Raw genomic sequence first — 556,579 nt, forward strand, 5'->3', positions numbered from 1 at the left:
ACCCTGCGAAGGAAACTTCTGGGATGTCATGGAAGGTGTTCCCTTCAAAAAGTCCCTCAAAAATCTTCTTTTTTTTTTTAAAGGGAATGAAGGGCTGTAAGAAACAATGTGACAGTAGTAAGTATCAGAAATGCATCAAATAATACTAACATGATTGTGTATGTCAGGTACCACTGATCTTATTAGTTAATATTTTGCTCCAGTAAAGCTGGAACACATGTAATTCCACTTGATGGTCAGTTGGTCTCAGTCTTTTAAATTATTTGGGTGTGATCCTGCTTAGATGGATTAAATAGGACTGGTGACACCTGCTGTACAGATAAGGAAATATCCTGAAACACGTTTCTTTACTAATAAATACATTAAACATGGAAAGTTATTGGAGGTTGCATCAATGTGCTCAAATATTGTGAAGTGAGTCAAAATGTCAGTGATAAAGAGTCACCTGCTGACTCTTATTTACCTGCTGGGATTCAAGTCATTTCTAGCTGCTGAGAACCAACCCTCCATTTCATTTAACTAATATTATCAATGTAATGGTTGCTGAAATTTCAAAATAGTGTCAAATGTGTGTAAATAAATATGACTGGGTAATCCCATGTCTTTAGGAGTTCTTTAGATTCATTGGTTATTATGGGTCACGCATGTACTGAAGACTCTCATCCAGGCTCCTTCAGTACTGATCTATATATGGAAAGAGACACAAACTGTCATCCTTAACGAAAGGAAATTGGTTCATCTTAGACCTCGAGTGACATCTTACTATCCAGATGACCAAAACACACACTTTCACTTTGTTGAGAGAACATCATCATAATCTTGAGGGCACCATTTCAGGCCTTTTCAGACAAAAAAAAAAAAAAACACAATGGCACAGGCCTGTGTCACTGTTTCAGTTTCAACACCCTCCCCTCATCCAAATCTTCCAAGTAAAACCTCCCACCACAGCTATAAAATTAGCACATAACTTATTACAGTGTCATAATCTACAGGACTTAATAACAATAAATGACTGAGCTTCTTCTTTATGGCATTATTATGCTAATTTTATGTAGCATTGATGTATGTAGCTTAATGTGATATTTTTATGATTATGTTTATACATTGTATTATTTTGTTACCCATTGCTTAAAATGTATCTCTTAATTAGTTAATTAGTTGCTGTTTTAATTAATTTTATAAGAATTATTGTGACAAATTTGTCAACAATAAATTAAATCAGAGTGAACATAATTTTTTTAACTCCATGAATCTTGGAAAAATAAATGTGCTCTTCAGCTGTTGTTTGTATTTGCTGGATTCAGTCTCTTTTTAAAGGAACTCATGAAATGTGTTACAGAAAACCTCCCTGAAAGCTATTGTTAAACCCTCTCTGACAATCTAATCACAAGAGGACAATGTATGTCCTTCTGTCAGTTCGATTTTTACTGAAAATGTTAAACAATTATATTTAATTACATCTTTATCCAAATTGTTTATTAAAGATTTGAAGAGATTCCAGTATTGTATGGTTAAATAATGAGAAGTAACTCTAAGAAATCCTTTTCATTTTTATTCTGCAGAGAGATGTTCACATATAAACACAGAAAACAGAAGAGAGTAAACAGGGTTTTAAACACACTGTGGCATTTTCATTGAAATATTCCATTCAGTTTTATTAATAATCATTTATCATTTTATAGGTTCTCTAGTTCAGGTCTGTGGCTAGCTAGCTGCTATCTGTTGCAGCATGGCATGTGGTTCAGCCACCAACATCTCAGAAGTCTGTGAAAGAAGAATTGTGTTCCAAAAAAATCTGTTTAGTCTCTCTCAGTTTGTATGAGACTGAAAAAGCCATCACATACTACTGTACAGCAGCAGGTGGAGCAAGAGAGCCAAGAGTGATTCTTCTCCTTGACAGAAAGAGTGATCTGTGTAGACAGAAATATAGTGGCATAGTTTAAAACTTTAAACCATGGTCTTTTTGTCTGTACCACAAACATGGTAATTATTTAATTACATCATATTGTTTACTTTTTTTTTTTTTTTTTTTTTTTTTTAGAAATTTAGTGCTAAGAACCTTTCGTGAAACCCACCCCTGATCCTTAATGCAGGGACCTTAGCTTCAGGAAATGACCAAATTTAGATCTACATGGTTGTTTAAACAAAATCCTAGAAGATGATGTTGATTAAATATTTTTTTTCCAGCCCCCTCTCCACCTCCTGCACCCGATCAAATATGTCCTCAGTGTCCTCCTCTCCCCTTTCAAAGACCTTTAGTGGATTAGTGATGTTACAGACAAGCTGTCACATTACAGAGCTTTAGAAATCCAGATTAACTGCAGTAACATCTGCATTAGTCCAGGTTAGCGCTGGATTCATATTCCGGTGGTATATAATGCACTACAGATATTATACATAGAATATAAAACAATACAATTATTTTATTTAACTTTATCAGAGTGAAGATGTGAGTAAATGTGCTGCAAGGTATGAACAAATTGGTATTTTAGGAACGCAGCAGAGGACACTGACCTGCTTGTTCACGTTCAGTTCATTTATGGAACAGCAATGTTATTTTATTTTATATTCTGCTTACTGTTGATGCATGACTTGAGTCTGTGCACTGCTCCATGTCTTTGTGTGTGTGTGTAATGAGCGGGGGTGTATGTGCACTGATCGGGTGTCGTGCATTCATTGCTATCTGTGTTGCCAAGATAGCAATAAATATCGGTTGACTGTTTTCTATGTCTATGTATTTTAATCACTGGCACACCAGTGTTTTCCATTGCAAATATAACAATACATCGTAAATTTACCTGAACACAGTTCACTTCCAGACCACCACACCCATCAGTGTAGATATATTCGTTGGCATGGTGTACGATTTTAATGAGCATCACGATGTGCCCTGCACAGTGTTATCAAAATAAAAAAAAAAAAGATAAAAAAAAAATGAAACTTAAACAATCTAAACTATAGTGAAACACTTTTCATAGTAAAGTATTTGATTAAATGAAATTGCTGTGGAATGCTATTGGTATGTGTTTGTGAGTTTTCGTGTGTGCGCAGAAATTTGGGTCAAATGTGCTGCATGCTGACTGTAAGGGATTGCACCCTTGACCTTGAACGTGGCGGGATGGATTTACAACTTTTTTATTAAAATGAGTGAATGGGGTATCAGAGAGAGAGAGAGAGAGAGAGAGAGAGAGAGGGAGAACCACCTGAGAAAGGAACACACAAACATGACATTTAATTTAAATTATCATGGCCATTAGCATGGTGTCTGCTGACTTTCTTCTCTTAAGCTGTTAAACTCGCTCTCTCCAATGCGCCTCATTCAATCCTGCTTAATTTAATGTAGCTTTAAATCTAACCCTATCTAACCCCATTTATCCAGTACAGCTCCATCCAATACAGCTTCATTTTGAACATGCTATATACCAATCCTGCTCAGTCCTGACACCTTTAACACTTAAAAAAAAGTGCCATGTTTCTTAAATGGCAAAAACGGAAAAAAATAAAAATAAAATTATATATGTATATATATATATATATATATATATATATATATACATATTGTATACAGTTCCATCAAGTAAGCTACATTACACCTTCATTGAGTACAGCTTCATCAGATAAGCTACAGTACAGCTTCATCAGATAAGCTACATTACAGCTCCATGAAGCACAGCTTCATCAGGTAAGAGCTACAGTACAGCTTCATCCAGTACAGCTTTATCAGATAAGCTACATTACAGCTCCATGAAGCACAGCTTCATCAGGTAAGAGCTACAGTACAGCTTCATCCAGTACAGCTTTATCAGATAAGCTACATTACAGCTTCATTCAGTACAGCTCCATCAGATAAGCTAAATTACAGCTTCATCGGGTAAGTTACAGTACAGCTCCATCCATTTCAGCTCCATCCTGTACAGCTCCATCAGATAAGCTACTTTACAGCTTCATATATTACAGCTCCATTAAGTTCAGCTCCATCAGATAAGCTTCATTACAGCTCCATCCAGTTCAGCATCATTCAATACAGCTACCTCTAGTACAACTACATCCAGCACAGCTCAGCTCAGCAATTAAAACATTACTTTATTTTAAGAGAGAAAGAGCTTCTCAGAATTATGAATGTGATTGGTATAGCTTTAGGAAAATATGTGGCCATATACGTTATGGTCAGGAGAAACTGATTGCCTGATTTTGATTTTGGTAAAGGACCGACACAAACATCCAAAACACGTTTGAATGGTTCTCCCATAAAAGGCACAGGACAACGCGGGGCTGGGGAATCTTCTGATTATTTTTACCTACACATTGACATGTATGACAAGTGTGACAGTACTCCACAACATTCTTCTTAAGAGAAGGCCAGAAAAATAAGTGGAAAAATTTAAATGGAAGATATGTAGGACATGGTCTCTATTGGCTTTAACAGGTTTCTCTATGGGATTAGAAAGACAATCACATAATACTACTGTACAGCAGCAGGTGGAGCAAGAGAGCCAAGAATGATCAAGAATCTTCTTGAGAGGAACAAAAATGTATGGAGAAAGAAAAATGGTGACATTAATCATGTTATATAATTTCACAAAGTTATATACGGAGACTATATGCTTTTACTTTGATTTGTGATTGTAATGTGTACGTGTGTGTGTGTGTGTTGAGGAGGTAAATAAAACCTAATATCTCAGGCAATTTGGCAACTGCTGATGTTTATAGCATTGGTTTTGTATGTTTGTAAATGACACATACAAAAAATGTATTTCTGCTGTACAGGGATGACCTTGGGATAGACCTTGCTTTCAAAATTGTCACCCCAGAACTCCCAAAACAACAACAGCAGATCAACTCATCAAGGCGAGAAATAGAAGTATACATAATAGTAAAAATAAATATATTGTGATTGCCTTCTGTTCACTCTGGTAGTTTCAATTCTTTAAAATAAATAACTCGCTTGTAAAATACTATTCTATTTTGCTGTAATGCTGTGGAGTATATCACATCCTGACAGAGAGCTCATTAGCATCTTACCATTAGCATTTACAGTGGTGAAGGGGGCGATTATTAGGGCTTTTAAATGGGTCGTGGGAGGAGAAAGGAAAGGTTGCATAGCATTCCCTGGCTTAGTACAGTACATGCCAATTATGTTGACAACTACTCTCCCATGTATGTGATGGTTACTAAAATGATAGTTTTACTTTAGCAAGGATGAAGATTAAATCTAGTAAGTATAGAAGTGTGTCAGTCATAACAAAAAATGCTTGTGCAAGAATGATCGTATGCATTTTGGACACCAAACCTGCTGAGCCCTCTGAAGGTGTCGAGGGCTTAATTAAAGGAAAACTGACGAATGGAGGTGCTTACCTGATTACCTCTAAAAAGCATGAGAGCATGTGGTGTGGTGTGTGATTGGAATATAAGCAATTCCAATAATTAAAGCAGGATTATGTCACTATATGCTATAAAATCTAAATCTACTCTATTTTATAAAGTTCAGAGCAGATCAGCACCTCAAGCACTTACTTGGGCAGTTGTGAGATAGCAATTAAGCCTACTCATGGATGTAGGCCCAATCCCATTTTTTATTTGTACCCCTACCCCTTGTTTTTGAGTGTAACAAGAGCAACAAGAGCAATGGGGTTAAAACCTCACCCTAAGAATTGGGACAACCCTCAAAAAGGGAGGCGACCCTCTCTGGGCTGATGTGAGTGGAGCACTAATGCTCAGCAACCTAGCTGCTGGTAAACTAGTTAGGTTAAAGGGGGCAGGTGATGCAACATTTAATTATTATTGTCCATTTCTTAATTCCTCTGTGATGAGGAGCTGAAGTTAGCTTTTATTTATTAGCTTCTAGTTTTTTTTTGTTACACCTTAAATGCTGCAGCCTCTACCGGTCAAATAGGAATACGAGTAGACTAGTAGACAAACAACTATTAATTTTTTTATCCTTGTTATAAAAAAAAATAGCCATAAACATTAAAACTTCACATTAAACTATGCTAATATAGTGGTTCTCATATTTTTTGGCAGGGAGAATACTTGAGTTTTTTTTTTTGGTCGCTTTGGCCGCCATCTTGCCAGTGATTCTCAGGTTTTGAGTGTGCCTCTGAAAAATCTCAGTTTGAAGGCTCGTGTAGTCCCAACACTTCTCCCTTACAAGAATCAGCCTAACAAGAATCAAGACACCCCTCCCCATGATGTGCAAATGCAAAACAGACGAGTAGGGCTAAAAAGTGAAATGGGATGGGGCCTAAATTTTTCTTTAAATGTAAAATCTCCATTTAAACAGCTGTGTAGTTTAATACTAGGCTTATCATTTTCCAAAAAACTGCCCCAGTATTATATAGTGAGTAACTTTTATACTCATAGTGAAACAACATAGTTCATCCAGTATCTCTCAGCACAGGAAATCAAATGCACTACAGTTATTTTCTATGTGCATTCTTTTAAATAATAAAATAAAATTTAAATTTAATAAGAACCTAATTCTACGCACATATATAGAAATCTCAGAAAAAAAGCTCTGACCTGTTGCATGACTTGTAACAATGATTACATCGTCTCACTAATACTGACCTCACTGATGCTCTTGTTTGGCCGTAATGCAACCAAATCACAGCATTAAAAAAATATGTAGTATACATTATTGTCTGATGACTAGAAACTTTTGTTGCAGAAAAGAAAAATAGACTTCACTATTTAAACTATTGACAGACCTTTTAGACATTTTTTCTGATGTTTAAATGTATTGATCAGTACAACTAAAAGATTAATGAATATTACTAAACATTATATGTTCTGTTAATTGTTAAAACACTCAGTGTAAATAATAATGAATTGAGCCATTAGATAAAAATGTTTAGATTATGTTTTAATTACTGTAAATTGATAATTAGTTGTGTCTGGTAATGTACCCTTATTGTAAAGTGTTACAGAACTAGTTAATTTATTATGTTTCTGACTTGATATACCAGATAGTTTGTTAGTTCATCAAGTTTCCTTCGTAGACTGTTCAAAACATAAAAAGTATAAAAGATTAGACTCTGATTCCCCTAATGTATGTTTAGAAGTAAGGGTTAATATGAAGTTATGGTAGCTACAGGGCTCACAGCATAATCTGCTATGCTCAAAAGGCTGTGTCATTCTTGTCCATGCAGAAGAGAGACAAATATTAGCACAAATCAAGTCTCTGCACGCCTGTGGCTATAGCCACAAACATTTTTAACAACTCCCAAACCTATGGGCAATGGTAGTAGGGCTTATATGGGGCTTAAGCACATAATGTTTGTTGCAACGCCCCCAACCTTCTGTCACCTTCAGTTTATCAGCATACTATAACACATGCAGTTCCTTCAGTGCTGCTAATATATTACAGTAAAAAAAAAACATGTTATGCAGGATTACTAAAAAAAATCTGTAAACAAATCCTATAATTTACTGGGCTGAGCCCCAGAGCTTTACACCCCTGCACAACACCCCTGCACAACACCGTTCCTTTTCCTTCTTCTGTATTTTAACCCTTTCAAACTTAGTGTACACAGCAATGTAAATTATGTGATTACGTCTCTCTTGTTCATTCTTGCACTTAACACATAACCTTAAGCTTACTTTACACCATTCTTTTTTTTTTTTTGATCTGCTGTGATTATTTCAAACCATAGGTTTTCACACGGCAAACAAACCAGACTGTGGTTCAGTTGATCTGGACAAAGACCTTCTCTTTCGTTCGCACTAATTTTTGGTTCTTTAGTTTAGCTCGTGATTTGCTGCTCCTTTTATCTGCTATTTTGCTATTTCAGACTAAAAGCATCTAAAGCATCTACAAATAATCTTAAATTAAACCTCTCTCTATCTCTTTATCTCTTTGAAAGCCTCCACTCTCCTCCCCTTTATTCCTCTGAGTGCATTTAAAGAACTTAAAGATTGTGGACTTGGATCGATTTCTGGACCTTGGGTTAAAGGACACAGAGCAAATTCAAGAACAGAGCAATTAGGCTTACGAGCTCTGCTCAAGAACCATGTTTATCACAAAAATATATGTTAAAGACACATATAAAGGGTCTGTTAACAGGATACCAATTTTCTTACACTTTCTTTTCACCTACACATTGAGGGAAAATGAGACTGTGAGGTGATAATCAGAGCGCCAATACTTCCAGATGTTTTAATACCTTGCTAATGAACGTGAACAATAATGCAATAAAGGAACTGAAACACTGGATCTGTGATTATTTTACAGCTGGTGAGGTGTGAGTAAGAGAAGTGAGGAAAGAGAATAAGACACACTGTTACTATTAATACACTGACATGCCACATGTCATGGGACGGAAACTAGCATTGCATTGTGTAACTGAACAGCGCTGCACTGATCTGTGGGATATGCATGTTGGGTCTCCTGCATTGAATGTGCAGGATTTAACTGCTGCCAAATTCACTTGTCTGTTCACATGGACAATTGTAGCCAGACAACACTGGTTACAATCATTACCACCCACTGCACTGTGCACTGTGGGTCATAATGCCCACACAACTTCTGAAATCTGAGTTCTGAATATATCCTACCCACTATCCTATCACCCATTATCTAACTCTGATTATTCATGTCACCTAGTCTTGAGCATCTGGCCAATGTCCAGCATCACTCACAAGACCAAGCCATCCCTAAGGTAGTTTATACTGCTTTATATCCCATGACTTTTGGCATGTCAGTATATTATAGCTTTTTCTGCGATATCTACAGTTATTCATGGAACCTATATGGAATGTGTGTTGGTAGAAAAGCAAGGCAATGCTTTTCTATTATGAAGTTTATTAATTTCTTTCCTTTAGTTTTTTTTTTTTTTTTTTTTTTTTTTTTTTACATATTTTTAATGTAATTAAGTCTTCCTGTGCTCATATTTAAACAAAAAATCCTACTGATACCACACAATTACAACAATAACTGCCTCTGATACAGGTTATTACACTACCCAGAGACCCTTCAACCATCCTTTTGTGCTCCTTTCATGTTGTTGTTTTTCTCTTTTAGCTGCTTTTTCTGGCACAGGAGCGCATCATTTTAATTATGTTCAAATCTTGGGAACTGTGTTATCACTTGGTGGACCATGCTGACACAAAAAGCTAATTAAAGAACACAAACAAGAAAAAAAAAAAAAACAAGTGGGGTAAATGTAAGATGTCCAAAAATACTAGCAGTGTTGTATGTGAGTGTGTGTGGGAAGCAGTAGTATAAAGCCATGTTGAATCTAAACTGTTTGTGTAAAGGGAGTACTGTATCAGAATCTAACTTAATTTAAAGAACATAAATTGTACTATACTAAAAAAATGGGGGCTGTATTATAATTTAACTTAGTTAAAAAGAGAATAAACTGTATTATAATGAAAGAATGAGGACTATATCACAATTTAACTTAAATAAAAGAGTAGAAGCTGTACTATGGTATGGATACTGTTTTACAATGTAACTTAATTAACAGAGCAGATAAACTGTGCTATATTAAATGAATAAGTACTGTACCACAATATATCTAATTTAAAAAGGAGATAAACAGTTCTACATTAAAGGAAATGTACAGCCAAAAAATAGCATAGCCATCTATGTTTGCAAATATTAGAAGTCTATTTGTTTATTAATTTTTCTATTTGAGCTGAGTAATGACTTACAAATCAATTTATTTTTTTGTATTTCTTTAGAAATATAATTAAATAAAATATGTATTTCAAAACAGCTTGAGAAAGTGAAAATCTTCTTTATAACAGTAACAAGCTGTATAACTGATAACCCTCATTAATAACCCTTGTGCTCAATACATGGATAAAACCTTTCATTTGTTATCGTTTGCCAACAAGACACAATGAGTTTAGATTAAATTAGATTAATAATAATAAAAAAAACTACTGTAATGGCAGCAATTTCAGGTTACATAACATACAACATAAAATCCTACAGACACCAACTTTAGGACTGCAAGAGGATTTATCTCTTAACACAAAGCCCTGATTCTGAGGCTTTCTGCAATAAGTGAATTTATTCAGTGCTAGATTTCTCTAATACTGAGAGCTACAGTGTGAGAGTTAGAGCTGTGAGCACCTCTTGCAGTGCTGCAATTTCCAGGCACATTTGTGATACCACAGAGCAATTTGGTCTGCACAGTTTCTTTTTACCTTTTCTAAGCCAGTGAGATGTGAACCCGCAGTGAAAGAGCATGTTAAAACCTGATTTGGCTCAGAAAGGTGGACTGGACGGGTGTGTGCATGCTGGACAGTCCAACAGTGGACCATCTGTCACCCTGCGGAATCCAAAAATCTGTAGTCTGATCCTCCAGAGCTGCAGACTGAAGTCATTCCACTGTCAGATGTAATTATGGATTTACCAAGTTAAAACCCATACAGTATTAGATCTTGTATCATGTATTAGTAATACATTCTTTCTTTTAATCATTCAGGAGTTTTATCTTTCAGTATAGATATTGAAGTCTAAGCACTGAAAAAATATCTATTCAAACCCAGCCAACATGTTTGTTTAGGGTGGGCATGAAAATGGCACGGCTTGGTTTGCTCTGTTGGTTGTTGCCAGATGTGACATTTTCCAGTCAAATAAATAATCAAAAAATGCATGGAGGCGCTAAATCTTGCGCATGTTTAACCATTTTTAAAGTGTATGTGGCCATTCTATACAAAAACTTGTCCAGTGCAATATTTGTGTAAGTTAAAAACTTAAAATAAAATAAACAAATAGGATGAAAAATCGTAACTTATCTGGCAACCTTAGTCCTAACTAAAGTAGCAACGCTACTTGAGTTTGGCAGGAGACAAGTTCACCGCGCGAAGTTGCTACTAAATGGTAATTCAACTATGAAGCGACGGTTTGAGTCTGGAGCTGAGAAGAAGAAAAAGAAGCAGAAAGATGAGGCCCATGCATCCCTTTCTGGTGAGTAACTTCGATGATAAAGGTTTAAATAGTTCAGTGGTGTTGCCTGAGCTAGTTACGTTGGCTTTGCTGATTTGGTAGCTTTAAACGCTTAACTAGAAACTAATCTGGGTATTGCAAGGCACGTGGCACGTTTGCAAATAGTAGTAGTGTAGTTTGAAGATTTTTAGTGACTTTAATAAAAAATTAATAAACAGAGTAGCCTACCTATTGACTAATGCCGTCAGTGCACTATCCAAATGGTCTGTATGACAGCAGGATCTCCCTGACCAGTTATGCTTAGGGCCTCCAAAACCTTAGCAGCGGCCCTGTGTACCACAATGTTTCTCCATTAAAAATCAGATAAATTGTACTATATTTTAAGGTATAGGATTTATCATAATGACCTACGTTAAAGGAAGTGTATAGCCAAAAAAATATACTTGTACTAGTGACAAAAAACGAAGATACATCTGTTTGCAAAGATTAGAAGTCTATTTATTTATTTATTTTTATTTATTTTACTGTGCAGTGTACAACCCAGATGGGGCTCATGTTTAACCCCTCCTGGTTCCATCGCTGACCCAGTTGGGGTCCATCACTGACAGTACATCCATATGTGGGGCCGCCATGGAACCCATGAAAAAAACAGTCTGATATTCAGTTCAATTCATAAAGACCCATGCAACACAATTTGGACAGTGGAGCAAATCATTAGTGCCACCTGGACCTGCCTCCAGTACTTGTATTCTGGAGGGACCAGGAAGTGGGCAGAGAACATCACTGAAGACCCCACACATTCTGCACACACTCTCTTTAACCTTCTCCCTTCTAGCTAGGTGCTATAGATCCTTGTGCTAAAAAACAACCAGACATAATAATAGTTTTTTTTTACATATTTTTCCCCATTTGCTATCAAGCTTTTGAGCTGTGGTTAAGTTTGGTTATGTACACTTTGGCCATTTATCCTTTTTTCTACATATTACATATCATACTATTCCAGTATGCATCTTGCACGCGTACCTTTGCACTAACAATTTAGCACTTTATATCTCACTCCATGTGTACTTTGTCTTGAATATTTGTATATGTTATAAAGCTAATATAGTTATATTGCTGTCTTTATTGTACATTATACACTGACTGAAATAAACCCAGGCAGATTGAGATGTCAAATGTCAGATGTTAATTGCTATCTAGGCAGTGAATTGTCAACAGGCACATCCCCAACACCAGTACACCCCAACTTGTTACACACACATGAACACACAGCAGTGCACAAACCCACAGTGCATGCCTGTTGGCAGTTATGCAAACTTTTCCAGGTAGCTGCGCCCCTGAAATAGCAATGCGCCAATGTACCAAAGCAGACCTGGCTTCTAAAGGAGATGGCAAGTGACATGCTGATTGGTTTATTGCATGTTACGCCCGAATCACACCCATGATTAATTAGAAGAATTAGTACATGCCTTTTGGAGTTATTACGATAGCAAAGACACGCTGACCTAACCTAAATCAAGCTGCACTGTAGGTACACACACATGATACAATTTTTGTTAATTTTGAATTTAAAGATTTTTTCTTCTAAAGGAAAATGCATATAGACGGACTTTATTATCAATATAATAATCTAAAACTCTCATTTATTAAAGATATTTCAGGGCTTATTTACTCCGTATTTATTAGCTGCCCTGCTTGAAAACATAAGAACAGGGTTTTTAAGGATCTGTTGCTTATGTCTTGGTGCCAGATATCACAGGACAGTTTCATAGCTCCACAGTCCATGTCGTTATATTATGATAATATATTACATAGCATATTAGGCAGGTGGATTTATTGGTGAGGCTGATTAGTGGTTTAATTGCTAGTGGCGTGTTTCTGCATCATTTCATGTAAAATGGAAAAAATGCAAATGAAGCTTGATGACTGTGTGCCAAACAAAGCTGCAGACTGTGAAAAAAATGCAATAAATCAGTGATTAGAAGGCAATTAATGGGACTAAAATTTCCCAGTTGCTTTATTATATATGCAAAATCCTTGTTAATTTACTGGCAGCCCACTGAGTAGCCTTTATTGCACAGTAAATGAGGGAATTAGCTTCAAATTAATGTGAATGTGAACCAACCATGTTTTAGTGACTAGTTACTTAACAGCACTTAGCACTTCCTAAATCAGTTTGTAGGTAATCTTAGAGTGAATGATCATTCACCATTATAAATACAGCTCTGAAAAAATAAGAGACCACTTAAAAATGATGAGTTTCTTTAATTTTACCAAATTGAAAATCTACAATATAATCAGGAGGAAGATGGATGATCACAAGCCATCAAACCAAGCTGAACTGTTTGATTTTTTGCACCAGGAGTGGCATAAAGTTATCCAAAAGCAGTGTGTAAGACTGGTGGAGGAGAACATGCCAATATGGATGAAAACTGTGATTAAAAACCAGGGTTATTCCACCAAATATTGATTACTGAACTCTTAAAACTTATGAATATAAACTTGTTTTTTTTGCATTATTTGAGGTCTGAGCTCTGCATCTTTTTTTGTTATTTCAGACATTTTTCATTTTCTGTAAATAAATGCTCTAAATGACAGTATTTCTATTTGGAATTTGGGAGAAATGTTGTCTGAGGTTTATAGAATGAAATGACAAATTTCATTTTAATCATATATATACCTATAACTAGCAAATTCAGAGAAACTGATTCAGAAACTAAAGTGGTCTCTTAAGTTTTTTTCAGAGCTGTATATATATTTGCTATTGTTATGCTGCGCACATATACATACGCATACTTTTTTCAATTTCAAATAATTAATCTTTGCACACTTTTTTGCTCTAACGTTTTATCTCTAACCTGATCATGAATTCCTGTTAATTTACAGCCTGCCTTTCTTCCCTGTAATGTTTAAATGAATTAAATTAATACATTTTAGTATATCATTTATTTTAGAATGTATAATATTGCAGAAATTCTCCAGGTATATTGACATGCTCTTCTATCTAAAGATCCTCTTTTATTTCTGGTACACATGGTGAGTATTTGTGGTGACTCTAACACAGCAGCAGGGGAATAAGAACAGTGTGAAGATCCATCCCGTTAGTTCATGCCCTGTTGCATGGAAGGAAACATCATTTAAAAGGCATCACTGGAGGATACGCGGGGCTGCAGGTGAGATGGGGAATGCTAATTTTAGAGCAGAATGCACTCTTGGCTATCTTGTTACCTTCCACTTTGTGGTCCCTCGTGGCATCTGCCGTCTCTAGGTCATGTCTGTGATTGATGGGGCGTGGTGGCTTTTCTATGAAAACCTGTGGAGCACTCAGTGTTTATAATTCAGAAATACTGACCTCCTGCTTTTTAGGTCACTGTTTTGCAAAACACTGCAGACAGGATCTCTCAGAGGGGACACTTCTCAATGGTGCCACGGGGAAGCACTGCCAGTCAGAATAGTGAAATCCAGACATTAGGAACCTCTACAGCTCTATACTGACTGTTATGTTGTGTTACACACTATTTCTGTATTTATAGCTCAGTTAAAATTGTCTGTGTTTATTTTTTTTTTTTTTTATAAATTATAGTTCCTGGTATCGTTTTTCTTCTTTCTGTATTACATTATGATCCTGTGTTCCTTCTGGGTGCAACAATGTTTTGATGATAAGTGTATTTTTCTGAATGTTAACAGAAAATAGCAATAGAATAATGATAATAGCTCCACTATTCCAGCAGACTGGGATAACTGAGTCCCTACCATAGGCTAATATTATCACATACAGTATCTTCTCTAAAGTTTGCATGTTACTGGATATGTTGAAAAAAACTGTAATGTGAACAGTATAGCACATGATTTTACAGCCTACAACATAAAGGCCAGGTAGTTCATTATAATTTATGATCTACAAGTTTATCTAAGGTAAACCTGGGGGGAATGACTACACTCTGTAAATGGAGTCAATTACAGTTTGAGGTTGTGGCGAAACCTGGTAAACTTTGCTTTAAAAAAACACATGAAAGTTTTTTATTTTTCCATGCATAAACATACAAAATGCAGATACAGTGTATGTTCCTGAAGTGTGAAGTAATTATAAGGTGTTTTTCCGTTTTCTGGGTAACAGCCTTCTTTACTCTTCTCTACACACTAAATGCTAAAAAGTTGCTGTAATGATTTTTTCACTACATTCGGCCATGAGCACAAGAGCATCAATGAGGTCGAAGGTATGGATGGAGCTCCTTCCCTTCAGAGAACACAGTTCTGCTGCTCCACAGCCCAAAAGCTGTCTAAACTGCCTTTGCTGCTGCTTCCGTGCATCCCATTCAATCACTGCTGTTCCAGTGTTGTGCGTGAACGAGTTCAAAAGAGAGAGAGGAGCAATGACGCGGAGAGCGCAGAGCGGGAGAGAAAGAGAGGAGAAATGACGCGGGGAGCGCGAGGGCGAGAGAGAGAGGAGCAACGATGCGGAGAGCGCGGAGCGGGAGAGAAAGAGAGGAGAAATGACGCGGGGAGCGCGAGGGCGAGAGAGAGAGGAGCAACGATGCGGAGAGCGCGGAGCGGGAGAGAAAGAGAGGAGAAATGACGCGGGGAGCGCGAGGGCGAGAGAGAGAGGAGCAACGATGCGGAGAGCGCGGAGCGGGAGAGAAAGAGAGGAGAAATGACGCGGGGAGCGCGAGGGCGAGAGAGAGAGGAGCAACGATGCGGAGAGCGCGGAGAGCGAGGGTGAGAGAGAGAGGAGCAACGATGCAGAGAGCGCAGAGCACAAGGGCGAGAGAGAGATACAGAGAGAGAGAGAGAGAGAGAGAGAGAGAGAGAGAGACCAATGACGGAAGTGAGAGAAAGCGCTGCAATTTACAAAAAAAATGGCTAATGGAAGTGATGCACGGAGACAGACACGGATTCTCCTTATGAACATTTTCACCACCTGGTAAGAAACCCACAATTGCAGTGTCATGAGCAAATGTCTACAATGAGCAGTTTCAAAGAACGTATAGTGATTTCCAGCTTGTAGTGTGAAAAAAAGTCTTTATTTGAATGTCTCACGAAAAAAGTGAAATGAACTGAACTTTGAACTAGTTCAGAATTAAAATTGTGAACTTTGATCTGTTATTTTGAGCATGTAAGAACTGAACTTGAACTAGTTCAGAAAAGCTGTGAACTGGCACAACACTGTGCTGTTCTATGGAGAGTTCACACACACTGTGAATGCATAACTACAGGCCTGTGTCAGCAAATGAAGCACCTTAAAGTATGAGCTCTCATTAGCTGAGACTCATTAGAGGCGGTGTCTAAAAGTGGATCTGATTGATTTAAAAACAGAAAAGCTTGTGGTTTAATGTACCTTAGGGGGTATGTCCATTTTTCAGGAGCCTTTGTTCGTCTCATAAAAGGAAGCAATATGCTGCCCGGTTAAACAGGTGCAGCTGGGCTTCATCCAGCTCAAACCTCCTGGCTGGGGACGGACAGACAAGCCAACAGCCGAGACCATGAACAAAGGAGAAAATGAGCTGAGGATGATTTGAATAGATGTGTCTAGACATCTGTACACAGGAGAAGCGGCTTCGCTCTGCCAGGCTGCCTGTACTGGAATGACAATGGAAGCAGACCTTTGGCCTTTTGTATCATAACATTCATATTTTTCATAGAGAGCAGATTATATTTCTTTTCGAATGGGCACATCTTTTATGTTTTTTCCTCTATCAATAATGTGAGACAAATCGATAAAAAGACAAAAAGATTTATGTCATACTCTAACCAGCTTTGCCATGATGGTAATAACAGTGAAACAAGTTGGTCATGCTGTTTGACCACCATGGTCAAGCTTGGTCATATCAGAGATGTTTTAACGAAGACATCAAAATTATGGATATAATATGATTGGGAGTTCTAGATAAAGTCCAGCCTCCAAAGAGAAATAACCAATCAGCTGGCTGCTCATGCTGCTTATGAGTGAAGGAGGGTCTGCATGCTATTGGGGAAGCAGACCTTTTATTAGGAGATCTGTGCAAGCACAGTAGCCATAGCAAGCATCATGATTTTGGAGCCAAAAACTACAAATTGTTTATATGTTTTTTTGGCAGATTTTATCAGTGATTTAAAATATGTTGCTCAAATGTTAAACTGGCAGTATGTATTATTTAGTTTCTAAACTAAAACCAGAAACATTTCTCAGTGGAGAAGGGATAAAGTATTGTGTTTAATGGTACCATTGTGCTGGAACGACCATCTCTGCTAAGCCTAGTATATATTCATTCTAAAAACTTGGGAGTCGGGTCGCTTTTCACAGGAGTTCTTCTGGCCTTGTCACGCGTCTTTACATACTTACATTACACGTACAGCCTGTAAAAGAGGATCCGGCTCTGTTATGCTGAACGCGAGTGGCTGGTGGAGCAATGGAGACTTCAGAAGGGGTAACTCAGACCTCAGTAGCTCATTCGTTTACACTGACAAAACTGACAACTGTATATAATAACTCTCTTACATTTTCTGAAGACATTTCCCTCAGCTCAGTGTCTAAGTGAGCACATGCTCTCTCTGACTGAACATAACCTGGAATCAGATTCATCCGCTCTGAAAGGAAACCGCATCACACCCACCCAGTTTAAAATGATTCTTCTGCATGCACGGTGCAATTACCCATTCTCACCTGAGAGGACCCTAAATTCCAAAACTCACGGACATCAGTTTAAATCAGACTCTGGTAATTGTCTGGAAATGGCAATCTTTTATTTTATTTTATTTCGTATTCTGTTTATTGTTGTTGTAAATGTTGTGTTTGCACACTGCTGCATGTCTGTGTGCATGTCTGTCTGTGTGTGTAATGAACGGGGGTGTACGCACATTGAGTGCACGGCACACCTGTAAAACAAAGATAGCAATGAACATTTACACTTTCAGTCAGTGGAGCACCTGTGTTTTCCGTTGCCAAGATAGCAATACGCCTGAAATGTACCTGAACACACCTCACTTCCAGAACATCACACCCATCAGTGTAGATATATTCATAAGCTCCATTGCTATTTAAACAACATAAGCAAAAGACATGAAAATAGACTGTTGATGGACAACAGGACCCATAGGCAACAGTTCCAGAATTACCTGCAGGGAAAGTCTTCAATGTGGCCATATTTATTCTGGGTTGCCACATAATACACAGGTATGCAGAAAGTATGCATGGCTGTACATTTTTTTACACCAATTCTGGACATATGGAGTGTCTGGGTTTGCAGTTTGTTTTTTCTATGTCTATGTCTTATACATTACTTTGCAGGTGCTTAACATCCATGACCAACTACTGAAAGACTGTAATATTTAGTTTTTTTATACATTTAATTTATGTTTACTCATAATTTTTGACTAATTTCTAGCTAATTAACTTAAGTACAGCAAGTTTTGCTCCTTCTGATGTGTTTCCATTGACTCATTCAGTATGTTTTCATAAAATAAACATGAGTATATATTTTTTATATATAAAACACACAAAATAGTAGCTAGCATTAAACTTTACAATTGCAGATTACGGAGAGTTTCTGCTAATGATTGGACAGAAAGAAAAAAAAAGAAATTGTGTTTGGCAACTTGCAGAAGAGAAGAGAGAAAGAGAGGGAGATAAAGTCACCCAGAAAGAAGAAGGGCAAGCCTGAACTGGTGGAAAAGCTCTTGTGAACAGACTGGGTAAAAAGTAGGTCACTATCTGTCTATTGCACTAAAAAAATGACTTCTCTGCTGTGACAGTTATTATCACACAATAGTGCTGATTTTAATGTAATATCACTGTCCTTTTAGCAAACTGTTTATCCACTTACTGTAGCTTTTACGTGAAGAGTTAAAGGCTAATGTTTTTTAACAATACAATTTGAAAACAGGTAAATTTGCATATAAGACTTTTACTGGATATACTGAAATGAACATACTGTACACCTACTAATTCAGTTTTTTACACTGAGTCTAAAGCAGAAAGACTGTTAGGCTGCATCATGTTGATTTACTAATATTCAGTCCTCTGCCGTCCTGAAATAGCCCTGGGAGGAAGCATGTTCAAATTGTGTCCTTATTGTTTTTTAGTGTTTTTTTTTTAGATAAGAAATAGCAAGGCCTTTATCAAGCAGTCTGAAATTATGAATAACATGCGAAACAATGGAGCTGATTTGACTGACAGGACACATATAAAGTAAACAGCTGAGGGAGGAGCAGCTGATGGCAGTTTTAAGGAAGTTTAGATTGTTTGTGCATAGCCTGTCTTTGACAGTATATTATATATTCAACTCAGGATTGTCATTAATTGAAAATTCAATTAAAAACACAAATTCTAAACTTTAAGGAATTATTCCACCAAATATCTAATTAATACAACAACTTCAGTCAAAACATGTTTGGCTGAAATTGAATAAAAGTGAAAAATCTTTAAAATGGTTAGAATACATATTTTTTTTTCAAAACAGATATTTTGTCTTAAAGCTTTGGAGTAATATTATTATTATTATTATTATTATTATTATTATTATTATTATTATTATTATTTATTATTATTATTGTATTATTATTATTTTTTTTTACATTAATAATTTTGACATTGAAAAACTTTTTCACTCTTTCTTTTTGGGATAGCTCACTCTTTAGAAAAGTAACCCTCTATATCAGTGACATTCTCCATTCAACTTTCATACTGTTTTATTTTTTAAGGACTAAAGACACTTGCTGCATGTTCAGCAATTAATAATATTAATTTCACTTAATATTTATCATTTACATTTAAAGTATTTAGCAGACACCCTTATCCAGTACATCTACAGTGCTTTGTTATTTAAGACTAGTTTTAGAACTTTTTTTAAGATGCGTCTTCAGACCGTGAGTGACTCTGTTCTGACACCCAGTGGAGGTTCGTTCCACCACCTTGGTCCTCCAGCACAGAAAAGATTCGGGATGTTTGTTTTCTTGAAGGATGGTGGTTCGAGCTGAGCAGTCATCATATTGTCTCCATACTGTCTCCATACTTCATATTGGTGTCTGATAATCGTCCAGGTGTTAACACCAGACTGGGATAGATTTACAACAGACTGTCATATCAAAACATTACTTATTTATTTATTTGCTATTTACTTTTAATCATGTTTGGTAGCACCATGTGCTCTTTATATTGTGAAACAGACTGTTGAGGTCATGAGGTCATTTTACAAAGCATTTAATGAGTTTGTTTAGATGACAGGAACATTTTTCAGCATTGTTTTTTAATCATTCTTTTCAGTGTTTTATATTTTATATAGATTTCATCTGATTGAGTACTTACAGCCCAGCACCCATCCTCTCTGTGAGAGAAGAAGACTACTAATGGGAATAGTTTAAAAGTTTGACTCCCCCAGCCTGACACTCATCTCATGTTAAGTCGTGTCAAAACTACTCAAAACTTGGTAATATTCAGTGAAAAACATAAGAAGAATTGAAAGTGCTGCCTACTGGCACTGTCAGGGCAGTCAGGAGAAAAAGTCATCGGCACGTCACACGAAAAACGAAAATAAAGAGAGTCATCCACAGTGAATGTGAAGCCAAGCCGGAGGCTCCAATTAAGGAATGAAACTGACAGGAAGTTGGAGAAGGCAGGGCTGGACAGCATGCCAGTTTTCCGCTGGTTAGTTTGTTTGCTGTCTTGCTCCGGTCTCTGTTTTTATTATGTTGAATGTCTTGGCGTGTGCTAAAGTATTTAATCATTGCTGATTTGTTGTGATCCTGATTATGTCTTTTAAAAAAAACAAGTCTTTATTACTATAACTCCAAACCAAATCACCAAATCACTAAAGAATTCTGCATTGCGTTTCAATGTGTCTTACATCATACACTTTAGCACCAGAATATACATTTAAAAACCTGTTTTTCTCTTGAAAAGTATACATTTAACCAGTATTTACAGTGGATCCCATCCAATGTTATTTCATTTTTATTTAATTAGTCCTTCATTAAAGTATATAACATAAGCTGTCTAAACAACTAAACAAATCTATACAGTCACTGCTGATTACATTTTAGCCAACATCTCAATACATTTACTTATATCTTTAGACCACTGACTTTATGTTCATTTAACTTTATTCTAATGTTATATAGAGTTTATTACAGGTAAACACTCTCACTGATCACTGACTTTATGTTTATTTGGGTTTATTCTAATGTTATATAGAGTTTATTACAGGTAAACGCTCTCACTGATCACTGACTTTATGTTTATTTGGGTTTATTCTAATGTTATATAGAGTTTATTACAGGTAAACGCTCTCACTGATCACTGACTTTATGTTTATTTGGGTTTATTCTAATGTTATATAGAGATTTGTATAGATAAACACATTTACCATGTTTGTTTATCTGAAAAGTATCTGAAAACTAAATGTAACTCAGAAAGTTTAGAAGAGTGTAAACTTTTTGATGTGTGGAGAATAAAGAGGTGTGTGGTAAAGCACAATGCTTTGTATTCCTCAGTGGGGTGTTATTAGGTGTGAACTGCTTGTCTGAATTGAGAAATGACACTTAAAGACAATACCTAGTTACAGAAATGACACACTGCAGATGGCTAGGTCTGTTTACAGCCACACAGCTCTGTAATAAATAATAAAACAAATACAAACAACTTCAGACAAGTCATTGATTTTTTCTTTCTGAGAGAGAGAGGGATCCTGTAGCCACAGCACTCACACATTTCCCTCCTGAACACTACAACTGTCACTTTGTGGTATTAGAAATGTCTGATAATTGTAAAATGAAGGAAATTATTTTAGCCTTACATCCATCACTGTTTATTTGTTGTTGGCGAACAACAACTGCATGCAGCCAATCAAGCGCTCCCATGATAATGGCATGACTGTTAGCCTCTATTTTTTTTTACTAAATGCATTTTGATTAATTGATTGATTGAATGACTGATGCTGGATATCCAGCCACGAACAGCTTGGATAACAACTACACTAGATAAAGGACTCTTCTCCCAATAGAAATTTAAAGATCTCTCCACAGGTGTTCAGTGGTATTTAGATCTGTACTTGCTGGCATCTTCAAAACTCTCCAGTATTTTGTTTCCATCCATCTCTAGGTGCTTTCTGAAGTCTGTGTGGGGTCATTGTCCTGCTGGAAGACCCATGACCTAGAACTCTAACCCAGCTTTCTGACACAGGACCAAATTCTGTGGTAATCTTCAAATTTTAATGATGCCTTGCACACAGTCAAGGCATCCATTGCTAGCTAAAAATATCTTTAAACCTCCACCATACAGTATCTGATTGCAGGTATTGCGTTTTTTCCTTTGTAGGCCTCAATCCATTTTTGGTAAACAGTATTATGGTGTGCATTATCTTGGTCTCATTTGTCCACAAGGCATTTTTCCAGAAGGATTTTAGCTTACCGCAGTCTAGTTTGTATGTCTCTGTGTCAGCAGTGGGGTCTTCCAGAGTCTCCTGCCGTAGTGTTTTATTTAATTTAAATATTGATGGATATTTTGTGATGAGATTGATGCACCCTTCACTTTCAGGGGTGTCAACACTTTCAGTCTTGGTTGTATATTGTACAGTATATTATATGCAGTGGTACACAGGGGATCTATTGCATTACTCCATAATATTGTTTGTTGATATGAGATGGTTTAATATGCTCTGTAGACACGGGAAGATTTAATGGAAATGTATATGTTAAGATTTAATGTGTGGCTTTAAAAATATAATTCCAAAGTGTAATCAAATTATACCACTTAGTAAAGCTTTGGATAATGTTACAGGTAAATGTTTTAACAGGTAGTCAGTTTCCTGTAACAGAATACATTTTAAGCAACCCTCCCTACTTCAGAGAGATGAAGCACAGTTTCTAACTGCACCCCAGCATTTGGAGCTACAAGAGATGGGTTTCTAATAAATTGGCTCAGTAAGTGCATTGTAATATACTTTTAAAGATCGATCATTCTATCCTATGGGAGATGTCAACTCTAGCCTCTCTGTCTTCTTTCTGCTATAGTATTGGCCTCGTGTGGCCTGGCCTGGTTTCACTGCCTCTGCCTCCTTCATCTAGACAGACCCTTAAGTGGACTTTTGTCTCAACTCGATTAAAATTCTAAGAAAACATCTCTCCTCTTGCATTCAGTTCTCGTCTTTGATTACATATCCATTCAGCGAGAGCTTCTGTCCTGCTGCAGTTTGATGTACCCTGTTGCTCTTTTATTACGGTGGCTAATGCTTACAGAGTATTGTGACTCTTTCATTACTAAACAGTGTGGAGGTTTGAACTGACATGAAGTGCTTCAGTTAGATCTGACTAATGCAAGGATGGATATTTCTATTCAGCATCAAAGTTTGTGTGGATTTTTTTAGATTTACTGAGAAAGATGTGCAGAAATTCTTTATTAAGAATGTTTCTTGCTATTAACTGAAGGTCAGAAATGCTGGAATGAAATCAATGCCCATTTAAAAACAAGTTCAGGTGAGTACATGAGATGAGACAGGTTTAAAGATTTAGATTTAGATATTCTTGGGGCTCTGGTACCTCTCTTCCACCAAAAAAGTGTCAGAACCGGTTCCTGCGAACCTTTTAAGAACCGTCCCGTGTTTCCACTGCTTTAAGGAGTCACTCAGTACGTATGTGAATGTGGGCGTCAACAGAAGCCAGGGGGCGATTTGAAAACAACATAGCGGAACCCAAGCTCCTTTTAAAACGCGTGGTGCTCTTCTTGGTGGAGCACTGTTGATTCATTTTTATTTATTTAGCTGCTTCTGCTGCTCTTAGCTGTGAATGGAGGTGAGGTTTGTAACTTTGCCCTGGAGACACTTTAAGGCTCCGCCCTTTTGCCACTTGTGTCACGGAACCGGCTTTTCTTGCCGGTTTCTTGTGGAAACGCAAAGAACCGTTTGGGAACCTGGCACCATGCCGGTAAAAAAGCTCCTTGAGTAGTCCAGTGGGCTAAGCGCTGCCTCTATGTTTAGGAGATCGCCGGTTCGAATCCAGTCCATGAAGTTCAGCATCGTCTACCAGAACCCTGGGAGAAAACAATAGACCTTGCTCTCTCTGGGTGGGTAGATGGCGCTTTCTCTCCCCACATCACTCCTAGGGTGATGTCGATCAGCACAAGACGTCTGTGAGCTGATGTATTATAACCGAATCGCTACGCTTTCCTCCGAGTGTGCTGTGATGCTACTCGGCAATGCTGCATCATCAGCTGTTTGAAAAGAGGCGGAGTCTTACTAGTCTTCACTCTCCTGGTGTGTTGGGGAATCACTAGTGATAGGGAAAGTCATAATGAGTGGGTTGGGTAATTGGCTGATTAAACTAGGGAGAAAATGGGGGAAAAAATTGAAATAAATTTTTATAAAAAATGATTTAGAATGTTCTGGGGGTGCTGACTATGGTGGAGGCTTTGTAGGCTTAGGAATTCTATTGTTAATTTAGTTGTGGATTCCACAGGTGGGGTGTTATTCACACTCCTAGATAAGAGATCTGCCAATGGAGTTGTCATTTTATGAGAGAATTACTGCTGGTTGATGTCAATTTCATGCTTTCTCTCTTTGTTCTAAGTAAAGTTCCTGAACACATGATGCAACAATATCATTCTGGATATAAAGATTATAAAAAACTTGATTAAAAAAAATATTCTTATTAGATTCTAATATTGAATAAAACTTATTTTCTAATATAAACAATCTTTTAGTTTGGAGACGCCATATAGATTCTATATTATTGAGACTGTGTCAGGGCCTAAACCCAGTTCTCAATTCATTTCTCCTGATAAGACACATTTAAAAAAATGTATTCCAGTTTATAAGTTATTAAATCTGAGCACATTTATGTGGTAATAGTCTTACGATTGGTCTCACGCTTTGCTTGCTATTTCCATCACTGATTGATCACATATGGACATATACAGCTGTTTTGTGACAATATATATTCTTATAAATGTCATATTACTAGACTTGACTAAGACACAATAATGAACATCTGAAATGTTTTGGAAAGGCTGCACTGTATAATCTATTGTATTTAATGTGCATTGTTTTAAAATAGCTCTGTCAATTGATAAAAAAGCGAATTCATTGCAAATAATCAAATTTTTCTTATTAACACTGAAACCTTTAATAATGAATTTTAAATAAAACAATTCATTTAGGAGAATCATAGTAGTTTTTTGTTTTAACATACTTATTTATATTGTTTAATTGTTTCCTTTTAACTTTAAACACAACTTGTCCTTTCTGAACTATGTTTAACAATCAGTCACATTTCAAAAATGTGAAATACATCAATGAAAAATATGAAAAGATTATTTCTAGGTTCAGATTATTGAATCAGGTAGACTTTTTTAATGGAGGAAATGAACGTTACCACAGGGTTTCAAGTTTTTTTTTTTAAATATAATTTTATTTCTAATTTATCCCCATTTTCTCCCCAATTAACACAGCCAATTACCCAACCCACTCATTAGGACTCCCCCTATCACTAGTGATGCCCCAACACACCAGGAGGGTGAAGTCTAGCACATGCTTCCTCCGATACATGTGAAGTCAGCTACCGTTTTTTTTTCGAGCTGTTGCTGATGCAGCATTTCCGAGCAGCATCACAGTGCGCTCGGAGAAAAGTGCAGCGCCTCGGTTTTGATACATCAGCTCACAGACGTCCTGTGCTGCAGACATCACCCTAGGAGTGATGTGGGGAGAGAGCGCCATCTACCCACCCGGAGGGAGCAGGGCCAATTGTGCTCTCTCTGAGCGCCTGCGACCTCCTGCTCATAGTGGCAGCGCTTTAGACCGCTGGACCACACGGCGCCCCGGGTTTTAAAAGTTCAAAATTTCAAGATAAATAAAAAATATTTTACCTTCTGAACTCAGTAGGTAGCAATATCATCTGTATATCACCAAAAATACCGAAAACAATACAAAACAAAGCTACAACATGCTCTGTAAAAAAGAGTGAAAAACAGCAGGACATTGAGTCTAAAACATTTAACATCAAAACAGCTTAATGTGGTTCAATGTGCTAAAACAACAAGCTAGGAACATCAAACTTCTCTGATTTACCTGAAGGTAAAAGCAGTAGGTTATATTTAGTTTTTTTTTTTAATGAAAATTAGTATATTAATATATCACACAGGCATGCGTGTACACGCACAAGCAAACAGCAGTCTTTATGCTTATTTAGTAAGCTAATACTGAAAGCCACAGCCTCTATCCAACGCTAAAACCTGCGTAAGAGGCGCTAGCTATGGTGCTATTGGCCAGTGTGTGTATTTATATTGTGGCATGCGAGAGGAAAGCTTAGGAAAAGGCAACATATTTTCTTATAGGAAATGCATTTATCACACACTTACAGCGCTTACAAGCACTTGATGGATGAAACCATCTACAGCTACACAGTGGAATCCCCAGAGAGGTGACTGAAATACTACCAACTCAATTCAGGGTAGATTAGCACCATAGGTTCACAAAACTACACTGAACTTGACATAAATGCAACAACATGACATAACAGTTAGTAACTAAATACTCTTATTAATTCTGAACTGTAATTACAGCTGTAAGTTGTGGTTTTAGCTCAGAAAGTGGGCCAGTGGTGCACAATGGGAAAGAGAGACACTGTGCCCCATTGCCAATGCCTCTCCTCTCTTTTACTTTAGGCTTTTTTCCTCCTATTGAAACCTATTAGAATGAAAATCATGTATTACTTTCCTTTTGGAACACAGCAGTACTGAGTTTTGTTTTTTTTACAAAGAGTAATGAATGAGTGAAGTTTTTTTTTTTTTTAGCTGTTTTCATATTAAGTTGTTTTCACATTAAGTATTTTAAAACTAATAATGCCATAAAAAAATAATGAGTCAAAGTTCACAAATGAATCGAGTTCATTTCACAAATTCATGTTTTGTTTGAAGAAAGAAGTTATTTTGTAACATCCTTGATCCTTGATCCAATAATTCATCACATCTTACTGAAAGCTCAGAAAATCAAATGGAAACCCTCTTATATTGGACAGAAAAACATAACAATTATGCTTGAAATAGTTGAAGGTAAAAGAGGCAGAGGATGTTCGGAAAAGAAGATGGAAGTACATAAACAGAGAAATCATAAATTAGCTATTAATAAACATGGAGATAAAAACAAAAAAACAGGACAATCTGTGAGCAGGCCCGAAAAATTAAGCTGCACACAAGAAAGCCATGCCAGTAATTTCTACTTGTTCAAATCAAATCCACAAGAGGAAGTAACTGATGATAAAACATCTCAGTTGAAATGACCAACACTGTTGCTTATTTGTCATTCATTCATACAGATATCTAACATTAACTCTCAGCACTTTTAAAATAATATATTCCTGATCTTGTTTCCCTGTTCTCCTTCCAGCATCTCTTATTCTCTCTCTCTCTCTCTCTCTCTCTCTCTCTCTCTCTCTCTCTCTCTCTCTCTCTCTCTCTCTCTCTCTCCACACTCCTCCCCATACCTCTATTTAATGCCATTTGTGTTTTGAGGTTCTTTGGCAGTGAAGGTCAACCACGTTTGCTCTCCTAACACTCAGGCAGTCACACACACTCAGCTGCAAGCAAAACCCAGCACATCTGCAGCTCACGCGAAGGAGACAGAAGCCACTGAAGCTCCATAAAGAACCTGCCACCACCACGTTATATCTATTATACATGCACTTCCTTTCACACACTTCCAACTGTGTTAGAGATTAGAGAACAAATGCAGAAGGATTTCAGCATTACGGTGCTTCGGGGACCATGACCTCTACTGTAAATAATGCAGTGATGTGGTTTTGGGCTTCTGACTTTGTTGATTCCAGTGCAGTACACATAACACAGTCAGATGTTTTCTTCTATATACAAATAAAAATAAAAATTTAAGAGACCACATCAGTTTCTCTGATTTTGTTATTATTAGGTATATGTTTGAGTAAAATTAACATGGTTGTTTTATTCTATAAACTACTGACTACATTTCTCCCAAACTCCAAATAAAAATATTCTCATTTAGAGCATTTACTTGCAGAAAATGAGAAATGGCTGAAATACCAAAAAAGATGCAGAGCTTTTAGACCTCAAATAACGCAAAGAAAACAAGTTCATATTCATAAAGTTTTAAGTGTTCAAAAATCAATGTTTGGTGGAATAATCCTGGTTTTTAATCACAGTTTTTGGCATGTTCTCCTCCACCAGTCTTACACACTGCTTTAGGATTACTTTATGGTGCAAACATTCAAGCAGTTCAGCTTGGTTTGATGGTTTGTGAGACTCCATCTTCCTCTTGATTATATTCTAGAGGTTTTCAAGTTGGTAAAATCAAAGAAACTCATCATTTTTAAGTGGCCTCTTATTTTTTCCCCAGAACTGTAGATATATAGTCACTATACTGTTTGTACCAAAAAGTACTATAGATAATGACGGAAATGAATGTAGTTCATATTGATGTAGGTTATATTACGTATGATTACATATGATGATGATATTACTCTGAGAATACATTTGCACACAGACTTTCTTGATATTTAGGTATTTTGGAAACCTTTCTGTATTACAAATAACATAAAATTGCACTACATTTATTGTTGTTTATCAATTTCAGCTATCCCCTTAGATTATATTTTTACTATTAGCACCTTAGTTTGCTAAACCACTAAGAGCCCCCTATGCACCTTTAAATTGTTCATGTTCAGGCATAATATTGTGTATATGTTGCTTGCACAAAAACAGTTAATTTGCAAGAATATTAAAAAAATATATTTATCACAAAATGAAAATGTGCTACATAGTCCCCTGTCCTCCCATACTTCAAGTTTTCCTATTAAAGTGTGCAGTAATCTAATTAAAGCAGGGGGCTAATTCATTACAGATGAAGCCTACAAGGAAAACAGAGTGCCTCCTTTGTGTAACATGACTGTTATTATGTAAGGCAACAATGTGAGAGACAGGGTAATTGGGGGTGTTTATTTTTGGAATTGGCACAGAGGAGCTGGTGCTGGGCTGTCAGTTTACACACTGCTTTATTAAGAAACCAGGGGAAAAGTGAGAAACTGAGGGAGGGAGGATAAGAGAGGGAGAGACTCAGAAATCTAATCGTAAAATAAAGGTAGGCACTTCAGCTATATACTGTTTAGAAATGTATTAAATATAGCTTCTGTAGCTAATCAAAAATAACATCATCTAACTCATTAATGAGGTTGGTTCAAATGTTTGGACAATCTAAGAGTAATAAAGGCTTCTTTTACCTCAGGTCTCAGGCCTTGATGAGCAAATCATGTTACCAGTGAACTACTAGCTGCATCTAACTACCTAATTTAATAAATTCTCTGTTTTTTCATGCTTTGATCTGACATTCATCGTACATGGGCTGCTTTAAAGTGAATATGGTGTGAAATGGTCTTATGGTGTAGTGAAACATAACAATGAGTACAAACTTTTAAAGAATAAACCACCTCTGTTCACCCCCAGCATTTCGCAATACAGCACTTTTAACCGATGCCCCCAACAGCCATACAGTGCATACAATAGAGGCATAGCACTGTCCATTTTTTCCTTATTAACAAGCTAAGCAAAGAATCTCCGCGGTTAATTCATTCTGAGGGCTCTGATATTTAAAGAGAAACTGAGCACTTTATTCAAGAACATTGTTTATACACACAGTGCTTTTAGGTAGTTCTCCAGATGCTGCCATCTTGAAATTAAGTCACAATAATTTGATAATTGAGGAGCACAAACAAATCAGTAAGATAGGGGAACACACTGCAACATTAATGCTGTGTAAATGCATAAATATTATTAATTTATTCTTATTTTGCATGGGCAACACTATGCCCCTATCGCTAGCATTGTAAGCCTGTTGGATGCATCGAATGAAAGTGCTGTATTTTTAAAGCTCTCAATGCTGGGAGTGAACAGGGGTGGGCCATTCAACAAAAGTTTGTATTGGATGTTGTCACGTCTGGTGCTGAAAGCGCTCCTGCTCCTCCCACACTCAGCTCTAACGGAGGTTCTCAGCCTAACAACTACACTACCCAGAACGCACCACCCGCTGACATTACACACACACCCAATCACGTGACACATCACCTGCTTCCTCCAGGAAGTCCTGAATACTGATTACATGCACTATAAAAGAGCACCCCACGCACACTCCTGTGCCGAGTATTGTTGGTTCTACCTCTTTACTCTTTCCTGTTTGCTGTGATTACCCTACTATGTCCCTACTATGACAGATGTCATTTTTCACTACAGTCCAAGTCCATTTCAAACCAGATTCTCCTTCAAGAAGTAACTGTCTAAAGATCTAAAATAATAAACATAATCGATGCCCACAAAGCTGCAGAACATTATAAGAAAATACAAAGATATCAGTGTCAGCTTGTGGTTTCTCCATAGCAGACTTGTGTTAAGAACCGGCAGCCCAGGAGAACTGTGGAAGTCAAGGTAAGACTTGAAAGACCAATGCAACTCTGAGACAATAGCAAATATGGTGATAAAGCGGGTTTTCTTGGTCTGTGATGTGAAATTTGGTCTCCAGCCTCTCTGCACTGAAACAATACAGCAATCAAAAATCAACAGGTTGAATAAAAGGATGAATACAAACAATTGTTATATAAATTTATTTAGTCAAAATGTTATCAATATTAATTGTAATCGTTTGAAAATTCAACCCACTAGAACCCGCTTTTCTTTTGAGTCTTGCACATGTTTTGATGATATATGTGTAACTTTAAAAGACAAAAATTAAGTCTGTAAATCTTAAGAAGACTGATCTCTTCTGAAGCTTAAATGTTTCTTAGATTCAGATCAGAGTGTGCAGGGTATACACTGATGTGTGTCAGTCATACTAAATAGCTTCAAGAGGAGAAACACAATACATTTTAAAAATGTTAGTCATTTTCATCGTTTGCGATATTTAAAAAGACTTGCAGCTTCAATTGAGCAAAATGAATGAGTAATGCTTATAATGAGATGCTAGGTGCCCAGTTCAGTAGGAAGCGCAGGGCCCTATTGTAACCCACCTACAGCTTACCAGCTCCGAGTGCTGGTGATGTGTTCAGTTTACAATAGGAGTTGTGATTTACAGAGATGTGCTTTCCCTATTGTTGCAAAAGACAAAGCAGACATGAGAATAAAGACAAAAGATTATAGCCTTCAGCGCGCTGGTGAACTGGTTACGTTTTCAGATGTGCTGTATACTATACACGTTACAATTAGAGGGACACAGAAGAGGAACAGAGGAATGGAATGGCCTAAGGCCCCTGCAGCTTCAAAAAATTATAAACAAAAACTGTCAGAAGTGTGCGGAAGTGAGTCATCCGCAGTGTGTATGCGAGTAAACTCTATTGAAAAGAATAAGGTCTATACACAAAGTTAAATAGAAAATGAGGCCATAAAATATGCTTCTTCTGAGAGAATCTGGCAATGGAAAATAGCAGGAATACTCACAACATATACAGTAGGTATATACATCTATTTCAGAGTTGGGTTTTGTGGTACATGTTACCTGCTGCATATATTCAAAAGAATAGTTTAGGCAAAAATATAAATTTATGGGAACAGCAATGTTATTGTAGTGAGTATTCTGTTTATTGTGGATGTAAAGGTGGGGTTTGTGTACTTCTGCACATTCGTGTGTGTGTAGTGGGCGAGGGTGCATGTGCCTGCATTGCTAAGATAGCAAGGAACGTCTGACAGTGGACTGTAGTCAGAATTTTACTCAGTTTCCACAAGCTTGATTTTGGTGCCACCACCCCACTTGCCCTACGTGCAGTGCGTGATCTGCAGTCTCTTAGAATCACTACAAGCCTTTTTGAGTGCTTTGTGTTTTCAAGTTTGAGGCTAAGCTTTAAGGAAATGTTTAAAAACATTGCTAAATGTTCTTATGGTGTTTTCTGTTAGCTGGGCAGTTCTTAGTAGAAAGTCAACTACAACTAATATGAAAAATTCAGGAGGAAAACAGACCATGGAAAAAGCTTGAGAGTAGAAGGAACAAAGGTATAATAGTTTTTTTTGTATTTTAATTAGTTTTTGAGCAGGTTTGATAGTTTTTATTAGTTTATTTTTTGTTTAATGCTTAGTTTTACTATAGTTTTAGTATTTCTAGTAGTTTCAATATTAGTTTTAGTTTTTTCATAGTTTGGGTTATTTATGAAGTACAGGATTCAAAAGTTATTAAGTAATAAAAACAATTTAAAAAACATTTAGTTACTGTTAAAAAACCAATTGTCCACAAAAAGTGTACCAGTCCACACTATAGCAGGCCAAAGTGCACAGTGCATTTAATACTGCTGCTTCAAATAGCTGATAGACCAGAACATGCATGAACATGAGAATTTAAATTTGAGACACATCTCTTCAGAGAGCTCAATCTGAAAAACACATAAACCAACTCAGAAACCCAATAAACTCTACAGTTCTGACTCAATTTGACCAAAATTTCCGAAATTAAATTATTATAAATGAGGAAATGGACGCCCAGCACTGGATACAGGTACAGCTTTTTTAATCACCATATCAACTAGATAGCAGAACTAACTATACTGTACCTCACATGCTGTATATAACACCAGAAAGAGAACACAGTAAACTAAGCTGTCAGAAATACTGCTCATTTAGAGTGTGTGTAAGAGAGAGAGAGAGAGAGAGAGAGAGTGTTACCTTCTTGCTCCCGTTTTGTGGGAGCTACTTAGAGAGACAGGCTTGTAACGGTTCTTCCAGTTAGCTCTTTTGTGCTGTATCTTTTATTTCACAATATTGGAATTAGAGATATTGTATTGGTTGTTTCCACAACAGAACACATGCTTTTATCTTTCTCATGGTCATATTCAAGCCGCATTTTGAATTCCACATCTTTTCTGTTGTTATTTCACCAACTCGCATGATGACTGTAAACAAGAAGTGACGTGATGGACGATGAGGGGATTAACCCTATAAAGCTAACACCGGGTGATTTTCACCCACACAATTTTTTTCATGTGATTTTCATGGTGTTGCTGCTGTCTGAGTTGCATGGGACTTTGGGGAGCTTCAGGCACTCATTGATGTCATTAATGTTATGGTTGATTCCCTCCTCCCAGGTATGTTTTGTTTCTAGAGGCATGCTTTTGTTCGAGTAATTTTAATACGACGTTAGTGATAGAGAGTAACATGTAATTTTCCTGGTATTAGTGTTTGTGTGTTTAAATCAGGTGTTCACATGTCCCAAGAATGGGTGGACCAAAGACCAAGTTCCCAGCAGCATTAATTTTTTTTGTTAGGAAATTATCTCTTAAGGATTATCTGATTTGCCAATCTTTTTTCTGCTTTTTTATATGGTCATCCATGGTACCTTTTTATTTTATGTGATGTTGTATGTTGTAAAATTAAAGAAGGTTTCTAAAACCTGTCATACAGTGTATACCCAGCTTTAGTGTTAACGTTAGTGTTCTAGGGTTAATTAAATTAACAAACACGAAAAATGAGGAAATTCTATCCATAATTTCAGTATGTTTTAGCTAGTTTTAGATACACTCAAAAGTTTCAGTCAGTTATTGTTTTTATTACCGTTTTTATTTATTTATTTTTTATTAGTTTCTGTTAACAAAAGATTCACTTAAATGCTATTCCCTGAAACTCTACTCATTTGGGAGTTTATTTGCCAGGCGCACTTTTCCCATTTACACACCCTAAATAAAGCTGTGTGGCTCTCCTAAAGATTGCTAAATAGGACCTAAAGTCTTTAAAAGCCACCGTTGTGTGATAGCACATGTTTGGGTTTGGTTTACCACAGACTGACGGATGAATCCTGGGAAAGACAGCCTCAACACATAATCAATCGCCTGATGTTAAAAACCTGCCACACTTAAGATCTACTGACATGTAGACTCTGACCACAGTGACCAGAACAGAAAACAAATCTACTCCAGTGACAGAAACTAGAGCACACCACAGCATGCAGGCCAGGAACAGGGAGAACAAATGAGGTGAGCTAAGCTTCTGTCTGACATGCAGGTCCTGTAGGTCTGCATTACCATTTACCATATTACACACCTGTAACATCTGCCAGCCTAATCGCATCACCACGCTTCAGTAATCAATTCTGAATTCAGACCCCCAGGGCAAGAGTGTGAGGTCTAGCCGATCATTATAATGTAAGACGTATGGTTTCACATGTGGGTGGAGACACCATTAAGTTAAAAAAAATATCTGTGATGGCTGTTTTCACTGTAGAATCATATTATTATAAATTATGTTTTATAATTGTGGTGACTGCTGTTACATATTTACTAGACAGACTGCTGAATACATACCAGCGTTTGGAACAGTGTGTTGCTCCACAGCAAAAGCAGGATTGAAGAGCTCACCACAGAGCCGCCATGCTTAAAGCCCCCTGTAGTCGCATCTAGGATTGCTACTCCTCCCATAAAATACGAAGTTATCCTGTATTTGGCAATTAAATGTTGTTTCTCTTATCAATACTGTAATCAATTTATTCAGTCACACACACATTAACACTAAATCTATCAGTAATGATCAGAATAAATAGATAGATGTCCTCAGGGTTCAAAAACACTATTTTTTATATTTATACACTTAAAAGGTAAAATTAAGTTCTTAATGTATTATTTATATATATATATATATAGTTTATATTTTAAAAGTTCATTGTTGCTCACGGATGGTTGGTCTAGATGGTGAGCACTTTGTCAAAGCGTGTATAATGCTGCTCCAAAATTGCACCACCCCACCCCAGTCTGTCCACTGGAAAACATGATGAATCTTCTGATCTTCTTTTTCTATAGAGCAGTACTTTTACACCCTCTCGTAATCATTTTCATAGCTGATCTTTTCTAATTCCCTATTGTCTATTTTTTTTATTTAATGCAGAACTTAGCATTCTTGTTGCTCTAAGTGCTCAAGATTGATTTTCTATAATTAACTAACAAATCCAATTTCAATTGAAATATTAAAAACAAATTTGTCATAATATTCATAATAGGAAAATTATGGTTCAACATAACAATTGAAATGGCTTTAGCTCACTGCATCATATATGATTGGTGCACTTTAATATCATATGCTGTTTTTAATCATTCTGCACGTTATACTGTTTCAATCCTTTTAATCACATGGATTCAAATGGCTTAATGAAGAGGCTTACCTGAGCTTAAGTCTAGGTTCTCCTGAGTACCTCAGCGCATCCGACAGCTCTTCTTTTTAATTTACCTTCCACCTACAATATTGTGTGTCATATCCATGTCAATCTTTTAATTTATTCCATTTATTAAACAGACCCTCTCTGATGTTGATTGGCAGCTGGACTGGGATCATTTGACTGGTCAATTTAAAGTCATGTACTTGTCAGAATGAGTGAGAGATTATAATTTTTTTTTTAATCTTTATGAGCCAATTCACCAGCCACCAGTTTCTGGTTAGTAGAACGTTTTCTGAACATTACAATTAACTTTCTTAAAACGTTCAATCTTTTAAGTTTGTGGATGATCTTAGAATATTTTTATTTAAGGTTTCAAACATTCTGGTAACAACACTGTTTTCATTTGTTTTTGGACTTGGAAATGTTACTTTTAACATTTTCATGATGTTCATATTCATCTTTCTGGGAACATTATGCAAGAAATGTTCTAATATCATTGTGATGAAAAACATTATTAAGTTACATTCTTTCAGAACGTCCCTGGAACATTAGTTATGTAATGAGAATGAAAACAGAGAATGGAAAAAGCTAAAGAGAAGAAAAAAGAGACAGATTTCTGAAAAGATTCACTTTAGTGCTAAACCCTGAAACTCTATTCATCTGAGAATTTATTTACTAGAAACACCAGCAGATAAGGAGGAACTGTTGTATCCCCTGTGACCCTGAGAGGAGCAGAAAGAGGAGCAGTGTGGGAAGAGTTTGTGAGTTTGTGTATAAAGGGGTTAATGTGTTTTATCAGTGGTTGACCGGTGTGACATGCACTGAAAGACAATACCTAATGAAACTGTTCCGTTCTCTCTGTCACCAGAGAAAAGACTCACCATATTAACTACATTAAATACCATATTAAATACATTAAATACCAAATTTCCCCCCGGGGATCAATAAAGTATCTATCTATCTATCTATCTATCTATCTATCTATCTATCTATCTATCTATCTATCTATCTATCTATCTATCTATCTATCAATCAATCAATCAATCAATCAATCAATCAATCAATCAATCAATCAATCAATCAATCAATCAATCAATCAATCAATCTATCTATCTATCTATCTATCTATCTATCTATCTATCTATCTATCTATCTATCAATCAATCAATCAATCAATCAATCAATCAATCAATCAATCAATCAATCAATCAATCAATCAATCAATCAATCATATGGCCCAGTGCTGCCCACAGTACTCATCACAGTATGAAACACTGAGAAACAGATGGCAATGTTCAGAAAAGAGAAAAAAGAAACATAAATCATGTGTTTAATTCTGAAAACAATGGACTGCATATAACCGACCTATATAATCTACAAACACAGTCTATCTAATCTACAATCTATCATAAATAAAGCAGTTAGGCAGGCATTAGTCAAATGGTTTAGAATACCCACCTTTTTTTCTATTATTTTAGCTATTCAAGATTTTCTGGTCCAGTAAATAACCTGAAATGGTGGAAAATCAAATTTCAATTTATACATTTAAATATCTAATTTTCTTTTATAAAAAAAGGAAAAAAGTGAGTATTGTTAAAAAAATGTATATTGTAAAAAAAGAGGAAACAGGTCAGTAATACTTCACAATAAGGGTGCATTAATTAACAATACTTATAACATAAGTATTTTTTTTAAATAATGTCTCAATTTAACAATAATCAAATTAATTAAATCAATTAATCAATGTTATTTCCAAAAAAATGTAAAATAAAAATCTAGACAATTAATAATTAGTTGAGACAATACTTAACCAATTTAATAATGTTTATTATTGTCATAATTGCTGTTAATTGATGTACCCTTATTGTAAAGTGTTACCAAGTCATTGGACAACAATGATTTAAAAACTGAACTTTGGAAATTGATTTAAATATGACTATCTACAAAGTTTTTTCTGTAGTAAAGCAGTGCTGGAACATACTGTGGTGCTGCAGCATTCAAACAACACACAGCACATTTTTTTTATGTTTATCATAATAACTACAAAAATATACAGAAACACGGAGACCTGTATTAAAATAATTATTAAACTATGTAACTATTAAAATGATAAGTCTTTTCTTCAGAGAAACAACAGATGAAGCCAGAGAGTGGTGAATACTGTTTCCTACACCTTTAAAAGACTCTGGAAACTGGAAAAAAAACTGCTACCTGAAGACGTCTGGCTGACCCACATGGCAACTCCTTTAGTCAGCTTAGAGCTATTTCTAAAGTATTATTCTATATAGAATTATAACAACTCAAATCTGAGCACACACCCACACACAAATAAATATAAGTATATGAATTATACATATATTATGTTGTATTGTATGCATTTCACTGTGACGATGTGACAACAAATCTGAATCTTAAATCTGTGTTGTTTTATATCTTTAATATCTCTGATAATCCTCAGATATCTGTGTGTAAGCCAAGGTCATTGTGAGATATTTGAAGGTAAAGTACATTACGCAGTAGTGCTGCATTGGTATGAAACTGTTTAAAGTGAATGTTTATTTAAGTGAATGTAATTGTTAAAAGTAATAGTTAAGTGCTTGTGGAATGTCCATAATTACTGTGTATGACAACAAGTAAAAGCATTTTTCCTGTAGTGTAGTATCTTAGTTACTTTATGTTACTGTGTGCCAGAACTACTTCAGAGCTTTCTTGTGTCTGTGTTTATTCTACCAGTATTCAATATTGTCTCGTTGGGAATGAGTTATTTAAATATTATTCATTAAAAAGCTCAGATATTTCAAGAGAAAAAATGGTTAGAATGCTGATTGTCAGTGATAAAACATTGCTGCTGGCACTGATGTTGAATAATGAGAATATAAATGTGTGTGTGTGTGTGTTGCGTGCTTTGCTGTCTCATTTCTGTCCCTGTGCACTAAAATCACAGCTTTATCCCAGGAAATACGTGAGGAACCAGGGCAAAAAGTAAGAAATATATTTTTCAGCTTAGATTCTCTCTTAGAGTCTCTCACACTCTAGGCAACAGTCAAGTATGTGGGCTACTATAAAAACATAAAAAAGTGTTTTTCTATTTCCATTTTAAACCTTTATATAGATTGCTCTCAGATACATAACTGTATGTACTGAATGTGTGTTTGTGAAGTGAAATGTGTTTGTACTGACCAACTTATTATTTGCATAACTATCCAGTTATTTGTTGTGTTTTTTATGCACACAGATCATGCATAACCTTATGACCACGTCCTTTTTTTTTTGCTCCACTAAGTATATAGGAGCCCTTTGTCATTCTATAATTACAGACTGTAGTCCTGTATCTGTATACCTGTAAACTTTATTGTTCTCCTTTTATCCAGCTATTATTTGGGTGGTGGGTCATTCTCAGCACTGCAGAGACTCAGACATGGTGGTGGTGTGTTAGTGTGTGTTGAGCTGATGCAAGTGGATTAGTCACAGCAGTGCTGCTGGAGTTTTTAAACACATCATGTCACTGTTGGACCGAGTAAAATTAACCAGTTTCCGTGGCCATAATTTAATATGTATTAATAAATGGCATGGATTGAATGAATCCCTTTAACAGTCAAGGTTGTTCTTTTGTTATGTTGAAATGTATTATATGTAGTTTACTGAATACTGAATACTTTTGTATAAAGCATTTTACACATTTATATACTGTTACTTAAAGGTCAGTATGGGGGGAGCCGAATATTCCAGCGAGCTAAGCACTGCAATGATCAGGAAATCATTGGGTCAAATCCTGGTCATGCAGCTTGCCATTAGCTACCAGAGTCCTGAGAGAGCATAGTTGACCTTGCTCTCCTTGGGTGTGTAGATGGCGCTCTTTGGGTGATGTTGATTAGCACATCAGCAGCAGTTTGAAAAGAGGCGGTGGCTGACTTCACATGTGTCGGAGGAGGCATGTGGTAGACTTCACCCTCCTTGTGTTGTGGCTTCACTAGTGACAGCTGACTCAGCTCAATGGGTGGGACAAATGGCCAAGCTAAATTTGGGAGAAAAATGGGAGGAAATTAGAAATATATATATGAAAAATTTAAATAAAAAGGTCAAAAGGTTTCTTGGCCCAGTAATTATTCTAATCCCACTTTCAGACTGCCCTAAGCCCCTAAAGATGGCACCCTTCAGTCACATCCTGCTGCTCCTGCATATATATATATATACATAGAGAGAGAGAGAGAGAGAGAGAGAGAGAGAGAGAGAGAGAGAGAGAGAAAGGAAAATACAGGTTATTTATAAAATAAAGCCCAACCATTCAGCTTAAATCTGCTGCATCCATATTGATATGATGTTGGTCTCTGAAGAACGGCTAAGATGAAGCTCAGTCTCTTCAAGACATTGTGTACGCAAAATTGGAAATTCTGCTTGCAATTAGAGGAAAGCTCTCTCCACTTAACTGAAGTGCTCTGAGTGAATCTGCACATCGCTTTGAGACTGACATCTACTCCCTCTCTCAGCTCTGAGTAATAAAACCCTTTAGGCCACAGGAGACCCGGCTCAGACTCGTGAGGACCGTTATGAGCAAGGTTACGCTGCTCTTCTTCTCCCTTTTTATCTGCTTTCTCTTTAATCCTGGCTTTTACATGCTGCTGTGCAGATAACATTTCTGAAACTGTTAAGCACATTATCCTAAAGCCCAGTGGAGGAAGGATCTAAATTCCAGATACTTATTGTTCCCAATAATAATAATAATAATAATAATAATAATAATAATAATACTATTTAAATTCTGATTTTTCTTCTTTCTTCTCTTTCTCCCGTGTCCACTTCAGATGGTTCAGATGGAATGCAGCAGTGTGTCTGGTCTTCAACCAGCCAATTTGTTCTCATGTCACCCCACTATTCATTGAGCTCCACTGGCTACTGGTTGCTGCTCGTATTAAATTTAAAGCTCTTATGATTGCTTACAAGGTGATGACAGAGCAGGTTCCCTCCTACTTGCATTCGCTCTGAAAGGCTTATGTATAAAAAATGTTTTTGTCTTAAAGACCCATCATTATTCATAAGTTGCTTTGGATAAAATGTCCTCTAAATGTAATGTAATGTAATGTGTCAGATCTTACTATTTGTTGTGTTATCCAGCATCGACCAAAGTAGGGTGGGTTCCCCTTTTGAGATTTTTTTTAAGATTCCTTAAAAGTTTCTCTCTCTCAGTCTGAGGAAGAATTTTCCTTGCAACCATTCCTTGTGGCTTCCTCAGAAGAAGCTTGGACTGAGATCTCCATAAAAAAAAGTAAAAACTTTAATTGTACAAAGTGCTATAAAAACATATTATTAATTGCAATACATTGCAACACAATATATGTTTTTGTCCAAAAATATCCTGACACCTAAATCTTACATGGATGGTAACAGAATTGCAGGGATCCCCTTCCATTCATCCTCAAGATCCCCTGTGAGTTTAAAATACAAATGCTGTGTGATAAAACAAGATCACCAGTAAAACTACACTGGGATTCAGTAAGAACAGTCACTATACCGACTAAATAAATCTTTAGGATACTAAAGCTAGAATGACATGATTGGACTGGAATGGACTGGAATTTCTTAAACACGTATTTGGTATGCATTAGTTTTTTGCATCCTTCTTTTTAATTGTTCTTTAGAAGTTTAAAATAGGCCACAAATTAGAGCAGGATCCATGCTGCTGTTTACAGCAGTTTACGAAAGCTTTTTTCTTTCTTTTTTGTAAAGCAAATATTAACCTTTATTAACCTTTACCCACTTATATAATTATATGATCTATTCCTCAGTAAATAACATATTTCTCATTTCCTTCAGTACTATTCATTTTAATAATGATACTGTGCTTCACTAAAGTAGTAGAGCAGTAGCAATGCTTTTACTCAGGCAGGATTTTTGGGTCTTTTCTCTGCTGCTACTGCAAAAAGCCTGAGGCTAACTGCAGCATTTCTCTTGAGAAAATATGAAAAAAAAGAGGTCTGATCACCAATTATGGCAGATCTTCCTCCGGAGTGTAGAAATGTGTGCTTTTCCGTGCGGGTCCTGATTGATCTGAGTCATGCTGTTGACTCATGGCCTTACGCAGAGCTTGCTTGTGAGGCCAGCCACTTCCGAGCCCATCCAATTAGCTTTTTAATTTAACTAATGTAGACATCAGAAGCTGAGTCAGGTTCAAACTCATGCAAAGACTGGTGAGGGGAGGGGTTAGCCTACAGTGGCAGACACACACCCACAACATTAAAACTGATAAGCCAAATGTTCATCTTAACTATTAAACTACACTTACAACTGATATCAGTGATTTCTTTTTAAATCTGATACCCAGCAATACTGAGAAGTCATGGCTACAGGAACAATCAGTAATACATGCGAGCAAGGGTGTGAATTGGCTCCAGGAGTCCAATTTCCAAACACTGGATAGAGTTCTCTGCCCCATCCGCTCCTCCACAGCGAAGCTCACGTGGGTTGCCAGATTAACACACATTAGCAGGCTATAATGAGTATTACTTTGTAGCTGATAAGTAAATATAAACCTTTAAAGGTCCAAGTTGTCAATCTCTAATATGCTACAGGTGGTGGAAAATAGCAAACCTTACCTTAGCAGTAATCTTACTGAAGCTCAGTGATGACCTGTTCATGGCTATTTCTATGGCTGCAGCACACTGTCGGCATGCTGGTATATACCTGGCAACCCTGACTGTGGAAATAAGACTGGAAAATGGCAGTGGGCAGATTTAGAGGCTAAAACCCACACTGATTTCCATGACGCACTACAAATCAAATCAAATCAAATTTATTTGTATAGCGCTTTTTACAACTGGTGTTGGCACAAAGCAGCTTTACAGAAACATGATTACAGGACAAAGAATCAGGCAAAACATTAAACATAGAATATACATAATACAGAACCCCCAGTGAGCGCGGAGGCAAGGAAAAACTCCCTCAGAGCTGCAGGAGGAGGAAGAAACCTTGGGAGGACCAAGACTCACATTAAAGGGGGGACCATCCAACCACTGGTCAAACGGCTTTTAAATTAATGTTAAAAAGTCTTTCATACATCCACATAGGTTTTATATATTCAGGCGTATAGCAGCTCCACTAATGGCTTATAGAGTAAGATGGATGATGAGCAGCTGATCTGTGGTGGTGGATGGAGAAGAGCTGACTTCAGAAACTTCCAGTCTGGCCAGACAGAGGACATGAGAGCCTGAGGGTCCAACATCCCTCGGTATCGGGTCAGACAGGTGGGCAGTCAGTAACTCGGAGGAAGGCAGAGAGATGGATGAACTACACAGTTCAAATAAGAAAATACTGTCTAAAGCTCTGCTGACAAGAGCTGCCAGTGCTTAAACTCAGCTAGTTGCCATAATATATCTAATGATACCTCCTTATCATGTTATGATTTACTAAACACTTCCAAAAATCTGTATAACACAATCTGTACAATGCAAACAAGAAGCCATATGTTGATCCAGATGAATTAGAAATGCTGCCATCATCTCTGGGCCAAAAGTCATTTGAAATACATTAAGGCACAATTAAAAACTGTTCTGTTGCCAGATTCAACAAAATTCGTATGTTTTTACATCCAGTTAACCTCCAGTGTTTTTTTGATATTATGTTACATTTTAAGACTATTTTCTATACTCTATTTTAGGAGCACCAAGAAATGTCACATCAGCTAACGTAACATCTCAAGACATGTCCATTAGTCATCTGCAGCTCATTCTGAACCTTCATGTCACTTTATGCTCCTTCATGTTCTTTCCCTTCTAAAGTCTTTCTAAAGTCACCTCTTCCTCTTTTTATTTTTTTGATATAAGGGTATACGGGTTTTATTTTTTTCTTCAGTTCACCGCTGCTGTCTTCTTGTCATGTTTGATAACTACAAGTAAATACGGAAATGCAAAATCACTCATATATCTATTATTTACATTTACAGAGCTTAAGAAATATTTTTTCACACAATAATTAAATCACATTTTCACTTTTAAAATACACACACATCAAGCATGATTTGAAACATGCAGAGTTTAATCATTCTATTGAATATTTGCCGATTCCAACATTTTTACTGCATGCCAATATATGTAAATGGGAAGGGAAATAGGGTCACTCAAAGGATGCATTTATGCAGGATGTATGTACAGTACATGTATGAATACAAAAAGAATATCACAGCACTAAGAGAACTTGTAACAGTAAAAGTCAATGAGTGTGAAAAGACTAAATCACATTGAAACACAACTGCTATTTATACCAAACACAATACTATAAAAACCAGGCAGAGACAAACTGCACACACCACATATTACAGTAGTACATCATCCAAATGAATAGAATAGTGAGGAGCCAGGATCATATACAGTATAAGTCATGATTAAATAATGTATATAAATACAAACTGGCTTTACTGATGAGACTGTTTAAAATACAATGTTGCCCAAGCATACTAACATAAAGCTAAAGATACATAGTGAAATAACAGCAGTTGTTAGATATATGACAGAAAAAATGAAGTTAAATAATAATATAATATATAATATAAAAAAAGAAGTTAGTAATAATATAATGTTATCAATCTTAGTAATATGGTAATGTATCTCTCATTCTTTACTCCCATGAGAGTCTGCTGTTTAATCTGCTCTTCTCATTAATAACATTATACCTCACCAATGTTTCTGGTTGAGTTATAATAGAGATTTAAATTTTGTTAGTGGCAGAAACTACTATTCTGAACAAAAAACAAATAAAATGAATAAGAATTATACAGTGGACTGAGAACATATTCAAACCTTTGTACTAGTTTGTTACACTGTGTTTTGTGTGGGTTTTTTTTTTAATGAACATAATTGCTATTTTTTTAATTGATCTACACTTAAATCATCTTTAATATTAATGTGAAAACAGGTTTGTCGAGAAAATAAACAGCACTTTATTAAAAGCATACTTTACCAATAAGATGGTCATATAAAAGGATAATGATCTATAACAAACAATTTTTTGCATAGCTGCCAACAGTCTTATACTATGGGTTTGTGCACTGCTGCATATCCATGAGTGCAAAACAATAAGAGGTGTACACGCATTGGACAATGGGCACACCTGTGTTTTATGTGGTCAAGATAGCAATATGCCAGAAATTTACCTGAACACACCTTACTTCTAAACCACCATGCCCATTGGCATAGATATATTCACATAAACTGTTGCTATTTTAACAATGCAGGTGGTGCAAAGCATGGAAATAGACTGTTGGAGGGGTGTAAGATATCAATGAGCATCAGGACACACCTTGCGCAAGGCATAAGATGGGGCCTATAGCGTTTCTGATACTACTTTGGTACTGCTTTGCTTTCCTGCATAGACGTGCCTGGTATACAGTGTGTGGCTGTGATTCATTCTTGATTTTTTTTTTTTTTTTTTTTTTGTAGACTGTAGCTGAAGGCCAGACCAGAAGGTTGGAGCCAGCACCCATGAGGCGCCACACACGTGGAGGTGACTTTCAGTGTGGTATATATAACGTTCAGAAGTGTTTGTGGTGTGTGCAGCGTATCGATTCAGTGCAGCAGATGTTCTAGTGCAAACTCTCCGCTGAATAACGGAACGTCTGGATAATGAAGTCGTCTTTAGACCTTCCGCACTTTCTGAGGACGTTAGTGCAGATAAGAAAGGTGAGGTGATGAGTGAGGCTACAATTACAGCACTGCACGTATGCCAGAATATTCTGGTACACTTTAGGTCAAGCTCAAGTGCAGTGATTCATGCCGTACCTGAACACGGACTCTGTGAGCTGATTTCTTATTAATAGATTCAGTTTCATGTTCTCCCCAGGCCGCCCTGATGGGAATGTGTTTGCAGTTTATTGCAGCAATTGCTCAGGGGAGTCCAATGAAAGGCCCAGGCCTTGATTAAATATCATAGCAGGTGTTATCAATTATTGTGAAGTTGTGCAATATTGTTGTAATCAGCGACTGGCTGTTCCAAAATGCATCATTGATTGTGTGTATATGTAAGCAGCAAAGGGACACAACAGAGACAGAGGCATTGAAATGTTGCCACAGGATAAGACAGACAGGATCAAATATATAGACATGCACTGCACAACACAGCAAAAACACAAGGCAACTTGTGCAATGCAATTATATGGAAGATGTCTCTTTTAACATGTTTAATTATATGGATATTTGTTCTTCAATTGTAAAAATATTGAGATGTAGATGCAATATAACAAAACAAAACAAAACCAAACCAAAAAAAAAAATATATATATATATATATATATATATATATATATATATATATATATATATATATATATATATATATTAGTATATAGTATATAGTATATATATAATATAGTTTTAAATGTTCTCCACTTTTAGAAGAATGACTAATTCCTGATGGTTTTGAGATCTTTTTTTTTTATCTCCTCCCAGACGCAGCTAAAATATATATATATATATATATATATATATATATATATATATATATATATATATATATATATAACCCAACATATATACATATATGTATGAATGTAAGAATGTATTTTAGTACATATATGTAAATATATTAAAGAAGACTACATATGTCTGCTATGTTCTTGCTTGAGTGTGGGCGTGATGTCTGCAGGTGTGATGGATCGAGTATAAACCAATAGGGAGTCAGAATGGTATATGTTTATACTTCTCCTCCAACCATCTATCTGGATAAAGAGATTAATCTGCATAGGGTTTTTTCAATGATAAGGAACTGGAATGAAAACGAGCTGAAATGAAATAAAATGTAAGGAGTAGACAGTTCAGATAATTGTGTGAAAATGTAAAGAGTAGAAGTGAAAAGTCCTCTGAAACTAATGACTCTAGTAAAGTATAGATAACCAACATTTTAACTGAAGTGAAATAATGAAGTCTTTGTATTTCGTATTTTGAAACCTCTGGATATCATTGATGTAAAATGTGGGTGAAACTGAGCATGTTCAGTGTAAAATGACACACTGTGCAGCTACTCGCACAAACCTACAAATGCCAGTGTTTTGAACAGATGAATCAAATATAAAGCAGAGAAAAACACATTTATAAAGCTTCATATCCCTCTAGCCTACACTTAACATTGAGCACAGTTCCCTTAAGCACTGTTCTAGAGCATTCCAATCTATAGGTCAGTGTTTTTCTATTGACAATATGTTTAAAAAGACGGTTTTTGCACAGAGGCTTGAGATTTGTTGAGTCCTTTTCAGAGCATCTTATTCATGATTTCCTTTTTATTCATTTGATTGAAACTACGTGACTCAGCTGCAATCCAATCTCGCCATGCTTTTGACTGACATACTGAAATGATTCTTGTTAACAGCAAAGCAATGGGCTAAAAAAATCTTTTTGACGTGACACAAACCAAAATGCCTGACAAAACAGAGACAAAACACAACACAAAGCTTTCCATTACAGCTCTGCTGAAAACACATTTCTTATTAAGAGCCTTGACCCTCGACATTGTTTAATTTATTCATAACATCACTGTGCTAGTGCTCAGAATAAAGCTATGTGTAAAACATTGCATTTACATTTTTATATATGCCTTCAGTAATGAACAAACTATCCACAGATAAACTCTATTCACAATAAATATGAGATGTTAAATATATGCATTAATATAAATATAGTGCATGCAGACTGGCTGACAGTGCATGTATGTAAACCCAATGACATGTGGATGTGGATTTAACTGATATATAGACAGTTATATCAGATCAATATGACCAATATTTATTTATACACGCTATCACTATTCATTGTCCAGACACAGCAGTGCTGCTGGAGTTTTTAAACTCTCCTACCCAGCTGTTCCACCCTGTAGATTTAAAGTCAGAGACAGAAACTCATCCGGTGCTGCACAGTTTGTGTTAGTCATCCTCTAGGCTCACAAAGTATTCAGAAAGAAAACATGTAGTTTATTTTGCACAATGCTGCAGTTTATGAATTGTTAACAGTACATTGTTTTGAAAAAGGGCTAGTAAAGCTAAATGCTCCTAATTTACAAATAAATGTTTCTGTGAAGTGTTGTTTTTTTTCATAAAACCCACTAAAGGTGGGTTTTATGAATCTGGACATATGTGGTCAATCACAATAGTGTTTAATAGATTGTCAACCTTCAAGCTAATCCCAAAAATGTTCAACAGAAACTAAAAATTCCAACTAGTTCCAAAAGTGTTCAACAGAACTTCAACATTCCACATAATCCCAAAAGTGTTAAACAGAACTTTAACATTCAAGCTAATCCCAAAAGTGTTTAATAGAACATCAAAATTCCAACTATTTACAAAAGTGGTCAATAAAACTTCAACATTCAAGATAATCCCAAAGGTGGTTGATAGAACATTAATGTTTTAACTAGTCAAAAAGTGTTCAACAGTCACAAAACTTCAACAACAAAGTGTTTAATAGAGAACTTCAACATTTTACCTAATCCCCAAAAAATAAATAGAACTTCAACATTCAATCTAATCCTAAAAGTCTTCAATAGAACTCCAACACTCCACATAATCCCAAAAATGTTAATTTGCATTTAAACATTCCATCTAATCCTAAAAGAAAATAAACATTCTTACTAATCATAAAGGAGCTGGATTTGCCTTGTTAATTAATAATAGATAATTTTATATATGAAGTCAAAATCTATTAGCTCAAGTCATTACCAAATCAGTGTGAGAAAATGTAAGACAGGTGTTTTTTTGATTAATGTTGTAATTAGATAACAGTGTGCTCACAGCTGAGTGCAAAATTTACAAGCTCTGTCACTGCTAATGTTTTATATCTATGAATATCAGTATCAACATTTTAACCTAAATCTTAAAATGTAATCTTAATATGCTGATTTATTATATAATTATTCATTTGAAGAGTTATTCTTCGGTATCTACATTGGATGATTCAGAACTATGAATTATTCAGTATCTACTATGAATCATTCATACACACTTTTTATCATTTATTCTGTGTCTTTTACAAATGAATGAGAAAATAGTGGAGAAAAGCACTTTCCAAACCCCTAGGTACTTAAATGAAAATGTCCCTTTTGTATTGATGTGTCCTTGCTGGACTGTTCCCATGTGCATTACCATGCCCTGAAAAGCATGAGGCATGAGCCAATATGTGTGATCATTTTTAAATATTCCAGCCTTTAATAATAATTAAAACATTTTAACTTAACCTTGTGTTCATTTTGAGAGTCCTTTTATTTGTGATTTGTGATATATATATATATATATATATATATATATATATATATATATATATATATATATATATATATATATATATATATATATTGATTTATCCACTGATGCCAAAGACCACTTAATCAAACCTGCTCATTCAAAGGTATAAAGTCAACAACAGGTGTAATCTCAACCAGATCTGTAGTACAATAAGAAGCATACTATACATCACAATGAGTAACAAATTGATTATAATGGACATGAACCAAGCTAAAACATTTACCAAGAAAGAAGAGCAGGTTCAAAGGTATAGTAAGTAACTCTAAACCAAAGAACAAATCAAAAAAGGGGCTAAGCTAATGCAAAGAAATTGTAAATAGGCAATAACAAACAACAGGCAATAACAGAAAACAGACAGGCAAAACACAGGAAACTACACTGTTTTACTGTGTAACAGAAAGGTTGGCAATACTTTCTAAAGTCAGGGAGCAAATAGACATGTATTTATATAAGGAACGCTAATGACAAACAAGTGAGCGTAACCTAGTAGTCATGTGACTGGGAACGTGTGAACTGTCTCTGATTGGCTGAAGGAAAACACATGCCAGAAAGTTCAGAGGAAGGTAAATTGTGAAGAGTGGATTCTGTTGAGTTCATGGAAACATATAAACTGAGAGTGTAGCAAATATACAGCATGAATACAACTATTCTTAAAAAACAGGGGCTCTTAACTGGTCATGTCCCACTCTTATAAAATACAACCCAAAATAATTTATTTTTGAAAAATAGCCTTTAAAAAATAATTTAAACATACAAATTCACATGAATCCAAAGCGAATTTAAAAGCATTTTTAAAAAACTGAGGAGGAACATGACAACTACATGCATAAAAGTTACAACAATAAAATTGTAAACTGCCCAAAATAAATAAGGCCACAAAATTAGATAGTTCACATCTTTGCATTTCTCTATATTCAGAGTATATTAGTAAGAAACTCCCTCTGTCTCTTTCTTTCCCATATAAAAGACGAGTAAAAAATCAGATGAACATTAATTATTTTTATTTATTTTTTAAAAATATATTTATTTTTTACAAGCTGTCTAGGACCCACCAATAACTTAGGAATACACTATACACTATAAGGAAAACACTATAAGGAATTCCGTATATTTAATTTGACTAATCATTATTGAACATCTATAATGAATCATACAATGCCCACTTTGTTTTTTTTTTAGTATTTTCTATTAATTCTGTAACACTATAAAGTGTCTACATATGCATTTGTGGAAGAATTTAAGTGGAAAGTGAACAAACATCTTCACCAAACCTTACATCAATAGACTATACATTATAGGTCCAGGCAATTACAGCTACCTCTATCATCATTGGTTGAAAAGTTCAAGGTGGCAGAGTGCAGAGCTGTGATAATGTACAGAGACAGCAGCGATGAAAAGATCAGAGGAGTCTGTGTCACTACAGGGTCAGACTGCAAGAGGGCAGCTGAGGCATCAGTGGAACAGGCAGAAAGTGTTCTGAAGCTGAGGAACATCATAGGGAACCCATGCAGAAAGAGACAAGGATTTGGAACCTCCAGGAAAGACATGGTCCAAGCCGAGGCCAGACTCTCAAGGAGGAACGGAGAATTCCAAGGATTGTGGAACTTTGATCAAAGGGAGTCTGGACAAAATGGGACCGGCCAAAGCAGAAGATCATATGGCCTGCCCTGGGGAGAGGAAGACAGACCATAATTATTCCTGTTCAAATCCTATAGTCATAAGTACATTACTCATCAGTTGTTCAAATATATCTAGCATATAAAGCATCTGCTCTATACAGTATTATTAGAAAAAAAAAAAAATAACAAATTATTATGTATCTTCTATTTATCTTTCAGTTTTCACTGTGAATTATCCAATATTTATTAGTGGGAGACTCAGGCTATTTGAAGGGCTGGAATACTAAAAATACTAAAGGCTCCTACTTCATGATGTGGGGTGTGCACACAGTGGAGAGTGTGGCTGGTAACTGAAACATTAATGAATAGTATAAGAATGGAAATTATTGTTTAAAACTTGCCATCAGTTTACTATGCAAAAACACATATAGAGCACCATATCACTTTATTACTTGCTTTCTTTTCCCTTTCGTTTCTAAAATAAAAGTGTGTCCTGCACATTTTGACTCTTTTGCACATTACTCTTTTATTATAACTACTTGAAATAAATAAATACTCTGAAATAATAGGCATCTACTATAAACAATTCAGTAACTACTTAATGCATAATATAATCTTTTATAAATAGTATACATGGAGTTCAGTAAAATAAAATGACAGGATATTGTTGGACATAGTCCCAGTAAGAACATCTGGTCCACAGAAAAACAGCCCAGCAGTATCTGTCCAGCAGATGGTGTTGTAACTCTGAGTGTCCTGGGCATTCATTTGCTTCCTTAAAAGGCTAAAGGTTATTTTAGATCCACACACATCTGCTCACAGTAAATACATACATCCATACATACATACATACACACACACACACACACACACACACACACACACACACACACACACACACACACACACACACACACACACACACACACACACAGCAAAAGAGCCTGAAAAACATTCACTGACAACAGGGTGAATTTAGGTTGATTGGAACAAACTCAAATAGTACAACTTAGAAATACAAGGTTTATTGAAAAAAAAAAGAAGAATCTTTAGTGTTACAGAAACTGATCGTTAGTTTGGTTATTTTGTTTCATTAATGGTAAGAAACCACAAAACTGTCCCAATCACCATTAATTTACGCTGATGAAGATGAAAGCAGCTTTCGCTAATCATATTTCTGTCCATCATGCCTTTGAGCATGCAAGATACTTTCAGAATACATTAATCAACATTCTGAATTCAGAAAATATTCAGAATATATTTAGAATATGTTCTTAAGAGCAACTTCAACTACATTTAGGATTTATTCAATATTTATTCTTTTTCCACTCTAAATACTGAATTCATTCATATTGAGAAGGAACACATGAGGAACCATGTAGTAACTTAAAAGTGTTAAACAAACCAAAATACTCTGTAAAGCATTTAGGAGCTATTGTCTGAGGTGCTGTTAACGTGTGGTTTCAGAGGCTAGTAACTCTGATAAACTTATCCTGTACAACAGAGGTAACTCTTGTTGTTCCTTTTTAAGGGCAGTCCTGATGAGGGCCAGTTTCATCATAATGTTTTTGATGGTCTTTGCAACTAAACTTGAGGATACTTTCAAAGTTCTTGAAATGTTTTGGATTGACTAATTTTTATTTCTTAAAGTAATTTTTCTTTAATGAGTAATTCCTGCTATAATATAGATTATATCATTATTCAGATAGGTCTGTTTATTGTATATGTAGCCAGGTGGTGAATTGAGAATACACCTTTAAAATGTGTGTCTGTAACTTTAAGAAACACAATCAGAAGTGTTGTCACCCTGAGAGAGGAAAGGGAGGAGCTAAGAGCATGGTAGAGAAGGAGGCTCAAGCTGCAGTGAATGATGGTGCTCCATTTTAGGATCCATCCAGAGCCATCCTAATGAAATAAGAGGTAAAAAATCAGGAAATACTGAACAATATAAGGTTTAGTTGGCCTATAACAGTAGTAGATGCCTATTTTGCCTTTCTAAACATGTATTTTTGATGAATCACAACCAGATGCGGGCAGATGGCATTGTTTTTGTGGGGTAGTGTGCTCCTCGTCTTCAAGCCTTGTATTTTTCTGGGTTACAGAAGCTGTTTATCCAAGTTCTCTTGATGAAGTCTTGTTGAGTAAATCGAGGTGAGCTTAAAAACAAATATAAAAAGAGCTCTGTTAATGGTATTAAGGTGGTATTAATGTTATTTATCTATTTTCTGTAATTAGTGCCACTACCAAATACTGTACTGTGTTCTAAGCTAGGGTTTTACAGTGTATTCATTTTTATTTTTGTTATTTTGAGTACAATTTAATCAGAATAAAATACCCGGAAAAAGTTCTTTTGTCATTTGGTGTGCGTCCTTTCCCCGGTGACATATACCAACTCTATCTCTTCACAACTTTACAACTGATGCTCCCACACACATTAAGAGGGCAAGACAAGTTCAGCACAGCTGTGAACTGAAAGCCATTCAATGAGACTCTACTGTACCTCATAAAGCTGACTGATAAAATGCTGAGATTTAATCAAGACGTGCTACTTTGAAGAATCTAAAATATAAAACATATTCTGATATGTTTAACACTTTTTTATTTAACTTAAATGAAACAAAATAATTTAAATAATTGTATATGCTTTCTTTATAGTTTGGATGACTTTAGTATTAATATACAATGCAGAAAATAATATACAATAAAATAGTATTTTATTTATTTAAAATCTTGATAAGGTATAAGGTACATTTGCAGAGAGAAACCTCAGTTGACTCCTAAACAGCCTCTGGATCATTGATTCCATTACAGTAAAGTAGGACAAACATTTGATATAATGATGATACACTACTACACAAGATTAATCTGTCAGCAATTCAATTCCTTCATATTGAACTAAATCCGACCTGAGTGCCTGTAGTGGATGTTAACAGCATTGTCACCGTGTCATGCACTTTGTTCAATGTGTAAATGTACTCTTCTCTCTCTCTGTCTCTGTCTCTCTCTCTCTCTCTATCTCTCTCTGGTGCTGAGCTGATCCGGTGAAGTCACTGATGCCTCTCCATTCCTGGGTCACAACATAATCATAATCCTGTGGATTAGTCTCTTTAAACTGTGTTGTCCAAGCCGTGATCAGCATCATAAGCTGGGGAAATACATGTTTGCTGATGAGCAGAGAAAATGTCACGTCACAGTTAAATATGAGTGTGTGCAGTAGGATGGGAGGGGCTGCCATGCATGGAAGAGTATAGAATAGCAACATATAGGGGCCCAAGCAATAATGTGCTATTATCAATGTATTTCTTTCCATGTCACGGTAGAAGGGGTTGCATAAATTGCATGAAAACTAATATATGTATATATATATATGTCGTCGCTGTCCAATGAAAAACACTTGTCTCCAAACCAGCAACTTTACAGGAAGTCAATGTAAAAAGAGTTTATGACAGGTCCTTTTAAAGAGTTTCTATTGGTCCGTTCATCAAGAAATTTTTGCACTGTGTAAGAAACAGTTTTTCTGTTCAAATTATGTAGTAAACTAAAAATCAACAAGAATGGAGATAAATGTTTTTCATAGGACAGCGACGCTGTGGGAGGCTAGTTAAGAGCACTACCGGAATTTAGTAATGAACAGATGAACAGCAAAACAGGCAGAATGAACAGCGGTGAACAGCATGAGGTGGGTCAATAAAGCTTTACTGAGACTTTATTAAAAAGCACTTTATTAATGTGGAAATTCTACACAAGATGAAATCAATTCCACTACAGGCAGAGCTCGACTATATTGCAAGAGCTGTCACATGAGCCAGCCTGCAATTTATTTATCAGGATTAATTACAGTAATGATTTTCTAACTGGTTTAAAAAAAAGGCGAGCAGTTCATCCAGTTCATTCACTGACACAGCGGACCAAAACATATACTGGCACTACTCATGTATAAATCACTTAATGGTTCACAGTAAATGTGCCAGTGTTAAATAAACACTATTACTGTTAAATAAAAAAAGTGTACATCAGTGACATGCTGCAGTGATAAAAACTCAGTTCTTTAGGAAGTAGTCAGTTAGGCCCAGCAAAAAAGATTAAGCTCAGGGGTGATTCTAGGTTTAGAGGTTTAGTGGTGCGAACCTAGCTCCACCAAACCCTTTTTAAAAACAACTGTGAATAACCCAGGAGGGCTGAGTGTCTCATAAGAGAAATAGAATAATTTCACAAACTATTACAGTATTATTGCTATTTTCAGTAGATAACAAGACGTTTTTTACATATTTGTAGCAAAAATACCTCCCACAGCTGAATTCTTCATCATCTAGTTTAATATAAATAGCTAAAAGCTGAAAGCTACTCAAATCTCAGTATAGTTAACATTAAGTTGAGTTATATAACTTAATTTTGGGAGTTTCATCCACGCCCTTACTTCTCCCACTCTCTGACCTATATAAACCGTCACTTCCTCTCTACCTGCGTGTCGTACAACCTCGCACCCACCTCCTCCCCATCTTCCTCCATCATTTATTTTCTCCTTCTCTTCCTGTTTCTCTTGTGTGCGGAGGCTTCAGCTTCATGCTTTTCCAGCGAAGCTGCCCCGAACTCCTGCTCAATCATCTGAGTTCGCCCCATTCTCTTTCCTTCTCTTTCAGTCAAGGGCGTGGGGAAATACTAGCAAATTACCTGATACACTTACAGACAGTACTAGTCTAGCACCTCGTCTTTAGAGGATAACCCTGGTGTAAAATTGACTTTGGTTGTAGTAAAACATGATAAAAAGTTCTTACCTTTGTTGAATAGATCTGCTCTCTCACAGCTTTCTGAGATCCACTAATTTTGTGCTTTTTGCCCAGCACTCTGTACAACTGCCATATCGTGAATATTTTGCCCCGATAAATCGCTTTTTTCACCATTATCCAGGCTCAAAGTAGCTCCACACCTCCTTGGTAGAATCCGGAGAGCTCTGACATTTAAATCGAGGCATTAACTTTAAAAGGGCACAAGAAGTTTATTAAAAAACAATGTTTACATCCCAAATCACTAGCTTTTAGCTTTGGGAGCTGCTATCACTGTACTGATAATGATAGACATATCATATATATATATATATATATATATATATATATATATATATATATACAGTTGCAAGAAAAAGTATGTGAACCCTTTGGGATTACTTGGATATCTGCATAAATTGGTCAATAAATGTGTTCTAATCTTCATCTTTGTCACAACAATGGACAAACACAGTCTGCTTAAAGTAATACCACACAAAAAAATACAAGAACATGCTTTTATTGAACACAACATGTTAACATTCATAGTGGGGGTGCTCCTTTGGCAGCAAAAACCTCAACCAAACATTTCCTGTAGTTACAGATCAGACCTGCACAAAAGTCAGGAGGAATTTTGGAGCATTCTTCTTCACAAAACTGTTTCAGTTCAGGAATATTCTTGGGATATCTGGTGTGAATCTCTCTTTTGAGGTCATGCCACAGCATCCCAATTGGGTTGAGGTCAGGACTCGCCTGGGTTTAATAGGTCTGTTAGAGCAGAGAAAATCAGCAGAACTGAGCAGAAGACTCTGCTGGACTCCACCCCCATTGCTCACCCCTGCTGTAAGCAAATTAAACTCCATATAAACCCCCTACAACTTTCCCTGCCACCATGGCTGGAGAATCCCTGACTAGCTTCCCATTAGCAGCATTACCCAGCTTCCTAATGACAGGGAGAAATAATCTAATTTTGGGGCATAACGCTGCTCGTCCTCTCTGGTTGTCACATGGCGTTTAAATATATAACAAGGATTTACTCTTTCTGAATATTACAGGCCCAGGACGTCATCTGTATGAAAACACTGTCTTATTAGTGAGATTTACTTAGTAACCTTTATGAAGCATATGGCCATAGTTTACTCACACAAAAACTCCAAACATCATCATATTTATTTTAGGAGTAATTACACTACAGCTGTTTTTAAATTACACAATGTAATTATGATTAATTGCTTATAAAAAAAGGCCTGGGGCACTGGGCACTCTGTTAGAGATCACATCTGCTGCTATCAGAATTTTTAAACACATAGATGTTGAAATCAAGACTCGAGCCATATGTTTTCAGTAATATGTAACAGAGTTTTTTTTAAGCTTTACTGACATTTTAAGGTAATTTAAAGCGAAACTGCTGGTATCAGGTTTTTTTTGTGCAAACTTATAACATTATTAGGAAACATAAAGCAAAGAAGAAAGGTCTGGTTATGAAAAACAATTGCTAAACAATTATGTCGCTGGTAAGACATAAATAAAATACATTTTTACACTTTTAAAAAACAGAGACGACTCTGAACCAAGGTTTTTTGTGTTTATTAGATTGTATGCAGTCATCTGGTCTGGTTAGTTTTGGTTTCACATTGAAGTTTAGTGAGTGGAATTGAGTGGAAAGAACTTTGATACATTCTGTCGTCAGCATCTTCCTATAATTAACACTGATAAGTTTGTAGAATATTGTCAGTTCAGCAAGTTGTCTTCCCAGGTGTTGCGCTGAATTTGGCCTCCCTGCCAAAATTCAACTCCCCTTCACAAGCTGGTGTGTCATGCAAGAGAATGAGCATAATTGTGGCACAAGACAGTGTTTTCCTTATTTTTTTCTGTATAGTTTAGTTGTTGATGATAGTCTGTCTTAATGATAGCCTGTTTGAACTTTCTGTAACTGGTCTGAAATTTGAATGATCTTGAAAAGTGTTTTTTACACCGCAGACAAATCGGACCATAGTTCAGTTGATCTGGACCGAGACCACCTCTGCTGTTCTTCTTCAGTGTTGCAATGTTAATTAATATCATTCTGAACAGATTTTCCTTATTCATACAGCTCGTAAATGTTTTTTGAAGCTCAGTTTTAATGTTCTACTTACTCAAAAAAATGTCAGGTAAAAATCAGACTAGGGTTTAAAATGCTTGAATGACTTTTTATGCACTGAGTCTTAATCATTGTAGTTATTTTTAGAAACTGTTAAATTTAGTAAATAAACAGTAATAAAGTAATAAATTGCACAGAGGTGTGTCTCTGTAAAGGATGTGACAGAAATGTTTCTAGCTACAGTTATATGAAAAAGTTTGGGCACCCCTATTAATCTTAATCATTTTTAGTTCTAAATATTTGGGTATTTGCAACAGCCATTTCAGTTTGATATATCTAATAACTGATGGACACAGTAATATTTCAGGATTGAAATCAGGTTTATTGTACTAACAGAAAATGTGCAATATGCATTATGCAAAAGCATACCTCAGGCGTCTCTGTTTGTGGCGTGCTTGCAGAAATGGCTGTTTCGCATTCACTCTCCCATACAGCTTCTCCTTGTGCAAAGTGCGCTGTATTGTTGACCGATGCACAGTGACACCATCTGCAGCAAGATGATGCTGCAGCTCTTTGGAGGTGGTCTGTGGATTGTCTTGGCCTGCCACTTCTGGGCTTAACAAGAACTGTCCCTGTGGTCTTCCATTTCCTTACTGCGTTCCTCACAGTGGAAACTGACAGGTTAAATCTCTGAGACAACTTTTTGTATCCTTCCCCTGAACAACTATGTTGAACAATCTTTGTTTTTAGATGATTTGAGAGTTGTTTTGATGAGCCCATGATGCCACTCTTCAGATGAGATTCAAATAGGAGAACAACTTGCAATTGGCCACCTTAAATACCTTTTCTCATGATTGGATACACCTGGCTATGAAGTTCAAAGCTCAATGAGGTTACCAAATCAATGTTGTGCTTCAGTAAGTCAGTAAAAAGTAGTTAGGACTATTCAAATCAATAAAATGATAAGGGTGCCCATACTTTTGGTTTAATGCATATTGCACATTTTCTGTTAGTACAATAAACCTCATTTCAATCCTGAAATATTACTGTGTCCATCAGTTATTAGATATATCAAACTGAAATGGCTGTTGCAAACACCCAAATATTTAGAACTAAAAATGATTAAGATTAATAGGGGTGCCCAAACTTTTTTTATATGACTATATAGGGAGTGTTTCATTCAGAACTAGTTTTTGATAGAAAGAAAAAACAGCCAATGAGAACACAGTTCATTTACATACAGTATGTCATTCGTTTTGGCACAGGAACAGCTAAAGCCCTGTTAGTACCAAGAGATAAAGAGCTAGAGGTTGGAAAAAGGCTGCGTAAAACTTGTGATTTGTGACTGTTTTAGATAAATAGATCTAAAGCAAAGCATAACTCACTGGCACCAAAGACACGCTAGCCAATGTGAAAGTATATTCATTCATACTCACAATCATTATTCACCCAGCATGACCATAACCGAGCCATGCCAAAAATAATTCTTTAAACTAAAACTAAAATATGCTTATTTAGACTTTGTGAGTATTGGTTGATATTTGGTTAGTTTTTGGAAGGCCTGAATTCACTTACACTTTTTGATTAATAAGCAGATAATAACCCAGAGCACGTTGTAAAAAAAAAAAGAATAGATAAAGTGTATGATACAGGACTTTTTAATAAGAGAAAGAGTTCAAATATGTAGTTAGACACTTTTTAAATCAGCCACACATACATACCCAAACACACACTAACACACACACACCCAGGGAGCAGGCACTCATCACCCCGAGAAATGGATTCACATTTAATTAGCAGGGCCAGTTCCTTCAACTCGTGGTTATGAAAGCTAATGGTGGCTTTTGCTCTTTTTGCTCCTGTAAAATTCACTTTTTCCACCTAATTCCTGTCTCCCTCTTCAGCTACTGTGTTTATCTGTGAACATTTCTAATTGCTCAGTGATCTGTAATAAAGAATGCAGCGGCATGCATCATTTAGGCCCAGAGGGCAATAAGTGGGCATGGAGTGAGAGAACATGCAGACAGAGAGAACTGATCAGTATACCAATGCCGGATTCATCTTTCAGCAGAGGAATGCAGTACCTAGTTCAGTTTAGTGAGGTCCCTGTGATCTGCTTTGTCTTTACCTCCATTTTGATCAACATTTAGCTCCTAATCCCTTTTCTGAGAACTGGGAACTGGTCATACCTCTCACTTCACAACACCTTTATTAAATTTAGCTGAATTACAATCTGTAATCTGTAGAGCTGTGCTTCTGGGCTTTGGTAAAGAAAGCATTACCTGTATAGTTAGAGAGCCAGTAAGGTCATGAACAAGGCTATGACTTCTAAAGATACACTGAAAGCAGCTGATAAACTTGACATTATGCATCAATACAAAGATTGCTGTTAGTTTTTATTTCTATAATACAACCTCATATTTAAAATATGATATTTAAGCTAGTCTGCCATTTAAAAAAAAATGCTGTTATAAAAGATGAGCTCTCTTCACTCGTATTCAGTTATCTTCTAATTCACTGTTTTCCTGTTTAGAAAAGCAGGGTTTGACCAGAGCTTGAATTCAGCCATTTTGGAGGCTATTAAAGTATACGCTACCTGTGTAATTTTGTGCTACACCTTGCTAATAAATTATCAGTATGTTTACTTTTTTTTATTCTCATCTATTCATAGGTAAATATTGCTGCTGTCCAATAAAAACGATTGAATTTCATTCATTGAATCCTTCAGATTCCCTATACATTCCTTAATCATTTTGTATAGATAAAGGGATTTAAATGTTAAATAATTGTAATAAAATATTATTTTACAACAACTTCCATTCCAAATGAAAAAAGAAACATTTTGACTTCTTCTGTAAAATCATTTCTTTATCTTTTATTGAAAAGTAAAAATGTGCAATTGATTTTTGGTTTGATAATTTACTACATAATCCAACTGTACCCAAGGAAATTCCACCAGACCTTAATCAGCAGACCAGACTCTGAAGCATCAAACCATCCCCACAATCTTGTACTACCACCACCATGTTTAACTGTTGTATGAAGTTCTTTGTTTAAAATGCCAAATATAATGGGACACCTGACACTCAAAAAATTCCAAAGCATCTCACACACCAAATAAGCAAAAAGTGTTTCACTCTTGTTACAAGACTAGTCATAGACTGAATGTATTAGTATTTGTATTATTTAAGTGCTCACAAAGCTCTTAATGCTCACTTAAATTGAGCAAACCTCTAAAGACAAACATATACAGCTTATTTTCCCTTCTAGTCATTCTGAATTACTATTATTTGGGGTCAATTATGAAAACTTGACACTGCTTACAGTTCAAACAACTTGGCCTTTACACATGAATATGCATGTTATTCATTTCCTCACACTGGGAGCCAGATAATGTTCCCTTTGCTCAAAGCTCCAGGGCCCAGGGGACAAGCGCAGAGTGCAGTGGCTGGATGCCCACTGTTGTTGGTTTAACTACACACAGCTGCAATGCTGAGTGACACGTCACGCTACACTGAGATGTGCTGGAGCATGCCGCTTTGTATATGTTGCAGTGTGTAGTGCAATAAATGTCTTTTAATCTAAACACAGTGGCATGCTATTTTTTTGTGCATGTATGATAAAAAATCAACAATCAGCTCTGTTCTTATAAACCAAGAAATACAGAAGATTTTCTCATTTTAACCCATAAAGAGCACAGACTCATTTCTGAATATTAATACTTATTTAAAAATTGAATCAGATAAATTAAGTAGAAATCTCATTATTCAAGTAGTTTCTTGATGTGGCCACATGACTGTAACCTTTTGTTCCAAAAATCAAGTCAGAACCAGTTTTAGGGAATGTAAACAATTAATTAAAGCATAAAAAATATTTAAATGATTTGAACAGAAAATACTATTTTAACCCTTGTGTGGTGTTTTTCATCAAATGATACAAAAAAAATGATTTTTTCTAACTCAAACTCATTGGCATTGGCTCATTTTTGTGAAAAACATATATCAAAACACATTTTCGATAAACACACACTGTGAGGATAAGGTGCAGAGATATGCAACATACTGTAACATATAGAACATATATGATTACAGCAGTTACTGAGGGAGAGAGTTTATCGTTTTTATAGAATGAAGCAGCAAATATTGCTGATAGGGATCGAGACATTTCAGTAACAAGGTGAGATGTTCACACATTTATACACTGTCCTGTGATGCACTACCAATGGTCCGTGTACAGTATTTCACCTAGGAACTTCATTAATTAAGGTTCTTGCACACTACACATGGTATGCCGCACTGCTTTCTCCTCTGCACGCCGCTTCGCTGGGCGCTGACCAGTTGTGGTTTTATAAAGCACATCACCTCTGCGAACCGGTATTTTATAATTTTGAGTCTCTAGAGCCTCTGTAGATCTGTATCTGTCTCTCTCCCTCAGAATAAAGCTCTGATTCTGATCTTCCTCCTGTTGTTTCTATATGAATGCATGGAGATGCATGTCCAGCTGAGTGTGTTCACTAATCATTAATATCAGTCGCTTTTTTTGAGAGTTTACATCATGCTTTTTCTGCCGCGGTACCACTTGACATTGAACCATGTTGAACTTTGAACCCATTAAAATGAGCATAGAATAGCCCTAAAGGTGGTGAAAAGGGATGTAGTATAATCATGGAAAAAAACAGACAGATATTGTAAATCAGACAGATTTTCGGTTGGCAATACTTTGCAAAGCGGCAAGCGAAAAGGAATAATTACACAAAAGGATTTTGTGTCATAGATGATCGAATTTATACTAATTAACACATGAAGAAAGAATGTGCTTATTGTCACCTTCTCAGTATGGGAACAATGCTAGTGATAGGTAGAGTCTGTGTTAGAGTTTGTGTTAATTGGCTCACGCAGAATGCTGAGAACATTGAAAAATTGAGAAAAACAAAACACGTGAAAAAAAGATAGGTGTGGTATTACACTGAAGATGCGAGCAGTTGAACCACTGAGATGGATGTTGCCCTCTCCTCAATAAGTCAGTGGGTGTTTATCAGATAGATGCTTATTAATGTTGATTTATGCTATAACAGCTACACAGATCTGCATTACTGTGGTATCTGTACTTCATACTGTTTTTTTCATTACTTCAAAATAAATGAAGAGTGAAAATCAATAATTACATACAATCGCTGCTTTTTAAGAGGCAATAAAACTACAATATACAAAGCAATTACAAATGAAGAAGTCAGACATTTGTGACACTGCCAGTGTGTCTGTAATTGTGTTCAGTCGGGTGGAGAATTGTTTATTTTTTGGAATATTTAGGAGTCGCTCGTCTCCTGGAGAGTGAGGGTAAAAACAGAAAGCTGCTGTCTGTCAGCGCTCTGTGTTTGAGCAGTGAGGGGAATTAAGGTTTCAGGTCACATGCAAAGGCAGCTGTCAAAACCATAGACAAAACCTGTACTGTCAAACCCTCGCTGCAGCTTTACAACAAAGACCAGCAGCCCACAGACTGAGAAATCCATTTTCAACTTTGAAGCACGTCTCCATTATGAAGGAGGCAGAGGGGAATGGGAGGAATGCAGCTCAATATGAATAATGTAATTTACATTTGTCCAAGTGCTCAATGCTCCACAGCGGCTGCTACTACCACAGGATATTCAATTAGTAGTTCAAGAAAAAATCATACAAAATTTCCCCCTTATCTTTAATGTAAAGGATTAAAAAAACTACTCAGACTGGTAGCTACTATTTTCTGACCATGTGCTTTTGCTTCTATTGGTGTCAGGGATTTTAGCAGGGAGGATGCGAGGTGGACGTAAACGCTGGTCATTTACTTACAAGTACACTAACAATAAACTAAAACTAAACTCAAAACAGAAAACAAAGAAATAGCAACCTGACTGAAGTCGACCACATACATTACCAGACAAATAAACCACCGAAAACACAGGGGCTTAAATACACAAATGGAAAATAGAAAACAGGAAACACCTGGGGACAGGTAATGAGGGGGCGGAGCTACAAATAAACACAGATGGGAGCAGTGAAGACATGGGCGGAGACAAGGAGAGCAACAAACAAAGGCTAGGACAACAAACAAAGGAGGGGAAAAACATGGAGGCTGACAAGAGACAGGACAAGGATGTGTCAGTAGTTGATTTTACTGACTATGATTAAGGAACCTTTAGAGCGGGGGTGATCAATTCTGCTTCTGGAGGTGCAGAATTCCCCCAAAATAAAACATAAAACACAAGACTGTTAATTTCATGCTTGTTATACATTATATATGTGGATTTGTCCAGTCAACATGGAATTTATCTTCATATCCAAGAATTTACAGGGGATCAAAGTATTCTAAACTGACTGAACAATGTAATGCTTTAAAACCTGAACTGAAATGGACTTATGTGGATAAAATTCATTTTAAACAACCAGCAGCACACCTGATTGTTTGCACAGTCTGATCTCCTCAGACTTCAAACAACTGAAGACATGTGCTTCTGCTTGGCTGGATTAAAAACCTGCAGCCACACAACCCTCTGCATATAAATTTGGACCAATGGTGTCTCACTGGCTCCAGTCCTTCTTGACATTCTAATTGGTCACAAGTTGTGAGTGGGTGTGGTAGTGTGAACAAGTATCAGTCATTTGTTGAGAGTGAAAACAGTGGTGGCAGAGTACCAGTGCTACATATAAGCTCAAAAATAACCGGCACTGTAAAAATGAAGTTATGAAGAAAACCACCAATTGTGCCAAACAAAAATAATTACATTCCATATGTAAATAAAATTATGATTTCATTTATTAAGGAAAAAAAATCTATTCAAAACAACCTAGCCCTGTGTGAAAACCTAGCCCCCCCCCCCCCCCCCCCATGACTGAACTATAATAAAACAATTTTTTTGGAAAGCTGAGTTCAATCTCACTAGCCACAACCAGGCCAGATTACTGCCAGACCTGTAAAAAAATCACTAAAATAGAACCTGTCTGACAACATGAAGCAGCCGAAAAATCTGAAGAAATTCAAAAACAGATGAGAAAATAAAGTCATTCCCATTTATTAGTCTGGAAAAAGGTTACAAATGTATTTCGAAGGCTTTGAGACTCCAATGAACATAAGTGACAGTTATTATTCACAAATGAAGAAAACATGAAACACTGGTGAACCTTCCCAGGAGTTGGCGGACAATAAAAAATATTCCAAAAGGGCATGGACAACTCATCCGGGAGGTCACAAAAGAACCCAGAACAACATTTAAAGAACTGCAGGTCTCAGGCGCCTTAGTAAAGCTTAGTGTTAATGATTCAATAATAATATGTGCTGTAATTGATAGAAGAATGTCAGTTCATCTCTTTGTAACCTCAAGCTCAGGCGTGCTTGGGTTCTGCAGCAGGACAATGATTCATCATCATTAATCAGAAATAACAGACTTGGACCCATACCTTTGTAAAGTTCTACAAAAAAAATACATTTTAGAGATTATTAAACACGGATTACTAAAGATATGGTCAATATAACTGAAAGTTATATACTGTATAAAGAGATCTATAGTATCACCCCCCAATGGTCATGGCCCCCAGTTTGAGAACCACCAATTAGGAGACATAGTTATTGACATAATCTGTTTTCTGAACATAAGCTTCCATTACTCGTTTACTCCTTTAACTTCTAATCTGAAAGTTCTTCCTTAAAACTAAGGCAGTGTGATCTAACCAAGTTCACTGCCCAGTGAGCGACCAGCATCCATCCAGAGACGTGCCAACTGACCGAGTGAGCATCAGCAGAGGTGTGACAGCCTCAGCCTCTGAGGTAGAAAGAGTAAAATCTACAGGGAACACATGTGAGTCGGAGCGTGTGGACGCTGCCGCGGGGCTGATGCCGAGAGCAGGAGAACTCTCAGGGGCAGGGGAAGTTTCTGAGGAGTTGTCAGGGTGGGTGATGTAAGCGGCTCTGATTGGCAGGAAAAAGGCAACTTGTCCACTTACATTAACATCAATCACACATCAGCCCTAATCTACCATCAAACAAAAGGGACGTGCCACACACACACACACACACACACACAGTATTGCTTTTATGTATTTTCTGGAACTATATGCCATGCACTGCAAAAGATCCAAAGATATAAATATATGTAAATTGAGATGTATATGCTAACAAAAAAAGTCTGCCAGTGGGGTAAAGAAAGTTTTCTCAAAGCCTAAAAATGAGTTAAGTAAGACTTACATCAAGCAACAATCTGACACAAGAAGACTGGTGGCTTATTTTGAGATCAAATAACTTAAACTAATTCTATATGAGACTGATTAAGTTCATTATTCTAAAATTACATAAATAATCTTACAATCATGCAACATTTAAGTTGAAAAAAATTCTTATTATATAAAAAAATGTTTATTGCATTACAAAATTAGATCATTTTACTTGCCTATAAGGTGACACACCAACTACTAACACAGCAACAGAAAACAACAGAATACTCTTGATGTCGCCTAGAAAATTATCTATAAGAACTGCAAAACAAAAATTAACATCAATCACTGTAAAAATGTATTAACAGGCTGTCTCTCTACAGAAACACTTTTAGAACCAATTAGAAACACAGATTCAGACTCAAATTGGACACCTTTCATTTAGTAACACTACAGTAAATCACACAGTAATTAAACACAAAATAAACAATAATAAAAATGCAAATAAATAATAAAATATTATTAGTTAATTTGTTTATTTGTCTTCTTGTTTTTTCTATTTGCTCCTTTTCTTTTTTTAATTTTCTCCCCTAGCACGTTCTGATGCATCTCTCTCAACAGTCTCTCCAACTCTGTACCCCCAACTATAGCTCTATACACTATAAAGATAACTGTAAAGAAATACATAATAAAGTTTTATTAGTCCTCCAAAGTAAAGATAATTTTACTTGCTAAGATTTGTTTTTTTTTTCAGTGTGTTTTAGGCACACAGTTACAATATATTAGGAAAGAATTAGAGTTTTGTGCAAATATAAGATTTTTATTTTTTGGAAAATCAGTAAACACAGCCTCTATTTTTAGTAAATCCCAGTACATTGTTTTCAGTAAATCCTAATTAACTGTTACTGTCATAAATGTGTCCTGCTAAAACAGTTTAGAGTCAGGACTTTCCCATTTGACAACATTTCAATTGTTTTAGCAGTGGCTAAAGGTCTATCAGATTCTGTACTCTGTAAACCCAGAAGTTGTTTGAACTCAAATAAATTAAGTCTGTTTTACATAAAATTGGATATTTCTAAACAATACTGAACTATTTTGAGTTAGTTGAACATTCGTGGGCACATTTACACTTAAACTGAGATCTTTGAGATGAATCAACTTATAATAACTGAGTTTAGTTTGTTGCCATTAACAGCTTCTTTTCCACTGGCTTCTGTTACAATCTATTTGCATACTGGGTGTGTCCCCCAGTTTCTGACACTCACCATCAGTGTGTAGTGATTCACCCGGGGCTACCTTAGGTAAACTTGTAAATCACATATTATGATTAAATACGTGGACTCTGTGTTGTTGCCTGTAGAACAAGCATCATTTAGCTGAGCTGCAGTAACTCTGTGTTCTCGCTGTGCTCTCAGTACTTTTTAATTTTAAATACAAGTTCAGGAAAATATTAATTTTAAATATTTGTTAAGTTCATTGTACTTAAAAATTATATTACATGAACTTTATAATTTATAATTTTATTAAGGTAATCAGTTACAACAAAAGTTTTGAGTTTAGTCAACTTATCGGGTTTTACAGTGTAGTTGTACAAACCCTTTATCTTTGAGGCCTAATATTTGTTCGAAAACATCTGAGCTAATGCAATGTTTAGGGTGTCCAAACATTTGCCCAACTCAGGCATTTTGCTTTTCTACGATATAAAAGTGATTTTTTTTTATGATTTACTGAAATGTCTAATGCATGACTAGTTTTAGAAGCTGTTTATTACCTCTCAATCAATTAAAATGTGTATTTTGTCCATGGCAACCAAACTTTCACATTAAACTGTATTTATATTAAACATAAAAGTATGGAAGCTAAGCTGAATTAAGCAGTATTCCCCAAAGCTTACAGTAAACACAGCTCCAAGCAGCAAATCTGCTCAAACACACAAGCTGCCAGCTTTCCTGTGTGTGAATCCTCCTGTACCAGAGAGAATCCAGCGCTATTTTTTACTGTTTCTAGCATTAATCGCTTATTTTAATTTCTGAAAATAAGCATATAGAGAGTCATATAGAGTGATTATGAGTGTATTTAGTCTATTTAGCTTTTTGCCCTCACACACACGCTTATCCACACCCATTAAGCTCTGCTCAGCTTTACAGCAAACGCTGACATAAAACTGTGGTGAAAATTATTTTTCTAAATGCCTAGGATGTAAAAATGCCCAGCTAGTCTGTTCTTCTTTGCAGAACTACCTAAATTCACCCTCCCTGAAAATCTTTATAGTGTAAACTTTCCATTTGAAGTCAGAACTTTGACTACAGAACCTTCATCTTGCTTTTGTTCGTCATTCAGAGGTACACTTGCTCTTGCTGCTGTGCTGCATAATTCAACTGGGATTGCAGCTCAGCTCATAGATCACTCTTTAAGTGCTCTTATCTGGGGTTCTGTGGTTTCTGAGGCTGGTTACTCTGATGAACTTATCCTGTACAACAGAGGTAATTCTTGGTCTTCCTTTTACTGGGGCAGTCCTGATGTGAGCCAGTTTCATCATATCGTTTTTGACAGTCTTTTTAAATACAATTGAGGATGCATTCAAAGTTCCTGACTGACCTTCATTTCTTTAAGTATTTTTTCTTTAGTAGTTGATGGTTTAGAACATTATTAAAATAGGGCAATTCACTGTATACTAACTCTACCTCTTCACAACTTTACAAATGATGCTCTCAAACACATTAAGAGAGCAAGACTCTTGACAAGTTCAGCACAGCTTTTTACTTAAAGCCAATTTAGGTGACTCTACCTCATAAACCTGGCTGAGAAAATCCAGCCAAGATGTGCAAAACTGTCCTTTAAGCAAAATACTTTAGTATTAATCTGCAATGCAGAACATTTAAAATAATGGAAAAAAAAACCCACTGGATTTAAGACGTGTTCAAACCTTTGACAGGTTCTGTACATAAATAATGCCACAATGAAAATATTGCTCACATACAAACATCAATAAAACTTAAAACAAAGCATACAACTGTACAAATATATAAATAATTCACAGACAAGGAAAGGATTTACAGACATAAGTTCAATGTGTTGTATTTATTGTATTCAGTCCTTTGTATTTATCACTCAAACCTCTGTAGCTGAACTCTTAACTGCTGCAGATTGAAAAGCTCAGCCCTGCACACCAATTCACACCTCATTCAAACCACAGCTCAAACATCAGCACCTCTCCCTCCCTCCAGCTCTGACTGCCTCTCAGTCAGACATCCAGCCTGCCATAAAGATCCGTGAACAGAAGGAGTGTTGACTCTTCGACAGACAAAGTGAGAAAGGCAAAGGCCCAGATGGTGTTTCATCTTGCTGTCTGAAGATCTGCGCTGAACAACTTCAATCTGGCTGCACAAAACAAAACACCTTCAAAATCATAAAAATCTTTTAGGTGTTTTTCTTCTGTTTTTATCAGATTCTTTTAAATTTTTATACATGGTGTGGTTTGATTGAACCGGTATGAAAAAAATCAAGACTTACAACAGGAGGTGATCTTAATCAGTATCAGGTTTATTTGTGGTGAGAATGCAGGACCTTCTTACTGTATTTACTTTGTTGCTCCCGCCAAAAATAGCACTGACTAACAAGAGAAGAGAAAATTCTCACATTGTATGTTCCGACACTTTTTGGTGCACTCACGTTTTTCCCTGTGTGAAAACAAACCAAACCACGGTGAAAACATTACTCCATATACTCTCTAACTGATTCGGACCAGAGCAGTGAATTCTACATGCACACTAAAAAACAGAGGTATGATATGAGAACTTTCTTGTACTCAAAGGTACACTTTTCATAATTGTACTCTCAAATGTATAATATTGGTCTTTACAGGGTCAAATATGTTCCCTCTGAAGTATAAAGCCTTTTCTAACAGCAGGAAATACAGATTTAAACCATATAAACACCCAAAGGTACATTCAGTATTCTGTATCACTGTACTAATACACAATATATATTTGAATTATACATTTAATATAAATATGTTTTTATTTAAAAGCCAGATCATTTTGAATAATCTAGTTCTTAACACATATCCGGTTGATAATAAAGTTTTATAATCTTTATAATCTTTACTGGTACAAAAATAAAAATAAATAAATAAAATAATAGGCTTTCACTGAAAGGTACTTTATTGTACCTCAATATAAAGTACAGCACCAGTCACAAGCTTTATACCCTTTTAAGTACAAATCTGTACTTATTTTTCTTAGTGTGTGTGAAAAATGCCCTAAGAGACTGAAACTAACACACTTTAAGGGAAAAGAAAATCACAAACTCTCAGTTTGCATTTTAGGCTAACAGGTTCACTTTATCCTACCTTTGCTCAGTGGTCCTGCCTTCACCTGCCGGTGGACCTCTGGCTCCCTCTCAGGCAGGGAGCAGGGTGGCAGTCTTGTAAAAGTTCTACCAGGAGATTCTAATGCTACATAATTTCATTTTTAACCATTTACTAGCTTCGACCCACTGCCTTTTAAATAACGTGACTACCAGCTACCTTTGCTGCCTCCAGCCGCTGGCATTTTTGTTTTTTCCTCCTCAACACCTTTAGAGTGGTCCTGTTTGGTTGGCCATGGGGTTGGATCCTCTCAGCGATCCGTTTACTGTTGGATTTGTGAGAGTCAAGACATGACGAGACCTGGGCTGCTATTGGGGCCTCCACCATAGAATTTAACTCATAATTCTGTTATTAATCAAACTGTTAACTTATCAAGTGTAAATATTTAATCATTCATTTTTGTCTCTGGAGTTGTGCTGTTTGAACTCTGTATACTATACTCTACCAATGTTATATGCTATATATATAATTTTGAATTAGTTTAGTGTGTCTTGTTTGTTATTTTCCTTAAATATTATACCTATTTTTCTCACTAATTGCATACATGCATGCATAGTTATCTTTCACTACTGTCCTCAAATGTTCTCTAAAGTAATGTTAGAACAATTGAAAAACAACAAGTTAGCTGTGTAATGGGAGTTGTGCTGAGTCATGTTGTGATTTTTTTTATTCTAAAAAAAAAATTAAATAAGGATGTATGATGATCAAAAATGAGTAAACTGAGGAATACCTTGAATTCTGAATGATTCAATTCTGAAAGAAAAAAAGACTTGAATTTGTTTGCTAGACTACACTGTATTGCTACACCAATAAAATTCCTTGTGTAAAACTCTTAACTCATGCTGACCTGCCTCTGAAATACTAGTAAACTTCTATATGTCTTTCTGGATGAAGAAACCAACTTACTGCTATAAAGATGAATGTAATAACTTTGCTACTAATAGTTAGTTACTACCCAACACTGTTACTTACGTATGTACAAACATTTGAAGAAGCTGTGAAAAGAGATGCCATGCAGCTGCAGTGAAAAAACACTGATTTCCATTTCCCACTGTGGAATTCCTGCACTGAGAGCTTGGTTGTAAAACACAGTTTGTTTACCTTTGTTGTTGTAACTGGCTGTTTTCCTCCAGCTGAGTTTGTTTTTCTTCCAAAAGCTGGAGTTTCAGTGATCCAATAAGTAAAATATGTTCAGTGTAGATGAATAAAAACCAAAGTGATAAAATTATCATGTGATGAATTGTTTTTTAATAATGAGCCCAAATGGAAGAACTGTCCAATAATGATGTCTCCCTACTCTATTCCTCTCGTTTGACCCAAGACAGTCTAGACTCTGAGTTTAAGTTACATCCAGTTAAAGATAGCGGCTCCCAGAGATTTACCTGAAGGTACTGTGTGTAAAAAAATGTTGGTTAAAAAACTACCTATGCACTATCAAAATTCTCAGTGCCCTCAGAATTCTACCAATAAAATGTGGAGCTTCCTTGAGCTGGTTAATGGTGTATAAATATCCATATCTTTGCACTGACGATGCTATGCCCCAACACTAGCATTGTAAGCCTGTTGGGAGCTTCAGCTAAAAACGCTGTATTTGGGAATGCTTGTACTCCTTAACATGTTTTACTATACCCAGAAGATTTCTACTTTAAGTTGGGAAAATGTAATATGATTTCTGTGCACTGACCACTGCACAAGATCCCTCAGTTTTGCTGATGGAGTGAGTGGATGCCAGTGTTCTACATGAATCCAGTCAAAATTAATTCCACTTTTGTGTCTAAGTGATAGACTGCCCACCTGTCTGGTCTGATACTTATGGATGTTCGACGCTCAGCTTCTCCTGTTACCTGTCAGGCCAAATTGATGGAAGTATCTGAAAACCAGGCTTTCCTGTCACCCATCACAGATCAGCTGCCCACTGTCTAGTAGGTAATGCCGAAGGCATTGGATTAGTTGCTCCTAATTACATTGAAGTTTTTTATAAATAACTGCTTCAACTACTGCTTTTGGCTTTTCACCTAAATAGGTAAAAACTTATTTGTTTAACATTTTCATTTATAAGTTTCTGACCAGAGGAGGATGGGTCCCCCTTATATATAAGGTACATGTGAACCTTGTTTCCTTCCATGCTTTCTTCCACCTGCAGCTCTGAGGGAGTTTTTCTTGTCTCTGTTGTTCACTGGAGGTTCTGTGTTGTATGTTTAGTGTTTTGTCTGATTCTCTGTAATACGTATGGAGGGCCAAAACTGCAAAAAATAAAAATAAATAAAGAAATGAATAAAAACAAATGTATATCACTAAATAAAGTAATATGGTGATTAAAATAGAAAATAATAATTATAATTAATTTAAACATAAATACATATACATAAAAATAAGTATATTACTATATTGTTATGTATGGGTTTCTTTATTAACATTGTTTTTTAACATTAACATTATTAACATTGTTAATTTTATTTGTTTGTTAATTAGCATAACAATTTATTTCTGCATTAATTTATTTCCTGATTTTATTTATTTATATATTTATTTATTTTTCCAATTTATTTATTTCTGTTTTGCCTTGTCCTTATAGGATAATGAAGGGGTAGTCCAGCAATGATGTCACGGTGTCTTAGCATTCATATTGGTTGATCAATGTCAGATATCTTAGATCGATTGTAACCTTGTTAACGTGAAAGATTATTTAATAAAGATCACTTTGATCGTAATACAGACTCTGATCCATTTCTTTGAGGCGGAAATAAATAAATGCAGATATAAATACATTTGAAAATAAATGAATAAAGAAACAAATAGTTATGTAAAGAAATAAATTAATTAAAAGAAAAAATAAACAATGTTAATAAAGAAACCCTTAAATAACAAATTATTTAGATATTTATTTTTATGTTAATTATAATTATTCTTTAGCGTTTTATTTACCATATTACTTTTGTAAAATTATTTACTTACGTTTTTATTTATTTATTTATTTTTAATTTTGGCAGTTTTGGTCCACCATAAATATGACCACATTTCTGTAAAGCTGCTTTGCAACGACAAGTTGTAAAAAGTGCTATAGATAAATACATTTGATTTGATATAGTCTAAAGTCTATTTATTATCATTATTATTATTAATAATAATAATAATAATAATAATAATAGGTATTATTATTTTTTAAGTATTTTTATTATTACCTATCTAACCAATCTAAGCGCAGCACACGGGATATTACTAGCCAATCCCATCTCAAGAGACATATGTGACCAATCACAGGACGGGGTAAAAGCCACTAGCCAATCCCTGTGGAGGAGAGGAGGGTTATGTCTGAAAACGGGTGTGGAAAGAGGAGCATCCCACGCCGGTGCTGTGCTCGGGCTGTGCTGTGTGATGTCCCGCCTGTAGCGGGAGCGCGGTGTCTGTCTGTGCGCGCGCTGTGTCTCAAAGAAGAGAAGAGAGTGGGAGAAGTAATCCGATTTACTTGTGTTCGGGAGGATCGCACGCGCGCCGGTGATTCCTCTGTAGCGGGACAGTAGCGCTGAAGATGACGCACTGTTATCTAGTTGAGAATCGGGGAGAATGTGCGCGTGTTTGACTGGCAGACTGACTGTCCAGAGAGATTAGTGTACTGATGATAGAGAGAGGAGAGAGACAGGAGGAGCGCGCGGGTCCTCCGCACTCAGCCTGAAGATTATTAGCGCGCGCTGAGAGACAGCCAGCGAGCGACGCTCCGAAGTGATCGATGCATCGCCTGCAGGTCGCTGCGATTAATCGCGCAGGTCTGGAGAACTGGAGGAAGGGGATCCGGGCTTGTCTGCGCTGGTCTCGTCGCACGGACGCACCTTTTTCCTCACCAATCATGGAGTTTTTACGCATTGGAATATGAGAACGCAGCGCGGGATAAGGCTGGAATAAACGGAGCACGCAGACGAATCGTCGCATCATCGAATCGTCATGATCGTACAAACTAAACGGTAAAGGTAAGAAGATGTGGTCTCATCTATTAATTCACAGCTGGACGGAGCTTGAAGTTGCGTGTTTAATCGATCGTTTTATTTGCCGTTCCACCTTAAAAATGGTGCAGCAGTTACGATACATTCAGCTGCCGATGCTTTTAAGGTGGAATTGACAGTTCGAATACGAAGCCAACTTTACTACGCTTGTAAAACCTCAGAAGAAAAACATCACAGGTAGAGTGCAGGGCATGCTTCTGGAGGAGCTGCACTTGAGCCTATGAGGTCAACATGTCCAATGCTGATTTTATAGCACTTTTTACAACTGATGTCGCATAGCATCTTTACAGAAATCTGATCTCATTACAGAGAACCAGACAAAACATTGAACATACAACACAGTACCTCCAGTGAACAACAGAGGCAAGAAAAAAAATCCTCAGAGCTGGAGAAGAAGAATGAAACCATGGTATGAACCAAGACTCACATGTACCTTATATTATTAAATCTACTATTAAAGGAGAACTCCGGTATAAAATGGACTTTTGGTGTAGTAAAACATGACACAAAGTACTTACCTATGATGAAAGGCACACATCTGTTCTCCCACAGCGTTATGAGGTCCAGACATTTTTAACAGTTTGTCCAAACACCCTTCAGACTGGGTGACACGGGGCATAATTTTCCCAGATAAATATATAATGTGGGAGGGGAGCCAATCTTCCTCTGGTCAGACAACTTAACAATAAATGATAATGTTAAATAAATTATGCCTAATAGGTCTAATGGGCTAGAGGGGTGTAGAGGGGCTAGAGGAGTGTATTCCCTCATTGCTCTCCCTCATCAAACTTCAGTAATCAAATTTACACATTACACAGCTACTGTCCAGCTACCAAGCCTCAGGCCAAATCCTGGGCCATTTCTGATGCTGCAAATCAGTTTAATCTGTCAGTTAATGCATGCCACTTGGTTGGATTGACTTTTGCTGTGTTCACTGAATAGCCAAGGTCTGATTCATTCATTTCGTCAAGATGATTCACCAGAGATTCATCCCCTCAAAATATTTTGGGATCAGCTGATTCATGTTTTTTTTTGTTTAGTGTTAGGTAATACAAATTTGTATATTTAAATTATATAGTGGCATGCAAAACTGTAGGCACCCTGGTCATGATATTATATAAATAAATAAATAGCAAATAAACAAAATAAACAAAAAGCAGTGCTTTAATATCACATCTCCTAATCTCACCTCATCTGAGTTTAATACAGTTATTTCTAGTTCTCATCAGATCAATACCTGGTTTGGTAAATCAGGTGAGCTGCTGATGGAACTGAACATGCACATAGTGGCTGAGGGCATCTATGAGAAATCTGAACTTCACTTTGTTCTACAGCTTGGCTCAGAATACAACCTACTTACCTACTTAAAATGAAAAATACTGGTTACTTTTTACTGTATTTATGTTTATTTGCATCTATTTAAATGATATGTGGTGATTTTTCAGGCAAAAAAACTTGTTAAGTGTTACTAAGATAAATGAATTATTTGCTATCATTAGGCCTGTCATGATAAGAATTTTTTTGGACGATATATCATCCCAGAAATGATTGCAATACACAATATTATTGTCATTTTAGGCCAATTAAATGTCACTGACATAATCATAATAAAATATCATATAAAGCAATTATACATTTTAAAAGACAACAACATTTGAATTAATCATTTATTATAACTCGTTTGGGAATTATATACTTATTTCTTCACTTACTCCAGTTCACACTGTGTATGGAGTCACAGTTATTGATGCATTGGTCAGTTATTGAAGCATGGTTGGCTAAACTGGCTGTACTGTTCACTGTTATATATGTGAACAAACATACAAATAAACACAATAGACAATATCACCATTAAGGATGGTTTGATGTTTTATCTGAAATTTTCTGGTGTTTAATCAGGCCAAAACCTGATTGGTCCAACAGCTGGAGAGCAATTCTTTGCTAAATAAAATTCTGCTCCTTTTCTTTAAACATTTCAAACAGGTTTGTTCACTGCAGTCAAAATTATTTTTATATAAAGTCTAACTGTACAAATAAATCTATGGTACAAATATACTGTGCATATAAATATAATATAAATATAAAGACAAAGCCTGATAGCAACATTGATGCTGGTCTAACCAGACATTTACTAGTGGCCTACTTATCTCATGGAATGATGTTCCTGAATAATTTAATTATCCTTCCATCCATATTTTTATCTCCTTCTTGCTGGTTAGGCTCGCAGTGTGTCCAGTTGCTACTTGCAATCAAGGCGAGGCGCAAGGCAGAAACATAGCCTGGGCAGGGTGCCAGTCCATGGCAGAGTTAATTGAATTATAATAATTACAATCATTATCATCACTAATTATAATGATTATAGTGTTTCTGGTGCTTTAAATCTGAATATTAATTTGTTCTGTTGGATACTAGCTCTATTCATTTGTTTGAATTGTTTGTATTGCTTTTAACTAAGACTTTGAAGGCGGCCTCAATTTAATTAGTAACACTGATTTTGAAAAATGCAAATGCTATAAATGATTTGGGGTGTAAATTATACATTCTGTAAAATTTAAATGAGAAATTGATGTAGACTGATGTAACTTTCAAGAGAACATTTACAAGTTTTCTTGCATAATGTTAAAAACAGAATTGACAGTTTATTCAGTATTTCCTCTGACTGTATGTAGGTTAAATGTATTTGGGCATGATATAGTTTACAGGGAAAGAACACAGTTGTTTTGCATTTTTTTTGCTGTACTCTGGCTCTTTAGGACCTAAACTGAAACATTTGGGCCTGTCACAATAACAATATTAGTTTGGATGGTATATTGTACCATATGTAATTTTGATAAACAATATTATATAAAAAAATGTATGCCAATGTATGCCACTAATTTAATGATAGTATATAGGGCTAGGCTTGTTATGATAATTAAATTAAATTATAGATTTATCGTACAGTAAATGGACATACCCTCAATAATATTTAATAATGATGATACTGTCTATTGTCTTTATTTGTATGTTTGTTCACATATATAACAGTAAACAGCATTTTAGCTTATTTTGCTTAAATAACTGACCAGTGCTTCAATAACTGTGACTCCATGCACACAGTGTGGCCCAAACTATGACCTAAACTATTAATTAAAATATTGTTGTCTTTAAAATTGTATGAATGTTTGTTATGCTGTTCTATCATCATTATGTCAGTGACATTTAATGGCTATAAAATGATATTGATATTGTTTATTACCGCAATTTCTTTGACGATATATCGTCCACAAAATATTGTTATCGTGACAGACTGATATAGGGCTGTCACAATCATAAATCTTTACTAACAGAGAATATAAAATAATTGTGATTAACTACTTTTTTCCCCGTTTTTATACGCTTAATGTTTTAGCAGGCCTATTTGCTTAATAACACGGTAATAATTAATAACACTTTATTAAATATATTAAACAATACATTTATTTTATGAAAGTCATATAAACAAATGTTTCTTTACATATAAGGTTAAAACAATAGATGCAAATTCTCACATTAAACCAAATCAAATTAAACTTTAACTTAATAAGCAAACTTTACACACCAAACATATCTGGGGTTAATTTGATTATTTAAATACATTAAGTTAAAATTTTAAATGGGAAAATATTTTTTTTTTCCATTACCAAATCTAACTTTTAATTATAAAGCAAATGACTGTGTTTGTCCTTATTTGTTGCAGTGATATTCTGTGTTTATTATGTAATAATTGTAAAGTAATAATGTAGAAAATCTACATTTAGATCAGTCAGAAAATGGTGTAATGACTGTTACAGACCTAATAGTGTACTAGCATAATGATGCAACTGCATATTATTTAAAAATGATTTTGCTCATGTGCATTTATTGTACTATAAGTTGAATATGGCCTAGGATCTTCATGAGCTGTATAAAGTCTAGGCATTGCTAGTTGGCAGTGTTGTTTAGATGATTGCACTAAAATGAATAAAACAGATGAACTGCATTGACAAATCTAAAGTTAGTATCTAGATGCTAACTCAATTCATAAATCTGCACGTATAAGGCACATAAATGGTCTTTATTGCAAAATGCGTGAGTTTTGAATCAAACCATACATTACTGCTGGTGCACAAACACAGATTTCTATTGCCTAAATGCTGCCCATGCAAACCAGACATCGATGCTGAATGTATTCATGATTGCAGGATGAGAAATGCATTGGTTCAGTCAGTGTGATTAGGGTGGTATGTTTAATTAGTGTGGATGGTGTGAAGGGAAGCTCTGGGAAGAGTGCAGTACTCAGGCTTTAGTGTTACACTCCTACTCAACATAGTGCTTCTGGTTCCTGGTTGGAAGTTACTCATTCAACCAATAAAAGGCTTCATTCATTTGGTGATGAAGTCAGTTATGAGTAAAAGTACAGAGGGGTGTGTGTGGAAATGGTTCGGTTTCTGGAGGGATGACACTCAACACAGAACAGTCTTACGCAAATTATGTCTTAGAAACATCACTATTAAAGGGGAAGCATGACAACTCTTTCACCATCTTATACAGATACCATGAAGCAGTAACTACGGTGGCCGAGAAAGCCCAATGCAGTGCAAATTGAAAAGCGCTGCAAAAGCACAAAACACATCCATCAAAATTACAACACAGGCGCACCAAATAGAAAAACGCGCAGCAAATAGAAAAACGCGCTGCAAATAGAACCACAACACAACGGAAGTGAGTCACAACACAACGGAATTTTCCCGGGGGACCTTAAAAGATGCTGTACCAGCTAAGCTGCGTCTTCAGTAACGTCTCGGACTTCACTATGTGTACAAAGGACAATAAGTGGCAAACAAGGCGTTTTGTGAAGCAGAACTTTTAATAATATGCACACAACCGTGGTAATCACAGGTAATAAACATTACTTACTTTTCAGAAGCTTGTTTGCCACTTACTATCCTTTGTATACAGCTGGTACAGCATCTTTTAAGGTCCCCCGGGAAAATTCCGTTGTGTTGTGACTCACTTCCGTTGTGTTGTGGTTCTGTTTGCAGCGCGTTTTTCTATTTGCAGCGCGTTTTTCTATTTGCTGCGCCTGTGTTGTAATTTTGATGGATGTGTTTTGTGCTTTTGCAGCGCTTTTCAATTTGCACTGCGCTGGGCTTTCTCGGCCACCGTAAGTAACTGATGCATATGCACACCACTAGAAGACGCTTTACTGGATCCAGCAGCATGTTTACAGTGTAGGATTGTAATGCTTTTCTACCTGTGAGTGTTCCTGCATTGTGGAATATTTTGTTTAACTCTATAAACTTTTAATATGCAAATTTATTAGACCATTACATGCTGTTATTGCAAGCTTATTACACCTTATTTGGGATACACAATACTCTCCTTACCTAACATGTAAAACATGTCTAAATATCAGGATTTATAGGCATCTACCAAGAAGTTAATCAAAGTTGATACCAATATTGGTACTGACAGGTTTGACAAATACAAAAAATCAGTTGTGAGAGCATCAGTTGTGTTGTGAAAAAGTAGAGCTTTTAAATACATGCTGCACAGGATAAGCTCATCAAAGTTACCAGCCTCAGAATCCACAAGTTAACAGAACCCCAGATAGGAATATTTTGGTTTGTTTAACACTTTTAAGTTACTACATGATTCATTATGAGTTCCTTCATAGTCTGAATGACTTCAGTATTAGTTTACAATGTAGGAGAAAATTAAATAAGAAAAACATTGAATGAAAAAGTGTGTCCAATCTTTTGACTGGTACTGTATGTCCACAGTGTTTAAACTAAAAGCACACAATATTTATAGCTCTACAGATCAGCAGGGAACGACAAGCGCAAATGTGCAAAGTATGGCATGTCACATTGAGACGGCAGGAGGACTGTGCTGTGTGTGACAGTGGCTCTCCTAAACTGTGGGCAGGGTTTGATGGAGCATGCTGAGTGACCTTAACTGTTTTCACCCTCAGAGAGAATTTACTTCACTGTCGCAGGACTACCTGAGCTCAAGGGCCTGGCCTGTCTCACGAGGCAGAATTTCTTGCTAAAGGTTTATTTGATTCAACTCTGCTTTTGTGTCTAACAACAGAAAAACTTGTGTTATGCTTCATCATCAAGTAAGGGCCAACCAGGCCAGCATTTTGTGGAAATGCTGCTGAAAATGACCTTTTAAATATTTTATACTATGGTTAAAATCAAAACGAGGAAAGGAGAATGGCACAGAAAACTCTGAGCTGTTAACCCTTATGAAGTTTGCATTGAACAGCTGATAATGTACATAAAATCAATGCCGGACTGGACTGAAGTGGACAGGGACTCTCTGAGAGACTGGTGGAAGATTGACTCAGAGATGAAGTATGAGAGTAGAGATGATGCGTGTCTGGTGGGTTTAATTCAACATCTTGTTCCTGTGCTGACAAGTGGGCTGCTTGACTTTTTGTAACAGATTTTCTTTTTTTTTATGAAGGTCACACTTTCTTGTGCGCACACATGGGGATCACCAGCACAGTTTGAGTATCTAAACCTGGGTTCACCGATAAAGTTGAGAATGTGGCCAAGTTCTTTAGCCCAATCACTAAACCCCAGTTACAAACAAACAAACAACAACAACAAAACTAAACAAACTAAACCAAATCTAGACAGTGTAACAAACACATGAACCTAGTTTAGACTTTGATCTGGACGTTCAGGTGTGAAACACCCTCAGAGTTTGCTACTTTTCTGAATGTAGCTAAACTCAACTACAAATACAAAAAGCTGGATATGAATGTTCTTTAGGCAGCAGATGGTGATGGTGATGTACACGCAGTTAGAAAAGCTGAATATTTTAGGCACCAGGAATGTATTTTATGATCTAGAGCATCAACAGAGTCATTAAAACGAGTTTTTCTGACGCCTCAGTCGAGGGAGTGTTTACAGTATGTGTAAAATCTCTCTTGCTGTTCTGTGGGAGTGGGGGAGCAGCTTTATTATTTGAATTATGTTCAACAAATTGTTGGAAGCTAAACAGCGTGTGCGCTCCCACACAAGCAGCAAGCGTCAACACGCCCACAGGAGATAAACTTGAACAGGAGATCACAAGTTGAATGTGAAATATATGGTTACACTCAATAATATTCTGTTTTAGACAGATCTGATTTTAGATTTTTATTTGACAGCTTCATTTTAGAGTTTTTGATTCCACCTTAAGTGCAGGCAGGAGTTTTACAGGTAGTCCCGGGCTGTGGGCATCAGGTGATTCAGGTTTGTGCAGTTATGGTGGTGTTGTGCAGACTCTAAAATCTACTGATAAAGCTGTATGAGTGAAAGTAAGTGAGTGTTTGCTGAATAAATAAATGCATGCTTCAGCCTCTGCATGTCTTTATCCTTTCACCTGTCTGCTCTGATTGTAAATTGTGCCTCTCAAAAAAAGAAAAGTTGAGGTATAAAACAAAGAGTGGATTGGTTGTATTTGACACAGCATATATGCAGCTCTGAAAAACATTGAGACCACTTCAGTTTCTGAATCAGTTTCTCTGATTTTGCTATTTATAGGTATATGTTTGAGTAAAATAAACATTGTTGTTTTATTCTATAAACTACAGACAACATTTCTCCCAAATTGCAAATAAAAATATTGTCATTTAGAGCATTTATTTGCAGAAAATGAAAAATATTCAGAAATCAATATTTGGTGGAATATCCCTAGTTTTTTTTCACAGTTTTTTCATGCATCTTGGCATGTTCTCCTCCACCAGTCTTACACACTGCTTTTGGATAACTTTATGCCACTCCTGGTGCAAAAATTCAGGCAGTTCAGCTTGGTTTGATGGCTTGTGATCATCCATCTTCCTCTTATTATATTCTAGAGGTTTTCAATTTGGTAAAATCAAAGAAATTCATCGTTTTTAAGTGGTCTCAATTTTTTTTAGAGCTGTATTTAAATGAATGAAACAAAAAGTGTATCATGAGGAGATTTTACTTATCACACTCTTCACTTCACCCATCCAAGTCTTTGAATGCTGGTGTTGGCATTCAAAATGGCCACAGCCCCTATGCACCATCATAGGATGTCTCTAGTGCACAAAGCAAGGTCCATAAAGACATGGATGAGAAGAACTTGACTGGCCTGGTCTTCACCCTCCTAGTGTTGGAGGCATTACGGGGGATAGAGGTATCCTAATGAGTGAGTGGGTTGTTGGTCTTACAAATTGGGGAGAATAAAGGATACAATTAAAAATCATTTATTTAAAAATATAGGAGCATCGTAGTTAATATGTGTCTAATATGATGTCGTAGTGTTGAAACAGGTTGACATTATGTTGCTACATTAGGTAGTAACACCAGCCACAGCTTATTTCTGTGTGCATGTTTGTGGGAAAGGTCTGTCTTTTCTTGTTGGGTTAATGCTAGCCTCCTCTCTGTGAATACACAGGCCTGATCTGTTTAGCAGTGTTAAAGATGAGCACATGATTGTTGTATTTTGAACAGTCAGGGGCAGAGCTGCTCCTGTAATTGCCACAATTTTCAGAATGAATAAGTGTTGCTCGCAGGCTGCAAGGAGGATGAGAAACGCTCATGCAAAAAAAGGAGTGCTCATTTTATCAGCGAAAAACCAGACAGAACATGTCTTGCACAGAATTCTCTGTGAAAAACAATGCGGTCATAAATATATATGTATTAGTACATATTGATACTGAAAGTTAGAAAAATTCATTTAGAAAATATTCCTTTTCAACATTAATTATACTATCCATATCATGGAAGTCAGTGAAAAAAAAAATGCTTATGCTGTGGGTCAACACAGACATTTCTGATGTTAATCTGAGCTAACCTGTGCTACCCTCTTTAGCTCAGCCAATTAAACCACTCAATGCGGCTTCACATCTACAGTACGTTGTTTAGTCCGGACTTTCAGACTTTCCTCTTTGGTCCGAATCAAAGTAAGTATAAAAGGGGCAAAAAAACACAATCCAGACCAAAGGACCAAAACAGTTTGGTCCAACCAAAAGAGATGGTCACACTCTGGATCTACTGGATCCTTTATTTACTGTAACAGTAAATTAACCCTTATTTAAACAGAAATAAAAGGAATCTGAGGATAATGTTTTACACTCGTTTTGCTGCGGGAGTTGAATTACAATTCATTACAACACCTGGGAAAGCAACCTGCCAAGCTCAAAAGTAACATTCTACTAACCAATTAATATAAAGTATAGAGAGACCCTCTGATAACATCACTAGGCAGCAGTGTGCACCACGGAACCACAGTAACTCAGCTCAGATACATCAACCAACAGACGCCTGTGCTGACCAACATCAAATTTAGAGTGATGAGAGTAGAAAGCACCGTCAATTGTTGCCGATATGACAGATTTTTATTACATTCAATATTATACAACTGCAAGAAAAAAAATTGTAAGGTTTTATTTAGTGTAACAGTTTTAAAAATTCAGTAGAAACAAACAAATCTGTATTTTTTTTGTGTATTTCAGTAACTTACCAACACTCAGATGGGTCTCGATTGATATAAAATGTCTTTAACAACTACAGTATGTAAATTCTCATTAACAATCCACGTTATTACAAAGTAACTACTGGGGATGTATTCACTGCTGTATTACAAAGCGGGAAAAATATGTCTTAATTAATTGAAATAAGAAGCGCTGCAGTTTTTTACCACATAAGAGAGAGTATGATGTTACTCCTGAGATGCACTTGTGGAATTACAAGAGTCAAATCTGAAGTTGATGCCTGCATGTATTTACATTCTAATCCTTTTAAACAGCAAAATATATATTACCAGTAGTTTTACTGTAATTACCTGGAATTGAATTGAATCATTATACAGTTGTTATAATGTGATTTTGTATAAAGTATAATGTAACACAAAAATGCCTATAGTATTTTGTAAGTGCACTTTAGTATTATACTGTCAACTATGCAAAAATACCCTTAAATGTAACAAATACAAACTAGTCTGCCTTCAAAATGCCACTATTATCATGATCTGGATTTTGGTTTCGTTTCAAACAATATAGCAATACTTCTACAATATGATACGGCACACCCCTACTGGAGTTCCCATTATTTCAAAACTAGTATAAAACACTTTTTAAAATTGGACAGTCAAGTTTCCAATTCCCTCCTTTTCTGTGTACCAAACCCATTCTGAAAACCGCAGAGAAACTATTTGGGCAATTCAGAATAATAGAAGAAAGCAGACGTGCTATCCAGACTGTGCATCACACTTTTATGTTAAGTCACTCCGATCTGCAGAACTCTCTTCTGATTTCTACACCAAACAGCACAGAACAAGAGTAAATGATTACACAAACAGTGTGCTGTGTATCCTGTAGGTTATGAACGCTCTTATCTCGTGTGTTTTCGGCGCTCTGCAAAATGAAATCAAATAAGCTCTTTTTTTTTTTTTTTTGCTGGGCCTCGTCTCGTTCTCCTGCCGAGTTGCTGAGAAACTCTTTCTTTCTTCATTGTGATTCACATTTCTCGCTCCTCGCACCTGCAGCAACTTGCGGTGTATAATTTATGGAGCGCAGCCAGTGTCCTTCTTTTATCACTGCCACCATCATCAACATCACAAGCAGATGGATTAAAACTCCCTCTCTGAACTCTGCATTTAACAATCCCCCTGTGTGAAGAACAGTGATAGTACTTAGTGATAGTTTCTCACAGTGTTGATTTTGTAAGATATAATATGATATAATATAATATCAAGTGCTCATGTTTGGATTAATAGAAGATAAAAGTGAATGTTTTCCAGATTTACAGTCAGTTGTTTTCTCACGAATCATTTACAAATATTAAAGGAGTAGGCAGACTCCCGTTCCTCTCTCTAGGTGCTGTTCTTTCTCATTTCTTGTACTTAAAATGCAGTATTTGTGTAGGCAGCTGTAAAAGTGAGGGATGCGCAATATTGCCTGAATAATTGATAGCATGAAAAAGCAGTTACACACCGTGTTTACAGTCACCTCCAATAACGCAGAGCTAACGCAGCGCTCTGTCATTTTTAGATGACTGGAGTTGTTTTGTTGATTATATAATTATTGATTATATTATTAATTAATTTGCATGAATAATTAAACTAGATTAAAAGCTTGTCACGCCTGGTACTGAAAGCACTCCTGTCTCTCCCACACTCAGCTCTGCCTGAGATCTGCAGCCTCCGGAATACATTGCCCAGGATGCACCACACATTGACATCACACACAACCCCGATCACATGACACAGCACATGACTCTTCCGGGAAGCAGATCACCTGAGTACTAGCCCTATAAAAAAGGGACTAATTTGCTCTAAGTTTTTGTTGAGTATTAAAGGTTCTATTCTGGTACAACACGTTATCCTATTGCTTGTGTTTATCTCTTCTTTTTGACATTGTTTTGTTCACCGACCTCGATTCTTGCCTTCCTTCTGATATTGCTTTCCTGTGTATGACCTCTGAACTGTTTACCTACCCTGGTATGACATCTCTTTGTTACTGTTGTATGCCATCATTGACCCTGATGCATTGCGGCACATTAAATTAAACAGGATTTTTTTTACTTTCTGTAATAAAATAAGTCAGTATGGTCAGTGTTCTTTAAGCACTGATAATACCCACAATATTACTAAGGAAAACACATTTACAAAACAATAACGAAATTCATCACGAAGCGATAAAATACCGATATATTGCCCAGCTCTACAAAAAGTAAACACTGTAGAGTCTGTTTCCCCTGGCAGCTTCTTTCCCATTGGCTTCTGGCACAATATATTAGCATAATGTGCCCTCACCATCAGTGTGTGGTGATTCCCCATGGGCTCCCTTAGATAAACTTGTCATAATCTAGTGTGATTAAGTGCCTGGCCTCTATGTTTTTCGGTTGTAAGAACAATCATAATTTATTTAGGCTTGACCTGTTAATCAGGGGTTGACTGTATGCTAAACTGCTCTCTCTATAATATTTTTGTTCATCTAATTGTAAGTATTTGAGTATTTAAAATGTGTATTTTACTTAAATGAAATCCAAAGAGAAGACTAAATACAAATCTACTTTATTTAGCCAACCCTAACATTCAACAATTTGTATTCAAAGCAATTACAAAAAATATATATTTTTAGTCTAATTAACTTTCAGTTTTCAGTAAACATTACTTAAAAATAATTTAAGTAAATTTAATGTATCCAGGCTTACAGTGTACATTGTTGCTGTCAAGCAAAAACATCAGTTTTTGACGATTTTTCCTTTTTACATAATTTGAACATATATATTTTTTAATATTGTGTCAAAATAAAATGCTACATGAATATACCTATAGAAATTCAACAGCATGACTTGGAATAAAATCTTTTTTCATTCACTTACCTTGACTGTTAAAAGTTAAGACTTTTTTCCGCCACTGTAAAGTTGCTGTATTGTGAGATATAATGTTTTTACATGGTAGCAATGATATGTGATTGTATTGATCAGGCTATTGTTTGTTAATATAAGAGAGAAATTTCAAATTCAAATTCATTTAAAGTTCAAATTGTGCAGTATCATCATAATCATTATCATTAATAATCACTGCTGATTCACAGAAGTGCTAAATTTTAATCACTGATGAGTGACTTTATTTAAATATGTATTAATCAAATTTAATTGACTAATCTTAGAACCTTTATTTCCTGATTAACTTGCCAAAGCTTTGTCCAGCGTCTCTGGCACCAGAAAGACTTCTGTCAGAAAAGAGGAATTCTTATTGCTCCTGTTCATCACTGGCTCTGTCACATGGTCACCTTTATTGGGTAGTTGACCTTGGTGCGTGGTCCGGCTCAATAAGAGATATACGTCTTCTCCAGCACTGACGCTGACAGAGACTGAATGTCAGGCCGGATCTGCAGTGTGTTTGTGAAACGAGTCACATTGTGTCGTTCTCAGAATATAGCACATGTGAAGGTTACTGGAAACAGTGTGACCATCTGTTCATTGCAGACAGACATTCTGGGTATCGAGCCCCCTTGTGTATGTGTGCGGATGATGCTGTAACAAAAATGCATATCTCTGAAATGGTGATATCCCTGGACAAGATAAGAGAGGATGTTCAATCCCTAAGAGTACAATCTATGTGATGAAATTTTAATACATATTGCATTTCATGACATAATGTGTTTCTGAAGCATTTCTGTTAGTCCATGAATCACAAAATGATCAGGAATTGTGTAAAAGCAGAGATAGATTCATAAGATTTACAAGACCAAAATCTTTAAAAGGCAGATGGCGTGTTGTAGACAGGGAGGGAGGGTTTGGTTGTAGATGGGTTGTGAACTGTAAGTCTATGCTTTTTACCCTTTTAGCCTCAGGCAGCCTTTTATGATGTCTTTATATGTCTTGTACTGTGATTCGATTGTCTGTGTTCTTTTACAGAACAAAGAAAACCCTGTTTTTTTTAATATGTAATTTTAGATATGTACATATTTGTCTCATGAATACATGCACAACCCTTTTTTTTCTTGATTATATCTTGTTGGTTTTGCAGGTGTGCATGATATGCACAAAAATGCAATGTATAATAATTCTGTAGGACATCCTAATATTGATGTGTTAAATAAATGCAATCAATTATGATTAAGAGCTTCAATTATTTTTAGCTTCTTAAAGATTTTTTACACACCTGGCTTGGCTAGTTAACACTGTGATGAGTGAAATCTCAGGATCTCAAGGACATTGTGTGTGACTCAAGTTTTATGGTAGCTTTTTTAGCATGACTGTAATACACACATAAACGTTCAAACCATGAAAAATAAAAAAGTATGATTATTTTCTTTACTTAAATTTCAAATTGTGTGATGTGAAAACCACTGTAAAATGTAAATCCATATATGTTTGTATTTGTATGTTTGTTTGACATCAAAAGGTCAAGTTATGAGAAGGTTAAATAGATTTATTAATTACTTGTTTTGCGTAGTGTTTTTTCTGCAGCTGTCTGGACTGATACAGTCGCTGTAGTCCAATAAATGCACTTTAAACTAACAGTGAATGAACAAACTCTGTTAGCGACTACAATTCGTGTCAAGTGTCCGGGCTCTATTTTTGCGCCTGATACTGTCTCTGTAGTCCAAAACCCACCATTTATGCCTTACAGCCTAAGGACAAACTTTGCTTCCTCACTACAGATGCATTCCCAGAATGCATCTGCCAGGCTCATTTGTCTGGACTCATCAAAGACCATTTTCACGTCCATTGCTGAAATTCTGTGATTTCAGGTGTTTCTCATTTACTTCTGTCTATTTAGTTCTCAAATATAAAGGATAGTGTGAGGGATGCAAAATGCGACAGGCGGCAAGTGTCAAAACAACAAGAAACAAGCTGAGTTAAGATTCACCTATTGAGCACAATTATATAATTTGACAGACATTCGCAGTGGCTTTTTTTCCTGTAAAAACTCCTCATCCTCAGTACTTAGAGAACTAATCAACGACATATTTCATTACAACATATCAGAATTAGTCTTAATTAGCTGGATTTATAGCAGGGCGGTGTGTGAAACATACAGACGCATGTCTTTAGACAGACATCCGGCTTGCATAATAGGCTTGTACAGCACAAGGTTTCTTAAAAGTGGAGACACCACAGGTCTAGGGCCCCTGCTGGTTGGTTGCAGTATTGTGTGTAGCTCCACACATCCCCTGAGGTTTTAATGACAAAACAGACAATTTTCTTCTGTATATTAACAGGTTTTTCTGTACTAATGTAGGCACATTTTTTTTTATTTTCTATCAAATATATATATTTAAATGTTATCCTGCTGTATTGTAAGAAGATGGGCTTACAAGACTTTAGGTTGGTAAAACCTGCATTATAGCTGAGTTGATTGAATCTGAGTGATCTGCACTGTTATTGTTGAAGCATTTATCCTGGAGAAAGATCTGCTTTGCTTCTAAGCTGTAAACTCAATGAAGGCAGACTGAGACACAATTGGTCAGGGAAAAGTTGATGGGTCTACAAAATAAAAACAATTCTGGTTGAAAATTTGACAGCATGGTGGACGCCTTGGAAGCTCTGCATTTATGTTTTTTTTCTAATAGTGGTTTTGCATTTCATTTTGGCATGTATTCTGCATGTTAGTGAGGAAAAGTAATGCATTTTGTGGAATGCTTGGAGTGTTAGCTTTTCAATTTTGCACTAATTTCTCTCTATTAATTTCTGTGTGGATATTTGTGTCTGTTAAAAATGACAGAATGAACAGAAAGCCATTGATGCACCATTTTAGAAAGGAATTTACCATTTTTTTTTTACAAAATTTAGTGATATAAATATTGTAATGTGCATTGTCTGTGTATTGTTGATATCATTACTAAAGTATGCATTTAATAATGTATTCAGCGCTGTCTACAAATTGAGTTTAGTATCAAAATGGATCTTCTTAAGTAAAGAAGCATGACCTTCTGCTTGGAAGAATCTCAGGATTCCTTGCATATGGTATATTTAAAGCAAGTTTTCGTCACATTATGTAAATCCGCGAGCATGCATTATTTGCTCACTCATGAGCACATTGTCTTCTGATTCACATAAACATCAGTGACACGCTGCTCTATTTCAGGTTCCGTGAGTCATGAATGTCAATTTATGCTGCTCAGATTAAGGAGGCCATCACGGTTAACATATTTAAGCGCTTGATTATAAAAGCAGGATGTCTGAACTCTGCACGACTGCGTAAGCGCTCATTTCTCTAATGCACTCTGCCGCACGGCCGCAAAACTTGATACGCCTTGTATTGTTTGTTCATCATGTAAATGAACGCTGATTGTCCTGACTTGGCTGACGTCCAAGGAAGTCTTTACGTTTCCAAATAATACCTCTCTAAGCGGCCCTCGGACCTCTCAGTGGATCTGCCGGCTATAAATAATGGCACATATGTCACTTGGCTTCACTGTGACGTACGCTAAGCCCCTGCTGAGCCCACAGGGAGGACGGGCTCACACTGTGCTTTCTGATGGAGTCCGTGCACTTCATGGATTCACAGGCATTTTCCAGACTGTAGCATGGCTCCTGTGCATGCCTTTCATCTTTCTCTACACCTTCTGCCCCTTCTTCTCCAACCTGTCCTTTTTCCCTTAAGGAGCCTCTGCCTTAAAGCCCTCGGCACAACAGCTTTTGATCTTACTGCAGGGACAGGATGGTAGTCAGGAGTTTATTTGTTTCGGTCTGAATCCCTCGGCCATATGTTAGGCTCCGGCCACCGGTCCCAGGCTCAGCTGTGACACAATAGCTGAGGGAAGTGTTTGGTAGAGGAAGCAGTGCTGTGCTTAGGGAATTTCAGGTAGTGGTAGTAAAACAAGTGGATCTAGTGGGTTGAGATTGGGGCTGATCCTGGTATATTAAATAGGATATTGAAGATTTTATGCTTCATCCAGTATCTGATTCTTTAATTCTTTACTTCCACTATGTTTAAGTAGATGTAGAACTGTCTAACTTCTTCTTTAAGCTTCAATACTGGACTTAACTAACAGCTCACTGCATTTAGAAACATTCTCAGATAGTAACAAAGCATTTGTGGTAGGTACGCAGCAATGTGGAAATTTTGGGCCAATGACGATGTATGATAGTATGAATGAATGCCCTGTGAGCTGGTTTCTGTTTTAGGCTGTTTTAGTTGGGTGAAGGAGTGGCTCTTAGTCATGAATATTCATGGTATGCAAAAAAAAAATATATATATATATGCAAAATATTCATGACATGCAAAACTATGACACTTTCTCCATGGCTCTGCAGTGGGCAGTTGCAAGCAAAAGTGGGTGAGGCCATGGATCCTAATTTACAGGTTGACATCAGTCCAGGGGCCTTTCCTGATTCACTCGTTTTTCTGTCTGTTTTCTTTTATTGGTTAGTGCAGGCAAAGGGGGTAGAAGAACAGTTTTCATGTGCAGCATGTAAATACAACTCAGATTGACCTACTGTATTTTAAAAGAGCAAGTACTAATAGCCATAGCAATAAAACAATAGATTCAGCATTGCTTGGTCCTTTTCCAGCATATAAAAAATACCTCCACCATAATGTGGATCAATTAAAAGTAGAAATTAAACACAAATCATGCTTCTCCTGCTTTGACTGCTGCTTTGTTTGAGCTGTTTTTCCTCAAACATGAATCAGTTTTCTGCCCTTTTTCTCCATGCCATTCAAATCCTGTAGAGAAACCTACTCCTGCCATGTTTTTACTCATGAATCATGGATAGTTATAAATGAAACTACTGTAAAAACACTGTTTGGTACTACTGTAAAAAGCACTGTAGCTGGAGTGCTGTTATTTTTTTTTAACAGCACCTAACACAGTGTTCAACACTAAACATGATCGCTACTGCACAGGCAGGACGAGTGAGGCAGAGGCAGAGAGATGTAGGTAGAGGCAGAGAGAAGCAAAGAGATGCAGAGGCAGACATATGAAGGTAGAGGTAGGGAGAGAGAGAGAGAGACAGAGAGGTGCAAACAAAAGCAGAGAGATCCAGGCAGAGGCAGAGAAAAGCAGTGAGATGCAGAGACAGACAAAAAGAGGCAGAAGCAAAGAGAGACTGAGATAGACAGGTACAGGTAGAGGCAAAGAAAAGCAGAGGCAGACAGAGAGATGCAAAGGCAGACACAGAGAAGCAGAGAGATGCAGTGGCAGGTAGAAAGGGGCAGAGGCATATAGAGAGAGGCAGAGGCAGACAGAGAGAAGCAAAGGCAGGTAGAAAGGGGCAGAGGCACATAGAGAGAGGCAGATGCAGACAGAGAGAAGCAAAGAGACGCAGAGGCATATAGAGAGGCAGAGGCAGACAAAGAGAAACAGAGGCAGGTAGAAAGGGGCAGACGCATATAGAGAGAGGCAGAGGCAGACAGAGAGAAGCAGAGAGAAGCAGAGGCAGGTAAAAAGGGGCAGAGGCAGGTAGAGAGACGCAGGGGCAGGAAGAGAGAGGCAGAGGCAGGTAGAAAGGTGCAGAAGCATATACAGAAATGCAGTGGCAGGTAGAGAGAGGCAGAGGCAGGTAGAAAGGTGCAGAAGCATATACAGAAATGCAGTGGCAGGTAGAGAGAGGCAGAGGCAGGTAGAAAGGTGCAGAAGCATATACAGAAATGCAGTGGCAGGTAGAGAGAGGCAGAAGCAAAGTGAGACAGAGACAAACAGAGAGAGGCAGACAGAGGCAGAAAGGCAATGCAGTGAGCTTATAAAGTCCGACACTGAACACAATGAGACTGAGTGTTCAGTAGGACTCATACTGTGGTGTGCATGCCCCTCTTCCCACACCGGAAATCATCTAATAAAAGGTAAATTACAGAAAAAGCTCCGGCCACTAAAATTCGTTTTTAACTGCAATTGTTTCCCACAGGCAAGAACAGAATGTTCCATTACCAGAGCAGGTGAACACCAGTGTTACTTCAGATTCTGACCAATTTATGCTCTCTGAAATAAGCTGTTCTGTAAGTTCTTTAATGTAGGAGTGTGTGTTAGATGCTGGGTATATACATTTCAGGAGTTCCTATCTACTCCACTTAATTTGTGTTGATTAGAGCCTATCTACTTCTCCACTGCCAAAACAGAGCCAATCATCACATCCTCCATCGCCATCTGCTTCAGCTCTGCACGTCAACTGTTGTGAACAGTGCTGAGAAAATTAACGGCTGCCGTCTCTCCGGTCCTCAAAGTTCTGGATGAGAGTGTGGAAGAGAGGGGGGGGGGGATCGTGGCAGATCCTACAGATCCGACAGGAGCTTCGTCAGCAAATTCCTTCTCAGTGGAGACCGTGGGAGTCCTGAAGACTCTGAGCAACCACCACCTGCACAGCTTCCTTCTTTTATTGCTTGGTCTTTGAGCTCTGTTTTACTGTCAAAATAATCAATACATTATTTAATTACTAAGAGATTGAACCTTCTCACTTACCAAAGCAGAAACTACAACTTTAAATACCACCCAGTGTGAAAACTGGTCTGATATCTCTGTTAAATTTAAAGGACCATTATGGATTATATTTTCTGTAGTAACTCATAACATGCACAGGATGTATCATCAGACATTAAGAAAACATACGAATTTAAATCACTGATAGCTGGTGTCAGCAGAGCTTATTTGAACTGTGCAGTTCGTCAAAGAAATCTGTGTGGATTTTATACTCCAAATATTTACACCACCATTCATATTTACACCATTCTCTCAGTCCAATTTCCACAGTCAGGGTTGCCAGGTTTAGACAACAGCACACAAATAGTGTGCTTTAGTCGTGGAAATGAAAAAGCTAGTTATTTTGCAGCTGAACAGGTAATTACTGACCTTCAGTAAGGTTACTACCCATAGCTGGGTAATTTAACACCACCACTAGAGTAGTATAGACAGAAATTTTGAACTCTGAAAGGTATATATTTCATGATCAGCTATAAAGTAAGATTTGTCAATGCTTGGCACAGTGTTTTAATCTGGCAACTCAAATGAGCCTCACGTATGGGAAGGAACAGGTGGGCCGAAAACTCTATCCATAGTTTAGAAATTGGATGTTTAAGATAAACTTTTTTAACAGCAAAAGTACGCTATCATGGGTCTCTATCATGTTCATATTGCTCTTGTTTATATAACATTACTACCTTACTGGAGGAAATAGACAACTAACACCCAGTCAAATCAAAAGTGTGTGTTCCTTTTCCTGTTCCTAGAATGCAGGACCCATTGCTGATGACAATGCAGGACCCGTGACATCACCAGCCCCACCCCCTACCTGCACATTGTTTCAAGTCAGAGATCTGGACCCACTGAGAGCCGAGTCAGTGCTTTAGACTCAGCCGATCACTCAAAACCTGAGGAAAACTTTAAAACAGCAGTAATCAGCCCTTTAATCGGGCATTTAAATGGCTTTTTCAAAGGTGAATAAGAGCATTTTTCCGGGATTAAAAGAGTAAATTCAGCTGTAACTGGAAATATCTGCGCAAAACTGTGCTGGAATGAGGTGCACAGCTTTCGACAGGTGTGTTTACAAGCACGTGCCCAACCATGTGGAGGCCAATGCGTTTACCTTGGTTTACTCCTGCCCCTCCCTCGCGCTCCCCCTCACTCTTCTCAGGCAGCAGCAGCCTGTCACTCACACAGAGACAGAGACAGCGCTGTTCACACCATTAGAACACTGTGTATCTACTTCTTGTGTCTAGAATCAAAACATTAGAACATCCTGTGATGTGACGATGACGATGCTTAAATGATATATCGTGCAGCCCCAATAATTAGATTATGTAGAATCATCTAGTTGCATTATGGTTCAGATGATGTTACCATATGCAGCCCCACCAATCAGGCAGAAGTCAGTAGGATGTAATATAAATGATGGTAGAATTACTCTAGTGTGTTTACTATTGATTGGGTCAAACCTGTTCTCAGAAGAGATTAAATTTGAACAGCACAGCTGCTGTGTCTCAGGTCTATTATGTATTGATTAGGATCTACTGAAGCCACAGTGGGAATATCTGTGAGCTATCAGAGAGCTCACACCTGCATGAAGTCTGTAGTTTAAACTTAATCTATACATTAATAGAGTTGGGCAATATGGCAGAAATCACTGCTAATTCATTGTAAAGTTTAATAAATGATAATGAAGTAATGAAGTTATATTGAGTACCTGTGCTGGTCCAGGTTGAAGGTTTACCTGAAGACAGATCTCAGGCTCCTGACAGGCTCATCGCTTTAAAGGAAAAATCTCCTGTTGGATTCTTTTTTCCAGTCTTGAACAAGAGGTCCTGGACGATGAAGCAGCAAATCACCTCCAGAGTATTGATGTCCTATCGCTGTAGTTAATGGAAGGCAGGCAAGGCTCCATTAATTCCAGAAAAAGGGGGACGATTAAAGCAAATATCCTTACACTGCCTGTACTGTTTATTCACACTTTTCTGAGGAACAGTGAAAGAATAAATAACATTATCTGAACCAGCAGCCCTGATTCCACATCATCCAGAGATGAACAATCTCTTATCAACTGTATACATTTTTGGTTATTATCTGCATTCATTAAAGTCCCACACTGTTTACAGAAATGGGCAATATTTACACCTGCTCCTCACTAAAAGCGGTGGGTGATGTGGACTTAAAAAATATTACAATATTTCAGGGTATTATTGTAATGACAATATTCTTGTGGATATGACAAAACATTGACTTTTAAATTAGTTTAAAAAATTTACTGCATTTAATAATAATAATAAAATATAATAATAATTAAACTCTAAGCATTTCATACATTCACTAGAAACTAAAAATCTATAAATAGTAAACAGTAACTTACCAAGATCCTGATTTTACATGAAATATTAAGTTCAGTAGTATTACAGATGCACATTTTGGAACATGCAACATATATATTTACTGATCAGCTACAGAGTTAGACACGTGTCACTGTGTTTCAATCTGTCAATATTATTACTTTTATTATTAATAAAGTTTTTTTTGTGTAAATGTAGTTTCATACATTCATTAGAAACTAAAAATCTATAAATGTTTGTCCATATGACTGCTTTTTTTTGTAAAATAATAATATTGAAACAAAAAAAATTAACAACAAAACCTACTACAAAACAAAAGTGCTGCATATTGAGTGATAAACTGCAATACCGTAATATATACAATATATATATATATATATTAAACAGGTGTTTCATAAATATCACAAAATTACAATATGGAGGTTTTTTTTTTGTCGTGTCAGCATTTTTGGCACTTTATGGCAGGTCCCTACTGACCATTACACCTTAACTCAATAATTAAGCAAAATTATCAGTAAAATCGTATTAAATTTGAAAACTCAACAAACAAATCTCTTCAGAATAACCTTCACTAGCCTGTACAGAGAAATCAATTGCTTACTTTAGTTCTTATACGTTTTCAATTGGTTCACAAATGCAAAATATTTTAATGTATAAAGTGTAGGGTGGGGGGGGGGGGGGGTGGGGGATCCACTCTTGTTCGCAGTGGGTAGGTATAGCATTGGCTCCAGCACTTTGTTGATAAGATTGGAAGGAGTTGTTTATGGTCTGTAATAGCTACTAGTGGAAACAGCTGATCTGTTGCTGTTGCTGGATTAAGCAGAAAGTGGTCCTACTAATTTATTACTTCAAGAGTGAAAACTAACGATTTTTTCCACCTGAAAGATCCATTCTTTTGTATTTATGCAACATTTTACAGGTTGGTTTTAGACGGGAATCGAGCAGATCCGTGTTATTCTCATATCCGTACAGGTGCTCTCTGCGCTCAGGTCCTCGGATCCTGAACCGGTACAGCGGCTGATTGCTGACAGATCAGGAATTTCACAGCCTTTAATGAACCACATCATCCCAGGGGTTTTAGACCGCATAATCAGTCTAAAGTCTCGCTGTATCAGGTTCCCAGAGAGAGAGCAACATATTTGGGTGTGAAAATTAAAGTTGCTGACGTAAACACACTTTTTAAAGTGTGTTTCAATAAGACATTGATTTCTGCATCAGAAAAGCTGATTTTCTTTTGCCTTTTTTGTAGATATACTGAAGCTTTACACTGTGGTTTCTCAGAGCAGGTCCTGTCTGATTTGGATGTTATTTGTAATTTGAGGGTGTGGAGTAACGCTGTAAGATAAAATGTATTTGTACCTTAATTGCGATTATTTTTTATGATCAAACATTGAAGATTTCACTGATTTTCATATTAAGATATCCAACAGCCTTTATTACACATCACATTCTTTGTCTATATCATACACCCCTAGTGTGGGTAATAGTAACTGTAGGAAAGTACACATGTGAATTGCTAGTATTTATTAACATGTGACTTAATAACATAACATAACACTTTATTTGGATGGTCCTACAGATGCCTCATAGATGCTAAACTGACATTACATTAAAACATGATTTAAAAAAAAGTAATATTTAACTGAATGTCTTTTAATTTAACTTAACTCTTAACTGAATGTAAATGATTATGTATAGAACCTAACCCTGCATCTAACTCCAAGTCTAACTCAACCATACATCATCCTAAGCAGAAATCTAAACCCCAATCCTAAAATCTTAAGCTTAGAGTTTTATATAATAAACATGCAGTTAAATGTTAGTGCATGTATAATAAACCATCAAAATAAAGTAATAATGATTTTTTTTTAAGTTCCAGTTTAATGTCCATAATCCCTTTATTTGTGCATGAAATCTGGAAGCTTATAAATTACATTTACGGCATTTAGGAGATACTTTATCCAAAGTGATTTTCAAGGTTATTTCTATTATAGAGGTGGACCAATGTAGTGTTAGGAATCTTACCCAAGGACTCATACCAGTAAGCACAACACAGCCACCCAGACCGGGAATTGAACCCCAGTCTCCAACATAATGTGGTGGCTCACTAGCAGGTAGTGGTGTTATCCACTGCGCCACACTATCAACACATGGATTGTGGATGGAACGTTGCAGTACCACTGGAAATTGTGAGGACAGTGTAGCCAATAACTGAAGAGAAATATAATTAACATCCATTTACACCACTGCTTCTTGAAGCAAATACATTTTTACAACCTCTTCCACTGTCACCATGGTTGTTGTTGCCAGAAACTGTAGTGGTAAAGGACACATAGAAGCATGTGGGCAGTGACAGTTAAAACATGTTAAATGTACTTGTTTATTGTGTAAAGAGAGAGAGAGAGAGAGAAAAAAAATTGCCTTTAATTTACTTGCAGTTTGCTTGTGTGTTTATGATTTGTTTCATAAGTTTCATAATTGAGGCCTATTTAACAAGTTAGTTGGATTAAGTTATATCTGAATTGAATTGTTCGGATTAAAAATGTACTTACCAAACCTTAAGAAAAGTGTAATGTTTTGTAATTAGATGGTATTTGTGACCATTATACAGAATTCTTTAATACACAGAAAGCTGTAGTAATTCCGTCTTCTCAGATCAGCTGTCCCTGTGAAGTTCCTTGCAGCTAAATACATTTCACAAATTTTACAAATTTTACAAAGCCATCACTCTCAGTTCAGCTGACAACAACTAACCCTAGCAGAACAAGAACAAATTGTATTCGGAGAAACTGTGTTCTCCAAGTAACAAACAGAAGTTCTTGATAAAATGTGAAAATCACGGTTTACCTACTTACTATGTGAAACACTGCAATAGAATCAACAACATATGGCATTTTATATATAGGATAAAGAAGACGGAAAACGACTGAGGAAAAGATAAATGCTTATGGTAACAGTTTAGTGAGTCATTAACACAATTTAACATGAACATCACATAAAATAAAACTGTCGTGTTAGTTAGCACCACACTGAGGGGATTCAAACATGAGAGGGGGAGATTGTGGCTTGTTTTTACTAGAAAAATAAAGCCAACTGAACTCAACTGCCCTTAATGATTAATATATACTGTATGTAATTTATTTGTGGTCTGTATTCAAACCTTTTTTATGCCACATATTTCAAATACTCAGCCTGTGTTGGTCAATATTCAATAGTTACTTTAGATTTAACAGATGTAGAGATAGAAGATGAGAATAAATTCCATGTGTCTTATTATTAATGCTGAGAGAGCTGCAGCTCAGAGTTGAGAGCTATAAATCAGCTCCTTCATGGTGCGTTATGAGCTGTAACTATGCTATTTTACACTGGATGTATTTGAGTGTGTTCACTATTGATCTGGTCAAGCGCTTCCTCCAGAGAAAAAGAGCTTTTACACGAGAGCAGCTGTGCTTCAGATCTGTTAAGCTTATAGATGAAACCTCCAGGCTGAGATGAACTCAGATAAAGGGAATTGTTTTGCCATATTAACTCTTAAAGGAATGAATGTATGGTGGTGCCACTTATCACAGCAGCTGCAGCGTGTACAGTCTGAGTTACATGAGCAGGAGATAATTAAGCTCCACAGTTTACCCAAGAGTATCCAGACAGGCCCCCTAATGAATAAATTCAGCTGCATTAATGTGCACCTACTGCTGACACAGTTGTTCACACACAGCTGACCAATATAACGGGATAGAGCAGCCAAACACCACCTCACACAAAGTGCCAAACAGAGGAGATAGAGTCAAAATTATATAGCTAAAAAATGGCAAAAAAACTAAAAATAAGAATAAAGAATGTTTTTTTTGTTCTGAACAATGTCATTTTTGATGTTGCGATGAAAACACAACTCTCTAGGATGCTCACATGTGGCTAAACTTCCAGTAAATACAGAACAATAGAGGCCGATACTGCAGCAAAAAGGCACAAACTCTCCAATATTACTCCTGATTTCATAAGAAACATTATGTGTGTCTCAACACATCGGACAGTGTGACATACAGTACTGTGCAAAAGTTTTAGACACCAAAGCAAAATACACTAATCCATATATCTCAGCAATATTAGTGTTTTTGCCTGAACATATGATTTAACCAGATGCAAATAAACATACATACAGTAAAACGTAAAAAGGAATTCTCATTTTAACTAAGTGTGTTATATCCTGTGAGCCGAGCTGAAGAACAAAGTGTAGTTCCAGATTTCTCCTGGATGCTCCTCAGCCAGCATGTGTGTATATGTTCAGTTCTGTCAGCAGCTCACCTGATTTACCAAATGTACCAATTTACCAAACCAGGAGTTGATATGATGAGAACTAGCAATAATTCTTTTAAACTCAGACGAGAAGAGATTAGGAGATGTTTTAAGAAAAACAGGGCTATAAAAGCACTGCACTGCACTGTAAAATTGCTATTTATTTCTATTTATTGTAATGCTATAGTGTTTTTCTGAGCTAATAAACACTTACTTCACAGATAAGTATCTTTTTCTTTACTGAAATTCCCACAGGTGCCTAAAACTTTTGCACAGTACTGTATATTATAAATGTAAAATTAGTTCAGGCTGACCAGTTGCTAAAAACACACACACACTCGTGTAGAACAGCTGCAAATGTACTATTCTGTACTCAGCTACATTCTTGTAAAAGAGATTTGAATGTGATAACTATTCTCATGCTCAGCATGTTAAATGTGTGAAACAGTGATGGTTTCTGTCACAACACGAAGCACCACGCATCAACATTACCAACATCACCATAAGCAGCTTTCCAGGGATTTATTTAAATATGTATTTATTGTTTTCTGAAACATGTATAGTAAATACAGTTAGTAAAATATTAACAGTGTTAAAGTGTGAACTAAGGCTCTTGCAGTTGTAATGTAAATAATTTTGCACAGTAGTTTGTATTTTTGTTAGGTTTTGAACCCAGTCATAATCACCATTAATTGCCTCTTATATCATCATGGTTATATCCAGCTTCATAGGATATCACATCTTCGTCACATCCCATGTCGACATTGGGCAGTTTAGCTTTACATAGGAAGGAGGAGGATTATAATCTTACAACAATTTCTGACCGATACTGACATCTCTGAAAAAATCTGAGAAGATGGGAGTAGCTACTCGATTTATGCAATCATCATCAAACACATTGTATAACCCAATTATAATAATACTTAATAAAATATTATTGTTCTTTACAAATTTTAGATGTTCATAACACATACATAGGATATAAACCACTCTACACAACTCAATGTTTACAGGATATGATAAATCATTTATCCACAAATCAGTTTACAGGGGTTAATATAACCTCAGGTTATTTTATGGTTCATTTTACAGGAGATTAAGGGTGCCAGAATATTTAAAGGTGTTGAAGAGCACAGTCAGGCAGTTATGAAAACAGTAAATATTAGTAAAATGGTAAAATTGACTAAAATGACTGTAAAATAACTGATAAACTATCGTAATAATCAGAAATTAGGCTTTGGAAAGTGTTAGGCTATCTACTGCAACACTATCTACAATGCTTTCTTTATATTCCTGCTGTAGATGGTACCATAGAAGATTTTTTTTCTTGCTTTTCCTCCTTTTTTTTCTAATAAATGTGTTCAATTTGTTTCTTTATTCCTTTATTCAGTCTGTAAAGCTCTTCTGCTTTAAGCATCCCCAAATTGTACAGAATAAATTGTGCTTGTATGGATTTCTTTGTAGGCTGGCTGTGGGGTCTGCTTTCAGCTGAACTGTAATATGTTGTACAGAGCTGGAGCCATTGCACACATTTTCGATTACTGCAGCCATGAAGTATAAATATATAAAAATATATAAATATATATAAATATATGAAGAACCTTTAAAAATACTTTTTACATTTTTTTAAATATGAAAAAATCTATATTGAGATTTAATTAATTTATTAACATGAATGAATTAATCACACAAAGAAACCTCATTTACTACATAATTAATCTAAAATATAATAATAAAATGTGCAGATTAATGAAACGTTACTCTTTTTCTTGTGCCAAGCACAAAAATGCCAGAACACTGTTTGTCTGCCAGAACAAGGTTTTTCCTCTAAAATAATGAATGCAGAAAGAGTTTTTAGAGGGCAGGTATAATAAAATGACATTCACCACAGATTCACTACTTTGGAACATCTATCCTGAATGTAGCCACAATTAAAAATATTCATTTTGAAGCTTTATTGGGAGGAAATGAACTGTGAAAATACTCACACATGCCACCATTGCCACATGCAGTACAGAAACACTAATATTCATTATGATTCTACACTGTAAGCTCTGATAAGTTGAATTTACTTAAAAGATTTGAGGAAACCGGTTACCTTAAAAAAGTTAAGTAATGAAAACTTAAGTTAGCATAACTTAGAACATCAAGTTATTACAACTAAAGGAAAAGTTAATTTAACTTTTTTTTATTTTTGTTATATTGTAAGACCGGATAAATTGAGTTTACTTTAAAAAATTGAGGAAACCAGTTGCCTTAAAAAAGTTAAGTAATGGGTAATGAAAACTTGAGTTAGCATAACTTAAAACATCAAGTTATGACAACTAAAGGGGAACTTTTATTTTTGTTATGCTGTAAGACCGGATAAGTTAAGTTTGAGTAACTTTTTTAAAGCAGCCTGTTTGCTCAGCCGGTTGTTCAGACAACGTATGGGTTTACAGTGTATCATTTACATTTTTTTAATATATATTTTTTCTGCTGGCAAATTTATACTCCCACTTAAGTGAATTTATATAATTAAATGAAGCCTGACTTTTGATGGACAGTTGCTGCTTGTTAAATCTGTTAAAGGAATGAGCCGGCACACTGTCCTAAATTTAGCGAGCTAGACACGCTAACTCCTCTTCTATACTTTTTTCCTGCTTTGTTTTATTCATTTTTTTGGATTCCCTTCGTTAAGTGTGCTTCTTGGAGGAGGTGTAGTGGAGTGCTGCAGCACTGAGTGAGTGACCTGTGAGGTTTTGGTTGGAGTGCGGTGTTTGACAGCTCGTAGGCCATTAGCCGGGAAATAGAGACGTACCTTTAGCGAAAGTGTCTGACCCATCTTCACTTGGAGTGAAGAGGGGAAGAAAGCGGCGTTGTCCTCCTCGGGAGTCTGTCTGCTGTGCAGCGCAGGCGGCCTGACGCCTGTTCCTTTATTCATGACTTCCTCGCAATCCTTCCGCCCTGCCAGCCCAATCCCAACGCTAACAGGTCAGCAGCCAGAGAGTTAGCGCAATAAGCTAATCAAATACTAGTCTTCCTCTTGCTCTCAGCCTCTCTCGCTCTCTCTCTATCTATCTTTTATTTCGTTGTCCAGCGCCTTCTCGTAGCAAAACACTGCAGGCTTCTCCTGATCCGAGGTGCTGGGCAGTAAATAAAGATATCATCTTTGCTGTGTTTGGTGGAATTAGCTTCAGTTATTAGCTTCTTGGGCCTCCAGCAGTAAGTGTGCAGTCACAGCACATGCCAGATATCAGTCCAGCCTCTTCTGCCCCGCGAGAGATAATATTCCAGCACGCAGACTTTATTTACACTATGTGCTGTTTGATTTGTGAAGCTTATTATGCTAAAGTATTAGCCGATGATCCATGAAGGAGAATTAAGCAGTGGTTGGCTCACTCAAACACTAGAAACAGATTTCAGACCACATGTAGTTTATTTACATACATTACAGGCTCATGAATGTCAAGAGTGAAATCAAGAGGCTTTTATTGTCATTCCATCAGAAGCATGATGCAACATGAAACAACAATTCAACTAAAAAATGTGCAACAAAGCAGAACACTAAAATAAATACAATAAATACAGCAGGCGTGAGACATTTTGGTACAGTTTAAAAGTTTGTGGTAGGGATAAGGTGAAGACTTATGAAACATGCTATAACATACAGCTTCGGAAAAAAAAATGAGAGCACTTAAAAATAACGAGTTTCTCTGATTTTACCAAATTGAAACCCTCTGGAATATAATCAAGAGTCAGATGGATGATCACAAACCATCAAACCAAGCTGAACTGCTTGAATTTTTGCACCAGGAGTGGCATAAAGTTATCCAAAAGCAGTGTGTAAGACTGGTGGAGGAGAACATGCCAAGATGCATGAAAACTGTGATTAAAAACCAGGGTTATTCCACCAAATATTGTTTTCTGAACTCTTAAAAGAGAAACTGATTCAGAAACTGAAGTGGTCTCTTAATTTTTTTCAGAGCTGTGTGTATGTTACACATGATCACAGCAGTTATAATACATTAGTCGAATACAGAATTAGCAGTAATTGACTATGCTGATAGGGATAGAGACAGTTCAGTCTGTGTATGTGTGTTTGTAGAGTGATAGGGGGTTCAAGTGCAGTTTTTGTGTTGTGTGTGAGGAGTGTTTGTGTGTGTGTTTGTATTGAGGGGGAGTTCAGCTCTGTCGCTGTGTGTTGAGGAGTCTGCTGACTGGTGGAAGAAGCTGTTGCAGAGTCTAGTAGTGGAGGCTCGGATGCTCCTGTATCTTCTACCGGACGGAATCAGAGCGAAGAGTCAGTGTGAGGGATGGGTAGGGTCTTCCACAATACTGGTGGCTTTGTAGATACAGCATGTGGTGTCGATATCTGTGATGTAGAGCAGAGACACCCATGTGACATTTGAAATTGAACTTTCTTAAAAATTGTGTTGAGTTGTGCAATTGAGTGTAAATGTAGACAAACTGACATATTTGGATTGTCTAATAGTGGAGATGTGAGGAACCAGACACTGCAATAAAATGAACACAGACGAATTTCATTTACACACTGTCCAAAGCCACCATTGAAGCTACGCATGTCTTCTGAATTTCACATGTAATTTTGTTTAAAAAAGAAAAATTTAATTTTCCTTAATGCCAATTATTTCCCGATTATTCAAGCAGTCATGTAAACAGTAGAATTAGATTTTCTTAGATTGAGTTATAGCCTAGAAACTGAAATTAGAAATGATGTTTTCTGCGTTTTAGCTGAGTAGTCAGATTTTTGAGCACATAAATACTATTACTGTAAATGATCTTGTTTTTTTTTTCCAGTCTGTGCATGCATGCAAACATAACCGGATAGGACAGACACTTGTTTTTGAAACATATGTCTTTGCAGCAATACAGAGAACGCTTAAAGAAGGGTTGCATGACATTAGAAACCATACAAATATGAAGATCCATGTTTAATGGTAAAGTGGAACCATATGTACAAAAAGCAGTGGCAGAATGTTTATGCCATGAGCTACTGTGTCATTATTAGCTGGGTACAAATCTGATTATTGCTTGACTCATGTAAACCCAGTTTTTCAGTTACTGTACTATCCAAGTAAACTTGTTGTTTGGATTACTGCCAAAATATTATTTTTGTTTATAATCCATTATCACATCAGTCCACATGCTTCCTTCACTTTTTGTGATGGTACTGTATTTCTCAGCTTGTCCAAAAATGCAAAAAATGTGTTTTTTAGGGGTCAAAGTTTGATTTTAAATTTCTAAAAGTAGAGGGAGCCCAGGAGCAAGAAAAAAAATAAGATAATGGTGCTTTGAAAACTCAGTACTGTCTTGTAATTATTTCCACGCTCCTAAAGCCAGGCAGACACTGTGCGATTTTAGCCCGATTTTAAGCCCGATCTGGTCGGATGCGACTGAATTTCATGATCGGGCCAAATTTTAGCTTGATCGTGCGTCGTTTGTCGTGCAGTGTGAGAGGGGAAGCGATGTCCGATTAATTGCCCATACGAGCTGCGAATGGGCAGTCGGACGCGACCAGGGATTTCTGACATGCCAGAAATTTTGGTCGCTTGTCTCACAGTGTGAGCTGTTTTGCGGGCCGATTTCTTAACGACACGACCTGTTTTCCCAAAAATCTGCACAGTAACTATAAATTATTAATAGTCATATTTATTTCTGTCAGTTATAAGGATTTATATTTATGTTCGGTACACAGACTTATAGCTTAATATAGCAGACACAGGCATTCTGCTGTTTAAGAATTTCAACAGATGCTTATTCTCAGTCAATAGCTGGAGTTTTTGAAAAGAAAAATTAAAAGAGAAAATAACTTTGACAAACATAAATTTATTTTATTTCACTTTGCTATTATATCTGAAAAATAAAGCACACTGTCAGCGTCTGGTGCTGCCCGTCAATTATATAAAACTTAAAACATGCAAATATAAAGCTATATTTTATCATTCGTTTCTTTTCGCCAGGGCAAATTTATTAAAATTATAAATATATTAATTTATTAATTAAAATCTGTCCAGTGCTCCAGAATATTAGCCACGCAAAGTCAGCTTAGCGCAGCACATGGCATTGCACGCAGAATAACCTCTGTCTTCTAAAATAAACGTTTTAATAAATAAGGTCGGAGAAGTGTAGTAAAATTAATGCTATTAAACTTACTAAAGCTAATAAATGTACTGATAATTAATCAAGATAAATCAGACAAAATGCGCTGCGCCTCTCTCGCTCTCTTTCGCAGCGCGGAGCTGAATACAGCGCGAGGCTACAGATAATACAGTTGAATAAAAATAAGTAAGGGCCTGTAAGTACAAGCAAAGGACCTGTAAGTAAATATTGTCAATCAAAAGAATAGTTTGAGGTTTTGGTGAGCTGTTTTCATGATTTGAAACTGAAACTAACTGAAACTTTGATTATTCTGCAGAAAGCCTGGGTTATTTTAAACAAATTTTTAATGAGTTTATATTTTATATTTTTTATTTATTCATTTTAATTATTTTTCTTCTTTTATTAATCAAATCATTAAATATATATCTTTATAAAATATTAATTTTTTACCTTTTATGTCAATTTTTATGATCTTTTTAAAAGGTCCTATTTTTCCTTTTTTACGTATATATTTTATTCGTCTATAATAAATGTCAGTTTTTATTTCTATATTTTATATATATTTTTTAATCCCTTTAAACTGTTAATGCTCAGCGGCACTGTAAATGAGGGTCCCTATCCAGTGTGAATAACCTATTGCTTGTTTAATATTCAGTGTTTCAAAACCAGTTTTTACATAAACAATAAACAGAATAAAAAATAAAATTATTTTATTTTATTTAAGCTGCTGGTGTTTCTTTCGCAGCCTGACGCGCAGTCATTTTTTTATGCGCTCTCCTTCTGTAAAACGGACAACCCTTAGAGTCCACGTCGCCTCAGCCACCTGCGAGTCCATGTACGTCTCTTCCGTGGACTTTCAGCGCACAACAGGGCACAAATAAGCAAAGCTAAGCGATTTCTTTTGCAAGGCGACATGTTGTGTTGAAGCGAGAGTTGTACGCAAAGAAAGCTCCGCCTACGGGCTGCGTTTAGACGTGCAGTGTAAGCTCCCCCGTCACAGCAGGTCAGTCGGACCGTACAGTGTGTGCAGATGAATCGCAGGCGTTGTTCATACACGACAAACGATTCAAACGTGCAGTGTGAGCTCTCCAGAACGCATCTGATTAAAAAAATCGCACAGTGTCCGCCTGGCTTAATGTAACACCTGACTGAGCTGAAGATGTTTCAGTATTGTCTGGCTTTAGGAATCAGGAGGATTCGATTAAAGCTGCAGTAAAACTCCACATGAGCATCAGCAAGAGCTCAACTCATTAACAACCACAATATTACTGCACACATTCAGGATCAGCTGCCTGTTCTGGGTTAATAAACCTCGTCTGTTTCCTGTCGCTTTGTCAAAACTTAAAATGACATTGCGTTGATGGAAATGATTAAGAAAATTAAGAAAACTTTTGTAATATAAATTACAAACTAGTCCAGCCTATTGCATGATGCTACGCATAGTGTCTAACTGTGATGTGATCTTCCTTGCTACCTACCTCTCTTGAACCCCAAATACCCACCAGCAACCATTCACAGGCTGTCTAGGTGGCGTGCTTTTGAGTATGTGTGTGTGTGTCAGTGTGTGTGTGTGTGTGTGCGTGTGCACAGGAGAAATCGTGTTAAATCAGCTCAGATCACTTCAGAATAGAGCAGCCCAGGAACAGAGTATGGGAGTATATCACTCCGCTGGTATTCAACCTACACAGGCTTCTTCTGTTCTGCATTGACTTGATTATAACATTTATAGCTCTTAATGGCTGAGCTCCAGCATGCCTTACTGATCTGATGAAGTGTTATAGCCTCCTCTCAGTAGAGGCAGCTTTACTGCAAACTCAGGATCACTTCCAGCCCAGATAGTGGGGGAATCCTAGACACTGTTTACGTCTGGCATCTCCATGCATTCTGAGTGATCCAATCACACGCAACTTCCAAAAAACATTTAGCATTTTTAATTTCCACTGGAGGAGGGGCTGAAGTCTCTTTGGCTGGAGTCTTCAGCACAAATCAAGATGAGGCAGCTAGTTTAGCTTGAGCACCGAGCATGAGTATCACCCTTATCCATTAGCCTGTTATTGTAGCTAGTATGCTCAGCTAACCCCTCCAGACGGTGGAGGGTGTGGTCTCATTTTTATGTACTATATATTTTGCCAGGGCAGTGATATAAGGTAAGTAATGCTTTGCTGTGGGTGGTGCTTTTCCCGCTACAATAATAACATTGTCATGTGTGTCTCTAAGCACCTCCGAATGTATCTTGAGTGATCAAATTACAGTGTCTCCTCAAGAAACACCGTATCCCGTTCACACCTGTACTTTCTGATGTTAACTTATGATCGGATCACACAGGATGCTTGGTAATGGCAGACAGAGGTGGCAAATAACTGTACTTAAATATCTTTTTGAAGTATCTGTACTTTACTTAAATATAACTTAATACTTTTTACCTGTACTCCCTGCATTTTACAAGAATATTAACTTTTTACACACTTAATAATCAAAACTGACTTGGTAATTTTTTTTAATCACATAGTATTTAATAAGGTAGCTAAAAACATGCACTGCTGTGAATCTGATTGAGTTTGTGTAAATCTGAACAAATATTAAAATCCAGAAATTAAAAGCATTTCCTACAGAAATACATGTACTTTTTTACTTTAAGTACATTTTGAAGCATGAGGTACTTTTATACAGTACTTTTACTTGAGTAAAAATATAAACTAGTACTAAAACTGTCACATTCTCGTCCTGTACTGTGTCTTTCCTGTCTGTCTCTTGTGTTTTTCCTGCCCTCCTTTTTTTTATTTACCTTCCCCTGCACGTGGCCTGTGTGTTCCTCCCGTGTCTCCGCCTTAGTTTTTTCAAATGTTTATTTGTGACTCTGCCCCCTCGTTACCTGTCCCCAGGTGTTTCCTGTTTCCTGTCCTCTTCCCTGTGTATATATAGTCCCTTTGTCTTAGTGTCCGGGGTTGGTTCTTGTAAGCTTTTCGTCTGTTAAGATTGCGTGTTCTTTCTTTTCTTCATTAAGTTGCATTAAGTTCTAGCTCCTATGTTCTGTTTTGTTTTATTGTTTTTGTTTAATAAATACCCAGCATTTGTGTCCGCCTCTGCGTCTCCTTGCTGCACACTGACACCAACTTGAGTATTTGTACTTTATTAAAGTATGGCAGTGTACTTTCCAAGTGGATGTGAATGGGGCCTTACTCTACTGGGTCTTATGTCTTTCTGCTATTGTTATTAATTGGGTTTTGATTCCATTTAGACCCTGTTCTCTCTGTAAAAAATAAAGTGGAGAAATAAGAACATAAAATGTTGGGAATGCAGCAACTAAAATAGAATAGTATCTAAAGGATACTGCAGAAAATGCCTCATTAAAGTCTTCTGTAGAAGTTTCTGTAGAGGATTTATTGGAGAAAATTTGTTTTCAGTTGGAGTTTAGTTTCAGAAAACACAGGGCTGCTGATCGGGACTCATAACCTGAAAATGTGTGGTGTTTGTGGCCGCTCCATTTATGGGTTTGTCATCCAGCGTCAGGTTTTAAATTTGATGTGTGCGGCCACAGGAAGCCGGTGAAGAGAAAGCAATAAAACACTGACATGACTGAACTTGGGAAGATTGAAGTTGTGCCGCTGTGTGTGTGTCTGGATCAGTTGCAAAGGCCTGGTGTTACACGTAAGAATACCAGCCTCTGTAATGCCGCAGTCAAACACCTAGTTGACATTAGTTTGCACATGAGTGGCATTAGGGGTGGGCGATATGGCCATAAAATATTATAACAATATTTTAGAAGCAATAAAAAACATAGTCTTATAATTAGAATCAAGCAAGAAAATAAATGTGTTGTAAAAATATAACAGTTTCAAATATTTTGAAAGAAAATATATATATACCTTTAAGGTTTTTCAGTAAATAGCTAAACAAGTGGAAAATAGATTGCTTAATACATTTACACTTTTATATCACGATAAGAAGCTTTAACCCTTTCAGACCCTACTTCCATTGCAATGGACAACATGTTTTCTTCTTTCTTGTGTATTCTTACATTTAACACAGATTCAGGCCTGTTGTCTAACGGAATTGGCACTTATCAGCCAATCAAACAGCAGTTTAGCCCTGTCTACTGCATTGTACAAAATAAAAATCATGTTATGATTTTTTTTTACTGCTGAGTGATGATTTGTGAAGAAAATAAAGTTATATAAAAGTTATATAAAATAAAAAATGTGTAAACTTAAAAAAATGATTACACAGGAATAAACATAGAAAATACAAATAATATAAGTTTTTGTAAAGCATTACAGACAAAAAACACCATTCTTCTATATTTTTAATCACTGGAACATAATTCAGCTCTGAAAGGGTTGAAATGATGAAGATATTATTGTGTGCGATACAATGCCCCTCTACAAGGTGGCATTCTCCAGATGTGTCAAAAGAGGATGAGTAAAAAAAAAAAACATCTCCAGCTTGAGTGAACGGGGAACTCTCAAAAGAAATGACAAGATCAAAGTGAGGACCTGTAGTTCCAGGGATGTACAGCAGCTCAGTCTTGCTGGGGTTGAGCTTCAGGTGATGGAATGTCATCCGTGAGAAGTTGTCAGTCAGCAAGACATCCTCATATATATATATATATATATATATATATATATATATATATATATATATATATATATATATATATATATATATTCTGGGCACTAGAGACCTGGGTGTCGAAAGGTGAGACATAAAGGGTGAGCTGAGTGTCATCAACATAGCTGTGGTAGAGGATACTGCTGCACCAAGTGAGAGTAGACTGAAAACAAAAGAGGTTCCAGAACAGAGCCTTGTGGGACACTGGTGGAAAGTTTGCATTGAGCTGGTTTTAAGAGAAAGAAACAAAGAATATGTTCACATTATTAGGCTGAAGTGACTCAAATCTGATTTTTTGCTTAATGTGGTTCAGATCTGAGTTTTTCAAGTCAGATTTGAGACACTTTTATATGTGGTCCTAAATCGGATATGTATCGGAATTCATGCGTCTTTTTGCTTTTACGCATGCTCTATGTGCTTTTCTCTTGTACCCACACTTTATCTCTTGGTGAAGCTGTGCAGCTATAGCTACAAAAACAGCAAAAGCAAACCGCCTGACCTTTTTTTACTTCCTTGACCTGAGCATAAACTTCAGACCAGCTGTTTACTCTCCGCTTCAGCAAAAGATGCTCCACATATGAGCTGCTAACACATCCTTTTCATCTTTATAAAACTATGAGTCGTCTCTTAAATATGATGTTTTTTGTTGTTGGTGAATAAAGTGATGTTTACAGATGTATCAGTGTGCGCATGTGAGACGTTTCAGGGACAGATTCGTTCACATTACACACAGATACAGCTCACTAATATTTGTGAATGTAGCCAAATCTGATCTGAGCAAAAAATCTTATTTAAACAATGTGGCTTGTAATGTGAAAATAGCTAAAGAAACAAACAAGCAAAACCACAGTTCAGGCACTCATTAGTAGACACTGGATTTTCCTGGTCAAAGAGGGAAGTAAGAGAGAAAGAAAGAAGGAAAGAAAGTGAGAAAAAGAGAAAACTAAGAGCTAGTGAGGACATACTTGAAGTTGTGTAAGACTGTCATTAGCGGAGCTGGTTTAGAGGCACTGTGTCAGTGTGCCACAAATGACCTGGTGCCACACGCTGAGCCATGCTGTGCCATGCTGTGCCATGCTGCTTGAGCCAATTAGAAGCACTTGGCTCAGTTCATTTGCTCGCTACATCACCTCTCCCCCCGTTTCACCGTACTGAGCTGCCGCACTGTGATCTGAATGAAAAGAGGGGTTTCATTTCCATTCTGGCTGACTGGCTCTTGCCCCCCGACATCCCCGGTGCTTTGTCACAACCTGAATTTAAATCTGCCATTTGGCACCGGGGCTGAATAGCTGGCCTAAAGACTTAGTGTCCAATTCCAGCCTCTCCGTCATCATAAGGCAGAGAGCCGGGTCTGCGCAGGCATGCCCTCATTGTTAAAAAGTAATTACCTGATGGCCCAGAACTCAGTCCTTGGGAAATTTAATGGCGACACTCTAAATGTGTGCAGATAATTAGACGAGCCTGAGGAGCATGGATAAAACCTGCTGGATCCTTGAAGCTGGGCCTGGGTGATATATTACAAGAATTGAATTATTCTCATATGAAACCCATAACATCAGTGACCTTGTATAGCATTATATAAGCACTGGAATTTAGTAAAAAAAAAAAAAAACATTAAAATTGATATTTTGTGATTTTTAAAAATAAAATTTAGTCAGTTTATCCATATCTTATGAACAGATAAAGAGATAATAATAATAAGTAAATGTCTGTATTTGTGTGCTAATTTTTCAGGTAGTTTAGACAGAGTCTGTGTTCTTCAATTTGTTGTTTCGGAACTGTACTGTGATTATTGCTGTGTTAAGAATGGTAAGAAAGGGGCTCATAGTGCTGAATCTGAGTGTGAAGCGTGAAGCCGACAGCGTCCTCTGCTCTCAGAGAGAAGACAGTTTAATCAGAATCCAGGCCATCAGCCTCTAACCTTTGTGATAAATGTGTGTTTGAACTGTGGGGGCTTCAATCGCATGCTGCGGTTTAATCTTTAATTCATCACTGCAGGTGCACACAGGCCACTGCTAATTAACCAATTAACAGGTTCTGGGGTCACGCAGTGAAAAATTCTGTCTTATTGAACCCAATTATTTTCAGTTCACACAGCTACACACAGGCCAGGGCTGCATGCTAGTAGTGTCATTAGTTTTTGCCTCATGTTGTGATTGAGATATGATCTATACAGTATAGAGTACACAGTATATGTATGCACCTTATTCTGTTTGATGAAGGAGGTTGGTTTACTTTATGTTGTGCGGTGCATGTTCAGTGCAGTATCAGACCATTTATATAGGTTACACTAGGACTGGGCGATATTGTAAAAAAAAAAATCACAATATTCTACAATTGTATGACCGATTCTCCATTACGATTTATATTTTTACTTTTCTTATTTTATTTGTAATTTTATTTTCTGATTTTTCCCCATTTTCTCCAATTTAGATATCCAATTGTCCCACCCCTTTGTGTGTCCCCATCACCGGTGACGCCCGTGACCTTCGGAGGATGCGGACGAGCACACGCCTCCTCCGACACGTGTGAAGTCAGTCACCACTTTTTTCGAGCTGCTGCGGATGAATCATTGCCTGAGCAGCTAGCACGCTCGGAGGAAAGCTCAGCGGCCAGGTTCCTATTCATCCGCTCATAGACGCCTCGTGCCGCCCAGCACCACCTTAAGTGTGATGGGGAGAGAGCAGAGCCAGTTTTGCTCCCTCTAAGCGCCGGCAGCTGATGGCAAAGCTGCATGAGTGGGGGTTCGAACCTGCGACCTCCTGCTCATAGTGGCAGCGCTTTAGACCGCTGGACCACTTGGCACAGACTGAACATGAAACTACGAACGCTTGTATGTCAGCTCGCATGGTTTCCCACCAATAACGAGCTGAGATCAGTTGTAGTGTATGTGTAACGCCGGGATGACCAGAAGTAAGGGCAGCATGAGCCCAACCAATGAGTTGATCGCGAAATTGTTCGGGTACATAAATCTTGTGAGGAGGACAGCCCTCTGGAGGTGGTGTGTTAACTTGGCTCTGATGAATGAGATCATCGAGCTCCCATCTAATGGCAGCCACTTTTACAGTGGGTGGCAGAATGTATTCAGGTTCTGAAGCGTGGCATGTGTCATCTGGGGAGCTAAAAACACGAGATAAAGCATCAGCCTTAGTATTGCGGTTACCGGGTCAAAACGAGATAGAGAAATTGAAACGTGAGAAGAATAATGACCAACGAGCTTGACGGGGGTTTAGGCGTTTAGCTGTACGGAGATATTCCAAGTTTTTATGATCTGTTAGTACGGTGAATGGATGTGCAGCACCTTCCAGCCAGTGACGCCACTCCTCTAGAGCCAGTTTGACAGCCAGTAACTCTCTATCCCCTATCCCATAGTTACGCTCAGCTGGTGACATTTTTCGTGAGAAGAAGGCTATGGGATGGAGTTTAAGTGGTGAACCGCTGCGTTGTGAGAGAACTGCTCCCACGCCAGTATCTGAAGCGTCGACCTCGACTACAAATGGTAGTTCAGGTTTGGGGTGCATGAGAATGGGGGCAGAAACGAAAGCAGTTTTTAGTTTGCGGAACGCTAAGTCAGCTTCAGGGGACCACTTTACGACCTTGGTGGCGTTCTTAGTGAGCGCAGTGAGTGGGGCAGCTATACTGCTGAAATTACGTATAAAACGACTATAGAAATTTGCAAATCCTAAGAAACGTTGTAGGTCTTTGATGGACTGAGGAACGGGCCAGCTAGTTACGGCATCTACTTTGGAGTCATCCATAAGGACTCCCTGGGAGCTAATAACATAGCCGAGAAATGCAACTCTCTGAAGATGGAAGTCACACTTCTCGGCTTTAGCATAAAGATCGTTCTCCAGAAGTCTTTGGAGAACCGAGCGAACATGTTGCACGTGGGATTCAAGGTCGGGAGAGTAAATTAAGATGTCGTCTATAAAAAGGGTGATGAATTTGCCAATCATGTCACGGAAAACGTCGTTCATAAACGACTGAAACACTGCGGGGGCGTTAGCGAGACCATAACTCATAACTAAATATTCATAGTGGCCATTAGTGGTAGTAAATGCTGTCTTCCACTCATCCCCCTCCCTAATACGGATCAGATTGTACGCACTACGAAGATCGAGCTTGGTAAAATATGTGGCGTTACGCAGTTGTTCAAGAGCGCAAGGAATGAGGGGCAATGGGTACGCAAACTTCTTAGTAATGGCATTTAAGCATCTGTAATCAATACAGGGTCTCAGTCCCCCGTCCTTTTTCTTAACAAAGAAAAAACCCGATCCGACTGGCGACTTGGACGGGCGAATGAAACCCTGAGCTAGAGCTTCAGAAACGTAATCCTCCATAGCCTTCTCCTCATCAAGAGTGAGGGGATAAATTCTAGCTTTGGGTAGAGAGGCACCCTCCACTAGGTCAATAGCACAGTCATAAGAGCGATGAGGTGGTAACTTAGTGGCATTAACCTTACTAAACACTTCCAAAAAATCAGAATACTCAGGGGGAATAACAGGGGAATCAGAAACTTCAGGGCTCTCCACAGAAGTGGACTGAATGATAAGGCTGTCTAAAGCTAAACAGTTCTTGTGACAATGAGAAGACCAAACCGTGATATCCCCATCGCGCCAGGAGACGGTGGGATCGTGGGTCTTGAGCCATGGCATGCCCAGGATCACAGGGTGCTCGGTGCTGGGAAGCACGAAAAGTGGCAGTTCCTCAAAATGAAGAGCGCTGGCTTGTAGGGTGATGGGTAGCGTCTGCAGCGTGACTGGTTTGGAGCGCACAGTCTTCCCGTCCACAGCATGAATGGATAATGGACGCAGAAGTTCTCGGGTGGGTACGCCGTGCTCCTTAACCAGGTCCAGACTGATGAAGTTCCCTTCCGACCCGGAATCTATAAGCGCTGGGACAGAGAGCATACCATCAGGCAACATAACATTTACGGGCAATGAGAAACATTTGGAACGAAAAATTGTGTTTTGCTTACGTACCACATTAGCGCGTGGAGAGCACTCCACGCGCTAATGTGGTACGTAAGCAAAACACAATTTTTCGTTCCAAATGTTTGGCTCTTCTGGAGTTAGCCGGGTTTTCTGGATGTCCATGGGCTCAGGGGCAGACAGCGCAGCTTTCTCTGATGTGGGGGTGCGGGGTAGAGTCACAGGAGTGTGTAGAGTGCGAGAGCTGGTCTTGGGGCGGCGCGAGAGAAGTTGATCCAAACGAATCGAAAGTGAGATGAGTTGATCCAAAGTTAGCGAATCATCTCTGCAGGCTAACTCCCTCTGTATGTCAGGGTTGAGTCCGCATCTGAATACATTAAGCAAAGCTGCGTTATTCCAACCACTACCAGCTGCAAGAGTGCGGAACTCCAAAGCGTAGGAAGGAGAAATCAGTGTAACTAGCCCCTGAAACTTCCTCCCAAATAGCTGTTGCCCACTCAAGTGCCTCACCAGAAAGCCGGGAAATAATAAAACCGATTTTAGCATTATCGGTTGTGGGCGGTGAATTACTGAAAAACACGGAGCATTGCAAAAGAAAACCGCTGCATTTTTCCGGATCCCCATCAAAAATCTCCGGTTTAGAGACAGAAAAACCAGGTACAGATGAAATAGCGTTGGGCAAACGGGGGGCAGCTAACGGGCTAGGGCTACGCTCAGTTAAGCCTCTGAGGTGAGCTAGCAGCTCCGAAAGTTGTTGCTGCTGTGTAGCTTGTTGGCTGGCTAGCTCAGAAACAGCTTGGGTCACACCATCGAGTGTTTGCTGGTGCTGACCGAGTAGCCTCCCCTGGTTGGCTAAACCAGATCTAATAGCCTCAGTATCTGCTATCTGACCTTGTACGGCCGCGTATTCTGTCATGATGAGCACAGAATTGCAGACACGTGCAGATACTGATAAAAATATATGTTTATTATAAAAATAAACAGATGTAAGACGTGGTTGATACAGAAAACAGTTAATCACCAGAAACCAGAGCAATGTAGACAAAACTATACCATAAACGAGAGACAGTCCAGAGTTCATACACGAGAGATCCAATGTCAGAGGTAATCCAAGAGGCAGTAGTGAAAACACAGTCCAGGTAATACACAAGCAATCCAATATCAGAGGCAAAGGCAATAATCGGCGTTGAGAAAACAAAGGCAAGGTCATACACAAGATAAACTGAAGACAAGAGATATAGAACGCTTTGTAAAGAGGAGAACCTACAATACGCGGCGTGGGTGTTTGTGTGGAGTGCTCTTTTATAGTGCCAGTAATCAGTATTCAGGACTTCCTGGAGGAAGCAGGTGAGGTGTCACATGATCAGGTGAGTGCGTGATGTCAGCGGGTGGTGCATTCTGGGTAATGTAGTTGTTGACCTGAGAACCTCCGTTAGAGCTGGGTGTGGAAGGGACAGAGGAGCTAACAGCACCAGACGTGACATAGACAAAGCAAGGTCAATAGCGGTAAACAGAAGCAACAAGGAAAAAACATACCAGGGTTGATAAACAGTCTGAGTGAAGGTCAGTAATACAAAGCAAGGTCAAAATGAGAGAGTAACACAGGCAATGGAAAAACGTGTTGTACAAGGAAAAACCGTCAATACTCAGCACTGACTGAGAACAGATGAGCCCCTTTTATAGAGCTAAACCATGTGGCTAGTACTCAGGTGATCTGCTTCCTGAAAGTGTCATGTGATCGGGATTGGATGGAATGTTGGTGTGTGGTGCATTCTGGGCAGTGTAGTCTGGAGGCAGATCGCAGGCTCTTTAGGTAAATTAAGTTGGCTAGCTAAATTAGCTAACCTAATAAATATTTAGAGCTTCTCATTATGACAGTGTTTTATTATATACCCAAGAACTGCCAGGCCACTGTTGCCCTTTCTATGGATGTGTTATATAAGCTTTTTAAGCGTTTTTTAAAACATGTTTACAACCTAATTAATAACTATTAATAAACTAATTTATAAAATATTTATAAATTATAAATCTATGTGTATGAAAGACCATTGTAAGAGCAATATAAAGAGCATTATTTTAAAGTTGTACCAATTTTTTTAATTCCTTGGTATACCGCTATTCCTCCGAACTCTAGGTACCTTTTTTAATTATTCTGTTTATCTACCATGGCTTTCTTTATGTGAGTACTCAATGTGCTATCTAACCCTGTCAGAAATCTCTGCTAAGAAAGGAAGAGCTGTGTGTTTCTGCGTGTTTTCTGCTGTAACACAGTCAGCTCAGCTGGTTTACACTTCATTATCAGGTCAGGTCAGCTGTGTTGGGGTAGAGAACAGTGCGGGTGAGGTGCTATTGTTGAGCTGCACTGATCCAGCAGGCCTGCGTTCACAGCGCCATTTAAATCAGCTCTGCCTTCAAGGTGGCAGATTTGTAGTTGTGTTTCGTTTAGCGACGTGAAGGTTTTGTAAAGTGGATTTGTCCCTTGAGAGTCTGCGCAGGATTTGTGCTCGTCCCTCAGGATAGCGGGACTTGGCAGGGTTTAAGCTCACGAATAATGTCACGCTGCTCGAGAAAAAAACGCCAGAAACCTCCCACCTCTTTCTCACGCCATTCTCCGCCTGTCACAACTGCTCTCTCGCTTCCTGAGAGAAAACAAGAATCTACCCACCTGCTCATCTCTCTCTCTTTCTCTCTTTCTGTATACCTCTCTACCTCTCTCTATCCCTCTCAACATCTTCCTCTTTTTCTTCCTTTTTTCTTCTCTCTCTCTCTCTCTCTCATTTTCTCATTCTTTCCGTATCTTTCTCTGTCCTCCTTCATCTCTCTGCCTCTCTTTTCTTCTCTGCTCTCTCTCTCTTTCTCTCTGTTTCTTTCTCTATAATCCTCCATCTCTTCCTCTTTTTTTCTTCTCTGCTCTCTCTCTTTCTCATTCTCTCTGTATCTCTCTATCTTCCTCCATCTCTTACTCTTTTTTCTTCTCTGCTCTCTCTCTTTCTCTCTGTTTCTTTCTCTATCCTCTTCCATCTCTTCCTCTTTTTTCTTCTCTTCTATTTTCTTCTCTCTCACTCTCTCACTCACTCTTTCTCTCTTTCTGTATACCTCTCTACATCTCTCTATCCCTCTCAACATCTTCCTCTTTTCTCTTTTCTGCTCTCTCTTTCATTCTCTCTGTATATTTCTCTGTCCTCCTCCATCTCTGCCTCTGCCTCTATCATTCTCTCTTTCTGCATCTCTCTCTATCCCTCTCCATCTTACCCTATTTTTTATTCTTGGCTCCCCTCTCTCATTCTTTTTTTCTCTCTGTGTATCTATCGCTTATTCTCTCTTTTCCTTCTCTCCTCTCTCTCACTGTCTGTTTATCTCTATCCCTCCTTCTCCATCTCTCCCTCTATTTCATTCTCTGCTCTCTCTTTTCCATTTTCTGCTCTCTTTCACTGTCGGTTTATCTCTATCCCTCTTTCTCTATCTCTCTCTCTTTTCCTTCCCACCTCTCTCTCATTGTCTCTTTATCTTGATCCCTCCTTCTCTATCTCTTTCTCTCTTTTCATTCTCTTCTCTCTCTCTCTCTCTATTCTGTCTTGCTCTCTCTCACTGTCTGTTTATCTCTATCACTCCTTCTTCATTTCTTCCTCTCTTTCATTCTCTGCTCTGTCTCTTTTACCTTTTCTGCTCTCTTTTACTGTCTGTTTATCTCCACCCCTCCTTCTCCATATCTCTCTTTTCCTTCTTTCCTCTCTCTCACTGTCTGTTTATCTCTATCCCTACTTCTTCATTCCTCCCTCTCTTTCATTCTCTGCTCTGTCACTTTTACCTTTTCTGCTCTCTTTTACTGTCTGTTTGTCTATATCCCTCCTTCTCTATCTCTCTCTTTTCCTTCTCTCCTCTCTCTCATCTCATTGTCTCTTTATCTTGATCCCTCCTTCTCTATCTCTTTCTCTCTTTTCATTCTCTGCTCTCTCTCTCTCTCTATTCTGTCTTGCTGTCTCTCACTGTCTGTTTATCTCTATCCCTCCTTTTCCATCTCCCCCTCTATTTTCATTCTCTGCTCTCTCTCTTTTCCCTTTTCTGCTCTCTTTCACTGTCTGTTTATCTCTACCCCTCCTTCTCCATCTCTCCCTCTCTTTTCCTTCTTTCCTCTCTCTCACTGTCTCTTTATCTTGATTCCTCCTTCTCTATCTCTCCCTCTCTTTTCCTTCTCTGCTTTCGCTCACTGTCTGTTTATCTCTACCCCTCCTTCTCTATCTCTTTCTCTCTTTTCCTTCTCTCCTCTCTCTCATTGTCTCTTTATCTTGATCCGTCCTTCTCTATCTCGTTCTCTCTTTTAATTCTCTGCTCCCTCTCCCTCTCTTTTCCTTCTCTGCTCTCTCTCACTATCTGTTTATCTCTATCCCTCCTTCTCTGTCTCTCACTCTCATTTCATTCTCTGCTTTCTCTCCGTTATGTCATTCTCCTGCTCCTTTTTCTTTATTCTCTTTTATCTTTCTCCCGTTCCTGTCTGCGTCTCTCTCATGCCCTCTTTACCTTGACTTTACCTCTGTATCTCTCTGTTTTTCTCTCTGATTTTCTCTCTGTTTGTCTCTCTGTGTCTCTCTGTGTGTCTCTGTTGTGTGGTTGGTGAGGAGGAGCGTGTGGTCAGGGTGCTGGTCAGGCCGTGTTAATCTGAAAGCTATTAGAAGTATCAGTGTGAGGCAGGGTCGTGTGACACGCCCGCAGGAATCGACCTGTTTTGGTTGTGCAGTTTAACAGAATGAGTCACGCAGGCGAGCGCTCGTCAGATGCTCTTTCACACCGTGTCATTATTACACCGTCTGTGGGTTTAAGTGTTCCGCAGTCAGATACGTGCAGGATGTCACACACCTGATTCGACTGCTAATGTTTGCTAGTTAGCTTCCCTGATATATTCTGCATTTCAGGACCTTGATAAATAGCTCTGTAATATTAGCTAACAGTATACATTATGCTATTAGCATAGCGAATGCTAATTGTGTTCATTTAAGGCTATTTTGCTTCATATTTAACTCCATATTTAACTTAATGTGACGGTTTCAAGTGGTTGCCTTGAGGTTGTTAAGCAGTTTCTATAAAAACATCTAGCTGGTTGCTGTGCGATGGCATCACAGGGGATTCTCAGGGTTTTGAGAACATAATCGCTAACAAATATGTGGTGAATGTGTATTTTATTACAGACAAAAAGGGGTTAGAAGCACTGGCAGAGAAACTAGATGCATTTTGTCATTGGACAAAAGCCATGCTCCTGGTGAGGGAACATTAAGCTTAGTTTGAATAGAAAATAATGGGAATAGAAGTGTCTTAAAGCAGCTTTAACATAAAATGTCAACACATGTCTGCCTTAAAGATGAGCCAGATATATATAGTACATAAAATAAACATTTCTGTCCCAAGATCAGTGTAGAAAACCATTATCTTGCTTAGTCACCATGTAGGAGATTACTTAATGTTACCTAACATTGAGTTACCTAACATTAAGTTACTTAACACTAGCCACGGAGGGTCACTCAGTCTTAATGTATACTGTAGCTTAAGCTGTACATCATACCATGCAACATATGTCCTCTTAATGTTTTGTACCATTAGCTCGTCAGAAGCTTATCTGTCATCACAACCCTGATTTAATGCTAAGGTTTGCTAGTTAGATTGCCTAATATGTCTTACATTTTATGACCTTGATAAATTGACAATAACATATCCTGCAGTTAGCTATCTAGCATAGCTACTGCTAATCATGCACCTGTATTTTAATAGATGCATTTTTAAGGCACTTTTTTTTTACTAAAAATGTACTGGCTTTTGCTGGTCTGGTGCTGTTTTAGCTGTTTTAGGGAATTCTGGTTGCTCAGGATTTTTAAAGCATTTAAAGACAACACATGCTGGTTGTACTGGTGTAGTGAGGCTGTAACAAACCAGACCCTTGTGGATATAAAATAAAAAAAAGCTTTGACAGTGAAAAGAGCTCTGTTCAGTAGCAATGATGTTGCAATGATTAGTCAACATAATGGCCTTTAAAATTGTCAGCAAAAAATATCATTGTTGATGCGTCATAAAAATATCATACAAGTGGTTCAATCTCCGTGTCTCCAAAAATGTAAACACACCAGATAAGGGACAAGATAACACCCATATTCACTGTACATCAGCTCATTATATATTTAAAGATATTCTCAGCATTTAAATACCACAGGGTGCAACTTTTTTGTCGTAATTAGGGGTTTGTCATGACATATCGAATTATGATACATAATGTAGATAAATACATTTCTTCATAATTTTTAATCCTGAGTTTTGTCATATCGCCAGGAATGTGATTATTGCAAAAATACTCTGAAATATCATGATATTATTTCAGGGCTATATCACCCACCCCTACTGTATAATTATGTCTCTGATTAGCTGCTGATGCTGCTGCTTGCTAACGGTAATGATTGTAGCCAACCATTAGATACAAAAGTTGATGAGAGCCCTCCCCAGTGCGAGGGGATGACCTGAATGAAGAGCACTTTTTTTTTTTTTTTTTTTTGCGACAGACCCCTCCCCTAGCCTTTCTGTGTAATTGATCTTCCTTCTTTCCTCTGCATAATCGTCAGTCTGAGGTGAAAGCCCTGAAAGGAGGACGGGGGAGCCCAAGGGACCAGTATGCCAAAAAAGAGCTTTGAAGTCAAGCGAATGGAGGGGAGGGGATCAGCCTACATACTGGCTCGCACATAATAAAATAATGTGCTTCTGCTATTCATAGCACGAGCACGCCGCTTGTTCGATGGGTTGCTTTAAGTAATAGACGCAGGCTGGGGTGTGTGGAGGACTGCTGACTGAAGGGAACATTTTTCCATAAATGGCCTCGGCACCAGGACTGTTTTTTACTTACGCTCTATATATAACTCTAGAAGGGCTGCTCTTATTGTTTGGGTTTGTTGCTGGTGCTGTGTGTGTCTGGAGGAGTAGGGTACATTTTATTTATTTTATTCTGAAAAGTTAAGGAACTGTTTGTAGAAGCTGTGCGTAAAGCTGTATATATACGGCATATGGTGAGCTTGGGATGAACTTGTCTGCTGTGTTTGTTTGCAGCTGGCGTATTCTCACCGCAGTTTCGTTTGCAGATTAAAGCAGCGGTGTGACATGAAATACATCAGATCTAATTTACACATTTCTCCTCATGACTCCTCCTTACAAATATACAACCCCAAATCAGAAATCCAGCTAGGACAGTATGAATAATGCATACTGTGCATATGAATAATGTTACATTTTTTTTTTTTAGTTTTTGTTTCACAGTTTGAGCCCAAAATACTTCATGTCTTGTTTGGTTTGGTCAACTTTAGGCAACGTTAGGCCTGCAATCACATTCCAATCGTGGTAGGGCAGTGAGGCATTGACCACTTTGTAAGTTTGACATTCCCTCTCACAATTATTAAAGAACAAGGATACCTAGCGATAGAGTATTTCAGATGTTATGTCATTCCTTTCTACCTTAAATGCATTTTAATGTGGGCATCAGCACAGGCTGGAAACATTTTTCATTTTCAGAATTCTCTACAGATTTTCTGGTGGGGACAGGTCAGTACTGCAGACAGTTCAGTCCAGTACTTGTGCTATTTTTCTTTCTTAGCAATGCTTTGTAATGTGTGCAGTGTCACGCCTGCCACACCCTCTCTGTAGTTCCTAACGTACTCTTCTGTTCCCATCTATGGACAAACTCCGCTCTGGACCTACAATACCCAGCATGCACCTGACCACACTTTGTGTTTGAACTCAACCGAACGCGATTCACTCGTGCGTTCTACATCACCAGAGTTTTAGATTGTGTTCAGGTGTTAGCAATTTACTCTGATATATAAACCCGTCTGTTTCTAATGTTTGTTGCGAAGTATTTTCCCTGTTAACCAGCGATATACTGAGCCTTCTTTTTCTGTCTGTATTTTCTGTATATGACCCTTGGTTGCTTTTTTGACTCTGTTTTTTGCCTATCCCTTCTGCTTTGTTTGTGTTTGTGATTTCCTAGTTTGTTGAACACTGCTTCTGGCTCATGGTTTCGGTTTGTGATTTGGCTCTGATGTTCTGGTTTATTGTCTCTCTGGTTTTGACCCACGCTGCCTGCACCCATGTAGCATGTGGTTTTGCATTGTGGTTTTGCATTGTGGTTTTGCATTGTCTTGTGCAACGACATCTCTGGAAAAGATGTTGTAATACACTGCCTGGCTAAAAAAAAAGTAAAAGATGTGGGGTTGATGCTGCAGTTGGTCTGCAGGTCTGGGTTCAGCAACAGTATGTGCTGAAAGAATGAGGTCAGCTGACTACCTGAATATACTGAATATAGACCAGATTATTCCAACAATTAATTTTTTCTTCCCTGATGGCACGGGTATATCCCAAGATGACAATGTCAGGATTCATGGGCTGGAATTGTGAAAGAGTGATTCAGGGAGCATGAGATCATCATTTTCACACATGGATTGTTCACCACAGAGTCCAGACCTTAACCTCATTGAGAATCTTTGGGATGTGCTGGAGAAGACTTTGTGTCAGACTCTACCATCATCAGTGCTGCAAGATTAATTTCTTCAAACAAAGTCCTAAAATACTGATTTGACTGATCCCGATACACTTTTCCACTATTTGATGGTCCATGCCTTTGAGCCCAGAGGAATCGTGTTGCTTCTAGACATGATTAACATGAGACGTCTGTTTTACACAGTGATGTTTGTGAAAGTAACACTGTATTGCAGTTCTTGATGAAGGTTTGTCCACGTAATTCCTTACCCATATGGTTCTATCAGCTATTGTTAAATAACCAACATAGTATCATGTTCTTTTATGCACATTTGTGATAAATTAGCCAAGGGCCACATTCTGTGGTGTGTAACTGTGTTGTTATTGAACTGTAAACAGGCCTCTCTAAAGCAGAAGATTTGATCCTGCAAAAGTCTGGGACCGGATCTCTCTCAGGGATTAGCCTGCCGTTCCCTCACTCTCTGTGTTCCGATTGGCCGCCCCCTACTCAGATTGAACATACTGACTGGTGTGGATATGCAGTAAGAGAGAGAGGATTAAGAGGGAAACCCTTCAAGAGTGACGTCTGTAAAAGGGTGAAAGCTATTTTAGAGCTCTTTAACAGTCAGTCTTATATACAGTTAGAAGCAGGACTAATACTAATAAGAGGTCAGAGTGCTGCACACTGGATTAGTAGCATCACATCACTGACAAACAAGAAACACAACTCAAGCAGTTTTACACAATCCTCACATAGATATGATGAAATAACCCTTTCAGCATCTTTTAGTTGGTTTAGCTTTTAGCATCAGTAAACTAGCATTCCTAACACTCACTGTTCTCCAGCTGAAAGGAAAGAAGTTATATGAGCTACCATGTGAGGAGGTTTGAGAGTAGCTGTGGTGACAGGCATTTATTTTAAAGGCTGGCACCATTCTGAGTTCTCCACATGAATTTCACCTACTATACAATGAAAGGTCACTTATAATGACACTGGGTTTAATATAGTAGATTAATAGTACAATACTGAGTTCACTTTTTCAGGCAGTTAAAGGAGAAATAGCCCAGAATGTTTGTCGAATAGTGCACCTCTGTTCACCTCCATTTTTTTCCAAAATACAGAGCTTTTAGCCGATGCTCCCAACAAACTTACAATGTGACTGATAGGGGCATAGTGTTGCCCAATTTTCCTTTATTAACAAGCTCACAATATCGCCACACTTCATTGGTAGAAATCTCATAGGCCTGGCATTTAAAACAAGGCACTAAGAACTTTCATGGATGGATGGATGGATAGATATTGTGATTTAATCTAAGGCTACTTTCAGCTTGTTAGTGGTACGAAAATCTGTAATTTCTTTGCATGGGTAATGATATACCCCTATTGGGAGCATTAGCTAAAAGTTCTGTATTTTAGAATGCTGGGGGCGAACAGAGGTGGGCTCTTTAACGAAAATGTTGTACTCGTTTTATGTTTTATGTTTTATGTAAACAGCAGATAGCATGCTAGCCCAAAAAACTATATATATATATATATTTATATGTATCACTATTATGCAGTACTGTTCGCTGTTATCATCGCTCTGCAAAACAGCAACTTTACAGGAGAGAGAAAAAAACCTTTCAGTGGACGTCAATATAAAAAGAGTTTATTTCAGGAGATTTTGAAGTATTTCTATTGGTCTGTTCATTAAGACATTTTGACACAAGGGACAGTTTGTGGGTTCAAATTATGTAGTAAACTAAAAATCAAACACATAAACAAAAATAGAGATACTTGTTTTTCATTGGACAGCGACGATATGTGGACAAGCATACAAATAAAAACAATAGACAATATCACCATTATTAAATATTATTAAGGTAGTGTTCATTTTTTGTACAATAAGTCAATATTAAAATTATCATGGTCAGCCTAGGTGGCATGACTTTTGATGTTTTTCTAATAATTACTTTTCTGATTTGATATTTCTGATTTGACTAAAACCCCCATCCGGTTTATGTTGTGCTCATTTTCTCATTATTCCAGCATTATTTGTATTGTTTATACTCACAGCGTGTTCTCTGCACTCTGCCTGCACTCTGTTTGTCTTTGCAGGGCCTCAGAGGTGTTCCTGCATTGAGCTTCTGTTTTCCTGTGCTTCCTGTATTCCTGTCTTATCTCCTCTGTAGAGGTATTCCGGTGTTGATGTGCTTTCTTAGGGCTTGGTGGTGAATATGAATTTGCCTATGAATAAACTGTGCTCTTGCGTTACAACTCTGCCTCGCTGTCTTGACATCTCCGCTCTGAAATACACTAACTCTTCTGTGGGGAAAGGATGAGCGAGCAGTGCTGCGTATCTTGATGATGTGCAGGTGTTCGTGTTTGCATTAAGGAACTAGAGTGATGAGTTTGAAGTAAAAAAATTAAAGTAAAAATGCACATCGGAAAGAGGTGAAGAAGTTCCATGCATCTTCATGTGCTGCACACATCTGCTATTGTTGCAGGAAAAAAAATTACAGAGCGTAATTTTACTGTTGTTCCTGCTGCAGTATTAATGGCTGCTAGCTTGGAACTGGGATGAAATATTAATGTTTACCAGAGCAATACTTGAAACTGTCATTTCACTTTAGCCTCACGTCCCCGGAAAAACACGGGTGCATGTTTCGCCACGCCGCTCTGTTCCTGCCGTGAGAACGGCTGTGTGTGGCGGACTGGGACAACGCGAAGCTTTCAGGGTGGCCGGAGGAGTCTGGAGCTGAGGAGACCATGACAGCTTCAGAAAGACTAATGCAGCCAGATGCATTAAACATGCAGTCAGCCGTTGTCTATTAAACACACCCACAGTTCTGAAGCTCTCCTCCTCTCTGGAACAGAGCTACAGATACTCTTAATGCACCTAATCGTCCCTCAGTCGCCTTCTCTACCGCTGCTGCTTCCCCCGACTTCACACTGCTGACAGAGGAGCTTCTTCACAGTGACATCAGAACAGACATACGGGCAGAGAGACTACATGCATGACTTTGATGTCAGAAAGCAGCGAGTTGTGTACTAGCACGCTCTCACTTTTCCGGGCCTGCTACCAGAATCACTTCTAACTTTGGCAGGAGCCGCGGATGAGGCAGCTGGTCTCAAAATCAAACTGAAATAAAAAGTGGAAGCTGATTGTAAGTGTGAGTCAGATGGTTGAGGGATTGTGTTTGGTGTTAGGTCTGAAATCTGACTCAGTGTCTGCTGAAGAAAAGAATGTGTGATGCTGTATTTCCTCTGATTAATCAGGCCTAGATGTAGGTCTGTGCAATATGAGGATATTTACTGTTATTGCAATAAATTACATCAGTTATTCTTCTTCTTTGACCCAATATAAACTTGGGTTTTGCAACATATGAGAGATGCCACTACCCTATACTAGGTCTGGGCAATTAAAAATGAAAAATGTATTAGATGTCAGGACCTCATCAGCCAATCGGATGAGACTTTTAGAAGAAAAACAGGATGTGTGTCTATATATATATAGGGAGGGGCTGAGCAAGCAAGCAGTTTGAAGCAACTTTTTACTTTTTTTTTTTTTTTTTTTTTACTGCTGTGGACTTCCCGTTGAATGTATGAACTCTTTGATGTGAATGTGGATGTACGTCTACTCCGTCTATATAATTCAGACTTGAGTGATAAGGTTGTCTGTCCATTAGTGCAGCAATGTGCAGTAGGTATCCGATGTTGGTATTGGGGCATAGGTGGCGAGTATGAGTACTAGTACATTAGCATTGTGTTAAGCTCAGTATGATACCAGTATCAGTATTCATGCATCCCTAACCTTTATTATTTTTTTTTAGAACCAAAAAATAGTTCTATTATATTAGGATCATGAATTGCAGAATTACAGTGAACAGTGAACCTATTAAATATCTATTCCCCCACACCTGTCCCACCCCACCTGTCCACCACACGCATATTCTCATATATGCAAACAGACATAGCAGTACTAGTACTAGACCATTTTCATGGTAAAAGAAGGATATTTACAGCTTTAATTCCATTCAGCCATATCCTCATTATATATTGGTTTGCTAGACTAACTCTACTGAGGATAACTCTAAGTAACGAGCCATCTTAATGTTGCTAATAATATATTTTAGGTAATACAGAGCAGAAATGCATGTAATAGATGTCTCAAATCTGAAAAGTCTGTCCTTTTAATTACATAATATTGTGGGATCATACGAGACTTACAGTACGTTAGTCATATATGAGGCTATTAGGGGTGTCACGGTTTCAATATTTCACCGAAATAATGACGCAGCACGTTACGCAGATGGCGCAGCACACTGTATCCGACGCTGTGGACATTTTGACTGCTCATTGTGACTGTTGACATTCTCATCTTCTTAAAGAAAAACTTATATAAAAATATATAAAAATATAAAAATAACAGTTGTTTTATCTAGCCTCAAATATGTTAATAGTTTTGGTACCTTAAGGAGAATCTTTCTCTCAGATAAAGTTAATAATATATCTTTGTTAAAGAAAAAACTTGTCATTCCCAGGGACTGAAAAAGTCTTAAAGTCTTATTTTTCATGTTTAACTGTTATAGTAGGATAGAGTTCAGTTTGTAAAGGCTCTAATTGTTCTTTTATTTTGTACATGACTGTTCCTGTATTTTTTTATTATTTATTTTGTTATGTTGCACATTGCTGTGACACCCCTAGAGGCTATGAATAAGTGCTGAGATTTCCATAATGTTGGACCATATTTAGATATTTATTGTTATTGCGATATTGTGAGTTTTTTTTTTTATGTATTTTGAAATATACAGCTCAGTAGCAGCATTTACAAGTAGCTGGTTTTGGAAGGTTTAAGCTGGCTACTGATGAAACTAGTCATCTAGACAAAAACATTCCCTATACTGATAATCTAGCGGGATAAGCAGCTTCTGACCAGTATAGTGTATGTTGACGTAAATAAGCTTACACTCCTGTACACATGCTGGTGTATATAAGTATTTAGTTAGCAAAAGGTTCATTAATTGTCAGACCCGCCTAATCCATTCCAAGTCATGGGGTAGCCAGAGCCAATCCTGGCAGCATAAAATGACTATTTGGTGGCCACCAATCCATCACAGGGCAGGCTGAGTCACTCACGCACCTAGGGTCAGTTTTGGAACCCCTCCACTTCATCTGAATGGCACATCTTTGGACTGGTATCCCACATTGACATGGGGAGAATGTGCAGACTTCACACAGAAAGACAACGGTCAGCCCAGCTGGGAATTGAACCCAGGCCTTCTTGCTGTCAGGTGAAAGCACTACCCACCGTGCCAACGTGCCAAACCAGGGTTTAAAAATATCACAAGACAGCAGAGACAGGGAGAGAAGGGTGCTGGTGTTGCTTGTTTATTGCTGTATTTAAATGAAATGTGCCACAGATGTTACATTAAGATCTCAGGGAAATGTATTTATATGTGAATGTAGTATAATAATTCTATATCAAGTACATGCAATTAGCAAATAGAAAGAATATTTGGTCCCACTTTACAATAAGTGTCTCTAGTAACTGTGCAGTTACACATTAACAATCCATGCGATATCTGTGTAACTACTAGTGAAGTTACAGATTAATTACAGTTATATGTTACATGTTATATAATTACACTTGTGTTTTTGTGTCAGTTAGACAGAGCAGAATATTTGTAATAATGTTTAGTATTAAAAACAATCGCAGGCCTAATTACATACCAAGCAAGAGCTATTGTAGAATATTTATGTATAAACAATTTATTCCACACGTCCAAACACACACTATGTGGAAAACTCACCCTATTACACAAAGTCGGCATTAACACACGTGTGCTACAACTGTTATAAATCTGTACCATTATTTACTTCACCAGTAGTTATACACATATTACAAAAGGTGTTAATTTGTAACTACACAATGATTAGATACACTTATTAAAAAGTTGAGACGAACATTTATACCAGTACATCTAATTACTAGATATGCACCAAAACTAAAATCGAACAACATGAAACATCTGGCCAAAAAACTAAAGAGTGCCAGCGTGCGTAACTTTACTGGAAGCTCTGCAATATGACTTAAAGTAAATGCGTTTATTGTCTATATAAATCATTAGATATTTTCACATATTCAGCTATTTTTAACTATTTCTGCAAAATACTGTATTTTCAGATGCTAAATATTCTGTGCATCCCTGTGTATCCCATCCTCTACACAGATCATTAGACTGGGATACTTCAATTTATTCCCCTGTGAGTGTTATAACCAACCTGTGTTATTCTATAATAATAACAACTAAAAATACCAACAGAATAATGATGTAAATATTCTTTTTTTTTACATTTTAACCTTATTTTCTTGTATAAACATTAAAACCACAATTTTACATCCCTGTCCTAGTACTTATGCACTGGACAGTACACGTGTTCAGTCACGTCATGTAGTCGAGAGCCGAGGCTGGCATGCTTGGTCCAAACTGGAGATCTCCTTGCGCCTCCAGAAACAGCAGCTAAGCAGTCCCTTGCCTGTTAGCAAGTATAGCCAATGAAATATTTATAAGATTTATTGGCTGCAGAATTAAGGCCAGCTTTCCTGAATTTAATCTGCAGTTCACAAAATGCCAAGGCTACTGGGAACGACAGGGGAATACAAATCACCAGCGCCTCTCTGAAAAGTAGCCAGGATTTTCAATGCCCTGTACTTCCCTCCACACAGCTATTCAGGTCCTGCCTAATACAGATACGACTGTATGGAGCCATTTCTGCAGCATTAATGTAAAGATTTATAAAGTGGTTGACAGTTACGGCTACATATAGGCTGAACTGTACAGCGGGGAATTTATCTGCTGTTTGTTTAATGATGCATTGGTTCCACAGTGAACTTGGACTTTAATTTTAAGTTTAAGTTTAATTTCTGTTTCAGTAAAGACAGAATCTGATTCTGTATTTCTTAATTAATTTATTTTATTTTTATAGCATTCAGTAAAATGCAGACAAAAATCAGTGTCACAATGATATTCTCAAATCAATCTAATTTCGTATTAAACACTGTTTTCTAAAACTGTTTCACAAAAAAGCCAACGTGTAGTGCCTGATTGCAGTCTCTGTTCTAGTTGATCCCAAATCTCTTTAAGAGCATTGATACATTTATAGACTTTGCTTTGTGCATCAGAACACAATCATGCTGTAATAGAAAATGACCTTCCCCAAAAAGTTGGGAGTATAAAGAACAATTGTCCAAAATGTTTTGGCATGTAAAAGCATTAGGATTTCCTTCGCTGTAATTAAGAGGTCTAGGCTACCCCCTAAAAAAACAACCCAGTAGCATTATCCCGCCTCCACCAAACTTTACAGACCGCACAGTGCAGTCAGGCCGGCTACAGTACTGTACAAACGTTTTAGGCACCTAAGCAAATTACACTAATTCATTTATCTTAGCAATACCTGAATATTTTTAGGTAAGTAGGTTGTATCCTGAGCTAAACTGTAGAACAAAATGTGGTTCCAGATTTCTCCTGGATGCCCTGAGCCAGCATGTGTATATATGTTCAGCTCACCTGATTTAACATCAGTGAGATTTGATTTACCAAACCAGTTGTTGATATAATGAGAACTAGAAATAACTCTATTAAACTCAGATGAGGAGAGATTATGTCACGGATACCCAGGCAGGGAGACGAGGAGGCGGACACAGGTGCAGGTAGGAGCGATATAAATAAATAATTTATTAAATAAATAACAAAGAAACACAAAGAAACAAGTAAACACGTAACAAAGATAATCAAATCACAAAGAACACGTAATAATAAAGTAAACCAAAACAAACGAGAGGAACTAGTGAACATAAACTCAACAAACAAGAAGTACTAAATATATATATATATAAACAGGGAGTAAATAAACAAAGAAACAAACAAAGCTAAGAACATAAACAAGGAATAAACAAGAAACTAGAAACTACCAAAAATAACCAAGAAATAACCAAAACTAAACAGGGCAGGGATATATATATAGACAAGGAATATACTAGAAACAAAAACAAAGCAGGGTATATACAGGGAGCTAGGGAACACGGAGCTAAACAAGAAACTAGAAAAAAACAAACAAGAAATAAACAGAGAAAAACACAGAGCAAGGACTAGGGCTAGGAAACGCGGAGAAACACAGAGAGACAAAACAACAGAGGTTAGTGCAAAGACCGACGGAGACAAAGTGGTAGACGAGGGCTATTTAAAGAAACAGGAAACACTATAATTAGAAACACCTGGGGAAGGGGCGGAGCTACAAATGAAACACACATGGAAAAGTACTGAGACAGGAGACACAGGGGAGCACAGGTCACGTGGGGAAGACACACAGAGACACAAGACAGGGCTAAGACCTGACAGATTAGGAGATGTTTTAAGGAGAACAGGGCTGTAAAAGCTCTGCTTTTTGTAAAATTGCTGCTTGTATTTATTGTAATGTTAGCATTTTACTAAGCTAATAAACACTTACTGCCTAGATAAGAAGCTTTTTCTTTACTTAAAATTCCCACAGGTGCCTAAAACATTTGCACAGTAGTGTATATTTAAAGTATTATACAGTTTTTTTGTGTGAGAGGAGGCTTCAAAGACTTCATAAGAATGACATTTTCAGATAGTAATAGGTACATATTTCCATTGCAGGGATTCTTAGCAGTTTTTCTGTGGCCTTCACAGTATTCATATCGATATCAATTATATCATATCGACTGAAATGAAGGAATATATCTTGATATAAATTTTGGCCGTATCGTCCAGCACTAACTGTACAATTGTCCAAAATGTTTGGCATGTAAAAGCATTAAGATTTCCTTCACTGGAACTAAGGCGCCTAGGCTAGCCCCTAAAAACAACCCAGTAGCATTATCCCCCCTCCATCAAACTTTACAGTCCGCACAGTGCAGTCAGGCAGGCATTTACCAAATTCATACTTGTCCACCAGACTACCAGATAGAAAGACATGGTTCGTCACTCAACAGAAAAACACTTAAACACTACTCCAAAGTACATGACTAGGTACTTGATTACAAGTGTGGGAATAGGACTTTGTAATTAAGCGATTTGTTTGAATAGTTTTGTCCATATAATGTATAACTGTAACTTAGGCTATAAATTTGACTTGAGAGTAATGACAGGCATTAATTTAGATTTTTTGTATTTTTTATCGAAACATTAATACAGTGTTTTGGATCATTCACTGAAACAAATGGTAATTATATTTTTTAATGACTTTGTGGGACATTCGAGGATTTTGGTACATTTCAGGGGTGGTCACTTCTAAAAAATGTGATCTTCAATTTGATCATTTTTAGTCATATATTTATTAAATACAGGTAATAGACTATCAAAAAGTTTGATTCGTTAAGCTCAGGTATCAAAGCAGTTTTTTAAATTAGATCATGCAATGTATTTGGTAAATTACAGTAACAGGGCTGCGAGTAACAGGGTTGCAAATCTAGGCTAAGTTGTGGTTTACCCCAGGAACAGATGCTAACTGTAAAATTTAGCTATGTATACAAGATCAAGGACAAACATGGTTATATAAGTATATAAAGTAAATTTTGACTCTACTCATTATTAGTCTTACAATACGAGTAACAGGGTTGCGTTCACTGAGTGACACACACAACTTGGACAAACATATTTGGAAAAAAAACTTGAAAATTGTTAGAGCACTTACTCTTGGTCTTGCCATGTGGGCAGAAAATGTCCTTGTGGTGTCACTTCCTTTGTGCCAGGTACAAGTACATTGTTTACAAAAAATTGTCATGTTGATATTTTGGATATGTACATTTGAAATTCAAGTGGTGGGACAGTAAATGTACCAAAATCCTGGAATGTCCCTTATACTGCATGATGATGATTCATTACAGAGTTGTGCTACATGCTTTCCTGTTTCATCCTTAAGAAACTGAGTGTGAATTTCCTGTGTGTTATACAGTGTTGTATAGGAATAACAAGGCCTCAGAAAGCTGTACCTCAGGATCCTCTCACTTCAGCAGGTACTAAACCCCCACCTGCTCCTCTGTCTGAAAGTGTTTTAGTTCGGGGAGTCGGTTGGACATGGCTTCTGTAGGAGTTAAAGCTTTAGGCTATTTTAGACCAAACACTCTGCTGTGAAATGAGCTTCAGAGTCACACCTGGTGTGAGTGTGAGCCCTGCAGTAAAAAAAGTCCATTCCACACAGATCGGCCTCACACACATTCTCCTGCCTCCACTGTTTCATTTCCTAGCAGTGGGGTATCTTCTGGTTTTGTTGGGCAGTAACGATGGGGATGAAATGCTGGCTTTAAGCTGTAGCTGTGAGTAAACTGAAAGAAATCAAATGTATTCAGGCTGGACAAAAGCCCTTCACGCTATTTGTCCTATCATACACCCTGTGCAAGGTGCAGTGCGATACTCACTACTACCTTACACCCCGCCAACAGTCTCATCATTTTCACGCCTTGTGCCCACGCCATTAAAGTAGCAACAGAGCTTTAGGTGTTGCCTGAACACACCTATGCCGATGGGTGTGTTCAGGCAAATTTGTGGCATATTGCTATCTTGGCAATGGAAAACACAGGTGTGCCACTGACTGATTTGAACCCTGACAACAATCGCCTGTCAGATATCCATTCCTGTCTTAGCTATGCAGGTGCACTGCGCATGCTCTGCACATTTACACTCCCGCTCGTTACACACACACGGAAGCACCACAGTGCAACTTTTACATCAACAATACACTAAATGCTAAATAAAATAACATTGCTCTACCCTCAAATGACCTGCTTACACATTTTAATAGCATGAAAAAACAGGACAGTTTTCTCTGCTGAGAAGTGCAGAAGCGCTGCACTGTTAAAATACCAATCTGCCAAAGTCAGAGCACATCTATCTCTTAAAGAGAATGACTGGTTTACTTTACATTATGCCCAAAACATAAAGCCTTTTGCACGTTTTGAGTCATGCAAGGTGTATTTTTCACCAAATACACACTGACACGACATAAATCAAACTGTGCTGTGCACAGTTGATGGCTGACCTATAGATTGCTGTAGAACAGGGACCTCAGAGTGCTTTCACACTGACCAAATGTTCAGATCAAAGTAGGTGAATTAACTGAACCATGGTGTGCAGTGTAAAAGCACTTTTCTTTCGAGTTCAGACTTTTGGACCAATTAAAAGAAGTTAAAACAGGCTATTGTCACGCATTAAAGAATAGAACAAGAAAAAAAGAATGGTTGTTGTGCTGAAATCTGACTCAACACTATGTACATTACATCACACAGCAGTATAAGGGCAACAGATTACACTCACAACTTTACTGTATCTACTGTAACTGTAGATTAACATGATGCACATCCAGGTAGCGTGAGTCAGATTCGGCACAGCACCTCCTCAAACTCACAGCATTCCACGTACATCCATACAATCAGTGTTTACTATAAAGAGACACAGCCCAAAGCAGGAAATGACGACAGAACGTAACAAAGTGCAGTGTGAAACTAAAAACTAACTGGACCAAATGTCTACAGTGTAGTGAAAATGTCAGCATTGATTCAGAATGTGGTCTGGAGGTGGTTTATTTAGATTAAATACTTTGCTTAATCATTTTCTGCTAGATTCTGTCTAATCTGGTAGTTTGAATGAAAATCCATTAACTAGTCAGCTATGCCTGAACATATATTAACTAGGACTTGAGATAGAGATCATGCAGTTTAATGGAAAGCAGGCAGGAAAGGAAGCTTCAGTGAACTGAAGACGCAGCTGCTGAGGCTCATGAGCTGACTGAACCTGAACCTGGAGGGTACGTCTGGAGTTATTGAATGTTAGTTCAAATTGCGCTAAATGGGTCTTCAGTGTCATTAGTGGGCTGTGTTAATAGAAATGTTCCACGCCATTGAGTTCTTCGAAGATACTTTAACAAATGCACTGGTTTTGTTGGGCCATGAAAAAGCAAATAACCGTTTCAGTACTTGGACTGATTTTTGCCTTGTCTTTTAGGTAATAGAGATGTGCTGCATTTTACTGAGCATTAGTGTATGAATGATGGATGTCTTGCAAATCCTGGGTCCCATTAGTGCGTTGGTTGTGCACAACCTCAGAAATGAACGGGACTCGTACCCAAAGTCAAATTGGGGCAAAGCTGGCAAGCAGCAGCGTCAACATAGAAGAAGGAATTAAAGAACAGCTACTTACTGTAGATCTGCGTGATGTAGCAAGTACTGTATATGACCTGTTACGTTCATGATGCAGCTGGTTGTCGATGCAAATGCACTGCAGATGTTTTTATTGTGATAAATAATACGCATCTCTGAGTATATTGGGGATTTTATCTGACCAACTGCACGTTTAAATACAGTGTAAAGTGTAATAAGTGATGTTTAATTGAATGCAGGACATTTTGAAAGAAAATCACTGTATTTACATAACTGTAGTATTTAGTTGGAGTTTTTTAAGAATCTGTAGAAAGCATTTTGTCTGTATTCATAATTAAAATATGATTCTAAAATTTTTTTTAGATATTACCCAGCCCTAATCTCAAGTTTGCTAGTAACATCAGAAACATGGAACTAGCATATGGCTATTAGGGGAGAGAAAGACAAGAGGGGAGAGAACTCAGAACTCATTTTTGTGTTATTCAATGTAATTTTTTTGCAATTAGTACTCTCTGCATTCCAATGGAACATGATCAAAGGAAAAAAGACTTACATATTACATATTACATATAAAAGTAAGTGAAATAGAGAGCATATCAAAATCTTTGCTATAGTATAACTCAGTGCAGGTTGGGCAGCTTCAGATTTTTTTCATAGGAAGCCAGTCCCTCTTTGTTTTAAGTAGAGTCAGGAAATAGAGATAACAGAGTTAAAGGGGGAGATGGGCGTGGAGGGTTGTCATGTCACTTGTTATAACACATAAGTAAGTCCAGAAGATTTATACAATGTTAGATTGGAAGAGGAGGAACTTTAGGCATGTTCCTCCTTCCAAAACGTAGTTATTTCATAGCAACAGTCATAAAAAACATCTTTTAGGTGTTTTCTTAAAAATCTTTTAGAATAGTTTTAAATAGGATTCCAATGTTGTGAGTCACATACCCCCTTTACTATACTGTATATAGGGTGTGGGTATATTCAGCTAAGTAGATGTGTTTGACCATTATTAAGCATGTGAGGATTTTATTCTATTAAAATAAAGCCAGTGCAATTGCTTTTTACCACTTTTTATTTATTTATTTATTTATTTTTGGATGGCATCTTATTATGTTCTGTGTTTCACTTTAAAGCTGATGTCCGTAAGTTTTGAGATTTGGTGGATTTAGGGCCCCTTTCTGGTGAGAATGGGTAATTGCACCAAGCATGCGGAAGAATCATTTTAAACTGGGCTAATGTGATGCGGTCTCCTTTCAGAGCGGATGAATCCGATTCCAGGTTATGTTCAGTTAGAGACAGAGAGAGCGCTCTCAGCACTACTTTTAAACCCTTTTAGGTAACAGAGCTCTCTCCACCATTCAAACGACAATCTGATATTAATGCTGGTTTTAGCATGGACTCTATTGCTTTCCTTTGTGGCTTCAGAGCTTGCTTCACTTCTTAAATTTCTTTAAATCCTTCTGAAGCCTCCATTGCTCCACCAGCAGCTTGCATTCAGTAAAACTGAGCCGGATCCTCTTTTAGAGGCTGTACATGTGACGTAAGTATGTAAAGACGCGTAACGTGATCAGAAGAATCCCCATGAATAGCAACCCGACACCCCAGTTTTAAGAATAAATATATATTAGGATTAGCAGGGATGGTCGTTCCAGCACACTGGTACCATTATACACAATATTTTATCCCTTCTCCACTCAGAAATGCTTCTGCTTTCAGTTTAGAGACAAAATAATACAGACTGCCACTGTCATGCACATTGTCTTTACTAAAAAAAGCATAGAAAAAAACAGTGTTTAATAGCGTAACTCTTCTCTGCAGGCTCTTCATTTTTAATAGTGTTTACTGTTCTGCAGTACAGTCTCCTCTTCCTCTTCCTCGTTTTTGCACAGTGTCTCTTTCTTCCAGTAATCTGTGAATCTGTGAAGGCGCCGGGTTCTCCGTCTGAAGCGTGTGAGGTCCGGTGCCACATTTCTCTGAGCCTGTGGGCAGGAGTGTCAGCGCACTTGGAGGACAGTTACATGACTGTGTGGACATTCTACAGATCAGTCCATCTGACCATGATGAAAGGAGACTGACCCGCACTACTCCATTCCTCTCTCTGGGAAAGTGACCATTTGTATTCTTCTCGGGCTCCTTATCCTGGACAGCAGTGGTTTCAATGTAGCTCTGAGAGACTCAATGTTACAATCAATTACACTGCACAGATCTGCTCTGAGACAAACAAGGCTCATGAGGACATGCCTCTGCTCAGCTATTGGCTCTTGGAGAACCTGTATCTGAAACGCCCACCCCCCGCCCCCCTATTTTATAAATAAAGAGTTTATTTGCTCTTAGAACAAAACATTTTGGTCTCTATGTTACACCCTGTGCAACAGTCTATTTTTACGCTTTCGCTTTCGACCTGCGTCAAACAGGTGTGCTCAGGTAAATTTCTGGAAAACACATATGCCCCCCTGACTGATTTAAACCCTGACAACAGTCCTCCGCTGTTGACTGTTTTTAACAGAGTTTCAAAAGAGTTTCCTCTCTTAAGAAGCGCAGAAGTGCTGCACTGTTAAAATAGCAATCTACCTAAGTGACACACTGATTGGTTTATTTCATGTTATGCTCAAAACACACTCATGATTAATTAAAAGAATTTGTTTTAGGCTATTTTTGCGTTCCTTCGATATCAAAGACACAGTGATATGCCCTAAATCAAGCTGCACGGTAAGTGATTGACAGCTTGTCTATAGTTTGCTAAAATAGGGCCCTATTTATACAAAACAGGGCTAGAAGGGCAATTGAATTTAATTTGATTAATCTAATTACTGTGTTAATGAGATTTTCAAAATAGAATAATTGATATTGTACATTTTTACATATAGAACCTTTACTCAGATATTATTAATATGAATATATTTTTTATATTACGAAAGATTGTTCCTAAAACTTGATTTAAACAGTGACAGTATATCACCTTCCTTTGTTGTACTTTTTTTTTTGTTTGGCATGTGACCTTAAAAAAAGTTTAGAAGTTTAAATTGATTCCTTGGCAATACATAGCCCTAATAACACTAGACTCTCATTGGTAGAGCTTTGGATATGTTTTAATAAACACAGTGATGTAAAAAGCACTACCTTTTGTAGGATTTTTGTTTGTGTTTATTCTAAATTTTGATTTTTTTCAGATAGACACTTGGTATCCAGATAATCAGGTTTTTGCCTTTTTATATATTTTTTTTAGTTGTGAAATGCTTGTACAAAGTAATTTTATGACCATATCCACATAGTTTAATGTGACATGGAAGCACTGTGTTAGTGTGAAGATGTGTTTCTTTTTTAATTCACACTACAATTAAATAAGGCACAATTCTGAGCAAAGCTGAATTACATTAAACAAATAAACACCATAACTTAATTTAAATACAATTTAAAAAGTACTTATCTCCATTTCTGTTTAGGTTTCGTTAATAAATTGTGAATATTAATGTGATCTGCACTTATTCCAGTATTAGTTCTCCTACCTTTTATAACTATGGGTTCCTCAGGTTCCTCAGATTCTGCACAGCACTCTACATTAAATATTGAGGTGCAGAAGGGAACAGATGGTGCTGGGCTCCAGCAGTTGAAGTCTGAGTAAAACAGCTCACAGCAGTGGAGAATGTCTTTACTGTAGCCGTGTGGGGAGGAAGAGGTGGAGGAGAAGCTCGCTGGCTGGAAGCTAGAGGCTTTGCTTTAGCTGACTGATACTGGCCCGGGTGCCCTGGTTCTGTCGGCCAGATGGCATCAGTGTGAAACATTTTGGCTGAGGTCCCTGAAGACACTTCCTTTGACTGTGGCTTTAGAGCTGTTGAAGCTGTGTGTCTGATTCCAAGTAGGATTACCTAGAAAGTCAAGACTAACTTTTACACTAGAAGTGTTTGTATGTGTTTTTCCACTGGAGCTGTGCTATTTTTTTTATCATGATGAGAAATGTAGCCTCAGTATGCGTTTTTAAATACACCATATGTAGCATTAGTCTACCTGAAGCACAGATAAAACTGCTTAGATCCAGAACTGAACCTGTGAACCTGTAAAACTTTGATTCTGTAAACATGTGTGTTTTTTTATAGTAAGCTCATAAACTGATTAGCAGTAAAGGTACTGCTAAAATTAGGGATACCCTAAATGAGAAATGTTGATAAAAAAAATACAAACAAAATGAAACAGTCATTCAAATATTTAATAATTTTTTTTTGCAGAAATGCATTACTGTTGACACATAAAACAAAAAAAACAATTACAAAACTAAACTACAGTTTTAAAATATTTATTGAACACTAAACATTTTGACATGTGACATAATATAAATTAGTCATTGTTCAGAATAAATTGTTCTGTCTTTTCACATTTTATGAACACAAAAGCTTTTGCTATTTTTAGACCCAATAATTTAGGTTGCCAAAAATCTGGCGCATCCTAGTCAATATGTGTTTTTTGAAAGGGTGTTTTAGTAAAAGGTTCTATATCTTTTTTTTTTCTATTTAAAAAAGGATGTCACAAAAGCACATTTACATGAATCAGTCTTTTCAGCCTATAGCCCTGCCCACTTACATTGAAGTTATAAGGAGTATTGTAGCCTGGAATGCTGGTTGAGTGAGGGACAATGGGCAGTTAAGCTGTTTAAATTAGCTTATTTCGCTGTTTAAAACAGCTAAATAAGTGGAATTATTACTGTTATTACAGACATTATTAAGTGGAAACACTGAGCAGGTGCTCTACATCGAGGCTCTTCTATTTACTGGTTGTGAATATGGCTCCGAAATATTACAATATATGTTTTGTATTAAATTCCAATCCCTAAAATCATTACTAGCATTGCAGGTAGATATATAGACATAACCCATATATGTTGTTTTTAGAATACCTGCTGCTTAAGTACATTATTTGTACAAAACACAGGCCTAATCTATCCAGTGTAAATGATCACTTACTGCTGTCTTGTTTTTTCTTTTCTTCTTCTCGATTCTCTCATTTTTTTTGGCCTCCTGATAGATAACTTCATGATTGCTGAAGATTAATATATTACCAGGAATCATGAACCTTACTATACATCCATCCATCCATCCATCCATCCATCCATCCATCCATCCATCCATCTATCTGTGTTGATTTAACACTGGTAAATTTCCTGTGCTCCTGTAGGGAGTTAACACCTGGTTCAGGTGAGCTGGGAGCTGAATGATGAGCTGCGGATTGTCTGAAATTCCCTGACGTCTGGTTCAGCGATCAGTGGTCGTGTTCAGAAATACCAAACTCTTGTTTTAAGGCTATAATTAGCATCAGAACCCGACGGCCTCAAACTCATCCGTCTGTATTAAATCAGCCTTAATTTAGACTCATCCTTAAAAGGCCACTCCTGAATCAGGACTGACAGCCGTGTTCCTGAACGGGAACGGTTTGGTTTTTACCAAATGTGATTTTCCAACATTAGAGTGCTTTATTGACCTGCTTTGAGTTTAATGGTCAGTGTATCATTGATCAGACAGCGTTACAGGAACTGCCTCCTTGTTTTGGGTTAAAGACTTCTCGTTATTCCTCTGTTGCAGCATGATGGGAGAGCGCGTGCTTTCAGTGTGGTCAGTGGTGTGGCTTTATGTGACTTTCCGGCTAGTGCTTGAAGGTCAGCCTGTAAAGAAGTCTAATAACCCGGTGCATGTAAGTGTTGAGCAGAGCACGCCTGTCCTCCCCTCTTTTCCTCTCTTTCTGTGCTGTCAGCCGCCTGTTTGATCTCAGCCCTAAGAGAGTAGAGAGCACGCACTCTCAGCGTGCGGAATGTGTTCCTCTCTAATCAGGCCTGGCAGAGTGGGTCAAATCTACGGACAGTGGGGGGCTGATTTCATCAACACAGAGACGACTTTCACCAGGCCTTAAGCTGCTTCAGTAACTTTAATCTTGAGTCAAGAGTCATTACTATCATTTGGACACAGTAGATAAATATAATTACATATTTAATTACCCTATAAATTATATTCACATTGCGTTTGCTCTTCATAAACCAGCTCCTTTTAGCTTGTTTGTATATCCTGAAAATGTGGCAAACAAAAATGTAGAGAAAGGTTTTACTTATTTCAATAAAACTGTGAGACAGAAACCTTTATCGTGTCCAATGACTTTTGTCACATCACATGGAAGAACACTGCACCAAATGAATGTTATTTCTATCATAGTTGTGTGTAAAATAGGAATGTAAAGCATCATTGGGTGTCTAGAAAGACCCTTAATAAGTGTCATTTCATTCATTTACTACATTCAAAGTTCCTGTTCTCATGGACAGTTCTAGACAGACACCGCCGGTCACAATTCCACAATTCCAGTCTGCGTTATACACTTCTGTGCTGTATTCCTGGTGCATAAGTGACGCTGTGGATCAAGAAATATTACTGTACATTTCTGGACACTTTCAGTAATGGAATGCCCTATCCATCTGCCACCCACGATCAGGTCAACTAATATCAGACATTTGAGTTTTTACCTCAAACCACAGCCCTCCTTCACCTCCATCGTTCTCTGAACAGCAGCAGCTTCAGCAGCTTGATTTGTCATTTTTCTTGATCTGTTCCACATCCTTTAAACTGACAGTTTGAAAGTTGAGTCATCTTCTCACAGAGGAAGGATGAAAACAAAAACCTGTGAATTTTAAATCAGAAGTGAGAGATAAGCTTTAATAAGAGTTCTTCTCTTCTCCCTCAGAGATGAACTGTTTAAATGGTGGTCTACTAGGAGCTTGTTAAGGCACTTTATAAGTGTTTTTTAACTCAGTTTTGGGAATTTCTGCTTTTTCACTCTGCACTTCAAGTGGACTAGTGAGTAAGGGATTATATAAAAGTCAGAATTGTCTCCTGAAAGATGATAAACATGTACTGGATGCCTCTTAACCTCTTGAGAATTCCTCCCCATATGGGGACATTACATTTGTGCTTCTCCCCACCATAATGCTTTGTGTTTTAAAACGTTGACCCTTTAGCCTCATATGGAGACACTCCCCGTACCTTCAAAAAGACTCTACAAACTAATTCTCATTGAATTTGACGCTTAAAAAGACAGCTAACTAAAGACTGTGACATTTTTTAATCCCGGCAACTCTAGTCACTCTACGGATATAGTTCTTACCCTATTTTGCACTACTAGTTTATTCACTATCCACTGTTTGCATATCTACAAGTTTGCACTGCTAAATTTTGCACTTTCTGTATGGCTGACAGCTCAGTTATCCTCACTTTATACATCAACTGTTATTCATTGTATATTGTGTTCAACTGCACTACCTCCATTCTCCATTACACACACACTAATGACTGCACTTTTATACTTTATATTTTATTTATTTTATTATATATATTGTTATATCTTATGTAGTAACTTTTGTGTACTATGAAAACCTGCTGCTGGATGTCTAGAATTTCCCCTCAGGGATCAATAAAGTATCTGTCTATCTATCTGAAACTAGTTTATTTACTTACTGTAGAAAGCCACAATATTGTTTTTTGGACTAAATGGGCCTTTCTGATTCCAAAGGGCAAGGATCATTTTAAAATGTTAAAATAAACTTCAACTACTGTTCCCATATGAGGACTGTTGTTTGCGCAAAAATGGCTTCCTTTACAAAAATTAGTTTTCCTGTAGGGAGTTGTTGGGGAGGGATGTGTTAGTTCCTACTAATCCCAAAAAGCTAAGAGAAAAAGGAATATACACATAACAAGAATTCTGTAATAATTCAGTAGTTAGTAAGCTAGGGATTTTTTTGTCCATTTAGAAAGTGCACAGCTTTGGAAACAAATATTTGAACTAATAAGATAAAAGAATATAATTGATTTCAGTTAAATTAGTTAAAAAAAGTTTAACTTCATGAAACAGGAGAAAAGCAGGAGTGTGTTTGTATTTAATGTGTGTGTAGGAGTAAAACAAGCCAGATGGCTGGACTAACGTTGGTATCACTAACAGCACTACACTTAAAGGTTGTATAAACGAACATGTGTTAAATTAAAGGGACTGTGTCAGACAGTGAGTGTGGTTTAACAGACAGAGGTCAGAGATGAAGTGTGTGCTCTCCTGCAGCGCTTGTGTGTCTTCGTCTGTTTCCTAAGCTGGAGGCTACGATCCAAATGATAAACGCTTGAATGAAATCTGCTAGAAGCTTTAGGGAACTGGGATGATGCTTAGTAAACATATTCTGTAAACTCCTGCATACAGCCATGTGGTTTATTTAGCCCTTTGGCAAATAATACCCATAATGCTGAGCTGAAAAGTTTAGGACGGTCAGAACTTTAGGGAACCTACATATGTCACTGTTTCTGCTTATTTACAGAAATCTCTGAAATTAAAGGCTTGTACTGCCATATTAGCAGTACAGAATACAGGTGCTATGATTCAATGTATTGTAACATATTGTGATACTGTAAGCAAGGTGATAACTTAGATATTTAGGCAGGGGCTGGCTTTCAATCTCCTTTCTAGTTCATCTTTAAAGATGATTGATAGGGTCGAGGTCTGGGCCAGTCAAGTTCTTTCAAAACCAAACTCACTTATCCATCCCTTGATTCATTTTTTTGTCCACTGTGGCTCAGTCATGCTGGAGCAGAAAAGCAACCCCATAGCATTATCCCTCCTCTACCATACTTTACAGCATTGACAGCATTCTCCTTGCATTCATCAAACCCAGACTCATACTAAGGGTGCTTTCACACCTGCCTCGTTTGGTCCGTACCAAAGTAGCAGGTGTGAAAGGGACCGCGATCCAGATTTTGGTCCGACCAAGAGAGGTGGTCTTGGTCCGGATCTTCTGAACCATGTTCCGGTTCGCCTGCAGTGTGAAAGCGCTTTTCTGGGTGGTTCGAACTTTCGGACAGGAAGCTGAGCAGGCGTTCCTCAGCAACGGCAGCAGAAGAAGAAAAATAACCAACTACTGACTGCAGCCTGCGGGAAGGCGGAGTTAGACGTCCAGCACGTCCAGTCCCACCCACATTATATTTAAAGTCCGCTAACTGCCCTGTACAATGTTTACTTCCGTTCAGAGGCGGAGCTAAGACATGGTGCTGACAAAGTGGGCGGGACTGGGCGGCATGATGCTACCAAAGTGGGCGGAACTGGACGCACTGGACATCAAACCGCAGTCAGTACCCTCTCAAAATAACCGAAAAAGCAGGAAAAATGAGCCGTGGATACAGTTGCTTCAGGACAAGCACTTACGTTTGGCGGATTTGAACTAACCTAGAGTACTGTGCCTGAAGTTGCTGCTAAAGAAGCAGGTTAGCCACAGTGCCGAAAACCAGGCTTGGCAGATTTGAAGTTGTGATGCTAACAGACACAGCAGTGGGCCTCAGCAAGGTGTGAGAGGGTCAGCTGTGATGTAACCTGTATTCTGAGTTGGATTAATCGATGATAGTTGATGATAGGCCACTAGACACTGAAAACTGCATAATGTCTGTATGCTATTCTTATTTTGAGTTGTGAATATCAGAATGCCATCTTTTAGTTACCCTCCACAGCCAATTCAACTCAATAAATTATTGTTTAGTATAGCTGATGTAGACTTTTCACTTGTATGGCCTAAAATTGAAAGTTTTTTTTTTTTACATTTTTAATCAAATAATTTTAGTTTGCTGCAAATTCGATGCATCCTTCCTTTTTTTTATTCCACAAGACCAGGAAGTTGGTAGCTGTAGCTTCATGTATATCGCCGCTGTCCTATAAAAAACACTTTTCTCCGTTTTTGTTGATTTTTAGTTTACTACATAATTTGAACAGACAAACTGTCCCTTACACTGTGTCAAAATTTTTTGATGAAGGGACCAATAAAAACTCTTTAAAATGACCTGGAATAAACTATTTTCATTGACTTCCATTAAAAGTTTTTTTATCTCCTCTGTAAAGTTGTTTTAAATCTGTTTTGGAGGTAAGTGTTTTTTATTGGACAGCGACGATATATGATTTTATTGACGCATTTTTTTTTTAAAGAATTTTATTTCTATTTTTTTTCCATTTCCCCCCCCAATTTACACAGCAAGTTAATTATCCAACCCACTCATTAGGACTCCCCCCTATCACTAGTGATGCTCCAACACACCAGGAGGGTGAAGACCAGTTCATGCCTCCTCCGATACATTTAACACATTGTTAACTTTAATCTATGCTTACTTTGCTATCCTTTTTGTATCACTGCCAGCACAGTTCCACAGTATTTTTTTTTTCTTCTTATTTCTCATTTCTCCTTTTTTTTTCTTCTTATTTCTCATTTCGCACAAACCCACCACAACCCAACACAACAACTGAATGGAACATCGGAATTCAGTGATAAAAGGCAGCACAATGTGACGTAATTGCAGAAAAAAACGTACAACCACTGATGTTACGCAGAAGCTTTGTTCGCTGTGTCATGTACATGGAAGCTGGGCGATCTCCATGGCCAATAACACTACGCTACAATGCCTCTGATTGGTCGAGAGCGTAAATTAAAGTCAAGTGAAGCCACAGAAAGTATGGCGGCTCATAAATTCGCAAAGGTGCGCTCAGCTTTATGCAACGCTTGTGAATTTCAGTATGCAGAGGCCTTAAGTGAGACTCTGGAGAGCTGCCCACTCTGAACACTGGAAAGTGTTGTTGATAGTCATGCTTGTGGCCTGTTTGGGTTTGCTCATTTGTTGTGCGGTCTCCACAGCGGCTTGCTTACTCAGACTTAATTGCTTAATGTGGCTGCTCATTGACATTCAGAAATCATCGTAATTTGTCCATTAGCAGAAACAACAGTGAAGCTGTGTTTTTTCATGCTGGATGAAACAGAAATGTGTGCAGAGTATTAAGAGTTTATTTTAGCCCATCCCAAAATGTACTTCAATTTCGAACACATCCTCGGAACAGTGGTGCAGCAGGTATTGTTAGTGTGGCACATGGGCTCCAGGGGTCTGGAGATGTGGGTTTGATCCTCGCTCTGGTCTCTGAGGTGGTGAGGAGTTTGGAGTTTGGTGTGTGTTGTGTTGTGTCTCTGTCTCATTTCTCAGCAACACATGGTAAATTAATTGGCTGTGCTAAACTGCCTCAGGCTCTGAGTGACTGGGCGTCTGATGTTCCCTGCAGTGGACTGGTGCCATGTCCAGGGGGTGTTCCTGTCCAGCACTCACTGTGACTCTGTGTGGGCTCTGAAGCCACCGTGACCCTGACCACAATAAAAAAATGAAGATGTTTCGTGTGGATAATTTACTGCTTTGCTAGATAGGGGTAGGACAAAATGATTGTATTCATTTAAAGATCATTCTACTACAACAACATATCACATGTTGAAGTTTTATGTCATGTATTTTATAATAGTTTTAATCATTCTACAGAAATAAAAAGTAAATTTCTCTGTTTTCATCTATTTTGTGAACAACTATAGCTTACCAAGACTTACCATGATTATTTGTAAAATAATACCAATGTAACAAAGTAAATAATGTAACAATAAAAATAATGTAATGTAGCAAAATGCTAAAGTGCTTTCCAGACAGATGAGCTCTATAATCACAATATAGATTTTTACAATATGATGATACCGGAACATTGAGTATCATTCAATAGAGATTTGATACTCATTGCTTAGAAACTACTGTGGATTAGATTGCAGTTGTTTGAGTGCTATAACAATCAGTTAGAGTTTTTTTTTGTATGAGAATCATTTGTTATTATTCTTGATTTATTCTTTCATATATCATTTATGAATATTACAAATGAGGCCAGGCATCATAAATAACAAAGGATGACATTCTAACTGTTTACTGCAGCACATTATTTCAATTTTGAATAGTTTTTTTTTTCTGTGCTTTGATAATAAGTCTCTTTTGATGGCATGTTAATATTTATTATCTAGGTTACCTCCTGCAGCATCTGCAGCTTTTATATTCAGACAGACACCAATTAAATGTAGAAAACATTCCCTCACACAGCGACTGATTGTGTCAGGAATCAGGGCAGATTATTGCTTCTGATATAACAATTATTGATATAATATAAATGGTTCATGATGACACCAATTATATATTAAATAACATAAATAGCTATATAAAGAGTACTTATTTTTGTACAGGATATCTGAAGAGTTTAACATTGTTTCTGTTCTGTAGAATGTGCATAGGAAAAATATTCAACAAAGAGACAAAGACTAATAATAATATTTACTATTAGTGTTGGACACTGGATGGAAATATAGTGAACACACACACACACACAAAGCAGGGAGCAGTGAGGGTTAAGGGCCTTTCTCAACACAACAGTGTCAGCTCATCGAACTCAGGTATTGAACCCACAGCCCTTTGCACATATACAACAATAAGAAATAATAATAATAATAATATAAAAAAACCCTGTATGTTCCTTATGATTAAACTGGATTCAAATGTTCAAACTGAGTTGTACTACATCTAGGAACACTAATGATTTCCTTACCTTGTATAGTTAGGTTTTTTTTTTTATAGCCTTATATATTTTCTATTCTTCTGTGTTTTGATTTGTCTGAGTATGTTTCTTATTGTATTGTGTTGTTGCTGCTGGATGCCTAAATTTCCTTCGAGATAAATAAAGTATCTATCTATCTATCTATCTAATGCCTCACTGGAAAGAGGAAAGCAGGAGAAAGCTTTAAATTTACGATAAGTCTTGTCCTTGGGTTGACAATGCTCAAGCTAAGCATCTGTCATTTGTTCGATTGTCCCGGGAATTGCAGGAGCAATGACCCTGTACACTTCAGTCCAGTAGGTCACATGCATTTACAATCTTCTGATGAGACAGGATTGTGAGTCTCGTCCTGCAGTAAAGACCACAGAGTTCTGTTTCATGGGGTTGCTGCCTAATTTTATAGATATAAAGTACAAAAAAAAAAAAAAAAAAAATTTTAAATGAATGAATGAATGAATAAATTTCAACTTATATAGAGATTTTCTAGAAACCCAAGGATGCTTTACAATTCAAAAATATTACACACATCCATTCATACTCAACACTCATCTACACACCAGTGGGAAGCGGCAGCCAATAGCGCACAGCGTACTCTCAACCGGAAACGACCGTCCACCTAGAGGACTGCATCCAGCACTACAGCATTTACCCAGGACAGAGAGCCAATATATATTTGGGCACAGTCATTCACACATTTACACACACACAAACTTACATACATACCACACACTTACACTTACACACTAGATCAATTTTATTAATGTTTTATTTTTTTTATTAATTTTTCTGGGCAATTTAGAATATCCAATTTGTCAGCTCAATTTAGAGTATACAATTGTTTTTTTTTCTGAGCAATTTGAGTATCCAATTTTCCTGATCTCCATGTTTTTGGTTTCTGTGTGGACTTCTGTCCTCCACTGCCTTACCATAGAAGGACGCTGGTCTGTTGCAGGATGTGATCACACAGGATATGATGTTTTTGGAGCCGCTCTTGTTTTAAAACATAAAAGTTTGGTCAATTAAAGAAAGAGACTCCAGGAGTTGTAGACTGTAATATGCAATGTTCACACAGAGGCTCAAATCTGATTTTTACGCTAAATCAGATTTTTAGGCTGGTTTAACTATCTTTTTAATGTGTGAACCGTTTGCATGTCTAAACTGATGCTTATGTACAAAAGAGTAAAAGAGCTTCACGTGAAGTTTCAGTTTCATCTTCTCCAGTATCACAGGAGATATTAAGGAGGAGTTATGGTGATGGACAGCTTGGCTTATCACTAAGAATGTCTTCCTGCTCTTTGTAAAAGGAGCACACTGTTTGTCCAAGGATACTTTTGTAGTTTGTGTCCTTTGTTTCCTTAAAGTTTTTTTTCTGTCATTTTTTAGCTTTTTCATTTTTCCTTTGACACTGTTGCCATGTGTGAGTGGTCACGTCCGTTCATTTCATTAAAAAGACTGAGCAGTTGTGACACAAACCTTCTACTGTAATTTAGTTGAAACAGAGACATTACTCCAAATACTTTTGAAGTCTGTTACCTGTTTTGACACCTCACTCACTGCTGTCATCCATTTTCACTTCTCCTCACAGCTTTTTCCAACTTCTCCTTGATGTCCGGCTGTTCAGAGAGATTCACACTATGTCACAAATTAGATCTGTATCAAACCTGAATACCACTTATTAAAGAAGCCCAAATTGGAATTGCAAAATGTCAGATTTAGTGTGTTTGCTGCCATTCACACTGCAACACATACAACTTGTCTGTATTACATACGATTAGAGATATATGATTTTCAAAGAACCTTTTTAAGAGCGTACAGCAAGTAAAACCTTTTGAATAAGATAATATTAGAAGTTTTTTAACACTGCTAGGGCTTTTAATCTGTTTTCTAGTGTCAGAATGCTATTATAATATTATGCATTGTGAAAATGTCTGTGTTGTGAAAGTATCCCCATATAACAGTTTCTGCATTTCTGCCACCCCTTACTGAACCCTCCGCTTATTATTATATAAACTATAAGTTATTATAGCAGCAGTTTTGCTGTCACTGGTGCCCTTTAACTGCAAACGCTGCAAACATATTGTTGAACAATAGAGCCAGACTTGCCTCAAACTGCATCAAGTTGTTAATTCATTTCAGACACCTTTACGCTTATGTGGTTTCTAACCTACACCTTAACCTGTTAATGTAACAGCTGTAAGAGCAGTTTAAAAAAATGCGAATTTTATTTAAAAATGGAGTGCAATATTTTTGCCAGCTTCTTTTTAGATATAACCTACAAAGCCTTTTTGGTACATTTTGATATAAAGCTTAAACTGACATTACTTAATAATAATCTTGCAAATATAAAAATATATTTTTAAGTAAAATTAGCACATCATTTTTGATATTTTTTTCTAAAAATCTTAAAATGACATGAGTCATTTTCACAACATACCTTTACTTAGAAAAATATGTTTCCCCAGTAAGTAAAATTAAGATCTTCTATTGTAAGATGTTTAAGAGTAAGATTTTTTGTTACAACTGACCACTACTACCATACAATAAGCTCTGTAGCAGGTTTTAGTATACTATATACATTTATAAACATTTATTAACACACAAATAATTCTTCAATCATTACAAATTTCATCATTTTTTTTAAAGTATGAAAATCCATGCCAGTGTCACTGCAATGCTGAGACTCACCACCCAAATAATTCTTAATAATTAGCAACCGTCACGCTAGCCCAATTAGCGTCGCTGAAAACCTGGCTTTGTGGTCTTAAGCTGCACTCCAGCCAGGTCACTCAGTAGGCAGGGCAATTAGCCTCCATTCTCCATTAGCCTGCTCGCTAGCTAGATAAGTATTTGCCTGGTAAATGTTTACTGTGTGTTTATTTGCTAGTTGGCTATACCTACAGCAGAGCTAGTTAGCTAACCAGCCACCAGTTTAGGAAGGTATTATATTAATCAATCAATCAATCCACCTTTATTTCTACTCAGGAATACATTTTCAATGATTCAGTTTAAAAGGGATTGAAAAAATGTAAGTAGAAATTAGAAATAATAATGAACAAAATAGTAAAAATAATAAATAAAAGAAATACTAATTTTAAATCAACATTTAATATAGATGAATACAATTTATATGTAAAAAGATAAAAAAAATATCCAAAAAAAGACCATGAAGACAAATTGACACATAAAAAGTAAAGAATTTATAAAATATAAAATAAACAAAAAAAGAATAATAGTGAAAGTAAAGTAAAATGATAAGAATGATAAATGACAAAATGAGTAATAGTGAACTAAGAAAACAGGAATAAAAAAATAAAAATATTAGAATAAAAAGCAAATAAACTAATTAAAATTTTAAATAATAAGAAAAAGATAAACTCATTTGAAAAACGCTTATTTAAAACAGGCTTTCTGGTGGTGATTAGAAACGAAAGGTTTAAAAATGATCTCCTCTGACGCTCTACTCTTATATTTATGTCTTCACTTGTCTACTTCCAAGAAACATCTCTAAACTGTTTTGTAAACACAATTCTGTATATAAAAAACTCAAACTGCATTGATGCCTCATAAATTTAAAATTAATAATCATTGTGCGTGTACCCGTGTAATCCTTCTGTAAGACTGCTTGCATTACTTGTCTTACAGTTTTTCTCAATTGGTTTGGCTCATTTCTTGAAACTGAGATGACATTCCTATAACTAAAAGGTAAATTGGCCAAACAGACTTACAGTTCTTCACAACACTTCAGATAACCAGCAAAATGTCATATGTCTCCCAAAACGTTCATTCTTGCTTCAAAATGAAGTCTTTCTCCCATATAAATAGTCAGTACCATAAAAATGGCATAGATCCTTCTCAATTGCTTTGGCACATTTTCATTAATTTTGTCCATCTGTCAAAATAAACTGGACGGTGCAGCAAAACTACATGGATCCTCATCACTGCTCATATCGCTCCAAAAACAGTTTACCCACGTGTCAAAACTGATTTCCTTTCTCACACAAATCATCAGTGCCCCCAAAATGCATTGTCCCTTTGGCATTGTGTAAGTACTGCAAGTCAAAATGCTTAGATGTTTTGTCTTTATGGCAGAGGTCTAGCTAAAGGAATACAATGTTCACACCACACACACTGCACTCTTTCTGCTGAGGAAATTGTAACTATTTTTATTTACAAGTACATTTTTACACATTACTGTAGGTAGAAAGAAAAGAAAAGACTAAGGAAAATGTATCAAATATACTATGTATACAAATTACAAAAACCTGCAAAAACAAAACAAAATACATTACAGTAGGTAAAAAAATAGTCAAGCATCACAAATGCAATACAGTAACATTCTGACTACTCTGTGTCACTCCCCTCTCTCCATCACCTTCCTGGCCATCCATCCGCTGCAGTCTGTTTGGCCATAAATTCTCATCAACATTGCATCTGATGTGTTCTTTAGCAATGCACTGTGGGAAGAATGCCTGAGCCATCCTCTACACTGATCGCCACAGGACTATATAATCATTATATCATCACAGGACTATATCATCGTTATATAATCACAGGACTAGCATCAAAGAACTAGCACCAGGCCAAGATGTATACAGTGGATAGAAAAAGTCTACACACCCCTGTTCAAATGGTAGGTTTTTGTGATGTAAAAAAAATTACAATAAGACAAATAATTTCTACCTATAATGTGACCTATAACCTGTACAATGCAATTGAAAAACAAACAGAAATCTTTCAGGGAGGTGAAGTAAAAATAAACAACTGAGATATTGAGGTTGCATAAGTATGCACACCCTTTTATAACTAGGGGTGTTGCTGTGTTCAAATTTAACCAATAACCTTCAAACTCACTTTAAATTGGAGTCAGCACACACCTGTCAACAATTAAAGTGCCTCTGATCAACTCCAAATAAAGTTTAACTGTTCTAGTAGGCTTGTCCTGATATTTTTGTAGCCACATCTTTCAGCACAAGCCATGGTCCACAAAGAGATGCCAGAGCATCAGAGGTATCTCATTATTCATAGATATCAGTCAAGTGAAGGCTACAAACGTCATTAAATATACCATGGAACACTTTGAAGACTGTCATCATCAAGTGGAGAAAACATGGCACAACAAGACATTACCAAGAACAAGACATTTGACAAAAATTGATGATAAGACAAGAAGAAAATTGGTCAAGGAGGCTGCCAAGAGGCCGACAGCAGCACTGAAGGAGCTGCAAGAATTTCTGGCAAGTACTGGCTGTGTAGTACATGTGACAACAATCTGCCGACTTCTTCATATGTCTGTGCAAAACAAACATCCAGAAAACATCTAAGCTCTACTTAATTTTCCAAAAATTCATCTGATATCTACCAAACGCATGTGGGAAAATGTGTTATGGTTTAATGAAACCAAGGTTAAACGTTTTGGACATAATTCCAAAAGGTATATTAGGCGCAAAAGCAACACTGCTCGTCACCAAAAGAACAGCATACCTACAGTGAAGCATGGTGATGGCAGCATCATACTTTGGGGCTGTTTTTCTTCAGCTGGAACTGGGGCTTTATTCAGGGTGGACGGAATTTTGAACAGTTCCAAATACCAGTCAGTATTGGCAAAAACCTTCGGCCTCTGGTAGAAAACTGAAGATGAAAAGGAACTTCATCTTTCAGCACAACAATGACACAAAGGACACATCTAAATCAACAAAAGAATGGCTTCAGCGGTATAAGATTAAGGCTTTGGAATGGCCCAGCCTGAATCCAGACCTGAATCCCATTGAACATCTGTGGGGTAATCTGAAGAGGGCTGGGCACAGGAGATGCCCTCACATTTTGTCAGATTTTGAGCAGTTATGCAAAGAAGAGTGGGCAAATTTTGCCACATCAAGATGTGTCACGCTGATAGGTTCCTACCCAAAAAGACTGAGTGCTGTAATAAATGCAAAAGATGTTGCAACAAAGTATTAGTTATATGTATTTAACCAGGTGATTTTAAGTTTTTTGTTTTATATTTTTTCGCTGTAAAGATTTATGTTTGTTTTTCAATTGCATTGTACAGGTTATAGGTCACATTAAATGTGAAAAAATTTATGAAATTATTTGTCTTGCTTTAATTTTTTTACAACACAAAAACCTGGCATTTGAACAGGGGTGTGTAGACTTTTTATATCCACTGTATATAGAGCAATGCCAGCATTCAAAATAATAGACAACAAACTGATGGATTGGTCACCAGTAATGTGGGACACTCATTTTCGTCAAAACCTGTTCACCTGTTACCTACTCACCTGATTGTAATGAATTTATGAAATGTTCCAAAATATGTGTTCTGCATTGTATTACAATTTCTTAACTCATTTTGAGAATTGAGCAGACTATTCTGCAGATGATGACTTATATGATGAAATTGTGCTGACATGTTTTGAAGAGAACAACCATTACACTGAGAACTAACCAATTAAGATAGATCAACAAGATGCATTCTTTTGGAAAATGTACTAAATGTAGGATGATTGTGTTAAGTGTAGGCTACTTGTACAAAACCATTTGCAAAGATGTACTAAGTGCTTGAGACATGTACAAAGCATTTGAAATGTGATGAAAGCAATGAGAAATGCCATTCTGTTATGAGAAACTGCAAGTTAGTTTGGGAATTTGTCCATGTTATTTTGAGAATGTCATCTCAGTTTCAAGAAATGAGCCAAACCAATGGAGAAAAACTGTAAGAAACATAGGGTCCCAAACAGTCTTAAAATATTTTGTTAGGCGTACTCAATTATTTCATGTTGACTTTATGTAAGTTTATATGCAGTGATTCTGCAAAACACAAAACATTCTAAACACAAAACATAGTACACACACAAAATATTGGGATGTATTAATTAGTTTAATTAAGCTTAAAAGGGATAATTTTGAGTGAAATATTCTCTTTATAATGAGCAAAGATTACTGGGCTCAAGTCTTGTGAATTTTACTCCAATTTATATGCAGTGTTTCTACTAATTTCTAAAAATTGCTTGCTGTTTTTATTAAGCAAAGTTCACAAATTATCATTTTAGGTAAAAGTCTCTCAGTTTACTGGGCTTAAGACTTTTTTTTTACAGTGTAAGGAAAATGTTTTTTTGTTACTACTTTATTTCCTGTCTGACTGATTTCTGGAGCTCATAACTGCTGAATGCCTCTGTGAGAGTGCATGTTACGAGGTGGTGGTTTACAGCGTGCGACTGCTGAATAAAGCTGCAGTTTTAGGGCAGTTTTGTGATCTCTGAGGAGCTGAATGCTAGCGCCACAGTGCTGAAAGGTACAATCAGGCTGTCAGTGGTGGACAGACCGCTCCTCAGCAGTGGTGGTGGGAGGCAGAAAGGGAAGGGGCTGACCAGAGAGTTGCTGTGGTAACCAAGCGGGGACTTGCTGTGCTTGAGGACAGGGATTTGAAGCGGCTAAGCTTGTTGAACTAGGCTAATTAGCGCACATGACTTTACTCTCACATGCCCTGTTTAGACCTTCCTAGAGGAGAGGAAGAAGACTAGTCAAGAGGAGAAGCTGCCAACAAAGTTGTGTAATACGTATATTGTTTGTTAAGCCTTCTAAGTCCAGACTTAGTTGACTGGTGTTGTTGTTTTGAATTAATATATTAATATATATATATATATATATATATATATATATATATATATATATATATATATATATATATATATATATATATACATACACTGGTTTCAGCTAAAAAAGTTGTGACTCTGTGTAAAATGTAAATAAATGTAAGTAAAAAGAAAATGCAATGTTTTTTTAACCTTTCATAAACCCATATTATTATATTTACAACAGAACATTGAACACATATCAGATGTTGAAAGAGACGAGACATTGTACCATTTCATGAACAACTTTAAAGGAACCAATAAGTAATATATTTTCATTGTAATATATGATACAATGATCAGGATGTGTCTTTAAATATTTAGGAAACATGCAAAGTTCAAGCACTGTCACCTCTTGTCAGCAGAGCTTCGGCCAGTATTTTCTAACTAGAACTGTGCAGTACATTTCAGAAATCTGTGTGGGTGTGGCCTCTGACTCCACCTTCTGCTCATTCCACATCATTAACTCCACAACACAACAGCAGTACTGCTCAGAAACAGAAAGTATGACTTTATATTGACTCAATGTATTGTTGAATGCGATTATATGTTGAGCGATTTCTAGTGTCCAAAACAAGTAATGGTAAATGTAACTTATGGCCATTCCTAGCAACTAGCTAGCTGTTTAGCTCTTTACTTATCTGTCTATCATGTTAAAATACAGTCAGTATAATACTAGATACCTGTTTGATATAAGTTATTGAACTCTCGTTTGTATAGGTTCAGTGTCCTCAGCTTGACAACCCGAGTGAGCTTTTTCTGTAGAATAGAAATTGCATTGCTGTAGTTGTTTTACATGCTCACTCTCATTTCCTTATGATTGCACCTTTAACCCATTTAGAACTTCATAGCAGCTTCAAAAAGTTAGCTTGGGGAAAAAAAACAATAAGCTGGATAAGTAAGTAATACTAATGAAAAGCAGCTGCAATAAAAATAATTAGCCAACTAACTTACATGACTGTGTATAAAAAGAGCATTTTAGAGAGGCAGAGTCTCTCCGAAGCCAATCTGTGCAAAAACTGCATCTAAAAATTGTGTAACAATATCAGAAAAATGTTGTTGAATGTAAATGTCTATTCAGTTAAGGACTTAGTATATCCATCAATATAAAATACAGAATATTTTCAAATAATTCAAGGAATCTGGAGAAATCCCTGTTTGTTACGTACAAGCCTGACCTTCTGTATTGGATGCAGGTGATCTTCAGGCCTTCAGATAGTTTTACATTAAAAAACAGACTGTACTGATTCTGTACTGAAAATCACTGTATGGCCTCAGTAATACTTCCATAAATCATTCTCTCTAAAAATAATAATAAAAAAGTAATACTGTCAAAAAATGCTTGTTAAAACTCTATCATACTAAAAAGAAGCCATACATCACACAATCCAGAAACATAACCGTCTTCTCCAGACTGAAAACTGAAGCTCATTTAACATGTTTTAGTTTGTTTCATCTACCCACAGGACAGTTTTCCATTTTACCTCAGTGTTCTTTGTTGAAGATGAAGAGACAGATTGCAGTGTTTCTGAATTGTGTTGACACATGGCTTCTTCTTTGAATGAACCAGCTTTAAACTGCATGCATGCTGAACTGTGCTCACAGAACTGTGTCACATCCTTTTTTTTTACATGGCTGTGTACGTTTTCCGTAAAGCTGAAACTGAAACTTGTACTTATTGGCTGCTTTAACTGGAAAATTATTGGACAAATGGTGCTGTGACTTTTTGAAGAGTCAGCTAACTTTAATCACATTCAAATAAAATATAACAGACACTAATGAGGGGTTGGAAGTGTATAATCAGTACTTTCCACACAGTTTCTCTCCTCATTTTTCAGTGAGCAGAAGAGCAGGAATGTAATGTAATGAGAGACACTAAGAATGCATGCTCAGTGTGTGCAGATGTAGAATAGTTTCTGCTTATTAAACTCTGCTGCTGTGTGAGTTTAGTATGCAGGGGTTTTAACATGCAGTCATCACTCCAACATCACTCCATCCAATCACAGAATGTTCTGCTGGTTCTGCCCGTGTGAAAACTTCAAAAATATTCCCTGTGAATGTTCTTCAGTGCTGATGAGTGAATGCATTCACACTGTGATGAATCTGCATATATTCCTGATATCAGATACAGGCAGATTCTTACTAAAACACTAGATCAGGAGGAAACATATTATTAACCCTAGAACGATAACGCCGGGTGATTTTCATATGCAGTTTTTCCATGGGATTTTTATTGTGTTGCTGCTGTCTGAGCTGCATGGAACTTTGGGTAGCTTCATCTGACGTTAGTGATAGAGAGTAAGATATTTTATGGGTGTTATTTTCCTGGTATTAGTGTTTGTGTGTTTAAATGAGACGCTCCATGTCTCAGGAATGGGTGGACCAAAGACCAAGTTTCCAGCAGCATTATTTTTTTGTTAGGACATGTTAAGGATTACCTGATTTTCCAGTAATATTTCTGCTTTTTTATAGGGTCATCCATGGTACCTTTTTATTTTATGTGATGTTGTATGTTGTAAAATTAAAGAAGGGCTCCAAAACTTTTCATACAGTGTATACGCAGGTTTAAAACATTATTGACATATATTTAACATTATTACGACTTTCATTACATTCAGAGACTAAGACACCCTATAAAATGGTGTGCTATTAATCGAAAAAATCAGCACTAATGTGTGTATTGGTGCATAGCTTGATTGGTAAATGATCTGCTTTAAAATCAGTTCTACAAGGTTTTCTTTTTTTCTTTTGCAGATCATCGCAATTCAGACAGTGTGAAAATGTCATTGATGAATTGATGAATGGACCAATTGAAATGATCAAAGATGACATTAAATAAAACCTTTTTTTACATAGCAGGTGTAAATTTTGTTAATTCCTACAAACGTTTGGAGATTACAAACATTTTAATGATTTTAATTAAACGCAGCCATTTAGAAAAAAGTGTTTTAAGAACACTTCACACATGCATTTGCTCTGATCACATTTCATGTCTTTAATCTTCTGATAAAAGCAAATGAGTTAAAAAAAAAATATGTGATGAAATTTGGCCACATTTTTACCCGTTTTTTGAGAACCTTAAAGGCCCAGTGTACCATTTTCTGCTGGTATCTTGTCTATATGTAAGTTAATTCTATTATTGTTTTTTTGTTTGTTTTTTGCACCTGGCATTGAGTGTGTGTGTGTGTGTGTGTGTGTGTGTGTTTGTGTGTGTGACAGAAATAGCAGGAGAGAATTCTGTTTCCGTCTCATATCTGTTCTCTAACCGCAGAGTTCTAACTAAATAAAGCTGGCGGTGACGTTTTTGAGCCTAAATTGCAGTTGAAGTTTCTCATATGGTTTCTTTCTGATCTGTGTTCTGTGTGTGTGTGTGTGTGTGTGTGTGTGAGATGAAAGCCTGCGGGGTCAGAGACTCTGCACCTGGTGTTGGAGCATAACCCAGTTTATGTGAGAGGAAACTAAAGCACAGCTCAGACATTAACAGCCGTTTCTCCATCTACTGACGGAGCTGACTGTAGCTGTCAGAGGAGCAGGTCTCCACCCTAATGCTCCATTCTTTACCCAACACCTGCAGGTGCTCACCACTGGCATGCTGTGCTGTGTGGATGCGTGTGTGTGTATCAGTGTGTGTGTGTGAGAGAGAGAGAGTTAATGTGGAAGGTCTTAATGAGCAGGCAGGTGTGGCTGGTGTTCCGTGCGCTGCTGCTGTGCTGCGGTGGTGCAGTGGGCGTGCTGAGGCTGGGGATTTAGCCTGGATAATCAGATAAACCCAGCCTGCAAGACAAACCGCTCTCAGGACTTTCTGTACTTAACCTACTTAATTGTGGTATTCACACAGTAACAGGTAAATCTGCCCGAGCCGGACTCCTACACCACCTGCCTAATATAGGACCTTAATAACAGGTCAGTAAGAGCCACGTAATGAGAGGCACAAATCCTACTGAAGGATCATTTCATGTTTATCTAATCGCTGTGTAATTACTGTGTCATTTTATTACCAGGTCTGAAATGTGTGTGACCCTTAGTCATCAAGAGTTATTACTGACGTAATTGCATAATTCCTTAATTAATTCCATAGTTAATCACTGGATACGGTCTTTATTCACAATGCATTTACACCTACAAGAAAGTATTATTATTATTATTATTATTATTATTATTATTATTATTATTATTAAAGTTATTTCCTCAGATTCTTTACAGACACTTTTTTACATATTCTAAAGCAACGTTGCTGTTTATTTTCTGTTTATTTAAATAAGAAAAAAGAAAAAAAAAACATTAATTGAGCCCTTTCAACAATTAACCTCAATTAATATTGACCATTTTCCCCCCTTTGGGAGAATGCATTATTTTTTATTATTTTTTTTTTCTATTAAAATACTAAAATGTGATTTATTAAGAGGGTTTTTTTTCATTCATGAAGGCACTTAATAAAAATCAGTGACTGAATAAATAAAAAATGGGCTGAGACGTGGTATGTGCAAAAGTTATGATTCATTATGTTATTCAAAATTCTGTAAAACATACCAATAATAAAAAAAAAAAGATTAATTAATACATTTAAACATCTGGTTTGTTTTCCAGTAAAAGTTTTTTATTTTATTTTTTTCCACTAAAAAAAGAAACAGAAGTGCCAAAGCTATTGCATATAACTATATATTTAATCTATGTATTGGTGTAGTTGGTTGCATAAAACACATTCTGTACGGACAGAGAGATTTCACATATTTGAATTTTCTCCTGTTTGTTTTTGGTTTCTGCAAATAGTCTACACTGCATAACAAGACTGTGCAAAATAAATCATATTCAAATCATAATGAAATCTCTCCTCTTCCACTTACACACGCAATAACTGCTCAGTTTATACACTCTCCGAGGAGTAGTGACAAATTGTACTCTTCAGGGTCCACTGCTTGTGTTTGGGGCTGGTCCCTCAGGGGTGGGTTTTAGAATCTTTTGGGAACATAACTGTATGTACCATTCTCTTTGCAATTATTATTTTTTATGCTGTGTTGAGATCAAAACACTCAGTCTTGACTTCAGGCCTTTATTTATTTTTTAAGATTTAAAAAAGTGCATATTTTGTTTTTTTCTGTGGAAGGTAAATGTTCTGTAGTAAGAGTTTAGCACTACGTTTTCTGCAGTCAGAGACAACGGCCATTGTTGTATCTTTGAGGGTAAATTTACACTATTTGTAATTAGTAATATATTTATTCAAATATAAATGTATTATTTAAACGTTTTAAACTTGTAAACCAACTTTGTTTCAGCAACAGTAAACATACTGCATTTAGAAAATGCATTTATGCAAAATATTAATATTGTATTTTACCCCTATTTTTTAGGCCTGGAATTAAGTTTCCAGACCGACTGACTCTATTTCTCTGTTTGTTTTAGTACCAGCAATATAAAATCTAAAACTGTCATTCTTGTTATAATACAAGATGTATAGTATCATAATAAAATAATTATTATCATCCAGAATGTCAGTTTGTAATAAAAGGGCAGTTTCCCGCAAGGGGATTAGGCCTAGTGTAATATCTCAGACTTTGAGGCCGGAAGAATAAAGCAAACTGTGGATCAAAACAAGCACAACAGAGAACAAAGGAAAGCATGGGGTTCATATATACACTGACACAGACAAGAAACACCTGGGGATGATAACGAGCAGGCTGGGTTATAAATGAAAGACATGTGGGAACACTAATGACAAGGTGGGGCTAGGACAGGGCTTGGGCGTAGACAAGAGAGATACAAAACAGAGCCATGTGCTACAGAACACATAGCTAGGAACACAAGCAGACTAGATAAGACAAGCAAGAACACAAGACAGGAGGAGAAAGAACCAAGAAAAGAAAAAACACAACAAACATGGGCTGAGGTGTAACGTCTAGACTCAGACTACACAGCATTTTGGAAGATGATTTCCTATTAAAAGTAAAATATAGTCTAAGTTTCTGTCTGAGAATCTTCATTTTGTAGCTTTTATTTAAAACATCGCCTTGTTTTTGATGTAAATGTTGACCACTAGAGAAGTAATTTTCTTTATTTAACAGTTAAATTGAGTTTTTTTTTATTCCAGGCTATTTTCATTTGGTTTGTTTGAACTGTCTTCGTTCTGCAAGGCTCACATCAATTTATGGCTGGTGTAATTTGCGTGTGACTACAAATCATTCATATCACATCCAATTTGAGACGCCTACTGGGCAACGTCCTTCAGACTGCACAGCGCTGATGGGAGGTGATGATGTGAAAACCGGGACAGTTGTTCATCAGTTGTGCTTTGCGTTTGCCTGCGTGACCTGCTGGGACTTGAGAGCTGGAACACGTCGTCTTGCCGGCGACGCAGTAAATGAGGGTTCGGACCTCGGAGGGCGTGTTCTTTGGTATATGCTCTGTGCACGGTAATTTTATGGAGATGTACTGAGTATTAGTCATTTTTTGGAGCTTCAACTCCGAGCCTGACTGTAATGAAGCATCATTCCGCTCTGTCAGCACTGATAAATGTACATCAGCCGCTGGATTAAAACTTAATGTCTTCGCATTTTCCTTTCATTTGAGTGTGGAAAATAAAGCAGCGCTGGATGTGTGAGAGTAATAACCCTAATGTGAGCTTCACTGAGAGCAGGATACAGCCTCAGCAGCTAGAAGACTGCACACTGTAGTAGGACTGCATGATATGAACATAAAATACAGTGTTTAATAGAGCTGTTATGAGGAGGAGGACGATAAGAGAAGCAGTTATTTATTATTAAAATAGTGTATCTATGACTGTGTGTGCACTTCTTTCCTATGCACTGAACCCCTTTTAGGCATATTGCAAAAATATACACTGATTATCTGTGTTTTTCTGGGTTTCAGAAAAAAAAAACTGATAAGCTCTTCTTTTATTGGCTAATTTATGTCATTGTGATGACCCACATTACACAATACAGCTTAGCCTATAGCTTAGCCTAGCTTTGTTTTTAGCACTGTTACAAGAAATGTAGTTATTGTTCTTATTTTTCTCTGCATTTTACCTAGATAGGAGTGAAACTTGGTTGGTAGTTGTTCCAAACTGTCCAAAACGATGACTATAAAATACAGTTTTCTTTACAGGCACTTTAACAGTCCAAGCTTACGTTAATAAGGTCCTGCAACCAGTGGCCTAGCTTGTTCTGAACACAGAATCTGGTGCACTATTTAATCAGGACAATGCTTGTCCTCATACTGCTGCTGACACCAATACTATGCCATGTCTAGCTGGAATGGAGTACCACTGGACACCATTAAGAACCTCTACAACTTCAATCTGAGGAATTTGGCATGTTGTGTTACACACAATTCTTCTGTATGTGTAGCTCAGTAAATATTCAGTCTATATTTGAGTCTGAATTTAATATTGTTTATTGTTTTTGGTAACCTTTATCTTCCTTTCCAATAGCATTGCAATCTGACACTCTGCAAGTCTGTGTGCAAATACTTTTGCATCTATTTCTTTAACAATGCGTGTAAATAAAGAAATCTTATTTTAATTTGTCTTGATTGACAAGATCGTGAATCATCTTAAACCAAATCAATGGTCATGAACTCATGTTCTGCTCCCTGCTAGTGTGAACACGGGATCAGGATTCTAATTAGGACTTGATGATAAGTTATATTATAAATATCACTATATTTGAAGATTTTTTCATGATACGTGATATTTATAATATTTTGTCATGCAGACAAAGACTGCCTGAAGTCTGAAACCAGTGTACATCACAAAACATAGTGTTCCTTACTTTATGATGCTTTTCCAGGGCTATTACTGCAGCTGTCCTCAGTTGTTGCTGATTTGTGGGTCTTTAATTCTTTAGTTTTGTATTCAGCAATTAAAATTCTGCCTAGTTGGGTTCAGCTCTAGTGATTGACTTGGCCACTGCAGAATATTCCACTTCTATGCCTTAAGAAACTCCTGGGCTGCTTATAATGACAGTTTATAGGGCAAGAATGTTCACAGGCTGGGAGGAATTGGGGGAGTCGGACTGGATTTTTGACCCTTATCTAAGTTCTAATCTGTATCACTCCTGCACTGTAAGTGTAGCTGTAATTCTCTTATCACAGCATATAGTCTGCATGGCCATGTTCGTTGTGGAAAGTCACGTTGTGATGATGATAACAGCACAATGGGCTGCGCAGCCTCAGCCAGCAGTGAGCTGCAGGAAAAGCTGCAGAGTGAGCGTGTGCTGGCTATTGTACATCATTATTAAGTTGTAGGACTACGTGTTGTTATTTCTGAAAAGTTCAAAGCATTCCTCCTGAAAGCGAAACGCGCTTTGATGCGGCGCGATGAGGAAATTGGATAGATCATAACATGGACTGGGCGTCTGGAGGAAAAAAATCCTCCAAATCCCCCTCCCCAAACACGTAGATGCTTTTGCTGGTGTTAATTCTCATTCATGACACAGCGCTTCTAGCCTGTTATCTGTGACCATGAGCAGTAAAAGCCTGTGCACGGGATTCCACACAACAACTCGTTGGAGGTAGAAAATGATGGGCATTTTTTAAAGTCTATGTATGTGTGTGTTTGTGTATGTGTGTGTGTGTGTTCTTTTGGAGAAGAGACTCTTTGATGTGATTTCAGAAGTGACATGGTAAGCTGGGATGTCATGGAGACTGCACTGGTGTCAGTCTACCTGTGCGAGTGTGAGGACACCTCTGTCAGAAAGACGTGTTGATGCTTATTCATGTCCCAGAGGACATGAGGCTATATATACTCCTCAGCTGAACGCGCGGGAACAGCAGCAGCACGTCTTTTAAGCCGCACAGCTCGTTGGTGGTGCAGACAAGGATGTCGATACCTTTTGTTTTGTTCCCGTTTTTTTCCCCCAATTATCTCCGCAAAGTTAGCCAGAGCCAATTCCCACCTGCTGGCTGAATCTCTACTGTCGCACAGCGAGCTGAAGACAAGTGCATGCGAACAGAATGCAGAGGCAGAGCCACAGTTTCAGAACCTGCTTACAGCTTGCGGGGGTTGGCAGGAGACTTCACTATATAGCTGACAATCATCTACTAGACTACTATCATACTGTACTGTAGCACAATATACTTTATTAAACATGTTCTGCACTAGAAATGCAAGGGAAATCACTTTTAGTGCATCAGTGCTTGGTCAGAACTTAACCACATGAAGAACTGAAGTCACACCTTAGCCTGTGTCTGTCCAGTGTCTTTCCTTTTTTTGGTTTGTTTACCTGTCATGTTTCCCAGCCATGTGCTACTGTTGTGTTTTGGTCTTGTCTCCGTCTTAGCCCCGCCTTGTCATCTGTAACCCCTCCTGTCTCATTTGTAACTCCGCCCCCCTTATTACCTCCACAGGTGTCCCTAGTGTGTGCCTGTGTATAAATACCCCATGTGCTACTTTGTTCTCTGTCGTGCTTTTTGTTTGATCGTGTCCTGTTACTCTGTCCGGAACTTGTATATATGTTTTGTTTAGCCTCAGACCTGCTGTGTTTTTTGTCTTCAGTTTTCCAGGTTTGCTTTATGTAGTTTGTTTCTTTATTTGTTATTTTGGCCTGTTTGTTTCAGTCTTTTAGTTTATCTTCTGGTTCATAGTGTTTTGTTACCTTTTTGTTATATTATTCCATAGTGTTTTGTTCTTTGTTAGTTTCTAAATGTCTAATAAAACTGACTTGCGTTTGCATCCGGCCTCCTCCTCCATGTTACACTGCAGTCACATTTTACTGTGAGGGAGTGTTTCTGCTTCCTGTTTAAATGTAAAAATGGATTAAGTACACAAGCATAGGTTAAAATCTCTCAAACATGTAAAAACATTAGAATAAAAACTGTTTTTAAAAGCAACCAAACCAGACAAGGGCAAAACATACAGTAGAATCATCAACCGTAAACTGAACAAAAAATCCACGAACAAGAGAATTAAAACAAACTGGGAAAACTAGTCCAAAAGAAGAAAAATCAGAACAAACCCAAATCCAAAGAGAACAAACTAGAAACACACATAGACAGGCAGACAAACCAGGCAGTGACTGCTCAGTAGGGGTGGTAGATTTGGCCCTAAAATAAAATCTCGCTATTTCATGGTATTTTCGCAATAACAATACTCTTGGCAATATACAAAAAAACACTGAATTAAAAATATATATATTTCAAGAATACACTACTGCAACAAAATGAAAATTCAATTTTATTGCTGCATACGATATAATATGGCACACCCCTGACACATCTGTGATATTAGAAAATACAAGAATTTTATCAGATGTGTAACAGAAGTCAATGAATAATACTAATCATGATAGTATTTATGAATTATTTACATAAATGTACCTTTTATTTTAGATTTTGTAAAAACTAAAAGGCCAATGACATGTTTATTTTATACTGCATAAACCAGGCTGATAAAGCACTGCAAATATGTTCTTATTTTTTTCCCCCTCTCTGTCTTAGGAAGCTACAGTCAGTAATATAGCTGATGGTTGTGATCTTTGCTAAACCACAGTCACTTTAACTGCTTATCAGGCTTATCTGGGTTATTTTAGAATTAACATTTAGTAACATGTTATATTATTATTAGCTATTATTTTTATTAAATTGTAACTATTAAATCTCATGAAATTATGAAGAACTGAAGGTGTTAAAAAGCCCCAAGCCCTGCATAGAGCTGCGCATTTGACTGAGACACACATCGATCTTTTCGAAATGCTGATCATGCAGTGTCATAAGTCAACTCAGTATCAGTGCTAGCACTGCTGTTTTGGTTGCAAATGACGTGCACACGTGCACTGAATTCCAGTTTCCTTGGAGGTGTAGGAAAATATAGAAAGCAAAACATGTAGCGCAACTCTAAGCGAGTGTGAGCATGTTTAAAAACGATAGGAGTTATCAGAAATGATCAGTATTGTTTGAAATGTTTAAGAAACAATCAGAAATAAATGCGAGTGAGTGTGTGAAATGGCTACATGGTTAGCAAACCTTACTGAAGCTTAGTGATTACTTGTTTAGCTGTGATGTGGGCCAGAAATGTATTAAAACACAACATCCATTGATCTGTGGATCAATGAAACTGTGTTCTCTGGAATGATGGAGCTTCATCCAGCTGTCCAGTATGTTTGGGATGAGATGGGCAGTTCGGGATGAGCTGGAGTGGTGATTATCCAACGCCTTAACGACATTCATCAAATCCTCACAGAAGTAAAGTCTATAGTTATTAATACCCTTGAATGTGGATGAATCAATGAATCAGCTCATGTTCCTGTACTTTGGTTTGTATACTTTACATGCATACATATAAAACATACTGTACATACTAACAAATACACTTCTGATAGTTCTCATATATCAGTTGTTTTATTTAATATAGCATTATATAGTATATACACGGCCATGGGTTATTTTTTGGTTTGTTTGTTTGAGCTGAAAGATGCGAGACCGCTCTAATTAATATTTTAATGCTCAAAATAATTAGATTTTATGCTTCCATTGAGGCATTATAAAACAATAATATATTTAAACTGGTAAATCAAAGCAGTAGAATGCTTGTACAATATTTAATTAACGTGTATTAACAGCATCCTTTAAGAAAAGATACGAGTGAGATATATTGTTATATATGTTGTATAGATTTATTTTTGGTCTCACCTTGCCGTCTGACCCGGGGAGCATCAGCCAGCTGTGCTCTCTTGTTTTCCGGCTACAGATGGTTGTAGCATCATCAGGATTTAGACACGGGTCTCAGTAATGGGACACAGCCCTATTAGTCCGTTGCACCACTTGAGAGTCCGACTGATGGCTATTTTTAACTTACATGTGCATCATTAAATATTGAGTTATGTAAACATGGAATCCGGCGAGAGTGAGCTGGTCCTTTTTAATGAGGTTCTGGAGTTCGGAGCATCCCTGGTATCAAGCGTGAAAATGTACAACTGCTACAAACTGCTAACATGGCAGGCTTCACTGCTAGGTGGCGAGACCTGTAAAGCTAAGCTAAGAAAAGTCAACAAAACTGTAATTCTTTAAAAGAAAAAACATTTTAAGATGGGTCAGACAAGTCAAACGAGCACTGGATGTTAATCTACACAGATTTCTCTCCTAAAAGTCTTTTTTTGGGTGAGCCATGCGCTTCCGTTTATTTATATTAAGCTTAAATTTCCAGATTATGGTAATGATAATGGTGCTCCAGCAGTGCTAGCCAGGGTTAGCAACAGGCTACATGCCGATAATACTCACCTCTGAATGGTCAAAGAGCTAGCGCTTAGTGAAGTTAGTGGATAATGCTGCTCCAGCAATGCTAGCCAGGGTCATCAGTAGGCTACAGGTCGCTAATACTTACCACTGGATAGCCAAAAAGCTGGAGTGGTTAGCGCCTAATGCTAATACTGCTGGAGAACTAAACTGAAACTTCTGTATAACTCTGTACTTCAGCGTAGTGGCTTTACTGCTCATTACAACCTGACAGGTAAAATTCACAGATAAGGCGCACCAGACTAAAGTGTAGATGACTGAGCAAACTGAGCAAGATTCAACTTTGTTGAAGGCAAAAAAACAAATACAAAACACATTTGCTTGCAGGTTTTTATTATTTTTGCAACTTTCTTCACCATTGATGAAATAAAAAAAAACAACAACTGTATTTTTGGCTTAATTTGTGAACCAATCACGAATCTACAATTTCAAATAAAAGTTTATTGACGTTTATTGAACATTTTTACTATAAAGATATTAAAAGACCAGCAAAGCACAAAATGTTTTCATGTACCTCAGTAGTGCTGTTCATATCATGAACGTACCTAACAGTGGCGGATGCTGGTCTTTCAAGGAGGGGAAGCTCAATTTCGGCCTACATCTTAACATATGTAGTTTTATTTATATAAAAATTCTACTCTCCCTGAGATGTTTTTTTTTTTTGTAAACAAAAGGCATTATTTTCAAGTTTTCACTACACAACAAAAAGGTACCCATTCTTTACATTGAACAATTACGTAAAAAAGACATGGGTCTTTAAAAGTAAAAAAAAAAAAAAACATTTCGCAAAACCTTTGGTTGGTAAAGGAAAAAATGCAGGTAAATTTATTTCCTTTTTGGACAGTTTTAATTTCCTTGAATAATCCCTTTTTTTGTAATTATTTTAATGGTAACACAATACTTACTACTTGCCCCTGTTCATTTATGTCCTGAGATAGTTTCATCAAGAGGAATGGACAACAGTACATTTTATTTGTTACAGCACTTCCAGTCAGCCAGCTCACTTTATCACACCAGAACAGCTGAAAATACCTGTCACTTTTCTCCACCTTTTACACCAAATTAATCAGAAAAGCACCAGAAATAGAAGTTGAATTTGTCGCTTGTTGTTTTTAATAAAGAAAAGGATTAGGAAAGTCTCCGGTTCAACTCAAAACAGAATGAAAATACTCCCATAACAGAGTTTTACACTAAAAGATCGCTGATTCGCTCATTTCGCTGTCAATCAAAAAGGGACTCCGCCTCAGACAGATCATCCAATCATCATGCAGAAGTTTAGCGTCCGGGCCGGCCGAGGCCAGCCCACTGCCCCATAGACCCCCAGAGACGCTGAGCGTCCGATGGGCGGGACAAAGCCCAGCATTTATCCAATGACTCGTCTCGTTTCGCCACGCGCTTTGCTCCTCTATTGAAGTCTGTGGACGCTCAGCGTCCGCACTGTTTAAAGCAGCGCTGTGAAGCTGCGGGAATGAGGGACAGGAAAGCCGTGGCGTTACCAGTGATAAGAAGCTGATTCTGAACTAAATTCAACGCGTTGAAGCACATATTTAATCAGTGACATGTACACACAACAGTATATATTTAATCACTAATTTTTTTACATTTTAGGGGAAGCTGAGCTTCCCTTGCAGTCTTAGAGCAATCGCCACTGGTACCTAAGTAGTGCTATACTAATCATAAATGTACCTTAGTTGTGCTGTTCAGATCATGGATGTACCTCAGTAGTGCTACACTAATCATAAATGTACCTTTAGTGGTAGTATTTGGATCATGTGTGTGAATTGTGTACAGTAAAAGGCAGACAAACAAACAAATGCTTAGGTTAAATTAGCTTAGTTGTATCCCTGTACAACTTCCACCTTATAGCTTAAAAACAGTCAGGTAGTTGTGAATGTAGTAAACTGATATCAAGCATGTTGTATGCAGTTTGTTGGTATTAAACATGCAGATTATTTGTAGAAGGATGGATAAGCTTGAAAACTATAGAATTCTGGTAAAAATACCATTCAACCTTTTTTTGGAAATTGAAGTCAACACTGCAGTTTATATCAGAATGGATGTGAACAGTGACATAGGGGTGACATCTGAAGTGTAATGCAGCTAATCTTTGCAGTTGCATCCAATATGCCTGGTTATACATTATCTAAAACTCTCTAAGGCAGCGATGCAAGTGTCTGCCTGTTCCAGTAGCTCTGTCTCTTTGTATGTTTTTCTATGTATTTTATTGTCTCTGTGCTACTACACACGTCTGGTTTGCAACTTTTCTATATCCTACCATATTCTGCACTAATATGTTATTTATTGTCCACTGTTTACATCGTGGACAATAAATAATGCTAAATTATTATATAACTGCGTACTTGCACATCCTGTATAGCCGTTATCATTCGTCTTCTCAATATGCACAGCAACTGGTGTTCACTTTTGTTTTACTGTGTTAACTACCTTCATTACACACACACTCCATCCATCTATCCATCCATCCATCCATCCATCCATCCATCAATCCGGTTCACCGCATTAATTCATCTATATTTAATTTACTAGCCATCATGTCTGTTTGAGATAAAAGGCTTCATTAGAACATTCCAAACTGAGAACTTCTGACACCTGAAACTTTCACTTCACTCAGCAAACCTTTCTTTTTTGCATTTATTAGATACTGAGTCAGAATCCCAACCCAAATCCCTCGATTTGCATAGCACTGAGACGCCCATTAAAGTTTGTCTCACCTAGGAATTATGGATGAGCCAGGGGTTTGTTGGGGCTCACGGATGGAAGATGTTGGCATAAGCTCCCGCTCTCAGCTCTAAATACCTGAGAGCTCTCGGGGTGGTGGAGTTTAGGGAGGCATAATGGCCGAGTGGAGAAGCGCGTTGAGAAATGCATCAGAGTCTGAGGAAGACGAGCTGGCGATCGGCTCTAATCCGCGCTTTCTGTAAGAGGGGCGGCGCGCTCCGGGCTTTTAGCCGGACCTGCCGGAGGCTCGGGCCTGACGGGTGAAGAGCTGCATGATCTGAGCCACGGCGTGAGGGATTGAGGTCACGTAAGCCGCGCTTCAGCAAACAAAACTTTAAGCATTTCTCTCACTAATGCCTCCAGTGTGACTTCTTCAGCCTCACTCTGGCTGTTAGAGGATTGGGCTTTGGCTGACAGCAGAAGTTTTGCTACATCTTCTCTCTGACACACACACACACACGGACACACACACACACACACGTACGCACAGCTTTTGACATTTGCATCATAAGTTGAGTTGGCACACAGGGATGTGTGCTTAATGTGTCCTGACACTTGTTCTTTAACCCCTTAAAATACCAGAGGCCTACAGGAGCTCTGGCCTTCTGTTTCTCATTCCCACAAGTTAAAAAAACATATCTCAGCACAGTTTCCCATGTAATTACTGTATTATAATCATAAGGATTATAGGAATACATCCAGAAATATAAGGGGTTAAAGGCTTATATAGTGTCACTGCTTATATATACGTATAGTATAGTCTCCAAAACAGTAACTGTACAGGAGAAGGAGAAAACCCTACTTAACTTGTAATGTTAATGTACAACCCCAATTCCAAACACAAAATAACATTTGTATACCTAGTCATTTTAAATTGCATTTATTTACATTTATACAGCATCACAAGTTTTTTTTTTTCTTATAATTTTTCTAGCATTTTTTTCTAAATACTTTTGAGCACTATTACTATTGGTCCATTTATACAATTTTTAAACGATGTAAAGAAAGTCAAATCTTACCCTTCATAGCTTTCACGCCCTACTCTGTTTCCCCAGTTATTTTCCGTCACATGTCTGTAATTTGTAGCTCCACCCCTCGTTACCTGTCTCCCCAGGTGTTCATTGTTTCCTGTTAATATATAAAGTACCCTTTTGTCTATGTTTATTTGTCTGTATTTGCACCTTTCTCTGTCGTTTGTCTTTGCCACGTTTATAATATTTTTTCCCCGCTCCTTAGTTCTTTGTTTATCAGTTACTCTTTGTTTATTCCGTGTTTCTTTCTCTAGTTTGTTTCCTTGCTTATTTCTTGTATATATTTACGTTTATTTCCTTTTTTATTTTTCCTTAGTCCTGTTTAGTTCTTTATCTGTTTAGTTTAGCTCCTTGTTGTTTCCCTAATTTGTTTTATTAGCCTCCCTGTCTGTTTATGTTATATTTATCTCTGGTTTGTTTTGGTTTGTTTCTTATTTATTTGTTTATTTACATATTAAAGTCTGTCTTACCTGTTTTTACGTCCGCCTCCCGTCTGCTCCATCGTTACAATAGCACTAGGAGTTAGGAAGACTGATTTTTAGGCAATATTTAACTTGAATTTCTTAATAAACCACTTTACTGTTTATTCTTTACTACCAATGCTCACAGTTTCGTTCATCAATCATTTTCGTTCATAAATGATTGCTGGAAGCGCTCCGATCTGCAGCCTCTGGAATACATTGCTCGTGATACACTAGACACCGGCATTACACCCAATCCCTTTCTTTCTCATTTTGACCTAAAAAAAAAAGACTACTGCAGGACAAAATACTGAATATCTATTTATGTATCCATCCATCCATCCACCCATCCATCAGTTCCTCAAAGTAAAAATAAAGACAAGGATGCAGAATCGCCCTGCAGGCCCAGCAACACTGTTGTCCTTCCCAGCGTGCTGCCTGTGTGATGTCTGTATCTGATGGGTCACAGAGGCACAGGGCAAGGTTTCAGAATCTGCAGTGTTACTGTGTTAAAGTTGAGTCTATGGTAGGTAGTGGTTCACTGCTGTATACAGTGAAGGAAATACTTATTTGATCCCTTTCTGATTTTGTCCACAAGTTTACCCACTTAATGATTTAGAGATGATCTGCAAAGACGAGTGGACCAAAATTGACTGACTGCTGTTCTTGCCAACAAGGATTTCGCCACCAAGTATTAGGTCTTGTTTGCCCGAGGGATCAAATATTATTTCTCTCTGCAAAATGCAAAATAAATGTATATAATGTGTATAATGTGATTCCCTGCATTTTATTTTTGATATTCTATCTCTTCTATTCTATCTCTTCTATTCTACTAACCTACCCTTAAAATTATAGACGGTTTATGTCTTTGTTGGAGGGAAAACTTATGAAAATCAGCAAGGGATCAATTATAATAATAATTGATAATTATTTCCTTTCACTGTATATATTTTTTGGAAAATGTTATACATGTACATAAAATGCTGGACTAACCTGCAGGTTATTATGGCTGGGTATCACCACTGATTTAAAGAGTCGATTCGGTTCTACTTTAACTCTGATTCCATATTAACTATTTTAGGATTTGTTTAGATACACACAAAACACCATTATTGAAATGATTAACTCAAGAGTTTTTTTTATCATTTTACACACTGTTATTATTATTTCATATGTCCATAACACAACAACAGTGTCCATGTAACAGTTCCACAACAATTTCTGACACAAGAAAGTGTAAAAAAAAAAAAAAAGCTGTGAAAAAGGCTTTGGATTTACAGGTATGGTGTAAAGGAAAAAAAAAGAAAAGATTTTTGCTCAATGTGAGTGAGATACTTTTACTTAAACCAAGACAGCTACTACTCTACTGCTCTAGCAGGCCAAATGAACTTTGCGGCGAACAGTAGCTTCTATAGAACTGAAGCATGTCTTGAAAGTGCTGATCTGAAACGACTGGCTGCAGCTAGATCTTTGGCTCTGCAAATGGTTAATGTTGGCACATGAGGGAAAATAGGCTTATTTTGAAGATTGATAAGATTGCACCTTCTGGTTATGTGTGTGGTACTGCCCTCATTAACTGTGGATGTGATTTCTGTTGTAGTTGCTTGTTCGTTCACATACACAGTTCTAGGCGGATGCAGACCGTCACCATTAGCACCGCTGTGAAGGCTGTTATGAGGGAGCTCAGGCAAAGAAAACACTGTTTCCACTTACAAGAAACTATACATGAGTGTGTCTGGAATTTCAGTCTATTATGAAAGCCAAATCATGTCTTTATAAAGCATTATAAACACAGCAATTTATTTATAGCTATCTTTTTAATAGCCACACCTTGCAATTCCAGCCTGTTTCAGAGGTTCCTTCAGCTTTAAAATGAAAGAAGTTAGTTTGTATTGTTTCTCGTGTAGTTTCTGAATAGTTAGCCCCTGTAGTTAGCCTACTCTGTAGCTAATCAATGAATATATATGTTTCAATGTCCAAAATGTCCATCTCTACTACGCTAGTAGTGGTGATTAATTATCTACCTATGGTTAGCAGCCTTACTGAAGCTCAGTGATTACCTGTTTAGCTATCTTATCTGTTTCCATGAGTGTAGCACACAGTTTGCGTGCTGTTGGCAATCTCTTCAACAGCCACAGCTCGCAATTCCAGCCTGTTTCAGAGTTTCCTTCAGTTCAGCTTTAAAATGAAGGAAGTTAGTTCGTATAGTTTCCTGTGTAGTTACTGAACAGTTAGCCCCAGGCTGTAATAAGCCTGGGAAAATGAAGGGGCTAAAGCAGGCTAACATTACCCAGCAGCAGAGTCAGCATCAGATCACATCAGCTGTGATTGTAATACACACACTCAAGCAGAAGCTTTTCAATTAGTCTCTTCCTCCTCTCCTGCCAGACCCGTGCCTGACTCACTGCGCTCCATTCTTCTCAGAAGACCCAGTGACCAATGTGCAGTCCACTCTACTATAATCACTCCCACCCACTCCTGAGAGACCAGGCTTTTCAACCACACACACACACACACACACACACACACACACACACACACACACACCACGTATACTCAGCACTGCAGCCTGTAGCTCCAACTGTCCAAAATAAAAAAAGCTTCTTGATTAGTGTGTATTTTAGTAGTGACAGATTCAGAGAAGAAGCATTATCTCAATGTAGCTCATCCAAGGATAGGTCCACTGACATTAAGGTGATGCATTGAATGAACTAATATCATATGTAATATGCTTCCTTCGCTTGTGTTTATTCTGCAATCAAGTGTCTTACAAGTGTTTTATCTCTCTTTCATGTAGGGGGACCTAAAAATAACAATATTCATGTTCATGGGATTTTGTTGTTATTGTTATTGGGATTGTTCATGGGATGTATTCTGTAACAGTATCAGAAATACAATAATGTCTCTCTCATTCTTTGGCCTAGTGGTTAAAAGCCTTCCTCTCTTCCCTGGGGTCTTGGGTTCAGTTCCCAACCTGGGTACAGTTTCTATGTTCTCCTCATGTTTTTACATCAGTATTCCATCATCTAGAGGAAATATACAATAATATCCTCTATTGCAATAATTTCTGGGTCAGTATATCAGAGGAAATCAGAGTACCCGTGTTTACGCCATGTTTTTACTTGGGGAAAACATGGGTACTCTGCTTTCCTCTGATATGTTTTTGTGTGGGGAAAAATGGCTACTCTGCTTTTCTCCGATATATTGACCCAGACATAACTGGAATAAACAGTATTACTGTTTCATTACACTAGACGATGGAACACTGATATTAGGATTTTATTGCATTCAGCCCGGCCTATCACAATTAATAATTACAGTATCCACTTTTTGTACAATATTTAGATATGACCTAATATCTATATATTGTCTATATAGATCTAATAATAATTTTTGCTTCAATATTACCCACTGTGTTTACTTAGTTAAGAGATCCTATTCATTTTAAACAATATTTACAAATCAAGATGTGATGCGTGGTTTTATTTAGTTTTAAAAATTTATTATATATATATATATATATATATATATATATATATATATATATATATTATTTTCTTCAAAGATTTGGAACGACCACTTACCAAATCCATATGAACTCCCCTATCAGTAGTAATGCCCACAACACCAGGAGGGGAAGACTAGCATGTGCCTCTTCTGCACAGGATCCCCAGCTCAGATACATCAGCTAACAGAAGCCTCTTGTGACAATAGTGGTGAGTAATGTGAGAAAAGAGTGCCATGCTGAGTACCCATGCTTCAGGAGCAAGACCAATTGTGCTCACTCGGATTCTGGCTCGGACTTCATTATTGTAAGTCGCTTTGGACAAAAGCGTCTGCCAAATGAAATGTAATGTAATGTAACGTAATGTAATGTAATGTAATGTAATGGCTGCTGATGGAATGTAGCACGATGCGGGATCCGAGCCAGCCATCCCCAGATCATAGTGAATTTATATTTTAATGATTTGAATATTTATATATATCATTTTTATATTCCATTGCCACTGTATGCCAGATCGACACACAGTGGCAAGAGACAACAAGTCGACGACTCTGTAGTTAATCAGTGGATGTATAGGTTCCAGTGTCCAAAATTTCAGTATCTACTATGCTAGTGGTGGTGTTTTTTTTGATTAGCAGCCTTACTGAAGCTCAGTGATTACCTGTTTGGCAACAAAATAATAGCCAGCTTACACGTTTCCATGGCTGCACTGTTTGAGTGCTGTTTTCTATACCTGGCAAACGTGACTGTGGAAATGGGACTGAGGGAATGGTGGTGGGCAGATTGGGAGGCTAAATCCCACACAGATTTATGTGATGTATCGCACAGTCCATATAAGAAAAAACTGTCTGTAGCTCTGCTGACAAGTGATGTCAGTGCTTTAACTCAGTATGTTTCCTTAATATCTAAAGATACATTCTGACCATGTTTGGAGTTACTACAAAAAATATAATCCCTACAATAATTTATTGTAATTAATTCTGAGACATTATATCATCCACGAAAAAAGGACAATTTAGCTGTGAATACTTGAGACTAACTTTAGCATTGCATTGAATTGCATCACAGCACAATTCATTATATCATGTATCACATCGCAACATATTGAATTATAGTATATTGCATCATGTTGTAGCATCCATTGTATTGTATTACAGTGTATCATATTAAAATGCAGCATGTTGTATTGCTGTGTATTATAGTGTCAGCGTAGAAACAGAAGCAGGGTGTGTCTCACTAGGAGGAAAAGCTGTTTATGGAGAAGTAGAGGGCAGAACGCCTCATTGAGCTGATGTATGAATCAGAGGTGTAGATCAAGCACACATACATACATGCAAGGGCACTAACCTCTACAGGCTTCTACACGGTGGTGACAGCAGAAGAGCCATATACATGTAATACATATGTATAGGACAAGAGAACAGGTGCAGACACCTGGATTCAGCCAAGAAAACTAACTTTAGCAGCTACCTGGAGACAGGGGGACACTGCAGTGATGTACCATATTTTGTCATATTGTGTCATAACATAACATTTTTACTGGATCATTGAATTTGGATAACTTGGATAAAACAGGGTTTAAATTTGAAATAAAAAAGAAAGTTAGTTAAATAAAAAATAAAATCTGAAGGTATAACAATATAGACTAAGGGCACAGTGTTTTTTCCTATTTTATTTTTCATAAAAAAAAAACACTAAGTGCCCAATTTTAATAATTTATAGTGCACCGGTCAATTGTGCATCGCACAGCTTAATTTTACTTGAACATAATTTAAATTAAACATAACAGCACAAAATAGCGCACACTCACAGAAAGCATAACTTGGTGTTGCCATTAAATTAAACACAATGCCATGACTTTTGTCAGGCAGAGTATCTCCCAGACTTTTTTTTTATTAAAAAAAAATATCTTAACTTTCATTGGTCTAATTGCATTACTACATCACTACACAATGGAAATAAATTGGAATAATACTTTTAAAAAATAATAAATTGGTCTATTTTTTGGAATTATTTCTTAGACAATTTATCATCCAGAAAAGCGGGCCTAATATGAAATTGTCGTTTTATAATTACAGACTATACTTTTTTTTTGTTTTTGGCACTACAGTGACATTGATAACAGGGTGGTGTGCTAGTGTGTGAGTGAGTGAATCAGACACAGCAGTGCTGCCAGAGTTTTTAAACACCTCAGTGTCTCGGTTCAGGACCTGTGACCAGAATCATATGAGCACTAATGAAGGACTGGAGGATGACAAGAACTGTGCAGCAGCAGATTCAGAGCTTCTGTCTCTGCAGCTACAGGTAGGAGTGTCTATACACTGTATGTTTAAAAACTCCAGCAGCACTGCTGTGTCCGATCCACTTACTCACACAATGTCAACAAACAGGGGGAATGGGTCAGGTCCAGGTTCAGATTAGAGGCTCAGACTCTATAACAGCTCTTCTGAATGTTCTGTAGAAAAGAGTGAGACAGGTCAGCATTTCAGTGGAGACACACACATGATCTGAGTCAGACGAGTCAGTTATATTCTCCTCTCTGAAGACTGCGGCTCAGCACACATTCATCAGTAGTGTTACGCAGAGTTTAATAATACAGCACGGACTGGCCTGGGGAGGGAAATGTTCCTGATCTAACATTCCGCTCTGTGTGTGTGTGTGTGTGGGTGGGTGGAGTGTTAGGTTGGCCTAAGCGCACTAACCGTGAGGAGGGATTATATCTCATTTGTCTTGATTAACTGCATCATCTAATTAGTGTGTAGGCAGATTTATCAACAAGGACACTCGCGCTAAATAAAATCACTAATAATTAATATTCCATTTACTATCTCTCTCACACTCATTTCTCTCTCTCTATCTCTCTCTCTCTCTCTCTCTCTTTCTTTCCTCCTTTTCTCACTTTCTTTCCCTCTTCTCTATCTCTCCCCCTTCTCTTTCCCTTTCATTCTCTCTTCTTTTTACTTTTCTTTGTTGCTTTCTCTCCTCCTCTATCTCTCTTCTTTGTACTCTCTCTCTCACTCCTATTTCTCCTTCTCTGCTCTCTCTCTCCTCCTCTATCTCTCTCTCCCATTCTCTTATCCTTTGACTCTGTCTTCTCTCTCTCCTCGCTCTCTCTTCTCTTGACCTTTTTCCTTGTTGCTCTCTCTCCTCCTCTACCTCTCCTCTCTCTGTCTCTCTCTCTCACATTCCCTTTTTTCCCTTTCACTCTCTCCTCTCTTCTTGCTCTCTTTTTTTCTTACCCTTTTCTGTCTTGCTCTCTCTCCACTCACTGTCTTCTCTCTCTGTCTTTCTCTCGCCCCCCTTCTCTTTATTGCTTTCTCTCTCCTTCTCTCCTTCTCTTTCCACTCTTCTTTATCTCTTTCTCACCTTCTATTTCTCTTTCATTCATTATTCTTTACCTTTCTCTCTCTTCCCTTTTTTTTCTATTTAACTCTCCCCTCTCTCTCTTCACCATTTTCTTTGTTGCTGTCTCTCTCTCTCATTCTCTATCGCTCTCCTCTGTCTTCTGTCTCTCACTTTTCTTTTTCACCTTCTCTACATTCTCTCTCCCCCCTTCTCACTCTTCCCTTCTCTTTTTTTGTTGAACTCTCTCCTCACGCTCTTCTCTTTTCCATTTTTTTGTTGATCTATTTCTTTTTCTCTATCTCTTTTCTATCTCACTTCTCTTTTCACTCCTCCCTCTCTCTGTTTCTCTCTCTGTCTCCTTTACACTTCTCCTTTCACTCTCTTCACTCTTTCCCCTTTTTCTCTTTCTTTGTTCCTCTCTCTTTTAATCTGTCTCTCTCCTCTCTGTCTCCTCTTTCTCTCACAATCCTTTTCCTCTCTATTTAATCTGTCTCTTATAACTCTTTCTCCTCCCTCTTTTTCATACATTCTTTTTCCTTCTGTTTTTCTCTTCACCCCACTCGACACTCTCTCTCTCTCTCTCTCTCTCTCAGACGAGCACACATTTCTTGTGATGTCATCACGCCTCTGCAATAGAGTGTTATAGTGGTGGAAATGATGTGAGAGAGAGGGAGAGAGAGATCGTTTTTCAGAGCTGCAGGCTGTAAACTGCGGCTGAATCAGAGCTGAACTGAGACGTTAAACTGGAACCTGCCTCGGCCTCAGCTGTTCTGAAAGGCCAGTCGTGCTCTACGTGAGGTAATTAAAGCACCTGAGAGTTTGAAGGCAGAGCTGAATTGATGCGCTGGTTGTATTTTTATGCAGAGCCCTCAGAACTCGTGATTTCATACTGTAATTCAGACATCACCGACAACATCAGGAAACACATTTTACAAAATGTGTGAGTTTGAGTAGAGGAGAAATGGTAGCCAGAATACAGAGCAAAGTTCAATACTGGCTTTAATGATATATTGGTTGAAGAAGAAACTGCAGTGTGCTGTAAATGAGGAGCCTCAGGCAGAGCTACTGCCGTAGAGAAACATCGGTTGAAGCCCAATTGCATATTTTTGATGAAAATACTTTTGAAGACAATATTACCATCTATACAAAGTGTGATAATAATTAATGGGTGAACTGGTTCTGTTTGTATGCAGAGCCCTCAAAGTGTGCAGTTTAAGGCCTAATCCCATTTCACCTCTTGACCCTACCACTTACCCCTACCCATTGTTTTTGAGTTACAGAGTTACTAGGGCAAGGGGTGAAATCCTCCCCACCTCCCACAAAAATTGGGACAACCCTTCAAGCAAGTTCAGTAACCTAGCTACTAGTTAACTAGTTAACTTTAGGGCTTTATTGTATGTCTTCAGAAAGGGGGGGGAGATTGTGCAGAAGTGAATTATTAGTGTCCATTCCTTAATTGTTCTGTGACTGAGATCTGAAATTATCTTTTATTTTATGCTGTTTTTCCATTCCGCCTTAAATGCTGCAGGTTCTGCCGTCTGTTGCACCATTTAAGGTGGAACTGGAAAGTTAGCTATCTAGCTAGCTTCTAAGACAAACTAGTAACGATCTTTTTTATGCTTGTTATGAAGAATTTGGCCATAAGACATTAAAACTACACATTAAACTATGGGTTTCTTACCAGTAAATCTCCGTTTGAAGGGCTAACAAGCCCCTATGCCTTTCCCCTACCCCTCCAGCCTAACAACAATCAAACACTCGCAAAACAGAGGGGTAGGGGTAAGGGGTGAATTGGGATTGGGCCTTAGACTGTAATTCCAAGATCATAAACATTATACTGTAGCTTGGAGTTTGAATTTTGCATGTGAGCTTGGATCAGATACAGTAATTTTAACAGTTCTCAACAAGGCACCTCAGTCATAAGGCCCTGTAGTATCTCATTAAATCCAGCATTGAACTTTATGCTGCTCTGTATGATGGCTTTAATGATCTATATGTTAAAGAAAGAACAGCAGTGTTCTGTAACTGAGGATTCTTGTGCAGAGCTGCTGTAGTCCGTAACCTGTAAATGTAATCTGATTCCTTTTTAGGATCCTCTCAATAAGAGAATTATTTGGTTGATGACAAATTGAATATTTTTGCAGAATCAATACCTAGTGGATTATTTTTACCTCTATCTCTATACAATATAATAATGAAGAATGGATGTACTGACTGGCCCTGTTTGTATGCAGAGCCCTCAGAGTGTGTAGCTTCACACTGTTATTTACACATTATGAACAACATCCTGCAGCTGTTTGTATTTCTCATTTTTTTCATGAGAAGAAGCAATGTCCTGGGTTCAGGTGGGACCTGCCGTACCTCATTCTTTTCCATCCTGAAAGAGCATGTGAAGGCCTTGCTTTCCAATCTCATTTCGCCTGGATCCTGACCTCACCTGAAACAGCAGCCCACAGTGATTTATGCCCCTTTTCTTAGAATGCTATGTTTGGTCATTAGATTCCTCACTGTGCCAGTATGCTTTGAGGAGCACAGGTTTGAATCCTGGAACATGCTGCCACAAATGTATATCACAATATATTTATTGATTTCTGGCAAAATTATATGATAACAATATCAATATGATATTCTACTGATGCCCACACCGGTTCACCAGGACGGTACAGATCAGCACATGCCTCCTTTAACACATTTTAAGTCAGCTACCCCCTCTTTTTGAACTACCGAGTATTTAGTGCATTTGGAGGAAAGCGCAGCGACTCGGTTCCGATACACCAGCTCACAGATGCCTCTTCTGATCGTCATCACCTTCCGAAGTGATGTACCCACCCGGAGAAAGCATGGTCAGTTGTGCTCTCTTGGACTCATGACTGCTGATGGCAAGCAGCATGACTGGGATTCGAACAGCAATTCTCAGATTATAGTAACAGCACCTTAGTCCGCTGGACAACTCAAAGCCCCCTGCATACTTTTGATGTACCAACTCATGTTTTTCGCCCTGACTAGAGAGATACTGTAAATAATGTCTATTAATATTTTGGAACAAAACATATTAATCACATTAACAGCGTTAATGAAACATTTCAAATCATGGTATTTTTTAATAATATTGAATTATTGTCCAGCCTTACATTAATCCTTGTGTGATTCTGGTCAGCACAGGCATCTGTTAGCTGTTATGTATGTTGTGTGTGTTTGTGGGTTGCAAATGATATGGGATATGGGTCCAAATTTAGTAAAAAAAAAAATGGGGAAAATATGATAAAACAAATTACAATAGAAAGCTGTGTTCGCTGCCAAACCTGTGAGTCTGTGTTTCACTGCCATCAGAGATCAGATTGACCTAATTAATTTTTGTTTATACGTTTCTCATCAGCAAGACGAGGCTAATTGTTAATATCAGATTAGAATTCAATTTGCTGATGGGAAGTGAATCTGAATGAGTTTGAGTTGAACAGTTACTGTTTGCAGGGATCACGCAGCGGTTAGCTCTGTACCAGAGTGCTTTTTATCTGTGTATATCTCTCTTTGTCATTATGATGATTGCGGCTGTGCTGCGGGATAGTGGAGTGTTCTCTCAGACAGTAGAGTGAAGTCATTTAGGGAAACCATGCTTTTATCGCTCTGTTGGGAACCTAAAACACCGCACAGCTTGACTTGTCCTCAGATGAACTGCGTACTGACCTCCGCATGGACTGCAGTTTAAAAGCCTGAGCAGCTTTCATTAGACAGTGCATTTGTCAATCAACCCACAGGGTCACGGAGGTGACTTATCTTTTTTATAATTCATGATATCTCCTTATATTTGAATGATGAGTCTAGTCCCCAGCTCCAGAAACTGCTTTCACCACTATCCCTTTCTGATAGAGAATCCTGGACTGTGTCTGCTTCTAGTGTCTGCTGATACTGATTATTGAAACCCAAAAGATATTAACCCAGAAATTTGTACCATTTCGCTTTCAAATGAAGAGACCACTTCAAAATGATTTGTGGTTTCTCTGATTTAACTATTCATAGGTACAGTATATGTATTCTATAAACTACTGACAACATTTCTTCCAAATTCCAAATAAAAATATTCTCATTTAGAGCAGTGGTTTTCAAGCATTTTAGACCATAAACCATTCAAACGTCATCCACAGGAACATATGCTAGCAAACTATGGGAAAATGACATGGACAAAAATGCGAAGTGTAATAACGCTGTTGAACATCCTTATGTCGCTCTGAAACCCAACAAATGAATGCTATTGAAATTAATATTCCAAATTCCAATAGAAATGCTGGGAAATTACTACCATTTTGAAGTTCATGACATTTGGAGCATATTACGTTTTCATCCGAGAGTGACAATATAGCATTGTCTCTTGGCGTGCTTCACGCACCACCAGTAGTACACATACCACAGTTTAGAAGCCAATGATTTAGAACATTTATTTGCCGAAATCGAGAGATAATAATGCAAAGAAAACATTCATATTCAATTAGACGTTACAAATATACTAATCTGTGTGATGTTCAGGAACAGTTCAGGAATCAGTAATCAGTTTCATATGTCTTGGTATGCACTCCACCAGTCTTTCATGCTGCTTTTGGGAGACCTTATGCAACTCCTGGAGCAAAAATTTAAGCAGGTCAGCTTGGCTTGATGGCTTGTGACCATTAGACTTATTCTTAATTACATTCCAGATGTTTTCAATGAGGTTAAGGTCTGGGGATTGACCGTCAACTTATACAAATGTCAGTAGGAGCCAGCACACAGAACAAAGATCATCTGCAACTTTGCAGAAGACCCATGGCAGTCTTAAACAGAGTTGATAACTTGTAACTTGTTGATAACACAGAGTCGTAACTTTTAACAACTGCTAAATTTGATCAGTTTTTAACACAACAACACTGGAGGAGCTCAGTACTCTTAAAGAGAAGAATGCTAACTGCTTAATTCTGTTGTGTCTACTAAGAAATGACAGCACTGACTGAACATGTAACACTTTAAAGTAATAAAGTGGAAGGTCTATCCCTACCTAAGCCTTACTTATAGTAGAAGCCATTATTGAGTTTCTTTGCCTTGTACTGTAAGTTTACTGTTTTTTGCAGACATAATACTTTGTTCAGCAGTGCATTTATTGTATGTGTGTGGGCGCGCGTCGTGTGCAGCCATGCGGGGCCTGGATTTACAGGTCTGTATCTGTGAGGGACTTCAGGGTGAGGGAGGGAACCTCACTGCGTTGCACAGATTTTGATATCAGTGCAGAGGAAATGAGATGGCAGACATGCACTGTAATAGTGTTGGCTGGAGCCCAGGGGAGGGATTGTGTATCTGGGTAATGAATTGTGCTGAGGCAAAGCCTGCGAGACCTGCTGCCACACGTGCGCCGGGTATTGGATATATATTGCATTTCCTTTATTGGCTCTCGTTGTGGCTAATTGTCAAACGTAGACGCCTGCCGTCTGGAGAGCCGAGCCGAGCCCGAGCGAAGACACGGGTCCCGTCTCCCGGTCGCGGCCGGCTCTCCTGCCTCGTGACCGGCTCCATATTTATGAAGGCTTTATCGTAATGGTGATTGATGCAGTGGTTTACGCTGCAGTTTGCTCCGAGCTGCTGTTGTTTCGCCAGAATGCTGGATGAAGTTACCCTTGAGAGCCCAACTGAGACTTGCGTGGCTTGCATGACTCGCGTGGCAATTTCCTCCGGTAACGTTTAAGCAGAAGGACAGTGGTTTGGGAGGTCAGCTTGTTTCGTTTTAACAAGAACATTTACAGCCTTTCGCCTTCAGCACGTCGGGATGATGGATGAGACGGCCGGCTGGGCTGCGGCAGAAGATAGCCGAGGCAGAGGCAGTGCAGGGGGTGTATCTATTACATGTCTGTTAATTATGCATTTAAGTCTATTATGCGTAATGGATTGACTGAAGTCTATTTGAAATGTTAGTGCTGGTGTCCAGTAAGTCATTTAATTCTGCCCCCGCCCCCCACAGCCTGGGAGATAGGAGGATGTAAATGGATATAACCAATGATTGAGAGGTAACTGGATGATGCTGCTTCAGAGGGAATAATCACTGTAATGGGAAACACAACTAATAGAGACTGGAGCTGATAGAATCAAGATAACCAATTTAATTGTAAAGATCTTGATTGATAAGATAATTAAATGTCTTTTACATGTTTCAGATACGTGCTACATTTTTTTGTATTTTATTAATTATCTAAATCAGTGAGAATAATTGCAAATATCAAAGTCGAAAATCATTGTCATTTACACTATACATACAGCAAGCAGTGCATAGCTAAACAAGATAGCTTTTCTTCAGGCTCCATTTTTGCAAATATACTGTAAGAAAACAAATACTTTTGCTAGACAAGTAAACAAAAAAATGGGAAAAATGTGGAAAAAAATAAGAGAGAACTTCAGTTTTTTAATCATATATATTAATCATTTATAGGTTTATCTTTGAGTAAAATGAACGTTGTTGTTTTATTCTATAAACTACGAAAACATTTTTCCAAATTCCAAATAAAATGTAGTAGTTTGTTATAAAAAAATATATTTTATGAATATCTTACATTCTTTATTAAGAACATATAAAGTACACCCACTCAATATGTTCAAATCTGGTCATAGTTCTAATACTGAAGTTCTCAGCTTATTTAAGCGATAAAGCAGCATAGACCAGGATACAATCTAGAAATTGAGGTGATTGAGAAATAAAAACAGGTGGATTTTCAGTGTTCAGATTTCTGTATACTGTATTAATTGGAGTATTCTCTGATTCCTCAGTGAATACAGGCTCCCTCCTACCTGCACCTGCTCCTGAAGGTTTACGTTACCTCCCGGCTACTGCACTCCTCCAGTGAACATCATCTAGCCTTGCCTACCGGGCTATGGTGTATGCTATGGCATAGGGTCCACTGCTACGCTTAGGCTACTTGTAGGCTATGGAATAGGTTTGCTGCAGAGATATTAATTGGCAATGCGCTGAGGCAATGCATAGGCAATACAAGACCAGTTTATTTGTATAGCACCTTTTATATACAGAGGCAATTCAAAGTACTTTACAGTGAGATTTAAGACACAACGCAGAACAAGTTTAAAAGAAAGTTATAAAAACTTATAAATGAAAGGAAAAAAAAATGTTATAAATATATTTATAACAAAATTTAAATATATAAAATTGAACATAATACAGAACAATGTTAAAAGAGAATTACAATAAATATACAAGTAATGAAAACTGTAAACAAAAAAAATAATACAAGAAATAAAGTGCATACATAACCTGCTTGTATTCCAGTGAAGGAAAGATGTAGCTAAAATATGAATATCTCTGCCACATAAAACAATTCATTACAGGTTTATAAAAGAACCAAATATCTATCTACTGAGACTCCCTCTGGCAGCTTCTATATGTAAAGATGCAAAATCTCAATGACCCTATTTTTAAAATCCAATTTAAACACTAATTTGATTAATTATTTCATTTAGCATCCTAGCCAAGGCATGAAGTTTGCATTTCCAAAGAAAAAGTCAGATTATTGTCTGACTCCAGTAAATAAAAAGAATTACATTATCTGATTATCCAAGGAAACACGATAAAACATGAATAAAGAAGTCACATATTTAGAGACTCTTTCTCGCTTTTTCATATACAAATACACCATATATACCACCATATTGTACCAAAACAGATAAAAACAGTATTTTTGTTTTTGTATTGTTACACTGGTATGTTATAAACTACACTGCTGTATATATTATTTATTGACCTTTTTGTCCTCACATTGGATTGGTGCTAATTTCATTTTATTGATGCAACATTTCTAGGAGACACTTTTACCCAGAAATACAGACCGGCTGCTTTTAGACTTGTTTTAGACTGACATCTGGTCAAAATGGCTAGAATGCTAGAATGCTGTGTTTATTTTTTTCCTGATTGTTTGGTGTTCTTCTCTTTTTCAGACTGAATGCAGTGTTCCTGAGATTCTACAGGCAGGAGAGAGCACGCTCACACCGCCGGCAGCTGAAGAAAAGAGGTCAGTTGTTTGCAGAGCACATATATAAATATATATACTGTATACTGTCCTATCTTCAGGAATGCCACTGTAAATCACTCATCCGGATTTTGTGTTCTGATTCAGCATTTACAGTTTAGACTTATCTTCCGGCTAAGACTCGACAGGAATCACCCGGCCTTATTATATTTCTTTTTTCCTCTCGAGTAAGATGTGGAAATATGATTGCAGTGGAAAGGATTAGGCCCTTGTCATTTAGCGAATCAGATCAGTGCTCCGTCATTCTGTTGGCAGAGATCCAGCGGAGATGAACTGGCAGTGTAGAAGAAAGGCTCTGAATATGCATGAATATGGCGGCGGTGCTTCCCGCTAGCCGGAGGGAACGTTATTCAGTGTCCGAGTTACTGAGCTATTTGGAGTTGTGCGAGGGATTGGGAGTTCCCAGGTGTGCGGTAACTCCAGCGCCGGGTTTCTTGACCGATGATGCAGACCTGCGCAGTCTGATCCTATCCTCAGTCCTGTCAGGCTGCAGATCGGCAGCGTAGCCCAAATGTTTTTCCTTCTCGCTATCGGACTCATTAAGGAAGGACACCTGTCCGGCTGTGGGCAGAATTCCATTAGTGGATCTGGAGGTTGCAGGGGTCGATCAAAGACATGGCCTCATCTTTGTTTTAATCAGTGGACTGAAAGTCTGCCGGAGCTTGATTGCCTTTCCTGGACAGACGTGTCTGTAATACACGATGGCCTTTTTTTACCAAGCACAGGAAAAACAGAAGAGGGCCGAGAGAAAGCTGACAAAAATGGCAAAAAAAAACATAAGATTATTACTATATTTTTTAAGAGCTGTCAACCAATGAGTGTATTGTGATTATTTACAATATTTTGTGTATGTGAGTTAGGAGCAGGAACGAGACGTATTTATTGAAACAAGTGAATAAACAAACAAAGAACCAAAAAACAGAAGCAAATCCCTAGTGGAAAAAAGTAGATTAAAGTATACTAAGCATTATTATTCTATAGTGAACAGACCAACACAAAGTACCACATAATTGTGAAGTGGAATAAAAATTATTCATGTTTTTTAAACAAATAAACATGTATGCAAAAGTATTCAGCCCCCTTTACTCTGAAACCCCAAAATAAAATCCAGTCAACTGCCTTCAGAAGTCACATAATTACTTAATTACTTAAATAGAAAAAGGATTCTACAACTGCAAACCTACCAAGAGCTATTTTGTAAAGAAGAATAAGCCAGAATCTCAATCTCTAGATGTGCAAAACTGAGCCACAACCCAAAAGACTTGCAGCTTCAAATGCAGAAAACGGTGGCTCTACTCAGTATTGATGTAGGTCATAATAATTATTATGTATAATAGAATATATACATAATATAATAGAATATATACATAATATAAATCCTAATGTGATCAATAAATATTGGATGTTTGAGTCTAGTTAGCAACTTAAACAAGTAGTTATTGTACTGTAGTTGTTGCTGTTCTCAGGCTTTTAGTGCTGACTGTCATGCACATTATGAATATATATATATATATATATATATATATATATATATATATATATATATATATATATATATATATATATATATATATATATATATATATATATATAGCACCTTTTCAATACCCAGAGATGATTTGCGGTCAACACTCTACACAATCCTTCACACACAGCACTCAGCTAACACACACTGGCTCTATGCAGCAGCCAATCGCACTCAACCAGAAACTACCGTCCCCCTGGAGGACTGCATCAAGCACTAGGGGGTTTTCCCTAGACAGAGTCTATTTTGGGGCATACAAACATGCACACGTTCACACACATACACAGATGTTCACATTTACATTCAAACACACCATGACAATGTAGAGTAACCAATTCACCTGCTTTTAATGTGTATATATATGTGTGTGAGGACCCTGAAGTCCCTGATGGAAACCCACACAAACCCAGGAAGAGCGTGGAATCTCCACCCAGAAATGGACTTGAACCCGAGACCCCAGCGCTAAAAAACAACCATGCTATTCCCTAAGCCACTGTACCACCTATACCAAGCCTGTTCTGATTGTAACATAATTTATTATCAGTTCTTAGTATCAAGGCCAAAACTGATAACAACATTTATTGCATAGGATATCAAGAAGATAGGGCCAATCCATTGTCCAATCCAGATTACAGTCCACAGCTTGCGCTGGACCCTAAATCCGCTGTGATGTAACAAGACACATCATCGAAATCCAACAATTTACTTGTCATGTGAGTAAATTTAGCATTGTAAAAGGTGGAAGGGCACTGTCTTGTACAGTTTAACCAGTTTAATCCAGCATTTACCAAGGTTTGGCATTAAGGAGCACCAGAAGTTAGCAAGCTCCAGCCTGAAAGCTCAGGAACATGTTGTTTGTTTGGAGATATTTTAGTTTGAAAGAGCAGAAAAGCATCACATAATAAACCCAGCACTGTCATTTAATTAGCCTGTTTAATCAGATCCTTCAGAAACTTTATAACATTATAAAAGAGGGAACCACTTGTTCATGCTTTCCAGAAAAATGCAGAACTTTAGCAGAGATAACACAGAAGAAACTCACTTTATATTATCAGTTAATGATCAGTTACTTTAGTGTCTTTAGTGGAGAATGTTGGATTTTACAGCTTGTTGAAGCATTTAGAGTCAAAGTATAATCTGTTATACATAAATTCCTTTGTATTTGTAGTCAAATTGAATGTGTTTATGTACATTTTTGCTGTCCTAGATGTGCTGCTATGTGGTCTATTTTGACCTCACCTCATGATGTGACCTGAAGCACAAAACAATCACAATAATAGTGGTGACATAAAAAAAGCTATTACGTTAAATAAGGGAAAGAAAAGCAAAAATGAAAATATCAGCTCTTGTATGAGAATGTGTATCAGTATCTGCAGTTCGGAATAGTGTAAAAAAAAATGCGGATCGGCTCATCATCACTTAAATTATGATAGCATATTGCCAGAAAGCCCATCCTCAGAAGACTTTTTCTACCTTCCTTTTTGCGTTCACCCTCTGGCTTCATATATGTGCCATCTCTCCGAGGCACAGTGATTTATCTGAGAGTGAAGCCAAGATGGGTCTAATTGCCATCTGCATTGAATAACAAGTAGCTGATGACAGATGCTGTGTTGTACTGCGTGTGTGTGCATGTGTGTGCATGTGCTTTAGCTCCGGGTAAGTTGTTTCCCACATTTAGCTCCAGAGCGCCCAGCAGCTGGAGCATCCTTGTAGAAAAACCCTAGAGAAAACTGAGACATGGTTCGGTTTACAAGCCCAATGGCATCCTCATACGCTCACATACACCCTACCCTGAAACCAGAGGGATAGTTTAAACTCCTTTAAATAGGAATATGTTCCTTTAGCTGCATGGCCTGAGGGGAAGAGGATGGGGACCCGTGCTTTATCTGCTTTTTACCTTGTCCACATCGCCCCTGAGCCTTTTTGGGAGGGAAATAATGAAAAAAAAAAGACTTGGAAAGAAGTGTGTGGTGCTGAGAGCAGCTCATCTGGGGAAATTAACCCCGCGGATAGCCAGGATTGTTCTCATTAAGCATCTCATCTCTCTCTCTGCAGTCATTATGGCTGCCATCGTTGTGACTAGCTACATCTTTATGCCCTATAAAGTAGCATAACCCGGGACTAGAACAATAGTTAATGTCTCTGGATATTACTGGTCTGCTGATTTAGCAGTAAGCGCCTCGCTCCTGTCCGGGCTGAGAGCGATTTAAGGAATAAGCTTGAGGAAAGAGCTGCCAAGAAACACTGTCGCTTCCGTCGTTTTGCATTATTAATGCCTTGTGCTGGCAAGTGAAACCCAGAGCAATCTGCAGGGCTCAAATGCTAAGGATTGCCTTTTTAGATGAATCTGTGGGCTTTTTTTTGCTCCCCTCCCTTTCCTTTCCTGGATCAGTTCAAATTGATTGTGCTTGAGTGCTTTGGGCTTTTCTCCGGAGAATTTGACCTCTAATTATTAGACAGAAGGATTGAAGTGTATTCTCTATTGCTGCCATTCACAGCAAAGAGAGACGGACAGAGAGAAAGGCTCAGACACCACGTGGTCTCTGTTTTTTCAGCCCAGAGAGTCCAGCGCTTCCCGCCCTTTGCTATTTGCTCGCAGCGCCCCGGTTGGCCCTGCTTACTCGTGACCTATCTACTCCGCGGCAGGATCGGATCAGTACCTGTTCATCAGCCGCCTGTGGAACGCAGAGAGAGAGGCTGGGAAGCGTCCAGAAAGTCGCTGTGCACAAACGTGTGGGCATATCACCGCTGACGAACAGATCCAGCCATCTGCCGTTACATATGGAGCTCTTTTGAAACGTAGAGCTTCAGAATTAGAGCCGGGGCTGCACACTTGTTACACCGCAGTGCCATTCAGAAGTGCCACTCTCTGACAGTTAGTCCCTGTGTTGTGCGAGATGAAACAGATGAGTTAGCTCGAGTCATTCGAGCAGCTTTTTGAAAAGGGGCCCTATTTTAGTGATCTAAAATGCACTGGTCAATTGCAGATCGTGCAGCTGGGTTTAGGGCGCGTCTGGGTGTCTTTGGTATCATAGGGTCACAAAAAAATTAAGCCTTGAACGACTCAAAACGTGTATAAGGCATGTACTAATTCTGGTAAATAATCATGGGTGTGTTTTGGGCATAACATAAAATAAACAATCAGTGTGCCACTTACCATTCCCTTTAAGAGCCAGGTGTGCTCTGACTTTGGCGTGTTCATACCTTAACAGGTGAACGATAGGGCCCAAGTTGTTCATCATGCAAGTGCAGGCTTCCTATAGGGAATTTAACAAGAAAACTAAATTTCATAATCTCTAAAGCAGCGTTCACATTACAAGAATTGTTGTCTTAAGTTTGTAATCACCTGTGACCCGTTTGCTACTCTATAGGGACTGATATTACCAGTAGTTTATGTTACCAAGCTGTAGCATGACAGAATTAGTTAGCACTAACCCGGATCACTTATACCAGTTTCCTTATTCCATATTTAATACTGTGATGCATGATACTGTGAATTCTGCACCTAAATGGTACTTAATCACAAGTGAAACACAATAGTGAATCATAAGATGCTCTTTGATAGACATATGACTCTTTACTACTTTAGTACTGAAGCCCCAGGCCAAATGTTAATAATTATGCAGTAATAGACTCTTTATTTATAACTAGAAATAATCTGGCAGACACTGCACATTCTGAACAATTATAGCTGGTGTTCTAAGTAAAATTGAAAAGAGCTTCAGTTTAGGGTTAATCTTAATTGTTTGCTTTGGAAACTTGATTATATAAGTTATATAAGTTATTTTGTAGTAATTCTGAAACTATTTTAATGCTAAGTAAACCACTTTTTAGAAGGTTCTCTTCAGAACCATTCAGTTTTCTTCTAATAATTTTTTAACCTGGCAAAAAAAAACATTTACAATAAATACCCAAATATTTTTTTAATGGTCCATTGCATTTACTTTTGTCAGTCCCCCTTTCATTTGTTATAACACAGTTATGTTAGGTGACAACCACATGCTATTATTTTTCTTTATATCAGAAGACGTTACACTGCTTAGAAAATGTCATCATTTGAGATGCGAATTATTTCAGAATGTGTAAATCTTCATTGAATTGATCATGCTTGGATCAAAATTTTACCCAGTGCCTATTTTATTTAACTTATTTTTGAATGTACAGACACCAAATCAATTCACACAAGAGTTTTCTTCTCAGTAATGGTTAGATGTGTATACTATTTGCATGTATAATGATTTTGATGATAGTTTATTATACGGCTTATTACTGTGAGAGAATACATGAGCAGCACCAGGCGGATTTATTTTTCTTGATTTTGAGTAATTTGGGCCAATATGGCCAATATTCCTACCTAATGAAAGTGATTTTGTACATTGGATATTTACTATCCACTGCTTATAATGAAAAAATAAAGCATGGGATTATGAAGGTGAGCCTATTCTTTAGGTCTATTTCACAATAGATTTTTTAAAAAACACAGCACAAGGTCAGTGCTATTTTTAGAAACAGTAGGGTTCCCTGCTTGTCACATTGTATAAATTGTATTGGTGCATTGACGCATTTCTGAGTAATTAAGCTGCATAAACAATGTGGGATTTTTGACGCAATTTGCATCAATGGGGTTCTAGGGTTAATAATAAGTCTACAAACTGCGCTACTGGAAAAATATTCTCATGAAACAGCACTGAGCATGTCTGCATTTTTTAAATGTACAATGAAGTGTCTGCATTAAAAAAGTGCATATGTCGGTTTAATACAACTCCAAATAAGAAACTGTTTTCCCAAAACCCAAAACTGAATTATGTGACAGATAGAAATAAAAATATATTCAAAATATACAATTACACTATACAATCTTTCATTGCAAGGCTTGGACAGAGCTGCTCAGCCATGGAATCCATGAAACTTATAATATTCCATGAAGTTCTCTACACTCTACTGTTCTTGAGCTAATCTGAAGTCACATGACGTTTGGAGGTCTGTAGAGATTGACTCTGTATAAAGTGGGTAAAGTCTGCACACTGTAGCATCTGCTGACCCTGCTGTAATTTTATGTTGACAGAGTGAGGTGCTTTAGTTTCAAGTCACTTTCACTTTGCTATAATAGCACAGTTGACTGTGTGATATTTAGTAGTGAGGAAATTTCAGAACTTGTTTACCGTTTGTTACATTAGCAAACCCTTTCTTTACAGATTTTAGAGCTACATTTTGTGCAATCAAGAATGTGTGCTTTTACTAAAGTAAAAAAAGGTCCTGAAAGTTTTATGAAAATGGATTTTATTATAAAAAAAACTTTAGACTTTGAAAAAAGCCCTGCAAGTAGAACGATACATAGGATTCTAATTCTAATGCTAAAGATGGCAGCTAAGAATAAACACATTGCCATACGGGAGATGTTGGAGCTGAAGACCTGCGGGAGCTCTTTGTAGCTCTAAATATCTCCGTTTTGGTGAAGAGTTCTTGTACTCTAAAGGAAGCTCAACTCCTTCATCAGGGCCTTCTGCTAGCGCTGCTGTGTGTTGAGTCATTGAGGGTAAGATATATCTGCTGAAAAGGTCCTGCTTTTTTCAGCACACCGTTCAGAAATGCTACTGTAAATAGTAGCTCATAATTGCCCCCTCCAGGCTTCAGTTAGAGCATAATCGCAGCCTGTGGAGTGGCCCATTCGCCATGCTGAAGGACCGCTACAGTCAGCGGAGCGAGCCGAGAATATATAACCCCTGGAAGTGTAGAGTTATTGCTGCAATTTGGCTGTATGTTCTGAGCCTATAAGGCAATTGTTTATATGCACTTACATATTCACTTGTGTAGAAAAATATCTGATTACATTTACATTATGATGAACAGATGTGATATGGATCTTTTAATAAAAAAGACAAATAAAAACGGCAAAAACCTGACCATACACAACCCCATCACTTTCCACATTGTTTCTCTACTTGTTTAACTTAGCTAAGAATAGGACAAAACTACAAAAATATATAAGAAGAGATGTTTCATGGCTTATACAGCATACACTCAAAATTACAGAATAAAAATCGTAGGTTGGTGGTGAATAATTAGCCCGTGTTCAAACAACAGATCATTTCAGCTGTTAGAGCTATAATATCTCTCACAACACTTAGAAGTTAAGATTATTATCTTTCCTGGCACCAATGGGGGTAAAGTGAGTTCACCCTGAGTGTAAGAGTGTGTGCTAAAAGCCATAAATGTATAACATTAGTGCGTGATTTGCGTTGATCAGGGTTTTTGGGCCCGATTTGAAATGCTGTTTTTCTTTCAGCTTGTTCAGCCAATCACTGATACCGATTGAGGGCGGGGCTGGATGCCATATTACATTTTCCAGGCAAACTTGGTAGCACTGCAGATCAATGAGATACAGAAAAGACCTGCTTACTGTATCCAGTGATAAAATCAATGTTATTTTGAATGTGATTGCTGAATGTGATTGCTGCTTATTGAACTGTTGCTGCTTACATTTGGTGGTGGTTTGGTTAAATGTGACCTGCGCCATTTATGTGGATAGTGGTGTTTGTTAGCTCTGCTGTGTTGCTCTGCTTATAGCTACTCAATGTATAGACTGAAAGATGTACTCTTGAGAGGGATATCCAGTTAGTGGTATAGTCTTGATTTTTCTTCCTCCACAATACACATTAGCCTTACATATTTTACAAATGTATAAGTTGGAGTCAGAAACATAAGATGTGTCCAAGCTCTGAAGTTCTGTCTGGGGTTGAACAAGAAACAGAACCTTCTTGTGGCTAAATAGTCTGTACAATAAGCCTCTCACAGAGTTGCTGTAATCCTTAACTCCCCCAAAAAACTGCAGATTTGATTTTGTTTTGCTTCACACCAAAAACATTATGCTAGTTCCACACATACTACCTCTACAACCAGTTTCAGACTGGTTTTAAACCTGTATTATGACCTCTTTGGTTATTAAAGCACTACATTCTGCGATGCACTCCTGCATTTCACTGAACACAATATTCTAATATTAGTATTTACAACATTTTAACTGATTTTTTACTGATAACTGTACTTTTTAAAATTATCATTAAAAATTAATAAATGAAGAAATGAATGTATACCACAATAATCAATACCTGTCAAAAGTTTGTTGTTGCCATTTTAACATAATTTTGAAATCATATTAACTAATCATCATAATATCTAGGATAAGACACAGAAACACAGATAACTCTGTAACTATTAAAAGTGAAACTTAAAGATAACCCCAAAGATGGGTGAGAACTGTTTCCTACATCCTCACGTCTTTTGAAAAAGGGAGAAAACAGGTACAGGAGAAGGTCTGGCTGACCCACATGGCAACGTCTTTAGCTCAGTTTGAGCAGTGAAGAGAAGAATTGCAGTATTAAAGTAATTTGCTAAGATAATCAAATAAAAAAATGCTTTTCTGGGCCATGCAGCATTGCTACTGGACTACAAAAAAAAAATCCGCTATACAAACTTAGACGGTAGTGCATATAATGATGTTTTGGTGCATACTGAATGCACAAGTAGTGCCAGATTTTAAAAAGCTGCTCTTAAAAATGCTCAGTACAGTGATTTATATTTAGAGTGCACTGTACTACTTACTCCCAGTTAAACAAGACTAATGAAACTCTCTGTAATAAAACATAAAAGCATTTGGTGAATATACTGACAATATCTAGAATACACTCAGAGAGCCTGTTAATACTGTTTATCACAGCAACACTATTTATCACAATAACGGTAAAAACATCACTTTTTCCACCTCTAAATCTAAATTTATTTGGTGGAGCGTATTAGAACCGTATAGAAGCGTATTAGTTCCCCTGCTGAGAGGAATCGACACGAGTTAAACGCGGCTGATGTGCTGTTTATGTTTTGATGTGCAGCACTTAGCTGATAGACGGATTTTGGAGGAAAGAAAGTGCGCATTTGTGGTTGTGATTGACCTGGAATGTATGAACTAAATGAGTTAAAGTGTCTTTTTTAGGGCTGGTAATGTGAAAAAAGACTTAATGATGCAAGAGTAAGAAAAAAGAGAGAGAGAGAGATGATTAAAGGATAAGACCAAGGCCAGGGTCCTGACTGCCAGTTTAATATTCATTTAACATAAAGGATTAGCTGGTGATGGAGTGTCGTTTTCAAGGCTGATTCACTGATTCGTGTGAGAGAATCCATCTGGTTGGTGGGTGGCATCGCCTCAAGGAAACAATCCCAGCGGTCTTATTCATCCACCCGCCTGCGTGCCTCCATTCACCCTGCCTGCCACCAGGCCACCATGCTCTTCTGTTATCTGCTCAGAGTTCAGTCAGGTGAGACGCCTCAGTCCTCTGCATTTCAGGCTTCTGTGATTTATTAATTTTTTAATTTATATTAACTCAGTCATGGAGAGGACCTTGATGTGTTGCTTCTGTACCACAGGGTTCAATATTGTGATTCTAACACCAAAAAAACCCTCTCGTTACAAACCCAACTCAATGTTAATTAAGAGTTTTATTTCATTAGTTTGTATCTTTGCTCATATTGGATAGTTAATGACATTGCATCATTTAAAATAATAAATTAATATTTTTCATAGATTTTGTTTTCTTTTCCAATTAAATTCCAAAATTAAATTTTGGCTGAAATGACTTTTAACCTTTTCAGACAAACATAGACAATTTCCAACTAAGTATTACATTTACTGACATGGACAAATTACAAACCCTCAAGCTAAAACAGATTCAGAAGAGTATACACTCACGTGCCAAAAGCTCTGCTGTGTTGCTGTGCTCATAGCTACTCAATGTATAGGCTAAAAGATGTACTCGTAAAAGGGCAATCCAGTTAGTGGTATAGTCTTTATTTTACTTTCTCCACAAGACACATTAGTTTTACATATTACAGCAGTATGTAAATGAATCGTAAAGTATTACCTCATGGGACAGATAGTGAACACCCACACCTGTAAAAGTTGTGAGGTGTTACCTTGTAAATTAAACACTGTGTTTTCTAATGTGCTCATTAGAGCTTAAATCTTGCCCCAAAAAAATATAATCTGACCACTTCCCGTGCCTGTGCACGCTCTGCCTTATAAAAATCATTATGAGACCAAGCGTGATTTAAATACGACATTTTTTGTGTTAGTGTTAAAACTGACCTTTAAAACTACAATACAGAGTTGTTTGAATGAACAAATATGCTTAGGCCTATTATTCAACTTATTAGTAAAGGACCTCCGAAGTGTAATGCGGGTAAGTGGAGGTGCTGGAGTGTTAACGTCATAACTCAGGCAATTTTTTTTTTACGATCACAGTGTGATTCGTTATTTTTGCTATATTGTGATTATCACGCCATAGCTTTTTCTAAAATATAAATTAGCATTAATAAATGTAGGCCTACATCACAGACCATTTTCTTGAGCCCTGACCCAACAGTGCCCAAGTTAGGTTTGGCATCAGAACGGGCTCGGGCAAAGAATCTAAACGAAAATTGATAATGGCAAGTTAATGTTTGAGTTTGAGGTCTAATGGTGGGCGCTAAATATTAAAAACTTTCTCTTTCTGAAGTTCTGTGGGAATTTAAAATTCCTCGATCCATAGTGTAATGTGTGTACCGGAAATACATCAAAGAAGGCATCATTACCACCTACAGTGGACAGTGCGGTGGGTGGGAATGGCAGGGTCTGGCTAGAATTGTCAAACTGGCAGAAATAGCATTTATATTCAATGCAGGAGACCCAACACAGATTTAACACTGTAGTCAGTACAATGTTCTTTAGCTCATGGCACAGTTTTCAGAGACATGATACCATTTACTGTCCCATGACTTATGACATTTAATAGTAATTTTTTTGTTTGTTAATTAGGAAATCTTTGCATGTTGCAAAGTACAGATTGTGAATTTTGAATTGTTTTATTATGTTGCAGTCCAAGCTCTATTATTGGAGGGTTGTAGATTCAGTCCACATGGGCTAAGAGTCCCTACTAATACAATAGGCCTCAATCACTAACTGGTAGGTAGCGTGGCCTTCCAATAATTTAGCACAACCACATTGCTAGGTAGCACAACCATCTCATAGCTCACTGTTCTCCTCCAAGCGTGTTGAGCTTCTGTAGCGTTGTCTCAGTTCTGTGAGTAGTTATTAAGACTGTATCTAATCCCACAAACCATAGTGAGACCACCTACTGATTGTGAACACATTTGAGATGCAGGTTTTAAAACATGAGACCATCAGCAAGACTGGGACTAAAATAGAAATGTCTGTTCAATAACCAAAAGATCTGCTAATAAATAATAAAGCCTTGTCCAAACTTAAAGAAGCAGGAAAGCTGAATATGAGAGATAATAAAACCATAAAACCAAATCAAATCATAGGAGCTACCATAGGAGATTAATTCTACAGGAAGTAAACAAACGCTCCTTCCAAAAAAAAAATAAAAATAAAAATCCTTCCAGTAAAATTCAAGCCAGACCCAGCAGGCAGAGCTAGCCTTCACAGGAGAACACACTGACCAGTGCAGAATAACATATACAACAATATGTGTTGTCAGAACAGGTAAAAATATCTTATATCCACAGTATTTCCATGGATGATGGCAGTGCTGTCTCTGTCTTTGCTTAAGACCGTGTTTTATCTCTTTATTTGGCTGTTGCTCTCGGCTCCTAGCACAAGACCTGAAAAAAAAGCAGGCTATCATGCTCCTGAAATAGTAAAATAATGCAGAGTCTTCTGAGTCCAGAAAGAGGTGAAAGTCTGATGATGTGAGAACCAAGAGCTGCCCGTTTCTGGCCAACAACAGGCGAGATCTGTCAAAGGGCTGATTCTAGCTGTTTCCAGTACAGCCCTCAAGCAGGAACAAACTGTAACAGATCCCAGATCTGCAGAAGCTCTTCCTGAACAGACGTGACATCCACAGAATCAGCTGAGGTGTCATCACGCTGGCTCAGGAAGTGAAAAATCTGTTCTCTCCTTAAACAATGAAAGTGTAATGATATTCTTATGCTATCGTATGATCTTGTATCAGTATCATCCTCATGCTGAAGATCACAGAAGTACCTCCCTCTGTGTATATACAGTTGCAAGAAAAAGTATGTGAACTCTTTGGGATTACTTGGGTTTCTGTTCTGATCTAAGTCACAACAATAGACAAACACACTCTGCCTAAACTAATACCACACAAACAATTATATATGTTTGCATGGTTTTATTGAACACAACATGTTAATAATTCACAGTGAGGGATGGAAAAGTATGTGAACCTTTGGATTTAATAACTGGTTGACCCTCCTTGGCAGCTAAAATCTCAACCAAACGTTTCCTGTAGTTGCAGATCAGACCTGCAAAACGGCCAGAAAGAATTTTGGACCATTCCTCTTCACAAAACTTAATCATTTTTGTGTGGTATCAGTTTAAACAGACTATGTTTGTCTGATCAGAACACATTTAATGACCAATTTATGCATAAAAACCAAGTTATACCAAAGGGTTCACATACTTTTTCTTGCAACTGTATACATTGTGGGATGTTTGTATTAGCGATCTATAGACGATACATCATTTACACACTGCACAACTTGATTTAGTGGGTGTGCCAGAGTGTCTTTACTATCATAACAACAGGCAAAGTATGCTTTGTGTTTCCATGTGTGTGTAAAAAGTAGGTATGTACGCCCATTGAGGAGGCGTCTGTTGACAATTCACTTCCAAGATAGCAATGGAAATCTGATCGTTGATGTCTGTCTTGGTTCCTTTCAGTCAGGGGTGCATCTGTGTTTTCTGTTGCCGAGATAGCAATACACCAGAAACGTAGTTTGAACACACCTCATTTCCAGACCACCACACCGACTGTATCAGTGTATATACTGTATATGCATTCACAAGAGCCTTTGCTAATGCTTTTCTGGCTGAATGTGGCTAAAATTGAAAGCTCTGCATGTTGGCCAATCATTGCGGGTGCAATTTAGAATTTGTCTTATTACATGTGGGTGCGGACATGTGCTCCAAACAAGACAAATAGAAATAGTTTTTGGGGCTTAAATTTGGAACTACAGGCATCTAAAACTCAAACCTGTAGTCAAAGTTGTACTCTGAGTGGTCCAGCATCTGAGGCGCCGCCTCTATCATCAGGAGATTGCTGGTTCAAATCCTGTTCATGTAGCTTGCCATCAGCTGCTGGAGCCCTAAGAGAGCACAACTGGCCTTGTTCTCTCTGGGTGGGTAGATGGCGCAGTCTTCTCAAATTACTGTTCAGGGTGATGTCGCTCAGCACAAGGCGTCTGTGAGCTGATGTATCAGAACCGAGTCTCTGCGCTTTCCTCCTCCGAGAGCGCTGTGATGCTACTCGGCAATGCTGCATCAGCAGCAGTTTAAGAAGAGGCGCAGTCTGATTTCACATGTATCGGAGGAGACGTGTTCTAGTCTTCACCCTCCTGGTGTTGGAGCATCACTAGTGATGATGGGAGTCCTAATGAGGGGGTTGGGTAATTGGCCATGTAAATTGGGAGAAATTGGGACAAAAAAGTTTTTCAATGCTCTGCTTACTAAAAAATGTTGAGTTTAAATCAGGCTTGGCCGTATAATCACAGTATATGGAGTGGGCCAGGGTGGGCTTGGACAGAACATGCACAGGCTCAGGTAGGTTTGGGCTAGATTTTTTGGGGGCCAATCTAAGCTCTTCATTATAGAACAAACCTACAGAGGAAATGTTAAATCTTGACTACAACCTATGAAAATGGATGCATCAAAGAGTTTCAGAAAGTCCTGAAGTGCGTAACATCATTCTCTACAGAGTACCAAAAAAACCTCAGCCCAAGAAGTGATTGTTGGATGCTTGTTGAAGGCAGCAGTACCCAAGCCTAAGATGACTTTGCACGATGCCGAGTGTTAGTGGTGTAAATAACACTGCGGCTGGACTCTGGAGCAGTGGAAATGTGTTCTCTAAAGTGAAGAGTCACGCCTCACTATCTGACAGACTGATGGATGACTGTGGGTTTGACAGATGCTAGCACAACACTGTATACTTGTCTACAGTGTGCTAACCGCCCTGAGACTGTTTTTAGGATTCCTGCTTAGTCCTTTAGTTCTGTAGTTCCAGTGAATGACGATATTAAAGTTACAGCACACAAAAAAAGTGATTTATACAGTAATCTGCTTCTGGCTTTGTGCCAGTGTGCCATTTCCTGCTCTAGTGTGATTGAGCCCATATGCAGAAAGTCAGCTTCATATAAAGACATAAACGGTTTGATGATCTGATGTGAAAGAACTGCCGTCATCTGCACAGAACACTGACCTTAACCCCACTGAACTGGAACATGGATTTAGACTGAATGAGCACAAATCCCCTTTAGACACACACACAATTGTTCATAGTCATATTAAAGCCAATGGTTTTGGAATAAGATATTCAAGACTGTAGTGGAAGATACCAGTTCATCAGTCTTTTATACATTCTATAAATGTTGTAAACTCTATGAAAAAGAGTTATTAGAGTCATTACAATAGTGGAGCCATTTTAGCTTTATAGATTCTAATAACTCTATGAATTAATGCAAGTTGTGAAAAGGGATTTTAGCAGGGAACAAACTATTTACATAAGCATTTACATGGTTGCTTAAGTTGTCGTGGTTCTATACTAAACCAATACCTTTACCCTTAAAGAACCCTTTAAGAGTTTTTAAAATGTAGCTACAGCCTTAAAGCAGCATTATGACACAATTAGTATTTTTCTAATGGACATGAAATGTACACTTTGGGGAAGGACACTATTTTAACAAACATTTCTGGACAAGCTGAAATATATATATATATTTTTCATATTCATATCAACAAATTAATAAAGTAGGGCCAAATATTGGCAAGAATCTCGCACTACAATACAGGCATTACAATATTGGGATTCAGAAAGAAATGTGATATATTGCGATTGCTTAAATGACCTTTTTCTTAGTATATGCAATCAGAACAATGGGACTTAACAAAACTAGACGTTTTCTAGAGGATTAGGGTGTAAACACAGCACAACATGAACCACTGGCATTTCACAAAAGTCTTTTCATTTAAATTAATAATTGAAAATCGATACTGTGTTTTTAAAAATCAATACATGTTGCAAAACAAAATATCACAATATAGCACGATATTAATATTTTCTTACATCTTACACTGTACCTCTGTAGCACATATGTTCTGGTCATGTTTTCTGGAGCTCTGGAAGAGCATCTTTAGGTCTTACTAAAGATAAAGTTAATGTTATTGCCTCCCAGAGCGAGATACCTAATTAGTTTGAATCAGAAAGGCTTAACCCCACCTACACATAACATATAGGATTATATTCAACTGGAAAAGATAAAGTACATCGTAAAGGGTTCAAAAGTAAAATTTTATGAGACAAACTTGTATGACATATTTTGAGGGTTTGCAAATATTTAATATGAGTGAAACTTGATATATTCCTGTTATAGAAAGTTTGAACAGTAAACTGGCCCCAAAAATAATTTTGGCTAAATATTATTTTGTATTTAATGTAGAATGTAAAATTATTTTTGTGTACATATAGTTTTTTCTTTAAGGAAGAAGCTGTATTGTGTAATTGTGTAATGTTTGACATTGGAACTGGCAAAAGAAATGTTCAGAATATACAAGAGAAATGTTGCATGCAGAGTGGTAGTGACAGAGTGCTACTCTCCTTATATACAGTCAGTGGATGATCAGAGTCATTCTGAAGTTGTTGTTTTAAGATGAAAATGCTGAAATGTCTCTTTATATTTAGCACATATTCAGTGTAGAGTGCAGAGTGCAGGTTTCTACATGCTACAGTACTGCTCTGATCCAGCTCCTGCTGCGCTGACCTCTCCTCCAGCTCACTTCCTGTGACAGAAGGATTAGTGTGATGGGTTTCCACGGCTGTCCAGTTTCATTGTGCGTTGTTTATTCATTTATTTTTGCGACATGTTCGATCGATACTAAAGCCTATAAGCTGCTTTGCTCTGAGCAGATCATGCATCAGCATGCCAGCTTTTTGTTATTTATTTATAATGTATCAGTTTCCTTCATTTATCCTGGTTTGTCGATAGAGCTGCGTGAAAGTGCAGAGATAGTGGATCACCTCGTCCTGTCTGGAGAAGAGTCGGCTGATTAAACTGAAGGCTTGTTTTTTGTTTTGCAGACCTGTTTGTGCTTCCTTTTTAATTCATATCTGATAATTTAACCTTAATGGCTTGTATGGGTAAGTTACTCATACTGTATTTGTCCTTAGTGTGAACTCTCCTGAACCATGAAACACACATTTGGCTCTATCTTACACTTGTGCAAGGTGCGTCACAATGCTCATTACTATCTTACACCCCGTCAACAGTCTATTTTCACGCCTTGTGCATGCGTCATTAAAATATCAACAGCTTTCACGAATATACCTATGCTGATGAGCATGGTTGGGTCTGAAAGTGAGGTGTGTTTAAATACATTTCTGGTATATTGCTATCTTGGCAACAGTAAACACAGGTGCACCACTGACTGATTAGAACCCTGACCCTGATTAGAACAGTCTCCCCTCAGATGTTCATTGCTATTTTGACGACGCAATAGAGCTGTGCACATTTAGCCTTCATACACCCCTACTTGTTACACACACACACGGACACGCTGCAGTGCACAAACCCAACTTTTACATCAAAAATAACCAGAACAGAAAATAAAATAACAATTTAAGTCCTATAAATGATCTGCCCACAAACTTTCACAATGTGAACGAGCAGGTGAGTTTCCCCTGCTGAGAAGCTTAGAGGTGCTGCACCATTAAAATACCAATCTGCCAAAGTCAGACCACACATGGCTCTTAAAGGGAATGGTAAGTAATACTTTGATTGGTTTATTTCTCCTTAGGCCGAAAAGACACAAACAATTAACTAAGAAAATTTATAGAAATAGAAAGACATACTGTTCCAACAGTTTTTCCCTACCTTGTAACACTATCTAGAACATTGTTTAGGGAGCATTGGTATGGAATTTAATGCTCTATCTACAGCAATGTCTATTTCTGGAAGCAGGAATGGTAGGGATGCTAGGTAGAGCACTACCTAAAGCAAGTATGTACTTGTATAGAACAAGAATGGTGGTTTAATTGCTATTCCCTACATTGGACTGCTTTAGGGAACAGGGATGGAGCACTAAGAACCACTGGAGCTACACTGTTATAGGGATTACATATACAGGAGCATTATCTGGAAGACTATTATGGGCAACAGGGATGGTGCCTTAATCACTATTCCGTTCAGTGGAGCACTATCGATCATCATCACGAGGACTCCCAATTGCACCACCACATACAGTGCTGTTATTAGGAACTGAATGTTCACCTAATAAGTATTCTTTATGTTGGATAATCGCTGTAGATTCCAATTTAGGTCTGTATCTCTATTTCTACCAGGAGATTCCAAAGCAACAATACTTTTATTTACCAGGTATTTGTTTTTTGGACCCCCTGTATTCTGTGAATGTAGACACAGGCATTACAATACAACACAGTGAACATAAATCAAATGAAAGAAAATAACCAAATAATTAATATATGTGATAAATGCAGATACAAATGAGGTCCTGTACCTATACCTTTTTAATCTACACATTGTCCCTCTAAATTTCCTTCCTGAAGGGAGAAGCCGAAATTGAAAAGAAACTGATCTGGTTTAGAGATGATTCACTTTGCTAATCTAACAACAAACTCCTCATAAATCACATTAAGGGATGACTAGTGGCTCCAACCCATAATTTTAACACTTGTTAATTTATTCTTCTGCTGTGTTGGAAGATTACAAAACCCAACTGGGATGCCATCTCTTAAAATGCTTTCAAATATAGACTTGTAGAACAGTTCCTAATCTTCTGATCCACTCCAAAGCTTCTCATTCTCCTCAAAAATTACAGTCTCTGCTACAGTCTGGAACATTCAGTAGACACTCCACATGGGTCGACCACCCTAATGTACTCTTAACGTAGGCCCCCAGATACTTAGAAAAAGATACCTGAGATATAGAGCTGTAGAAATAACCAATTCCCTCAAGGCCAAAGACAATTTCCTTCCCTTTGCGACATTTAGATTAAGGTGCTTCCTGTCACATCGTTCCACACATCTATGCATCTCTGCAAAATCATCTGTAAGGCTGCTGTCATGTTGTGCTAAGATCAAAAAGGAGATATCATCAGAGAACTGAAACAGAAAGTTCTCTGGGAATCTACTTCTACAGTGATTAGTGAAAAGTGTGAATGTGAAACACGTTGGAGGCAGGATGCAAGTGCAAGTGGAGTTTATTCTTAGGCATTTTAAAGAACAAACAAACAAAGAACACACACTAAGACTAAAAAAGCAGAGACTATAACACAAAGGACTAACAAGAAGTCTAAAAAACAAGTAACAAAAAATACACACAGAGACAAACAAACCAAAGAAAACAAACCAGATACATACTCAAATACGGCTGAACTGAGGCTCAAACTAATAGAATTAAAAAACTAAAGCATAGTAACACTACAGGGTCAAACAAAGAGACTAGATTTCAAACACTGAGACTGAGCGTCAAACACAAAAAGCACATTAGAGAACAAAGGACCACATGGGGTATTCATACACAGGCACAGACAAGGAACACCTGGGAAAGTAACTAGGGGGTGGGGTTACAAAAAAGACAGACCAGGCTAGAGTGGAGACAGAAAAAGAGCAAAACAAGGCCATGTGCTTAGAGATCACATGACTTGGAACACAAGACAGGAAAACAGAGGACAGCAGCACATGGTGCTTACAGTACACAACCAGTCATAGAGTCAACAGTACTATTACATGCAGACAAAGGAAATAATGAAGTTAGGCAAAAGAAAGGTCATAGGCAAGAGAGAAGAGTCTTAAGATTAGATTTGAATATAGAAAGAGAGATTTGATCACATGTTTGTCCACAGTTGAAGAGCGAGTGTAGTGAAGGACAGATCACCAAAGAGTTTAGAAGTTTAGAAGATGGGACCTTTAGATATCCAGCAGTTTATATAGAAGAAGGAGTTCAGACAGATAGAGAGGTGCCATATTGTTTAGAGCCTTATATTTGTAGTTGAATAGTAGAATCTTGAACTGAATCCGGTATTTAACAGGGTGCCAGTGAAGATCCTGGAGGACAGGTGTAATGTGATCGTGAGTGTGGGTGTAAGTGAGGAGTCAGGCAGCAGAATTTTGGACAATTTCAGTTTATGTGGGCTCATTTTTACCACAGAGTTTATGTGGGCCGTAAATGAGAGAGTGGAATCGTGGAGCATTTATCTCCATGAAAGAAGAAAATCATCAGTATAAGACCTTTATTTGAAGTGAAAGGCACTGTCATTAGACCAGGCCTTCAGATCTTATACAAACGGCCTAACTTTTGCAGGAGTGAATTCAGCCGCAACGCAACTGGATGGGACCAATCTGCTGGCGGTGGGGAGGATGGATGGAAAACGTGAAAGACAGGTGTGAATAGAGTTTTTTTAAAGGCAGGTGGAAGCTGATGATTGGGTGAAGTAAGATGACAGGTAGCATTATAGTCTCCTGGCAGAAATATGCTGAGTTTACATAAATTTATATACTGTATCTTATGGCCTGAGATGGTGGGACCAGTCCTGTCCTAGTAGTCATGGTTCACTGGTGCTTGATTACATTACATTACATTTATGTCATTTTGCTGGCATTCTTACAAGGTTATTCATATTACAGAGGTGAGCCAATGTAGTGTTAGGAGTCTTGCCCAAGGACCCTTACTGGTGTAGCTCAGCATTCAGTCACCCAGACCTGGAATTAAACCCCAGTCTCCCACATGGTAGCTCACTGACAGGCAGTGGTGTTATCCACTGCACCACACCACCACCAATAGTATTATAATGTGGATGGGAAAGAGCAGATGTTTATTTGGATAGAGGTGTTGGAGTTTACTCAGCACTGCAGCATCCCGAAATGGATTGATGTCACTTTAACTGGGTAATGTGAACATAGCCTGAGAGCAGGAACATGCAAACATTTGCATTGTTCAGTAGTGTGTTTTGTGTGTGTGTGTGTGTACTCCCACTCAGTCAGCCTATGAGGTGTCCCAGTTTCTGCCTGGTGAATTCGGCCTCCTTGGGATGAATGAGTTTTCCAAGTGGGTGAAAGAGAGAGAGAGAAAGAAAGAAAGAGAGAAAGTGTGTGTAAAAAAGTGAGAGAGATAGTGAGAGAGAGAGAGGGAGAGAGAGAGAGAGAAAGAGAGAAAGAGATAGAGAGAGATAGAGAGCTGGTGGAAGACAGTTTGTTTTCCCCCTCACTCTGTTTTTGCTGCCTCAGCCGACTGTAAATCTTTTTACCGCCTCATAAAAGTTTTCATTAGGGGAAATATTCAAAACACAGTAATAGTAATGAGCCGGCCCGGGCCCTCCTGCTCTGCTGCTGTTTTTATTGGATTCATATTCTCTGCTTTTGGAGCATATTGTGTGAATCATTAACTCTAAATATGAAGTAACTGCTGCACACCTGGACGCCTCTCACCTCCTAATAAGCCTCTATTTGAGCTGGATTAGATTTAGCAGAAAAGTTATGCTAATGCAATATGTACGTGATCTGAGTGCCTCTTTTACAGGATAAAATATCTGTATAAATGTTTTATGGTTGTGAATTGATCAAATCAGATTCTTCTTCTTCTTATTCAGCTTATCATCACCATACAAAGGCATGCTACCAGTGCTGGGAGTAACGGCGTTGAAACTAACTTTTTTTCAGTAAGGAGTATTCTAATTATTACTCTGACTGTAACTATAACGGCGTTACTGTTTCCGCTCAATGAACTTATTTTTTTAACCTCGCGCATACAGACAAAGGCTCAAGTGTGCGTGTGATTCACAAGGGACATAAGGATGGATTGATGGTGAGATGGTCGCTCTAACCCTATAAAAAGTGGTAGTTGGAGGGTTTAGGAAGTCGTTTGCGCTGGTTAACCCCTTCTCTTTCCGGTGAACTTGAGCTTCTGGCCGCTGTGCCTGTAGGTTTACGTGGTTTGGCGTGGTGAAGTGAGGCACAATTGTGACGATTTGCGTGCTCTAATCAATTCAGTGATTGCTGTGGACAGGCCAAGTTCCCATTTAGGGACGTAAAGCTCTTTTTAGCTGCACTGGTTTCTCTTTTCCTCCTTGGTGAAGCTGTTAAACTGTTATATTAATACCATTTTAACGGTCATTCGATTGTTATTTTTTGGCATTCTTTTGTTTTGTTTATATATACATTTTTCCTTTGAGTGGCTTGGTTTGTTTAATTTCATCCCCAGACGCGTTTTTCCGTTTTTATTTTTCGTTTTTATTTTTTTAGTATTACAAGTCTTAGTAATTTAGTTTGGTTGTGTGGAGAATTATTATTTTTTTTTTAATTCCTTAGATTATATTTTTGTCAACATTTTGGCTTTATTTTCGTATGTTATTCTTCTAATAATAATAGTAAATACATAATTGATTTTCTTTTGTTTTATTTTTTTTACGGGCGAATAAAAAAAGTAACGCAATAGTTACTTTTACTGGTAACTAGTTACTTTTATAGTGGAGTAACTCCGTTAGTAACTCTTTAGTAACTTTTTTGGAAAAGTAACGAGTAACTATAACTAATTACTTTTTCAAAGTAACGCGCCCAACACTGCATGCTACAGTACAGTTTTCATTTCAGACAGGACTACTGATAACAAGAGAGCTCCAGATTCTGTATTGGGTGAATTATAGAAGGCTGTTAATGTGGAATTATTACTGAACAGACTTATATTTATACTGAAAACTATAGTCACAGCATTGCAGATTTACACTGGATTATATTCACAAATCTCATCGATAATTGCTCTACTCTAAACGCAACACCTCCTCAGGTAAAACTAATCCAGTTCTGACAGGGCTCTACATAAACCAGTCGTTTAATCTTTTTTTACTGTTTCATAAAGATTACTGTTCAAATAAATGTAATGCTATGTTCACACAGCAGGTCAATGGCCCACATCAGATTTTCTCCGCAAATCTCCTTAAAAAGTGTTTTAGTGTAAAATCAGAAACACTCTCTTTAACACAGTATTATGGAGCCAAAAGTTTGAGTAATTGAAATGCTCACATAAAAACTAAAAGGAATGATAATCTGATATTTGATATATTTTACCAAATCCAATGTTTTTTCACACTCTGGTCACACTTCGTTTTACTAAGACTGATATATTTTTCCGATATACAGCGGTTGGACAATGAAACTGAAACACCTGTCATTTTAGTGTGGGAGGTTTCATGGCTAAATTGGAACAGCCTGGTGGCCAGTCTTCATTAATTGCACATTGCAGCAGTAAGAGCAGAGTGTGAAGGTTCAATTAGCAGGGCAAGAGCACAGTTCTGCTCAAAATATTGCAATGCACTCAACATTATGGGTGACATACCAGAGTTCAAAAGAGGACAAATTGTTAATGCACGTCTTGCTGGAGCATCTGTGACCAGGACAGCAAGTCTTTGTGATGTATCAAGAGCCACGGTATCAAGGGTAATGTCAGCATACCGCAAAAAAGGATGAACCACATCCAACAGGATTAACTGTGGATGCTGTAAGAGGAAGCTGTCTGAAAGGGACGTTCGGGTGCTAACCCGGATTGTATCCACAAAACATAAAACCACGGCTGCTCAAATCACGACAGAATTCAATGTGCACCTCAACTCTCCTGTTTCCACCAGAACTGTCCGTCAGAACAATAAATTATTGTGGTCTAAAACCAGATGTTTTCGTTTCATTGTCCAACCTCTGTATTTCTGAACAGTTCACACTCATAAACTGTTAAAAAAATAAATGCTTCAAGTGAAGTTTCTGTTCCCTCTTTAACAGCTGGCCTAGCTAATCACTGGGAATGTGTTCAAGTTCACTCCCACTGGTCTTCTTTGCACACTTTCTTTGTTTTATCTAAACTTAATTTTATTTTCCCTTGGCTCTGCAGTCACACCCACCTGTGGCCATGTTTCACCACTTCTTTCTAAATTTCTTCAAACACAGAGTAGTAACATAATGAGCCTTCTAGCTTAGTGTGAACAGAGTCATCACTCCAATATTTGTATGTTTTTTTTTACGTGTTTTTGTCCTTGCTGTCTTCAATTTTCCCTTCTCCTTAGTGAATGTCTCATAAATGTGGCTGTTGAGTTGAGATGAGTTGTATTTCTGTTTAGCGTACATGTATTGAATTCAATACCCCATTGAAATTTTCTTGTAAATATATACATCTCTGGAAAAAAATGAAGAGACCACTTCAGTTTCTGAATCAGTTTATCTGATTTTGCTATTTATAGGTAAATGTTTGAGTAAAATGAACATTGTTTTATTCTATAAACTATAAACTTCTATAAAATGGCTGAAATAACAAAAAAGATGCAGAGCTTTTAGACCTCAAATAATGCAAAGAAAACAAAAAGTTCATGTTCATAAAGTATTAAGAGCTCAGAAATCAGTTTGGTAAAACCATCGAAACTTATCATTCTTAAGAGAGAGAAAGAGATTTAAGTTTAAGTTTTGCTTTCACATCTCTCACTCAGCTACCACATTGTGATGCCCAAATGTATTAAATATATACATATATATATATATATATATATATATATATATATATATATATATATATATATATATGTATATATTATGTTCTTACAGCTGTTTAAGTGGTCTAAGTTCTTTTACACTACAGGAATCTCAGTGGTGCTGTCTTTCAATATGATGCACTGTTCCAATAGATTTTGTTGCTAGAAAAAAAATGACATTATCTTGTATTTTATACTCTTTTTTCGTAATGAAGTGTTTGATACTCTGATTGAAGGTTGGGAAAACATGTTTTATTTAAGCATACTGAAAGCATTAAAGCATTGCGCTTGATAAAGTAAAAATAGACTGAAAAATCTACTGCTTAGACCTAGAAAAGCTTCATTCATGGGAATATTCATTAGAGGCAAAACATTTTGTTGTTGGTAGAGTTTTTGGTGTTGGTTTTTCCTTTGCATTTCCTGAATGAATGTTTAATTGATGTACTGGTGTGTTTATGAAGTTAATGAAAGGAGCGAGGACTCAGCAATTCATGTTTTATGGATCAAAGACACAATGAGGCCTCTGCTACAGCGTGTGCGTGCGTGTGTGTGTGTTGTGTGTGTGTGTGTTTGTGTGCTTGCATGTGTGTGTTCGAGTGTTTGTCCAATTAAAGCAAGACTTTAACAGGCCCATTTCTGCCCGCCCTACACAAACACACACACACACACACACATTCACAGCTGATAGAGACTCCGGGGAGTTCGGCTAATCTGAGATTCATACAGCACTTGGTGTTGCTTCTATAAAAAGAAGCCGTGTTTATTTCTCTCTTTGCTTTGGCAGCGCTGTGTGCCAGACCAACAGACTCCCATCACCTGCAGCTGCAGCAGGATGCTAATTAAACCTAACAGCTAAACAGTCTTTCCTCTGTAGTGCTGGGCGAAATCGCCTGCACAGATACTGGTTCAGGGGTGAATTAAGACTGTTAGAGCTGGTCGTGTAGTTCAGGGCTCAAAAGTAGAAAAAAAGTTTGTACAATGTTTCTAATTTTGCTAGACGTATGTTAGCATTAGGCTATCCACTAAACATTTTTAAGATTTGATTTTGACCTTAATTGTAATTTGATACAGTAGGCCTTTGGTTCTATCAGTGAAGTCCAAAACAGTGGAAAAACTTTTCATTTTTGTGGAAATTATACTTTTTTAAACACTGTTTTTTTGTTTACATGGTTGAACCCAGACAACATTTACAGCTTAATCTATGTCATTTTTTATTTTATTTTTTTAATTTATTTTATTTCAATAAAATTTCAGCTTGGTGCTGGCTTATTTAAAGGACTCATACACCTTGCATCAGTATTTAAATCTTCATGTTAATCTTTAAAGACACAGTGTTCTCTCTCCAGTCCACATATACATATATCACAATGCTCATTGCTATGTTATATCCCACCAACAGTCTATTTTCACACTTTTGCTTGCCTTAAATCGCAAAGGTGCTTGTGCTTTAAAGTTACTTCTGTAGAAGTTGAAGTATCAACTTAAGCTTTTTACTCTTGTAAAAGTGTAAAAGTACTGCTTTCAAATCTACTTAAAGTATAAAATAAAATGCAAGAAAAAAAAACCCACAGTGCACTACCAAAACACATTTTTCTAAAAACCATAATGTTTATAATATTATATTAAAATGTTAATGTTGAAAATTTGGGATGCTCTAAGCTCCCTGTTTCCACTGCATATATACCCAATAAAAATAAATGTATTTTAATAAAATGCAAATATATTAAAGATATATATTATCTCTGCACAGGTCTGCTCTACATAGGACTGCTATGTTCTTGCTGGAGTGTGGGGGGTGTGACGTGTGCAGGTGTGATGGATGGTATATAAACCAATAAAGTGTCGGAATGGTATCTATTTATACTTCTCTCCAACCACAATCAACCACAATTTTTACTGAAGAGTCAGTATGAAAACAAGCTGAAATGAAATATGAGTACTAAGACTTTTTTTTTGAAAATGTAAGGAGTTGAAAGTTCAGATAATTGTGTGAAAATGTAAGTAGTAGAAGTAAAAAGTTGTCTGCACAATAATTACTCCAGTAAAGTATAGATACCCAACATTTCTACTTAAGTAAGATAACAGAGTCTTTGTTGTCCGTTATGCAACAACTTTGCAGATCAGTCTTCATTAGATGGTTCTGAGAATCTATTGAATCTCACCTTTCTGTTTGCATTTTGGTCTGAAGTGTGTGATGGCGCGGGTCAGCAGCTGTCAGAGCAGACTGGTGTGTTATTGGAGGAGAATAGCTGTGAGAGTGGAGCTGTAGCTGCAGGTGATAGAGCTGTAAATGATGTACATGAGAAGAGAAGTTCTTTGTGATTCAGCTCATTTACTCTCATATAGACGAGCACAGCACCGCCAGAGACACTTCCTCCTCCACGCTATCTTCCTCTACAGCTGCAGCTGTCACACACTTTCATTCTCTACCATATTACAGTATTTTCAACATTGCAATATTATATAGATAATGTTGAAGACTTGTCTCTGTGTAGTGACAGAATGAGAAAGCAGAATTCTGTTTTAAATTATTATTTTTTTTATATATATTTTTTTTTTACTTTTCCGATAGTGAAACCTTTTTAGTATTATATAAAACTCTTTTTTGAAGTAAGCTCTATAAATCTACAAATGTACCGCATGCTGAAGAGCCACTTAAACCAGACAAAGAACCATTTATGCGTCCATATTTGTGGTTGGAAGTTCGCATATATCATGCACATCATGTATATCATTGCAGTATTGCTAATGAGTGTTCAAAGAAGCTTAATTATTCCAAAGAAAACAGTTCCATTGCTCCACAGCTAAATGCTAAGGTTGGGGGACTTTATACCCCTCTATATACCCCCTTTATACCCATTAGGCATGGCATCAGTAGCTTCATGTTTATGGTATCGTTTAGATGGTCATATTGTATTGGCAATACTTCGCTACAGAAACAAGTCAAGCTGTCAAGTGTTTGTCCATTTGCACATCAGTGTAAGCAATGGTTGTAGCTTGAATTATCTGGCTGCATTAATTAGATGGGTGGACATGTCCTGTTTAAACATCTAGAGATGTTTAAACATCTGATCAATTGTCAGAATTTCAGGTCCAGTATTGGCCTAGTTAATGTATCGAATATCATACGAACAAGGCCAATACATATACTATTTTTGTTGCACTATAAGGTGCACCAGATTATAAAGCACACTATTAATAAACGTCTATTTTCTGGTCTACTTTCATACATAAGGTGCACCGGATTATAAAAAGCATTATTTTTAAAGTCAATCAAATGCCCAATGTAAATCTACACAAATTTCTCTCCTGAAAACTGTTTATGTGGGTGAGTAAAGCACTTCTGTTTGTCCCCGGTACGTTTAGATCTTCGTTCCAGATTTTCACTAAGGCTGGGTGCAGCAGCATTAGCATTAGCAGCTAACTTAGCGGGTAAATGCCGCCTGACAGTGCTACACTGAGAAACTCTGAGTGTTCCGGTATTCCTGGACGATATTAGCTAGCGGTTCGTCCCACGTAGCTTGTTATAACACTGTAAACGCTCAGGCTACACCCCGATATATTCACCGCTGAATGGTAAAAGAGCTAACTAGCGGTTAGCGTGGTTAGCAGTTAACGCTAATACTGCTAGAGTTGAGAGTCTCTGTGCTGTTGAACTAAAATATAACGCTGCACTTCAGCAGAGTGGCTTTACTACTCTTTACAATGATATTTTGGGAAAATTTTGATTTTTGGGAAAATTCTAAGATTTTAAAGGGATAGTTCGGTATTTTTGACATGAGTCTGTATGGCATCATCATAACCAGTGTCGTGCATCCACACTGACTTACCCCCCACAGCGTCCTGTGAGCCGAGTTCTTGTCCAGTTTAGGTCAAAGCGAAAGTAGTCCGGCATGTTTGCTGGGGTCAGGAAAATAACTCCTTTTTCTTCCCAAAGCAGTACGTGTTCCAAAGAGTGATTTATTTACATCACAAAAAACTAACCCTGCAAAAGTCACGCCTCGTAAATCACTTGGGTCCTACTTTCTCTCGTTCCATATCAATGCGCGCAGCGCTGCAACCTGACAGCTAGCCTACGTGTTTGGGTCGCTTTGTTTACTTCTCGCTTGTTGACGCGTGCGCAGCTCGCTGTCAGAATGACGCGCACTGATACGAAATGAGAGAAAGTAGGACCCAAGTGATTTACGAGGCGTGACTTTTGCAGGGTTAGTTTTTTGTGATGTAAATAAATCACTCTTTTGAACACGTACTGCTTTGGGAAGAAAAAGGAGTTATTTTCCTGACCCCAGCAAACATGCCGGACTACTTTCGCTTTGACCTAAACTGGACAAGAACTCGGCTCACAGGACGCTGTGGGGGGGTAAGTCAGTGTGGATGCACGACACTGGTTATGATGATGCCATACAGACTCATGTCAAAAATACCGAACTATCCCTTTAAGTGCTCCTTATAGTGCGAAAAATACAGTACCGATCCAGATTCCACCCAGCATGATGTGGCAAATGACACATCACTGATCCAGATTCCAGTTCCATATTTTACACCCCCAGCATCCCAGCCTCATATAACTAGCTTATGCTTTGGCTGAAATGTTGTTTGTTTGGAGATATTGTAGTGAAGAAATGACAAAGAGCAAAAAACATTTGTTTGTAATGTGAGTAAAGCCAGCATGTAAAGGGGTGGAGGTAAGGTTCCACAATACAGTTTAACCAGTTTAATCAGTACCTGCCAAAGTTATTTGTCAGAGAGTATCAGCTCAGTTCATGCTAACAAAGCTGCAGCATTCTGTTTGTCAGTCTGTAACTGTGTAAACTAGTAACATTAGAGATTTGTTTTGGGTAAAAACAACACTCAAAAGCACACATGCTGAGGGCGGAGTTACATTAATACAAAAAGAGCTCTTGAATCAGAATTTATATCAGGGTCTGCAGTTGTGAATCAGAATCAGTTTGGAACTGGACAAAAAATGTCTATAAATATCTCAGCAACTCTTTTAGCCTGCTATTTTTAAATAGTCCATTCATCTTTTTATATGCTCTTCCTGGTCAGGCCTGCAGTGAGTCCAGAGCCTGTCTGGACTCATCACAGTGCCCTCTGGACAAGATCCCAGTCTATCACAAGATACTACCTACAACCATTCACTCACACACTCACACCAAGCACTGTTCTAGCATAGCCAGTTCACCTGCTATACTGTATGTATTTTTAGAAGGCGGGAGGAAGCTGGAGGAACAGACGTGGGAAGAACACTAAATACACCAAACTGAGCTGTGCAGCACACACACACACACACACACACACTCACACAACCTGCAGTAGCACCATGCAGAGCTGTCAAGTAATCACAAATACTTAATTACCATGGAAGCACAAATACTTAATTACCTTACTTAAGTGGGAATGCTGGTTATTTTTACTGGAGATTTTTTTTTCTGATGACTTTTCACTTTTACTCTTTAAATTTACACCAAATAATCTTCAATTTATACCACTTTTTACATAAAAAAGTCTTGTTTCTTCTATTTCATTTCAGCTTGTTTTCAATCCAGCTTTTCATCATTCATAAAAACCCTATTCAGATAAATCTTTTCATCCAGATAGAGTGAATTTGAGTGTGATTGGAGGGGAAATGTAAACATTTACCATTCCAACATCCTATTGGTTTATATTTATGATCCATCATACCTGCACACGTCACCTCTACACTCCAGCAAGAACATAGCAGACTTAAGTAGCCTAGTGAAGAACTTGAGAGAAATGCCCCAACTAAGCTTCTTTAATATATTTGTGTTGTACTAAAATACATTTATTTACAATGAGCATATATGCATCTGAAACAGGGAGCCAAGTGTATTCCACTTTATTAAAATTAACATTTTATAACAATATAACATTATAGTCCTTATGGCTTTTAGAAAAATGTGGAGAGGGAGGGGTAGTACTCTATAGGACCCTGTCTTACATTACTTTTACTTTTAAACTTTAAGTAGTTTTAAAACCATTACTTTTACACTTTTTGCTTAGTAAAAAGCTTAGCTTCATACTTCAACTTCTAAAGACATATATTTTTACCCTAGTATCTATACTACTACCTAAAAATAGGAATGCAAATATTGTTGACACCTTTGGCTCCATGCCACTATCTTCAAAAAAATGTAATATTCAGCATATCGTAGTACTAGTTTTACTAGTAACTCTATTAAAAGTATTCACAGTGTTGTATACATTTTTTTATTTGTTTTTACAAACTAGTTTTAGGATTAAATTGATGTCATGCTTTTGTCGGCTGTAATTTCTGTAGAGCTTTAGAACTTTCATTGTGTAAAAAATGCATCACTGAGAGAATGGATGGGCTTTATATCATAGCGGCTCTGACAGAGCCTGATGGGTAATCTGAGATTACTTATAGGGTTTTGAGAGGTCAGGGGTGACATGTAACACATCCATTCCTCCGTTATGTATTTGCTTGAATTGGAACTTGTGGAACAAATATAGAAAAAGAAAAACATTAAAAATAAGATAAAATATAGATTCTTTACTGACAATGACTGTATTTCTTTATTTCTTTATTTCTTTATTTACCTATTTATTAATTTATTTTTTAGTCAATCTGAAACAGAGCACGGGATTGGAGGGATTTCCTGGAAATCACATGAGAGAGGATGTACATACTGGGATTATAATTTTTTTTTTTCCTTTTCCCATCTCTCCTACTTCCCACATGGCTTGTAATCCCCACGGAATTGTGTGTGTGTTTGTATGTGTGTGTGTGTACATGGATGAAGGTCTTAAATCTTCATCTTTATTTAGGACTTTCCAGCGTTACAAAATGAATTTCTCAACAGCGAGTCACACTTCCATGTGCTAAATATTTATTCTCACCTCTTCTTCTTCTTCTTCTTCTTCTTCTTCTTTTTATTCTTCTTCTTCTTCTCCTTCCTCCTCGGTGCAGAAGGACAGAGTTTTTAGCTGAGCCGGAGTTTTCTCAGCCGAGGTCGTTTGTATTCATTTGTTTGGGGCGGCACTGCTGGGTAATGTGACGGATCAATCCTAGCGGGGGGCGAATCGGCTGGCGGGGGGGCGGGGGTCCGGCAGAGTCCTGCCTGTAGGCTGTGTACATACTGTGTGAGCATATGTGTATTAAAATGCACCGCCGAGTTTCGACCCCATTAGGAGTGGTCTTGTTAGGGACATGAGGGTCCCAGCTCAGTTTTACTTTCAACATCCCCCCAACCCCCTACCAAGTAATTAAACTCCAGCATCCAGCCTGAATCAGCTCCTTCTTAATGATGATACACAGACGCCAAGCCCAGTTTAGCACGCAGTAATTAAGAGATAGAATCACAGGCTCTTTAACAGGGCGCTGGCCTGCAGATTTTTTTTCGGTGCCTTTTAACCCTTTAATGGCGAGGATTAAAAAACAGCTATTGATGTCCTTTAATCTCCTTTCCTTCAGTAGCAGCCCCTCCTCTCAGTGCTGCACAGCAAAGTGTTAAATCAGCACTGCTAGTGGTCAGGAAACACTGTGTTAAAACTGTGTTATTGCACTCTGTGTTCATTTAACACTGGTAAACATGCTGGGTGGTGGTTGAGGCTTCAGTTAATAGTGACTAGTGCATCTCGAAAAGTAGAATATCATTGAAAAGTCACTTTATTCCAGTAATTCAGTTCAAAATGTGAAAATTATATCGTCGCTGTGCAATGAAAAACACTTATCTCCTAAACAGCAACTTTACAGAAGGGAGAAATAACCTTGTAAACTTTAAATGGAAGTCAATGTAAAAAGAGTTTATTTTAGGTCATTTTAAGGAGTCTCTATTGGTCCCTTCATCAAGAAGTTTAGGCACAGAGTAAGGGACAGTTTGTCTGTTCAAATTATGTAGTAAACTAAAAATCGACCAAAATGGAGATAAGTGTTTTTCATAGGACAGAGATCATAAACAGTATGTATATATAGATGTATTACACACAGAGTGATCTATTTTAAGTGTTTTTATTTATTTTATTGTTGATGATTATGGCTTAAAGCCAATGAAAACCAGAAGACCAATTGGTACTTTTGGCAGTGTGGGCAGTGTGCCAAGTCCTGCTGGAAAATGAAATCTGCATCTTCATGAAAAGTTGTCAGCAGAGGGAAGCATGAAGTGCTGTAAGATTTTGATAAAACACAGTAGACCAACACCAGCAGATAATATGTCTCTCTGACCCATCACTGATCATCAGTAAATTTTGCATTTAATTTGGAAATCAAGTAACCAGAGTCTGGAGGAAGAGTGGAGGAGAGACACACAGTCCAAACTGCTTGATTGAGGTCTAGTGTGAAGTTTCCACCAATCAGTGATGGTTTGTAGAGACATGTCTGTCATCTGCTGGTGTTGATCCAAAATCAGTGCAGTGTTTTACCCAGAAAATCTTACAGCACTTCATGCTTACCTCTGCTGACAACTCTCCTAGATATGCGGATTTAATTTTCCAGCAGGACTTGGCACACTGCCCACACTGCCAAAAGTACCATCTGTTGTTATATACTGTTCTAATTCTCTAAGAGACTGATTTTTCGGTTTTTATTGACTGTAAGCCATAATCATCAACAATAAAATAAATAAACGCTTAAAATAGATCAACAAATCACTCTGTATGTAATACATCTATATAATATATGAGTTTCACATTTCAAACTGAATGACTGAAATAAAGTAGCTTTTCAATAATATTCTAATATTTTAAGATGCACTAGTATGTCAGTAATATAGTTTGAACAAACATGTAAAGACTTTTGTTTGTTTAAATACACTACTCTTTATGTAAAACAATACCTGCTCTTTCTAATGAATAAAAAAGTTAGAAGTTAGAAAATTAAAAAAAGATTAAACAGACAAATGCTAGAAAATGTGTGCTATGAATAAGTGTGTACAAAAAGTATCAAAGTGTTAAAACTTGCGTTTTGCCTTTAGTTTTAGCTTTTTAGTTTTTTGGCTTTCTCTTATTTTTTTTTTTAACATTTTATTTTAGATCACATTTGAGCTGCATTCTATCTATGAAAGGTGCTATATGAATAAATAATATTATTAATATTATTAATTATGATATATCAATAGGTTTTATTGTATGGTATGTACCCCTCACTATTAAGAGTTCTAGGTCGGTGCCCTGTGACTATTTACTGTTTGTAATAATAAAAAAAAAAAACGCAACTCACTAAATTGCACTGGTCGCATTTCATGTGATTGATGAGATGTTTCTAAAACTCCAGTTTGTTAACCCAGTTACTAATGAAATTGGTCATTAATTAAATATTAAATGTCAGTTTTAGTAATTGTTCATCTTCCTCACAGTATCTGAGTATACTGTAATATATTAAATCCTTACCTCTATATCACTAGGCTTTTGCCAATACACAGCTCTACTATAAATGATACAGACACTGAGAAATCAGGCCATTAAAGGAGAAGAGCAGATTAAACAGCAGAAGCATCAGTTTTTTTATCTGAGTATGAAAGTGTTATTGGCCAGTTGAGCGCAGTAATCACACACAGGGATATTTCTCTGTATCTGTGATTGGGTTTGATGTTGCGCTCTCAGGCTGTATGCGAGGTCATTATCTGGAGATGGGGATGGAGATGCAGCGCTCAGTGAAAAGTGCTGCTGACCGCTGTGTTTTCCTGTGCGCTGTGATTAACCTGGTCATGTGAAGGCCAGGGTGGGAAATGTGCCCACTCAGACTGCCCACCGGGAGCCCAACCAACAATAATGTAAACGCTGCTGCTCGGACTTACTGCTGAGCACAGCAGCAACGTTATATTCTCACACCTTCACTGCATCACTGTCATATCATAACATATATACTGTATATATATATATATATATATATATATATATATATATAAGCTCTGCAAAAACTGAGACCACTTCATTTTCTGAATCATTTTTTTCGGATTTCACTAAATGTTTGAGTAAAATGAACAGTGTTGTTTTATTCTATAAACTACGGACAACATTTCTCCCAAATTCCAAATAAAAATATTGTTATTTAGAGCATTTATTTGCAGAAAATGAGAAATGGCTAAAATAACAAAAAGATGCAGAGCTTTCAGACCTCTAATAATGCAAATAAAACAAGTTCATATTCATAAAGTTTTAAGAGTTCAGAAATTTATATTTGGTGAAATGATCCTGGTTTTTAATCACAGTTTTCGTGCATCTTGGCATGTTCTCCTCCACCAGTCTTACACACTGCTTTTGGATAAGTTTATGCCACTCCTGGTGCAAAAATTCAAGCAGTTCAGTGGTCATCCATCTTCCTCTTGATTATATTCCAGAGGTTTTTAATTTGTTAAAAAAAAAAACAACTAATAACTAAATAATTTTAAGTGGTCTCTTATTTAGTTCCAGAGCTGTATATAGTGCTACAGCTCTAGTGCTCAGACCATACGGCACACACTGTATCAGCTTTGTCTGCATGGCACTGTCCTGGAAGAAAGCTTCTTCTGAAGCTGATATTTTTAAAATGTGCATTGTGGTGTGGTCTCCTGTCAGATGAAACAGATAAAGCTGGTGACCTTTGTTTTCTTTTCGTTTGCCCGTTCTTTTCAGGTCTAATTTGGCTTTTCTTTAGATAAGCTATATGTAAACTAGCAGACAGAGACAGAGTTTGTTATTCTGATATCCCCAGGTTTGCAGTAGGTCTTGTGTCAGCAGCATTAGAAGCACTGTTTAAAAAAAAAGCTCTGTTTATAGAACATATCGTCGCTGTCCAATGAAAAACACTTATCTCCATTTTTGTAGATTTTTAGTTTACTACATAATTGGAACAGATAAACTGTTTCTAACACTGTTCTTGATGAAGGGTCTAATAGAAACTCTTCAAAATGACCTGAAAAAACTCTTTTTACATTGACTTCCATTGAAAGTTTACAAGTTTTTTTCTCTCTCCTGTAAAGTTGCTGTTTTGGAGATAAGTGCTTTTTATTGGACAGTGATGATATACTGTATATGTGGCTTTGAATTTATAAAATAGGCTCTCCCATCTTTTACTTAAGAAAACTACTGCTTTTAGTTTAAAAGAAAAAATGTAAGGACTGATTTAAATAAATATCCTCAAATTCTAGTGGGTTTCCAAGGCAGTAGTGTAGCTGTGTATCAGGTAGCGTGTGAATGTGTAAGGGTGAATGTGTGTGTGTGTGTGTGTGAGAGAGAGAGGTGTTTATTGATGTGATGTTGCTGCTCTGTCTGAAGGCTCTCTGCGCTCTCCTGTGCTCTGAGTGTTGGAGGAAGAGCAGTGTGCTCCTCTCTCATCACTCTCTGCAGTCAGGCTGTAAATGAGCTCCATCACTGTGACTGAGGAGCGCACGCTCGCTGAAAATTGTGAGCGACTGCGCGCCTAATCAAAGTGACACAGCGCAATCCAGCGGAACATTGTGCTAAAACACAGCACGGCGGAAAAATCCATCAATCGCCCCAACACCTGAACCAGCCCCCGTCCACTCAGGTTACACAGCACAGCTAACGCTCAGGCAATTAACTCTCCTCAAAGAACAGAGCGCTGTCTCTCAGGATAAGAGAAGACCATCCGCACATCCACCCCTGTAGAAAAGAACATTTCCACTGTCCTAACAGTTCCACCAGGGATGTCCCCACCACATTCTTTTTGCCCCCGAGTCATTTGATTTTGAGTATCTGCCAATACCATGTCTTGATCTGATACTTTGGCAATGTAGTTAAAAAATAAATAAATACACATCCAAGTTATCTGTTCAGTTTTTTATATTTTTAATTATTATTGAAACAATATCAAACCATACAATTTTATCACAAAAATGTGTTTGTGAAAGTCTTATATTGTTCTAGCCTGTGCTTCTTTATGGATATTTATTGTTTACTAAATATATTTTTGGAAACCATATATTTAGGGATTTTGTTATTTACTTGAACAAGCAAAAACATTAAAATCACCAGTTCAAATATCAAACAGTGCAAGTCTGTGTAAACCATGTGACCTACCAGTTTTTATTAATGAGCATTTAAATGTAACTAAAATAATTATTGTTAAATTGGCTAAATTAAATTATGTTTATATTAATTGTGTCAATCAATTACAAAAAATATTGTATTAATCACCACATTGTTAATATTATGAATCATATATATATATATATATATATATATATATATATATATATATATATATATATATATATATATATATATATTTGTTTTTTGTTTTTTTAAATGCTGGTACTTTCCCATATTTTTGGGAGGGGACAGTAATAATAGTGTAGTGTGGGTTATATTTGTAAGCCTAACCCTTTCATTCTACTGTATTATAATATCTCAGGGTAATTTTAATACTTTATTAGAAACATCTACTACCTTGTGCTTCCACTCACTGGCCATTTTATTAGAAACACCTACTACTACCTTGTGCTTTCACTCACTGTCCACTTTATTAGAAACACCTACTACTACATTGTGCTTTCACTCACTAGTGGCCACTTTATTAGAAACACCTACTACTACCTTGTACTTTCACTCACTAGTGGCCACTATATTAGAAACACCTACTACTACATTGTGCTTTCACTCACTAGTGGCCACTTTATTAGAAACACCTACTACTACCTTGTACTTTCACTCACTAGTGGCCACTATATTAGAAACACCTACTACTACATTGTGCTTTCACTCACTGTCCACTTTATTAGAAACACCTACTACTACATTGTGCTTTCACTCACTGTCCACTTTATTAGAAACACCTACTGCCTTGTGCATCCACTCAGTGGCCACTTTATTAGAAACACCTACAGTACCTTGTGAATACTTTCATTCGCTGTTCACTGGAACACACATCATTGTAACTGCTGGGGTGGGTCCACCACCAAATGCATCAATCACTGTACATTAACAGCCGATCAGTGGTCTCCATCAACAACATGGAGCCACAAGTGAGGGGTTTCTGATAAAGTGGCCATGTGTGGATGCCCGTCTGTTATTTCAAAACTGGTTTAATATATTCTACATGTGGTTTAATATATTGCACCAGTAAATGGCTGAGTGCCCCTGTAACCTCTTGTATTATAATCATGCTGCAGCAGTTTACTCACTGTGAGCTCCTGCACAGTTAAGTGAACTCATTTAACTGTATTAAGCTACACTATGACAGCGTAATACCGACAAGGGTTATTTAGAGGTTAATTTGCCTTTTGTTTATGTCTTTTATTAATGTTACTTATAAACATAAACTCAGCTGCAATTGTAAAACACTTTTGAGATTTCATTAATAATACTTTTCCATGTAGTTGGCATTAGCTCCTTACATTAAGTGCAAAAATACAACTGGCTTAAACTCTTAGAACTGAAATTGCTGTAAGGGGTGGGAGATACATACTATATTAAGTATACTCCTAATCAGATCCAGTAATTCAGCATTAGCTAGTTCCATTCTATTATAGAATGGAAAGTTTGCCTTTTCTTTTCATTTTTTCCTGCTTCCACTGAATCAACACGCTTTACAGAACCAAAACCCTAAATCTGACATCATTAATACACTCCACTCCGGTCAATCACAGACAGATACCTAGATCAGCATTACCTGATTACTAAACTGTTTTCACCTGTTTCTCATTGAAAACATTTGTGTTTCCTTTGCAAAGTATTGCCAACTTTCTCTGTTGCTAGTTATACCATTGGCTACTAATAATAAATGAACCCAAAAGAAAGCATAATTGGGTAAGCATTGGTGGTAAAACCAAACCAGTGTATCTGATTGGTCTCCTACCCTCTGTTCTCCTGATCAGAGGTATTTTGCTGGTCTGCAGGCAGTTGATAACTTTAACCTGAACACTGCAGTGTGGAGAAATCACTCAGGAGAGAGATTTGAGGATGTGAGGTGAATGCCCTGGACATCAAAACTGCAATATTTTTTAAAAACTGCTGACACTGAAGCACTCCCAGAACTCTGCAGTTTCACCAGCTGTCTAGACCAAATGCTCTGTCCTGTTTGTACCATACATTTTCAGAATAGACTGAGGAAAAGCAAAAATAGACCAAGAACATTTTTATTAGCGTGAGATTTTAGCCAGAGATCATGGAATTGACATGTCTATTAAAGCAGATTGATCATAGTTTGTTAAACTACTTTAATTTAGAGTATTTTTTACTTCAGATGATTGGGCTTATTTTGTATAGATTTGTAACAAGTCACACTGTTAAGACTGAGGGCCCTATTTTAGAGGTCTTAAGGCGAGCAGTGGACTCTGCTCCGTGCAGCTTGATTTAGGCTATGTCAGTTTGTCTTTGCTATTGTAATGACGGGAAAAGTACACCTTGCTCAGCTCAAAATGCACAAAAGTCATGTACTAATTCTTTTAATTTACAATGTGTGCGTTTTGGCCGTAAAGTACAATAAACCACTCAGCGTGTCGTTCATTGCCATTCCCTTTAGGACACAGGAATGCTCTGATTTTGGTGCATTGCTATTATAGGGGTGCAGCTACCTGGACATGTACAGCTCTTCTCACCAGAGGAAACTGACCTGCTCTTTCACGCTCGATCATTCTGTTAGTTCTTGATGTAAAAGATTGCAAAGCTGCCAACATGCTTGCGCTATGGGTTTGAGCATTGCTGAGTGTCCATGTGTGTGTGTGTGTGTGTGTAATAAGCGGGGGTGTAGATTTTTGAACACACACCTGTGTTGACAACTCACTGCCAAGATAGCAATGAACGTATGACCTCTTCCTAGGTTATTCTCAGTCAGTGGAGCACCTGTGTTTTCTGCTACCAAGATAGCAATACATCAGAAAGTCCTCAAGACCACCATGACTATTGATGTAGATATATTCAAAAGCACCTTTGCTATTTAAGATATTAAGGCACAAGGTGTGAATGTAGTGTGTGGTGTAAGATAGCAAGGAGCATCATGATGCAACTTTGCACAGGGTGTAAGATAGGGCTCTTTATGTATTTTCTGATTTAAGGTTTTAATCTTCCCAATTGGCTATACCAGTGTCTCAAATATTGTATAGTTTCTCAGATCTTGGACGTTATCGTAGTAATTTCTATTAGAGATTTACTATTGAAAGGAAAACATAGTCTACGGCTAGACTTAATCCCTGTCCGTGAAACTGGTTCTAAATGTAAGTATTGTGATATAAACTGACATGAAGCTACATACTCTCATTAGAGTCTAATTATAATAACTTACATCTCCTCTATATGCTGTTTGAAAAACCCATGAGCTCTGTGGATTTTCTATATGAAGGTAATTCAAAAAGAATATGTATAACCTCCACTGCCTTCTGTTCTACACTATTGCTCATCCTCCAGAGTGTGAGCGAGTGAAGGGGATAAATGAATAGAGAAGTATGAGGTCAGTACGTCCACAGGGTCTGAATTAATGATGCGCACATTTGTACTGGTACAGTTCCACTCTGAGACCCATATATCCTAAACTGAGAGAGTTAAAGAGTGCTTAAAGGTGACACACACTAAAGTGTTAGTCTGAAAGTTACTTACAGGCCTGAACCAAGTCCAGATTTGCTTGTGGTGAGCTCTAAATGGGTCTATAAGAATAAGCAGGGGTGGGCGGTTTTGCCAAAAAGACAATATGACTTATTGAGGCAATAACTGTGCTTCTTACTTATTGTAATTCTTACACTATAAGGTGCACTTAAAATCCTTTAATTTTTTTCCAAAAATCATTAGTGCGTATTATGTATGAATTTTAGCACTCATGTTGTAAAGAGCAGTAAAGCCCTTCTGCTGAAGTACAGCGTTATACAGGAGTTTTAGTTTTTTTTTTTTAGTTTTTCAGCACTGAGACTCAAGATTAGAGCAGTATTAGCTTTAGCCACTAATCGCGCTAAGCTCCAGCTTTTTTTCCGACATTTAGAGATGAGTATTGTCAGCCTGTAGCCTGCTGCTAACCGCAGCTAGCACTGCTGGAGCAGCATTAGCTTTAGCCACTAACTACACTAAGCGTTAGCTCTTTTGACATTCAGAGTTTAGTATATCGTTCTGTAGCCTGCACATTTACCATGTTACAACAAGCTACATGGGATGAACCGCTAGCTAATATCACCCCGGCTTACCAAAAACACTCCTGGCGAGTGGGTTGGGTAATTGGCTGTGTAAATTGGGAAAAGAAAATGGGATAAAAAAGCATCTGTCTTGCATTTACTGATTGCAACTTTTCTTTCTTGTATTTTAAGAATCTTTTTGCAGACTTTTTCATGTAGGGCGGATCATATTGGGTCAATGTCAGATCAAGTTCAGCTTTTCACTACACCAGTCAAGCCAGATTGGGTTGCATCTTAAACCTATGAATACAGGTGTTATTCACACCTTACTTCCATGCTTGTGCAGTCCTCCACAGTGTACACACTCCACATTTAAACTGAATGGGGGCTCACTAACTCAAAACATGTAGTTGAGTTGTGTTTTAAATTTCGCTGATTCCGGTACCACTAGCAGAAAACTTACACAGTCTGCTTAAAGCATTCCTGCAAATGAAGACCACATATTATAAATAATAAAAACACACAGTGCCCTGAGGATATGAGTGAGGTGAGCTTTAGATTGTTCTGCATGTTATTTCAGGTAGCAGATGCACAGTAAGTAGAACTGGATTTTCCAAACTTAGTAAAAACATTCAGCACAATGATAGAATAATGTAGGGGGTAAAAGAACAGTAACAGCCTGATAAAAAAATAAATAAAATCCTTTGTGTGTCACGTCTTACAGAAAGAGAGAGCATGCAGCCTGAACATACAGCTCCAGGAGCCCGGGAGTGCTACTGAAGCATGCATGAATAAAATGTCACTATGATCTAAGACAAAAAGAGAAAGTTGCCTTAGTAAGCATTTTTTCCCTACAATGCAGGGAAAAGCATGTTTACCATGCTTATTTTGATAAAATATTCCCATATATAATTTTTTGGCTCACAGTTTTTACTGCATTTACATTCCCCTTCAAAAGTATTGTAACATTTGTATTTCTGCTGTAGACTGAAAAAAAAAAACATTTGGGTTTAGTATTAAAAGACAAATATATTTTTTAAAGGCAATTAATCAATCAATAAACAGTGCCGGATGTCTATGCTCGTTTTCAGATTTGGGTTTTATCTGTGCAGACTGTGCATTTATAGTTATAGAAGTTACCGAAATAAAAAACAGAGCTGTCTATTAAACAGAGCCATGACACAAATATTAGCCATAGCCAGAACAACTGTTTTTTTTTTTTTTTATCCTGAAGAAGAAAGTCGTCACTAGTGTACTAAGTAACAGATGAACAGGTAAACCAGGGAAACAACAGCAACAACACACTGTAAATAAATACCTTAAAACAGTCATTCTCAAACTGTGGTATGGTTACTCTGGTGGTACTCAAAGCATCCCAAGGTGGTATACTGTATGAACTCAGAATTTCTGCTTTGCATTAAAATATTAAGGCCTGAAATCTTTAAAGTTTCCACCTGTAATTTTAAGGTAAAAGATATAGCGACATGTATATGTGTTGAGGCATGCAACTGTTGAGGTCTTGTGCTTCATCTTTTTTTTACATAAAGCACTTCCCAGACTTTAGAAACTGAACCAGTTCAGAGTGAAACATTAAAAATATGTTGCCTGGAGACTCAGAATGACTATTCAGAATTACACAATTCTCATTCCATTGTTGATAGAGAAGGGATCGTGTACGACTGAGTTTAGAGGATGTGCTGACTTCCAGAATTGGTCTGGGTTTAAATAGGATTTTGGTATTAAAAACAGATAATAATCAGATTTTGCTTTTCTTGGTGGCATTTGTTAGCCATCCAACCATTTAGCCAACCAGCCATTTAGCCAACCAGCCAGCCAACCGACCAGCCATTTAGCTAACCAGCCAGCCAGCCGACCAACCAGCCATTTAGCCAACCCGCCAGCCATTCAGCAAATGAGCCAGCCAACTAGCCAATCAGCCAACCAGCCAGCCAACTAGCCAATCAGCCAGCCAACCGACCAGCCATTTAGCTAACCAGCCAGCCAGCCGACCAACCAGCCATTTAGCCAACCCGCCAGCCATTCAGCAAATGAGCCAGCCAACTAGCCAATCAGTCAACCAGCCAGCCAACTAGCCAATCAGCCAGCCAACTAGCCAATCAGCCATTCAGCCAACCCGCCAGCCATTCTGCCAACCAGCCAGCCAACTAGCCAATCAGCCATTCAGCCAACCAGTTAGCCAGCCAGCCAACCAACCAGCAAGTCTTCCAATCAGTAAGCCAGTCAGCAAGCCAGTGACCAAGATCCTTAGTTTCTCTGACTGAAGCCCAAGTTTTATTTCTCTTTTTTTTCTGAATGCTGATTTTTCAACTGAGAACCAGGGACCTATTTTGCATTTAATGCCTGTGCTTATTATAAGTGTTCTTATCCTCTACTACATTAAACGATTTACAAAAAATAGTCAAGAGCTAATTCAGCATCAGGGATTTTAGCAGCACAGTGAAAAGCGCTCGCTTTAAGACCAATTCAGGATGGCCTACTCATTAAAAATGTTCTAATCACCAAATGTTCACATAATCTTTTTTTTTTCTTCCTGGTACTTCAAACACAAGCTGTTGAGCAATGATCTCTAAAACCAGGCTCAGATACTCCTGAGTCTATAAAGTCTTCTTTTTTACTCATTTAAATAAACCAATGAAGATATTTTATCTGTTTAATTAAGTGAGAATGTTTTTAATATTAATGGGTGCTAATAAAACACTAATTCACTACTTCTGCCATAAAAACAGGCATTAAAACAGAATTAAAAATACATGAGTACATTCAACTTTTTTCTGATTCCTACCAAAAAATTGATACCCAACCTTTTCCTAGATTTTTTCCTCTCAGACTGTTCATCATGTCATACCTCTTTTTTTAAAGATTTTTTTTTTAGTTTCTTCCATTTTTCTCCCTAATTTATGTGGTCAATTATCCCACCCGTTTAGCTGTTAGTCAGCTGTATATCCCTCTGTCACTAGTGATGCCCCAGGAGGGTGAAAACTAGCACATGCCTCCTCCGATACATGTAAAATCAGCCAGCACCTCTTTTCCAGCTGCTGCTGATGCAGCATTGCTGAGTAGCATCACAGCGCACTCGGAGGAAAGCACAGCGACTCGGTTCTGATACATCAGCTCACGAACGCCCTGTGCTGATCAACATCACCCTTTGGAGGCCAATTGTGCTCTCTCAGGGCTCCTGCAGCTGATTGCAAGCTGCATGATCAGTATTCGAACCAGTGCAATTTTTGCAACAGGAGTGGCATAAACTTATCCAAAAGCAGTATGTAAGACTGGTGGTGGAAAGCATGCCAAGACGATTGAAAACTGTGATTTAAAACTGTTTTTTTTCCACCAAATATTGATTTCCGAACTCTTAAAACTTTATGAATATGAACTTGTTTTATTTGGATTATTTGAGGTCTGAAAGCTCTGCATCTTTTTGTATTATTTCAGCCATTCTTCATTTTCTGCAAATAAATGCTTTAATTTACAAGATTTTAATTTGGAATTCGAGGGAAATGTTGTTCATACTTTATAAAATAAAACAACAATGTTCATTTTATTCAAACATATACCTATAAATAGCAAAATCAGAGAAGTTGATTCAGAAAATGAAGTGGTCTCTTAATTTTTTCTAGAGCTGTATACTATTTGGCACGCTATCAACACTTCATCCATACTGCAAAATCTGCAGAAACTGCAAAAATATTCTAGCTGGATTACATGAATAATCTCACACTGCTTTTATAATAAAATAAAAAAAAATATATCTAGTTTTCAGAATTAAGCATAAGATCAAACTATTAAACAACAGACAGTTTCGGGTCATAACCGCTGAGTGTGCCAGCAGTAAAGGGGGTCAGTGTTTTTATCTGTGTGGATTAGCCGTACTAAACAGAGGATCTCTTCTCTCTGCATTAGTTAAAGTAAGCCTGCTTTAGCATGCATGACTCCAGGTTACCATGGTTACCGTTTAAATACAACTGCGCTGGTGGCTGCGGGGAGCGAACAGCAGTGAAGAGTGTTTCTGAGCCAAAGCCCAGATCCCACACTTCACCAAAAACCTGCATCACAGCCTCGACACACATCACTGCTGATCTGAGAATAAATAACAGCATCAGATCAGTGAATACAGTCTGTATATAGTACAGCGCTTATGAAAGAGATTCACCTTCTTGTATGTTTTATTGTTTTATTGTTTTTGTAAATGAGTCATGGTCAATGTCATTTAGCTTTTTGATCAAGAATAAAAAGTATATTTAATGTAAAAGTGAATGCAGATAAAAAAAAGTTCAAAACATTATGACAATATCTAATGTAAAATAAGTGATTACATAAGTACCATATAGTTAGCATTTAATGAGTGCACATTTAGCACTTGATCTTGAGACCAGTTTGTCTGGATTTGAATCCAGCAGCAGGTGTGTTTGGGGCAGTGGAGGCTCAGTGTTTAGAGCACCAGGTTACTGATAACAGGGTTAAGAAAGTTAGGATATTAAAATATCATGCCATTAAATTAATCAATCAATCAACCTTTATTTACACTCATTGTAAACCATTGATTCATATTTTTAATGCAGCAGAGAATTTACAAAATTAAAGGGACTGAAAATTTTTAAGTTTAAAAATGATAAAAACAAGCAAACAATATAAGATTTAATGAATCAGAAATAAAAAAATAGAATAAAAAGATACGCAGACAGGCTAAAATGTAAAGCAATAAAACAAAGAGATAAATACTTATAAGAATAATGTTATGAATACCAGGAGCCGGGGAGACAAACGCTGATTAGAAAACACAGGTTTATTAACAGGGTTAGACAAATAGAGATGGTCAGGAACAGGCAATATCAGAACCAGTAGGGCAGCAATAATAAATAACATACGTAGAGAGTGGTCAGTAAACAAGCGAAGGTCGGTACACAGAGAATCTAACAACAGGAAGTTGGCAAGAGAGTAGACGAGAGAGAAGTAGAAGTCGATAACCAGAAATCAAACAAATCAAGAGAGCTAGACAATAGAGTAAAGAGTAGGCAGAAAAAGGGTCAAGAAACAGGAAATTAGAAATCAGAAATAACGCTTTGTGCAGAGCTACAAATCTAGATAATACGCAGCAACTATAAAGCTGAACTAAGGGAGTTTTTATACTAGGCAGACTAGGTGAAATTGATAAGCAATCAGTCAGTAGCTTGGTGACAGAGTGCTTAAGAGACACGTGACTGTAGTTCTGAGGCTGGGGCTGCTGGGAAACTGAGTCTTTTTACAGAGTGGCTTCAGGAGCAGGCAGATTGACAGCATCAATAATAAAATATAAACACAAATAAATTAAATAAAAAGGTAAAAGGTAAAAAATCAAACCACTAAATACAGTAAACAGCAAACCTGGAACAGATCTGTGTTTTTTTTATTTTATTATTCTTTTAATATAATTTATTACAGTGTAAAGCCATATAATAAAATTTAAAGTGGAACGTGGAAAGTGTGATACGTTTTTTTGTTACATTCAGTCCAGAACCGGTCATTGTCTGAGGGCCCCAGACCAGCTCGGGTCCTGGGACATTAATTCATTTGCTTGCCTTGTTGCAGTGGGCCTGACTGTGGGTAGGGAGTGTGCCATATCATACTGTACGCAACAATATCACCCAAAATCCTTTTGCACAATAAAAAAACTCTATATTGTGATATTGCAATAAGCAGACTATTTTGTATTTTTATTTACTGTATTTACCATATTTACCGTATTCACTTATGCTGCACATTCATTTTATTGGTAGATTGTTGTTGTTACATTGCTTTGTGTTTGTTAAATTTTTTTTGTAATTTGTTACACTGTTATTATTATTTTATGCATGATCAGGGTCTCTACTGAAATGAATTATTCTTGAAATAAAAAAAAAAACAATGTTTGGTCATATTGCCAAGAATATAATTATCACACAAAAACAAATTGTACCATATCGGCCACCCGTAGTTAACCACTGTTGGGCCCTTAAGAAAGAGTGCTAACCCTCACTGCTTCCTGAGTGCTTACACTATTTCACTGCATGTCACTGTGTGTGTGTGTGTGTGCATATTCACTGCATAGATGGGTGAAGGCCACATTCCAAAAAATAAAAAAATAAAAAACAGCAGCTCTTGTTAACTAGAGAATATCCAACTTATTAGAGATACAAAAAAATCACCAACGCGTTTCGGCACTCAGGCCTTAATCATCCTTAAAAGACAAAAGTTAATAACATTCCAGCTTTAAAACACACATGACACACAAAACTACCAATGAGAACACTCCAAGTACTGAAGGTCACATAATCAGCCAATGAGAGGCTGACAGCTCAGTTCCACAGGGGAACCACTTCCACCAAAAACTTCTTAAAAGTCCTTCTGAAATTCACAAACGCAATTAGTCCTCAATTTTATAAAAAAAAAGTATTTTGTTCAAGAAAACACAGAGAGGAAAAACAGCCAAACTGACAATACAGATACTTATTTCTCCAAATTCCATAAAGAAAGTCTTTTATCGTGAATGTGGAGGCCCAGCACAAGTATGGTTAATGCAGCTGTTTTAACTTGCACAGCACTTTTTAAGTCTAGCCACTAATTCTATATAGGATGAAGATTTGGCCCTTGATTTCACCACACCAGAACTTTCACCTTGTTTTCTTTAAATCATTTCTATCCAGCTTTCCCTGAATTCTTTGGGTCGTTGTCTTGCTGAAAAAACGTACTTCTGTTTCAAACTCAATCAAATTGTCTCTCAGGATTTCTTTATATTTTTCTGTATTTGTTTTACCACCGCGCTTCACAGTGGGGATGGTGTGTTGATGTGCAGTGTGATTGGCCTCAGTGTTCAGCAAACATAGTATCTAATCCATTTTGGCCTCATCAGAGAGCCTTCAGCTAATCAGAGACAGTACCTGCGTCTCCAGTCACTTGAACACTAACTGCTTGATTACATTCAGCTGTTTGCCATTTGCTATTCTTTTATAAATACATACGTCCTTGCTCCTTGACTTTGCAGAGTGTTGCCTTGCAGGATTGTGTGCATATTGAATGTTATAGCCTGTGTGTTTTATATGTCTGTTATGCATCTTGGCATGTTCTCCTCCACCAGTCTTACACACTGCTTTTGCATAACTTTATGCCACTCCTGGTGCAAAAATCCAACAGTTTAGCTTGGTTTGATGGCTTGTGATCATCCATCTTCCTCTTGATTATATTCCAGAGGTTTTCAAGTCAAAATTAAGTAAAAACATCATCATTAAGTGGTTTCTTATTTTTTTCCAGGGCTGTATATATATATATATATATATATATATATATATATATATATATATATATATATATGTAACACACAGGCCTGTTGTCACGTGACACTCTATCAACAGTTCATCTGACAGTTCAGTCCTGAAACAGCGTAGAGGAAACCTCCGTGGTGTAATTGCTAATCTATGCTATTGAGTGGCTGATTGGGCTTTCTGTCTTTTTCTCAGGAGTGAGTGGAGCGGTCAGCATGAGGTCCAGAATCACAGCAGACTGAGCCGAGGGGACACCTAATTACTGCTGTCTATTTCACTGTGAGTGACACGGAGTGCTTTTTATCATCTGCTCAACAAACACACACACACAAACACACACACACACACAATCACACACTCTGTTCCAAATAAAACAGTCACAGTACATTACGGGGAAGCTGAAGGCACAGGATGAACAATCATGTTTCTCTTATTACTTTGTTCTCGGGTAATGACCATGTTTTCAAAAACATAAAGCCTTTTATTTCTTTTCAGTGGAATAGATTCAGATGTGCTTACGTAATGACCTAATTAATTACATAATAATGTGACGTGCATTTGCATAACTTGCATTTGAGTCTTGCTTATTATTATTATTATTATTATTATTATTATTATTATTATTATTATTATTATTATTACTATTAGCAGAAAGTAATATGGGTGGGGAGGCTCTTTGTTTGTTAGTTTTATAAGAAATAACATCAAGGACCAGATACTACATAGCATCAAAGACCATAATATACTACTGTATATTATGAGCTGAATAGTCCTTTTCATCTTTAGAGAATGCAGCTCCTGCTGCAGAAACTGTGAGTGTGATTGCAGCTCTGCACTGCTGACCTTTCACATACAGTACCTGTGATATTGGTTGTAAAGGTGTTGCTGGATGATATTGCATATAATATATATTTGACTAACTCAGCTGTGTCCACAAGCTTATGGCTGAAATGTGGGATGCCGGAAGCTGGTTTGTCCAAAAGCTCCTCCATACTCCAGTACTCCAGTACTGGAGAGTGGAGTATACTGGTTCTATGACTGTGTGTTTAATGTGGTTTTGTACCTGCAGAGAAACTTGATTTTTTTTGTTAAAAGTAAATGAACAATATCCAGTGCTGTTCTATGGGAGAGTTTTGGCCACATTAGTTCAGATGCATAGGGACTGTACAATGATGATTATTATAATTTTAGAAATGTGCATTTAAAGTGAAGATATTATTTAAAACTCACTTTTTGCATGCTTTTGTATTTTCACCTTTCAGTCTTGAGTGCTCATATAAACACTTCAAGCACAAATAAAAATCTATACAGCAATTTTCTGTATATCAGCTGAAATAGTTTGCTGTCAGGAATCATATCATCACTGTTCAATGAAAAACAAGTCTCTGTGTTTTTGTGGATTTTTAGTTTATTACATAATTTGAACATAACAAATGAACCTTATACTGTGTCAAAATTTCTTAATGAATGGACAAATAGAAATTCTCCAAAATGACCTGAAATAACTCTTTTTACATTGACTTCCATTGGAAGTTACCTAGGTGTTTTCTCTCTCCTGTAAAGTTGACATTGACGTTGAAGATACTTGGTTTTCATTGAATAGTGACCATATGCTTCTGTAAGACATTTGATTGCCCTTTTATTGTGATGTCACAATAAGGAAACCTGCATAGAACCACCCTGGGGTTACCCGTCAACCCCTTCCAGAGCCCCACCCACTAGATCAGTTAAACCATTTTCGGTCTGCTGGTTGTGAACCGCATGAGCAGGATTAGCCAGCAGACTTTGTTTGAGGGAGGGATCTGTGGCAAATCAGGTGGGTCAGTAGATGCAAGTCAGCAGATGAGGGAAATGTAAGTCCTTTCAAATAGTGAGTTTCGGGCTTCTATTGTAGTAAAGCATGAACTAGTTTTTTTTGTGTTTTTACATTTAGCCCAAGCTAAAGTTCAGCATATATAGGGCATTGCAATTAACAGTTTATTTGACAGAGCCATTATATGGCACATACTGAAAGTGACTGAAACCTACAAAAATACAGCTGTTGAGATCTCTTTAAGTGAGAATGATTTTGTGCAAAGAACTTCATGATGTTTTTTTTTTAGCAGTAGATCAGTCAGAGAATTGAACAGCGTGTGTGTGTGTTCTACACACTTGTGTACAGTGAGTCGGTGTTTGAGTCTAATATCACTGTGGTCTAGAGGGGAAGTGTGAGGACACAGACTGCTGAACACTGAGATAGGTGGTCATGGTGGATGCAGCACTTGTAGGCTTCAGTCAATCTCAGCTTGTTCTGACTGTAACACTGTTTTACAGATTCCTTTAGAACTATTTTAGCTATCATAACTGTGCTTCCTTAAGTGTGCAAATGTAGCTCAGCAAGACTTACTGTCTCTGATATACAGATTATTTAGGGAGGAAATATTTAATTGATCTCTGTCTGACAATATGCTTTTATTTATCAGTATTGCTAATATAAAAAAAAAAACATTATGAGCCCTTTGTATGTGAAAGTGAATACATCTCTGTCCATGGTGCTGATGTGTGGGAGAATGCACTGCTGTCCATGGTGCTACAGCTCTGTGTGGTTATGGTGTTCACATCCCTGTCCCTGTCCATGGTGCTGATGTGTGGGAGAATGCACTGCTGTCCATGGTGCTACAGCTCTGTGTGGTTCTGGTGTTCACATCCCTGTCCCTGTCCATGGTGCTGATGTGTAAGTGCATTGGTCACTGTCTGTGGTGCTGATGTGTTAGTGCATTGGTTTCTGTCCACAGAGATTTAGACCTGCAGCCCACTGGACATTTTATGAGTTTATCTGATTGTATTTTTTAGAACATAAAACAACCTGTATGGCACCCTGTATCACATACTTACTCCTTTTTTTTGTTTTAAAGCTGTGATCATTAGACTTATGGATTCAATCACAGATTGGCCAGGTTGTGTAAAAGATGGGGCACCCTGATTTTCAACGAGAAAGCATTTACAAAAGCACAGTTATTTATTACAAAAAAGTATTATACACCTATATACACTAGTGATTGTATTATTATACCAAAAAAAAAACAACAACAACAAAGCAATCACAATGGGAGTGTGAGTCTGTATTTCTATTATTATTATTTTTATCCCATTTTTTCCCAGTTTGTTGGACTAATTACCCCACCCACTCCGTTAAACTCCCCCTATCACTAGTAATGCCCTCAATATTAGGAGGATGACTAACACATGCCTCTTCTAATACATGTAAAGTCAACCAACACCTATTTTCCAACTTCTGCTGATGTAGCATTAACAAAAAAAAAGGTCACATGCTAATATTTTTTTGGACCGCCTTCAGCTTTGATTGGGGTATGCACTCACTGTAGCATTGTTTCAATAAGCTTCTGCAATGTCACAATATTCAATTCAATCCAGTGTTGCATTAATTTTTCGCCAAGATCTTGCAGCAGCATTGATGATGGTAGAGTCTAATAGCTGCACAAAGTCTTCTCCAGCACATCCCAAAGATTCTCAATGAGGTTCAGATCTGGACTCTGTGGTGAACAATCCATGTGTGAAAATGATGATCTCATGCTCCCTGAATCACTCTTTCACAATTCCAGCCCATGAATCCTGGTATTGTCATCTTGGAATATGCTCGTATCTTCAGGGAAGAAAAAATCAATTGATGGAATAACCTGGTCTATATTCAGTATATTCAGGTAGTCAGCTGACCTCATCCTCAGCACATACTGTTGCTGAACCCAGACCTGCAGACCAACTGCAGCATCAACCCCACATCATTTACTTACTTAAATCCAGGTGGAGACTTTTTTTTTGTCCAGGCAGTTTATATTCCGTTCAATAGACAATGGAACTAAATGATCATTTCTAACCAACTCACATTTTATGTGAAACTAAATTAGATATTTTCAGAAAAAAATATTTTATATGTTATTTGCCATCATACTGTAGATTGTCTTATCTCAGTTCCGTATATATGCTAAGTATATGCTATCAACACTGACCATGTGCTTGCACTCATTAACCACTTTATTAGAAACACGTACAGTACCTTGTACATTCACTCACTGCCCACTTTTAAGCTCTTTGTACTGTATGTTTCCTAAATATACCATATGTATACAGTTACAGACTGTAGTCCATCTATCTGTTGCTGCAGAGTTTCTGACCACAGGTCTGCTGTTTTTACTGTCAGAGTGGTGTATCATTCTCAGATAAACAGTGAAACTGATAAGGCAGTTTTCCTGGTAGTCTGCATGGTGCTGTATTAGTATATTGAGACAAAAATATATAGCCAAGAGCATCTCTGTGGTTATTAATTGACCGTCGATTGACTCCTCACTAGAAAGACGACTGACCATCTGAACAGTCAGTGGTGGAAAAATCACATACGCTGCTCTACAGAGAGGTGTTAAAAAAGTGATGTGGTCAGATGACTCATCCTTCATCATGACCCTACACTGAGGGTGCTGTGGGTGCGGATTTCTGCTGCTTGCCCTCGTAGAGCGAAGGGTCACTGCAAATCAATACACAGTTATTCTGACTGATCCCCTTTATCCTGTAATGAAAGAATTCTATCCTGATGAGTAGCTTCTTCCTGAATGACAGTGCTCCATCCATTCAGGAGACTGAAAGGTTTAGTGATTGTGAACGTCGATCATGTTCAGCAGATCATGTCCACAGTGGTAGTATTACCAGTTTAACCCTTAGAACCCTACGGACGGACTTTACATCCAAAATCGCACATTGTGTTCTCAGCTTAATTACTCAGGAATCCCTTAACACATCAACATAATCCAAATATGTGTAGAAAGGGCTGAACTTACTCTTTCTGAAAATAGTAAATAAAATACCATGTACAAGAAACTCATTGAGAAAAACACTTAAAAAAAGTGAGATCTCCTTCCCCAACCAATATTATTTACCTTTAGTGCTTCAAACATTTTTATATGATGTTTCAAACCAAATAATATCAATAAATGACTCAAAAGTGTTCACAGAAAAAGTGTGAAACTACCTGCGCTCAAACTAAAGCTAGTTATGGTGTGCGCACTACTTTATATAGTTTTTATTTTACTTGCACTTTTTTACTAAGTAGTTATTTTGCACTAAACATTTTTATTTATTTAGACTAAAAAGTTTACATTTTTGTATTTATAGTTTTCTTTGTGTGTCCTGATCAAAATACTGAAAGGCATCGGCTGAGTGTCAGGTTTTTAATAATCTACAGGAATCCTAGAGGTGTGATTATCAAGAAAAACAACTCTGCCTGATGCTCTCCATGTATTTTGTCAAAGTAATAAACCATTTAATGAACTTTCATCAATCTACACTGCAAAAAACTAAATCTTAGCAAGTGATTTTTTTTAATTTAAGGCAATAAATCTTATTTTCTTCTCTGATATGACTTTTTGTCTTACTAAGCCCTGTAAGTGTTAGATTATTTTGCTTATTTTAAGGATAATTATCATTTTTACTTAAAATTTGTACCTTATTTTAAGTAATTTGAACTCAAAATAAGCACAATCAAGCAGCAATCAAGTTATTCTGATTTTTGTGTCCAAAACAGTGACTTTTTTGTTTGATTTAGGTGTTACTTCGCTCATTTTGAGACTTTGCCATTGCTTTTTGTAAGAAATCTTACCAAGAAAAATTTGCTTACCCAATTGGCAGATTTTTTTGCTTGATATACATATATTGTCTTAATTTGCATATATGTTGTCTAGTTTTTGCCAATGGATTTTTTGCAGTGTAGTCTGAACATTTTTGAAAATATATCTTAGGTGTGAATATTTAAGGTCTATACATTAAAAAAAAAAAAAAAAAACAGGAGCTTGGTAAAATTTTGACCAAAACATGGCCAGTTCCAGGAAAATATAACAATTCTGCTTCCTTTTACATTTTAAATGATTAGATTTTTGAGCAGCAGTAAGGCTTCTGGCATGTGTCTGTCTGATATAATTACTGTGTTATAAGACCTGAAAGAGGAACTGACAAAAATGAAGAACAAACACACCAAAACAGCCTAGGGTTCAAAGGGTTTACAAGATACGATTTGTTCCATCTAGTGCTGTATAGTGCCCTCCTGAAGTAGTTAATAGAGTCTGTAGTATATTAATTAAATAGTACATTATAAATGTTTGCAAATACACGTCATAAATACACACAAACATCTGATCTTGGTCCACTCCATCATGATTTAAAAGTTGTTAATTTTCAGATATTTCAAATTCAAAGGCAAGAAAAGTGAGAGATAAAGAATAGAGAGGAAACAGTGACAGCAGTGGGGGACAAACACAACTACAGTTACTACAGCAATCTGCCTGGACCTATACATACACCACAATTCCATGCAAATCTAGTAGTTTACAACTTAAATTGGCATGTCTGCTTGTGCACTTTTACTTATGCACAGTTACTGCATTTACCCTAATAGTACATAGTATGTTCATTTTTGTCACTGTTTGTAGTGAACCGTGACTCCCATACTGCGCTTGTTCACTACAAATGTCACATAGCATTGCATTCTTAACAACACCTTAAATTTTCACATCGTGGCTGTATTTTCTCAGTCAACAGTTAACAGTTCACAGTTTCAGTTAACAGCTGTGCTAAACCTGTCAAGAGTTACTTGAATTTCTTGTTTCTTAATGTGTTTGAGAGCATCAGTTGTAAAGTTGTGAAGAGGTAGAGTTGGTATACAGTGAATAGCCCTATTTGAGTAATGTGTGTATCCATATTATGTCAAGAACTACTTAACTAAGTAAAGAAATGACAGTAAATAAAATGTCAATAAAAAAAAAAATCAAGTTTGAAAGTATCCTCAAGTGCAGTTGCAAAGATCATCAAACAAGTTATGATGAAACTGGCTCTCATCAGGATCACCCCAGGAAAGGAAGACCCAGAGTTACCTTTATTGTGCAGAATAAGTTCATCACAGTTACCAGACTCAGAAACCACAAGTTAACATCATCCCATCACAGAGTTTTATTTCAGTTGCTAAGCACAGTAGGATAAATGTGAATGTTTAACACTTGTTTATTGGGCAGATTTATTGGAGGGTTGTCCTTAAGCGGGTCATTTCGAGTGTGTCCAGGCTGTGTGTCCTTCTGTAAACCTCACACACTCAGCAGGGAGTTTGGCTGCTTCCGTGAGAGGGCCGGATCAGAGTGCTAAAAGTGCTTTAGCTGAGAGGAAGTGGCGGTGTGTGTATGCCAGGAGAATCCTCCGCTGCCTCTCGGCCTCATAGAGCTCCGCTCTTACTGCGCTTTCCAGGAACGAGTAAACCAACTGCTGAGGCACAAATCTCCAGGCACTGCCTTTTATTTAAAAGCAGTGGACAAGATCTGGCATCACATTACAACAGCCACATTTGAGGAAACCTCACAAATTAAAATCTTCAGAATGTTCAGGAACTCAAGCTGAGCAGGAGACAAGTTCAGTGTTGTATTTTCCAGAGAGACACAGGGATTCCATTATAGTTCCAGGGAACAGGATACAAAAATAGAACGGCCATCACATGATTCCTTTAGCTTTCTGACTGTACGTATGGTGGTGGTTAAATGTGGTCTGTTGACTATTTGCTGTACTGGGGTGCGTTTCCCTTACAACGACGGAGCCTAGCATTGAACTAACGTGGTACGATGCATCGTTAAACTAACTAACATCTGAAGTACGACCGTTTCCCGAAACCATCGTACTTTGTTGGTACCACAGAAGTCTGAACTATGTTGGTTTGAACCACCGTGGTCTTAACTAAGGTGTTTCCAGATGTGTTCGGCCAGACTTTCCCAGCAGAAAACGTGCAAAACTCACAATCTTTAAAATATTATGCCAAAAATATGTTTCTAATGTATCATTTAGGCTATTTATATTGTAATTATTACCAGAACATAATGGACAACAATACTATTAATAAAATAACAATGAACTGCAAGTACAATGTACACAATAATTGCTATATATTCATTATTATTTGTAACAGACAGTGTTACTTAAAAAAAAACATACACATATTTGCTATTGCAATATTTTTTTTTATAAAATAATCACCATTCTGAATGAGTCTTATTAAAATGAGACCTGAGAAATGTGTGTTACTCAGTGGTTGAGCAGAGCACCTCCGACGGTGCAGCGTGCGGTGTTCTGTCAAATTGTGCAACCCATCGAGATGTGCTTCTTAACACCAGCGTCCATGCGTGGAAACATTTTTTTTTTTTTAATTGTTTTTTTTATGGTAATTCTGTTTTTTTGGGTGCATTAAACAACCAGAAACCCCTTGCCATTATTTCTGAGTATTACAAATGCGTAAATGACAGCTGATGATAATGAAAGTAATAATAAGTGAGCAATAATAAAAAACAAATAAGGCTTATAATCACCCCTAATAACCCTAAACTGTCTCCTGATATTTTGATTCAGGCTTTCCAAATATTCTACCGAAAGCATGTTTAAATATGGGGCTTTTTCTAGCAATTTTATATTTAAAAATTAAATGTGCACTAGGGTAGTACGGTTTGACAGGGTAGCAAAACTCGACAGAACACCGGATGGAAGCCTAGTTCGAATCTCAGTCGTGGTTTTATTCTCTTGATGTTTTTTTTCATAATGGCAATTAATGTTATTATTGTTTACATATATAGTAATGTAGCCTACATATTTCTACGTATTTCCTGTAATATATTATTTAACAAATACTAATTGATAACATTTGTATAGGCCTTGAAACACACGTTGCATTGGCTAAATGATACATTTTCTTTATTCACACTCTGTCTGGCCCTGTTACCTGCAGAGGATAATTAGGTAATTCAAAACACCTGCTTATTGCATGTCTCTATTTTAAGACACTTTTTACTTAGTTTTTTCTTGTTATGAATATATTATTAAAAGACACCTTCTTGCCTACTGTATGGATAAATTTGTTTCACTGGGTACAAACAATGCAAATATACCCTCAAAGGTCCTTAGGGTACAGGTGTTTACGTTAAAGCCATTTTAGAGTATTACCCCAGTGACAGTTTAATAGCCTTATTCAGAGAGTGCATATAGCACAGTGGGTTTAAAAAAAAATTATTAACTATTTCATAAATGTGCACAGCACAAGTTACCTTTACTCAAGAGATGCCTGCTTGAATAATTGACATACATCTTTCCAAGACTGTAAAATACATTTTAGCTAAAGAGCACTTCAGTGCACTCTTTTCACTACACTGAATTCATGTTTGCCAAATAAAACTAAATGTTAAAGACATACATTAAAAAATGGGCAATTAACTTACATTTTCAAAATACATTTAAGGACTGAATTTTATTATTTTCCCACATGGGTAAAAGTGAAGTGGCTCAATTAATTTAATTAACACAAACATTAAAAAAATAGGTACACCTGACATCTTAAATCCTCGTGCAGCAATATTAATGTGATTTATCAGCTTTCTGAGTCCTACCGTCCATCGTCTGCACTAATAACCAGGAACTAAGCTCCTAACGACAGGTCTAGAGCTACAGTTGGAACGACGCAGCTGAACCACGGTAGTTGCGAATATTCGCTGGAACCACGGTTCTGGGAAACACCTGAGTAGCTTAACTAAGGTTCGCACTATGCAAGTTACTAACGTGGTTACCTCCATAGTTCCAACCACGCTTTTGGGAAACACCTGCGTCGCAGCTGCATCGTCCAGACTATGTAAGTTGCTAACGTAGTTACGCTTTTGGGAAACGTACCCCTGTATGGTTAGTGGTGTTTCTTAGCTGTGCTGTGTTTGATACTCACTATACTGGGCAGAGTATGTTGTAAGTGTTAATTAGCTTAGTAAAACACTAACAAATACAAACAGCAATTTTACAAAAAGCAGAGCTTTTACAGCACTGGTTCCTTAAAACATCTCCGAATCTCTCATAATCTGAATTTAATATGTATACATTAATATATTATATATTTATATAATATTTAATAGTTATTTCTAACTGGTTTGGTAAATTGGTAAATTTGGTAAATCAGGTGAGCTGCTTACGGAACTGTACAATATACACATGCTCACCGTATACAGGAGTCGTAGTAGTGTAGACAGTCCGAGTTCGAAACCAAAAGACAGTCCAACCAACATTAGACAGTCCAGTCCAACATTAAATCCAAAAGAGGCAAAACAAGAGACATAAACTGATATACCAGAAAACCAGGTCGTAACTAGTGGGCAATAGATAAACACAGGAGAATAACGCTCAGTACGCAACGGAAAGTCGACAATACCTCGCGGTGTTTGTTTATAAAATGCTGCCTTTAATACAGGAAGCTAGATAAGCATAACCCGGAACTTCCTCAAAACACAGGTGAAACAGAGCGTCAGAGCGTAACGTGATTGGGTGAAGGAGAGAGACTGACGGTGATGTCATAATTCATGGCATTTTGGGAAATGGGGTCAGGTAATGTGGAAGGAGAGCACGGTGGCGTGACACAGTACTGCACAATACAACGAAAAGATATTTTTTACAATATATATATATATATATATATATATATATATATATATATATATATATATATATATATATATATATATATTTGTGTGTGTGTGTGTGTGTGTGTGTGTGTGTGGTGTGTGTGTGTGGTTAGCTGTTTGCTAGCTCTACTGGGATTCTACTGATACTCACTATACTAGGCAGAGTGATAGACTCTTGAGAGGGGTATACCGTTAGTGGTATTGAAAGTCTTTATTCTTATTCCTTCGTGAAACATCTGTTGTCTTAAACATGTTTGTCTTAAACATTCTACAAATATTTGAGTAATGGTAAAATGGTACAAAAAAAAGACAATTCAAAAGCCAAAGTTGAACATTTTGAATCCTCAGATTGTTGAGGAATTTAAGCTGAGCAGAAAAATAATTCAGTATTGTATTTTCAGAGTTTCACAGAAAATACACAGCAGACAGTTTAATAGAAAAAAATAGAGTGTTGTTGTAAACACCCAACAAAGTTTGGATATAAAACAACACAGCAGAATCTGATAAAATATAAAATAAATAAAAATTCTGATCAGATCTGTTATAGGACTGTCTGGGTCTGGTCTAATGCTAGTACCCCTGATTTATAGCCCAAGATTAGGACCCCCGAGTTCTTACTGAAAGGGGAAAAACATGGTAAACATGATCTGATGCTTGAATTCGTGAAGCGTACTGTGTGTATGTGCACTGTTTGCCCTCAGGAGCAAGATTAACCTCATTAGAAGGGAAACAGGGCTTTGGGATCCCTGGGGCTTTAGGCATGGGCGATATGACAATAATGTAGATTAGATTAGATTAACTTTATTATCCCCCACAGCAGAAATTTGGCACAGTGGCTTCTCCACTGTAAAAATACAAATATACAAAGTGACCCATAAATGCAGTAAAGCGTTTATGCTGCTGTGTGCAGACGAAAACAAAAAACAATTTAAGAAATGAAAGACAAACAGGAAGAAAAACAAACAGTTGTAATACATAAAATAAATAAAATGAGATGCTGAATAAAGGAGAACATTCAGTTTCTAGTGGTTATATAGAGTTTATGTTGAACTGATGGACAGATCAGTGTTTTTATGGACTAGTTACCACAATAATCTTTCCAGCCAAATTACGTAATGTATCATCATGCAGGGCTTATATAATATTCTGCACATTTTATTTTAGTCTTTCAAGATGAAATGTACTTTTTGGAATCAGCCACATTTAAAACACTGTTTGACTTGTGGAACAGAACTGCATTGAGGAGATCAGAGTGTAAACACAGCTGAACAGTTCTGCACATACAAGGACAAATTTTCTTCATATAGATTTGTTTAAAGGTTAAAGTCATAAAAGATTTCTTTTTGAAGTGGTTTAATACGTAAACGTGTTTTTAACCCCTTTAAAAAGATGTCTATTCAAGATTAACCTTCAACCAAATCTATATGTGGAAAATATGTTCTTACATTAGTGACATTTCAACCTCTAAAAAAGATGTTTTACATTTAACTTTCTACCAAAATTAAACTATTAAATATAGTTTCAATAAACAGCTCTGAAAAGTTATCTTAATTTCCATATTGATCAGAAAAATCGATGAGTATATCTGTCTGTCTGTCAGTCTGTCGGTCTATCTCTTATACTGTACATGGCCAGTTTGATTTGGCCAATTGATTTTTAGTTTCTGTAGTAACTGGACATGCATTGTTATTAAAAAGCTCTTTAAATGTGATCTAAATCTGCAGGTCTTCAATGTTCAGTGCTCTTCAAGATCTGATCTGATCATACTCGTCACTTAAAAAAAGAATGAAAGAAAATTCAAATGTCTTTTCATTGAAAATGCATTAAAACCCAATTAGTCTCCAGATTATTCTTCAGTGCAATAAGAAGAGATAAGAGTGAACTTCACAACCACAAGTCTTTCCTGTGCTCTATAATGAGAAATAAAAAAGGATTTAAATTACAGTTTATGTGTAATAACCAAAAAAGTAAAAACCCACAGCAGAAATCACTGTAAAATGATTTTATTCTGATGCATGTCGGACCATTTCTAAAAATGGGACAGATGACTAAATCCCTGTTAGAAAAAAAAAGAATAATCTGTGCCCTAATCCAAAAAAATGACTATATTAAAGTAATGTAATCTGATTAATTTTGCCTACTCTTGGATGGATTAATTGCCTTGTGTAATCATATAATTAAATAAAGAGGAGGGGAAAATAATTACAGCAGGACAACTTTAACCTTAACGTGGTATAAGCAGAAATGCACAGGCTTTGAGAAACTGTAGGTATGGGGGTTTAAAAATTAACCCCAATTTGGCAATGGACCATACTTACAGTTTAAAAACAGTTCCAGTTTTGTTTGTGCAAAACTGTTTAATTAAAATTGTTTTTTTTTTTTTGTTTTTTTGGAAAATAAAGAAATCACAAGCTTACTGTAAAATCTGTAACTTAAAATAGTTGTGTTGTGTTATTTTTGTTACTTTGGAATTGAAGTAGTTGTCAATGTTGTTCTCTGAGTGACATTAAGAAATCTTAGTATTATTATTTTTTTAATATCTGCAGATATCCTACATTTGTTGTGTCTCTCACCACACTACAGCTTTTTGGCATGTTTTGTTTTTTCTTTTTTACAAATCTATTTACATTTTTCCCCACTTCTGCTTCAACTGCTAGAAACCTCCTATCACTAGTGATGGCCAAACACAAGGAGGGTGAAGACTAGCACATGTCTCCTCCGACACATGTAAAAGCAGCCACCACCTCTTTTAGAACTGCTGCTGATGCAGCATTGCCGAGTAGCATCACAGCGCACTCGAAGGAAAACTCAGCGACTCGGTTCTGATACATCAGCTCACATCTAGATGCCTTGTTCTGATCAACATCACCCTTTGGGGGAGAAAGAGGGGAAAGAGGGCCATTTGCCCACCCAATGAGAGAACAAGACCAATTGTGCTCTCTCAGGGCTCCGGTAGCCGATGGCAAGCTGCATGATCGGGATTCAAATCAGCGCTTAGCCAGCTGGACCACTCTGTTCCCCTTTGTGGCAAATTTTAAAAGAGAGTTTAAAAACAACTGTGAGAAGTCTGCAATGCAAGTCAACAACAGCTACAGGTACGGAGTTGTTTTCTTTACTGTGTGGGCGTGGCCTAAATATTCTGTGTCTCTTTGGACAGTTGTGACAGCGGCAGAAATCAAGCCGCTGTCCCCGTCATCCGCATAACCGTGTCCCTTTACCTGTCAGCCCAGTTTCAGTAGAAAGTTTGTTTACAGTGTGTTTTCTGAAGATCTGAGCGCTTCAGGATTTTGATGTGCAATTTCGAGCTTGATGGACACCTGTGAAGACACGACTGAGCTGCACGTCTAAATAAATGAATATGCAAACAAACAAACTAAATAAATAAATAAATAAAACCCGCTGCTGGAGTATTTTTAGCAGGAAGCTGTCAGCTATCATTCATCCGCCGCGGTAATTAGCATCGCAGGTGGCTGGAGCAGGGCTCATTTATTTCTGAGAGATGTTTTTATATATCCTTTGCTCCCGCTACGCTTCCCTCTCCCTCTTCCTAGCCGCTCGAGGTGCTAAAAGAACACAGAGCGGATCCCCAAAGTGTGAAAGTGGAGCGTTCTGGCGTAGGATAAAGTGAAAAAATAAATATGGAAGCAGATGCAATCTGTGCTTGCCAGGAGATGGATTGGATTTCTTATCGGCGTTTTTTTGAAATTGAGCCTTATGCTTTGTTTATCTTCTGCCACTGAGCCCGGACTGATGATCCGTCAGGCTGCGGAACATTACAGAGCTAATGGCAGCGAGACGTCCCCTCCAAACATGCTCCCGTAAAGGATGCCCGTCATTAGCTCGTCATTAGTCTCAAACCAAGTGAAGATAATGTGCTCTGTACTTAACATCATACGAATACCAGTGCCAGCATCTGCAGAAAAACCTCAGCCCTGGAAATAAAAATACAGTCCTGGAAAAAAATAAGAGGCCACTCATGAGTGATGACACAATGATGAGTATTTTTGATTGTACCAAATTAAAGACCTCTGGAATATAATCAAGAGGAAGATGGATGATCACAAGCCATCAAACCAAGCTGAACTGCTTGAATCTGTGCACCAGGAGTGGCATAAAGTTATCCAAAAGCAGTGTGTAAGACTGGTGGAGGAGAACATGCCAAGATGCATGAAAACTGTGATTAAAAGCCAGGGTTATTGCACCAAATACTGATTTCTGAACTCTTAAAACTTTATGAATATGAACTTGTTTTCTTTTAATTATTTGAGGTCAGAAAGCTCTGTATCTTTTTTTCAGCCATTTCTTATTTTCTACAAATAAATGCTCAAAATGACAATATTTAGATTTTGGGAGAAATGTTGTCCGTAGTTGGTATTTTTGGCATCACACTATACTGGAACCAAACAGGTACAGTCACTGATCACTGACTTCATGTTTATTTGAGTTTATTCTAATGTTATATAGAGTTTATTACAGGTAAACATTCTCACTTGTAAGTAATTTTGTGTTTTGTAAGTATTTTAGTTATGTATGTATAGTTTTACAAGTACACAAACACTTCCTGCTGAGATGCAGTTTTCATGACTGTCTAGGTCTTTTATATGTATGTAAATATAAATAAACATTACCTTTTTCGCTAAAGGACTTGAGAATGACTCCTTTTTAAAGTGTGGAGCACTGGAATAATGCATTATGCATCACTTCTGTAGATACTGAGAGCTTCGTTTGATCTTAAAGTCCTCTCGATTCTTTATATGCTAAGATTTAGTTGTTTTTTTTTTCATGTTTTCTGTGCGATGCGATACCAAAAGCCCCCTTATCGAGCAATTACTCAAAAAGTCAAAAGCAGCGTTTTCTCAGTGGCATCTTCCGATCTGGTAAACAACACATGCTATTGATATTTATAATCACCCTCTTATCAACAATCCTTTATTTGCAGAGCCTGGAGAAGAAGCAGCAGAGCGGGCTGTGAATGCGAATAGGCTCGCGCTTTTGCCACCTGGATGCACTTTGTGCCTCTAAATCTTATTTGAGCCCAGTAATCCCCGTAATCAAATTCATCATAAAACAATAAACCCCTTGTTCGGAGCATTAATCAGGCCAAATCCCTTCGATTTATCACGCGCCGTGTGCTGCTGAATTTGTAAAGGTCTTTAAGGTTGCTTTGTAATTTCATTGTTCCTGATACAGTAGTGGCTGCAGCGCGTGTAGAGGCAGTAATTGCCTCAGAATCAATAACATTCCTTTAATTTGAGGTTGAGAGAATAAAGCGCCCCTGAATGTTCTCCAACTCAGTGTTGGAAGAGACGTTTTTTTCTTTTCTGGGGGGGTGGGTTAATTTAATGTAGATTACCTCCTTAGACTGAGGGCATTCAGTGGGATTGCTCCAGGCCCCGTAGAGTGAGGCACTCCACTAGTACTGACAAAGTGTTAAAGTGATAGTTCAAACCCAAATATATATATCTTGGTTTGTATAGTAACAAAAAAAAATTTACATTTTTTATAGGACAATTTTTATCTTAAAGGATTTTTAAACCATACACTATTCATACAGAAGGACAGTTTAAACCTTAGAACCACATTGGTTCTAACGCATATTGCGTCAAAAATCCTGCATTGTTTATGCAGCTTAATTACTCAGGAATGAGTCAACGCAGCAACATGATTCACACATTGCAGGGAATCCTATTATTTCTAAAAACAGCACTGAACTGATGTGTGAAAGTAAGAAATCTAGAGGTGGAGTTATCAAGAACAATAAATCCGCCTGGTGATGCTCATGTATTCTGTCACAGTAATAAGCAGTGTAATAAACTGTCATCAAAATCATTATACATTCAACTAGTATATACTCTAATCTAAGTATTACTCAAAAAAAAAAAAAAAATTAGATTTATTTCAAAATTAAGTTAAAAAAAAATTATAAAAAAAAAAATGACATTTTTGAGCAGCTCAGTGTCTTCTGATATAAATAAAAATAATAGCACGTGGCTGTCTCTCCTAACATATCTGTGTTGTAACAAGTGAAGAGGAAGTAACAAAAATGGGGAAAAAAACAGGGTTAAAAAAAGGGGTTAACCACATAGAGAACCATTAAAGAATTCAAGTCATGATTCTAAACAGAATCATTTGCCTTTACAAGACAATGCAGGACAAGACATTTTTTACCATACTTCTGCTGGACACAAATGAAAAGGACCTTTAAAGTGCGGCTCTCTGTGTCAACAAAAGTTTAATTGGTGTTCTGAGTAAAAGAATCAATTAAAAGTTTATTACTGTAAAAATGTTAGCATTAACCCGAAAAATAGTAAAGACCTAGATTATTTGGGTCATTGGTTGGTGAAAACTCATTGTAGTTAGTCAGCCAGATCATTTTTGGTGTCTGCACTAAAGCTCCTTGGCTAATGTAGCAAAAAATTAAAGCAAACAAATAACCCATCATTTTGCCCGTCCTGTGATTCAAGGACATCCCTGTCTGCTTAGCTATGCTGCACTGACAGCAGTGTGAAATAAAGTGGCTTCACATATATCTGAGGAGTGTAGGATTGTAATTTATTAATTAAAGTGTAATATTGTCTTATATTTTAAACACACATCCTGTTAATGCCTTCCTTGGTAAATTTGTGTTCAAAATTGAAGCATTTAGACCCTGAGTCAGGGGCTAGTCGGGACTGGGTTGAGATCCTGAGTGTGTGTCACCATGCAGTGAGACTTGGGTGTGTGTGCATCTTTGGCAGGGGGACCAGTCTGGCTACCTTTCCTCTGAATAAAGCTGTATCTCTCTGCACTGAATGTTTAATAGATTATTCTTTCTTCTATCATAATCAACAAAGTATCAACTGGTGCATTTGAAGAAGACAAGATAAAGTCCATATGTCTGTGCACTGATAAATATACAACAGTCTGGCTTGTGCTTGTCTATTTCCTCCTAGTGCTGGGGCTTGGGAGATCAAATAAATGAGGATTGGGTATTTCACTTCCAAAAATGGCTAGAAAATGTGGTACAATTGTAATTTGTAACATTACCTATAAACTCTAATCTGATCTGTCTCTTGATTCACCGCGTTGTTTTTTTTCCACATAATGCACAGCCTAGTTGCTGAGTAAGGACTACGTTGCTGCACTCATTCCATTACAGACAGATCTCACTCGTGAAAGAGTTTATCACTAATACACAGCCGATCTGCCTCGACACAGACATGCTTCAGTAAATGTAGACGTCCCTGCACTGTGAAATCCTTCCCCTAAAAAAGCCCTAATCCCAAACACATCAAAGAAGCTGAGAGGTGTAATTTGGCCACCTGTGTGCGTGTCAGCTTGCTGAAGATTTACAGAATCTGAAAGTGTTGAGGAAATGATGAAGATGAAAAGCAGGATTTTTACGTTTTTACAGTGGAAGACAGCTGTTTGTCATTTTTTGTTGTGTTGTTTACCGCTTGTGACAGATTATTGCTGCAAAGTTGAATACATTTGTCCTAATCTCCCCCCATAACCGCCCACCCACGCACCTTTCCCACACCCCGTCTGATTCTGTTTGATGGTTTGGGTTAAGAAGATTCCTGTCAGCTCCATAACCCCAGATTTTAGAGCAATAAATCAGCATAACACTGGCTGACAGTATTCAGGGCGTTGTGGGAAGGATTTTTACAGGAATATTGAGGCGGCGGATGGAAGCGGGTGGAATAATATGACTTTTCTCTGCTTTCATTTATCAAGGTTAATCAGCAGCCCTGGCCTGCGGGAGGGCGGAGCGTGGGATTTGATTGACGGGCCTCCATCTTGTGAGGGAACCTATGGCACAGCAGCAGCACAGTACAGGTAAGCCTTCACACATTTTTTTTTTCTTAGGTTTAGCCAATAGCATCCAGTGCATGATGAGTCATGAGAGCATGTGTACACTTGAAGCTGTTGGGAAACCTTTACCTTGAGCACAAGGATAGTTAATGCTTGGTGTTTTATACTCAGCCGTCGGCATGTTTTACTTTTAGTCTTATGGGAAGAGTCCAGAAGTTGGTTAGAAAAGCTCTGCTGGCAGTGGTGTTTCATCAGAACAGAACAGAGTGTTTTTGAAGGTTTAAAAGCATATAGTGTATTTAATATGTTACATATGCCATTACTTTAGCATACATTTATTGTTTGTTTGTTCCGTCATGCATAAAAGCAGAAATCATGCTTAATAAGTGTTCAATAAGATGTGTGCCTGTGTAGAGGTTGCCAGTTAGAGACTGGACCTAAACTCATGGTAAAAGCACTTACTTTAGAGGTCATATCATAAACGGGTACTGACGGAACATTAAAGTGATAGTTCAAAAATAAAAATTTAATCTTTGAGTTTTGTATAGTAGCTAAAACTGTCTTTTGACTCATAAAAATCACCTTTTTTGGTGCTAAATATGACAGTAAAGAACCATTAAATAATTCAATTTGTTGTCATGGTTTTATATAGAATCATTGTATTTACAAGACAATACAAGACAAGCCATATCGTTGCTGTCCAATGAAAAACTAGCAACTTTACAGGAGAGAAACATAACCTTCTAAACTTTCAATAGAAGTCAATGTGTCACATCCTTGCCCAGTTTCTTCCCTTCTGTGCTCGACCCCACCCCCCCCATCCCCCGTGCCTGTCATTGCCTTTACCTGTGTGATCCTCCTGTGTCTCTGCCTGTGTTTTATTTGTAGCTCCTCCCCCTTGTTACCCATCTTTAGGTGTTTTACATTTCCTGTTTTGGTCCGTGTTTATTTATAGTCTGTGTGTTTTCGTTCTCCTTTGTCGATCCTTGTATGTCTTTATGTCAGTCAGGGTTTGTGTTCCAGTGCTTTTTTTGGGGTTTTTTTTAGTCTCTTGGTTCTTTGTTTATTTATTTTGTGTATTTTAATAAATCCTCGCATTTGTGTCCGCTCTTCGTGTCCTCTTCTTGCTCCTGCTGCTAATCCCTGATACAATTTAAAGAGAGTTCATGCCTGTTCATCATTTAAAATGTAGGTACAGTATAAGGGTCAGTTAGTCTGTTCACATTATATAGTAAACTAAAAATCCACAAAAATGGAGATACTTGTTTTTCATTGGACAGTGAGATATTCATATTTATACTTGTGCTGGACACAGAAGGAAAGGAGCTTTAAAGCATGGTTCTGTGCATCAACAAAAGTTCAGCTGGATCTAAACTCATAGTGAAAGACTAACTTTACTCCAAAGGTTATGAGAAGCCCCTGAGTGAAATTTAAAAGCAGCTTTCTTTGATGTACCGCTGTAAACCCCCCCAAAAAATGGAAGAGAGGAGGACAGAGCTTCAGCAGCATGAAGTTCGAATGGGTTTTAGAGTTCTAGTCTCTTTGAAGTTCCAGTAATTGCATCATTAGTTATATTCCTTAGGTTAGGATGGAGTTTGATTTAATGACTAGGAAAAAAAACTGAAATCACTGAACTCATTGTTAGGATCATCAGTGCAGTCGGTTAGACGTGACTTTAGCTTTGTGCATTATCACGCTGGCAGTCAAAATACATTGTGTAAATTGTGTTCATGCTGGGATGCACATGAGCAGCAGCGATATATATATATATAACACCGAGTGGTCCAAATAATAACACCATTACCTGATGCCACAATTAACACACCAATAGCCTGGGCTGCTGACACAAGGCAGGTTGGGGCCATGAATTCATAGTGTTGGAACCACATTGTAAGCCTAGCATCTACAGGATGTGCATCAGCAGAAGTCAATAATCCACAAGATTGCTATATAATTATAAATGAAAAGATCTGGGGTCCACTGCAGCCTCAGCTTTCTGTTCTTGGCTGACAGAAATGGAAAGGTGTGGGGGCACCGAGTGGTCCAGCAGTCTAATGCGCTGCCACTATGAATGGAAGGTCACAGGTTCGAATTCCGTTCATGTAGCTTGCCATCAGCTGCCGGCGCTCAGAGGAGTGACTGACTTCACATTTATCGGAGGAGGCATGTGCTGGTCCGCACCCTCCTGGGGTCTCAGGTGTCACTGGTGATGGGGACGCGCAAAGGGGTGGGACAATTGGATAGCCAAATTGGAAGGAAAAACGGGAAAAATCAGAAAGAAATGTAATGGAAGAATGTGGTTTCTTGCTGTTGTAGTCCCTTCATTTTAGAGTTTGATGTGCAGTCTTACAGTAGATACATTTTGCTCAATTCCTTAATTAAACGGAGTGGTTATCTGAGGAACAGTCTGCACTACTGATGATGGGCACTTTAAAAAATGTAGTACATAATAACACCCTGATATTCCAGTTTGCAATTGTCTAGATAATGTAGTTATTGGGTGGATTTTACCTCCCTCAACAACATATCCACCGTTTGTGTTTAGTGTATATCTACACATTTTGTATAAGATTTAGGTCAGAGGTCTGTGAGGGCCATTCTGAAAGGTTGTCTCCACATAGTCTGTAGTGGACCATAAGGTATGATTTGGATCATTAGTCTGTTGTAGAAGCCAGTTACTGTATGTCTGAGTGTTTTTTTTTTTTTTTTGGTGTGTCATATCTGACCTTGACTTCCATGGTTCCCCTGAACAGCTATTTCTAGACAACATACCACACAAGCCACAAGCTGAAAATACCCTATATTTGTATGTTTTCTCTATTTCTATATTTCGCCTGTATTCTTGATTTAGCAGACAGCTGACAGTTCCTAATTACAAATTGGTGATGACTAGATGGTCTGCAGTCTTCGTGACATTGTAAAAACTACAGTACTGAGCTTTACAACACCAGAGCACATTGACCAGATGAACACAAACAAACAAACAAAGGGTTTAGTTTTAGTCCAGATTTGCAAACTTTATGTTTGTGATTTTAAAGCTTTTTATTGAAATATCTTTGTTGAAGTTTGTAGGCTCATAAACTTCTGATTCATACTAAAGCTTCTGAGTCTCTTCAAAAAGTACAATCTCTCAAAAAGTCTGCAGTCTGGCACATACAGTATACTGCACATGGATCGACCACCCCAATGTACTCTCAATGTAGACACCCAGATTTTTATAAGAAGGATTTTAAGATATGATTTGAATTATTATTCTGTTGCAGAAGCCAGTTCTGTCTGAACATTTTTTTGGTGTTCCAGATCTCACCTTGACCTCCACACTTCCCCTGGACTGCAATGTTTTTTTTAACAACATTCCACACAAGCCACAAGCTGAAAACACTCTTTACAGTATTTGTATGTTTTCTATATTTCTGTATATTCGTCTATATTTCACCTATACTTAATTTCTTCAGACAGCTAACAGCTCTTTATTACAATTGGTGATGGTTAGACTTAAAGCACACTAATTTACGCAGATGAACGAGAACATACAAACAAGGTGTTTGGTTGAAGTCCAGAATTGCAAAGGTTATGTTTTTGATTTTTAAATATTTTTTTATAGTTTAGTCAACAACTTTTTATATGTATTATATATTGCCCATCCTTGATGTGAGTAACGAAGAGGAAATAGACATCATAATGTCTTAGTGGGCTTAATGGGGATGGTTGTTGATGACTGTCATATAATTACGGATGAAGTAGTTATCTCTGTAATTAATTATGTAATGTAATTTGAGTGTGTAGCAAAATGACAGTAGTATAAATCCAGACAAGCGGTGGTTATACAGACAGTAAATCATCTCTTTATTATTTTATGTGTCTGTGTTTGAGGAGGGTAAAGAGTAGAGCTCTGCAGTTTTTCTGTGCTTTGTGGTCTGACAGTAGGGCTTTAAAACATTCCTCTGCAGTGTGTGTGTGTGTGTGTGTGTGTGTGTGTGTGCGTGACAGCGTGGGGATCATGGCTGGGTTTTTGGAGCATTTTTCCTTTCACACTTCAGCACCTCTAGCAGAGCAGCGCAGCGTGCTGGTGGTTTGTTATTTGTAAAAGAGTGTCTCAGGGCGTGCTGGAGGAGTGTGTGGTGCCGGATCCAGCAGCAGCTTTAAAGAGCAGTACCCCAACTCCACCCTTCCCCTTCAAAGCCTGTGCTCATTCAGACTCCGAGTGCCGCTTTTCCTCAGTTCCTGAAGGATTGTGGGAGATTTTCTCTGACCCTGACCGCAGCAAATCAGATCAATGGCCTCCCGCTGATCCACACACCAAACGAGGGCGAGGAGGCCGAGCGCCTAACAGAAGAAACGGCTCTTGATCACATGCGATTTAGGGGTCAGTTAACAGCTGGATACTGAGCACAGCTGGCCTCAGCTTTAGGGTCTGGGTTAATGGTCTAAAATATTGTATAAAGACATTGTGGGCAGTGGAATCTTTCAGGAAGCAAGTTCACTCTTTAGAGGAATATGACTACCGCTGGGTGATGAACTGGATGAATTGATAAAGTTTCAGCAAGATATCTTGATAATGATAATGATAGCGATGATCATATATTAACAATAACTTATATTTCATAACTTATATAACATATTTCGGTAACACTTTATAATAACTTTCATTAATATATTTTTAACTAATGATCAGTAGATGTGAACAAAGCAGTAGTTCATCAGAATTTGAATATTAACAAATGCTCACACATGACACTTATTTTTCATAGATATTCCTATTAAAAATGTTAGCAAATCTTTAGCTCCTCTGAATTTGAACATTAATAAATCTGAGTAAATACGAATTTTGAACCGGGCAAATGTTTATCAATTGCAGTTCATGTTGCCAATGCATTAAGTATTAACAAATGTGATAGCAACTCTTTAGGCTGTGCAAATGTGACAAATAACAGTTATTAATTATTAATTAATGGTATATTGATGAAAGTTATTATAAAGTGTTACCCATATTTCTCCCCAAATTGAGAAACAGTCCATATATGTTTTTTTGTTGGTACGGCTCAATTAAGAAGCTCTGTTTTATACAGGAATTGTGGTGCTTCATATAAACTCAGTACAAACTGTATTTAATATATGGTGGATTACTGAACAGGCCTGCCAGCCCCAGGATCCCAAGACCTTTGGTTGTCTGCACAAAGAGTCTACTGTTTTATATTAGGCTTATATTGGGTTTGTTTATCTCATTTTGTCAAGTTATTTCCATAAAATTCTGTAATGGGCAGTGCTGCAGCAATTCCCAGAATCCCCGGCGGTGAACCAGCCACACCTGTGCAGCACTCTATATAAACCCCAGTCAAACCACTCATTCTCATAGCACCATTAAAGAGGGGTGACCAGTTACAGAGGGGGTGAGAAAAGAAAAGAAAAGAAAAAGAAAATAAAGCCACAAAATAAAAAAGATCTCAAATAAAGCAAAAGGCTAACAAAAAGAAGCAAATAGATCTGAAAAAAAGCCATTAAGAAAGATTAAAAAAAAAGGAGAGCAGTCTGTTTAGAGTTTGATTGTGTTTAGTTTGGTTTATTTAAAGCTGAGAGCTGTCTTTCGTTTGTACGTGCCATTTTGTGGCATTTCCTTTTTTTCCCGCCTTTTTTTTGTGCACCTCTTCAGGGTTTTGTTTTCCACTCATATTCCAGTCTCCTCTGTGGAGAACCAAACCAAGTTCCACAAGCACAACCTTTCTAATATAAACATTATTAAAACATATTTATAATTAACTCAAATAATCAAATGAACAAAGGATTATACATATACCTGAGCAAACATATATAATTGAAGATAAATATTAAATAAATAAATGAATACAAAGACAAACAAGTATTTTGCTCTGCACTTGGATCCAACACCACCCTCTCCAATAACAAATTCAGCAGAGCATCATTTAATCAGCTTATTTTAAAAATAAAATTCCAGTCCAGGAAGATATATATGAAAGTATATGGAATATATATTAATATTCACTATCAGCCCTGTTGACTTAATGAAGGCTTTAAAAATAAATAAGTAAATAAATAAATATAAACATGGCTGCTTTTTGTACACATTATTCAAAAAGTGACTCCCAATTACAGACACTCAGCTCCTCTACTGTGTTACATTTTCTCTGTGTTCTCTGTGTTTTCTCTCGACTCACATTGACCCTCATTGTTCTCTATTTATATCCATTATTTAAACAGCCTACCAGCAGATTAGAGCTAATTGAAGCCAACTTATCCAGGGTAATAAGGTTTACTCTGATTGGCTATTGGCCACGATTGAGAAGATGTTTGTGTGTGTGTGAGAAACAGAGGATAACACTGAGAAAGTAAGGGATTGAAAAAGAGAGAGAGACAGACAGACACAGAGAGAAAGAAAGAGAGAGAGAGATATATACACTATATGGACAAAAGTTTTGGGACACTTGCATACTGCAGGTTTCTAATTGATCTTTGTGAAATCAAGAGTGTTGTATTAAAGTTTATCCTGCCTTTGTTGAAATAACTGTCTCTACTGTCCAAAAAAGATTTTCTACCACATATTGGAGCATTGATGTGAGGATTTAATTGTTTAATTGTAGTTATAGTAAAACATGTGAGTGTAAAACACAAATGAGGTCAGGATGTTGGATTTTTTTTCCAACAATTTCGTTCCACCTCATGTACCACATATGATGTGAATGACAATAAAGTCTCCTTGAATCCTTGAATCCTTGAATCCTTGAATTCTTGAATGATCATCACCTGTTGGAGGTTGGAGCAACTTCATTCCAGTAAACACAGTTCTGATGCTCCATAGCTCAGTTCTGGGAGGCTTTATATCCCTATAGTCAGTGCATACCATTAGACATGGTGCTTAATGATGCCCACAGGTTCATGCACATTTTCTCCAGAAACTCCTATTCGATTAGGAGTAATTCTCAGTAGAAAAGCACAGATAAAATTTGATTAAAAGTTTAAATTTACTTTTTTTTTTTTGTTGATGAAAATGTGATGGTTCGTATTCAGTGAAGTGAAGTCATGGTGGTGCAGTTTATGCTCAGCAGAGATCCTCATCACCTTCACACAAAACTCTGTAATTAGGCTGAATTTCACCTGTCAGGTGTTTAGCCTGCTAACCAAGCTGGAATTAGCACCTGCTCTGAAGCCCCCGGCAGCAAACGTGTTTCCAAAGAGTCAGCAAAAAGAACCGAGTAACTAAAGATAAACTCCAGAGATCAGCTGTTTGGAGAGAAACCCTTCAAATTCCTCAGAGCACAACAAACCTTTCTGCTCTCCACACTGATCCAAAGGGGTTATTTGAGTAACTGTAGCCTTTCTGTTAGCTCAGAGTGCTCTGTGTGTATGTAGACCTCCCATCAACAAGGTGTATCCATCCACAGGATTGCCAGAGTTTAGATGTTTTTCTTTATTGCACCATTTTAAGGCCCAATCCCATTCCACCCCGTACCCCTACCACTTATCCCTACCTCTCCATTTTCTGTGTCCCAAAGCTTGTTGGGATAAAGGGGTAAGGTGATGTGTTAGAGCTACACTGACTCCTAGCAGAGAGGATTATCAGAATCAAGGCAAGATGGCTGCACAAGGGTCTAAAGTAAAAAGTTTTTTTGTTAGAATTAATGATAACAATTGCATTATCTTATTATCAGTTTATTATACTGTAGCTTCAGTGCATAACAGCCTTTTTCTTCATAACAAGCATAAACCATTGTTAATAGTACATTTCAATAGCTAGCTACCTAAATTTACTATTCCACCTTAAGTTGTACAACACAAGTTACTGAGGCTGATGCATTTAAGGTGGTACAAAAAAATAACTGAACAAGAAGCTAACAAACTTTTGCTTACTTTAACTCTGAGCTCTGTTACAAATAAATTACGGTGCATAGTATTAAAAATTGCTTTATCAACAAAGTTGCTAAACAAAGCAACCCTGTCCTTTGTTATCACAACAGTCTGCACTGTAAGTCTGGATAAGTTCGATTTACTTTAAAAATTTAATCAAACCGATTTCCTTAATAAAGTTAAGTAATGTGTAACGAAAACTTAAAGCTCCACTAGGTAGGATTGAGATTTCCTTGTAGAACTGTTAGAACTAAAGGTCGGAAAGCAGGTCGCAGTTCTCGCGAGCGTTGGTCGCGGCCGCATCGGAAAACTTACAGAGTCTGGTTTGAGTTCAGAGGAGCTCCGGCACAGACACGAGAGCACCGCTATTCCTCCTATTACATCTCAATGCAGCGCTGCAGTGAGTTTCAAGCTGTACTTTTACTTCTTTAAAAAGATCAAAAATCATGGAAATCCTACCTAGTGCTGCTTTAAGTTAGCATAATTTAAAACAATTATTACAATTACAGCGGAAGTAAAACCAGATAAGTTGAGTTTACTTATCTGTTTTTTTTAGTAATGGGGAAAAGAAACTTGAGTTTGCATTAATTAAAACAAAGGGGAAGTTGATCTTCAATTTTTTTATTTTTGTTATACCAATTAATTTGCCCAAAAATTCAACTTAGTATCTTGATAGTATGTTGATTACTTTTTTTTTTTTAAATTCCATTTTACTTAAATATTTATTTTATAAATATTCACAATGTTTTGTATATACCATATTCCTGTCTTTAACCAAGCGGGAATAAACATCTTCTCTAAAGCCTCCCAGCAACAGGCGTGTTTGCAAAGAGTCAGCAAAAAGCCTGGGAAAAAATGAGTAGCTAAATATAAACTCCAGAGATCAGCCGTTTGGAGGAAAACCCTGCAAATTCCTCAGAGCACAAACCATTTCCTCCCAGAACTCCTGATGGAATGGGGGTGATAGGGAAGATTTTAAATGCTGCAGTGAAATCTGTTGGAAGGGGAAGCGTTTCAAGAGCAAGTCTGTAATTTTCAGCTCGTTAATTAAATATTTACAAAGATCTGACAGCTTTAGGATTTAGGATTTCCCACCTGCTGTCTTTCGCTGTGACACAGTCATCCAGATAGTCCCTCCACTTCACTCCACAGGGAAATTAACACACATCCAGGCCTCGCTGTGGAAATCACTGCAGCTGGGCTTGTCGAGTATGCAGAAACAGTAGTAGATTTTTTTGCATAATGATTATGAAAGCATATATAAAAAAGGAATTGATCAGAACTTTAACAATCGTTCTGAGCGCTCTGCTTCAAACTACTTTTGACTCTTCTGTATCTGCTGGTGCTGAAATAACTGCAGCCCAGACATTTCATTTGACATTTGTTACTGAGCTCAGCAGCTATGTCTGCCGGAGAGACCTCTGTGCCGTGCAGCTGAGAAGTGAGATCCTGCTAACTAGCTCTGAGCTAAATGTGCTAGCAGAGATGAAGGACTGGTCAGATCAAGCCAGGAATTAAATTGAATTTGCCTGGATTGAAATCTCACAGTTCTAACGTCATTACCTCCTCAAAATAGACCTGCAGCAAGACTGACGTGTCCAAACGATGTTCTACATACTGCACACTTCTTCACAGTGGTAGAACATATAGACATGACCACTTCTGTCTTGTTCAAGACTACAGTATAATGACTTAAGGACAGGACAAAAGGTGGCAGAGATCAAATGAGAGTGAGAACATTGTTCTAATGTTGCTTTAGAATATATTTGATGCCAGTTAACATTTATTCAGTATTTGCAACATGTTTCTTCTAATTTTGTCTCACACACACACATACACACACACATACAGGTTCTCAGGGTGGTCTCAGGATGGTTAAGCGGGTAGAAGTTGCAGATAGGCAGAGGGAGTTGTGCATCAAAGGGTTAAGAAACAAGTCCCAAGATCAATGGTTTGTTGTAACATTCAGCAAATCCAGAATGTCTGGTTTCATGGTGTGGGCTGCAGTTCTATACATGGCCAGATCACCATTGTTCTACATTACAGGCACTTTGAGAGCCCAGTGTTTTATGTTAATGAGGCTCTGCCACCAGTGACCCTACCTCTTCTGAAGACATTCACTCTTCCAACAGTCTGCTTCTGTATAAAGAGCTGGCCTTGAACAGATACTATGTCATGGCCAATCACATTGCCAGATGTACATATCACTAGTTGAAAATATGTGGGTTACTATTGGAATGTGCTAATATTATCATACCCATCTGCATGTAATAGCAATAGTAACAGTAATAGCAATCTGCGATGGGATGGTTTATCACAGGACACCATTAGGAACCTCTACAGCCTCTACTATACTGAAATGTCTAGCATGTTGCATAACACATGCATTACTCACTACTTCTGTATGTGTAGATCTTTAGATGATTAGATAAAATGATTGAGATATCATTTAACATATATTTGCAGTTTTGAAGCTTGGCTGATATTACCTAATAAAACAGATTCAATAAACTGGTTGGTAACACTTTACTTGGATGGTCCATTTTATGGCCTTGTTGATGCTCAACTGACATTCAACTAACGCTGAAATGAATCTCCATTAACTTTAACTTAACCCTATGTTGAATGTAAATGATTCAAAATAGAACCTAACTCTACACCTAACTCTAACCCTAAATTAACCATAAAATCAAACCCTCCACCTAACCCTTACCCTAACCTTAACCTAAGCTTAAAATCTAACCCTGAACCCAATCCTAAAATATTAAGCTAAGTGTTTGGAATAGAGTTGAATGTAGGGTTACATTTAATAGAGAATAATTATATTCTCCAATAATATTTTCACCTTTTAGTTCATTTGCATTTAATAAACATGCAGTTGAATGTTAGTTGAGCATCAAAGAGGCCATCAAATGAACCATCCAAGTGAAGTGTTACCAACTGGTTGTTCGTTATCCAAGACAAGTCATGTATACAATTATAAACATTATTTGGTTTCTCATTACTGTGTAACCCAGTATTTTCTGTATTTTGACATCTAAAAATGACATCACCTAGCTGAAATCCGTAGCAGAGTTTCAAAGCCTAAACACTTCTCATACTTTCATCACTGGAAATTCAGCTCTGAAGGACCTGTTGGATGATTTTTACCATCAGCTCTCAGATAAATGTCCTTTGCTGCAGCATTTCTGGCTCTTTGCGGAGCTCAGGATTGAGTGCGGGACTGGGAATAGAGGAAGTGGTTAAAAGGAACTAAATCTGATACCTTAGAAAATGTCATCAGCAGGATGTGGAACTGATCCACAGCACATTTCCATTTAAAGCTTGTGTTCCTCACTTTAAAAGAAATTGTTGATCGATTGCACTTTAAAAGAGGAGCATTTAGCGTAATGCAGAACAAATCGCACACGGAGATGGAAATGGATTAGTGTGTACTCTAACCCCCTAAATGCCAGAGGAGCGAATCCACATGCCTGTGATTTTGGCTTAGTGGAGAAGCTTAAATGTTATTGAGAAAATTGAAGAATAAATCATCCATTCATATTTTTTATTAACACTTTATAATAACTTTTATTAATATATTTTTAACTAGTGATCAGTAGATGTGAACAAAGCAGTAGTTTAACAGAATTTAAATATTAACAAATGCTCATACATGACACTTATTCATCAGCATGGATATTCATATTATACATATATTAGCTCTTCAGAATTTGAACATTAATACATTTTAAATCGGGCAAATGTTTATCAATTGCAGTTCATGCTGCCAATGCATTTATTAGTATTTACAAGTGTGATAGCAACTTTTTCGTTTCTTAAAATGTGAAAAATAACAGTTATTAATCATTAGTTAATGGTATATTAATGAAAGGTATCATAAAGTGTTACCTCTTTTCGAGCTGCTGCTGATGCAGCATCACAGCGCACTTGGAGGAAAGCGCAGCGACCTGGTTCTGATACATCAGCTCACAGACGCCCTGTGCTGCAGACATCACCCTAGGAGCGATGTGGGGAGAGAGCGCCATCTACCCACCCAGAGGGAGCAGGGCCAATTTTGATCCCTCTGAGCTCCAGCAGCTTGATGGCAAAGCTGCATGAGCGGGGGTTCGAACCTGCGACCTCCTGCTCATAATGGCTGCTCTTTAGACCGCTGGACCACTCGCCACCCAGTGATACCTATTTTTTTGTATCTGATATTGCTCACTGTGGATTTAGGACCTTTAAAGAATTCGAGTGTAAGGTAGGAATACTCCCTGGATAGGTTGCCAGTCAATCGCAGGGTATTACACACATTTACTCATATCTAGGGGTATTCTAGCATTGCCAAGTCACCTACGAAAAACCACGCAGACACAGGGGGAACCCAACAAACCAGAGGAGGGATCAGGCTCACAACCATGGAGATAAACTACTGAACCACACTAAGTGATGAGGTATAAACCCCTCACCTGCTGATCAGACAGAACATGCTTAGTGTCTGAAGTTTCTAAAGCTTCTTTAGATTTACATTTGTACAGAAATACAAGGCTAATGTAGCTAAAATGTAATCGGAGCTTAAACCACATGACATAGTGTGGTGCTAACTGTGTATCAAATTCATCACACACTCCTTTGAACTGTGTGGAGGAGTTTAGTAACCCTAATAGGATTCATTATGTGGTGCCTTTCACAGTATTGCACAGTATTACTGACTTACTGATCTATACTTATCTATAAACAGGAGCTAAACTCAGGCTTCAACATAGTGGCTGCTGAGGTTTTTAGCTATGTGATAATTTGCAAAAAAGAAAAAAATACACACTTCATCAATTCAGATCAAAATAAAATATGCTAACACTTTATTTGCATGGTCCATTATAGAGGTTCAGCTAATATTCAAATAACATTCAACTGAATGTCTATTTAAATGTAATTTAACTCTTAGTTGAATGTAGGTGGGTTTTTGTGATTATGTCAAATGTTGCTGATCAGATCATAAATGGCTACAGAATCCTGTTAAAGGAGGTTAAAGGAGGTTACAATTGGCATGTAGGTTGTAGGTTGATGGTCACTGATCATCAGTAAATTTTGCATTTAATTTGGAAATCAATGAAGCAGAGTCTGGAGGAAGAGTGGAGAAGCACACAGTTCAAGCTGCTTGAGGTCTAGTGTGAAGTTTCCACCAATCAGTGATGGTTTGGAGAGACATGTCTGTCATCTGCTGGTGTTGATCCACTGTGTTTTATTATCAAGTCTTAAGTCAGTACAGTGTTTTCCCACAAAATCTTACAGCACTTCATGCTTCCCTCTGCTGACAACTTTTATTGGGATGCTGATTTCATTTTTCAGCAGGACTTGGCACACTGCCCACACTGCCAAAAGTAACAATTGGTCTTATAGAATGTTCTAATTTTCTAAGATACAGATTTTTGGGTTTTCGTTGGCCATAAACCATAATTATCAACATTAAAATAAATAAACACTTAAAATAGATCAGTCTGTGTGTAATACATCTATTTAATATATGAGTTTCACATTTTGAAATGAATAACTGAAATAAAGTACCTTTTCAATAATATTCAAATTATGCACTAGTAGAGTTTAGAGGAAGAGAATGGGCACTATGTGTAACCTCAGATGTTAGGTGCAGGATTTATCATCTTCCTCTATTATGTTACGTATTAATCATGTTCTGTACTTGGGCATTATCAGATCAGGGTGCATGGAAGTCCTGCAGAGAGAGTTTGTACTTTTTGCATAATATGTAATGATCATAGCAGCAGTGCTCAGTGTTCAGTGAATCAGCATAGATAGTAGCTTGTGTGATTTTCTATGTAAATGATGTGTGTGATGCAAACTTTGGAGTAAACAAAGCCACATGCTTTGTACATTAACTCACACGTATCAAAGCATTTTTTTCCTAGAAAAGTTTGATAGATTCCAAAGATAAAATGTAGATATATTTGTAATAATCACTAAAGAATGCATTTAAAAAGGAATCTTAATTGAACAGTTCAACCGAGGACCCATGCAACCTCGACTGCAGCCTAGGCTTTGGAATGCACTTGTTATATTTGAAGCACATCTGGCTGAAAGACAGCTAAATATAGCCATTTGATTCGGATAGTTTTTTTTTCGTCTCCACTGCTGGTGACAGTCTTGTAATTTCCTCGGGGTGCAACCACTTTTCAAACTCATTTTTTTTTTCATCCTGTGACTCACAGGAATTCCCAGTTCATTAACTGGGATGCCTGAACTTTGCTGCGGAAAAAAAGTTTGTGTTTGCCGAAGAGCAAAGAACAAAGGACTGGATGCAGTTATGGAGAGCAGAACTGGTTGAAGTAATTGTTTTGGCAAGGTTAATTGGTAGCACTTCAGGACAGAGGAACACACACACACACACATACACACAAAAACACACACCAACACACACACACACAAACTGAGGTCTCTCTCGACAAATAATTTATTAGCGGGGTGTAAGCGATGTGGGTAATTTGAGGCGTGAGTGGGAGATTATTCTGGCCCCTCGTGTGGGCACCGGCCGGATGATAATAGAAGACCTATTCGTGGAGTGTATTCACTGGGCTGCTGTTCATTAAGCCGCTGTTCAGTATGCGGGTGTGCATGCCTCTGATAGCCCGGCTCACTTTTCGCCCAACGCTGCCTTTGTGCTGCCGCTTGACGTGTCAGACAACTCGAGTGGGGGCTATGCCAAAATGGACTGAGTGTGTGTGTGTGTGTGTGTGTGTGTGTTTGTGTGTGTGTAGGGGGGTGGGGTTGCAGTAGAGAACCAAAGAAGACGTGGACCATGGCCTGACCTACTTTTTTAATGTGGGCCCGAGAGCTTTCACTAGCTGAACATTATGCAAAACCCACATCTATCTTACATGTGCACAGCATGACCAGAAGACCCCCTGAATTCAGCTGTTTTAAAAGGAGCAGGCATTGCTGGTAGAGTCTGTGAAGCCATGGACCAAATTTTGATTTTAGAGGTGGGGGTTGGGGTGATATTACAGCTAAACTACAACCTAGAAGCTTTCATTTTCACCCTCATTTACATAACATTACATAACCTGATTTTTGAGTAAAAAGCAGAAATCGAATTATATTTACACAAGAGAATGGGAGAAATTGAATAAAATATCCATAATTCTATGCAACTTTATATGTGACATATGAACAGTGCGACAGTCATAGATTTTGATGGTTATAGTCTGAGGAAAAAACTCAGTTTGCCTATTATGTGCAATTTATTTGCCAACAATATGGATGTATAAAATCACATTTGTAAGGTTTTACTGTATTTTTCCCTACACACTTTTGCTGTTGGTGTTTTTAAACAGTTGCTTCCTTCCAACACACAATGATACATTGAAAATAATAAATAATAATAATAATCATAAAGTTTATTTATTTGGCATTAAACATACACATTCCTTTCTTTGTTTTGTTGAGGTTATACAGTTACAATAATAATAACCGATAAGCCAGTCGATGAGCTTGTGGGTGGTCTAAAGTGAAACTGGCTTCCGCTTTAGCGGTCTTTTTTTTTTTGCTTGGTCCTAGCGCTTGATCCGTCTCTATTTAATATAGCGTGACATTGGTTTTAACCCTAAAAACTGCAGGGGACCAAAACTGACTTTTGAAAAAGTGCAATGGACATATCCACCCTGTACCCCCTATCCCTCCCAAATTACGTCCGTGTGTGAAGCCATGCACTCTACATACAGTAGTTAGATGAACCTCTGACCCTACTGGGTATAAGGAACCATTCACTACATTAAGACTTAAAAAGACATTGCCTCTGCAGAGTCTGAGGAACAGCAGATCTTCATAGAGTCTCATGGGAACTCTATGATTTCACAGGCTCAATAGTAGAGCCACTTACAAATTGTGGGCACTTCTGAGTCTAAGAAATATCCAATCACCCTACAGAGTCAGATTAGCCATTGATTATTTGAACCATTGGCTGTTCTGACTCTAAAAGTAGGGCTACAGACCCTTCTGACCATAGAGCCACAGTCCATTGACACAGTCTGAAGAACTATTAGCCGGAATAACTCAAAAACCATGACCCATTGACTCTACTGTTTCTGTAGAGCCACTAAGCCTATAGAGTCTTAGAAACTGTTGACCATTTTCTGAGTCTAAGGAACCATTCATCCTGAGCAGCCTCAGATAAAGATTCCATTAAACATTGACCCTACAGAGTTCCATGAACCATAACCCATTGTAGGTTCTAGTGAATCTTAAGTACTACTGACCCTTCTGAGTACTAAGAAATCAGCCAATACAATAAATGGTATTGGCTGTACTCATAAGTCTCATGAACCTTTATGAACTTCCACTCTGGCAGTGAGGTTTGATCAGGTCAATTTCTGTGCCACTGACTAATTAAAACCCTGACAACAGTGAACCATTAGGCGTTCATTGCTATCTTGGCAATGCAGGTGCACCACGCACATAGTGCATGGGTGACAGCTACAGAGAGCTACAAAATCTAAAAAGCTACCAACCTTAGTGAGTCTCAAGTCCCACCAACCAGTCTGAGTCTCAGGCATCATTCACCCTAATAAGATATCAGCCATTACATGTTTTGTGTTGGAAGTTTGCTTATTTTGGAGCTTCAAGGCACACAGATGTTGTAAGAAATGTTATTGGCTTTACTCATGAGTCTCATGAACCATTATAAACTACCATTCTGGCAGTGAGGTTTGATCAGGTAAATTTTTGACCGATTAAAACCCTGACAATAGTGAACCTGTACATGTTCACTGTGTTACATCTTAGCCTGTGTCTGTCTTGTGTTTTTTTTTCCCCTCTTTTGGTTCAATGTGCTTCTGCCCTCTGTTTTCTTGTCTTGTGTTCCCAGCCATGTGCTCTTTTAAGCACATGGCCTTGTTTTCTTATGGTCTTGTCTCCACCCTAGCCCTGCCCTAGCCACTAGTGTTGTCAGCTTGTGTCTTCTTTGTAACCCCGCCCCCTAGTTTACCGGTCCCAGGTGTTCCTCACCCTCCTCATGTATTTAAGCCCCTCTATTTCAGTGTTTGGTGTGGAGTCTTTTGTGTGCTTATGAGACTATGTTTGTGTGTCAGGTTTGTTTGGTTTCTTTATCCCTTTATTATCTTCAGATATTATTTTCAGCTATCTTCAGTTATCCTAGCCTTGTTGTTTGTTTATTTTGCTTTTCTCATGTTTGTTTTCTGGTTATGCTTTAGTTCTTATTTTGTTATTTTGTTAAATAAATAATTCTACCTGCATTTACATCCGTCCTTTCTTCCTTCCTGTGTGATACATTGCTATCTTGGCATTATAGGTTCATGGGTGACAGCTCGCCTATAGAACACTAAAATAAGGCCCATATATCATATATCTACTATTTGTCTTATATTACATTAAACACCTGAATGTTGATCACATGTAATGTATGTGTGTGTATATATATATATATATATATATATATATATATATATATATATATATACCTGTCTATATATACACATGTTCTTCATGGCTGTTTTACATTCATGCCCTTAAGTTGCAGCTTTTCTGAATGTGAAAACAAACTCTGCCTGTTTTCTTTTTATATGTATATAGTAGGTGTCTGCGCCTGCTGTCTCTCTGGGACTTTTCCTTAAAGTGTGTCACAGTGGGGAGCACGTTTTTAGTGCTTTTGTTTGTGCTTCAAAAGTGAATCACCACCAAGGTGTACGACTGCAGCGCACTCCCGCTGTACTTATTGAAGACACTCATGCTAACAGGAGCTCTAACTGAGTTTTTTTTTTTTTGTATGGAACTTCTCCGCAAGTTTCATTCCTCTGTGTGCAAAGACCCTAATTTTGCCATCCCTCTTTTCATGTGGAGTGTCTGGTTTTCATTCAGAAGGGATTAGTTATTTGATGCCCTGAGCAATGTGTGTGGCTTTTTTTTCTTCGTTATTTTCCTGCGCTTTCCCGCAGTCCTCTGTTCTCTCTTGCTTTGCTCCAGTGTTCCTCGCGGACTGCTGTAAGACGGCATGTAATAATCCCTGAATTTAGCAGCCAATTCTGATATTTAACTCTGTGAATCACCCAAGAGAGGGAGAGAGAGAGAGAGAGAGAGAGAGAGAGAGACATGCAGGACAGGGACAATACAGGGGCTTTCTTATCACTTCCATTCACTCACACACTAATACTGATAATGAAGTGTGCCTTTTGTTCATGTGCTAATGTCTCCAATTCTAGATTATTAAAGAATTTAACATTACAGATCATTGGAACTCAATAGGTGGGCTCTAATCCAGGTCTAGGCCTACATGAACTGTATTGTGGTGCAAGTAGATATCTGGAAAAGATAAAAATCACCTATAGATCCACCTATACTTCATACTTAATATTCTACATTTGTGTACTGTAGTCAATGTATGACAATGATAACCTCAATGAGACATGAAGTAGCAGCGTGTGCTCATCAACAAACAGTTTGCTATTAGACCATAGGCGTTGCAAATCCTTTGTAGATGGGCTCAAGCACCCCTAAAATGAGTTCCAGCATCCCTAAACATGAGAGTAATTTTTTTGTTTTATGATGCTTTTTAATGAATAAGTTTGTATCTAAAAAATGTTCTAAATATAGAAAGTATATCATTACATGTATCCGTTTAACAATGAAAATACATCAATTCCCCCATCAGACAAATGGTATCCAGGTTAATACAGAAGGCTCTCAATCAGCCACTGTTTCAACTAGAGTGGGAGAAGCTGTGTGTAGTGCTAGGCTACTGTCTGTGTATCAGCTAATTAAAATTACAGAATGATAGAATAAATAACTCCTAACTCAGAAACATCATCAAGAACAGAGCATTTGTCTAGGTATGTATATGAAGCCACATAATGTAGAATGCAGCTTTTAAAAGGTGTTTAAAATGTAAAATGTTTTTTTGTTTTATTCTTTTTTTCTCTTTTTTTTTTCTCCCAATTTATCTGCCCAACTGAGCATTGGGGGAAGGAATACCATCTGCCCACCTAGAGAGAGCAAAGCCCATTGTGCTCTCTCAGGGCTCTGGTAGCTGATGGCAAGCTGCATGAACGGGATTCGAATCAGTGAGCTCCCGAACATAGTTTTATTCTTTAAAACCTCTGAACCTCTGGAATCGCCCCTGTAATAGATATAAGTATGCTACAAAGGCTGGTTTTTACAGTATCTACTGCATAGACACCACCACCCCTATCCACACTACTCAATGTTCAGATTAAATATAACACTGAAAACCATTAGTTTATAGAGAAATGGACTGAGAAATATGTGTTTGTTCTACCTATGAGAAACAGAAAGACAAAAATTGTACCTAATTTTGACTAAAATTATGCCCAAGAGTGGTAACACGATGACCCCCACTATAAGAAAAAATGGCAATTTTCAACAAAACCACCCACAGAACACAAAGACAAAAATTACACAAATAAAACAGCTTCAATTACCATAGTATGCCCTTTTTGCCCTTTGTTTCCAAGTAGCAAAAACAAGATGTCCTTTTTCCTAGTAAAAATACAGTGTTTTTTTGCACTCACACTACACTACATGTCCAAATGTTTGTGGACGCCCAGTGTATCAAATGCATTTATTTGGTGACTTCAATTTGCACACATTACCAACACAGCACAGATGTTCAAATGCATACACACACACAACTCTTATCTAGTCCCTGTAGAGAAGTATCGACAAGGGAAGTAATAGGACTCTCTGGAGCAGTTCAACACACACAAACATATTGGTTCTATGCATAATGGCTGGTCTTCAACTGCGTGGTTCCACTGTGAACCACTACAACTAATTCAGAATCAGCGGTAGCACGACTCGTCTTCAATCTTCCGATGTTCAGTCATGTGACTCCTTTGCTGCGTTCCCTTCACTGGCTTTCTGTTGCCGCCCGCATCCGATTCAAAACCCTGACGCTGGCCCACAAAGCCAAAAACGGACCAGCTCCTTCATGCTTGATGGCAATGGTCAAAGCCACAACTGCACCAAGAGCTCTTAGAGCTTCCAGTACGGCTCGGCTCGAACCTCCATCCCTCAAAACACACAGAAAACAGACATCCAGACTCTTCTCTGTGCTGCACCAAGGTGGTGGAATGAACTTCCACTGGTTGTCAGAACAGAAAAGAGTCACTCGCGGTCTTCAAACGTCGACTGAAGACACATCTTTTCAAAGAGTTTCTATACTAATCATTTAAAAAAAATCCTAGGGTTCTAAACATGATCAAGCTCTCTTGATCCTAATCTACCAACTAGCTATGAATATTTGAAGTAACATCGAAGCACTGTTGTTGTAAGTCGCTCTGGATAAGGGCGTCTGCTAAATACCTTAAATGTAAATGTAATGTAATGCAAGTATGGGCTACATGGGTATAAAGCCCACATAAAGCATTGAGCTGTGTTCTCTGGAATTATGGTATACCATCAGTACTTTTGGGATGAACTGGGGGAGTTAGGAATGAGGCTAGGAGCATCTTCCCTGGACAGTAGAAACAGTCACTCTAACAAAATCAATATAGACCTTTTTTAATACGCTTGATTTCTCTTGAACACTCTTGAAGAAACAGTGAATGAGGTTGTATTCCAATACCTGTCTACCTATCTACACAGTGTAGTGCTGTAGAATGATAATGAGTAGTATAATACCAAACACTGTGCTGCAGTACACTTTAATATAGTGTTTGATAAAGTCTACATTGCATTGATAAATCCATAACACATAAAAATGCATACATGCATACTGGTTACCAATGGTGAACTGTGACTATTTGATAAAAAAAAACAAAAAAACATTTGGATTAGGATTAGGATTTGATTGCATTCAGGCCTCAAATGGCAAAACTCAGATCCAGAAAAGAGGAAAATACCCATCTATACAATAACGCTAATTTCTGTTAGCATCCCTATAGTATCCCTATATACTGTCAACACTAAGTTAACAGCAAAGCACTGGAACACTTCCTCGCTCATTATAGATTGACGATCAACATTCAATATCACAGAAAGACAAACACATAGGCACTCATCTACTCACACACAATTAGTGTTGCATAGACACAGACAGAGAAGTCAGTCAGCATCAGTCCTGTCAGGCAGGGATTACACCAGTCTCTGAGGGAGCTCTTGTCCACTTTAGTTCTCTCTTCCATTGATTAGATGCACATTTCTGCTGGACTTTCAGCATTTTACTGCTGCTCCTGATCGAGATTTGTAAACATAGTGTCTCAATAGGTCTGTTAGACACCTCTCACTAATTCAGCTCTGTGTGGGAGGGTCAGTGAAAAAAGTGGACTAAATTAAGCAGGATTATTTTTATTATCTGACAGAACTGATTCAGGTTTTAAGAATAGGGACACAGAGGGTGGAGCTATACGTTTGGTGGAAAATATTTAAAAAATATATTTTTCAACTTATTCTGCTGTTCGGGTATGTGTTTCATTTTTTCATTGATAATGTGATTGATGCTGGATTTTTAATATTTTATTTTTTTGCTCATAGAGTTTGCCACATATTAGGCATATTTTATTCTGACTAAAATTACAATATTAAGTGCTTACACATTTAAACAGCACTCTGAATGAGCTTTAATTAACATTCACTTGGTGAAAAATACAGCACATCCATCAAGACTATTCAATTCAATTTTATTTATATAGCATTTTTTACAACAAAGGTTGTCACAAAGCAGCTTTACAAAGAAAAAGAGATCCACGCCTCTTATGAGCAGCACCACAGAGATGCCAATTTGATAGTGACACAGTGGCAAGGAAAAACTCCCCTTAAGAGGAAGAAACCTTGGAAGGAACCAAGACAATTAATGTTATTGTAATCAAGTTTTCGGTATCACTTTATTTGGATGGTCCATTATAGATTGCACCTGAAGTTGATAGTATGTGGTTCTTTATTAAATAAAACCCAATACCCAACCATAACTCTAACTCTAATCTTAACATTTACGGGTTCAATTCAGGGTTAGGTTTAAAGTTGACCTAAACTTTAGAGTTAGGGTTATGATTGAGTTCCAATTAATATAGAATCACTTAGTTTCAAAATAGACTTCAGTTGCATTTAGTAGACATGAATAGAGTTGAAAGTTAGTTGAATGTTAATTTAACATCTATGAGGCTTCTATAATTCAATTGCATTTAATAGACATGCTATTGAGTATAAGGTAAATGTTAGTTGAGTATCTATAATAAACCATCTATAATGGACCATCTAAAGTAATTTATACCACATACACGATTACCATAAAATTCAATTATTGTATTTAAGTCATATCATCTTTAGTCAGTAGAATATAGAGCATACAAATCTTTACAGGAAACTCTTTTGGATTTGATAACTTGAGAGCAGCTGCATGGTTTTATTGTGGGCATAATGAGAGAGTAGTTAATTGATTCTAATTGTAAATGATCCTGAAGCTGCAGAGTCGATGCAGCGCTGCCGTCTCCTTCTTCAGATCAATGTGCTTTATGCCTCTCTCAGTATCTTGTGGTTTCTGTGTGGCTTTGAGGAAATTCCCCACATTGCCAACAATACGCACACACACACACACACGCTGCGCATAATTACCCATAATTACTGTGAGAGAAACGTCTCTACTTATTATAGTGACCAGAGAAAGAGAGAGAAGAGAGAGGGGAGAGTAATAGAGATAGAGGAGGAAGACTGAAGTAACGAGAACAGAGAACGACTAAAGGAGATAAGAGAGAGGAAAACTAAGAGCAATAGAGTGAGAGAGAGAAACTACAGGGAGAGTAAAGCGGTTTGACTCTGCTGTTGACTGTGTTCTGCTCTGCTATTGGTTGGCTGGCTGTAAGTAGCTGTGTTAAAGCTGTGGCTGTGAGTGGACCGGACAGCGCAGGGCTGATTAGTGAGCAGTCGTTAAGTGAGCTGAATGTAAAGCTGTAACTTTAATCCGTCGGCTGCTGGATGGGCGTTTACTCAGCTTACTGAGAACGCTCTGCATTTATCCTAAATTAAAACCAGCACAGACACGGACACAGAAACATCAGAGGTGGAGGGAATTAAGTTTCTGAAGTATCGAAAACTCTTCAACCTCTTCAACTCTGTGGGGTCTTTACTTCAGTTCTTCACTTGAGAACTACATTCACATTGAAGTTAAAGTGGCCAAAATCAAAATCTGATATGTTTAGACTGTTCACGCTCACTTCTTAATGTGACCTTCAATACCGTTCAAAAGTTTTAGAACACCCTGATTTTTTGTGTTTATTTTTGCCATTTAAGCTCTTCAATTTAAGATTTGTTTTAGTTTATTTTTCCATTTAAGCTCTTCAATTTAAGATTTGTTTTAGTTTATTTTTCCATTTAAGCTCTTCACGTCAAGTTTATAACCTGAAATGGAACAAAATCATGTGAACTTAAGAGGTACAAAAGGTAGCAGTAAACTATCAGGGCTCTTAGGAGAAAAGGTCAACTAAAATCTGAAATATTGCAAAAAAAAAAAAAATAAAAAGTGGGTGATGTTTAGGAAACAAGTAATTGGCTATATATAGCTGGTCCTTATCAATTGAAAAAATGAGTTTTAAAAATGAATGCAAAATAATAACAGACTCTTTGTCTATAGTAAAGCATTATTAGAACAGACTGTGTTACTGCAGTCTGATAACTTTGTAACTATTCAAAATACCATATTTACCATATACCCTCACTATAAGGGGCACTTAAAATCCTTAAATATTCCCGAGAATCACCGGTCTTATCTATGAAATTAGACCAGAAAAAATATATTCATTGATAGTGCACCTTATAATCCAGTGCGCTTTATAGTGCAAAAAAATATGGTATAAGTGTTTCTTTAGAGAAATTACACACCCCTAAATCCAGAGAGTGGTGATTACTCTTTCCTACACCTTCAGAAGACTCTTGGAAACTGGAAAAAAATGGTACAGGAAGAGGTTAGCTTAGCACAGAGTTTACTGTATAAAGACATGTCGCCCTCCTCTTTCAGTTTTGTCCTTAATTTCTTTAAACTTTGTTTTTAAGCTTTTTCTTATTTGCAAAACAAGCCTTCAAATTTAGCTTTAAGGAAATTGAAGTATGAGTTTGTTATCCCACCACTAAAATCCTTACTCACTGCTGTCATCCATTTTCCCTTTCCCTCCTACTGATCTGGCTGTTCAGACTGAGTCTTATTGCCTTAAAAAAAATCAGATTCAGTGTTTTCAGTCATTCACACTGCTGGGCTCCTTTTATCTGCTGTGTGAATTTAAGCTTAGACAACAGTTACACTACATTAAAAAACTTTTAATTACTGACATACAATAGATTTCTGAGCAAGTGTAGCACATGAGCCCTCATTTTTATATACAGAGAAAGAAAACAACATTCAGTGTAACTTTATAAGCAATCTGTTTTTCTGTGTTTATTTATTAAAATCCCATAAAATAAATCTGTAATGTGAGAAAAAGATGAGTGAAAAACTCTCACTCTGTGCTGTCACATCTAATCTGAAACATTAAAGCACACAGTGTTTCCTAGATAATCGTAACCGATGGAGAAAGTGCGTGTTGTGATTTCTCCTTCACTCTTGTCACATTATTCACAGTTGTCATTGTGAGAACAGTGAGATGTGAAGGCTGGAATGTTGTGTGTTGTCTGTGTGAAGTGGTTTTCCAGCAGTATAGTTCAGGTTTGCCCCTAGAGCCGTGATGCTCCAGTTTTAAACCGCCAGCCTTCAAGTGAATCAGATTGTATTAGAAGCTGCTTTATAGTCTTTGAATTGGGGAAGGATGGAGAAATGCCTCTGCAATAGGAAGTTCCATTTCTTAACTTTTATAGACTGTTCACTCGATAAATCTAAAGCTGTGTTTGCTCTGGTAATATGCAGCAGACCACACAAGAGTATTTGATTAAAAACAATGGAAACATCAACCATAAGGTCAATATAACAACTCAACTTAGCCTTGCAGAGACCCGTCATTTCTCTTTTCTCTTTCTCTACTTTTTTGTCTGTTAAAGTTTTAATAGAATATGATTTGGGATTAAGCGCAAATAGCTACACAAATTATCTACAGTACATCATGTCATTAATCAAGTTTAAATTCTTGACAGCCTACATACTGTAGCTGTAGCATCATTAGCATAAGTGGCTAACCACAGCGCTAGCTCTTTTCTGTTCAGAGGTTATTATTATTGTACTGTAGTCTGAGCGTTTACTGTGTTAAAACAAGCTATGCGGGATGAACCACTAGCTAATATCACCCTGTATTACCGGAACACTCAGGGTTCCTCAGTGTAGCTCTGTCAGATGGCGTTAGCAGCTAACCACTAGCGGTTGCTCAGAAATCTATTAGCTAATGCTAATGCTCCAGCTTGAGTGGAAATCTAAAGCTTACTATAAATAAACTGAAGTGCTTTACTCACCCAAATAAACAGCTTTCAGGAGGGAAATATGTGTACAGATTAACATTCAGCACTCGTTTTTTTTTCTTGCCAGACTCATCTGAATGTTGTTTTTTAAGAATTATAGTTTTGTTTACTTAACTTAGCTTTACAGGTCTCGCCACCAAGAAGAAGGAAAACATGGTGACACCCCTGTTCCTACTACTAGTTGCTAGCTACTAATTAAGAAATAGAACAGGAGAGGGAGTGTGTTATCACGATTAACATCACGGCTGTGATTTGGTTCATACAGACTAACACCAAGAAAGTTAGCTTGAAATCTAAATTGGGAATAAGCGAAGATGGTAACATTAGGAGCGTGAAATAACTCTGTGGAGTCGTCTTCAGGTGAAAGTTGCGCATTTTTTGAGCATTTCTGCCTGTTTTTCTGGGCGGTGTTGGTTTTAGCTAGTTGGCTGGACTGTGGTTAGGTTAGCGTAGCTTGCTTTAGCTCAGCATTAACTTAGCTTAGCCTAGCCTGGCTGGTTAGCGTTCTGGCTGTCAGACGGCAGTAGCTGAGCGATTTTCTTTCCCTTTTTTCCACAAAAGATGAGCCTGCGCTGCGGGCAGGCGAGCGTGCCGTGGCTACGCGCTAGTCTGTGCTAAGCTAACGCTGCTGCGGGTGTCCTGTGTGTAAGGCCGTGATGTTATCACATATATCAGCATGGCTAGAACACTTCTCAACCAATCAGACTGTGAGGTCGGAACTAACTGTTTTATAAAATAAAATAAAATACGGTATCTAGAAGTGATAATATTATCTTTGAGCTGGTGGTTGGATGAACAAAGCTATATTCATATGCTGAGATTAATTCTGGCAGAATGTGCATTTCAGAATGTGCATAATTAGTCTTTCATTTCAGGGAGAGCTGACTGTGTAAACATGCCAGAAACCCTGTACATTAGTTTCATGGAGTGAATACCATTGTGCTGAATCACTCAGAGTGACTCTTGGCAGGCTATTATCAAACACATCATTAAAATCACCATCTATTATCAAAGTATGATTGCAAAATTCATCTCAAACAACACGCAACCCTTAGTTTAAAGCATGCTGTAATTTTGCAACTATAATTGCACGTGTTTGTAAGTAGAAGAGGAGCTATTTATTTAAAAATGAATTTGTTGAACAGTTATTATAGTGTGCAAATTTGTGCACATATAGACCCCAGGGGTTTTGAGACCCTGCGCTTGTGCCTTCTGACTCCGGGCTCGATCGGCGTGTATAATAATTGTGTTTTGAATGACCTCCCAAAACTGTTAAAGATCTCTTTCATCAGAGCAGAATTTGCTGAGTCCAATACCAGGAACTGAGCTTGTGGGGCAGCTAATGGTTTTAGGAGCTTTGTTGCTCTTGGGCGCCCCCTCTTGTTGAGTACAAGTGACTATCAGCCCAGTCAGTTTAGAGGGTTCAGATCAGCAGCCAGTCTATTTTCTCATCTATAATTCTTATTTACTATGTCATTGACACTTTTTGAATTTGGGATGATAAGTCAAGCTTGTGAGAAAACTAGGGCTGTCAACATTGATTAATTACACATGCAGTTTAGAAACTTTAATTATAAACGCATTTATTTTTGTATTTTTTTTGACAAAACTGAGCCTGGTAATGCATTACTTGTGATATAACACAGCAATGCCTAATGTTGAGTTTAAAAGATAGATAACTTTTTATTTATGCTGAATTATTTAGGCTCTCTTCCTCTCTCCTTTTTTCTTTCTCACGCACTCACTTGGTAATCGATACACAAACACACACACACACACACACACAAACACACACAGCTGATGGCACATTTTCTCTTTTCAAGCTGTTGAAGGTGTGGAATATGGAGCTAGACTAGTGTTTATTTTCTCCATCAAAACTCTCAGTTAAACTCAGTAACTCAGCACATTGCAATATTCTGCTTTCAAAAGCGTCAAAAATACCCTGGCAATATTATAATACAGTAAAAAAGGATCTACACTGCCAGGTGTAAAAACACATTACACCATTATTACTGTCCTCTTTCCAACAATACAGTTAAATACTAGCATAAAAAAATAATGATTTTATCCATGATTTAGTCACAGAATGAATATTGTTGTGATTAATACAATTATTTTAAGAGCCTGGTACCATCAGAGATGTTTTGGCTCACTGCTGTCCAAAATCTGTGAAAGATAAATGCTAAACTCATTTTTTTTATTAATGTGTTAAATGGACCGTTTTGGCCCTCACTGCTCAAAGACAACTCATTTTTTAATTGTGGTTAAGTGGGATAGTGGATAACACCCACAAACCCATGAGGGTCTTGCAACAACACTGCTGCTTTGGTGAGAATAAGAGCATCTGCCAAATACTTTAATTGCAATTTAATCTTTTCATTTCATACAAAAATTTGAGAATATTTTTGTATGCCTGTGTTTGGTTATGGACGAACTATTTTAGTGGTGTGTTTTGGCAAGCTTTTGTTAGGCTGTCAGATATTGCACATTATGTCACTATCGCTATGGCATTATCGTTATATTATTACATGAGTAAGAGGTTTACAATATACAATAATTCAAACCGAATTCACTATTTGGATTTTAAGTTAGTCTTAAAAGTACATGATTCACATTTTGCCTGCATTAATTATTTACGCAGTTGTGGGATGTTTATTAAAAAAAACACTCTTTTTTTTATTTGAACCAAAATAAGAGCACATCTAACTGAAATCTGAATATGATTTGAATTCTGTTCCACAATATTACAGTTGAATCACTATCTAAAGTCTACAAGGTAATAAATGCTATAGTGAAATGAATTTGTGTTGTACAAATAGGTGAAACAACACAGTAAATCTACTCATTCATAAGCCTCACCTCACCCATTGTGTTGTGTGAATAATAGGGTCTATTTTTAATGTCCAGAACCCGTTATTCTCCTTTTCCCCTCCAGGCCGTGCTCAGCGTGTATCTCTCTCTGGCCGCTCTGTAGTAATGCTCCTCCGCTGGAGGTGTCATTGATTGTTTGGGAGCTGCCAGGAACCGCAGGCTCTGGCTGATCTCCAGGCTTTGTTTGTAGCCTGTGGGCTGTCAGGTGCTTCACACTGAGCCTTGTCTCCTGCATGTTTGTGGTTTAAGTGACAGTCATGCTGCAGTAAAAGGTCCTTGTGTCCGAACCCAGCACTGAGCGCTAGTGCTCTTTTCCTCCTGCACTGCTGGAGAACCCAGCTTTGAGAAGCTGCTGCCTGTTTTTGAACTTCATCAGAACAGTGCTAGCCCCTCTACAGAAATCATCTGTATCTTTATGTTTATTTGGGTTTATTCTAATGTTATATAGAGTTTATTACAGGTAAACACTCTCACTGATCACTGACTTTATGTTTATTTGTGTTTATTCAGATGTTATATAGAAAAAGAGTTTTGTATAGAGGTAAACACACTATTAAAAGCTGAGACACGGCTGCTGAAAACTTTTACACACTAGTACAGAGATGTATTATAAAAACTGCAGCAGTCATAACTCTTTTTCCTTAGCTGAGATGAAGAGTCACACTTTTCTGACCTTTTCTTTTCTATTTTTTCACCAATTCTCCTTCTGCACAGTGGCTACAGAGCCAGGATTACAACTTCCATATCTTCACATTCACACTAAGATCTAGTTACTCTCTCCTGGGGTACTGGAGCCCAGACAGGGTATGACAGCATTTGTCTTTTCCAGTACCAGTACTGATATTCAGATCTTGAGTATTATATGATACAGAGGCAGGGATATTAAGTGAGCATTTGAAAGCTAAACCAGTAAGATATCACATTATGTTGGGGAAAAACAATTTAGCATGCACTTCTGACCTGTATTTGGTATTTTTGTATTTATATTAAATGCTTTTTTGAATATCACATGACGGATGCTTTGGAAGAGACTCAGCCATTGGCCATGTGATCTGGATTGTAGACTCTGGTCTTCATCATCTCTGCGCTGGTGAGGCATCAGCAGGAATAAGAAAATGGTGAATTAAGAATTATCTTGATTGTGATGTCAGTTTGTGCGGGAAATGTAGTTAGTGAAGAAGCTTGATGGAAGCAGAGAGAGATCCTGGAAATGTTTCACTACTGATTTTGTCAGAAATAGTCAAAAGATTTGAAAAATGGTGATAAAAACAACTCAGATGTGTGTTCTTTTTTCAGTTCACTTTTTCCCACTTTTTGACACCTGAAAAACATGTTAGAAAAAAACATTAAAGTAAATATATGAATACACAAGATGTGGTATATATTTGCCACCAGTAGAACCCGGTATTCATCATCTCTGCACTGGTGAGGCATCAGCAGGAATAGGAAAATAATAAATTGAGAATAATCTTATGTAGAAAATCCTTATATTTATTAAGTAACAACAGAGCAGGCTGGTACAGCACAGTGACTGTCTGTATGTAAGACATGGGTTGGCAATAGTTTGCAAGGAGAGTGGTAGTAAAATCCATGCTCAGTCCATGATGTACGTGAGAACAGTTTAGGATTGGTGATTTGTGGACTGGTGATCATGATCATCCAGGGAGATCCTGGAAGTGTTTCACTACGGATTTTGTCAGAAATAGTCAAAAACAACAATGTTTGTTCTTTCATCAGTTCATTTTTTTTGCACTTTTCCATGTTAAAAGCATGTAAATATATGAATACACTAGGTGTGATTTATTGGCCACTAGCCTCTCTTGTTTCTACTCCACTCCATCAGGTATATCTTGGACCTGCTGGTCGAGCAGATTTGGTAAAAGAAGGATGAGAGCTCTAGTTTTGTGAATTCCTGTCACACACAGGTAGTGTGTTCTAGAAGCTGAAGATCTACATGATACAGTGTGTTTAGGTACAGATTCTTCACTGATAAGCGCTGTGGTCGCTGTAGGCCAGCAGCTGCAGGGGTGACATATAGAATCCTTTATCGTCCCTCTGAGAGATAAGGGTCGTGAGCAGGACAAACACAGGTTTTTAAACAGCGGGATCTGTTTACTCTCACCTGTGATTTATACCCCAGTTTTCTAACTCCTCTCTGCCATGACCTCAGCTCACATTTTTCAGCTCCTGAGTTTCTTTCTGATATACAGCCTTTTTACTGAGGTGAGTCTTCTCTCAGCCTGCCGTTTGACTCGGCACTCTGCAGTAGAGCAGCTTCAGGACCTATTAATATCTCAGTCAAATTCAATTGCTCTCATTAACGGCAGGATTGTTCCACATGCAGACCATAATTATTTTATGGGATAATGAATCCCTTCTTGACCGTTTGCTGAAATCTCCTGACTCCGTTCCCACTCAGATGTTCAGAGAATCTGCAGAACGCAGGAACCTGCCTAATAGACAGTTCAGAATAAAATAACGCAATTTGCCCACCTTTACCCTTAATGTAGTTAATCAGCTACAGCAAGTCTGGAGTCTCAATTTAGCTTCTCTGTTTTTATACTGGAGCTAATCTAAAAGAGGAAAAAATATAATTATAGGTCAAATTCTCTTAAATCCAGTTGAAATATGTAACATTTCTTATTTAGGGACTGTTGTAAAAATATTACAGGATTGTTCAGTATATTTCTGGATTTACTGGAAGACAATTTTTTCAAAAAAAAAAAAACAAAAGAACAAAATGTGTACAAGCTAATTTGTTTGTCACCTAAATTAAACACTATCTCTAAATAAAATAAAAAATAAAAAATAAATATTATTATTATTATTATATATTTATATTATTATATTCTTACAACAGCCCCAAAATGAAGAAAATAAAACATATTTTAACAAATGTTTTTTAGTAGATTTTTTTCGTTGTTGAATTAAGATGATTCACTCACCATTCTAACATTTGCTAGAATGTATAAAAAGTTAATGTAGTTAGAAAGTATTGGAAACTTAAACCCTGTGCCGGCATCTCCACCCACAAGGACTGCATAGGGCACCAAGGGCTTGGGGGCACTAAATATATATATATATATATATATATATTTGAATCATATTTAAAGTAAAAATATGCAAAGCATGTTATTAGACAAATTAAACAATACAAAATTAAACAATACAAAAGTAACATATTTGCTTGTGCAACAGTTGGAGTGAGCATCTAAACTGTGTATTAGGGTAGCCACCTTCACAGCAGAGCCGGGGGAGAACCCGTTTATGCTTTTCTTGCAGAGACTGATAATGAAAAAAAAAAAATAGTTTTACAGCTCAATAAACAAAATTTAACCAGGTATAATCAACAAATATGTACCAAAGGAAGACAACTACCTATCTGTAGAACAGTGCAACATATTGGACAAATGCAGTTGTTTCTCTTACTTAAAAAAAGATCTGCTTTCAGGAAAAATCCACAGTATTTAAAACATTATGTTTTATACTGACCACAATTTGTCTTATTACCAATATATGGTGTTATCAAATGACACCACTGTGTTGAAAAACAGTTTCCATGGTATTACTCATGTTTTATATTAACTTTAAATGATATTTCTGTAGGAATTTAGAGTAATAGGATGGCAAAATTAGAAAAAAACGTATGTAGACCAGAATTTAGACTCCTTTAAAATAAGATAATCAAAGGATTATACAATGAAATTAAATCCTTGAAGAACCCTTTCCCTACTATATGTGTTAAATGGTATCACTCCTTTTAAAAATGAAACATCTCTGTGTTGGGCAAATCAGAAAATAGGATTAATGATATTTTAACAGTTTTATAAGTCTAGTAAAATCCATAGATGCACATTATTTCTTGGGTTAACTGTAATTTCTGTGATTTCTTCACGGCTGATTCACAGCAAACCATAATAGAGTGAACAATTTTTGGTGAACAGTGCAGGAGGGCTCAGCTGTGAAATACATCGATTCTTCTCCAGGCAAATAACTTTCCCTCTCCGAGCAACTTGCAAAAATGTTATCTGCGAGTGACCTTGACAGGATTTAGTGCTTTGGGAGTCAATAGGCGCTATGATATTACACCAACAGCCGGCAAAAACCCGCAATCTCTGCTAGACGAATGAAAAGAGTTTATGTAATGCTTATCAGATGCGTAAAAATAAGTATTGCTTCTGCATTTTGATCATTTCCTGAAAGGCTGCAGCAGGCGGGATAAGATCAGCGCTTTATCTGCCCTCTAAAGCCCAGGCATCCCCCATGTGTGATGCACACAATTTAAAAATCATGCAGTCTGTCACCAGTGGTGGTTCAGAAAGAGGGGAGAGAGATTAAAAGAAGAAAAACTTCATAGATACAGTGTAGTCTATTCTCAGATGTCCTCCGAGACGCAGAGACTGAATCATAGATGACTCTTGTTCAAGGCTTTTGATGATTTCTGTCATTTTCCAGACATTTGTGATGTATTATATTGTAGCTATACAATGAATAGATGAATACGAAAAGAAATGCACTGCCTGTCAGTCTGTACAACTGAATTTATGCCAAATTATAATGCATAGCACCTTATTTGAAAGAATAGTGGAAACCTAGCATGTTTATTAGGGATATATATATACCAATTACAGGCTATTTACTGGTGTATAACAGAGTAAAGTTATATAAAAATGAGGGCTGTATTTTTTAATTCGGACATATACCGTATTATGTGTTCAAATTAAGCTCACTCCTTCTGGTGCATCTAAGAGCCAATCAGAGCAAATAATTGTTGATAAAGAAAACTTGCCTTGAATTGGTGACGCTCAGAGATAAAAGCATATCCAACAAGCTCTTCTCAAGCTCTTCTTTCCCATCTAGTCCCATAAATGCTTGACTGTTGATATATCTGGTAATTAGGAAGGCCAAGGAAGTGTTGCACTCTGGTGGAGACATTCCTGGGAAATCCTTACTGTGTGTAAAAGAATATTATCCTGCTAAAAAAATACCAATTAGGAGCCCTGCCATGGAATGTCCTGCACAGCTGAGCTTTTAGTGTCCCTGATATGACAACTACGGGTAACCAACTGTCATATATGATGTGTGTACAGACAGTTTATTGACTTAAACCATGCTGCTGATCTCGGTCCAAAGGTGCACTCCTTTTTAAAGACTCTCAACAGTGTAAAAATATCTTGAAGTGCATGTCTAGCATTCAGTGATCTCTCACCAAGAGGTACCCTACACAAATTAGACTCTGAAAGCCTTTTTATAGGTCAGCCAGCGAAAGAAGCACTTTTGCTCCCCCTTGTGGCAAACCCTAGTGTGTAATCAGACCAAATCTGTAATCATATACATACAGCTCTGGAAAGAAATAAGAGACCACTTCAGTTACTAAATCAGTTTCTCTGATTTTGCTCTGATTTATAGGTAAATGTTTGAGTAAAATGAACACTGTTGTTTTATTCTATAAACTACAGACAACATTTCTCCCAAATTCCAAATAAAAATATTGTCATTAAGATCATTTGGCTGAAATAAAAAAAAGATGAAGAGCTTTCAGACCTAAAATAATACAAAGAAAACAAGTTCATATTCATAAAGATTGAAGAGTTCAGAAATCAATATTTGGTGGGGAAAAAATTGTTTTTAATCACAGTTTTTATGCATCTTGGAATGTTCTCCTCCACCAGTCTTACACACTGCTTTTGGATAACTTTATGCCACTCCTGGTGCAAAAATTCAAGAAGTTCAGCTTGGTTTGATGGCTTCTGATCATCCATCTTCCTCTTGATTATATTCCAGAGGTTTTTAATTTGGTAAAATCAAAGAAAATCATAATATTTAAGTGGTCTCTTATTTTTTTCCATAGTTGTTTGTTTGTGCCTGAGATTTAACTGCATGCAGAGTCATGCAGCAATGCAGGGTCTATTTTTTCTTTTAGTACTGTAGCTTAGATGTTTTGTAATTTTCTACCCAAATCTCTCTAGGACTGGACGACTGCCTCTTTTTCAAATCACAATCGATAACTTTCTTTTTGAACAATAGTTCTGTCCTTCTTCTGTCCTCCTTTTTGCCTCTCTTTCTTTCTTTCTTTCTTTCTTTCTACTGTAAAGCATAATCCTGAAAAGTGACCTTGGGATTGTGAAAGACATTATATAAATAAGGCTCCAATAGCATGAGAGTGAAGTAAAGCATACAGAGTCCAAACATTTCTGGAACTGAAGCACAGTAAAACTCGGCTTAGTCCTCTCACTGCAGGAGAGAGTTTATGTGGTGTAGTTAATGAGTCTGTTAATGAGCTACAGGTGTGTGTGGGTGGAGCTGGTGATTAGTATGCCAGTGCTGCTGAGAGTGGGTGCTGCTGAAAGTGGGCGTCACAAGATGTGAGCTCTAGGAGTGTAATCATTGCCGAATAATACACAAGAGGAATCGCTGTGGTGTTTAATGCCTGTTGGGTTGGGTGAATATTAGGGGTGTAACGGTATGCAAAAATCACGGTTCGGTACGTACCTCGGTTTTGGGGTCACGGTTCGGTACATTTTCGGTACAGTATAGGAACAAAATGTAGAACCATTTTCTTCCACAGCGTGTTGTTTATTTAACCAAAAAATTGCCAATATACAAACTGAAACAGTAAATAAATATAAAGTGCTGCTTGGTACCATTAAGTTACCAGCCTTAAGCTATATACCATATTTGCACTGCTGATATATACTATTTATACTGTCATTCCATCTCAATCACCATCAATATTGCACTATTGTCTTACGTATGTTTATTGTGTCTTGTTGTTTTGTACATATAGTGTCTCCCACTCTATTATACTATATATATTTTTCTTTTTTTTACTTATATTTATATATCTATTTCTCCCCACACTACTGCACCTTGTTTTTGTCTTATGTATGTCTATTGTGTCCCTGCTGTATTGTACTCATAGTGTCTCCCAATCTCTTTTATTATATCTATTATCTGTACTTGCTGTAAAATTGGGAAGGAGAGTAACGTAATTTCAATTCTCTGTATGTCCTGTACATATGCAGTATTGACAACTACTTGACTTGACTTAAATGAAATATTCTCAAATGATTAACCAATGTTAAAAATTAAACAAAATAAAATTAAAAATAATAAATTGAATTCCCTTTAAACAGTAAACAAAACTTTCCACATGTAAAGTGCAGCACTCAGTTCCAGAATTCTAGTGTTACAGTATTCATTTTTACTCAATCTTCATATGTTTTGCCAAGAAAATCAGTTTGTCCACATTGTCAGCAGTGAGGGCAGATCTGCTGGCAGTTATAACGTCCCCAGCGCTTGACAATACCCTCTATATACCCTCGATGCTATAAAAGCCCCAATGGATGCTGTAATGGCTTTAGCCCGATCTGAATTGTGATTGTAATGATGCCTGAACGCAGATATCAGTGGCGTTTGCACCACAGGCATCTTCTTTTTTGTCGCGGTAATTTTAGCACTTGGGTAGCTCTGTCTCAGATGACTTAGCATGTTTGAAGTGTTGCCCGAAACATAGCCGACCTCAGCAAAACAATAACGACATACCGCTTTCGTTTTATCCACTTGTCTTTTTCCGTCGCAGGTTTTCACTGGGAAACCGCAGTGCTCCCAAACGGGAGATTTTAAAGACAGGGGAGGATTTTCTATCTCCGTTTGGTCGCTAGCTTCTGCCATAATGTCAAAATAGTCTCCACCATTCTCTGATACAGCAGACGCGTGCACCTCGCAAATGTGTTTTGAAGAGTGGTTAGGAAAGGCTCGACTGATTGGTTCGCCTTGCGACGTCGCCCCCACATGGTCACAAGAGCACGAATCACGAAAGAGTTGCTTTAAACATATCAAAGAACCTCCCCTTTACTACTACAATCACGTACTGGCATCTAATGAATATTAGATAGCCACATGTCGCGACAGCCACAGACCTAGGGTAGAACAGGCGCTGTGTAGAACATATAAACTGACTGTATTCGTTCGGTACAGCACTGTACCGTACTGAAGGTCTGTTCGGTACGGTTCGGTACGAATACATTATACCGTTACAGGCCTAGTGAATATTTGATGTGTTCAATTGTGTAAGTTCAACCAGAATTCTAATTATGCGCCATAAATGCTTGACTATGCTTGTTGCTATACAGCTCTGGAAAAACAAATAAGAGACCACTTCAGTTTCTGAATCAGTTTCTCTGATTTAGCTATTTATGGGTATATATTTCTCCCAAAATCCAAATAAAAATATTGTCTTTAGACCATTTATTTGCAGAAAAAGATAAATGGCTGAAATAACAAAAAAGATGCAGAGCTTTCAGACCTCAAATAATGCAAAGAAAACAAGTTCATATTTATAAAGTTTTAAGAGTTCAGAAATCAATATTTGGTGAAATAACCCTGGTTTTTAATCACAGTTTCCATGCATCTTAGCATGTTCTCCTCCACCAGTCTTACACACTGCTTTTGGATAACTTTATGCCACTCCTGGTGCAAAAATTCAAGCAGTTCAGCTTGGTTTGTTGGCTTGTGATCATCCATCTTCCTCTTGATTATATTCCAGAGGTTTTCAATTTGATAAAATCAAAGAAACTCATCATTTTTAAGAGGTCTCTTATTTTTTAATAAATATACCTTTATATCAGATGACCAGACAGGCCAAAGGAAGAGTTGGGGACATTTCTGGGAAACCTTTCATGTTTTTTTTTTCTTTTCTTTTCTTCCTCTTCCTTCCTCTTCTTTCTTTCCTGGCTTCATAATTGCTGAAGTTCCATATTTTGCCGGGTGCAGAAATGACGAACCTGACTGGCTGAATACTGTCAGCAACCTTTGGTAGCCACTCCCTTCTCTCATTAATCATTTATGCCACGATTTGACATCTCATGCAAATGGGTCATCCATTTTACAGATGCCCTGTTGTAAAATGACATTACCCAACCTTCCAGTGTAAAACTATCCCATCTACTTAGGACTTAAATTGCAAAATCAGCCTGTTTTGAATTCACTGTTTTTCTGCCACAAGAACCAACCTATTTATAAATCTCCACTCTTTTAGCCTGTAGCAGGTCTTAAGTGTTATTCAGAATTAGGCACAATAGAGGCCAGCCAATCAGGACAGAGCTAATCACATAGTTGATTTAAGAGCACAATTACATTTTCAGTCTTTAATTATAATGGATAAAGAAATATGTGGAAGAATGAATTATGGTTGTTTTTGTAACATAAAACCTTCCAATCATTAGAAGTGGATCTCATGTTCAGCAGCTGACTTACTTTCACGCAGCATCATTTCAGAGCAGAGCAGTAGACTGCTGGCAGAATGGAAGCACCATTTTTCATATTTCAGTTTCTTAATGATGTCGTAAATCAGAGAAAGCATATATATGTAAATATAAGAAAAATGTACACAGAGTTGAACATATGGAGTCTGAAAGATACAGTATGTTTAAAAAGCACAGAGATTACAATATGGGCATGAAGCCAACTAGAGTTGTGTACATTTGTGAGCAAATACACATTTATGAGTTCATTAAAAAAACAAAAATCGCAAAAGTGATGTGAACTGTCTGGACAGTGTTACTTAACTGTAGGCAGCAAGTGTAATGAGTGCAGACTCTAAATGTATTTCCTAGTGTGTGTGTGTGTGTGTGTGTGTGTGTGTGTTTGTCAGCATGTGTGTGTGTGTGTGTGTGTGTGTGTGTGTGTGTGCCTTTGAGCATTTTATGGACAGAGGCAGATCAACAGTCTGACAGAACCTGATAAGAATTGTGCATCACTCTCTCTCTCTCTCTCTCTCTCTCTCTCTCTCTCTCTCTCTCTCTCTCTCTCTCTCCATCTATCACACACATGCACACACACCCACACACACACACACACACTCATGTAAACACACACTGGCTCTAGCATGCCACTGGCCAGTTTTAGCAAGAGATAAGACCCAACTGCACAGGAGGAAACAAAGAGCACATAGACTGGAGAACACACACACACACACACATGCATGCACACACTTTCGATCCCTTTCTCTCTCTCCTTCCCCCTCTCTCTGTCTCTCTCTTTCTCCTTCCCTCTCTCTCTCACTCTCTCTCCATCCATCCTTTTCTCTTTCTGTCACCTAGCTATTTGAGTGCCTGACCTGCCAGCATGGCGTGAAGGTTGAGTGCAGGGTGAGTGTGGAGGAGTGATGCCCACTGGCTGGCAGTGCCGTAGGGCAAAACACTAGGGGTGTCACGATCTCGATATTTTATCGAAATCGAATCGAAATGAGGTCACGATCTCGAGTATCGAAGTCAAAAAGAGGATCGACGATCCCTCCCGCGCGCGCTACGCAAATAGCGCAGCGCGCTACGAAAATGGCGCGGCACCAACACAGCGCATCCTATTCATTTAAATAGAGATAGCCACTGCATGAGCGCAGTCGGCGGGAGTGTGATCACTGTTTTTATCTGTCCAACGGGGGAGGGGGGGCGGGGGTTGAGCGCGCAGGTTTTGTATCTGTATCTAACGGAGGGGTGGGTGCGCGCAGGTGAGAGCGTGTGAACTCGCTGAAATGCGTGTGTCAGTGTGACTTGAGAACACTGACTATAGATCACAGTGAGGTGGATTAAAAATCTTAAACTTATAATTGACTACACCTGTTGCTTTCCATTGAATTAAAAAAACATCTTTCTCTCAGATAAAGTAAACACAAGCGTGTTTCTGACTAAAATAAAAGCTTTTCAGGAGAGATATAAGTTATGTGTAAATATTTATAAGACAATACCCACATCACTTATCTAACCAGCCTGTACTGATTTCTGCCCCCCAATAATGCTTTCAATAACCTCTTGTAACCCCTGGGAGCCAGGGGTTACACTCTAATAGCCTTTAATAGTCTTCAGTAGCCTTTAAAAGACTTACCTGGCGGCCGTGGTGTGTCCACTAAACTCCGTAGTTATAAACATCCTGAGGTTAGCAGCGCGCTAACTGACCTGTTTATAATGTAATCCGAGCAGTGCCTCCGTGTCGGCTGTTCTAACCTGCTGCTGTTAGCTGCTTGGGCTGAAAGATGAACTGTAGTGAGCTGTATTATCCGGTTAGTGGGGTTAAAACCTTTATTTGTTTACAGAAACAGTAAAAACGGACTGGCTGAGCTCTGTAGCCCGTGGCTGGGCTGTACTGAAGTAGTGACTGAGTGAAGAGAGCGGGGCTTGTGCTGCTGCTGCTAGTGGTTGGATGAAGAACTGCAGCTTCATGTAATGAGCAGTTTCACCAGCCATCCACACACAGCTCTGATAAACTGCTTGTTTTAATAGTGCACACTGTTGCTACCAAAAAAAGTCACTAGATGGCATTACCATATATATCTTAATAAATAATAATAATAATATTTATAATAATAATAATAATAATAATAATAATAATAATAATAATAATAAATATATTATTTAAATTTTATGAGGCATAAAATAATAACAAGAAAAAAAAACAAGAAAATCGAGAATCGAATCGAATCGTGACCCTCAAATCGAAAATGAAATCGAATCGAGGATTTAGAGAATCGTGACACCCCTACAAAACACCATCATCTCCGCCGTGTGAATGAACAGTGTTGCTGTGCTGTTGTTCACTTCTGTAGAAAACACAGTAGAATGTGTTCAGAATCTTGCATAAGTGGAGTTTTATAACGTAAATTTGGGAGTTTTATCAACGCCCTTACTCCTCCCATTCTCCAACCTATATAACCGTCACTTCCTCTCTACCTGCGTGTCGAACAACCTCGCACCCACCTCCTCCCCATCTTCCTCCATCATTTATTTTCTCCCCTTCTCTTCCCGTATCTCTTTGTGTTGGGGGGCTTTAGCTTCACGCTTTTCCAGCGAAGCTGCCCCGAACTCCTGCTCAATCATCTGAGTTCGCCCCCCTTCTCTTTTCCTTCTCTTTCAGTCAAGGGAGTGGGGAAATACTAGCACATTTAGCAGAATAGTGCTAAACAAAGTACTGATCAGTGCACCTCCATACTTCCTATCAATACTCTAACCTCATAATTCATCATCTTGCCCCTTCAACTTTCACCCTAAGTTAAGGTTTGTTGTTCAGGAGTTGCCCCTGGTTTTCTTGGGGTCTTTCAGTAGGCTGGTTTCATGGTGCTCAGAGATGGTTGGACTTAAAATGTAAAGTTAAATGGTCAATGGATCTGATTAAACTGTTTGTTCAGATTTAAAATTGAAGAGATTCATGAACAGGCAAACAGGCCATGTGTACATGAGTACATCACAGGTGGTTTTCAATTGCCACTCCATATATACCATGTAGGCCATTCTTGCCCAGTCTCTTTCTTATGGTGGTCTTATAGTCATGAACGCTGACCTTAACTAAGGCATATGAGGCCTGTGGATGTTGTTGTGAGATCTATCATGGAATTGCGACTGCAAATCAGACAGATATTGTGTCACATCATATTAAACAGAGATGGGACGATCGATCGGCAGTGTATCGGTATCGGCAGATATTCCTCTGATTTTAGCCGATCTGATTCAGAAGTTTAGGGTTAAGCAGTTAAGCAGTGCTGTGTGTGGATGCCCGGTGAAACTGCTCGCTTACAAGAAGCTGCAGTTCCTCATCCAACCACTAGTCGGAGCTGCAGCAGCAGCAGCACAAGCCCGCTCACTTTACTCAGTCAGAGCTACAGCCCAGCCACGGGCTACAGGGCTCAGCCAGTCAGTCTGGTGCGTGTTTTTACAGTTTTCTTAAGTAAAGGTAAAAATAAAGGTTTTAACCCCACTAACCGGATAATACAGCTCTCTACAGTTCATCTTTCAGCCCAAGCAGTGAGACATGGAGCTGGATTCCGTCCTAAACAGGTCAGTTAGCGCGCTGCTAACCTCATGATGTTTATAACTACGGAGTTTAGTGGACACAGCACGGCCGCCAGGTTAGACTGTTGAAGGCTACTGAAGACTATTAAAGGCTATTGGAGGTTATTGAAAGGGTTATTGGGGCAGAAATCAGTACATGCTGGTTATTTAAGTGATTCAAGTCCTTAAAACAGATATCGTTATTTCCAACTATTTGTTAATTGCTGTAATGTTACTTACTAAAAATATGAAGTTTAAATCAGGTCCGTGCCTCTGAATTAGTTTATGAGGGAGGGCAAAGTCAGGCTGGATTTTTTGCCCGCAATATAAGCTCTAGCTGGAGCGTTAGATTAACAATACTGTTGTTCTTATTAAAATATTGTATTATCGTACACTTCAGTGTTCCGTACAGTCGACCATTTAAACAATAAGGTACTTTATTATAAACTATTGTTATGTGTAAAATATAGTCTGGGGTCATTGACAATCATTCCTCTTTCCATCAAAACTGGTCAGTGACCATCCACGGTGTGTTTTCTCTTGAAATTCCGGTAGGTAGGGAGGAACCGCCCGCATCGCCGAAAACGGGTGGGTGGGTGGGTGGGGAAGGGTTAACAACGCTGAGGGGGAACTTTATCGACTAGTTTACGTAAGGATTTACCCACTTTTAACATCACATTTCACCCAAAATGCAACGTTAAACATCCAACTAACAGCATCTGTTGTAATATTTGATTGAGGAATTAATAATCATAGTTTATAACTTACTTTAAAAACGAGCTAACTCCAGCTCCACTGCATCTCTCATGGACAGCTGAGATTTTGTGCTGCAGCTTCACCACAGAATGTTTAATTACATTTTTTCCATTCATAGACAACTTATCATATCCATTTTTATTTTGGTCAATAACACTAGTGTGTTTATTTACTATCAGCGTAAATTACCAGTGTTTGCTTAGGTGTGGATGTAGTTAGGGGAATCAGTACCAGGTTTGTCTGGCACCTGTGTGGCATTAATGTGGCATTTGGCCCCACCCAAGATCGGAATCGGCCCCCAAAACACTGATTGGTCCGTCATTGATATTAAATAGCCTTTTTAAAGGCTGTCCTTCAATGTAAAACTGACTGGTGAGTTTTTGTGTGTACTTAATGTTTTGGCTGACCTGGTGTACTGTAGACGTACAAATGAGTGATCTTTGTTGAACAGCTGTAAGTTACTTGTAGGGAAATTAAGCATAGATTGTTGTGGTCTTTTGTGTACTTTTGTTGTTTCTAGCTGTATTTGTGGGCTGTTAATGTGTACTAAGTTCCTATAACTAAGTTAAGACAGAGAATATGTAGTTATTGTGAGTGATGGGTGTTGCAAAAGGGGTACCCACTATATTAACTGCACGCCACTGCGTTATATATATATATATATATATATATATATATATATATATATATATATATATATATATATATATATATATATATATATATATATATATATATATAATATATATTATATATACACTGCTCAAAAAAATAAAGGGAACACTCAAATAACACATCCTAGATCTGAATGAATGAAATATTCTCATTGAATACTTTGTTCTGTACAAAGTTGAATGTGCTGACAACAAAATCACAAAAATCATCAATGGAAATAAAATTTATTAACCAATGGAGGCCTGGATTTGGAGCCACACACAAAATTAAAGTGAAAAAACACACTACAGGCTGATCCAACTTTAATGTAATGTCCTTAAAACAAGTCAAAATGAGGCTCAGTATTGTGTGTGGCCTCCACGTGCCTGTATGACCTCCCTACAACGCCTGGGCATGCTCCTGATGAGGTGGCGGATGGTCTCCTGAGGGATCTCCTCCCAGACCTGGACTAAAGCATCCACCAACTCCTGGACAGTCTGTGGTGCAACGTGACGTTGGTGGATGGAGCGAGACATGATGTCCCAGATGTGCTCAATCGGATTCAGGTCTGGGGAACGGGCGGGCCAGTCCATAGCTTCAATGCCTTCATCTTGCAGGAACTGCTGACACACTCCAGCCACATGAGGTCTAGCATTGTCCTGCATTAGGAGGAACCCAGGGCCAACCGCACCAGCATACGGTCTCACAAGGGGTCTGAGGATCTCATCTCGGTACCTAATGGCAGTCAGGCTACCTCTGGTGAGCACATGCAGCCCGTGCAGCCCTCCAAAGAAATGCCACCCCACACCATTACTGACCCACTGCCAAACCGGTCATGCTGAAGGATGTTGCAGGCAGCAGACCGCTCTCCACGGCGTCTCCAGACTCTGTCACGTCTGTCATGTGCTCAGTGTGAACCTGCTTTCATCTGTGAAGAGCACAAGGCGCCAGTGGCGAATTTGCCAATCCTGGTGTTCTCTGGCAAATGCCAAGCGTCCTGCACGGTGTTGGGCTGTGAGCACAACCCCCATCTGTGGACGTCGGGCCCTCATACCATCCTCATGGAGTCGGTTTCTAACCGTTTGTGCAGACACATGCACATTTGTGGCCTGCTGGAGGTCATTTTGCAGGGCTCTGGCAGTGCTCCTCCTGTTCCTTCTTGCACAAAGGCGGAGGTAGCGGTCCTGCTGCTGGGTTGTTGCCCTCCTACGGCCTCCTCCACGTCTCCTGGTGTACTGGCCTGTCCCCTGGTAGCGCCTCCAGCCTCTGGACACTACGCTGACAGACACAGCAAACCTTCTTGCCACAGCTCGCATTGATGTGCCATCCTGGATGAGCTGCACTACCTGAGCCACTTGTGTGGGTTGTAGAGTCCGTCTCATGCTACCACGAGTGTGAAAGCACCACCAACATTCAAAACTGACCAAAACATCAGCCAGACAGCATAGGTTCTGAGAAGTGGTCTGTGGTCCCCACCTGCAGAACCACTCCTTTATTGAGTGTGTCTTGCTAATTGCCAATAATTTCCACCTGTTGTCTATTCCATTTGCACAACAGCAGGTGAAATTGATTGTCAATCAGTGTTGCTTCCTAAGAGGACAGTTTAATTTCACAGAAGTTTGATTTACTTGGAGTTATATTGTGTTATTTGAGTGTTCCCTTTATTTTTTTGAGCAGTGTGTATATATATATATATATATATATATATTATATATATTATATATATTATATATATATATATATATATATTATATATATATATATAATATATATTATATATATATATATATATATTATATATATATATATATATATATATATATATATATATATATATATATATATATATATACACAATTATACATTTATTTAATTAATTCCTCCAGAATAATAGCCACATTCTTTTTGTGTAGGTATAGCTTGGGCCTCCCTCACGGAGTGTGATGCTAGCTGATGTGTTAGCGGTTAGCTGATGTAATAGAATTAGCAGTCATTAGCAGTTCTCCTGTAAGTGCGTTGAGCACTGAATCATAACACAAATTAAAAATGACGATGGTCCGGACCTTGGCCTGATGAAATTTTCTCTAACTGGACCATACTGAATTCTAATTAAATACCCCTGCAGTAGACTGTCACTTGTTTTATAGGACTGGGGTGGGGAGTGGGTTTTTTTTTATAGGAGTGCTGGTAGGATAAAAATGACATGATCAATATGTGCATATGAACAAAACAATAAGAAAATCTATGATACAGTTACTTGCCCTTTAATATACATCATTTTCTGTGATATTTTTTTAAAAAACACATGAAATACTTCAAATAATGTCCATTTATATAATTGACAAATCACCCACAGGCTTCTTATCTCGCTCTCTTTTCTCTCATTCTCTCTCTCTCTCATTCTCTCTCTCTCTCTCTCTCTCTCTCTCTCTCTCTCTCTCTCTGCAGTGTGTTTATGAACATACTCCTCACTCAGACATATGGCCAGATAATGTGACAAATTGCTGTGTCATTTTATCCATTTCTGTCTTGCTCCATCCTGCTATTGATCAGGGGATGGTTGCCCATCCCAACACGTGCACACACACACACCGTGCAGTATTAAAGTGCTTGGTGTGGTTGGTGTGGTGTTTCAGTGGTCTGGTGGATTCTGGGGGAGAATCGCAGCACTGATGTGTGGTGAATTGATGTGTTTTGTGTGAAACAGGCATAATTAATTATTAGAAGGTCACTGAATCTGATGTGCTCTTTTGATCTCTATTCAATATGATTTGATTATGATTCTTTGGGAAACGATGGGAAACGATTCATTGCATCATGAAATTCAATTACAGTTTGAATCATAGTCAGGTTTATTTCAGATTGATTTGGTTCTGTTCTATTCTGGATCAGTTCAGGGTTTTGGTTTACAACGCTGAGAACACAAATTGAAGGGTCTATTTATAAATGGAAAAACCTCAGGGCTTATTGATTGCTGTGAAGTAGAAAAATGATCAGAAATTATTATAGTTTGGTTTTATTAAATAGTTCCTCCATGCTTGTTGTATTTAAACACTACACTACAGTTTCCCAGACAGGAATTAAGCCTAGTGTTGGACTACACAGCAATTTAAATTGAGACAACCAATTAAAAATATATATATATATATAGCGCACCGGTCAGCTGTGAATTGTGCAATTGTGCAATTTTGTGCAAAATTGGCACATTTGTATCTTAGGAGCGCTGTGCTTTGCACGTCTCAACAGAGGAAACTGACCTGCTCGTTCAAACTGTGAAGGTATGCCAGCAGATTGTATAAGGTAACAGCAATGATATTTTATTCTTTATTCTGTATATTGTTACAGTGCGTCTGTGTGTTTAACATACGGGGGTGTACAGTTATAGGAATCGAGTCTGATGATTGACTGTTGTCTAGGTTCATTTCAGTCAGTGGCACACCTGTGTTTTCTGCCACCAAAATGGCAACTCGCCAGAAATGTACCTGAACACACCTCACTTCCAGACCACCACGCCCAACAGTGAAGATTTATTCCTAATCTCTGATGCTATTTTAACAGCATGGGTGCAAGGAGTAAAAATAGACTGTTGATGGGGGTGTAAGCTAGCAAAGAACATTGAGACGCACCTTGCGCAGGGTGAATAATAGGGCCCATATTCTACAACTTTAATCCCTGACCAGGAAAAATGTGCATACTGAACCGTATTGGCTTAACACTAACAAACAACTTGATTAGTATAGAGGCGCTAGCAGCAATTAGTAGTATTATAAAGCTGCTACATATTAATATAGAATTACATAATAATTATAGTATATCTTTGTCTTATTATACAATATAAGGAAATTAATTATTGTGAATAAGCTGGTATGATAACTTTGTGTACACGAGTGGTTTTATTTTATTCTGAACAAAATAAAAAAAATCTTATCATTTTTGAATATCCTTAATAATGAAAAGTAATTTGTTAAATTATTTCTGAGACAATATATCATTAAAAAAAAGTGTAATGATATTAAAATCTCATTTTTGCTTTGCATATTTACGGCTCAGACTGAGGATCCATAGTTCTCAGCTCTAAAAAAAAATAAATAAATCTGTAACATTATGCATAGTCATAAGATTGCACTGAGGATAATATAGAACTCAGTGTAGCAATAATAATTTTGGTTTTCATATCTAAAAATCTCTATAGGGGAAAGTTGTGAAAACCCATGTCCATGATGAACACAGCAGTCGTATACAGTGTGTGCTGTGCTGTAGACTTGCAGTAGCCTTGACACAGTGCAGTACTTTAATGTAAACTCTAGCTACAGAACATGCTGCTCCTGCATTTCTTCTTATTTCTTATCTCCTATAAAGAATGCGTTTTGTAACTGTTGCTCTAAAGTAATAGTCCTCAACCGTATATGACTCAGCTTCTGCAATCACAAGGCCATTTAGTTAGAGTTTTCTCTTATCTTCCTCTCTGAACCCCACTTCACACCCTTCGTTCTGCATGAAATGTTCTCATTTGTATTTATATCCCATATCTGCCACAATAAGCCCAGAGCTTCTGCTCAGTGCATCTCCAAATATATCTGGTTTGTATTCAGGGCTCTCTGAACACTTAATGCCTTTTGTTTCAGAAATCTGCACTTCCTGTATATTAGGTTTATGGTGAAATGCCATCTTGGTGAATAAATCACGATGTGCTACTGCTGTTTACTTAGCAGTGGAACAATTTAGGCCTATTTATTTCTGCTGTTATAATATGCACAAAAATGACATCATCTAGGCACCGTTAATGGACTCTAATAATAGACTATTATAGTACACAGTGTGAAACTGAACTGATGAATACCGCACAAACACTGTACTACAGCAACACAGGATATCCACACAAACACCTCATACCACACAAACACCTCATACCACACAAACACCTCATACCACACAAACACCTCATACCACACAAACACCTCATACCACACAAACACTTAAAACCACATAACACTTAAAACCACAAACACTCAATACCACACAAACACTCAATACCATACAAACACTGAATACCACAGAAACAATGGATACCACAGAAACACTCAATACCACAAACACTACATACCACACAAACACTGAATACCACATAAACACTACGTACCACACAAACACTACATACCACACAAACACTGAATACCACATAAACACTACATACCACATAAAAACTTCATACCACATAAACACCCAATACCACATAAACACTCAATACCACAGAAACACTCAATACCACATAAGCACTCAATACAACATAAACACTACATACCACACAAACACTACATACCACACAAACACTACATACCACATAAACACTGAATACCACAGAAACACTACATACCACACAAACTCTGAATACCACAGAAACACTACATACCACACAAACACCGAATACCACACAAACACCGAATACCACACAAACACTACATACCACATAAACACTACATACCACATAAACACTACATACCACATAAACACTTCATACCACATAAACACTCAATACCAAATAAACACTCAATACCACATAAGCACTCAATACCACATAAACACTGAATACCACAGAAACACTCAATACCACATAAGCACTCAATACCACAAACACTACATACCACAGAAAAACTGAATACCACATAAACACTCAATGCCACAGAAACACTGAATACCACAGAAACACTCAATACCACAGAAACACTCAATACCACAAACACTACATACCACAAACACTCAATACCACATAAACACTACATACCACAAACACTCAATACCAAATAAACACTCAATACCACATAAGCACTCAATACCACATAAACACTACATACCACAAACACTCAATACCAAATAAACACTCAATACCACATAAGCACTCAATACCACATAAACACTACATACCACAAACACTCAATACCACATAAGCACTCAATACCACATAAGCACTCAATACCACATAAGCACTCAATACCACATAAACACTACATACCACAAACACTCAATACCACATAAACACTACATACCACAAACACTCAATACCAAATAAACACTCAATACCACATAAGCACTCAATACCACATAAACACTACATACCACAAACACTCAATACCACATAAGCACTCAATACCACATAAGCACTCAATACCACATAAACACTACATACCACAAACACTCAATACCACATAAACACTACATACCACAAACACTCAATACCAAATAAACACTCAATACCACATAAGCACTCAATACCACATAAGCACTCAATACCACATAAGCACTCAATACCACATAAGCACTCAATACCACATAAGCACTCAATACCACATAAACACTCAATGCCACATAAACACTCAATGCCACATAAACACTCAATGCCACAGAAACACTCAATACCACAGAAACACTGAATACCACAGAAACACTCAATACCACAAACACTACAAACCACAAACACTCAATACCACATAAACACTGAATAGCAGATATCATGCTTTTACCCCGGTACTTCTGATCATACACCTGTAGGGCCTAAAAAAAAACATTTAAAAAGCTCAATATTAGCTTTCTGTAAAACACCTCACTCAAAAGAGGTGCTCAGTTTGTGTGTGTGTGTGTGTGTGTGTGTGTGTGTGTGTGTGTTTGTGTGTGTGTTTGCGTGAGTGCGTTGAACTCTAATCCTGTGTGGATAATTGCTCCAACAATTGGAGACAAAATTGGTGGTGTCACCTCTGCATCGGCAATAATGATTAATCTGTAATTAAAAGCTATTAACACTTAAAGGGAGAGAGGTGGGGAAGCAGGGTGTGTGTGTTTGTGTGTGTGCAGGGGGGGGGCTGACGGAGGAAGTGTGTGTTTTCCTTCACTGAATAATCTCATCCTGCGCCCAGCTGGTTGATTCTGAACCCTGCGCTGTCACCACTGATAAATGAGCCCAGCGCTGCCACTGCACTCAGACCAGTCATGCAGGAGGAATTAAAATTGTTTTGCTGCGTCCTAAACCCTTCAACATAATGTACACTTCCTGTCTAAAGTACAGGAACATCTGTCTTGACAATTTAACTGAGTGTGCTGTTTTTAGTCACTTTGCTGTAACTTCCCATATTAAAGTAAACTGATCTCAGGTCAGATCTGAAGGGCTGAACAGAATAAAATACTGATACTTTGGCTTGAGGATCATGAGCTTAAATCTCAGGTCATGCTTCTTCTCCATCAGCAGCTGAAGCTCAGGAGAACAAAACTTGCCATACTCATTCTGGATAGGTTAGACGGTGCCATCCTCCAACATCACTGGCCGACACAAGCATCTTTTAGCTGATGTAATGGATGAGGACCCAGTGCTCCCTTCTGAGCACAGTTTGAAAAGAGGCAGAGGTTGACATGGTGGTTCACATGTATTGGCATGTGCTTGTCCTGACTCAGCAGGACTTAGTGCTGGAAGCTGAGGAGAGTGGACGCACACGTACGTAATATTTATTGAACAAAATAAACAATAAACCAAACAGGAACTCGTAAAATAAACTGAATACAAACAGAACAGAAACGCAACCAAGACAGACGTATAAACGCACAAGAACCGACAACTAACACTAAAGACAAAGGATCTTAAAAACATACACAAGGCGGGAAAGGGAACAGGTAACACCTGGGGACTGATTAATGAGGGGCGGAGCTACAAATTAACACAGGTGAGTGGAAAATTACTGGGGAACAGACGGGGAGATGAGAAACACAGGGAACACAGTACAAGGGCGTGACAGGGAGTCCTAGTGAGAGGGTGAGATAACTAACTAAACTAAATTTAGGAGTAAATTGGATTAAAAACTTTCAGTGTTTGTGAAAAGGCCAAATAATACCTAACAATGACTCATTTTATTTGTCTGTTTATTTTAGGTCGTTTTGCATTTTTTTTTTCTACTATTAGGATTTGTTTTGCAGCAGCGGACTCCTCAAACTCCCCCCCCCCCCCCAGCCCCCAACAACATTTAGACATGTATAAAGTACTAGAAAAACTACAAGTACTCTATCAAAAAAGTGACTTAAGTAGAAGATAAAGTGTTCTTTAAGCGCCATACTTAGCTCAAGTCAAGTCAAGTAGTTTTATTGTCAATACTGCATATGTACAGGACATACAGAGAATTGAAATTACGTTACTCTCCTTCCCAATTTTACAGCAAGTACAGATAATAGATATAATAAAGGAGAATGGGAGACACTATGTGTACAATACAGCAGGGACACAAATAGACATACATGAGACAAAAACAAGGTGCAGTAGTGTGGGGAGAAATAGATATATAAATATAAGTAAAAAGAAAAAAAAAGAAATAGATATATAATATAAAAGAGTGGGAGACACTATATGTACAAAACAACAAGACACAATAAACATGCGTAAGACAATAGTGCAATATTGATGGTGATTGAGATGGAATGACAGTATAAATAGTATATATCAGCAGTGCAAATATGGTATATAGCTAGAAGTACTAAAGTACTCAACATGGTTTGTACCTAAGTATTGCAAGTAGTTTATTCTAATATTTTGGTACTGAATTAATTAATTTAAGTATTAAGTACTGAAAGTAAAATTACAAGTATTGTGAAAAGTAAAAAAAGTTTGAATATTATACTGTTTATATTATTTCAGATGTTTATGCTAAAGGATGCTCACAGTTCCTTTGGCTGTACCACAAGAGCACAAGAACACTTATAAACAGGATAGAGTACATTTACATAAAGTCTTAAATTAACTCACTAAACAAACTTACCCAAAAAAGAGAAGCTAAACAGCAAGCTGTTAGGATATTTTAATAAATTCAGCCTAAAAGGTCACTAGTTGGTCTATCACTATTGTAAAATCAATTAAAGCAGCTTTATTAATCCCGGTGACATTGCAGAGCATCTACTGCTCTGGCTTTTACTGATAATGTATGAAATGTATGGAATGATTCCTAACATTTTTATAATTTTAATGAGCAGGGAGGTTTCTAGGATCAGAGGTTTAGGGGTGTTGAGCACACGTTGAATCAAATCAGACAAACGCATATCATGTACAGGGAACAGGCGTGTTACTTTTCAAACAACTTTTCAGTAAATAAAGAGATAAAACATTTTATAATATTTCTGTCAAAAATACCTCCTGGAGCTTCATTTTCTGGTCTAATTTAAATAGGTAAAAGTGGAAAGCTACTCAAAACTCAGTATTGATTTTTCAGGGCATCTGCTCACACTGAACAATGAAATACAATTTATTTATTTATTTTACCTTTTTGAAAAATATGTAGTGAAGTAAAAGAGGAAGTAGGAGGAAAAAAAAATAGTACTTCAGTGAAGTACAGATACAGTATTTTACTACTTAAGTACAGTAGTGAAGTAGTTCTACTTTATTTTTATACATCTCTGGCAACATTGCATGTATTCAGAGCCATCCGGTAGTAAAAAGAGGGAGGAGGCAAGGAGAGACAACAAACAACAATTTCAAGTTCATTTATTTCACTTAACTTGCACAAATTAAGACAATTAAACCAAATATCAATTCAGTTTTCTACCTTCACAAATGTTACTTTTTTTCAAAAAACCCTTTTGTTTTTTGTCTCAAAGAAAAACAAAGTAGTTGTACAGGGCTTGTTTAGTAACATTAGCTGAGCTAACTTTTTCAGCAACACAAATTTATGATTAGAATAGCACTACTGAGGTAATTACGTGACTAGACAAGCAAGACAAAAGTATGTGTAGTGGTTATAAAAGCTGTTTATAATGCTTCCTCTGTTTTTTTTTTTTTTCCAGTTTAAATATGATTTCTGGGCAATCTTAGCTGCTAAAATCAACACGTATGTTCGAGCAATTCTTCACTCCTGTGAAGGCTTTTTAAATGAGCTTCACATGAGCTGGGACTAATAATGGCTTGTTAACAGCAGTACTGAAATGGGCAGCTGCTCTTCGCACCACACAATGGGCTAACTGGTGAATTACTAGCCAACAAGGTCAGTTTCTGAAGCCGAGCTTGCGTAGCATAACAGTGTGATGGTGGTGGTGGCTGTGTAGCCGGTCCATTGCTTGAAAAGGAGCCAAAAGGTTTTACAACATGAAGCTTCAAAGATAAAGGAGTTATAAGGATTCCTCCTGTTAGCAGCTTCCTCAGGGCCTGTTCTGCTCAAGCTCAGTGACATTTCAGAGGTTTAGCACATCTTAAAATACCCTCCTCGCACAGCTAATGTGCTGAATGAGCCTCTTATTTTTTATATTTCCACAAAAGCAGCGCTCCCAGGCAGAACTGGAGCGCCACGGGAGACACAGAGCCATTCTGGAGGAGCTAAAGCCAGCAGGACACTAATGATCTTACATTTCAGAGCTCAGGCAATAGATTGTAATATGTTTGAACTCGGTGTGTCCCAGAAATTCTCTGTGTCAGTGAAATGTCTGCATTTCTTTATTTTTCAGGTTTAAATACAAAATTACAGACAGAATTGTGTTTGGCTACAGTCAGATTCAGTGAGAATTGTGTTTTCTGCATGCAGACTCAGGACAATGCTTATCCACATGCTGCTGTCATCTAAAGAGCCTACCTTGAAGACGCAAATACTATGTCAGCACTATCATTAGACCTATTCTGGATTAAAAATGTTTGGGATTGTCATGGCCACACCATTAACACTTGACAGCTACTGCAAAATCCGCAGGAACAGGGTGATACTAAAAGTACATGGGTTCGGTTATGATAGGACATTATTAGAAACCTTTAGAGCTAGGGTTAGGGTTATTCAGATCAAAGATAAAGAAACAATGTTCTTTAGCTCATCTCTTTCTCTCTATCTCTCTCTGCCCATCTCTCCATTTCTTTTTTTTTTTGTTCTTCCAGATATAAACTTGTGAAAAAGCCTGAGCCGGAGGTGATGAGGCGCACACAGATCAAGGAGACAAATGTCTCACCTCTAGCTGAATACACTAATGAGGCGGTGAGGAAGTGTGAAGCCTCAAACTTTATACACACACTCATAATGATGATGTCAATTAGCTTCACTGAGAGCAGCCCCAGAGTACACAGCAGTTCCTCGTCTATAGACAGCGCACACAGCAGCCTCTTAAGTACACTGCGGTTTCATATCTGTACAGAACGAGATGGATACTGTTTCCTCTCTCCGCTCTCAGCTGCTCTCTCTCTCTCTCTCTGACTTCATGTGTATTTGAGTCTAAATCCTGTCTGCTTTCCTTAATTTTTTTTTTCAGATCTCTTAGCCATTTGGGTCCACATGCCAGTCAGCTCAGAGAAAAGGCTACATTTCAATGCGTCTCACAGATGAGAGATAAACTGTGGTGCTGAGGCATAGCCTGGAGGGCTAGAGAGGTAGCTCTTGATATTGTTGGCAGGTGCACCTTCACTGAAAACGTCTCAGCCACTGATCTCTGCAGCTCCTTCAAAGTGATTGTTGGGCTCTCTGTGGCTTCCCATAGTAGTAGTCGTCTTCTTCTTGAGTGTTGAGAGATGGTTTGTCTAGGCAGCGGCTGGGTGGTGAAATGTAGCTTCCTTACAATCGTTCTAGCTGATGGAAAGTGAGTTTGGATGGAAAGTTCATTTACTGAAGGAAACAAAGTTTTATAGGTTGACCAAGAGATAAAATACAGGAAAAGTCAGCGTATAAGTCAGTATGGCTGTGGATTAGTGCTTAGTTTGGTGGCTGTTCGACAAAGGGGTGATTGAGATTTGGTATGGGACAGAAATGAATGGGATTTAATGGAAATAAGGGATCAGGGGTGAAAACAAAACAAAAAAAGGAAACAACAGTGAATTTGTTTTCTGCAGCCATGCCTAAAATAGCATTACTGAATTGGTGTGTATTTGTTAAGCAGAGGTAGAGTAAGTAGATAGGTAAGCAGTTTTGTACCCCATTCATTCTTAATGGGGGGAAAAATCTGATTTTCTTAAATGTTTTCCAAATATTTTACAAAGCTTTTTCACAAAACATCTCACTGAATGATGGATTTGAAATGATGCTGAAATCTTTATTCAGGTGTGTATGTACAAGTGCTTGTGTGTATGTAGATATATAGGTGTATGTATGTATGTACGCATGTATATGTACAGTTGTGGTCAAAAGTTTACATACACTTGTAAAAAAACATAATGTTATGGCTGTCTTGAGTTTTCAATAAGTTCTACAACTCTTATTTTTCTGTGATAGAGTGATCGGAACACATACATGTTTGTCACAAAAAACAGTCATAAAATTTGGTTCTTTCATAAATTTATTATGGGTCTGCTGAAAATGTCACCAAATCTGCTGGGTCAAAAATATACATACAGCAACATTAGTATTTGGTTACATGTCCCTTGGCCATTTTCACGGCAACTAGGCGCTTTTGGTAGCCATCCACAAGCTCCTGGCAAGCTTCAGGTCGAATGTTTGACCACTCTTCTTGACAGAATTGGTGCAGTTCAGCTAAATGTGATGGTTTTCTTGCATGAACCCGTTTCTTTAGCACTGTCCACATGTTCTCAATGGGGTTTAAGTCAGGACTTTGGGAAGGCCATTCTAAAACCTTAATTCTAGCCTGGTTTAGCCATTCCTTTACCACTTTTGATGTGTGTTTTGGGTCATTGTCTTGTTGGAACACCCAACTGCGCCCAAGACCCAACCTTCGGGCTGATGGTTTTAAGTTTTCCTGCAGAATTTGGAGGTAATCCTCCTTCTTCATTATCCCATTTACTTTCTGCAAAGAACCAGTTCCACTGGCAGCAAAACATCCCCAGAGCATAATACTACCACCACCATGCTTGACAGTAGGCATGGTGTTCCTGGGATTAAAGGCCTCACCTTTTCTCCTCCAAACATATTGCTGGGTGTTGTGGCCAAACAGCTCAATTTTTGTTTCGTCTGACCAGAGAACTTTCCTCCAGAAGGTTTTATCTTTGTCCATGTGATCAGCAGCAAACTTCAGCCGAGTCTTAAGGTGCCTTTTCTGGAGCAAGGGCTTCTTTCTTGCACGGCAGCCTCTCAGTCCATGGCGATGTAAAACACGCTTGACTGTGGAGACTGACACCTGTGTTCCATCAGCTTCCAAATCCTTGCAGACCTGCTTCTTGGTGATTCTTGGTTGACTCTTGACCATCCTGACCAATCTCCTCTCGGCAGCATGTGATAGCTTGCGTTTTCTTCCTGATCGTGGCAGTGACACAACTGTTCCATGCACTTTATACTTGCGTATAATTGTCTGCACAGTTGCTCTTGGGACCTGTAGCTGCTTTGAAATGGCTCCAAGTGACTTCCCTGACTTGTTCAAGTCAATAATTCGCTTTTTCAGATCCACACTGGGTTCCTTTGACTTTCCCATTGTAGCTTTTGTAGCTGAGTCTAATCACTGGGTCAAATGAGCCCTATTTAAATGGGCTCATGAGAAGTCAACAGCTGTAGTCAATCAGAATCACTTACAAGAAGTGAAGAGGCCATGACATGAAGCTAATTTGATTGACACAACTCGCTACATCACCAAAATTGACAAATTTTGTTGCTGTATGTATATTTTTGACCCAGCAGATTTGGTGACATTTTCAGCAGACCCATAATAAATTTATGAAAGAACCAAATTTTATGACTGTTTTTTGTGACAAACATGTATGTGTTCCGATCACTCTATCACAGAAAAATAAGAGTTGTAGAACTTATTGAAAACTCAAGACAGCCATAACATTATGTTTTTTTACAAGTGTATGTAAACTTTTGACCACAACTGTATATGTATATATGTGTTGGGCTATTTGCAGGATTATAATCTTGTGTTCAATGTTTTACACTTGTTTTGGGGGAAAAAAATTAAAACACACAGATACACAGTGAAAATCCAGCAGAAAAGTCTAGAAAAGTTCATTTCCTAAATAAAATAATTACAGAATGGTTGCACAATTAAAGTATTTAAGGAATTAAAGGAATGGAGGATGAAAAAATTACAAACAGATAAGTGTGGGTGAGTATAGCTGTGGATTAGAGCCTGAGAACCTGTTCTGTAGGAGCACAGTCAGTTTCGTAGCTGGGGAAGGGGTATTCCGTGTAGCTCTGTCATTGCAAGTACACAGCCTCCTCAGTAACAACTCCTGCCAGGCTCCTCATGGACACACAGTAATTGGCTGCAGGCTATCATGGCAGGACACCTAGAGCTGCAAATTGTTAGTGTCCTGATGTAACTGTTAGGCACATCACTGCATATATTTCTGTCTTTCTAGGAAATCTAGGAAATCACAGCTTTTCGAAAACTCCTTTTAAATACTCAGGTTTTTAATACTGACCACACACTGAGCACTTTGTAGTTCTGTAATTAGAGACTGTAGTCCTTCTGATCCTCTGCATTTTAAGTGATTTTTTATTTTTACTTTGCTTAAAATGTGCAAAAGTGTATTTGGAAATAAATATTTTAGAAAAATATTGAATTACATTCAACTAAAAGTATACTTCATAGTGGTCTATTTTTTTGTATATACACAATTTTGTACTTTTTTTTAAGTATGATCAAGTTTCCTTTGAACATTTCTTGAAAGCATAATATTAATGTACTTTTAATATATTTTAAGTGAGTACATAAAAAACGTTAGTATATTTACAGCATACTTAGACATTTCTCAATACGTTTTAAGTTCTAATATATATATATATATATATTTTTTTTTTACGTGGGATTTTGTGGTAGGACCTGAAGTGAGCAGTTATCATCATTGTGTTAGTGTGTGTTCGGTTGGTACGAGTGGATCAGATGCAGCAGTGCTGCTGGAGTTTTTAAACACTGTGATACCTCACTGTTCACTTTATTTTAGACACTCCTACCTATAGCTGCTCCACCTTGTAGATGTAAATATAAATCTGAGACAGAAGCTCATCTGTTGCTGATCTGCTGCTGCACAGTTTGTGTTGGTCATCCTCTAGTCCATCATCAGGGGTCCCAGGACACTTCTCACAGAACCCTGACCACAAGATGCTTCTAACAGGACACTGTTGATGAGGTTAAGATTAAAAACTCCAGCAGCACTGCTGTGTCTGATCCACTCAAACCAGCACAACATACATTAACACCTTATACACCACCTCTTCAGTGTCACTGCAGTGCTGAGAATTACCCACCACCCAAATGATAATATCTGCTCTGTTGTGGTCATCTGGGGTCCTGACCATTGGAGAACAGGGTGACAGCAGGATAATAAAGCATGCAGAGAAGCAGATGGACTGCAGTCTGTAATTATAGAACTACAACGTGTTCCTCTAACTTCAGTGGAGCTGAAAAAAAGGATAATAGGTGTAGTAACAAGGAGGTGGACATAACGTTACACTTGATTGGCGTATATTGCAGCATTTCACCACCCCAACAGCACTAAAGTGATCTCAGAGCTGCTGCAGTGATCTCCATAGCTTAATGCACAGGCCCACAAAGTGGACCTGCCTGGATAATTGCCAACTGCTGTACTGCTGCCCTAAAGAATAGACTGGGAATACATGCATGCATGCATAGACAGATCACAGAGAGTCATCTCATGCCAGTAGAATCCACATTTCTACAGTCGAGTAGCACTGCTGGAAGCTGCGTATGCTGTGATTCACATTAAAACTCAATTCTCACAAGTTGGAAAATTCATTTTGTATAATTAAAGAGCACCATTGGTGGAGCAAGAGCTAGAAAAGAGGTTTTAAAATTTCCCCATTCTTTGACTTTGACGTTTCGCACCTGTGATTGAATTAAAAGGTCAACAGGCCTGATTCACCAGCCGTTCTTAAGAAGACATTTCTTTTTACAACCCACTTATACCATTTTCACAAAGATTTTAACATTTATTCCATCAATCATTGTAAAGAGCAGAGCTGTGCACAATTCTCCGCACAATTCTCACAGAATTACACTGGTGCTTGGTGATTTACTTATTAAAGAAAATAGTCCAATATTTCATATTTGTGAGTGGCTAAAGTATATCGTCGCTGTCCAATGAAAAACACTTATCTCCAAAACAGCGACTTTACAGGAGAGAGAAAAAATCTTGTAAACTTTCAATGGAAGTCAATGTAAAAAGAGTTTATTTCAGGTCATTTTGAGCAGTCTCTATTGGTCTGTTCATCAAGAAATTTTGCTGCAGTGTAAGGGACAGTTTGTCTGTTCAAATGATGTAGTAAATGAAAAATCGACAAAAATGGAGATAAGTGTTTTTCACAGGACATCGACGATATAAAGTATCTGCTGTGAATGTTTATCAGTCCTGAATTTTAGCCCATTCCTCTGTACAGAACAGCTTCAACTCTGGGATGTTGGTGGGTTTCCTCACATTGACTGCTCACTTCAGATTCATCCACAACATTTTAACTGGATTAAGGTCAGGACTTTGACTTGGCCATTCCAAAACATTAACTTCTTAAATTATATTATTTTGAACCATTCTTTTGTAGAATGACGTGTGTATTAAGGGTCATTGTCTTGTTGCATGACCCTCCTTCTCTTGCGATTCAGTTCATGGACAGACTAGTTCCTGAAAATTTCCTTTAGAATTCTCTGATGTAATTCAGAATTCATTGTTCCATCAATGAAGGCTAGCCAGTCTGGCCCAGATGCAGCAAAACAGGCCCAAACCATGATACTACCACCACCATGTTTCACAGAGAGCAGACTTTGATAGATCGATACCTGTTTTTACATAAAACAGAGAGCCCACTCACACCGTATTGTCATCCTATTGATTAAAATAACACCTCACTCTAATTTTACCCTTAAACTAATGGCTAATACTAGAGGGTTCACATTAATATTAAATATTAGACTATTTCACTATAAATAAATACATTTTTTGGTCTTATTTATGATGAAATATAGACAATTCTAAGGAATTCACAAACTTTCAAGCTCCACTGTATAATCACATCATGAATCTGACATAGACATAGTTTGGACATTTCTCAAAAACAAACTCAAGAAAATTCTTAGGAAGATGTTGGCCAATGTTTCCCGGGTTCCTGTAATTACATGAGTTTGCTGCAGAACTGTTGTTTACACCTTTCCTCAACATGCAATTTCTGTCCAGAAAGTATCAGGATGTTCTTTTGGCAGATTACATAAAAAATGTGCCCCCAGTGTTACCAGATGTGTTCTTATTATTATATTATACAAATATACTATTAACATTTCACTTCCAGCAACTCGTTCTATGAATGATTTTTCACTATTACTGACATTAGGTACTATCATATTGCATATTATGTTGCATATCATATAACATATTTTATACTGTCAGATATAATTGGCGAAGGACAAGGACATGTGTTGCAGCTGCTTGAGTTTCTTCCACACATCTACTGTCCAGAGGACATATTAGACAACAGTGAGATGTATTTTATTTCTGTTCATAAATAAGAGTTAATCTACAGTTATAGTACATGTTCATGAATTATAATCATAATCCTTTGAGCTCCCATATTTCTGAGTGATGGGTGTGAACATAAAGTAGAGTTGGATTTTGGCACAACACCTTTTCCTCTTCTTCTTCTGTTGTTTAATGTCATTTAGACTTTTTTTTCAGCTTCCTGTGAATTATTTAAAAGCCCAAATCATCAAAAGTAGTGCTTTCACACTGCGGACGAACCAGACCGTGATTAAGTTGATCCAGACTGAAAACACTTCTTTTGGTTGGACCAAATTTAGGTCCTTTGGTCCAGACAATGGTTCACATCATCGTTCACATCTGCTATTTTGATTCAAATCAAATTAAAAAATCCAGACCAAACAAAATAGGTGTGAAAGCACGCTTAGTGTCTATGCACTGTCAATGCCTTCTAAAAAAACGATCCTTTATTGTAACAGGAGCTTCAGATTCGGTGACTTATATCCGTGCATTACATTATTTGTGCATTGCATTAGGTGTAATGTGGCATGACGATTTCACTGGTGCCCAAAAAAATCCAGTATGCTGGCAATTTGCACAACTGCCTACGTAAACCTTGGTAAACCTTTTCCTCCAATGGCTCCATAGCAGGGCTCTGCATTTTGTACATTGTGGTTTCTCTCTTACTCTCTCTCTCTCTCTCCTTTTTACGCTGTTCTCCCTTATGTCTTTATCTTATGTCAATTTTATTGTCGACTTGTAAATGTTTGCCCACTGTGTTCACGTAACATCCAAGGCAACACCCACTTTTTTTTTTTTTTGGTGGGCGCTGCAATTTTTAAAAGTGGCCCAAAAAACGCACCTCACCACCCCTGAATTTTCACTGCGACTGAATTTTCAAACAAATCCAATTTGGCAGGAAAACCACAAACCTGGCAACTCTGTTCCTGGGTGAGCAGCAGCAGGAAATAAAAAAAAATAGCTAGGCATAGCGCATCTATTGCCACATAGAGGACAGCACTAGTAGAAACACCTTAAATTATCTATGTGAAAATTATTATCGTGGTCACTTTCGTCACTGCGTAACTAGTCCTGCATTTTTTGAGATATCAACACGTTTTATCTGCAGATTGTTCTGATGGTGTGATCCATGCATATATACAGATTTATGTAATTTCTTTTTTTTCCATTTTGTTTTTTTTCCTATTAAGAATGAATAGGAAGCAAAAGTACATGCCCATCTACTGTATTTCTACACATATGCCATAGCGACACCTGAGCTACCACCTAGAAACATCATACCATCACCTGTGATACCTCAGCGACAAGTGTGAGCCATATTAGCTGTGCTGTGTTCAGGAAATGCACTCCCACCAATCGCCCAGAGCTGTGAACAGTTAACAAAATGCAGGCGCAAGACAGAATGCCATGGAAGGTGCAAATTGTACCACATTGGCCTTAGATGCACACAGCTGTGTGCCTAAAATGTGATGATTAGTTTTAGTTGTAATACAGACATTCGGATATTAAATTTCCATACTCAGAAACGTATATTTAAACACCTAAATGTGGAATGTGTCTAAAATGAACCATCTACAAACACTCAGAGAAAACAAATACATAGATGGCCATATTGGAAAATGGTGGCTATATTGTTTTTTTTTTTTTTTTTTTTTTTTAAACATGCTTTTTGGAAACTAATCTGCAGCACTACAACAGACTTTTCCAACAGAAGAATACATACTAAACTTCAAGGATGTACCCTTGCTTTCAATGCTGCCTTTTTATTACCTACATTTTAGTCAGAGTGGCAGAGTTGTGGCAGAACTTTATATAGCTATTTGCTCCTCAATGCAGCTCCAAAAGTCCAGTAAGAAGCAGATAAACTGCATTTATCTAAGAAAAGCTGAGGAAAGAAATGAGTTCTATCGCTCTCTGGATGACAGGCTAAGGTAGATTGAACCTTCACTAAACTCAGAGGATACCATGGATCAGAAATGGGTTTCTGTCAGCCCTGCTCTCTACGAAGCAGCAGTGAAACCATTGTCTACACCCACACAGAACATCAAGACTGATTTAATTACACTTTAGACACCAACAATCTGCTAAACAACCCACACTAAACCCCAGAGATGGAATGTAATGGAATATAAGTACTGGAAATACATATTCAGAATGCTAAATTGAGGCATCTTTAAGCAGTACATAGAGTGTGCAGAATGCAGTTGTACTGTTTGCATATTTAGAATACAGATTAATTACCCACTATATCATTATCTCACATAGATTCCACCATTCATGCACATACCTATCTACTGTATACCCATACTGTGCATGCACATACTATCTAGTATACTCAAACCCACTCAAATAAACACATCCATATCTATACCCATACTTAACTATATCCATACCATTCATAACCATACTCATGTACACAGATCCGTATTTAAAGCTGATGTCCGTAAGTTTTGGGATTTGGGGGATTTAGGGTCCTCTCTCGTTTCTTTTCAGAGTGGATGAATCTGATTCCATGTTATGTTCAGTCAGAGAGAGAGAGCGCTCAGTCAGACACTTCACTTCAACTACACACTTTGATTTTACTCTGCGTGAATGAGCCCTTCTGATGTCTCCATTGCTCCACCAGCCGCTGTGCATTTGTAGCCATGAAAACAAGCCAAAGAATTGATAAGCAGCAAGAGTGTGCTCACAGTAAAACTGAGCCGGATCCTCTTTTAGAGGCTGCACATGTCACGTAAGTACGTAAAGATGCGTGACGTGGCCAGAAGTACTTCCACAAAAAGCATTTTGTATCGCATTTCCTCTCAGAAATGCTTCTGTTTTTAGTTTAGAAACAAAATAACACAGACTGCCACTTTAAGGCAGTACCCATTATCCATAACCATTTATACCTACACCTTTCATACCCATCCCCATCTACAACCATACCATTCATACCCATATCCATCCATACCATGTCCACTGTCAGTCCGCCTGTCAGTCTGCCTGCTCTGGACTTTGTCTTTGTGTGATTCACACAACAAAGACTACAATTCCCAGCATGCACTCACACCAGACCTTCCTGACTCTGCTGATCAGTAACGCTACAGCTCTCCTAGCTTCTGATTGCTCACACCTGGCCTGTTTAGTATAAATACCCCTCTGTTTCCTTAGCTCTTTGTTGAGTATAAAATCTAATTTGCTAGCTCTTCTACAACATGTTTCTTTTGTTGTTTTTCTTTGTTACTGACACATTTTGCATTTTTTGACAACTCTCTTGCTTTGCCCTTTCAATCATTTTGTTTTCCATTGCCGACCTATTTTTGTATTTTTGACTCTTCTTTTGCCTTGCACTTTTTACCTGCTGGATTACCTGTGTATGTCCCCATTTTGCTCTTCTCACTCTGGTATGTTGTTAACTATTGCTGCCTTGCTATGACTACCCCTGTAAGCCTTGTTTTTGTTTTATAATAAATTATATATTTGAGTGTCTGTCCTTGGTTTGGCCTGTGTGACATCCAAATATATACGAATATAAAATATTGCGAATATAAAATATTCCCATATCCATTTATACCATGTCCATATATATATATATATATATATATATATATATATATATATATATATATATATATATATATATATATATATATATCCATGACTATACATATCCATACAATTGCTCATTTATACCTACACTAATATACCCATAACCATCTTTAGTCATACCATCCATACCCATCCAAACCATGTCCATATATACCCATAACCATATATATGTATATATGTATATATCAACTTTCCCATACCCATTTATTACCTACACCACCTACATACCATCTAAACCATGGCCATTTAAACATTTAAACACATACCCATATATACCTGTATCACTCATAAACACACATACCTATCTATTTCTTCACCTTTGACAATCTAAGGATGCTATACTGTTTATCTAAAAAACACTTCTGTTTTATATTAAAACATATTATTTTGAAAACTGTGTGTGTGTGTGTGTGTGTGTGTGTCTGAGTGTCACAGTAAGAATGAAAGGAGATTAATGATGCGTCTCAGTCCAGCAGTAGCGAGATGACCCAGGAGAAGGGCCACTTTATGTTCCGTCTCAGCGGTTTCCCGGCTGTGTGGAAAGAACAGCCACAGATGATGATCACGCTTGTCCTTTTAAATTTCCTCCAGGAGGAGAGTTCACTCACTCCTCCTCCTTATCTCTGTAGACCCAGAGAGTATTCTCTCAAACACTCTATAAAACTTTAAGAAAATGCTGATTTTAAGAAGCTAAAATTTCAAATAGCAAATAATGTCAGTGAATACAAAGTTTTATAGAGACTTTAGATTTACACAGACACAGTAGATTTGTTTAAACAGTTGTTTACTGACTGACCTGAGGGTCAGTTATTAAGTGTTTGGTCAAACAGCAGAAACTCTGAGATTTATATGAATAATTCAAATCAAATACTCTATACTTTCTTTTAAGAAAGGCTCCAGAGGCCTCAGTTTAAAGAAGTCTAGGCAGTCCAGTATAGAAGCATGCGGTTTGATATGAGCCAGGAAAGTAGTTAGAGGTTCCTGCAAGTGCGCATCAGTAAAACTGTTATCTATGCCTTTATTTTCAGGCACGTAATGTGTGTGTGTGTGTTAAAGTGGCTTTTTGAATATTTGAGGCACATAGAGCCTTTTTCGGGCAATTTAATTGATCTAATTTGTTTTTAAATAGGTTAGTGATGCAGTTCAATTGACACCGTGTGAGATAGCAACCTATGAGCTCACCTTAGATGAAGCTCAATACTTACCTGTGCAAGAGATTATAAGCCAGCTTTGCATCTGTCTTGTAGTTCTTCTGGGCTCTACAAGACTCTTTATCCATCACATGCGTTGCAGATATTAACTCATGGTTTACTCTGATCGTGGAACTTTTTAGAAGTATGTTTAGTCTGCAGCACTCTGTTTTTCGTCTGCTATTGTGTTCTATATCTGGCAACACAAAATGTGGAAGCAGGACTGGGCAGTGAACGGAAGAAGAGATTAAAAAACGAATACATTTCTGCCCCGTCATGGACTACAATAAATAAGAACACACTGACTGAAGCACTGCTGCAAGAGATGCCAGTGTTTAGACTATGAGTTTTTTTATATTATCTAATGACACACTCTGATAATTTTCTGAGTTATTTCAGATGATATAACATATTGTGGTCTTTTAACCCTCCTGTTATGTTCATTTGTCAGGATCAGCAATGGTGTTCCAGGGTTAATTTGAGCAGGTGCATGTTTAATTATCCAAAAGATGTTCAAAAAAATCATAAGAAGCAGTGTGAATATTTAAATACTAACTCCATTACTAATTATTCTATCAATATTTACTGCAATTGTGTTTCTTACCTCTAACAGATAATGGTTCAATTAGGATAATTCACTCAATTTCATAATAAAAAATAATACATGTTCAAACTTTTTTAATGTTTCTCTACTTAATTAATTTTAAAAGACCAACATATAAAATCATTTCCATATTATATTTTGATTACACTAATTAAGATAAGCAGAAGAAGTTTCATTATGAAAAAAAAAATACTTTTAACAATGTTCAAACTTTAAAACAGGTCAATTTGACCCATTACATAACAGGAGGGTTAATTTAGCATACTTAACAGCTACTTAGAGGAGCCCATGGAGTAAAAGTTGAAAAACTTAAATTTGAAATTTACATCACATGGTCTTTACTAATAATTGCTGTGAGCAAGCCCAAGCCAAAACAAACAAATGATATTCCTTTTTTTAGTCTGAATGTGTTTGTAGGTGTAGCCTAAGCATAACAGTTCCAGCACTGACATCTAAAACTGAAGATCTGAAGGTAGTTCAGAGATACTAAATGATATTATTTAGCCTCTTTGTTGTGTTTCTGGGTATATCACACCTGCTGTGAGCTTTCATGTTTTAGTTCACACCATGTTCCCAGCACTCTACTCTTTGTAGCTGTCTCACACACACACACACACACACATATACAGTAACAAACATACCAGAGATCAAACATCAGCGTAATCCTCATAGGACTGGTCACAGGTTGTTGAGCTGAATCAAAGTGGAACTGGATCATTGGCTATCAGAAACAGCCAGAGAGAGAGAAAGACACTCAAACACACACTTGCAGAGCAAATTCATGACAAAATTTATAACCCAATATCTGTTATAGAAACGAGCTTTAAAATAAAGCTATTTTTTTCTTACTAATTATTGATCTATATCAGAAATAAGTATGAGGAGCAGCTGTAGAATCATTTATTTCTCTCTCTCTGTTTCTGTCTCTGTTTCTCTCTCTCAAACCCTATACCTCATTGCCTCACAGAATGTAAATCTTCCAGTTTAATATTGTCTCGTTCTTTGTCACGTCTCTCTCTATTGTGTTCATTTATAAATATGCATATTTAATGTACACATTGTCCTGTATTTTTGCAGCAGGGATATGAGAAATGATAATGCAAAACCATGAAAATTAATTTTGTCAGATTATACTTTACTCAGTCTATCAGGGGGATCATTACTACTTACAAGGCATTAAACAGGCTATATGCTAAACATATAGGGCCCTATTTTAGAGATGTATATGTGAGCCGTCAACCGTGCACCACGCAGCTTGATGTAGTATGTCAGTGTGTCTTTGCTATCTTAATGACGAGAAAAGTAAATCTTGCTCGGCTCTAAACACGCTGTACTTATTATTTTAATTATTCACGAGTGTGTTTTGAGCATAATGTGAAAGAAACAGTGACCTTCGTCAGTTTGAAAATACACAGTTGCAGTGCCGAAACAAAGAAATCAAGGCAAAACAAGCTGAAAATGTGTTTTTCTGACCTTAATTCCTGTGTTTTCAGTGTCAACACATGAGAAATAAAAGAGTTTTTTAAATGTGGGCCATTATGATTTGTACTAAACAGATGGGTCTTGAGGTGAAACGGGTCAAGAACCCTTGATTTAATTTACGGTAAAATTAAGTTATTCTGTATTTCTCAACCCTTTTATAATTATACCCATGTCTGTCTCCCACAGGTCCCTTTATGTGAATCTACCATGGACCGTGTGCTCTGCGGGCTGCTGGTCCTGGGTATGGCTGTGACGGTGGCTCACACATGCCCCAAATACTGCATGTGCCAGAACTTATCCGAGTCTCTGGGCACGCTGTGTCCAGCTAAAGGCCTTCTGTTCGTTCCCCCCGACATCGACCGTCGCACGGTGGAGCTGCGGCTGGGCGGGAACTTCATCCTCCGCATCACGCAGCAGGACTTTGCCAACATGTCAGATCTGGTGGACCTGACGCTCTCCCGAAACACCATCAGCTACATCCAGCCTTTTTCTTTCGGGGACCTGGAGACCCTTCGCTCGCTGCACATGGACAACAACCGGCTAGTGGAGCTGGGTGCGGACGACCTGCGAGGCTTAGTGAACTTGCAGCACCTCATTTTAAACAATAACCAGCTCGGCCGAATCAACGAGCGCGCCTTTGAGGATCTGGTGGCGGCGCTGGAGGACCTGGACCTGTCCTACAACAACCTGCAGGCTTTACCCTGGGACTCGGTCAGGCAGATGGTCAACCTGCACCAGCTGAGTCTAGATCACAACCTGCTGGATTACATCCCAGAGGGGACCTTCGTGGACTTGGAACGTCTGGCCCGACTGGACCTGACCTCCAACCGCCTCCAGAAGCTTCCTCCTGACCCCATCTTTGCTCGGGCTCAGGATTCCTCCCTGATGACCACGCCCTTCGCCCCTCAGCTTTCTCTCAGTGTAGGTGGAAACCCGCTGCACTGCAACTGCGAGCTGCTCTGGTTCCGCCGGCTGGAGCGAGACGATGATCTGGAGACCTGCGCATCTCCGCCCGGCCTGAAGGGGCGCTATTTCTGGAATGTTAGAGAAGATGAGTTCATGTGTGAGCAGCCGCTCATCACGCAGCACACACACAGGTAACACTGAGGATTTAAACAGTTTCTGGGTTTTTTTTTTACACATTCTGATTCTGACTATTTTTATGCTTTCATATCTGATAACAGATCACTTTTTACCATACCAGTATCAATCCATGGACCATTAGTTGTTAAGAAACCATGTAAAAGCAGTTCTATTATTGTAATTTTGGAACATTAGTTTACAGTTCCTTTGCTTTACTTTTTTAGTTTAATAAAATAAATAAACACAATAGATTAAATCAACGTTATCAAATATTATTGAGGTCATGTCCATTAATTGTATGATAATTCAGTATTGTATTTATTGTGACAGGCCTACTTAATAGGAATCAGGCAGCAGTCCTTTACATTATGCAGGATTTTCTGTTGATTAGACCAATAGAAATGCTCCAAAATTAATTAGATTTTTTTTTTTACATCCATGTGTATTAAAATGGTATGGTATGGTATGGTATTAAAAAGGTTAATGTATGGCATAGGTTGTTTTGTAATGCTCCAGAAATGTATGATCTATTTCTCTGTAATGCTGATTTAGTCCCACATATTATAAACGTGCATGTATGAGCATATGTATCTGGAATTATTGGTATTGTCATTAACTAATACAAATCTAATATAAGCAAAACTCTGGGAAACACTGAGGGAACTGAACACTGGAAGAAATTCAGTTGTGTTTAACTAATATTAATATCAAAAAATGAAATGCCTTCAAACTGCCTCACATAGTCCAATTAGAAAAAAAAAGCCATGTATCACACTGAAGCAAAAGCAAAGTTTTCACTGAAGTGTCTGTTTGGTTTATGGTAAAACGCAATATCAGCTGACCTGTAAAATGCCTATAATAAATACTACAAAATTGTGTAATCCATGATTTAATTATTTGAATACCTTATAAAGTACATAATTACTAAGCTGTGAAATCCCTGCACATAGATTGCTGGTCCTGGAGGGTCAGACAGCCAGCCTCAGGTGTGAAGCAATCGGAGACCCAGCTCCCACCATCCACTGGGTTGCCCCTGACGACCGGTTGCTTGGTAACTCCTCCAGGACAGTCGTGCACCGAAACGGCACTCTGGAGATCACCATCACCACCTCAAAAGAGAATGGAGTCTTTACCTGCATCGCTGCCAACGTAGCTGGAGAGTCCACAGCTTCGGTTGAGCTGTCAATCATCCAGCTACCCCACATAAGCAACAGCACAGGACAGTCCTCTCAGCCCAAGTCCCGCCTCTCTGACATCACAGGTTTGTTTATTTATACCTGTTCATCTAAAGCACTACATAAAATCATGCAGATATTGTTCAGCAGCTTCAGCTAATCTTCATATCAAACAGACGAAGAAACAAATGTTATCTTAGTGATGTAAAAATTAAAAAGTTTAGAAAACTCCAACTTCTTAGTTCTAAATAAAACCAACAACTGTTGAGCCAACTAAAAAAAAACTTTTGTTTAAATTATTTTTAGTTTTCCAGTAATTTCAAACAAAAGTTGTGCAATATATTACATTGTGTTAAGATTGTTAACACAATTGTTAAGATTGTTAAGAAACTTTTTAGTGGCATAATTTAAGTTTTTTAATGTATTTTAAGTTAAACTGACAACTTAGGGTAAGCTTTTAACAGGAAAAAGTAGAAAAAAAAACGTAAAACGTAGCCAAAGAATATATTGTGTGTCAATTTAAGTTAGTAACTGGGAATCTTCAAAGCAAGCTTAATTGTGCACTTCCTTAACTTAAATTATTATTATTTCTGCTTAAACACCAGCCATATAAGCTTGTGGTAATGCAGGAGTGACCACCTGCACCAAGACAGCATATAAACACACTCAGCAGCACAAAACATGGTAACTTGCTCTTATTGTAAGAGACGGAATTGAACCCCGGTTTTTTGGTTCACAGCACAGCCTCCTAACTGGGTTAGCTACTTAGTAAAAGTAGTTATTTAGACACAAGAGCAAAGTAGACAAGACTGAGAGCAGATTGAGTTGAACTATAATATAAACTGAGGGCTCTACCACTTGTCTAGCAAAGCAGGTGTGGTTAGAAATTGTGGGGACAGGCTTAAAAGAGCCTAATGTGGGGATTTCTGCAGTAAAACAGAACAAAGGATGCCAGGAGGAAGCTGGCTTTCCCAGGAGAAAGGAAAAAATCAAACAAAACAAAATGTCTCCTCTAACAAAAAAGTAAAAAAAAAAAAAAAAAAAGATGAAAACTAAAATACTGAAAACGAGGAAACAGAAAAGAAGAGAAAGGCACAGTCTTTCCTTCACAGTTAAGTCTAACCTGTTTTGTAACTTAAACATTTTTTCCTCTCTCTCTCTTTTTCTTTGTTGAGAGAACAGAAAAAAAAGAGAAATAAAGGAAAGATGTTCCAGAGATTCAAGAGCTCAAAAACAGAAAGAATAGCAGCCACTACTTGGCTTCTCCTTCACACTCAAACACAAACACACAGCAACTGCTAGACTGTGTTCCTCCCTCTTTTAATAGCAAGCTACTGGTTTTGCTGGTCAGGCATAATTATCAGCGGAAGCTACCTGTTGCCCCCTCTGGTGGCCGGAGGCCTAGCCCTGAATAAAGTCTTTACTAATTTAGGTTATTTAGTCAGACCAACTTTAAAACATGACGCTTAATAAAGTGAGTTGAGACAATTAGTTTGTTGTAGTTTTAGTGCAATTCAATATTTTATTTTTTGTACAGCTGACTTAATCATCTCATTAAAACAATTTAAATTTAGTTTTTTACAATGTAGTAGCATAACTGTTTGTGATTGACAGGCTGGTTTGAGTATTTCTAGAACTGATGCTCATTTTGGATTTTCAGAACAATAGTCTCTAGAGTTGATACAAGTGTATCAGTTTAGTATTAAAGAAAAAAAATACAATGAGTGGCAGCTCTGCAAATGCAAACCCCTCATTAAACAAAAAAGCCAATAGAAAATAACCAGACTGAATGGAGCTGACAGAAAGGCTACAGTAACTCAGATAATCTCTCTTTACAACTTTAGTGAGCAGAACAGCATCTCAGAATGCACAATATATTGAACCTTGTGGAGGATGGGCTTCAACAGCAGAAGACCACAACAGATTCCACTTCTGTCAGCCAAGAACAGAAGGCTGAGGCTGCAGTGGACACTAGATTACCAAAACTTAACAGATAAAGACAAGAAAAATTTAGCCCTGTCTGATAATTCTTGATTCTTAAAATTCTGCTGAGAACCACAGATGGTAGGATCAGGATTTGATGCCAAAAGCATGAATCCATTAATCTGTCAGCAGTTTAGGCTAGTAGAGGATGTGTGAAACAGTGTGGAGAATCTATTTTGACACACTCTGGTTTCAGAGTCTGAAAACACAGTCTTGCCAGGAAGTGATTGGTTTATATTTTTAATCATTGCCTCTACAGACAATAATTATTATTACTATTATTACTATGGTGTTTGTTGTTACTACAGGCACTTCAAAGACTAGCAAGACTGCAGCGAAGAACCAGCCAGATAAGGCAGTGACTGCTTCTGAAGTAACTGCAGTCTCTGCCCTCGTCCGGTGGTCTGTCAGCAAAACGGCTCCCAAAGTGAAGATGTTCCAACTCCAGTACAACTGCTCTGATGATGAAGTGCTGATCTACAGGTATGAAGATATTTTATTTGTTTATTCTGCACAGTAGCACAATTTACAAGCCAAAAACTTCTAAACAATTCAAACATTAATGTGGAATTATGTGAGGAACCAAACCCTTCAGCACTGTGAAAACCAGTATCATGGGGAGTGAAATCTTCTTTAATATTAATATGTGATTTTTCTCACTATGAGGTTATTGTCAGAATATAATCATTTCTTAATGGCAGTTTTATGTGTTTTTATTTATTTTAAGAGGCAGATTTTATGAGGTATTTTAAACCACTGCTTGTTATCGAATGTTTATCTTAAAACAAGCAAAACTCTGCCTCAGGTTATCTACATAACATGACTTATAATTAGAAATATTAATAATCTCAAAGGGAAGATATTACATATATTATGATTTTTTTCACTTCTTCCTCTGACTAATGCAAAACAGTGAAAATGCTAAATTTAGCAGGAATCTGATGACACTGAGCAGCATTTGCATATTATTGTAAGTGTAAAAAACACTGTGAGACCTGAGTGAACAGGAAGGAACGTGGTTCTCATGGTTAAGTGGTGGGATTTCACAGCTAGACTCATTTTATCAGTTTAAAAAAAGAAAGGATCAAAATAAAATGAACAAACCCTGATTAATTCTAATGATTTAAAAGCATGCTCTATTGAAAATTAGCACAGTTTGAAAATCTGGGGTTCAGTAAAAGTGAAATTACACTCTTTAACAAACCAGATAATAATTAATGATAATTGAATAATTTTCAGAGATGGTGCAGAGCAGTCGCTTTGAAGTACTACAGGTTTGATGATCAAGAACACATGTAATCAAAAATATGTGTCTAATATTCTGATATGAAGTTTTTCATACAGAATATTTACATTTATCACCTGAAGACACTATTGCATAGTTTCCCAGACAGGGATTAGGACTAGTTACTGACTATATTTTATATATAGTCAGTAACTCTGGGAAATGTTCATTTGTTAGTATGTCTATATAAACTCATACGTCCAAAACAGCAACTTCATATAAGAAGAAATAATTATTTTTAACTTTCAGTTGACGTCAGTGTAAAAAGATTTTGTTTCAAGTAATCTTGGTGCATTTCTATTGGTCCAGTTTAATAAAGCAGTGCAAAGAACAGGCAGAACTGGGCGCAGAGTAGTTCAGTGGTCTAAAGAGCTGCCACTATGATCAGGAGATCGCTGGTGTGAATCGCAGTCATGCAGCTGGCCATCAGCTGCAGGAGCCCTGAGAGAGCACAATTGGCCTAGATCTCTTCGGGTGTGTCAATGGCACTCAACTCTAACATCAACTCTCACATCACACTCAACTCTCACATCACACCTAGGGAGATGTCAATCAACACAAGGCATTTGATGTTTTGGAATTGAGTCGCTGCGCTTTCCTCCGAGTGCGCTGTGATGATACTCAGCAATGTTAGAAAAGACTTCACATGTGTTGAAGGAGGCGTGTGCTAGTCTTCACTCTCCTTGTGTTGTGGCATCACTAGTAATAGGGGATATCAAGCTGAATGATTGGGATAGTTGGCCTAGCTAAATTGGGGGAAAATGGGGAAAAAAAATAATTTATATTTAAGAAAAGGAGGAACTGGCAAATTCAGATAGTATTGAAAAATGGAATGGAAAACTGTAAACAATGAGACATGCTCTGCTTTAGAGTTGGACTTGTTTTTCTCAGATAAATCACAGATAAATAATGTCATTATTAATATTGCAGTATCTCTCTCAAAGTAATCTTTGATTACATTAAACAAACCATTTCTTGCAGTTCAACTGAAGTTTATGCTTAGATAAAAACTGCCTGACACCAGGTTGTACGTTTCCAGCACAACAGAGTTGAAGTGCGAAAGTGCTGCTGGTTTTGATAAGTGCAGATGATTTGATGGTTTAGAAGCTGGCATTTTTTTCCTCAGCTGAAGCTGACGGTCACAGCGAGGATGGAGTGAATAAATTCACCCTCCAATAGCACAGGAAGATAATGTAGAATTTGTCTTAGGACTCATAGGCTGTTTTCTTTGAGAGCAAACACTAAGACTTCTGGGATCCATCCATCATCCTTCACTGTGTCCACTGAATGGATAAGCAGACGAAGAAGACGTTCCCCTCCACTGATTCCCTTCTTCATCTGACGTCTTCACTTGCCTTCACTGAGACGCTGAACTGCCTATCTCACTATTTCTGTATTCCTCTTCCTAATTCTCTCTCTCTCTCTCTCTCTTTCAATCTGTCACTCCTACTCTCTGTCTAATAACCACCCTTCCTTTTTCACAGCTGGTGTTACAATGTGTAGAAGAATGTGTAGAAGAGAATCACACATCATAACTTCCGATGTTAAAGTGATATTTGGGTGAAAATATCATTTCCACAAAGTGGAAAATGCAAAGTATTGATTGGGGTCTGAACTTTCTGCTTGTTTAGTGATGCTTAGATGGCAGAAATGTTGACACTATATCTTTAAGCAACTCCATGGTTTTGATCCTACATAGCTTTATAATCTAATCTGTCCATATCATCCCTTCAGCCCTTTTTGATCTTCTAACTCTAAACTTCTTACTAATTATTCGACTGTGGGAGGAAGATTATTCAGTTTCACTGTCCCCAAACTTTTGAACTGTCTATTGCTTTTTGACTGTGCCTTCTTTTAAATCTCTGCTCAAAACCTTTAGAAGTATTTAGGGCTGTCAATCGATAAAAAAACACAAATTAATCACACACTTTGCTGGGATTCATTTCGATTAATTATGTCATTGTTAAATACATTCTTTAAATGTAAAAATAGGTTTATATTTAAATGTTTGTCTTATTGTATCATTTTAACTTTGAATACAGATTGTTCTTTGTGAAATATAGATCGTTCTTTGCTTTAAGTTGAAGTCAATATCATCAATGCAAAATATAAAAAAGGAACAAAGAAAAATACTCTTGAAGGTTCAGATAGTGGAGTCTGATTTGCTCTGTAGTAAAGATCAAACTATCAAAAGTTTGTGTGGTGGCGTTGTGTGGGTGTGTGTGTCTGTGTTTAAGAAAAAGATAGAGAGAAAGAGAAATGCAGAGAAGAGAGAGGTGTAAGAGAGTGAGAGGTAGTTTTGAGATTGAATCCATATTTTAACATGAATAAAAACTGATCTACCTTCTGACCTTGACAGGAGCTCTGCTGTGATTACATTGCTAAATAAAAACGCTAATATGTCACAAGGCTCTGTAAAAAAAAGTTTGGAAGTTTGCAACCTTGTTTTTGCATAAAAAAAACATGATAAAGCATCAACACTTTAATGTTGACAGAACTGTTAGAATTACTGGAGGCAGAACATACGCATTTCGTCCCATTAGCCATTTCTCGGATCGAATTAATCTGAATCCATGTGTCAAATTTGATCAAACGATTTCGATCTCATTTCCACTAGTCTGATTTAAATATCCAGACATTTTAGCTGTATCATTCAGTACAGTCAAATATTGAATAGTATTTTTACATTTAAATCTGCTAAAAAGACTCCATCTTTTTCATCCTCCTTTTCACAGATTCTGTAAAAACAGTGTTTACTCTAAAGTTTTTAATCATACCATTTTAAATGATTCTTAATTTCTACCTTGATCGTGAATTAGAAAGACTTGTTTTAGTACTGGCTCCTCCACTGTGTTGATGTGAATTAAGGGTGGCAGGAGGAGTGGCAGTAGTCTAAATTCTAAATCAACTCCACAGAACCTGGAGTGTCATCAGAGTTTAGAGTCTCTTCATCACCAAACTACAGACCTCACAATAAAGTCACGGAAGAGCCTTGATGATTTGACGCAGTAGCAAACAATGCTGCAGACAAACTTATAACTACTTACAGTTTTATGTACATAAATGCATGATAATGCAGAACAAAGAAACTTGACTGTATATACACTAGTTAATTAGCATTCGCACCTGTTCATGTCCAGTGATGGGAATAACGGTGTTGAAATAAATGATGTTAGTAACGTCGTTACTCTTTTCAGTAAGGAGTAATCTAACTAATTACTATTACTGTAACTATAACGCTGTTACCATTTCCGACACCCCGTTACTGCATGTTACTTTAGCCGCTCAATGAACTTTTTTTACTTTGTGCATACAGACAAAGGCTCAAGTGTGTGTGTGTGTGTGCATTGTGTGTGTGAGTCACAAGGGAGGCTATTAATCTGGCTTATGGAACACGCTATGAGAAGGTGGGGCCCGGGGGGTGGGGTTTGCGGGGGCGAGTAACACAAAAGTAACGCAATTTTACTGATAATTGGTTATTTTTATGATGGAGTAACTCAGTTAGTAACTAAGTTACTTTTTTGGAGAAGTAACTAGTAACTATAACTAATTAACGTGCCCAACACTGTTCATGCCTAACCCTGTTCTGCAGGTTATTACAAAGGGATTTCTTAATACAGTCTACAGCGAAAAGTTGTGTTGCTTTAAATGTAAATATGTAAACTAATTAATTGATTTATTTACTGAATTCAACAGAATGGAAACACCTATAACATATATAACATGACATTATTTTTTAATCTGCAACATAGTTTTTTTATGTTAGGACTGCTTTAAAAGGTGTAGGAGTGTGTGTCTGGTGAACATTTAAATCTTTTTTGCATTTTATAATGGTGGTATCTGACACTATGGGCCATGAAGTGTGTGTCATAAACTGCAGTGTGTGTCATTTGGGATTTCTGCTTAAAAAAAGTTTAAAATGACTAACAATAACATTAGGTATAAGGTTTCCTCCTGGTAATCAGTCAGTGGCGCACCTGAATTTCCCACCACTAAAATAGAAACACAGCAGATATTTACATAAACACATCTCATTTCCAGACAACCACACCCATCAGTAGAGATATATTCCTAAACTCTGACACTATTGTAATGGCGCATGCGCAAGGCGTGAATTTATACTGTTGGTGGGGTGTAAAATAGCTCACTGTTATCTACAAATATAGGCATGCATATGCAGCAGTACTTATGCATACGTTATTAGCCTCAGTCAGTTTAAAGTATGTGTTTATCACTTATATTATACTCATATATCATAGCATCATAGTTCAGATAAATAATCATGTCAATAGTCATGCTGAGATTCTGTCATCTGCCGTGTCATACTGTTCTAACATGGAGGAACAGCAGCATCACACATTAAAATACTGAATAGATTACATTTACACCCACCTGAACAACTCTCTCTCTCTCTCTCTGTCTCTCTCTCTCTGCTTTGTCTGTGTTCTCCCTGTCTTATAGTCTTACACATAAACATGTATCTGTAATGTTTTACACTGTATTGTACAGATATTTTTATTTCCAATATAGTTTACCTTTCTATTTAGTTTCTGTTCATTATTTAGTATCTCTTTTCTGCCTTTTCTCTCTTTCTGTTCTCTTTCTGTTCTGGCTCGCTCTGTTCATTCTTTGGTCTTTCTCTCTTTCACTGTTCTCTCGGTTTCCTCCACTCTCTGTTCTGTCTTCAGCCACTCTCTCTCTTTTGTTCTCTCTCTGTTCTCTTTCTCTCTGTTCTCTTTCTCTCTCTATTCATTTCTTGTTCTTTCACTTATTCATTGTTCTCTCTGTTTTTTTCTCCTCTCTGTTCTGTCTTCAGTCTCTCCCTCTTTAATCTCTCTGTCTCTCTCCCTCTTTAATCTCTCTCTCTTTCTCTCTCTCTCTCTCCCTCTTTAATCTCTCTCTCTCTCTCTCTCTTTCTCTCTCTTGCTGGTTTTGATGGGATATAAAGTGTTTTACAGGGAGCTGGTGTGGAGTTGTAAATCTATGTATGAGGAGAGAGAGAGAGAGAGAGAGAGACCGAGCAGACAGAAAATCCAATTACTTAATGTCATTTAAATCATTTATCCATTCATATCTGGGGGATCACTTGATGACTGCACTTTTCTGCTCAGTCTGAGTTGGAGCTCACTGTGTCCTCCTCTGTGTGATTTCTCTGTGTCTGAATTTGTCTGCATTCTCCCACTGCTATTCAGAGATGAGTTATATTATATTATATATAATACATAGTACTGATATTCAGATTTACAGATATTATTAGATAAAGCAAGCGGTTTGATTTTAGTATTTTTTATGTTCTGTCTACACCTGACAGTAAACTGCAGTGTGTGTCATTTACTGGGAGTTTCTGCTTGGAATAGTTTAAAATGACTAACAATAACATAATAATTTTGTGTAAATGTAGGGATACATCTGTTATATTCTGATTACTACTCTGTAATGTTCCTTATTTTGGAAGCAGTCTGACATGCAACACATATTACACCTTCAGCATGAATAAGTGGGGCTAAATATCTGTAATATCTGTTATATTGTGTCAAAAATTTTATATGAATAAACCAACATAAATTCTTCAAAATTACCTGAAATGATCTATTTTTACCTGACTTCAATTAAAATTAAGAAGGTTTTATCTCTTTCTTGTAAAGTCGCTGTTCTGGAGATACATGTTTTTTCATTGGACAGCAACGATAAATAGACATACAATCTTCGTCCAAAGATTCAGAAGAATCAGAATAAGAATCTGAATTATCTGACTAGAATGAAACTTGGTTGTAAGTCCATTGCAAGGGAAGTATGAAGAGAGGTTTAAGAGTGGTTGCATTTTAAGGTTTAGGGTTGGGGCTGTTAGTACCAGCACCATTGGCAGACATCTGTACAATGCAGGACTACATCCATATAGAATATTACAATGAATGTCCTTAATGTGTAGCTCATCAAATATTGCCTATATCATTATTGTTTCTGGTAACCTTAATCATCTTTCCAAATAGCATTGTAATCCAACACTTCCTTCTGAGTAAAACTATTGTTTTTATGACAACACGAAAAAATGCTGTTACGACACGGTCTACTACGGTCAGACTGTAACAGAAAACGAAAGGGGCTCTCTCCCCTCAGACCCTCTGCCATATCAAACACCAGACACTAACACTGATAATTAATTAAAAATCAAGATAATTTTATTTATAAAAATAAGGGAATATGACTTTAAAGGTGAGCCAATAAAATAGGCCAAAATAACATATAAAACCAACTAACAACTAAACAAAGACAGCTTACTGAACCAGCCAAAATAAAAAATAAAAAATACACACACTACCCTGACTCCCTGTCACCAAAACAGAAGAGAAAAAGGTGGCAAAACAAAATGGCGCTTACTATCTACTTTACCCAAAGAACAAATATAAACTGTTACAAAAACTAAAACAACAAACAGAATACAACATGGAGATGCCGGGTAGGGCTGGGCAGGAAGTTTTTTCAGGTCAGGAAAGGTAAGGAAGTCCTAAATGTCTCTCTCAGGTCAGGATTTTTTTTTTGTCCTTTTATAGAGAGTGCCCCTGGTGGCCAATCATGGTCCTGCAACTAAAAACGAAACATACAAATAGCATAGAAGAGGGGTCGTAACAATGCGAATTTAAAAGCAGCTGTATTGAGCATAAGAAGTGCTGATTCATTCACTTTAGTTCATTAAATCTCACTTCTTCTTACCCGCAGCAGCGGGACTGTTCTATATTAGCATCAAATCGTCATATTGAACTCTGCCCAGCACTGTGTTCTCCCAGCCAGAAAAAGCAGGACATAATTGAGTCCCATCCTGATGGCAGCTCAGCAAGACACAGACCGGGGAGAGATTGGAGTGTGTGTTCCAAACACAGCCGTCGTACCAAACACTGCAGCCGAGGGAGGACCAGAAGCTTGTTATCTTTCATCATGGATTCCCATCAGCAAACTGCAGCTGCTCTGCTCCCGCAGCTCATATCAGTCCCGGGCCCGCGGCTAAGCCGGCACCACTTTCCACCGCTCTGCGCTGATTTCATTCACAATCAGCTAGAGTACGCCGGCCCAGCAGATCCAGCCTGAGAGATAGAGCCCACTTCTCAGCTAAAAACCCATTTTGAAGTGCGGAATCCCCATGGAAAATGCTCAGATTCAGCCCTGATCACTTTCTGACTTTCCTTACTCCTGTGGAAGGAGAGGGAAATGCTTTATTCTCTTCTTCCACGTCTTAATCCGACAAACAATAAAAAAATTATATAGTATGTTTTGGAAAACAATCTTTTCCCCCACCCTGGAAACTTGAGGCATTCTTGATATGTGTCTTAATGCTGAAGATAGAACACTTTAGAATAGTTTCAAATTCAGCATTTCAGTGTGATGTGCAGCAGCAACAGAGAGACAGTACATCTAATCAAATCAAATAAAATCAGATGATGTGAATAATGTTATTAATCTCCTGTAACAGCAGTGCATGTGAAGGTCTGAGATGTATGTTATACAGCAGGGGTGTCCAAACTTTTTTTGTTGGGGGCCAGAAGGAGAAATATATTTTAAGTCACGGGCCACAAATAATGAAAACAAATAAAACAAATAATGAAATATACCACTTTAAATAATACTTTTTTTCTGATTATTTCATTTACACACCATTTTTTCTTGACTAACTATCTTTATCTTTCTTTGACAGTGTTGTGTAAACTAAGATTTTTCAAATTGATGTTTAATTTCATGATGTCTCTTAATATAAAACTCCTTAATTACGGCAACTTTTAGACTCTTTGCCCCGTTTTTCTGCGCTAGAAATGCGCACTCTTTCCGCTTTTAGATTCTTTGGCCCATTTTTCTGCGCTAGAAATGCGCACTCTCTCCGTTTTTAGACTCTTTGGCCCGTTTTTCTGCGCTAGAAATGCGCACTCTCTCCGCTTTTAGACTCTTTGGCCCGTTTTTCTGCGTTAAAAATACGCACTCTCTCCGCTTTTAGACTCTTTTGCCCCGTTTTTCTGCTCTAGAAATGCGCACCCTCTCCGCTTTTAGACTCTTTTGCCCTGTTTTTCTGCGCTAGAAATGCGCACCCTCTCCGCTTTTAGACTCTTTGGCCCGTTTTTCTGTGCTAGAAATGCGCACTCTCTCCGCTTTTAGACTCTTTGGCCTGTTTTTCTGCGCAAAAAATACGCACTCTCTCCGCTTTTAGACTCTTTTGCCCCGTTTTTCTGCCTAGAAATGCGCACCCTCTCCGCTTTTAGACTCTTTTGCCTGTTTTTCTGCGCAAGAAATGCGCACTCTCTCCGCTTTTAGAGTCTTTTGCCCCGTTTTTCAGCGCTAGAAACGCGCACTCTCTCCGTTTTTAGACTGTTTTGCCCCGTTTTTCGCCGCTAGAAATACACACCCTCTCCGCTTTTAGACTCTTTGGCCCGTTTTTCTGCGCTAGAAATACGCACCCTCTCCGCTTTTAGACTCTTTGGGCCGTTTTTCTGCACTAGAAATGCGCACCCTCTCCGCTTTTAGACTCTTTGGGCCGTTTTTCTGCGCAAGAAATGCGCACCCTTTCCGCTTTTAGACTCTTTGGCCCGTTTTTCTGCACTAGGAATGCGTCCCCTCTCTGCTTTTAGACTATTTGCCCCGTTTTTCCGCGCTAGAAATGCGCACCCTCTCCGCTTTTAGACTCTTTTGCCCCGTTTTTCTGCGCTAGAAATGTGCACCCTCTCCGCTTTTGGACTCTTTTGCCCCGTTTTTCTGCGCTAGGAATGCGTCCCCTCTCTGCTTTTAGACTATTTGCCCCGTTTTTCTGCGCTAGAAATGCGCGCACTCTCCACTTTTAGACGCTTTTGCCCCGTTTTTCTGCGCTAGAAATGCGCACTCTCTCTGCTTTTAGACTCTTTGGCCCGTTTCTGACACCTAGCGTTCAAACTTTGAATCTCACATTATAAAAACCTGCTTAACAGAGGGCCAACTTTTATTCTATTTCTAAAATACCTCGTAGTTTGGACACCCCTGTTATACAGTAACTGGACAGTCTGGACAGTGTAGCAACCTGAGCTATTTCATTTAGTCAGCATTTCATTTTGGTAGCAGATGCTCTAGCCAGGCCTACACTGGTGGATTTTATAACCCCTGTATAGTCCACACTACACACTGGGCATGGTGGCTCTTTGGTGTATCTGTGTGTGTCAAACCTATCAGATGGGTTATCTAAATTCTTTTGGAAGCGATACACGGTCATCGGTCAACAAGTGTATATCTACTCTACTCATCATTCTATCTCATCCGCTCTCCCTCACTCTCTCTCTCTATCTCTGTGTGGTCATGAGGAGGTTAAAGGCATTATCCTCATCCATCACAGTGGCACAGAGGGCATCAGAGCCATGTGTCACTGATGTCGGACAGGAAGTCACATGTCAGATGGAAAGCCTCGCTAATGCTTCAGTCTGGATTGCCACGAGGCATCTGCTCCGCGCTTTGTGCCGTAATGTGGCGAGCATCGCCCGCTGCGTGATTTACTGTGTCTGTCTGTCCCCGGATGTGATGCACAGTCTGGCTGACGCCGCTCTCTCCGGTGAAGTGTGCTCATTGGCTGTTTGTTCATCACACACTCTGAACTCAGTGTGCGTTTCTAAACAACACAGACAGGGGAGGGTTTGATTGACGGCGCAGGGAAACTGTTTGTCATGTTGTTTTATTGAGCAGTGTCATACCGCGTTACAGTATGACTGATGAACACTGCGGACACTGAGCGACGGCACTCAGCGCTACCACAGGAAAAAACACAATTAGCAGCCTCTTATCTCAGTTACTTCTGCGGGGGATGACATAATTTAGCAATCCAGCAGTTCAGTACCTGACCTCACTTGCCCTTTTCTGCCAAAAAAGGCATTGCCAGTGATTTATCTCTAAATCATTTGGACTTCTGTCTACTGGAGAAAAAATAGTTTGGTTAGCAAAATCAATTCTATACTGACCTTGAAATCCTGCCTAGTCTGGAACCAAGGCGTCGTAATTAATAATACACATTTAATACACAATTACTGTTTCCCTACTGTAACTAACACTGAATATACTGGTCAAAATCAAACAACAGCATGTACTGTATAAAGAATTAGGGCACATTTTATGTGTTGTGCTCTGTGACTAGCTTTGCATCTAGTACCTTTAAAAGCAATCTCACAGGCCTACATATTCTCCAAAAAACGTATGTTAGAACGATCACTTCTTTTCCATTTACTGCTGCCTCTCGCCCTCTGTTTGGGAAATTAAAGCTCTTAAGTGTTTATGAAATTAGTCAATTTATTTTTTTATTTAAACACAACCTCCAATCAGACTGTTTCCAAAACTTATTCCTATTCAACTCTGACATCCATCACCACTTTACCAGAGCCTCTGATAACCTACACCCTGCGTTTTATAGAACTATTGTAGATCAATTCACAATTTCACACAGATGTCCTCGTATTTAGAACTGTCTACCACACAATCTAAGAACTAGCAATAATCTTATTTTCTTCAAAAAGCTAACTAAAGATCACTTTTTTCACAAGGTTCCTTTATCCTTTACTTCTCTGCTTTCTTTACTTCATATTTTGTATATGAACTTAAAATGTAATTCATTTAAATATAATGGGAAAGTGCCTAGTACAAGCCCCTTGTACTTTCCCTGCACTGTTATTATTTATTTTTGCTGTTTATGATGTTTTTGATGTATTGTGCATAAATAAAAAAAAAATAATACAGTTAATAAATAGAAAAGAACTTCCCAGGAACATATGCTTACTGAATAGGGGTCCTTAAGCTTTTGCGAACGACATATGTTTTTATATAAATATTTATAAGATAATTGCTTGTGAGACAGCTATTTGTTACATAAATGCAAGTATTATTTTGGAACAAATAAAGCTAAAAGAGCAAAAAAGCAGAATAACCAAAGACATAGGCATAAGGCCCTATTTAAACATGTTTAGGCAAGCTGTCAGCCGTGCGCACTGTGAAGCTTGATTTAGGGCATGTTAGTGTGCCTTTGCCATCATAACGATGGGGAAAGTACATCTTGAGCAGCTCAAAATGCTTAAAAGGCATGAACGAATTGACCATGGGTGTGTTTTGAGTGTAACATGAAATAAATCAATCAGTGTGTCACTTGCCATTCCTTTTAAAAGCCAGGTGTGCTCTGACTTTGGCAGATTGGTATTTAAATAGTGCAGCACCTCTGCTTTTCTTTTAAAGGTGCATGAGCGGGTCATTTACGGAAAAGAAATGTATATTTTATTTAGTATTCTGTTTATTGTTAATGTAAAAGTTGGGTTTGTGCACTGCTGTGTATCCTTGTGTGTGTGTGTGTGAGCGTAGTAAGTGGGGTTGTACAGGCATTGTGCGCATACAGCTCCCTGGTGTTGCCAAGATTGCAATAAATGTCTTAGGATTGACTGTTGTCAGGGTTCTAATCAGTCAGTGATGGACCTGTGTTTTCCATTGCCTAGATAGCAATAAACCAGAATTGCACTTGAACACACATAACTTCCAGACCACCATGTCTATCAGCATAGATGTATTTTTAAGCTCCATGGCTATTTTAATGGTGCAAACGGAAGGCGTGAAGATAGACTGTTGGCAGGCTGTAAGGTAGCAACCAGCATCGCAGCGTGCCTTGCACAGGCTGTAAGATATTCTGGTGTGTTTAAAACTATTTGGTTCAGTCATTTTTGTTGGTTTTCATAGTTTGGACAGCTTTAGTAATAATCTACAAATCAGACCATTTTAAAATAATAAAAGAAAACACTAAATTTAAACTTGGTATGGCTACTGTATATATAGTATATATAGTAAGCCAGTTTAATGTATATCACTGTTTTTTTCTTCTTATTTTTTAGTTTATTTGTCCATAAGAATTATAGTCTGACTTCTCCTATCATCTTATCAACAGCAAGAAAAGTGCAGCTGCTGTATAAAGTAGTAGCGTATGAATAAATGATTACTTTTCTGAAATTGGATGCTGTTTTCATATGTATGTTAGTCTGTACGAGTTAATTTAGTTACTCACACATTAAAATAAACACATTGTAACTCAACAACACACAAACACACACCCACCCACCCACCGAGAGCCTGGAGTCGTCGCGCTCGCCTCTGCCTGTTCCTCCACAGCGCTTTATTTCTTTTTAATGCGTCTATCCATTAGCGTTATTGTGAGGCAGTGTTTGTGCTGCACGAGGACCCACTCAGGGGGGCGCAGACGCGGACAGACGTCAAAAAGCATTCGTCTCTGTGAACGCTGCGTCTGCACGCGCTCCCCGGCAGCCCGAGCACATTAGCTGCTCTTTGCTTACATCAGCATAATCAAATCTCACCGCCACACAGGCGCAATCAATGGAGCAGGAGGCCATTTGCGCGACCTTGTAGGCGCTTGTCCAGAAGGAGCAGGACCGGGCCGATCGATGGCCAGAGTGAGTGATGTCTGAAATCACAGCCCACTGCAGGAGAGAGAGTGGAGAAAAGATGAGCCATGAAATAGTGTGTTGATTACAGGAGGAGAGAAGATGATGAGGAGGAGGAGGGGAGGAAGGGGAGGGAGGGAGAGAGAGGGGAATGGTAGAGGAAGGCAGAGAGGTTTGGTTTGTTTATCCTTTTGTTTATTTTGTATTGTCAGATCTTGTTCACATCTGTTGCTTTAACTCTATTAAATGTTTTTGCTGGTGATGCCATTACATCCCCCAGAGGTCCCATACCAACAACTAAGGAATACCACAGAACCCACCTAGCATACCATTACAATCACCTAGCAACACTATTGCAAACCCATGGAAACCCATAGCAATAACTCAGGATCACCACACAAGCCACCCTGGATACCATACCCATCACCCAGAAAGCCCATTGCAAACCCATGGAATCCCAAAGCAATAATTTAAGAACACCCTAGCAATCACCTGGGATACCATAGCAGTCACCTAGCAACCACATTGCAAACCCATGGAATCCCATAGCAATAATTTAGGAACACCGTAGCAATCCCCTTGCGATACCATAGCAATGATCTAGCTACACCATAGCAACCACCTGTTATTCCACAGCAATAACTCAAGAACACTACACAAGCCACCCCGAATAACATACCCATCACCTAGCAAGCCCGTTTCAAACCCATGGAATCCCATAGCAAAAAATCAGGAACACCATACTACGCTGTTATCTTGGCAACGGAAAACACAGGTGCACCACTGATTAATTAGAACCCTGACAATAGTCAACAGACAGACGTTCATTGCTAGGCTGGCAACGCAGGGGATACCATACCAGTGACCTATTAACCCAATTGCAAACACATGGAATCCCATGGCAGTCATTTAAGAATACTTAGCAATCACCTGGAATACCATAGCAATGATCTAGCAACACCATTGCAACCACCTGCAATCCCATAGCAATAACTCTGGAACAACACACAAACCACTAGGGATACCATAGCAATCACCCAGCAACCCCACTGCAAACCCATGGAAACAAACCAAAAATAACTCAAGACCACCGTAGCAATCACCTGGAATCCCATAACAACAACTTAGGAACACCCTTGTAACCACCTAGCAACACAATACCTTAGCAACCACCCAGGAACCATTCTGTTCATCATCTTTTCAGTGCATAAATGAACTCATGCTAAATCCATACACTGTTTACATATGAAATAGATTGTATGTGTTATTCTCAGGGTTAAAAACAGTCAGTAAGAGCTTAGACTTAGAAAACACTTAGAAAAACAAAAATACATACAGTACTGAATAAGGGTCCTTAAGCTTGTGCATACCACTGTTTTCAATTTAATATGTATAAGATGGTCGCTTGTTTAAGAACAAATTATACTTGTGATAAAATATAGTAAGTCTAGAAGAGCAAAAGAGGAGAATAAACAGAAGACAAGGTGCATTGTGATGCTCATTGCTCTATTACACCCCAACAACAGTCAATAAAATTGTTTATCAATATATTACTACTTTATGTATAAACTTCCATTATGTGTTGGCTACATTAGCTTCACAGCTATGGTAAAAAAAAATGAAGCAAACTTTAGACACCAAACATGTCTTGGCTGATTGATTCTGTGTGAAAGTGGCATATTTTACTGGGTACCTTTGATTTTTCACTGCTCTATTACTTTAAATATGGAAATGAACAGTTGGTGCTATTGGTAGAGAAAGTCCAAGGAGCTGCTGCTGCTGTTTCCCCGGCTTGGGCTGGTAATAGTTTCAGGATTTACTCCCTGATTAATGAAACAGCCTCATGCTATCAGCAAGAGAGGTGAAGCAAACCCTCCTCCAAAATTGCCTTTCAGTGCCTGAAGGCCTGCTCAAACTTTAAGGTGTTTTTTTTTTCTTCTACCTCGTACGATAAGCAGCACCTGCCGTCCTCCACCAAGTTCTCACTTTGTCTGAATTTTCGAATTAAACTGAATTAACCGTTTAAGCTTTGGACGGAATCGATTGGAGACGCCCGTCTAAGAGGGCACGTAAAGGCTATCCTGCGACAAGTGAGAAATTGTGAGTGAGTAATAGATTCCATCGCCGGGAGCATTGAAAATTTCAGAGTATTCTCACATCCTAATAGATCTTTCCATGGCGTGGAAGCAGGGATGTGCTCACTTAATCAGAGCCAGTGAAGAGAGAGAGAGAAAGAGAGAGAGAGAAAGAGAGAGACGGCAAGAGAGAGAGAGAGTGAGTTAGTTATTTATCACGAGGGCTTGGCTGTACAGAGCTAGAGTGTCATCCAACACAGTCCAGTAATGGATCCCATCCCAGGCTGTCTGATAAAATGATTTCTGTGAAGTGGACTTCAGAGAAGGGAGCCATTACCCTGCCTGACAGGACCACCACATCTCTGAGGGGCTTCTGAAGGGACGCTGAGTGAAATGCCCACAAAAGCCCATTCATAAATGTTCCATAAGGCCAGCTGTCCCTCATCTGGAGAAGACTTAACTGACAGGTCGATAACGTTAGCCGGCACAAAGGTGCCCGGTCTTCCCTCCTCTTCTCCCGGTCTCAGCCTATTACTCCCAGACTCCTTTCCCGCTTCATTTATTTATTAACTTGTGCGACGGCTGCGATATCAAACAGGCCGTCTGTTCGCTGTATCGGGACAGATGGCCTAAAGAGATAAAGCCAATTACTGTTGGCTGTCAATTAGAGAGTGGGCCAAAAAGCAGCCTCGGATCCCGAGAAAAATGGCAGATTTCATTCCGTGTTGACTGGGAACGATCACAAGCAGCACTCACTCCAACACAAAAGCTCAGGCATGTCCCCGAGAAATCTTACTGGCACAAATACAGCACTGCAACTTAACGCGCACACTCTGAGCCATCACAGCAACGCTCCGCTATTGTATTTTTTAATTTGGCTGCACATTCAAGTGTTAATGGAGGCAGAACAAAGAGTGTGGAGCTAATGACCGCTAATGCTTATGACCATCATCACAGCGGTGCTGTGTGTCTCTGCATGCTAATAGAGCACATTGTTTTAAGAGAGGACTGAACACTCCCTGTCAAAACTTCATTATTTACATCTGGTTTATCTGATAATCTCATAAATGGTCAGCACAGGAGTAAACAGTACAGTGTGTCTCATAGATGCATCATAATCATTATTATGATCTGTTAAGAGACTATAATATAAAAATAAATAATCAACGCAAGACTACATTGTTCACCATCCTTGGGAGTTAGCTGAACATTCTAGCTACGATAACATGCTAGTGGATAAAGGCGATATATCTCAATTTGGGCTGAGGAAAATTGGAAGACTCTTACCCCAGCCGGTCTTTTCTTAAGTGGAAATGAAAAAAATACTATCAGGATGCATTCCAGTGTCACAGTGACACTTGTTATGACTGTGTAGTTCCAAACTTAGCCTGTTCCCTTCCCATCAATGGACATGCTCCCCGCCCAAAATACAATTCCCAGCATGCATCTGGCAATATCCCTGTTATTATATTTATATTATTATACTATTATTATAACCCTGTTTGTTTTTATTGCCTTAGTTAAACCAACGATATACTGAGCATTCTCTTCCTTTGTATTTCTGTGTATTATCCGTTTTTTTCTCTTGTTTGACTCTTTGCTTTGTTTGTACTGTGTTTTCTGACTGTATGTTTGGCTCAGGATTTCTCTTTTGTCTTGTGTTTTTGCCTCTGATGTATTGGTTTATTTTCTTTCTGGTTTTGATTATCACCTGTATTATTACTGCGCTCTTGTTTTTTGCCTCTAGTAATAAAGTCTACTTTTTACTGCAAGCATCTGACATCTGTCTGCATCTTTACAGACTTTAGGGTTGAAAGGGGTTAATGGCAGGTGTGAACAGGGGACAAAGCTGTAAAGATTAATTTTCCATCTTTGGCAAATGGAATTTGATTAAAAATAACATAAATCTTTTTTTTTTTTTTTTTGACAGTGATCAATATAGACAGGATATCATATTGGACAATGGATATTAAAATATGTTTCTCTGTTTGAATCCATAGGATGATCCCTGCTTCCAGCAAGGCCTTCCTGGTCAACAATCTGGTGTCAGGCACCCGCTATGACCTGTGTGTGCTGGCGGCGTGGGACGACTCGGCCACCACCTTGACGGCTACGAGCGTAGTTGGGTGTGTGCAGTTCTTCACCAGGGATGACTACCCACAGTGCCAGTCCATGCATGGCCAGCTTCTGGGCGGCACAATGATCCTGGTGGTTGGTGGTGTGATTGTGGCAACGTTGCTCGTCTTCATCGTCATCCTGATGGTGCGCTACAAGGCCGGAGAGGGTGGGGCTGTGGAGGGTCCAGAACCTCCTGTTAGCAAGCTTAGCGACGTCAGCGACACTTTCTCTCAGACCAACGGTGGGCGACTGGGACCGAACGGAGTCTTGCTTCCACCTCCAAAACCCAAGCCCAAAGTCACCATGCGGGACGAGATGGTGGAATTCAAGTGCGGCTCCCTCCAAAGCAGTCTAAGCTCCGCCTCCTCCTCATCCTCCTCTTCTTCGTCCGGATCTCTGGATGCTGCTGGTTCCTACAGCCCCAACAGCGCTTTGGCTAGCATCTGGAGGTCGGCCAATCCCAAACCGCGAGGCAATCTGGATCATCTGTTGGGAGCCATCAGTTCTTTGGAGCTGAAAGGCCAGAGCAGGGAGGGGACGCCGACAACAGGAAGCGCCACGCCCACACCTGCTGCAGCTGCTGCGAAAGGAGCACCAGCTGCAGTGCCCCCTACTGACAAGGAGCCGCTGCTAGGCCGGACGCTGGACTCTCGGCTCAGTAAGCTGCTCATGTTGCCTCTGGACTCCAAGCCAAAGCGGAGCCACTCGTTTGACATGGGCGATATTGCGGCGTCCACTGGCGCCCAGCTGAGCAACTACCAGCGCAGGCTCAGCAACATCTGGACCAAACGCAGCCTCTCCATCAATGGCATGCTGCTCAAATGCGATGAGGAGGGGGAGACGGGCAGCAGTAAAGGCACTCTGGAAAGTTCAGAGTGGGTAATGGAGAGCACTGTATAGGGCAGGTGGTGAACACAAACTGCCTTTAGGCCATTGGTTCCCAGCCTTAGTTCCAGAGTGTACCGCCCTGCACATTTTAGTGCTTTTCTGCACCAAACACACCTGATACAACTCTTGGATCAGAAAGATCATCTTATCTTAGTGGAGTAGATGTTCAGCACTGAGAAAATCACATGAAATCTGTAATTCGTCGCTGTCCAATGAAAAACAACAACAAATCTCCAAAACAGCAACTTTACAGGACAGAAAAAAACATTGTAGACTTCAATGTAAAAAGAGTTTATTTCAGGTCATTTTGAAGAGTTTCTATTGTTCTGTTCATCAAGAAATTTTGTCACAGACAGTTTGTCTGTTTAAATTATGTGGTAAACTAAAAATCTACAAAAATTGAGAAGTGTTTTTCATTGGACAGCGACGATTTATTTCTTTATTCATGCCAAAGTCACATGTGGTTTGTAATCTGATTTAAAGAATTTGGATATTTAAACAAAGATCAGAATATAAGCTGTGGAATTTGGTACTGATTGTTCAACTATTCCAGTTTAAAACAGGAAAAATGGAAGGTTTAAGGTCCCATTTAGGAGCAGATTGTATGCAGCACATTTGCAAGTTATTAAAAAATCAGATTGTTGACCTATTTGCTTACAAATCCACATAGGCTTTTTTGAACAGTTGGAACAGTATAACAATACACATTATTTTCAGATCAAATTTGAAACTACAAGGAAACATAGAAACATGGCTTAAATCAAATGTAACATTTTGTCATTTAATTAAACAGCAGCCTCTAAGATATTTTTCTTATAAGTTGAAGGCGGTAGAATTCTTAACGTTGGAGGTGACAAAATATTCTAAATATTGGTATCAGTGTCCTGAAATGACCATGTCTGAAATATAGTCTTAATATTTTCAGGTCTAAACAGCGTGGTCTGGTAGGTTTGTTGGCTGTGATTGCTCTGTACTTGTTGACAGTATTTCATAAATTAACAAAATGAACAAACAGTATATGCAAACCCACATAATTCCCCATCAATTCATTTACATTGACCTTTTTTAAAAGTATTCTGCACATGCTATTACACGTGCAACTACACATTCTCACCAGAGAGGTCTCTAAATCCCCAAATCACCTAAACATACAGATGGTCACTTAAAACTGTAGAAAATCAGCTTGTCTGAACAAGGGTTTAAATGTCAAGGGTTTAACAAGCCTTTCCTTAGTTGAAAAGGGTTTGTTAGAGCAGAAAAATGGTAAGATGTGCAGGGCTCCAGTACTCCCAGACCAGGATAATGAACCACTGCCTTTAGGGGGAGCCTGCTGCTCTGCTGTCAGAGACAAATAAGGGGATAAACCCCCTGTCCCACCATGCATGGAATTATATATTGATTTATGACATTCAAGTGTTGTTCAAGCATATATTCACTCTATGACTCTACGATGTGTCGGGGACAGGTCCCCGGCCGGCAGTTATCAGCTATACGCTCTGTTGAATGAGTGTGTGAGTGTGCGACTGGGTGCGTGTTTGTCTGTCAAGTGTATGTGGTGAGTGATATATCAGCTGTAATAAATGAGAACTGTTCAGGCCATGCGTCACTGACTGGACCAGGGTCTTCATGCTGGTCAAGGCGGACTGTTTAATGACGGTTAAACAGCTTCTACTGAGGAGACTCTACCTAACAGAACGCCTTGGTGGAGTTTTCTCCAGAAAAACACAGCATCACAGACTCAGACTGTACAGCAATCCTCTGGTACAGCTACTGTTTATACATGTAATGAATTGAAAGTTTTATATTTTTTATCTTTGCCGGTCAAAACACTCATAAACGTTCAGCCACTTCTTCTCGGGGGGGAAGAGTAAAAACATTCACAGAGCTTTCATCCCACCTCCTCCCTCCTTTTCTCTTTTCTTCTATTCGCTCTCTCTTATGTCTCTCGAAGGAGTCATCTGCAAAAGCAGAGTTTTAAAAGGATCCACTGAGGTATTTTTTTTTTATTTTTTTTTTTTTTTATCGTAATCCATGCAGAATTTCAAAAGTCGGAGGGGGCAACAAAACTTTGAAATTAAAGACACTGGAAAACCCATTGAAGTTTCTGACACATAAAGTTGCTTGAGCTCGCAGTTGAAGCTTTTCTATCCGTCCATATTTCCAAAGGAATGAATGGAAGAGACTGGATGATTTTAACCAGAGCTAATAACGACTGTGTATATTCTTCAAGTGGTATGAATACAAAAAAAAATCATGAGTTTCCTGGCCGGTCGAAATCCAGCCACGGCGCGGGTCGTACATTTGCATTTTGATGCAGGAACAACATCGCTCCGGGTTCCAGCTCTGTAAACAAGGTCTCCCGATAATAAATCAATCACGTACACACAGCCAAAACAAAAACACCACCAAAGATGCCATGTTCTGTAGAGAGAGGTCTCCATGTGAAGCTCAGAGGAGTGCTATATTCCTTTTGAATTACTGTATGAATATGTATGTCTGTATTATTAACAATTTATACGTATCTCAAAGGCACCTCCAGGAGCCATATAGAGATGTCATAGAGATGATAATCAGCTCAGTGGAATCGGATGAGGCATTAAGCCCAAAGCTCTCGCCTGGTGCAGCATATAGAACGTGTCAGATTGGTGTGAACACCTCGGCTCAGTAAAGCCCCGGTCCTGCTGTAAGTGGCAGATGTGTGTGATAGGAGTCAAACAGCAGTCGATCATGGATCAGGCTGAGGGAAGAAGCTGCAGGCCGGCCTCCTCCTTCCTCCTGAGCGTCATGCACTGATCACTGATCTGTTTCTGTGGGCGAGGATTGTAATTTGCACTGCCTTCAGCTACTGTCAGAAGAGGGCTGGATGGTTGAAGGGTTCCCATATATGGGCTTAAATCCCCCTACAATGGGTGTTCTTTGGTTCTGGCTAGATGTCATTCCAGCATTTTCCTTTCTCTGATTTAAGTGATTATCCTCTAAATTTTAGTGTTATTGGAGCATTAGCTAAAATCAGACTTTTTTCAGGGGAGTTTAAAGGTCTTAGCCTACTAGCTAAGTAGCTAAGCAAGTACTTGCACTCTTCCATCCTGGTTTACACTTATTTTGAAAATCCTTTTGGAAATATAGTCCCTGTTAAATTTCTAAGTATTCCATAAGTAAGCGTGTACAAACGCCAAGGTATTAAATCATTATTTTGATCATCATGCTGGTAAGTTTCAGGATAGTCCATCTATATTACCCTAAAGTGAACAGGTTCTTAGTATTAAGCTGATAAAGGATGTAGCAATTACATTTATAATTTCTAAAAATGTAACTTGTAAAAGTTTCACATTAATTTACAATATTATATCACATATTTAAAGCAACAATCCGTAATACATTTGTGTGAGTGAATAGCGAGAAATGACTACAGGAGTCCAATTTCCAAACAGTGGATAAAGTTTCTTCTCCATCCTCTCCTACCTAGATGCGAAGCTCACGTGGGTTCTCAGTTGACACACAGTGACAAGTGATGACAGGTCGTACTCTTTAGCTGATCAGTGAATATATATATATATATATATATATATATATATATATATATATACGTTTCAGTATCCAAACTTCCTGTATCTAATCCACTAGTGGTTCTGATAAATATGGTTAGCAACCTTACTGAAGATCAGTGATTACATGTTGAGGAGAAAAATAGCCAACTTGCCAATTTCTTTATATACTTTGAAACCCTGATTGTGGAAATGCAACTGTGGAAATGGTGAGGGCCAGATTAAGAGGCTACATCCCACACAGATTTACGTGACGTACCACACAGTTCAAATAAGAAAAAACTGTCTGAAGCTCTTCTGACAAGAGCTGTCGGTGCCTAAACTCAGCATGTTTCCTTAACATTGGATAATACATCCTGATCATGTTATGAGATATTACAAAAAATATAATATGGTCCTTTAAATAATTTAAGCAGAGTAAGAATCATAATTTGTACCTATTCCCATTGCAAACATGACACTGTGGAAGGAGAAATGTTCAGAAATGGAATAACCCAATCAGACCCCACTTAACAATCAGACCTTGCCTAAACTCGCCTTGCCATTAGTACAAGATAAGACCTCACAACTTATACAGGTGTGATACATGTCATGACCAATTTTTCTTACTTTCTTACTGCTATGGAACGTTAGTGTGTTTTGGTAACATTTTATTGAGTTTATTCACTTTTTTTAGATGCTTTGTAATAAAAAACACACCTATACCTAAAAGATCTCAACGGACATGAACCTAGTCTTGGTAAGAACCCTAAACCAATTGAGATTCACCAGGTAATCTACATGGGATTACAGTGTACTAATAAAAAATAAAACTGATACTTTATTATGTCTTTTATCAGCTTAATCTCTAGAAGCTCTTGGGTATTTCTGCTTACTTAAGTCTGTCTAGGAATAACTATCCTGTGATTAGTGGGAAATACGAGCCGTGAAGGAAGGAAACAAGAAGCAAGCCTTGCTCTCCATACTAATAGGATTTAATTGAATAAGTGTTTCTTCACTGCTGTGATATTGACTATAAATTGCTTCAGTGCTGGAGAGGCGATGCTTTACACATTTCAGTGTTTTTCCTGCTCAAACACGCTTGATCCAGCTCAAGAAAGAGTTGATAATTGCTTTGACGAGTGCAGTCGCTATTTGAGCAGGACAAAGACAGAAATGTGAAGAGCATGTGGTCTTCAGGATAGCGACTGAGATCTATTGCTTTGCTCTGAAAGCCAGCACTCTGTAGCCAGAGAAAACAATCCAGTATTTACTTGTTAATGGAACCGTTTACTCTTCTATTCCCAAGTCTCACAGACATTATTTCAAGCGAGTCCAGCTACAGAGTGCCTGGAGAATGTGGAATGAGTTCCCGTAGAGCACGAGTGATGCTAAAAGTCAAATATTATGTGTTTTTTATGCAGCTAAACATTATCAATCAATTAATCAATCAATCAATCAATTAATTAATCTTTATTTGCACTCGCTAATACATTGAGGGTAACCCTCATTTTCAGTGCAGCCCAGCATTTACAAAATGAAAGAGACTGAAAATAAGTTTAAGTTATAAAAACAAGCTAACAATATAAGCTTTAATTAAGAAGAAATAAAATACAGTAATTCAGAATAAAAGGATATGCAGACAGGCTAAAATGTAAAGCGATAAAACAAAGAAATGAATAATTATAATAATAAAACCTAAACACAATAAAAACAAATAGAGGACTTAAATAACACCAAAATGATAAAAAAATGTAAATGATGGAACTAAAATAAATAATAAAAAGTTAAAAATAAATAAATAAATAATTAAATAAATTAAAGGACAAATTAAATAAATTAAATAAAGTAGTAAAAGGCCAAAAGTAAAACCAGTTATAAAACAAATAAAAAAGATGAAATGAATAAAATAATTAAAAAAGATAAAAGGTAAAACATAAAATTTGATAAATAAAAAGACAAAATAAAATAAATAAAAAGGTAAAAGATAAAACTCAACTAAAACAGTTACAGGCTGTCTGAAGGTGGCTAGAGATTAAAATGCATTGTAAAAGTCCTTGACTCTCCCCATTCTAAAAGTCCTCGTTCTAAAAGAATCTAGAATTTGCTAATCACTACAGATACCAGGCAGGATTGGGGCTTAACGGTTTCAGCCCTGTTTTTTTTTTTCTCTTTCTCTTTCTCACAAGCCCATTAGCATCTCTACTCGATCCACATTAGTCCACTCTCCCCAGGAGACTGAAGCTAAACATCGATAGCACTCCTGTTCAGCTTGTATGCAGACTTCTCTAATCTTCTCTCAACTAATAGAAGTTTTCCTCATGCTGTCACAGTCCTCTCTCTCTCACACACAGGTTTGACTGGCTGTGAGACACTATGTTACGGCTTTTTAGACGACTGGTTGAGCGTGTACGGTGGGAAAATTGTACAGTAGCATTTTATTCTCTTGGTACACAAAGACTAAAGGGGGGGGGGGGCTTCACTGTGTTGTGATGATTTATCTGTACAAATTCCTCTGAGTGAGGGGCATAGACGATGTTTCTGTGGTCAATCAAATCTTGTTTTTGCTACAAAAAATATAAATATAAAGATGTCTAACAATATGACTTGTGCCTGGGCTTTTCTTTTCAACTCTGTAGAATTGTTCCATTCATAAATGTCTTATTCTATCAGCTGTTGAGATGTTGGGCAGGTTCATACTGTATCAATGACTGCAGAAGAGCAGAAGTAAAGTCGCCACAGGTGTAGAGCCTCTGCTGGCTGGTTATATGATGAATGATGGGTGGCTCCATATATCGTTAAATGTTTTAGTGAAGACAAGAAAAAGACAATTTTCCATATCCAGTGTCTAAATAAACTATATATTTATTTTATTTTATTTTATTTTATTTTAATCTGAAGGTTAAAGAGGCACTAAACCCCCTGATTTTTTGCTGACTTCACTCTGAGCTCAAACTTAAAAAAAAAAAAAGGGCTAAAAAATGGGAGGAGTAATTTGGAAGGGGCACTGGGTGATATATGGGTTTAGAGGCGGGGCAGGAGGGGGAGCTGATTGGCTGAGCTGCAGTAGCATCAGTGGGCCTCTGATAGTGGTGAGACGCAGATGATTGGACATCAGAAAGGGGGGCGGTGTTATTGATTGACTGATCTGCATATTGTGATGTGTCTGCGTACCAAAGTACATGGACACATCAGCCACGCCTATAGCAATGTTGTACCTGCGAGGAGCTGCAGAGTCAGAAATGACCACAGTAAAAGCATTTTTTTAAAGGTTATGAAATGTTTATAAAAATTTTAAGCAGAACTGGTATGTTTCTTAACTTGAAAGGAACACATTTCAGCTGTTAATGAAAAAAATATGGTTTAGGGTTTTAGTGGCTCTTTTTTGGCAAAGGTCACGCCGTCAGTCCATTGGGAAATGAGTGATGTTGCATTAGGGTCTCCTATTGATTATATATATATATATATATATATATATATATATATATATATATATATATATATATATTTACTTCACTATGTGTTAATAAAAGCTTAAACATTTTTTCCTAAGACAGCTTCCCCAGAGTTTTGTGCTCTGGGGCTGATTTCGTATTTTTCTTTGTGAGTATGTGTGGATTGCACACCTTCCTCTACTCCCAGCGTGAAGTCCCTATTTCGAGCTTGTTGTACCCATGTCTTTTCTGCTTCACCTTCACGACCCCCCGCTGCGCTTTTTCATTTTTTTATTTTTCTACATTAAAGAAAACTTCCACAAAGAGCGGCTGTGGTGGTCAACTGGTGAGAATGCGTTTCCACGGTCAGCGCAGGCCATGTGATTGTTGCTGAGGCGTGACGTGTAGCATTCAGGGGGAGCTAATCTCAGAGCTGCAGGGGAAGTGATGTGCAAGACACAACTGCCACAATGATGCACTGCGCTATGAGCTGAAGCCCCACACAGGCGCCCTGCCCGGCCTTTACGTTCATCTCATCAGACAGACCACACACTCAGAGAGACCAAAAGTTACGCTGTTTAATTTACACGAGTGTTCTCTAATGGTGAGACTGCACCAGGTACACAGTTTTACTGCAGGTGCACCTTTCTGCAAGTTTAAAGAACACTGCTGAATTAGAATGTTTAAGACTAACTGCATTATTTACATGCATACTTTCATCAAAACCCCAGCAGAAACTTTCTTGAACTATGATTGGCCTAGATGATCCCAGCAACTACTGTGATTGGATAAAAGGCTCATTTGAATATTGTAGGTTACTGTAGTGGAAGGTGTTTATCTGAGAAACTACTAAACACTAAGTTGCACTGACTATATCAGTGAAAAAGAGCAAACTGGGAGGTTTCTTACAGTGACCACGGCACCTCAAAGGGTTAACTACATTACACAGTAAAATTCACAGTGTTAAAAATCACAGTGTAAACATGTTTTAACTCTCAGGGAGTTTTTCTAACAACCCTCAGGGATAAACAATCCACAGAGTTAGTGTTGTTATTTAGAGGTAAAAGTCAACTCTAACAGGCGCCGCCTCTTCATTCTGCTTCACTTTCAGCATGTTCTGCAGTCACCATTATTCCTGATTTGGGGTGTGTGTGTGTCTTATTATACGCATTTGTAGGTAAATAGGATCCAACTGTGTGTTTTTTTCCCTGATGGTCCGTTATTCACCCTCTTGGTGTTGGGTTGGATGGTGGATAAGGGTCTCCACACAACAATTATTGTGTTATGGGAAAACTGCTCTTTTCTGGCAGTTTTTGACGGTCTTTCTTGCTCTAAATTAAGCCTAGATATATGTTCTATGGTATAGATTACATTTTATAATGTTTTATAGATACTATGGTGTAGAGTTTTGGGTGAAGTTCAGAAAATATACAAAAAAAAATTCAAACGACTTAAAAAAAACAAATGGGGGGTGAAATGTGTTAACACTGATGAGAATTACTTTAATATATGACTCCATACGGTGTTGAATTTACTCTAAAAGTTTAACTTTAATTATTAAAGAGTTAATTGAACAGTGTCATATTTGCTGCTTAGCACTACAGATGCAGTTTAAAATTTAAGAAGTGAAGGAACATGATGGTAATATGGTTGAACAAGTATATTTGGACAATGGTGGAAATCTGTTTTTTTTTTTTTACACATTATTACACACTTTGCTTGTGTAAGCTGTGATAATGATGTGATACAGGTCACTACTAATATTATCAGTGAAATATAAGTATCAGTAGTTTTGATGTGGATGAAAGGGATGTCTGGAAAATGGGATGCACACGGGTAATGAGTACGTTTTTAAGCTTCAAGCCTTATTGTCAGATTATTGCGTAGATCAGAATTCAGGTTCACAGTTGTGCAATTATGCTGGAAAAAGGAACGCTATGCTTTCTCCTTGGCCTTGCTGAGGGTATAAATAATGCATCAAAACACGCAGAGAGATTTGATGATTTTAGACTGGACACTTGAAACACAGCACTAAGATAAAATCAAGGTCATTAAAAGTACCTTTTCCAAGAAGAGCACTTTCTACTTAAGGTTTTGTGTGTGTGTGTGTGTGTGTTTTTATAGTAAAGGTGTAACACCTGCTGCTGTTCAATGTCAGCTTGTCCTCATAGTCCCTGTAGACGACGATACTGCATACACCTCTACACAGCCAGCAGCATGTTTACACGTCTCCGTCTGTTCTATTCTTATTTCTACTTTCTTAGCATTCTTTTAACCGAGTCCCTGAGCTGTTATTTTAGGGGAGAATTTCTGGGAATGACACTGCGGCTGCCTGGCTCTCACAGCACCCTGACAGTGGCGGAGCGAGGGAGACAGGATGTGAGCGAGAGAGGGGGGGGAAATGTGAGAGGAGGGGAGAACAGAGGTGGTATCACTAAGCAGAGATGGCACCATGGCTCGCTTAGGGCCACAGCCTGTCTGGCAGGAGACACATGAGCCGCCAGCCAAAGGAGGAGAGAGAGGAGCTTCAGCACAGTCAGTGCTGCCCAAGACACGAGAAACCACACCAGAAAAAAACACATTCAGGACCCTCTTCCACACACCAGCACACTGCTCTACTTTCTGACCTCAAACCCACTTCTGCTGCTACAACAGCCTCAACAGAATCAGGGTTATGTGACTTTAATCAAGTAGACAAAGTAGTGATAACATGGTAATGAAATAGTATTGTGCTCTTTACCCCTTACAAGGAACAGTGGGTGCATTGATCTGTAGTTATCTTTGGAATTATGAAATACTAAATCCTAATCCTAATCCTAAAAGATGATACTACCTACATGTCGTTGCTGTCCAATGAAAAACAAGTATCTCCATTTTTGCAGATTTTTAGTTTATTACATAATTTGAACAAAAACAAACTGTCCCTTAAACTGTGCCATGTTCTCGTCCTGTTCTGTGTCTCTGTGTTCTTCCTGCTCTCCTGTTTGTTTGTTTATATATCTTCCTTAGCTCATGGCCCTCTCTGTGCTTTCTTTGTCTCCGCCCATGTCTTCAGTGCTCCCACCTGTGTTCCGCCCCCTCATTACCTGTCCCCAGGTGTTTCCTGTTTCCTTTTCCCTCCATGTGTATTTAAGCCCCCGTGTTTTTAGTGTTAATTTGTTGGTCCTTGTAAGTTATCACATTGTTTTGTGTTTATTTTGGTTTATTTCTATTAATAAAAAATTACTTGCAACTGTTTCTGCTCCACACGTCCTCTCCCTGCTTCAACCTGACAAACTGTGCCAAACTTTCTTAATGGACTAATAGAAGTACAAAATGACCTGAAATAAACTTTTTTTCAGTTTTTTATTGGACAGCAACGATATACTGCATGTTCTAATTTTGAAATTTCTCACTTATATATTTTTTTTATTATGAGATCATAGTAAAATGTACTTTAGCCATTTTTGATGGTATTCTAATACTTAGTAAATAATCATGAATCATAATTATAATACATTTTTTTCAAATCTACAGGATAATGCGAGAGCTAAAATGTGGGTGATGCACATCTGGAATATAATCAAGAGGAAGACGGATGATCACAAGCCATCAAACCAAGCTGAACTGCTTGAACTTTTGCACCAGGAGTGGCATAAAGTTATCCAAAAGTGTGGTGGAGGAGAACATGCCAAGATGCATGAAAACTGTGATTAAAACCAGGGTTATTCCACCAAATATTGATTTCTAAACTCTTAAAACTTTATGAATATAAACTTGTTTTCTTTGCATTATTTGAAGGTCTGAAAGCTTTATTATTTTTTTATTATTTCAGCCATTTCTCATTTTCTGCAAAAAAAAAGTTACAATAAATGACATTATTTTTATTTGGAAGTTGGGAGAAATGTTTTCCATAGTTTATAGATAAAAAAATAAAAACAAATAAAACAATGTTTATTTTACTCAAACATATACCTATAAATAGCAAAATCAGATAAACTGATTCAGAAAATGAAGTGGTCTTTTATTTTTTTTTCTAGAGCTGTAGATTCAGCTTAATTTTAACAAGTAGAAGATATTTTATTTTATTAAAATGTTTGTAGACTTATGAGAATAAGTTATTAATAAGATGTTCTCTGTAATGTTTTCTTCTACAGAACATTAAGTTTGCATTGTATATTGTTGCTATTCTCATTAGTTAACATCAAAACAAACACAACAAACAGAATTCATAAGTCAAGGCAGAAGACCTGTGGAGTTAATTGTAAATGCAAATGTAATTGATATTTTAATTAATTCATTTATACAGTGTATAGCAGAACAACAGTAATAATTCAACAGCTCTAAAGATTATCATATTTACATATTTAGCAGACAGAGTCAGGCAGTCAGGTTATCTGTGTTATAATCAGTGAAGCTGATCTCTGTATTTAAACTGATCAGTGTTCGTTATCACTGAACCCATCCAAACTCGGTTCACTAAGACATGATAACTCCAGCTAATCTTGTAGTTAATTATTATCTTGTTTAACCTTAATGGCCCCTGGTCTACAGTATGGTGATTAGAGTCAGAGTGTAGACATGCAGGCATGCAATTAGCACCTATCCCAGAAAAGACACATGATGCCCCTGCGCCTTTATACTCCGGGGATTCAGTCTGGCATTTAGTCAGCACCTTGGGGGTGCAGCATTAACATTAGATTTTAGAGATTTGGCCAAAATAACACAATAATTGCTTGAATAAAGATAGAGAAACATTTGCTCTGTTGTTTTAGGACCATGTATTCTACTGACTTGTCTATGACTAAACTAAGCAGACATACGTTTTCATTAGTGAATTGCTTTGCATTAACCGTTTCAATTTTTAGTGATCTTTAGTGATAAAAATATTTAAGAATGCTGTTTTGTCTGTAATGCACTAAAAAAAAAACTCTAACATTCTACTATAAAATCTGTATATTTTTTTACAGATATAAAAGCTAATATTTTTCTTGCATTGCATTGGAAGCCAGTGTATAAAATTTTATATTTCATATTGACCTTTTCATTTTATAAAACATCCATAAACAGTAACAAAACATTATTAAAAAGTGTTCTAATCATAATAAATTAGTATAAAATAGCTCTTACGTGGCTTTAGTCATACTGTTTTTGTTCAGTGCAGTGCAGTGCTACTGTTTCATTGGTTTATAAACTTGTTCATTGGCTGTTTTCATGGTCTATTCTGATGTTCCCACAGTGCTGAATGCAATCCAGTCCTCCTCCAACCAGTATTCCATTACCAAACAAGAAGCCATATGTCAACATGGTCTAGAAACGCAAGAGTTAAAAAAAATATGTGAGAAAATTAGTTTATTCTCTAAGTTAGACTACAACTTGAGTTTTGGCATATTCTCTGCTGGTGTAGGGTTTATTTGCGAAGTGCTGATCAGTATGATTTAGTATTCCTGATGTTAATTCATCTTTGAATAATAATATCTACATCTTTACTATTGCCCCCCTGTGGTCTCCACCATCAGAGTGTAGTCTTGCCCACCAGGACTGCCTTCCCTTGGGTATTTACTTATATAATGCCTGACTGCCAGGCCACAGTGTTGTAGATCACAACACCAAGTTACCATTTTCTTTACTTCAAAGTATGACTTTAAGATGATTTAAGCTGCAATCATGTAACTCTGTGCTGAATAAATCTTCCCATTTAATAGAGAAAACAGGCCAGTAGAAAAGCAAGTGGATATTTTTCCTATATAAAAAAAAAAACACCTTTCAAGAACAAGTAATGGTTAGTCATTTTGAGTGACTAATACACAGTATGACGTATATAGAGTTGCCTGCTGGCAATCATGTAACTCACTTTTCTAAGTATTAACTGAAAACCCGGGGTAAGGTTGCCCTGGTTGGCAAGAGTGCACACTGATGGTGAGTTAGTGGTGGACAGAGATGCCAATTATGCAAATAAAAGATGCAAGGACTCAATAGGAAACAAGCAGTTTTTGTGTCATGTACTAAGTAATGTTATAAGTAAGCTTTACCTTCACTGCCGAAACGAATTAACAGATCAAATCACAAAAGAGTGAGTGTTTCTTTAACTCTGCCCTGGAGTCTATTCAATGTTCACTCAAAATGAGCTGATTAAACTCGCAGGAAGTTTATTCCAAAAGGCAGAGCTTGCCGTTCAGATTTCTTTTTTCGATTTTGATGCATTTCTTTTCAAATGAGGTTTGACCCAGAGAAGATCACAGTGTTTCTGGATTGTGTTGACATATTCTTTTTTGCATGAAACAGATTTAACTTTTGCCTTTGTTGATAGAATGGCAAACTATGTTTACAGACAGTGATTTCTGGAGGTGTTGCTGAGCCCATGCAGTGATTTCCAGTACTGTATTTAATGCAGTGCTATCTGAGGGCCCGAAAATCACCAGCATCTGACCATCAGCTTTGTCCATCGCACACAGGGATTTCTCCACATTCTCTGAATCATTTGATGATATTGTATGTTGTAGATTTTAGGATATCCAAAGTGTTTCACAGTTTTTAGTTACAGTTTTTCATAGATTTTCTGAAAGATAGTTGCAAGTTAGTTGCAACTGTTTTTATTAGTACTCCTTTTCCAAACTTTTGTGTATAAGGTGTGGTGCTGCCATCTTGTTATAAATAAGTTAATGAGTTTTTTTATGTGAAATAATAAAATGTCTCACTTTAATTTATGTGTGATGTTTGCAAATCATTGCATTCTCATTATATTCATATTTAGTTCTATTTTACACAGAATCCTATTTTTTGGAATCGGGGTTGTTTAATTTAGCTTGAGCTGCTTAGTGATGCAGTTCCTCTGTGCCGTATTAAACAGAGGAAACTAACACTTATGCATGATATGTGTGGTTACAAATAAACTAACAGTTTGTGAGCACCTCAGGGGGTGTGCATCTTGTTATTAGCATGCGTGTAAGACTACAGAACAATTTCTCTCCAAATAAAAGAATAGCTCCCAGTTGGCATCAGTGAACCTTCATGAGATTCAGCGTGATTTTACTGGGCTAAATTAGCACATTAGCATCTACAGGCTATGCCTGTTCTAGAACAAGCTCAAACTCAGGTTACTTCAGGTCCCTTCCTGTAAGTTTGGGCAAATTCAACACATCGCCGAACTTGGCAACTCTGCTCAAATCTCATTTTACATGGATAAACAACAGCCTGCAGTCTTGAGAAGAGCCCCACTGAGAATCAAGTGGATTCACAACAGGCCTTTCCTTTTTCCTTTCCTTTTGCTTTTTTTTTTTTTTTTTTTTTTTTACCAGAAGAAAACAGTTCCAGCAGTCCAACATAATGCATTTTGTCAACCTAGCACTGAGTCCATTAGGCCAGAGTCTCTGGACTTACTGGCTGCAGTCTGGGCGTGCACCGGGTCTCCAGCTCGAGTAGACTATGCTGTTCTGTAAAACCGAGCACGGCAGCCCCAAGGGGCATCATGATAAATGGACCTCCTGCTGTAGGAAGAGGAATTTAATCACTGTCTCTTAAACAGGCCAGAAACACTCAGCTCGGCTTTAATGACCCTGCCGGAATGATTCTTTATTTACCGGGTCAACCTGTGTTTGTTTATTTCTCACAGGTTATTAGGTAATTGCCCAGGACCAGTGGAGCACAGCATGTTGATGGGATTTAAACATGAATCCAGGGCTGTGTTCATACGCTGTTCATAGCATGGAAAACTTGTGTTCATAGACAATGATTTCTGGAGGTGTTGCTGAATCCATGCATTGATTTCCATTATAGAATCTTGTCTGTTTTAATCAGTGTTGGGAGTAACGGCGTTAAAACTAACGGCGTTAGTTTTACTCCGTTAGTTTTACTCGTTACTTTTTTCAGTAACGAGTAATCTAACTAATTACTATGACTGTAACTATAACGCCGTTACCATTTCCGACACCCCGTTACTGCACGTTACTTTAGCCGCTTTTTTTTGTTTTAACTTCGCTTTGCCCTGGTTAACCCCTCCTTTTTCCGGTGAACTTAATCTTCTGGCCGCTGTGCCTGTGGTTTGGCGTGGTGAAGTGAGGCACAATTGTGACGATTTGCGTGCTCTAATCAATTCAGTGATTGCCGTGGACAGGCCAAGTTCCGATTTAGGGACGTTAAGCTCCGGTTTTTGTGGTGCTGCTGCTTTCTCTTTTAGAGTTTAAATTCTCTGCCAGAACCCGACCTGACCCAAAGACCGTCCCAAAATCGGGCTCCTATTTTTATTTTAAATAAAGCTCTGGTGTGATAATCACAATGTTACTAAGTAACCAATTATTATTGTTCACTAAAACGAACGAAATACCGAAAACTGAGAGTGAAAAAAACATTTGTGTTAACTGAATCTAATAAAAACGGTAATTAAAAGGAAAAAACTACCTCGAACTGTATTTTGTGTTCATAAAACTAACTAAAACGAACTGAAATTACTGATAGAATAGGCCTACCCTCATTTTCGTGTTTAATTTATTTATAAGCGCTGTTGTACAGCGGAGTTGTACAGTGGGCGGTGTTGTGCCGAGCGCGCGGCACTTCGTGGTCCATGGCGTTAGTTATTGTGTAAAGCGCTCGCGCTAGCCGCAAAATACGACAGAAAACACTGAAAGTGCAGAACTATGTATGGGATTACAATATAAGCGCCAGGCAGATGAAAGAGAAACAGGAGATACAGTATGTGAGAACATTTACCTGTGAGTAACTCTTACCAGAAATCTCTCTCTCTCTCTCTCTCTCTCTCTCTCTCTCTCTTTCTCTCTCACGTTTATTAGATTGATCTCTCTGATGAGATGTGTGAATAATAAAAAAATAGCAAGCCCACCCTAAAAACAAATTAAAACTTACTGAACAGAAAAAAGTAAAACAAAATAAAATTAAACTATAATAAAAATGAAAAATGTAATCACGTAGCTCTGGGCGCACGTGAAGGCCTCCGCATTTGACTTGCAGCACTGTGTGTAGCTGTTCTTAAAATCATGTTAATTAAATAATAGTTCTATGCTTCTATGTTACAGTGTTAATAAACATAATTCTGATTATATTTCGCTCATTCAGTCAGCCCGAAAACAGACAGTTTATGGTTCGGGTTGAGTCGCTCAGGCTCGGGCTGGGTCGGGTCGGATTTTTTGGGCCCGATCTAAGCTCTATTCTCTTTTGGTGAAGCTGTTATATTAATACCATTTTAACAGTCATTAGATTGATGTTTTTGTCCATTATTTTGTTTAGTTTATATATACATATTTCCTTTGAGTGTGGCTTGGTTTGTTTAATTTCATCCCCAGATGCGTTTTTCCGTTTTTTCCGTTTTTTTTTCAGTATTACAAGTTTTAGTATTTTCTTTGGTTGTGTGGAGAATTTCGGGTTTTTTTTTTTTTGAAATTCGTTAGATTATATTTTTGTCAACATTTTGGGTTTATTTTTGTTTGTTATTTTTCTAATAATAATAGTAATTACATAATTGATTTCCTTTTTTTAGGGCGAATAGTAAAAGTAACGCAATAGTTACTTTTACTGGTAACTAGTTACTTTTATAGTGGAGTAACTCCGTTAGTAACTCAGTTACTTTTTTGGAGAAGTAACTAGTAACTATAACTAATTACTTTTTTAAAGTAACGTGCCCAACACTGGTTTTAATGCAATCTGCTTTGTCCCTGCTTTGCACACAGTGATTTCTCCAGTTTCTCTGAATCACTGATGATATTATGTACTGTGGATGATGGGATATCCAAAGTCTTTTTATATGCTTCTGAAAGACTCGGCTTATCTAAAATGTTCTTTTACACCCAGTCACATGAGTTAGCTGCAAACTACTCTATTGTTTTTACAGTTTTTATTAGTACTACTTCTCCAGTAGTTTTGATTTTGAGATTTGTTGTTGCCATTATGTTCTAAATCTTTACAAAAAAAAAAGTTTATTTATCGCAGGTTATTAGGTAACTGCCAGTGGAATATATATATTTTTTGTCTTTGTTTAAGTGCCTATTTAACTATGTTCCATGTGTCTCCATTAGAGAAACATGTTTTCTCCAGGTTTTCTCATTAGAAAGAATATGTTATTATATATCACTATATATATATATATATATATATAGAGAGAGAGAGAGAGAGAGAGAGATGTAGATAATTAGACACGAATATAAAACCTCTCACTGATTAAGTAAATAAGGTTGTCTCTTATAAGCAGCATATATAAACATCTGGTATATCTGTTATTCAACAAACAGTTTTTTTATTTCCCACAAGACTCCAGGGGAAGAAAACATCAACAATTTAATAGAAAATTTATAAGTAAAGAATTTTTTTTTCTGTGTTTCTTAAACTGTAACTTTAAATATTGATGAATTTGATTTTATTTTTAGTGCTCATAACCCTCATTCAGTACTATAATTATTAACTTTAGTTCCATACTCCCTACAGTCAAACCTTGTGAGATTGAGTCAAGATATGTTAAACTGTTTACTAGAAATAATTGCATTACTATTAATAACTGCATTAGGATTAATAAATAAATAATAAACCTTACTAAAATGCCATGTAGACACAGGCATAGGTCATATCTATGGTATATGAAAAGTAGTGGCAGGGCCAACCTCCTGAACAACCAGACAGGACCGAACTGGAGCTGTGGAGGAAAGATTAAGATACACATATACTGTAAGTAGGGTCAGATGGAAGCTGGTGATTGGTTGAGGTAACCTCAACCCGAGAGAACACCTTTGAGATTAATTAGACCAGAGACTGTGAGCCAATGCCTTCTCGCCCCATAAACACACTCCTAAACCTTGTGAAAAGTCTTCCATTAAGATCTGTAGCTGATATAGCTATGTAAAAAAAATAGAACGTCACTCGAGTTCATATAGCTGCCGAGGCAGATGAGCGAATACTTTTAGTAGAACTTTTGAAACTTTCAGTTCTCCTATTAGACAGGCTGGATGTGGGATAAATTATCAGTGTGAAGATTTGAAGACTATGAAGAAGTCCAGATGATTGGGATAGAGTTTGTGAGTAGCTTGTTGAGCAGTAGAAAGTACATGCTCACAGCAATTCCGAGGATGGACAGATCACAGAGAAGCATCAGGGTGTTGGCATCCAAGATTCATAGATGAGCAGGAGCGAATAAGGGTAGGGTTACTGTGGTACAAATATTAGGAAAGTATAAAGATGGTTACATAAGAAATGTTTCACTGTACACAGTGATGCCCAGTCAAAATGGCACCATCAAATGTGTCTAAAGTGGATGTACTTGTCCATGTCGGCCTTTCAACTTTATTCACAGTTTAACTAATGTACTAATATACTCTTGTATATAGTCTATTTGAAAGTTTAGTGAAGACAATGGTTCTGCATAGAACCATCAACACTCAAACAACTCATAGGTTTGCTCACAAATGTTTCTTTTCTAGTTTGTTGTTTTCTATTTTTTACACATACATTTTTATATTTGATGTGGCTTATGATCAAAATATAATAACTCTCTATGGCATGTTGTTACCCTCAGGCAATGGACCAAAATGTTCGTTTTTACATCTGTCCATATTATACCATATCATACCTTATTTACTTACTTTACTATATTTATGAATTTATTTATCTTTATATAATGATAAATGGCATATATATATATGGCCAATACAATAAGGCATATAAATGCATCATAAATAAAAATATGTATATGTGCAAGAATATTTTAAAAAGATTTTTCTTACTATATTCTTACAATCTTGTTGTAAATTTACTAAAACTGTATTTTATGTTCCTTGGCAGATAGACCACTTTTGACAAAACGGTGGTTTTCCTCTCTGATCCTGGAGACCTTCTACCCAAAACATTTTGGGTGCTTCCTCGCTCTAAAATGCCTGATTCAAACTGTCAGCTTTAAGTTATAGCTATATCTACAGGTCCAAAGCTTCCAAAAAATTTCCTCTCAAAATACATAACTCATACCATTTAACCTTGAGTTATAAGTTTCATGTTAAAATAATCTTTACAACCACTTAACATAAAACATTTTTTCAACATTTTTTATCATAGAGACTATAGCTGACATTATTTGAAACACATTTCAGCATTGATAATCAGTTATATATGGATGTTGGAGCTATGAAAGAAGTTGGCCTTGTCTGATGATTTTCTTATTCAAGTGAAAGCTTATGTAGTTCATTGTAAATTGTATGTCTGTGGGATGTGCTGAAACAATGAGTTCGGTCCAGATTGACTTACAGGACTTAAAGGCTCTGCTGTAATAATATACTTAATACTTATGGGAGATATCATAATTACATAAAGATTTTTGCATATCTTATGTATCACATATATGATATATAAAACACATATTTATGACCTACATTTTGTGATGGTACAAAAACAAACCTACATAAGTGTGTGTAGGTGTGTGGTGAAATGTGGGCCACAGTGGAAGTCTTTGGTTCTGCACCATTTGGCTTGGCTTTCGTTGGAATGTGCTCCCTAAACGGAGGAGTAAACAGCTAGCAGAGAGTAAACTCTGATAGATATTTATAGCTGCCTCTCTGTGCCAGGTTTATTTTATATGTTTTTCTTTCTGCCTTAAAAGAGAGGAATGATTCAAGTAGGGATTTGAGAAAATATTGATCTATTAAAGTATTGTGATATTTAGTTTTGCAATACTGTATGGATTTTTAAAAATACTGTGTTGAAATTTAATTATTAATTTAGATATAAAGATTGGTGTCAGAAAGTGGTTCATTAAGTGTTGTGATTTAAACCCCGCCCACTAGACATCAGTGTTGTACCATATTTTCCACACTATAAAGGCGGTGCACCTTATACATGAATTTTACCAGTCAGGTAGTAAAGCGTAAGTAAAGTGCAACGTTATAATTAGTTTTAGGGCGTTTTCACACCAGCACTATTTGGTCTGGTTAAAACGAACTCTGGTCCGTTTGTAACTTTAGTGCGGTTCGATTGAGCAGGTGTGAAAACAGTAATCGCACTCGGGTGCGGATCAAAAGAACCGGACCGAGACCAGCTAGAGGAGGTGGTCTCGGTCCAGTACCAAACAAACTCTGGAGCTGTTCGCTTGTGGTGAGAACATGATCCGGTCTCGATCGGATCCAGCTATTAAATATAAGCCATTTATTTGAGCTAATTGGCTGATAAAGCAAGCACAGTTTAAACCAATATATTAGCCAGATAACGCTAATTACCACAGCTGTGAACAAACACTGTGTCCATGCACGGGCCGTCTGCGCTGCATTCACTGCTCACAGCCGCGTGACTCTGTTTATTATGTATAAATCTGCGCTGCACGTAGAAACACTCTGTCTGAAAGTGCAGCATTTGCGCAGGAACACAAAATCTTCTCGCTGTATTTACTTTTTTCGTATATTTATATTTAATGTACTCCCATGTCAGACAGCTCTGACCAATCAGAGGACACAGGCTGCTCGCGTGTTTTATTGATGCGCATTTTGGTGCGTTTACATTTATGTGAAACCAGACCGAACAGAGCGAGAAAACGCTCCAAGCAAACGAACTCATTAACTGATTCAGACCAGAGAAACGAACTACAGGTGTGAAAACGCCCTTATAGATTAGTTCTCCAGCACCAAGACTCAAGACTGGAGCAGTATTAGCATTAGCCACTAACCGCGCTATGTACTAGCTCTTTCACTGTTCAGAGGTGAGTATTATTGGCCTCTAGCCAAAAATACTGCTGGTAACCCTGGTTAGCACTACTGGAGGAGCATTAGCATTAGCCACTAACTTTGCTAAGCACTAGCTCTTTTTTGTTACTCAGAGGTGAGTATATCAGACTGTTGTCTGCGTGTTTATCGTTTTCAACAGTATAAAAATGTAGATTAAAAGTTAAACAATTGTAATATATGTGTACAACTTTTTACCGATCTATTTTATATGTGTCATTTGGCCTGGGGCCAAGAGGTTCATGTTTGTCTGATCCAGAGAGTCTGTTCTATTTATAGCAGGGACTACAAGCAGTGTGTTTGTGTGCATTTGCATATCTGTGTCATTAATGGGTGCAACCAGAGAAGAAGGAGACCAGCCAATGACTGAAGTATGGAGTGTTTGAGTTTTTGTAACACTCAACCCAACAGTGGCTGTTTATGAATAAAATCCAGGTCTTCAACAAAACGAGCCAATCAGCTTTATGGTTCTGTCGAGAGGGGTGGAGGGTCAGTACAGTGTTAGTGGGGAAGCCTGAGCTTGATGTGGAGAACTGTGCAGGTGCAATAGCCATAACAAACTTTTTTGCATTATTGAGGCAAAGCTACAAACTGTCCATGAGGCTTAAGCAATTTTAGCAGTAATTTAAAATATGCTTTTGAAATGTAATCTGACCTTTAGTTGTCAGTATTTTGGTCTCTACCTATTCAAACAGATAAGAGATAGGAAAGTCTTGCCTGACTGGAAATAAGTACCATGTTGGAAAGATGTCCACTTATTAGACTGACTTGCCTATAAGGACTTTGGTGAAGTCACTTGAACCTTAAAGTAGCTGAATGCATTCATTAGAAGGGAGTTACACTGTCCACAACTATTTGGACACAGCATTAATAGCAAATGCATGTGTCCAAATTCTTTTAATGAATGCATTTAATGGCTTTGTTTAAGGGTGGGATGGGATTTTTTTCTGTAATCCACCACTGGTTTCCTAATTAAAGTACATTTATACAGTATACAGTATATTTTTCAAGATGAAATAGTGACCCATGTGCAGCAGTGTTTAGTGAAGTCCAAATAACATGTCAATTACTCCAATTTAAACCCTGTTTTTCCACTTTGGTTGTTAGATAACAATTAGATAGACCATTTAAAACCTGAATGAAGAATGAAGGCTTATTTGGGGTCTCCTCCACTCATGAATTCTGTTTTTCTAAAGAAGAACACTCAGTCATCTGTATTCAAAGGTCAGGTGCTGCAGTCTCTCGAAATTCTTTGTGAATTTCCTTGGCAGCTCTATTCTGTGTGTTGGAGAGGATTCACTCTTCTGAAGTGCTTCTCTGAACTAAGGATGATTACTTCAATTGTCTGTTCATATTGGTCGTCATCTCTCTTCATTTTTTCCTCCCTCTCTCTTCGTCTCTCTCTCTCTCTCTCTCTCTCTCTCTTTCTTGCTCTCTCTCTCTCACACAGACACACACACACACACACACACACACTCTATCTGTCTATCTCTCTCACTCTCTAAGCCCCAGGCAGGTAATCGATACAACTTGGACGTCGTCCCAGTTCTTGTACTCATAGTGCTGTGGGCGGACTTGTGTCACTCTGACTCACATCCTCCACAGGCTAACAATAAAACTGTGTGTGTTAAAACACAGAACACCTGAAGGATTAAAGCCCTTTCAAAAGCAGCAGCACTTTGACCAAAGATAACTCGCCAGCATTACTGACAAAGTGCTGACCAAAGCCTGATGACCACAGCAAAAAGATCACGTCTTCTTGCTTTGTGTATCACCCCATAACTGGCCAACATACCGAACACACTTGAGCTATCATTTTCTACACTGTAGCCAGCCTATGCTATACTAAAATACCCAACATTCTAAAATACATAATCTACAGCAGAGGTCGGCAATTAAGTTTGGCCACAGGCCAGATATTTTCCAAGCCATTGCCGTGGTGGACCACAAATATAAAAATTCTGTTTTGAAAAATTAAGTATAATGGGATGGAGTGCTATAGACTAGTAGGGTTGTTGAACCCAATTGCAGAACAGTTGATCTCAAAGCAGGTAAACGCAAAAAAAAGAAAAATAAATAAGTAAACACACCACTCTCCACGCGGGATCGAACTTGTGTCATCAGGGACACATTCCAATACACTACCACTGCCCCGTCTAGTGAATTGGGACACAACCAGGCAAAAACACCCTTATAGGCAGATAGGGAGCCCAAGAACGGGCAGAGAAATGAGAACGGGCTCTCTAGATAGAGAGAGACAGGGGAGGAATGTAAATAAAAGCTCACCAGAAAAGCATTTTGTTTTTATTATTTTCATTTTCAGTCATTATAGTATAATAACAACCTCACGCCAACCCCTGCTACAGTATCTCACACTGTAAATATTGTAACAACATACAAACCTTAAATCCAAAGATGCAGTGAAGCACCATGGTTTTCACAGCTGAAGGCAAGTCCTAGCCAAGCCTATAGTCTACATATGTGTTATAAACATGTTTCTACTCATTTTCAAACTGAAGGTTTCATTAATACTACACATAGGTGTCAAGTAAGGAGGTAGACATATTTTGTTTATTGCTTATTTTTGGTTATCTAGGATATTTTTTCTCACAATTTTACATAATGAATATACTTTACATGATTTATACTTTAAGTAGAGTTGAAACCAGTAAATTTACACTTTTACTTAAGTAAAAAGCTTGAGTTGATACTTCTATAGAAATAATTTAAACTATATCTACACTTCTTCCTCAGTAATAAATGGGGAATACTTCTGACATCTTTGATACTACAAAAGTGGGTTAAAATATTGTTTATCATCATACATATCTCATCTTAAATCAGCTCACCCTACAATATAACTGGCATACATAGTCTAGTTAGAATTTGCTACAGTATATTTATAAAATTATTAGATATTCAAGCCCCACACAGCAATTAATGCAATTTCTAGGGCATAAGATTTAAGTACTACAACACCAGACATTGTTTTCATATAAGTAGCTCCAGTTCCATGAACATTCACAGCAGGTAGGCCTACATTTCCCCTACTGAAAGTGAGGAAACTCCACCCTACATGCTGTGGTGCTGTTTCAGCAGTTCCAGATAAAGACCTCATGCTATTTTTGTTTGACTCCCCTGGAGAAAACAGCCCTTACTCCACTAAGGACTCCCCATGACTGCTACTGTGACAAGTCATAAATTTACATGAAATGGCCTTAGGAGGCAAGGTATTCAGGTTTTCACAAACAGTGTTTGAAGGTATGTATTTTTTGTTAGTCTATGCATATTTATTAAAGTGTTAATTTGACAACCAAGGTCTTATTTTGTTGAAATTAGCATGCCTGTTAACAATAATTCAGGCTTGCATGAATCCAATGCTGGTCTATGCTGGTTGACCAGCATTTCAAAATACAAAAAGGACTTTTAAGAAGATTTAGGTGGAAGTGGTTCCCCTGTGGAATTGAGTTGCCAGCCTCTCATTGGCTGATTATGTGACCTTCAGTATTTGGAGTGATCTCATTGGTTGTTTTGTAATCACTTTGTAAGCACAAAACATTCAATTAAAATTTAAATAAAATATATATATTAATTATTATATATTATATATATGTTAATAATTATTAACAAAATCTAAATTGGGGTTGGGCACTTTATGTTTATGTTTTCTCATCTGTAGGAGAACCCTATACAAACCCCTTCCCATGTTCTATACCGAAAGGGGCACACTTTGGGACACTGTCTAGTAGGCTTGGCATAGAAGGCATTGAATGGGGAAAAGTTAATTCATAGATGAGCACTAATTCAGATCATTTGATCACTTTTTCCACATAAAAAATGCTGTCAGTAGGACTTTTAGTCTATTTTTTGCTTCGCTAGAGGGCTCTTGGTTTTTGTCCAGGGAGCTTACAGTATATAGCCCATGTCATCCATAGAAGTCTATATATACTGGCAGTAGAAAAACATTGCTCAAAGCAGACAGTAAGAGTGTGTGTGAGTATTGCGTGGCTCCTCCACTGGCCTTGATGTGTGCCTCACACCACTATATCATATGTTTATAATGTTTTTTATACATATTTGTATTGGCCTGTGAATGAACTGCATCCCACACAAACTCTACTACTGTCCACATACATCTTATAGTACAACCCCTGGCAAAAAGTATGGAATCACCAGTCTTGGATGAGCACTCCTTCAGACATTTCATTCTGTAAAACAAACTCTGATCAAAAACATGATACAATAATAAGGTCATTCCAAAATGCAACTTGTTGGCTTTCAGGAACACTCAAAGAAATGAAGAAAAAACATTGTGGAAGTCAGTGAATGTTACTTTTATTGACCAACCACAGGGAAAAAAATATGGAATCACTCAATTCTGAGGAAAAAAGTATGGAATCATGAAAAACAGATAAACAAAAGATGATTCAAAATACATCACTAGTATTTAGTTGCACCACCTTTGGCTTTTATAACGGCTTTCAGTCTCTGAGGCATGGACTTGGTGAGTGACAAACAGTATTCTGCATCAATTTGGTGCCAACTCTCTTTGATAGCAGTTGCCAGATCAGCTTTGCAAGTCGGAGCCTTCTTGTGGACCATTTTTTTCAATTTCCACCACAGGTTTTCAATTGGGTTGAGATCTGGACTATTTGCAGGCCATGACATCGACTGAATGTGTCTTTCTCCAAGGAATGCCTTCACTGTTTTTGCCCTATGGCACGATGCATTGTCATCTTGGAAAATTATTTCATTATCTCCAAACATCTGTTCAATTGAAGGGATGAGAAAACTGTCCAAAATGTCAATGTAAACTTGTGCATTGATAGAAGAATTAACCACAGTCATCTCCCCAGTGCCTTTGCCTGACATGCAGCCCCATATCATCAAGGACTGTGGAAATTTGGTTGTTTTCTTCAGGCAGGCCTCTTCATAAATCTCACTGGAACGCCACCAAACAAAAGTTCCAGCATCATCACCTTGTCCAATGCAGATTCTTGACTCATCACTGAAGATAACTTTCATCCAGTCATCCACAGTCCATGATTGCCTCTCCTTAGCCCACTGCAGTCTTGTTCTTTTATGTTTAGGTGTCAATGATGGTTTTCTTTTAGCTTTCCTGTATTGAAATCCCATTTCCTTTAGGCGATTTCTTACGGTTCGGTCACATACATTGGCTCCAGCTTCTTCCCATTTATGCTTCATCTGTTTAGTTGTACTTTTTCGGTTTTCAAGACAAATGGCCTTAAGTTGCTTGTCTTGACGCTTTGATGTCTTTCTCGGTCTACCAGTACGCTTGGCTTTAACAACCATTCCATGCTGTTTGTATTTGGTCCATATCTTGGATACAGCTGACTGTGAACAGCCCACATCTTTAGCAACCATGCGTGAAGAGTTACCTTCTTCAAGAAGTTTCACAGTCCTCTCTTTTGTTTCAAGAGACATTTCTCTTGTTGGAGCCATGGTTCTTGCCACTCTAATTCGTCCAGCAGCCCTCCAAGGTGTCATGACTGCAGGTGTTTTTAAATTCAGACTAACAAGCAGATCTAATCTGAGGCAGGTTTCCATTTAGGGAAAGGAAATTGACTGGGTGTGTCCTTATTTTCTACCTTCAATTTGAGTGATTCCATACTTTTTTCCTCAGAATTGAGTGATTCCATATTTTTTTCCCTGTGGTTGGTCAATAAAAGTAACATTCACTGACTTCCACAATGTTTTTTCTTCATTTCTTTGAGTGTTCCTGAAAGCCAACAAGTTGCACTTTGGCATGACCTTATTATTGTATCATGTTTTTGATCAGAGTTTGTTTTACAGAATGAAATGTCTGAAGGAGTGCTCATCCAAGACTGGTGATTCCATACTTTTTGCCAGGGGTTGTAGTTGGGTTTTTATTTCATACAGTTCTACACAGTACAGTCAGTACAGTCATTTAGTATGAAGTTAGGAATGCTCAGATGCATTTTTACAATTGCATAATACAACCCTGTTATTTTGCCTGTGAATGAAAAATGCATTTTGTCTTTTAATGGTGAGTGTATAGGTCTGCTTTTGTTTACCAGGTTATGGCATACCGCATAGTATAGCATAGCATAGCATAGCATAGAAGCATAGCATAGCATAGCTTTTAACTCTATAGCAAGAAAGTTTTGTAATTGGACATTGGATGTGTCTGTACTTTTTGAGTTGTCTCAGTGTCTGCATGTTTTGTGGATAGCTAATAGTGCTAAAAAGGTTAGCTTTTAGCTTAGCACCCAGCTAGCCCATGTTCATTTGTGCTTCCAGCTTCCTTGTGAAATGTGTCTCTTCTCAGGCCATTGTGTGGATACACACAGCAGCATTTCTTCTAGACAGACAACCATATTGAACATTGTTAAGTTTTAGACATGAGTGAAATGTTGCCTCTGCCATTAAAACATCAATACAGTAAACACCAGTGTTGGGCACGTTACTTTAAAAAAGTAATTAGTTATAGTTACTAGTTACTTCTCCAAAAAAGTAACTAACGGAGTTACTAACGGAGTTACTCCACTATAAAAGTAACTAGTTACCAGTAAAAGTAACTATTGCGTTACTTTTACTATTCGCCCTAAAAAAAGGAAATCAATTATGTAATTACTATTATTATTAGAAAAATAACAAACAAAAATAAACCCAAAATGTTGACAAAAATATAATCTAACGAATTTCAAAAAAAAAAAAACGAAATTCTCCACACAACCAAAGAAAATACTAAAACTTGTAATACTGAAAAAAACGGAAAAAACGGAAAAACGCATCTGGGGATGAAATTAAACAAACCAAGCCACACTCAAAGGAAATATGTATATATAAAATAAACAAAATAATGGACAAAAACATCAATCTAATGACCGTTAAAATGGTATTAATATAACAGCTTCACCAAAAGAGTATAGAGCTTAGATCGGGCCCAAAAAATCCGACCCGACCCAGCCATTAGATAAACTGTCTGTTTTCGGGCTGATTGAATGAGCGAAATATAATCAGAATTATGTTTATTAACACTGTAACATAGAAGCATAGAACTATTATTTAATTAACATGATTTTAAGAACAGCTACACACAGTGCTGCAAGTCAAATGCGGAGGCGTTCACGTGCGCCCATCAATCTAATAAACGTGAGAGAGAAAGAGAGAGAGAGAGAGAGAGAGAGAGAGAGAGATTTCTGGTAAGAGTTACTCACAGGTAAATGTTCTCACATACTGTATCTCCTGTTTCTCTTTCATCTGCCTGGCGCTTATATTGTAATCCCATACATAGTTCTGCACTTTCAGTGTTTTCTGTCGTATTTTGCGGCTAGCGCGAGCGCTTTACACAATAACTAACGCCATGGACCACGAAGTGCCGCGCGCTCGGCACAACACCGCCCGCTGTACAACTCCGCTGTACAACTCCGCTGTACAACAGCGCTTATAAATAAATTAAACACGAAAATGAGGGTAGGCCTATTCTATCAGTAATTTCAGTTCGTTTTAGTTAGTTTTATAAACACAAAATACAGTTCGAGGTAGTTTTTTCCTTTTAATTAGCGTTTTTAATAGATTCAGTTAACACAAATGTTTTTTTCACTCTCAGTTTTCGGTATTTCGTTCGCTTTAGTGAACAATAATAATTGGTTACTTAGTAACATTGTGATTATCGCACCAGAGCTTTATATAAAATAAAAATAGGAGCCCGATTTCGGGTCGGTCCTCGGGTCAGGTCGGGTTCTGGCAGAGAATCTAAGCTCTAAAATAGAAAGCAGCAGCACCACAAAAACCGGAGCAGCTAAAAAGAGCTTAACGTCCCTAAATCGGAACTTGGCCTGTCCACGGCAATCACTGAATTGATTAGAGCACGCAAATCGTCACAATTGTGCCTCACTTCACCACGCCAAACCACAGGCACAGCGGCCAGAAGCTTAAGTTCACCGGAAAAAGGAGGGGTTAACCAGGGCAAAGCGAAGTTAAAACAAAAAAAAAGCGGCTAAAGTAACGTGCAGTAACGGGGTGTTGGAAATGGTAACGGCGTTATAGTTACAGTCAGAGTAATTAGTTAGATTACTCGTTACTGAAAAAAGTAACGGCGTTACTAACTGGAGTCCTACTCTCTCGTGCAGCGTCAGGTGTGAGTAGCGCGGGGAGCGCTGGTTCGCCGGTGAAAGCTGGCGCGGGGAAAGTCTTTGACCGCGGCTGGCTCGCCGTGCAGGGGGTCTCGGAGCGCGGTTCTGCTGCTACCGCGGGAATCACGGGCTGCGGTTCGGCTGCCACCGCGAAAGACACAGGGAGCGGATCGGCAGCTACCGCGGGAGGAAGTAGCGGCTGGCGGGCTGGTGCAGGAGGGCTGTCCTCAAACTCCTCTTCACTGGACGCAGGTGTGAGGAGATCGGAGTAGTCCCAGGAATAGGACTCCTCACAGCCTGCATCCATGCCACCCCCGTCCTCGTCGGGGCGAGGATCGAGGCTGACCGCACACAGCCCAAGCGCCCCCCCAAGAAAATCCTCCCCGGAAACGGGCTCCTCCTCCGGCTGGCGGGACCCCTTAAAACGTCTACCCCGAGGCCTGCGGCGTCCTTGGGGCCTCGGGGATTCCAACGCCGGGGTCCCGAATGGAGCATGGCGGATCGCCATCCTGGAGCCAGTCCACGGGCTCCCCTTGTGGGTCTCGGTGGGCGCCACTGAAGCTGGGCTGACAGCTCCAACCCGAGGAAAGGCGCTGGGAGCGGGTCATCTCCCCGGATTTGCTCGGCGAGGAGGCGGAGAAACTCCAGGTCCGCCTTCCGAGCAGCATGCCACTGGTTTACGTCCATATGGTCGGTCTTTATGTCAGGATTGACCCAGGCAGAGAGACGAGGAGGCGGACGTATTCACAGGTAGGGCGAATTTATTAAATAAATATAAACAAATAAACAAGTAAACAAGAAACAAAGAAATAAACGAGGAACTGAATAAATACAAAACTAAACAAGGCAGAGATGTATAAATATAGGGAATAAACTACTAAAAGACTAAACACTAGGGGACTAGGGAACACAGAAATAAACTAATAACTAAAGCTAGACAGAGCAAGGGAGTAGACAAGAAACTAAACAGAGCTAAGAACTTAAACAGGGAATAACTACTAAACTAGGAACAAAATAACAAGGGAAGAGAGTTAAAGGCTACGAGGAACAAGGAAACACTGAGAAACTACGAAACGCAGAGAAAGAGACAAACAACAGGAGACAGTGCAAAGACCGACACCGGGCAAGTGACAGAGGAGGGAATTATAACCAAACAGGAAACACACTGGGAGTGGAAACACCTGGGGAAGGGGCGGAGCTACAAATGAGACATGAGGTAATGGAAAAGTACTGACAGAAAACAGGGGTCCAGGTCACGTGGGACAACACAGGCACGAGGACAGACAGGAAACAGGGTCAGGCGTGACATCATGTAGATGCATGAAATAAGTCTTCGCTGATACTGTTCTTTGTATATAAGAAAATTTATTACAGAAAAAAAGAATAATTAGTACAAAGATAACAGCATCATTAACAAGCAAACCGGTTTGCTTGGAGAGAGTTATTTTCCCAAATCTGATCTGTAGCTCTCTCGCTTGAATTCCTGAAGTCCAGCCTTTTATGTTTGAAAACACCTCACCGCTGGAACCACTTAACGTATGCTCCTATAGCGCACATACGTAAGTTAGTCTGACTCCATGTATGGGAGGGGAAAGCAGTACTCCCCCATACTAGCCTATGCTTGAAAAAACCTATGCTTGTGTTTAAGTTAGGGCTTACTCCATCTGTTCCCTGTGGTCCAGTGGCCATTCTGTGTGGAAAATATATATGATAATAGTGAATAACCCATGTGTTTACAACTGTGTATGCTTAAATATACGTCAATATATTCCCCCCTCTGAGGCTTGAAAAGCCTCAAAAAAGAAAAACACCCCAAACAGAGACAGAAGCGAAAAGTGCCTCCAATCTCACTGCAACTAAACTGGTTTACTGGTTTTCGAATATTCCAGCTGAGAAGGTCAGCCTTTATACGCTACCCTTGGAGCAAAAAGGGTTAAGGGTCTTGCCCAAGAGCACTTGATGGTAGCCCAAAAACATATCAATGATCCAGTGCTCTAACCACTGAGCCATCGCTACCCACTTCCGGTATTTAGCCTTGTGTTTTTAGACTGTTGTTAATGGGCTGTGTTCAATTTTGTGCCTGTAAATTAAATGAATCAAGACTATAACAGGTTTGGAGTTTTGGAATTGGTCCAATTTACAGCTCTGTTTTATTTCTGTGGGATTTGCTTTTGAATAAGAGCAGTGAGTTGGATTTTACGGTATGTCACTTCCTGTACTGGACTTTCATTTTCAGTTTTCTATTTTCTATACTCTTTAGTGCTCTCCAGAGCATCTTTACATCTGGAGACTGTGTGACCATGACTTTACCTGAACTTCATGACTCTTTATCCTACTCAGTCAGTGAATGGGTGATTATCTTTCAAAAGAGAGGATATATATCCTTTTCAACACTAAACATTGGTGTATGACATAAGGTGTGTTCATCCAGGCAGTTCTGCCAGCGTAGGCTAATATAGTGTGTACTATTTAGGGCTTTGGTTAATGACTGTACCTCTAAAAAGTGCACTACTGCACCCTAGAGGCCACTGAGTGCAAGTTCATAATTTTCCTAGAATATTATTTTTGGAAAACTTGACTTATTTTTTTTTTACGTACAGAGAAAAACAAGGTGTAAGTAGTTAAAAGCATAAAACAAATCATATAAATATATTTCTCTTTCAATGAGGATAAACCTCCTGGATTTGGGTATTTTTTTAAATCTGTGTTTAATGTCTTTAATGTAAAATTAATCTAGAAACAGATAATTGTTGTATCTTGTTTGAACACCCTGCACTTACATTAGAAAATTAACAGTTTAAAGTAAAATAGCCATGTTATTGTTTTTTTTTTATGCAAGTGTTTAACAAAGTATACTTCTGTCAGACAAAACACACATGCAGTAGACTAAGCCTTCTCTGCTATTAAATACTATTTCTATCAAAGGGGCTTAAAACTCATGGGTAGCTCCGAGTATGATCTAGATCCCTTTCTGTTTGATTTTATGCCCTTTTTCCCTTAAACTATATTTACACAGGGTGGCAGAATCAGTCCAGTTATGTTTGTCTGTCAAATCAAACAATTTAGCTCACATTTTTCTTTTTCATTGTAAAACTGGACCAAATTAAAACATGAGGAACTCCTTCTGGCTATGTTTATACAGAGCATATGCCCACTGATACATCTTTACATTCCCACCATCTTGTGTTGATTTACTCTTTGTCTATACTTTGGAGCAGTGTTTGTTGTTTGTTTGCATGTTGTTCTTATTCAGCAGATGAAATTCATGCCTTACTGGATTTGAATAGGACCGTGACTTGGCCCTGCCACAACTTTCTCCTCTTTCCCCTTGATGAGCTCATTGCCTTGGCAGTACATTTTCCATCATTGTCTGGCTGCATTGTGAAGCACCGCCCAATGAGTCTGCAGGCATTTTCTGGTAAATAGGCAGACATGCTGTACATTTCTGAGGCCTTTGTGCTGCTGCCTCTTTAGTCCCAATTGCCATCATTTCAGTTCAGTTCATTTTAGCTGCATTTGTATAGCCCTCCACAATGGGTTCTGCCACAAAGCTGCTTTCCAGGAATCTGGGCTCAGGGTCCAATAGGAAAGCCAAAAGCGAACAAAGGCGAGTAAAAAGTCCCAGTCTGGAACAATGACCCGCCATCTCTGAACTCACACTCCTGTGACCGGCACCATTACTGACTGAACAAGATTTAATTATGCACAGGAATAATAGTGTGTGGATGTGTGTGTGTGTGTGTGTGTGTGTGTGCGTGTGTACAATAACAGTCAAAAAAAGTACTTTTTACTATTTTTTTACATTGTAAAATGAATACTGAAGACATTATAGCTGTACAGAAAGTGTATATGTCCCTTAATTGAAATCTGAAATCTAGTCCCTTAATTGCTTAGATTTATTAAATATTAATCTACAATGTAGAAGAAAGAAAAACATTGAATGAGGTGTGTTGATAGCAAAATCACAATAATAATAATAATGATGATATATGTAATAAATGATTATACAATACAGATTTACATTACAGTTTAATAGAACAATAAAGTTTATATAGATAATGTTAAATGTTCAATAAAGAAGTCAGATGTCTGCAACCTCTTGATGCTATCTGAATGAACTGTAGCTGTGTTCACAAGTTCATTAACTCAGCAGAACATCACATGAAATAATTAGTTTAAGATAAATGTATTAGTACACTTTCTACAACTTCTAATACTTCTATACAATTCTGAAAAATTCTAGAAACTTATTGATAGTTCTTGTAGTTCCAGAAGCTTCTCGAAGTTCTTGCTCAGCACTGAATATTTCCTAAATATTTGTAAAAATAAAAGCATTTCAGATATCATTATGCTGACTACAATAGCAAAGGTTATGGAGAAAAATATTTTTTTCTATCCATTATAGGCACAATAAATTAGGAAAACACACTGTTTTCACATTGTTGTATAGTGTTATATGTAAGAGCTTTATGAAATCAGGATACAAAAACTCGTCTGTCCTAGCAATTAGATTATAGTTACACATTAAAAAAAGTCTAATTGAGTGAGTGAGCATGAAAAGCTGAAACTCCAACATTTTGTTTATTTTGTTCACATGGATATTCTTTATTTGATTCAGTTTTTCATATTCAAATACAAGGAACTAAATTATGAAGCCTTATTTATTGATGCATATTAATACATTGTAAGTGTTTATAATTTATATTTCAATGCTTTATTTTTGTATGCAGTTGTCATTGACCACATGCACGTGTTTAATACAGTAATTCAGCTCGAACTGGATAATCTGATTTCAACCTGAACACAAAACCCCTGCGCATGTGCAGTCTGTGTGCTATTAAGAGCAAAAGTTATGTAGCAGTTAAACCAGTCTTCTGCTGTAAATGAAAGTGCTAAAAATAAAATCAGCAACCAGCAGAATGTTGTTACAGTCAGGAAAAGCCTGAAAACATCTGGTGCATTCAAGGAAAGTGGGCAGCACTCAAGTAAGCCAGGCTCAGCTGAACAGCTGCTGGTGAGTCAGGTCAAGACCTTCACAGTAAGATAACATAACCCCTGTTGAGGGGCAGAATTAAACAGCCAACACTTACATTAAAGAGCCAAGCACACTGTAAGATGGGTCAGGATCAGTATCACAGACTTCAACTTCAGCTAGGCTAATTTTTCTTTTTCTTTATTGTGGGTCTACAAACAGATGTTAGCATTTATAATGAATAAATCTACAGCTGAAGGTGGCAGATGAACTGAGGTCATGCAGGCATTTAATGTTTCTCGAGCTACAGTGTTACACGTGTACTGGGAATATGTCATAGAAGGCATTACCACCCACAGTGGACAGGGCATTACATGGTAATGATAATTAGTGACAGCATCTGCCTTATCAATGTAAATGTTAACAGACAAGTGTAATATGTCTACATTCAATGCAGGATGAACCATTTGCATATTCCACAGGTCAGAGCAGCACTCTTTATATTGTGTTGGTGTTCTTTTCCCGGGGCGTTCCAGTTTCATCATTCGATGGTCTTTGAAACTGATACTCTCAAACTTTTTGGATAAATTGACATTCATTTCTACAAGTAATTGTTTTCTTTACTTATTTGAGTAGTTCTTGGCATAATATGGATTAAAACACTACTTAAACAGGAACATTCACTGTATATCATGCTTTTAAACACATTAAGAGGACAAGAAATTCAAGTAATTAACTCTTGAAGAGTTCAGCACAGCTGTTATCTGAAAGCCATTCCAAGTGACTCTACCTCATAAAGCTGACTGAGATGTGCAAATCTGTCATCTAAGCAAGAGGTGCTACTTTGAAGAATCTAAAAAATACTCTAGTTTGTTTGACACTTTTTAAAAATAATTCCATATGTTAATGAAAATCCACAGTGTTCAAACATTTGACTGGTACTGAACATTTATATACATTTTATTCAGCATCCCAATTATAAATACATTTATTACTCATCTTCACTGTTATCATTCTATCTGCCCAGGTCACACAGACTTTAATCATTAAATAAAAAGAGATCCTTTATGCCACAGAAGAACCAATTTTGTTTTGCTAAGGAATCATGTGTGAAAGAGAGTGGTGGAGGTTTTTTACACTTCAAAAAGTTTTAATAAACTTAAAGTGGTTCTTCTATAGCATCACACCAACATCCCTTTGAGGAAGCTCTACTTTTCTACGTGTAATTGTTGTTGTCCTCAGATGATCTCCTAGCTGCTGGTTGCTGAGTAGCTTATGCTTTTTTCTCATTTTCTTTGAGGAATTCTGTGTTGAGCTTAAGGGCAGCTTCCAGCCAGAGCCACATTACTGCTCTCAAATCCCTGATTGTGCCTTTGAAAGTTGTTAAACTCATAAAAAGGGGAAATAAAGGGAATTCACTCCGGCAGCCCAGCTCTAAACTTGAGCTCTAAGCTTTAAAACACATGCTGCTTTGATGCCCAAAAGCTCTGTAGCTGTTCTGGTCTGGAGCAGTTCAGACTGCTTTATCTATTCCTCACTGATTGCAGAAGTCAGTCTCTCTCTCTCATAGCTTTGCATAAACTTTAGGATGCAAGAGATTCTGTAAGCACAGTCTTTCATCAGTATCTCCACCTCACTGTAGCTCCAGTTTTCCAAGTTGCAGGAAAGATAACAGTTTAAATATCTGAGTTAAAACCAATCAATGTTTGCTAATGATCTTCTACTAATGCATGTATGCATGAATGTAGAGGAACAGCAGACATTTGAGAAGTGTTTCATAACTGCAGATGCACTATATGTCCAAATGTTTATGAACACCCCTTATAATAAATTAATTCAGCTACTGTAACTTGCACCTATTGCTGACACAGATGTGCAAATGCATACAAACCGCTTGTGTATTTCTGTTTCTTTGTAAAGAAGAATTAACAAAAAAATAGGCCTCAGGGAAAAATGATGCCAGGCTTAGGTAAGAGCTGTGGATTAGGGCAACTGGTTTAAAATGATCTTGTATATAATGAAATATATACAATGAAAACATAACAATTACTCATACAAATTTGCTAGGCCACCTTCACTGACCTTCAGCATTCCGAAATACAGGCTTACAATGCTAGTGATAGGGGCATAGCATTGATCATGCAAAGAAATCAATATTTTTATACCATTAAAAAGCTCAAAGTATCTCCATGATTATAAGGTGTGAAATGAACTTGTATATAATGAACTTGGGTGTTGGACAACATGATAATGAGTACATATTTGATGACTAATGTGTCAAACTAGCAGTCTGACTAGTTCACACAAGGTCAAATCATGGCTGGTTATACTGGGAAAGTTTTAACATCTTGATATAATCATCCCTGAAACAAGTAACCAGCTGACTTTCATTTATATTTTAAAAAAACAAAGATCACCAACGTCAACTTAAATTATTTCATTTGTATGGAAATACCTTGGTTAATGGAATACTTACTGGTCCCTTGCATTGCTTGATCACCAAATATCACACCACAGCTTTTAGAGCTCATTGTTTAGCCGATGTACCAATGTTGTCACAGGAGTTATTTTTCTGACTATGCTGTATAAGCCATATCTCAGTTCTTATTCCTGATTATAACAAAGAATGAGGAAAATGTTAAATTAAATAATATACAATAAGCTTATGTAACTTACGTATGCTAGGCCAACATAAACTATTGAACTACTGAGTAGACTAGTGGACTGGTGGAGTACCAAGTAAACTAGTGGACTACCAAGTGGACAAGAGGTCTAGTGGACTACCGAGTGGACTAATAGACTACCGAGTGGACTAGTGGATACAGAGGGGACTGGTGGACTACTGAGTGGACTAGTGGACTACCGAGTGGACTAGTGCATACAGAGGGTACTGGTGGACTACTGAGTGGACTAGTGGACTACCGAGCATGGGCGTGGTAGTGAGGGGAAAAGTGGACCTGACTACCCAGGGCCAGAGTAAGGAGAGGGGCCCATGAAAATCCAGATTTTTTTTTCTCTTACGTTCCTTGTGTACTTGCATGGATAGGGACCCACTGACACTGAGAGTGTACAGGGCCCAGAACTTGCTGAACTTGCTGCTACGCCCCTGCTACCGCTCCCCCTCCCAAGCACCCACCCAAGCTCCCCCTCCCAAACACACACACACACACTTTGTCAAGTAGTGTGAAAGAAAGTATCAGACCTTTTTCAAAAAGAGAAATAAACAGTTGTAACAGCACTACTGTATTTAAATCAGTGTTGCAACCTGTAAATATTTCCTAAAAGCACTTAAGTACATTGATTTACTACTTAACACATTCAAGTTATATGTTTTGGTTATTTTTTGGAAAAATCACAAAAGGTGTTATGACTGTCTCTGGTCTCCCCTACAATCATTAAAACATTATTCAGTGTTCTTTGCTATCAGGGTTAAATTGTTCTGAAGGGTGCGACACACACGCACACCCACACGGACACCCACAAACACACACAGAGACTTGTATGGTTGTAAAGTAAGGACAACAGATTCGGCAGTCTAAATAAAACACTACGGGTCACGGTGGCAACGCGCTGGCGTGTGAAGGGTTATGGAAACCGGGAGTTTGCGCATGCGCACTGATTCATCACTGCAGACAGCTCTCTCTCACATACACACACACACACACACACACAGACGCTGGCACGCGCACATACGATCCGCTTCCGCGCGGTCAGCTAGCCCGTCATGAAGATGAGCTCGCGATAGTGCATTATTTTCCTATCATCATTTTTATTATCACGCACCGCGCGAGCTCGGTTTGTCTGCAGCTGCGCGCGCGCACCGCTCGGTGTGTGTGTGTGTGTTGTTTTTTCTATTTTTCTATGCGGCGTTTATGAAGCCGGGCTTCCTCCACCATCCGGAGCAGCAGCAGCAGCCTCAGTCAGCATGTCCCGCTCCAGCAGGCCCGCCGCGCCGCACGCGGAGGACGAGCGCAAGCAGCGCCAGCTCCTCTCCTTCCTCTTCTACCAGGCCGTGAGGGACCACAAGCCCGTGTGGATGCTGGAGGACATGCGCACTATGGAGACGTTTCACTGGGAGGAGAGCGCGAGGCAGCGCTCCTACACCCCCTCCGAGGCTCTGCTGTACGCCATCGTGCACGACCACCAGGCCTACGCCCAGTATCTGCTGAGCCACTTCTCGGACGGTGCTCTGGCCATGCCAGGTGAGCGCTTCTGCTGCTGCACCTCCTCCGCACCCCACCTGGCCATGGCCGTCCGCTACGACCGGCGGGACATCCTGACCCTCATCCTGCAGGTGGCCCACCGGCTGCCCGGCCTGCGCTCCTACATAAACAGGGGTGGGTGTTTCCACGCCGAGGATGGCAAGACCCCCCTGCACCTGGCCTGCGAACTGCTGAGGTCAGAGGCAGTCATGCTGCTCCTGGGCAGCGGTGCTTCACCCCAGGCCCAGGACAACAACGGCATGACCCCTCTGGACGTCATCCTGGAGCAGCTCTGGGACTCCAAAGTCAACACAGGGCCCAAAAAGCTGTGCCTGGACAGCCTGCTGATGTTCATGCCGGACGTCCGCTTCAAAATGAAGAGCTCGCTGGAGAAGGACCCGCAGTGCTGGTCCAAAGTGCTGGGAGAAGACAAGTTCAACTATCTGATAGGAAAGCTGCCAGCACCCCTGTTTCTCATAGCTATGCAAACCGTCCTCTCCCAGCTGCCCCCAGAACAGTTCCCCAACAGCCTGGACAAGCTGCCCATACCGGCTGCCCTCAAACCACTCCCGCAGGCCTTCAAGCCACAAGGCCGCTACACTGTGGCCTAGCGTGTTTTAACCTCTCAGAGAAATGTGCACTTTAAAACTCTAAAACTCGTATTTATTTAAACATGATGAACATGTTGGCATGAACTGAAACATTTGACAATGAAACAGTTTTAACTAGTGTTGCGTGAATGATGTGGCATGAAATGGTGAATGATGGATGTGTGTGTGTGTGTGTGTGTGTGTGTGTGTGTTTCAGAGCATCAAAGCCGCATCAAACGCAACAACTCAACATGAACTTAACATGCTGAGCAGCAGCAGCAATACATACGTCTTCCTCTTCTCTTCTAATGCAGCGGATAAGATTTGACTTAATAATGGAAACACCTGTTTTTAAATCATGTTTTTAAGTCACAAGCTTAAAAAAGCAGTGTCTGTGTTTACTACTGGTTACTACTTAATAACAACATGAACTGGCTTCTGCTCTTCTCTTAACTATTTATTATTTATTGTATAATTTATGAGAGTGTCTTCTTACAATCTGTCAAGTTTTTTTTACAGAAAGCCAAAGAAAGCCTTGGACTCATATCACCTGTTCTTTATTGTTCAGCCTGTCTATGGGAGTGCTTCCCTACCAATTACCACATACCAACTGTAAAACAAAAGGCAGACACACCCGTTATTACTGACAAACCTGAAGATCAGGCTGAATTGGCCTCCTCCCTCCTTCACCTCTGAGTGCAGACATTTACAACTACTAATTATCATGCTCTGATTATATTCCTGTTAATCATTCTAGGACTTCATCCTCAACATTGTTCAGCTGTCTGTCACAATTATTACCTCATCTGGTCTGAAAGAGAAAAGAAGACATTGATTAAAAATCTCCAGTGCTGAACTGGGTCCAGAACAGACCCACTGTGTCCTGTTTTTATTAGCGTGCACATATGAAGTACTCGTCAAATTCTCATCCCAGCGCCTGTGCTTAGGCAGGTGCTTGACTCAACCACAATAAAGGTGTTGCATACTGTAAGGAAGTATATATTGATATATGATCTATTGCATTTTTTCAAATCAAATTTTAGGAAAAACTGAAATATAAAATGAATATAAAACATTATCACAACACTGCCATCTAGTGTCAAAACATGAAATACAGTCATCAATCTTTTTCATGTAAATTATTTGTAAGAAGTTTAAACTGTATTGACATTGTATTGCAAAATGTAAAACTACAATATATTAACATGTTAATACATGCCTAGTGTCCAGCCGGATGCACTTGTGTGAACATCTAATGTGGTGTTCTGTGATTTAGAAAAAAATGGACCAAACTTACCAAATGAAAGCAGTCTTAATAAAGTTTAGGTAATATGTTTTGTTTGGTTTGATTGTCTGGAGTTCACACAAAATTTAGCAACCAACATAGCAGTAAGTTTTCTGACAAATGGTACATTCTGACTACTGACCACAGTTTATTCCAATGTTATATAGAGTTTATTACAGGTAAACGCTCTCACTGATCACTGACTTTATGTTTATTTGGGTTTATTCTAATGTTATATAGAGTTTATTACAGGTAAACGCTCTCACTGATCACTGACTTTATGTTTATTTGGGTTTATTCTAATGTTATATAGAGTTTATTACAGGTAAACACTCTCACTGATCACTGATTTTATGTTTATTTGGGTTTATTCTAATGTTATATAGAGTTTATTACAGGTAAACGCTCTCACTGATCACTGACTTTATGTTTATTTGGGTTTATTCTAATGTTATATAGAGTTTATTACAGGTAAACACTCTCACTGATCACTGACTTTATGTTTATTTGGGTTTATTCTAATGTTATATAGAGTTTATTACAGGTAAACACTCTCACTGATCACTGACTTTATGTTTATTTAAGTTTATTCTAATGTTTTATAGAGTTTATTACAGGTAAACGCTCTCACTGATAGCTGACTTTATGTTTATTTGCGTTTATTCTACAGAGACATAATTATACTATTTTATTTACAGTGGTGATATTTTATATTAAACTATATACTATATTCATAAGCCCTGTGACAATGACAAAATAGGAAATAATCAGAGTGAAACACAGAGAAACTTGGCTGTATAGACTGTGTTTGCAGCAGAAACTGAAGCTGGTATGAAGCTGTGCTGGTGCTGAAAGAGACAGCAGTGTGTGTGGCTTGCTTAGATGGAATGTGTGGAACACACACCTATGAAAACAGTCCAAATATGCACTCATTAATTTATAATACAATAGAAAAGTTTTGCAATGTGTTATTCTATTTAACGTATTTATCTTAATAATGACTACAGGCACATATTATTGTTAATGTGTAATTAGTTTTTCATGATGTCACCCCAGAAGAGATGGGCTACCCCTTTTTAACCCAAGATATACTTGAGTTTTCTCTTTATTTCCTTCTATGGAGTTTTTTCTTTCCGGCTTGCTCATATAAATGATTGGATAACAGATTTCTCTGCATTTTAAGCTGTGTCACATAACATTTTTCTTTAGGTTTGGAACTGTTTTGTAGGGTTGGGATTGTGTTGTAGGTGTTTTTGTTTTGAGACTGATATATGAGACTAATATACAAATACTTAGTGTTGGGCAGAATAGAAACTGGGCTTGAGAAGAATTCAGTTTCACTAATTGTGCATTGTATGTTAGTTGTTCAGCAATTTAGCACAATAGGCACATTTTCGGTTGCAAAGTCTGTGGCTTTGCCAGCATGCGTGTGTGTTTGTGTGTGTGTGCAAAAAGCTCCATGCTATTTCTGTTAGTAGTATTTTCCATGCCAACACTATAGTGGTATCAAAAGTGTGAGTGCCAAGAAATAGGGTGGAGGACAGCTGTTTGTGTTAGACAATAGGTGCTGACGGTCCAATCAGGTTTTGTTATTGATCACCAGCAAAGTCACACCCGTTTTGGTTGGACAGGCCTACCTAATGTTCAAAAGAGCTTTATTACTTCCTAAATACATTAAATTACATTAAAGAGTTTCAAATTAAAGAGGCACTCTCCTAGCTGTTTTTTTTGGCAGTATAGGGCGAGAGAACACATAGGATGGGAGGGTTTCAGCAAAGCCAAGTTACCTGTGTTGTGTATTTTGGGGATTGGACAGAAACTTTCAAAGGAATATCCAGAATACCCAAAGGAAATCGAACACAAGAAAAACACACAAAACAAACTTTTAATTTTCTGTGAATTCTGTATTCAATAAAGCTGTACTGGAAATAAATGCAATTTCTAGGTAAAAGTAGCTTGGCTAGTCTGATCAGAATAATGCATATTAGGGTCTTAAGAAGTTTTTTTTTTTTTATGTTTTTTTATATTTATATTTTAATGTTTATACTTAAATGTGTTGCTCCTATAAGTGAGTTTCATGAATATGCTGGAATATGATGAGAGTCAATCTTGTGAACAGCACTTTCAGTGATTGCATGATGAAAAGCAGGGAGGGTCCGGTATGGGAACTGGATTGCAGTAAACTCCAGCAGGTTAAATGCCACTGTTTAAAAAGTGATATGTCAGAGTTTGTTGATTAGAACAGGAGCAAGTTAAACCTAAATTAATATTAAGTGATGCTCCAGAGATGGAGGCACCAGCACTGCTCAGGCATTTAGTGTCTCAGCCACAAGAGGGAGGCACAGTCTAGCCTTACAGGGGAAAATCAGCAGGAAGAGAAACTGTACTTCAAAGCGCATACTTTAATACAAACAAGGACATCCAAGATAAATTAAACAAACAACCTTTAACAAACTAAACAAAACAACAACAAAAAAACTTTAACAAACTAAACAAAACATTTCTACTATCAAAACATCTCATTCATCTCATCAGACTCAAATAAATCAAATTCAAGAAATACATTAAGAGTGATTACCCCTACCAAATTTTACTTTGTGCAGATTTTCTGAAGAGAATCATAAGACATCAAAGTGAAGTTCACAGTAGAGACATTTCTTAAAAATATTGACCAAGATATTTACAAAGAAAATCTGAATAATAACAGTTTTAGTTTTTCTTAAAGTTTGAAAAAAATTAACAGTTCCTTTTGTGCTCAAAACACGTCCAAATTGTGTCTAAAGAACAGTCAAACCTCCTGTGTGACACTAAAGCATCACTGATGAGGTAAATGAAATGTGAGTCATCTGTAAATGGGGGTTTAAGCCTTTGAGGCTGATCCAGCAAAAACTCCAGAATATCCCGTTTCTAGGTGATCTTTAAAGAAAGACTGAAAGGATGTAGCATTACTGCAGAAAAGTACATTAAGGTCTTATTTTTTTATATGGTCTTAAATTTTTCGCGCTCTCTGTTGCAGTAAGAGTCGAAATCCTGTCTTTCTTCAGAGACCACTAATTCAGTTAACTAAAACAGGGCTAAATGGAAACACCAGAGCACGTTTTTCACAAAAAAACGGCTCATATGGCATCCATTCATATTACAGACCATAACTAGACATTTTAAAAATGAATGAAAAACGATGGAATGAGACCTTTTATTATGTCTGTGACAGTAAAATCGCTTGAAAATCGTTTGGTGTAAGGACGTCATTAGTCGTCCTCAGAGTGGCATAAACAAAGATAGATTGTTGTTTTGTCGTTCCCTGGTAAGTTGCTATATAGTAAATAATTAGTGAACCATTCCAAACACAGTTTGTTTGAATTACAGTTTGTAATTTTTTTTTTTCATTATAAAACATAATGTTAAAAATGGGTTATTTACCAACTTTGCCATTTCACCATTCATCTCATCATAGTTTTTAATTTTGCCTTAGTTCATTTTTATTATTTTTTCATTTAATTTATGTATTTATTGTTTTGTTTTGTTTCACATGAAACCAAACATTGTAAACCTTTAATACGTTAAAAATGAGACTATCCACTTCCGGTATGCCTCACACCTGGGCTAAGCAGCCAGCAGGGGGTCAGTGTATAGGTGTGTCAGCGAGAGAGAGCGGAATCAGCGCGAGGACAGGGAGTTTATCAACAACAGGCCGCGCGCTATAGAGCAGCGTTCAGTAACAGAGAGTTTATATACGGGCTCCTGCTCTCACCCCTGCGACATAAACAACACTTCAGAGTTATTTTAAAGTGTGTGTGTGTGTTTGTGAAGATGGCTGTGTTGGGCGGCGGTGCACGGCTGCTGCTGTTGGTGGTGTTGTTGGTGAGAGTGGGGGTCTCGCGGCAGGACAGTTGTACAGAGCTCTTCACTGAGGGGCGCGCGGACTTCGCGGTGAACGCGGAAGACTCGGTGCAGGACGGAGCCACTTATCTCTCCAACCCCGCCGCGCTCACCGTCGAGGACTGTGTGAGCGCGTGCTGCAGAAACGCCCGCTGTAACCTGGCCCTGGTGGAGCGCGCGGAGGAGCAGGACTCGATCACCAACTGCTTTCTGTTCGACTGTGTTTACCGGAACAAGTACGTGTGTAGATTCGTCAAAACAACCGGCTTCAGCAACTACATCCGGACAACCGTGTACGACCACCACCTGGGCGGACCCCCCGGAGCCGGTTAGTCACAGACCACCTCAGTTACCTGAGCTTACCTGAGTTTACCTGAATGTACCTGTGCTGAAGGGTTTCACATATAGTTGAGGATGATAAGCTCACTTTAGTGGATTTACTAATAAAAATATAAACTTTGTTGTGTTTCTAACACTGGTGTACTGGTGTTAAAGCTCCAGACCAGTAACCTTTGTTTTCCAGTCCCAGACTAGTAAATGCTGTGCTTTACAGCAAAAGACCAGTATGTGCTGTGTTTTCCAGCACCAGACCAGTATGTCCTGTTATCCAGCACCAGACCAGACCAGTATTTGCTGTGTTTTTCAGCACCAGACCAGACCAGAGTCTAAATCAACACAATCTGTTTGATTCCATGTGCTCTGTTTGATCCAATGGCTCCATACACACTGCCCAAGCCTACTCTTCTACTCCATACACTTCATCTGACTCAAATGCTCTGTTGACTTCCTGACATCTTTCACATTGTCTGACTTCATATGCTTCCTCTAACTCCGTATGGTCTCTTTGTCTCCATACGCTCTGATCCACACGCCCTGTCTGACTCCATACACTGCCTGAGTTCTTATATTTGCATGCTCTCTATGATTTCATATGTTCTTTCAGCATCTGTGTGCTCTATCTGAATCCAATGCTCTGTCTGACTCCCACGTGCTCTATCTGACTCCCCACGTGCTCTATCTGACTCCCCACGCGCTCTCTCTGACTCCCCACGCGCTCTCTCTGACTCCCCACGCGCTCTCTCTGACTCCCCACGCGCTCTGTGTCACTCCCCACGGTGCTCTGTGTCACTCCCCACGGCGCTCTGTCTGACTCCCCACGCGCTCTGTGTGACTCCCCACGCGCTCTGTGTGACTCCCCACGCGCTCTGTGTCACTCCCCACGGCGCTCTGTCTGACTCCCCACGGCGCTCTGTCTGACTCCCCACGGCGCTCTGTCTGACTCCCCACGGCGCTCTGTCTGACTCCCCACGGCGCTCTGTCTGACTCCCCACGGTGCTCTGTCTGACTCCAAAGGCTCTATCTAAATCCCATGCTCTGTCTGACTCCACACACACTGTCTGGCTCCACACACACTGTCTGGCTCCACACACACTGTCTGACTCCACACACACTATCAGACTACACACACACTGTCTGACTCCACAGGCTCTATCTAAATCCCGTGCTCTGTCTGACTCCACACACACTGTCAGACTACACACACACTGTCTGACTCCACAGGCTCTATTTAAATCCCGTGCTCTGTCTGACTCCACACACACTGTCTGACTCCACACACACTGTCTTACTCCACAGGCTCTATCTAAATCCCATGCTCTGTCTGACTCCACAGGCTCTATCTGACTCCACACACACACTGTCTGACTCCACACACACACTGTCTGACTCCACACACACTGTCTGACTCCACACACACTGTCTGACTACACACACACTGCCTGACTCCACAGGCTCTATCTAAATCCCATGCTCTGTCTGACTCCACACGCTCTTTTTGATTCAACACACACTGTCTGACTCCACACACACTGTCTGACTCTACACACACTGTCTGACTCCCCATGAGCTGTGATCTAACTCCACACGTTTGGTCTGACTCCACATGCTCTTTTTATGGAAGAGTCAGACATTCTGATGGTACATCTACACAGTTGTGGTACAGACAGCACAGTATTTTTGTACAGTGTGGTCAGAAGTGTGAACTTTTAAGTAAAACCATTCCCAGTTTAAATCAGGGTTAATGTGTCACTGCTCTGCTCTGTAACTGAAAAACTAAAACTTCCCACAAACTCTAATGCAGTGTGCCTAAACACAAGGGTCACACAATATTCTAATTTTGAGCTTGTCCAACTTCAAAATGCTCCAGTGAGTCTTTCAGTTTGGTCCGGTTAGGGGTAAGTAAAATAGCTTTTGACAAATTCTGGCAATTCTAAATTTGGAATTGAAATGGAAAATAATCACTGAACACACCTAGCTGGACCAATAATATACTTTATGCTGTGTTTGTGACTTTTTGTCAACCATTTACCCCTCTTCAGTGGTATGTGAAAGGCAGTGATTTTGTCATGATTCACTGCCAGATGTAAATCATTGAGGTGGGTGTAAGGCCTGATGGTGGGTGCCAGGTTGACACCCCATTTTTAGTCAAGTTAGGTGGAAACATGACGTTTTTGATCACATGTAATATTGATTGTATTTATATGATAGCTAAAAACATATTTTTTATGAACACTTTAGGATTGTTAATCATGTTTGACCATTATTGATGTTCCTTACAGTAAAACAGGAGGGTTAACTGCCTGCAGCTCTGCAGTTTAGCTAATCTAATGCTTAAATTCCAACAACTAGAATTACCCAGTTACTGAGCTACTTTTACATATTATCTTATGCAATCACTGATTCGTTTTTTCAACAATTCAGATGATTTACAGTGTACATGGGTTCTAAAGTACAAGTTCTATATGAAACTGTGATGATTCAATTCAAGGTTTTATTTAAATGCTTGTATAATGGTTGTTTAACTGGATAATGTTTTTGCTTGGGTGGATGACGTGTAAAGCTGTACACGTCAGTCATCAGTAAGGGTCATTTTTTTATAAGAATCAAATAACTCTCTTTCAATGCTGTATACAACCTTTTTGTCCAGTGTGTAACTAGGGTCCAGGTATGGAAGATGCTGAACTAGGGTTCTGGCTTAGACTTGGTTATAATTAATAGTACATTTTCTGTTCTTGCACATGAATGTTCTGTAAATTCTGTTTTCTTTCTCTTTCCTTCTTAGGTGAGGAGGACAGGCAACCTATTGCAAACGCAGGGCCAGACGAGGTGGTCAGGCCTGGTCAGAAAGTGACCCTGAATGGCATAGAGAGTTGGGATGACAAGAAGATTGTTAGCTATGAGTGGAAACAGACGAAGGGTAATCACTCAGTATTGATTGAGGTATGATTTTAATATAAATTATACACTTATGGACTAAAGTATTGGGACACCTGCTGAAATACTGTTTATTTCAAGATCAAGTATGTCCTTCTTTTCTTAGACTAGCAGCCCTGAAAAGTCTTTCTGATAGATTTTAAAGCATGCCTGTGAGGATTTGATTCCATTGAGCAGCAAGAGGTCAGGTTGGGTGTGTTTACATTTGTATACCCATTGAGGTAACAGCTCAATATATTGTAATATATTGCAATACTGTGGGCAATGATATAATGCATTTGTTTAAATCACATTTTGGGAAACTGTCACAGCAATAAAGCATACTATCATATTTATAAAATCTAAGTAAAAGAAAAGCTGACTTTTTATGTAACCACTGCAACTGTAGATCTATAGATGTTAAGTAACTGTAAACTAACTGTAGATCTGTATATGTAAAATGTTATCCTGTGGTTTTATACAGTATTCAATTTATACAGTATTGCAAAACTAAATATCTTGATACACACAAAAAATTGCTTTTGCCCACTCATACTACCATTCTCAAGTTTTAGCAGAATACAGTAAATCACAACTGAGCTCTTTATTTTAAATTAATCTTAAAGGAACAGCCTGCTTAGTTTTGGGAAACATGGTTCTGGAAAATTCTGGGAAACTGTTATGTGAAATTATTTAAGACAGTTGCACAAATATTGTGTGGAAAATGTTGCGTATGGTGCCTTTAACAAAGGGGTTGCTTTAATTGTGGTCTTTTTAAAACACGTTTTATTCAGTTTATTTTCTTTAACACCTTTATGTATTAATAAATCACTTTTCCACAGAAAGCGACGTACTCTGATCAGCGGGTGTTGTCCAACCTGTATCCTGGATTTTACGAGTTTCAGCTCAAAGTCACTGATTCAGCCGGTCAGTCAGACTCCACATCGGTCACTGTTCTGGTGCTGACTGCAGAGCAGGCTGAGCGTAAGTCTTTATTTTAAATGCTAATCAGAAACCATCACTGCTACACAGTTATGTGGCCTTGATTTAGGAGACAGTATATAAAGGTTTTTAGAGGAAAAAGGCACTAGGTCCCACTTGGGGGTATCGTAGCTAGTAAGGGGATTTTGCCTGCAGTGTGTATTTTTGTTTAGGGTAGGCTGCAAGCTGTATAGGCTGTTATGTAGTTTTTCTGCTACACTGTTATATTTTTAAGCTGTTACAAAGTTACTCTGCTACACTGTTATATTTTAGGCTGCTATATAGTATACACTGGTATGTTTAGGCTGTTGCACAGTTACTCTAGTGCACAGTTATGTTGTTAGGCCATTGCACAATTACCCTGCTGCACAATTTGTTGTTAGCCTGTTACACAGTTACACTGCTACACTGTTTTATTTTTTAGCTGTTACTCTGCTACACTGTTATGTTTAAAAAAAAACACATTGAATCAAATTGATCTTTAAACTGTAGCAATAAAAAGGTTCTATTATGCTGTATGTTGAACACATTTCAGAAAGACATGGAACCCTTTATTCTTAGAAAGCAAGAATACACAGTACATTATTTCACCCAACATAAACAATTCTTTCTGTTCATGAAGTTAAAACATCTTCATTGTCAGTCAGGTGACGTCAGAGTCAGTGCTGTAGCTTCAGTGTGCTGTTCTTTTTGTGTTTTGGGTGATAGTCTGCCCCTCCCGCACCGAAACAGCAGAACAGGTTTGACACGTTAGTGTTTCAATGTGTTTTGAAAGCTGGGTGGGCGGTGAATTCTCACACACCAGCACCACAAACCCCTGCCCACTGATGGGCTTACTCTTGTTCCAGCTTTCTTTTGCTGGAGATAAGAACCACAGATTAGTGTTGCCTGACAGAAGGAAGAAGCAGAATAATCAATTTAAAAGTTGATAATGCTTCATATTGTCCTCAAAGCATGTTGAGCTCCAGTGGCCTTGCTTTAGGAGACAGCATATAAAGATTTTTAGAGGAAAAAGGCTGTAGGTCCCACTTGGGGGAATCATACCTAGTGAGGGAAATTAGAGAAGACGAATACTTTGTGTAAATTTGTGTAGAGGTCTGTGTGTGTTTTGTCTGTAGTGTATTTTTTGTTAAGGGAAGATAAAAGGCTGCAAGCTGGACAGCAGTGGGAGATACTTAGGATGAACAGTAAGACGATTCAGGAAAATTTTAATTGGCCTTTTGGTCCAAGCCCAGTCTGCTGATGGTGATTGGTCAAATAATGAGCCTATGTGAGGCTCTGTAGTTCACGGTCACTGAGGTCTTGGTTCAAGTCTCTTTCTGGGTATAGTTTTCATGTTGTCGTTTGTTTATGAATGTGTTATGGATGAATGTATGCATGTATGTGTGTTTATTTGTATATTTGTGAATTTATGCATGTCTGTATGGTCAGATATGCATTTGTGTCATGGGTCACTGCCTGTAGTGTTTAATGTAGACATTTCTAGTGTAAGTAACGAGTGTTTCCGGTTAAGAGTAAGCTGTGCACCATTGACTGTCACTTTTTATTGATGTGTGTTGGTTGAGAGCTGAGCTTAGATAAACTGTTGGTTATATAGTATCCTTGGCTTTCTTAACCCTCCTGCTATCCTCGAATTTAGTAACACCCTTTATTCTCTGGGTCAATATGATCCCAGCAATTTAACTCTAAAAAAATTATTATAATTCCAGATCATTAAGCATGTTAGCAAAGTTTACTCACCATTTTTATGTTCATTTGACAAATTATTAGCGGTTCTGGTATTGTTATAAGTGGTTTATTACTATTATATAAGTATTATAAGTATTTTGTTGTTAAGCCAGGCCATAAACTAAAGGTAATTTTAGAGAACGATTATACAACTGAATGTAATAGTAAACTCACAAATATGTGTAAAATATTGAGATTTCTTATGTTTTATGCCAATAAAACAGCCTCATAAAACAGACATTGAAGTTGATATACTTTTGAAACATCTTATGTTTTACTTACTTTACTTACTTACTGCCTTTATCAAATTTGGAGAAGACAATAAATATGTATCACAAAACTAATGTCAACCCTTTTTTAGAGGCTTTAAACATTGAATGGGGTCAAATTGACCCCAAAGATAAAAGGAGGGTTAAAAGCTTGGATTTCTTAATAAGTAACTTTATTTAAGATACAGTGGTATAAAATATACAGTGGTATGAAAAAGGTTTGGGTACCCCTGGTAATTGTCATGATTTTTCTTTATAAATCATTGGTTATTCGGATCAGTAATTTCATCTAAATATATCATATAGGATTTACAGAAGAAAAGGTCTACCGACTGCATTACTTTTGGCATTGTTTGGCAGTATAGCCTCAGGCAATAGAATGCTACTCCATTGAAGGTGTAATGGAAAATTCATATAATGAGTAACATTTAGCTTGGTGAGCCAGTTAGGGTTGGAGCTAAAGAATAATGAACATTTGGGACCAGGGTTGGAGAACACTGTCTACTGTGCTATTGCCACTTAAAACTTATTCTTTATCTTTGTTTGTAAATGTATTAATTTTAATAATAAAGCATTGAAAATGTAGTTGATTTCACTGTGATAGAGCCAAATGTAGCATTAATATGCTTCTACATACAAATGGGTTCTTATTGAAGGCAATGGTTTTGTATAGACACAAAACACCATGTAAATGCCTAAATCAATCTTTGCCGTGTTAAATAGTTCCCTAAATGCAAACAAAATCTTTAGTAAATTGTTCTTTTAAATCTTTTTACCTTAAAAAGGGTTCCAGTATGCTGTATGTCGAAGAACACTTATTTAGTGTTCTCTAGCCGGTTAGGGATGCAGTTAAAGTCTGCAGAGTAATGGATCTTCAGGACGAGGGTTGATACCTACTGTCTGCTTCCGTAATGCCACTTAGAGTATGACACAAGTCTTCTGGTAAAAAAAACATGTCCAGACAAGCATACCTGAAAGCCTGCGGTGGATAAGGAGCTGTACGGTAAACTAACCCAAGAGTAACTCCTACAAAGGTCTTCCTGAGTCATAAGACCAGTCATCTTTGCTTTAGATTTTGGCTGATAGACTTCAACCCCTGCAAAATAAATCAGATTTTTGTGGCTATACTGAAAGATCAGTACAGATCTGTTTTTGGTTATGCAATGGTTGGAATAACAGCAGTTCAGATTGTAGACCATGTAGGAGTTATGTATACTAGTTAGGGCTGGAAAGTATATAAAAAATATTAATATATTCAAAATTGTTACACACAAGACAGTTCTACAACTTCATAATGTTCTGTAACTTTCTATTCTGAATATATTCTGTTATTTCTATATAAAATGACCATACCATATAATTGCCGGTTACCGTCTGCGTGGGAGGGCAGTATTGTGCAAATTACGCTGTAGAAACATTATAATTAAAGGAGCAGCACTATCTCAAAAACAATCAGTGCAGTTTACTTTACATTATTGTGATTGGTGTTACAAATAAATACTCATATATTATACATTAAAGTTATACATTTTAAACATAATGAGTAGGTTTTCAGCATATTCTGTTGTATATGGCCATTTTTCTTTAGCTAATGTGTGAGACTGGAGGGTGGGTTCATTTCATTTTGTTTGCACCTTTCCATCTTGGACTTTGTTTGCTGCCACACTGATACTTATAACTGCAGAAGGATTTGAATCCAGTATGAATCTACAGATTATTAAAAAAAAACCTACACACACTGAAAATTGATACTGGAATACAATTAGTAATTATGATGATCACACTGTAAACACCACACAGTTCACATTTCATATCTAAAACAAACTCAGCAATAATTTCTTTCAAACTGTAAAACCTACATGTTCAGATTCATACTGGATTAATATTGTTTTTTTTTTGTGTTTCTTTTTTTCTTCTTCTTCTTCTTCTTCTTCAGTTTTGCACACTTCAGTCTAACATTAATATCAGTTTGTGAGGTTTTTAGCATACTGTGCTCCATTAATCTCATCATTAATGATTGTTCTCCTCCAGAACACTGTTTAACCCCGAAGAAGGTGGGTCCCTGCCGGGGGGCATTTCCTCGCTGGCACTACAACGCTGCATCCAACAAATGTGAAGAATTCACTTTTGGAGGATGTTTAGAAAACGGCAACAACTACCTTTCTTCAGACGACTGCGTTGACGCCTGCAATGGCACCATAGGTAATAGATAATTACTATTATTTTTATATGCGAGCATGATTTAAAAAAATGTCACTTTGAAACTGAATAATGAAATGAATGATTTCATCATGAGTAGTGTCACATATTCATGTATTTTGGTGTTCATTTTTTTTATTCTGTGAAACTGACACCAATATATCCGTAATTCCTGATATTTGCTTATTTAGGACTATTTTATACTCTTCTGCAACACTGATGTTGTGAAGTATCGTAGAGAACTGTCTTGCGATATATAAATATACATAAAAGCTAGGGCTGGACCCGAATATTCGGGTATTCGGATATTCGTTCGTTGAGTAGGTATTCGGTTTTTAATTTTGGTATTCGGATATTCGTTTTTTTTCTCCTTTCCAGAGTTCCACCTCAGTCTAACCACTTCTGTTCTCGCGGGTCCCGTCAGAATATCTTGCGCGCGGGACAGAACTGAACTGTTATTGGCTGGAGCGGGAGTTTAATCCAGACGATGCGGGAGCAAATTAATAAATAGTTAAGAAAACTGTAATAATTGTAAAAAAAAAAAAAACCTAAAGAAAACTCTCAACGCGCAGGATGGACCGACACACACACGCACACACCGATGGTGTTTGGACTGGGGTAAGGAACGGGACCGCACTATTCAGCGCTGCTGTTTTAATATATATATAAGTAAATTTGAAGCATTAAATGTAGTTTATTTAATTTATATTAGGAACGTGGGGCGGGAGCGGCAGAAATGTGTATGTGGCGGGCGGGCGCGGGATTAAAAGAAGCAATTTTTTTGCGGAGCGGTAACGAGACAGAAACGCGGGAGCGTGGAAGAGTGGGTTTAAAAATCAGTCTCGCGCAGACCTCTATTATACATGATAAAAAAAACGAAACTGATTTATATAATAAAACGTAAGGGGTAATGTGGCAACAGTAGGGGCTAAATCGGTTACAAAAGCCTGGCCTACAAAAATGATGTCTGAACGAATTTCCTCTTATCTAATATAATTTAAAATGGTTTAAAAATATAAAATAATTTCTAAGCAAACGAAATATTTAATATTGAGCTTATAGCCCAAGTGCAAAAATACAAAATCAGTAATACGGCTATGCCCTGCACAATCCTTAAACCGAAATAGACCAAGTACAATAACGTCATTAACAATGACTTTCCTCTACTCTAATATAATTTAACATGGTTTAAAAATATAAAATAATTTCTAAACAAACGAAATATTTAATATTGAGCTTATAGCCCAAGTGCAAAAATACAAAATCAGTAATATGCCCTGCACAATCCTTTAACCGAAATAGACCAAGTACAGTTTACAATGACTGTCCTCTAATATAATTAACAATGTTTAAGAATATAAAATACTTCCTGAACAAACGTTTTTTTTTGTTTGTTTTTTTAAGCAAATAGCCTAAGTGTGAAAACACAAACAGCAATTTACTGGGCTGGCTTGCGCAGCGGAGAAACCGTGCAGCAGCCTCCTAGCCTGCTTATGCAGCGGATAAGCCGCGGTGTGGGGCACCAGAAATTCCGGGATGAAAACACAAAGAAATCTGGGCTAAAAACACAGAAAAAATATGGGGTGAAAACACAAAAATATGGGGGATAAAAACACCAAAAATCCGCGGTGAATATGTCTCGTCGGTCAGAGCAAATTGAACATTTTTCAGTGGATTAAAGGGGCCGTGATTTGCTTTTTTTTATTTTATTTTTTTACCTCTTTTTTAAAAAAACGAATATTCGAATATTCGCTTCGAATCAGTGCCGAATATCCGGAGCTCAAAAAACGCTATTCGGGCCAGCCCTAATAAAAGCTTGCCTCCTATAAAGTATTTTTGGGTTAAATGTCGCAGTAAGTTGGTGATTAACAAAAAAAAAGTAATTTCTTAAGCAGCGTCTTATTTACCAAAGCAAATTTGTCCATAATGAGTAGCAACTTGCGGGTTTCATTTATGTCATTAAAAAGTATAATATATATATTGTAGTGTAATATAATGATATCTGTTTAATGGGTTCACATTGAACACAAGACAGTGTAGCATCACAAACCTTTACAGGAGAAATGATCTTTTTAATTTTAAGGTTTTCCATATTTTCCATACCCTGAAGCTCATGCTGTGGGGTGCAGTAAACACTGTTAGATCTGAATGATGAATATTCACTTGTTTCTGACCTCTCTGCAGTTATGCCGGGAGCGAGGAAAGTTATGCCCATCACTGAAGGTAATTTCCTAATGATAGAGCTGCAGCTTTTGTGTTTTTGGTGTTTTATGTTTTAATGTAAAGTTTTTTGGAACTTCATGAACTTCGTGAGATGGTAACATTTTCTTTTACTTTCCTCTGGATGTTCATAGATTACAGACATAATACTCCAGAATACTGAGTGAATACTTTGAGTTCGGGTACAAACACACAAAAAATAAATTAAACTTCAGGGTCAGTAAATTGGGAACATCTCTCAGTAGCTGGTAGATGCAGTTAAATTGGTGGAGACCTTATGGGACAAGAGGCTTACATAGTGTGTATCTGTGTGTTATCCAGAACTGAAACTAAGCTGTTAAACAATCTGCATTAAATATGGATGTGATTTCTGTAACAGTCACTTGTCTGTTGGCACTGGCATTTCTAGCCAGTACATAAATCACCAGTCACAATCATTACTCCCCACTGCACTGTGGGTAATAATGCCTTGTATGATATTCTGCGTACACATATGTTTGTGTTTAGGATGTCTGTGTACATTCTTCACATCATAAAACAATATTTTTTAAATAATCTAATTAAAAACTGGCACACTTCAGAGTCCTGTGACTGATATCATAGCTTGTAAAAATTCTTTCAGATACTTAAGTCACTCAGTTTTTATGTATTAATGTTTTTCACTTTTCTCTACAGAAGGCCTTGTTGTTGTTTTTCTACATAGATCAACCAAAAAAAAAGTTAACCAAATTAAAAAAAAAAAAAATCTATGGTACAAACTTAGTTTGTCTCTTTAGTTAGGATCATTTATTCTGTTGCAAGAACAATCCAGTCTTTTAGCTTTAGGCTTTAAACAAATGGTTTAATTTTGCATAAAGGATTTGCTTGTATTTTGTGGTCTCCATAATTTCCTCTATGAATGAGATATTGGCAATGCCACTGGTGGCAGCACAACCCAACAACATAATAGATCTCTACTTTATTTTCACTCCAAACATTCCTTACCTGTTTACAACTATTTTATTTATAAAATGCAATGATAACAGCTGGATACAACACTGCAACTAAGTTTGATCTAATAATAATAAAAAATACTGTGTTTATGAAAATCAATACAGGATTGCAACACAAAATATTATAATACGATACAATATTAATATTTTCTTTCATACCTATTAAACATTGACTGCGGGCTCCAGAGGTATTTGAAAGTTGAGTAATTATAAACACGTGAACATTACGGTGTCCTAAAATGGAGACTTTGTAAAAAAAATAATAATAATAATAATACTAATAATAAAATACATAAAAAAAAGTGTTGTAACATTGTGTTTCAACGTTGCAGATTGTGACGGCTCAGATGAGGAAAACTGCCAGCGCTGTGAGTCTGATCACCAACTCACAGCACTTAATTTAGTCTTATTACACTTTATTTATTCTTATTTATTACATATTTGACTGTAAACTTAAAGTTAAGTCATATCAGTGGTAAATCACGTTGTGTGTCTGTCTCTGTCTGTCTGTGTATCACTAGTGAACAGAACTCTCTCCAGACTCCTGCAGATCCCTGTGAATGAAGGAAAAGGTGACTTTTACATTATTTTTTAAAACTTTCAAATCAATCAAGCATCTACCACAGTTCCCAGGTGGTTACTATGACGTTGCTAATTGAGTGAAATGATATCCAAAGCAAGGCAGTTGGTATAAAGTTGCCAAGCATATGCTGTGATGTTTTAGATGGATGATATGGTTCAATCATATGGAAGACTGATAAATTAACAGCTTTCCAGATTTCTTTTAACAGTACCGGTACCCTCCAAATGGAGGGGAAGCAACAGAAGACTAGTAATGAAAACCATTGATGTAGTAATTTGTGGAATCAGTATTTTCTTGAACTAGAAGCCATTTTGATAAAAAATACGACAAAATAGCTTAAAGCTTGTCACATTTATTACAATGTAATGAATAAAAAAATATGACTATTATAAATAATAAAAAAAAAAAACTTTATGCCTGTGTGTGTGTGTGTGTACTTGCCTACAGCCCGCTGTGTTGACCCGCCAGTCACAGGACCCTGCAGGGCGAGCTTTACCCGCTGGTACTACGATCCTCTGCAGCAAGATTGCCACCGGTTCACATATGGCGGCTGCACCGGAAACAAAAACAACTTTGAGGGACAGGACAAGTGCATGGACGCCTGCAGAGATGTTACAGGTCAGAGAGGTCAACAGTACTTCACCAGAACCTCACAACTCCAATATTCTCTTTACATACTAATATACTCTTTTATTTATAAACTTCTGCTGCTTTTTACTTTCACAACAACTCACAATAAACAACTGACAAAATACTGCATGTGTAGTTCCAGTTTCTTACTGGCTCTCATTTACAGTGTTGTTTGTATGTTTCTGTTATTTTTAGAGAAAGACGTCTTTGCCCGGGGGCAGTTTGAACGCTCAGAACAGGAGGACCATCATTCAGGTTGAATCTTTCAGAAACTGTTTTGTATAATTGTATCATTATAGTGTAAATGAAAGCAATGTACGTCATTCTAATATTCTACACCTGCTGTATTGATATTAGCTAGAAAATGAACCAGCAAGATTTTCAATAAGTAAATATCGTAAATAGCATCAGTAAACACAAGCACACTAAACAGTGCTAATGGCAGTAGAGTGGGCTTAGCGTTAGCATAAACAGTAGGTTAATGTGTTCCTAATGACAGCAGGGAGATCAGCTTGGCAGGGCTGGACCATTATGGTCACCAGACGCTGACTGTAAGTATGGACTCTGATGACTGTGTAGACTGCAGACTGTGTTATTACATGAAAATGTAATTTTACATGATAGTTATCTGTTTAGCCTTAAACATAGCTTCAGCTTCTGCTATATTGTTAAACAACAACAACCACCACCACCGGGCTGACGACACTGGGTATAACCTTTTAAGGGTGTGTGTCTGAGTGAGTTAGCTGGATGACAGGGCTGTATGAAGCTGTTAGCCTGCTTGCTCAGTAACCTTCTGTATTTACAGCTAAATAAAACAATAGAGTGGAGGTGGTTAGCACTAGTTTAGCTAACAGATCCACATTCTGCTTATGATGAGGTTTCATTCACTTACAGATTTGAGTCTAATGCTTTCAATGTATCTAAATTAGCACATATTAGCAATAAACTGTGCTTAACCTGTCACAATTACTATTTATGATTGGAAAAGTCTGTATATTGTTCTGGAAATAACTGAGGTAAACAAAGTTATTGACCTTTTAAGACCATTATATGGTCTGGTGTAATGTACAGTACTCTCCATAATTATTGACACCCCTGGTTAAGAAGTGTTCTATGGCTTCTAATGAATAATATTAATACAAAAAATAATAATAATAATATAGGACAACAATGCAAAAAAAAAATCTAGTGTCTTTTTTCGGTGGGATTTTTTAAATTTTTTTACACATTAAGGAATACATATTATTATTCTTTTTATTTTGCCAACAAAACAGCACTTAATCTTCTCCTATAACTCGTCACAAGATGGGAGTATTCAGAAAGAGGGATCTTCCACCATTCCTCTTTGCACAATCTCTCTAAAACTTCCTGAGTTATAGTTCTTCTCCTGTAACTCTCCTCATCAGCTCACCTCACAAGTTTTCTATTGTTTTGAGGTCTGGGGACTGCGATGATCATATGAGGAGCTTGATTTTGTGCCTTATGAACCATTTTTAAATAGATTTGGTCACATGTTTAAGGTCTTGCTGAAAACCCCAGGGAAAACCCATCTTCAGATTTCACACAGAGCCCATGTTTAAGAGTTAGTAAAAGGACACAGAAGCCTCTGTGTAACACCATATTTATACCCCAGGAAAACAGGAAGTGATGAAGTACTAATTAAAGGTTCCTAAATACTTTAATCCACTTTATAAACTACAGTAGAAATTTCATGAATAACATGAGTGAGATTATGCTTCTGCAATAGAAATTAGATTTACCTTAGGCCTTATAACACATTTTAACAAGGGGTGCCAATAATTATGGAGGCAACTTAATAACAAGGCTTTTTTTACATATCTAAATTATTAAAACAAATAAATACAAGTTCTTTCAACTTGTTGTCTAATGTCAGAGGTGTCAAGTAACAAAGTACAAATGTTGGTTCTCTGAAGTAATTATTTTCTACTACTTACGTTTTAAAAATAGCCTCATTACTCATATTTCATTTCAGCTTGTTTCCATTCCACCTACGCATTGTTCAGAAAACCCTATCCATATAAATTTCTTCATCCAGATGAGAGTGAATCTAATTGTGGTCGGATAAGAATGATAAAAATTTACCATTCCCACACCCTATTGGTTTATATGACCTATCACACCTGCACACGTCACGCCCACACTCCAACAAGAACATGGCAGATGTATGTAGTCTCGTATGAAGATGATCCGTGCAGAGACTCAAAAGAACTTAAGAGAAATGTCCCAACTAAGCTGTTGTAATATATCTGCATTGTACTAAAATACATTTATTTTTAATGGGCATATGCAGCTAAAACAGTGAATCTCAATTTTCAACATTAACATTTTAATATGTAATAATTAATAACATTATGGTCATTATGACTTGAAAATATGTTTTGTGTTAATGGGCCCTGATGGCTAAGAAAAACATAATAGGCAGTATTAAGGTCCATATATATTGTATGATAAGTCAATAATAAGCTAACGCGAATAATGTTGCTCAGTAACAGTTTAATTTTATACATGGTATTTTTACTGTCACATGGTCAGATTTTAAAACAGGAATCTACAAAGTGTTTTAAAGGATGTGTGATTTCTATATGTTCAGTATTTGTTCTGTATTTGAGTTTTATCTTTGTGTCTCAGGCTCTGTGGGGACGGCAGTGGTCTTGGTGGTGGTGATTTTAGCTCTGCTAGCTCTGCTGGGGTTCTTTTTGCTAAAGAAGAGGAAGAGCAGAGCTCAGCATCAGCCTGTCCCCACTGCAAACCCAGCGATTAATCTGGCTGATGACACAGAGAACCTTGTCTACAAACCCACCACCACCAGCTCCTAACACACAGTGGATATTTTTAGTGCAGGAGTGAGGTTTACTTCCTGTGGTAGACATTAAAGAGTGATATAAATATTTTATATATTTATGATGTTTTCCATTTTAGTTTAAACTTTGCTTTTCAGAGCCTTTTATTTCTCCTTTTTCTTATTCCTCAGGGGTCTGCATTTAGAACAGTATATTAATTTACTTATTTCATGTTTTCTCTGTTTTTCTTGTTCTGTGTTGTGGATGATGGGGATATGTGTAAAGATCATGTTCCGTTAAAAGATGTGTGATAAATTTACTTTAAATATTACAGCTGTTGTCTTAAGGTTTAAAGAGCAGATTAACCCCCAGAGGGTGATTAAGCTGAGCTTGAGAGTTTTGTGCTAAGAGTTTTATGATTTTTGTTCTGGTTGGAGTGGTAACTCTTAACAGATGTATATTTTGATTATTCGTAGTTAAACTCAAGTCTGAGTATTCATAAGTTAAAATGCACTCCATAAATAAAGAACACAACAGTTTACTGGGTTCAGATTTTGTTGCTATAATTTTAAGATGTCATCGTGGTTTATGATTGTGGCTTCCTATTATTTGTTTTCATTTTAATTTGTGATGTTGAAATTATTATTATTAGTCTGTTTAAAAAAATAATAAATGTCATGATATTGATCATTGTCTTTTGTTGGTTATTTATGTTGCATGTTACAACAGAGGTGGGACTTGTGACGATATTTCATCATTGTGTTTTGTAAATACTTAAGCATATTAAGGATATAATCAGAACACTGTAACTGACTATTTATTTGATTACAAATATTGTAATTACTGTAATCCTGATTAATTGGATAATATGCATATCATGGTGATTTGCATTCTTTTTTTTGCTGCACAAGAGCTTGTAATTAGCATTTTTTTTATCTTGTCTGCTTGCCAAAACATTGCAGTAAGTAATAATAAAAGTGTTTTTAAATATTGTGACGCAGTATTGCCAGCTCTTTGCTAAAAACGAATTCATTTGATAGTTATAAAAACACTGCAGAACATACCGCAGTCTTACAGCAGGGGGCAGCCATGACAAACTCACAAAGTTGTCACAACATATCTAAATTTCTGCAAGGTTGTCCAAACGTTGCGCTGTTTGTTTTATCAACAGCGTTGTCGCAGCCTCAGCATTAGGTTAAACACATTGGCTTTTGGTTATAAGGCTTTGTGGCCCAGATAGTAAGGGAATAAAGTTTGAATTATTGTTTCATTACATTATCTTTTAATGTTAATGATAGAACAAAAACCCTTAAAGAGCATTTGTTTAACGTTCTCGCATAGTCGTTGGTTAGTGTTTGAATTCTGACACTGAAAGGTTTTGAATGTTTGGGGCTCATATACTTTATTATTACAATAAAAACAGATATTTTTTAATTTCAACTTACTGTACCTTTGTCTATTTTTAATGATATAATGCATATCTATGTCCAATATAATGGGTGGGTCATACATAAAAATATAAGAGGTGTATTTGGCGGCATATATTTTCACTATGTTGTGGTAAACGTACTAAAACAGTGTCCATTTTTATTCGTTGATTTTGGGCAGCATTATGCAAGTAGAACACTCCTACATTTGATTTTAATTATCTGTATGTAATCAAAAGTAAAACAATATATATTATATTATAATTCATGCCATAGAGGGTTGTTGTTCTTCTTCTTATTATTATTATTATTATTATTATTTTATTAATAATAATATTATTTATATTTTAAAATGTCCTTTTTACTGCAGGAACATAGTACATACTGTAAGTTCAGTACCAGTAAAAGTTTGGAAACTTTTAAAATAAAAATAATTATTTAATAAACAAAGTGTTAAACCAGAATATGTTTAACATTTTAGATTTCTCAAAGTAGCACCTCTTGCTTAGATGACAGATTTGCACATCTTGGCTGGATTTTCTCAGTCAGCTTTATTAGGTACAGTCACTGGAATGGTTTCAGTTAACAGCTGTGCTGAACTTTCAAGAGTTAATCACTTAAATTTTTTGCCTCCTAATCAGTTGTGTTGTAAAGAGGTACACAGTGAATAGCCCTATTTGAATAATGTTCTAATCTATATTATGGTAAGAACTCATCAGCTAAGTAAAAAAAATACTTTAAGGAATGAAGGTCAGTCAATCTGAAAACAATTCAACTTTGAAAGTATCCTCTAGTGCAGTCGCAAAGACTTTATGATTAAATGGGCTCTCATCAGAACCACCACAGGGAAGGAAGACCAAGAGTTACCTCTGTTGCACACGATGAGTTCATCAGAGTTACCAGCCTCAGAAACCACAAGTTAAGAACATCCCAGATGAGAGCAACATAGATAATTCAGAGTAGTTTCTTTTGTTTAACTTACATTACTACATGAATTCTTGTGTGCCTTCATAGTCTGGATAACTTCAGTATTCATTTACAATAAATTAATTAAAAAAAAACACTTTATGAGAAGTTATTTAATATTTAAAATTTAATGCAAATATATAAAATACATACAAAACCATGGGAGTGAATCAATGCTGACTCTAAAATAGATGTGTATAATAGCTTTGTTTGCTGGGCATTCAGTGAATAAACTAATTAAATATGCATCTGAATACTAATCTTAAAAACTGGATTTTATTATATGTGTTTTTTATTTATTTATTTATTTATTTATTTATTTTGTTTTATTGGAGTGGGAATCACTCACTGACAGTAGAGTTTAAATCAGTTTTATTTTGAGCTTCCTTGCTTAAACCTGTAGAGGGCGCCGTTGCGCTGATATCTGTGCTAAAGAGGATAATGCTGATGATTGCTTGGGTTTGTGAGTTTGTGGCTTGTTGTGTCTTGCGAATCAAACCACAGAGCTGACAGAATATCATCACTGTGACTCTTAAAAATAAGTGTGCTGAAAGAAAAAACATGGTTTAACCCTTTATATCAAGTAAAGGGCTTTTCTCATAAGGGCTCTTTTCTTTTCTTTTCTTGGAACCGAAAATGGTTATTCTGTGGGCATCACTTTACACTAACATGTATCAGCGTCATGTTTTTGATAGTGTGTTTTTAAATGTAGCAGCAGGACGTGTCTGATCAGGCCTGATGAGGTGAGATGAGTTTCCTGTTGCTTCATCTGATCTGATCTCCGCCTCCTCAGACCAGCACACTCCACCTGTGATCAGACCAAGATCAGATCAAACAGGCTGAGACTGGAGTCCGGCTCTGGGTTCAGGTGGTGATGTAAGGGCGCAGCTGTCAGAGCTGATTAGTTGTGGATTCAGACTCTCAGTGGTGATGTGCTGAAACTCGCCCTGTGGTTCAAATAATACAGCTCTAATGATCTGATCAGAACCCTGAAGAACACGCCAAACGAGATGAACTGACAATATAACACTGTGAACACCATAAACACACCGAGTCAGGCTTGAGTCTCTCTCTCTCTCTCTCTCTCTCTCTCTCTCTCTCTCTCTCTCACTGTGGATGCAAGTTCTCAGACATTGTGGGTTCTGCTGTGGCTCCAAAACTTCCTGAATGAGGCCGGATTCATCTTTCTTTCTTTCTTTCTTTCTTTCTTTCTTTCTTTCTTTCTTTCTTTCTTTCTTAGTGTAATAGTTTCACTTAAATGTATTTACTTTAATAAATATATATTTTTCATTTTATTTACCCTTTGGTTTGTATAATTATTATTATGTTGTATTCTTTTAATGTTTTTACTTTTGTCTCAGATGATTTAATATTATTTTTATTTTATTTTCAGCCATTTATTGTAAACACTTGACTTGACTCAATGAAAGGAAAAATGCTTGATTGATCAATTTTTCTCTTTTTTTTTTTTTTCTTCAAAGACAAAATAATTCCCTTACAATCAAAGTGATAGTCCATGCGTTTTGGACATTTAGAGATCTTTTTGGTGACAATGTGTAATTGCATTGAGCATTCAAAAGAGTACTCTTAATAAATCGGGATATGATTTTAGTGAGAACTCTGTGACACTCATTTTTTACCTTCCGAGGTCTGTTTAGTTCAATTCTGTGTTTCTTTGATTGAACAATTAGTGAATTACCAGATGTAGACTAAGTTTTTACTTCTAATATTATAACATTTCCAGGTTTGCAGTAGCTCTTGTATCAGCACCATTAGCAGCACTACGATTCCTCACATAACCCCCAAAAAATAACCCCCATGAAAAAAATTCTATTAGATATTAGAGAAATTATGTGGGGATGCGATTGCAATTAGCCACATGTGTGTCAGTGTGTTAGTTCCTATTCTATTGGCAGGACTAGACTGCACATCTGTGTTAGCAATGGTGCAACCTAAAGTGTTGAGTACATTTACTGAAGAGTTGTCGACAAATATGTGGACTTATATAGTGTACCTGTGAGCTCAGCCCTGGCCACATCTGGCATTTACGGACCCACCACTTAAACACTAGTTTAACAACTATACCTAGACCACATCTGGCCCACCTCTTGGCCTCATTCCAAGTGTTAAGTGAGCCATAGAAAATACCAGACATGGCCGAGGGTTATCAGGGTTAATTGGACAATAATTCTTTAGATCATCTCAAGATTTAACAATTTTTTAAGTAAAACTTCATTTTAAAATCTGAGTTTTAAAGGGTAATGTGTATATTTTTGGCTTTGTTTTTTTTTCTGAACACACAAGGCTTTCTGATATATTCGTTACAAAGATAAGTTGGATTTGCAGGGTATTTGTAGTGGGTGTGACCACAGCTCTCTGTCTGACCTTTTTTCAGTGTCAATAGAGCATACTGACATGATTCCAATACAGGACCATAAACATAAACAAACACACACTCATACAGTGTTGTGCCATTAGCTAATATATTTAACATGTTAATCATTTGACTCATCAGGCTTAATAAGGTTTACGTATTCAACAACACTTACTCATACATCAGCAATGCTTATAATTCTGCCTTACATATTTTATAACATGGTCAATATCAATATTGTGTGCCTTTTGTGTTCTCAGCTAAATTTCATATAAACACTGAATATCAATAGCTTTGTTTTCACTATTTACTCTGAATGAATACATTATTACAAAGATAGAAAATTGTCAACATTTATCTTAAGTATATTTAGTACAGTTTATACCGTTTTCTTGGATAGATGTTTTTTAAGTTTTGATGATATTTAATAACATAGGCATTTTTATATGATATGATATGAAGCTATTTAAACATGTCCAAGAATCCTCAGACCACCCTGTCATCCTGGTATATTCTTTCAGTGGATTGAAGACACTTAATTTATGTTTAGCAAGTAATAATATTAACTTCACGTAATATTTGTCATATTGTCAAACTTAATATTATTTTATGACCTGTTCTCCACCACTATGGAGGCCTAGAGGTTGGCCAGATGTGGTTACCAGAATTATTAAACTAGTTGGCTGGGTGGTACTTGGTAGACTCGGGGAAGTTCGGACCCGGTTCAGACTGAGCATCGGAAGGACTCGGTATAGTTCGGAACCGGTTCGGAAATACACTGTACCCCTCTCTCCGGACTGCTCATTTCCTTCTGCTGCAGGGCGCATGCGCAGACGGGATTTTTCGAAAAACGCCAGTTGTGAGTTTGAAGGGAGAGAGGGAGAGAGACAGCGAGAGAAAAGGAAGAGAGAGACAGAGACAAGAAAAAAGAGGATTAGTTAGTTTCTCACTATTGTACCGCTCTGACAGTATCAGCGATTTAAATGTGACTTCTTTAAACACACTGACGGATTTAATCTGCAGCGAGTGAAGTTTGTTACTCTCTGTTCTCCTGCTGCTGCCGGTGAGTTACACACACCTTCACTCTCTCTCCTCTAAATTACTCTCTAACGTTACTGCTGCTCTCTACTTTAACACCAGTGTGTTTAATAGTGAACGGAGATTTGCCTAGTTTTATGACCCTTAAAACTCACAGTAAGACAAGTTTAACAGTATTAATATTTAATATTAAAGTTTGTTACAGTCCCTGAGCACAGTCTGTATATTGACCTAAAGCTGAATGTAGATTCTTAAGGTCAGGTCTTCCTTTAACTGCACTACTTACAGGCGTTAGAATGTAACGTTATTTGTTGTAATGTCAGTTTACCTAAACCCAGTTTTTGAAGGAGTTTTTGCGAGTCTGTATTATGCTGTCTTTGGTTTATCACACTGTACTGTACTGTGCTGTTCTACATCAAAATGGTCTCTTTCACACAGTGTTGTACTTGGTTATGTTATCACTAGGGCGATGTGATGACTCATATGTTAAATTTACTAATTTTGATACAATATGTCATAGCATTTGAATTTTTTGAGACTGCAAAATGAAGAAGTGCCTCAAGATGTAAAATGTGCTGTATTTTAATACCCTCTTTAAAAAAAACATTCTATCTATCTATCTATCTATCTATCTATCTATCTATATATATATATCTATATATATATATATATATATATATATATATATATATATATATATATATATATATATATATTACTTATATAGTGATTCACATTCATTGTATAGTCGTTGCTTTAAATGCAGTAGACTGCACTCTTTAGCAGAAAAAAAACCCTTGTCTTAATACTTCAGTTCCCCTTGTGCCACCACAACAACTCTGACCCATCAAGACATGAGCTCTAGAGTGTATAATTGAAAATCTAGATTATCAGCAGATCCTTTATGTCCTGTAATTGTGAGTTGGGACCATCATTGACCACATCAGGATACCTTATTAATTAATGTCCCTATCACTGGATCACCGGTCTGTCCTTGGAGCGCTTTTGGCAGGTACTAACCACTGCATACCAGAAACATGCCACAAAACCTGCCTAGAGATGCTCTGACAAATTCAGATTCTTACACTTGCCCATTTTCCTACTTTCAAACACATCAACGTTAAGAACTTATGTTCACTGTCTGCCTAATGTGCGTGTTACACCCCTGAACAAGTGCCATTGTGATAAAAAAATAATGTTTTTCACTTCACCTTTTTCCTTTAAAGGTTAAAATGTTATGATGGATCAGTGGATGTTATATAAACTCAGTGTATGTCATATGAATTATTTCTTCGCTTGCCACTCACAATTAAAGAGATGTTTGCTCTTGTAAACTGTATTTATCTGTTATACTAATGTAGTGTTGTGTAAAGTAGTTTTACTAGGTTTATCTTGTCACAAGGTGACAGAGTACCTGAAGGTACTATCCTGGAACTATCCTGTAATATTAGCTCTGCTGCATTAGTGCATATAATTCATTCATGGACACAGTTTTGCATCTCTTAGCTTGTCCAGAAATGTATGTGTCCTTTAGGGTTGGGTCAAAAGTGTAAATTCCACCTCCCATCTCTAGGAGGAGGCCAAGAGCAAGGAATGCCAAATCTCACATATTGCTTTGTTTAAATCAAAGTTATTTAGCTTAAGTTTGATTGGTTTTCACAGATGTACAAAGTTAAATGTCATTTTATTACATTTACTTAAAGTTTATTTTGAGATATTTAATTTAATAAATTTAGTAATTTTAAATGAAGATAGGTAAAGAGTTTAAATATATGTTTAAAATATTATTATATAAATATGGGTTGTTAAAGTTAGTTTCATTGAGTTTAGGTTAAAACTCTTTCAGTTAAAAGAATGAACTTTAGTTCATTTGGTTAATGTTAATTACATTTAGTTTAGTGGAAGTTAAGAAAATTATTTATTTAAAAAAAGTGCAAAGTTTAGCTAAAGACTTTTCTGGTTACATTACATTTATTTAGTTCAATTCAGCCTAAATTATTGTAGGTAAAGGCAGTCAGTAAGATTTTGTACATTGTTTAAAAAGTTCAAACTTAGTATTACTACAATTGATCTGCAGTGGTGTGTTTTTATTCAGTCTAGTATTACACAGGACCTCAGTGTAGATGATGAAGGTTGTGAAATACTGATACAATCAGACATGGTGAGATCAGCCCAGAAGAATGTTCCAGTCAGTTCAGTCTATTCTCTAAAATAACACCAGTGTCCTGGGTGGTGTTTACACATATGGAAAACAGTTATTTGTTCTTCAGTAATGAAAATGGTTCTATATAGAACTGTGACACTTTTCATAAGAAGCTGGATACATAAATAGTTATTAGCCTAGTTTGATGATTCTTGGTGGAAAGACATTTCTTCATGATTCTAAGGATTCTTAGGAATCTCAGGAATTTCAGATTGCTAAGGAATGGTGTAAGGTTAGAAGCCAAAGAACCCATTTTCAGCAGTGTGTAGAACCTATTTGTTAAGTGTGTACTGTGGGATCTTACATGTGTGAAAACTGTAACAGCTGGTTGCTGTGAGGTTAAGTACACTCAAACTGTTATTTTTAACATACACCTGTGAGAACCATTGTTATGATCATTTATCAAAACCTAACATGAATACAGGTGTGTTTTTAGTTCTGTATCTTTACTTTACAGTGTTTACTTTTACTGTAAGATAGACATACATATCTTTCTATCTGTCCATATCCTTCTATATCCATTTAAAAATGGCCTAGAAAAAAGAATACCCGAATATAACATTAATTTATATAATAATATAAATAAGTCAAAAAAATGCAAACAATAACTCCCACCTGTCTGGTAATACAGTTTACCGCTTTATTAGTTGTATTTTTTTGCTTGATACACAGCGAAACACAGTAAGGAACTGTTGTCACATGCCAAACATTACTCCACTACTCTATACTCAACCCATTTGTTCTGTTTGTAAAAAGAAATAGAGATTCCCATCAGTTGGCACAAGTTGCTGATGACTGGAAACATCATGCACAACAACTAGTCTGATTACACACCTATTTTCAAAGGTTGTTTAGACATTTGGAAATGCTGAATCCAAATGCTCTGCTCTTCCACAACTACCTTGTAGCACAGAGATTTCAAAGCCCTTTAGAAGGGCCACTGTTCCTCCTGTGGCTGCCTGGCCTCTAAATTCTCCTTTTCCAGTCGTACAGTGTGAATATTTATAAAAAAGATATATTTAAGTAAAAGGAATTTAAAAAAAAAGTAAGAAGAAATTAACATATTTATTTATTTGCTACACAGGATACTAAGTAGATTTTTTTGTCAAATGAATTGCTATATTACAAAAATAAAAGTAAAATCAACTTCCCCTTTAGTTGAAATAACCTGATGTTTTAATTTATGCTAACTCAAAAAAGTTAAGTAACCGTAACTTACTGTCTTACAGTATAACAAAAATAAAAAAGTTTAATCAACTTCCCCTTTAGTTGTAATAATTTGTTGTTTTAAGTTATGCTAACTTAAATTTTCATTACCAATTACTTACCAGTTTTCTCAAATATTTTAAGTAAATAAAAAAAATTCAGGCGTTCAGTGCAGAATCCAAATCCCTTCAAGTGCATGTGCATCCCACAGCAGTGAACTGAGTGTAACAAATTACCCTTGGATTCCTTTAAATTCTGTGTATAAATAAAGGTTAATCTACAGTCACAGTAGATACAGGAATCACAAGCATGATATGTTGCACCCTTACTCTTGCATGACGCATGTACACGTGAAAGAAGTACGATTTCTGCACAACACCAGTTCTTTTATTCTTATATTGTTTAATGGGTTTTGATGGTGTGCCTTAACTTCCTGTAGAACTGCCAGCAGCTTTTGCAGAACTGAATGGGATGGTCCGCTGTGATGTAAATGCAGAGTTAGTTAGAAGCAGTAAACAGACCTCTGCTGTGTAGCATCTGTGTTTGATCAGTTAATAATTATACAGCAGCACAAAAGCAGCAAAGAATAGATATACGAACCACAATTTGCCTCAGCCTGAGCTGGATGCTTGCTATTTGCATCAGGACTGTTCTGCCTGGATTTGTTTATGAATGTGCTGCTCAATCTGCTGCCTCTGGTGTGTGAAAATCTATTAAAGCAGAGGGCAGAAATAATTAGAGAGTAGGAGTGTTTAAATATACAGCATAAAATCTGTATATATATACAGACTCGTCATGGGCAAAAAAAAATCCAGGTTAAAAAAAAAAATCCTGTAATTTTATAATGAAGGAATTTTTAAATTACAAAACACTGCACACCCTGCTCCGCCACACCACTGTTTATTGTCTTTGCGGCTGTGTTGACAGTAATGCGCATAAATTTGTGTAGCACAACCGTTCATTAGTGCCGCCACAGAAAGGATCTCAGAATAGGGCTTCTTCTATCTTTTCATGGTCATGTGACCCTGCGCTGGCCTGCAAGGGGCTGTTTGTTCATTGTTAATCGTCAGCTGTGTCATTTAACCCCCATTCCTCTGTGTAGCCGAGACTGGGATGGTTCTTTATTGTCTCTTATTAAAAATATTCAGGTTTTTTGTTTGGATTAATCTGGAGTGTTTGAAGTGTTCATCTCCGCTTAGCTGCTGGAGCTGCAGTCATGGTAAGTGAATGTAGAGCTGGTTTTCGTGGTTATATAATTTCTGTTATTTCTTGGAGAGTGTGTGCTGTTGATAAATATCATGATGTCATACTTGAGGACGTGACTGTGAGATGAGTATGATGCTGATTGCAGGGTTGTTCTTCTCATTAGGCCAAAGTTGTGATAAGGTCAGGTTGACACAGAGGTGAGCTATTTCTTATCATTTCAACAGTATGGTTATTTTTAAGCATTTCGAGGATTTCATCAGTGCTAAAAGAACACTGACCCTACTGTACATTTGATTAAATTAGTGCTGTTTATTTGGGTGATGTGCATCAAAACAGATTTACAATTACTGTGCTGTGCTTGAATTAGTAGTTTTTAAGAATCTGCCACTGCTAATGCATTTTGTATGTTTTTGTATGGTAAATGGTAAATATTGTATATCATAAAAATGCATTTAAATATTGTGATATAATATTTTTACCATATTGCCCAGCCGTCTTGATCAGTAATTAGCTTTATGACTGATAGCCATGCTGGATGTGCTCACACAATCAGTAGTAGGGGTTAGTAATTGATGTTTCAGTTGTAATAGAATCCCTAATAAACCATATGTTGCTTTAATTTGCTGCAGATCTCTCACTGCTGCTCACCTGTAAGATCTGAGAAATTAATGCAAGCTTACTCTCTGCACAACATTTAGCATCATTGCTGTCAAAAGTATTTTCATGAACGCTTTTTTTTTTTGGAACTTCCTGATTCCAGTCAAGGCTTCATTCTCTTAGGCAAGTTCTCCTCTTAAATCTCAAGCTACATTTCTGTGTTCTTTCCTCATGCCTTTAGGAACGTTTGGTTTTTGAGTCACAATTCCTTGTGTTAGGAATGTTCAGTTCGCTGATTTAAATAAGTAGTTTCTTCTCATGTTCTCAGACATCCAAGTTCTTTTGAGTCTCTTTTTCATCAGTGGTTCTCCCTCATGCCTCAATTTGAGTCTTAGTTTCTGCCAGTGCATCTTCTGCATGCTCTCAATGAGAACACTTGTTGAGTCTGAATTCCCTGAGGCTCTTTGGGAGTTTATATTTGTGAGTCTTGGTTCCTTTCAATGGTTTCTTCATGTTCATTTTCTGTCCTCTAAGTTGTTCTTTCTCAAGCTCCTGTGGAGGATTTCCTTTGGGTCTGGGTAGAGTGGACTGAATTTCCTTTAGATTGTGCAGCTGAAAGACATTTTACCATTGCTGCCACTTAGCCTCCTGCAGCAATGGGGTCACATGACTCAGTAGATTGAAACCACATCCTCACCTAGAAAACCAGATTTCAGAGCTTGTGTAACTCCATCCTGTTGTATGTGTCATGTTAAATACATGCGTTTGTTGCCATAATAGTTTTGGATAGTGCACCCTTAAGGGATCTGGAAAAAAATACTAATGGGCTGGTAGACATGGTCTATTTTAAAGATGGGAGTTGTAGGCTGTCAGTATATCTGTCAGCCTTGTAATGATAATCAGCTTAATAACATGAGCCTAATCACAGTGTTTAATATCTGAATATTAGTGTTCTTAAACGTTAATATGGTAGGTATGAAGAATTACCTCCTTTCTTATTCAACCACTTATGTAGACATGGCACATGTAATTGTAGACCTCAGAGGAATAATGTTGGATGTAGTTGGATATAGCCTGAATTTAGGCTATTTTTTGCAGGTTTTCATTGCCTTCAAGACAAACAGCACTGCAACCTAGTCAAGCAGACCCACCCCCCAGACAAATTGCTCTCCCCCACACAAGCACCCTTGGACTAACTGCCCCTCCACTGAGTCAAATATCTGCAACACAGGCAGGCATTCCTGATTTCAAGACAAACTAACCATGAATTTGTTATAAACTTGTTATGAAAAGTGCCACAATTTCGCCACAATTTACACAGAAGCATCTCATTCTCATCGAACATTTCTTTAGTAACAACGGAAAAATATATCCTGATAACATCTCTCATCTCTCCACAGAGTTCACGGCACTAACAAACACTTAATGGCTGTGTTTCTAAGGAAACTGGGGGTTGGGTGTGGGATCCTGGTGTTCACAATCTCTTTTTTACTTTTCCTCAAACACAGGAAGTGGACAGACAAGTGACTGGAAAAAAGATTAATATTAATGGCACTACTCAAAGATTAATAATATTAATAATGCTTATTTAACATTACATTTATTTGCCCTTGTGTGATCTGAGGGAGAGTTTACTAAAACATTTGCTTACTAACATTAAACTCCCACCAATGTCCCCCATACCTATGTACAGTATGTCCAGGAATGGTGGGAAGATGTCCAGCTGTGAAAACACTGAAACCTGCGTCTGCTTTCTCAGGACATGGGCTGAACTGCCAGCTTTTACTCACAGACTCCTGTTTTAACAATTTTGGAACCTTCTAGAGCACAGTTTAGAATAGAAATTAGATTTTCAGTCCCCTTCACCCTATCCCACTGTTAAATTTAAATGTAAACATTTTACATTTTATGTAATCCATCTTATTCAAAAGCTCTTTGCTTCTTTTTGTTTTCAAAGGACTGAGGTGAGAGTGTCATGCCTGAGGGATCTCACAGCACGGCCCTCGACGTCCCGATGGGCGAAGGTAAGACTCTCCTTCAAACATTGCTGTAAACACTCAGCAAAACTCTAATTATTCTGCTGCTTATTATGATCATATTGCCGTTACACTGCTGCATAATGTCATAAATACTACTGCATACTGCATTAATACTGCTGCATACTTTTGGCTGAAGGCTAAAAAACAAACACACACGTTTACATTAATTTTTCCACTTTTAAATGAACTTAAACCTGCCGTTTGTTGGCTCTCTCTGCTGCCTCTGTCCCTCAGGCTTAGCTCTGTATACTCTCTTTAAGGGGCCGGGGTAGGTGGGGTTAAGGTTTGGAGTGCAGAACACTGGAAGTGCTTTGCCGTTTTCAAAGAATATTTGTTGGTTGCCAAATATTTCCTTAACTATACTGCTGTATGTTCCATTCTACTGGTACAAACATCATTATACTTCTGCATAGTACATTAACAGTGTAGCATACAGTGATTATAGTGCTACATACTGCTAATTGCAATATGTTGCACTAAATTCACAGTGTAATCAGTGTCTTGGGCTATAATTGCTGTGTGCAGTAATATAATTGCTTTTTTTAGTTACAGTGCCTTATACTGCGTTAGTAGTGCTACACACAGTGATTGTAGGGCTAGATTGTTGTGCACATTGCCTAGTGGTAGTAGTGATGGCTATAGTGCTTTGAACAAAAACATACTCAATATAGGAAATAATTACTTAAATGTAATCTGATTATTTACATGATTTATATTATAAAACGTGCATTGCCCTCTCAGAGTGGGGTTCACAAGGGATAAAGACAGTAGGGTTAATGTGACAGGCAGAAGTATCTGCATTGTACAGAAACAATTTAACAAATACTACCCACTGTGTATAATTAGTTCTACTTGCTGGGTTATGAAGACTTTAATCTTTAGGTAAAACCCTGGTTCACATTGTTTTGCACTCATTCACACTTTAAACTTCACATCACTTTCACTAACCACGAAGGCTGTACTGCAGTTTTCCTTTACTACATCTCGTCTTTATTTATTTAGATTTTTAGCACACCATTTACTCTGTTTTTTTTTTTTTTTTTTTTTTTTTTTTTTTTTTTACAGTTTGTCCTTTCTGTAAATTGCTCTGGATTACAGGAGCTGTTAAATGGACATGTCATGCAGGATGTGTGTACTGTATGTTTGCTGTTCAGTCAAACCCTGGAAGTAAACTAGCTCATCTGTGGTACTGAGTAAATATTACATCATATGCTGTAAGGAAGCAGAGTGATTACTGTTTGATTAATGATTGACTAGAAAAAAATGACTGTTGTAACTTTTGTTGTAATCAGTTTTCAGGTATTGTAAATGTAGTTAATCAGTTAAACTACAGTTAAACTGTGCTTCTTTATACATTTTGATCTGGAGCTATGAAGCTTAATGCAGCTAACTAGCAATAAAAGTGTACCCACCACTTAGCACTCTTCTTTTTTCTGAGTGGTTTATGTCCCGCTTTAATGAGGGGTCCGCCTTTCCACAAGCCTTCCTCCATTTCGTCCTGTCCGGGGCATCCTCCGGGACGACCTTTGCAATCTTCATATCGTCTTTGATTTGGTCCATCCAGGGCTTTTTTGGTCTTCCTCGTGGCCTTGTGCCGCCTGGGTCGCTGCTGCAGACCATGTGGCCATACCATCGGAGCCTGGACTCCCGCATCTTGTCCGTAATCGGCACCACTCTCCACCGTTTTTTGATTTCTTCGTTCATGACTCGTTTGAGTCGCGTGAGTACCAGCGGCCACCTCAACATCTTCATCTCCATGGTGTGAAGGGCTTGCTCATGCTTTGTTGTTGTCGGCCAACACTCCGATCTATACAGTGCCACCGGATGTACGACTGACTTGTACACCTTCGCCTTGAGGTAGATTGGCATTCTCTTGTCATAGAGGACTCAGGTGACCTGGCACCACGTCATCATCGCTGCGTTGACACAAGCTCTGGCATCTGAGAGGGTTTTGCTGTCCGATGTGATGAGTGCCCTGAAGTACTTGAATTGCGTCACTTTCGTCAGTGGTGGGTAAAATGTTTCAGAATATTTTCACACTGAAGTATTTTCTATGCAAATAGGAGAAGTTTAAAACTACACAATTAAAAGGAAGGCTTACCGGTGCTGACTGCCTGCAGCAGCTGTGATTGGCTGAGTAGTATTAGGGGAGCTGAAAGCTTGCGATGTTATTAGCTTAGTTTATCAGTATCAAAAAAGGCTCCGCTGTCCCATTTTCCCAATTAATGCTTCTTCCCTCCATTTCTCCTCTTCTTAACTCCTTCACATTCTTCTGGAAAATTATATATTTCTGTGGAGTCATTTAATAACCTCCTATAGACACTGTTAGACTTTATGTTGTTTGTTAAAATTGCTGCCTTAATTTTAGTAGTCATGCTGTTCAGTAGTCAGGGCTGTGTTCAGATACGGTACGTGTGTGCAATGACAGTGCATTGGTTCTAAGTGGCGCTGCAGCAGTGGGTCATTCCAGCTTGACCCACGGTCTCTAGGGCAACAGATCCATGTGGATGTACACGTTGTGAGGAGAGTGTGCGCAGGCATGTGTCTGTTTTTAAAACAGCTAACTGGATTAGCTGGGTAAGCCCAAGAGCCGTCCTTAACCTAAGAGTGAGAAAGTGGGAGGAGCCTTAGTGTGGGTTCAACATCAGACACTCACACACACAGTTATCTTAAACCTGTCTTACAAAAGCTGTATCTTCACTTATTTTTATGTTTTATAATTTTTTATTTTATTTTAGACTTAATGTTAATTATTTACATCATTAGTCACAGGTCCCACCTGCAGCCGCCCCTAGAGTCCTCATAAATATCTCTGTGTACAAATATTGACTAACATTGTTTAAACACACACACACACGCCCCTGTACAGATAGCGACTCTTAGTAAGTTATTGATATTCATTTATATGTTGAGGATGGGATGGGCTTTGGTTGTTTCTTCTGTAGATTTCAACACCATATTTTTGAAGTAGATGTTAGTGTGTGTTTGTTTTAATGACTCTCAACTGTGCTGTCCTTTATATTAGTGTGTGTGTGTGTGTGCGTGTGTGTGTGTGTGTCTCCCATGGGTTGTCCGTTGTGTGTCTCTCTAAACACTTGCTGATTGGTTGAGTATCTCTGTCTCAGCAGGAGAGAGAGTGAGAGAGCGGAGCAGCCGTTTATTTTGTATTAGTCTTTTGTTTATAGCATTTATTTTATTCAGTGTGTTTATGTTGTTTGGCTTGGATTGTTGGTGAATCTGATGTCAGTCACTGTTCTGGTTAATAAGGTCAGTTAAACAGTCAGGATTTGCTCTTTCGTAAATCGAGTACGGCTGGACTTCGCAAGGAGATCTTTGATTAAGAAGAAAAGGAAGCTTGATGCAGGTATGATTACTGTTGTACAACAGAGAAATGTTTTTCCAATAGAAGTGTAATAGTTTTACGTTCTACGCAGTTATTGATACTCAGCATTAATAAAAATACTGATGGATATCATAGGTGGTGATTAGAGTCACTTACATAGTTTAATTTCAGAAATGATCTGGTTAGACTTTAGTCTGATGTTGATTAAAGAATCCTGTAGTCTGTATACACATACTGTAATCACACAGTGTTTACCATATTGCCAGATTTGGGCTGTACAGTATAACATTGCAATATTTTCTTGTTCTGTAATATAAAATATGTTAACATATATAGAAATGTTTAGCACATTTTGTCAGGATTCAATAATTCTACATATCAAGATATTACTGCAATCTGTGTATCAATCATTGGAGTGAAAGTAATGGTATTGTGTAGATATAATCATTAGTCTCATAGATTATTGTGTGTAAAATTAGAACAGTGAGAATTTCTCTTTTTATTAAGCAGTAAAACTTTAAAAAATGTAACTTGGAATTGCACAGAACATTTCACATCCTGTGTGACTATTGGGTATGTATGCATTGCAATATCGATGCTGAAACAATATATTGTGCAGTTCTGTTGCAAATGGAGTGTTAGGTTGCAGTATTTGCATGTATGCAGTATGCATTTAATTTAATTGTGTTGTTAGTAGTTTTAATTATTGTAGTCATGCCAGTTGTTTGGTCATTAGTATTTTAGTCCTGTCATCTGTTTTAATCAATTCACTCTTTCTGTAATTGTTTGTCGTTGTTTGTTGCATTCTTTTCAATCAGTTATATTTTAGTAATGTCATTTGTTTCAGTCATTTTAGACTTTTACTTGTGCCTTTTGTATACATTATTTTGGTCATATCTGATGTTTTAATTATTTCCACTGTTTCAGTGATGTCTGCTGTTTTTAGGCCTGTCACATTAATTACATTGTTGATTTATTGTATAATATATGTGGACATGGCTTGACCTCAGTATTGTATTTGGATATTTATTTAAGTGGTTTTATCTTTTGATATTAAAATAGTGTAATCATCAAACTATTATATATTATATATTATCAATCTTAAAATTACAATAATATAATAATTAATTTCAGTTTATCATCCAAACCAAAACAGTTATTGTGACAGGTCTAGATGTTTCAGTTCTGTCATTCATGAGAGTTTTTGTTATTTTAGTCCTGTCAGTTTTTTCAATGGAGTCAGTTATGTGTTTTTAGAGTGTCACTCATGTCAGCTGTTTAAATCTTCTCAGTCAGGTCAGTCTTGTAAATTGTTCCAGTGGTGTCACTTTCAGTGGTGTTAGTTGAACCAATCATTACAGTTCAGTTGATTCAGTAATTTCAGTTGCTTTGGTTGTGTCAGTTGTTTTAGTGGTGTTCGTATGTCGATCTTTTCAGAGGTGTTACACATGTTGAGGATTTCAAGTTGTTAAATTTGTTTCAGAGTAAGTTCTGGCTTTAAAGTCTGTGAATTACTGCTAACAAAGCTGCAGTCATCGGATCAGGAAATAAAAGAGAACTAGATTTACTGGAAATTGGAGAAGCCTAGACCTTCAGGACAATCTTCATAACACAAACAAATTACACGCCTGACCTGCAGGCAGAGTGAATACAGCCTTACACACAACTGTGTAATTACATACAACAAAATTAATACACTTTTTAATAACCTCAAACAAAAATGTGAGCTACCTGCAGTACTGCACTGACCAGTCTGAGTTGATCTATAATTTAAGAAAATACTACAATTGTGTATAGTGTGTGGCACAAGGGAACAACATTCAGCTGTTATTGCATCGTTTGTACAATGGAACTCCCTAAAAACCAGAATCTCCAGTTGGAGTTGTATATGGAGAGGGATGCTCATGTGTCATGCTGAACAGTGTTGATAAATATGATTTGGGATCACTATATTAGCATACAAATAACACTCAGTATACTCTATATAATCTAAATATTTAGATTACCAAACAACTGCTCAGCAAAAAAAATAAATTGACTCTTGGTGAACCTGAATTAGTCTGAATCCTGGATGCAGAGATGCACACATCCTGTGTACACACCGGTGGGCCTGAGGGACAGAAAGGTCTAAAGGGGCTTCATTTCTCAGGTTTTGCAATTATGTGTTCTAGAACAACAGCCTCTTACAGTGTATGAGATTAGAATTCATGTCAGTGAAAGTCAACACAGTGCATTTACCGTAAATGTGCTAATCAGTGTAGTCTAATCCTTAAACGCAGTGTAATCCAACCTGTCTGGAAGAGCAGATTGGACAGTTTTGTCTCACTGGGTAATTGTTGTTAAACAGTTACACCACAGTATCATGACAGTATACCTATAAACTAGGTAGCTAAGTGATTTTGTGTTTGAGATTGAATATATTTTGCATCAGACTATTTTAACACATTAATTTTAGTCCACAACCAATATCACTTATCCTGTATCTGCACACAGACCCACAACATGAGAAAGGCTAATGTTAGCCATGTCTAAGGTCATCCATTTCTCTCACTCTGCTCATATGCTCACTTTGCTATATTAGCATTTGTACTAACAGAGGTAGCTAGCATGCTAATTGCTAGTTAGTTAGTTCCAGAGTGGCTGAGAGGACCTAAAATTATATGTTAATTGTAAAATTCAGCGTGGTAGTGTGCTGTGGTGAATTAAATGACACGGCATTATTGTGTCCACTTCTGTGTTTCTGATGTTTATGGTAGATGCGTTAGCCAACCTGCTAATTGCTAAGTTAGATGTGAAGTATGCACAGCACAAAACAGAGATCACCCCACTGATGTCAGTGACAGCAGTTCTACAGTTGATGGCTATGGCTCATTGTGCAGAGCTATACTCTCACTATTTATATTGTTTATATGTTTTATTGGCGAATTAGCTAAAGTTAGCATATTAACAGGACCAAAAATGGCTTGTTGGTGACCAGGCCTCCAGTCCAGGCCGAGTGACGACTGCATTAGTGTGTGATTAAGGTGTGGGCATGGCTTTGTGTGAGTGTAATCACTATCCTGTGATCTGATACTGTTGTAATACATGAAGAATGCAAGTGAGCTAAATCTGAGGTGTGTAAAAGCGAACAGTGACGCAGTTTGCAGCAATACACCTATTAGGCAAAACATTTAATTCACCTAGGTAATTGTGTGGTGATTCCTTCCTCTCATGCCATCAAAACAGTTCTGGCCTGTTGGGCTGTGTAGTCTGCAAGACCACTGAAGATAAACTGTGAAATCTGGCACCAAAATGTTAGCAGCAGATCCTTTAAGTGTGCCTTTGGCACCCATGACCCTGTAATCAATTCACTGGTTGTCCTTCCTTTCCCCATGGTTTGGTAGGTATTGACTACTGCATACCAGAAACACCTTGTCTATTGTGAAATTTTGGTAGTTTGACAATTATGCAGATAATAATATTAATATTGAGGTTTCTGAGGCGAGTAAGTGTGAAGTAGAGTTCTGGTGAGATTTGTGCTGGATGTAGTGACCTTCCCACCTCACCCACTCACTACTAACCATCTCTGAAGTGATCGTCTGCTTCAAAGCAGAAAACGACCCCCCAGCTTCAAAAGTGCAGCACTGGGAAAAGGTCAGCTGACCTGCAGGGGGGGGTAAAGTTCACACAGATGGGCAGTGTGTTGGGGTCTCTGAGTGAATGTGCTATGCTTGAGAGTATGACTAAAGGTATCAGGGTGTGGGTCTGATATGAATAATTGATTAAAACCAATAAAACCTTGGCAGTGTTTGTCCTGCTGTGACTCATAACACACAATATAATATAAGTTGTGATTTAAACTAAATACTGCCGTTTATACTGGCTTCTGTTCTTAATCCTAATTGCTGTAGTTTACTATGAGTGCTGTATTTTAGCACTAATGCTGTCATCTTTTCTTAAAGCAGTATTATGTGAGAGTTGGTATTTCTTGCTCCTGGGCTTCCACTGTACTCAAGAAGTGCAGTTTACTCCATGAACAAAACTGAGTACACTAACACTCAAACGCAATCTACTGGATTGCATTTGCCATTCCAATCCTGACATGAAAAATAACACCAGCAATCCAAAAAGCATCATCAAGCTGTATGTTGTCAAAATCTGGCCAGATTTTTGGAGATAACAAAGAAAAAACAACATTTACTGACTTTTGTTTTAGGAGACATTTAAAAATTTTTTTTTTTTTATTTTGTGTCATTTTTTTCACCTGAGCTTGAATTTATTAAGGCGAGGGTAGGACCTAGTAAATAATTGGTTACTAAACAAGTGGAAAAAATCACAGCTATACACTCCCTACCCCATAAAATTTCTGTAATTTAGTCAGTGTAGTATTGCTTTTAAAGTCCTTTATCCTTTAAAGGAGTAATCTGGTGTAAAATGTACTTGGGGTGTAGTGAAACATGATAACAAGTATGAACTTTTGTCCAATAGTCCATCTCTATTCTCCTCAACATGCACACAGTACCTGAAGGTAGTTGTTTGGGTGCTGTCATCTTGAAATTAAGTTACAATAAATCGACTATGACTATAGGATGAATAGTTGTGAGGAGGAACAGACTGCAAAATAAATTCAGTTGAAATGCATGAATGAAAGATCATTTTAGCAACAACTTGAGTTCATGCGTTTCCACTTTGAGCCTTGTTAAAGATGTGACAATAGCCATTTCTTTGCATGTGCATCACTATACCCCCATATTACCTGTTCCTGTTACCTGTTAGCAGCATCAGCTAAAAGTGCTATATTTTAGAATCCTGGGGGGAAATGGAGATGGGTTATTCAGTAAAAGTCTACACTCCAATCTTGTCTTGAATGCTTAATTTCAAATCCAGTCCTGATCGTGTACACTACAAAAATCGTCAGTGTTCAAACACTTGATCATCTGATTGTCTGTCAGTGTCAAATCCATCGAGTCTTTTTAATTCTAAAGAATGAAGAGGTTGAAAAGTTTCTGTAAAAGTTAATAAAAAGTGAATAAAAACATAATAATACTAGTAACAATAATGATAATATGAATAACTATTAATATTGTAGAGATGTCTAGGTTGACTCTGGACTTTAACCTCACACGTTCCTGCTTTCTTTTTTTTGATCCCTCCTTCTGATTTACTGCCCTGTTATACCCCTCCCTTTACACACACACATGGCCTTTACACCATGCTGGACTCCCTCCTTCCTGGGCGAGGTGTTTTCTTTTTTTTTTAAACGTGTGGCGCGTGTGTTGTAGTGTGAAGTTCTGATGGCTGGAGCTGCAGATACGTATGCTACGTGGAACAGAACTCTTCAGGAAGATGGGTCTGTGTGTGAGTGAGAGAGCGTAAGGTGGGAGTGATGCGTGTAACAGTGCGGCGGCAGTCACAGGTATGGGGATCGATTCTCCTGCCGGAGCTGAGGAGTTTTTGTGTCGGTGGTTTCTTTGTGTGTAAGCGCAGGATGTCCCACTGGTTCGGTGAGTCCACTCGTCTGCTTTTGCGTTGTTTAGTGTACTTTTATACAGAGAGGGGGTAACTGTTTAATCTGCAGAGCACCAGCGCTCATTCAGAAGTCCTGCTTCTCTTGGCTTACTTCACTGATCTTAGATGGAGATCAAGAGCTCCTGCTGAGTCTCCTGAGACTAAAGGCTGGCTGTTTGTGTGTGAGATTAGACTCTGGGTCCAGATGTTTTAGAGTTCTGGTTTTAATCAATGTGTTCTGCTTTGTATGTTTAGTGTTGATTTGGATCAGACTCAGTCTTAGAACAGCTTCTTTAAAATACAGCAATATTGCAAATAATTGTTTCAAAAAGTCAGTGATTAATTTTACATTTATTGTTATAATTAATATTATTATTGTTGTTGTTGCATGTAAATCTACTGTTACTGGCTGTGGTTTATGGGTCAGGTGAAAGTCCAACTGAGTGCTAAATGTGTGTGTGAGCCGATCTGTTTGAATGTGTTTACTTTTAAATGCTCCAGTAGCAGAGGAGCAGGTGGAGCCGAGAGCCGGCATTTCCTCCCTCCTTCCTGCTGGTCACCTCCAGTCACCTTCTACCAACCTTCCCACAAACACAGAGCTAATGACCACTACTGTCTGCTCTGTTCCACACACGTTTTACACTGCCCAGCACACACTGTCCACCTCTCTGTGATCAGCCACTCACATAGCCAATAAAAAAGAATAGAATATAATTTAATGTATTATAAGTATGGTATATAATTTAGTCTGATCTGTAAACTGTATGTTTCTGTCTCTGCATCAGGTTCAGTTCTGCTCAGATTTTCTGAGAAACCGTCTCTCAGTGGGCTGCTGGGTATGTTTATATATTAAACTTTACCTGAATCTCGATAAATAAAGATCATTTATTTATTCATTCATAAATCCATTTCTGTTGAGTGCACTGCATGTTCATACACAAATATGTATGTGGTATGTGTGGTCAGCCTTGCTTATTTATTATGCTTTATGCAATGCCTGCTCTGATTGGATGATCTGATGGTGATGTAATGAATGAGGCAGGGTCATGTTATCACTGGTGTGAAATTTTAAGTTTGTTGTTGATAATCACCTTTGTGCATTTACTACCCATATTTGACTTATGCTTTTTAATTGTTTTATATTTTCTTTGAAAATCTGTTCTTGTGGCCCAGTTTCATTTATGTTTTTATGTTCATTGTGTTTACAGGATGCACACTGCATTATTTAGGACATGCAAAATGGGTGATGCAAAAATGTGCATCACTGTTTTATTTTTTTTTATTTTTTTAAGATTCAGATTTTCTGTCTGTCTTTATCAAATGACTGGGACTATGTATGTTTGTGGCTTTTTCTTTTGAAAAGAGTGCATAGAATATAAATTATTTTAATTTCATCCTGTATAAAATGATGGTTTTGAGTACTCCACAAAATTAGCGCTTTTTATTAGTTTGTTGTTGAAAACTCAACAAAACCTTACAACAATAAAACAATATTTTTATGTTATCGTGATAATTTTTTAAAATTAATTTCTAGAAAGAAATGGAACTGTGGCTTCCATGCTTTTTTATAGTAATTGGAATTGGGAATGCTTTTTTATTTATTGATATGATGTGTTTTTGATCATCTGTATCTGTTAATTGTTTTTTAAGTGTGAACTCTGTCTTTGTTTTTCTGCAGAATCTCCTCGGTTGTCCACGGCCTCGGTCAGCAGCAGTGACCGGGCGTCCACAGCCACACTGTCCGACTGCTCAGATTTCCCGGACAGTGCAAGGCCCGTGAGTGTGGTGTCCACAGTCTCATCCGGATCTGGCTCATCGCGGGACGACATCGGCCCTGTTGGTGCCGCACTGACCGCTGAGGATGACCTGGAGCTGGACCTGTGTCCTGCAGCGGAGAGTGGCGAGACGCAGGAACTTAAACATTCACCCCCACAGCACTATGAAGTGTGTGCTGAGCTGAGCGACCACAGTGGTGTGTGTGTGCAGAACCAGAACAGTGATCGCTCAGTGAACAGTCTGATCCCCTTCGCCTCAAAAGCCATGGCTCCCAACCCCCAGCTCACTTACCTGGACCGTGTGATCATGGAGATCATCGAGACAGAGCGGATGTATGTGAGGGATCTCCGCAGCATTGTGGAGGTAAATGCTCGCCTGCACTGGATTAAACCAACAGATCTGTGAGAAATCAGACTCCACCAATTTCCCTCTTTGTTGCTTTCTTAGGTTTTAAACTTGACTATGTGGCTAATGTAGCTAACAAGTAATTAAAGCGTATACACCTCCAGTTTGTGAACACAGCTAAAAGGCTAATTAAGCTAACTAAAATTGATTGACAGCTTATACCTTACAGATTAGCACTGCAGCTATGAAACCAATGGAGTTAAAAAAAAATAGAGAAGCTTATACTCCTCAGATTAGCACTGCAGCTATGAAACCAATGGAGTTAAAAAAAAATAGAGAAGCTTATACTCCTCAGATTAGCACTGGAGCTATGATATATCACAATACTTTAATTCTGTGATAGTCAAAATATTGCAGAACATTTCTCTAAGATACTTTACGCCAACCAAAATTCTTTACTGCAGGTTTACCCTATTCATTTACTTAGCACCACCACATGCAGTAATTAAGCGGTAACTTTATTAAGTGAAGTTGAGGGGTGAAAATATATAGAAAAATATCACTATTTGATGCCATGTATTAAATCGATATGATGCAGTTAAAAAAAAGTTACAATATATTGTCCCAACCTAGTGTACCCCTCCAGTTAGTGCTGCAACTAAAAAGCTTTTTTTTTTTTTTGTACAATACCTTTATTACGTTTTCAAAATGACAGAAGAAATTGGATTAGTATTTTGTAAAAAAAAAAAAAAAAAAAAAAAAAAAAGTTTACAACTTACCAAAAAAGGAAAAAAAAAAATTATAAAAATTATATAATTGGGGGACAAATTGTTCTTAGTATTCTCGTGGCAGAATTGTTACACTTTAGCCATGTCCAGGTCTTTTGTGGTGTTTCTCTTTTGGCTTCTTTAGTTAGCAGGCTAGTTATATGTACCTCTTACCAAAGTACAAGTCATTCCATATGTCAGTCATCAAAGACAGCAAGCTCCCCCTTTTCAAGAAAATTCAGGAAACCCTCCCAAATCTCTCTAAATTCCTTTATTCTGCCCTTAATAAAATAGGTTGTTTTTTCCCTAGAGATTTGAAGTCATTCCTCTTATCCACTCTGGTAGACCAGATGCTTCCTCTTTTCTCCAGGATTTTGCTGTTACCCGTTTGGCTTCAATAAGATTTAAGTTAATCAGGGATAATTCCTTGCAACTACAAAGCTAATGTAAATAACTGAAATTGAATGAAAGCATATTTACCAATTCATGCTGCAGTTTAATGGCTAATGTAGCTAAAAAAACTGTATGTTTATACCTCACCGATTAGCAATGCAATTACAAGGCTAATGTAGCTAACAAACCATAGACGCATATACTTCACCAATTATTGCTACAACTACAAGGCTAATGTAGTTAACGGTAATAGAAATGGAAGCATATGATCCACCAATTAGCACTAAAACTGCACAGCTAATGTAGCTAACAAACAGTTGAAGCATATTTGAGCAAGGCTCCATTCCTACAAATCCGGATATTTAAAAAAACAAAGGTTTTTGCCTGCATTTTGGCCTGCCTTCCAGGGTGTAGATTTTGGAAAACCGCTATATATGATATACACTCTCTGTCCTGGTTAAATAATAACACACACTCTTCTCTCTCTCTCTCTCACACACACCCATATGCTTATTTAGCTAAGCTCTTTATTCCATTAGTGTTGAGATCAGTGTGTGTGTGCCTGCCTTTAATTGTAATTGTTCCAGCTTGGTTAAGGAATTAAATATGTTATAACGAAGGCAATCCAATCAAGTGTGTGCACCTTGTGTAAATGCTACGTATTGGTGTCTATAAGTAAGCTAACACATCCTCTCAGGAAAACTTGTACATGTTTTATTTTTGTGCAGTATGAAAGGTTCAGTAATTTAACAGTGATAGTTAACAGCTATTAAATAGCTATTAAAATGTACATAAATGTGTCTATAGAGGATGTGAACATATTTACACTTACACAACTTAAGCTGTATGTGGAATGTTTGCACACAACTTGTAGCATGTGTTCCAGTGTTAATTAGTTTTTTCTTATTTCATATTTGAATCGTTATGTGGCCAGTACTGTGTCACTTCTCATAAGCATTATCTTGCTGTTTCACCAAAGTAGCTGTTTCTGCTGAAGCTGTTTCTGTCCCAGTAGCAACAATAGAGATGCATTTCTCAACCAAGTTAGTGGAGCGAAAAAAGAAAAAAGTTTTATTTTTGGGTGTAAGTGTATTATAATATTGTTTATATGTATTGTTTTTATAGAAAACAAGTTCCAGTAAATTAACCCTCTCTTTCTGATGTCCAAATTTAACAGATCATTTCTATTATTTCTATTTCTATTATATTATTTCTTTACTATATATGCTACAAGTATTACTAATATACACTAAAAATAACTATAGAGTGGTTATTTGGTGTTATAGCAGATACAGCTGTTTAAACATCGGACAATTCTGGTGTGTCAGGTGACTGAATCAAAATATAATGTAGTACAAAAATCAAAAAAATGTTTTGACCTGTTTAAAAAAAAAAAAGGAAAAGGTTAGATAAAATGATCAAATGAAAACAGATACGAAGAAATTAAAACAAAAAAACATCTAACATCAACACTCTTTCTTTTATCATTATTAGTTATTCATTTTATATACTATTTTATATACTATATATACCATAAGACATGGAGAAGTAAGCATTGAAAACACTATCCTGCACCTAATTTCCATATGTATTACATTATCAAGCCTCTTCCCTTTTTTCATTCTTTGTATGTTTTTTTTTTTTATACACTTTGTTTGGACATTTAGATTTATATTGTCATAGGAACTGAGGACTGACGCTTTGCAGTTATGGTCAAGTTCCCATTGTAACTAAAGACTGACTCCTTTCTGTTATGTTTAGTTGCCATAGTAACCGAGGGCTGACACAGTTAAGGTTAGTTTTACGTTTTATGGTCAGGGATATGGTGTGTGTGTGTGTGTGTGTCTGAGTGCAGTAAGGATGTTAAGTTGTGAATGGGTCTGAGGGGTTAAATTCCTAATAGCTGCTGACCTTTAATGAGCTGCTCATCCTGTGGATTAGTGTTGCATAACACTCAGTGTCACTACTGAACATGCAGGGACATGCAGTCCAGCACTGCGCCACCCACAGTTACAGAGAGAGGAGAACTGGCACTCAGTAGTTCTTCTCAGTGTCTTTTATTGAAAATATTTTTCTGAAACAGTGTTTTTATGCACAGGCAGATTTATACCGTTATGTGTATCAATTTGATTAAGGGCATTACAGAATGCAGATTCTTGTTGCTAAAACAAACAAACTAATTAACGGAAGTGATAAAAACTGGTAAACTCTAAAGGGGCATTATGTATTTCTTATTTTTTGCTCTAATGATTGAGTCAAATTCTATGTAATACAAATTATACCCAAACAATAAGCATAGAGGAGACTTTAAATTATCACCCTCCTGTCAGTTTGTTAATTGCCACATTTTGATTCTGTTCTGCAGGTGCAGTATTTCTTTTGCTTTTTTGTGCTGAATTTTTGACCACTGATGTATATGGATCCTAGACCAACTCCACAATATTGGATCAGAATATTGAATAAAAGATCAATGTTAATAAAATCACATAAACTATAACACAACACTTATTGGAAAAAGAGGATCTAAGTAAACACATATTTCACTGTGCTGTGTCACAGCACTGGGCGCCTCCAGTGACCACATCGTAATGAGTAACAGACATGATATTGATCCTCCTGGGTTTCCTCTGGGTTTAATGAGGTGGTCCACAGTAAGTCAGTACAATAAATTACTGTTGTTTTTTTTTTTTTTTTTACAGGATTATTTGGCCCACATAATCGACATTGCTGACTTGCCCATTGGCCCAGAGCAGGTGTGTGCGCTCTTTGGAAACATAGAGGACATATACGAGTTTAACAGGTGAGGAACTCTTACATTCTGAACACACACACACACACACACAATTTATTGACCTCATAACCTTTCAGTGTGTGATTTGAAGTACATTTAGAGATTTCTTTAGGAATTGTGTGTCATGAAAAGTCCAAAATGTCACTGTGGTTTGGTTCCATTAATATGAAACAAATCAGCTCTTATTTAAATTCATAGAATACACAAATATAGTATTACTGGCAAAGCAAGTTTGATTCAGAAATATTCTTAATATTTTTAATATTATATAATATTGCCTTAAGTTTACATGCACTCAATAATGAGTTAATGATCAGTCAGTTATCTGATTATTTAAGTAGTCATGTAAACAACATACTCTTTTTTTTATAGCTCCGAGTAGGGTCTAGAAATCGTATTTGATTACCCCAGTTCATGTAAACATATTTATTGGATTACCTGCAGTAATTAGATTAGGAGATGCATGTAAATGTACTCACTGTGTCTGAACATAACTTATTTTGTAATTAATGGAAAATTAGGTTGGCTGTATGTACTCCTATGTTGACCCATATACTTTTAACTGTAAAGATACATTTCACTGGTATAGGCATAAGGGAAGCTTGGGCAAGTGCAGCTAGGACTTCATTATCTTCTTGTGTGAGCTAGTAGTGGGTGGTATACCAGTTCATCCAGTTTAAAATTCCTGGTATGCAACAAATAAGCTCAGAACTACAATTAGCGTACGCAAATTTATGATGCTTCATAAGCTTCATAAGCATTTAAAAACAATGTGCTCCTATCAGCAGTGGGCTAGCCCACACACTGACACACGAACACAGACACTACGCTGTAAGAATACCACACAAAAAATGGGCCAGAGATCGATGTGCGTACCATGAAGAAGAATGAAAGAAATAGTTTGGGGCTAAATAACATATGCATAGATATACTAGCATAAGTATGGCTTTGCATGATCCACCATAGTTACATAAAGCATTAGCTGTCTTTGATAGAGATAACAGTCAGTGTACCATTTACCATTTTAACAGGATCCTTCTCGGAATAAAAATAATAATAAAAAAAATATTATGCCATTATACCTTGGTATTTAAAGAACTGTGTTCTAGTACTTCTGCCATAAAATAATATTGTGTCAATACTGACAATTGTAAGTATGTTCAGGCCTTTTAAAACCCAATGGGTCACTATTTAAAGAAGTTATATTTTATAGATTACTATTAAAATCATGATCTATTCTCTTGATACTGGACAATTAAAGAGCAAAGCAGAACTGACCCTATCACTGTTATCAGCTTCAGGAATCTGGCTTCACAACACCTGCCCCCTAACTAGTCCACTTCACAATGAGAGAGTGAAGGAGGTAAAGAAGGAGTGTTTTGGTTAAGAGTTTGAAGTGTGATAGAACTTGTTGTGTGTGTGTTTGGTTTTCTTGCATGCCTTCAGAGCTACTGATTAAAACATGCAAATTGCAGATAAACAAAAAAAAAGACGACTTTTAATCCAGGGTTCAACTGGTTTAAGTTGTATGGAGGGGTCTGAGTATATTTTGTATAGTGGGGTCAAAATGTATTTGTAAATTAATTAAAGACTTCTGTGAAGTTAATTTAGAGGAGTCTGAGTTCAGTTTGTTTGTAAGTTCTATCAGAGGAGTCTGAGTTCGTATTGTTTGTAAGTTCATTTAGAGGAGTCTGAGTTAAGTTAATTTGTTAGTTCATGAAGAGGAGTCTGAGTTCGGTTTGTTTGTAAGTTCATTTAGAGGAGTCTGAGTTCGGTTTGTTTGTAAGTTCATTTAGAGGAGTCTGAGTTCGGTTTGTAAGTTTGTTTAGAGGAGTCTGAGATCAGTTTGTTTGCAAGTTTGTCTAGAGGAGTCTTGAGATCAGTTTGTTTGTAATTTTGTTTAAAGGAGTCTGAGATTAATTTATTTGTAAATTCTCTTAGGGTCCAGGTTCATTTCATATGCAAAATGGTTTAGAGTGGCCTTAGTTTTGAGATTTAAAGGCGTCCAAGTTCATTTTCTTGGTAGGTTTGTTTTGAGGAGGTTGTGTTAAGTAAATTTAGAGGGATTCAATTCAGTTTGTATATAAGTTGATTTAGAGGGTCTAAGTTCACGTGGATGCGGACGCCACCTTTATGCGGGACTAAACGCAAGGAAGAAGAAGAAGAAGAGAAAGGTCTAAGTTCAGTTCCTTTGTAAATTCGTATAGAGGGTTTTGAGTTCAATTCCGTTTTTAGTTTAGAGGGATCAGTTCAGAGTGAAACACCCCTAAAAGCTGTCTTCAGAGACACAGGTAACCAATGCCGCTCTGAGCTTCTAACCAATCACAGTGTGTGTTACTGTGTGCTGTGAGCATCCTGACCATTTACAGCTCCAGGTGAGTGTGTGTGGGTGTTCTATTGAATCAGCATGTTCACAGAATTTAATAGAGGGAGTTTCTTAAGTTAAAATAAGGTAGCTCTTTACATCGATTAACGGTGTGTTTTTATACTGTAGAATGTGTCATAATTACAGTGACACATCCTGCAGGCATGTGTGTGATCACTATGTAATCACTGTTTTTGTAATGGTGTTTTGTGCTCTGTGCTCAGTGAACTGTTGCAGGCACTGGACTTGTGTGAGAATGACCCAGTGGCGATCGCCAGGTGCTTCGTGCTTAAGGTCAGTTTGAACAGTAATATGTGAGTCAAACTTCAGCAGATTATTAGGAGACCACAGGTTTAATCTCTGGTGCTGCCACAGCTATTCCTGTCTGGAAGTCCCAGAGAACATAACAGGCCTCTGGGTGGGTAGGATGGCCCTCCTTCTCCACAGCATTTAGTGTGATGCTGGTCCTTCAAGCATGCTGAACTCCAGTGGCTTTGTGTTAGCAGCTGTTTGAAAAGCTCTTCGTGGAGCTTCATGTGACTTGAAGAAAGCACATGCTAGCCTCACCCTCCTAGCATTTGTAGCACCATGTGATCTGGGGGTTCTAGCAAGAGGTAAAACTGAATATTGCTTAACTGTGAAGAAAATACAAAAATAAAATAGAACTGGTTTAAACCAGTAACTATAGAAAACTGTATTGAAAGGTGTGTAAGTTGGACTCTAAGTACTGATGGACTGACTGAGTGCCAAACTTCTGCACACAGGTATTGCATATCTGAGTGTGTATTTACTTCTGTCCGTCAACCTAATCATTTAAAGAGGATCATGATGTTCAAAACAAAGAGAAAGGAGGAGGAGCTATGGGTGTGGATCAGTGTGACTCAGAGGAGTGTGTAATTTCTACTGTGTATGTGTGTAAAATGTGGTTGTGGAACAGAATGTAAACATGAGGCTAATGATGTTTTTGTGTTTTAATAGAGTGAATATTTTGAGATCTACACTCAGTACTGCACCAACTACCCCAAGTAAGTAAACACAGCGTTTAAGTTTAAATGACACTGAATTATGAAGAATTAATAAATGACCTTAATTAGTAAAGAATTCATCAAAATCCATGGATATTACAATATAAATCTAACATTGTGTTGTTAAGGCAGTTTGTTGTTTATTCATTTATTGATATTTACTACTCAGTTTGTGTATTTGAATCTGCACAGTTGATGCAGTGCTTCCCTCTGGTGGTGGAAACGTTCAGTTTCCTGGAACAAGATTAAATCAAGTCCTAGACTAAACAGCATCTGGAAGAAAATGCAACATTCAGATAAGAACATAGTCCAGCACTAGATTTAATCCCTACCTGGGAAACCAAGACATGATACACGCCTGTATATTTTGGTGTTATTTTTTTTAAATAGGGTGAACACTGACCAGCTTGCTTGTGTCAAGGCAATGTGTAGTCCATTTCTGAAGTTATGCTGACATTTAACTTTCATTGATACACAGTGTCATGTGTTTACCAGAACAACAATCATATAAGGCATTACCGCCCACAGTGGACAAAGCTGTGGGTGGTAATGATCATGGCTGGGGGTGCCTGAATAGAATTGTTAATATAAACAGTCAAGTGACACTGGCAGAATTCACATCCACATTCAATGCAGTAGGCAAAAGTCTTGGGATGTGTCAATAGTTCTTGTCCTATAACATTTGGCTTGTCTAATAAATATAATATTAATAATGTACCTATATGATCTATATCATATAAGTGAAATCTGTGGTCTTGATGTAAATCTAATCTACATTTATGCTTATCTGTTCTCCCTCTGTTTAGTTCAGTTGCAGCTCTCACAGACTGCATGAGGAACAAAACTCTGGCGAAATTTTTCCGGGAGCGGCAGGAGGTTCTGAAACGCTCACTCCCACTCGGCTCCTATCTGCTCAAACCTGTCCAGAGAATCCTAAAATATCACCTGCTGCTTCAGGTGAGAACTTCCTCAGTATTTGCTTTATAGTAAACATCCCCATTTACCAAGACAGATCGTCTAAAGCCCTATACAGATGGGATTAGTCTCTCAGGGTGTTCTGGGTAATTTTCTCTTTTATGGGTGTCCTCTGTGTTTTTATTCCTGTTCAGAACGATCATGTATGTGTTTTTCTCAGACGTCCTCTGAGAAAATTACAGATTGAATTACCTTCTGTTTTTCACTGAACTCTGTGGTCCTCCCGCCCGGGCGCACATGTCTGAGTTTCATCTCCTCGCGTTTAATAAAATAGATATTTGTCCATTACCACACAATGTAATTACATTTTCGACATGCGTTTCCACGGAGATCCATGTAAACACACCAGTGAGTGGAAATGGAGGAGCTACTGAACCTGATATCATGTGACCGAGAAAGCCTAAAAACTCACTACACTATCCTCCTGTTTATCACTGACTAGAAGTGTAAAATATTTTTCACAGATGACCCCTGAGAAACTAATCCCATCCGGATAGGGCTTTAATCGGACCAGTGCAGTCTATCTTATATATTAATTATGACTGAGAATGTTAAGAGTTATTTATAGATCAGTGGCAGTATTGATATGAGATGATGATGAGCACTGATTCTGTTGCAGGAACTGAATACATGAGCTGGTGGAGTGGAGTTCGTTATATTACACACACTGACCAGATCTAACAACTGTTTACATGATATTTGTGTTTATTTACGAGTTTATTTTACATGTATTTTGTGTATCTTCAGGAAATAGCTAAGCACTTTGACCCTGAGGGGGAGGGGTATGAGGTGGTGGAGGAAGCCATCTACACAATGACTGGAGTGGCGTGGTACATTAATGATATGAAGAGAAAACATGAACATGCTGTCCGTCTGCAGGTGGAGTCCTCTCTTTCTCTTACAAACAAACACACCTAGACTCGTGCACACACCCAGACACATGGAGAAGAACAAACAGTTTCTGTTATTAATTATAACAAATTTATCTCTCAATGTATTTGCTATTTGTCTACTTATCTGGAAGGGTGTATGTGAGTAAGGTGGATTAGTCAGCTGTTTATGAGGATCTGTACTGGAATAGAGAGTCATAATCTTACCTGAATAAACTGAGGGGTTGAGGGCAAATGTGTTAACAGTAGCAGAAGTGCACTCAACTATCAACATAGTTCATACCATAGAATCATTTATGATATATAAGGATGTTATTATCCATTGTGTGTTAAAGAGGTAGTTTAAAGAAAGGTTATATCTTGACCTTTTTGACCCTTTACCTCACCCAGTTGAGAAAGGTTTCTTGGTTAAAGTTGGTTAAAGTTTGCTAATAATAAGGCAACAGTAGGGCTCAAGACAGAAAAGGATTTGAACATGCCATCAAATGATGAAAAACTGTGGGATTTTTCTGAATGTTTCAATGATGTCAAGGGATCTTAGAGTAAGACTTATACAGTTCAAGATCCTGCATCGATTCTATTGGACACCTAGTAGACATTAGCCTAGTAATCATCAGAATGCTGGCAGTGTCAAAGAGAGGAAGGTACATTGGTACATGCATTGTGGTCTTGTTCTAAACTCCAACAATTTTGGGTAAGTGTTCATGAGCATAAATTAGAAATAGCAGAAATCACGTTCTCCTTCTGTCCCAGACTCTATATATTCTTGGCAAACCTACACTCTTAGCTCATTGTCCTAAGCCTACAGCTGATTGGATATACATACTAGTATTATGATAGGAAGGCAAATTGTGCTTAGAGGATGGAAGTCGCATGTTAGTTGGATCAATAATATGAGAACTGTATACCGATTTAGTCTGTATATAGCATTACACCCCTGTTGTGTTTCTGTTTGGTTTTGTGTGTTAAGCTAAATGTGATATTGTTATACATTGGAAAATTGAATAAAATACAAGTCATAAAAAATATGTACATCTGCCCCAAAATAGGAGGTCCAGTCACTGCTCATTAACTGGAAAGGTCCAGACCTGACCACGTATGGAGAGTTGGTGCTGGAGGGCACATTCCGCGTCCATCGCGCCAAAAACGAACGAACGCTTTTCCTCTTCGACCGCATGCTGCTGATCACTAAACGCCGTGGGGAGCATTATGTCTACAAAACACACATTTCAGTAAGACTGAGCTCTGCACAATTATTCTGTCTTCCATAACATAACAGTAAATAATTCAAACCTATTAAATTGTGATGAGCTCGCAGTTAATGTTTCGTGCAGTCTTCAGGGTTTAAATGTTATTCAATGGTTATGTCTTTATCTCTGCAGTGTTCCACACTGATGCTAATCGAGAGCGCCAAAGACTCACTGTGCTTCAGTGTGACACACTACAAACACCCCAAACAGCCCCACACTGTGCAGGTGTGTTCACCTAACTAACCTCACCTTTCCAATCTAAACTCTGCAGCTTTATATTACTGAAATTGAAACCCCCTTAAATGACTACTGTCTCTTTCTGGTAGGCACGGACAGAGGAGGAGAGGAAACTGTGGTCTCATCACATCAAACGCCTTATTTTAGAGAATCACCAGGCTGTCATTCCACAGAAGGTACCAGATGTTGAACATTCTGCTTTTGCCTTTAAAGAACTTTCTATACAGAGTTTAAAGGGGCATGTACAGAGCGTATAAAGTTGTTTTGATCAGCACAGCATATACAGGGTTTTATAGACCAGAGTTCTAACCCTGTGAAAATTTCTGTTTAGGCAAAGGATGCCATCCTAGAAATGGATTCCATATGTGAGTATTTCACTTTGTTCCTCTGAACAGAGAACATCAAAACACCAATTGATCAATTGAAACACATTGATAATAAAATTAATTCAGCGTTCTACAGTGAAAGTGTATATTACTGGTCATTTGTGAGTGATAGCATTGGTAGTTTGGGCTGTATTAAGATGGGTTATACTTTGGAGTGGTGAAGTAAAATGCGGTGTGCTTGGGCTTAATTATTCCTATAAAACTGATGTACAGCAACAGCTCCAGACTGTAGTATAAAGACAATGGGAAAAAAAATAATTTTTGCTTACTCAATGGAGATTTCAAATACCTATTTGTAGTTGGGGGTCAACAATGTATTAACTCTCTATATTTCTCTTTATTTCTATATATAGTCCATCTATTTTACTTTCCATTTCTTTCTGTTAAATTACCAGTCCTCCAAAAGCTGCTTGTAGCGTGTTTTTTTTTTTTCCATGAACTAATTTTATGATGCTGTTGTTCTATCATAAAACACTGCCAGTTACCAGACTGCCAGTCTCCTGTATGTCTAATGCAAATCCATTGCTTTTAAGTTTCTGTTCATTTAAAGGTTACAAATTTCCACACAAACATAGATAATAACCTTGTATGTTTGCACTGAATGTTGTATGCCCCCCTTAGCCACCACAGATTGAGAACTAGAGCTGGACACTGTGTACTACCCTCACTGTGCAGTACCCTCTGTGTGGATTTTCAGTTTAATAGTGCTGGTGTAAAATTCAGCATTGGTTTCTTAAACTGTAATGTAAATACATTTCTCTCACACAGATCCAAAGTACAGATACAGCCCTGAGAGACTAAAAAAGGCTGTGAGCCAATCAGAGGACTTTAATAGTTTCCAGGGAAGACGCCAATCAGGTGTGTAGTAGTTTAAATACTACATCAATAACATTGAGTTAAATATTTACTGTGGGCATTTATTGAAATATGTATAATTTTTTTACACAGTAAAAGCTTCAAAACAAAACCTGAAGAACACCAAAGGTAAATATTTCTATGTTGTTAAATTGAACTATTAAAATGGAAAGAGTCTAGAAATGTTTTATACTGTGGTTATTTTTATTCTTTTTTTTTTGTTTCATTGATTGATAAAAGAAATACTGTTGGGTATTTTAAAGAATATTTAACTGCTTTTTGACTTTATGATGTTTTTTTGTGTTCTCTAATAATTACTGTTCTTTCTATTTCTCTTTGTGTTTCTCTGTTCTCTCTGCTCACTTAATGTAAATCAGTTGAAAAGGTAAGAGCTCACAAACTAAATCCTTTAGGGTTTTGTTTTAATTAGGTATTAGTGGCACACAATTGGTCTAAACTATCAGTTTTCAAACAGAGATCTCTGGAGATCTCTGGCTGTATTGTGAAGAAAAATCGTTTAAGTTAAAATTCTCTCTTAATTTCCTGATTTTTTTTTTTATTATTATGTATTAAATCTGTTTGGCTTATTTGCAGTGACTCATATTGCCTATTAAAGGGTGCTTAGGCTAAACCAGTTAAGAACCACTGTTCAGATATTTTTAGATGTTTCTGTATTGGGTAACAATATCAGGTCATCATAACAATATTTATACATTTTATAATAGTTCCACCTTACGTGCGAAATATGAAGCAAGCATTTTTTTGTAAATGTTGCATCATTGAATTGGGAATAATTATTGCATTTCATCAGTAAGCACTGCTCCAAAAATCCAGTCCATTTGCATGCAACTTTGAACAGTTTTTCCAGACCTATCATCGCTGCAGTCTTACCTTTTCTCCGTTCTGTAATCTGTGCTAAATCTCGACTGGATACTGCAGCATGAAGACAGTGAAGGGGAATTATCTGCTGATCGGCAGCCGTTACAGGCTGCAGCGAGCATCAGCAGTTTGGGCTCGAGCGTAGGAGAACCTGAGGTTCTCCGTCTCGATTTGGCAGAGGACTTGCGTGGCCTGAACCCCAGTGACTGTGAAGAAGCTCCAGATTCTCCCTCAGCGAAGCCCAAGCTGTTCCAGGAGGAGGAGAGAGGGGAGGAAAGTGGATCTGATGATATTCTAATGGAGGATGACCAGGTAGCAGACTTTGCCAGCTCCATGCTGGCAGCCATCTCCTGCTGGCATTACAGAGCCCGAGCTTTGCTTTCCTCTGCCGGGTTCTCAACGGTGAGGGTCTCTGTCGCTGCTGGTCTTTTCCTCTGTAACTACCAGATTAACATCTCGTCTGCAAATCACTCCTGCTGAGAAGCTCCACTGTTCACCCAGCTAACATGTTGACACGATACACAAACTTACAAAGAGGCACGAACACACTTGGAAGCGCGATGTGCAGCTTCTTATCTTCTGCCTGTGATTTTCTACCTACAGCGCACAATATTTGCACCCTTTGCAAGGAATGCTGAAACTTCACTTTTACTCTGCAAGCTTTTAATGCAACAGCTTGGATATTTTTGCTTTGCAATTTATTATTGTGAAGGATAAACTTCAGAAAACACCTGGATCTCCCACATGGCAACATTGTAGGAATTTGAAGGTTCAGTCCTCAGTTATGACACAGTCATTTAAGACCAGTTGTCTTAGAGAGCACACAAAACATTTTACTTGATCTACTTATGTACAATGAGCTTTTTCAAGTCAAGATATATAATGTAACATACATGAAGAGCTTTAAAGCAAAGCTTTCAAAGCACTGATGTGTTTCATTGACCTGTGATAGATAGAAAACTCAGTGTAAAGTGCACAATGTAACTTTAGTGTAGCAGGTATTAAAAAATTACAAGAACTGCATAATTCTGCACATGTGTAAAATTAGATTAGTTTTTATATCATCTTTCTTTCACTTCAGACACTCTTTCTGTACCTGTCCGCTAGTCCAAAAATGCTTTTGTAAAGTGTGTCGTTTGTGGGGGGGGGGGCTCAAAGGAAAAATTACATTTTCAGTGTGTAGAGGGAGCCCACAAGTAAAAAAAATACTAGTTCTCACATAATTCTGTTTAAAAATGTGGGTTCCATATGAAGGAAGCATAGAATGAAAATCCTTCTTCCAGTAAATGTTAATTTTATTACATAACACTAATGTAGTAAAGCACATTAACATAAATGCATCTAATATTATCTAATATATGAAATCTCTGCATGTTTCAGTGGGACAGGCTCCTGCAAACCTTTTTTTTTTCCATGTCTAACAACATTTATAATTGTGCATGAAAGCACCCCTAATCTACTTGGTCTTTGTGGTTCTCTGAGCTTTTACTAAAAGCGTCTGTTTGTTTCTGCTCTGCACAATCCTAATAACTTGTATTCTTGTGTAAAAGGAGGAAAACGGGCATGATTTTAATGAGAATAACTGCAAAAATGGAAATGTCCCACCGACAAGTCAGGAAGAGTCTCACGTGGCCGAGACGCCGTACAGCAGAGAGCAGGTACGAATTCACTTTTCCTCACATGCTTTGGCAATATGGTAGAATATTATCATAACAGAACATATGATCATAGGGCTTGTGTTTAATCTATTAGGGGAATAAAGACTAATGAATGTGTGTCCTTCTTTCTAGACTTCAGAGATCATATCACACATACACAGTACTGCACTTCATGGCGGCTCCACAGAGGAACTACAGTTGAAGTTTGTGTCTGACACAGAATCTACTAAAAGGGAAGCACAGGACAGGAATGACCTTCATTTTGTGGAACCACAGAAGGGTAAAGATGAACAAGGGAACTTAAAAGAAGAAAGTGATGAAGTTGTGCCTCCACTGCAGCAAGATCTGACTCCAGGAGAGTCCTCGGAGGAGGAGGAGGAGGATGTCCGGCACCAGACAAAGCCCAGCAGCATTCTGCCATCCTCTGTGCTCGACAAGGCTAGCGCCATTGCTGAACATTTTGTTACTAGCCCTCGTCGCAGTAGTTTAGTAGGAGATGATGTCCGCTCCCTGGGTTGTCCCTCTCCACGCCTACCCAGCCGGACCGGAAGCAGCGTCAGTCTAGCTGAATTCCGTGAGCGATCACAACAGAGGGGCAGCACCTCTTCAGAACAGCAAGGACTGAACCAAGAGCAGATTTCAACAGCAGATTTCTCCTTTCTGTCCCCAAGTAATGATAACCTGTTCGAATTGGAACGAGGCATCAATCGAAGAAGAGATTCAACTCTCTCTAAGAAAGATCAGCAGCTTATTAGCAAGATCAAGAGCTACTATGAGAATGCAGAACATCAAGATGCAACCTTCAGCCTCAAGCGCAGAGAGAGCCTCACTTATATTCCCAGCGGGCTAGTGAGTAGTTCAGTTAGCCGATTTAACAACATTCCAAAGGACAGCAATCTTGTGGGTGAATCATCAGATCCAGTCACAGGTTCATCCATAGAAACTTCTGAAGAACGTACAATTTTCTACGCAGAGCGGATTGTTACCAGTGTATCTACTGATTCATTTGAGTCTGACAAAGCCAGAGATGTAGACTTGTTTGGTTCTGATCTGGATGGCACTGCAAATCTACATGGAAAAATCAAACCAGAAAGTCTTGAAGAGATTTTCCGTCCATCGGCTGAGATGATCAAGGTTTGGCAGGATATGGAGAGAGAGGTCACCAGGTCCAATCAAGAGCACAAAGCCATAAGGCCCAGAGAACCAGCTCGATTTAGAGGAACTTGCCCAACAAGCCTTTCCAGGACAAACCCAAACACAGAGGCTCAAGATGGAGATAGCAGGATGCTACTGGAAGGCCTTGGCACTATTACAGAGGAATCCTCCACTGTTTCACCAGTCAAGGGCAAAGGAAAATGCCTGGGTCGTGCAGCCAGTCTGAATGAGGTTGGCAGGTCCAAATCTCTGGAGGAAGAATGCAAGCCTTCCAGAACTTTAATTCCAAGGATTGCACAGTTGAGAGCTGAGGCAGATGAGAAGGAATGCCCAGATCCACAGTCATCAGAAAACACAGAGAATGCACAGAGTAAGGTTATCCATCTTGCACGGAAGTACAGTCAGCGCATCAAGTGCACTCCTCCTGTGGTCCAGCAAAGAGGCCGGGATGCAGACACTATGTTTATCAAAAGAAATTTGACATCTGTGACTGAGGAAAAGCCTCAGAAAGAGAAAGGTAAAACAAAAACACAAAAATTGTGAAGAAATTAAATTGGTGATATGAGACCCACATAGTGTGTTAGAAAGGCACTCTTAATTCTTTAGAGTACAGGCAGCTCCAGCCATACAGTTTTACATAGTATTTGGGTGGTATCATTGAAATACTGCTTAGACTATTCTTAGTGTTCATTCAAAGATCCTTCTCTGACTGTCTAAACCAGGGGTCACCAATCCAGTCCAGAAAGGGCCGCTGTGGTTGCGGGTTTTCATTCCAACCAGGCACGGGCACACCCTCTATGGGTGGCCACTTGTTTGGGGACTGAGACTGAGGCTGATTGAACAAGTGGAATCAGGTGTGCCACAGCTTTGTTGTAATGAAAGCCTGCACCCACACCAGCCCAATGTGGACAAGATTGGTGACCCCTGGTAAACAAACATCTAAAAGATAAAGATATTAAACAGCCTCATTAGCATAAGAAAATACATTTTTTGCTTTCATATTAGAACTACCTGTAATGGCGCCGAGTGGTCCAGCAGACTAAGCAATGGCAGTATGATCAGGAGATTGCTGGTTCAAATTCCGTTTCATGCAGTTTGCCATCAGCTGCCGGAGCCCTAAGAGAGCACAGTTGGCCTTGCTCTCTCTTTTTTCAATAATCAGAGATAAATCGTAACCACTGATTAACAGCACAACATGAGAAATACTATTACATGGTCATTCCAAAATCTAACTCTGTTCAAGTATCCAAGTCCTCTGTGTATTCATAAGAGCAGTTTTGGTGTCAATGAGTAGGCAAATACACATTTTTCTGTTCATACATCCAGCTTCATTTGCCGAACAAACTTGTTATGCTACATATAGATAAAGAGGGACAAACTCATATCATACATATCACAAAAGTAATTGTAGTTTTCTGTCATTACAATGGCTATCAAACAATCACTTCCTTAGCGTTTTTATTTATTTATTTATTTTTGTTAATCGATTTTACTTTCAAATAATGCAGAGAACCAATTTAAATTCACTCTCAAAATTATAAGCATCAAACAGAAAAAAGTGATAAATGTTAAGCTGGAGCAACTGGTTTGCAGGTTTTGTAGCTGACCCACAATCTGCTAAATACTATATTTGCCAAAACTCAAGCTAGTGACTGAGTTTACCAAGGAATTTTACTGGGTTGACGTAGCAAACCTTAATTGTCGAAACACACAAAGTAAAAACATAGACTGTTTATATGTTTATATAATTTATATGATTGGTGTTTTTTGAAGATAATTTTGAATATTTTTAAATATATTTTAATAAATAAATGTATTCTTTGATTCGCAGGGAAACCAAACCTGACCCTGTCCCTTACTGCATGTGACAAGATGACCCTTCTCGACCAAAAGGCACAAGTTGACTCTACCAGTGCCAACACTAGTGGCAGAGTTTTATCTCCAAAACGTTCACGCTCCAAGAGCCCTCTGAGCCCATCCTCTATGGAGAGCTTCGACTGGCCTGATGTGCGCGAACTGCGCTCAAAATACGCCGACATGCACAGCACGTCTCTACAGCTGCCCACTGCTGCACGGAGCCGCTCTGTACCTGAAAGGATGACCGACTGCGGCCCGAGGAGACGCTCCATCTGCAGCACCAGTCTGGCTCTGTCTGGTGCTAGTACAGAGGCTCCAGCCTGCAGGACCCACTCCAGAAAAGACTGGGACGATGCTCCTGTACGCATGCACCGAGCCGGCTCTCTGGACCAAAAGCTTGGTGGGCTTTATCTGAACGACCTACAGAACCTGCAAAACATTAACGTCAGTAGTAGCTACTACATCTCGGGTGAGGCCAATTTACCCAATGACAAGACGGTCATTGTTGTAGAGAAGGTTCATGAAACAGCACCACAAGCTAAAACGGAGGAACCTTTAAAAGAACCACTGGAAAACAATGAAACTGTGATGGAAATGGACAGTGTGGATGACCACTATGTACAGATTCGTTCACCAACCTCTCGTGAGAAGATCTCAATAATGGCCGTTATTGATCGCTGCCGTGCTTATCAGGAATCGGAGGAATACCGCCAGAGGGAGGAGCATGCGTCAAAAGTGGAGAAAAGTAAAGAACTGGACAAAACACCAACCTCCAGTGAACGGTCAGAAGACACCCTCAGAAATAATGTAGAATCTGGGAAAAAGACTGATGCCAGTCAGCAGAGCGTGGTGAAAAACCTCAGAGAGAAATTCTTAAATTTGAGATAGAAAACTTCACAGATTCTTTTTTTAAATGATGTATTTTATTTATGATTTCCTTTAGAAGTTTTAAAATATTCCCTTCATTTGTGTATGTTTAAGATACACGGTTTTAATGTATATTTAAAAACATAACTAGAACATAGAGGTAAATGTGCTCCGGATAAGTATACATATATTGTCGTCATTTGCCCACCTCTCATTTCTGTGGTGTAGTCAAGCCTGTGGAAAGTCATTAAGGTGAATATTACCAATTTTCAAAATGTCTGCATAACTCTGTGGTGGAGTTGGTCACGTTTTGAGTGGAGTTTTGTTGTGAAACTATTGTTTATTGTAGATTAACTGACTCAGGTTTCTTTACAGTGGTAATGATTGGAAACAGACTTCAAAATTTTAACAGATCATAAATACTATTTATCCAAAAACACATTTTGGACACAAATGCTTCTTCTTAAAAGTATGGTAAAACAGGGTCTCATGCATAGGACTGCATTTTTTCAGTTATATATAGTATGATATTTATAAGTACACATATTTTTCACCAGATGTGACATCTGTGACATAACAGTATCACTAATGCACTAAAATTAAGCAGATATAATCTGTCTGGTATATCTGTCAAGGAAAAGGAAAACTTCACATTGCTCAAGACATACTTATTATTGTGAATGTACACATTGCTATAAATATGCCTAAAAAGATATTGTGGTGTCCTATTTGTGCATAAAGCAGTGTATTCACACTTTTGATTTAATACCTTTCTTTGAGGCTATGTTTAGAAGTATTAAACTCTTCAGAAGGTTCCACTCACTACCCCTGTCAACAGTACTCTGTAAGCTTTTCTACAATAATGTGTTTCACACCAAACCTACTCTGAATGACTCTGTTCATATCTTAAGTGTTTAATCATGCAAAGAATTTAGAAAAATCATGAGGAAATTTCTTATCAAAGTCTATGAAAGTAGCCTTTGTCCTCTGCACATTGATAAATGACCAGAATGCCCCTTAACAATTTTTTTAATTTTCTTCTCTAAAACAAACAACTTTACATTCACCATTTACTGTTTATAGTTTGGCCCAATGAACCTAAGTGAAGAGAAACAGACTTTAAATAATACTGCAATGTGTGAATAGATCACTCAATTTAGCAGTACATGACTTGGCATTTCCTTTTTAAGAAAAACTTGTCCTTTCTTCACCTTTGTGTATCGTCTGACCACTCAAAAGAAAACTGTGGAACTGGACCACTTGCTTCTTTTGATCTTTTCCTGTTCAGACTTTTTTCACACTTTGGCACATTTAGTTTTAACACTGAACTCAACATTGTAACTGTTGAACATTATATCTTAATTATACTGTATTATAGTACATTATACTGTTTATCTCTGACCTTTTCAAATATGTATAAACTCCAGAGTGCTGAAAAGGATTCCATTGGCATTCTGAAAGATGATTATCTCTTGTAGATGATATAGATAATATCATGCATCATGTTTTGTGGTTTCAGCACTTAAAAGTCTTAAATCAGTTGTTTGCACCAAATGTAACATGTAAACGTCTGTATTTTTGTGTAACTCATATTTCATAACACTGTATGTTCTGTTTATGTTTTGATATTTTCTTTCTCGAGTCTTTTCTTCGTTGCTCTTCTTTTATTTCTGTTATTTATTAAGATTCTGTAAATGATATAATTCCTGTCAGAATTTATATAAATACATATATAAAAAAGTGTGTATTCTGGTTTTGTAATAGCAGTGTACAACACATTTAAATGATGATGGTTTAATATACAGGAAACGTAGTTTGCCAGTATCAGTCACATTTATTTATTTTGCATCCGCGATGCGGTCGTAATATGTAAATCTTATGCAAATCTATCAGCTCGGTGAAGGCTTTTTTATGGACCTGGCGCACGTAGCCACTTTGAACTGAGGTCAGGTGTAGGACAGGCAGAACTAGAACGATGTGATTCGCTTATTAATATTGAAGCAATGTTTTGACTGATGTTCTACATTTTACCTACAGTACAGTTTATTTATTTAATAATGAATTATTCATTTGTTTATTGATTGTTGTTTATGCTGGTGTTTTCTTGCTACTTTAACCCACATCTACAGCATTTTTAGTTTTATTCTATTGTGGGTTAGCGGGAATGGGCTGTTCAGGTTCCACTGAGAAGGATCTGCAGCGTGAGCATCTGGAAGAGCTGACTGTGGTACATCTAAGCAAAGAACAGAAAGGGCTCATTAAGGATTCGTGGAGTAAAATTCAGCAAGATGTTACAAAAGCTGGAATCATTATGTTTGTGAGGTAAGTTGTGTTTTAACGTGGTTGATAAATATCCTGAAATATTCAAATTCAAATGATTCAGAAATTTTCAGAAATCTCTCAGTATAGACACACTTAATTTCTGATGTGATTCTGATGTTGATCTCTTTTCTCCAAAGATGGTTCAGGAGAAAGTTTTCACATTCGGTGAAACAATATTGAGATCTGCTTTATCTGCTTTCAATTGTCTACAGAAGCCTTATAATTTTGTGAATGTAATATTATTTTGCCATCGTACTATTACTGAATTCAAAATGAATGATGGTATTTTATGGCAACAACATTTATGGAAACCTTAACTGATCTTGAGGACTGGAAATAGAATTGCACTGATACTGTATCAATATCAGAGATCAATAGAAATAGATGCAATAGAAAGCACTGATACCAAGAAGCAGTTGTTGATGTGCATGTGCACCACTAAATGATGCTGGACTGAAGCCAGCAGCATGTCAACAGTGTATTAGGCTTTCCTTTTTGCACATTACTGCATTGTGGCAATTTTTATTTTATAACGGTTCTCATAACTGTTCTTTTTATATATTAATATAATATATAAATTATAATATATATGGTAAAACGTTTATAAGGGTATATACTATTTCATAGAGGAGTTTATTAGTGGTAAAAATTAAGTTGTAAATACTTTAAAAACATTAATAATCACTTACAACACATTACATAAATAAACAGAACAACAGTGACGATGACTTTTTAACATAAGTGATAAAATAATATATAAAGTCATTTAATGTAAAATATAAATATTTTAATATAAAAAAATTACATTACATTAGGCAAAAACAACACAAAAAACACAAATTGAGAAATAGAACTTTTAGTTGACAATCAACTACGTCAATTATGAAAATTTGTTGATTCCAAATTTTATTGTCAACTAATCGAGTAACTGCCCCACAGTACACAGTGCAGGAACACAATGGGGAATCGGTAAGGGCTGCTCACTCAGTTTCTGTAATTAAGTTTTATCTGCAATAATTTAATTTGCTATGGGAGCTTATGCTGTGTTAAGCAGATACTGGAGTGTCAGATACAGAGTGACATGAAACACTGGGCTGGGCTGAGATCTACAGACAGAGCCAAAATCCTCCTGTAAAAAAAGCAACCTTATCTTGTTTATCCGTTACTCAGGATTCTATTCCACTGAAACATCCACCACTGCTCAGAAATCCAGTGTTAAAATTTGACCAAGTGGAAGATATGTTGAAAAGATAAGCCTCCACAGATCAGATGGTTCTACTGAACAGAATGCATGCTGTATATGGGATTTTTTATTTGAATACAAAACCTTTTGTTCTTTTGATATTAGGTTATTTGAGAACCACCCAGAATGTAAAGACGCTTTCTTCAGCTTTCGTAATGTTGAGGATCCGAGGGTCCAGGCTAGCAGAGAACTGCGGGCTCACGGCCTTCGGTAAGAATGAGCACACTCAATTCTTAATTTGTCCTCCATGCTGCAAACAGAATAATGCTTAAAACTCTATGAGTGATGGTGATGATATGCTAGAGATGAGGGGTCAGGCTGTTAGTCTGTGTTGTACCCAGATGCTCTTGCTTTTAGCTATATGCACATCTGGACACTTTACTGCACTTTTTGAGCATCTAAACCAGGGATGTCCAAACTTTTTTTGTTGGGGGCCAGAAGGAGAAATATATTTGAAGTCACAGGCCACAGACTCTATAATAAAACAAATAATGAAATATACCACTTTAAATAATAGTTTTTTCTCCTTAATTACGGCAACTTTTAGACTCTTTGGCCCCTTTTTTCTGCGCTACAACTGAGCACTCTCTCCGCTTTTAGACTCTTTGGCCTGTTTTTTCTGCGCTAGAAATGCGCACTCTCTCCGCTTTTAAACTCTTTGGCCCGTTTTTTCTGCGCTAGAAATGCGCACTCTCTCCGCTTTTAGACTCTTTGGCCCATTTTTTCTGCGCTAGAAATGCGCACCCACTCCGCTTTTAGACTCTTTGGCCCGTTTTTTCTGCGCTTGAAATGCGCACCCTCTCCGCTTTTAGACTCTTTGGCCCGTTTTTTCTGCGCTAGAAATGCGCACCCACTCCGCTTTTAGACTCTTTGGCCCGTTTTTTCTGCACTAGAAATGCGCACCCTCTCCACTTTTAGACTCTGCCCCGTTTTTCTGCGCTTCAACTTCACTCTCTCTGCTTTTAGACTCTTTGGCCCGTTTCTGACACCTAGTGTTCAAACTTCACAATCTCACATTATAAAAACCTGCTTAACAGCGGGCCAGCTTTCATTTTATTTTTTAAATACCTCGCGGGCTGCTTTAAAAAAGGAAACGGGCCGCAAATGGCTGCGGGCCGTAGTTTGGACACCCCTGATCTAAACACTATTGAAACATTAACTTGATTCATATATTTATACATTAATAATTCATTTTCTTCATTACATCTTATTTGTGCTTTCCCGAACAACCTATTCATCATCACATATGTATTTTTGTTATATGTGTTTTTGAGTGGTATATTAAGGTTTTTGTATAATCTATTCTTATTTAGGTGAGGATAGTGTAAATTCATTCTTTTTCATGCTGTGTGTGTGTGTGTGTGTGTGTGTGTGTGTGTGTGTGTGTGTGTGTGTGTGTGTGTGTGTGTGTGTGTCCTGACCTTTCACCCTTTGTTCCAGTGTGATGTCCTTCTTGGAGAAGAGCATGGCCAGGATTGATAAACCAGAGCGTTTAGAGAAGCTGGTGCTGGAACTTGGAAGAAAACACTACCATTATCACTCCAACCCCAAATACTACATGGTCAGTCTGAAAACATTACTCTAATACTGCTGAGGTGGATCATATTCTAAAATATTATCAATACTGTAATCAGTTCAGCGCTGAGTATTTGATCAGAGACACTGGGTCAATGATTGGGGCTCAGTGATATAGCTAACATTCATGGTTCCCACAGACTAACACACACAGCTGTGATAAATTATAACATGAGAAGCTCCATAATAATGTTTAACAGCAGGTTTAAACTAAAGTGTGAACATGGTTACTTACTTAATAACCAGTTAGCTATTTTATACAAATTAGCTAAAATTAGCATGCTAATCTCCTAATATAAAGATACTGTAAGCTGTAAAATGGACACTAGCTTTTAATGTGGCGCAAACATGATATGCTAAGCTAACAGGTTGATGCATGCGTCATTCTGTAGTCCTCGTACGGCTTCCGTGTTGAAGCCTTTTTTCCCTATGAGGAAAATGAATAGGTTTTCAAAAACCCGCCCGTCACATTTTGTGGTAAATAAATCTGTTCAGACCCCTGTATGTTTTATTCTGTGTACATTTTACTCCTGAAAATCCTCTGAATTCTGAAATCGTTTAAGGGTCGTATTGAGAAAAATGTTAGCTTTAAGCTAATGCTAAAGCGGAGTGAACTGACCTCCCAGCCCAGCTGCAGAGATTAGCCGGAGGACTATTTTCGGCGCAACACCAGCGAACTCTGGCCGTAACTATACAGCGTATTAAACACAGCTGAGCCAACGAATGAACTAACTGCCTGTACTGAGGAGAGCTGAGAGTGTCACAGCATAAAATCACTAAAACATAACAGTGATAGGCTACTCCAGAACCATTTTGTGTGAAGTAAAGGCAGGTACTTAGTTGATTAGTTGATTATTTAGATGTTAGCTGATTATTTGGGTCAGGTGTTGTAATTAGTATACACTAATGACCGTAATTAAATACTAAACCTTTCAGGGAAGCGCTGCTGAACTGAGAGCCACTTTCTCTTATTATCTGCTTTTTAAAGCTCTAACACAGACTATACTGCTCAACATTACACTTCTCAACATTACTGACCGGAGTTCGCTGTTGTTATGCAGAATCCAGCCAGAGTCATTTTCCAGCTGCTGTGCTGTGACGTCAGTTGAGTATTAGCTTAAAGTTAGCATTTTTCTGATTACTCCCCTTAAACCATCTCGTAATTCAGAGGATCTAGTAATATTTAGGAGGTAATGTACACATAATAAAACGTACAGGGTTCTGAACATATTTATTTACCACAGAATGTGACAGAGGCCAGTTTTTGAAAACCGCTTAGACACAGAACCCCAAATATGGGCATGAACAACATGGCTCCGACTACAAAATAAGAAACGACTTCAGTGTTCTATTAGAAACAAATTTCTTTGTTAAAAGTAACTAGTATTTATTTATTTATTGAGGAAATGTCTGTGGCTAAATTTTACTAGATGGCTAAAAATGCTAATTTGCATATTTGTGTTTTTTTTACAGTATTCTGTGGTATTATACAGGTCAGTGCAATGTTTGAGGCAAAATTCAATAATAGAAAACTAGGAATTAAATGAATATATATAATTTTTCCCATTTGGTTCGCAAAGAAGAGATGGGCTTTTTCACACAACCTGAATATAATAAATATTTTTCATTTTTGCATTTTCAGTCCATTAGACTGTAGGAGAAAAGCAGAAAACTAAATATTTTTTTCTCTAAAATATAAAACTTGAAATCAAATAATAATGGACAAATAATAATAAAAAAAACATTTTTATTTTTTTTTCTACACCAAAAACAAAAAGAGAAGGTATACACCTAATGTGCTGTTATACTATTGGGCTGTAAAATGCCAGAATATTTACCTGATAAACATAACACTGACCATACAATGACAGTGGATGAGCATCCTGTGATGAGTGCTAATAAGTGCCTGTGTAGGTAGAGATTAAAAATTGTCATTTCACTGATATGAGGGCAGATGAAAAGATGAAATCAGATTAAATAAATTTTCCTTCTTTGTTCCTTTTTATGTTTTTTTATATATATTGTAAACAGTGAATTCATATTCATATATATATTTTTGTGTTTGGCTGAAGACTGATGGTTTAATATAAAATCTGTTTTTTTTTTTCAGTATCTGGGATTAGAGTTCATTAATGTGATTAAACCAATTCTGAAGGACAGTTGGACCTCTGAGCTGGAGGAGGCCTGGAAGGTAATTTATCAGTTAAATTCTGATTAATTTCTTAATGAATAAAAGTATAAAGCCTATAGGTTACTGTGTTGGGTTTTCTCTCACTTACAGACTCTCTTCTTATATTTGACCCAAATGATGAGGCTGGGCTATAAAGAGGAGGAGGAAAAACAGTGCCACTCTATGGCCAAACCTATAATAGCACAGCCTGCCCCGAAGAATCGAGAGTAAAATTCACAGAGAGCAGAACTGAGTACTTCCACACTTTAGAAACAGACTGTTACACGACTCCAGAAACTACAGTCGTGTGTGCACACACCCCTGTATAAATTAACATGTGTTTCCATTTGTAAATAAATTAACTTTAGTGTACAGTATGAATAACCTCTACTGGACAGATGCCATATTTTATGTTAAGTTTAGTAAATAAATAAAAGGTGGAGTTTAAGGAGAGTACTTATGAATGTGTGTATATATTGAGGTCAGATGAAAAATGTTGTATTTTCATTTTTCATTGTTTTGACAATGTGAATTGTTACATTGTCTCAAAATTTCATGATGAATGGACCAATTGAAATGCCCCAAAATGGCTTATAATAAATCTTTTTGAAAAGATTCCATTTTGGAGTAACAAGGTATTTGCATGTAATGTATATAATGTAATGATATACAGTACTGTGCAAAAAATATGAGAGAAAAATAAGAATATTTCATTGTTTCGGAAAGTAATTCATATCCCATAAGCTAGTCTGAGAAACAAAGTTTAGTTGCATGGCAACCATAAACAATACTAGACTCTGTGAGAACGGCAGCTTTGGATATGTTATAATGAACAGTGATGTAAAACCAGTACTTTCTGTACGAATGTCATTATATTAATTCTAATTATTTATTATTTATTAATTCATTTGCCTTTTCTACATGTGTCTAAAACCTTTGCACAGTACTGTACAAATCTGTTACTCCATTATTTTATCAGTGCATAATTTGTTAGCATGTAGTATAAGAACTGTTTGATAAAATTGGGATATATAGCTAATTTACTGTGTATAATGTAACTGGAATAGTGATTCAATATTCTGCTGTGAAAAGAACAGAGGCCTGCAATTCATATTCAGCACAAGACTGAAACTGATTTATTATAAATGTGATGAAAAATCACATACAGTCTAAACGGTGAGCAAAATAACAATCTGTGTCTGGTGGTGCAGCGCTGCGTAATGCAAGCAAAAACTGCAATAACTTAAAAAAGTAAAAAAACAAATAATAATAAGATTACAGATGTAGAATATTAACAGAATTAATTAAACTTGTGATCTGGGAAGGCGTTCCCAAAGACGTTTCTTAAACGGTCGGGTGAGCAGCACACTGAACACACTCTCTCCAACATTTTAGATGATCTTAACACTAGGATGCATCCAATCACATTACAGTTGGACAGTATAAACACGCCCCCTCACAACAAAAAAGAAGAGTAAACAAACACACATTAATAAAGCCAGTAAAGCAGCGTGGATATAGTGCATAAAAAAACAGTGAAAGAACAAATAAATAAATAACTCCTATTTAGAAATGTACAAGTGTTTCTCCAGTCGTATTTTCTGCTTTTGATCATTAAATTAATAGGTTTATTTAGTACAAATGTTGTTGGAACATCTGTCCACTCAGCTCACATAAATAAAAGCACGTTTGGTGAAGAAGCTCAAGCCTTGACCCGCTGAGTAACACATGCAGCTGCACAAAATAAATTCAGGAGCTCTTCTTTGCATTTCAAACACACCTTCACAGCACTCGAACCAAGCAAACAAACAAACAATCAAACCAACACTTTCTGATAAACAGCTCACTTCAGTACTCTAATACTGTAGCACAGTATTCCAGTACTGTAGCTCAGTACTAGAATACTAGTTTTTTCGGAGTCTTAACATCTGGATTTTTCATTTTCATTTTAAAGATAATTGAATTTGAACATCACTTTTAAGATTTTAAGCTAAATAAATGTTTTAAATTTATTATTCGCTAAAAGACAAACTTTCAGAGTGTGCTCCTTCAGAGAACGCAACTGAATCGTGATTTTTTTTAACAGATCAGGTGAAATGACCTGCAGCTAAAAGTGGATTATGCTAATTTTAGACACAAAAAACATTCAACAGCCAGTATGAAGACTTTCTGCAAAGACATTCAAACTAAACCACAAAATACATTAATATTATAACATTACTTCTGATTTAAAGTGGAGGACAGGAACACATTCTCATACATTATTTTGAAAAAGGGGGTTCTATAATCAAAGGCAATGGTTCTATATAGAACCATAAAAAACATATTTGATTGAAGAAACATTTGATTGTTAAAACTTTTTTTTTTTTTTTTTTTGCCTGGTAAAATAATTTTTTTGTGATGGGATTCTCTTTCTACAGAAAGGAATGGTACTATATCCGTCCACTATTATAACCAGCCAGAGTTTATAAAGTCTCTCAGAGTGCTGGAGCAAGATGTGCTTGGGTGTAACTAAGGCTCTTGCACCTCAGGTTATATCTAAAAGGTCTTCTCAAGAGAAATAAAATCTTTCACATCTCAGGGTGTATCTAAAAGCTCTAATATCTTGGGGTGTAAATAAAAGCTCTAAAATAAAAAAAACTGGCATCTTAGGGTGCAAATAGCTCTCACATTTTAGGGGTTATGTGAAAGCTCTCACAGATGTTACTACAAGCTTTCACATCTTCGGGAAAAAATAAAAGCCCTCACATGTTAGGGTGTATCTAACAACTTTCACATCTCAGGGTGTATGTTTTTTAGTCTTAAGTGTATTCCTAGAAGGGGTGATCTGTCTCTTATTTATTATATCTTACATTAATAAATTCAGCTTTTCTGCTCTGAGAGACTTTATAAGTACAGACCTATAAATCCAAGATTCAGGTCTAAAAATCTAACTATAGTGCTACTGTACCAGTGACCCATACCCAGACACACACACACAGTCTAACATAACATAAATGTTAACAGCTACTTTATGTACTCATCTTGTATTTCTGTAAGGAAGCCATCTTTCATTTTTTCTTGCAGTGGAACAGAAATGTACAAGATTCCAAATAAAGACTATTAAAATGGTCCAATTTTTGTCTATTTTAGTTCATTATATAATTTGAACACACAAACTGTTCCTTAAAGTTGCTGTTTTAAAGTTTGGACAGTGACGATTAATTTATTGTATTTTTTTGGGTTCACGGTTAAGTGGACTGTTTAGTGACCAGACGTAAAATGCAGTTTTAGATATTTTAAAAGTAAAGTTAGAAGGTGCTTTGTTCTCCTGCATGCCATGGTATACAATCCAATCATAAATACATTGTTTAATCATTCTAATATATGCATACATTTACCATATTTGTTCATCTCCTGTTTTTTCTTCCTGCAAAAACAATGTGTATCAGTGTTTTTTAAACATTTGCAGTATCTTATTCAATTTAGTCCCATCCTTACAGTAACACTGACCCATAAACACCCAGTCATACTTTCCAAACTCACACAGAGCACAGCACTACACACCCACTTCTATCTCAAACTGATCCAGCTCCTCACCTACACACACACACACACCTTCTGGAAGGCATACGAGATTCATATTTATAAGGGAATGTTTGTGTTTGTTTATCTTATCTGTGTTCTCTGGACTTTTACAGTAAACATCACATGACTTCAGAACAGCCCTGACTAGGCCTGTCACAATAACTATACGCTTTTTACAACAACATATAGTTGTCCACATTGTTGATATATTGTGTGATTATAAGACTATTTTATGCCACTGATATAATATTATTAATATACTACTATATTAATGCAGTTACACCCTTTTAAAGTGCAATGAACTTTAAATTGTTAAGAATATTCAAATTCCTATATAACATATATACAAATCCTGATGAAATAATAAATAACATCCCAAATAATTATTCTAAAAATAAATAAATAAATACCGTATTTTTCGGACTATAAGGCGCACTTAAAAACTTTTAATTTTCACAAAAATTGACAGTGCGTCTTATAATACGGTGCGCCTTTTGTATGGATTTTACTCGTCAGGTTGTAAGGAGCGGTAAACACACACTCCGTGCAGCGTTATAGAGAGTTTCAGTGCTATACAGAGTCCAGAGCCGTGCAGCTCCGAGGCTGAGCAGCAATAGCATTAGCTAGATGCTAACCGCTAAGCTAGCTAGCTTATTCACTGAGATCAGTATTATCTAAATTTTACTCGTCAGGTTGTAAGGAGCAGTAAACACACACTCCGTGCAGCGTTATACAGAGTTTCAGTGCTATACAGAGTCCAGAGCCGTGCAGCTCCGAGGCTGGAGCAGCAAATAGCATTAGCTAGCTTATTCACTGTTCAGAGATCAGTATTATCTAAATTTTACCCGTCAGGTGTAAGGAGCAGTAAACACACACTCCGTGCAGAGCAGCAATAGCATTAGCTAGATGCTAACCGCTTAGCTAGCTAGCTTTTTCACTGTTCAGAGATCAGTATTTTCTAAATTTAGCACTTTTAATACTGCTGGAGCAGTATTATTAGAGTTAGATGCTAATCGCTAAGCGTTCACCGTTCAGAGGTGAGTTATCGGCCTGTAAGTCTGTGCTGCTTTGCCTGGCTAGCATTAGCTAGATGCTAAGCGCTAACTCTCTCAGAGGTGAGTTTTATCAGCCTGTAATCTGCTTGTTTACAGTGTTAAAACAAGCTACGGGGGACGAATCGCTAGCTAATACCTCACTGTCTTACCAGAACACGCAGGATTACTCAGTGTAACGCTGTCGTTTAAGTTTGGGTTAACTTTACTAGTTTAGGTGACTAGCTAGCGTGCTAGCGGATAGCTATGCTAACGCTGGTGCAGCAAGCCTTAGTGGACATCTGGAAATCTAAGCTTACTGTAAATAAACTGAAGCACGTTACTCACCCAAATAAACAGTTTTCAGGAGAGGAATCTGTGTAGATTAATATCCAGCACTCGTTTGACTTTGAAAGAGCTAGATTTATATATACTGAGACGCTCCACCGGCAAGCGACCACCCCCGGTGGGGGAAGGGAAACATGGCGCCACCCCTGTTCACTTTGATATAGGCACCCTTTCTAGTGTCACTTAACGCGCCTTATAATGCGATGTGCCCTATGTATGGAAAAATAGCAGAAAATAGGCGTTCTTTGATAGTGCGTCTTATAATACGGTGCGCCTTATAGTCCGAAAAATACGGTAAATAAAACAACCCAGTTTCTCTTAAACAGGCCCATATACTGGCGCTTTCACATTAATTTCACAGTAATTATTGTGGCAGGCCTAGCTCTGACTAATCAGCAAGGAGATCAGGTGATATTCTCAGAAGCACTGCTGTAAAAAATAAATTAATAAATAATCATAATAACAACAACATTCTAACTCATTATCATTCACCGTCCACAACAATCAAAAACATCTTTAGCATAAATTACGATTACTGACAATCACAGCAGAGATGAAGAATAAGCCAGTCTCTGAGGCAGGTCATGGATGCGCCTTTTTCAGCTTTCTGGACACGGTTCTCTCGATCCTACAGCGATCGCTCTTCAGGTCCTCCATGGGGCGCTGTGGAATTGGAGCCTAACACACATTTAAAACAGCTTTTTTTTGCCTAACTTTACATTAGTGTGTGCAGCGTAGCAGCAGCAGAACTCTAGAAAGCGTAACAGTATTTCCACCAGTAATGATACAGTATGAACAGAATCACGATGGTTGTACTAGTGCCCTGCAGGGGGCAGTCTTCAATAAGGGGGTGCAGCACAGGTAGAGCACTCACACACCGTAGCGCTCTGTTTCCTTCCCTCTGCTCCCTTTTTTAGCACTAGCATTAGCATTAGCGCCAGCAGAGCTGGAGAACTCCCTGGAGGATGGCTTGCTCTTTGCTGCCGGTGCTGCGGGCTCTGAGGGCAGCTTCAGGGTTCCACCCGGTTCTACAATTGTGTTGATCACTGTGGGATTTCACAAACAAACAGAAAATTATTTTTGGTTTGCAACCAAAGTGCAGCTGCACACAATATCGCTTATTTTAACACTGACTGGACAAAAAACAAAAAAACGGTCACACTCTAATATTTTGTTGGACAGTCTTTAGCTCAGATTGTGGCGCACATTCACTGTGTCTTTGTTACTTTAATGATGGTATAGTCTGACCACTGCACAAAGTCTTCTCCAGCACGTCCCAAAGATTCTCAATGAGGTTAAGATCTGGACTCTGTGGTGAACAATCCATGTGTGAAAATGATGATCTCATGCTCCCTGAAACACTCTTTCACAATTCCAGCCCCATGAATCCTGACATTGTCATCTTGGAATATACCCGTGCCATCAGGGAAGAAAAAATCTATTGATGGAATAACCTGGTCTATATTCAGTATATTCAGGTAGTCAGCTGACCTCATTCTTTCAGCACATACTGTTACTGAACCTAAACCTGACCAACTGCAGCATCAAACCCACATCATACTTTACTACATCAATTACTTTTTTCATCCAGGCAGTGTAGTTATTACAGTTGCATAGTACATACTAATATGTGTAGTGAAATTTGATAATGAGTACGAAATTTTGTTGATAAGCCCACCTCCATTCACCCTTAGCTGTTTGAAAAAACATTTTTAGTCGATGCCTCCAACAAGCTTACAATGATAGAGATTTGGGCATAATGTTTCCCATGCAAAGGAATCACTATTTTTATATCAAAAACAAACTCAAAGTGGAAATGCATAAATTCCAGCTGTGTGAATGTGAAAATATTTCTATAATATTTGTGCACTTCCAAGGATTCCTCTATCCTTCCTATTTCCTTGTGCTCATAAATCATCATGACTTCAATAGTGCCATTTTTAATAACAGGAAGTGATAAAGCATTGCTAACAAACATAATTGCAAGCCTTCTACCACTTGCATCATTGTCCACCCTTTCACATTTATTAGACAAGACTAGCCCCTCCCTGCCTTTTTTTGCATTGCACTGTGGGACAATAGTGTCCATTGCAACCACACTAAAATCAGAAGTTGTAGCTATAGCTATAACTCACCTTCTAGCTGCCTCTGGACTCTCCGTAACTCCTGCAGGATTGAGGAGATTTCCTGTTGCAAAAGAAAGAGGTTACAATTGTAGTTAAAATTGACATGTTAAAATACATACTTCATCTAGGTTTTCATCATGCCAAAAGCAGAGACAGCAATGTGGACAGTGGACAGTACTGTCAGTGGCAGCATATTCTTACTTTGTTGGAGGTTTTAAGGATGGGAACTTCATTCTCAGCGTTGATCTTTGCTTCAATCTCCTCCCACACCTCCGTCTTATTATGAAACAATGCCCTGAAAACACACAAGCCTGGAGTCATGATATCAATTAACCAAAAAAAAACATTGAGTCATTTTCATTGTAAAATAAAATTACTATAGATAAAACATTGATTAAAATAAACAATAAACAAGACAAAACATAAACTATATGAAACATAAAAAGCGAGCCAAGCTTTAGAGCATTCAGGATTGAACTTTGAGAAATTCGTTGTGTCTTACTTCATTTTCTCGGCCAGCTGTTCTGTGTTCTCTCGGATAGCCTGGGAGAGCTGAGACACTGGGTTCAGCATCAAATTGTCCAGAATGACCTGCAGGACAAGACAGACACGACAGAAACAGATTAGATGCATTTTTAAATTATTTAGACAAAATTACTGATTGGAGTCTTCGATATTACGTTTGATCTGTCTTTAGCTCTATCCAGACGGGATTAGTTTCTCAGGGGGTCCTGGGGTCCATTTTCTCTTTTTTATGGTGATTATATTCCCGTCCAGAACGACCATGTACATGTTTTTCTCAGACATCCTCTGAACTATCTACTGTTTTTTGCTGAACTCTGTGGTCCTCCAGTAATTTTAGTCCCTTCCAGACTCACATCTCTGAGTTTCATCACCTCACGTTTAATAAAATAGCTATTTGTTCACTGCCACGCACCGTAATTACACTATGGCCGCACGTTTCCACGAAGATCCGGTAAAAAACAACAGCGAGTGGAAATGGAGGAGCTACTGAACGCGATATCATGTGACAGAGAAAGCCCAAAAACTCAAGAGTTTACAAGAGTAACAAGAGTTTTATTACTGAGTAGAAGTGTGAAATATTTTTCACAGATGTTCCCCTGAGAAACTAATCCTCTCCGGATTGTGCTTTACACTGAATGCAAAATATTATTGTTCGCAAATGCTGTGAGCATCAGAAGCTCCTTCTACACTGGTACAGATGGGGAAAGCTCATCACAAATGTCAGGGTTTTGTCAGTTCCATTCAGATTGTTCATCCACGCTAAATTGTGTATACACTCTTCTTGTATCACTCTGATTTGATTAGATGGTAGATTCAATTTCACAGTAGCTGGATTACAATTATTGTGGTAAATTTAAATGAACACATCTGAAATGATGCAGCTGTGTAATTTTTTTTAAAGAAAGATTTTCTGTCAGTACCACTTTGTTTAAGCTGGTGAGTGTTTTTGCTAAAGTGTCATTTTGAGACTCTTTGATGCTACACAAAATCACAGAGTGATGTGATTAGTTGGTTTGCGTGTCAATCAGATGGCCCTTTCCTGCCAAAGTACGCACTTCTTAACCAGAAACGAGAAGCACAAGACCTCTGGCTTGGACGGGTAGACGGTGCTGTATCCACAAACTACAACTATAAAAAAAAAATTATAAAGAGAAAGATGAATCAGTGTTATAATTTGACCTCTTCCCGGTTCCAGGGACGCCGTTTGAAGCCATCCTGGTCATTCATATTTGAGTCCTGGTCCACTGGACTGGTTGATCCTGGGGGAACTTTCTGGTAGTTCAGACTGGCCTCGGGTATGTGCTGCACAAGCTGCAGGATAATCAGGCACGTTAAAAACAAGCAAAAGCAAACAAATAACTGTTTGAATTTAGGCTAAACTGAGTCTGAACTGAACTGAACTGAGACTGGGGTGGGATTGGGTGCAGGGCAGCTGCTTAGTGAGGGCGTGTAGATGAACATGCTGAATGTGGTGTGAAAGGAAATAAAGGGGCTGAATGTTCACAGACATTCTTAAAAAGAGAACAAGGCCTGTAAATACTGCAGATACAGCACCGTCTACAGTTATTGGCACAAACTATAAAATAAAAGTGAAAGTAAAGCAGCCAGTGACACAGGAAATCCCAGCTATTTTAAATCCTGGCAGAGGGATAAACCTAGCTGTCCTCTGTCTATATCTGTGTTTAATCATATTGGCTGAGCCACTGGAAGCCGCAGGAGTGAAAGCCTGGATACTGAATTGTGTATTAATGCTCTAAAATTATTAAAAGTTATTCTGAGCTGCAGCTGTGATGCTCAATCCAAACAGATCAGAACGATCAGAATTTTTAAACACACCGGTTAATTAGCTAAGTGCATGTGACACATTAAGAGCTTATCTGTTTAAAAACTTCAAAAAAGAGCATTAAATCTCTTATTTTCTCTTAATGTCAGACAGTAAGTTCATTTGTGCACCATATTCCTAAACTACTGTTACTACTTGTCAGTATACAGTAAGCATACGGTTCATAGAAAGACTGTTTGCACTGTTTTGCAGCTATTTGTGTGAACACACAGCCCAACCATGGGGAAGAGCATCATGCTTTCAGTGAGACAGATGGAGCTGCAGGAGTGAAACAAGGCATCATTATCGTCATCAGAATTCTTTCCACCATCAATATCAGTCCACAGAACTAATACTGATCCCACACACATGCACACACACTCAAGGCACAGTGTGTAAAAATGCTGCCGAGTGAAAATGAAAGATGTATTGTAGAGGCACCTGTGAGGTAAGGACCCCATGTAATGATGAATATGAGTTCTGCACAAAAGAGATACAACACAATACCCACAAGGTAAAAATGTTAAGTATTACTAATAAATCTGTCCTCCGATAGACAGCCCACAGTCCTATAACAGCTTAAACTCTAAATCTACACTGCAAATTTACACTGCAAACCACTTCAACTCTTGAAATATAAACCCTTATACTGCATTTTAACCCAATACACTCTAAACTAAACACTTAAACTCTATGACCAGTGTACCGGAGAGGAATTGAGCCTATTCTTGGACAACATTATCAATTGAAAGCAAAATTCTGATAAGTAAAATTCTGTTAAGATTATTATGCGTCAACTTGTCTGAGAAACTAGCTCTTTTATTACTTACTAAATAATTAGTATTGAATTTATGTATTATTAGTATTTATCGCTGAACAATAACAGTTGTGTTAACAAGGGATCAATAATTGACAATGGACAAAATTTGACAATAGACAATAGAAAAATTATATAATCAGGGTTCAAATTTCCATGATTTTTTCATGACTTTTTCATGCGAAAATCAACTAAAACTATAATTAAAATTGATTATAGTAGGTCTAAAATGAATCACATAAAACAGTTGACAGTCTTTAATAATAATATGTGTGTCAGATCCTGAGAGCTCCATTGTGTAGGCATAAATTACTGAATTAACTCTGAATTAAAGCTATTGAATTGTTAGCTCAAAATAGATAACCGGAAACACAAAGATTTGTAGACCAAATCTCTATGACTTTTTCTAAACCTTTTGTGTATTTTTATTTTTCCAAAACTTATATAAACCTAGATATTGCTATTTTCAAATTCCATGACTTTTCCATGATTTCATGACCGTACGAACCCTATATAATTTTGGCGATGGTGTATTCACTGATGTGCTTATTAGGAGCTGCATTAGCATGTGTCAGCGTATGAGAAATGTCAGTCTATATCAGAGTAATGTTACTGGACCCACCTCCTCTCTGGCAGAGATGGTAGAAGCCGGAGTGTTGGGCATGGAGCCAGGAGAGGTGGTGGTTCCCATGCCTGAAGATGTCTGAGAGTCTCCATCTCCAGCTACATCATGTATTTCACGAGCAAGGATGGCCAGATCCTTGGCTAGATCTTGACTCAACCTGTAAAATCCACAAAATAAGCACAACTAAATACCTGACTGTGCAAGTTTTACATTGTTCTAATTGTTTGTTTTGCATGTGTTAAATGTTAGGTAACAATAAAAGCCATGCTCAAATTTAAAAGTGATCATTCCTGACTATTAGTTTCTTTAAGAGCAAACTTTGGAAAGTGCAGTATGTATATAACTTTTTTCAACCACTCTTTAGTGAGTACGTTTTACATAAGTTTTATACAAAATACAGAGTTTTTTTATTTTACTAAATTGAAAACCTATGAAATATAATCAAGAGGAAGATGGATGATCACAAGCCATCAAACCAAGCTGAACTGCTTGAATTTTTGCACCAGGAGTGGCATAAAGTTATCCAAAAGCAGTGTGCAAGACTGGTGGAGGAGAACATGCCAAGATGCATGAAAACTGTGATTAAAAATCAGAGTTATTCCACCAAATATTGATTTCTGAACTCTTAAAACTTTATGAATATGAACTTGTTTTCTTTGCATTATTTGAGGTCTGAAAGCTCTGCATCTTTTTTGTTATTTCAGCCAATACTTGTTATTTTCAGTCAATGCTCTAAATGACAATATTTTTATTTTAAATTTGGGAGAAATGTTTTGTTTTGTTATAAATGTTTATGTTCCGTAGTTTATAGAATAAAACAACAATGTTAATTTTACTCAAACATTTACCTACAAATAACAAAATCAGAAAAAATGATTTAGAAACTCTTATTTTTTCCAGAGCTGTATAATGTAATATAATCTTAATTTGACAAATTAGCAGAGAAAAACATTACACTGAATGTGAAGAGAAATTAAAGTAAGCGTTAACCTGGCAATCTCGGCACTGTGAGTAGACCAGTTTTGAAAGTGCTCGTTCTGAGACTCATCCTCCTCCACCTCCAGAGAGACGGGCTTCGGACGAGGCTGGGCGGTTTTCTGTGGTGTCTGGGTCTGTGTGGAGGCTGACGCATGAGAGCGTCTGTGTTTAGAGTTGGAACTGGTTTCAAACTCCTCCTCTGAGGTAGAAGAATAGTCTGAACCTTTCTGTCTGCGGCGAGAACCTGCAGTAAAAGTAGAGGAGGATTCACAGCAAATAATCTGTTATCATTAGAGTTCTTCTACCTCAGCCTGGAACCATGCAGTTTAATGCCCCCAATATAGAACAATTTCAGTAACATTTGAGTTAGGAATGTTTGCTTCTTTCAGCCTGAGCTGTTTCAGTCTTCAGTGGGTTCTTCATATCTCTCTTCATTAAAGCTATAGCAATGTTACAGAGAAAATTTAGAATTGACAGAAAGACAGTATAGTGAATGTCATTTTCCAGGTAAGGGTTAAGTCACAAAGTACTTATATATTATACTGGTATTTAGTGCCAAAATGGGTTGATGTGCCGAATTGTCACATTTTGAAAAACAGTCCAATAGAGATTTTCCACTGCTTGGTATGTATACAACTCAATTTCCTATTAGGCAAATTTTGCAACTAACCAGTAAGTTTATCTTATTAACTACTTGCCTACGTTTCAAGAGAGCTGAATAAAAACTAAAATGTGATCTGTAAACCTGCCAGAGTGCTGATTGGCCAAGAAGACTCGTCACTCAATGTAGTGCAGATATACAGCTCAAACTAGCCATTTGTATAATCTCCAGCTAAAATATTGATCACATCCACATCTGTTTTTATCTAACTAACAATAGCTTGTAAAGGTACACCATTGGTCTTTTGATGAGGTTTAATGTTTATTGGATGCATTTTAGGGGGATCTGTGGTATTGGATAACAAACCAGTATATTGAGTAGCATAGGTACCATAGGTACAGTGTAAAATACTGCATGTCATGGTCAAAGTGTATCTTACGGTAAAAATGTATTTTTATCTTGATAATTCATTTAAATAGAAAATCTTTTAACTGCTCTAAAAGATGAGCCTTCATTGTTTTATTCGAGACCCTTACCTTAGTTATATTGGGATAGAAAAGGCTTAGAAACTTGCTGCTAAACTAGCAAAACTAGCTTGTAGATTGCAGGGCAACTACAGTGGCCAGAAAAAAGATTGTGAACCCTTATGCATAAATTCAGGGTTTCCTGCAGCAGTATTTAAGTAAAGCGGCTGCCTAAACAAGAATCGCACCCTAAACTCAAAAAGTCAGAGGTTTTTATTAGTCAAAGTAGCTCCAGCCTACACCTCCAAACTTGACACTTGACAATAAAAAGCTTTTTTAAGGTCAATAACACAAGGAATAAATGCCCAGCATGTACCCTGTAGAGAACAAATTTGGTTATACTCACTGGTTGTAGTACTGTGCTTAGGCTGGGTGGTGCGTGTGCGGGTAGAGGGATGTGTGCCTTTCCCAGTGGCCTGTTTTGGTTCTCCTGAAGACAACCTTCGCCCAGTATTGTTTGTTTCAGCAGGACGGCTGGGTACGCCAGGTTTACCAGTAGTTGATTCATTATCACTGGGAGCAGTGAAGGATCCTGTCCGCTTGCGGGGCATGGCCAGAATATCAAGCCTTGACAGCTTCTTTGCATCGCCGGGGATCTTTGTTTGCTCTGAACTCTGTGAGCCACGGTCAGTTTCTGCACCTTCGTTGTCTGAAGTCTCTCCTAGGCGAGCTCGGCGCAGCATAGAGGCTCGGGTGGGTCTGGGGGCTGAAAGACTGTTGGATCGAGTCAACACTTGGTTATTTGCTTTGTTTGACTTGCTGGAATCTTCTTTTTGCAGGGGTGCAGTCAGCTTCTTGCGGCTGGCCGGCCGTGAGGCCGATTCGTGGTCGGACGATGCAGCGTCAGTCCACTGCTGCTGGCCGTGGCTCTGCTGGTTCTCAGAGAGATCTAATGAACCACGGTTACCGGCACTGCGTCGTAACTGAAGGCGGCGGGCTGACTCAGCTTTTCCGGCATTTTCTGCAGTGGGGTGGCTGCGACGTTTCTCTGAAAGTCGCTCACGTGCAGTTGGCTGTCTGTTTTTCTCCTGGGTGGAGGCACTGGAGGATTTGTCCTTACGGGCTGTGCTTGCGGTTGTCCGTTTCTTGGGCACGCTGATGGGGACATTTTTACTGCTGACCAAGCTCACAGTACTAGCAGTGTCTACGTCTGATTCACCAGACAGAGACTCGTCTGCTTTTCCAGGCGGGCTCACCTTTTTAGACCGCTGAGTGGGCGCTGATTGCTTTCCCTCTGGAGACACCAAAGACCTCTTTTCTTTGGGTAAAGCAGAAGAATCTCTGTCACTTCCTTCTGTGCCCAAGTTCCTTAAGGTGGGGTGACTAGAGATGTGTGGAAGCCTCTTGACTTGGATGTTGTCACTAGGCCGATCTTTGGTGAAGCTCTCTTGACGGACGAAAGAGGACGACTGGAGCTCTTTGGTGGGAACTGCATCCCTGTCTTGGGTCTGGAGGTTGGGTGCTGAGGAGTTGGGCTTGACTGGCCTCCTGGGCTCATGGCTACTCAGGTGTCGTATTAAGACAGTGGTTGGAGGCATCTTGGGAGAAAGATCTCTCTCAGTCTGGGACAGAACAGGACTTCGGGAAGTATCTGACTTGCAGGAGCCGTCCTCCGAACCAATATAGAAAGAAGTAGATTTAGGTGTGGCTGCAGAGGTATCCTGACTCCTAGAATGAGGTGCATTTTCAAGAGGTGAGGTTGCAGCAGTTCCACGTCGGCTTTGATTCCTTGCGCTCCTGTCAAGGATAGAGCTGTCATCCGAGCGGCTGGTGTCACTCAGGCTGTCGTGATCAACATCGTCTTGGACACGCAATCTCTGGCTAGAGTCCTGCTGCTGTGGTGCTCTGGAGCCTCGTTCTGGAGGTTCATGATCCAGGTTTGGTTCGTGCCGTATTAAGATGCTTGGTGTGGAGCTGTCCTGCTTTTCTCCAGTAAGTGGGACCTGGGGAAGAAGTCTTCTGGTCCTGGAGCTATGACTGCACTCTGATTCTGAATGATCCAAACTTTGACTCATCATTACAACTCTGCCATCTGCAAAACCAACATAGTTTAATTCTGGTGCACTTCAAAGATGATAATGTACAGATGTGCTTTTATAATGTTTTATGCTATATGTTCCACCATGTTGGACTCTAGGACTAGTGAGAGTATATAAAAGCATCACATTTAAATGATCCTGCTGATCACCTAATGTTTAGTAATGAAAATGCTACTCTAAGTTAAAGAAAATATTGAAACTACCATGAACTGGCATGAGGAGAGTCTGTAAATAAAATACATTACCTCTGGTAACAATTCCGCCTTGTGGTGAAGTGCCGGGAGGTGCCTGTGTTCCAGGTTCGGTATACGTGTCTGCCAGGCTTGCCCACCGAGACACCCATTTAGGTCCCCCCAGCTCAGCACTTCCCTAAATTCAATAAGAAACATTCATGCAATGATAGCGTTGTCTCACCTTATTACCTATGATTTTAAAATCTTGATTTCTCGTATCCAGTGAATATTAAATACCTGCATCATGTCAGCAGGATCACCACTGAGGCACGGGCCAAGTTCTTGTGCTGATGGTGGCATGAGGTCAACAGGTCCACCCGGTGAATGACTATAGATTGCTTGCTCATTAATCACAGGCCTGTAAACCCCAACGGTTTGACCACTGTATTCAGGGGCATCCAGCACCCCAAATACCTGTATGTATACATGTGTACATATATATAAATAGTGATTAAACATTATTTAAAACTTTAGCGGTATGATAAATACTACTATACAACAATCTATACTGTAGATATATACATGCAAAATTACCCCATGCACAGTTATCAAAGCAGGGCCCATGTTTGTTGGAAATAAGATCACTTATATTTACAGAACATTATCTCTCAGTTAAATACCTATTTAGGACAGTTCCAGAGAAATTGTTTGGTACCAAACGTAGGTAAAAGCAAGTAAGAGAGACTCTGGCTTTAAAAAAAAGCCTCTAAGCTATAAGCCTAAATGGTTTATTGAGCACAAGAAAGTCACTGTATTGTAAAATAAGATGGTAAAATAAGAAAAAGAAGCATGCCTGGGCTGAGAAGCTGTCTATAGCATGTCTTTACATGATACACTTTTAACATGAATTAAAACTTTTATTTTTTATTTTTTCACCTGATCAATCATGCTCCGAGCCTCCTCCACCTCTTTATCCTGAGACTCGGTCTCAATAGTGTAGGTACCAGCATCACTCAAGCTATCCTCCTCCTCTGTGCGAACTGCCCTGGATGCCTTAGGATCTACCCCTGTGACTCCCAGTGGAGAAAATTGAGGCACTGCCGAGCGCCCAGGGGAGGCACTAGAGACTGAACCCAGAGCAGGAGGGTGGGATGGGATGGGGATAGGGACGGTCACAGGAACGGATGCAGAGACAGGTAGAAGTGGCTGGGGCATTATAGGTAGTTGGGACGGAGAGGACGGGTAGGACACAGAGGAGGGCCCGTGAGGTTCGGCTGGGGAGGGCAGATGAGTGTGAGATGGGGACATCATCACTGGCGGTGCAGACATGGGTGGCGGGGATGTCCGTTCTGAGTCCATAAGAAACTCAGAAGCAAACTCTTGAGCCAGTTTGGACTTCTTGCCAATGCTGCCGAAAGGCTTGATGGTAATAGCCGGAGAGGAGCGAGAGGACGGGCCGGAGGAGGAAGGGGATGAGCTGCTCTTGCTCATCGCCTCCTCAGTTTTCTCCCTCTTCAGAGAGCTGGACCTTTGGGGACCACTGTTACTGGAGCCTTTTAGAGGGACTGTAATTTGCTGGGTGGGAGGAATATGTCCATGAATAGAGGCGGGCCTTTCGCCATGAACTCCACCCTTACGGCGCTCCAGCTTGGCCTTGAGGGCAGAATAGGTATCAGCGTGTGCTGGATTGTGGGTAAAAGACTGCGAACGCTTCTTTCTGGGATTGTCGTCGAAGAACTCGATGATAAAGGCCTGCTGGATGAGGTTCTCAGGGTGTCCAGACTTTTCCTGGCTTTGAGTGGGAGGGGGCTTTTCCTGTACAGGCCTTTCGTCAGTTCCCTCAGGACCAATGGGAAGGTCCTGAGCTTGTTTAGGCGGGGAGAAGGCCTGAGGGTGGTAGGCCTCCTGGGAGTAAACGGACGGCTGGTGCGGCATTGAACTAGGCGGCCCAGAAATTTTGGTCACAACTGATTGGTGTGACTGGACAGACTGGTGTGACTGGATTGACTGGACAGACTGGTGTGACTGGACAGACTGCTGAGACTGGACTGACTGCTGTGACTGAATAGAGTGTTGCGACTTGCTCCGCTTTCCTTTCATTACAGGATCCTCTGAATCACTTTGAGTACCATCCTCATGATGGTGACCTACGAAAAAAGCAACACACATTTTACATGTAACCAAATGTGTGAAAAATATAAAAAACATATGATTAGAACATGCAATAATCAAAGTATTACAAATGAACTCAAAGTAATATCAAACAGCTTTTAACCTTTGAGCGTCTTTATTTGCATAGCGAGGTCACTCTTGGTGCTATAGACGTCGTCACACGGTGGCCGCCTGCGCATCATGCTGACATCACTCTGCACCAGCCAGTCTGCCACTTTGCTCTCAGCCGATAAAACCTCCGTAGGTGCCGCACCCAGAGGTTTACCGCCCTGCTGCTGTTTACCTCGCTGACGAGAGGAGAACTTGGTCACGTGATCCTTGATTGTGATCTTCCCCGGTGTGCATTCATCAAACTCGATGGTGAAGGAGGCGTGACTCTGGACCACCGGTGGTGTAGAAGTGGGGGGGCTGTCAGTGTCTTTGGTTGGTATGTCATTAAGCTCCACGGTCAGGGACTTGGGATGCGTCTGGACCTCTTTGGTGGGAATCTCGAAATAGCTGGGCTCTCTGTTATACAGAAACACGGACTTGCCCTGGCTATCGCGGAACTCCTGAAGAGAGCCGTTAACCTCGGTTTCAGCAACAGGCCCCTCTTTCTGGAGGTCTGTCAACAGACAATTTAATCTATTACATCATAGCCATATTTTACAATACACAAACACAAATACCAGAAACACAATACATCACAATAGTTAAAAATATGGAACCATACACCAGAGAGACAGCATGGCTACATAGGCCTGTCACTGTGTATTTTTGTTTAAACAACCATTTAATGACAGTTAAATAATCAAATTAAATAAATTGTATTTATATAGTGCTTTTTACAACTGATGTTGTTACAGAGAAGCTTTACAGAATAAAAAATATCTGACAAAACACTGAACACTGGACATATAAAAAAAAAAAACAGTGGCAGCAGCAGAGGCAGAGACCTTAGGAGCACCAAGACTCACATATATAGGGGGACCATCCTTCCACTGGTCAGACAGCTTTTAAATTATTATTAAGTCATTATGCATTCACACAGGTCTAATATATCCAGAAACCCAGCAATAATAATTGTTTAAATCTCTAATTATAAGTGTTTACTAACAAATGACTAGAATGTATTATTAGTTAATGTATTATTAATATATGAATAGATTATTAAGTTGTTTTTTAATCAGCTGCAGGTTGTTCTTTACAGGATCTCTATAAGTGAGTCTGGATTCTGATCCATGCAGGTGGTCAGTGTTGTAAAGGTGATGAATCACCTGAGCGGCAGTCATCTGTCTTGGGTCCTTCCATCTGTGGATCTTTTCCAGAGTCATCTTCTCCCCACCAAGACGGCTGGCCATACAGAGGTGTGGGACGAGGCACTGGGGCGTCTGCAGAGACAAACAGGAAAAGGATCAGTGTGAACACAAACCGGAGTGGAGATAGTACAATTCCTGGAAGATTAGCAGTAGGGCTCATATGTGAACAGAAAACAAAATACTAGTGCAGTGTTTCTCAGTCCTGGTGTTCCCTGATCTGCACATCTATTTAGTACATGATTCAAAAAAGAGGCAGTAAAATGTACCCTGCTATGATAATTAATTGTCAAATATTTGATTTTGTATTTCCAGTGAGAAACATTAAAAAATAAAGGACTAAATGAAGGCTGATAAATGTGAATGCTACAAAATGACATTAAAAACAGTACTGACCAACAGATAAAAGATGGGGACATTTAGTCTATTTAAAAAAAATGAATTTTCTCTGTTACTTTTCTTCATTTTACTTAAATGCTGGTAAAGGCAAAAATTGATCCTTTTCTGTTGGTTTAAACAAATGAACGGTTTGAGTGCTGATCTTCGCTGACATCACAACATGGGGTGTGACATTTGGCTTTATTCCCACACTAGCACTGTCACTAATATTTAGTCCTCCTCTAAACAAACCTGATTAGGCTTTCTTGTGGACAATTGTTAAAAACGGACAAAGAGAAGATGACCTTTGGTTTTAAAATGTTTTAAAGACAGTGACGCTGAATGAAACTCATCACTGTGGAAAAAACTGATCTGTTTAATAAATCTCTGGAGAGCATATGTGGGGGAAAAGATTTGAACAGACAGACTGAAGGTCACATGTCACAATGATGCAATACCCCATGCTGGCCTGTTTCTGAGACAAAGCTGCATCTGCAGGATTATCTGAAAGCCAGAGCAGCAGACTGTTGAGAGAGACTGGACAGCACAGTCCTAAGCGATTAACCATCAAACAATGGGAAAAAAAAACGTAAAAAGGAAAAAGATTGCCATATCTAGTAGATATTATACGATAAGATATTATTAATGTAAACACTGACATATTCTTGTCTCTGTAATCTTTCTTACCTGTGAGGCTTTTGCGTTCTGATTTGTCGAGTTTAGATTTCTCATCCTGCAGCTCTGGCCTCTTATCCTCCGAGGACTTTAAACCCATCTGCAGCTGACTGGTGTACTTCTCATGCTGTAACAGTAGGGGGTAGTCACACAAAATATTAGAAATGTTACAAATGTTATATACATTTAAGCCATAGAATTTCACAAATGAATAACAAAAAGAAACCCAAAAATCATATTACAGTCAAAAATAACGTATATTAAATAAAGTGGACTACAATGGTGAATACTATAAATAGGCTGAACCAGTAGATACTTTTAAGAGACTAAGTTTCAGAGTTTTATCTGCCACATACTAAAGACATTCTAAACCAAAGGACCCTGAGCAAACTGGTTTCACATTGTCTATGCCTGTGTTCAGACTGCAAGCAAAGAGGATTTATTTCTTAAATCAGATCTGTTAAGATGGCTATCTGCACTGTTATTTGCAGGTAATCTAATCAAATTCATCTGTCCGGATATAAATATATCTGCATCAGTTGCTGAGGTAAAAAGGACTGAATGAGGTTATTTTTGTTGCATTGTGAGTGACGTAAAAGTTGAAATCTGATTTGAGATGCATCTCAGCAAATTTGAATCTAACTTCTAATTTCAAACCACCTCTAAATATGGTTTGGATCCAATTTGCCTGTTTATACTATCAAAAATCAATCTGGATTCAATACAAAGTATATTTTACTCAAGTCTAGTAAAGACATCTGTTAATCAATGTTTTCCTCCAAGCATGCATTAGTTAGTTATAGGAATGCTAGAGGAAATCTGCAGCTATCTAAATTCTGAAGGTAAATAGAGTGTCTTTAGTTAGAGGCACACTAACTGTGGAACTCACTACCATACAAATATCTACTGGTGTTTGGAAGGTGTGTTGAATTGGGGAGAGAATGAAAGGGGGGACAACCAGGCAAATCCCTAACACTGTAAAAACTGTGTAAAACATTAATTATAATAAACAATCTGGACCTGTCAATCAAAGGTTTATTCAAAATGCAGCAATTAAAGTGTTAACCTACCTTGAGTGCTTCTTCTGGGACTTTGTGTTCACTCCTCTCAAGGACGTACACATGAGAATGTTCTTTCTGAGTTAATTCAAAACCTCCCAGTGATCAAAAAATGAAGAGAATTTGTTCTGGTGTATAAAAGGTGCTATACAAATAAATTAACCTTGCCTTGACATAAAAAATTGAATACAATAAAAATGTAGTCTCTACCCAGCTTCATAGTGACATCCTCAAACAATCTTTAGAACATCTTGAAGCTACAAACTACACCAATTATTTCTGAAGATATACTGGTATATTTCTGTTCAGGACAAGTTGTGATACTTTATTATCATAAAAGTGTCTAATTAATATACTTCCATGAAACCTTCTTAACATTCTGTTTATTATATTATATATAATTAAACATTTCTACTGTTTTTTTTATTTATTTTTTTAAGGATGTCATAATTGTTAAATATATGAATATAGTCCACGGTAATGAACAGATATGGTCAGTTCTGTGTATGATTTACAGATTAACTCCGACCACTTAAGGTCATATGAGCTCAAACAACTTCAACACTTATGGTCTCAAATACAAATGTGTATTACAAGCGTCCCAACGGCCAGTGCGTCACACAGCAAAAGGATATCATATCCAAAGCGAACAATGTCAGACAGCTTCAGGGTGATGTAGGTCTGGTCAGGAATTCTCAGGTCATTGACAAATGTCTGGAAGAAAATAAAACAAACATTTATTATGGTCTCGAAGGATAATGCCCACAAAAGATTAATAATACAAAAAAGATTAATCTTTATATGAATCTAAACATTTACGTTACACAACTGATAGAGACGTATTGCCTTTGAACTAGTAGATAGACTGAAATATTTTTTAAAAATCTGGGGTGGTGGTGTGCAGTTTTACTGTGCAGTGACACTTTTGTTACAGTCACTTTCTATTTCCTCACCAAAAGCCTAAAGCATTTAGAAACCAAGCCCTGTAGACTTCTACAGTTAACACAGAACCACAATAAGCACAGGTATGTATATATTTTTGGGTCTGTCTGTCATTAGTATGCCACTGGAATACCACATTTGTCAGAATAGCTGCTGCTGCAGTGGAATCCCTGATGGATATATTAACTTATTTCTGCAATCTTGCGCTTAAGCACCAGCCTCACTCCCAATGCAGGGTTGTTTAGCATGTCCACATCAGCACTGTTCTTAACACACTATATATAATATAGGAAACTCTATTCTATTACTCAATTTTCCTCAAAATATTAGTTTTTTTTTTTAGACTTGCTCCTGTAAACCTTTGGTTCATTCTGGAAAAGTCAATGAAGAAGACAAGTTCAATGGTTAATGTACAGCTCTGGAAAAAACTTAGAAATCTTTGATTTTACCAAATTGAAAACCTCTGGAATATAATCAAGAGGAAGATGGATGATCAAAAGCCATCAAACCAAGTTGAACTGCTTGAACTTTTGCAGCATGAGTGGCATAAAGTTATCCAAAAGCAGTGTGTAAGACTGGTGGAGGAGAACATGCATTAAAAAATGTGATTAAAAAAAACAGGGTTATTCCACCAATATTGATTTCTGAACTCTTAAAACTTTATGAATATGAACTTGAGTTCTGAAAGCTCTGCATCTTTTTGTTATTTCAGCCGTTTCTCATTTTCTGCAAAAAAAAAAGCTCTAAATTACAATACTGTTATTTGGAATCTGGGACAAATGTTGTCCGTAGTTTATAGAATAAAACAACAATTTTCATTTTACTCAAACATTTACCTATAAATAGCAAAATCATAAACTGATTCAGTAATTGAAGGGATGTCTTAATGTTTTCAGAGCTGTATGTGAGACGGATTGCAGAATAAAACAGTACATTTGTTCTCTAGTTAGCAAAAGGTTCTTCATTAGTCATAGTAATAAACCTGAACCGGTTTGTAGAGTGTAGGTGTACATTAGCAATATAATCAATACATTCTATTTATATTGGATGCATTTTCTAAAAAGTTAATATTTTGTAAAACAATAACAGCGCTGTCCTGAACATAGAAAAGAAAATCATAAAAAGAAATATTAGCATGCAAACAACCATTTTTAAGCTGGCAAGAGAAAAACTAGTGATGAGCTTTACCAAATTTCTTTAGTATGTTCAGGACAGCATTGTTGTTGACATTTTAGCTAACAACTAGCTAGTGAGCCAACACAAAGAGCTAGCTGATATCTGATATACCTGGGCAAACACAAATGTTTATCTTTTATTTAAATGTTAATTCTACACTAACAGATTATTATTAATAATGCCATTACCCTAATTGGTGGCAGGTAATAAAATAGATTTAAACAAATTGTTTTTTTTCTTAATATTATAATTAAAAGCTAAGAAATGTGCACCCAAAGTTACTTGCTCTAAGTACAGTGTAGCTAGAGTTAGCTGGTTGCTACGAGAACAGTATAGCATTAATACACCCTACTCAAATAAATTGAAAGAAATAAAGCTTTCAACACCACTTTTCACATCTGGTATTGGATACTACATCTTTACAGACACAGAATGACTGATTGTTTACTACTTAAAATATATGAGATAAAAAGGCTACTTTAGCTTAGCAATACAGTATATCCATCAGGATATATTAACTTATTGCTAAGCTGTTTACATAAACAAAGGTTGGTGCACAAACTGCGTGTTGGTAAACAGCCACTGCTCCGAGGCGACAGAACAGCTGACTGTGAAGTGTCGCCCTCACTATCTGCCTCGTGAGTTTTCGGCGGTGTTCGTGATTGCTGTTTACATAGCACCGGATGCTAATGCTAACAACGCGCTGAAGGAGCTCCATGACAACATCAGCTCGCTTCAGAACAAGCATCCGGACGCGTTCTACGTGGTAGCGGGGGATTTTAACCACGTAGAACTGAAGAACACGCTGCCGAGGTTTTACCAACACGTGAACATCCCAACGCGAGGTAATAATACGTTAGACCGCGTTTATTCCTCCGTGAAAGACGCTTACAGGGCATTCCCGCGCCCCCACCTCGGGCTTTCAGACCACATCTCCATCATGCTGGTCCCCGCATACCACCCCCCGCTGCGACGCTCCAAACCCACACAGAAGACCATCACTGTGTGGCCCAGTGACGGCGACGCTGTGCTGCAGGACTGCTTCGGCTGCACAGACTGGCAGGTCTTCAGGGATGCTGCTGAGTGTGAGGGGGAGCTGGATCTGGAGGAATACACATCTGCTGTTCTTGGGTACATCAGCAAGTGCACTGAGGATGTCACTACCACCAAGACTGTGACTTGCTACCCCAACCAGAAGCCCTGGCTGAACGCAGAGGTGCGTTCTCTGTTGAAAGCCAGGGATGCTGCCTTCAGGTCTGGAGACCCAGACGAACTCAGAAGGGCTAGAAGAGAGCTGACTGTTGGAGTTAAGAGGGCAAAAGCTGCATATGCTCAGAAAATCCAGGGACACTTTTCCTCCCAGGATCCACAGAGCATGTGGAGGGGCATCAAGTGCATCACGGACTACAAATCCAACGCTGCACAAAGCTCCAAAGACCCATCCCTGCCTGAGGCTCTCAACAAGTTCTACGCCCGCTTTGAGAATCCTGACACCCCCCCCAGCACCAGACTCCCACACTCACCAGGAGAGGAGCCCCTCAGCGTGACACCAGCAGAAGTAAGGAGAACGCTGAGAAGGATCAACCCCCGAAAAGCTGCTGGCCCGGACAACATCCCCGGACGGGTGCTAAGAGACTGCGCAGACCAGCTCTCGGACGTCCTGGCCGACATTTTCAACGCGTCCCTCATCCAGGCAGCTGTCCCCACTTGCCTGAAGACCGCCACCATCATCCCAGTCCCCAAGAGCTCCGCAGTGACAGGTCTGAATGACTACCGGCCAGTGGCCCTCACTCCGATAGTCACAAAGTGCTTTGAAAGACTGGTTCAGACCCACATCAAAGCCACCATCAACGTCACTGTGGATCCACACCAGTATGCATACAGGAAGAACCGATCCACAGAGGATGCCATCTCCTCCGTGGTCCACACTGCCCTCACCCACCTGGAGCAGAAGGATTCCTACGTCCGTATGCTCTTTGTGGACTTCACATCCGCTTTCAACACCATGATTCCACAGACCCTGATAAATAAACTCTCCTCACTAGGACTGAGCTCTTCGCTGTGCAACTGGGTCCTAGACTTCCTGACCAACAGGCCGCAGTCTGTGAGAATTCACAACATCTCCTCCCCCACTATAATCCTCAGCACTGGCTCCCCTCAGGGCTGTGTGCTGAGCCCCCTCCTGTTCACACTGCTCACATATGACTGCTCACCTCTCCATCCAGGCTGTCATATTGTGAAGTTTGCAGACGACACAGCAGTGGTTGGATGCATCACAAACAGAGATGAGTCCAGCTACAGGCAGGAGGTGGAACACCTGGAGGGTTGGTGCAGAGAGAACAACCTCTGCATCAACGTAAAGAAGACGAAGGAGATGATTGTGGACTTCAGAAGAGGCCAGCATGCCCACCTCCCCCTGCACATTGGAGGATCTGCGGTGGAAGTGGTCGACAGCTACAGGTACTTAGGGGTGCACCTGAGCAGCAACCTCACCTGGAGCAACAACACCTCCACTCTGGTCAGGAAGGCACATCAGCGGCTCTACTTCCTCAGGAGGCTGAGACGAGCTGGACTCGGGAGCGCAGTCCTCACCTCCTTCTACAGATGTGTGGTGGAGAGCGTCGTGTGCTCCAGCATCAACGTGTGGCATGGAAGCTGCTCTGCTGCAGACAGGAAAGCTCTGCAGAGGGTGGTGAAGGCTGCACAGAGGATTGTTGGAGTCAGCTTCCCCAGCACCATGGACATCTACACCTCCAGATGCAGGAAGAGGGCCACCTGCATCAGGAAGGATCCCACCCACCCAGCACATGCACTTTTTGTCCCGCTTCCCTCAGGACGGAGGCTGCGGAGCATCAAGTGCAAAACAACCAGACTGAGAAACAGCTTCATTCCGGAAGCTGTAAGACTCTTAAACTCCACTTAACAACACACTGCACTGACACACAAGGACAAATACTGCACAAACACGGTCACTTTACCCGCACTGAGACACTTTTTTTCTACTGCTCTAATTCATTTCATGCTGCTATAGCACATTTGCACTCTGGACTTGTTGTTGCAACCTGTCTACTCTTTCTATTTATTTCATTGGGGTATTTATCTTTAACTATTTTGTATATTCTATTTTTATTGTATTCCTTTATTGTACTTTTATCTATATATCTATTTAATAACAGCTCCTGGGTGTAAACTGGATTGTGAGATCACAATTTCGTTCCACCTCATGTACCACATAAGATGCGAATGACAATAAAATCTCCTTGAATCCTTGAATCCTTGAAATATGTTTACTGTAGAATTTACCCTCCACTAAGGTCCATTTCAATCATGATACTTTGCAGATCTAGAGTAACATGCTGTATACAGATTCTACAGAAATATTTTTATACAGTAGCAATGCTGTAAATCTCTGAAACTACAGAGATTTGTTACAGTATAGGATACTGTGATTGTAATTGTTGATCTTACCCCGTTGAGACTGCCCAGATCTTTGACCAGATGCTCGTCTGTGGCAGGGTTGTAGTTAATGACCGCATGCTGTTTATCCACACTGCGAGACTGGATAAGAGAGAGAAAGAGAGAGCGAAAAGAGAGAATAAGTATACCTTACTGCATGGCTAGGGAATATTGATCCCGGAAGGCCAGATTTTACTGAGCCTTTAATGCCGAAATGTAGCATGTTGTTTTGGGCTTTTTTTTACACCTGAAAGTGTTATGAGTTCAGCAAGATGCCTTTCCAGGTGTTTTGCCAAATTCTGTCTTCCTGCTAAAATTCCCCTACATGTGCACATGAACATTACAGATTCCCCTCTAATTCTGTTTATAAATAAGGTTTAATCTACAGTTACAGTAGATACAGGAGTCACCAGTGAAATCTGGGTCACTGGGGAGTCAGATTTTCGTTTTCACTGGTTCCTTTTCTCTTCTGTTGTTTAACGTTTGATGAGCCAGCTTCAACTTCTTGTTATTGGTCTGATAGTCTGAACCAGATCATGGTTCACTTGATCCAAACCACGAGCACCTCCTTTGGTCAGGCTAAATGTAGGTCCTTTGGTCCAGACTGTGGTTTGCGGCACCTTTCACACATGCTATCTTGGTTTGGACCAAACTGAAAAGTCGGAAAGTCTGGATCAAACAGGGTAGAGCATATTGTGTTGCCGCATGCATACTGAAACCCATCATAGAATCTTCAAGGCCAGTCCATCACCACCCTTTAACTGGGGTCAACAAAACACATTTACCTCCAAGACTCTTCAGTTCAGTTTTAAATGTATCTCATTTTACACTGTGAGTCGTGAGAGTGGGTGCATCTCCCAGTAAGCATCATTAAAAGATTCTAGAGTAGTAGTGTAAGGACAAGCCACTGAGAAGAACCCATCCTCCAAAGGAAGATCCCATTGTTCACTGCAGTGAGGATGCAAGTAGGACAATCCCAGTCTTCTCCTGAGACTAGCACAACCTGACAACTCAAATGCAGGGAATCTGCAGCATCTGCAGCTCCAGCCAGTTACGCAGCCGCGTCTTCTTATAGTCATCCATCGTATGTTGCCACCTCTATCGTCCCTGTGGGCTGAGAGGACTATAGCAAACATAGAGAGTGCCCCATCATCTCCAGTCATGGGTACATAGCTTCTTCTATACTGCTCTGCCTTTTCCCCTGAAACTTACGTTCCACTGTATCTTTCTGATCTGCCACTAATGCAACATCACTGGCGCTCAAAGCTAAATAATAATTGTGCTACTTAAGCTAACAGACTTTATGTGCCTTCACTCTATGTGATGGAGAGAGATGGTCCAGATAGCAAAATTCACTTTGGCTGGATAACACATGCCAAGAATGAGTTGCATTGGCCTGGCTCTGGTTTGAATCTAGGACAGATTCTGGTCAAAATGCTCAGCTCTAACATGTGCTAACACCCCAGTTGCTGAGTACCATATTTTTGCACTATAAGGTGCATCGAATTATCAGGCGCACTTTCAGTAAACGTCTATTTTCTGGTCTATTTTTGTACATAAGGCGCACCGGATTGTAAGGATTATTTTATGCGACGCTAGTATAAAACATAGATATCGCCATGTTTTCCTTGTAATTCAGCAGGTCTTGCCGCTGGGTGGAAGTAGTAAAGGGACTTGTAAAGCTTAGCTAAGCAAAGTTAAGTAAACAAAACTGTAATTCTTAAAAACATTTTAGACTAGTCAGACGAGTCAAACGAGTGCTGGATGTTAATCTACACAGATTTCTCTCCTGAAAATGTTTATTTGGGTGAGTAAACGCTTCTGTTTATTTACAGTAAGCTTAGATTTCCAGATTTCCACTAAAGCTAGAGCACTGGCACTGGCAGCTAACCGCTTGCGGGTAAGGCTAATGCTGCTCCAGTCTAATGCCATTGCAGTCTAACTGAGAGATACACAAAACCCCATCCACTCCTCATTCATGTGATGGACAGATCTTGCGTTGTCCCTAAGAAACAACTATCAATGCCTCAATTAGAGCACTGTGCAGCTCTCAGCACTGACCAGCTGGCAAAGACAAAGCATACAGAATTGACCGCATTGTTCTCGCCCCGCCTCTGAACTCATTTAACAACTGTGCTGCATTGGCTACAGTCAAACTGATGCTGCAACAAGATGCTTGTGGCCCTGCAGATCTCTGAGATTTAGAATGTAATACCCTAACCTGAAAGGGAATGCTATGCATGACACAAAAAGACAATACTCCAATACCTGAACATAGGCCTTTCAGTGCCAAATGAGTTCTAGCCAGTTACAGCAGCGTTATGTTGCATTATTACCTTATTTTAAAAGGAATAGGAAGAATAGAAGCACTAACATGTTGCTACTCTGGTTCTGTAATTCTCAGCTTGTCCATAAAAGCATGTGTCCTGTAATGATTGCTCAAATTGCAAATTTCACTTTCTGACTGTAGGCGCACAGAAAATGTAAAGAAAATTCACCCTCCTTTTGCCTCAATCAGTTCAGAGGCTGTACAAAACAACTTTTTTTATAGCATTTTAGTAAAAGAAACAACAGTTATTAGCAACATAAAGTGCTTAGTTTCAGCCACCATCATGTGTATTATACCAACAAAGACAAAACAGTGGCAGAAAAAACATTGCCAGACTAGTGTTTTGGCCGTTTGCACAGGTTACAGCATAAATTCTACACTGATTAAGTGCAGAAGCATAAATGGGCCTTAAACCGTGTGCAGAAGACTACACTTGTTTTAGCTTTCCTAACACTGCAAAACACTGCAAAAGTATCTCCACAAATTCAGAGGGGGAGGTAAGCTGATTCAAAAGGTCTTTAAGGACACTGAGCTGATTTTTCTGGGCATTCAGCAAACAAAAGCCCATATTTATGTTTTCTCGTGGTCCCACAGCTGCTTAGTTTGGTGGTGTATAGGAGTAAGGAATAAGATATGTGATGTTTGTGTAAGTCAGCCGGTTGTACTTTAAAATCATCTTGTTGTCCTTATAGAAGTGTAAAGACTTAATTTATGTGACTGTTCCAGGGACTGCTATCCTAAACTTGCTTTTGATTGGTGCACAGCACTTTCTCACGCTGTACGGGGATCTTGGCCTTTGTTTATAAATTGTTTTTGAATATTCTCAAGCAGATAGAGAATGCACATTTCTTGGGCACTGGTTTAGTATCTCAACGGCCTTTAACTCACCTGCTCATGTCCTAACATGTCCTAGTTATTTCAGCTTATCTAAAATTAATTTTATTACAAAAAAGCGTAGGGTTTAATATTAGAGATGAGTGATTGCATTAGATTTGTGATGCTACTACTTTAATCATACCAGCTACCAGAATTAACAACTCCATATAAATGCTTATTCTATTTGATTCACATAAAATAAATGTTAAGACATTCATTTGAATGTTTTAAATGCGATCAGCTACCGGAGCCCTGAGGGACCACTATTGGCTTTGCTCTCTTTGGGTGGGTAGACGGCGCTCTCTCTCCCCTCATCACTCCAAAGGGTGATGTCCCTCAGACAAGGCATCTATAAGCTGATGTATCAGAACCGAGTTGCTGAGCTTTCCTCCGAGTGCACTGTGATGCTACATGGCAAATCCACATCAGCAGCAGTTCAATAAGAGGCGGTGGCTGACTTCACATGTATCGGAGGAGCCATGTGCTAGTCTTGGGGCATCACTAGTAATAGGGGGAGTCCTAATGATTGGGTTGGGTAAAACAATTTGAAATAAAATGATACAAAAAATGCTTCATACGTCCTTAATTCTGTTAAAAGTGTATAAAGTTTAAAAAAGGAGAAATAATACAAACATTCTAAACATTTCAGTAAACAAAAGCTAAAGATAATGGTGGAGACAGGAAACAAACTCTCTTTGGAAAACATGATGATAGTGCACTGAAAAACAGGAGACAAGGACTAGTAAGGGCATCAGAGGCAGTCAACAAAAGATACTGAAGATACTGAAAAACAAAGACTGATATAAAATCAGCTGTTAAAAAGAGCGGAACTGAACGAGTAAGAGATTTGAAGGACAATGTGGTTAACATTATTATTATTATTATTCATTCTAGTAATGTCACAATTTTGGTCGCTTTCTTGCCTCGTATCTAACAACTACAACTCCCATAGTCCACCTCCTTCAGCAATCCATGTTCATCTCACCTGCAGCATGAGCTCACAGTCCTCTCGGCCCACAAAAATCATCTCCCGTGGCAGCCGGTGCCGGGTACCCGAGCTGCTCACCAGGAACCATGATGTCACACTCATCTTTACTCTCCGGGGAAACCCCTTTGCATCCTGAGAAACAGACAGATGGGTGTAGTAAATTACACAAAGGTTGCAGAAAAAAGATTTGACATTAATAAATTACAGCAAGTCAAAAATATATTATAGCAAGACATCAACAGTGAGTAAACTTTATAATCGAACTTGCTGTTGTAACATATTTCGATCAAATGGGAAATAAATATCTAATCTCTGCATTTACCATTCGGTGCTTTTTACGGTGTAGAAATGATTATTAAGTTTTGGCATACAGATATGGACACTTTTGGTCAGTTAATTTGATTAGAAATCAAATTAAATGCATTCACGTGAAGCCCCACATCATCTTCTCAAGCTGTTGGTAATGCAATGACATTGGAGCTGAACTCGCTTAGAGGAGAACACTAAATCCTAATTCTCTTACATCAGGTCATTGTTAGGGCTGTGCATTGGCAAGAATATGATGAAACAACATATATCACTATATAGGGGATGTGATATAAACAAGCAAATATACTGTATTGAGATCATTCTTCAGTTCAATTTGGGAAAACATAAAGGAAAGTTTACATTTGTGCAATCAGAAGAGTGGTATTTGAGTACAAAAATGCTATCTATGACAAGGGTTTGAACAGAACACACATTTAAACTCTTTCTTACATGTAATCTATTCATTACAAATATATACTGTGTTTTTGAGAACCGATATAGTACTGCTAAACTAATAATATTATCACAATACTGTACATCAACAATACATCAATACCCCTAGCCATTAATCAAACCCAGGGAGAGTGAGGCTGTGCTCAGTTAAGTTCTCTGAGAGGAATGGATGGCCATGGCATGACCAGAGAGTGAACCTGTGACCTCCTTATAACAGAGCCAATGCTTATAAGACTGCACCACTTTGGAAGACCCCCGTGCTGTACTTTCTGTACTTTGCAATAGCGAGGGTTTAACATTATCACTTCTGATGAAAGACTTAAAAACATTCTCTTGACCTGACTTTAAGATGAGTGTGAAAATCTCAAATCACTTAAATCCTCTTCTGACCTTCTCTCTCTAAAGAGCAGCTTAATATTAGAGTCTGTGAAGGTTTAAGTGTTTAGTCTAGCTTACTCTCAGCTTACTCTGAGCTGTATCAGTTATTAGGGGTTTAATTCCACAGTTAACGGCTCTGAAATCCTGATATTATCCTGCACTTTAGGTTGGTGTCTAAACTTTCATGGCTGCTTCATTGTTATCTGCAGTGATTCAGTGTCTGCAGGTTTTCATTTCAGCAGAGTAAGACTTCACATAATTGATCGTTTAAACCAGGGGCTGCCACACCAGCTCACAGCAGAAAAGCAGGAAACGGGACGCCCCAGGACTTTAAGTTCTCTAATGGTTCTCGAGGGATTCAAGATGCATATAAGATACTTATAAAATACTTGACATGAGCTTGGTATTAGTTATAATATCACAGATAATTGATTTGGGGTTGTAAGGCTGTGTATTCATGTCTTTGGCAGTATGTGAATTTAAGTACATATACTTCACTGCAAAAGGTTTGATGAACATGCACACTAGGTTTTGATGAGATGGCCAACATTTATATGACTTTGAGTTTTATGACTTTCAATCTTTGGCCAATCAGAACAGTCAAAGAATACATACTACTAAACTGTTATCTAGCAGTTGGGGTTTAAACACAAAATGAACAACTGTCTGCAAGCAATATTTAATAAAGAATGGAAACTATTCATTAAAAAACACAATAGTGTTTTTTTTAAGAATCAATACAGTATAGCTAAAATAATACCATGATACTTTAATCTATCAATATTTTAGGCAGATGGTTGATTTTTTTTGGAGGGCTACTGTGGTATCCCAGGTGACTGCTAAGTATGAGCTAATACATCTCTACATCATACATGATTCGAGGAGGACACTAACCTTTAACCCTGTAATATTAATGAATATGTGCCCATTCTGTCTGGCATCACATTGTCTGGAGTGTTGGGTGGAGAGGGTGGGTATAGTATCACTATACAGTACTTTATTTCAATATATTGTGATATATTGCAATACTGTAAGCAAGTCGATATATTGGGATTATTTTTTTATGCAGTGGTACCTGAAGACAAGAGAACAGCACTGCTATGTAGCGGTCTGAGATTTACCACAACACCACATGAACCACTGTCTGCCACTAACCTTTATATGTTGACATTATATACTGAAATATTGAAAAAAAATTGTATACCACAACAAATTGTGACATACAAAAAGTGGCATAAAGTTATCCAAAAGCAGTGTGTAAGACTGGTGGAGAAGAACATGCCAAGATGCACGAAAACTGTGATTAAAAACCAGGGTTATTCCACCAAATATTGATTTCTGAGCTCCTAAAACATTATGAATATGAACTTGTTTTCTTGCATTATTTGAGGTCTGAAAGCTCTGCATCTTTTTTGTTATTGCAGCCATTTCTAATTTTCTGCAAATAAATTTCTAAATGATTTAAATATTTTTATTTGGAAATTGGGAGAAATAATGTTCATTTTACTCAACAAACAAACACCTATAAATAGAAAACTGATTCAGAAACTGAAGTGGTCTCTTAATGTTTTTGATAGATATATATGAACATTAAATTATTGTCCAGCCCTATGCTGCAATAAAGCAGTGGTTTTCAGGGACCCCCAAATGGTCCATGTTAGAAATTTATAAAAATGTCATAGACAACTTATAGAGTTTAAACACTTCTAATTGTGAGGTTTCTGAACATTAGTGTGTTTAAAAGGCAAATCAAACAGTGAACCACATCATCTGACATCCTGCCTACTTTAATCCACACATTGAACGTGCTACATATACTGCATAATCCAGAGCATTTGTGCATGTGTGTGTGTTGACATTGTGGCTAAAATCTGCTGATGGAGATGACAGCTGTCTGACAGAATCAGCGACATTGGCTGAGACTGCAGCCGACACACGGTGGAGGAATGTAAATATCAGTGCTGCAGGTCTGAAATAAAGGGAGTATCTGCAGTCCTGCAGCCCTGCAGCCTCAGCCGGCTCAGCAACACACTCTGTCAGCACACCGGCACTGGTACAGCACCACACACACCGATTCAAAGAGCAGGAGTGATCTGGATGATAAATATGGATTTAGCTGCCCAGCCCATTCTGCCACTGATCTCTAATCTCACTGTGTGCTCTAAACCCTGCACTCAGCCATTTCTGATCAAATGGACAGATTAAATATTTCCGCCTCTGAACGCTGGAACTGACACTCTGGACATCTTTCCAATGTTCTGTGGATAACGACAGACTCAAGTTCAAATTTTTTCATTAAAGTTTCATGTGAACACAGGGTCAAACTGTCATCTTATTCAGTCGTCTTACTGACCAAGTTACACTGCACTGTGGCAGAACTTTGTGGTTCGACCAGGATCACCAAGTTGGCCGACCAGCTTGACCAGTGTGACCAAGCATGAACAAAGCCAAATGTAACATACACTATGCTTGTCAAGGGCTGGTTAACCAGGTAGATTACCAGTTTAGGGTATGTTCGCACCTAAATTACCAGCTTTTTGTCACCCATAAAGATAAAAAAACTAGCGAAGTAATCAGTAACCAGCTACCAACAGCTGCTGGTCTTGATTTGGATTAAAAAAAATATGAAATGTCATCATTTATTTATTTGTGCACTGATTTTACATTATCTCAATCAATCAATGTTAGAAGCAAGTGTATAAGAGCCCCAACCATTCAAAATCTTGAAATGAATTTTGATTCAATGTCAGAATTTTAACTTTACCCAATGCTTAATAGGCAGTGTTCAATAAAGATTGTTTAAGGTTTTTTCCCCCAATTATCAACAATTACATACATTCAATTTTGTCTGCTATAAGGAAAGTCTATCAATTGCATAAAATCTAACCATCATTACAGCTTAAAAAAGCCACTGTTCAATACATATTTCAATTAGCTGAGGTCAGCTAGAAATTTAGCTAGATTTGATAATTGGTTGTTTTCTTCGCCGCTGACGAAGTCCTGTTAGCCTAATTCGCCAACCCTGTTATATCCCCCTCCCTTTAATGGGTCTATAATTATGGTAAAATGCGGGTAAATCAGTTTTTTTTTTGTGGGAGGGGTTAACGTGACTATAATTATTACCACACTGACAGGAGCAGCGTGTACAGACGTTAGCTATGTGTATAGCTAGCTGTATATAGTGTATAGTCTACGGGCTGTATCCTCACACACACCACAGGCCACCTGAGGCAGAGGCTACTGTATATGAACCGGCTAGTTCCAGCAGAGCCGTGCAGATACTGACTCTGTGAGGGAATGATGAGCTGCGAGGTGATAAACCCGCCCTACACGCCCTGTGTTTGGGGGTTTATTATAGTTTATGGTTTTTTTTGGGGGGGGAGTGTCAGCGCGCGGAGCGGAGGGACACGGCAGGGATGGGTGCTGCTGTGAGGCCCGCGCGGTGCTGCTGCTGCTGCTGAGGGCAGTGATTCAGCACAACACCCCTCAACCCCTCCTCACTGCCCCGCACAGACTCCGGGAGCAGCCGCCCGGTTCTCACGGGCTCTTTACCGGGTTCTAATGGACCCGAGAGGAACCGACTGAGACAGGTAGGCGCCGCAGCACCAGCGCGAGCCCAGCCCAGCCCCCCTCCCCCAGACATCACTCCCCCCTACAGCCGCTGCTCTCAGACCCTCACAGCGTGCTGTACTGATGAAGCTCCAGACTGTATAACATAAACCGCTGAGGAGACTGTGAAGCTTTTTTCATCATCATCATCCCTACCCTCATCTTCATCTCCTCCACCTGATGAAGGAATGGCGCTGTCAGGAGGAGCTGTCAGCGTCAGAGCGCGCGCTACGCTCCCCCAGCGCCATTCTGCCTCCAGGTGAAGAAGATAAGGAGGATGCAGCTGCTGCTGCTCCTGGTGATGATGATAGTGGTGGTGAGGATGAAGGATGATAAAAGTGATAAAGCCTCTGCACGCAGGTCAGAGCGGGACCGGTCCACTTACCTCCTGGCCGCCGTCAGTGCGCGCGGCCTCCGTGCATCTCCTCCTCCTCCCGCAGCTTCAGATCAGACACCAGCTCCAGTCTCCACCCTGCAGACAGCGGCTCTGTGCGCGCGCGTGCGCGTGCCTGTTTATGTACGTGTGTGTGTGTGAGAGAGATGTCGTGGTATTTGATTCCAGCAGCGCCACCTGCAGACCGGCAGCAGGTATGAAGACACCAGCCTGCATCTCTCTATATATTGATGTGACTTTCCCATTTAATATTCATATACATACACAAATCATATATACATCAAATTTAGCCATCCATATAATTGGGTTTGAATTATATGACATTTTGAATTGTATGTATTACATATAACCAGCAATATAATGCTTATATTGTATGTATTAAATGCTTATATAAATAATCAATTGATGAGATAAGATAAGATAAGATAAGATAAGATAAGATAAGATAAGATAAGATAAGATATGATAAGAAACGCAAAGGGATAGCACGGCACTCAGTACAAAAAAAAAATGATAAAATAAACAGTACAATATATACAATATAAATAATAAAAAGTAAAGATCTCTTCAGACTGTATTTACAAACATTTGCTCATTGCCTTTTAGTTGCACAGAAGTAATGGAGAGATATTTTACATTATGTTACACTAAAAAAAAAAAATTCTTGAAGCGCCAGCATTAATAATATAAATAATGAATTAATTTAAAAAACAACAATAATAAAAAAAATACATACTCTAATGCATTTTAAATAAATAATTATATTTCTATTATTTATATATATATATATATATATATATATATATATATATATATATATATTTTTTTTTTTTTTATTAATTGATCTTAGATTTGGGTTGTACATGTTATTTTTGTCAGTTAAATTAAAATAAAAATACTAAATTCTATAATTTAAAATACTAAATTAATTAGTATTAACTATTATAATTATTGTTGTTGTTAATAATATTATTATTAATATTTTAACACATTTATAATAATATTAATTTATTTGAATACACATGACAGGGTACACGACTGGGCGCTAGGGGGACGCCCCACCCACGCGACTGCACGATGTCGTCATTCGCCGGTGCGTCAGGTACTGGCGACGTCCTGATTGGTTGATAAAAAGGAGCTCTTTTATCCGGATTCCGCTATCAGACACACCTCACATCATCAACCGTCCTCTGGATTAAACCAATCAGATACACTGATACTGCAGACCACGTGCGTGACTGATGTGTGTGTAGCCCCTCCTCACTCTGCTGCAGCTAAAGAGAAGCTGAGGTCACTCAGTCACGTACAGAAATAAAACATAGTAATATTACTAATACTACTACTACTACTAATAATAATATAATAATAATAATTATTATTTATTTATATGGCACTTTTTTACCCAAGAGAAGCTTAAAATATTTAACAAGGACAAAAACAAAAGAGCCAGAGGGTCATTTAAGGCAGTTGTCCCCGAAACACAAATAGGCTATGGTGTTTCAGGTGCTTGTTATGCAGTTGCTGGGCAATTGCTAGGCTGTTCCAAGTGGATGCTGTGTTGCTGCTAAGCGGTTTCATGTGGTTGCTATGGTGACACAGGTAGTTGCTGTGCTTTTGGACTTTTGGGCTGAGACCAGCCTGCATGGTCCTTTTCATGTTTGGTTCGGAGCTCAGAGCATCCATATCTTACAAAAAAAGAAGAATACTGATCTGACCACAATAATTTCACTGTGTGATGGTCCATCCCAGATGCCTCTGATTCCAGAGACATCAACACTTGTTTACATGAGTAACATAAGGCTTATGGTTTAAACGGTAAAGTTTTCAGTGCTATTTATGAACGTAATTTTGTACTGTAGTGCTTGACAAATTTGTTTCCACAGTAACCCCAAGTACCAACATGATTCTATCCGCTACTGTAGATTGATGTTTTCTTGATTGTTTTCTTGAAAGCCGAAAACATCTTGAGTTCATACTGTCTACAATAAAATAAAAGGCGAAGAAGTAAATGTAAGAAACACGACTGACAGTAAACATATTCTGGGCTTAGAACAAAACAAAACTGAGTGTTAAATTTTAAAAGCATTAAAATTGGACAAGTGTATGATGCAGACAAACAGACAGAGTTTTTATAACAAAGCTTTTATTTTTAAAGCTGGTGTTTCAGTTATTTTGTCCTTCACTCCACTCCCCCATTGACAGATTAAAATAAGTTAAAATCTGAGAGACTTCCAATCCAGAGCAGCACATTCACACCAGAGTCTAGAAAAATAACAACAAAGACAACAACAGAGGGTGTGGCTGAGATTCAGAATAAAAACCACCAGAGAACTAACTGAACAGGAAAAGAATGAGTGAAATGAGAGACAGAACAGCCGTTTACATTCGGCTCCCCACTGTAGAGCAGATTCATTCGAATGCACCCTCTGAACTGCTACTAAATACAGATATGTGACTTTTATTTTGTATTTCTTTGAGTTTAAATGTGACACTAATTAGAAAACACATAAACTAGTGAGAACACTTAGACGACTGAGGTCCCCCTCAGCTGTAATTAAGAGTGGAATGATGTCATCATTATTGATCAGAGGACAGCAAGCGCTGAGGGTAAAACCTCCTTCAGATCATGAGGAATAATTATTATAATATTTACACTAATTATTATTTTTTTTAGATGGAGTGTTTATCATTGTAAATCATCAGGCAGCTGTCCATCTTTACATTAAGGCCCCTCATGACCACCGGCACTGTGCGTGCAGTGTGGTGCATGATGTAAGCAATGAACCTGGGAGCGCTCAAAAAAGAGCGGAGTGTGTAAAGATTAGGTCTGTGGGGATGTGTGGATCTGCAGTGCATGTACACGTGTGTGTGTGTTATGCTGTGCCGCTGGCCGAGTAGGAGAACTGAGGGAAATGGGGTCTTTTGTCACCATCCAGCATCTCCATACTTTCATCTGAGAGAGAAGAGAAACACAAAAATCAGCTCTTCTTCCACCACAAGAGGGCGCTCATCACCTGCAGTTATTCCACTCAGACACCAGGTTCTGCATCATCCTGTATAAACAGCAGTCAGTACCTTGTCCAGGGGGGGTGATGGTGATGGCTTGTCCTGTAAACTCCACGTCAAAATACCGCGTGTCCGTTTCTGACGTCACCTGGGGCTTAAAGGGTGGAGCGAGCTGCAGAGGAATAGAGAGAGAGAGAGAGAGAGAGGAAAAAAATAAGATGTAATACATTGTAATGTATTACATCTACATCTGCTCTACTGACTACACTACTGAATAGACTAGGGCTTCACAATGTTAGCGAAAACCATCACTGCAGCATTTTTTTTTATGTATTTATATATTAACAATGTATTTTTATGTACTGTATATAGTGATATATAATGTATAAATGGCCCATGTTAAATAATATTGACAAATTTTGGTATCCAAGATACAGAAAGTAAAATAAATGATGTTGGGTAGATATATTGTGCCCCTGGTAGATGTCTATAGGAAAATGAAAACAATATGGATTTTCCTTTTGTATCAAACAGCAAAAAAGTTGTTGCACAATGTGTTTGTATATACAGTACTTTGCTTTATATAACACTGCAGGCGATATATTGTGCAGTCCTAGATTAGTGTGCATGAATATTGTATATCAGCTACCAGTACCATTTGGAGACAAGCATTATAATTTATAAAACATCAGCTAATACAAATCTGATCAAATTACTTTAATACTGAATATCATTTAATACCTGTCTGTGCTAAATACTTTGATACAGAGTTTGATCTAAGACCAGTATAAGCTGAGTACTTTGATACTGAGAATCAGCTACAGTAAAACCAGTCTGATCAGATTACTGTTATTTTTAATTTCAGACAATATCAGTCCTTTAAGTATTACTAATATGATTCAATGCTCTTAATTTTGAGAATTTTGAATCTAAACATCACTTGTTAATGATTTGATCAGTATTTCAATCAATTCAGTCTGAACCGAATATCAAGATATAGAGCATCAACACTCTGAAGCACGCCCACATGGCTGTATGTTGGTTTGATATAAGGGTAGCAAATGTTTTCTTAGCTCCTTAAACTGCATTTATAATTTGATAAATAAATTATTCAGTACTAAAAATATATATTTTATTATGGTTTTAATGTTCATTAGCACCCAAACAGAAAGTGCAACTCTCACCTTCTTTTCATAGACGTCCTTCCACTCTATACCGGCAAAGAATTTATGCTGCATGATCTCTTTAGCATCCTCCGGCCCTCCACCTAACCTGCACACAGATCACACACCTGTTATGAAGCACCTGTTCATCCAGATAAATTAGTGTTGGGATGTGTGGTGTCTGATATTTGCTTCTTTAATTTTACATGGGGGCTAAAAGGGCTAACTAGTTAACAAGTTTTTTTTTAGTTAGCAAGTAGTGGAAGCTTATACTCCACTAATTAGAACTGGAACCATGATGCTAATGAAGCAAGCAAGCAATTGACACTCCATTACGTAGCACTAGAGATAAAGTTAATGTAGCTAACATTTAATGGAAGCATATGTCCCACCAATTACCCCACAGGGGGTGTGGTTTAATGCAGAGAAACAGCTTTAGGATAAGGGGATGAGTGTTTGGGGCTGACCTTTGCTTCGGGTCTTTTTGCAGAAGTCCAGCCAGCAGATCTTTGGCCTCTGGGCTGAGTGTTCGGGGGAAGCGGATCTCCTCCATTAAGATCAGCTCAAACAGCTTCTCATGGTCCTGACTGTAGAATGGCAGCCGACCGCACATCATCTCGTACATCACCACTCCCAGTCCCCACCAGTCCACCGCTCGACCGTAATCATTATCCTCCAGAACCTGGAAGATGAGTACAGCCAGTCACGTTCATTGTGTATGTGATCAGGTCAGGCATTGGCTGAAATGTTCAATAATATTGACAGGAATATATTGTGTGCAAAATATTTTTCTGTGATTGTCATATTATCTTAATTGGTGTGATGCAATAAAATAACCATATTTGGTTCGATAAAGATTAGAGACTATGGGAACTATCATGCTATCTTACACCCCCGTCAACTGTCTATTTTCACAAAAATAGCATCAGAGTTTTTATATATTTATACTAATGGCCGTGGTGGTCTGGCAGTGATGTGTCTTCAGGTCATTTTGTACTCCCCCTCTTGTCACACAAACACACACACACACATAGACGCAACTGCAGAGTTCAAATCCAGCTTTTACATCAACAATAAACAGAATAAAGAATAAAATAACATTGCTGTTCCTTTAAATTACCTGCTGGAGCACCTTTACAGTGTGAATACGCAGGTCAGTATCCTTTGCTGAGATGGGAAAAAGCTATGCGCTGTTAAAATTTCAACACGCCAAAGTCAGAGCGCAGCTGGCTCTTAAAGGGAATGATAACTGGCTCACTGATTGATTTATTTCATGATACACCTATGATTAACTATAAGAATTAGTACATGCCTTTTGCGAAAGGCATATTTTTTGCACCCTCATGATACCAAAGACACACCGACACACCCTTTATTTAGCTGCGCGATGCACAATTGTGCTGTGCGCTATAAGGCCCTATATGACCCAAATGTTGAGCAAACACACACACATATACACATATTTTCTTGTGCTTGTAGGGAATTGTATTATTATGGCCAATAGAATAGGACTCTCTGGATCAAATAAACAGGAACCTACTGGCACCATACCTAATGTCAGGCATAAGCTAGAGGGGTATAAAGTTGCAGTAGAACTGTTTTCTGTGGAATAATGGTGCTCCATACAATACTTTTGGGATCAGTTGGGGAATCGGCGATGATAAGGTGTGATCATCCAATATCCTGGCCTCGCGTTTTCATGCAAATACACTGATTAATAATATATTATGGTGCAATACATGACACAGAGCTTAAGAGGTTAATATTTTCTATGATATAAAAAAAAAAACTAAGAATAAAGAGTTGTCCCAATAAGTTTGTCCATACACTGTATGTGGGTGTGAAGGACCTCGATTATGTGCTAAAGAACATTAGTGGAGCGGACGTTACCTCTGGAGCCAGGTACTCTGGCGTTCCACAGAATGTTTTCATCGTAGCCCCTTCTGTTATTCCCTCCTTACACAGGCCAAAGTCTGTGATCTTAATGTGACCGTCTTTATCCAGCATCAGGTTTTCCAGCTGTGCAGTGGAAACAACAACTACATCACACATTCTTCTTCATTTAACTACTCTGACTAAACACAGAAATATAACAGCCCACAAAGAGGAACATACACAAAAACACTTTGTAAACAGACTGGCTATTATGTTGCAAAACTGGCAGAGAGCAAAGAGGAACCAGAGAGTACACAACCATTATTTTACAATATGCAAAACATATATTGAATAGTGTGAATTACAGAAAAAGTATGTTTATACAAAAATGCTTAATAATGTTTACATTATCCACACATCACTCTGACGGACTGTAATACAGAACAGGGGTACAGAGGATGAGCTATAATGTTCATATGATCCACATATTCATTCGGACAGACTGTAATACGCTAAAGAATGTGCAGAGGCTGCTCTATAATGCTCTGTTTTGTGCATATGATCTTGACAGGCGTTCTGACAGACAATACACTAAAGAAAATGTGGCATCTAATCTAGTCTTTTTTATAGACCATAAAAGAATAACTGATTTATATAACTGAGTGATAACAGAAATAATCAGAAGCTGCAATGCTAATGTAAACAGGTGTTCAAAAAGCACTGGACACTCACCTTCAGGTCTCTATAAACCACGTTTTTCTCTGAGTGGAGGTAGTCCAGAGCAGAGACGATCTCTGCACCGTAGAAGCGTGCCCTCTCTTCGGAAAACACGCGGTCCCGTGATAAATGGAAAAAGAGCTGGAAATCCAGAGAATTAAGGCAAATTTAACCACTGTTTTTTTCTTTTCTTTTTTTTTTTGCATTTGTTGTCTTAGACAGGCAGGCTAACATGTAATTAAAGCTGAATTAGTTTACACAGACAACATTCCTTAATACAATGCTGCAGATTCATACTGTTTAAAAACTCCACAATTATTGCTGCTAGACTGTAAAAACTAAAAAACACACTGCAGATTCATAGTGGATTACAGTCACTCTGCAATTACTGTTGTCAAACTGTAAATACTACATAGGCTGCATATGCATACTGGATTAAATTAGTTCCACATTTTGCAGATTCATACTGAATTAGAGATGCTACACTCTGAAGATTCATACTGGATTAAATTGTCTCCACAATTATTGCTGTAGGAATGTAAAACACTACACATGCCACAGATGCATACTGGAAAAGAGGTGGTTTTATTTGGGGATTTATACTGGATTACATTAATTATACATTTACTGATGCCAGACTGTATAAACTACATATGCTTCAGATTCAAACTAAATTAGAGACGGTCCACTCTGGAGATTCACACTGGATTCAATTTTCTCCACAATTTTTGATGTCAGAATGTAAAAACTTCACATGCCGCAGATACATACTGGAAAAGAGGTGGTTTAATTGGGGAATTTACACTGGATTCAATTAATTCTACATTTATTGATGCCAGAATGTATAAACTACATATGTGCAGATTCATACTGAATTAGAGATGCTACACTCTGAAGATTCATACTGGATTAAATTTTCTCCACAATTTTTGATGTCAGAATGTAAAAACTACACAGGCCACCGATACATACTGGAAAAGAGGTGCTTTACTCTGGTGTTTTATAATGGATTACATTAATTCTACAGTTATTGCTGCAAGACTATAATAACTACACATGCTCCACATTAATGCTGTATAAAAAAACACTTAAAATCACATCAGTTTAAATGCAGCTTCAGTTGGGCTGTAGTCTTAAAGGTTTGATTCAGATTTGTAGTCACTTTACTCTCACTGCAGCAGAAAGTAAACATCAAATAAGCAGCATTTTACACAGCTCACCTCTCCTCCGTTAGCATACTCCATCACAAAGCACAGCCGATCTTTAGTCTGAAACGAGTGCTTTAGACCCTGAGAAAAACACACACACACAGCATTAGAAATGACTTCTTTACTCATTAACATTTACAGATGAAAGGAGAGAATGTGCATGTGCCTCATCTGTTTTTCTTCTTCAGTTAGAGGAGTAGTGTGTGCAGGTCTGAATGTTCTTACCGTAAGGAATGGGTGTTTGGAGCTCTGTAACACTCTGTTCTCTGTAAGTGTGTGAGTTACTTCATCCTGAAAAAGAACAAGAACCTCAAACACTGCCTTCATAAACACAAGAGCCCAGTAGGATCATTAGTGAAGAGAAAAGCTTACTTTAGCTACAATCACATCCTTCTTCAGGATCTTCATAGCGTAGTATTTACCGCTTGCTCTCTCCTTTACTAAGATCACCTTCCCAAACGTGCCTTTCCCCAGCAGCTTGAGGTATTCAAAGTCATGCATGGTCTGCAGAACACAGAGAATCAACTGAATCATACTATATAAACTCAATAAAACAGCCCAGAAAATTAAAATACAGCTCTGGAAAAAAATAAGAGACCACTTCAGTTTCTGAATCAGTTCTGATTTTGCTATTTATAGGTTTATATTTAAGTAAAATGAACATTGCTGTTTTATTCTATAAACTACAGACAACATTTCTCCCAAATTCCAAATAAAAATATTGTCATTTAGAGCATTTATTTTTAGAAAATGAGAAATGGCTGAAATAACAAAAAAGATGCAGAGCTTTCAGACCTCAAATAATGCAAAGAAAAAAGGTTCATATTCATAAAGTTTTAAGAGTTAAGAAATCAATATTTGAACTCTTAAAACTTTATGAATATGAACCTTTTTTCTTTTTTCTTAATCACAGTTTTTGTGCATCTTGGCATGTTCTCCTCCACCAGTCTTACACACTCCTTTGGGATAACTTTATGCCACTCCTGGTGCAAAAAATCAAGCAGTTCAGATTGGTTTGATGGCTTGTGATCATCCATCTTCCTCTTGATTATATTCCAGAGGTTTTCAATTTGGTAAAATCAAAGAAACTCATCATTTTTAAGTGGCCTCTTATTTTTTTCCAGAGCTGTATATACCGTATGTTCGAAAGTATTGAACACCCTATCATTTCTATTGTTTCTTTCACAATCATGGGTATAAAAAATAAGCACCCACATACATTTGTATATATTTTAATGTATTTTTCCTTTCTATTTTTCTTGCAGCTCCCTCACAAACAAGACAAACTACATCTAAATAAAATAAACTGCACTGACTGATTAGTGAACTGATTCAGAAAAACATTGTCAGTGCTTTGGCACACTGTAATAGTGAAACTGAACATGGTCATATCAATTAAGCTGATGAAATAAACAGAACAGGGAAAACCCCTACTAACTACTAAGTGTGAACACTCTGAACTCCTCTGTGAACAAGACTGTAATATACTGAACATAACCACAATATTCCACTTCATACTGTAAATATATTATCATTGTATAATTAAGTTTGAAATACCTATAGGTATATTCTGAATTACATGTCTTATGCTCCAAATTCTTTTTGTGAGTTATTCATTATATATACTGTATGTATAAAACATTTTAGTACAAATTTTCTGCTTGGATCACAATTAAATGTTCATTGTAAAATGTATTAATATCATATGTACAGTTTGTATCATGTGTTTATTAGTATTTGTATTTATATTGTAATTACTAATGTGTCACAAGGGTGTAAAAGTCCAATAGTGATGTCAGGTGGTTCAGGTGACGTGTCCCTCTATGCTGTGATCGACAGTGTTAGTGCTATAGCAGTAGTTACTCCACAGGTACCCCTACCCCCACCCCCCTCTAGTTGATGGGGACAGTGTGTACCACTCTGAGACGAGGTTTGGCCAGGCTCATCTCTGTGTCCGTATCCATGGGAACAGATGAAGCATCCATCCGCTCTTGCTCCTGCAGCCCATCAGCCACGGCCTGAATAGCCTTCGTCCACTCCTCCCTGACCAACCAGATACACAGAACACTCTCAGATCTCCACCTTTCACTCTTTCAGCTTTCTGCTTTAAGGTAGGAAGTAGCATTCAGCAGCACTCTGATGGATAGGTATGGTCTTTATTTTTTTTTGAGTGTCTTTAGTTTAGTTAGCTCACTTCTACTTCCACTTCCACTACAGTATATCAGTATTGGGCTATCTTCTCAATTTCATTTCATTTATAAACATTTAGTTATTATGCTCATGAAGCTTATTCTACTACACTTGTTTAGCTACAATATAAAATTTTATCTGTGATAACATTGACATATAAGCATTTTCGCATAAGGAAAGATACTATACACATAAAGATTCAAGCCCAACATAATAGCCTGAATTATTTAATTGCATTAATTTATTTATGTTTGGAGCCATCGAAGTTGTTTAAAGCAGTGGATCTCATTAAGTTAGCTTTAGGGAATCGCAGCTGGTTGCCGGAGAAAATTTTATTATACAGAACTGAGAGTAACTGTTTCATACAGTCTCCCAAACAAATGACCTGTCAAAGTCATCATAAGCTATGACAGTGAGCAGCTCTAAAGCAAGACCCTACCTTGAAATGTACCTGTTTATGTGATACTATCTGACTGAGCCAAAAGGCATGCAAACTACTCATATCTTTCTGATCAGAATGACCTGTGCTGTGAATGAGCTGCTGGCTCTTCTCCCAGCTGTTCATTTGAGGTTACTAGAGCTGTATTTTCTGAGCTCAACACTGTTTCAGGACAGTTCAGTTGAGAGTGGAGATGCTGCAGCTAAAAGGGTCTGAGAACTGAGGGTTTAAGGAGAAAAAAAACACACAGAAATGCATTAATGCACTTGCTCTCATCTGCATTTGTCAAGTCTTCACTCACACACCAAGACACTGTAACTGTGACGCTGTAACAACCCGACCCTGCAGCATCAACACATTCTCTGGACAGCTTCAGGACACTCTACACTGTGGTGATCAGATAAGAGTGAAAGTAAGCTCTGCTGGAGAGAGGACTCACCTTTCTTCGGGAGTTTCCACATGAAACGTGCGCTCGATTACTGTGGTCCACTGCAGGCAGCGGATGATGAAGGTGTTCGGTTTGGGTCTCTCTGTCTTCATCAGCTGGCATTCTATACAAAACCACAGTTAGCTCTTTCATATTAATGAAACAGTGTGTTTTATTTTAAGTAAATAGGTAACAGTAACCTTTTTCTTTTATTGTCATTTTATTTGATTATTTTATTCATAATGCAATTTGTAGCATTATATATTAGCAGTTACCCTGCAACCTAAACTATATATACTGATACAAAGTGAAACAGAAAATCTGCATAAATTGACCACAAAAATGAAAGATAAAAAAATCTAAATGCTGAAAAGTTAACAAATGAACAAAATAATCAAAGGACCAAAATGACTAAATTACTAAATCACCAAAAAGCAAAACCTCCCACCAAATCACCACAACTTTGTGATCATATTTAAACAAACTGCAAAATAAAAGTAACAATAGCACCAAATTGCTATTATTTAATTATTTATCTATTGTTAATATGCCACTGATTCATTTATAGGTTAACACTGTTAACACTGCTAATTTATAGGTTATTTACACATTTACTTCTGCTTATTACACGGAGAATGAACTGATCAGTGTTAAACTTACAAAAAAAAAAAACACAACAAGAAGCTATTTATTAAATGCTGGTCCTGTAATTATCTGATAACTAATTTAATGATTTCTTTATTTGTTGTTTTTTCTTCAGCTACGTCATCTGGCCTAACTATTATATCTTCCACTTCACACGTGAGGACACAGAAAAAAGTAAATAAAATATCAAAACTGTTCATGTCTTATTAATGTTTTATAATATAATTAGTAGTAAGGATCATCACTTAACTTTGACACTCACATTAATCAGTAATTAACAGTTCAGTGGACAGTCAGTGTTGTTAAATGGCTGCAAGGCTGCATTGCACATTTTTCCCCCCACAAAATTTAGTAATTAATACAAATGTGACAAAACAATAACACAAAAACCTTTTCTCTATACATTTTCTTTCAATAAAATTACAGATAATTAATAAATCTGTAATAAATCCATAGACAAAATAGCTGATAAGAAACACCTTGTATATTTCCCCACTGTAAATTGCTTTTTGAGAGTAAATACACTAATTTGATTCTTATTAGTCTTATAGATGTTATTAATCATTTAATAACCAAATAAGATCTGAACTAATTTAGTACATAGTAAACTCAGTTACTGACTGATGATCAGTTCAACTTTTTATCAGTGATAATTAATGTTTGATAAATAGTTAAATAACATATTTAGTGATCAGTGACATTCACAGCATGTTTAATGATTATTTTGAGACCGTAAAGTAAAGTGTTACTATAATAAGTCCAGCAATGAGGAATAAAGAGATTCCTGGTTATGAACATAATAAACTCTGTTTAATGATGAGCAGAAAGTTCCGTACGTGCCACTGAGAAGTTATTGAGCGGAGTCTCCAGCTGATCCACGTCCTGCGGCCGTTCTTTATACCCGATAAACGTCCCGTCGCTCTTCAGCAGGAAATATCGCGGCCTCCACGTCTTTATATATTCTCCTGAAAACAATCAATACATTCCAGAATTACTTATGAATTAATCTTGTTCATAACCAAATTCATAAATACACTTTTACAATTAAAGAATCTTATTTGGATATAGATTTGGACATATACTTTAATATGTATTAATTAAAAAATGATGTTTTAATATAACTTTATTCTAGATAATATTGTTATTAGAAAGTCATTGTTCATTTAAGTGTACACACTAAGAAAAGTAAGTACAGATTTGTACTTAAAAGAGTACAAAGCTTGTTGCTGGGGCTGGACCTTATATTGAGGTACAAAAAAGTACCTTTCAGTAAAAGTCCTTTTTTGTACCCATGGTTTTTGTGCCAGTAAAGATTATAAAAATTATAAACATTATATCATCAACTAAATATGCCTCAAAAACTTGATGATCGAAAATTGTCTGGCTTTCGAATAAAAAATGTGCAAATAAAATATATATTGTTTATTAGTGCAGTGATACAGAATACTGAATGTACCCTTTGGCTGGTAAAATGGTACAAATCTGTACTTATTGCTGTTAGAAAAGACTTTGTACTTCAAAGGGAACAAATCTGACCCCGTAAAGACCAATATTGTACCTTTGAGGGTACATTTATGAAGAGCGTACCTTTGAGTACAAAAAAGTATTCATATCGTACCTCTGTTTTTTAGAGTGTATGTGGACAGTATGTTCGTTACAGATCAGAAATGAAACAAGACTGCAGTCTTTAGAACAGTGTGTGTGGTTGAGATGTTGATCAGTAGACTGTATCTGTATCAGTGGCGAGTGAGTGAGAGAGAGTGTGTGAGCTGGGCTGCTGGGTGGGTGAATAATATTTATTGTAAGCTGATGTCGGCTGTTTGTTTTAAAGTTAAAGGTGCTGCTGGTGTTTTCCTGCAGTGGGGAATTACCCTCAGCTGACCTGAATGAATGTGCTTTCACGTAAATACTACAGGGGCATTCCTGAGTCAGGCCTAAAAAGCAGACTAGAACTTTTCACACTCTTCACTCATAAACTGCTTCAACATCAGTATCATAAAACATAATTTAATATTCCAGGATCAGCAACATGATTTTAGGATTTCAGAAAAGTCTCAGAAATTAAATGTAGTATTGATATACTTTTGGCAAACTGCAAATGGTTTTTACTTTACAATCATTTCATTTTATTATTTTATTTGGGTTACTCTGTATCAATTGGTAAAAAAAATACCTTAACTAAAATTAACCAAAACTATAAATATCAAAACACTTTTTTTTAAAAAAATCAACAAAATGACGAAAATCACAGAAACGACCAAATTACTAAATCAGCAAAATAATAACTCCAAACACAATCACCAATATGAAAAAAAAACACTATGAATCCAAATTTTTGGTTGCAAATATCACTAAAACTACTCAAAACAAAAAATAATTTACCAAACTAACCAAAACAATAAAAATCCCACCCCAAAAAACAGAAATTGCCTAAATAAAAAGTAAAATAATTGCAACTATTTTTCAAAATTCATTACAATGACAAAAACACCAAAATAACAAAATAGTTAGCAAAATTATAAAGTACTACCATCATTACAAAATTGCCAAATTAATAAAAAAATGTACATATATATTTATTTATAAATTAGAGCATAGTGTACAATGGCACTGTGTCAAAGTAAATTCTGTCCTTTATTTACTGACCCTCCTTTATAACCTCTAAATACTAAACCAATACACATCTGTAGTTCCACTGTGAACAAAAGAGTTAGTTGAATAATTAACTAGATGTATAATTTGTCTGATTTTATACATTTGTTTTCCTCTGTGCTCCCAGATCAGGCCCCTGAACAACAGAAGGTTTAAGAGTTCAGGCAGACACTAACTGAGCTTCACCAACAGCAAAACAAACAAACAGCTTGTGATTGACTGATCTGTGCGCCGCCTCTCTGGGGTTAGGAGTAAACAAACGCGCCCTTATTTTGTGTGTGATGATCTGAAGTGAGACGCTGGCGGCTGCTGGGTTTGGCTTTCAGGGTTTTTCTGCTCGTACAGATTCCGGTAATCCACCTGTTAATTCTTCAAAACAGGAAGTTACACAGAAGATAGCACACACACGGTCTCTCTCTCTCACACACAAACACATTCACACACAGGCACACACACACACTGCTGACTCATTCCAACCCCCATACACTCATATATACACTTGGCTGTAGTGTAAAGCTACAGATCAGCTCATTCGTTCTGACTCACCACCACTTTATCAACATCCTTAATATTCAGTTAACAGCTAATAGAAGCTGTACAGTTATTCATCCACATCAAACAAACACAGATAACACCCCCTCTCCCCAAAAAGGGAGTTTTTTCACACAGTTATGAGAGATGTGATAAACAATAACAGGGCTTTCAAGAGTTTCAGATTTACTTTTCAGATTTCTGATAGTCTTTCACACACGGAAAACACAGTGAGAAAGTACATGAGATCTGATGTAAACACTGATCTTAAATAAAAGCAATATTTTTTTTTATTCAACAGGAAAAAAAACACCAAACTTCAATATTCAATGGTTTAATTGGATTTCAAATGGTTTCTTTAATAGACACTTTACAATTTACCTTCATTGACATCTCGTTCTCACTAGATATTATTCTTATTTCACGAATCATTTGTTTATTAGAATTTGAAAATGTACAAAAGTCAATAAATCGTGTTCAAATGGTTGATGTTGAGGTGTGTGTTTTTTTAAATGATTCCCAAAATGCCCTTTCATCAGTAACTAGAAAACATTATGATATTTGTGCATGCTGACTCTACAGTATCATTTTTAATTAATTTATCAATTAATAATAATGAAAACAATAATAATGAAAACATACTATTGTATGTTTCTTTTAATTCTTTTAACACACTTTTAACAGAATTATGACTAATAAAAATGCTATATCGCATTTTGTGTCCTGTAGAGAAATTGTTTTCTTATCTACACTTAGAACGTCATCTAATTTGACTTTGCATAGTTCTGTTTTTACTATATACAAATTAGAGAGTACTGTAAAGCTTTCCAGTGAAGATGTCGATGTGTCAGGGCAACTTTTACAACTTTGTTAATTCAGTGATCACTTTCCTTCCATGTTCCACGTTAAACTCTCACAGAGTGACCATTTACAGAGTAATATTTAAAACTGAATAGGATTGTTCCATACTGATTGATTGATTTATTTGTTTGTTTGTTTACACTGTAATGTTCTGCATTAGAAGTAAATAAGATAACGTATACATTCTAAGTACTACTAAGAATACTAAGTAAAAAATATTTTATACAGTATGCTGTGGAACTGTTTTGGTCTCCTATTAAAACAGTCAGGAGCATCTATGCGATTGTATTTAAAAAAACATTTTCCAACCAGTACAAATGGTTCTTTTAGTATTTATGGTTCTATGTAAGAACCAATATGTTTCCTAATAAACCCTCCTAATTTACCATGAGAGTCCTGTACTACACATAAAATTGACCAGTCCAGTATGTGTCCATACATTCACACACACCACCATCACAGATATGAAAAATCAGAAAAAAATAAAAACAAACTCCAACAAACAAATTCCATTACCACAATACCAAACAATACCCTAATTAAACACTGTGTGAATACCGAGGACCAGATTCCTGGATACACTTGATCTGGATTCCAAATGTTTCCAAAAAAAACTTCGGTATGTCTTTTAAATTCACTCAAATTTGATTAGTAAAAACTACATATCCCTTTTTAACAAATGAAGTAATGAAAGTTAAGAGTACTGTTTGATAATTGCAGTACTGAAAAAGTAATTTTGTACTTTGTATTTGTGTTTGTATTAAGTCTCACTTTCCATTCTAACTTATCTAATTTGTCTGAGAATCGATACACACTGAACCGAAGCATCAAAAAAAGTTTTTTTTCTGACCAAAAACTGTCTAAAGTGGTCTTAATCTGAATCAATGTTTATTTATTAGAACTTTTAGACATAAGAGTAACTAAAACACTAAATTTCACACTGAATACAAATGCATTCACTTGTATATTAATATATAGAGATTTGCTTATTTTTCTGCTTTTTAGGTCCTCTATTTTAGAACGAGTAACTGTTTTGCTGTGTTACTTGTTGAACCATGAAACAGGAGTTTATCCACCACATGTTGTGTTTAACTACATCATCTGTGCAACAGGCCAGCAAAATATTATGCCCCAAATAACACATTTTTCCTGAACAAACAGATGTACAAAAAAATACAATTCAGTAGAAGAAAAAGCAGCAGAAAACGACTCCAAAGTCAACATCAAGATCTTTCCTGTGGCAAACATCTGGAAACTGAACACATTCAGGGTAAAAGTTTGGGTATAAAATGAACTCAGGGGTGAAAAACATGCACTAGGTTGTCCTGCATGCCCTCGCAGCCACACAAAAAAAATAACCCTCCAAATCCCTTGTGGGCAAAACAAGGCTGCCGCCACGCTAAGCAGGCCAAATCCAGCCTGGGCAGTGCTCTTTCTCATCTGGGCTCGCAGCGCTGTCCGTCTGCATAACTGAACTCAGATGACCCCACAGGCAGCAGCAAACAGTGGCGCACTGTCCTAAGGCCCATCTCTAAAAACCTACAGCGCTGAACGTGCACCAAGGCGTCCCATAGGGCTCCATCCTCAGCCCGCTCACGTTTCCCAACAGTGTCGCACCGTCAGTCCTCCTACAGCTGCTGTAGTTCTGTGGGGAGACGGCAAAGAGGTGTGCTCAACCTATTCTACCTTTAAACACAGCGATGACCACCAGCTGGTACCCTGCGGGACACTCACCCTGTCAGGAAACGATAAATCACACTTCACCTCACAGCCACAGCTCCCCATTCCAGATTTACAGGTTATGGAGCAGCTTTAATGACTCAGGGACATGACACGCATAAGAATGATCAATAAAATCAAATTGCAAACTGAGACTGGACTCCGGGTTCAGTGTTCCTACAGCTGCTCTGTAGGAAAAACATCAGAGCCACAGGAAGCAAGACTCTAATTATATTAGAGGAGGCGTGAACTGATATCACCAACATCTCAACCAGCATCAGCTAAAATCGACAGCTATCTAGTATTTCTGCTTTTAAACACCCTAAGTAAGAATTTCAGTTTCAATTTGAAGTGTTTCACTTCACTTCATATATTTATTTCAATTAATCCCTTTTCTGGTCTGTCTCAAATTAAGTTTTTGTTATAATTTATGTACAGCACACTAAATAATGTTGTCGGCTGAGGGCAGATTTTATCCAAGTGAGTGTGACTGCACACAGAGTGCTGTTTAAATCAGTAAGAGCTTATTTATATTTGTTCTATTTAATCAGAGTAATCATAGTAATGATACAGAACCACTCATGTGTGCAGTGAACTGATCATGTGCTTTATTCTCCACAGCAGCAGATCAACACACAAACACCATCAAACAGTAAACTTTGCTGAATTTTCAGCTTTTTCAGATCACCCTCCTTCATTTATAGTATACAATAATACAAATTAAAAGAGTTTTTGAAAGATCATGTTATTAATGTCAAAATACTTATATAATAGCAATATAATAGCAAGAAATATTGTTTTATCTTGAGCCTTGAGTCTTTATGTTGCTAAAATCTTGTTATATTTCAAGAGTTATGTTGTTCAGAGGCATCTGGTGAGAAATCAATGTCATATTATAGAATATTAAATGGACCCAAAATACATATTTTGGTACAATACCTAAACATGACAACCAAGTTTGATATGAGTTTTTTAAATTGCGATAATACAGGCCAAACACACTGACAAAGGAAAGCAGTATACAGCTTTTTTTTTTTAAAAAAGAGACCACATTAGTTTCTGATTCAGTGTCTCTGATTTTGCTATTTATAGGTTTATGTTTGAGAAAAATTAACATTGTTGTTTTATTCTATAAACTAAGAACAACATTTCTCCCAAGTTCTAAATAACAATACTGTCATTTATTTGCAGAAAATGAGAAATGGCTGAAATAACAAAAAAGATGTAGATCTTTCAGACCTCAAATAATACAAAGAAAACAAGTTCATATTCATAAAGTTTTAAGAGTTCATAAATCAATATTTGGTGGAATAACTCTGGTTTTTGATAACAGTTTTCATGCATCTTGGCATGATCTCCACCAGTCTTACACACTGCTTTTGGATAACTTTATGCCACTCGTGGTGCAAAAATTGAAGCAGTTCTACAGGAATTCTACAGGTATTTACCATTCCTCAGACAAGTGTAACAAGTGACCCAGGAATACATCATTACTGACTACAGTGGGTGAAAATGATGGTGACCAGCAGCATCTGGCTAGAAGTGTTTATTTGTAAAAACCAGCAATCCTGCAGAAAATGCATTTTCATTCAATGCAGGAGACCCTACACACTATCCTACATATATCCTGCAGGTCAGTGCACTGTTGTTTCTTTTCCACAGAACATCAAGGAACTCAATACTAGTTCCTACTCCAAGATATGTGGCAGCAAAAGAATGTTAGCATTAGCAGTAATTCAGTCTCAATGTTAATGAACCAACAGCAGGGAAACCTGTTCTAAAGCCTGTTTATTGATTAAATCTCCTGAGGCCCATAAAGGCAGAAGACTATTCTCAGTAAATGTAGGAGAAATGGAGCGGGAAATAGATTGTGTCTGCAGTTAACAGTGCAGGTAAAATGCTAATCCAGGGAAAAATCAGACTGAAGATCAGTAGAATCTCTTCCACATACTCTGCTCTGGATCACAGACTGCACCCCTTTACAGTAGAGATACAACAGAAGTACCCTAAAATAGTTCTTTAATTGCTTGTAATCATAAACAAAGCTACTTAATAATTTACATTATCTAAAGCCCTGGTGGCACTGGATTTATTTATTAGGAGAGGTATCTCTGACAATGACGAAAGTTTCTCATCCATACAGCAATGACATCACCACAAAATGAGCTTCTATGAGTTGCTAGAATCTGAATATTTAGCATAGAATATAATTCTCTCTTCTTTTTTTTTTTACAAAATAATTAATAGATGGTCAAAAATACTATTTTCTTTCATTTTTAGGCAAAGAAAAGTTCCAACAACAGCCTGATTTCATTTTTATTATCTACTGGAGAATCTGCTCTGATGGACACATGCACTTAAAGACTAAATGGTACATCTAGTCAAGGCAACATCCTGACAAGACAACCATGATTACAGGATCTCTGTTTTAAGTGAAAAATAGTAGTTTGAACAAAATAAGAAAAGAGAGAGACACACACAGACACAGTCAATCCTACCGGAAATTAAACAACTGAGAAGCTCCTGTGAATAAGAGAATCACCACAGGACTCCACATGTAATCTTTCCTAAATAGGGATTTGCTTTAGTTTCGAACATGCACAGGCACACACACACATGCACACGCAGCTTTCAGCCATTTCATCTCATCCCATCTTCTTATCAGCATGATCTAATTCAGGATGGTGAGCACAGGAAAGTATCTTTTTTGTTCCATATTCTTTCTATCCGTCTGTCGATCTATCTATAGTTGCTGATTATTCTGCATGCTGTGCTACAGCTCTTCCCAAATCACCCATCTCAGCTGGGTTTAGGTCAGGGGATTGTGGAGGACAAACAATTATTTTGTTTACTACAAAATTCATTTTGTGTTTCTTATTGTTTTGATATATTTAATATTAATCTACAGTGTAGAAAATAAAATAAATACAGAAATAAAGAAAAACAATAAATGGAGGTGTGTCCAAACTTTTGACTACTCACACTCTCTCCATCCATCCAGCCATCCAAGATTCATTCACTCATTTATCCATCCTTCCATCCATCCATCCATCCTGCACAAACTACCCACCATGCAAACCCAAGACCTTCCTTTCTGCCAACATACAGCTTAAACTTTCGGTGTACAAATATACCTTCAGAAATTTGGGGTCATGTGACTCTCTGTCTCTGTCCACCTTATGTGCATACCATATGTTCTCTATATGTCTGTGTGCACTGAACTGTGACAAACACACACAACATTACATTCCTAGTTCCTATTCCTAGTGCTAAACTCTCACAGCCCGCAGACCAAATGCTGAAAATAACACACAACCAGACAATCATTATGAGTAAAAACATTATTTTGTAATAATTTAATAAATTGGCCCTTCCAACAAATAACAATACATATGCAACATTTATTTCTTCTGGAAGAAACATCTATTCTTTCTTTTTTTACTATTTTGAGACATTTTTGTATTTCTAAAACATTTGATATAACATATAACACAGGAAAGACTACAGTTTCCTCAGTGCATTGATCAAATAAGGAGGTTAAAGTCAGATATTAAATAACTTACAGAAATGTTAAAACTTACAGTATAATACACAATAAGTACTGGGTGATTATAGCTCGTACCTCGTTTGTGAAGCCATCCCTCCTTCACAATCACAACTTCACCCATGGCGGCCTGGTGAATGGTCCGTCTCTAAGACCTTAACTTAGACCAGGGGATGGGTGAGATCAGCACCAGCCTTCAGTCAGATCATCCAGGAGGACACCAAGCCTACAGAGAAACACATACACAAACCCATTAATTCACACACACTTTCCGGCAACATCCTTTCAACTATAGCAGCTAAAAGCTTTTTGGTGTAAATTCTCACTGAAGACCATCATCATTTACAGCAACAAGGGTAGGGAGATCAGGAGAGGAGCAGGCTAGTTGTCACAGTGCTGTTTATCTGCTAAATCTGGTGTTGTGTGATATTTGTAATCAATTTATTTATACTTTTTACTTTTCCCGATTTGGAAAGCCAATTATGCAAACCCAATTTAAAGAAACTCACCCTATCAACGGAAATGCCCTTAACACTAGGAGGGTAAAGGACAGTACATCCCTTCTCTAATACATGTGAAGTCAGTCACCTCCTCCTTTCCAACTGCTTCACTAGGTAACCAATGCATTAAAGGAAAGCACCAGATCCCCATCTCCAATACATCAGCTAACATACCCACCCAAAGAGAGCTGGGCCAGCTATGTTCTATTTGACTCTGGCTGCTGATGGCTAGCAGCTTTATGCAGGAATCAAATGAGCCATTCTCGACTACTGAATGACAATTTCTCATAGTAATGAACTACAGAACTCAAGGTTGTGTGCCCCCTTTTTATCTTCACCATACAGACACTGAAGGGCCCTTGAGCTTTCAGGGCATCACAGCAAAGACTGTCCATCACTCCATGTGCTTGATGTCTCAGTGTGTTTATTTGCACACAAGTGTGTATGTGTTTTCACTGCATGGGTGAGTTAAAGGCAGAGGTCAAATTCCATCTGTGTGTATCACAAATGGTGATTAAGGCTGTCTTCGTCTACAAGTACACAGTAACTAACTACCAATCATCAGTTATGGCATACCAGTTAATGAGCAAAAGGAAGTCAATGAGTAAGTTGCTCAGTAATTGGTTGAGGCAGCCAATAAAGGAGTCAGAGTGTGAGGGAATATATAATTCAGTCAAAATGAATGACTAATTATTTACAAAGAGTGAGGAGTGAGTGGGTCAGTAAATGAGTCAGTGATTTAGTGAGTGAGTAAGTCAGTAGGTTACGGAGTGAGTGAGTCTGTGATTCAGGGAGTAAAGATTCAGTAGGTTACTGTGTGAGTGAGTCTGTGTTTCATGGAGTAGGGATTCAGTAGGTTACTGTGTGAGTGAGTCTGTGATTCAGGGGGTAGGGATTCAGTAGGTTACTGTGTGAGTGAGTCTGTGATTCAGGGAGTAAGGATTCAGTAGGTCACTGTGTGAGTGAGTCTGTGATTTAGGGAGTAGTGATTCAGTAGGTCACTGTGTGAGTGAGTCTGTGATTCAGGGAGTAGGGATTCAGTAGGTTACTGTGTGAGTGAGTCTGTGATTCAGGGAGTAGGGATTCAGTAGGTTACTGTGTGAATGCGTCAGTGATTTAGGGAGTAGGGATTCAGTAGGTTACTGTGTGAGTGAGTCTGTGATTCAGGGAGTAAGGATTCAGCAGGTTACTGTGTGAGTAAGTCTGTGATTCAGGGAGTAGGGATTCAGTAGGTCACTGTGTGAGTGAGTCAGTGATTTTGGGAGTAGTGATTCAGTAGGTTACTGTGTGAGTAAGTCTGTGATTCAGGGAGTAGGGATTCAGTAGGTTACTGTGTGAGTAAGTCTGTGATTCAGGGAGTAGGGATTCAGCAGGTTACTGTGTGAGTGAGTCTGTGATTCAGGGAGTAGGGATTCAGTAGGTTACTGTGTGAGTGAGTCTGTGATTCAGGGAGTAGTGATTCAGCAGGTTACTGTGTGAGTGAGTCTGTGATTCAGGGAGTAGGGATTCAGTAGGTTACTGTGTGAGTGAGTCAGTGATTCAGGGAGTAGGGATTCAGTAGGTTACTGTGTGAGTGAGTCTGTGATTCAGGGAGTAGGGATTCAGTAGGTCACTGTGTGAGTGAGTCAGTGATTCAGGGAGTAGGGATTCAGTAGGTAACTGTGTGAGTGAGTCTGTGATTCAGGGAGTAGGGATTCAGTAGGTAACTGTGTGAGTGAGTCTGTGATTCAGGGAGTAGGGATTCAGTAGGTAACTGTGTGGGTGAGTCAGTGATTCAGGAAATAGGGATTCTGTAGGTTACTGAGTGAGTGAGTCTGTGATTCAGTAGATGAGTGATTCAGTTAGTGAATCAGTGGGTCAGTAAGAGAGTGAGCAGTGATTTGATACTGTTGAAAGTAAACAGCAGAATCACACACTAATGCACACACACACTCATACAGATGCACAAACATGCAATCTCCCTCAAATTCACACACACACACAGCTTGATAAATGTACTGATCAGAAACACACACACAGTCAGGTCTACTGTGTGTGTATGTGTGTGTGTGTGTGTGTGTGTATGCTGCAGACTGTATCTGGACCGCCCTGCCCAAAGCCGCCACGCTGCGGGAGGAAAAACACACACACTCTGGGCGAGCAGCCAGGCCTGAACTCACTGCAGCACTCAGCGCAAACCCAATAACCTCACAGAGAGAGAGGGAGAGAGAGAGAGAGAGAGAGAGAGAGAGAGAGAGAGAGAGAGAGAGAGGCACAGGAGACAGAATGAAACTTCCTTTGAAAACCTATTCAAAGACACTCTATTAACAAATCTCACACCCATCCAACTGAATTTGGGTAGTCATGGGTAAATGCTCTCCAGCAACTAAAAACAGGGTGGCCCTGACAGCATGAAGAACAAAATGCTAAAGAACAGCTCTTCTGACCTACACACGGCCAAACCGAGACACCGTTTACCCCTGGTCACTTCATGTGACTGGTATCTGGATTGCATTCTAATAGGATTTTAGTTAAGTGCATTCAGTAAAATGCGTCTCCAACGAAATCTGTACTGGGCGGGCTCAGATGTGGCTCAGATGCATCTCAGACCACCTCCTAATGTGGTTTGAGTGTTTGAATTTGTATTTATTTTGGGTGTATTATTTTACTATGGCTTGGCCTTATCTATATATTATCCTGATACATAAGATGCATGAATTGACCAGGTATAAATGGGATCATAACTTCATACTGTCTGATTTCCTGAGTCCTGAAGCATGGGGGGGATTATCTCCCCAATATAGAGCTCTGGGAAAAAAATAAGAGAACGCTTCAGTTTCTGAACCAGTTTCTCTGATTTTACTATTTATAGGTACAGTATATTTATTTGCAGTAAAATGAGAAATGGCTAAAATAACAAAAAAGATGCAGAGCTTTCAGACCTCAAATAATGCAAAGAAATAAAGTTCATGTTCAAGTTTTAAGAGTTCAGAAATTAATATTTGGTGGAATAACCCTGGTTTTAATCACATTTTTCATGCATCTTGGCATGTTCTCCTCCACCAGTCTTACACACTTCTTTTGGATAAATTTATGTCACTCCTGATGTAAAAAATCAAGCAGTTCAGCTTGGTTTACTTGCTTGTGATCGTCTATCTTCCTCTTGATTATATTCCAGAGGTTTTCAATTTGGTAAAATCAAAGAAACACATTATTTTTAAGTGGTCTCTTTTTCCAGAGCTGTATAACAATTAGGGCTCCAACGATTGGTCGATATAATCGACAATGTCGATTATAAAAATGTGTCGACTCCACATGTTCATTGTCGACTAACCATTAATTAGTAGCACAACACAAAGTACTGGGGACAGAAAGTGCTCAAACACAACAGATTACATGCTTCCTCAAGCAGCACTTTCCATATTTAAAAGTTCTGGACATTTGAACAGCATTTAAATCCCACATTCAGTTTCTATTGTTCGAAATTATAAGAAAAAAATTAGAAACAAGTCATACCTACAGCAAGCAGAGATTGAGGGCATGGCAGAAATAATCGTTGACTAATCAACTAATCTAAAAAAAAAAATAATTGTCAGATTATTGTCGACTACCAAAATAATACTTAGTTTCAGCCCTTTTAACAATGAACACAAAGTATACCCAATCATTTGTACAGATATATTTATGAGCAGTAAACTGGGGAAGGGTTTCTGCTTCATTTTAACACCTAAATGCAAGCCTTCCCAACTAAACATAGGGTTCTGAGAGAGATTATAAGTGCAGGCTTTCTAAATTTGGTTCTTAAAATGTTGATGTAGGGGGTAAAATATCAGACAACATCAACTCCACATATTTAAATAATTAATGCATATTAGAACTCAGCTAAGAAAGAACAGAATACTTCACTCAAGGGTGTGGGGTGAGACAGGCTGCAGCTTGAGTGCAACCTTGTTCAATATTTATTATAACGAGTTAACATGCTACTGGAACAAACTGCAGCTTCTTGACTAAACCCAAATTCCTGCTTTATTTAGATGATATGGTTAGAACTGCTCCCTGACAGTCAATCAGAACAAAAACAAAGGTGGAATTAAAAAACAAAAAAAAAGGCCAGGTCTAAGAAAAACAGACAAATTTTATTTTATGGATCCTAGAGCCCTAGAGCACCCTTTACATTGTTTACCTAAGACTAATAAAACAAATCAAAACATATTTTTATTGCATTTTTTTTTCGATCAAAGCCACAGTGTGTCTGGAGCTCACCTTAAACATTCGGGTGCAAGGCAGGAATACCCATGGAAGGGGTGCCAGTCCATCTCAGGATACTGCATACACTCATTTACTTACAGTTACACCCATGATTGATTTAGCAAAGCTAATTCACCTACTGTGTGAATTTGGAAGGTGGAAGGAAGCCGGCACAAGCTTGGGAAAACACACAAACTCTTCACATTAGATCGACAGAATGCTGATTTCCAGTTTTTAATCTAGTATTGTTTCAGCAGTTGTGTACAGATCTAGAATAATAACATTAATAAGCAGAGGTAAATTAGCGTTAGCATTTGTTTGTTTACCTAAAGACTGGCTGCTTTTCTCTGTGTACATTTAAAGTCACATGTCCACCTGACCTACTGTAGCTTCGGTGGTCTCAACACGGCTTTATGTCAATATGGCTTTATGTCATGCATTACTGTCTGAATGCTGCATAGCATGTTATCGCACACTGTAATTTTTTTAGAGTTTATTTATAGTTAATCTATTTCTGTGAAGACATGAAAGCGCACACAAGTTTCACAGTATGACCAGTAGACTGCTAAGAAAGAAGTCTTTACTGGAAAGTTCTACTGAGGTCATATCCTACCTCGACTGCAGCTCAGGCTTTGGAATGCAGCTTTGGTTAGGCATCATCAAATGTCTCAACTTCACAAGTATCCTTGTTTAAAATTAATAGCCCTCTGTAGAGTTTTGTAACTGCAATTTCATGACTTATTATTACTGACATAAAAAGGCCCCAATGCTTTTTTTTTGTTGCAGAAACACAAATTATTATTTTGAAATACAACAAAAAACCCAAGGCAGAAATAGGCCTTGATTTACTGATTATTCTATATATACCTGTCAATTAGAGCTGGACGATATATCGAGTGGGTGATATAAATTATCAATATATTCACACAAGATATAAGAGGAGACAATATTGTTTTTATCAATATTGACTATGTTGCATTCCAGACAGTTCACCTCTCTCATTGATCTTTCCATCTATTGAATATATCACATGTTCATCTACAAAAAGACATCCAGTGGTAATAAAAGTGCTTGTACAAATATTGAAACGTGTAGCTATGTCTCAGAAATGTATTACCTTATGGAATGAAAAAATATTGAAATATGTATTGTTTATCAGCAAAAAACTACACAGATATAGATATTTGTTTGTGACTAAAATAGATTACAGAAAAAAACACTTAAAATCTATGAGCCCTACCCTAAACCCAGTCCCCTCAGTCATGTATATCTCATTAGTCCCCCTTTGTAGTTCAATCAGTAGGTTTTACATTTTTCTGTTATTGAATCAGAAGAGTATTTGAGACTATTCTGCTCTATGTTCTTCAGCACTCTAAGACCTCACTCTGTAACCTTACTTTGTCTGTCTTTTTTTTGTGGCTGAGTTACTAAGTTGCTAAGTGGTCCTATACGTTTCTGCTGTTCTTTAACACCACTCACAGTTGATTGTGGGATATCTAGGAGGATAGAATAACACAATAGAATTCAGAGAGCTCTTTAGCTCCACCCATTCTTTCATGAATGTTTGTAAAGACAGATGGTGCAGATAGGGACTTGATTTTATATATGCCTGTTGCAATAGGACTGAATTAAAAACCTGAAATCAATAATTAATAGGAGTGTCTCATTACTTTTACCATTCTAGTGAATATAACTCATATATAAGACAACTCATGCACACATAACTGATACGTTAACACAACTGATCTATCTGTAGTTTACAGGTTGATTATGCTGCATCAACAATAAGTACATAAAGGCATATCTCAGGGTTGTTTACTGGGCCAAATATAAAACTCATTTCCAGACACATTTCCTGAATTCTAATTACTCTGGGCAAGACGGAGCAGTCCTGAATTACCACTTTTAGAGTTGTTTGTTTTTACGTTTGGTTTCTTAGCAACTGCCGTCCCCCTCAGATGTGAACGGACCACCTTGAGCGAACTGAGGATGGAGAGTCAGCCTCCGCTCCAGTCCTCCTCAGTGTAAGCACAGGAAAGCGTTCCATTAGCAGCGACACCGCTTTGATCTGCTGGATTTAGAGCTCTACACTCAGTCTGTTCCTTTATTACAGGACAGGACTTCAACACACAACAATCACAACACACAGTTACCCACTAAACCTCCTGAATTTCAGAGATTTCCTTCTCAAACAGACAAACAGAGAAGAGTTCAACATGAAGGGCATAAGAAATGCATGTTTATAAGAATCATTACTGACCCCATCCCAAAACACTATTTAAAGCCAAACACAGACCAATAGTATCTGATAAGAACTCTATCTACACACCATTCGGTTCTCAGAACACAGACCCTCAAAATCTCTCTCTCTTTGAACAATCTGTCTCTCATTTAATTAAACTGATTTGAGCACTATGATTGTGGTCAGATGAACCTCTGAACAGTTACTGATCAGTTTGTTTGTTAATTAGCTTCTGTTAACAATAAACAGTCATAGTCATTTATAAACCACTCACCTGCAAACCTAACTTTCTTAAACTAGAGAATTAACAACAAATTACTGTATCCACTATGAAATTTTCAGAATCTACAATGTATTATCTAGTGCCTACTATACATTATTCAGTGTTTACTACGAGTTATTTTGTATTCAATAACCACTATGAACTGTTCAACATCTCCTATAAATTACCATTTAATAACCATGAAAAATGAAATATATAAACTATTATTAAATAACACATAAATACATGTAAATTACTTTAAATTATTAAATGTAGTTTAGATCTTATAAATGTATTAATAAACTACTAAAATTCTATTTCTAATCAATAAGAGGTACTACCCAATATGAACAATTATTTATAAATGTAGTATTAATGTAGTTTAGATCTTGCCTAATAGAATTTATTAATTTGCTATGAATTCAGCAGTATCTATTAGGCACTATTCGGTAACTACTAACTAAATTAAATTAGAACAACCAACCATGAATTATGAATTAATCCTGAAATATAAATTAACTACTGTAATTAACCGATACAAAATATTCTGTATCGGTTATAACTCTGTGTCTACTATAAATGACTCAGAATATAATATGAATGATTCATTATTTACTAGGGACGGTTCAGTTTTTCCTACAAATATTTCACAATCTACTAAGATTACTCTAAATTCACTATAATTAAACTAAAAAGGTTTTGGTATTGACTATGTATTATTCTGTTTCTACTATTAATGATTCGGTATCTACTATAAGTGTCTGTATCCACTACAAATGATGCATTATCATTTAAGAATCGAATATAAAGTGTATCTACTGTAAATGATTTAGAATATAATAAGAATGTAATCCTGAACAATGACACCAGAACCCAAGACAGTGCTATCAGGCTCTAAATAGAGATATACACAGGTACTGTTCAGCAGAGTGTTGGAGACTTTTCTCCAATATACTCCTCAGCACTCAGAGACCCCACGCTGTAACTTTAGGTGGTCTGTTCTTCTGGGGCTAAGCTGCTGTGGTTTATAAATGCTTTTTTTTCACAACTTAAATTAGTATAATTATCAAGTATCCAATAAGAATGATTTAGAATCTATTAAGAATGATTGACTATAGTATGTAATTATCTACAATAAATGGCTACATTATATGGTTTAGTATACATATTCAGTATCTACTATTAATAAGGAATGATTCAGAATCTTATAAAAATGATTAAGTATACTGTGGCAGTTTGTATATTGTATCTACTACAAATGGCTCAATATCTACAAAATATTTAGAATCTATTAATTAAGAATGATTGAGTATACTGTGTAACTGATATAGTACCTACTAATAATCAAATCAAATCAATTGTATAGTGCGTTTTACAACTAATGTTGTCGCAAAGCAGCTTTACAGAAACACGATCGCAGGACAGAGAATCCGAGAAAACACTAAACATACAATACAGAACCTCCAATGAGCAACAGAGGCAAGAAAAACTCCCTCAAAGCTGTAGGAGTAAGAAACCTTCGGAGGAACCAAGACTCACATGGACCTTATATTATCATATTATCACATGTATTATTATTGTGTTCTATCAAGGCTAGGATGTAAGTGGGGACCCATTCTCTTTTGGTCAGACAACTTAAAAATAATGTTAATTATATTAAACATTGAATATAAAAATTAATGTCTCCGTATCTACAGTAAATTGTTTAGTATCCACTTTAAAATATTCAATATTTACTATGAATTATTCTATATCTACTATGTGTTGCAGAATGTCTCTATAAAGGCTAACCCTGACTTTTACTTTCTGTATCACAAGAATTCAAAGGTTTCCTTATGAAAACAGGACAGGCTGCAGTGTGCTGGTGCTGAGGACACTGCCCACACCTTCTGCGCACTCCTGTCCCCCCCCACACACACACACACACTCCGCTAGCTAGCAGGGCAGTGTTTCCACAATAACACTGAGACTGACCACAGCTGTGTCCAGTATGGTCAGGGTCAGACAGGACAGTCAGTAATGCTGCTCTGAACACACTCGGCCTCCTCCTGCTCCTTTATCAGTTTATCACTCTTAATCAACCAGGAGCTCCAAACAGAGAACACACACACGCACACACAGCCTCAGTCCAAACAGAGTGACCGCCTTACAGCATCTACACTACCACACACACACACACGCGCGCGCGCGCGCGCAGTCCCGCATGGCCATACCCAGCAGCGCCGCTTCACACTTGGCTCATCTCGGGGGTCTCCGGCTGTTCTTCTCGCGCTGTAAAGCCCATCAGCTCGTCGCGCTGAAGTCTCGGTTCTCCCCTCGAGATGTTCTCCATAGAACCTGCGGGCGATCTCAAAACAGCGCCGCCGTGTTCTTCTACCTCCACCCTGCCCTCAGCCCGCCGCAGCCAATCAGCGCGCAGTGGGTGGGGGAGCCTGCCCCAATACAGGTAGCAATAAAAACCGATCACCCTACCCGTATTCCGTCAAACCCCACCGTCTGCTCCGCCCACTCCGCGCTGATTGGCTGCAGCAGTCTGTCTCCTTTCCTGTCCGCCCACTGGACCCATGCTCAGACATGCCCCGCCCACTCCGCGCTGATTGACTGCGGTACTCTCTCTTCCTCAGTGTACTGTGAGTCTATTAAAGACACAGTGCCATCAAAGACACCATTTATTATTCTGAATAATGTAATTAATTTACTCTTTCTACAAAATTTTACATTCATAAAAAAAATATCTGAAGAATATTCCTAAATTGACCTTTTGTTTTAGCTAAAGTAGAATATATCACAAAAAGACAGCTAATTGTAAATAACCTAAAAATAATACATAAAAAACACGAGTATATACTATTATTTCAATTTCTAACTTATTCATAATTAATAACGAATATGTTAACATTTTGTAACTTAAAAAAATAAAATTGCCCTGTAAATGCTGCTGACTACAAAAAAAAAAAAAAACTATGACTAAAACATTCTATTTTCTATTCCCAACATGTAAAAATACAAATTAGTATACAGTACACTATTATAGGGAACAGGTTTTAACAAGTTAGTGAACAAGCTAGTGACAGCAGATTGCTTCACAAGCAATCTAAATGTTATTTTTATTTATTTTTTAGTTTTTTTTTTTTTTTGGGGGGGGGGGGGGGATTATATATCCACTGAGATACACAATTTGAACTGTAAAATGTAAATTTCAATATTTTTGTATAAACACATAACATAATAAATACATACTTTAATATATACATATTGAATTTGGACAAATCTTAAATTTTTGTTTTTTTTGTACTAAAGTCATCCAAAAAGTGAAGAAAAAAAACATGGAATTATGTAGTAATCAAAAAAGGGTTAAACCAGAATGTTTTGTTTTTTAGGCTCTTCAAAGTAAGCACCTCTTGCTTAAATAACAGCTTTACACGTCTTAGCATTTCCTCAGTCAGCTTTATGAGGCTTCCAGTTAACAGCCGTGCCTTATCAAGAGATATTTATTTTGTGCCCACTTAATGGTAAAGTGTTTCAGATCATCAATTTTGCATAGTTCTATTTGAGTATGGCAACAACTACTCAAAAGAGGAAATAAAAAAATACATAAATAATGAAAGGCAGCAAATCCAAGAACTTTGAAGGTATCCTTAAATGCAGTTGCACAGACCATCAAACATTATAATAAAACTGTCTCTCATTAGGACTGCCTCAGGAAAGGAAGACCAAGATTTACCTCTTTTGTGCAGGTAATTAGGTGCTGTTTATCAGAGTTACCAGCCTCAGAAACTGCAAGTTAACAGCACCTCACAAAAGAGCCACCTAAAAGTATTTTAGTTTGTTTAACACTGTTAAGTTACACTGTTAAATTATGTGTTTATTTAAAGTGTGTTATTGAATAGTTATTTACTTTACTTATTTATGTAGGAAATCAATGAGAAGGTGCGTCCAAACTTTTGACTGGTACTGTACATCAATAGAAATATGTGTGTGAACACATTGTATCTGACCTTAGTTTTTTTCCATTTTGCTCTTTATTGAACTGTTACTGCACATTCTCTCATTTGTATTTTATCATATTTATTCAGCATTCATCTTTGCATCTGCCTTTTCCTTGTCAGGATCACAGGGTGTCCACCGTCAACCTGAAATCAATGGGCAAAAAGCTGGAATGCCCCCTGAATGGATTACCACTGATATGTAATAGGAAGAATATTGCCGTTATTGCTGTTCAAAACACACTTCAACATGCTGCTAACTGCCCTTTATAACACCATATAATGCGTAACCTAAAAACTGTGTAATCTGAGTCATTTGTAAAAAGATCTGTTAATATTATTATTTAATCAGCTATACTCCAATTGAGGGCCACCATCAATGTTCTTCCCTGTTTAATTAAAGCCTGATTGATTAATGATTAGCTCAAATCGGCAGCAGAGCTCTCCAGACATGTAGAGCACAATCCTGGGGTGTGTTTTTCTTCTCTGGATACAAACTACCCACCTCTGAGAGTCACTGAAACTGTATGCAATGATTTTTATTTTATAAAGTTAAAATGCCATCAACACTACTGATGTCATATTTAGTGAATTCCACACTACAGCTCTGGAAAAAAAAAAGAGACCACTTAAAAATGATTAGTTTCTATGAAATTGAAAATCTCTGAAAAATAATAAATTGGAAGACGGATGATTACAAGCCATCAAAGTAAGCTAAACTGCTTGAATTTTTACAAAAGGAGTGGCATAAAGTTATCAAAAAGCAGCGTGTAAGACTGGTGGAGGAGAACATGCCAAGATGCATGAAAACTGCAATTATAAACCAGAGTTATTCCACCAAATATTTATTTCTGAACTCTTAAAATATTATAAATATCAACCTGTTTTCTTTGCATTATTTGAGGTCTAAAAGCTCTGCATCTTTTTGGTTATTTCAGTCATTTTTAATTTTCTGCAAATAAATGCTCTAAATGACAATATTTTTATTACATTTACAACAATGTTTATTTTACTCAAATATAAACCGATAAATAGCAAAATCAGAGAAACTGATTCAGAAACTGAAGTGGTCTCCAGAGCTGTATTTTAAGATGATTTTTGTAGCAAGGATATAGTTTTTTTTTTTTTTAGATCTGAATCACCCAATCTTTGGGAACACAGTGAGATCTTTTAACTAGATCAGTTAGTGACTGAATGCTGTCCTGCAGGCTAATTGAGCTCAACACTTCTGATCCTTTACCTTCTTAGAAACAAACAGCTCTAACCCCTCAGAGACCCCTGTGTAGCAGAGGGGTGTTGGGTGTAATGGGGTTGTTTGGGCAGATTAAACAGCGCCTTTAGGAACACTGCTCACCTGAGAGCATCATGAACAACTCTAAACCTTCAGCTTTTCTAAGAATAGAGAGCCTTTAACACTGGCTGTGCTTCTGTATATGAAGATTTACAGCTCAAATTAAACACTTTTTGAGGGCAGGTCTTTAGACCTGATTTTGAAGAAAATGGCATCAGTCAGAAACTCAATGAAAATAAGTTTTTATGTAATAGAGTGTTTATTATCACAGAACTCCAAGAACATACAGAAAAAAATTAAATATACAATTATACAAAATGCAATACATGCATTAACTGTCAATGCAATGTTAAAGAAACTTCAAACCCTCTGATTTTTGTACATTTCTGAAACCTAGATATGAGAAACTGGATTCACCAAAGCATTTCTACAAACAAATTCATGAATGTTTTAAATGCATTTTTTTCTTCACTCAGAAAACAGATATTAATATATTTATTAGCTGTAGCATATTGGTTACATAAGCAATCTATCAAACTTGATTAAATCACTGTTTCTAAATCATGCCCCAATGCCCCCCCCCCCCCCTGTACATTTACTTCCCTTTCTCCCAACACACCTAATTTAACTAAATGAAGTTACAAGAAAGTGTGTTAAAGCAGGGAAACCCCACAAACAGAATTGAACACAAAACACTGCAATAAATGCTTATTGAGACAATTACATAGATAATTCATGAGAACTGGAAGTAATAGTGTCTTCATTTTTGAGTGTATGCACCTACCAAACTGTGAATGGCTGACATATTTAACTAAATCCTAATAATACAGAAAAAGGGTCCATGAGGGAAAACTTACGTGTACATGCATTCCTTAGAAAAACATCACTGCTGCCCTCTAGTGTGCAGCTTTCAGCACACTGAAAAAAGACAGTTAATCTCTCTCTCTCCCCCACACACAAATATTAATTTAATACTAATACATATACTCACACAAAACAGATATTTGATTACATTCTTTACACAAATATACACGAAGAAACACCAATGAACTACAAACAAACAACTTTACCTCCCCCAATCAACTTCACTGACCACAGTTCATGTAATTGTAGTTCTATAATTACAGACTGTATTCCTTTTGTGTCTCTGCATACTTTATTTTGTTCCTTTTACCCAGTTCATCAATGGTAGGGACCCCACAGAGCAGCTATAATTTCTGTTACATGCTCCGATTTGTTACGTACGTTGTGTATGTGTGAAATCAGACTGTGGTACCGAAAATAAGCAAACAGTGTTTAACACAGCACATGGAAAATGAAGACAAACTGAGATTCTATTTATACATTATATTATATGATCTGTCTCTGGATTGCAGCTTGGTGATGCTTCAAAAGACACACTTAAGAAATCTTTATAAAAACAGGTCTCTTGCCTGGAAAAAAGTACATTTATACAGTAGTATAAGGGACTTTGGGCACCCCTGACAATTTTTATGAATTTCCTTTAGAAATCAATAATTGTCCGGATAAGTAATTTAAGTTAAATATATAATATAGAATATGATAACAGTGATATTTAAGAAGTAAAATGAAGTTTATAGGATTTACCAAAAGTGTGCAATAATTATTTAAACAAAATTAGGCAGGTGCATAAATTTGGGGATCCTTGTCATTTTATTGACTTGAACACATTTTGGAAAAATGTATTTGGTAAGATCATTTACCCTTGACTTACATACGTAGGTGAATCCTATTATAAGAAATAGTTAAGGAGCCAATTGCAATTTTTTTCTCCTCTTCGCATCTTCTCTGAAGAGTGGCAACATGGGAGCCTCAAAACAACACTTAAATGACCTAAAAACAAAGATTGTTCAACATTATGGTTTAGAAGAAGGATACAAAAAGCTATCTCAGAGATTTCAGCGGTCAGTTTCCACTGTGAGGAACATCGTGGGAAAATAGAAGAACCACAGACACAGTTCTAGTTAAGACTCAAAGTGACGGGTCAAGAAAAATCTCAGATAAGCAGAGGAGAAGGATGGTGAGAACCGTTATAGTCAACCCATAAACCAGCTCCAAAGACCTACATCATCATCTTGCTGCAGATGGTGTCACTGTGCATCGTTCAGTTATTCAGTAAACTTTACACAAGGAGAGGCTGTGTGGAAGAGTAATGCAGAGAAAGCCTTTTCTAAGCACACGCCACAAACAGAGTCAGAAAAAAAAAAAAAACATTCCAAGGCAAACACTTGCTACCCACAGTAAAAATTTGGTGGCGGTCCCATCATGCAGTGGGGCTGTGTGGTCAGTGCAGGTACGGGAATCTTGTTTAAGTTGAAAGTCGCATGGATTCCAATCAATATCAGTTTATTCTTGAGAACAATGTTGAAGAATCAGTGAGAAAGTTGAAGTTGAGCCGGGGCTGGATACTTCAAAAAGACAACGACCTTAAAAACTGCTCAAAATCTACTAAAGCATTCATACAGAGGAACAATTACAATGTTCTGGAATGATCATCTCAGTCCCCAGACCTTAATATTACTTAAAAACTGTGGTGTGATTTAAAGAGGACTGTTCATGCTCAGAAACCATCAAACCTGACGGAACTGGAGATGTTTTGTAAAGAAGAATGGTCCAAAATACCTTCAACCAGAAGTCAGACTCTCATTTGAAGTTATAGGAAGAGTTTAGAGGCTGTTTTTCTGCAAAAGGAGAATCTACTGACTATTAAGGTAATTTAACTGTTGGGGATCCGAACCATCAATGATTTATAAAGAAAATCATGAAAATTATCAGCAGTTTCCATCAACAGGCTGGATGGAAACTGTGAAGTGGAATCATGTAAGGAATGCCATGGTCAGTAATGTAATTATTATTAACTAAAACTAAACTAACGTTAAAAACTGTATAGTATTAACAATAGACTAATTTTATTAGTAGTAATTATAAATATACCCCTACAATCCCACATATAAAATAAAAGTAAACAATTAACTAATTAAAGTTAAAGAGTTCCATGTTTAAAATAGTAATAAATACCAGTAAAGAGTGAACAATTTCCAGTACTGAAGGGGCGTTAGAAAGATCCTACTGCTGTGGATTTTCAGATTTAGTGATGCTCTCAAAAGCATGCCAAGTGCACCCCCACATCTGCCTGCTAAACAAGAACGAGTTATAACGTCAATAAAACACTTAATTTCATTTCTCCAACTTCAATTATAAAGCACATTTATACACATCAGCCCCACATGTTAAACCTAAATAAGAAACAAAAACAAAATGGTACAATGTTTTTTTTTACTAAAAGCCATTCAAACTGTTCGCAAATATGCAAAAATTATTTTTTTTTTTACATCTATTATTTTAAGTTTTAGTCGAGTCGAAATGAACTTCGACTAAGGCCAATTTATTATTATATTCTTTCTTGTCACCGACTACTGTTTCCGTTACAGCTCCAGACACCATTCTTACATCAAACCCAATTACTAAATAAGCCTTAAAAAACAAAGACCTGTCCTTGAAACATGGAGACTTTCGTTATATCAATATCAGCGTGCCTTCTGGGTGCTCACATGTCCAGGTTTAATTATAAATACTTTAATTTAATAATTTTTAAAATGTTTTGATTGGAAGAGATCATCTACCTGACCATTTTGTTCATTATACAGTAGTAAGTAGTTTGTAGCAACCAGTTTGTTAATCTTACTATTACAGATCATGTTGTGTTTGTTGTGATGGTAATGGAATTAACATTAATGTAGTTAGACATACTGGACTAATACTGTTCTCAGTCAGCGCTCGCATCACATCTAATTTCTGATCCAGACTGAGTCTAGTATTTTTTTATTCTGAAGCTCTCACTGCAGCTTGGGGGTGAAGTGGACAATATTATTTTTAGTTCAGCTTAGCAGGAAACAGCGCTGAGCTTTAGTACTGCATTTTGATGGAAATGCAAATCATTTCTTTCTAAAAATACACACACACACACACCACACCACAATTTTATCCAATATTTGTTGAAATATTACACTTACTGAACAAACTGGGTATTCAGTAGAAAAAAAATCTGCTTTGGCTTTTGTGCTGGTTGCACAAATCTAAAGTCTGTCTGAGACATGATTGTTCTGGGAGAAGGGGCAGGTCTAACAATTGAGTAGGTGTCTCTGCTGTATAAACTCTGATTGCAAATTGGCTTTATTTCTATTGGACAAAAATGGAAATGGAAGCAGAATATTTATGTAAAGTACAATGAACAGTATTTCACAAGAGCTACATCAAAGTACAGTGGAAAATGATCAACACATTGCCAGTTTATGGTTAAAAAAAGAGAAAATATTGAATACTATTGACTCTCGTGCTCTTCATGGACATACTGGGTGGAGGAGAAATGGACATCACGGAGACCTGAGCCATGCTGTTGAGGGACACATTTTATGGTCAGATCACTGGGCCAAAGTTTCTCCCATAGGGCAAACCTCTTTATGCAGCTCCTGATCCTCAGTGGTGAGTCGATACCGACGGTGGTTGGAGGAATGACAGATCACAGACACAGTGACAGAATATATGTTGATGCTGCTTTAGAGTGTTTCTCCAGAGTAGCGAAAGTCCAAAAAAGCTCTGTGCAGTTAACACAACATGCATTAAGTGGTAACTTGAGACGCTTGAGACAAAACAAATGGATGTGCACTACATTGCTGTAGCTGCCGTTTACTAATATTGTTCATTGAATTGTGGAAGGTGGTAGTGCCTCAAAATCACTTTGTTTTGAACACAATATCAACAGCGGATTAAGAAGCAAATTACGATCTATTTGTTTTGTCTTTATAGTAAGAGGAGATATCTGGAACTACAGTAGTCCTTAATCCAAACGTGTAATAAACAGAACTATTGCCAAAATACGCTATATTACCAAAAACATTCGCTTGTCTGCCTTCACACGCATATGAACTTGAGGAATATCCTATTCTTAATCCATAGGGTTTGATAATGATGACGGTCTACTCTTTGCAGCTACAATGGCTTCTTCTCTTCTGTGAAGACGTTCCACAAGGTTTAGGAGTGTGTTTATTAGATTTTTTGACCATTCTTTCAGAAGCACATTTGTAAGGTCAGACACTTTTGTTGGACGAGAAGACCTGGCTCACAGTCTCAGCTGTAATTCATCCAAATGCGTTATTTCGGTTGAGTTCAGGACTCTGAGCAGGCCAGTCAAGTTCTTCTACTTCATACTTATTCATCCATGTTTTAATGGAGCATGCTTTGTGCACTGGTGTGCAGACATGTTAGAACAAGTAGGCGGCATCCACAAACCATTCCTGAAAAGTTGGGAGTATGAAATTTTTCAAAATCTCATTGCATGGTGAAGCATTGAGAGTACCTTTCACTGACACTGTAAGCTCTGCGCAGGTTCTAGTGGAAAACTCAAAAGCATGTCGCTCTTACCTCAGCCAATCACCAACTTTCATATGTCCTTATATAACCTCCCTCATATGTGTTCTCCTCAAGTTGCAGACGTGTTTTTGCCCTCCTTCCTCCCCATTGTTTGGTCCCTCCGGTTGTCTAGGGCAGCGTTTCTCAACCTTTTTTCTATCACGTCACCCTTTAAATATATGCGAGATGTCAAGGCACCCCAGTACTTCAGGTGAGAACCGCGGGGGGGGGGGCGGGGGTGGTGGGGGGGTTGTGCTGGCGCAGTACTTCAGGGGAGAACGGGAGGGGGGGGGGTGCTGGCGCAGTACTTCAGGTGAGAACGAGGGGTGTTGCTGGCGGAATATGAAATAAAATAGCGCGTCACAATTAGCGCGATTAGTGCTGCCTGTGAATTGGGACACACCCCGACACGAGCTGACTCTGGAAGGGAAATATGCACGTGAGGCGCAATACTTTGACGGCACCCCCGATGAAGCCAGACGGCACCCCAGGGTGCCGCGGCACCCTGGTTGAGAAACACTGGTCTAGGGGATAAGTTCCACCCCCGCTTTACCTATGCAGCAAGATCTGCAAGGATCCAGATGTTACAGACTTGTGATAGGGCCTTTGCCAGACTTTATATTTGCTAATACTAATCGTTATAAATACTCAATTGAGATTAAAACTTGTCTTATTGCACATTTGTCTCTAGAGGGCCTAAGGGTCCAACTCCAACTCCTGAAAGACAACCCCATACCATAATCCCCCCTCCACCGAACTTTACACTTGGCACAGTTCAGTCAGACAATTACCGTTCTCCTGGCAACCTCCAAACTCAGACTCATCCATCGGACAGACAGTCAGAGAGGCCGTCAGGGAACACGTCTCCACTGCTCTTGAGTCCAGTAGTGGCGTGTGTTACACCATTGCATCAGGCGTTCTGCATGGCATTTGGTGATGTACGGCTTGGATAGAGCTGATCGGCTTTGGCAGCGTTGCCGTCATTCCCAACCGCTATGTTATAACATCACTGACTGTCAGATGACTGTGGAAAATTTAGTATTGAGAAAATTCCACAACTGGACTTCCACAGATGACATCCTATCACTGTACCTGGACACTGGAATTCACTGAGCTCCTGAGAACGACCAGTTCTTTCACTAATGTTTGTAGAAGCAGTCTGAATGCCTGGGTGCTTGGTTTTATACACATGTGGCCATGGAAATCAACAGTTATGGAGTGAACACTTGTGGCAATATAATGTAACTGCACGTATAAAAACTAATATAACTCTGGTTAAATATTATGTAGAATTCAGAGGCAGTTCCAAAGCAGTTTCATATGGCTTAACATACCAAAATTATTCCATCATTTCAAAAACTATAAAACAATTGTGTGCTGTGCACTAACCAACCCAAAACAGGTAACTTAGGACAGTATCTCTCCTACTGTTCCACACATTATTGTATCTTTTAATTTAATAATGTTATAAGTTAATTTAATTAATTAATTTAATAAGTTAAAACTTAACATTTATTAAAAACCCTGAGGATAAAAGAGGGGCTGTACTTGTCAGAACAGTTTACATCATACAAGAATCAATTCTCACAGAAAATAAATGTTCAGTAAAACCAAATCCAGTCGTTTGTGATTTATAATCAAGCTTTAATCACTTTGGAAGTGAACAGAGCAAGTATTTTTGCTGACTTCCATCAGACAGAAAAATAATTTACTCTTTTGTTCAAAAACAAACAAAAAACATTCAAAATAATAGAGAAACAGTACACTGTTTATTACTTCATTAAAACAAACAATTATTTTAAAAGTCATTTTAAAACACTACCTAAATGTTTTACACTCAAACTTTTTGTGTAGGTTTATTTTCACACAGTTTAGCTGCGATGATTTAATTTACGCTGTCTGACTATAGACTGCTCCTTACCTCTTGGCTTTGAGAGTATATTTACACTACTGGGGGACACAAATGTGCCTGCAGTCATGTATTCCTATTAAGGACACAACACAAAAAGACTTATAATACCAGTACACGTGTTACTATTATCTATAGTGGGCAGGTCCCCAGCTGCTTTGACACAGACTTCAAACAGTAACACAGGACAAGAGGTTTACACTGATATTTTTACAGTCATACAATTCTCAAAGACTGAACAGTACACACCTACCATCTTCCTGGGATGCAGTCGATTCTTGATAGTTGTTCATATAAATCCAGCAAAAGCTCAGGTAAAAGTCCAGGACTTCATGGTAGACCACTGATAAAACCCATCACTCAGGCGTCATCCCTCTTCACAAAAATGCTGGAGACACATCTGGAGCTCAGAACCACAGACTTGAGACCCTCTTAGTTTCAGCAGCTGAAGGCTCTGCTAAGCTCCAAGCCTATTTTGACCCATTTCCACCTGAAATTACATACTCACATTTGAAGGCTTATCACTCCAATACTAAATAATTCAGAGTCAATTCTATGAATTAATATAACTAAGAAGCCTTTACACAATTCATTTAAGACACTTTAATTATTCAATTGAACATGTAATGGCCAAAATATGGTAAAAAACAGGAAGATTTTTAGGCGCTTTTCAGATTTTCTATTTTATTTTTTTATTTCCAGACACATAAAATGAACTATTTATATGGATGAAGTGTTTTGGCAGCTCTACATTGTGCTATAATGTGTTTCCAATCATCATATAAAATCATAAACTGCTGCCTCTTACTGGTCAGATTTTATTGTGATCTGAAGCAGTAATGGTATTTTCTTTCTCCAAAGGACTGGAAACTTTATAATGATTAAAACTACCACTTTTATAACTCATTTTGCAGTAATAAGGCTGTTTTTGTGTGGTCTACTCCTATACAAACAGAAAACCGCAGTGTCTCTTTAATAGAGAGCTTCCTGCAGAGTGAGAAGCCTCTGAGAGAGTCTCTGTGCCCAAGCAGCCCCCGCCCCTCCTTCCAGCTGGCTGAGCTCGACACCTGATTGGCTGACAGACTCCAGTTGCATATCATCACGTCCAGTAGAGTCTGCTGAGTAATCTGACACCGCACACGTGCCGGAGCGTCGAATAAAACGCTTTTAATGAGGAGTTAAAGTTTATATTAATTTCTTTCCGCCTGAAATGATTTCAAGCTCTGAGTGGATATAAATGGGGATTACAGGAGACTGCATTGATGGATTCTCTTAAATTTGGACGCGCTGGTGGGGGTTGGAGGGGTGTGTGGTAACCCCAGGACGAAACCCGAGCAGATTTTAACTGTAAACACACACTCTTTCAGCTCTAATTCAGGAACCGTACATCCTACAGTAAAACTGAGCACAGTTCCGGAATCCGGAGGGGCAGACGGTGTATATCATGTCCGCATCCGACCAAATATAGACGTACGATAAACGCAAATATGAAAGATATGAATCATAACTTTATGAAACTAGGCATATTTCGCCATAAATGTTTATATTCTGAAAGGAGATAATACTGCTAAATAGGCTAGATAATTGAAAAGCAGAGATTCTAAGCTTTAAAATGGTATATTGGGTGTCTATATTGAGCCTATAATTGTTCATAACTATTCATAAACACAGCCAGATATGATTTTTCATAAATTTCTGGCCCGCCGGCGGGCCAGGGCGTGTTAAGAGGTTAACAGAGTCAAATCTGACAGGAATTGAAAATAACCTTCCTAAAGTGTAAGCAAGCAGAATCAATAATTGGTTTAATGACCCAGATTTTTAAAATCACTGCTTTCATGTGTCTCGGCATGCTCTTCACCAGTCTTTCACACTGCTTTTGGGTGACCTTATGCCACTCCAAGCAGTCCATCCATATTCCTCTGGATTAAACTCCAAAGGTTTTCAATGGGGTTCAGGGCTGGACATTGGGCTAGCCATGACAGGGTCTTGAACTGGTGGTCCCTAATCCACACATTGATTGATCTAGCTGTGTGGAACTGAGCATTGTCCTGCTAGAAAAACAGTCCTCAGAGTGAGGGAACATTGCCAGAGCAGAAGAAAGCAAGTTTTCTTCCAGGATAACCTTGTATGTGGCTTGATTTATGCGTCATTCGCAAAGACCAAACTGCACAAATCTAGCCTTGCTGAAGCATCCTCAGAACATTACAGATCCTCCACCAAATGTCACAGTGGGTGCAAGTTCACCTCTGCAGGTCTCCATCTAAACAGTTGATGGCCAGGTGTTAATGGACTCATCAGAGAAAGTGATCTTACTCCAGTAATCTGCAGTTAAATTCTAATGATGGTTTGGAAACTTTATCCTGGCTCTTTTTTGGTCCTTTCTATAATTTGAGTCCTGCCTCTAAGAGATTGTTTTGAACAGTTTTTTCCATGCACTTCAGCCCAGTGGCCATTTGCCATTATTTTTATAGGTTACTTGATGTTATCCTGCCGTTGCTGATTGACATTCAATAAGTTGGCAGTCAATATCCAGACCCGAACCCCACTGAAAAACCTCTGAATGTTATCATGTAAAATGCAAGTTGGTCACAAGTTCATCAAACAAATCTGAACTGCTTGAATTTTTGAGCCAGGAGTGGAATAAGGTCAACTCATTTTCTGCAAATAAATGCTTTAAATTACAATATTTTTATTTGCAACTTTTAAATGTTGTCAGTGGTTTATAGAGGAAAAAAAAACAATGTTCATTTTACTCAAACATATACCTATAAATAGTTAAATCAGAGAAAATGATTATTTTGAAGTGGTCTAATGTTTTCCAGAGCTGTATGTCTTAACTGTGGTAGTGCTACCATTAGCTTGCTATAGTTATTGTTGCCATTGTTTTACTGAGAGATGCTCTACGTAGATGGGAAAAATAAGGTATTTTTATGTAAATATGGGAACAATGTTGGAACAAACATGCCTGAATCTGCTGTGAGCAGACAAGAAGCTTATGTGAAAAATATTTACTTTAACTGTTCGGTATTATCAATGGCCCTTCTGTCAGACCAAAAATTACATTGTACATGTATTTTTTTAAGGAAATATAAAGTCACAAAAAAAAGAAAATAAACAGGCTAACTTTTGAACCAACATTTCTTATTTTTTTGTTGTTTTTTTTCTTCAACAAATTATTCCTGTAAATTACCAGACTACTAGTTATAATAATAACATTTGAGTAAATTCTGGTACATGTAAGAGATGTGTTTTTTTATGCATCATTATTGTCTTCATTAAGCTAATGATTTTGTAACAACCATTATTACTTAATCTCTATTAGAAAGTAAATTAGAAACTCCTGTACTCCACAATGCAGCCTGTACATCACTCTAATTACATTTCTTGCAGTACATTAAAAGAAAAGTATATTTGCCAGTGATTACTCTAAATGATTGCATAAAATCCAAATATAACCATTTAAAAGACCTAAAATATGACAGCAGTTACCTGTTGATTTTTTTGGTTGCAAAAATCCCTGAAGTGCACACTACACAGCATATTTGCCAGTGTTATATTTAAATTACATTAACACAGAAAATCAAAAAGCTGAATTCAAAGCTGTTTTTTCATCGCAATAAAATTGATTTTAAATTCTTTACCACAGTTACCACAAGTTAAGCTTAACTGAGTGCTTCACTCAGATGGTTGTGCTTACCACTGCTTTCAAGCATAATCTGCACACATCCTCTATCAATCAGTCAAGTGTGATTAGTGTAAACATATTTCCATCAAAATAAGTGTTCACATGCAGCCAACAGACATTACATTAAATGCAATGTAAGTGTACAACAGGAAGCATCCAAAAGAGCATGTATTAAAATTAATCCGCAAAATAAGAAAAAAATAGAACTGGGGGAAAAAGAGAGATTAGGTTTTTTTATTCTTTTATTAAGGATGAAATATTTCAGTATTTCTTTTGAAAACTGATTTACCGGTAGTTCAGTTTAAGTACTGTTTGGGGACTGTTTAATCAGTCTAAACACTGTGTAGTTGAAATTGTGGAGATTTGCTCATTGTCTGTGAGCCTCTGTGTTTTGCTTACCCATGATTCTTGTTACTTTCTTTGAAATTTTTAAAGTTATCCTAGTTAAGAGAAGAGGTTTTAATTACTTTGGAGCATTTGCAACATTCAAAGAGTTTTTTGAGCAACAGCAAAAATAAGAACATTTTTGTCAAAATACATCAGAGATTTTCAGGTGACGGAGATCAGGCATCAACAAGGTCAGTTTAATGTCTTTGCATTGGCCGCAATCTGAATGAGTTATGTGCATTTATAGTACAAACTGAGCAGGTAAGGCAGACTGAGTAAACATACGTTCACACGGCACATGACATGTTGCTTGAATCGCCACAATTATGTCTATTGTGGGTAAGCATCATGTTGCCATAATTATTTCTTCTTTAAAATTATCTCTGTATGTGTCCAAAGACGCATCATATCAAACAGAAACAGATTGTTTAAATAGGAACAAAGTGTGCTAAGCTGCGATTAGTCCAAAGATTTTGTTCAACCCGGAATTTTAGAATGACGGATCAGCATGTCATAAGTCATTTGCAGAATGTTGAGAAAATCTCATCTTAACTGGTTGCTTGTCGATCTGTTGCTTGCCGCTTAATTGCATCTATAAATCGCTTACTCTGACAGGAAGTGACTGGTTGCTTGTCGTTCTGTCGTCTGCTAGTGCAAATGCAGGATAAGTTTAGTTATACCCGAATGTTAGGCGCAGTGTGAGGACACTGAGAGGGAAACCGGAATGCCAGTGTAAAGTGCACCAAAAAAAACAACACACTCTTTGGGACCCTTGGAATCATCCTATCCTCTTTAGAACAGTAAGAGAAGGGTGGTAATTTCACATAAGCATACCGAGCATCTCATCCAATTACAGCTGCTCAAATGTAACAGCTTGTGGAATAACACACACAAACCCAGAGTTTAGCCAGTAACATCATGCAGGCTGTTTTAAAGACTGTTTAATGTGACATTTATTGGTGATATTTGTGACCTTACAGTACAGTTTTAAAGAAGAAAACATGTATTCTGTAGAATATATTTAATAAAAAAAAAAGGCCCAACAGTTTATCAACTACGATCAAATCATAACCGCTGCAGGAACCAACACAGAAGCATAAAAAGTAACTAAAATATGAGATCCAGGCTAAGACTACAGACTTAATACATTTCAGGATATTTTACCAAAGCTAGTGCAGACACTAGACTCATTACTATGCTCCAAAGGCTTCTGCTGGACAGAGTTTTTCTTCATCTTTCACCTCAGCGGTGCTGTACAGAACAGGAACTCATCACTTCTCCAGCTGAAGCCTGAAAACAAAATAAATACAACCATTAACTTTAAGCTTAAAGCATTGGCAGTAAAAGATGTAGGGGGTAGAAAAAAATGTCATGAATGTTATTTTAGAATTTAGAATAGAGATGAATTTCTGCAGAATTCCTTATGTAATGACGCCTTTGATTTATGATCTTTTAAACATTAAAATCTCAAATCCTACCCCGTGCACCTTTAAACAAAGCAGAAAGAGCAAACATAAAAGACTATCCCAAAAACAAACAGAAAATATATATACACACGTTCTTCTCCACCAGTCTCACACACTGCTTTTGGATAACTTTATGCCACTTGTGGTGCAAATTTTTAAGCTGTTCAGCTTGGTTTGATGGCTTGTGGTCATCCAGCAAAGAAACTCATAATTTTTAAAGTACTCATTTTTTCCCCAGAGCTGTATATATTAATGGAGCTTGTTTTCAACCTTATTTAGTTATTTCATTATATTCTTTCCTTTTCTGTCTGTCTGTCTCTGAGCAGCTCAGTGCAAGAGCTTTCTGATTAATCTCTTGAATAATCTAACTAATCTTGTACTACTGAACAGAGATTCTAATAATTTACAGCTCCAGTCCTAATTACCACCCCTTTATCAGCTGGATCAGGTGTGCGGTTTGGGGCAGCGAACACCTGGCCACTTTGCAGGAGTTAAAATTAAATTAAAAATTAAATTAAATAAAATTAAATGTATTAACCTTAAATGATATACACCATGTATGTGTGCGCTTTTACACTCACATGAACGCCTGTCAACATAAACCCTAGATTAAAATGTAGGAATAAGTAAACGAGAGATATATTTACCTTTTGGGTAATAAAAAACACACCACTGCTAAAAGTACTTTGTCCGATTGAGTGCTCTCTGAGCCAGCTGGCCTGTTTCATCCGTGATTTTCTCCCAGTCTGTCTGACCCACTACAAACCCAATTGCGCGCTTCCTGTCAGCGTCCTTCTGCTCTTCCAGGTCCGCCCAGCGCACCTACACGCCACACACACAAAAATACAGACACATACTTCAGCAGAAGCTCAGTCTACTCACATTATTTACTTCACTCTGATGAAGAGAGTAATTAAAACATTTTACAGCACAAAACATTGGCAATTATTTACTTTCAATAATACTCAATAAAAACATGTCAATCCAGGTCGATTTTCTGTCATGACACAAAATCTTTAGTCGAGCACTACATAAAATTGCTATAATTCACAGTGTATGGTTGATTTTTTACCTAACAAACAAAACTTTAGGGCTGGACCCGAATATTCGGGTATTCGGATATTCGTTCGTTGAGTAGGTATTCGGTTTTTAATTTTGGTATTCGGATATTCGTTTTTTTTCTCCTTTCCAGAGTTCCACCTCACTCTAACCACTTCTGTTCTCGCGGGTCCCGTCAGAATATCTTGCGCGCGGGACAGAACTGAACTGTTATTGGCTGGAGCGGGAGTTTAATCCAGACGATGCGGGAGCAAATTAATAAATAGTTAAGAAAACTGTAATAATTGTAAAAAAAAAAAAAAACCTAAAGAAAACTCTCAACGAGCAGGATGGACCGACACACACACGCACACACCGATGGTGTTTGGACTGGGGTAAGGAAAGGGACCACACTATTCAGCGCTGCTGTTTTAATAAATATATAAGTAAATTTGAAGCATTAAATGTAGTTTATTTAATTTATATTAGGAACGTGGGGCGGGAGCGGCAGAAATGTGTATGTGGCGGGCGGGCGCGGGATTAAAAGAAGCAATTTTTTTGCGGAGCGGTAACGAGACAGAAACGCGGGAGCGTGGAAGAGTGGGTTTAAAAATCAGTCTCGCGCAGACCTCTATTATACATGATAAAAAAAAATGCAGGCTCTTCGAAACTGATTTATATAATAAAACATAAGGGGTAATGTGGCAACAGTAGGGGCTAAATCGGTTACAAAAGCCTGGCCTACAAAAATGATGTCTGAACGAATTTCCTCTTATCTAATATAATTTAAAATGGTTTAAAAATATATAATAATTTCTAAGCAAACGAAATATTTAATATTGAGCTTATAGCCCAAGTGCAAAAATACAAAATCAGTAATACAGCTATGCCCTGCACAATCCTTAAACCGAAATAGACCAAGTACAATAACGTCATTAACAATGACTTTCCTCTACTCTAATATAATTTAACATGGTTTAAAAATATAAAATAATTTCTAAACAAACGAAATATTTAATATTGAGCTTATAGCCCAAGTGCAAAAATACAAAATCAGTAATATGCCCTGCACAATCCTTTAACCGAAATAGACCAAGTACAGTTTACAATGACTGTCCTCTAATATAATCAACAATGTTTAAGAATATAAAATACTTCCTGAACAAACGTTTTTTTTGTTTGTTTTTTTAAGCAAATAGCAATTTACTGGGCTGGCTTGCGCAGCGGAGAAACCGTGCAGCAGCAGCCTCGGTGTGGGGCAGCAGAAATTCCGGGATGAAAACACAAAGAAATCTGGGCTAAAAACACAGAAAAAATATGGGGTGAAAACACAAAAATCCGGGATAAAAACACCAAAAATCCGGGGTGAATATGTCTCGTCGGTCAGAGCAAATTGAACATTTTTCAGTGGATTAAAGGGGCCGTGATTTGCTTTTTTTTTTTTTTTTTTTTTACCTCTTTTTTTAAAAACGAATATTCGAATATTCGCTTCGAATCAGCAGTGTTGGGAGTAACGGCGTTAAAACTAACGGCGTTACTAACGCCGTTACTTTTTCTCAGTAACGAGTAATCTAACTAATTACTATGGCTGTAACTATAACGCCGTTACCATTTCCGACACCCCGTTACTGCACGTTACTTTAGCAGCTCTATGAACTTTTTTTTTTTACTTCGCTTTGCCCTGGTTAACCCCTCCTCTGTCCGGTGAACTTGAGCTTCTGGCCGCTGTGCCTGTGGGTTGGCGTGGTGAAGTGAGGCACAATTGTGACGATTTGCGTGCAGCACCACAAAAGCAGCGGTGCTGCAATTCAGTGATTGCCGTGGACAGCCCAAGTTCCGAATTAAGGACGTTAAGCTCTTTTTAGCTGCTCCGGTTTTTGTGGTGCTGCTGCTTTCTATTTTAGAGCTTAGATTCTCTGCCCGAATCCCACCTGACCTGAGGACCGACCCGAAATCAGGCTCCTATTTTTATTTTATATAAAGCTCTGGTGTGATGTTGCTAAGTAACCAATTATTATTGTTCACTAAAGCGAACGAAATAGCGAAAACTGAAAGTGAAAAACATTTGTGTTAACTGAATCTAATAAAAACGGTAATTAAAAGGAAAAACATAACTATCTCGAACTGTATTTTGTGTTTATAAAACTAACTAAAACGAACTGAAATTACTGATAGAATACCCTCATTTTTGTGTTTAATTTATTTATAAGCGCTGTTGTACAGCGGAGTTGTACAGCGGGAGTTGTTGTGCCGAGCGCGCGGCACTCGTGGTCCGTTAGTTCTTGTGTAAAGCGCTCGCGCTAGCAAGCCCACCCTGAAATTAACAGAAAAAATAAAAACAAAATAAAATTAAACTATAATAAAAATGAAAAATGTAATCACGCTCTGGGCGCACGCGAACGCCTCCGCGTTTGACTTGCAGCATTGTGTGTAGCTGTTCTTAAAAATCATTTAAATTAAATAATAGTTCTATGCTTCTATGTTACAGTGTTAATTAACATAATTCTGATTATATTTCGCTCATTCAATCAGCCCGAAAACAGACAGTTTATGGGGCGGATCGGGTCAGGCTCATAATGACAGTTTATGGTTCGGGCTTGGGCAGAATGTGCACGGGCTCCGGCTGGGTCGGATTTTTTGGGCATGATCTAAGCTCTATTCTCTTTTGGTGAAGCTGTTATATTAATACCATTTTAACAGGCATTAAATTGTTGTTTTTGTCCATTATTTTGTTTTATATATACATATTTCTTTTGAGTGTGGCTTGGTTTGTTAAATTTCATCCCCAGACGCGTTTTTCCGCTTTTTTCAGTATTACAAGTTTTAGTAATTTTCTTTGGTTGTGTGGAGAATTTCGTTTTACTTTTTTGAAATTCGTTAGATTATATTTTTGTCAACATTTTGGGTTTATTTTCGTTTGTTATTTTTTGTTATTTGTCTAATAATAATAGTAAATGCATAATTGATTTCCTTTTTTTGACGGGCGAATAATAAAAAGTAACGGGATAGTTACTTTTACTGGTAACTAATTACTTTTATAGTGGAGTAACTCCGTTAGTAACTCAGTTACTTTTTTGGAGAAGTAACGAGTAACTATAACTAATTACTTTTTCAAAGTAACGTGCCCAACACTGCGAATCAGTGCCGAATATCCAGAGCTCAAAAAACGCTATTCGGGCCAGCCCTACAAAACTTAACTTTAAATCTAAATCAATGTTAAAATATTTTATTTGAGTCTCTTCTACACTATTATTTAGTCAGTTTAAAACACACGCTGCAATACAGAGACACATCACAGAAATATACCTTGTCATACATCTTGCAACAATATGCTATATTATATTTAAACAGGGTGCTGAATAGGCTTATTCTCGTTAACAGTAAAGCTAAATATACGTCCTGTGTGGTGTTATTATGCTAATGTAGACTGGAGGCACACTTTACCCTCTTTTTGCCAGGCTCTGACATACGACTGGCGTAGTCATCCGGAAGCTGAAGGAAATCCTCGATTCCCGAAACGTCTGTATCCCGCTTTCTTTTGCCTCCACCAGCAAGACCATCCAGCTTGTCTTGACAGGAAGAAAAGCAGCACCAAGGTCATCTCCACTGTACAGCCACGATTATCACGCCATTACAGTTTAAAATAGTAACCAAAAAAAATAAAGATCTGTTCTGACAGTACGATTATAGCATTATAACCCTTATACAAACTGTACAATAAACACAAAGACAACAAAAACAGAAAAAAACATTTACGATACCTACCGAGCTTAGCTTCGGATGTGTCCATCTCCCATTTGCTTTTTGGAAGGTACCCCTACATTACAGAAAGACACTCCAGCTGTTAATCTTCAGGATGGGATGAGAGAGGAGGAGGAGGAGGAGGAGGAGGAGGAGGAAAAGAAGGAGAAAGAGAGGGGAGACAGGGGGGCTGGAGGTGGTGTGGGAGTGGTAATAATGGCTCTTTGGGTGAAAAGATGATGGCTTTAAAAGAAGCAATAGTTAGTCATAAAATCAATTATCATAAGCATCATCACAGCACGTACAGTAAACATGCTTCCACTAATAGGCAGATCCGTGCTCAGCCTGGGTGAGGCAATAAAATGGCCAACCTAAATATTAATACTTATAATAATAACTTATTTTAAGTGCTCTACATTTTAAATACTATATATATATATATATATATATATATATATATATATATATATATATATATATATATATATATATATATATATATAGTATTTATATATATATAGTATTTATATATAGTATATATATTTTCTTATATATATATAAAGATGGAACCATAGAGCATCCCTCAGTTCCATTAAAGACATAAAAAGAAAGTGAGAGCATTATATACTTTTAGTAAAGTATTAGAAATCAGTTGAATCACACAAACACAACTTAATGTGCATAATGTCAAAGAACATACATTTTTGTTTGGGTAGAAGTACAAAAACTGACCAGACTATTTATATGAGAAAGAAAGCAGCATGTAGAGAGAGGGAATTTCTAATACACTAAACTGTAATTCTAGACACAGAAAAGTTTTGTTTAAAAAGGCTAGGACAGGATTAAAAGCAAAATGTTTCTTATTGGTTCATTTTTGAGCATAACAGGCCTTTTAAGTTACAATTCCAGCATTGTCTTCAATTCCTACACAGTTTTCCACTGATAGATTTTAACAACATGAACTAGATATGGGCAGCTAGCCATGTAGCTAACATTTGTCCAATGCTGCTAGCCTCAGCACAAGTCTTACCCATAGAACATCTAACATTTGGCATAGAACTAAAACAATTAAATACAGTTTTTGTTGGGAAATAAACAAAAGGTATTTAAGCAAGCCTTAGACAGATTCAGATACAGGTGAAAAAATATGTCAAAATAGAATAGGTTAATGTTTAAATAGCTAACTATTTAGAAAGCTTACTTAAGTTTACTCAACAGGCAAAACACACTGAAGATGTATGCACCTGCTCAGTCATTCTGCCAGAAAGATTGTGCGAAATACAATGGAATTTATAAAACTATAAGCTACACTTAATGCAGAGCACTGCATTTCTTCCATATCATTAGAAACTGAAGTGCAAATTACTCTTCTTTATTTATATATAAAATACTGTAATGAATTATATTCCTACATATTTCTTATTTCAGAATATTTACATGTAGGTATCTTCAAATTCATTTAATTTGCACCATGCAATATAGTGTTTGATTAAATTTACGTAATTAGTGACACAGTCACACACAAGTAGACAAAAAATCACTACCACTGAGGTGATTAACTGGCCTGAGCAGCTTCAGAGTCCGTAAAATTGAAGTAACATCAGTTTATGATTACACTGCATTTGTTTCTTTTTTTCAGTAACTTTCTGTAATGAAATTATCCTCACTGTCAGATCATTAACCTTTTTTTTCTTCTATTTAAACACAAGTTTACAGATACACCATTACATCTTCCAACTTTCTCTCACACACACAGAATCACCTCATGACTCATACACTCATAACACACACCATACATTATTGTTTGATATTCAGACAGCATATCAACACTTCCCACAAACACACACAATGTTTATGAATACAGGTTGTAACTATGTAAAGATGAGTTGTGCATTATTTTGTTTACTAAGATAGAAATTATATTTTAACCTTGGTTAACTGCTGTTCCATAGCAGTAACATGTAGTGTAAAATAGTGTAATAGTGTAAAATACATGGCTTTAGATTTTATGTTTACAACAATGTACTGGGCTTTAAATATGTATTTTGCAAAAAAGGCAACAGCCCAATTTTTATTCATGCTGTTTTACCAGGAAGACTGCAAGTTGGGTTTAGTATTGTGGATTAAACCCAGTGTGTGACTGTAATGCATTACTGACTGTTTCACTATTGAACACATGATCTAGTACAAAAATAACTTAATCTTGGCATGAGAAATCAATGGCAAAAACACACGGTTGTGCTTCAAAGATTTCAAGATTTTGCCACAGGAAACTGCTTTTACCATAACAACATGAAAATTGGATCACTGTAAATATCAGAATTCATAGGCTCCAGTTGAGTATTTGGGTTAAAGTTTGTATCAGTTAGGCTTTTTACAATAACCTATTTTGTTTGGCAAAACATTAACCGAGAAATAATTGCGATAAATACTCCTCTCATCTTAAGACCATTATGTGTCACAGACATAATGATAATATAATAGCATATAACACAGTTTCACGCTGTTTAAAGAGCAATTTTTTTTTTTTTTTTTTTTTAAGAATATTTAATGTAAATTGGAGTAAAAACATTTTTAAATATTACTTACACATTCACATTAATGGCATCTACTAGCTAGGAAAAAATGTAATGTGCATACTGCTAATACTGTCAATGCTTAGAGAAGATGGAGTGAATAAAAAAAATGCACAAAAAACACAGTATAAAGATGTTTGCATGTATTATAAAATTGTATGCATTATGAAATTGTATGTATCGTGATCTTTTTTGTCATACTGCTCATTCATAGTATCAGTGCATCCCTAAAAACACTGTATTTAAAGGGCACACAATGACACACAGGCATCACTTGTACACACACATACATACACATATAATTCAGATTCAGCAGGTAAAAATACCAAGTGTCTCTTTCAATAAATAAACATTTAAATTTCTTTACTAATACTAATACTCTGCAGGACCTAAAACAGCATTTAGAATATAGGTTATGTATATTCACTTGGGGTTTTTTTTTTTAGCAGCGGCAGTAAGCTTGCCTGTTTGTTTTTTTGTGCTATTTACATAAACTATATAAACTATATAAAAGTAAAGCATTCAGATTAAGATGTACAGGCATTGGACAGTAATGATAGCTGAGAGGTAACTTGGCATCTGGCTGGCTGCAGTCTCCTGTGAACACTGGTTTGCTGCAGCCTCAAAATGGCTTAAATTAAAAACAGTACTGACAAAACACAGCATGGTGCTTCGTGGCACACTAAGAAACTGAACAGTGACTGGAATCTGATCGCTGAGCGGACGGCAGTGAGAGACAAACATTAATGCTGTAATTTTCTAGAAAGTTTGTTTTAACTGTAAAACCCCTTTTCCTTTACATTAGCTACATCAATTTACAATTCTGTCTCCCCTACCTGTCTTCCTCCTGAATTCCTTGTTTTAAATTAAAAGTCCTCTGCAGAGTTTTATATTTGTTATTACACTACTGAAAAATATATGTAGCAAAATGGGGGAAAACCCTTTGGGTTTTTTTTTTTCACAATTTCACGTTTTAAAAAATGATAAATTAGGCAAAGAATGTAATATCACAGGGAAGCACAGACATTTGCATAAGAATAAACAGGGATGCACCCTGTTTTTATGTGTTCAGTTGCAGATTATTATTGACAGGTAAAATGTTGCACACTTTTACTTTTTTAAAAACTTGTCAGACTTGATCACCATTACAAAAACACTACCAGGTGGAACAAAAATCCACTGCAGTTCTAGATGTCCCCCTCTGTTGCTATTTTTCTACTCAAGCTTTTTTTTTGTTTGTTTGTTTTTTTGCTAAAGTACTTTTACTACAGGACACTTATCGCCATGTTCACACAGGAGGTGAAACTGACACAGATCTGATTCTCACCAAGTTGTATGTGTACTTCAAACCGTTCACAGAATCTTTTAGGTTACCCATGTCCAACATTTGTTTGAACAGTCTGCACTGTGTAAATGATGTATGTATTTTATGTATTTCATGTATTTTATGCCTCATTTTAATTCTCTTCAGAATGTTAGGAGCTATGCATGAGTTTAAGCCGACAGCTGGGCTCATCACTGAGACCTGGCAAAGGTCGTTGCAAAAGGATGGGTTATTCAGCCACTGACAGGGCCACATTTACCTGCTGTGTGAACGTAGGCTTTAGGTCTCCTGTCACTTCTCCCCCTCCCAAAAACCTGGTCATGGTGATCTACATACAAAGCAAACAGGGTTCTTAACAGACTGCTGAACTCTACAGGGTACTAGAGGTACATGACCAAAATTCAGCCTTTACAACGTCTTTTTGTGCTACAGCTGTATTTCAATGTTAAGGCCACTCTTTGCTCAAGATATTTTCACACATTTATTTCACAATTGTTTATGCTGTATACTAAATTGGAACATAAACATATATTTTGTAATTAAAACAATAGCTGCTTGAAGCCCAAAACCAACTGTCAGAGAAGTGGTTCTCAAACTAGTCTTCAGGAACTGGTTAGTCTGGGACCCCAAGACAGTACTTTTTTTTTATTCATCCCTGATCAAAACACGTATGGATAAAGCAAAAATGTGAATAATCTGAGAAACTCAAGCACTGGATTTAAGAGAATTATTTCTACTTTTACTTTCTCAAAAACTTCCACGGAGAGAAATCACACAATTAAAAAGCAAATTGACCATTAAGTAAGTTGTTCATCAATGTTTAGAGTCACCATATATTAATGATTCTGTTTGGAGAAAAATTTGTCATTTATACTGAGAAACTACACAAACTGCAAGTAAAAGCACAAATCACTTTTCACTGTATGATACAGAGAAAGTGGCGCATCTCACATATTCTAATATTTTCTATTTCATGTCACAGGGCGAGAACCTATTCAATATAGAATCTCCATCACTTTGTTTAAAAATATAATATAATTTAAAATATACTGCCAAAGGAAGGAAAGAGAAAATGCAAGTGTTTTCATGAAATTAGGATATCACTGGTTTTCAAAGTAAATTGTACAGTCCATAAATTAGTACAGTGAATTTATTTAACAAATTTAAAACCTGCAGCAATTCCTGAGAGTGATCCTCACTTTCTTCTGTTTTATATACCTGTTGGTCATGCTAATTGTAAATATTTATTTAATTCATTGGTGTATATATATAAATATTTTTTAAAGCTCTATCTATTGTGCCTGGATTAAGCTTTAAAGTAAAGATATAGTATAAAGCGTATTTAATGTGTAACAGTTCAAATAAAACTTTTAAATAAATCTGAAAATGAAGTATATGACTAACAATATTCCCTCTGATTTCAGAAAGTATCAAATGTTTTTTGGACGTCAATTAATAAATTAGTTTGTCTGCCATACTTAGAAATAAACGCACACAAACGAAGAATAAATTGTACACTGTGAGCCTCCACTGTGGGACCTGCAGAGAAAACCTCTCAAGAAGACAACAATGAAAACCATGAAGACAAAGAAAAGTCCTACCATATCAAACTCCTCCTCATCCTCCTTCTTCTCACCGGCCTGGGCCTCCAGCTCTGATGGGTTGAAGTCCTCCATTTCCACCTGTGATCAGAGGAGCAAAAAAGAAGAACCATTTATTTATAGATGCAAATAATTAATGGAAAGTCAGAATTTGACACTATATATATTGAATCTAACTGGTTTATTTACCTCTTCGATCGCAGCATCCTGCAGTAAAGAGCGGATGTCCAGCCGGATCATGTGTACAGGTGCAGACTCCCAGCCATTTGCCAGCTGAAGACAAAACATCACATCTAATTACAATCCTAACTCCAAAATATCACCTGCTTCCTAGACACTGTCTTGGCTATTCACAGCTCTAAACAAAATTGGTCAAATGCACATAAAAAATAAATAAATAACTAAACGCAGATATTGGCTGATATTTATCAAACTTGCAAAGAGTGCTGATCTGGGATAATTTTATAGTTAACTGAATTTAACTTTTAAACATGGCCTAAATCAACAGATTCCATATTCAATTCCTATTTATCTTCTAAATTAAAAATATTAGAATAAACAAACATTGTTAGTGGCACATTTAATATATTTTTGCAACGTTAGTAAAGTGTAATGTATTAATCCACATGTCAATCAATTAAACAAAAATATTTTTTAAAATCACAAAATTCATATTTTTTAAGAATAAGAAACTTACCTTTGTGATATCCTTTAGCTTCCGTCCGTGGATGTTTCTCTTAGAACACACCTGATGGTCAGCAGAGATTTCTGCCACGTACACCTGTGCAAAGATGAACGAGCATCATACAAATGCTGATACTTCACAGGAAAATAACATTCAACATTAAACTTATTTTGTTATTATGTGCTATAATTTAATTGGAACACAGTTTGTACACAGTTTAGTTTGATATGTTTTCCCTGTAATCCCCAACTCAACCAACCCCAAGCCACAGCTTGGAGAGAAAATATAAAACTCTACAGCTTTTTAAGCTAGATACAAAAGAAAACTACTTACATGCGGCTTAAACTGAACATCTTTAATACTAAAAAGTCTATAACTAATTCTAATAACACAAAATGATCCACCTGCACACATAAGACAAATTACCTCAAAACCCTTGGTCTTTGCAGCGCTCCAGAACTGATCAAAATATTTGACTCTGTCATTTATGGCATCAAGGATAATGAAGGGAAAGAAACCGTCATCCAGAGTTTTCTTGAAAGTTTTCAGCATGCTGCTTCTGTATGTATCCTCCATTTCTGGCTCATACTCGTATTCAAGAACCTATAGAGTGAACACGGTTTACGTCAAATGCTGGTTAAATATTCTAATGCTCATCAAATCCTTTCAAACCAAATATGCAGACTGTTGCAGAGGTTTTTCAGACCTTGGTCTTCACACGTTTCCCTGTATCAGGGTCCCGTTCTTCTTTTTCAACTTCAGTCATGAAATAGTCGTCCAGGCCGAGCACTCGTGGGGGAGCACCACCGTACTCCACCTCTTTATCCTAAAAAGTATACAGAGATTTATGGTCACAGAATGAATTACTCTCTAAACCTAGGATGTTATTAGGATAACCTGTAACGAGGCTTTGCGTCACTTTTAGTAAGAATTATTATTATTTATTTTTAATAAAATAATATAGCTTTGCAACTCTAATTGTAGAAGATACAATTTCAAACAAATTCACGGTATACCATGGTATGAAAATTAATGACTGACGTGTAATTAAGAAATGCATGTTCACAATGAACCCCCTCTAATCTAAGGGGTAATCTGACAAACTACAGGGTTCATACACTTTTTCAAGCCAAATTTTCATGACCATACAATTTTTAAAACATCAGTGCAGGCATAGACAATAAAACAAAAAATCAACTAAAACTGTAATTAAAATAGATTATAGTAGGTTTAAAATGAATCAGATAAAATAGTTGACACACAATCTTTAATAATAAAATGTGTGTCAGATCCTGAGAGCTCCATTGCGTAGGGCTTAATTACTGAATTAACTCAGAGCTGACATATTTGTTAGCTCAAATGATATTTTTCGATAAACAGAAACACACTAAATGTCCATGACTTTTCCAAATGTTTCTGGGTTTTTTTATTTTTCCAAAACTTATCCAGGCCGGGAAATTGCTATTTTCATATTCCATGACTTTTCCAGGCTTTTCATGACCGTACAAACCCTGAAACTAGAAATTCTTGCTTCCCAAAGCAGTTGTAGATTTAGAAGTGAAAAACTCTCACCCGGATAAGTTTAGCAAGATGACTTTTGCCACTTCCTGGAAGGCCTCGCATTATAATCACAACCTGAAAGTGAATGAAAAGCATAAAACACTTCGATAAAGCAACACAAGATACAATGAGTCCAGAGAAGAATTTAGCAGACCGAAATCCTACCCTGTCTGGACGATTTGATCGACCAGGAGGTTTTAAAATGTCTTCCACATTTTTGGTCTCTGGTTTCTTCTCCACTCTCTGTGGAACGGGAGGTGGAGCAGGTAGGGGCGCTGCTGGCGGAGGCCGTTCATCAGGATAACTCCGCCTGTCACCTGCGAGGAAAGAACTCATGTTTAACACATTTCAACAGATAATGCAAACTAGGAGCGCAACATCTACAGAACATAGATAACACTGACAATAAATGGGTCTTAATACATTTTTTATTGTAACAGCTAAACATTTTTGTTCTACAACAAAAAAAATCTATAAATAAATAAACCCTATAGCTACAGGAAGTGAGGGGGCGATACAGGTTTTATTGTTTCTTTAAAATGTTTATGTAAACCTTTACAGTAGCTTGGCAAATCTAATCAAATTTTAAACCCAGCAAAACAAATCTCCTGTACTTACTTCCATAGCCAGAAGGTCCATGGTCATAGCGCTCGAGGCTTCTTTCATATGAAGACCTCTCATAGCCTGGCCTGCTATAAAGCTCCCGATCCCGGCTACTGCGCCCCGGGTGTTCTCGCAGATCTCGCTCTCGTTCCCTGTATCCTGTACGAGAAGGGCCTGAAGGAGGCCTTAACCAGACAATAGAGATTCAAATGGTTAATATCTGTCTTATGTGTTGCTTACGGCAGCTCTAAGTCAGCTGCAGATGGCTGATGTCACATGGAGTGGTTATGGGCCATTTTAGGAGCAGAAATCTTTCTCCTACTTGACTGTTACCCATCAAACCCCTGCTTGGGTTGGTCAGAGCATATTTCTAAATTTTACATTTTGTTTTTTAGTATATAATGATATAAAACACACACTATTGTGCTTATACACAGAAACAAATGCATACCTCTCATCTCGGGAGCTGCGTTCTCTTTCATATCGTTCCCTTTCATATCGTTCTCGGTCATAATCTCCAGGGGGCCTCTCTCGGACAATGTCCCTTTCTCTTTCTCTCTCTCTCTCTCTTTCCCTGTCCCATTCTCTTCCATAATCTCGCGGGTCCGCATAGGCATCACTTCTTCTATCGTAGTATGGGTCGCGACGTCCAAGAGGTTCTAAAGAGGAAGGCACACAATATGTTCAGACAGAACAGAAGAGAACAGAACTCTAGCAAACACTAGCATTTAAAAAGCAAAATGCACCAACCTTTTTCATATCTATCAGATGGAACTGGATCAGGCCTCAAAACAATCCTTTCCCCATATGAAATTCTCTCCACCTTGGCACCCAGATCTGTAAACAGGACACAGCAGTTAATTACACCTGCACAAAAAAAAAAAAAACACAATACCTGCAAAATATATGAAAATATATCTGCACAGGCTTACCGTGACCATGACCATAATCCACTGTTTTAGCAATGAGTGTGGAAGCTGGTGCTGAGGAGCCGTGCAGGAAATCTGTAACCGTTTCCAAGGATCTAGACAGCCCAGTTTCAGAGAGGAGGTTGGTAGCCTTTTTGAAAAAGAAACAGATATCAGATGCTGTTTTTCAAATGTTTTACACTTCTTATCTAAGAGTGATAAACAACAAAAGATTTAAACTGATATTACAGTTCATACCTGAAGCGCACTTTTAACCTCAGGGGGGATTTCTAATCCCAGCAGACCAGCAGCCATCTCAGATCCCAGTCCAGTAGACTCTGTTGACGTATCTCCTAAAGTCTTTTTACTTTCCTGAAGCTCTCTATTAGCAAAGACAATGATTGGGAAAATATTAGTCTATTGTAATCAAAAGTCACACAGAATAATGCAAGGCTGACTCTTGTCTAATCTTATCCACAAAGGATGTTCACAATCCAATCTTAGCCAGCACAGTTTGCTGACTGCCCACCCCTGATCTAAACCAGTCTTATTTGGTTGGATCTAAACTCCGCAATACCACCAGAAATTTTTGGATAAAGGCCAATTTATACTTCTGCATCAAACCTACACTGTAGCCTATGCCGTACCCTGCACATGGAGGTCGACTCATAGCCCAACAGGCACCTCTCCAGAAATATAACATAATATTCATGATGTCTGCTGAGCTGCCCACACATTTCCGCTTTTCATGGATGCAGACTGAACATCCCTACAGGAGTGTATATATATATATATATATATATATATATATATATATATATATATATATATATATATATATATATATATATATATATATATATATGATCATATTTCTTGCATTTGTTTACCTTATCATTTTCAGCTCCTGGGCAGCTTTGAGAATGATCTCATGCTGCCTTTGGGAAAGAGCGAGCACAGCTTTTGCTGCTCCTGGAGAGGACTGATCAAGTGGATCAGGAGCACTGCCAGCTGGAGGAGCATGAGGCTCTCTGTTCCTTTCATAAAGGGATCCAGGTTCATCAAGAGGAGGGTATACCCTTTCTGGTAGTGGAGGAGGTGGAGGTCTTTCCCAATCAGAGCGTGAATGGAATGGGGGCTCCCTGTCTCTGTCTCGATAAGGAGGACTATCAGCATACCCAGGTCTTCGTTCTGCTCTAATTCGATCCTCATCCTCAAATGGTAACGGTCTCTCCCTTCCCTCATGCCAGGAATCCTCTCTAAAACGCTCCGGTGGGCCATGCGAAGGATGCTGTGGAAAGTCACGGTCTGGTCGCTCTCTTTCCCAATCCTCACGTGGGTGGCGATAATACTCCTCATCCTCGGGGTAATCTCGACGACTGTAATCAGGTGGTGGTCTTTGATATTCTTCATCCTCTGGACCGTACTGATTGCCATATTCTTCCTCATAGGCTTCCTGAGAGCCTTCGTGGGGGGGTTGTGGTCCTCTCCATCTATCTCTCGGTACTGGAGGGGGGCGCATGGGTGGTCTTCTCATGCCTCTGTCTATTATTTCATGAGGCGGCATAGGAGGGCGCCTGGGTTCTCTGCCATGAGGATGAGGAGGCCAACCAGGCTCCCCTTCCATTTCATCATAACCTGGTGCACCCATTGCTTCTCTCTCCAGTACTTCATGAGGGGGAGGTGGTCGCCTCATGCCTCGTCCCATCATCTCATGCCGTGGCGGAGGCCCCCAGGGACCAGGACCAGGACCATGCCTGAATCGAGGTCCCATAAATTCACGATTCATGTGGGGAGGTCCGCGTGGGCCGTGTTCCATACTGCCTGGTGGAGGTGGACGACGTGGGCCATGAGGCATAAAGCGTGGCTGGAAAGGGGGGCGTCTAGGTCCTCCAGGAGGAAATGGGGGCCTGTGATGCATTGGTGGGTGCCTCTCATTCCAGTATGGATCTCCCTCTTCCCAGTATTCTGGCGGTTCCTCCTGCCAGGGTTCTTCTTGACTCTCCGGAGGCCCTCTAGGTGGACCTTGCTCTTCAACATCTTCATAATACTCGTCTTGAAAATGATGGTCTTCTGGTTGCCACATGTCATTGGGTCCTTGACCATCAATCGATTGATGTTGTTCCTGGTCTCCCCAAGTATAATCTTCCGGCACATCACTTTGCGGTTCATGATCGTAAGAAACATTTTCTTGGAAATTGGGGTCAGGAGGGGGACCCATTGGTCCACCAAAATGACCACGACCTCGCGAAAGACCTCTTCCTCGCATTGGTAAAGGGCCCTGTCCCCTGCCCCTTCCCCGCATAGCATGCGGAGGACCAGGCTGCATCATCTCTTGTGGGAGACCAGGAGGCTCGTTGGGCATATCAGGTTTAAACTGACCTTGTTGAGGGGGATTTGGTCGTTGTTGAGGTCCATTACTAGAGTTATTAGGTTTCTGCATTTCTGAACCTGAATTTTGTGGAGGTTTATTGGGTACACTCAGGGGTGGTTTTGGTGGAACAGGAGATGATGTTGATACAGGTGTTTTAGAAGTATCTTTTGACAATTCCTCAGTTTTAGCAGTCTGTTTGGCAGGTTCCTCAGCTTTCTTATTTGTATCTGGTCTAGTTTGAGGAATGGGATCACTCTGAATGAAAAAACCTTCATTTGAATCCATTACGTCATCAGACAAAGGCTTAGAAGAGGCAACACTAGGTTGTTGAGTTTTATCTTGAGGTGTTTTATTCTCGTTGTGGCCTGCTATTCCACTCTTTGATGAGGGTGCCTGTGTGTCAGCAGGTTTAGCTGGCTCCAATTTAGTTTGATTTAAAGACCCAGGCTTGTTTTGGGAGCCAAGGACAGGTTGAGCAGGCTGCCCAGGATGTGGACCAGGGGGTCTTTCAAAGCGAGAGGGTGGACTCTGCCTTGGAGGAGCCTCAAATCTTCCTGGAGGCCCTGGTCGAATCTGATTACCTCTTGGAGGTCTTCCAAACTGCTGACCAGCATCAAATCTAGGAGGCCCACCAAACCGTTGTGGTGGTGGTGGTTCAAATCTTGGGCCCCGAGGTCCTTCAAACCTGAAAACATAACCACAACATTTAAAATATGCTGTGTTCTAGCAGTAACAAACCAAGGTAAATTTAACATGAATATTTAACATTTCTAATTCATTTAACTCTAAATGAAGTGAGCTCCCATTACCTTGGACCTCTAGGCCCTTCAAACCTCCCATGAGGACCAGGTTGTCTCATCATTGGTCCAGGAGGTCCAGCAGGGTTGTATGGTTCAGAAAGACCCTCTGGTCCTCCATCGGGGCCTGAATCTGGTGCACTTGAGCCTGGCATGCTTTGCGGTCCCTGAAGACGGGGGCCAGAGGAGGAATCCATTTTATTTGGTGACATAGTGGAGCCGACCTGGCTAGGCAACTGCATGTGTGCCTCTGGTCCAGGAGGCCTAGGCTGTCCATATGGCCCCATCATAGCCCCATAGGGGTCACTGACACTATACTGTTGCTGCATGGTTCTTAGTGTAGTGACCCTCTCGTGCAGATGTGCTGAAGTTGTGTTCATTTGCTCCTGCCATTGTCTCCACTGGCCTTCATATTCATGCAGCTGGTCTTTGTGGGGATATGCCTGAAACTGCTCAAGCCACAGTTTGAAGTGTCTGTCCCATTCCTGCATCACTGGAGTAAACTGCTGCTGTTGCATCTCATAGTGTTGTAACTGCATGTCTAAGGACATTGTCTGAGGAGGAGGCATAAAATAAGTTTAATAAATAAACCTGTATTTACCACTGCATGTTCAATAAACCTTCATACCAGAAACCCTTCATTGCTGCTCTAAACAGCTAACGCAGAAGTGGTATAGTCTAATACTAAGCTTATGTTGGAATAAAGGTGCTAAACTGTGCTGTGAACTTTAGTTTGGCTTGTTTGTCTTGCAGTTGTGTGTTGTGTGAAAAGGTCAACCACTGACAAGTTGCTAATGTTCTCATTATTATCTAAAAACGTGCTATATAAATAAACTACACATCCATAATGAGAGAACAAACAATATTAAATAATATACTTAAAAAAAAAATCAACATGTATGCTGGTTAATGTTGACTTGGATATAATTTTAAAGTCCTTTTTTTATTTACTTCGTCATTATTTTTTGGGATGAATTTAGAATTTAGTACTGATAAGTAGTTTGTAAACAAAACAGCTCAAATTGTATCTTATCTGGCAGTGAGATCCACTGAATATCAGAATAAAGATGACACTGACACTAAAGCATGACATAGCAGCTCTTCAAATGCAAAGAAAATCAATCACGTAATTAAAAACAAATAAAAGGTGCTTTAAAGCACTTTTTATATTAACCACCAAAGAGAATCTCATTTCTGTTAACTGTTCAGTACTACCTATAAACCATTTAACTTTTAGTATGTAGAATAATTTGCACTGATTTTTTTCTGAAGGTGTTTACCTGTAGATGTGCTGGTTGTTGAATGACCTGCTGGTACTGCTGCAGGACCTGCTGCAGTTGGGCATGTTCCTGCATCAATGCCTGATACTGGTACCCAGCTCTCTGTTGCTGGACGTGCTGCCACTGAGCTGCTGCTGCTTGTAGCTGCTGTAGACGAGCTGCCTCGACTGGGTCTCCAGTGTCAGACACACTACCGGGCTAAGAGGTGCACAGAGAGGAAGTTAATGAAAACATACTTATGTTTTTAGTTATTTATTTTTGAGATTTTGACAGCAAAATGCAAGGGGAAACGTATATAAATAAATTCAATAAGAGCCTACTTTATTAATCATTATTACTAACAAAAACATACACTTTTGCTTAGTGTGCATATAGAGGCAGTTTTATATCCCAGGTGTTGTGTCAATTTTAATGAAATTTATTTTAAAACTAAAAATTTTAAAAGAGAGATTTTACACTCTATGAAAAAAAAAAACACTAAAACTCTACACTTCTAAACTCTCTACGATGTTCTATACATTACCTAACAATACACTCATTTCCCTGTCTGTTCTTACAGACATGCATAAAATCAAATTACCTTTCTAAAAACCTGCATTTTTTTGTCAGAGTAACTTAACCTGAGCAGAAAGGCCCCCCTATCATTGTGGATTCCTATTTTGTGAAGGTAAATCACGAAATCAGCATCAACTTCAACATTAGCTAGACTGTTTACCTTGTCCTCGGGTGGAGGAGGTGGGGGTGGCTCTTCTTTGGGTGGAGGTGGAGGAGGTGCATTCTTTGGAGGTTCAGCTGGAGGAGGAGGAGCTGGATGCGCATGTTCATTCGGACCACCTCCTCCACTCTGGTTCTGTCTTGCCTTTTCATTCTTCAACTTCTGTAGGTTCTGGAGGTGTTGTTTATACCAGTACTCTTGCTGCTCCTGTCCAAAGCAAGCACAGTAAACATTAAGTCCCACTATATTCTGAAAAGAGGGTCTACAGGCTTAGTTCCTAGTGGTGTAAAAGATTACAAAGCTTGAGTTTCGGACTCGGAACACAGCCAAAAAAAAAAAAGCAAATCTATGCCTCCTAGGTAAAGAGTGACACGTCTGTTTCGGAGCATGTTCAGTTTGGTTCAGATCAGCAGCAGGTTGAAATCGGGTCGTTTAGTTTATGAGTGAAATCTTTACATTAATGCTAAAAATCAGTAAAACTCTGATGAATAGTGACACACAAATTTGTATAATGTGCTGTAGTGCACATAAGTATTTTGTGTAAATTGAGGGGATTGTTTCTCAGGCAACAGAACCTTTAGAAAGTCTACATTATACTAGCAATAACAATAACAAGAATAATACAAATAAGAAAACTCAGAGAATGTACCTTGCAGTGTAATAAATATTTAATTATTTAAAAGATGCAAAACATTTACAAAACATTAGATTAAAAGTTCAAACATTTTTGATCATTTTTACAAATAGGAAAGGTTAAACATCTAGGCTAAAGTTGTAACTAATCTTTTATTTAGAAACTACACAAACTAAAATCTCAGTATTTAGTTATTAATATTTATAATTAAACACATAAATAGCAAATTAATCAAAAGGGGTTTTTAAGCATGAAGGGTTCCATTCCAAAGAAGTTATTACAACAAAAGGTTATGAATATACTGTAAGAGACTGTATTTAACCATACGGGTAGGAGGATTTGGGTCTAAAACATTTTAAACCATCTATTGTGTTTATTTGTATGTTTGTTCACATATAGAACAGTGAACAGTATTTTAGCTGATCCTGCTTCAATAACTGTGACTCAACACACAGCGACAAAAAGTATACATTAAAATTTGTTGTCTTTAAAATGGTTTTAATAATAATTATTAGATTATTTTTATTGAATAATTATTATAATTAAAAATGCTTTATGATTAGGCCAGTGGCATTTAATGGTCTTACAATAATATTGTTTGTCTGAACAAATTATGGTACGATAAATCATAAACAAAATACTCTCGATGTGATAGGTCTAGGTGCATGCCAACCCATTTTTTCTCTAACATTTTACTTTTTTCTGTTTGTTGCAGTTGCGCTTAGATTTTTTTTACATTAAAAAATTAAGTGTTTGAAGGTTCCATTAATCATCACAATTGGGGAATTTGATGTTTTAACATCGCAACTCCACCTAACTACAGCTCTTATTGGAAGTCTTTTACCTGAGATTAGCCATGCGTTATGATCCAATTTTACCTTTGACCATCATCATCATCATCATCATCATCATTACACACGAAATCCAAAAGCATTACCGTATTATTACTTAGTAAATAGATGGTGTATTGTGTTGACCTCCACAGCAGTTCTCAGTTTGACTCCGGCTCTGAGTGCTAAAGGAAAAGGCGCTGCTCACCTGTAGAGACATGGAGGAGAGGTCGGTCTTTTCCGGTGGCGGCGGCTGCTGTTGCTGCGGCGGCTGCTCCGGGGGCGGCTCGCTGGGTTTCTGGGGGGTCTCCCCGGCAGGCTGTTTCGCGGGTTCAGGTGGACCCCTGCCCTGCGGAGGAGGTGGAGGGAGGGTCGGGTCGCTGAATCCATTGCCCTCGGCCTGCATCCCGCTCCCGGGTCCGGAGGGGAATCCGCCGACGTTCCCCTGCCAGGGCCCGGGCGGGGGTCCGGACGCGGGGCCGGGGGCGAACCCCGCAGAGCCGTGGTGCAGCACGGACTGCAGCTGGCGCTGGTGCAGCTGCTGGAGCTGCTGCATCTGCTGGAGATGCTGCTCGTGCAGGCTGGAGAAGTTGGACTGAGCGGCCGGAGCCGCCGGAGCCCCGTAACCGCCGAACCCCCCGAACCCGCCGCCGGGCGGCGCTGCGCGGGGCGGCCCGCCGCGGGGGCCGAAGGGCGGCTGTGGCGGCTGCTGCGCCCCGCCGAAACCGCTCCATGCCGGGTACATGATCACACACCGGCACACAGTCGCTGCGCCCTACATACACCCCCTGCACACTGCCTCACTCTCCGTATCACTCTCTGTCTCAGCCTCGCACGCGCGCAGACACACACACACACCGGCCCTCGCGCCTACGCGGCTCCTCGCGCTCCGGCCTCTGCAGTTCCGCAGCGCGCTGGTTCAGCTTCGCGCTCTCGGCTCGGTTCTGTTCCCGCTGTTTAAGGGTTTATAAATAAAGAGGTTTATTTTTTTTTGCGCTCGCGGCCTCCGCGCGGCTGTTAGCACCCTGCTAACCGGAACGCTAACAAAAAAAATGGCGTTGCGTCATTACGTTTTCATCCTACGTCGATACGTACGCATGCGTGAGGCGGAGCCAAGCCGCACAAGACCGGCCTGCTCCAATTCACCACTACTGCCTATGTAGGGCATCTAAACTTAAACACTTAAACCTATAACAACATCTACACACTACCCTGAAACACTGACACTAAATCAACGTACATTTAAAGAGGACTATATAAACGGTCCTATATGCTCACAATGCTTTAGGTCAAAACGTGCTCCCCTAACAAAAAATACCACTAGCCCAACTGAGGTTCAGTATCCCTTACATTTTAAGACAGGTTTACAAGAAATCTAAAATAACCATCTGTGAACCATTTACAAACTACAATTAGATGTTTAGAATCTAATAGGTCTACCTTTGTTGGCACTGAAATGTTGCGGACATTCCTACATATGTAATTATTGTAATACAGCCTAAATTAAAACACTTTTCTATATATTCACCTGAAGTCTTTAATTTTTTTTGGCAGAAATGCACTTTTTATGATATATATATATATATAAAATATATATATGTTTTTATTTAATGGATTTAAAATTGAACAAATGGTGCACAAATTCTGCAAAATGACTGTTTGTGACCTAAAAACAGTATCATGAGCTTTTACTAAAGGACAGTATATATTAGTCCTCAGGGGCCTACACAATTATTAATCTTTAATTACCTTGTCTTAGAGTCGCAGTAAAACGCGAAATCCAGAGGTGGGTTGTCCAGGTATGTAAAGTAAAAATCCACCCTGAGGCGCAGCAGAGCAATAACCATTCATATAAAACCAAAGCTTTGAATCAATGCTTCAATGCATCAGAGATAATCATTGATTTAATGTCCCTTTTTATCTGTATAAATATTGTTATACGCCTTAAGAAGGCTTCGTATTCTTTAAATGGATGAAACACAAATAACACATTTTGCATAAAGTGACTTATTTTGGGATCATAACTGCATGACCAGCGTGCACTACATAACAACCCTAAAGTTGTTTCAGATTTGTCCATAGCCTCCTTGTGAACTCCAGCGCCACACGAGTGACTTTCTAACATGCACAGATACCATCCCCTTCCTTAAATGATTTGTTTATTCTATTTACCAGTTTTCACATTTTTTAAAAGGTAAAAATACAAAAAAGCACCTTATTAGGAAATACTCCCAGCAGAAGTCTAGGCCTGATATGTGGATAGGCTAAATCACCGTATCAGGTAAAGTGAAAAAGTTATGGTCATATACGTGACTTTAAACCATATATTCTAATAGTTTTTAATAGGAATTATTATTTTAATTGCTATTTTTAACTGTTATTTACAGTTTTTTTTTTTATATTCAAGGAGATTTAATGCTCCCGAAAAACTACAAACATTTGGTTGGCGCATGCGCAGTGCCATAAAGAAGCACATATCGAGAGAAGCGTATAGCCGCAGCCTCGGGGACTGCAGTTTTAGGGCCCTGCAGTTTCAGGACCACAGTTATATACTATTGGGCATATTGATGGGTAGCATAATTAGACAGAAATTCTCAAAATTACTGCGAACCACTAGAGGGAGCCCGAGGGAGATTCTTAGATGGCTATACTCTCCAGGGGGAGTTAAATGTGCAGTCGTTTTTAAGGTTCACACACAGAAACCTTTCCAGACACCAGAGGGAGCAAGCTGAGAGACATTTACCGTTTTCTATAGCTGCTTAGAAGCGTTTACCAGTACTTAAGACACTTAACTCTAAATACAGCAACACACCCACCTCATACAATAAACCGAATAATTGATTTCCTGCACTACTTAAAAATGGGTATTAATTATAATAACTTTACACCTGCTATTGTTGCAGAAGCAGTAGTTATATACTGTATTTAATGTTTGGAACATGAGGTAGTTAATTTTGGCATGCTGTATCCAAGCAATTGTAAATAAGATAAGAA

At 37.8% G+C, this 556,579-nt stretch overlaps 8 protein-coding genes and 2 long non-coding RNA genes across 14 annotated transcripts; 6 read left to right on the top strand and 4 right to left on the bottom strand.

Annotated features, from left to right (window-relative positions):
• The first annotated feature begins 72,640 nt into the window (after nt 1–72,640).
• On the top strand, nt 72,641–343,897 carry lrfn2b (leucine rich repeat and fibronectin type III domain containing 2b). Its single transcript, XM_049485169.1, has 8 exons — nt 72,641–73,247; nt 186,440–186,513; nt 234,151–234,234; nt 252,177–252,278; nt 319,044–319,954; nt 320,891–321,201; nt 323,407–323,581; nt 340,881–343,897. Exons 5-8 carry the CDS (start codon nt 319,065–319,067, stop codon nt 341,896–341,898), a joined length of 2,394 nt encoding a protein of 797 aa, XP_049341126.1. The 5' UTR covers nt 72,641–73,247; nt 186,440–186,513; nt 234,151–234,234; nt 252,177–252,278; nt 319,044–319,064; the 3' UTR covers nt 341,899–343,897.
• A 35,334-nt stretch (nt 343,898–379,231) lies between these two features.
• Nucleotides 379,232–381,276, top strand: zgc:112001 (uncharacterized protein LOC550384 homolog). Its single transcript, XM_007252913.4, has one exon. The coding sequence runs from the start codon at nt 379,538–379,540 to the stop codon at nt 380,423–380,425; it is 888 nt and encodes a 295-aa protein (XP_007252975.3). The 5' UTR covers nt 379,232–379,537; the 3' UTR covers nt 380,426–381,276.
• Nucleotides 381,277–385,306: 4,030 nt separating this feature from the next.
• On the top strand, nt 385,307–401,913 carry spint1b (serine peptidase inhibitor, Kunitz type 1 b). Its single transcript, XM_049485176.1, has 10 exons — nt 385,307–385,896; nt 388,690–388,847; nt 389,663–389,804; nt 393,830–394,000; nt 396,182–396,220; nt 397,542–397,577; nt 397,731–397,781; nt 398,240–398,410; nt 398,618–398,677; nt 401,075–401,913. Exons 1-10 carry the CDS (start codon nt 385,500–385,502, stop codon nt 401,260–401,262), a joined length of 1,413 nt encoding a protein of 470 aa, XP_049341133.1. The 5' UTR covers nt 385,307–385,499; the 3' UTR covers nt 401,263–401,913.
• A 20,923-nt stretch (nt 401,914–422,836) lies between these two features.
• Nucleotides 422,837–445,242, top strand: LOC103025193 (pleckstrin homology domain-containing family G member 3). Its single transcript, XM_049485212.1, has 18 exons — nt 422,837–423,108; nt 423,898–423,948; nt 424,791–425,251; nt 429,093–429,193; nt 431,774–431,843; nt 432,528–432,574; nt 433,381–433,531; nt 434,297–434,428; nt 435,489–435,671; nt 435,822–435,914; nt 436,016–436,102; nt 436,258–436,291; nt 437,081–437,170; nt 437,261–437,302; nt 438,102–438,448; nt 439,597–439,704; nt 439,837–441,376; nt 442,691–445,242. The coding sequence occupies exons 1-18, from the start codon at nt 422,991–422,993 to the stop codon at nt 443,602–443,604; spliced, it is 4,569 nt and encodes a 1,522-aa protein (XP_049341169.1). The 5' UTR covers nt 422,837–422,990; the 3' UTR covers nt 443,605–445,242.
• A 493-nt stretch (nt 445,243–445,735) lies between these two features.
• LOC111195805 (uncharacterized) lies at nt 445,736–449,916 on the bottom strand. Its single transcript, XR_007441265.1, has 3 exons — nt 449,343–449,916; nt 448,570–448,661; nt 445,736–445,816 (listed from the first exon to the last, which is right to left on the bottom strand). It is a non-coding gene; the product is annotated as an uncharacterized LOC111195805 (long non-coding RNA).
• On the top strand, nt 445,748–453,269 carry LOC107197709 (neuroglobin). Its single transcript, XM_022684183.2, has 5 exons — nt 445,748–445,905; nt 447,254–447,358; nt 448,589–448,709; nt 450,834–450,914; nt 451,005–453,269. The coding sequence occupies exons 1-5, from the start codon at nt 445,748–445,750 to the stop codon at nt 451,122–451,124; spliced, it is 585 nt and encodes a 194-aa protein (XP_022539904.2). The 3' UTR covers nt 451,125–453,269.
• A 2,765-nt stretch (nt 453,270–456,034) lies between these two features.
• Nucleotides 456,035–486,724, bottom strand: cep170bb (centrosomal protein 170Bb). 3 transcript variants are annotated; one of them, XM_049485177.1, is made up of 20 exons: nt 486,549–486,723; nt 481,412–481,546; nt 477,234–477,323; nt 472,281–472,361; nt 471,660–471,716; nt 470,602–470,716; nt 469,498–469,611; nt 468,345–468,845; nt 467,006–468,216; nt 466,367–466,543; nt 466,142–466,265; nt 464,204–465,889; nt 462,745–462,976; nt 461,752–461,911; nt 460,754–460,792; nt 459,670–459,801; nt 458,468–458,556; nt 458,167–458,260; nt 457,975–458,026; nt 456,036–456,885 (listed from the first exon to the last, which is right to left on the bottom strand). In XM_049485177.1, exons 2-20 carry the CDS (start codon nt 481,514–481,516, stop codon nt 456,710–456,712), a joined length of 5,235 nt encoding a protein of 1,744 aa, XP_049341134.1. In that variant the 5' UTR covers nt 481,517–481,546; nt 486,549–486,723; the 3' UTR covers nt 456,036–456,709. The 3 variants fall into 3 exon arrangements, with proteins under 3 accessions (XP_049341143.1, XP_049341134.1, XP_049341139.1); XM_049485182.1 differs by lacking the exon at nt 460,754–460,792 and having other exon boundaries at nt 456,037–456,885; nt 486,549–486,664; XM_049485186.1 differs by lacking the exons at nt 459,670–459,801; nt 460,754–460,792 and having other exon boundaries at nt 456,035–456,885; nt 486,549–486,724.
• Nucleotides 486,725–488,661: 1,937 nt separating this feature from the next.
• On the bottom strand, nt 488,662–517,163 carry LOC103026930 (RAC-alpha serine/threonine-protein kinase). The gene is made up of 14 exons (XM_007252921.4): nt 516,979–517,163; nt 507,613–507,760; nt 499,064–499,192; nt 497,595–497,706; nt 496,443–496,569; nt 494,899–495,030; nt 494,752–494,817; nt 494,539–494,607; nt 493,334–493,459; nt 492,617–492,745; nt 491,194–491,408; nt 490,748–490,835; nt 489,633–489,735; nt 488,662–489,510 (listed from the first exon to the last, which is right to left on the bottom strand). Exons 2-14 carry the CDS (start codon nt 507,656–507,658, stop codon nt 489,431–489,433), a joined length of 1,422 nt encoding a protein of 473 aa, XP_007252983.1. The 5' UTR covers nt 507,659–507,760; nt 516,979–517,163; the 3' UTR covers nt 488,662–489,430.
• LOC125805011 (uncharacterized) lies at nt 508,605–509,869 on the top strand. 2 transcript variants are annotated; one of them, XR_007441268.1, is made up of 3 exons: nt 508,605–509,078; nt 509,220–509,360; nt 509,596–509,869. It is a non-coding gene; the product is annotated as an uncharacterized LOC125805011 (long non-coding RNA). The 2 variants fall into 2 exon arrangements; XR_007441269.1 differs by lacking the exon at nt 509,596–509,869 and adding an exon at nt 509,408–509,489.
• Nucleotides 517,164–532,355: 15,192 nt separating the features above from the next.
• On the bottom strand, nt 532,356–554,785 carry ylpm1 (YLP motif containing 1). Of its 2 annotated transcripts, XM_007252963.4 has the most exons (22): nt 553,794–554,785; nt 552,122–552,328; nt 551,407–551,604; nt 550,139–550,680; nt 547,846–550,014; nt 547,214–547,337; nt 546,980–547,106; nt 546,798–546,884; nt 546,499–546,706; nt 546,063–546,232; nt 545,610–545,761; nt 545,457–545,519; nt 544,591–544,710; nt 544,311–544,487; nt 543,897–543,980; nt 543,389–543,472; nt 543,200–543,280; nt 541,858–541,926; nt 537,723–537,774; nt 537,402–537,526; nt 533,567–533,741; nt 532,356–532,743 (listed from the first exon to the last, which is right to left on the bottom strand). In XM_007252963.4, the coding sequence occupies exons 1-21, from the start codon at nt 554,328–554,330 to the stop codon at nt 533,595–533,597; spliced, it is 5,523 nt and encodes a 1,840-aa protein (XP_007253025.3). In that variant the 5' UTR covers nt 554,331–554,785; the 3' UTR covers nt 532,356–532,743; nt 533,567–533,594. The 2 variants fall into 2 exon arrangements, with proteins under 2 accessions (XP_007253025.3, XP_015462293.3); XM_015606807.3 differs by lacking the exon at nt 541,858–541,926 and having other exon boundaries at nt 553,794–554,784.
• Nucleotides 554,786–556,579: the final 1,794 nt, after the last annotated feature.

This window comes from Astyanax mexicanus, chromosome 1 (assembly GCF_023375975.1).
Source record: "Astyanax mexicanus isolate ESR-SI-001 chromosome 1, AstMex3_surface, whole genome shotgun sequence".
Lineage (NCBI taxonomy): Eukaryota > Metazoa > Chordata > Actinopteri > Characiformes > Acestrorhamphidae > Astyanax > Astyanax mexicanus.

Bases quoted from the DNA above. Each gene is read 5' to 3' on its own strand.
- lrfn2b (XM_049485169.1), top strand. From the start codon at position 319,065: ATGGACCGTGTGCTCTGCGGGCTGCTGGTCCTGGGTATGGCTGTGACG. The intron at 319,955-320,890 runs GTAACACTGAGG...CCCTGCACATAG, and splicing joins ATCACGCAGCACACACACAG to ATTGCTGGTCCTGGAGGGTC. The intron at 323,582-340,880 runs GTATGAAGATAT...TTGAATCCATAG, and splicing joins GATGAAGTGCTGATCTACAG to GATGATCCCTGCTTCCAGCA.
- zgc:112001 (XM_007252913.4), top strand. From the start codon at position 379,538: ATGTCCCGCTCCAGCAGGCCCGCCGCGCCGCACGCGGAGGACGAGCGC.
- spint1b (XM_049485176.1), top strand. From the start codon at position 385,500: ATGGCTGTGTTGGGCGGCGGTGCACGGCTGCTGCTGTTGGTGGTGTTG. The intron at 385,897-388,689 runs GTTAGTCACAGA...TTTCCTTCTTAG, and splicing joins GGGCGGACCCCCCGGAGCCG to GTGAGGAGGACAGGCAACCT. The intron at 389,805-393,829 runs GTAAGTCTTTAT...GTTCTCCTCCAG, and splicing joins GACTGCAGAGCAGGCTGAGC to AACACTGTTTAACCCCGAAG.
- LOC103025193 (XM_049485212.1), top strand. From the start codon at position 422,991: ATGCGTGTAACAGTGCGGCGGCAGTCACAGGTATGGGGATCGATTCTC. The intron at 437,303-438,101 runs ATTTCTATGTTG...TCGACTGGATAC, and splicing joins GAAGAACACCAAAGGTAAAT to TGCAGCATGAAGACAGTGAA. The intron at 438,449-439,596 runs GTGAGGGTCTCT...CTTGTGTAAAAG, and splicing joins CCTCTGCCGGGTTCTCAACG to GAGGAAAACGGGCATGATTT.
- LOC107197709 (XM_022684183.2), top strand. From the start codon at position 445,748: ATGGGCTGTTCAGGTTCCACTGAGAAGGATCTGCAGCGTGAGCATCTG. The intron at 445,906-447,253 runs GTAAGTTGTGTT...TTTTGATATTAG, and splicing joins GGAATCATTATGTTTGTGAG to GTTATTTGAGAACCACCCAG. The intron at 450,915-451,004 runs GTAATTTATCAG...TCTCACTTACAG, and splicing joins AGCTGGAGGAGGCCTGGAAG to ACTCTCTTCTTATATTTGAC.
- cep170bb (XM_049485177.1), bottom strand. From the start codon at position 481,516: ATGAGTGTGACATCATGGTTCCTGGTGAGCAGCTCGGGTACCCGGCAC. The intron at 465,890-466,141 runs GTAATGTATTTT...TTGGTTTTGCAG, and splicing joins AGGCGGAATTGTTACCAGAG to ATGGCAGAGTTGTAATGATG. The intron at 462,977-464,203 runs GTGAGTATAACC...CTTTTACTGCAG, and splicing joins TAAGCACAGTACTACAACCA to GTTCTCGCCGCAGACAGAAA.
- LOC103026930 (XM_007252921.4), bottom strand. From the start codon at position 507,658: ATGGGTGAAGTTGTGATTGTGAAGGAGGGATGGCTTCACAAACGAG. The intron at 495,031-496,442 runs GTACACACTGTC...TGTGTTCTGCAG, and splicing joins CCAAACCTCGTCTCAGAGTG to ACCATGCATGACTTTGAATA. The intron at 494,608-494,751 runs GTAAGAACATTC...TGTTTTTCTCAG, and splicing joins CCAAACACCCATTCCTTACG to GGTCTAAAGCACTCGTTTCA.
- ylpm1 (XM_007252963.4), bottom strand. From the start codon at position 554,330: ATGTACCCGGCATGGAGCGGTTTCGGCGGGGCGCAGCAGCCGCCACAG. The intron at 551,605-552,121 runs GTAAACAGTCTA...TGCACCTCTTAG, and splicing joins CTCCTCCACCCGAGGACAAG to CCCGGTAGTGTGTCTGACAC. The intron at 541,927-543,199 runs GTAGGACTTTTC...CTTTGTATGTAG, and splicing joins ATGAGGAGGAGTTTGATATG to ATCACCATGACCAGGTTTTT.